General features: G+C 40.4%; 7 protein-coding genes, 1 long non-coding RNA gene and 1 pseudogene across 24 annotated transcripts; 4 read left to right on the top strand and 5 right to left on the bottom strand.

The window, feature by feature from the left end:
- Window positions 1-26,073: 26,073 nt before the first annotated feature.
- DPY19L4 (dpy-19 like 4) lies at window positions 26,074-101,943 on the bottom strand. Of its 5 annotated transcripts, none has more exons than XR_004435178.1 (19): window positions 101,610-101,943; window positions 94,988-95,098; window positions 83,634-83,758; window positions 79,931-80,021; window positions 78,851-78,972; window positions 78,596-78,741; window positions 58,448-58,571; window positions 52,629-52,763; window positions 50,045-50,176; window positions 49,548-49,646; window positions 48,669-48,742; window positions 47,136-47,294; window positions 45,169-45,288; window positions 40,158-40,278; window positions 37,572-37,628; window positions 36,814-36,896; window positions 34,150-34,282; window positions 27,165-28,243; window positions 26,074-26,847 (listed from the first exon to the last, which is right to left on the bottom strand). XR_004435178.1 is itself a non-coding variant. In XM_033202351.1 (19 exons), exons 1-19 carry the CDS (start codon window positions 101,623-101,625, stop codon window positions 28,321-28,323), a joined length of 2,172 nt encoding a protein of 723 aa, XP_033058242.1. In that variant the 5' UTR covers window positions 101,626-101,941; the 3' UTR covers window positions 27,833-28,320. The 5 variants fall into 5 exon arrangements, 4 of the variants coding, with proteins under 4 accessions (XP_033058244.1, XP_033058242.1, XP_033058243.1 ...); XM_033202351.1 differs by lacking the exon at window positions 26,074-26,847 and adding an exon at window positions 29,310-29,468 and having other exon boundaries at window positions 27,833-28,485; window positions 101,610-101,941; XM_033202353.1 differs by lacking the exon at window positions 26,074-26,847 and having other exon boundaries at window positions 27,049-28,243.
- A 10,412-nt stretch (window positions 101,944-112,355) lies between these two features.
- Window positions 112,356-188,122, bottom strand: ESRP1 (epithelial splicing regulatory protein 1). 7 transcript variants are annotated; one of them, XM_033203506.1, is made up of 16 exons: window positions 187,683-188,120; window positions 187,049-187,177; window positions 185,713-185,826; window positions 182,866-182,980; window positions 165,915-166,013; window positions 165,731-165,785; window positions 163,466-163,576; window positions 163,221-163,353; window positions 163,092-163,134; window positions 159,768-160,069; window positions 155,681-155,899; window positions 152,850-153,048; window positions 147,575-147,743; window positions 128,120-128,270; window positions 123,102-123,211; window positions 112,356-113,894 (listed from the first exon to the last, which is right to left on the bottom strand). In XM_033203506.1, the coding sequence occupies exons 1-15, from the start codon at window positions 187,812-187,814 to the stop codon at window positions 123,137-123,139; spliced, it is 2,046 nt and encodes a 681-aa protein (XP_033059397.1). In that variant the 5' UTR covers window positions 187,815-188,120; the 3' UTR covers window positions 112,356-113,894; window positions 123,102-123,136. The 7 variants fall into 7 exon arrangements, with proteins under 7 accessions (XP_033059397.1, XP_033059398.1, XP_033059399.1 ...); XM_033203507.1 differs by having other exon boundaries at window positions 152,862-153,048; XM_033203508.1 differs by lacking the exon at window positions 123,102-123,211 and having other exon boundaries at window positions 187,683-188,122.
- A 230-nt stretch (window positions 188,123-188,352) lies between these two features.
- LOC117079518 lies at window positions 188,353-269,878 on the top strand. Of its 4 annotated transcripts, XR_004435487.1 has the most exons (4): window positions 188,353-188,421; window positions 189,961-190,151; window positions 191,410-191,574; window positions 198,656-198,885. XR_004435487.1 is itself a non-coding variant. In XM_033203515.1 (2 exons), exons 1-2 carry the CDS (start codon window positions 189,806-189,808, stop codon window positions 269,770-269,772), a joined length of 369 nt encoding a protein of 122 aa, XP_033059406.1. In that variant the 5' UTR covers window positions 188,428-189,805; the 3' UTR covers window positions 269,773-269,878. The 4 variants fall into 4 exon arrangements, 2 of the variants coding, with proteins under 2 accessions (XP_033059406.1, XP_033059405.1); XR_004435486.1 differs by lacking the exon at window positions 198,656-198,885 and having other exon boundaries at window positions 191,410-191,877; XM_033203515.1 differs by lacking the exons at window positions 188,353-188,421; window positions 191,410-191,574; window positions 198,656-198,885 and adding an exon at window positions 269,750-269,878 and having other exon boundaries at window positions 188,428-190,151.
- Window positions 243,742-244,269, bottom strand: LOC117079519 (annotated as a pseudogene).
- Window positions 269,197-272,033, bottom strand: LOC117079520. Its single transcript, XR_004435488.1, has 2 exons — window positions 270,764-272,033; window positions 269,197-270,342 (listed from the first exon to the last, which is right to left on the bottom strand). It is a non-coding gene; the product is annotated as an uncharacterized LOC117079520 (long non-coding RNA).
- A 2,953-nt stretch (window positions 272,034-274,986) lies between these two features.
- On the top strand, window positions 274,987-342,352 carry VIRMA (vir like m6A methyltransferase associated). Of its 3 annotated transcripts, none has more exons than XM_033203505.1 (25): window positions 274,987-275,189; window positions 284,376-284,491; window positions 290,306-290,392; window positions 291,785-291,833; window positions 293,620-293,788; window positions 294,548-294,550; window positions 297,654-297,776; window positions 300,137-300,403; window positions 302,451-303,591; window positions 310,727-311,218; window positions 312,233-312,387; window positions 315,242-315,324; window positions 318,347-318,440; window positions 318,713-319,257; window positions 319,789-320,024; window positions 320,497-320,749; window positions 324,455-324,672; window positions 330,912-331,044; window positions 334,047-334,199; window positions 334,655-334,815; window positions 335,897-335,993; window positions 338,036-338,202; window positions 338,966-339,297; window positions 340,792-340,935; window positions 342,012-342,352. In XM_033203505.1, the coding sequence occupies exons 1-25, from the start codon at window positions 275,127-275,129 to the stop codon at window positions 342,164-342,166; spliced, it is 5,436 nt and encodes a 1,811-aa protein (XP_033059396.1). In that variant the 5' UTR covers window positions 274,987-275,126; the 3' UTR covers window positions 342,167-342,352. The 3 variants fall into 3 exon arrangements, with proteins under 3 accessions (XP_033059396.1, XP_033059394.1, XP_033059395.1); XM_033203503.1 differs by having other exon boundaries at window positions 300,137-300,409; XM_033203504.1 differs by lacking the exon at window positions 294,548-294,550 and having other exon boundaries at window positions 275,054-275,189; window positions 300,137-300,409.
- A 13,429-nt stretch (window positions 342,353-355,781) lies between these two features.
- Window positions 355,782-450,741, top strand: RAD54B (RAD54 homolog B). Of its 2 annotated transcripts, XM_033202754.1 has the most exons (15): window positions 355,787-355,901; window positions 363,008-363,158; window positions 371,875-372,043; window positions 410,352-410,546; window positions 413,936-414,217; window positions 417,465-417,627; window positions 421,245-421,470; window positions 422,090-422,297; window positions 427,736-427,875; window positions 429,714-430,004; window positions 434,736-434,908; window positions 442,538-442,799; window positions 444,310-444,376; window positions 444,565-444,762; window positions 449,891-450,741. In XM_033202754.1, exons 2-15 carry the CDS (start codon window positions 363,024-363,026, stop codon window positions 450,106-450,108), a joined length of 2,727 nt encoding a protein of 908 aa, XP_033058645.1. In that variant the 5' UTR covers window positions 355,787-355,901; window positions 363,008-363,023; the 3' UTR covers window positions 450,109-450,741. The 2 variants fall into 2 exon arrangements, with proteins under 2 accessions (XP_033058644.1, XP_033058645.1); XM_033202753.1 differs by lacking the exons at window positions 410,352-410,546; window positions 413,936-414,217; window positions 417,465-417,627; ... (7 more) ...; window positions 444,565-444,762; window positions 449,891-450,741 and adding an exon at window positions 390,533-391,240 and having other exon boundaries at window positions 355,782-355,901.
- Window positions 386,276-391,240, top strand: FSBP (fibrinogen silencer binding protein). The gene is made up of 2 exons (XM_033202752.1): window positions 386,276-386,724; window positions 390,533-391,240. Exons 1-2 carry the CDS (start codon window positions 386,351-386,353, stop codon window positions 391,056-391,058), a joined length of 900 nt encoding a protein of 299 aa, XP_033058643.1. The 5' UTR covers window positions 386,276-386,350; the 3' UTR covers window positions 391,059-391,240.
- An 8,790-nt stretch (window positions 450,742-459,531) lies between the features above and the next one.
- Window positions 459,532-460,205, bottom strand: LOC117078841 (transcription initiation factor IIA subunit 2-like). Its single transcript, XM_033202345.1, has one exon. It carries the CDS (start codon window positions 460,067-460,069, stop codon window positions 459,740-459,742), a length of 330 nt encoding a protein of 109 aa, XP_033058236.1. The 5' UTR covers window positions 460,070-460,205; the 3' UTR covers window positions 459,532-459,739.
- Between the last annotated feature and the right edge of the window lie 56,866 nt (window positions 460,206-517,071).

Here is a 517,071-nt window from a genome sequence, read left to right as displayed (position 1 = left end):
GTAATCCCAGCTACTCAGGAAACTGAAGCAGGAGAATAGCTTGAACCCGGGAGGCAGAGGTTGCAGTGAGCAGAGATCGCGCCACTGTACTCCAGCCTGAGCGACAGAGCAAGACTCCATCTCAAAACAAAACAAAAAACTTCAAGACCGACTGATGAATTGTAATGGAATGGAATTTGAAAAGTTAATTGATATGATTTCAGATTTGAAATTGCAACTAATCTTTAAGAAACGACTACTTTCTCAGGTTTTGGTGAAGAAAATCCACAATTAATCTGAAGATATTTAAAATACTTCTTTTTTTAACTACTCATCTACGTGAGCAATGCCACTCTTCTAATTTTTAAAATGAAAATAGTTATTTTGTATAAAATTGTATTTGGCAGCATGTAATAGGATTATTTTTATTTTTATTTTTATATGATTATTTTATTTTAATTTAAATAAATTAAATATTTTTAAAACTTCTCAGTGTTAAGTTTTAATATGGTAAATATAAACAAAGACTCTTTTAGGTGCTTAATAATTTTTTGGCATAACAGGGCCCCAAGACTAAAAAGTCTGAGAAACTATTTTTTCAAGGCATGCACATCAAAATCCTTCTGTGTTTGGCTCTGAAGAGAAGGAGGAAGGAGGATAGAACAGAGGTGGGTTAGGGAGGGGGAGAGGAGAGGTGAATGAGGGGAGGGAGTGGGGGAGGCGGTCACAGGTACTTACAACTTTATCTGGTTTTTTGGTTTTTTTTTTTTTTTTTTTTTTTGAGATGGAGTCTCACTCTGTTGCCCAGGCTGAAGTGCAGTGGTGTGATCTTGGCTCACTGCAACCTCTACCTCCCAGGTTCAAGTGATTCTCCTACCTCAGCCTCCAGAGTACCTGGGATTACAGGCACGCCACCATGCCTGGATAATTTTTGTGTTTTTAGTAGAGACAGGTTTCACTATGTTGACCAGGCTGGTCTCGAACTCCTGACCTCAGGTGATCCACCACCTCAGCCTCCCAAAGAGCTGAGATTACCTGTGTGAGCCACCACGCCCCATCTGGTAATTTGTGTGTGTGTGTGTGATGGTCTCTGTCTGTTGCCCAGGCTGGAGTGCAGTGGCATTTAGCTCACTGCCTCCTTGACATCCTGGATTCAAGTGATCCTTCTGCCTCAGCCTCCTGATTAGCTGGGACCACAGATGAATACCACCATGCCCAGCTAATTTATTTATTTTTTGCAGAGATAGGGTCTTGCTATGTTGCCCCCTCAGGCTGATCTGGAGCTCCTGGGCTCCAGTGATCCTCCTACGTTGGCCTCCCAAAGTGCTGGGATTACAGGTGTAAGCCACTGTGCCCAGCCATGTATTAATGTTTTTAAAGTCCCTGATATCTCCTCAAAACCCATGAAAAATTCTATGGGCTTATAGAAACAAACTATTATGGAGCATTTGTTATATACCATGACCCAGATTAGGGCCTTTATGTCCTCATTTTCTCATTTGATCTTTCAACATCTTAGAAAGTAGGCATTATGAGCTCACCTTACTGCAGAAGAAGCTGAGGATCAGAGAAGTTATTGTTCTTAATTTTTTTTCCGTGGATTTACAACTGTTTAAAAAACAAACAAAAAATCAATAGCACATAAATTTGATGGAACTTTTATTATAATTGTACCAAATCTGTAAAGAAATTTGAGAATGCAGTAATGAGACTCCTTATCTAGGAGCAGAATAAGTAGATAAGTAGCTTCCTCAAAGCCTCCCAGAGAATAATGTTGGAATAGGGTTTGGTCCCTGATTTGAGCTTCATTAAATTGAACCACTGCTATGGTTTGAATGTTTGTGTTCCCCCCAAATTCATGTGTTGGAAACTAGACCATGCACGGTGGCTCACGCCTGTAATCCCAGCACTTTGGGAGGCCGAGCCGGGCGGATCATCTGAGGTGAGGAGTTTGAGACCAACCTGACCAACATGGTGAAACCCTGCCTCTACTGAAAGTACAACTATCCGCCAGGTGTGGGCATGGGCACCTGTAATCCCAGCTACTTGGGAGGCTGAGTAATAAGAATCGCTTGAACCCGGGAGGCGGATGTTGCAGTGAGCTGAAATCACACCACTGCACTCCTGCCTGGGCGAAGAGAGCGAGACTCTATCTCAAAAAAAAAAAAAGAAAGAAAGAAAGAAAAGATAAAGGAAAGAAAACTAACCTCCAAGGTTAGAAGGAGGGGCCTCCTTTGGGAAATGATTAGATCATGAGGGCAAGAGCGCCATGTGGAAGACCTGTATAGAGAAAATAATAAAAATGTTATTCAAAAACATGAAGGATCTAAATAAATGGAGAGAAAAATTCTGCTCCTAGAGAGGGAGTCTCATTACTGTATTCTCAAATTTATCTACAGATTTGGTGAAATGATAATAAAAGTTCCATCAAATTTGTATGCTGTTTGCTTATTTACTTATTTATTATTTTTTTGAGACAGAGTCTTGCTCTTTCACCCAGGGTGAAGTGCAGTGACACAATCTTGGCTCGCAGCAACCTCTGCCTCCCAGGTTCAAGCAATTCTACTGCCTCAGCCTCCCAAGAAGCTGGGACTAACCACCACGGCTGGCTAATTTTTGTATTTTCAGTAGAGATGGGGTTTCACCATGTTGGACAGGCTAGTCTCAAACTCCTAATCTCAGGTCATCCACCCTTTTCGGCCTCCCAAAGTGCTGGGATTACAGGCGAGAGGCACTGTGTCCAGCTGGTTTTTTTGTTTGTTTTTAAAAATAGTTGTAAATACATGAAAAAATTTTAAGAACAGTATAAATAACTCTCCATCCCCTTCACCCAAATATCTCCATTGTTAATATTTTACCATACTTCCTCTCACCCTCTCTCCACAACAGCTCCCTACTTCCTTGTATACTCGGTAGAGTGACCAACTCTCTTAGTCCATTTTGTGCTGCTATAATGGAATACCTGAGACTGGGTAATTTCTAAGGAACAGAAATTTATTTCTCACATTTCTGGAGGCTGGGAAGTCCAAGATCAAGGTTTAGCCTCTGGTTCTAAGATGTCACCTTGTTGCGGCATCCTACGGAGAGGAGGACTGCTGTGTTCTCACATAGCAGAAAGGCAGGAGAGCAAGGGAGAACGAACCACTCCTGCAAGCCCTTTTTTATAGCAGCATTCATCCTTTATGAGGGCAGAGTCCTCACGACCTAAACACCTCCCAAAAGGCCTCACCTCCCAATACTGTTGCATAAGAATAATTACGTTTCCAACACATGAATTTTGGAGGAGGCAAAAACATTAAAACCATGGCACCAACTCATCCCCGCTTGGCCAGGACTCTGTCAATTTTAAAACTGAAAGTCCTGCATTTCGGTAACCCCCTCAGTGTGGGCACACTCTAACCCCAGGCACACCGCCTGTGCAACCACACCCCTCGCCTTGTCCCCAGCTGCTTGGATGCTGCGTGCTGACATCTCCACAAGGAGAAGAAGATGGGAAGGGAAGCTTGTAGTTAATTATCAATTAGTCAAACAGCCTGAAAAATGTCACAAGTCCTGAAAGGTTCTAGAGTGTTTAGCTTTAGATCAAGGAAACACTCACAAATAAGAATAAGTGAAATTCTGGCAAACCCTTTTTATAGTGATGATTATGTATTTGCAGAGTGCCTGGCAAGGTTCATGTGCTGTACATGTTTACCTGTTACCACCAAGTAGAAGTTTCTGTTTTATGTTGATCATAAACCACAGTATCTAGTCCTGCTCTCCTCCGTCATGATAGTTTAAAATATTTTCTCTTACATCCTCCCTGCTTCCTTGTTATTCTGGTAGCTCACAGACTCACTGCCTCTGAAATCTGAGTCTCTACAAAGTATAGCAAACTAGATGAGCTACAGTGAAAAAATAAAAATAAAAAAGCAGAGATATTACCGTTATACAGCCTAAGGATGAAAATTATTTTCACCAAGGACCGCTGAAAATCACACAAATAAAAAATAAACTAGGAAGGGCACGGTGACTCGCCTATAATCCCAGCACCTTGGAGGCTGAGGCAGATGGATCACCTGAGGTCGGGAGATCGAGACCAGCCTGGCCAAAATGGTGAAACCTCGTTTCTACTAAAAAATAAAAAAATTAGCTGGGGGAGGTGGCGCACGCCTGTAATCCTAGCTACTTGGGAGGCTGAGGCAGGAGAATCGCCTGAACCCAGGAGGTGGAGGTTGCAGGGAGCCGAGATCGTGCCGCTGCACTCCAGCCTGGGCGACAGAGCGAGAATCTCTCTCGAAACAAACAAAAAACTTGAAATCGATTAATTTCTTTGGCATTTCTTTAAAAATATATATATATACAATACAATTCAGACATACAATTTAAAACTTTATTCAATAAATATTTTTGAGGTGGGGAAACTAGCTGATGGATTCTACTGCCATCTTGTGGCCATTAGGGATAGTGTCCATATCTACCGGTAATACAGGGTGGCTGGGATCCCTTCTTCCTTATACTTTCCAGTATGGTAGAAGGAATATGACTTGAGGATTGTGTTTGGAAGTAACTATTTCTTTGTACAAGCTATCCTGCAACACCTAACTGAACTACATCTTCTTAGGGACTTCCAAAAACAGATCTTTCAAGAGGTAATAAGCGAGTCCTATCAAACATGACTTTTCTCTGCAGTCGTCACTACCTCCTTGGGCAGGTAGGCACCCTGTTGTATGTGGCCATAGAGCTGTGCATCCCCGTCATGGCATTCATCTCACCTCCTTGCAGTTACCTATTTAACAGTCTCACTTCCCCGGTAGACTCCAAGATCTTGGAGGTGGGGGTGGGGGAAAGCAGGATGGTGGTTATATCGTTTACCTAGTACAGCCTCTAGTACACAGCAGGCACCCAGTAAATATTTGCTAAATAAATAAATCTTTTATTGAACACAAAGTACCTGCATTTCACATGCACACGATGCTTCCCTATAAACCAGATCTACGAACCTTTATTTAATCTTTGTTTTATCTAACCTAAAGCATTATTGACCTGTTCTTAAGATATTTATGACTCACTGCTATGTTCTAGGTTTTATAACCAGCAATGAACTTAAAGCTTGTTGGGGCTCAGAAAACGATACCCCAAAATGAAGGCCCCAGAGACATAGTTTCTCTCTGACCTTCTCCTGACCTCCTGTCTCTGGACCATCATTCTCCCCTAAGGCTCGCCATAGAAACCAGAACCTCTTTTCCCTGGAGCCAACCATCAAACCTAATAATATGACTCTAACTTCACCCCACCCACCCACTTTTCTGTGTAAAAACTGGCATTAAAAAATTATCTGAGCTTCCTTGGTTTTGGGGTTTTTTTTGTTTGTTTGTTGCTTTATGAGACAGGGTCTCACTCTCACCCAGGCTGCAGTGCAGCGGCACAATCTTGCCTCACTGCAACTTCTGCCTCCCAGGTTCAAGTGATTCTCCTGCCTTGGCCTCCCTAGTAGCTGGGACTGCAGGCATGCCACCACCACACACAGCTAATTTTTGTATTTTTAGTAGAGATGGGGTTTCACCATGTTAGCCAGGCTGGTCTCGAACTCCTGACCTCAGGTGATCCACCTGCCTTGGCCACCCAAAGCGCCCAACTACCTTGTTTGGTTATAGGTCATGAGACCCCCATTCTAGAGAGGGTACTGCCCTGTCCCCAGAAGGAAGGAATGCTGCACTGAGAGGCCAAGAAGAATCTAGACAGGCCTTGCAGGGTGTCCCCACTCAGTCTATTACGGTTAAGTCGTGTTCTTTTTGTCCAATTACATCTCTATACGGCTGTTCATACTTCGTTGAAACTAAGTATACAATAGACAGGTTCCCCGGTATCTTTGGGTCTTCATTCTGAAGGCTCTCATGTCACAAAAAGCTATGATCAAATAAACTTATATGCCTTTTCTTCTATTTACCCACCTTCTGTTAGTTGATTTTCAGTGAACCTTCAGAGGATGAAGCAGAAATTTTCCTTTACCTCTACAGCTCTTCCAAGCAGTGTCCATGTCTATACGTCTGTCTTTGTGTTCTCCATACAGCACCTAGCTGAATGGATAACTGAAGGTAGACCTTATTTACCTAATGGAAGGAACAGGTGTGTCCTTATTGCCATAACATAGCCAGAGCAGAGGTCATTCCGCTTTCATCTGGCCACCACCTGCCACCTTCCTTTATAACCTTCTGTACAGTGATTGCTATAGTTTGGATGTTGTCCCTTCTAAATCTCCTGTTGAATTGTAATCCCCAGTGTTGAAGGTGGGGCTCATGCCTATAATCCCAGCACTTTGGGAGGCCAAGGTGGGCAAATCACTTGAGGTCAGGAGTTCAAGACCAGCCTTAACGACGTGATGAACCCTCCATTAAAAATACAAAATTAGCCAGGCATGGTGGCACATACCTGTAATCCCAGCTACTCAGGAGGCTGTGGTAGGAGAACTGCTTGAACCCAGGGGGTGGAGGTTGCAGTGAGCTGGGATTGCGCCACTGCACTCCAGCCTGGGTGACAGAGCAAGACTCTGTCTCAAAAAGAAGAAGAAGAAAAAAGTGTGGTACCTCCCCTGCACTCTCTTGCTCCTGCTGTCACCCTGTGAGATACCTGTTCCCCTTTGCCTTTTGCCAGGACTGGAAGCTTCCTGAGGCCTCCCCAGAGGCAGATGGCAGTACCATGCTTCCTGTACAGCCTACAGAACAGTGAACCAATTAAATCTCTTTTCTTTATAAATTATCCAACCTCAATTATTCCTTTATAGCAATGCAAGAATGGCCTAACAAAGAGATAGACAGGCTTGATTGGGAACTGGGTCAGACAGACTCTTCCATCTCCCTTTCTGCATTGCTAGGCCTCAGTGTGGGGAAGGGCTCAGTTCTTCAGACTGGTTAGTGGTCTGTCACGTACATTCTGCCAGCTGGCATCTAGAGGAAAAGTCACAGGAGCTTTCATTTTAGTCTTTCTTTTTGTTTTTACTTCCAAGTACTAAATGTTTCCTTACACTAAAGGTTTTAAAGCATAAAAATCTCTCTGCATACAGATAAACAGGACAAAATTTCAAGGTGTGCTTTTAGAATCAGAACTTTCCTGACATTCTCAGTAGGTATAAAAAAGGTTGTCATATTAATATATTATGAAGACACCACAGGCTGTATTTACTCCTGTATTTCCCCATGCTGTTGAAAGATCATAATCGTCTGTGATAGGCACACAGTTCTTAGCAAGCAGTTGACTTCATTCATTATAATGGCATAAGCCAAGTTTCCAAAGTCTTATTCAGACAATTTCAGAATCAGAGCAGATGAAGGCCAGGCACGGTGGCTCACGCCTGTAATCCCAGCACTTTGGGAGGCCGAGGCGGGTGGATCACGAGGTCAGGAGATCGAGACCATCCTGGCTAACACAGTGAAACCTTGCCTCTACTAAAAAATACAAACAATTAGGCTGGCATGGTGGGCAGGTGCCTGCAGCTACTAAAGAGGCTGAGGCAGGAGAATGGTGTGAACCTGGGAGGCGGAGCTTGCAGTGAGCCGAGATGGCGCCACTGCACTCCAGGCTGGGTGACAAAGCGAGACTCCATCTCAAAAAAAAAAAAAAAGAATTAGAGCAGATGAGCATGTGCTGGCAAATAATGTGGTTTATTCAAATATCCTGCTGTTAGACTACATACACACAAAGCAGAGAACAGAGATATTCAAAGTATGATTCAAAGACTGGTGTCAGCTCCGAAACTGTTACTGATCGGTATCAAGATAAGCACTGGAATTTATAGTATGAGTTTCCAAATTGTGACTGCAATTTGACATTGTCTTGACAGCCAAGTCAATGATCAGAGGTCTTGTCTGGGGGAGCAGGGATAGAAGAGTTTAGGTGTTGGGGGACTTGGGTGGCAAATTCAACATGCAGAGCTGTGAACTAGTCCTAAACAGTAGGACCACATATCAGTATGCAACAGATTGCAACATAGAACACAAAATAAAACTACTTCTCCACCATAGCTATTTCGGGAAGCACTATTGTGTTTTTTTTTTTTCTTTTTTTTTTTTTTGAGACGGAGTTTTGGTCTTGTTGACCAGGCTAGAGTGCAATGGCACAATCTCGATCTTGGCTCACTGCAACCCCCGCTTCCTGGGTTGAAGTGATTCTCCTGCCTCAGCCTCCCAAGTAGCTGGGATTACAGGCATATGCCACCACGCCTGGCTAATTTTGTATATTTAGTAGAGACAGGGTTTCTGTATGTTGGTCAGGCTGGTCTCAAACTCCCGACCTCAGGTGATCTGCACACCTCAGCCTCCCATACTGTACCCGGCCAAGATGCACTATTCTCTAGAATTCATATGGAAGGAATTCTCAGCCACACTTATTTATGCATTCATTCATCCTTTTTGGTAGAGATGGAAATCTTGCTCTGTTGCCCAGGCTGGTCTTGAACGCCTGGCCTCAGATGATCCTCCTGTCTTAGCTGGGATTACAGGCACATGAGCCACCTCCTTGGGCCTCTCAGCCACATTTAACAAAGCTGAAGTTCACTGTATTGTAGAGATGGGGTTTCACCATGTTGGCCACGCTGGTCTCGAACTCCTGACCTCAAGTTATCCGCCCGCCTCAGCCTCCCAAAGTGCTGGGATTACAGGCATGAGCAACTGTGCCTGGCCTAAGAGGTGATTTTTAGAGAAGAATAAGATTAGACCTAGATATAAGTAGGCTATTACAGTGCTATTTATAAGCAAAACAAATAGTAAGAAATTAAAAAAATAAGCACAATCTCCCATAGCAGGGGAATAGTTAAAGCAGTGTATTTCACCACAAAATGAAACGTTGTATATACCACAATTTTTGCTTTTGGAGAATAATATGTACATAATTATATAAATTTTATAAATATATATTTTATATAAATGACATAAATATTATATATATGTATATATGTTCATGACAAAATACAAAGCATAAAAGCAGGACCAAAAAAGGGTGCAGAAAATTTTCCTAATTTTGTTAAAATTAGAAACACACACACACAAACACAATACAGGCTGTAAAGAAATATACCAAACAAATCAAAATAGGGGCCATCTCTGCACAGTGGAACTCAACAGTACAGTAGTTGTCTCAGGTGATCGTGTGGCTCTCCAGGACTCCAGGAAGCTAGAAACGAATGCTTTTCAGGGACATGTGCAATGACTCTGCTTTTTCGCTAGAGAAGGCTGTGGCTCTGAGTCTGGTTTACAAACTAGGAAAGCCCAGGGTTTGTAAAGATTCCCACTGGTGGCCACACATTCATGGCTGTGTAAGTTCTCCCACGGAGGGCAGAGAAAGCCCCACAGATGCCTGTGATACAGAAGGAAATTCAGCTTCTCTGGTTTGGCCACGCAGTGCCAGTAAGATTTTGCATTCATGACAAATTAAATCAAGATCTCAATTAACCTGAAGGTAAGAGTCGTGTATAAATAAACGTCTGTGCACTCAAATGGTTTCTCCCCAACAATCCTCAGTCCACTTGAATTTTACATGTTTTTCTTTATAAGTTTCTCTCTTTTCCTGATTTCCTACACTGATCATGGATTGCTTTTGAGCCATACTATTTAAGGATAGAAAAAACTAGAAGACAGAGGCAGCTTGGCCATTAGGTGAGGAGCAATCACCCAGGGCTCCCCAAAGTCCAGGGTGTTACTAGGCCATAGACTTCAACTGTCAGCTCTGTGGCCTTCGAGTCTAACAAGAAAACATGAAAGATCAACCATTATTTGTGAACACATTCCTGCTCCTCTAAAAATGAATGAGATCCTGTCATTTGCAATAACATGGATGGAACTGGAGATCATCAAGTAAAATAAGCCAGACACAGAAAGGCAAAGTTCACATATTCCCACTTATTTGTGGGAGCTAAAAAAGAAAACAATTGAACTCATGGAGATAGAGAGTGGAAGGATGGTCAGCAGAAGCTGGGATGGGTAGTGAGGGGTGGGGGGAGGTGGGGATGGTTAATGGCTACAAAAAAATAGAAAAAATGAATAAGACCTAGTATTTGATAGCACAACAGGGTTACTATAGTAAATAATAATTTAATTGTATTAAAAATAAGTAAAAGAGTATAATTGGATTGTTCACAACACAAAGGATAAATGCTGGAGGGGTAGACACCCCACTGACCATGATGTGATTATTATGCATTACACGTCTGCATCAAAGTATCTCACGTGCCCCATAAATATATATGCCTACTATATACCCATGTAAATTAAAAATGAAAAATGGTAAAAAAGAATCGACTTTTTAAAAATGAGTCAACTAATAAAACACACCTGACTCCACGACTTCATCCTCTAGCAAAAAGAGCTTCTCTATTTATAAAAGGCATTTTCTCTGAAGCACCACTGAAATGTTTCAGAGAACAGGGAAACCGGGCACCTTGGAATCACGGCTGCTCACGTGCATGCTTGAGAGGAGCAGTGGAGAATCCCCACTCTTACTCTCATGGAATGTTGAAAATAGAGAATGTGTTATGTGTTCTTTGAAGAAAGCAATGTATGAAGAAACCTTTAGTAAAACCTTTGGTGGTGGAGTTGGCTTCCAGACTGACCAATTCAAAGGGAGAGACATACCTTCTCAGCCTCACCCTGCCACCGTCCCAGCATCATCCATCAGTTTCACTCAAGTTATAAACAAGAAAAAAATTTCCCAATGACATTTTCTTTTTTTTTTTTTTTTTTGAGATGGAGTCTCGCTCTGTTGCTCCAGCTGGAGTGCAGTGGCCGGATCTCAGCTCACTGCAAGCTCCGCCTCCCGGGTTTACGCCATTCTCCTGCCTCAGCCTCCCGAGTAGCTGGGACTACAGGCACTCGCCACCTCTCCCGGCTAGTTTTTTGTATTTTTTTAGTAGAGACGGGGTTTCACAGTGTTAGCCAGGATGGTCTCGATCTCCTGACCTCGTGATCCGCCCGTCTCGGCCTCCCAAAGTGCTGGGATTACAGGCTTGAGCCACCGCGCCCGGCCATCCCAATGACATTTTCTAAGTTTTCTTCCTACTTGGAAACAGAACCCTCTTCTTGACACAGCTTTTCTCTTCTTTCTTTCTTTCTTTTTTTTTTGAGACAGAGTTTTACTCTTGTCACCCAGGCTGGAGTGCAACGGCAAGATCTCAGCTCACTGCAACCTCTGCCTCCGGGATTCAAGCAAATCTCCTGCCTCAACCTCTAGGGTAGCTGGGATTATAGGTGTGTACCACCACGCCCAGCTAATTTTTGTATTTTTAGTAGAGACGGGGTTTCACCATGTTGGCCAGGCTGCCCTGGAACTCTTGACCTCAGGTGATCCGCCCTCCTCGGCTGCCAAAGTGCTGAGATTAGAAGCGTGAGCCACCGAGCCTGATGGCAACAGTTTTCCCAAACTGAAGGTGCTCTGCCTTGGTAGATTCTATACAAGTAAATTAAACAAGAATCACCTGCTGCAGGACAGTTCTCCAGGTGACCTTGGACTAACCCAGTTCTTGCTTCTTTCTTGCTTGTACTTCTCAATAATAACTAGGCTGGGTTCAGTGGTTCACACGCCTGTAATCTCAGTATTTTGGGAGGCCGAGGCAAGAGGATTGCTTGAGCTCCAGAGTTTGAGACAAGCCTGGGCAACATTGTCAGATCACTGTCTCTAGAAAAAAAAAAATTAGCTGGGCATAGTGGGTGCACCTGTAGTGCCAACTACTTGGGAGGTTGAGACAGGTAAGTTGCTTGAGCCCAGGAGTTTGAGGCTGCAGTGAGCCACAAGGCACCGCTGGACTAGCCTAGACAACAGAGCAGGATCTTGTCCCTTAAAAAAAAAAAAAATCTGCGGAGTAGTGGTCACCTATGGAGGTTACTGATATTGGCTCTTGGTACCAATGAGCCACTGGGTTTCTATGTGTAACTGTACTTTATTGCAGGCTTGTACAGCTGAGAGTTTTCTTTTTTTCTGTCGCCCAGGCTGGAGTGCAGTGGCGCCATCTTAGCTCACTGCAACCCCCACCTCCCAGGTTCAATCAATTCTGTCTCAGCCTCCTGAGTAACAGTTGAGACTTTTCTACTTTATTTTATTTCTTGCAAGTGTTTCCAATGGATGAACTTTAATAAGGTTGGTAAGAGTGGCCAAGAAGACATTTAAATCTACATCCAAACGAGAGAAGACGCTACAAATGTGTGTTAGTAAGACAGCAACAGGGCTCACCGAAGGCTTGACATAAAAGAAATTTAAAACAGCACTATTCATATCAAAAGCAATTAAAAACTCTACTGTTTATGCATATTATTTGTTTGCTTTAACTGGGGATGGAAGGTGCAGGAAAAGTTAGGAATTGTTCTATAAGTTCACTTTTTAAATTAAATGAACATATATTTATTTGCCCTTGTAAAATAAATGTTTGAGAAACTTTTACAATGTTCACTTCTTCCCCCACCCAGCTTATAAAAATGCATTTTATTAAAACAAGCCAAAGTGAAAGCAAAACAAAACAAAAAATTGTGTTCTGGACATGCAACAACTTGAGGTAAGGAGGAATTGGATGGAACAGCCCAGACTCTGCTCGTCTTCCTCTGGAGCATGTCCTACAATACTTTAGTCCAGTGATCACATGCCCCCGGGGCATAAAACCCAGGGCAGACTGCTTTCAAGGGTCCCCCAGCTGTCGTGAAAGTGAGGCACATGCAGACAAGACTTCATCCACCCTGGGCAGCCTTCCTGAGCTTCTGTTGTCCTGGCTGCCTGTCAGTCAGTAATAGACCTGCTGCGTGGGACCTGTGTGCGAGTGTTCTGTCTTCTCAGGTTCTTGCAAATGATAGAAACTGGTATAGCCCAGGGTACAGTGGGTGAGATGTTTAGAGTCTTCCCCTGGTAATGACACTGGCCCACAGTGAACCTGCTTCACACCTGTTACTTGGCAGGTTGGTTTGGAAGATAGGAGCTAGTTTGGAAGAATAGTTAACTGGCATCACTCCAATCCACTAGTTCTCAAAGTATTGTTCCTGAACCAGCAGCATCAGCATTATCTGAGAACCTGCTAGAAATGAACATTTTCAGATACTACCCCAGACCTACTGAATCAGAAATTCTGGGGTTGAAGCCCAACCAGCTGAGGTGTATCAAGTCCTCCAGGTGGTTCATGATGCGTGCTCATGTTTAATGCATGCTCATGTTTAATGCACATTAGAATCACCTGGGGAGCTTTTACAACTCAGCTGGCTCAGCCACACCCAAACCAATTAAGTCAGAATCTCAGCAAGCGGGACACAGCTATCAGTATTTTTGCTTTAATTTCCCACGATTCCATTGTGCAGCCAAGGTAGAGAACCAGTGTTGGATCTAAACTTTTATTTTTATTTTTATTTTATTTATTTATTTATTTTTGAGATGGAGTCACTATGTCACCCAGACTGGAGTGCAATGGTGCAATCTCTGCTCACTGCAACCTCCGCCTCCCAGGTTCAAGCAATTCTCCTGCTTCAGCCTCCTGAGTAGCTGGGATTACAGGCAACTGCCATCACACTAGCTAATTTTTGTATTTTTAGTAGAGACGGGGTTTCACCATGTTGGCCAGGATGGTCTCGAACTCCTGATCTGAAGTGATCCACCCACCTCGGCCTCTCAAAATGCTGGGATTACAGTAATGAGTCATTGCGCCTGGCCCATTTTATTTTTTGACTGAGTTTTCTTTTCTGCTGTCTTTCCTCATTACTAATAGTGGCTATAAATGAAAATGGAAGTATACTTTTATTATTTGTGTTTATTGCTTAATCTGATGTTCAAATTTTTATGGTTATAAAATAAAGGCTTTTCCTACTTTAATAATTGTATTTCCTTTAGTTGGGTGTGGTGGTGTGTGCCTGTAGTCCTAGTTACTCAGGAGGCTGAGGCGGGAGGATTGCTGGAGTCTAGGAGTTAGGGGTTACAATGAGCTATCATCATGCCACTGTATTCAAGCCTGGGCCTGGGTGACAGATGAAGACCCCACCTCAAAAAAAAAATTATTTCTCGCCCAGCAATGTGAATGTACTTTATATATATATATACACACATACTATATATATACACATACTTCATATATATACACTATATATAGTATGTTCACATTGCCCTATATATAATATATATAACAAATGCAAATATTTCTTTTAAAAGGTAATCTCTCTTTTCATAAGTGCCTAAGTCCTTTTCTCCTAAAATGTTTAATTCACAGATCAACATAGAACATATTTCAATACCCCAAGGAACCATTTACTACATTATAGCAACATATATAATAATTTTCCCAATTTTTACATACTTATTGAGGTGTAACTGATATATAATAAACTGCATGTACTTATGTAAGTGTATGTATTATATAGTACATGCTATATAATGGTACAGTATTATATAGTATATTATAGTATAGTATATAGTATTATATAGTATATAGTATAGTATTATGTAATATATGTTGTATATATCATTACATTGGGTAAGATTTCACATTCATAGACACTTGTGAAACCTTTACCGCCATCAAGATAGTGAACGTGTCCATCATCCCTAAAGGTTTCCTTGCATCTTTTATAATTCCTCCATCCTGTCGCTCCCCAACCTCTACACCCCATCTCCAGGCAACCACTGACCTGCTGTATATCATAATAGGTGAGTTTACATTTTCTAGAACTTTATATAAATAAAATTATACAGTATGTACATTTTGACTTCTTTCACTTAGCACAATTATTTTGAGATTCATTCGTGTAGTCATGTTTATCAATGGTTTATTCTTTTTGTTGTTGAATGGTATTCCACTATATAGATGAAATACAATTTGTTTATTCTGAACTCATATATTTTTCTGTTTTTGGAGTTAAAATGTCTTTTTCTTAGAAAAGGGTGTTTTTAATAAATGATGGATACCTTTCTAGTGTCCTTATGTACCAAAAGAAAAGTTATGCTGGGCACAGTGGCTAGAGCCTATAATCCCAGCTATCTGGGAGGCTGAGGTGGGAGATCACTTGAAGCCAGGAGTTCGAGACCAACCTGGGCAACGTAGTGAGACCCCCCCCCCACACTCCATCTCTAAAAAAGTGGTGCATGCCTGCAGTCTCAGCTACTCTGGAGGTTGAGACGAAGGATTATTTAAGCCCAGGAGTTTGAGGCTGATTGCACCACTGCAGCCTAGGCAGTAGAACAAGATCTCACCTCTTACAAAAATAAACAAAAAGTTGGCAACCTAATGTCAATCCCCCAAATATACATATATATATTTTAGAAATATAAGGATCTGCAAAATCCAGAAGCCTGGAAAGAACTGCCCAGTGACTTCCTGTTTATAGACTCAGTCTCCTTTTTTCAGACAAGTGGTATAGGGGACGGCAAATACCTTGGACCTACCAAAGCACTGTACTTTTGCTGGGGCCATCATGAAAGATGTTCCCTCCTTGTCTGGAATTTGGAGCTGCCAGCACACTTTGCTGTGGTGTGCAGAACGCCTGCTGATCATGAAGCCAGGTGAAGGCAACGAACTGAGAGGTGGAGCGAGTCAGAAAGAGTCATGGTAACACTGGGTGAACCTCTGGATTTATCCCTTCCTGCACCCATCAACAATTCAAAATTCCCTAGTACAAAAGAAAATCAATTCCTTTTCTGCTCAAGCTGATTTGAGCTGACTTTTTGTCACTTGCAACCAAAGGTCCTGACTAACAAATCTGTTCATATACAACATGTAGCACTGGTCAGATAGAAATATATGCAGGAGAAAACATGGCTTTTAGAATAGGTTATCTCATGTGGTGAGGAGAAAAGCTCTGTACTTTTCTCTCATCACTTTTTGGAAGCTGCAGTGACTCCCATTCCTATGTTAATTTACCTGCCTATGCTAATTTACTTGTTGCCCTTGACAGAACTATTAAAATTCAGCCTCCAAGTCCTTGTCTGAAAACTGTGAGACAGGTTGCCTCTAACAAGCACGTGCCCCTGTAGTCTAATTCCAACATTAAGAGGACAGCTTAGTGCACTGATCCATCACTTCCAGTAACAGAGAAGACGAAGAAACCAAACTTCTGCTATTTATTTATTCACTTACTTATTTACTTATTTATTTGTTTATTTATTTATTATTTTTGAGATGGAGTCTCACTCTGTCGCCAGGCTGGAGTGCAGTGGTACGATCTCGGCTCACTGCAACCTCCGCCTCCCAGGTTAAGCAATTCTTCTGCCTCAGCCTCCAGAGTAGCTAGGACTGTAGGCACCCACCAATGCACCTGACTAATTTTTTTGTAATTTTAGTAGAGATGGGGGTTTCACCATATTGGCCAGGCTGGTCTTGAACTCCTGACCTCGTGATCTGCCCACCTCGGCCTCCCAAAGTGTTGGGATTACAGGTGTGAGCCACCGCGCCCGGCCTCTGCTTTTTATTTATATTTTAACTCCATCAAGCGCTTATTTTAACTCGCAGTGGCGTGATGACAGCCTACTGAAGCCTCAACCTTCTGAAAACAAACACCTTTCTTTTCAGTAAACCCATCCCAAACTAAAACATCCAAATTCTCAGACCACAGTTGTGTCAGGGCTCAGCTCTTCCTGCAGAGCATTCAGGGAGAGTGCAGTGGCACTACAGCCTCTCCTTCCCACGCCAGATATGTCATGATCCTTTACAAACATCAGCATCAGCCGAAAGTCAATGTGCTGTTTGGCTGCCGATGACTACTGCACTTTAAAGGCCCGAGCAGCCAAAAATGCACCGGAAATAGAGGAAGCTCCCTTCTCAGAAACTCCTACTTATCCTTCAGATCTCAGCCCCAGAGCTCCTTTCTCAGGGACCCTTTCTTATCCCAAAATCCAGTCATGTCCCCTGACTTTTTTTTTTTTTTTTTTTTTTTTTGAGATGGAGCCTCACTCTGTCACCCAGGCTGGAGTGCAGTGGTATGATCTTGGCTCACTGCAACCTCTGCCGCCCGGGTTCAAGTGATTCTCCTGCCTCATCCACCTGAGTAACTGGGATTGCAGGCGCCTGCCACAACGCCCAGCTAATTTTTGTAATTTTAATAGAGACGGGGTTTCGCTACGTTAGCCAGGCTGGTCTCGAACCCCTGACCTCAGGTGATCCACCTGCCTTGGCCTCCCAAAGTGTTGGGATTACAGGCATGAGCCACTGCGTCCGGCCAGTCATGTCCCCTTATTACACTTACATAGAATCCTGCATTTACTCCATTACATTAACCCATTTATGCCTAGTGTTCCATTATTGAAACGCTGAGCTTGTGAGAGTTGTTTATATCCTACTGATCAAGGTCTGATGGCAAAAATTCAAAAATTTGCAACCTCCAGCATAAATGGGTTAATGATGGTTTTTACTTACATTTTTATTTGTATCATTGGTTTTCTATTCCTCTTCCCTGTCACCTTCCCTTAGATCACGAGCTCCGAAAGCCCAGTCACTTGCTGTGTTTCACTCCCCAGTGTCCCGGCATCTAGGGACACAGCAGGTGCACAATCAATAAAGAACAGAAAAACACACTTTCCTCTCAAACTCTGCTGTTGTTCTGCAAAAGATCTTCCAGTCTTTGATGCATGTGCATGACCATGGGTGCAGCCTTGGCATTTGCACATTCCTCTGTTCCGGTCTTCAGAGTCATCATTTTTCATGGGAGAGCAGAACTTTTTGTTTCACTCTAGCGGCAGTAGTCCTTTTAAGAATCAGTTCTCAGCTCCCAAAACATCTTTCTTCATGGTCCATGTTTTCCAACTCTGAAACCCACAGGCAGGGCCAAGTGTTAGGAAGACAGGACATTTACCACTTCTTGGCACCTTTGCTCCAGAAGAGTTTAAGTGTCTATACCTACTCCAGACCCACTTCAGATGGCCAGCAGGCAGCCCCTGGATGCCCCGCAGCCCAGTGTCACCAATAGCCCACCCTCTGCACCCACTCTCAGCACCAAAGAAACTGCCAAAGGAGCTCCCAGGACCCATGCCTTGGGCTCCCTCCCTCCACCTTGGTGCCTTAGTCTCCTCCCCACATCATCCTTGAGAAGCATTATCTTGAGGGGAGCCTTAGGTTTTGCCATTTTACCAGCCAGAATGAGAGCCTCGGGTGAAATGTTTTTGTTCAGGAGCTGTGTTTTGTAGGAAGACACTTTATTTATTTATTTATTTACATGAAGTCTCACTCTGTTGCCCAGGCTGGAGTGCAGTGGTGTGATATCCGTTCACTGCAACCTCCGCCTTCTGGGTTCAAGTGATTCTCAGGCCTCAGCCTCCTGAGTAGCTGAGATTACAGATGTGCGCCACCATGCCTGGATAATTTTTGTATTTTTATTAGAGATGGGGTTTTGCCATGTTTCCTAGGCTGGTCTCAAACTCCTGACCTCAAGTGAAACGCCTGTCTTGGCCTCCCAAAGTGCTGGGATTATAGGTGCGAGCCTCCGCACCCGGCCTCAAGACACTCTTTTTGTGACAGGTCTGAAGTCTGTAGCTACAGGGCTATGGGGAGACCCCTGCACCACCTGGAGGCCAACTCAGCCCACAGGCTGGTCAGGAGAGAGATGGACAAGGCATCAATTACAACAGATGTAGGGGAGAGGAAGAAATGCATTTTCCTCACCCATGGTAAAGGTCATGGCCGAAGTTCATAAAACTTTAAGAACACTAATTTAAGGAAATCATATACTTGCTTCCCCCAAACCCCATCGCCCCTGCAGTTCTAGATACAATTGAGTTTGTCTTGGAGAAGACCATTCAACCATGAGAGGCTGGGAGAGGGTTGCAATGATGCGCCACCCAAGAGCTGAGAGTTTCCAACCCCTTAGGCAGAGGCAGAGCCCAGCAGAACTTCCCGGTTGGGTGGGACAGGGATACCTTGCTCCGTTTGTATTTGTAGCTGTGCCCCAAACTTCCTGTTGCAAACTTCATTTGCATCCGCCACCATGAAATCAGAAACAAGTGTGCGAATATCAGTGCCTCTGAGTGAGACCAAAAGAAAAGGAGAACCCATCTCTTTTAAAAAAGAAAAAAAAAGAACAAGCAACAAATTGGGAAAGAATACTTACGAAACACATATCTGATAAAGGACTCGCATCCAAAATAAACAAAGAACTTAAAATTCAACAATAAGAAAAAGACAGAACAGGCAAAAGATGAATAGCTACCTCACCAAGGAAGATATACAGATAGCAAATAAGCATACAAAAATATGCCCAACATCATATGTCATTAGGCAATTGTCAATTAAAGTAACAATGAGATACCACTATACACATTAGAATGGCTAAAACCCAAAACGGACACCACCAAATGCTGACAGGGATATGAAGCAACAGAACTTTCAGTCATTGCTGGTGGGAATGCAAGACAGTACAGCCATTTTGGAAGACAGTTTGGCAGTTTCTTATTAATCCAAAGGTAGTAGTACCATGCCATCCAGCAATTGCACTTCTTGGTAGTTACCCAAACCGGTGGAAAACTTATGTCCACAAAAACCCTGCACATATTTATGGCAGCTTTATTCACAATTGCTAAACTTGGAAGCAACCACGATGTCCCTGAATAAATAAATACCCACATACTCATACAATGGAACGTTATTAGCAATAACAAGCAATGAGCTATGAAGCCATGAAAAGACGTGGAGGAGCCTGAAATGCGTATTGCTAGTCAAAGAAGCCAATCTGAAAAGGCTGCATGCTGCATGATTCCAAATAGCTGACATTCTGAAAAGGCAAAACTACAGGGACAGTAAAAAGTCAGTGGTTGCCAGGGACTCAGGGAAAGGGAGGGAGAGATGAATGAGAGCACACAGGAACTTTAGGGCAGTAAAAACTGTTTACTCCATGATGCTGTGATAGTGGACATGTGAGACCCACAGAAACATTTGTCAAAACCCACAGAACAGTACACCACAAAGAGTGAATCATATGTAAACTACAGTCTTTAGTTAATAATTTATCAATTTGCCTCAATTGTAAGCAATGTGCCGTTCAAATACAAGGTGTTGAGTTAGAGGAAACTGTGTGTATGGGTGGAGGGGAGCAAGAGTTTATGGAAATTCTCTGGATGTTTTGTTCAATTTTTCTGTAAGCCTAAAACTGATCTTTTAAAAAAGGCAAAATAAAGACATTCCCAAATCAACAAACATGGAGGAAATTCATTGCTAACAGATTCATCTTTTAAAAATTACTAAAGGAAGTTCTTGAAGCTGAAAGCTTCCCAGATGATAGTTAAAATTCACTGAAAAAAACAAAGAGTATTGGTAAAAAAACATTTAATTATAAAAGATAGACACATATTTCTTCTCTAAACTGATTTTTAAAATAATTGTATAAAATAATCTGTATATAATTACATCGTTGAACTTACATTATAGATACATATAACATACACTTGACATAACAGCACAAAGGAGGTAAGTTGAAAGCACATCAGATTGTATCTTGAATCCATGGGAACAAATAAAAAGAACCAAACATGGTAAATAAGGTTAATATAACAAATACTACATAAACTTTTCTTTTGTTCTCTCAGTTCTTTAAAAGACAAAATTATCTAAAGCAGTAAGTGTATTTTTTTTTTTTTTTTTCGAGACAGAGTCTTGCTCTGTTGCCCGGGCTGGTTCTTGGCTCACTGCAACCTCCATCTCCCGGATTCAAGCAATTCTCCTGCCTCAGCCTCCCAAGTAGCTGGGATTACAGGCATGTGCTACTACGTCCAGCTAATTTTTTTGTATTTTTGGTAGAGATGGGGTTTCACCATATTGGGCAGGCTGGTCTTGAACTCCTGACCTTGTGATCCGCCCGCCTTGGCCTCCCAAAGTGCTGGGATTACAGGCGTGAGCCACCACGCCCAGCCATAAGTGTATTTATTATAGGGTTTATAACATATATAAATGTAATATGTATAAAAATAATAGTATCAAAGAGGGAAGAGGGAATAGAGCTTTTCAGGACTAATGCTTCTATATCTCACTGGAATTAAGTTAGTATAAATCTTCTTAGTATGATAGCTGGGTGCAGTAGTTCACACTTGTAATCCCAGCACTTTGGGAGGCCAAGGCAGGCAGATCACTGGAGCCCAAGAGTTTGAGACCAGACTGAGCAGCATGGAGAAACTCCGTCTCTACAAAAAATACAAAAATGAGATGGGTGTGGTGGTGCCTTCCTGTAATCCTAGCTACTCGGGAGGCTAAGGGAGGAGGATGGATTAAGCCTGGGAGGTCAGAGCTGCAAGTGAGCCGTGATCACACCATTGCCCTCCAGCCTGGCCGACAGAGCAGTATCCTGTCTAAAAAAAAAAAAAAAAAAAGCATATGATAAGCCCACTTAAAAAAAAAAATTAAATGAAACATTTAGAAAAAAAGTAAAATAGCAAGTGTAAAGCCAACTACATCAAAAACATTACATGGAAATGAAGAGCCTAAGAGTTTGAAACTGTAGTGAGCTGTGACTGTGCCACTGCACTCCAGCCTGGGTGACGGAGCAAGACCCTGTCTCAAAAAAAAATGAATGAATTAAATAATGCAACCAAAACTAAAAGCATTTGTGCTTCAAGGACACAATCAAAAAAGTTAAGAGAACCCACTGAATGGAAGGAAATTTTCCATATCATATATTTGACCCTATATCTAGAATACATAAAGAATACTTAACATCTCAATAATAAAAACACAATCCAACTAAAAAATGGGCAAAGAGGGCCGGGTGCAGTGGCTCACACCTCTAACCCCAACACTTTGGGAGGCCGAGGCAGGCCGATCACCTGAGGACGAGATTTTGAGACCAGCCTGGCCAACATGGAGAAACCCTGTCTCTACTAAAAATACAAAATTAGCTGGGTGTGGTGGTGTGCACCTGTAATCCCAGCTACTGTGGGAGGAGAATCGCTTGAACCCAGGAGATGGAGATTGTGGTGAGCCGATGTGGTGCCATTGCACTCCAGCCTGGGCAACAAGAGCAAAACTGTCTCAAAAAAAAAAAAAAAAGGCAAAGAATTTGAATAGACATTGCTCCAAATAAGATATACAGATGGCCAATAATTACATGAAAAGGTGCTCAACATAATTAGCTATAATGGAAATGTGAATTAAAACTATAATGAGAAATAGCTGCATTCACTGGGATGGGTATAATCAAGAAAATAATAACTATTGACAAGGATGTGGAGAAATTAGAATCCTCATCCCTTATTGGGGGGATCTTAAAATGGTGCAGCCAGGCCTGGCGCGGTGGCTCAAGCCTGTAATCCCAGCACTTTGGGAGGCCGAGACGGGCGGATCACGAGGTCAGGAGATCGAGACCATCCTGGCTAACACAGTGAAACCCCGTCTCTACTAAAAAACTACAAAAAACTAGCCGGGCGAGGTGGTGGCACCTGTAGTCCCAGCTACCCGGGAGGCTGAGGCAGGAGAATGGCGTGAACCCGAGAGGCGGAGCTTGCAGTGAGCTGAGATCCGGCCACAGCACTCCAGACTGGGTGACAGAGCGAGACTCTGTCTCAAAAAAAAAAAAAATGGTGCAGCCACTTTGGAAACCAGTCTGGTTGTTAAAGCTAACCACAGTTACCACATGACCCAGCAATTGAACTCCTAGATACATACCTAAGAGAAATGAACATATACAAAAACCTGTATACAGATAATCCTATCAGCATTATTCATAATAACTAAAAAGTACAAACAACGCAAATGTCTATCAACTAACGAATGGATAAAATGTGGTATATACATACAATGGAATATTATCTGGCACTAAAAAGGAATGAATGGATACATGGAACAACATGGATGAATCCTAAAAAGAGTCCAGGTGAAAGAAGCATGTTGTATGATTCAATTTATATGAAATGTCCAGTAGGCAAACATAGAGATAGAAAGTAGATTAGTAGTGGTTGCCTAGGGCTGGGGAGGATAGAATGATTGGGGTTGACAGCCAGAAGGGTATGAGGTTTCTTCTGGGAGTAATAAAAATGTGTTAAAATTGATTGTGGTGATAATTGCACAATTCTGTGAACATACGAAAAACCACTGAATTGTATGTTTTATTTCTATTGATTGATTGATTAAGACAGGGTCTCCCTCTGTCATCCAAGCTGGAGTGCAGTGGTGTGATCACAGTTCACTGCAACCTCCACCTTCCTGACCTAAGTGATCCTCCTGCCTCAGCCTCCCAGGTAGCTGGGACTACAGGTGTGTGCCACCACGTCTGGCTCCATTTTTGTATTTTTTTTTGTAGAGATGGGTTTTCTCCATGTTGCCCAGGCTGGTCTCAAACTCTTGGGTTCAAGCAATCTGCCCACCTTAGCCTCCCAAAGTGTTGGGATTATGGGCATGAGCCACTGCACCTGGCTGAATTATACATTTTAAATGGGTAAATTGTATGGTATATGAATTATATCTCAGTAAAGCTGTCACCAAAAAAATTCATGTATAAATAAAAGACAACTTAAAATTCTGAAAATAGTTTTATTATGGAAACAAAATGAGGGTAATTAAGCATGAAATAATTTCATTCTTGATAAAAGCATACTGATTATTACAAAATTTAAAGTGTTAGTTTATAGCCCAAATCTTTTAAAGAATTTGTATCTGCTGAAATGAACTTTCATCCTTTGCAAAGATGCAACTTTAGTTACAGGAGGAACATATTTAATCTAAATACACATTGTCATAGATAAGACTCAGAGGATAATATATATAAAGCTAACTGTACTCATCTGTGTTAAATAGCTATACAAAGCTACTAACTTAAAGTATGAAAGGGTTGTTTATGAGACATTTCAAACTATAAGTTTGGAATTCTTGTTCCTTTGTGATACCCTTATTATACTAAATACATTTAGTGGTTACAAGTCCAGTGTACCTCTTATAGAACAGCACATAGGATTAGATATGCCAAGATTAAAATATTGCACATTTTAGGAAACTCAGAAATAATTCAAAGATGCTTTTATACTAAACTCAGCAAATTTGGTTCCAAAATGTCTTTATTATGAAAAACAAGTAAGCATAATGTTTAGACATTAATGTACAGAAAATAGTTGTCATATATATTCCTTTACAATTTTCACACCTGTTTATTTAAAGTGTTTATTCTACACATTAAAAAACATAATAATGAGATCATGTTTCAATAGGAAATTGCTAAATTTTACTTGCAAATTTTTGTAGCTATAATTCTAATACACATTGGGATCTAAAACTATTGGTAAACAGCAACAATAGAGACTACATATTTTCTAAATTGGGCAAATGAAAGGAGAATATATTGAGATGTAAATCAGGAAGTAGTTATTCGCTTTACAAAAAGGTTTTAAATACGCAGATTAATTCATAACCTATACCCTTTAAATACTAAAGCATTTAAAATAAGTTTAACAAAAAAGGCAACTTACATACTTTTTAAAACTCCATCAGTTGTATAAAGAGAGGCACTACTTTTATCCACAAAAAGCATCAACATTTTTAACAGTTCAAAAATAGGAGCCCAAAACAACTGATTTATCAGAAACAAAACAATACAATGGTTATTCACAGTGTAAGAAATTAAATCTATTTTTTAAAGCATGTTTTTCAGTCTCAATTTATAACACACTTTGACTTCTACTTCTGCTTTTCCTTAAATCAATCTGGACTGTGTGGAAGAATGCTGTAACATGAAGCTATTAGCAATCTGGGTTAATGTTCTACAAAAAAAATATGCTGTCTATATACACAGAAAGTAATGAAGAAAAAAGTTAGCGCTGAAGTACAATGCATACTCCTTAGGTTCTGAAACTATCAGTCTAACAGAAAGCACCAAGATACAGATGCCAAAGTTAGAAAAAATACAAAGCAGCTCAGAATCAATATATCTTATTCAAGGTAAATTTTATGTTAGATTGTTTGTCTGGCATTTGGGAGGCTAAATTAATTTAGGAGGCTAGATATCCCATCTCTACTTTTTTTTTTTTTTGAGACGGAGTCTCCCTCTGTCGCCCAGGCTGCAGTGCAGTGGCAGGATCTCGGCTCACCGCAAGCTCCGCCTCCCGGGTTCACGCCATTCTCCTGCCTCAGCCTCCGAGTAGCTGAGACTATAGACGCCCGCCACCACGCCCGGTTGAGTTTTTGTATTTTTAGTAGAGCCGGGGTTTCACTGTGTTAGCCAGGATGGTCTGGATCTCCTGACTTCGTGATCCGCCCGCCTCGGCCACCCAAAGTGCTGGGATTACAGGCGTGAGCTACCGCGCCTGGCCTCCATCTCCACTTTTAACAAAGATTTGCTTATTACTGAATTAACGTTATTAGTGAAAATAGCATAGTGAAGACTCTTTTTTTTGTGTTTATTGATGAGAAAACATTACTAAAATTTTCTTATGGAAAATGAGGAAATATATAATAATTTTTTGAAAATAAAAAGTAAACTTAGAAATAAATTCAAGGCAGTCAGGTGCAGTGGCTCATGCCTGTAATCCCAGCACTTTGGGAGGCCGAGGTGGGTGGATCATCTGAGGTCAGGAGTTCGAGACCAGCCTGGCCAACATGGCAAAACCCCGTTTCTACTAAAAATACAAAAATTAGCCGGGCGTGGTGGCAGGTGCCTGTAATCCCAGCTACTCGAGAGGCTGAGGCAGGAGAATCACTTGAACCTGGGAGGCAGAGGTTTCAGTGAGCTGAGATCACGCCATTGCACCCTAGCCTGGGAGACAAAATTGAAACTCCATCTCAAATAATAATAATAATAATAATAATAATAATAATAATAATAATAGTAAATTCAAGGCACTTGTATCAGTGAGTTTGCAACATCAAGGGCAAAGAACATTTTTTATTTCTTCCAGAAATTCCTTCCACCCCAAACCCATAAACTCTTCTCCTCTCATAGTATATCTTTATTGTCAAACCTAACAACTGTAAGTTACCTAAGTGGAATTATTTGCACAATTGTGAATCATTTGTTCACTCTACAAATAAGCAAAGAAATAAATTAAATGCTTTCTACTTAAAGTTGTCTAGTACTACTGTTTTAACTACAGTTAAAGTAGAAGCAAATAAACTTATCTGTCCTATTCAATATTGTCATTTCCATAATAAAGCTTACTTTTCCTTTTCAACTGAAGCTGGATGAAAAATTCATTATTTAAAACATCCCATTAACAATTTTTCCAGATCGATTTTATTTAAGAAATAAGTTGACATAAAGAAGCAAAAGCAACTTACTAATATGTCAAACAAAACACAAGTACCAAACCTAATTCAGCACAGGTGACATAATATAAATCGATAAAAATTCAATTAAATATTTCACACTACATAAAAAGTAGGGTGTTCTATTTCCCCTTCAAAATATGGAAGATGACTTTTAAATTACATTGTTTTACATGCTCTAATCACAAGTACTACCATGTGACTATTCATTGTGCGCTTAGGTAACTATGGTCATATTTTCAGAAGGCTTGAAGCAAAATACTAGTGACTCACTAGTCAGATGTACAGAGTCAACCTGAAGTACACTGCCTGCAACTATCTTAACATAGTTAAAAAATTATGTATAAAAGTGAAATGAGAACCACTGAAACTAATCTATCAGATATATGACATCAACATCAAACAATTCTTAAGCTCCAAAAGAGCAAAGCATCTGAGAATTAGTCTAAGAATTCATGTACTTTTACAACATATGTATAACAGAAAATAAAGACAATGGAAAAAGCTCCCTTCTAATGTAGTGTACTTTACAACACATATATAACAGAAAATAAAGACAACGGAGAAATGTTCCCTTCTAATGTAGTAATTTAGAGTACTGAAAATGCAATTTTTGCAGCACTTTAACAAGTTAGAATTATGAAAATCTGTTCACTGAACAGGAGTATAAGGAAAAACTAAACATGTATCCCAACTTATGACACATCTATAGACTACATCTATCCTGAAACTCTTTTTTTTTTTTTTTTTTTTTGAGACGGAGTCTCGCTCTGTCGCCCAGGCTGCAGTGCAGTGGCCGGATCTCAGCTCACTGCAAGCTCCGCCTCCCGGGTTCACGCCATTCTCCTGCCTCAGCCTCCGGAGTAGCTGGGACTACAGGCGCCTGCCACCGCGCCCGGCTAGTTTTTTGTATTTTTTTAGTAGAGACGGGGTTTCACCGTGTTAGCCAGGATGGTCTCCATCTCCTGACCTTGTGATCCGCCCGTCTCGGCCTCCCAAAGTGCTGGGATTACAGGCTTGAGCCACCACGCCCGGCCTATCCTGAAACTCTTAATAAGGCCAAATCAATGTTTTAAAATTTTCTCTTAATAAATGATTAAAAATATAAAAATACTTAAAGGAACATAGCATTCAGACTGTGAAACTGTGTTGTAAATGTTATTACAGTTGTCATTTTTTCTTGATGTTGAAGACTGCATCACAGTTTCATAAATAACATTGCTTGTGTTTTATAATATATCTGCATGCAGAGGTACGTTTAACAACATCTGCATGTATCCGCAGAAACTGTTGCTCATTTTAGAACACATATTTTTATTCTGATAATGATTTAATTTTTTACTTAGTACTTCAGTAGAAAATATGTGAATAGATTGTATGCCCCATATCAGTATTTAAAAAAAAAACCTGAACAACATTCTTTTAAATGTCCATTAAAAAAATATATGTAACAGTTATTGTTTTATCATGATTAGATTGGTATCAAATTAATAGGCATAAGTGAAATAGCTAATCATTTACGAGTCATTTAAAAAATGCAATAACATCATGCACTATGTATTACTAAGAAAGTGCTCACTTATATAAGCAGCAGATGAGGAGAAGAGTATCATGAAAATGCTAGATATATCTTTATGTATATCCTTAAAAATCACTTTCCTTTATATAATTTTCATTTTAATTTAAATGCCACATATCTTCAGCTAACATTTAAATTAGTTTTTATTGTAAAACTTCAGTTGCTATACATCATAAAATACCTTCAGAAACTTGCTTGAAGGTAGGAATAATTCTTTCCTTCTATTAAATAATTATATCACATTAAGTATTTATTAAATGTTATGTTTGAGAAATGTATTCTCACCTAGAACATATTCAAATTCAAGATCAATATTATAATGGAAGATTTTATGGGGAAAATGTTGCAATCAGTAAAAGTGTTAAAGACCATGTAACAGTAAGGAAGATACCTGTCTGGAATATTGCAGAGTGGTATACATCACATTTAATCAAAGGAGAGTAATGCTTGATCTTCTATTTCCCACAGAACTCTGGATCCAGTTAAGAGCAGAAGGGGGAAAGAAGCAGCAATATTTCAAATGTCCATACTCTGATCTGCAAAAGACATGAGTAGGTAGAAGAAAACTGCGTTTTACTTCAGGTAGTCTTTGAAATGAAGGCTCTGTTATTTTTCAAGACTGGAAGGATATCACAGTGTTGATTTTATATACAAAGTAGGATCTGTTCCAGTATACTCTAGTGAAATAGTTCACATATGGAGAATAGTTAATTTTGACCTCATGACAAAATCGCCCATACTTTGAGTAGGTTAGCTTGTCACCTTCTTCACAAACCATCTATTAAAAGACATAAAACATAGTATTAAAAAGCTTATTAAGCTTATAGCAGAAATGCAATCAATATACAAATGACTATTATTTATATGAAAAAACACATTACTGCTAAACATTGTCTATAAAACATCTCACTGTTAGCAAACAGAAGCCTCTTCATAAGTGAGTCACCATGCCCACTATACTCCTGAACTTTCCATTGACACTGAGAAACCAGTATGAAGGCTTCCAATTTTTAAAAGATTTAATCCTAAAATTTAGAAGGCAATATTTCCATAATCCATTATCACTGCTCGGAAGAACCTTATCATGCATCCTACCCAAGGCTGACGTTTTCTTTTGTATGTTGAAAAAATACTTCAAACTACTTTTAATAAGCTGCCCCCATTATTACATAACTCAATTATATTCTTAGTTAAGTTCCAAAAATAAAGTTTAAAGATTACGAGTTTGCCGGGCGCGGTGGCTCAAGCCTGTAATCCCAGCACTTTGGGAGGCCGAGACGGGCGGATCACGAGGTCAGGAGATCGAGACCATCCTGGCTAACCCAGTGAAACCCCGTCTCTACCAAAAAACAAAACACAAAAAACTAGCCGGGCGAGGTGGCGGGCGCCCGTAGTCCCAGCTACTTGGGAGGCTGAGGCAGGAGAATGGCCTAAACTCAGGAGGCGGAGCTTGCAGTGAGCTGAGATCCGGCCACTGCACTGCAGCCTGGGCGACAGAGCGAGGCTCCGTCTCAAAAAAAAAAAAAAAAGATTACGAGTTTAAGTAAAATCGTTTTTCTAAAATAAATAAATAAATAAATAACTTTCCAAATGGTTACTTACATGGCCATTTGCAATGTCTAATAAATCTTTAACCCTACAGCCTCTCATGGTTCCCACCTCATTGCAGATAGCATCCTCTACAATTAGGTAATTAGCTTTGTAAGATGTCAGTATTTTATAAATATCCTCAGCAGATCGCTTTGAATAGATTTGGTAGATCTGAAAGAATACAATTAAAATAAATTTTAAAGGACATTTAAAACTTCAGTAAATTGAAACCATACATCGAGCATCTATTGTGTTCTCAGTACTGAATATTACATATGAAAAATATATTTATTTTTATAAATAAATATAAATATTCATTTATATATTTATCAAAACTCATGTTTGGATTATGTGGTGCTTTTTACCATAATTTTGCTGAACTTATTAGATAATAAGCTCTGGATCTTATTAGATAATAAAGCTTCTCAGTCTTTCTGAAATGTTAATATTGGATCAACTCTTGTTATCCTTCAAAAAGTAATAAAATCACAAATATTAGGCCCATAGTATCATATACTATTTGTCCTGAAAATACTGAGATTTGAAATCTAGAATGAATAAGATTCCAATCTATTTGCAGAATATCCAGTAACTGCCTCCTACCTGTCACCACAGCTGCCTAGCTAGTACCCTCAGTTCCCATGCCAACTGACATGCTAGGAATACCTACTTTCAACATTCTGTGGCACACAGAATGGTAATACATCAAGAGGAAGTGTCTCTCTCATTTCACACTAAATACGTTTCAGTGGGAATGGTTCTATCCTATCCAGCCTATACCTATTGATAGTTATTTACAATTTTATTTATTTTTAAATGTTAAGAAAGTGAAACATACTATTGGGGCATTTATAAAAAAAAAAAAAAATTTCTACGCAATTGTAGTAACATTACTGATAGCCTAGAGCAGAGTTTCTCAACCTTAGCACTCTTCACATTTTTTTTTTTTTTTTTTTGAGACGGAGTCTTGCTCTGTCGCCCAGGCTGGAGTGCAGTGGCCGATCTCAGCTCACTGCAAGCTCCGCCTCCCGGGTTCACGCCATTCTCCTGCCTCAGCCTCCGGAGTAGCTGGAACTACAGGCGCCCGCCACCACGCCCGGCTAATTTTTTGTATTTTTTTAGTAGAGACGGGGTTTCACCGTGTTAGCCAGGATGGTCTCGACCTCCTGACCTCACGATCCGCCCGTCTTGGCCTCCCAAAATGCTGGGATTATGGGCTTGAGCCACGGCACCCGGCCTGCACTATTCACATTTTAGGCCAGATCATTCTTTGTTGGGACAGGAGAGAGGATGTTCTCTGCAATGTAGATCAGCATTCCTGGTCTTTACTCACAAGATGCCCATAGAACCCCTCTTCCTGTTATGACATTGCAACAATCAAAAATGTCTCCAGACACTGCCAAATGTCCCCTCAGGGAACAATCGTCCCAGGTTAGGAATCACTGGCCCAGGGGATTATACAAAGATTAGCCACATATTACGAATTAGAGACTCTGTCTAGGCCGGGCGCGGTGGCTCAAGCCTGTAATCCCAGCACTTTGGGAGGCCGAGACGGGTGGATCACGAGGTCAGGAGATCGAGACCATCCTGGCTAATACAGTGAAACTCTGTCTCTACTTAAAAATACAAAAAACTAGCCGGGCGACGAGGCGGGCGCCTGTAGTCCCAGCTACTCGGGAGGCTGAGGCAGGAGAATGGCGTAAACCCGGGAGGCGGAGCTTGCAGTGAGCTGAGATCCGGCCACTGCACTCCAGCCTGGGTGGCAGAGCAAGACTCCGTCTCAAAAAAAAAAAAAAAAAAAAAAAAAAAGAGACTCTGTCTAATTTAACTGATATGGTCAGCCAGGTGCGGTGTCTCACGCCTATAATCCCAGCACTTTGGGAGACCCAGGCAGGCAGATTAATTGAGGTCAGGAGTTTGAGGCCAGCCTGGCCAACACGGCAAAACCCCATATCTACTAAAAATATGAAAATTAGCTGGGCACGGTGGCATGAACCACTAGTCCTAGCTACTTGGGAGTCTGAGGCAGGAGAATCGCTTAAACCTGGGAGATGGAGGTTGCAGTGAGCCGAGATCACGTCACTGCACTCCAGCCTTTATGAAATTCTCTAAAACTGAAAAACAGAATATTGGGAACTCAGGTTCAGTTCATCATTGCTTTCAGATATGAAGTTACCATTTAAATTCATACCATACAAGAGCGAGACTCCATCTCAAAAGAATAAAATAATTAAAAAATAAATAAATAAATAAATGGCCGGGCATGGTGGCTCACGCCTGTAATCCTAGCACTTTGGGAGGCAGATGTAGGCAGACTGCCTGAGCTCAGGAGTTCAAGACCAACCTGGGCAACATGGTGAAACACTGTCTCTACTAAAATATAAAATATTAGCCAGGCGTGGTGGCGTGCGCCTGTAGTCCCAGCTACTCGGGAGGTTGAGGCAGGAGAACTGTTTGAACCTGGGAGGCAGAGGCTGCAGTGAGCCAAGATTGCGCCACTGCACTCCAGCCTGAGCGAGACTCATCTCCAAAATTAAAAAAAAAAATTGTAATTAAAAATAAATAAACGATATGGTCTCATTTATGAAGTTCAGTTTGGATTTTAGCTTAACAACAAGTTTACTTAATACCTGCTATGTGCTATATACCGTAGAGAAAGAAAAAAAGTTTGAAAAACCATGGTTACTTTTTCTCATAGACAAGTTACATAAAACTTAAAACTCTAAAATGTTTAAATTAAATTAGAACCTAACTAGAACTCTGACCTAATTACAAGTAACTCTGAAATACCATATTAGAAAAGACCAATCAAAAGAAAACAAAGTCACAGAGTTTGTTGTTTTAAATCCACAAAAAACAAAATTCAGGAATATGCTGTCTATATTTTGCCTAAGCAACTCTATGTTTTGGAAGTGCAGCAAATACTCAGCAGAGATGGCTGCTATCTCTCAAGGAGTCATTCTCAGGTAGATCTCCCCGTCTCTATCTCTCCCCTGCCTGCTTCAATCTGTTCTTTCTGCCATGACCAGAATTACGTCTTCAAAGCAGATCTAATCATTCCACTGCCAGGTTTACTAAAAGTCATGTCTCTTAACTGCCTCAAGGATAAATCTAAATTTTTCAGCATGATATTCCAGGTCTGTCAGAATTCAGCCTCATTTTCTTTTCCAGTTTCAAGACTATACAAATTCCTTAGCTCATGTTACTTTTTCAGCCTGGAATCATATATATTTCTTTTCCAAACAAGTTTCTAATCATCCTTCAAAGCCCAGATTGAGGGACTGCCTTTTATGACAACTTCTTAGATTTTTGTAGGCAGAATTGTTTGACTGTTCCTGCTTTTTTACTCCTCTTTGTACACTGTGTGTGTCCATGTGTATGTGTATGCATGCAACGACCACTTAATAGTACAGAGTAATAACATAATAGCTAACTTTAAAATTTTACTGTGTTTCAGGCATTGTACATTATCTCATTTAATTCTCACAAGTAGGAGGTGAGAACTATTATTCTCACCTAATCTCCAGATTTAGTAACTCGCTCAAGGTCACAAAGCTGATACACAGCACAGCTAGCATTTGGGTTCAGGTACTCTGATTCCTGAGTCCGCATTCTTAATCTCTATATTACTGTATTTCTTCCTTAACTTAGAATATGCTTAAAAACTGTATGAAATTATCTAAAATTGAAAAACAGAGTATTGGGAACTCAGGTTCAGTTCATCATTGCTTTCAGATATGAAGTTACCATTTAAAGCCATATCAAACATTCAAAATAATATATTATCTAAACTATAATTAGATACCATTCTAATGTTATACTGAGTCAATACTGCCCATTTATTAAAAAATAAATTAGTGTTTTATAAGCAATAATAGAACTTTAGCTGAGAAAGACAAAGTGTAGTACCAAGACATTAATTGACAGTCTTCTTTTAAAAATTGGATTGAGGGCTGGGCACAGTGACTCACGCCTGTAATCCCAGCATTTTGGGAAGCCAAGGCAGGTGGATCACCTGAGGTCAGGAGTTCGCCACCAGCCTGACCAATATGGTGAAACCCTGTCTCTACTAAAAAATACAAAAATTAACTGGTCATGGTGGCGGATGCCTGTAATTCCAGCTACTCGGGAGACTGAGGCAGAAGAATCACTTGAATCGGGAGGCAGAGGTTGCAGTGGGCCGAGATCGCACCATTGCACTCCAGCCTGGGTGACAGAGCAAGACTCTGTCTCAAAAAAAATAAAAAATAAAAAATAAAATAAAAATTTGATTGACAACAGTATTTTCAAAAGAATGTTAGCCAGCTGTGGTGGCGCATGCCTGTAATCCCAGCTACTCAGGAGGCAGAGGCAGGAGAATCGCTTGAACCAAGGAAGCGGAGGTTGCAGTGGGCCGAGATTGTGACACTGTACTTCAGCCTGGGTGAATTAAAAAATGTTAGCTGGCTGTGGTGGTGGGTGCCTATAATCCTAGCTACTCAAGAGGCTGAGGCAGGAGAATCGCTTGAACCCAGGAAGGGGAGGTTGCAGTGAACTGAGATTGCACAACTGTATTCCAGCCTGGGTAAAATATTACACATTAGGTCCCTTGACACTTTGTGGAACATTAGGTATTTTTCTTAGAAACATATCAATATTATTCATAAAACAAAGAACTTAATATTTTAATTTTGGGTCTCCTCTTGGTTAAATGTATTATTAATTACACAGGTTTTCCGAAACGGAAGTTAATTAACTCTTTTAAAATTGTTTGGACTCTTCTAGCTACCTAGAAGCATACGTATACTGCAGACTATGCTAAAATACAAAGTGCTGGAAAAGAGATCCAAATGTAGAATTCAAAATGCCTTACATTTTCATTTCTCTTGAGAAGATCATCATCATTGTAAAGAGGCAAACTTGTCACCATCCATCCAGTGCATAATTTAATCGCACCCATTAACTGTGGACTCCCTGCAAACACAGCTGCAACTGGAGCTTGCCTTCTGCAAAGAAACATAAAGATTTGCACACTGAAAAGGCGAGTATACTATTTAGATCACTGATCTATATCAACTCTGAAACACCAGAAAACTTACAATGTTTATACATTTAAATTTCAATGTCAGTTTTCATTTCATTTCATTTATGGATTCATTAAAAAAAAAAGGGGCACCTAACTATGCACCAGACACTTGCGCTGAAGATACAGAAACTTTTCTAAAAAGAGGGAGCAGGGGGAAGGCAATAAGAAGTAAACATATATATTGGGTGGTGATAATATGATTAAAAATAATGCAGAGTAAGGGGACAGTAACCAGAATATATTATTTTAGATAAGGTGACTAGTTCAGTGGTGATACTGTGAATTCTCAACTCCATCTTTTGCAAATTAACTACGTACAACCCAACTTCTTCCTAATCCACCTCTCCTTCTGCTCCTTCTCTGTTTTTACCCATGTGTCTGTCTCTAGGCGGAAAATATAGGACTTCTCCACTCTGAATCATTATCCCAAGTCCCAGACAGATGCTACTTGCAAGGTGGAAAACCTACAAGCAGGTCCCAAAGGGCTGTTCTAATACATTCACTTATTTATTCACTGTCTGAATTTAACATTAAGCACCTACCTCTATGTGCTAGGGATAGTGCCAGGCTATCGAAAGAAAGAGATGGCATATATGGCCATAGTCCTCAATAGTGAGGAAGCAGATATAAAACACAGTAATTGTACCCAGTAACATAAATGTTCAATAGGTAATTGTTTGGGCTTTTGCTGTCTTTGAAAATACTGTGGTAAATCATACAGAGATGTAACTTCCTCTTTTGTTAATGACAACACAAGGCAGTATTCAACAATAGCAAATAGAATTCACAAAAGTATTAATGGGCAATAGTTAAGGATGATCTAAAGAAAACTATTTTTATAAAATAGAAGATATGTTATAGTAACAAGACATTATAATAAAACCTATTCTTGTTTCTGTATACCTATTCTATAAATCAATTTAAAATTTCTAGAAACACTTTTTGTCTTTTTTCCCATATTTTTCTGGTCTTTTTTGATAGTATTTCATCACTTTTTCATGTCTTCTTATCTTCTTTTATGTCTTTAATAAATTTCAATGTAGTTATTTCGTAGTCTCCATCCATGGAATAGACTGGTTACAAAAATGGCCACAATAATTCTTCTCCCTATGGTCACAGTCTTGGAGGGAATGCTAGTCATCATCATGTGACTTGCTTTGGCCAATAGGACAATAGTAAGCACCATGTAAGCAGTGACTTAAAACATGCTTGACATTGAGAATTGCCCTCTCTTGCTGCTCTTGGGAATTCTACAACTACCACCTTGTAAACAAGCCCAAGCTAACCTGCTAGATGATGAGAGATAGAGGGCCAAGTCAGTTTGATCCCCTCAGCTGACACAGAGCCAACCCTAGACTTGTGACAGAGACCCTGCCAGACTATCCAGTCCCAGTGAAGCTGGCCCAGACCAAAAGAATCCTCCCCAGCACCCTAACCCTGCTAATTCTCAAGATGGTGTGGAATAACCCATGTTTATTGTTTGTAGGCCACTAAGTTTTGTGGCATTCTGTTATGCAGCAAACCCTAAATGATGATACAAATTTTATTATCAGAAATAGCTAGAGGTCTAATTCCGCTGTTTATCACAAGCTTCGTTGAACTGCTTATGTGTTTTATAATTTTAGAGCTTACCTTCATGAAACTTTACTTATGGAATCCTGTATAACATGGGTTGAAGATGTGTCACACATTCCAGACCAACTCCAAACCACTTTTAACGCTAATTTTTTAATTTGGGGTTTCTTAGATTAGACAAGCATAATTTCAAATTACACTAGACAAGTATAATTTCAAACTATAAATCCACATGAATTCAGATCCATTGCTATAAATTGAGAGGGGAGAATTTTTCTGACCAAGAGATGAATGCGAGAGAGACATGCTTTCTTATCTTCTTTCTCTACTGCTTGGTATCTTGCTATTCCATCCTTCCACTGACTAGGTATTTGCTCTTCTATCCTTTCACTGTCAGTGTAGCCTTCTGAGGGTCCCTGAGTTACGTATGTGTGTGTTGGGGGGTTCTCAATTCCAATTCCCTGCTTCCATAGGCCTAAGACCACATCTCCTGTCCTGTGTGGGCATTAAAATCTAAAACCCCTGGTTATCAAAGCTAGTAATCCACTGACAATTCACCTCCAACACAGGGCAGAATAAGCATCCCCTTGACTCTCTAAATAAAAGGATAGCTCTTCTTTTTTTATCCCATATTTCTAAGTGTTTGACAATGGCAGTTTCAAATCTCATACCAACCAATGCTATATTTTCAAGCCCATGGAGATGAGCAGAAAATTAGAATCACTAAGTCCAACAAAACCTAAATATCCCTAAAACTCCTGAGTTTGATGAAAAAATTTAGAGAAGTATTAATTTATTATTTCCTGTGAATTCATTAGATAGCATGCAGTGATTAATTAATAGCTTAATAATAGTCTTGGGCACTTCAATCCTTACTTTATCCAGGTCATAAGTTCCACTGTATCTGGGTCATAGAATTCCTGTAGTTCCATTAATTCTGTCATTAATCTTGGAAAAAACTAAAATGCAAAAAAAAAAAAAAAAAACCCAAAAGGTGTATGTCAGTAATTAGAAAGCTTAAAACTGTTCCACAGTATTTCAAAAGACTAACAGACTAACTTAAGGCAAATGATATTACAACACCTTTTGCATGGAAAAAATGTCATGATGGATCTCTTTGCTTTCCTTCAATGGCCTACTTATTTTTCTCAATCCAAATAATCTATTTTATGGTTAATTCACTGCTTTGACTCAATAAATAATTTTGTCATTACCAAACAATAATAAATTGATCATCAGTTGTATCTTTCAGGCACACACATAATAAATAAATAAATAAATAAATTTTCAGTTCCAATAATTTGCAGAATTTATATCATTTCATAGATGATAAAGTTTTGGAGTTACCAAAATGTGTTTTAATATTAATTCCTATTTACTCAGCAATTTCCTTTGCCAATTATAAACTGAATTAACACTAGCATTAGACTGCAGAAAACAGCATCAGGTGGCATTCTAGAAATGTTTTAGCCCTTCTACAATGCTAACAACAAAAAAAATTAAGCATTACAAGAATATTACATTTTATTTTGTTAGGATAGTGTCTCAACATGTTTCCTACCCACACATATAAATTTATCACTACCCTTGTAGATAAAGTACATTTTATTAATATAAAAATCTAATTTTTTTACCTCTTTCCATAAGCTGAGACCTATTATAGTGGGCACAGCCATGCTCAGAATAAGAGCCTAAAATATGAAAGCAAAAAGGATTACAGATAAATACATTTCAGAATACATGTTAGAGGTAATAGACACTACTCTATGATCAATCATATATCTCTATAGTTATACAAAATTTCAAAAAAAATGAAGTCAACATAGAACCTAGTTCACAGAATGAGACGGGTGAAAACTAATGACTTTCAAAGATATTAACTTGGAAGTAAAGTGAGACATAAACATTTACTATAAAAATTTAACACAGAACATTAAAAAGGTAATGCTCATAATTTCAAATGGCAAGTCGATATTTGAAAAATTTGCCAGAAATCTATGTTATACAGATCTTACAAAGGATAGTACACTACTACATGAAAAGCTATCAACAAAAAAGACAATGAATTAACACACAAAAAAAACTAATATACATTAGTACACTAGTCTGTTAAAATAAGAATGCATAAACTCTCCTCGAAATAAGACTGGCAAAATACAACATGAATATTATTAAAGATAATGTATCATCGTCCTGCTATAATAAAACCTGTTCTGCCTACTGTCCCATGTCTTTTAGTGACCCTATGATCCACCAGAACCCAGGAAACATCTAGGATATCTCCCTCTTCCTCATTTCCCCATACTTAATAAGCAGTGAGGCTTACTGATCTACTTTTTTCATTCCAATCTGGCATACTACTAATCGAATGGGCTTTGGAGTCAGAAAAACCTGGGTGTGGCTGGGTGCGGTAGCTCACACCTATAATTCCAGAACTTAGGGGGCCAAGGTGGGAGGATTGCTTGAGTCCAGGAGTTTGAGACCAGCCTGGGCAACATAGAGAGATCCTGTCTCTACAGAAAAAAATGTTTTAATTAGCTGGGCATGGTGGCATGTGCCTGAAGTCCCAGCTACCCAGGAGGATGAGGAAGGAAGATTGCTTAAGCCCAGGAGTTTAAGGCTACAGTGAACCATGACTGTGCCACTGCACTCCAGCCTGGGAGAGTCAGACTCTGTCTCAAAAAAAAAAAAAAAAAAAAAAGAGAAAAGAAAATCCTGGGCGTGAATCATGATTTCCATACTTAGAAGCTTGGCAATCTCAAGCAAGTTATTTAACCAATTAAAGCCTTGTTTTTATCTATAAAACAGAGAAAATCTAGGACTGAATAGCATGTGAAATGCTTCAAACAATACCTGACATAATGAGCATTCAATAAATTGAAGCTTCAATTACTTCTATCCACTCTGCCTCCTCTGTGACTGAAGTTTGTTGCCTGTGGACTATCCTTCACAGAATTGTAAGAGTGAGCAAACAGAAAATACAAGTCTGACTCTCTCGCTTTCCATGAGGCGTACACATCCCAATTCCTTCCCACTGCGGACGGCATGAGAGCCAGCTCCGCAGCATGACACTTAGGGACCCCATGGCCTCACCTTCCTCCATTTCTCCAGTCTCATTTCTTGACCACCCCTACCTACCTCACACTTTGTGTGCCAAGAAAACTAAATATATTGTGCCTTTTTCCCAGTCCCTTTGATTACATCATGTTCTTTGCCTACCTCTCTGTCTATTCCTTCTACCATGAATATCCTCTCTTTCCCCTACATTTGCCTAATAACTAAATATCTTTCCAATCTCAGATTGGAAAGCCTTATTTGAGTGCCTAAAAAAAAAGAAAAACAGAATTAAGTAGCCCTTCCCTATGTTCTAAAAGAACCCTATGAAAAGTTATTTTTGTTTTTTAGGAGGCAGGACGGGGAGAGAAGGAAGAGCTGGCAGGTTGGAGAAAGTGGAAGCGGAGGGAGCAGGGGACAGAGGGTCGAATTCTTATTATCTGTTTTTACGCCCAGAGATTATAATCCACTTGATGAAATTAACTACGCTATAATTATCTTTGTATCCCAAGCACACAGCAGGCAGAATGGAATATTCCATTCATAGAGAAAATATACCATAGTTCTAAATTAAACCAAGAAAGATATTATAAAAATTAATTCTTGGTGGCCTCTCACATTACTGATTCACTCACAGTTTTACCTTTTATTTTTTCAGCTGTATGCATTAAAATGCATTACTTTGATAATCAGAATTTTTTATTTTTATTTTTATTTTTTTGAGACAAAGTCTTGCTCTGTTGCCAGGCTGGAGTGCAGTGGTGTGATTGTGGCTTACTGCAACCTCTGCCTCCTGGGTTCAAACAATTCTCAATTCTCAGCCTCTCGAGTAGCTGGGACTACAGGCATGTGCCACCATGCCCAGCTAGTTTTTTTTGTATTTTAAGTAGAGACAGGGTTTTACCATGTTGGCCAGGCTGGTCTCGAACTCCTGGCCTCAAGTGATCCACCCATCTCAGCCTCCCAAAGTGCTGGGATTACATGCGTGAGCCACCGCGCCCAGCCCAGAAATTATTTTAAAAAATGTTTTGCACAAGATCTGCTTTTCTACCTGTAAGTCATCACGTAATTTACTCATGCTATTTCAATTGTATTCAATGTAGTTTCCACTTACTAGCTTTGATTTTATATAATTAGAACAGAAACAACGCAAAATAATGACTCACCAACAATATTGGGTGTACAGTTCTTAATCGAAGCCACTTGAAAAGTGTCATCCAAAGTTCAGGAGAACATACACCAAATGCTGCTAACATGCACACATAAGGAATCCAGATGTACTTCAAGCTGGAAAACACAAATGGAGTCATACATGAGACATCCTGTGAACAGCATTATTATCTAATTTCTCTCCTTTGAGCTCTTTCCTGCTACTCACGAAAATACCAAAATGTTAAGGGACAGTGAAAAAGCTTAGCCTCTAATTTTCAGCAACAGATTGTTATCTAGTTTTTTAAAAATCAAGCAGACATGTGGTCTAGCAAATTAGGATAAAATAAAAGCATTAATACTGATGAGGATGCAGGAAAATTGTATTCTTGGAGAGAATATAAACTATAGAGTATTTTCAAAAGGCAGTTTGGTGGACTGGGAATGGTGGCTCATGCCTGTAATCCCAGCACTTTAGGAGACTGAGGTGGGTGATCACTTGAGGCCAGGAGTTTGGGACCAGCCTGGGCAACACAGTGAAACCCCGTCTCTACCAAAACTACAAAAATTAGCCAGGCATGGTGACATATGCCTGTGGTCCCAGCTACTTAGGAGGCTGAGGCAGGAGGATCACCTAAGCCTGGAAGGCAGAGGTTGCAGTGAGCCAAACTTGCACCACTGTACTCCAGCCTGGGTGAAGAGCGAGACTCTGCCTTAAAAAAAAAAAAACCCTCTAAGATAGGCAATGCTATTTCTAGTAATGTAGCCTGAAAATATATTAGCATAAGAGTATAAAGATAGACATACAAGGGGTCTTTTTTGTTTTTTTTTGAAGCGGAGTCTCACTGTCAGGTGTGATCTTGGCTCACTGCAACCCCCGCCTTCTGGGTTCAAGCGATTCTCCTGCCTCAGCCTCCCAAGTAGTTGGAATTATAGGCACACGCCACCATGCCCAGCTAATTTCTGTATTTTTAGTAGAGACCAGGTTTCACCATGTTGGCCAGGCTGGTCTCAAATTCCTGACCTCAAGTGATCCACCCGCCTCGGCCTCCCAAAGTGCTGAGATTACAGGCGTGAGCCACTGCGCCTGGCCACACTCAAGAGTTTTAACTACAGCATTTTGTTTTACTAGCAAGAAAATTGGAAAAAAAAAAAAACAAAAAAACAAACTTCTGTTCTTCAATAGGTATTGACTAAATAAATTATTATAAGAAACAAAAAAGCAAAATGCAAAACTTCATGTGCAATGTTAACCTAATTTTTGCTTTCTATTTTTTTAAATGTAGATATATGGCACAAGCAAAAATAACACCTGGGGCTGGGCGCAGTGGCTCACACCTGTAATCCCAGGACTTTGGGAGGCTGAGATGGGCAGATCACTTGAGGTCAGCAGCGTAAGACCAGCCTGGCCAACATGGTGAAATCCCATCTCTACTAAAAATACAAAAATTTGGCCATGTGTGGTGGCTCTTGCCTGTAATCCCAGCAAACTGGGAGGCTGAAGCGGTGGATCACCTGAGGTCAGGAGTTTGAGACCAGCCTGGGCAACATAGGGAAACCCTGTCTCTACTAAAAATACAAAAAATTAGCCGGGTGTAGTGGCAGGTGCCTGTAGTCCCTGCTACTCGGGAGGCTGAGGGAGGAGAATGGCTTGAACCCAGGAGGCGGAACTTGCAGTGAGCTGAGATCGTGCCACTGCACTCCAGCCTAGATGACACAGTGAGACTCCATCTCAAAAAAAAAAAGTTAAAAATTTAGCTCTTAAATTAAAAAGATTAAAAATCAAGGTGTACAGAAAAAAATTAACTTGTATCATTAGAAGAAAATACACGGGAGGCTGAGGCAGGAGAATGGCGTAAACCCGGGAGGTGGAGCTTGCAGTGAGCTGAGATCCGGCCACTGCACTCCAGCCTGGGTGACAGAGCAGGACTCCGTCTCAAAAAAAAAAAAAAAAGAAGAAAATACATTACTTTATGTTGTAGATGTTAAAGAAACCAAAAGGAGCCCATCTCCGTAGGAGATGCCAACTGCTAAAACTGGAAAAGTTTAGAAAAATTAATAGATATCAGTGCTTAGTACAGATTATCAAGAAAAAAATAACATTTCAAGGGACAACTTTTGTAATAAATACTAAGGAGAACAATCAGACCCTTCTAGGATATATTCCCTGGTGTCAAACTCAGAGGAGACTGGAAGAATCTGGGCCTAGAGTATAAATGTTAACCACTGCGGTTTTATAAAACAGCAAAGCCATGGAATGGAGAAAATAAAGAAATATCCAGGCTGGGTACAGTGGCACATGCCTGTCATCCCAATACTTTGGGAGGCCAAGACAGTAGGATCATTTGAAGCCAGATGTTCACGACCAGCCTGGGCAACAAAATTAGACCCTGTCTCTACAAAAGAATTTCTTTTTTTAATTTTCAAAAATTAAGAGGCTGGGTGCATTGGTTCACACCTGTAATCCCAGCACTTTGGGAGGCTGAGGCAGGTGGAACACCTGAGGTCAGGAGTTCGAGACCAACCTGGCCAACATGGTGAAACCCCATCTCTAATAAAAATACAAAATTTAGCCAGGCATGGTGGTGCACACCTGTAATCCCAACTACACTGGAGGGTGATGCAGGATAATAGCTTGAACCTGGGAGGTGGACGTTACAGTGAGTCGAGATGGCACCACTGTACTTCAGCCTGGGCAAGAGAACAAGATCCTGTCTCCCAAAAAAAAAAAAAAGGAGAGCTCTGCTCTTGTTTGCAGCTGATCTAGGGGCACAATGGTTTTGGCACACACAAAAAAATTAGAATACATGCATAGTTTTTTCACAATACGCATTTTTCACGAACTTTTTGAAGACTCCTTGTATCCACAGTGAAATATTTTTTAGCCTTGAAAAAGAAGAAAATCCTTGTCATCTTACAACATAGATGAAATTTGATGATGTGACATAAAGTGAAATAAGCCAGTCACAAAAAGATAAACACTATAGGATTCCACTTACATAAGGTATCTAAAGTAAACAAATTCATAGAAATGGAAAGTAAAGGCCAGGCACAGTGGCTCCTGGCTGTAGTCCCAGCACTTTGGGAGACCAAGGTGGGCAGATCACCTGAAGTCAGGAGTTCAAGTCCAGCCTGACCAACACGGAGAAACCCCATCTCTACTAAAAATACAAAATTAGCTGGACATGGTGGCGCATGCCTGTAATCCCAGCTACTTGGGAGGCTGAGGCAGGAGAATCGCTTGAATCCGGGATGTGGAGGCTGCGGTGAGCTGAGATCACAGTATTGCACTCCAGCCTGGCAACAAGGGTGAAACTCCGTCTCAAAAAAAAAAAAAGAAAGAAAGAAATGGAAAGTAAAATGGTGATTATTAGAGGTTGAGGGTAGGGAAAAAAACGAGAGTTGTTCATCAATATAGAGTTTTAGATTTACAAGATGAAAATGTTGTGCAGATCTGTTGTACAACAATGTGTGAATATACTAAACACTGCTGAATTGTATACTTAAAAAACATTAAGATAGTAGATTTTATGTTATGTACTTTTTATCATAATTTAAAAAAAACTTAAATGTGGCTAGGCACAGGGGCTCACGCCTATAATCCCAACACTTTAGGAGGTTGAGATGGGAGGATGGCTTGAGCCCAGGAGTTCAAGACCAGCCTGGGCAACATGGCGAGACCTCATCTCTACAAAAACTTTAAAAAATATTAGCCAGGCATGGTGACACCAGCCTGTGGTCCCATCTAGTTGGGAGGATATCGTAGGAGCATTGCTTGAGCCTGGGAGTTCGAGAGCACAGTGAGCTGTGATGGCACCACTGTACTCCAGTCTGGGTGACAGAATGAGACCCTGTCTTTTTTTCTTTTTTTTAACTAAAGACGCGGCCTGACTCTTGTCATCCAGACTGGAGTGCAGTGGCGTGATCATGACTCACTGTGGCCTTGAACTCCAAGGCTGAAGCAATCCATCCACCTCAGCCTCCATTAGTGGCTGGGACCACAGACGTATGCCACCATGCCTGGCGCTTTTTTTTTTTTTTTTTTTGTAGAGACAGGGTCTTGCCATATTGCCCAGATTGGTTTCAAACTCCCGGGCTCAAGTGATCATCATCCTCCATCTTCCAAAGTGCTGGGATTATAGGCATGAGCCACCATGCCCAGCCTGTCTCTCAAAAACACAAAAACAAGGCCAGGCGCGCCTGCTCATGCCTGTAATCCTAGCACTTTGGGAGGCTGAGTCAGGCGGATCACCTGAGATCAAGAGTTCAAGACCAGCCTGACTAACATGAAGAAACCCCATCTCTACTCAAAATACAAAATTAGCCGGGCTTGGTGGCGCATGCCTGTACCCAGCTACTTGGGAGGCTGAGGCAGGAGAATCACTTGAACTGGGAGGCAGAGGTTGCAGTGAGCTGAGATTGTGCCACTACAATCCAGCCTGGGCGACAAAGACTCTGTCTCAAAAAACAAAAACAAAAAACAAAAACTTAAACATAATTTTCAATGCTATTAAACATTCAGTTTGTATACAAGTAACCTAATTGAAGAACTGAAAGCTCCAAACTTCTAAAGATGGTAACATTTTCCTCTTTCATCTATTAAAGAAAGATGCTCCTATATGAATTACAACTTAAGAATAATTAACTTTAATATGCAAAGGGTTTCATATATTGCCTTTTGTTGTTGTTGTTTTTTTTTCCTGATATGGAATCTCGCCCTGCCGCCCAGGCTAGAGTGCAGTGGCACAATCTCGGCTCACTGCAACCTCTACCTCCCAGGTTCGACAGACCCTGCCACCTCAGCCTCCCCAGTAGCTGGGACTAAAGGCGCACACCGCCACACCCAGCTAATTTTTGTATTTTTAGTAGAGACAGAGTCTCACCATGTTGGTCACACTGGTCTCAAACTCCTGACCTTAGGTGAGTTACCTGCCTTGGCCTCCCAAAGTACTGGGATTACAGGTGTGAGTCACTGCTCTCGGCCAACAATCTTTGTAAAAACAAAGGGATCAAATAAAGTACACTTACCCTTCTATAACCATTGCAAGAGAACCCAATAAAATAGTGTGAATTACATGATAAATTATTTCTGGTCTTTCTCCAATTCGTCCATCTTCAAGAGTAACAGTTTCCTTCAGGGACTTACCACTACAAAAAGAAAATGTATTTTTTAATACTTTGAAAATACATTTGTAAAAAACTGAAGATACATTGTTTATCATCTTTGAAGGACATACCTAAAATTTTATATTTCGACATAATAAAAAATATAGGTGATCTTTAAAATTTGAAAGTATATTGTGCTAGTTAAATACCTAACATATATACTACATTTCTGCAAATGGCTTTTAGAACCTGAAGACAACAAACTCTATGAAGACCAAACATGAATTTTCAGAAAAATACAAAAGGGCTAGGAGCAGTGACTCACGCCTGTAATCCCAGAACTTTGGGAGGCCAAAGTGGGAGGACACTTGAGGTCAAGAGTTCGAGACCAGCCTGGCCAACATAATGAAACCCTGTTTCTACTAAAATACAAAAATTAGCCAGCCATGGTGGTGCATGCTTGAAATCTCAGCTACTCTGGAGGTTGAGGCAGGAGAATCGCTTGAATCTGGGAGGTGGAGGTTGCAGTGAGCCAAGATCGTGCCACTGTACTCCAGCCTGAGTGATAGAATAAGACTTCATCTCAAAAAAAAGAATAATAAAGATTTGTAGGTTCTTCTTCCAAGATCAATTATGAATCAACTAGCAATTGCTAAATTAATATAGTTAAATCATAATTCGAATAAATTCTTAAAATTAAGAAATTATACACAATCTCTGTCTTTTCAAACATGATAAAAACATCAAAGGTTAGTCAAACTTTATAGCTTTTTTTTTTTCTTTTTCTTTAAGAGATGGGGGTTTCACTATGTTGCCCAGGCTGGTCTTGAACTCCTGGCATCAAGCAATCCTGCGTCAGTCTCTCAGATTGTTGGAATTATAGGCATAAGCCACTGCCCCTGGCCTCAAACTTTGTAATTTAAAACTACTTATACTGCTAACTTCATTTAAGTTAAATAGAATAAATTATTCTTATATTAAGTAAAAATTTGTACAAATTAGTGAATCGGTCTGTAAAAGTTTAACTGATTATTTAAACTTCAGTTATATATTAAGTCTCTAAGTTTAGGGCTGAACACAGTGGCTCATGCCTGTAATCCCAGCACTTTGGGAGGCCGAGGCGGGTGGATCACCTGAGGTCAGGAGTTTGAGACCAACCTGACCAACATGGATAAAATACAAAATTAGCTGGGCGTAGCAGCGCATGCCTGTAATCCCAGCTACTCGGGAGGCTGAGGTAGGAGAATCGCTTGAACCCAGGCTAAGGTAGGAGAATTGCTTGAACCCGGGAGGCAGAGGTTGCATAGAGCCAAGATCGTGCAACTGCACTCCAGCCTGGGCAACAAGAGCAAGACTCCGTCTCAAAAAAAAAAACAAAAACAAAAAACAAAACAAAACAAAAAACTAAGTTTAAATCTTTCTGGGCAACACAACCTTTTTTTTTCTTTTTTGACAGGGAGTCTCACTCTGTTACCCAGGCTAGAGTGCAGTGGTGTAATCTCGGCTCACCACAACCTCTGCCTCCCGGGTTCAAGCGATTCACCTGCCTCAGCCTCCTGAGTAGCTAGGATTAACAGTGAGCGCCATCATGTCCAGCTAATTTTTGCACTTTTAGTAGAGATGGGGTTTCACCATATTGACCTGACTGGTCTCAAACTCCCGACCTTGTGATCCGCCGGCTTTGGCCTGCCAAAGTGTTGGGATTACAGGTGTGAGCCATTGCACGTGGCCAACACATCTTATAATGATATTTTCCATGTCAATGAAAAGAGAATGGAATTAGAAGCTCTAAAACAAATATAAAAATATTGGAAGAATATTAAAAATAAGTATTTCATATATTTCCATAATGTATGTTAGTAATATGAGTGATTCTCATAGGTACTTACTTAATCCTCCTAAAAATAACTTGCAACATAGAAAGAAAACAAATAATTAACACCAGGATATAGAAAGGTAATAAAGAAGACTGTGTCAATCGCAGAAAAAAATCTTGAGATGGTGCCTGCAGGGATTCTTGACAGAGGAGCCAATTCATTGTAAAATTCCTATAGAAGACAAAAAGCATGATATTAAATTTACAGACGTTTTAAACTACTGAACACAGAAGTATTTTTTTTAATATCAGTAAAAACTAAGAAAAGACACATTTCCTAAACCTGTTTACTTATAATAGCAAGGTACTATCCTTTATAAATGACGATAATAGTAACGTATTAGTAAACAAAGCATGTGCTCTCACTAAAACCGCTCTAATGAATGTAAAACTGCTGCTTTTTATTGCCGAGTAACGTGACCATCTCTAAAGCCTAATATAGTTTTTAGGGAATTTTAGTTTCTATCTTTATCTAGAAGACAACAAACAATTCAGCTGGCTAACCTCTACAAATGCATTGTCAAATATGGTAGCTACTAGAGACATGAGGTTTTTAAACAGCTGAAATGTGGCCAATTCAAGTTGAGACATACTTTTTAAGTACAAAATATACCCAGGATTTCAAAGAAAAGAAGAGCAAAATAATGATTTGAAAAACAAAATATATCCTTAATAATTTTTACATTGTTTACAAATTATTTTTATATATTAGAGAAAATATGTTAAAATTAATTTCACTTGTTTCTTTGTATTTTTAAAAATACAGCAACTAGAAAATTACAATTACATAAGTGGTTCACATATTATTATTGGATAGACCTACTCTATATTGACAAGTGTAACTCAACTAGGACCCACTTAAAAAAGAGATATTTACTTATTAAGATAAATCATAAAATTTGAAATGTAAACCTTTTGAGCAGTATGAATCAGGATAAACATTTTTTGGCCCTAAGTATGGTCAACAAGACTCCTGGTTGTATATATGTTTATCTGCGTCCTCATTTCTCATCCATCTCTAAACTCCTATCCTCAATCCCTAGCCGTGGGGAAGGATGTTAGAGATGGAGTAATGTTTAGGAGTGCTCAATGATGGATTGAGAATGTCTACTTAAATCATTGGGTTTAGAACAAAATGTTAAAGTTTAACAATGTGGTAAACACATTCTAAGATTTTTTTTTCTTTTCTTTTTTAAGACAGGGTATCACTGTCGCCCGGGCTGGGGTGCACTACTGGCGCGATCTTGGCTCACTACGACCTCCACCTCCCAGGCTCAGGTGGTCTTCCTACCTTAGCTTCCTAAATAACTGGGACCACAGGCATGCACCACCACACCCAGCTACATTTTTTTTTTTTTTTTTGGTTGGTTTTTTTGTAGAGACAGGGTTTTGCCATGTTGCCCAAGCGGTCATGAACTACCCACCTCAGCCTCCCAAAGTGCTAGGATTACAGATGTGAGCCACTATGCCCGGCCATTGAAGTTTTTTTTATCTTTATTGTCTAAGTGGTATCAATTTAGGTAAACTTACATAATCTAAAACTTACTTAGTCATATTTAGTCCAAATTTTACTTCAAGGAATTTCAGCATGTGCCCATTTTCTTTGTGTGGGACAAACATCTAGAAGAGAAAAACACCAATTAAACAAAGAAATATTAGCTATGCTTACAAGCACATGCTTTCCCCAATACTACAGACAGAAAACACAACAAGACTACAAAACAAAAATATGAATAAATAATATATAGTACGACTATGAAGCAAGGAGATTTACTGACATAAATCAATCCCATGACTTTATGTTGAATCATAAACTACAATGGGGTAGTAAGAACATTTCTTTTTTTCTTTTTTTTTTTTTTTTTTTGAGACAAGAGTTTCATTCTTGTTGCCCAGGCTGGAGTGCAATGGCATGATCTTGGCTCACCGCAACCTCTGCCTCCCAGGTTCAAGCCATTCAAGCCATTCTCCTGCCTCAGCGTCCCGAGTAGCTGAGATTACAGACGCGTACCACCACGCCCAGCTAATTTTTTGTATTTTTAGTAGAGATGGGGTTTCACCATGTTGGCCAACCTGGTCTCAAACTCCTAACCTCAGGTGATCAAGAACATTTCAACCTTATCCCACCAGGCTCAAGTAACTCACCCACTCTTCTAAACACTTTTCATTTGTCTCACTTTATTCCATATGGTGACATTTTTAACTTAATGAAAAATATGCATTCCCTTTTTCTTTTTAACTATATACAGAAAAGAATCAGAATCCTACTTTCTCACCCAATATGCTAGTTATGATTATTGCTTAACTCAAAATTATACTGTTCAAACTCTATTACTGTGCTATCTCATTATTCTCATTAAAATTTAGTCCAATATACTTCATTATTCATTTTGTTTTACTATATGAATCCCAGAGAGTTACTTACCTTCATTATAATATTCAATGTTATTGTCAGAGTACACACCAAGTAAAAATTAATCACTTTTATTATTTTAGCTACAAAACTTCCTTTCTTCACATTCAGCTGTGGAGGAAAAAGCATATGAACAAAGAAGTAAGGTGTTAAAAAATTAACAATTTAAAAATTAATCATAAGAATGGCCGAGCACGGTGGCTCAAGCCTGTAATCTCAGCACTTTGGGAGGCCAAGGACGGGGGATCACTTGAGGTCAGGAGTTTGACACCAGCCTGGCCAACATGGTGAAATCCAGTCTCTACTAAAAATACAAAAATTAGCTGGGTGTGGTGGCACATGCTTGTAATCCCAGCTACTTGGGAGGCTGAGGCAGGAGAATCACTTGAACCCAGGAGGCAGAGGTTGCAGTGAGCTGAGATGTACTACAGCCTGGGCAACAGAGCGAGACTCCATCTCAAAAAAAAAAAAAATCAAAATAAGAACAATAAAAAGACAATTCTAATTACCTGAAGGCACTTAGCAAGCATTAAGGCTGCTACTAAACTTAGTAAAGGAGATACCAACAAAGCTGGATTCTCAAATTGCAGTAAATATCCCAGAAAGAGGGAAAATATGTAGATTTTATAAACTTCATAAACCTGTTGCGACAAAAATAAAATAAGTGAGAATAAGTTATATTTTATCATACATGTTTTCATTTGTTTTTAGATTTAACTATATTATACAGTAAATGCTCTACTATAATTTAGGAAAGTATTATGCAAATGCTCAGTCAATATTTTTAATGTTGGCCGGGCATGGTGGCTCACATCTGAAATCCTAGCACTTTGGGGGGCCAAGGTGGGTGGATCACTTGAGGTCAGGAGTTCAAGACAAGTCTGGCCAACGTTGTGAAACCCAACTCTATTAAAAACAAAAAATAGGCCGGGCGCGGTGGCTCAAGCCTGTAATCCCAGCACTTTGGGAGGCCGAGACGGGCGGATCACGAGGTCAGGAGATCGAGACCATCCTGGCTAATACGGTGAAACCCTGTCTCTACTTAAAAATACAAAAAACTAGCCGGGCGACAAGGCGGGCGCCTGTAGTCCCAGCTACTCGGGAGGCTGAGGCAGGAGAATGGCGTAAACCCGGGAGGGGGAGCTTGCAGTGAGCTGAGATCCGGCCACTGCACTCCAGCCTGGGTGGCAGAGCAAGACTCCGTCTCAAAAAAAAAAAAAAAAAAAAATAGCTGGGCATGGTGGCGAGAGCCTGTAATCCCAGCTACTCGGGAGGCTGAGGCAAGAGAATCGCTTAACCTGGCAGGTGGAAGTTGCAGTGAGCCAAAATCGCACCACTGCACTCCAGCCTGGGTGACGGAGCAAGACTCTGTCTCAAAAAAAGAAAAAAGGAGAAAGAAAAAAGAAAAATCAGACGGGCATGGTGGCACGCACTTGTAGTCTCAGCTACTCAGGAGGCTGAGGTGGAAGGATCACTGCAGCCTGGGAGGCAGAGGTTGCAGTGAGCCATGATTGAGCCACTGCACTTCAGCCTGGGTGACAGAGTGAGACCCTGTCTCCAAAAAAGTAAAAATAAATAAATAAAAATAAAATAAAAAACAAAAAGAAAAAAAATCAGTCAATAGCCAGAGCCACTTAAAAAAAAAAAAAAAAGATACCTCGGTCAGGTGCGGTAGCTCATGCCTGTAATTCCAACACTTTGGGAGGCTGAGGCGGGTGGATCACAAGGTCGAGTTCGACACCAATTTGGCTAACATGGTGAAATCCCATCTCTACTAAAAATACAAAAGCTAGCTGGGTGTGGTGGCAGGTGCCTGTAATCCCAGCTACTTGGGAGGCTAAGGCAGGAGAATTGCTTGAAGCCAGGAGGTGGAGGTTGTAGTGAGCTGAGATTGAGCCACCGCACTCTAGCATGGACGACAGAGTGAGACTCCGTCTCAAAAAAAACCAAAAAGATACCTCACTGTTACAAGTCAGAACAGTAGTTACCCTTGGGGGTTGAAGTAATGACTGGGAGAGAGAGCATGATGGAGACTTCTGGGTGTTGGTAATGATCTATTCCCTTTTTTAATGTTTTTAGAGGTGGGGTCTCACCATGTTGCTCAGGCTGGTCAAGTGATCCTCCCGCCTCAGCCCCCACCTCACACCGTTAATTTTTAAAATTTTTTTTGTACAGATAGGGTCTCACTGTGTTGCCTAGGCTGGATTTGAATTCCTGGGCTTAAGCAATCCTCCTGCCTTGGCCTCCCGAGTAGCTGGGACTACAGGCATGTGCCACCACACCAGGCTTGTGTTCTATTTTTGATTTGGGTTCTGGTTCTACAGAAGTGTGCCAGTTACCAAATAACTCTCTTAGCTCCAAACTCCCCTTTCTATCCTTTGCCTGGCAATGCCGGGCCTAGGACTCTGCAATCTACATTTCTGCTTTTCCTGTTGGTTCCCTATGAAGCTCTGCCAATAGGAAATGCTAGAGGGAAAGTGCAAGCCTGGAGGAGGAAGGAGCCTGCTCCTTCCTCTTGCTTCCTGATGGCTTGAGGGTCCTGTGACCTCACCTCAAGGATGCTTCTTCAACCCAACAGAGCAATTACTTCCTATGGAAGCACTGAATGCAGCTGCAGTTTTTCCAACACTTCAAGAACCAACTTCATCACATCTTCCAGCCCAAGAAACCCAAGACCAGTCAGACACAGCCACATCCTCAGAGGCCTGGGTCCCAATTCTGAAGGGCCCTACTTTTGAGCAAAGCTGGTATTTCTGAGCTCAAAAGTCTGAGTATCAGCTCTGTGAGGTCCTGTTCTATATTTCTACGTTTTAATAATTTCATATTTTTCCCTAGCAGTTAACTGCTTTCTGCGTTGCGATCTCTATGAAACTTTCAGGCTCTTATTAACCTTTCATTTAGCAAGTTAATGACTTTATACTTGGTTAACAATTTATGTTAACTTCTCTTTGTCCAAATAACTTAAATGTTGTACGCATTGGGGTTCTGAACCATATGAGTGTATGGATGAAGAAAAGAGAGGTTTTAAGATACAATGCTATAAATACATTCATTCTCTGGATTTAAAACCATCATTTCAAAATGCCATAATACCTTGTCATTTTGCTTCAGTGAAAAGATATCTAGCAGGAATAGAGATATTGCTTGAAGAAACAGGAGATAATGGCTATACTCCCACATCATCATAAATGTGTAAGTTGAAGCACTCATCAACAAGTAGCAAAACCTCTAGGGAAAACAAATGAAAGAAACTAAATATCAATAGCTTTATTACGATAAAAGCCTGTGAGACTGTTACCTCAAAGTTGCAGCTCTGTTACTCATTCAACTTTAAGCTATATAATTATTGAAACTTTGTTTTTAAATCACATAATTATTATTAAATCCTTACAAAAACAACAAGAGCTCAAATAAGGCACTTGAGAGAAATCAACCACTTGTCCTTCAATGTTCAACATCACATTGAGAATTTCAGGAAGACAAAGGGGAAGAAAAAGAAAATTCAATATAATTTTCTTTCATCCCAAAAGAAGTAAAGCAATAAATATAAGAAAGTGGTGGCGTTTACTAGACCTGGCTGGTGAGCTTTTGTTATTGTGGAAGCAACTCCTTTTGCTGTGAAAATAATATTTCACTTCCATGGTGCTTCAAGTTTTAATAATTTCCTAATTTTCCCTTTGTTCCCTCAGTCCTAGTGGTGGTAGCTGCTTTCTGTAGTTGTGATCTCTATGAAACTTTCAGGCTCTTATTACCCTTTCATTTAGCAAGTTAATGACTTTATACTTGGTTAACAATTTATGTTAACTTTTCTCTGTCCAAATAACTTAAATGTTGGTATTCATCATGGTTCAAACTTATTTTGTTAAGAACTTCATTTAAATAGTCTGTTTACATCTCAGCCTATTCCACGGCCCATGTCTTTGCGTTTTTCATTTCCTGTCAACAGAAGTGTTATCTTTCCCCAATGCCTGTACTGTCAGTCATATTAAACTTTCAGCTCTTTTCTTCTGCTAAATACTAAACACAAGGGATGTCACTGCCCTTGCCGAAAATCTGCCTAGGTCAATTCTGTCCTTCAAAATGTCATCTCCCATGTGATCCCTTAGCAAGTTACCAAGTCTGTCACAAATCCCATAACATATTCAACAACAGCCTCTCCTTCTTCCATGGACCTGCTTTTAAACTCTGGATCCCTCCACTGGCTGTAGTGTCAAATGACCTTGTTCAGATAAGAACAGTGAAGAAGGACAATAAAGGTCAGTCAAGAAACCTAAGAACTGTGCTCTCTAAAACTGTCTTTCATACTCAGCTGACTATACTCAAGGATAAATTCCAGAGTCAGAAATACCTCAGCCTTCAGCAGATAAAATAATTTTCCAGCATCCTGAATTAGATTAAGATCAGAGAACCAAATGTAAGAAATGACAAACTTCCACCTGTTGGGCAAATAACACCAACTGCAAAGCACAGAAGGGCTCTAACATAAGCTTCTGCTCTTCCTGTCACCATAGCTATGCGCAGGGCAAGGGTTCTGGAAGCCTTCTAATGTGGAACAACCAGAAGTGTAATAACCAGACCTGACATCATCATCCCCAGAGAAACCAATTCCAGAAAGCAATGAAGGCTCAAATCTAGACCCAGCCTAATTAACGTACTGGGCATTTGGAGATTACTTCTGAGATTCTGGGGGAAAGCTACAACATACTAAAACAAATTGTTAATTCCAAGGGTTGACTCTCAAACTACTCTAAGAGCACACAGTAAAAATGTCTTAAAGAGAGAACTATGTATCAAATACAATCTGTAGAGTTAGCAAAGTTATTCCTTTCCCTGAGCATTTTCAAGGTTCTGTGCAGTCTTGCCTACCCCTGACCTTGCTTGCAGTGTCTCACAGGGCTTCACTTTCACTGTGCCTGTAGTGTGAACTTTTTACACATAGGATTTATGTGATACATCAAACAGGTTTCAATAATCAACCACAAATGTTTCTTAATGACTCCAGATAACTGCACAAAAGATTGAACTGAACTTGGCTATCCTGAGGCAACTGGGACGACGAAACTTAGCCTCAACAATGGGAAGCAAAATACAAAATATGTGATTTTTTAAAAGTACATGGGCTGGGCACGGTGACTCACACCTGTAATCCCAGTACTTTGGGAGGCTGAGGCAGGTAGATCACCTGAGGTCGGGAGTTCGAGACCAACCTGACCAACATGGAGAAACCCCGTCTCTACTAAAAATACAAAATTAGCTGAGCATGGTGGAGCAGGCCAGTAATACCAGCTACTTGGGAGGCTAAGGCAGGAGAATTGCTGGAACCAGGGAGGCAGAGGTTGTGTTGAGCCGAGATCGCACCACTGCACTCCAGCCTGGGCAACAAGAGCAAAACTCCGTCTCAAAAAAAAAAAAAGAAAGAAAGAAAATACGTGTAAGCTGAGCACAGTGGCTCACACCAATAGTCTCAGCACTTTTGAGAGGTGAAGCCAGCTGGACTTCCTGGGTCCAGTGGGGACTTGGAGAACTTTTCTGTCTTACAAGAGGATTGTAAAATACACCAATCAGCACTCTGTAGCTAGGACTGTAAAATGCACCAATCAGCACTCTGTAAAACTGCACCAATCAGTGCTCTGTAGCTAGCAAGAGGATTGTAAAATGCACCAATCAATGCTCTGTAAAACACACCAATCCGTGCTCGTAAAATGCACCAATCAGCGCTCTGTAAAATGCACCAATCAGTAGGATTCTAAAAGTAGCCAATCGCAGGGGGGATTGAAAAATGGGCACTCTGATAGGACAAAAACGGAACATGACAGGGGACAAATAAGGGAATAAAAGCTGGCCACCCCAGTCAGCAGTGGCAACTGGCTTGGGTCCCCTTCCATGCTGTGGAAGCTTTGTTCTTTTTCGCTCTTCACAATAAACCTTGCTACCACTCACTCTTTGGGTCTGTGCCATCTTTAAAAGCTGTAACACTCACCCCGAGGGTCCGCAGCTTCATTCTTGAAGTCAGCGAGACCACGAACCCACTGGAAAGAACCAACTCTGGACACACTCTGTGAGGTCAAGGCAGGTGGATCACTTGAGGCCAGGAGTTTGAGACCAGCCTGGCCAACATGGTGAAACTCCGTCTCTACTAAAAATACAAAAATTAGCTGGGTGTGGTGATGTGCATCTGTAGTCCCAGCTGCTAGGGGGGCTGATGCATGATAATTGCTTGAACCCAGGAGGCGGAGGTTGCAGTGAGCTGAGATTGTCCCACTGTACTCCAGCCTGGGCAACAGAGCAAGAGACTCCCCCTCTCAAAAAAAAAAAAAAAAAAAAATACATGTTGCTAAAATACTGCTCAGTGATGGCAAGGAGCAAAGTATTCACACATAATAACTCACATGGATGTCAAGGGGATTATTAGGCTGAGTGAAAAAAGCTAATCTTAAAAGGTTACATACTACATGATTTGATTCCATTTATATAACCTTTCAAGGTGACAAAACTATAGTGATAGAGAAGAGATCAGTGGTTGCCAGAGGTTTGGGTTAGGGGAAGGATGTGATTATTAACGTACACAAGAGTTTCTTAGTGGTGAGAGAAGAGTTCTATGTCTTGATTATGATGACGGTTACTCAAATGTATACATGTGATAACAACTAATATGACTATACACCCACTTTCCACAAAAGCAGTACATGTAAAACCTGGTAAAATGGGAAGAAAGTCAGTGCCTGAATTAACAGTATTATATCAATGTCAATTTCTTGACTTTGACAAGGTATCAAGGTCATACAAGATATTATTGGGGGAAGATGGGTGATGGGTCAAAAATGTAGTAAGCCTAGATCATGCCACTGCACTCCAGCCTGGGTGACAGAGCTAGTCCATGTCTCAAACAAACAAACAAAAAGGTAAATATAAAGAAACTTAGGCAGTTCATTCTGCTATACCAAACTCTTTTTTTTTTTTAGAGATGGAGTCTTACTCTGTTGCCCAGGTTGGAGTGCAGTGGCATGATCTCAGCTCACTGCAACCCCCACCTCTGGGTTCAAGCGATTCTCCCATCTCAGCCTCCCAACTAGCTGGGAGTATAGCTGTGCACCACCACACCCAGCTAATTTTTGTATTTTTAATAGAGACAGGTTTTGCCATGTTGGCCAGGCTGGTCTCGAACTCCTGACCTCAGGTGATCTGCCTGCCTCAGCCTCCCAAAGTGCTGGGTAATATTATAGGCATGAGCCACCATACCCGGCCTATACTAAACTTTTTTACTTAACAATTGAAGCACTATTCTCTAAGAGACAGCTGTACAATCAAACAGGAAAATATTCAATCATAGACTCTCTGACTATTAAAGAAAATATACTCTTGGCCAGGCGCAGTGGCTCATAGCTATAGTCCCAGCACTTTGGGAGGCCAAGGCGGGCAGATCGTTTGAGGTCAGGAGTTTGAGGCCAGCCTGGCCAACATAGTGAAACCCTGTCTCTATTAAAAATACAAAAATTAGCTGGGCATGGTGCTGGGCACCTGTAATCCCAGCTACACAGGAGGCTAAGGCAGGAGAAACGCTTGAGCCTGGGAGGCAGAGGTTGCAGTGAGCAGAGATCACGCCATTACACTCCAGCCTGGGCGACAGATAGTAAGACTCTGTCTGAAAAAAAAAAGAAAATATACTCTTGTGCAGAAAGATCTTTATACAAATACAACATAAAGGAAGATCACAAAGCTGAAATGTGTTCATGTTATTTTACACACAAAAAAGGAAATGCTAGTTATAAAAATGAAATAATAAAGTTTGCTATGCTCAGGACATTTGTCACCACTGAAAGGAGAAAACAATAGTACATTTTTTCAGAGATTTTTATAAAGGACTCATAAGTACATCCTGTTTCCTGGACAACCAGGTTTAATAATCTCTGCTCTCTTTTTCTAGCCAGGAATTCTTAACCCCAAATAAGAAGACTATCAAAGGACTGTTAACAATTCAGTCAATTTCAATATAACTCGTTGCCTCTATAATCATTTTATGCATTTTAAATAATTATTCTTTTTCTTTCTGGAGACAGGGTCTCACTCTGTTGCCCAGGCTAGAAGGCAGTGGTGCGATCTCAGCTCACTGCAACCTCTGCCTCCCAGGTTCAAGCGATCCTCCCACCTCAGCCTCCCAGGTAGCTGGGATTACAGGTGTGTGCCATCACACCTGGCTAATTTTTGAATTTTTATTAGAGACGAGGTTTCACCATGTTGGCCAGGCTCGTCACAAACTCCTGACCTCAAGTGATCCGCCCACCTCAGCCTCCCACAGTGCTGGGATTATAGGCATGAGCCACAGCGTCTGACCTAAAATCATTATCCTGAGACAGACTCTGCAGGCTTTTTCCAACTGCCAAAAGGGCTGTGGCAACAACAATAACAATAACAATGTAAGAATCTAAACTACTGGGGAAAGTCTCCTGAAATTTTTACCAACCTACCTATACCTCAGTCACAGAAAACATGAGAAGAAACAGAATATGCAGGGCTGCCATCCAAGTTAACACTGCTGTCATTTGTGGTCACTCTACATCTTGTTTAATATATCTTTAAATCATGGCGATTGAAGGCCATCAATGTTCCAGAAGTCCGAGAAGCGATAAAATAACAGTGGAACAGATTTTCAAAATAAGAGATTCTTCATATATTTGTCAAGTTAACTATATTAAAATAATAAAACATCTCCTTTCTCCTTGTTTACTGTTAATCAGATTACAGAGTAACAGTGTTGTAAGAAAACTACCTAACTATACCTTTTAATATGTAGTAACCAGGCTTCATTAAATATGATTTAATTCTTACTAGGACTAAAATTTATTTGCTATTATGTACCACATTTGCAATACATCAGAATTAGCTGCAATGGATAAAACAGATTTGTATCTTACCTCTCCATAAGTATTTAAGTTGCTTTTTAAATAGCCTGTAAGTGCAGCAATTTGGCATGCAAAATATGGTAGTGCCCAGTTTTCTCTTAAAGGAATGGAGTATTCAATTCTTGTTGTATCTACCCTAAAATAAACCACAGATGAACAGTAAATAAGACATTATATTTGTGTTACACTATACTTTTCAAAGTACTTTAACACAAATCTCATTGTTCTCCATAACAATCCTGTGAGGCAGGCATAGCCAGATCCACCATTGTCTTTTTTTTTTTTTGAGATGGAGTCTATCTCTGTCGCCCAGGCTGCAGTGCAGTGGCACGATCTTGACTCACTGCAACCTGTGCCTCCAGGGTTCAAGTGAACCTCAGCCTCCTGCGTAGCTGGGATTACAGGCGCGAATCACCACATCTGGCTAATTTTTATATTTTCAATAGAGACCGGGTTTCACCATGTTGTCTCAAACTCCTGACCTCAGGTGATCTACCCGCCTCGACCTCCCAAAGTGCTGGGATTACAGGCATGAGCCACCGTGCCCAGCCCAGATCCACCATTGTCTATACAGCATCTTTGAGCAAATAGGGTCTCACCCCGGCCCCCGTCGCCCCCAAGAAGCTGCAGAGCTACTGTGCACTACTGGGTGAACAGATGGGCCTCTGTGAGAGATTGAAAAAGGCATGCCTTCTCTAGGCACACCCCATGCTAAGGTACACAGCTTGTTGCACAGAGTGCCCTGGATTTCAGCCCCACCCTCCCTTCCCTTAACCAGATGGCTACCCTTCACTAGAGTACAATCTGCACCATATAATTAGCAGCCTGGCAGATCCAAAGTTCTTTTTTTTTTTTTTTTTTTTGAGACGGAGTCTCGCAGTCGCCCAGGCTGGAGTGCAGTGGCCGGATCTCAGCTCACTGCAAGCTCCGCCTCCCGGGTTTACGCCATTCTTCTGCCTCAGTCTCCCGAGTAGCTGGGACTACAGGCGCCCGCCAACTCGCCCGGCTAGTTTTTTCTATTTTTTAGTAGAGACGGGGTTTCGCCGTGTTAGCCAGGATGGTCTCGATCTCCTGACCTCGCGATCCACCCGTCTCGGCCTCCCAAAGTGCTGGGATTACAGGCTTGAGCCACCGCGCCCGGCCCAGATCCAAAGTTCTTATTCCCCTTTACAAAAGGAGTATGAAGTTCAGAAATGTAAAGTAATTTAATCAAGGCCATCTGGCTAGTAGGTGGCATAACTGGGATTAAAATGCTCATCTTTTGATATCTAATTCAATAATCTTTTCAGTCAGCAGGTTCCCCAGAATTAATATCACAGTCTTTCATGTGATATACTTAGAGACTTGAAAATTCCCAGAATCAGAAATATAGGAATGTCAGGCCGGGGACAATGGCTTATGCCTGTAATCCTAGCAATTTGGGAGGCTGAGGCAGGTGGATCACCTAAGCTCAGGAGTTCCAGACCAGCCTGGCCAACATGGTGAAAACTTGTCTTTATTAATAACACAAAAATTAGCCTGGTGTGGTGGTGTGTGCTTGTAGTACCAGCTACTTGTTAGGCTGAGGCAGAATTGCTTGAACCCAAGAGGCGGAGGTTGCGGACAGCAGAGATCACGCCACTGTACTCCAGCCTGGGTGACACAGCAAGACTCCTCAATCAATTTTCATTGAGAGCTTGTTGTGTCCTGTGCATATCCTCATACCACAATACTTCATACCTCTCCAGCAATCATAGAATTTGGCTCTCTTACACTCAATAGCTATTTTCTACACAAAAATAAAGGTGCTATTGTTTTTTTGAAAATTGCTGCCTAACTTGCCTAAGTAATAATGATTAACATGCTTGCATGTTAACTTAGTTCCCTCAATGGCCAAGTGACACACTTCTGCATACTGGTATCAGAGTTGGTAATTATATTTCCAATTACACCAATCATGAACCACTGAATTGTTTGCAAATAATCAAAATTACAAATGTCACAGCCTCACAGACCAAGAAGATAAAGTTGCAACAGCAATAAATCCAACCAGGCTCAGCATGTTATCACAGTCAAAAGAAACAAACACATACTTCAAAATGCCATGAAAACAAAGGAACAAAAACATTTTTGAGAAAGCAGTTTTCTCCTTCCATAATAGCAGCATATATAATAAATCCTAAAAATCATTTTTACTCATTTCTTTTCCTAGTCTCAGACCTCTAAGCACTAATAACTTTTTTCCTATTCATAATAGCAGCATATATAATAAATCCTAAAAATCATTTTTACTCATCTCTTTTCCTAGTCTCAGACCTCTAAGTACTAATAACTTTCTTCCTATTCCCTCCCCAATTGCTGGAGTGCAGTGACACGATCATGGCTCACTGCAGCCTTGACCTCCCAGGCTCAGAGGATCACCCCACCTCAGTATCCCCAAGTAGCTGGGATTACAGGCACATGCCACCACGCCCACCTAATTTTTTGTATTTTTAGTAAAGCCAGCATTATGATACGTTGCCCAGGCTGGTCTCAAACTTCTGGGTTCAAACAATCTGCCTGCCTTTGCTTCCCAAAGTGCTGGGATAACAGGTGTGAGCTACCATGCCCAGTAGCACAATGTACTTCCTTTTTCTTTTTCTTTTTTTTTTTTTTGAGACGGAGTCTTGCTCTGTCACCCAGGCTGGAGTGCAATGGTGCAATCTCGGCTCACTACAATCTCTGCCTCCCAGGTTCAAGCGATTGTCCTGCCTCAGCCTCCTGAGTAGCTGGGACTACAGGTGCCCACCACCACGCACGGCTAATTTTTTGTATTTTTAGTAGAGAAGAGGTTTCACTATGACGGCCAGCTGGTCTGGAACTCCTGACCTCATGATCCACCTGCCTCGGCCTCCCAAAGTGCTGGGATTACAGGCGTGAGCCACCGTACTTTCTTAAGTCATCTGCAGCCCTCTCTGTGATGCTTCAAAATAATATTTTGACCATTTTCTGTTTAGCACAATAGTTCAGTAGCTAAGCAAAACAAGACAAAAGAATTTCCTAGGAAGAAAGAGATAAAAACAGGGTAAAAAATAATTACACTTAAATATTTTTGTTCCTGTCAATATCTGTAATAATACTAATCACTATTATAAAAAATCAAGGATTTCCACTGCCCTATAATCCATTCAAGTAGTTGTCCCTTATATAAATATTTTACAGGATCAAAACTCTTCAATGAATTTATATTCTACTTTTTAAACTTAAATGTATTCTGCATGTTTTCCTTTCTTCATACTTACTCTTTTTTGAAAAATATTTTATTGTAAAAGCAGTATATGTTTGTTAAAGAAATACTAGAAAACGTATACCAACAAAAAGAAGAAAAATCTTAAAACACCTATAATCTCACTCATTCAGAGGCTAACATTGTTAAATCTTCTGCCATAGCTTAGCCAGTACAGTACGATGAGGAAAAGAAACACAAGGAATCAAGTTGCAAAGGAAAGTAAAACTGTCGGGTTTTTTTTTTGCAGAAGATACTGTGTACATAGAAAACCCTAAAGAATCTTAAAAAGCTGGGCGCGGTGGTTCATGCCTGTAATTCCAGCATTTTGGGAGGCCGAGGTGGGCGGATCACGAGGTCAGGAGATCGAGACCATCCTGGCTAACACAGTGAAACCCCGTCTCTACTAAAAATACCAAAAAATTAGCCGGGCACGGTGGCGGGCGCCTGTAGTCCCAGCTACTCGGGAGGCTGAGGCAGGAGAATGGCGTGAACCCAAAAGGCAGAGCTTGCAGTGAGCTGAGATCGCCTCACTGCACTCCAGCCCGGGCGACAGAGTGAGACTCCGTCTCAAAAAAAAAAAAAATCTCAAAAAAATACCAAAACGAATAAATGAATTTAGTGAGGCTGTGGGCTACAAGGTTTCTATTTTTTTTTTGAGATGGAGTCTCACTCTGTCACCCAGGCTGGAGTGCAATGGCGTGATCTCGGCTCACTGCCACCTCCGCCTCCCGGGTTCAAGCGATTCTCCTGCCTCAGCCTCCTGAGTAGCTGGGACTACAGGTATGTGATATTGCACCCGGCTTATTTTTTTTGTATTTTTAGTAGAGACGGGGTTTCACTGTGTTAGCCAGAACGATCTCGATCTCCTGACCTCGTGATCCGCTGGCCTCGGCCTCCCAAAATCCTGGGACTACAGGCGTGAGCCACCGTGCTCGCCCTGTTTTTGCTGTTTTGAGATAATTTCCCTCTTGTTGCCCAGGCTGGAGTCCAATGGTGCGATCTCGGCTCACTGCAACCTCCGCCTCCCAAGTTTAAGTGATTCTCCTGCCTCAGCCTTCCCAGCAGCTGGGATTACAGGCACGCACCACTACAACAGGCGAATTTTGTATTTTTTGTAGAGACGGGGTTTCACCATGTTGGTCAGGCTGGTCTCAAACTCCTGACCTTAGGTGATCCACCCACCTTGGCCTCTCAAAGTGCTGGGATTACAAGCATGAGCCACCACACCCAGCCAGCTGTGGGATATAAGGTTAATAGACACAAATCAATTGTTTTTCTATAAACTATCAACGAACACTAACATTAGTTTTTTTTTTTTTTTTTTTTTTTTTTGAGACGGAGTTTCGCTCTTATTGCCCAGGCTGGAGTGCAATGGCGTGATCTTGGCTCACCTCAACCTCTGCCTCCAGGTTCAAGCGAGTCTCCTGCCTCAGCCTCCTGAGTAGTTGGCATTACAGGCATGCGCCACCACGCCCAGCAAATTTTGTATTTTTAGTAGAGATGGAGTTTCTCCATATGGGTCAGGCTGGTCTCAAACTCCCAAACTCTAGTGATCCGCCCACCTCGGCCTCCCAAAGTGTTGGGATTACAGGCATCAGCCACTGCGCCCAGCCTACAATTACTATTAATAACAATATCAAAAAGATAAAATCTCTATGAATGAATCTTTAAAAAGATGGGTAAGATCTCTACACTAAAAACAAGAAAATTGGGCTGGGTGCAGTGGCTCACACCTGACACTTTGGGAGGCACAGACAGATGACTGCTTGAGCCCAGGAGTTCAAGACCAACCTGGTCAACATGGCAAAATCCCATCTCTACCAAAAATATAAAAATTAGCCGGGTGTGACTTCCATGGTCCCACTTACATGGTAGAGTGAAGCAAGAAGATCGCTTGAACCCAGGTCGAGGCTGCAGTGAGCCAAGATTGTGCCACTGCACTCCCACTCCAGCCTGGGTGACAGAGAGAGACCCTGTCTCAAAAAAAGAAAAAGGAAGAAAACCCACAAAAATGCTGAGAGAAAGAAACCCTAAATAAATGAAGTGATATGTCAGATGTATCATGTTTTATATACCACAGAATGGAAGACTCAATATTGTTAACATGTCCGTTCTCCCCAGTTGAATTGATGGATCCATGACATCTTTATCAAAATCTGAGCAAGCTTTTAAAAAGGAAATTTAAAAGCTGATGCTAAAATTTATATGGAAGTACTAAGGATCTGCAATAGCCAAAATAATCTGGACAAAGAAGAACACATTTAGAGGCTTAAACAATCTAATTTTGACTTATAAAAAAGCAACAGTTATCCATACAGTATGGTATTGGAATTAGAATATACAAATCAATAGGACAAAAAAGACCAGTCTAGAAATAAACCCACACATACATAGTTCATTTTTACTCGAAGTGCTAAGTCAAAACACTAGTAAAAAGAAAGTCTTTTTAAAAATCATGCTGTAACAACTAGACAACTATATGAAAAAGAAAATAATCTCAACCATTATCTCACATCGTACATAAAAATTAATTTGAAATAGATCATATACCTAAACCTAAAAACCGAAACCATAACATTTCTTGATGAAAACATAGGAAAACATTACAGTATATTTCCAGTGAAGAAAGATTTATTGAGGCTGGGCATGGTGGCTCACTCATGCCTGTAATCCCAGCACTTTGGGAGGCTGAAGTGAAAGGATCACTTGAGCCTAGGAGTTTGAGACCAGCCTAGGCAACATAATGAGACTACGCTTCTACAAAAAATAGAAAAATTAGCAAGGCACGGTGGCACGTGCATGTAGTCCCAGCTACTTGGAAGGCTGAGGTGACAGGATCCATTGAGCCTGGGAGGTCAAGACTGCAGTGAGCCAAGACCACATCACTGCACTCCAGCCTGTCTCAAAAAAAAAAAGAAAAAGACAAAGAAAAAAAAAGAAAGATTTCTTGGACAGGATACTATAAGTACTAATCTTAAAAGAAACAGCAAGCCACAGCCTATGAAAAAATATTCACAGTACACAGATCAGACCAAAGACTGTTATCTACAATAATAAAGAACTCTGACAAATAAACAATTAAAAGATAAATCTAAGCTTTTTTTTTTTTTTGAGACCGAGTCTCACTCTGTCACCCAGGCTAAAGTGCAGTGGCACAATCTCGGCTCACTGCAACCTCCGCCTCCCAGGTTCAAGCCATTCTCCTGCCTCAGCCTCCTGAGTAGGTGGGACTACAGGCACGTGCCACCCTGTCCAGCTATTTTTTGTATTTTTAGTAGGGGGGGGTTTCCTCATGTTGGCCAGGATGGTCTCCTAGATCTCTTAATCTCATGATCTTCCTGCTTCAGCCTCCCAAAGTGTGGGATTACAGGTGTGAGACCCTGCGCCTGGCAGTCTAAGCTTTTAAAATGGGCAAAATACTTAGACATTTCACAAAATACATGAATGACCAACAAACACATGAAAAGGTACCCAATATCATTAATCATCAGGGAAATACAAGAATATAGACCACATGGAACTCTTATACAATTCTGTAGAAAAACAGAATGGTACCATCACTTTAGAAAAGTTTGGCAGTATCTTAAAAGTTAAATATACACCTACCATACGACCTAGCCATTCTACCCAAAAGAAATGAAAGCATATGTCCACACAAAACTGGAAACTACCCAAATGTCCATCAGTATCTGAATAAATGAATTATGATATATCCATACTATGTAATAGAACTTAGTGATAAAAAATAATGAACTATTAATATAGCCAACATACATGAATACCAAAATAACACTGAGTAAAAAAAGCTGGAGCCCCACCACCAAAAAGTATGTGCTGTATGACTCCATTAATATATAATTCTAGAAAACACAATCTATAGAGACTGAAAGCAAATCATGCTGGGCGTGCTCACTCACGCCTGTAATCACAGCACTTTGGGAGGCTGAGGCGTGTGAATCGTTTGAGCCCAGGAGTTTGAGATCAGCCTGGGCAACATGGTGAAACCCCATCTCTACTAAAAACGCAAAAATCAGCTGGCCGTGGTGGTGCGCACCTGTAATCCCAGCTACTTGGGAGGCTGAGGCAGGAATTGCTTGAACCCAGGAGGCAGAGGCTGCAGCAAGCCGAGATCGTGCCACTGCACTCCAGCTTGGGCAACAGAGTGAGACTCAGTCTCAAAAAAGAAAAAAAAAGAAAAAAAAAAAGAAAGCAGACACAGATTTCCTGGGGACAGCAGCATAGTAGTGGTGGTTGGGTAAGAAAAGAGGGAGGTATTAGAAAGGAAATTTTGGAGACTGGGCATAGTGGCTCATGCCTGTAATCCCAGCACTTTGGGAGGCTGAAGTGGGCAGATCACTTGAGGTCAGGAATTTGAGACCAGCCTGGCCAACATGGTGAAACCCATCCTCTACTCAAAATATAAAAATTAGCCAGGCATTGTGGCACATGTCTATAACCCCAGCTACTCAGGAGGCTGAGGCAGGAGAATTGCTGGAACCTGGGAGATGGAGGTTGCAGTGAGCCTAGACTGCACCACTGCACTCCAGCCTGGGTGACAGAGTGAGATCCTGTCTCAAAAAAAAAAAAAAAGAGGAAACTTTGGGTAGTGATGGATATGTTCATTATATTGATTGTGTTGATGATTTTGTGGGTATATTTAAATGCCTAAATTGATCAAATTGAATACTTTAAGTATGTCTGGTTCACTCTATGTCAATTATACCTCAATAAAGCTGTTAAAAAGCATTAAAATACTTATTCACATACACATTCATAGAAGATAGGTTTGCATATATTTATACACACAGCCACACACAGATACACATATATATGCAAAAACAGGATCACATGTGACAGTCAAATGAAACAAAAGCTGCAAGGAAGTTAGCAGTGCCTAGAACCTAGTAAACATTCAGTATTATAGTAAATCTCAGCTCTTTCCTAATTCCCTACTTTTTACTTAACAATATATTATGAACATCTCTCCAAGATATCCATGTCAATAAACATAATTCAAGAACATTTAATGACCATGACACACCATTGTGTAGATCTACTATAAATTTCCTATTGTTATACACTTTGTTTCCAACTTTGTCTATTACAAATAATTTTTTAAAACATGAACCAGGCCAGGCACAGTGACTATGGGAGGCCAAGGCAGGTGGATCACTTGAGGCCAGGAGTCCAAGACCAGCCCGGCCAACATGACAAAACCCCATCTCTATTAAAAATACAAATATTTGCTGGCTGTAGTAGTGCACACCTGTAGTCCCAGCTACTCAAGAGGCTGAGGCACGAGAATCACTTGAACCCACTAGGTGGAGGCTGCAGTGAGCTGAGATTGCACCACTGCACTACAGCCTGGGTGATAGAGCAAGACTTGGTCAAAAACAAAAAAACAAAAAGCATGAACCAGTATTTTTATATAGTAATTACTGATTTCATTGTTTAAGCTCATTAATCCATCTGAAATTTATCTTAATATGTGTGCAATAAGCATTTATTTTCCAGATTTGGTTGTCTCAATACCTTTTAATGAACATCATGTCTTCTGTAGGGAATAGAGAAGTTCTTCAAAGTTTCTTAATCCATAAAGGGTTTATCATTCCCTGGTTAAATGTTTGTATGTGTATATTCCGAGGCTGATCCAACTTGTTCTGGTAGGTTGAGATAAGGCTAAATGAGTCCGGGATTAGGATGCTTGCCATTGCTTTTTTGGAAACCCCTCTGACCTCTTATCACTAACTTCCTCTTTTCTTTGTCCTCTTTCCCTTCTCCCTATTTAGGAAAGTTCTGAATTATTAGCCAATAGAGTTAAGTTTAGAGTGTGAGGTCCCATCCCAGCCAATGGAAATGGGACACAGCTCTAGGGAGTTGCATCAGGATGTAAAAGTTGTAAATGTCCTCGACTCCTTTGTTCAGCGTGCTCTCGTGGTTGGACTGCTGATGAGTGCACCCTTTCTGCAGAAAGTAAACTAGTCTTGCTGAGGGATCCTCCGTCTTGGTGTTGATTTCTTTGCAATATCAAACTCCCATGCCCAACATCTTCTAAAGCAGCAGCCCTCAATGTTTTTGGCACCAGGGACTGGTTTTGTGGAAGACAATCCATGGATGTGGGGTGATATGGTTTTGCTATTTTCCCACCCAAATCTCATCTTGAATGTAGCTCCCACAGCTCCCAAGTGTTGTGAGAGGGAGTTGGTGGGAGGTAACTGAATCATGGGGGCAAGTCTTTCCCATGCTATTCTCATGATAGTGAATAAGTCTCACAAGATCTGATGGTTTTATAAAGAGGAGTTTCTCTGCATAAGCTCTCTTCTCTTGTCTGCTACCATGTGAGATGTGCCTTTCACCTTCTGCCATGATTGTGAGGCCTCTCCAGCCACATGGAACTGAGTCCATTAAACCTTTTTCTTTTGTAAATTTCCCAGTCTTGGGTATTTCTTTACCAGCAGTGTGAAAACAGACTAATACAGGGGGGCTGGCGGGGGATGGTTTGGGGATGAAATTGTTCCACCTCAGATCATCAGGCATTAGCTTCTCATAAGGAGCACACAACCTAGATTCCTCACATGTGCAGTTCACAATAGGGTTCGTGCTCCTATGAGAATATAATGCCTCTGCTGATCTGACAGGAGGCAGAACTCAGGTGGTAATGCAAGCAATGGGGAGTGGCAGTAAATACAGATAAATCTTCAGTTGTCATCATCATCATTATCGTCATCATCATCGTTGTCACTGCTGCTGCTGCCACTCACCTCCTGCTGTGAGGCCAGGTTCCTAACAGGCCACTGATGGGTACTGGTCTGTGGCCTGGGAGTTGGGAATCCCTGTTCTAAAGATCACCTATTTTCATATAATATTATCCCTAAAATTTTTTTTGGAAAGTTAACTTTCTAAAAGACAAATAAGAAATTCACATATCATAAGGTAGGAGGTGGGGCAGAAGGACCCCAGCAACCACTCCATCAGCCCAGCACCAGGAAGCTGAACTCAGTAGTTCCCTTCCCAAAGGTTTACCTAACCATATATTAGTGCAGTCAAATCTTTAAAACTCTGCACCAGAAACACAAAGTAGGTGTCTGGAATACAGATGGGAGAATCCTTCTCCAGTGTCTGCTGCACAAACTGCGTAGGATCTCTGCCAGCCATTCCATGCACAAGTGACATCCTGGACAAGCCTCCCCTTTACCACCTCCCTCGACACCTACGCTACTCATTCTTTTCCCATCAAAATGTGTGGTGGGAGTAAGAACCAGAAGGCTAACAGCAGGAGGTAACAAAATCAAATAAGACCCACCTCTTTCCTGCAGTGGCAGAGTCCGGCACATTGTAGCACAAACTAACAGCTCAAAACAGTAATTAGATCAATTTTGGAGTACACAGACCTGCTGATACATTCACAGAGATCTGCAACTTCTTTTTGAGTTTAATTTCATGTTTTCATTTTAATGATGTTTAGAAACATCACAGAATAAACACTATGCATCACATGGATGATCCCCATGGAACTCACTATTGCCAAAGGACTTCAGTGCTCACTTTTGTGTGGTGTTAACATCTAGTTGGCAATGCGGTACCACTTTAATTGGTTTGAGCTAATCAGAAAAAAATGACATAGTCTTAATAATAAATGATACATTGCCAAATAAAACAATCACCCAGGCACAGTGGCTCATGTCTGTAATCCCAACACTTTGGGAGGCTGAGGTAGGCAGATTGCTTGAGCCCAGGAGTTCGAGACCAGCCTGGGCAACATGGCAAGACTCCACCTTTACTAAAAAAAGCAGGGTGTGGTGGTGTATACCTGTCATCCCAGCTACTAGGGAAGCTGAGGTGGGAGGATTACCTGCGTCTAGGGAGGTTGATGGCGCAGTGAGCTGTGATCACATCACTGCACTTGAGCCTGGGTGATGGGAGTGAGACCCTGTCTCAAAAAACCCGAAACAACAGCAACAAAAAAACCAATGTTTTGATCACTATGGTAAAAAAAAAAAAAAAATTTGTTTGTAGTAGACTGAACAGAGCCAAAATCATGAGAACTGAGTCATTCACAGCACCCAGTTGTACAGGTGTGTCACAGTTGCAAGAACCTGCTAACCTTGACTCTAAAGAGAAGAAAGAAGAGAAACAAACGAACCCGTTGCTGCACTGGTATCACATTTACACTGAGGGTGTGCAATTTGGTTTCAGTAAAATATCACTTTTACATAAATTAGTATTTTCAAGTAATATTTTACTGGTTATTATTTTATTGGTAAATTAGTTTCAATTTTATAGTGCATTTAAGTATAAGGAGCTTTACCTAGTTTATGTTTTATATTTAGGTAGCCTTATAATTCAAATTACTTAAGTCAACACATGAATCCATGAGAATAACTTAAGTTTTAAATATTTATAACTAAAGTTTGAGAAACATGGAGTTAGATGACATATGTCTAAGTTGGGCATGTCAATGTATAATATGTGAAAGCTGAAAACCACCTATACAATGTCAATACAATGGCTGCACATTCCCTTGTACTAATGTATTACAATTTACCTAACCATTCTCCTCTGAATTTTTATATTATTACAAATGACTATATTACTATTATAAATTATAACTGTATTGTTTTTTCAATTATTACAAACAGGCTGGGCACAGTGGCTCATGCCTGTAATCCCAGCACTTTGGGAGGCCAAGGCAGGTGGATCACCCGAGGTCAGGAGTTCGAGATCAGCCTGGCCAACATGGTGAAACCCTGTCTCTACTAAAAATACAAAAATTAGCTGGGCATGGTGGTGGGTGCCTGTAATCCCAGCTACTCAGGAGGCTAAAGCAGGAGAATGACTTGAACCCAGGAGGCAGACATTGCAGTGAGCCGAGATTGCGCCCCTGCACTTTAGCCTGGGCAACAGAGCCAGACTCCATCTAAAAAAAAAAAAAAAAGGCCAGGCACGGTGGCTCACACCTGTAATCCCAGCACTTTGGGACGCTGAGGCAGGCAGATCACCTGAGGTCCGGAGTTCGAGACCAGCCTGACCAACATGGAGGAACTGTGTCTCTACTAAAAACACAAAATTAGGTGGGCGTGGTAGTGCATGCCTGTAGTCCCAGCTACTCAGAAGGCTGAGGCAGGAGAATCACTTGAACCTGGGAGGCTGAGGTTGCGGTGAGCTGAGATCGCGTCACTGCACTCTAGCCTGGGAAACAAGAGTGAAATTTCGTCTCAAAAAAAAAAAAAAAAAAAATTGTTACAAACAGTAATACAATACATAAATCGAAGTAACAAACTCTTTCCTTCCTTTTGAATTACTTCCTTGGAATAAAACAGAATTCCTGGGAGAAACTGCTCCCTAAAATTGAAAAAACGTATACCTCTACCAGCAGCCTGAGTATACCAACATCATCGCAACAGAATCAGTATCATGTGTTCCATTATTGTCTGCCAATTATATCTATATATACACTATATATAATACCTATATATGATATATGTTATATAAGATATATATCTATATATCATATCAATTATATCTATATATCATATATACATATGATATGTACATTTCCTTGCACCTTATTCCTTTATTGTTACCGTTGTACAACTGTACAGTGTTACAATGTACAGTTGCTTTTTTGCCAAAGATTAAATACAGACTTTTAATCAAATATATTTTCAGTGCTCCTCAAATATAAAGATGTTCCCCCTGAAAGTGAAACCTAGGTATGTATTTGTATATGAGAAGATCATCTACATTTCCACATTGCTTGTATGTGGAGCCTGGACTCTGTTAGTCCATTTTGGTGGCAAGTCTTCAAAGGGAGTCATTCGCCTCTGATTTTTCCCCCCCTCTACTATCTGTACAATGCCCGTTTCCTGAAATCTCTTTAAATTTTCTAGTATACCTACATCTTTTAGTTTGAACAAACAGGAACTATTTTATAACCCTGCTTTCCCCTTCCAGTGTTAATGAACAAGTAACATAAAATACCATTAAGAACACAAATAATCCTAATATAACGGAATGACTTTAGTATCTTTGTATACTTTTCTAAGAAGTCATACATAAACATAAGCTATAAAGCTGATGAATAAAGAGACAGCATATTCTTTCATGGCATTAAAATGTATTTTGCAGTATAAGATACATACCAATAAAATATAAACAAAAAGCAAACAAACACATTTTTTAAAACTTAGCTATTAAGAACATTTCAATTGTCAAAAGACACATTTCGGTAGAATATACCAGGTCAATTTTTCTATTTAACTTCTACTCCAGCAATACAGCATACATCAGTGACATCAAATAAGGCAGTCAGACTTCTGTTTATTTCTTTTTTTTTTTTTTGAGACGAAGTCTCCCTTTGTCACCCAGGCTGGAGTGCTGTGGCCAGATCTCAGCTCACTGCAAGCTCCGCCTCCCGGGTTCATGCCATTCTCCTGCCTCAGCCTCCCGGGTAGCTGGGACTATAGGCGCCCGCCACCTCGCCCGGCTAGTTTTTTGTAGCTTTTTTTTAGTAGAGACGAGGTTTCACCGTGTTAGCCAGGATGGTCTCGATCTCCTGACCTCGTGATCCGCCCATCTCGGCCTCCCAAAGTGCTGGGATTACAGGCTTGAGCCACCGCGCCCGGCACTTCTGTTTATTTCTTACAATTCTCACTAAGATCTCTAAAGACAGTCTTATTCTTTTGTTGCATAAGAGAGTCTTACTCTTTAAGACCATTATGTTTACATGAGAAAGTATCTTTTCCTCTTCAAATATGAAGACAGATGTAGGGATTAAATTAAATTAATAGCAAGGTTAATTGAATGTGGTAGCCAGCCTCCAAGACGATCCCAATGATTCCTGCCTCCTGGTATTAATACCCTGTGTTGTCACCTCCCACACTGTACCAGGGGTCTGCGTGACTGACAAAATATGGCATAGTGATGTTATATCATTTCTAAGATGAGGTTATAACAGATACCTGGCTTCCATTGTGGCACACTCTCATACTCTCTTGGATTATTCACTGTAAGGGAGACCAGCTGCCAAGTTTCATGCTGCCCTATAGAGAGGCCCATATGTAAGAAACTAAGGCCTCCCTGGCCAAAAGCCAGTACGGTACTGGGCCTCTGGTAAATGGCCACGAGTGAGCTTGGAAGCAGATGCTTCAGCCCAGCCAGGCCTTCAGACCACACAGTACAAGCCAACATCATAACCGAAATCTCATGAGAGACCCTGAGCTAGAACCACCGATCTAAACCTCTTGGGATTCCTGACCCACAGAAATATGTGAGATGTTTGTTGTTTTAAGCTGTTAAATTTCGGGTGATCTGTTATGCAGCAATAACTAATACATCACACAATCAAAAAAGCAATCCTTTTATTATTTTTTTATTTTTATTTTTATTTATTTATTTATTTTTGAGACGGAGTCTGGCTCTGTCGCCCGGGCTGGAGTACAGTGGCCGGATCTCAGCTCACTGCAAGCTCCGCCTCCCGGGTTCACGCCATTCTCCTGCCTCAGCCTCCCGAGTAGCTGGGACTACAGGCGCCCGCCACCTCGCCTGGCTAGTTTTTTGTATTTTTAGTAGAGACGAGGTTTCACTGTGTTAGCCAGGATGGTCTCGATCTCCTGACCTCGTGATCCGCCCGTCTCGGCCTCCCAAAGTGCTGGGATTACAGGCTTGAGCCACCGCGCCCGGCCTCCTTTTATTTTTATTTATTTTGAAACAGACTCTCACTCTGTCACCCTGGCTGGCGTGCAGTGGCGTGATCTCAGCTCACTGCAGCCTCCGCCTCTCAAGTTAAAGCATTTCTCCTGCCTCAGACTCCTGAGTAGCTGGGACTACAACCACTCGCCACCACATCTGGCTAATTTTTGTATTTTTAGTGGAGATGGGGTTTCACCTTGTTGGCAAGGCTGGTCTTGAACTCCCAGCCTCAAGTGATCCATCCGCCTCAACCTCCCTAAGGGCTGGGAATACAGGCATGAGCCACTGCACCCAGCCAAGAAAGCAATCCTTTTAAAAAGTCTATATTTTCTTATTTTATTTTTTATTTTTTAATTATTTATTTTTCTTGAGACAGAGTCTTGCTCTGTCACCCAGGTTGGAGCGCAGTGGCATGACTTCGGCTCACTGCAAGCTCCGCCTCCCAGGTTCATGCTATTCTCCTGCCTCAGCCTCCTGAGTAGCTGGGACTACAGGTGTATGCCACCACGCCTGGCTAATTTTTTGTATTTTTGGTAGAGACGGGGTTTCACCATGTTAGCCAGGATGGTCTTGATCTCCTGACCTTGTGATCCACCTGTCTCGGCCTCCCAAAGTGCTGGGATTACAGGCGTGAGCCACCATGCCAGGCTAGAAAGTCTGTATTTTAAATAATACAATAATCATTTGTATTCAATACCACTTCATTCATTCATTTAGTTTTGAGACAGGGTCTCTCTTTGTCACACAGGCTGAAGTGTAGTGGCACAGTCAATAGCTCACTGCAGCCTCAGGCTTAAGTGATCCTACTGCCTCAGCTTTCCAAGTAGCTGGGATTGCAAGCAAACACTACCAAGCCTGGCTATTTTTTTTTAAGTGGAGATGATGAGGTCTCACTATGTTGCCCAGACCGATCTCAAACTTCAGGTCTCATGTGATCCTCCTACCTGGGTCTCCCAAAGTGCTAGAATTATAGATGTGAGCCACTGCACCTGGCCCCACTTCACTTTCAAATACAAGAATTGGCCAGGCAGAGTGGCTCACATCTGTAATCCCAGCACTTTGGGAGGCTGAGGCGGGTGGATCACTTGAGGTCAGGAGTTCAAGACCAGCCTGGCCAACACGGCGAAACCCCATCTCTACTAAAAATACAAAAGTTAGCTGGGTGTGGTGGCGGGCACCTGTAATCCCAGCTACTCAGGAGGCTGAGGCAGGAGAGTCACTTGAACCTGGGGGGCAGAGGTTGCAGTAAGCCGAGATCGTGCCACTGGACTCCAGCCTGGGCGACAAGAGCAAGAATCCATCTCAAAACATAACTAAATAAAATAAAAGACTTTTGGTGGGGCATGGTGGCTCATGCCTGTAATCTCAGCACTTTGGGAGGCCAAGGCGGGCGGATCACCTGAGGTCAGGAGTTTGAGACCAGCCTGGGAAACATGGTGAAACCGTGACTTTACCAAAAAAATATAAAAATTAGTCAGGCATTAGCTGGGCGCAGTGGCTCACGGCTGTAATCCAGCACTTTAGGAGGCCGAGGTGGCGGATCAGTTGAGGTCAGAAGTTCAAGAACAGCCTGGCCAATATGGTGAAACCCCATCTCTACTAAAAATACAAAAAAATTAGCCGGGTATTGTGGTATGTGCCTGTAATCCCAGCTACTTGGAAGGCTGAGGCAGGAGAATTGCTTGAACCTGGGAGGCGGAGGTTGCAGTGAGCCGAGATGGCGCCACTGCACTCCAGCCTGGGCAACAGAAAGACTCTATCTCAAAAAAAAAAAAAAAAAATTAGCCAGGCATGGTGGCATGTGCCCATAGTCCCAGCTACTGGGGAGGCTGAAGTGGGAGAATCACTGCATCCATAAGCCAGAGGGTGCAGTGAGCCACGATCGTGCCATTGCACTCCAAGCCTGAGCAACAGAATGAGACTCTGTCTCAAAATAAAAGTAAAAAAATGAATAAAATATAGACTCTGTCTCAAAATAAAAGCAAAAAAAAAAAAATAAAAAACAAGACTTTCCTTTTTTTTTTTTTTTTGAGACGGAGTCTTGCTCTGTCGCCCAGGCTGGAGTGCGTGGGGAGATCTCGGCTTGCTGCAAGCTCTGCCATTCTCCTGCCTCAGCCTCCTGAGTAGCTGGGACTACAGGCACCCGCCACCACACCCGGCTAATTTTTTGTATTTTTAGTAGAGACGGGGTTTCACCATGTTAGCCAGAATGGTCTCAATCTCCTGACCTCGTGATCCGCCCACCTCGGCCTCCCAAAGTGCTGGGATTACAAGCGAGAGCCACTGTGCCCAGCCATAAAATATAAGACTTCCTAAACCTAGTCTATGAGTATTATTATAACTTTCTTTCTAAAAATAAATCCTAATAGAATTTTAGAAAAGTACACAGCAACTCAAAATGTCCTCTACCAGGCACTTTCTGACATAACAAAACATCATCTTGTTCTCCTAGTTGCCGGACTGGATTTTCTACACTAAAAGGAACCAAAGCTCCAACGAGAAATGGCTGTTTACAAATCTTCTGTAGCAAAAGTGCAAACCTACTCACCTTGTTGAGCCAGAAAACAAGAAAGCTTTCAAGGATTAACTAAGTTGTGTCAAAAGAACTCAGGAGCCAGCCTGAAAGGTACTCCTATTAACCAAGGTTGTGACAATTTGAGCAACAGAAGAACATTGATCATAATGGACTGAATCAATGAAATGAATTAAAATGAATCACTGAATCAATAAAAACCCATAAGTACAGAAAGATGCTTAGAAAACAGAACACCAGAATCAAAGGTTTTTGTCACTATCTGGGAAAGCTATTAAATTAATCTCTTATTTAGAACTTGGTAAATTGAAATTAAGCATTTGTCCTCACTTTCTAACAGTGACTAAATTTGAAGGTAACCGGCCGGGTGCAGTGGCTCACGCTTGTAATCCCAGCACTTTGGGAGGCCGAGGCAGGTGGATCACGAGGTCAGGAGATTGAGACCACGGTGAAACCTCGTCTCTACTAAAAATACAAAAAATTAGCTGGGCATGGTGGCGGCGCCTGTAGTCCCAGCTACTCAGGAGGCTGAGGCAGGAGAATGGCGTGAACCCGGGAGGCGGAGCTTGCAGTGAGCCAAGATCACGCCACTGCACTCCAGCCTGGGCTACAGAGCAAGACTCCATCTCAAAGGGAAAAAAAAAAAATTTTAAAGTAACCAAAAAGCCCTGGTTAATGAAGAAAAATTCTACTTTTGAAGAATGAAGAATGTAGCTAATGAAAATAGAAAAATATAATTTTATAAACCCTGATAAAATTATTACTTTAAGGCAAAGGTTATAAACTGGTGTTACAACTATTAGGTAAATGCTTAATGGCAAAAAGGACATTCATTTGGTGCTAAAACACACCACACAGATTATTCTCCAGTTATTAGAGAAAAACATAACTATTCAATGGAGAGATCAGACTGCCATTCCCCCAAACCAGCAGTCAATCTCAGCTTCACTAGGGGTTGATCAATTAAATATAACTTCTACTGTCATGGAATATGAAAAATATATAATCTGGCCGGGCGCGGTGGCTCAAGCCTGTAATCCCAGCACTTTGGGAGGCCGAGACGGGCGGATCACGAGGTCAGGAGATCGAGACCATCCTGGCTAACATGGTGAAACCCCGTCTCTACTAAAAAATACAAAAAAAACTAGCCGGGCGATGTGGCGGGCGCCTGTAGTCCCAGCTGCTCAGGAGGCTGAGGCAGGAGAATGGCGTAAACCCGGGAGGCGGAGCTTGCAGTGAGCTGAGACCCGGCCACTGCACTCCAGCCTGGGCGGCAGAGCAAGACTCCGTCTCAAAAAAAAAAAAAAAAAAAAAAAAAAAAAAAAAAAAAGAAAAATATATAATCTAGCATATATTTCAACCAGAACTGTTTATTTTGAACCCATCAAGCCTTTACATATAATTTCCAGATTACAGAAACACAGGAGATAAAGGTAAAAGCTAAATGACACCACAGGATGCAACAAGACTTAGTCTCTTCAACATAAAAAGGGGGACTATGTTAGATTTAGAGTATCAAGGAACAGAACAACCAGATGCACTATGGAGTCCTGGATTAAATCCTGATTTGCATAAATCAGCTATATAGAGTATTTTAGGGTCAACCAGGGAAACTGTAATAAGGTTGGGTATTAGATAAAATGTTACTGAAATGTAAAGGCAGTGACAGTTGAACAGAGAAAGCAGCATTAAAAAAAAAAAGTATTGCAGCCAGGCGCAGTGGCTCACACTGGTAATCCCAGTACTCTGGGAGGCCAAGGTGGGTGGATCACGAGGTCAGGAGATCGAGACCATCCTAGCCAAGATGGTGAAACCCCATCTCTACTAAAAATACAAAAAAATTAGCCAGGCATGGTGGCGGGCGCCTGTAGTCCCAGCTACTCTGGAGGCTGAGGCAGGAGAATGGCGGGAACCCGGGAGGTGGAGCTTGCAGTGAGCTGAGATCGCGCCACTGCACTCCAGCCTGGGTGACAGAGCAAGACTCCTTCTCAAAAAAACAAAACAAAACAAAACAAAAAAAACTATTTTTTTTTGGTAATTTACTGATTTTAGTAAAAAATACATATACAAATACATAGATGAATATACACACACATTCACCTAGAAGATGACCCAAAATTCAGATTCTAAGGATTAGGATGAATTAAAAAAAAGAAAAAGATCCAAAAGAATATGCTGGTATATTATGTCTCAATTTTTGCATGTAGTGGCATAAAACAACACAAATTTATTATCTCACAAAGGCCAGCAGAGTATGGCTGGATGCTCTGCTTAGCATCCCTAAGCTAAAATCAAGGCATCAGCCAGGGCTAAAGTTTTCATCAGGGGCTTGTAGTCCTCTTACAATCTCATTGGCTACTAGCAGAATTCATTTCCTCCTTGCTTCATACCTGTAGTGGTGCAGAAAATCCTTCTCATACCTCAAATCTCTCTGACCTCTCTTTCTACACAGGCTGGAGAAAGCACTTTGGTTTTAAGGGCTCACGTGATTAGACCAGGCCCACAGGGTAATCTTTCCAGTCTGTCTAACGTGCTATATAAAGTATCATAATCATGGGAATGGCATCTCATCATATTCACAGGTTCTGAGAATTAGAGTGAGGAATGTTGGGGAGGGGAGGCATTTTCAGAACTCTGACTACTATAGGCACAGAAAGTTTTTAAAAATCAATTAAAACAGCTTTCTTACCTGTTAATAATGAACCATGCAACAGTAAGCATTCCTGCTAGCCACGTTCCACTCATAAGCCAACTTGTAACAAATAAAGCAGTAACATATATTCCTTGCAATCCAAAAACAATGCCAATATAGAAATACACTGGCTCAATAATCTCCTATGTGGAAAAAACAGAAACAGAACAAGATAATAGCATGCATTAAATAATTCGAGGATTCATGACTACATGAGAAAATAAATAATAGGGTCCAAAGAAAAATACATACATTGCTACCAGTGGCTTGGTATAAAACGCTAGCAATAAGTTCCGGATATAGAGACATTTGCTGCACTGCATTTATAGTCTTCAGAGATACAGTTTTGTTATTGTGTGTCAGTTCATAAACACCTAAAGACAGAAAGATTTTTCTCCAGATTATTTATTCTGCTTCACAGTAATTAAACATGTCATTCAATAGTCCTTAAATATTTAATATTGTTATCAAGAAAGATCCCAAATAGAATACTCCATGTTGCATTTTCCAATTTTTAAAAATTTAGCACAATAAAGAGAAATATCTATATTCTGAGACAAATCCCCACATGAAAGGTCCCAATATAGTAGAACAGAGATTATTAGAGGCTGGGAAGAGCAGAGGGGAGGGGAGGATAGGGAGAGATTGGTTAATGGATACAAAATTACAGCTAGATAGGAAAAATAACTTCTAGTATTCTGTAGTACTATAGAATGAATATGGTTAACAACAATTTAGTGTATATTTTCAAAAAGCTGAGAGTCGATTTTGGATATTCATAACACAAGGAAGTGATATATGTCCAATGTGATGGATATGCTAACTACCCTGATTTGATGATTATACATTGTGTATAATATGAAAATATCACTCCCCATAAATATGCACAATTACTACATGTCGAGTAAAAATAAAAGGAGGAGGAAAGGTTCTAAAATAGAAGAACAATGTTTTATTTAAGAAAAATGTTGACATTATGGCCAGGAGCGGTGGCTCACGCCTGTAATCCCAGCACTTTGGGAGGCCAAGGCAGGCGGATCATGAGGTCAGGAGATCGAGATCAGCCTGGCCAACATGGTGAAACCCCGTCTCTACTAAGTACACAAAAATTAGCCGGGCGTGGTGGCGTGTGCCTTTAATCCCAGCTACTCGGGAGGCTGAGGCAGGAGAATTGCTTGAACCCGGGAGGTGGAGGCTGCAGTGAGCCGAGATCGCACCACTGCACTCCAGCCTGGGTGACAAAGCAAGACTCCATCTTGGGGAAAAAAAAAAAAAGAAAAGAAAAGAAAAAGGAAAATATTGTTATTAAAAATGTAACTGTGGTTATCATACCTCTTTCAAATGAAGGTGCCTTTAACATATCTTTATAATAGGAATAATAAATGGCACTGTCACCCTGAAACGTGATTTCCCGTTCAAGCTCCTAAAAGAAAATGAAATAGTTATTTAAAATTGATTTTTTTTCTTTTTTTTTTTGAGACAGAGTCTTGCTCTGTCGCCCAGGCTGGAGTGCAGTGGTGCAATCTCGGCTCACTGCAAGCTCCGCCTCCTGGGTTCACACCCTTCTCCTGCCTCAGCCTCAGAGTAGCTGGGACCACAGGCGCCCGCCACCACGCCCGGCTATTTTTTTGTATTTTCAGTAGAGACAGGGTTTCACTGTGTTAGTCAGGATGGTCTCGATCTCCGGACCTCATGATCCGCCCATCTTGGCCTCCCAAAGTGCCGGGATTACAGGTATGAGCTACCACGCCCGGCCCTAAGATTTAGTTTTTTTTGCTTTTCAAGAGATGGAGTCTCTCCCTGTTACCCAGGCTGGTGTGCAGAGGCACAATCATGGCTCACTGAAACCTCAAATGATCCTCCCACCTCAGCCTACCCAGTAGCTAGGACTACAGGCACATGGCCGACGTTTTTTTTGTTTTGTTTTGTTTTGTTTTGTAAACAAGGGGGTCTCACAATGTTGTCTAGGCTGGATTTTCTGAAGTTTTCAATTTCAGCCTCTGGCCCAGCGTGGTGGCTAACGCCTGTAATCCCAGCACTTTCGGAGGCCGAAACGGGTGGATCACTTGAGGTCAGGAGTTTGAGACTAGCCTGGTTAACATGGTGAAACCCTGTCTCTACTAAAAATACAAAAGTTAGCCAGGCGTCGTGGTGTGTGCCTGTAACCCCAGCTACTCGGGAGGCGGGAGAATCGCTTGAACTCAGGAGGCAGAGGTTGCAGTGAGCTGAGATCACACCACCACACTGCAGCCTGGGACACAGAGCGAGACTCTGTCTCCAAAAATAATAACAATAATAATAAAATAAAATAAATTTCAGCCTCAATCTTCTGTCTTCCTTCTCACCTTCTAAATTCTCACCTTCCAAATTAACATATTAATAATATTTATCCTTTTATTCAAAGACATGAATTTTCTTTAATTACTTGTGACTCCATTAATGAGGAACTTAACTTTTTAGTAATCTGGCAATAATTTTAATGAAACATTAAGGTTTAAAATGAATTGTAAATCACAAGTCATCACTTGTTATATATAATATATATCAGGAAAATCTAGAAGGAAAACCACAAGACATCCCCTAAGAATAGCAAGAATAGTAAGACAGGCAATAACGAAAGATAGTTGAAGTGTTAGACTCCACAATAAAAAGACAAGTTTAAGGGGAAAGTCATATTTTCTATTACTGTTCCACATCTCTATGTATCCAGAACAGCAAGTCTTGAATTAGTACTTTGCAAGAGCAACAGATACTTAATCAGTACTCTACACATGAACTTCCAGAGGTACAGCAAATCTTAAAATTCCTACAATCAGGCTAATTAGAACTAAGAATATAATAGTAAAAATAACATTAGGAGGCTTTGTGCTTTTTAGACTGAATCAAAATTTTATGAATCTATAATCTTTTAAAATCAAATGAATTATTTTTATGCATAATATGTATCAATTAATACAAAAACAAAAGATATTAGAGCACTTTTCACAAAGTTTGATCAACAGAACTTCCTAAAATGTTAACGGATGTTACCAAAAAAGAATTCTGTAGTTAAATAAATTCTGAGAAAGACTAGATTAAACAAAGTTAAATAGCTTTATTATAAGGCTTTTCAGAGTTTCAGTATATCTTATATATTGTGACTCTCCAAGAGGAAGTCTTTTCAGATCTATTTTTCCCCATCTTGAGTTTGCTATGGTCTGAATATATGTGTCCTCCTAAAATACATATGCTGAAACCTAACACCCAATGAGAAGATATTTGGAAGTGGGATATCTGGGAGGTGATTAGGTCATGAGGGCAGTTCCTTCATGAATGGGATTAATGTCCTTATAAAAGAGGCCCCACAGAGATCCCTTGCTCCTTCCACCATGTGAGGATGCAGCAAGATGATCCCTGTTATAAACCAGGAAGCAAGCCCTCACCAGACATCAAATCTGCCCATGCCTTATCTAGGACTTCTCAGCATCCAGAACTGTAAGAAATAAATTTCTGCTGTTTATTAGCCATTCTGTTGTTTATAAGCTTATGGTACTTTGTTATAGCAGTCTGAATGAACTAAGAGCTTACTGACCTAAATAAATTACTTTAAATTTTTTTTTATGAATGCAAACATTTGTTTCTAAGATTTCAAAGATGTAAACTCTCAATCAGTGCTTCTCAAGTCTACTGGGCATATGAAATACCTGAAGACCTTATTCAACTGCAGATTCTGATTTTAAAGTGGAGTCTGGGCCGGGCGCAGTGGCTCAAGCCTGTAATCCCAGCACTTTGGGAGGCCGAGACGGGCGGATCACGAGGTCAGGAGATCGAGACCATCCTGGCTAACACGGTGAAACCCCGTCTTTACTAAAAAAATACAAAGAACTAGCCAGGCGAGGTGGTGGGCGCCTGTAGTCCCAGCTACTCGGGAGGCTGAGGCAGGAGAATGGTGTAAACCCGGGAGGCAGAGCTTGCAGCGAGCTGAGATCTGGCCACTGCACCCCAGCCTGGGCGACAGAGCGAGACTCCGTCTCAAAAAAAAAAAAAAAAAAAAGTGGAGTCTGAGAGTCTATGATTCTGAAAAAGCTCCCAGATTCTGCCAATGCTCCTGACCCATACACAAAGCTTTGTAAAACAAAGTTCTTAATGAAGGCCTTCTAATTTTCAAAGCTTTGGTTATTCTCAGTTCTGCCTATACAACATAATCACCTAAAAATATTCATCGACATACTGATCACAGCATGTCCCACTGCCTCTACCTAAGAATCTGAGAGGGAGGTTATCTTTGAAAGCTCCCTAGATGATTCTGTCATACATCCACTGTTGAGAACTGCAGTTAATCTGCGTAACATTTCCAGGGAAATAATACATGCTACAGTAATAGCTAAATCAAGACAGACATAGTCATTAGTTAAATGTCTTGATGGTGTTAATTAAACCAATTGCTTTAAAATACTTGGTCAGCTTGACTAAAAAATAAGAACAAAAAACCCAGTTTGGGCTCAAAAATTTAAAAACTCTACAAAGCCAAGAGGACTCTGCAAACAAACTTATTCAAAAGTCAAACTATGAAATTATAAATACAACTATAGCAACTGAAGAATCTGTGGAAATATACATGATTGAAAACCAAACACTAAACACAGTAATGAGGCAAAATCTTAATACTATGTGATGCCTGTTAATCCCTTTCAACTCCCTCAAAAACATTCTAATCATGTGATCTAAAAATTAAAAGATTTTAATACTAAAACTTCCACAGATTGTTTCTGAAATGTGAACTACCTACCAAAACTATGAAAAGGCTGGCTAAACTCCCTAACATTTCACTGTCATCAAAAGTCCCTGATAAGTTAATTGCACCCTCATAGTTTTATTCTATAAAATACACTATTAAGTGTTTTAAGGTTGATACTATAACTATATTCTCAAAACAGCTTCTGGAGCACTTTGTTCCTAATAGCCATAAATAAGACAGCACTTGTCATACTTATCATACATATATTCTGGTTCCCTGGGAAAAAAGTTTCATGTGCTCAAAATTCTTTCTTCTTACCTGCCTGTTGGAAAACCAGAATTTCCGTTCATGGTATGCTGATAAGTAGAGAGCATACATCATACCACTAGTAACCGCTGCAAGACAGCCAATGAAAATCTTTGCAAAGCGTTGAAATAATACATCTGAAAAGCATATTAAAAGTAATCAAAAGGTAATATGTACCCTTGATATGATGTGATTAAAAATGGCATTCTATCTCTATGGTCTTTGTCCCCAAAACCCACAACTCGAGTCTAATTGTGAGAAAAGCATCAGATAAATTCCAATAGAGGGGCATCCTATAAATATATCTCTCAAACCGTCAAGGTCATCAAGAACAAGAGCTTGAGAAAGTATCAAAGCCAAGAGAAGCTTAACAGACATAAGTGTCACGTGGTATCACGGATGGGCTACTGGGACAGAAAAAAGACATTACGGGTCGGAAACTGTGGCACTTTGGGAGGCCAAGGCGGGCAGATCACTTGAGGTCAGGAGTTTGAGACCAGCCTGGCCAACATGGTGAAACTAAAACACAAAAATTAGCTGGGTGTGGTGGCGCACACTTGTAATCCCAGCTACACGGGAGGCTGAGGCACAAGAATCATTGAATCTAGGAGGTGGAGGTTGCAGCACGCCGAGATCACGCCACTGCACTCCGGCCTGAGTGACAGAGCGAGATTCCATCTCAAAAATAAGAAAAAAAAAAAAGGCTGGGCGCATTGGCTCACGACTGTAATCCCAGCACTTTGGGAGGCTGAGACGGGCAGATCACGAGATCAGGAGATCGAGACCATCCTGATTAACATGGCGAAACCCCGTCTCTACTAAAAATACAAAAAATTAGCCGGGTGTGGTGGCGGGCGCCTGTAGTCCCAGCTACTCGGGAGGCTGAGGCAGGAGAATGCTGTGAACCTGGGAGGCAGAGCTTGCAGTGGGCCGAGATCACGCCACTGCACTCCAGCCTGGGCAACAGAGCAAGACTCCGTCTCAAAAAATATATATATATACATAAGGTAAAAAATAAGGAAATCTGGCCGGGCGCGGTGGCTCAAGCCTGTAATCCCAGCACTTTGGGAGGCCGAGACGGGCGGATCACGAGGTCAGGAGATCGAGACCATCCTGGCTAATACGGTGAAACCCCGTCTCTACTAAAAATACAAAATACAAAAAAAAAAAAAAAAAATAAGGAAATCTGAATTCTGAATAACACATGATCCTAAATTAATAATAATGTATCAGTATTGCTTCATTAATTCTAACAAATGTACCATACCAACGTAAAATTTTAATAAGGAAACTCCATATGTGGGAGTGTAATATAGGAACTGTATCTGCTCAATTCTTCTGCAAATCTAAAATTGTTTTAAAAATTAAAGTATAGGCCGGGCGCCATGGCTCATGTCTGTAATCCCAACACTTTGGGAGGCCAAGGCAGGTGGATCACCTGAAGTCAGGAGTTCGAGACCAGCCTGGCCAACCTGGTGAAACCTTGTCTCTACTAAAAATACAAAAATTAGCTGGGTGTGGTGGCGGGTGCCTGTAATCTCAGCTACTCAGGAGGCTGAGGCAGGAGAATCACTTGAACCTGGGAGGCGGAGGTTGCAGTGAGCATAGATTGCGCCACTGTACTCCAGCCTGGGCGACAGAGCAAGACTCTGTCTCAAAAAAATAATAAAATAAAAAAATAAAATAAGATAAAATTTAAAATCTATGGGCCGGGCGCGGTGGCTCAAGCCTGTAATCCCAGCACTTTGGGAGGCCGAGACGGGCGGATCACGAGTCAGGAGATCGAGACCATCCTGGCTACACGGTGAAACCCCGTCTCTACTAAAAAAAATACAAAAAATTAGCGGGCGAGATGGCGGGCGCCTGTAGTCCCAGCTACTTGGGAGGCTGAGGCGAGAGAATGGCGTAAACCCGGGAGGCGGAGCTTGCAGTGAGCTGAGATCGGCCACCGCACTCCAGCCTGGGTGACAGAGCGAGACTCCGTCTCAAAAAAAAAAAAAAAAAAAAAAAAAAAAAAAAAAAAAAATTAAAATCTATGGGCCGGGCGCGGTGGCTCAGCCTGTAATCCCAGCACTTTGGGAGGCGAGACGGGCGGATCACGAGGTCAGGAGATCGAGACCATCCTGGCTACACGGTGAAACCCCGTCTCTACTAAAAAAATACAAAAAATTAGCCGGGCGAGATGGCGGGCGCCTGTAGTCCCAGCTACTTGGGAGGCTGAGGCGAGAGAATGGCGTAAACCCGGGAGGCGGAGCTTGCAGTGAGCTGAGATCGGCCACCGCACTCCAGCCTGGGTGACAGAGCGAGACTCCGTCTCAACAAAAAAAAAAAAAAAAAAAAAAAAAAAAAAAAAAAAATTTAAAATCTATATTCTGCAAGAGGAAAAAGTTCAAAGATCTGTGTCACAACATAAATATACTTCACACAATAGAACACTACACTTAAAAATGGTTAAGATGGGCCAGGCACAGTGGCTCATGCCTGTAATCCCAGCACTTTGGGAGGCCGAGGCGGGCAGATCACGAGGTCAGAAGATTGAGACCATCCTGGCTAACACGGTGAAACCCCATCTCTACTAAAAAATACAAAAAATTAGCCGGGCGTGGTGGCAAGCGCCTGTAGTCCCAGCTATTCGGGAGGCTGAGGTAGGAGAACACAGTGAACCTGGAGGCGGAGCTTGCAGTGAGCAGAGATCACGCCACTGCGCTCCAGCCTGGGTGACAGAGCGAGACTCTGTTAAAAAAAAAAAAAAAAGTGGTTAAGATGAAGCTAAATGTGGTGGCTTATGCCTGTAACCCCAACACTTCCAGAGGCAGGCAGATTGCTTGAGCTCATGAGTTCGAAACCAGACTGGGTAACATGGTGAAAGCATGTCTCTTCAAAAAATTAGCCTGTGTGGTGGCGAGTGCTTGTAATCCCAGCTACTTGGGAGGCTGAAGCAGGAAAATTGCTTTAGCCCAGGAGGCAGAGGTTGTAGTGAACCGAGATGGCACCACTGCATTCCAGCCTGGGCAACACAGCCAGATCTTGTCTCAAAAAAAAAGAAAAAAAAAGAAAGAAAGAAAGGGTAAGATGGTACAAAAATTAGTCTATGAATATCAAAAAGTAATCCAAAGGAATGTAAGACCCAATATCTAAAAAAAGTACAGGCTCATTCAGAAATTATTTTTTTTCCTTTCAGGATTTTTTTTTTCATTGAAGAATAACTCACTATAAACCTAAACCCATGTAAAATGTTCAACTCAGTAAGTTTTGATTATCATGGTTTAAAAGATCACATACAACTGTTATATATGGACACAAACTACTTCTTTTTTAAATTTTATTTTTGTAGAGACAGGATTCTTGCCATGTTGCCCAGGCTAGTCTCAAACCTTGGTCTCAAGAGATCCTTCCACTTTGGCCTCCTAAAGTGCTGAATTACGGGCATGAGCCACTGCATCCAGCCTGTAACTGCTTCTTAATGAAATAACGTAAGACACATTTGGATTTTGTATACAAAAGATGATTCAGTCCTGCTACAGCCATTGAGTATAATAAGCATAATAAATAAAATAAGGGACTAAAGGCCTAAAACCCAGTGTTCTGTTACCGAATGACTGACAGTAAAAATCAACTTGATTTTTTTTTAGCTAAACTAAAATTTTAGTTATTTTTATAACATTATTAAAACATAATAGTTTGCATAGCATGTTGCAATTGTGTTATGCAAACTAGTATAGAGTAATTAAATATCGATAAATTAATAATCATATTCTAAATGTTTGAAAAACACTCTGCAATAAATCCAATATTAGCATCAATGTGATACAAGTGTTTTAAAATTTGTTTCACCAGTGTGGTGGCTCACGCCTGTAATCCCAGCTCTTTGGGAGGCTGAGGTGGGCGGATCACCTGAGGTCAGGAGTTTGAGACCAACTACAGCCAACATAGTAAAATCCCATCTCTACTAAAAATACAAAACTAGCTGGGTGTGGTGGTGCATGCCTGTAATCCCAGCTACTGAGAGGCTGAGGCAGGAGAATTGTTTGAACCCAGGAGGTGGAGGTTGCAGTGAGCTATCACACCAGTGCACTCCAGCCTGGGCCACAAGAGCGAAACTCCATCTCAAAATAAAATAAAATTTCCAGTAGCATGTGTAAAGCATCTGGCATGGTTCCTGATATACAGTAAGAGCTCAGCAAATATTGGCTATCATTATTGTGCCACACAAGCATACCTGAAAAAATATATGAAATCATTAAAGCAATGTTGAGACAATATGAACGAACAATAAAAACTAGTAAGAAAAGTAATCTAGGGTGGCAGTTTGGCAAAAGCACTTAGAAATTTCTAAATGGATTTCCTGGGTTTTTTTTTTTCATTAAGGCTTAGACAATGGCAAATTAATCCTACTTATCAGGAACTATTATAAAAAGTATATTCAATCAATTTCTATATATAAATGCCTAACCTTAATACTACTTTTTTTTTTTTTTGAGACAGAGTTTCGCTGTTGTTGCCCAGGCTGGAGTGCAATGGCATGATCTCGACTCACTGCAACCTCCGCCTACTGGGTTCAAGCGATTCTCCTGCCTCAGCCTCCCGAGTAGCTGGGATTACAGGCATGAGCCAGCACACCTGGCTAATTTTGTATTCTGAGTAGAGACGGAGTTTCTCCATGTTGGTCAGGCTGGTCTTGAACTCCAGACTTCAGGTGATCCGCTCACCTCGGCTTCCCAAAGTGCTGGGATTACAGGCATGAGCCACCACGTCTGGCAATAATAAATATTTTACTTTTGTAAGGAGTCAAAGATGGAGTAGACATCAAGCTTTCAGTGTTTGGCATAAGTACATGTATTTTAGAGAAAATAAGGAGCTCTGGGTCCTAGAAATTGTCTTAAAATATAACCATTTTAGTTTGAAAATCTAAAAGGATCTGACTTTAAGCTGTTAGTCACAAACCAGACTAATCAGTTAACTTCTATGTGCATCAGTCCCTTCATTTGTAAAATGGTGATCAGGCACACAAAATTAAAAACAGTTATAAAATGTCACTATCAGTAATACAGAACACAGTTAAGTAATATTTAACGCACATAAAAAAGCCAATGATACGTTGAGAAAAAAATGCAGGGTTCAATTTCACAAAAAGTGGAAAAAAAACTATAAGTACATAGAAAAAAAGCCATACTTATGCCAAAATTTAAGAGTATTTATGGCCGGGCGCGGTGGCTCAAGCCTGTAATCCCAGCACTTTGGGAGGCCGAGACGGGCGGATCACGAGGTCAGGAGATCGAGACCATCCTGGCTAACACGGTGAAACCCCCTCTCTATTAAAAATACAAAAAACTAGCCGGGCGAGGTGGCAGGCGCCTGTAGTCCCAGCTACTCCGGAGGCTGAGGCAGGAGAATGGCGTAAAACCCGGGAGGCGGAGCTTGCAGTGAGCTGAGATCCGGCCACTGCACTCCAGCCCGGGCGAAAGAGCAAGACTCCGTCTCAAAAAAAAAAAAAAAAAAAGAGTATTTATATCTACTGAAATTATGGATGTAGTTTTTTTTTTTCCTCTACTTTCCACATTTTCTTTCTTTTTTTTTTTTTTTTTGAGACGGAGTCTCGCTCTGTTGCCCAGGCTGGAGTGCAGTGGCTGGATCTCGGCTCACTGCAAGCTCCGCCTCCTGGGTTCACGCCATTCTCCTGTCTCAGCCTCCCGAGTAGCTGGGACTACAGGCGCCCGCCACCTCGCCCGGCTAGTTTTTTCATATTTTTTAGTAGAGACGGGGTTTCACCGTGTTAGCCAGGATGGTCTCGATCTCCTGACCTCGTGATCCACCCGTCTCGGCCTCCCAAAGTGCTGGGATTACAGGCTTGAGCCACCGCGCCCGGCCTTACTTTCCACATTTTCTACCCTGAAAATATATTTTTGTAGTTGGGGAGGAAATACTATTTTGTAGTCGATATTTCTAGACTTATTTAATTTTCTTTCTTACATTGTATTTTTCAAATTTAAAAAATTTTTTTTTTTTTTGAGACAGAGTCTTGCTGCATTGCCCAGGCTGGAGTGCAGTGGCGCAATCTCAGTTCACTGCAAACACCACTTCTCAGGCTTAAGCAATCCTCCTACCTCAGCCTCCCAAGTAGCTGGGATTATAGGCATGCACCACCACATTCTCAGCTAATTTTTTTTTTAAATTTTTTTGTGGAAATGAGGTCTCACTATATTGCCTAGGCTTTAATTTTTTTTTTTTTTTGGAGTCTCATCTGTTGCCCAGGCTGGCGTGCAGTGGCACATTCTCGGTTCACTGCAATCTCCACCTCCTGGATTTAAGCAATTCTTGTGTCTCAGCCTCCCAAGAAGCTGGGACCACAGGTGTGCACCACCATGATTGGCTAATTTTTTTATTTTTTTATTTTTTGTAGAGATGAAGTCTCACTATATTGCCTAAGCTTACATTTTTTGTTTGTTTTTTTGTGATGGAGTCTCCTCTGTCACCCAGGCTGGAGTGCAGTGGCACAATCTTGGCTCACTGCAACCTCCACCTCCCAGGTTCAAGTGATTCTCATGCCTCAGCCTCCCAAGTAGCTAGAACTACAGGCATGCACTGCCACATGTGGCATTTTTTTTTTTTTTAGTAGAGACAGGGTTTCGCCATGTTGGCCAGGCTGGTCTCAAACTCCTGACCTCAAGTGATACGCCTGTCTCGGCCTCCCAAAGTGCTGGGATTACTGGTGTGAGCCACCGGTCCTAGCCAAAATATTTTTAATACACGATAGTCATTTCTCTCCTAAGCAAAACATACTCACTCCTTCTCAGGAGAGAACCTGAGAGCAGTTTACTCAATCTGTAGTTAGGGGCTCAAATGTCATTTATTTCAAGACCTGAAGAGTTAAGAGTTATTTTGAATCTAGGCTGGCAGTTCAACAGTACGCTCTCTCAAAAGCTTAACTAGCAATTCTTCTATGTATTTACCTAACAGAAATGAAAACATATGTTCAAGGAAACCAGTATAGGAATGTTCATAGCATTCTTATTCATAACAACTAAATACTAGAAACAACCTAAATGTCCAACAAGAGGAACAAGGATAAACAATTATGGTACAGTCATGCCCTGCACAATGACATTTCAATCAACAATGGACTGCATATATGATGGTGGCCCTATAAGATTGTAATACCATATTTTTACTGTACCTTTTGAGTTTAGATATATTTAGATACACAAATGCTTACCATTGTGTTACAACTGCCTACAGTATTCAGTACAGTAACATACTGTACAGGTTTGTAGCCTGGGAGGAATAGGCTATACTACATAGCCTAGGTGTGTAATAAGCTGTACCATCTAGTTTGTGTGAATATGACAAAATCACCTAATGGTGCATTTCTCAGAACATATCCCTGTCATTAAGCAACACATGACTATATATTCAAACACTGGAATATACTTAACAATAAAGGGGAATGAACTATTGAGATACACAACATGGATGAATTTCAAAATGATTATATTTTTATTTTTTATTTTTATGAAATAGGGTGTCATTCAGTCACCCAGACTAGAGTGCAGTGGCATCATCATGGCTCACCAGAGCCTCAATCTCATGGGCTTAAGTGATCCTCCCGCCTCAGCCTCCCAAGTAGCTGAAACTACAAGCACGTGCCACCATGCCTGGCAAATTTTTATATTTTTTGTAGAGATGGGGTTTCGCCTTGTTGCTCAGGCTGGTCTCAAACTCCTGCACTCAAGCAAACCTCCTGCCTCGGCCTCCCAACATGCTAGGATTACACACATGGCTAACAAGCGTGAGCCAACGCACCCAGCCACAAAATATTACATTTTTCAAAGATAACATACTGAGCTGAATCAAAGAATTTGGACACTGAAGCATGTATGATTCCATTTATAATGAAGTTCTAGAACATATGAAATTATTCAGTAGTGATAACTATCAAAACAATAGGAATGAGGTACAAGGAAACTTTCAGAGATAATGGTAATGTTCTATAGTGTGTTTTGCCTGCATTCACATGTCAAAATGCATTTAATTAAACAACTAAGAATCTGTGCATTTAATTGCATGTTAATTATACTTCACTTTTAAACAATTAAATCACTCATTTTGCAAAGAAAAGTTTTATTGATTTACCTACTTGATTTCAGTCAGCTCCATGTTCCAGTAACTATAGGTACAAATTATTCTAGATATGCCACGCTCAAAGGCTAAATTACACATCTTTTCTAGATATGCCTTCTCAAAGGCTTCATTATACATAGTTTGAGTTTATTAAACTTTTGTGGGCCAACAGCTTTAGTTCTTTTTGTCTAAGTCCTGTGTCCAACAAGATTTAGTAGGAACTACCTTAATTTATTCACACATTTTAACAAATTATACAATAGCTATGCCCTTGATTTGACCTTTGCATTAAGGACTCATCTTAATCAGCCTTTGTTACTCAAAGCATTTCTCTCTCTCTCTTTTTTTTTTTTTTTTTTTGTGATGGAGTCTCGCTCTGTCACTCAGGCTGGAGTGCAGTGGCACAATCTCGGCTCGTTGCAACCTCCACCTCCCAGGTTCAAGCGATTCTCCTGTCTCAGCCTCCCAAGAAGCTGGGACTACAGGCGCCCGCCACCATGCCCGGCTAATTTTTTTATTTATTTAGTAGAGACGGGGTTTCACCATGTTAGCCGGATGGTCTCAATCTCCTGACCTCGTGATTCGCCCGCCTCAGCCTCCCAAAGTGCTGTTATTACAGGCTTGACCCACCGTGCCCGGCCTCCCATTTCGTGATTTTAACTTTTATTGGTTGAAAAAGACAAATGGTTTTTTCTTTTCTTTTCTTTTCTTTTTTAATAAAGACAGGGTCTCACTATGTTGTCCAGGATGGTCCTGAACTTCTAATCTCAAGCAATCCTCTGCCTCAGCTTCCCAAAGTGCTGGGATTACTGGCTTGAGCCACCTTGCCTGGTTTATAAACTGTTCTCACTTCAACATTACAAGTCCCAGAATTTTGGAATTCTCTATTTTCTTCTTCATTCCCACTTACAAATAGACCAATTCCATTCTAAACTCAGATCTCTTTCCTGTAGTCAAATGCAGCTGTTAATACCAAAGGCACTCTAGTAACATTCTGTTTTGCAATCTCATTACCTAAAATGATAGAAAAAAATAGTATTGTCAACTATTCACAGGAAACAGTATTATCAAATGTTTTGTCATGATGTAATATAGATCTTCATTTTTCCAGCTCCCAAATATAGTTTTCTTGTAGCCAGCCCCTCAACTATTACCCACAGCCTTTATCTTGAGCAAATTTATATACAGGCCTCAACTTTCAGTGCAGAGGAAGCAGTATGAGAAAGCTGTTTAGCCCTTAAGGATGATACATTCTCCAAACCCATCTTTAGATATGGTTATAGAAGAAAATGGAAGAGAAAAGATCTCCAGAGTGTAAAATCAAGGACCATGGAGAACAATGAATTGGGAAACAATTCCCCAGGAACACAACTGGGGCATAAACACAACAGATTCCTTCTCCCAGAGTAAGGGGATATCCTGTCCCTGTCCAACAATGTATACTGAGCGGGGGGATGTGCAGAAAAGAGTTAACACAGCAGGTCTGAGAACACTTTCCTGAGAAAGGCCTGCTTGCAGGCGGATCACCTGAGGTCAGGAGGTGACCAGCCTGGCCAACATGGTGAAACCATGTTTCTACTAAAAACACAAAAATTAACCAAGTGTGGTGGCACATGCCTATAATTCCAGCTACTTGGGAGGCTGAGGCACAAGAATTGCTTGAACCCAGAAGGTGGAGGTTGCAGTAAGCAGAGACTGCACCATGGCACTCCTGCCTGGGTGGCAGGATGAGACTCTGTCTCAAGAAAGAAAAAAAAAAAAGAAAAAAGAAAAAAAGAAAGCCCTGCTTGCAAGGTAGGCTCTCTTGGCTGGCATCTAGGAACTTCAATTTCAGGAGAGTTCCCACCATTCTCTAACTGATAACAGTGCCTATCCTCTTTGTACAAATAATGTAGTTTATGATTTCTTTCTGGGAGTCAAGAATTTTGGTACATGGTAGGCAGAGGATACCTACATGACTAGCCCCTAATAAAAACCCTGAGCACTGAATCACTAATGAGCTTCCCTGGTAGATAAAACTTTACAAATGTCACAATTTGATGCTGAAAGAATCAGGCCCATCCTGTGTGACTCTACTGCAGTGGAAATTTGGAAGCCTATGCCTGGTTTCTTGCAGATTTCACCACAATAGGTCTTTTCACTTTGCTGATTTTGTTTTATATTATTTGCTATAATAAATCATAGCCGTAGGCTGGGCACAGTGGCTCATGCCTATAATCTCAGCACTTTGAGAGGCTGAGGTAGGTGGATCACTTGAGGTCAGGAGTTCGAGACCAGACTGGCCAACATGGGGAAACCCTGTCTCTACCAAAAAAACAAAAATTAGCCAGGCATGGTGGTGTGAGCTACTCAGGAGGCCGAGGCAGGAGAATTGCTTGAACCCAGAAGGCGGAGGTTGCAGTGAGCTGAGATCATGCCACTGAACTCCAGCCTGAGTGACAGAGCGAGACTCTGTCTCAAAAATCAATCAATCAATCAATCAATCATAGCTGTAAATACAACTTCATTCTGAAACTTGTGAGTCCTTCCAGCTAATAACCAAACATGGGGGTGGTCTTGGGAGCCCCTGACACAAAACAGATAACCTGTCTGTTTAGTTCATAGATCTCTGGATTAGAACGAGTCATAGCTGGCCCTGATGTGGATAAGCCCAGTATGAAGGCTGTGACTAGATAAGGCAGAGTCTTAGGGTGTGGGAAAAAGTAAGTGTATTTTGTCTGAGGGAGGGAAATAAATCACAAGGACAGGATGTGGTAAACTATATTATCATTCACAACTATTTTCTCCTTCCCAGTAAAAAGATTATATATCCCTTCCCACTACCATGTGGACCTGGAACACTTCCCTGTAATGAAAATATACTTCACATCTCATCGTCTAAACTGATTATATGACTTGCTTGGGTCAATAAAAGGTGCGTACAAGTGATAGTGTGCTAGGTCAGCAGAAACTTTAAGAGGCATTGCATGATTCTGCCTCCTCTTTTCCTATGTCACAAGAAAAATCTTTTCCAAATAGGGACTATTCCCCTTCACAACACATAAAATTATGACAGCCAAACTACAGCCACAACATGTAATATTAATTAGAAATAAATGTTTGTCATAAGCCAGTGAGATTTGGGGGTTGTTCAAAACCTAGTGAAAGCTGAGCATATACTTAATCTCAAAATATGTATATTTAAAATATTAATATACTCTCTAACGTAAACTATTTTTGTAGTAGCACAAATTCCAAGACTAACTTACGTTTTGGAACTCTTTCAGGAGCTGGAATGTCACTGATTTTCTCTTCTTTGGCAGATTCCTTATTTTCTGAAGACTTTGGCTTTTTTCTTTGGCGCAGCTCTACAGGTGGTCCTTAAAATATTTAAGACATTATTGCAATGTGTGTATAAAATTATTTTGATCTGTATCCTGAGCCAATTAACCTTTATTATTCTAAAGCAAAAGTACCATTAAAACCTATTAGCATCAAAGATAACCTTTTCATAATTATTTTGGCACCCCTGCAAAATTTTCTTTTGTCCAAAAAAAAGACAATTTTAAATTCCACTCCCCAATTTGTGTTTTGACAATCCTAGTAGTAAACCAATGCGCTCTTCTCCCGATGATGCAATTTTCAAAACATCCCAAAATAAGTAAGCTCTTTTCCAAATTAGAGTCAAGGTGTTATTCAGCTCATAATTCTAGTTACCTTAAAGTATCAAATGCATAACTCATGGTTTAAGTGTTTTGTAAAAATCAAAACATAACACATTATCATAAACTACACTTCTTTGTTTAAATAACCCTGAAAGCTCTGCAGAATTTCAGTGCTGTATTATCATTAGCATTGTACAATCTTTTAGATTTAGGGATTAGAAAATAGGCTGAACCTACAAAGATACTTATATATGAGAAGGTCTCAAAATAATTTCCCAGGATTAGACTAGCTTCCTCTTCTAGCTCCAGTTTTAGAAAATGTGATGCAGAAGTTACCTCCAAACTAGTAAACTAAACTCCAAGTTAAACAGGAATGTACTATGTACAATTTATACTTTTCCTCCCTAGAATTAATCATCTTGTGGGATAGATTACGATACTATAAGTACAGAGTGTTCCTGCCAAGTTATAAAGTGGTACAATAATTTATCTTTCTCATGGAAGTGGAAGACAGTTTTTTCCTTTCTCTTAGTAATAACTTCAGGCTATGAAATGTGAAAATAAACATAGAAGTCAAAGAAGGAGAAATGAATCAGTTGCTGCTGATCAGATGTATGTTCTTAGCTTTACTGTGGAAAATGAATAAAATAAACATATTTTAAAATAGCTTCATAGCAAACTTACATGCTCACTAAAATATCTTTAAACACTGGCATAGTGAGAAAAAAAGCTGTACATTTAATGGATTCATACTGATGAATCTAATGTTTACTCATTTCTATACTACCATTTATTCTGTAGTCACGTTAAGTAGTGAAATCAATGAAAATATTTTAAAATGACATTATTAGGCCGGACATGGTGGCTCACGCCTGTAATCCCAACACTTTGGGAGGCCAAGGTGGGTGGATCACCTGAGGTCAGGAGTTCAAGACCAGCCTAGTCAACATGGTGAAACCCCGTCTCTACTAAAAATACAAAAATTAGCCGGGCGTGGTGGTGCGCTCCTGTAATCCCAGCTACTCAGGAGGCTGAGGCAGGAGAATCACTTGAACCCAGTAGGTGGAGTTGCAGTGACCCGAGATCGCGCCACTGCACTCTAGCCTGGGTGACAGAGGGAGACTCCGTCTCAAAAACAAAATGAAAGAAAACAAAACAACAAAAAATGGCATTATTAGAAAAATGTAACCCAGACTTTGAGTATTTATACATATAAATCTAGGTCAATTAGTAAATATCACTATATTTCTTCCTCATTATGCCTCTTTAATATTCCCCTGCTCTAGGTTAAAGTAAAAGTTAGAAGCAGTCATCAAGAACGAATATTTATGCAAAATCAAATAAAGTCTTCAAAAGCAAATTATTGTTTTTAATTTTATTTTAAAAGAATACACGGCCGGGCGCGGTGGCTCAAGCCTGTAATCCCAGCACTTTGGGAGGCCGAGACGGGCGGATCACGAGGTCAGGAGATCGAGACCATCCTGGCTAACACGGTGAAACCCCGTCTCTACTAAAAATACAAAAAACTAGCCGGGCGATGTGGCGGGCGCCTGTAGTCCCAGCTACTCAGGAGGCTGAGGCAGGAGAATGGCGTAAAACCCGGGAGGTGGAGCTTGCAGTGAGCTGAGATCCGGCCACTGCACTCCAGCCCGGGCGAAAGAGCAAGACTCCGTCTCAAAAAAATAAAAAATAAAAAAATAAAAAAATAAAAGAATACAAGGGGAAAATATAACCACAAGAACCTTCCTTTGTAGGTACACCTGCATGATTAATCACATAACAGCACTGGACTTTATTTTTTATTTTTTTTTTTTTGTTGAGACGGAGTCTCGCTCTGTCGCCCAGGCTGGAGTGCAGTGGCCGGATCTCAGCTCACTGCAAGCTCCGCCTCCCGGGTTTACGCCATTCTCTCGCCTCAGCCTCCCGAGTAGCTGGGACTACAGGCGCCCGCCATCTCGCCCGGCTAATTTTTTGTATTTTTTTTTTTTTAGTAGAGACGGGGTTTCACCGTGTTAGCCAGGATGGTCTCGATCTCCTGACCTCGTGATCCGCCCGTCTCGGCCTCCCAAAGTGCTGGGATTACAGGCTTGAGCCACCGCGCCCGGCCTGCACTGGACTTTAAAACATTTAATTGGATAATTTCAGAAATCAAATTAACAAATCTATTGAGATAGTCAACAGATATATTATAAGTGACCAATGGGCTAGGTAAGTGGGTCTTTTCCATTAGAGTCTAAAAATACACACTTAGTGATAAATTGGGAGGGGAATAGTCACATAAAACGTGTTCTTACAAAAAACTATCATTTTCCTTTTTAAAAATGTTCTGTATCAAATAAATCGCTTTACAGGACTTTAATTAAACATGTTCTCTTTGTGCCCATAAATGAATTTTGTTTATAAAAGTAGAACTCACACAAAAATTTTGCATAGATTTTCAAGTAATTTCTGAAGTATACAACTCTCAACAGTCACCTCTCAAGAATTTATATTAGCAATGATCAAGGACCATACAAATACGTAATCTATAAAAGATCTATAATATTATATTTTCCTGATTCTAAGATGCCATATAGGCCGGGCGCGGTGGCTCAAGCCTGTAATCCCAGCACTTTGGGAGGCCGAGACGGGCGGATCACAAGGTCAGGAGATCAAGACCACCCTGGCTAATATGGTGAAACCCCGTCTCTACTAAAGAATACAAAAAACTAGCCGGGCGACGAGGCGGGCGCCTGTAGTCCCAGCTACTTGGGAGGCGGAAGCAGGAGAATGGCGTGAACCTGGGAGGTGGAGCTTGCAGTGAGCTGAGATCCGGCCACCGCACTCCAGCCTGGGCGACAGAGCCAGACTCCATCTCAAAAAAAAAAAAAGATGCCATATATTTGAAGATACCACTCAATAGGTTTTCAAGGGGGGAAAAAAAAACACACTGTCATACTGAATGCATATACTGATTTTAAGACATACCAATTTTAGTGGCATTAAACTGTAAGAGCGAAAATTATGACTTGATAAATACAGTATTCATTTTAGCTCATCTCTTCAACCTTATCCCTAAAGCTAACTTTCCATATAATTTCATAATGGAAAAACAAAGCCATACATCTTTAGGTGGAAAAAAGCAAAGGCCAAAGCAATGGACAAATGAGATTATCAGTTCTGACAGGAAAGCTCTACGATGTAATTCAAGCTTCCTTTTTACTATCTTTTTTTTTTTTTTTTTTGAGACAGAGTTTCACTCTTTTTGCCCAGGCTGCAGTGCAGTGGCGCCATGCCGGCTCACTGCAACCTCCGCCTCCCGGGTTCAGGCAATTCTCCTGCCTCAGCCTCCCAAGTAGCTGGGATTACAGGCGTCTGCCACTACGCCCAGCTAATTTTTTGTATTTTGAGTAGAGACGGTGGTTTCACCATGTTGGCCAGGCTGGCCTCGAACTCCTGACCTCGTGATTCGCCTGCCTCAGCCTCCCAAAGTGCTGGGATTACAGGCGTGAGCCACGACATCCAGCCACTCCTTTTCACTATCTTATATTTTTAGCATTGTAAAGAAAAAGTCAAACTAAATGAAGATGATTACACATCCACAAAAGTAACCTGCTATTTCAGACTTCAGTCCAGTCATCTTTATATGAAATAGTAGGGCTACAAACAGGCTTTCAAATGTCCACACAGGCTAGACACAGCAGTTTCCAAATGAAATGTTAATACTGCTCTACTCAAGGTTGTCACTTCTTTCTTTGCTCTAACACTGCTTTCAGAAAGCATAAATATAAACACCCTGGCCCTCTACTGCATCAAGGAAGACATTTTTTTAAAAATCAGATTCCCAGAGTATTTACTTGGACAATGAAGAGGATCCAAGCGAATGTGAATTGTCAGTAAGATGGGACATGGAGAACACCTGGATACAAGTAAAATATACAGACTATTTAGTCTAATTTAACACAGCAAATAAAAGATAATATGAATTTTTGGGGAAAAAACTATAGAGTGACAAATAAACACAAAACACTCAGAATGCCTGGCACATAGACAGGCGTGCTATATATATTATTATTACTAGCATTATAATACATGAAAGTTTAATTACTCATTCATTGCTATTATATCCTTGCATCTAATAGAGTATGAACACAAATATTTATGGAATTAAAAATGTGTTGAATAAAGCAATATTTTAATAAACTGCAACCCATTAATTGTCCCATATAAGATGTATTTAACTGTTTTTGAATTATATGTAATTCTACAACCAAAAATCATTCTTTATTTTATTTATTTTATTTTTGAGAGGGAGTCTCACTCTGTCACCCAGGCTGGAGTGCAGAGGGGCGATCTCGGCTCAATGCAACCTCAGCCTCCTGGGTTCCAGCAATTCTCTTGTCTCAGCCTCCCAGGTAGCTGGGACTATGGGCGTGCGCCACCACGCCGGGCTAATTTTTGTATTTTTTAGTAGAGACAGGGTTTCACCATATTGGCCAGACTGGTCTCGAACTCCTGACCTCGTGATCCACCCGCCTTGGCCTCCCAAAGTGTTAGGATTACAGGTGTAAGCCACCGTGCCCAGTCTTAATTTTGTTTTTTTTTGAGATGGAGTCTCGCTCTGTCACCCAGGCTGGAGTGCAATGGTGCAATCTCGGTTCACTGCAACCTCAGCCTCCTGGGTTCAAATGATTCTCCTGCCTCAGCCTCCCGAGTAGCTGGAACTACAGACGTTCGCCACTCCACTCGGCTAATTTTTGTATTTTTAGTAGAGATGGGGTTTCACTGTGTTAGCCAGGTTGGTCTTGAACTCCTGACTTCAAGTGATCCACTCACCCTGGCCTCCCAAAGTGCTGGGACTACAGGCATGAGCCACCATGCCCAGCCCATTTATCATTTTGTATCACGTAAGTAAAATTTACAAAATGGTACAATCTTTTAATATTGGCTCCACAGATCTATTTAAGTACAACCATAGTCTAAAATAATTTTTCATTTTGCATGATGTATTAAAGACTTTCAGTATTGTAGTATTGATTTTTTTATGCAGTGTTAACTTTTTGAATGCTTTAAGTTAAGCATGAATGTACTCATAGGAATATGCAAGCTAGTGTATCAACCTATCCCCATAAATTTGCAATTAGAAAAGAAAAATACATCAAGAAATATTTCAAATGATAATATACTGTAACCACAGACAGAACCAAGGAACAAGTGGAATTACATTCTTTCTCACCAACGACAAATAGCTTTGGTTTTGAAGCTGTTTTTAGTTAGAATGTCTTAAATTCAGACCAGCTTTAACACTCTGAAAACTCAAGAGGAAGCAAATATGAACCAAGCCTGCATAGGGACAGGTCAGCAAGTCACAGATCAGTAAACACTTCTTGTGCTTAATTTTTAAAAACTGCTTTCCGCTAAATTCTTTAAACTCCTTCCCTGTACTCTTGGTTCAAAAAGGCTTGAGTCGACCGAGCGCAGTGGCTCACGCCTGTAATCCCAGCACTCTGGGAGGCCGAGGTGGGCGGATCACCTAAGGTCCGGAGTTCGAGACCGGCCTGACCAACATGGAGAAACCCCGTCTCTACTCACCCACTTTGACTTTCAAAGGTCTCCTGGCCTAATCATCTCCCAAAACTATAGTACTTAGATGGCTCTGCCCTTTACCATTTTCCTCTAAACCTAAGTGAACTTGGCTTTCTTCAGTTTCTGCGTGTTCACTCATTCCCCATTCATCATGCCATGTTTATCCCAAACCCCTGCCTCTTTATTCCCGTAGTGAATGTCCCCTCACCCCCTGTGCCTCTGGATTTGTCAATACCCACAACCCTTTAAAAATCGCCCTCCGAATGAGGGGCCTTGAGTGAAACAACGACCACATTCAAATATGCACTCAGTACCTAAACCTGCATCTTCGAAACCAAACTGCGCCCCCGACTTCACCAAGAATCTGCTCAGGATCCTCCCTCCCTCCCAACCACTCCTAGCACAGCTTTCTCTTCTGCTACGGATTCCCAACTTTCAACTCCGCCTTTGCTTCCCAATTCGGCCGACAAAACTTCGAGCCATTCGCTCCGCTCTCCTGAATTTCTCCGCAGCCCTCTCCTGGGCGCCGAGCTCCTTCCCGCCCTCCCAGTGCAGCCGCCACGGCGGCCACCGGCAGCTCCAGCCCACACCTCCAGCGCCCCCGCCCCTCCTTCCCGAGACCACAGGCAGCCGTTGGCGCGCTGGACCCCGCGGCAGTCACCTTCTTCCTCCGCCATCGTCTCTGCGGAGGCCGGGGCGCCCTCCGACTCCAGCGCGGCCCGGAGTGTCCCTCTCCTCCGCGTCGCCGAACCCCTCGGCCACCCGGGGCCCGCTCCTGGCCGCCGCGCCCCCACTTCCTGACCCACCCCCCTCCGGTGTCGCCGCCAACCGCGTCCCCGCAGGCGGCCAGGGAACCACAGTGTTGGGAGAGGGGAGCGGTCGGAGCGTTTCGCTGCGGCGCCGGAGCCTGAGAGGGCAGGAAGGAGACTCCACGCCGGGGGCGCCGCCCACAGCAGCAGCTACCGGCCGCTGCCTCCCCTGGAAAGCGAAACTAGTGGGTCTCGCTGCAGCCCCGCCCCTCGTCCTACTCCTCCCAAAAAGTGGGGACATGCTTTCCGCCACGTTTGTGACTCCGCGACTTAGCGAGTCGGAGACGATCATCAGCGACACCTCCCAGGTCCAGCCTCTATTCCCGCCCCATTTTACACGGAGGAAACAGATCTAATGTGGTGGAAGTCACAAAGCCAGACAGAGGCAGAACTGCGTGTAATTCCAGCTACTCCGTTGGCGCTTTGGTTTAGTAGACCACTTGACCGTTACAAGAAAGAAACTTGTGCTTTTATAGTAAACTGAGTAAGAAAATAAAGGCCTGGTATGAGGCAATGAAAATAAAAATGTTCAAAGAGAATGAATTCAAAAAGATGTTGGAAGGCCGGGCGCGGTGGCTCAAGCCTGTAATCCCAGCGCTTTGGGAGGCCGAGACGGGCGGATCACGAGGTCAGGAGATCGAAACCATCCTGGCTAACCCGGTGAAACCCCGTCTCTACTAAAAAATACAAAAAACTAGCCGGGCGAGGTGGCAGGCGCCTGTAGTCCCAGCTACTCGGGAGGCTGAGGCAGGAGAATGGTGTAAACCCGGGAGGCGGAGCTTGCAGTGAGCTGAGATCCGGCCACTGCACTCCAGCCTGGGCGACAGAGCCAGACTCCGTCTCAAAAAAAAAAAAAAGATGTTGGAAATGAAATCTACAGGGTGTGATGACAAATTGGATGTGATAAATGATGAGTCGAACATGATTTCTGATGTTTCCATCTTGAAATTAATCATGTGCTTTCTGTGTGCCCAGGAAAAAGTGCTGCCAATAAGAATATAAAACAAAAGGCCTTAAAACTTCTCTACTTGAAACCAAAAAAATACAGGCAGTCTATTTTTAAAACATTCTTCTGAGGCTGGTCTAGGTAGCTCATGCCTGTAATTCCAGCTTTTTGGGGGGAGGCCAAGGCCGGCAGACTGCTTGCTCCCAGGAGTTCAAGACCAGCCAGGGCAACATGGCGAAACTCCACCTCTACTAAAAAACACGAAAAATATCTGGGCGTGGTGGCGTGCACTTGTAGTCCCAGCTACTTGGGAGGCTGAGGTGGGAGGATCACCTGAGCCCAAGAGGTTGAGGTTGCAGTGAGCTGTGATCAAGCCACTGCACTCAAGCCTGGCTGAGAATGAGACCTTGTCAGAAAAACAACAGCAGCAAAAAAACAAAAAACAAGAAACATTATTCTGGCACATGCTTCACCTCATTAGTAGTAAAAGAACATAATTAGTTAGAAATCCTTCTGTCGGTACAGCTTTTCTTCTATAAAAGATATGGAATTGTGTTTCATCTTTATTCTGTAGTAAAATATTAATTATCCATTCATTAATTTTTTTTTTTTTTTTTTTTGAGACAGAGTCTGGCTCTGTCACCTAGGCTGGAGCACAATGGTTCGATCTCGGCTCACTGCAACCTCCGCCTCCTGGGTTCAAGCAGTTCTCCTGTCTCAGCCTCCTGAGTAGCTGGGACTACAGGCGCCTGCCACCACGCCCAGCTAAGTTTTTTTCTATTTTTAGTAGAGATAGGGTTCACCATGTTGGCCAGGCTTGTCTGGAACTCCTGACCTCAGGTGATTCGCCCGCCTTGGCCTCCCAAGTGGCTCATGCCTGTAATACCAGTGGCTCATGCCTGTAATTCCAGCATTTTGGGAGGCCGAGGCGGGTGGATCACCTGAGGTCAGGAGTTCAAGACCAGCCGAACCAACATGGTGAAACCCCGTCCCTACTAAAAATAAAAAAATTAGCTGGGCGTGGTGGCAGGTGCCTGTAGTCCCAGCTACTCAGGAGGCTGAGGCAGGAGAATCGCTTGAACCCAGGAGGCGGAGGCTTCAGTGAGCCAAACTCGCACCACTGCACTCCAGCCTGGCTGATAGAGTGAGACTCCATCTCAAAAAAAAAAAAAAAAAAAAGAGCCAAGAGTGGTGGCTCACACCTGTAATCCCAGAACTATGGGAGGCTGAGGTGGGTGGATCACCTGAGGTCAGGAGTTCAAGACCAGCCTGGCCAACATGGTGAAACCCCGTCTCTATAAAAAAACACAAGAATTACCTGGGCATGATGCAAGTGCCTGTAGTCCCTGCTGCTCAGGAGACTGAGGCAGGAGAATCAGTTGAACCTGGGAGACAGAGGTTGCAGTGAGCCAAAATATACCACTGCACTCTATCCTGGGTGACAGAGCAAGAATCCATCTCAAAAAAAAAAAAAAAGCATTCTATTTAAATATTCTTGAATTGGATATATTAGATGTCTTAGGACATTTTCTTTCTTTCTTTCTTTTTTTTTTGAAATAAGGTCTCACTTTGTTGACAGCTGGAGTGCACAGGCGCAATCATGGCTCACTGTAGCCTCGACCTCCCAGGCTCAGGTGTTCCTCCCACCTCAGCCTCCCAAGTAGCTGTGACTACAGACACACGCCACCAGGCCCGGCTAATTTTTCTGTATGTGTGTGTGTGTATATATATATATATTTTCTGAATATGGGTATATTCTGTGTGTATATATAAAATATACATATGTAAATACATATATACATATATATATATATATTTTTTTGTAGAAACATGGTTTCACTATGTTGCCCAGGCTGGTCTTGAACTCTTGAGCTCAAGCAATCCGCCCTTCTTGGCCTCCCAAAGTGCTGGAATTACAGGCGTGAGCCACTGCACCTGGCTAGGGTGTTTTATTAAAAAACAAATTTTCCCAGAGTTAAAACTACTCTAGGTAGAGATTTTTGATCAAGTTGGTCATATGAAACAATACTCATAAAGCAAAACATTATTGGAACTACGTGGCCTATTATCAAGATTGTCCCAGGCAAAGCTTCTATGCTAGAAAATATAGGTTGCTGACTTTGTGCCAAGACTCTTGCCTCTCTTCTTTCAGATAGTAAGCCCTTTAAATATTTGTGAATTATATTAGGGTTTCCAGATACAATTCAGGACACTTTAGTATGAGCACATCCCATGCAATATTTGGGACATGCTTACACCAAAAATGATTTGTTATTTATCTGAAATTTCTATGTACTTGAATATTCTGGGTTTTGTTTTGGTTTGGTATTTTGTTTGTTTTTGCTAACTCAACCCTATTTATAGGGATTGAGACTGCCACATTAGAAGACACCTGCTATTAATTGCACTTAGGCCTTCTTGGTACATGTAAATGGCAGATTAAATTCTTTCTTATTTTGATCAAAGGGATGCAATTGGATAGCAGGTGGCCTCTGAGTACCTCAATTCAGTTAATTCAGAAAAAAATCTGCTATTCCTAAAGCCCTGACAGATGAAGTTGTTTCTGCTGTTTTTCCACCTACATCACATGTGATCCTGTAGGCACAGGATGCATCACATTCCAAATTGTAGGTATCTTAAAAGCAAAGGAGCACAATGATATTTGGGCAAAAAAAAGTTGTCTACCAAATTTGTGACATCACTATAAAAATGTATGTGTATAGAGGGGAACAACACACACTGGGGCCTTTCAGAGGGCGGAGGGTGGGAGGAGGGAGAGGATCAGGAAAAATAACTAATGGGTACTAAGATAAATACCTGGGTGATGAAATAATCTGTACAACAAACCCCCATGACACAAGTTTGCCTGTGTTACAAACCTGCACTTGTACCCCTGAACTTAAAAGTTTAAAAAAAGGGCCGGGCGCGGTGGCTCAAGCCTGTAATCCCAGCACTTTGGGAGGCCGAGACGGGCGGATCAAGAGGTCAGGAGATCGAGACCATCCTGGCTAATACGGTGAAACCCCGTCTCTACTAAAAAATACAAAAAACGAGCCGGGCGACGAGGCGGGCGCCTGTAGTCCCAGCTACTCGGGAGGCTGAGACAGGAGAATGGCGTGAACCCAGGAGGCGGAGCTTGCAGTGAGCTGAGAGCCGGCCACTGCACTCCAGCCTGGGCGGCAGAGCAAGACTCCGTCTCAAAAAAAAAAAAAAAAAAAAAAGTTAAAAAAAAAAGTATGTGTAACATGGAAACTGCTATGACATTTCTTTTTCTTTTTTTAAATACAGTAAAGGCTGGCCCAAGTGCCGTGGTGTTCACAACTAATTGATCACAACCAGTTACAGATTTGCTTCTTCTCCATTCACACTGCTTCACTTGACCAGTCTAAAACAAATACAGTTAAAAAAAATCAATTTTCCATCAATTATAGTATGATTTAAAAATAGAAAAAAATTAAATCCTGTTAGAATCCTGGATGAGCACCTTGGCTGAGAATAGAAACCTTAAAAGCTAACAACATGACGTGTCCAGTAGATGGCAGACGCAGCCAGAATCATAATATAAAGGTACATTTCATACCCAACTGTCTTCTGTGTGCACTTCAGTGAAAAAGTGACTCTTTGGCCGGGCGCGGTGGCTCAAGCCTGTAATCCCAGCACTTTGGGAGGCCGAGAAGGGCGGATCACGAGGTCAGGAGATCGAGTCCATCCTGGCTAACACGGTGAAACCCCGTCTCTACTAAAAAATACAAAAAACTAGCCGGGCGATGTGGCGGGCGCCTGTAGTCCCAGCTACGTGGGAGGCTGAGGCAGGAGAATGGCGTGAACCCAGGAGGCGGAGCTTGCAGTGAGCTGAGATCCGGCCACTGCACTCCAGCCTGGGCGACAGAGCGAGACTCCGTCTCAAAAAAAAAAAAAAAAAAAAGTGACTCTTTGAATTGATATTCCCATGTAAAAGCATACCATTAATAATTAGATTAACATTAACATTTTAAAAATTCACAAAATGGTGCCAAAGAAACATAATATTGGCTGGGTGCGGTGGCTCATGCCTGTAATCTCATCACTTTGGGAGGCTAAGGCAGGTAGATCACCTGAGGTCAGGAGTTTGAGACCAGCCTGGCCAACATAGTAAAACCCTGTCTCTACTAAGAGTACAAAAAAATTAGCCAGGCATGGTGGTGGGTGCCTGTAACCCCAGCTACTCCAGAGGCTGAGGCAGAATTTCTTGAAGCTGGGAGGCTGAGGTTGTAGTGAGCTGAGATCTTGCCACTGTACTCCAGCCTGGGCAACAGGAATGAAACTCCCTCTCAAAAAAAAAAAAAAAACAAAAAACAGAAAGAAACATAGTATTTGCTATTTAGCAATATTTGCATTTATAAAAATTCTTAAAATATATATATACATATATAGAATCAGCCGGGCATGGTGGCTCACACCTGTAATCCCAGCACTTTGGGTGAATGGATCACAAGGTCAGGAGTATGAGACTAGCCTGGCCAACAAGAGACAGTGAAACCCTGTCTCTACTAAAAATACAAAAATTAGCTGGCCGTGGTGGCGTGCGCCTGTAGTTCCAGCTACCTGGGAGGCTGAGGCAAGGAGAATCTAACACAGGAGGTGGAGGTTGCAGCGAGCCAAGATCAGGCCACTGCACTCCAGCCTGGGCAACAGAGTGAGACTCCGTCTAAAAAACTTTAGACTCCGTCCAAAAAAAAAAAAAAAAAAAAATATATATATATATATGTATGTATATATAATCACATTAGTTTCCACATGCAGGAATAAATATAAATTTATTCATTCAGCAAATATTGTATATATCTTAAGCACTGACTAGTCACTAGTGAGGAACAAGAAACACACTGCCATTAACAATATGGGAAACTGGTTACAGGAAGATCTTACTGTGAGCCTATTTCATCAGGAAAGGTCTTCCTTAGGAAGATTTCTTTTTTTGTTTGTTTGGTTTTTGTTTTGTTTTGTTTTGTTTTGAGACAGAGTCTTGCTCTTTGCCCAGGCTGGAGTGCAGTGGCATGATTTTGGTTCACTGCAACCTCCAGCTCCTGGGTTCAAGAAATTCTCCGGCCTCAACCTCCAGGGTAGCTGGAATTACAGGCGCCCACCACCACGCACAGCTAATTTTTGTATTTTTAGTAGAGACAAGGTTTCACTATTTGGCCAGCCTGGTCTTGAACTCCTGACCTCAAGTGATCCTCTGGTCTCAGTCTCCCGAAGTGCTGGGATTACAGGGATGAGCCACCGCGCCTGCCCAGGAAGATAAGATTTCTAAGTGGGCATCAGTTAAGAGACAGATAGCAGAAAAAAAGATGTTTCAGGTAGAGGAAACAGACAAAAATTTATCACTCCCACACAAACAATTGGAAAATGTATCACAGAATATAGAGCATGAGGGGAAAAAGTGCCTTGCAAGAAAGCAACAGAGGAAGGCTGGAATCAGCTTATGCAATGTCATGCAGGTTGTACATATATGGATTTTTCCCACAGCAAATGGGAAGCTATTAAAAGATTTCAAGAGCACACAATCAGATCTGCGTTTTTAATTTTAAAAATTATTTAAAACATACTGCCAATAGAGAGGAACAAAATTTGATGCATCGAGTTCAACATTGAGGCAAAAAATGGGTGAGATACTATTGTCTAGGATGATGAAGGAGAGGAGGTTAAGAATGACCTCCTGCGTTGGGCGCGGTGGCTCACGCCTGTAATCCCGGCACTTTGGGAGGCCGAGGGGGGTGAATCGCCTGAAGTAAGGAGTTCAAGACCAGCCTGGCCAACATGGTGAAACCTCGTCTCTACTAAAAATACAAAAACCAGCCTAGTGTGGTGGTAGGCACCTGTAATCCCAGCTACTCAGGAGGCTGAGGCAGGAGAATCACTTGAACCCAGGAGGTGGAGGTTGCAGTGAGCTAAGATTGCCCCACTGCACTCCAACCTGGGTGACAGAGCGAGACTCCGTCTCAAAAAAAAATAAAAATAAAAATAACAAAAAAGAATGACCTCCTGGGCCGGGTGCAGTGGTTCATGCCTGTAATCTCAGCACTTTGGGAGGCTGAGGCAGATGAATCACCTCACCTATGGTCAGGAGTTTGAGACCAGCCTGGCCAACATGGTGAAACCCTGTCTCTACTAAAAATACAAAAATTAGCCAGACGTGGTGGCATGCACCTGTAATCCCAGCTACTCTGGAGGCTGAGGCAGGAGAATCACTTGAACCTGGTAGGCAGAGGGTGTGGTGAGGCAAGATCACAGCACTGTACTATAGCCTGGGCGACAGATGGAGACTCCGTCTCAAAAAAATAAAATAAAATAAAATAAAAAAAGAATGACCTCCTTAAGACCTGGCAGTATATGATGCTGGTTAGTGAAGTAAAAAGAACCCAGAAAGCAGCAGGATTTTGAATGTGGCAAGATAAGTTCCATTTTAAGCATGCTGGGTTTGAAATGCGTGGGACACATCCAAATGGAAATGTCCATTACAGTGCTGGGTAGAGGATCTATAGATCCACAGAGGAGTGTGGAAATAAATGAATGAATTTGCCCAGAGAGAATGAATAGATGAAGATGACTGAGGAGAGAACCATGATTAACACCAATCACGTGGGAAAGAATGAATCACAAAGGAGGCTGAGAACCAGAACAAGTTGAGTATTTGACACTGATCTTTAAAAATGTGTTTGTAGCGTTAACTCTGCTAAGTTTCGAAAGGGTTTCAGTTATAAGACACTAGCTCAAATTCAAGTGTAAAACTAGCAGATTTATTATCCATATATCAGCATTCACTTTTAGAATGGCAACAATATAAAGTAGCTGCCAAATTAATGGCAAGCTGGATATAAAGTAAAAAGGCAGACCAAAGGAGCACTAGAAGCCCTACTCTGTGATGCTGTAAGCAAATGAGCTGTATTTATGTAATATTAGGCAAAGAGCCAGAGTAGATGAAGGAGCAACTAGGGGAGTATTAACTACATCGACCAGTCTTCAAGTCTTACTTTCTCTTCCAGATCCCCTCTTTCATGTTTTTTTTTTTTTTTTAGATAGAGTCTCGCTCTGTCGCCCAGGCTGGAGTGCAGTGGCGTGATCTCGGCTCAGTCACTGCAACCTCCACCTCCTGGGTTCAAACGATTCTCCTGCCTCAGCCTCCTGAGTAGCTGGGACTACAGGGGCACGCCACCACGCCTGGCTAATTTTTATATTTTTAGTCGAGACGGGGTTTCACCATGTTGGTCAGGCTGGTCTTGAACTCCTGACCTCAGGTGATCCACCTGCCTCAGCCCCCCAAAGTGTTGGGATTACAGGCGTGAGCCACCGCACCCAGCCTGTGTGGATGTTTGTCCTTCCAGACGTCACGTTGAAATGTGATTCCCAATGTTGAAGGTAGGGCCTGGTGGGAGGTGATTGGATCATGGGAGCAGATGCCTCCTGAATGACTTAGCACCATCCCCTTGGTACTAAGTGAGTTCTCAGTTCATTTGAGATCTGGTTAAGAGTGTGGGGCTGGGCAAGGTGGCTCATGTCTGTAATCTCAGCCCTTTGGGAGGCTGAGGTGGGAAGATTGCTGGAACTCAGAAGTTCAAGACCCTGGGAAACATGGCAAAACCCGATGTCTTAAAAAAATAAATACAAAAACTAGCTGGGAAGGTGGCACGTGCCTGTAGTCTCCCAGTTACTTGGGATGCTGAGGTGGGAGAATCATCTGAGCCTGGGAAATTGAGGCTACAGTGAACCACTATTGTGCCACTGTACTTTAGCCTGGGCAACAGAGCAACCCTTTCCAAACCAACCAACCAAACAAAAAAGGAATGCCACACAAAAGCTACCATGGTAAAATTGGATGAGTCTCTAATGTTACCCAACATCCTGTTGGCATTGTTGTAAACAAGGATAAGATTCTTGACAATAGAATCAATGTGTGTTTTGAGCATATTAACCACTCTAAGAGCTGAGATAGCCTCCCAAAATGCGTGAAGGAAAATGATCAGAAAAGGAAGGAAGCCAAAGAGAAAGGTCCCTGGGTTCAACCGAAGCACTAACCCACTCCACCCAGAGCAGCACACTGTGTGGGAACCAATGGAAAAAAGCCTGGGCTCCTGGAACCTATGAATTCATGGCATAATAGTAATAGATGTAAAAAAGGGGGACCTCGGACGGGTGTGGTGGCTCACGCCTGTAATCCCAGCATTTTGGGAGGCCGAAGCGGGTGGATCACAAGGTCAGGAGATAGAAACCATCCTGGCTAATACGGTGAAACCCTATTTCTACTAAAAATACAAAAAATTAGCCGGGCGTGGTGGCGGGCGCCTGTACTCCCAGCTACTCCGAGGCTGAGGCAGGAGAATGGCGAGAACCTGGTAGGCGGAGCTTGCAGTGAGCCAAGACCACACCACTGCACTCCAGCCTGAGTGACAGAGCGAGACTCCGTCTCAAAAAAAAAAAAAAAAAAAAGTGGGACCTCTGGATTGCTTAAAAAAAAAAAAAAATACATGGATGTTCATTCTACTTTTGTTAAGCTTTTGTCTTCCCCGAGAGCTGGAGAATGCAGGGAGAAGACTATACACATAAGAGGTGGAACTTTAAGGTTCTTCCACATATCCCGGTCCACTTTTCCCTCATTCTCCCTTTCTTTCGCATCACCCTTACTCCACTTCCTTCTGCCAATTTTTTTTTTTCCTGCATGAAGACAGCAGCTGTACCAGGTGCTGTACCAAGATGAGTAACACTAGCTTTGCCCAGGCAACTCTGATTCTACTGAAGGTAGGTAACAGCCTGAACATTAAATGCCTACCAGAGATATTACAGCAAGGAAAACTTGGGTGAGGACTCTCGCTTGTCTGGAGAACTTTACCATACGTGATGGCAAACACCAAAAGTATTAATAAAAAATGGCTTCATTCTTGTAAGGTGATGTTGGCAAGGACTAGGGCTGAAAACTGTCCTGGGTTAACTAAGCTACACTCAATGAATGCTTATGAAGAACATACTGGGTGAATAGAAATATAGACATTTGATGTAAATGTTACGAAGTAAAAAAAGTGCTAGACATTGAGGGAAATGTAGGTACAACATAATCCCTGCCCTTGGGGGTTATAACCTAATTTCAGAACCGAAACACATTAACAACAGAGTTTGCATGTCAAGTGATACTGATAATATATCTTGCTATAAAATGTTAGAAGTCAGGCTAGACTTAGCCTGTTTTTTTTGAGATGGAGTCTCGCTCTATCACCCAGGATAGAGTGCAGTGTCATGATCTCAGCTCATTGAAACCTCCGCCTCCCGGGTTCAAGCGATTCTCCTGCCTCAGCCTCCCAAGTAGCTGGGACTACAGGCACCTACCACCGCACCCGGCTAATTTTTGTAGTTTTAGTAGAGACAGGGTTTCACCATCTTTGGCCAGGCTGGTCTCAAACTCCTGACCTCGTGATCCACCCACCTTGCCTCCCAAAGTGCTGGGATTACAGGCCTGAGCCACTGTGCCAGGCCATCTTGAGTACTTTTATCACTGATAGCTTTTATACATAAGTTTAGAGAAAAACTTTATCACCACCTTAGGAAGAGATGGCTTATCTATGTACTTCCATCAGTACCATAATTCTTCTAATAACAAAACAAAATAAAATAATAGCAAACATTGAGATTAAACAGGCAAGTTTTATTATCAAATGTTAACTCTACAAAAACTCAGTAGTATTGTAGTAAGCATTACTGCCTATCTTAAAGTCTTTCAGAACTTTGGGCAGATAGCATCTTAAGGCATCAAGTATACAGAAATTTCTTTTCGATCTTAAGTGCCAGTTATCACCAATTTTCACAAAAACCTTTTTGTTTTTTCTTCCTATTGCAGTTAAAGGGCCATTTCCGGTCAGCTGAAGAAGGAAATGTTTGCTTCTCCCTTTAAGGTGTTAAAGTAATGCACAGAAAATAAAAATAGCAGCCACATAAATCTGCACGGCATTGCATTCAAGCAAAGGACAATATGAGTAACTTAAAGAAATATCCACATTCAATGCACTTAATGAAATCCTGTTTTCCTTGGAGTTACATGAGGCAGCAGTACTAGCTAGTGTCCAATATTGCACTTTTATAGCATAAACACAGCTAAACACAGTGTTAAACACTGACAGCATCAGTATCTGTTCTAACTGCATCAGTGTTTACCTCTCAGTCTAGCATGCTGACTATAGTCCTATGCTTTAAAAGGTTATAATTATTTGACAGTTAAGGCATTAGAGAAAAAGGTTTAAGGCTATCATAATATATACAAGCATTCACTTCTGTTCAGTTAGTATATCGTTTTCTAGAATACACTGTTCAAATTGTCTCACTTCTGGGAGATTAAAAACTATGGAATTTCTCTTATTAAAGTCCAAACCATCAATAATGAAAAAAGTACAATATAAAATAATACATATGAAGCCACAATATTCAATTACAGTTCAAACTAGAAATTACTAACTACAGGTAGCTGCTTCATTTTTGGTTTTGCATTTTGGCCCCTAGTTCATTATTTACAACTGATACCTGCTGAGAAAAAGATCCAAACTTTTACACTTTGTATGTTTTGTGGAAGGTGCACAATTTCTTCTATTTATCTTCAGGAGTTTAAAAATTTATTTTAATTTGTTTTTAATTATTAGATATCATCATGGCCAAGAGACTGGGAAAATAACAATTTTATTCATTCTCCTAAGATTGTGATTTTATTATTCTAAGACCTTACGCTTGAATTACTTAGCAAGAAGGCATGATTATGCAGAAGACAGGAAAATGAAGAGAAAAGAGCAGGAATATACAAAAATGAAATTTCCTTAACAGAGTTCATGGTGGAGATGGTAGACGCTGGTGGAGTTTTTATCCAAGACCTAAAACTTAGGAAACACCTATGATGCCACTTTAACTGGAAGTAATGGAGACATCTGATTCCAAATTCACATTTTAAATGCCTATTTGCAGTCAGCAAAGAGCCAGGTATGCTGCATGCTGCTTGCTATAAGGATTTGGCTTCACTGGCTCAAATGTTTTCACTCCACCAAAAGATAAGGCACAGGCCCATTTGTCCAACCAAGTTTGCTGAAAATACTGCAGCCTGAGTGTAGACAAACCTCCCCTGAATTTGCTAGAAGTTTTCTTGTGTCTGACGGTTTCAAGATCACCATACATCTTTCAAACACTGAAAAAAAAAAAAAAAAAGTGATAAAAGGAAACGTTATAGTCTCTAAATGTCATTCTCAGCAGCCACAAAAATGATTTCAAATTCCACAAGGACAAAAAAGCTTTAAGATGGTCCAAGTTATTATTTCACACAGATATAGTTGGCATTTACATGGCAAGGGCTTTGGGAGTAGAGCACTAGTCAAGGAAGTTTCCATGGTTTACACAGTAGTTGGCATTCTGAACCACTCCTACCCTTTGTAGTATCATGTTTTTATTTTAACATGTATGGTTTCCAACTCCCTGCTCAGCTCAGCTCCTTTCTGGAGAGACTCATTCATTCCTTAGAGGTTCAATATCATTACCAAAATAAACAAAACCATTTAGACAAAATTTTAAAGTTAACACGGTGAAACCCCGTCTCTAATAAAAATACAAAAACTAGCCGGGCAAGGTGGTGGGCGCCTGTAGTCCCAGCTACTCGGGAGGCTGAGGCAGGAGAATGGTGTAAACCCGGGAGGCGGAGCTTGCAGTGAGCTGAGATCTGGCCACTGCACTCCAGTCCGGGCGACAGAGCGAGACTCCGCCTCAAAAAAAAAAAAAAAAAAAAAAGAAATTCCAAATAATTTCTAAGACACTTAATAAGAAGCAGTAAGGGGCCAGGTGTGGTGGCTCATGCCTGTAATCCCAGCACTTTGGGAGGCCGAGGCAGGCAGATCACCTGAAGTCAGGAGTCTGAGACCAGCCTGGCCAACATGGTGAAACCCAATCTCTACTAAAAATACAAAAATTAGCTGGGGGTGGTGGTGCATGCCTGTATTCCCAGCTACTTGGGAGGCTGAAGCAGGAGAACTGATTGAACTCAGGAGGCGGAGGTTGCAGTGAGCCAAGGTCATGCCACTGCACTCCAGCCTAGGCAACAGAGCAAGACTCCATCTCAAAAAAAAAAAAAAGCAATAAGGCATGACATATAGGCTCTATGTGCCTATGACTAGTTGATAATTAGCACCTTTATATGAATCATGGATAAGTTTATTTCATCCCCACATACAACCTAGATTACCATGTTATCCCCATTTTAGAGAAGGAAAAACTGAAGCAAAGAATGATTAAGTGAGTAATGGGCAGATGCAGGATTTAAACCAATACAGATTTACTTATATACCATACAACCTTAAAATAAGAATAAATATAAGAACTTTTAGTAGGCATTATATACTTTTTTGAATCTAGCTCCATCACCCAGGATAGAGTATGGAGTGATACGGTCCAATCACAGCTCACTGCAGATTTTTTTTTTTTTTCCCCAAAAAGAGATGGGGCCTCGCTTTGTCACCCAGGCTGGAGTACAGTGGTGCGATCAGAGCTTGTTGCTACCTCAAATTCCTGGGTTCAAGGTAGCCTCCACCTCAACCTCCTGAACAGCTGGGACCACAAGCACACCACTATATCCAGCTAATTTTCAAATTGTTTATAAAGACAGATTCTCACCATCCTAACCAGTCTAGTCTCAAACTCTAGGCCTCGAGCAATCCTCCTGCCTTGACCTCTCAAAGAGCTGAGATTACAGGTGTGAGCCACAGCACCTGGTCCTAGACTAAATTGAAAAAAAAAAATATATATATATATATATGAGAGATGGGGTCTCCCTATGTCATCCAGGCTAGTCTCAAACTCAGCCTCAAGTGTTCTTGCCTGGCATAATAAAGTGCTGAGATTACATGTGTGAACCACTACACACGGCCGTTATGCATACTTTGACATGTAAATGAAAAACATGAATGTTTTAGACTGCAGTCTTATTTCATATGGCCAGTATGAAATATCTAATGGAGTTTTACTGCTTAACAATGAAACTGAAGACTCCTAACCGCTAGCAAAAAAAAAAAAAAAAAAAAAGTCAGTCTCAGAAGGACATGAAGATTAATTTAATTCAAGATTAAATTTGCTTTAATAACACAGATTCTACAAATGGTACAAATGTAAAATCGGGTATTTAAAAAACACAGAAATACTGGTTAGGATGCATCTTTTAAATGTGGTTTCCAAAGTGACCACAATTTGGCATTCAGTTTAAAATACCACACACTGAAATGCTTCTCCTTTGATACTAAACTCAGATAAGAAAATCAATGACCCAACACTATTGATCAATATCTATTTTACCCCTCTTTTGGCAGTAGCACCTGAATTTAAAACTGCCCATCACCTAATCTCAAGCCCCTAAGAGGCAGTTTTACCACTGAGCCAAACAAGTGGCCCAGGCATGGCCAGTTAGAGCCCTGCATATCCCAGGTCGTTGTGGTTTCAGGGATGGATGTAAGCCAGGCCAGTGAAGGCCAAGTGTTCTAGGAGTATCTCAGAGAGTGAGCTTGGATGAACAAACCCTTGGATCCAGGGCCGGGCACGGTGGCTCAAGCCTGTAATCCCAGCACTTTGGGAGGCCGAGACGGGTGGATCACGAGGTCAGGAGATCGAGGCCATCCTGGCGAACATGGTGAAACCCTGTCTCTACTAAAAAAATACTAAAAAAAACTAGCCGGGCGAGGTGGCGGGCACCTGTAGTCCCAGCTGCTCAGGAGGCTGAGGCAGGAGAATGGTGTAAACCCGGGAGGCGGAGCTTGCAGTGAGCTGAGATGGGGCCACTGCACTCCAGCCTGGGCGACAGAGTGAGACTCCGTCTCAAAACAAAACAAAACAAAAAAAACCTTGGATCCAGCTGTATCAGTCAACCCTGGGACTCTCAGTTATTAGAATCAATGAGTACCACCTTCTTCATTCCTAGCACATTTATACTAAGAAATAGCATCTTTGTAGATGCTGAAAATTAAGCCTTTGTATTCTGATAAAATGTGGAAATGCCGGGAAAAGTTAAAGGTAAACATTTAGCCTTCTCAAAACACTTTTTAATCCCAGTGGTATCCAGGGGAGTTTGACTGTGTAACAGTGAAACTGAGGCTGGGCGCAGTGGTTTACACCTGTAATCCCAGCACTTTGGGAGGATGAGGCAGGCAGATTATGAGGTTGAGATGGAGACCATCCTGGCCAACATGGTGAAACCCTGTCTCTACTAAAAACATAAAAATCAGCTGGGAGTGGTGGTGTGCACCTGTAGTCCCAGCTACTCGGGAGGCTGAGGCAGGAGAATCGCTTGAACCCGGGAGGTGGAGGTTGCAGTGAGCCAAGATCGCGCCACTGTACTCCAGCCTGGGCAACAGAGCAAGACTCCATCTCAAAACAACAACAGCGACAACAACAAGAAACTGCAGACTCCTAACTGCTAGCAAAAAAAAAAAAATTGATCTCAGAAGGAGATAAAATGTTTCCTCTTCCCCTTTAGCTATAGCAAACACTTAAAGATAGTTGAGAATTACAACTGCAGACAAATGTGATTTCCCTTTCAAATAAGATCTGTGTTAAAACGTTTTTATTTTGTAATACACTGTCATTAAAGTATTACAACAAAGATGTCTTTAAAGATATCTTGATTTCACCACTGGTGCTATATGCTACAGAATGAGCCTATAATCCCTTAAAAACCTTGCAATTCTGCAGCCAGACATGGTGGAGAACACCTGTAATCTCAGCTACCAGGGAGGTTGAGGTGAAAGGCTCACTTGAAGGCTGGGTGCAGTGGCTCATGCCTGTAATCCTAGCACTTTGGGAGGCTGAGGCGGGCAGATCACGAGGTCAGGAGATCGAGACCATCCTGGCTAACATGGTGAAACCCCGTCTCTACTAAAAATAGAAAAAATTAGCCGGGCGTGGTAGCGGGCGCCTGTAGTCCCAGCTACTCGGGAAACTATAAGTACTTCCTGTGTGTTTTTCGTGTTATTCTGGACTCAGATTATCTAAATGGAAAAACTAAGATCTCATAAAAAGTTTGTTCTTTTTAATCATCTTACACAAGAACTTGCAACATAAAGTTACAAAATGATCAAATACACAGCTTTTATATTTTCATGTAATTAACTGATAACCCTCCAGACAGAGGTAAATACTGTGTTATTTTTGCATAAAATTTCTCAGTAGGAATTTCTCTTGTTATTTAGAAAGTTTATGTAATCTGACCTCTTTAGAACAGATCCTATGGAAGGCATAGAAAACACGCTCATCAAAAAAGCAAAGCCCTGTTGCTCAAGGCTGACAGTCCAATAACAAAAATGAGAAAGATAACACTGATCAAAGTACTGCACTCCAGCCTGGGCGACAGAGTGAGATTCCATCTCAAAAAAAAACAAACCCAAAAATAAACCCTATGTCCCTATGATTATTGTAATCACAACAGCAGAAGTTATGTATTAATATGAAACTTTAGTTTGTAAAACTTGTTTTCATTCGTTAACTCACGCTCTGTCGTCCAGGCTGGAGTGCAGTGGCACGATGACAGCTCACCGCAGCCTCGACCACCTGGGCTCAAGCCATCCTCCCACCTCAGCCTCCAGAGTAACTTGGACTATAGGTGTGCATGACAACACCTATCTTTAATCTTTTGTAGAGACGAGGTCTCACCACATTGCCCAGGCTACTCTTGAACTTCTAGGCTCAAGCAATCCTCCATGCACAGGCATGAGCTACCATGTACTAGCCAAAACATCATGAATAGATTTAAATCTGGGGGCTGATATTGCCTTTGAGACCTAACAAATACAAACCTTGGAACTTGGCCAGGCACAGTGGCTCATGCCTGTATCCAGCACTTTGAGAGGCTGAGGCAGGCAGATCACTTGAACCCAGAAGTTCAAGACCAGACTGGAGCAACATAGTGAGACCCTGTCTCTACAGGGACCAAAAAAAAAAAAAAAAGCCAGGCATGGCAGCCTACACCTGTAGACCCAGGTCCTCAGGGGCTGTGGTAGGAGGATTACTTGAGCTCAGTAGGTTGAGGCTGCAGTGATCCATGATCCTGCCCCTGCACTCCAGCCTGGATAACCCTGTCTCAAAACAAAAAACAAAAAACAAAAAACCTTGGAATATAACAGTAAGTAGAGAAAAACACCCTTTCTGGCCATCTGAGGAAGTATTTCTTCCAGCCAGACACCCAGTGTCTTTCCCAGAAAGGTTTGTGGGCATCTTGAATGGCTAAATGAGGCATATCTCCAACATCTCCAGTGATTCAGGGGGACAGTCAACACATGTTGGCTGGGTGGATGGGACAAGGCAAGAGAAGACAGAATAGTGTGACTTCTTTACCAGACCTCCTTGTGAGTGTCAGCTATGTTTACCTGATCCTATAGACAGCCATGAGATCGTTCTCTCAAATTTTTTATTTTTTTGAGACGGCGTCTCACTCTGTCACCCAGGCTGGAGTATAGTGGCATGATCTCGGCTTACTGCAACCTCCACCTCCCTGGTTCAAGCAATTCCCCTGCCTCAGCCTCCCAAGTAGCTGGGTTTACAGGCACATGCCACCACACCCAGCTAATTTTTTTCTATTTTTAGTAGAGATAGGGTTTCACCATGTTGGCCAAACTGGTCTCGAACTCCTGACCTCAGATGGTCCGCCTCCTTCAGCCTACCAAAGTGCTGGGATTACAGACATGAGCAACCGCACCTGGCTCTCTTAACATATTTTTTTTTGAGTCGGAGTCTTGCTCTGTCACCCAGACTGGAGAGCAGTGGCGCGATCTCAGCTCACTGCAAGCTCTGCCTCCTAGGTTCACGCCATTCTCCTGACTCAGCCTCCTGAGCAGCTGGGACTACAGGCGCCCACCACCATGCCCGGCTAATTTTTTGTATTTTTAGTAGAGATGGGTTTCACCGTGTTAGCCAGAATGGTCTCCATCTCCTGACCTCGTGATCCACCCGCCTTGGCCTCCCAAAGTGCTGGGATTACAGGCGTGAGCTACTGCGCCCGGCCCTTTAAATATATTTTTAAAAATATTGTTAGTTTCCTGTCACTGCTGTTACCATAAATTGGGTGGCATAAAATAAGAGGTATTCATTTTCTAACAATTCTGGAGGCCAGGAGTGAGAAATTGTGTCGGTGGGGCTGCGCATCCTCTGGAGGCTCCAGGGAGCACTCAGGTCCTTGCCTCTTCCAGCTGCTGGTAGCTGGGAACACTCCTGAGCTGTGTCAATGGCTCTCTCATCTCTGCCTCCCTGGTCACACTGCTGCCTCCTCTTCTGTATGTGTCTCTGATTTCCCTCTGCCTCTTTCTTACACAAGTGATTGTATCTAGGGACCAGCCAGATAATTCAGATCTACTTGTCCTCTTAAGAACCTCATTACAGCTTTTTCCATAGAAGGTAATAGTCGCAGGTTCCAGGGATCAGGACGTGGATATATCTCGGTGTTCACCATGCAGTCCACTGGAAGCACTTTGCCATGCTACTGTTTGGTTAACAGGAAAGAGTCCTCAGAACGAAGGCAGAAGGCCTGGATCTTTTTGTCAGCTTCATCATTAGCTGTATGACTTGCGGAAGTTGCCTAACCTCTCTGGGTTTCATTTCCTCATCTGTCAAATGGGCCCATGATGCCTTCTTGCAGGGTTATGCTGTGTCTCAAATGAAACTGTGGATGTAAGTACTTACAAAAGCATGAGCCGCTCGGTTATGATGATGAATTTGATACTGATAAGGAGGTGGTAAATATATATATATATAAAACAATACAAGGTTAAGGGGAAAGAAACAAGGTCCAAAATTGCATGAGGGTATGAGACGATGAAAGAAAGTATTTATTATGCTTGTTTCTGGATGGTGGGATTATTAGTGACTTCTTTATACCTGTCTCTCTGTTCCAAATTCTTTGCAATGAGCACCCAATACTTTTATAATCCTATCTCCTAGAGTTGGTAAGATAATTAAATGAGATAAATTATGCCAAGTATTTCACACAGTGATCTATCCTTTTTTTTGTTTTGAGACAGGGTCTTGCTCTTTGTCACCCAGGCTGGAGTGCAGTGGTGCAATCATGGCTCACTGCAGCCTTGACCTCCTGGGCTCAACTGACACTCCTACCTCAGCCTCCAGAGTGGCTGGGACTACAGGGAAATGTCACCACACCTCGGTAATTTTTTGTATTTTTTTGTAGTGACAGGGTTTCACCGTGTTGCCCAGGCTGGTCTCAAATTTCTAGAGCTTAAGTGATCTGCCCACCTCATTCTCCTAAGGTGCTGTGATTACAGGAATGAGCCACTGCTCTTAGCCTGATCTGTATTTTTAAAAATTTGTAATATAAAGGCACCTGACTTTATTATGATGAAAAGATGCAGACATCTGGATTTGAACACAGCACCCAATCTATTATTCTGTCATGACTCCAAATATATAAATATAGGGTAGAAAACTAGAGGTGGTGAGTAATGGTTCGTAGTCAGTTTAAGACATTTCTGGAGTAATGTCAAAAGCTTCCATTTCTAGTCATTTCTTATTCAGTATACTCATTTAAAAACATAGACTGTGTGTTAATCAAATTCATAGACAACATTGTGTTCAACAATGAACACATGAAAAGAAAATACGGACCAAAATGCATATCAACAGGCTAGAACAATGTGTTCTCACCACTGAGACAAAGACAAGAGAACACCCATTACCACTGCAAAGCATTCGTACGTGACACTCCTTGGTAGGACCAAGTATCCTGAAACCTCACCGAAAATGACAGATCTGAAAAAAATCTTCACTTCCAACTTAGAACTGGGGTTTCCATACTTCAGAGCAAAGGGCTAAGATGCAAATTCTTATTTCTCAATGATGATAAAGTATTGGCAACCTCATTTCCAGTTTAGAAACCACATGGTTAAAGCCCACAGGGTCCTCAGCCATGAAAATATTAACAGAATCGGGCATGCCAGCAGGCCAACTTCAGAAAACTCAACAATCAAAAATGAATAAAAACCAGTATCAATTCCTGAACACATCCCTACAACTACATCTCCCAAGAAGCCTCCAAGAATGCCAGTATCCTTTAAGAAAAGATTGTGGATTAATGGGGGTTGAGGAGAAACTGGACTCAAAACATTAATCTAGAAGACTATTTTCAAAGAAACTTATCAGGGTTCCTGTTGTCTACATTTAGTTCTAGAAAAGGAAAAAGACATGCAACAAAAAACCTTCCAATCATTTTGGATTAAAGCACATGTAAACGTATGCCCAAATCTACTTAAACACATAATGCTAAGTGAAATAAATAAGCCAGTTACCTAAGGACAAATCAATCTGCTTAGGACTACCTAGAATAGTCACATTCATAGAAACAAAGTAGAATGGTAGTTACCATAGGCTGGGGAGAAGGAGCAATGGAGAATTCTTGTTTCATGGGTACAGAATGTTAGTTTGAGAAAATGAGAAAGTTCTGGAGGTGGATGGCGGTACCTGGTTGCATGACAATGTAAATGTACACTTAATGCTACTGGACACTTTAAAATTATTGTTTTGTTGTGTATATTCTACAACAATCTTTTTAAAAGAGGAAACAGGAAAAATATACCCAATCCAAAAGAATCACTTCATGACTCAGTGATTATACTCCTGGGTACACACCAAAGATAATTAAAAACAGATATTCAAATAATTATACGTGAGTGCTCACATCAGCACCATTCACAATAGCCAGAAAGTGCAAACAATTAAAATGTCCATCAGTGGATAAATAAAATGTCATATGTCCATAAATGAAATATTATTCAGTCATAAAAACAAATGAAGCATTAACACGTGCTACAAGGGTGAACCTAAACAGACAAACACAGAAAAGGTCACATGTATGATTCCATTTATATGAAATATCCAGAATAGACAAATCCACAGAGACAGAAAGCAGATTAGTTGCCAGGAGCTATTGGGAGAGAAAACAGGCAGTGACAAAAATGTTTTAGAACTAAATTGAGGTAGTAGTTGCACAATTTAGTGAATGTACTAAAAACCACTGAGTTGTAAATGAGTTTAAAATGGTTAATTTTATGTTATGTAATTTTTACCTGAATTAAAAAAAAGAATACCCAACTCGTACTCCACATGGGAGATAGTAAATGAATGTCCAAAGGCAAAAGTCTTCCCTTGCCCCACAATAACAACTCTGATCCATTAATGTTGCTTAGATTCTATGTGCCTAGATGACAAACTTAATTCTAGTCTCCATTCCTTCCAGGATATCTGATATTTTACATTACACTGAAGAAAAGAAGGATTCTCTCAGTTGATTTCTAAATGCCTTCAGAATCTTAATCTCTATTTGTTTGGCCCTTTATAATTTAACTTGCACATCATAAAGCCTTACCTTCTTTTCTGAGGATGTTCTAACTGCTGGGGCCCTTAAATACAAACCCATTCTTTGGGTAGAGTCCTGGCCTGGTCATTTGTGTGTATAAGTCCATCCTCGGTTGCATACTAAAACGCAAGTTAAAACAAACAGGATCAAAAGACGGACAAACTGTCACTATGGATAATATTTCAACTAAACAGATCTACCAATGAAAGTATAGGACATTTAGATAGGAGGAAACAAACACAGGTATAAGCCATATACATATCTACTAACCCAAATCTTTATTTATTAACATGTTTAAATACCATAAGAATCCCTTCTAGGATGGATATTAGATTGAAAACATGGATTACACACACACACACACGGGACATTAGATTGAAAACATGGATTACACACACACACACACACATACATTGGTCTCTTAGGAGACCAATTTCTTTTTTTTTTTTTTTTTTTTTTTTGAGACGGAGTCTCGCTCTGCCACCCAGGCTGGAGTGCAGTGGCCGGATCTCAGCTCACTGCAAGCTCCGCCTCCCGGGTTTACATCATTCTCCTGCCTCAGCCTCCCGAGTAGCTGGGACTACAGGCGCCCGCCTTGTGGCCCGGCTAGTTTTTTGTATTTTTAAGTAGAGACAGGGTTTCACCGTGTTAGCCAGGATGGTCTCGATCTCCTGACCTCGTGATCCACCCGTCTCGGCCTCCCAAAGTGCTGGGATTACAGGCTTGAGCCACCGCACCCGGCCAGGAGACCAATTTCTTCAGATCTTGCATAGTACTGTTTTCACACTACTGCAAGTATGATTAAATATCAAATATTTGAGCACTAGTTATTTGCAAGGCATTGTACAATAAGCCCAGTACCCAGTATCTCCAAACAATGCAGTGAATTTTAGATAGCATTAGATATATTTGTAATATCAGTCTTATCCTCCCAGTAGGGCAGCAAGTAAAACTGCTAGGAGTGAGAGGTCCAAAGAAACCATCAGTACTTGAAGAGAAACAAAAACTCGCATCTATTGAAAATGTAAAAGGCATTGATGGTAAAGAGTAGTACAAAGAGCAAATGAAAATGTTAAAGGACTTGTGTAAGGATACCTGAGAGTCCATTCAGTATGAAAAAGTATTATCTAAAATATACACACGTTTCTTTTATGGACCAGAATGTTTGTAAATCCTTGGTCTTTCTGGCTTTACCTCCACCCCAGGTGAAGTATGGAAGACACAAAGAGTAGTTTTTTGTTTGTTTGTTTTGAGACAGAGTCTTGCTCTGGAGCAACCAGGTTGCCAGGAGCAACCGCACCTGGCCCTCTTAACATTTTTTTTTTTAATCGGGGTCTTGCTCTGTCACCCAGGCTGGAGTGCAATGTCGCATTCTCAGCTCAGTGCAACTTCTACCTTCTGGGTTCAATCACTTCTCCTGCCTCAGCCTCCTGAGTAGCTGGGACTACAGGGGTGCACCACCATGCGTGGCTTTTTGTATTTTTAGTAGAGACAGGGTTTCACCATGTTGGCTGGGCTGGTCTTGAACTCCTGGCCTCAGGTGATCCACCCGCCTCGGCCTCCCAATGTGCTGGGATTACAGGTGTAATCCCAGGCCTAGAGTAGTTTTATGTAAGAAATTTTGTTTTGAGACAGGGTCTTGCTCTTTGTTATCCAGGCTGGAGTGCAGTGGTGCAATCATGGCTCACTGCAGCCTTGACCTCCTGGGCCCCTGCGCCTGGCCTAGAGTAGTTTTATGTAAGAAATTTTGTTAAAGGTTGGAGGAAAATACATAAAAAATTATATTTAAAGATAATTTATAAAATTATATATGCCATTATTACATCAAGATATGTATTTTTAAGAGACAGAGAGACCATCAAATTTCTTCAGCTTCAGAATACATAGAAAAGAGAAAAACAGGCCAGGTGCGGTGGCTCATGCCTGTAATCCGAGCACTTTGGGATGCTGAGGCAGGCAGGTCACGAGGTCAGGAGTTCAAGACCAGCCTGGCCAGCATGGTGAAACCCTGTCTCTACTAAAAAAATACAAAATATTAGCTGGGCATGGTGGCACGCGTGTAATCCCAGCTACTTGAGAGGCTGAGGCAGGAGAATTGCTTGAACCCAGGAGGCGGAGGTTGCAGTGAGCCGAGATTGCGCCACTGCACTCCAGCCTGGGTGACAGAGCAAGACTCCGTCTCAAAAAAAAAAAAAAAAAAGAGAGAGAGAGAAAAAAAGAAATTTTATTTACTCAACCAATTATTGCCTGGATATTTGCTTAGTTATATAGTTATTATATAATTATATAAAATAACTAGAAATAAAATTAAAACCTCCCATTAAGCCAGCAACAGCAATATATGCACTCTAGGTAAACACACATTACACTTCAGTGAACAGTTTTTAAAAAATGTCATCCACTGATTTTATCATCTTGATTGCCAAATCTAAAGAAGATGGAACCCCATAGTGAATTTAACTGAGAACACGAAACAAGAAGGCATGGACTCTTCAAGATAGTAGAAAATACGCGTTTTATGTAAGAATGATACAAAATTGGTTTAGGTGTAAAGATTTTTGAGTGCATGCATTATGACTGCCTCAAAGCTCAGATTACTGAAGATATCAGAATAATCTGATAGGTTGAATTAGATAACTGAAGTTCCTATGTAATCCCAACTCACTGTTCCAGTTCATAAATTCCAAGCACTTCAGAAATGAAGGCCAAATGCCTTGAGATGAAATAATATTGCATAATTGTTATGTTTCTGGTTATACTGGACAACTCTATTCCAACTTTGAATGGTTCTAAGAAGTTACTAAAAAGAAAAACTGCTACAGATTGAAGTTACGTTATCTCAGTTTTGAAGAATGTGAATCTTTTAGTCATAAACATAGAAATAATCCCTATTGCATGGTTGTGGTAAAATAAACACCCACAAATGCCAGCCATGACACTTTTTTTCTGAGATGGAGTCTCGCTCTGTCACTCAGGCTGGAGTGCAATGGCGTGATCTTGGCTCACTGTAACCTCAGCCTCCTGGGTTGAAGCGATTCTCCTGCCTCAGCCTCCTGAGTAGCTGGGACTACAGGCGAATGCCACCATGCTCGGCTAGTTTTTGTATTTTTAGTAGAGACAGGGTTTCATGTTGGTCAGGCTGTTCTCGAACTCCTGACTTCAAGTGATCCACCTGCCTCAGTCTCCCAAAGTGCTGGGATTACAGGTGCAAGCCACCATGCCCAGCCGACACTCTTAATAATAAAGAGCAATTTTGCTTCATCTCATTACTAATTTATATGTAAGGCAACCTAATTCTATTCAGTGTGAATGTAAAAGTTTGTTAGTCTAACAAGTGAAAAAGAAACTAATTCAGCTGAGTACTAAAACCTGAAACTTTCTTTGAACTTTCTTTACTAGGAAAACAATGGAAAAAATAAAATACATGTCAAAATGTTTTCTCCATAATAAGCAATCTTTTCAATAAGTTTTCAGTAAAATCTTCCTTTCATAATCTAATGAATCAGACAGGAAGTTTAAAAAGTAATCTTTTTTTTTTTTTTGAGACAGAGTCTCGCTCTGTCACCCAGGCTGGAGTGCAGTTGCGCAATCTCAGCTCACTGCAAGCTCTGCCTCCTAGGTTCACGCCATTGTCCTGCCTCAGCCTCCCAAGCAGCTAGAACTACAGGTACCTGCTACCATGCCTGGCTAATTTTTTTGTATTATTTTTAGTAGAGACAGCGTTTTATTAGCCAGGATGGCCTCGATTTAATGACCTCGTGATCCACCTGCCTCAGCCTCCCAAAGTGCTGGGATTACAGGCATGAGCTACCACAACCAGCCGAAAAAGTAACTTTTTAATCCCTTTCAAAGTCTTCTAAAGGCAGCAAAATTGCTAAGGGAGGAGTATCTACTGACCCCCACTTTCCTTCAGCTTTTCACTATGAGCCATAGATTTTCTTTGTCAGAAAGTGTCCTTTGTATGTTTAAAAGCCCCTGAGAAAATGATAGCCACTTGGTAGGTTTGGGTCGGTAGCATCACCCCTGAGATAATTTTAGCTGAGATCACAGTCCTCCATGACTCATAGATGCCAAGCTCGTAAACCCATTGTAATCATCAATTAGCCTCTACAGACACAACCCTTGTAATGCTGTACTGAAAATGCTCACGGGCTACTTTAGAATGTGACTATTATTCCGAAAACAGCTTCTCAACTCTAAAGACTCAAGCAAAGTTCAGATCCAGGAGAAAAGAGGACAATTTTTGCTATTGACACAATAAAAAGACTGTAAGTCACTTAGTTTTTAGACATGGCAGGAAAGAAGGAATTCAAGACTTAGGTAATTACATGACTTGAGGAAAGAAAGGTATCTGCTTAGATGGGATGACAATGTTTACTGTTAAAGAACTCTTAACTAAAAGTCATCTCATTCTTTAGCATATTTGAGAAAACAGCTGATGGACACAGACTGAGGTAGAAAAAACTGCCAAGAGCAAACATTAGCATCACAAGAATAAATATGAAAGGCTCGCCAAACACCTGAGAGCTCATTCTGAGGTGTTACCACTTAAAGACTCATGAGTCTCCTAGGAGTTAGGCAATTTTTTTTTTCTTCAGGTTATCCAGAGGCCTCTGACCATGTTTAAATACTCACCTTTAAAATCCATGTTTAAGTACTTATTGGTTTAGTCAAGGATTTGACACTTGACTTTGAATAAAACCCCTTAGCCAATCCTATTCTAGATGTAAACACTCATACTGCTGCATGCCCTCAAGAGCTTTCCCAAAGTAGCTCACTTTTCAAAAAATAACTAAAAGATTAAGTTGGAAGACTTAAGACAGCATGGAAAAGCCTTAATTTTTGACAAGGGGATGAGTCTGAAGTTGGTCCCCACAGTGACTCCAGATCTATTTGTTTCCATAAGCAAATTCATTAGCATATATACACACGCGAGTTTCATAGAATCTGTTTCTTTCCTGGCTGCATTCTTTAGGCAATTCAACTTAATAAGGGCACTGAGAATTATTCTCCTTCAAGCTACTGACCTGGTAACCTTGGAAGAAGTTAAGAATTTCCTTAACTCCAGTATTGTAGGCCAGGCCCTGCATTCTGACCACCGTGCCAGGCTGTGGAGGGACACCGCTAAGATTAGCAGCTGTAGGGAAGTAGCCAAGACTATTAGGCGAACCTGGGGGGCTAAAGGAAGAGAAAGCACAGTGAACCAATAGGAATAGACAATGTTGAATACTTACTATAAAAACATTAGTTACTTAAGGAAACAGAATTTCTCAAGGCAACCTTTCTTATACTTCTCAGAGCTGTCTTTCCTAAGACAGGTGAAAACACCACAGCAGTTCTGTCTCACATTACCACGAAAGCCAAAAGTTGAAAGGCAGTGAGATTAGAGCTTAGTGCAGAATTACATACAGGGCTTCTTCACATCCCTGAGATTCTTAAGAGGCGAGGAAGGACAGAAGTAAGCCTCATGTTAACTCCACCACAAAGCACCACTTCCGAGGCCCAGCTCTCTGATGATTCACAGGCTAGCTACCAGGAACACTAAGGCATGAAGAGGCACGCAAACAAAGAACTAATGGGAACCACAGCCACGGAGACCAAAAGTATCCAAAGTGATTGCACCAAAGAATAGACTGTTCTACCCATATGAGCATGAGGAATAGCACAGCAATACTACAGCAAATCAAAGTACTAGAGTGCCCATTAGTTATATTTTCTTGCCTTTTTAAAAATAGGGGTGGGGAAGTTGGAAGGGATACATAAAAAATTAAATCAATCACCATTAACACAAGGGAGAAAATTGATCAATGGGTCTTCAGGTATATCTACAACCATAACCTCCAAGGAACACCAGCCAAGTGAACACTCAACTTTATGTGACATCTCGAGTCATTACCATATTATGCAATTAGTTTCACCCTGTTCCCACCCAGTCTGTTTTCTACCTAAATTGGTGGCCATTAAAAAATTATTTTTATTACACAATTCATATCACATATGCAGTTTAATATAATTAAAACTCATAATTGAAAATATATACGGAATTTTAAAAAAGTCATTAGCCTAAAGAGTAATATAGACTCACAACTTAGGATTATTAACCTTTATTCATCTTTCTGGGTTGGTAATTGTCCCATTTCAAAGATAAACACATAACAGAAAGGACTAAAAGTCTTTGAGATTATCTAGCATACCTAATCCTACCAGATGGCTTAATGAGAATGGAGTCAGTTGTGCCTCCAGTCCCAGACTCTGTCTCTAATTAGCACAGCTACCTTGAGTAAGTCACTTAAATTCTTCATTTGCTAACTGGGGGGTGATCAGCACTTTCCTAGTTTCACAGAACTGCTCTTCAGCTTCAGTGACTTAACATATCAAATTACTTCATAAACAATTAATGCTGTAACATTACTTCATTCTTGCTATTTTCATCATCACCATATTTAATTATTTTAAAAACAATGGGAGCCTGAAACTATTACTTGACATTAAGCTGCCCTTAACCTATTATGTTGCTAAAGCAGAGGTCTTTAACTAATTTGCAAGTAAGAATCACCAGGGCTCTAATCCATCTTTTTTTTTTTTTTTTTTTTTGAGACGGAGTCTCGCTCTGTCGCCCAGGCTGGAGTGCAGTGGCCAGATCTCAGCTCACTGCAAGCTCCGCCTCCCGGGTTCACGCCATTCTCCTGCCTCAGCCTCCCGAGTAGCTGGGACTACAGGCGCCCGCCACCGCGCCCGGCTAGTTTTTTGTATTTTTTTAGTAGAGACGGGGTTTCACTGTGTTAGCCAGGATGGTCTCGATCTCCTAATCCATCTTGAATTAATCTTCGTATAAGGAGTAAGGAAAGGATCCAGTTTCAGCTTTCTACTTATGGCTAGCCAATTTTCCCAGCACCATTTATTAAATAGGGAATCCTTTCCCCATTTCTTGTTTCTCTCAGGTTTGTCAAAGATCAGATGGCTGTAAATGTTAGACCTAATACCATAAAAACCCTAGAAGAAAACCTAGGTAGTACCATTCAGGACATAGGCATGGGCAAGGACTTCATGTCTAAAACACCAAAAGCAACGGCAGCAAAAGCCAAAATTGATAAATGGGATCTAATTAAACTAAAGAGCTTCTGCACAGCAAAAGAAACTACCATCAGAGTGAACAGGCAACCTACAGAATGGGAGAAAATTTTTGCAATCTACTCATCTGACAAAGGACTAATATCCAGAATCTACAAAGAACTCAAACAAATATACAAGAAAAAAAAACCCCATCAAAAAGTGGGCAAAGGATATGAACAGACATTTCTCAAAAGAAGACATTCATACAGCTAACAGACACATGAAAAAATGCTCATCATCACTCGCCATCAGAGAAATGCAAATCAAAACCACAATGAGATACCATCTCACACCAGTTAGAATGGCAATCATTAAAAAGTCAGGAAACAACAGGTGTTGGAGAGGATGTGGAGAAATAGGAACACTTTTACACTGTTGGTGGGATTGTAAACTAGTTCAACCATTATGGAAAACAGTATGGTGATTCCTCAAGGATCTAGAACTAGATGTACCATATGACCCAGCCATCCCACTACTGGGTATATACCCAAAGGATTATAAATCATGCTGCTATAAAGACACATGCACACGTATCTTGATTGCGGCACTATTCACAATAGCAAAGACTTGGAATCATCCCAAATGTCCATCTGTGACAGACTGGATTAAGAAAATGTGGCACATATACACCATGGGATACTATGCAGCCATAAAAAAGGATGAGTTTGCGTCCTTTGTAGGGACATGGATGCAGCTGGAAACCATCATTCTTAGCAAACTATCACAAGAACAGAAAACCAAACACCACATGTTCTCACTCATAGGTGGGAACTGAACGAGATCACTTGGACTCCGGAAGGGGAACATCACACACTGGGGCCTATCATGGGGAGGGGGGAGGGGGGAGGGATTGCATTGGGAGTTATACATGATATAAATGATGAATTGATGGGTGCTGTCGAGTTGATGGGTGCAGCACACCAACATGGCATAAGTATACATATGTAACAAACCTGCACGTTATGCACATGTACCCTAGAACTTAAAGTATAATAAAAAAATTAATTAATTAATTAATTAATTTAAAAAAAAAAAATCACCAGGGGAGTTTTTGGGTTGTTTTTTAAACAACTCTCTGTTATGAGATACTACCCCAACAAATTAAAAACTAGAAACTCGGCCGGGCGCGGTGGCTTAAGCCTGTAATCCCAGCACTTTGGGAGGCCGAGACGGGCGGATCACGAGGTCAGGAGATCAAGACCATCCTGGCTAACACGGTGAAACCCCGTCTCTACTAAAAAATACAAAAAACTAGCCGGGCGAGGTGGTGGGCGCCTGTAGTCCCAGCTACTCGGGAGGCTAAGGCAGGAGAATGGCATAAACCTGGGAGGCAGAGCTTGCAGTGAGCTGAGATCCGGCCACTGCGCTCCAGCCTGGGCGACAGAGCGAGACTCGGAGTCTCAAAAAACAAACAAACAAACAAAAAACCTAGAAACTCAAGAGAGCAAAACCCAGATATTGATATAAATATATTTTAAAGGCTACTAAGTGATCATAATGTGAGATTTTAAGTCAATTTATGGGCAACTATGAGACTAGAGAAAGAAGAAATGCTAAACTTTTGGTCTGAGTAGGACATTAGCCACTATTCAGCCATACCTCTTCATTTTCACAGAGGCAGAAACAGAAGCTAAGAGTTTAAGATCTTCTTCTATAAATTAAGTCTGAGGTCTCTAGTACTCTCAAAATATAATCAAGATAAAACCAGCCAAAGTAAATGTTGCACAACTAGAAATTTAAAGTTATAAATGACAATTATATTCCACATCTAAAGTACCATCTATTCTGATGAGGCTTAAATACAACACAATTTGGATTTTACCCTTATTTTTCACAACTATGATAACCTGCTGTATACAAGGAACCATAAGAAAAATTTAAAAAGTCATATCTACCTGACAGGGCATGAGAGTAAGAATTTTTCATCAGCCTAAATCCTAGGCGGGGCAGAGTGGCTCATACCTGTGATCCCAGCACTTTGGGAGGCCAAGGCGGGCAGATCACTTGAGGCCAGGAGTTCGAGACCAGCCTAGCCGACATGGTGAAATCCCATCTCCACTAAAAATACAAAAAAAAAAAAAAAAAAGAGAAAATTAGCCAGGGATGGTAGCTCAGGGAAGCGAAAGCAGGTGATCATTTGAGGCCAGGAATTTGAGACCAGCCTGGCCAACATGGTAAAATCCTGTCTCTAATTAAAACAACAAAAAAAATTAGGTCGGGTGTAGTGGTTCGTGCCCGTAATCCCAGCACTTTGGGAGGGCAAGGTGGGTGGATCACGAGGTCAGGAGATCAAGAACATCCCAGTTAACACAGTGAAACCCCGTCTCTACTAAAAAATACAAAATTTAGCCAGGCATGGTGGCGGGTGACCGTAGTCCCAGCTACTCAGGAGGCTGAGGCAGGACAATGGCGTGAACCTGGGAGTCAGAGCTTTCAGTGAGCTGAGATTGTGCCACTGCACTCCAGCCTGGGCGACAGAGTGAGACTCCATCTCAAAAAAAAAAAAAAAAATTAGCCAGGCATGGTAGCACATGCCTGTGATTCCAGCTGCTTGGGAGGCTGAGGCACACTTGAACCCAGGAGGCAGAGGTTGTAGTGAGCCAAGATTTGCTGCACTCCAGCCTGGGCAACAAAGTGAGACTCTGTTTCAAAACAAAAAACCCCTAAATTCTAGATTTTAAGGTCTTTTGTAGATTACTGAAATAAGAATCAGCAATAATTTACATTATAAAAATGACAAGATAAAGACAAATATGAACTTATATGTAGAAAAATAAAGAATTTACTAAAAAACTACTAGGTCGAGTAAGCCAGTTCAGCAAGGTTACATAAGATCAATACAGAAAATAAATCAACTGCATTTCTATACACTACAACCACCAAAAATCAAACAATTCTATTCACTATAGCATCAAAAATAGAAAAGCATTTAAAAGTTCAAGACTTGCACACTGAAAATTACAAAACATTGTTAAAACAAAAAATCATCTAAATAAATGGAAAGGCAGCCCATGTTCATAAATATAATTTTTTTTTGAGACTGAGTCTTGCTGTCACCCAGGCTGGAGTGCAGTGGTTCGATCTTAGCTCACTACAATATCCGCCTCCCGGGTTCAAGCAATTCTCATGCCTCAGCCTTCCAAGTACCTGGGATTACAAGCATGTGCCATCACATCCGGCTAATTTTTGTATTTTCAGTAGAGACAGGGTTTCCCATGTTGGCCAGGCTGGTCTCAAACTACTGGTGGCTTCAAGTGATCTGCCCACCTCAGCCTCCCAAAGTACTGGGATTACAGGCATGAGCCACCATGCCTGGGCAAGACTTAATATTGTTAAAATGGCCATACCACCAAATTGACCTACAGATGCAATGAAATAACTATCAAAATTCCAGCTGTCTTTCGTACAGAAATTGACAAAACTGAACCTAAAATGTATATGGAAATAAAAAGGATCCAGAATAGTCAACAAAGAAAAATTAGGACTTTTTCTTCACAAATTCAAAACGTACTACAAAGCTACAGCAATCACAATAGTATAGTACTAGCATAAGGAGAGGCATATAGACCCACGGAATGCAATTGAGAGAACAGAAATAAACCTTTACACTTATTATCAATTGGTTTTGTTTTTGTCTGTTGAGGGATTTTTTTTTGAGGAGGGGGGGAGTTTCACCATGTTAGCCAGGATGGTCTCGATCTCCTGACCTCACCATCTGCCCGTCTCGGCCTCCCAAAGTGCCAGGATTACAGGCGTGAGCCACCACACCTGGCTGTTGAGGAATTTTATTTGTTTATATTATATCCCCAAGAAGATGAATCCCAGGGTTTTTTCTCCCATATGTTTTCATCGTGCTTCTTCATGGTCTGTAATGCCAGCCCAAGTTGTCAGTATAATGAAACCAAACTGATGACACGGAAGCAGATAATTCTGTCACTTTTCTAGAACTTTGAGTTGCACATGAAATCGGAGGATGATCACACTTGTTTAACTTGCCTGTGAGGTTCACAACAATTTCCCCAGCTCTGATCTCAATGACTTCAAATTCGCCATTGTAACCATGCTTCATCATCAGTCAGAAACTGGACAATAACACTGGGGCACAGCCTTCTAAGAACCTGATGTTTGCCTTTCTTTTTGACATTGTTGATGCTCTTAAGAGCAATGGTCAGGACATTCATGTGCACCATTCTGATGGCACAAAAAGAGCTAGTCATAGATTTTTGATAAGAGTTACTAGAACACAAATTGATGTGGAAAGAGGTGTTTTCAATAAATGGTGCTGGAACAATGGACTATCAACACATAAAAGGATGACTTTTTTTCTAAAGGGATGATTTTAGACCCCTACCTCACACCACACAAAAAATTAACTCAAATCGAATTATACCTAAACCTAAGAGTTAAAACTACAAAACACTTACAAAACATAGTAGTAAATCTTTGTGACCTTGGGTTAGATATCACACCAAAAGTGTAAGGGAAAAAAGAACAACTTAACTATCAAAATTAAAAACTTTTAGACTTTAAAGGACACTATCAAGAAAATGAAAAGACAACCTACAGAATCGGAGAAAATATTTGTAAATGATGTCTTATAAGATTTCATATTGGCTGGGCGCGGTGGCTCAAGCCTGTAATCCCAGCACTTTGGGAGGCCAAGACGGGTGGATCACGAGGTCAGGAGATGGAGACCATCCTGGCTAACACGGTGAAACCCCATCTCTACTAAAAAAAATACAAAAAACTAGCCGGGCAAGGTGGCAGGCACCTGTAGTCCCAGCTATTCGGGAGGCTGAGGCAGGAGAATGGCGTAAACCCGGGAGGCGGAGCTTGCAGTGAGCTGAGATCCGGCCACTGCACTCCAGCCTGGGGGACAGAGCCAGACTCCGTCTCAAAAAAAAAAAAAAAAAAAAGATTTCATATTTAGAATATATGAAAAAAATTTACAAGTGAAAATAATCCAACTTAAAAATGTGCAAAGGATTTGAGTAGACATTTCTTCAAAGATGTGCAAATAGCTAAGATTCACATATAAAGATTCTCAAAACCAATGTTCATTAAGGAAATGCAAATCAAAACCATGAGATAGCAAACTCACACCCAAGACAATGGGTAAAATTAAAGACAGTAAGGTCCGGGCACGGTGGCTCAAGCCTGTAATCTCAGTACTTTGGGAGGCCGAGACGGGTGGATCACGAGGTCAGGAGATCGAGACCATCCTGGCGAACACAGTGAAATCCCGTCTCTACTAAAAAATACAAAAAACTAGCCGGGTGAGGTGGCGGGCACCTGTAGTCCCAGCTACTCGGGAGGCTGAGCCAGGAGAATGGCGTAAACCCGGGAGGCGGAGCTTGCAGTGAGCTGAGATCCGGCCACTACACTCCAGCCCGGGCAACAGAGCAAGACTCCGTCCCAAAAAAAAAAAAAAAAAAAAAAAGAACCTTCATATGTTGTTAGTGGAAATGTCAAATGGTGAAGCCATTTTGGAAAACTTTTTTTTTTTTTTGAGACAGAGTCTCACTCTGTTGCCCAGGCTGGAGTGCAGTGGTGCAATCTCAGCTCACTGCAAGCTCTGCCTCCTGAGTTCATGCCATTCTCCTGCCTCAGCCTCCTGAGTAGCTGGACCCCCCACCACACCCGGCTAATTTTTTTGTATTTTCAGTAGAGACGGGGTTTCACCGTGTTAGCCAGGAGGTTCTCAATCTCCTGACCTCGTGATTCGCCTGCCTTGGCCTCCCAAAGTGTTGGGATTACAGGCATGAGCCACAGTACCCAGCTGGTTGGCAATTTCTTGAAAGCTAAAGTTACTGTATTATCCAGCAATTCCACTTCTAGCATATACCCAAGAAAACTGAGAACCTATGTCCACACACAAACATGAATGCAAATGTTTGAAGTAGTATTCTTAATAGCCAAAAAGTGTAAACTACTCTAAATAGCTATCAACTGATGAATGGATAAACCAAATGTGGTATGGCTCTACAACGATTATTTCACCATAAAAGGGATGATATATGTTACAATATGAATGAAACTGAAACATTATCTAGAACAGGAAAATCTATAGAAATAGAAAATGGATTGATAGTTGTTTAGGGATGAGGAGAGGGGTCAGTGAAGAGATAGAGGACAGGCAAATGGGAGTTTCTAACTAATGGGCATAAGGTTTCTTTTTGGAATGACGTAATATTCTAAAATTAGACTGTTACATGATTACCTATAGATTGTAAAATTACTCTACAATTGTAAATTTTGGAACTCTGTAAATATACTAAAAATGACCGAACACTTAAAATAGGTGAATTTTATCAAATTACCTCAAAGCTGTAATAAAAATCATGTGTATTGACTTTATGGCACTAGTTTAGAGAAATATAAGGATTAAGCACAAAATTTTCTAATTGCACGACAAGTAAGAATAAAAAGTTCATAAAAAAGTGCTATGCCAATTAGTAACTCATCTAAAGTTATGTTCAATAATGTCACTGTTTTAGATTGTTACCTCCATTATACCTTTATATTTCAGATTCTCAATTGCCCAGTATTTATTAAATATCATATATACATGGTGTCAATAACGTAACTTGTACTCAAAAGATATAAAAGTTCAAAAATTGACAGGACGACAGAGGAACTGAAGGGTTAGGGACAAATGACCAAGTCAATGTAGCAGTGTATTCAAAGGTTCTACAGTTTTGGAGACTATACCACATCAAATAAACTAACAAGGAGACTGTCCTTGAGCTGGATAAGCAACCGTAGGGTTGCCTGAACAAAGAGCTGAAGGGATGTGAGGAAATGAAGGGAAAGAAAATAATACTAGAGGGGCTTTTCTAAAGGCTTGTATCCAGAAAACTGTTAGAGCATCATAGTTGCAAAGACATTAATTACTTAGGATCACAGCCAAGGCTCCTTCAGTAAGCTGCACCAAGATCATGTTAGGAAATTACTGAATGAGGCCGGGCGCGGTGGCTCAAGCCTGTAATCCCAGCACTTTGGGAGGCCGAGACGGGTGGATCACGAGGTCAGGAGATCGAGACCATCCTGGCTAACATGGTGAAACCCCGTCTCTACTAAAAAAATACAAAAAAACTAGCCGGGTGAGGTGGCGGGCGCCTGTAGTCCCAGCTACTTGGGAGGCTGAGGCAGGAGAATGGCGTAAACCCGGGAGGCGGAGCTTGCAGTGAGCTAAGATCCAGCCACTGCACTCCAGCCTGGGCAAGAGCAAGACTCCGTCTCAAAAAAAAAAAAAAAAAAAAAAAAGGAAATTACTGAATGAAATACATGAGTTAATATATTATAAAGTTGTCGAAGACTTCCTCCACTGCAGCACGTAATATCCTCTGTACATATATAGGTAACATAGGCCAGCCGTGGTGGCTCATGCCTGTAATCCCAGCAATATGGGAGGCCGAGGTGGGTGGATCACTTGAGGTCAGGAGTTCGAAGCCAGTCTGGCCAACATGGCAAAACCTGTCTCTACTAAAAATACAAAAATTAGCCAGGGTAGTGGGTGCTGCAGGAGACTGAGGCAGGAGAATCGGTTGAACCCAGGGGCCAGAGGTTGCAGTGAGCCGAGATCACAACACTGCACTCCAGCCTGGGTGACAAAGGGAGACTCTGTCTCAAACAAAACAACATATATAGGTATTAAGTTTTTCCAAACACAATGTAAATAAAAATTCCATTTCCCTGATAAGTTATGATCTTTTCCTTTAAAATTACGAATTTTACCAATCTTCCTTTGCTTTGACTACCTGCTTCCAGCCCATTGTTTTGTTTTTGTTGGTTTTTTTTTGAGATTCTGTCTCCCTGTCACCCAGGCTGGAGTACAGTGGCACGATCTGCAACTTCCATCTTTCATATTCATGCCATTCTCCTGCCTCAGCCTCCCAAATAGCTGGGATTACAGGCATCTGCCACCATGCCTGGCTAATTTTTTAATTTTTTCAGAGATGGAGTTTTGCCACGTTGGCCAGGATGGTCTTGAACTCCTAACCTCAGGTGATCTGCTCTCCTCAGCCTCCCAAAGTGCTGGGATTACAGAGCCATCATGCCCAACCCTATTGTTTTGTTTTGCTGAGACAGGGTCTCACTGTCAACTAGACTAGAGTGCAGTGGCACAATCACAGTTCCCTGCAGTCTCAAGCTCCCGCACAGTCCATTGGTATGCCAATATCAATTTAATTGGCCAAGATTCTGTTATCCACAAATTTCTCCCTACTCTATATTTTCCAGACCCTAATATATATATTGTCTAGTTTTATAATATACAGTGTAGCCTAATAAATCATATAAAATTGTATGTAAAACAAGATATGAACATACTGGATGCCAAGATGCCCACCACATCAACATACTCATATACTATATTGATAACAAGACTTTTTTTTTTTTTTTGAGGCGGAGTCTTGCTCTGTCACCCAGGCTGGAGTGCAGTGGCGGATCTCAGCTCACTGCAAGCTCTGCCTCCCGGGTTCCCGCCATTCTCCTGCCTCAGCCTCCCAAGTAGCTGGGACTACAGGCGCCCGCCACCTCGCCCGGCTAGTTTTTTTTTTTTGTATTTTTAGTAGAGACGGGGTTTCACTGTGTTCGCCAGGATGGTCTCGATCTCCTGACCTTGTGATCCGCCCGTCTTGGCCTCCCAAAGTGCTGGGATTACAGGCTTGAGCCACCGCGCCCGGCCGATAACAAGACTTATAATACTCTTCCTCCATTTAATAATTACAAAGTACAAACATTGGTAATACTAATTAATGTTATCAGGTGATTTTCTGAAATAAAGGTAGTCAGAAGTATGAGTGTATTAATATTCACAATTTGAGGATTTGCCATATATAATGTGGCTTTTTTTTTTTTTTTTAAGAGACAGGCTTGTGCTGTCTCCCAGGGCTGGAGAGCAGTGGCAGGATTACAGCTCATTGCAGCTTCAATCTCCAGGCTCAAGCAATCCTCTAGCCTCAGCCTCCCATGTAGCTGGGACTACAAGTGGGCAAGTGGGTGCCACCATCCCAACATAAAAAATAATTTTTCGTATGCCCAGGATAGTCTCTAACTCCTGGGCTCAAACGATCCTCCCACCTTGGCCTCCTAAATTTCTGGGATTACAGGCGTGAGCCACCACGCCCTGCGGACTTGCCATAATTTCTCTAAAAAAGAGAGGCCAGGCTGGGCGCGGCGGCTCACACCTATAATCCTAGCACTTTGGGAGGCTGAGGTGGGTGGATCACGAGGTCAGGAGATTGAGACCATCCTGGCTAATGCAGTGAAACCCTGTCTCTACTAAAAATACAAAAAATTAGCCGGGTGGGCCGGGCGCGGTGGCTCAAGCCTGTAATCCCAGCACTTTGGGAGGCCGAGACGGGCGGATCACGAGGTCAGGAGATCGAGACCATCCTGGCTAACACGGTGAAACCCCGTCTCTACTAAAAATACAAAAAAACTAGCCGGGCGAAGTGGCGGGCGCCTGTAGTCCCAGCTACTCGGGAGGCTGAGGCAGGAGAATGGCGTAAACCCGGGAGGCGGAGCTTGCAGTGAGCTGAGATTCGGCCACTGCACTCCAGTCCGGGCGACAGAGCGAGACTCCGCCTCAAAAAAAAAAAAAAAAAAAAAAAAAAAAAAAAATTAGCCGGGTGTGATGGCAGTCGCCTGTAGTCCCAGCTACTCAGGAGGCTGAGGCAGGAGAATGGCATGAACCCGGGAGGCAGAGCTTGCAGTGAGCCGAGACCACGCCACTGTACTCCAGCCAGGGTGACAGAGCGAGACGACGTCAAAAAAAAAAAAAAAAAAAAAGAGAGGCCAAAGTATCATATGTATGGTTAGAGAAATGGATTAAGTGGGAAGATTAGAGAATTACATTCTCCCCTCTGAATCACGGGCTACATATTGTTTCATATTTTTGAGAAACCCTGCAGAAAAATCTAATTTCCACTGCTTTGCAAAATGACTGCACAGAACCATTTTATCAACATTAACATCCCTAGTGTTATAAATACCACATATTTGGAAGTAACTGGAGACATACTGTTTCAATCTTTGCCAGAGTAAAACCTAAAGTCAATTTTCACGTAGGAAACCTTTAAACTGACTTTAAATTTCATCTGAAATTAACAAGGTTAACTTTTCAAGGTTCTTCATGGATTTAATAACTACAGCAGTCTATGGACTGATGACTACCTCTGGACCCTGGATTTCTGTTAGTGCTCCTAAAAGTCCATACAGGCTTCTACGGGCCTGTGTTTCTACCGCTCAGAGAAAAGTCTAAGGAACCAAATAAATAGGAAAACACTTTGGCACAAATGAATAAATCTTCCAAGAATCTATTTTACCCAAATACCTGGCAAATTTATATGCTGCCAAAAAAATTTGGCAACTAAACTTAAATTTACCCCAAGGCTAGGCGCAGTGGCTCACGCCTATAATCCCAGCACTTAGGGAGGCTGAGGCGGGTGGAGCACCTCAGGCTGGAAGTTCAAGATGGGCCTGACCAAATGGAAAAAACCCATCTCTACTAAAAATACAAAATTAGCTGGGCATGGTGGCGCATGCCTGTAATCCCAGCTACTCGAGAGGCTGAGGCAAGAGAATTGCTTGAACCTGGGAGGCGGAGGTTGTGGTGAGCTGAGATCACACCATTGCACTCCAGCCTGGGCAATAAGAGCAAAACTCCGTCTCAAAAAACAAAATTAAAAAAAAAAATTTTACCCCAGTTGTATCAAAGATTACAGAAAAAGGAACTCCATACTAGAGTTAACTTAATATTTGTTTCAAACACACAGCAAAGTGAGAGACTGCTTACACAAAACAAGATTACTGGATAAAGTCCCCTAAAAGAATTTAGTTTTCAAATAAATCCCACACTAGTTTTCAAACTAAATCCTATACTTGGTCTCTTCAGAGTGTTTGAGAAAAAAAGAAAATCCTATATTAGAAACTGTTTTGAAAGCTGTTTGTTTCGAGATGGAATCTCACTGTCACCCAGGCTGGAGTGCAATGGCACGATCTCGGCTCACTGCAACCTCCACCTCCCAGGTTCAAGCAATTCTCATGCCTCAGCCTCCTGAGTAGCTGGAATTACAGGTGTGCGCCACCACGCCCAGCTAATTTTTGTATTTTTAGTAGAGGTGGGGTTTCACCATGTTGGCCAGGCTGGTCTCGAACTCCTGACGCCAGGTGATCTGCCCTCCTCGGCCTCTCAAAGTGCTGGGATTACAGGCATGAGCCACCGTGCTCGGCTAAAAGTAGTCTTCTTGCTCAGCTGAAAGTACAAAATAAGACAGCTGATCCTTTTATAGATTTAGGAAAAAATGACATTTCAAAATGCAGTATTTTTATTTAAATTCTAGGTTAGAAAGCAAGTAAAATCCACTGTGATCCATGGACATTTGGGCACATTGGCAAAGTAATGGAAAGCAATTTCCAGATAGGCACATTCACAAAAGTTATTATTTTTGAAGATTTTTTTGGTTATCATTTATTTATTTATTTATTTTTGAGACAGAGTCTCACTTTGTTGCCCAGGCTGGAGTGCAGTAGCACGATCTCTGTTCACTGTAACCTCCACCTCCCAGGTTCAAGTGATTCTCCCATTTCAGCCTCCCAAGTAGCTGGGATTACAGGCATGTGCCATCATGCCTGGCTAATTTTTGTATTTTTAGTAGAGATGGGGTTTCCCCAAGTTGGCCAGGATGGTCTCGACCTCCTGACCTCACATGATCCACCTGTCTTGGCCTCCCAAAGTGCTGGGATTACAGCCGTGAGATAACGTGCCCTGCACAACAATATCAACAGTTTGCCAATCTTGTTTCATCTACTGCTATTGCTTTTCCTACTACCACCCCCACAGCCCCCAAGAACAAAACCTAGAGATCATTTTTTTAATCTGTTAACTATTTGTATCAGACATACCTTTAAATTATGTACTTTAAAGTATTAATGACTTTAAAGCAGAACTTAACCAAACTACAGGAGACAATCTTGATAAACACAGTAACCTTATTTCACCTCATATTGCCCTCTTTTAAACATTTCCCTGGTGGTGGCATGTGCCTGTAATCCCAGCTACTCGGGGAGCTGAGGCAGGAGAATTGCTTGAACCAAAGAGGCGGAAGTTACAGTGAGCTGAGACCATGCACCACTGCACTCCAGCTTGGGTAACAGAGCGAGACTATCTCAAAGAAAAAAAAATAAAGATATTGTTGAAACTTAGTGGTAGATACATAATCTCTCAACTTCTGTTTGCAAATGTCTACAATAAGGATTTTAAGTTATATTTGATTAATATGGTTTGAATTTTATAAGAAAAAATCCTTGGAAAAACAATTTTTTAAATTGAAACCAAATGTCTGTTAGGTGTTTTGACTGATAATTTTTCCTTGAGGTCCAATACATTTGCTAATTTTGTGCAATGGTAAAAAGAATTAAGCATATTTGTATTTTTATTCTCAGAAGGTGCATTAAGGTTTTTACATTAGCAAAGGGTCATTTCCTCCCTGAAAGCCATACTGAACTCTCGCTGACTGGTAGTAGACAGTGAGTTGCCCACAGCAGTTGTTCTTCTTTACATCATTTAGACACCTAATCCAAACTGAAAAAACTGATCATCGTAATCATGGCCACCAACAAAAATTACCTGGCACTTCTCTCGTATTATAATATTGCTTCATATTGCATCACTATTACTATTACTTCTAGCATCATTTCATTGGATGCTAAATTCTTGTTTGCATTTGTTATACTAAATATTTAACTTGTAAGAAAACTTTTAAATCAAGAATTCTCTTTTCTCTTGGTCCTATGAGAACACTTGGCAACAACAAGTGAGTTAGGAAGTAAACTGATTCCTGTATGTTACCATTGGCATAAACTAGGCAAAGTGTACAAGGGTTCTCTGTGTATTATTTTTTACAACTGCATGTGAATCTCAATAAAAATTTCGATTAAAATAGTAAACTGGAATGAGAAGGGCAAGTTCAAAATAGGAAATATAAGCATCTCTGAGGCTTGGTATTCTTCTGGTTCAACTACAAAGAATTCCAGGATAGAACACAATAACACTATACAACAAACCAAAGATAGAAAAACACATACATATTACTAAATATACATACTCATTCATTGAATCGTAACAAAAGCTGATTTTACAACAAAGGGTTATCCCAAGAAAGAAAATGGTTATTCCTCATCATAAAGCTTTTATACAAGCACGCACAGTTTATTTGTGACTACACCACTCATTAAAAAAAGTAAAACTTCCTGTGCTTCCTTTGATGGCTCAAAATGTTACTTGGCTGGGTATGGGTGCTCACACCTGTAATCCCAGCACACTGCGTGGCTGAGGTGGGAAGATTGCTTGAGCTCAGTACTTTGAGACCAGCCTGGGCAACAAAGTGAGACCCTGTCTCCACAAAAAGTCAAAAAATTAGCCGAGTGAGGTGGTGCATGCCTTTAGTCTCAGCTACTTGGGAGGCTGAGATGTGAGGATCACTTAACCCTGGGAGATCAAGGCTGCAGTGAGCCATGGTAGTGCCACCGCACTCTGCCCTGGGTGACAGAGCCAGACTACATCTCGAAAAACAAAAACAAAAGAGATGACATTACTTGTAATTTATAGTGTCATATGAAAGGCAAGAGATGCATAGAAGGTATGTATGTCATTCCTTCTTTGAAGAATCAGCCTGTCTCTCACCTATGCAACAACTTTGATGCAAAGGAGAATATTCTTTTGAGAAAAATGCGAGGTCAGAAGAAAAAGTAGGGCTTGATGTAATCAAAGAGAAAAGATGTGATGTAACTGATTTTGTATTGATAATCAGAGAGGACCCAGATGGAAAGCCCTTCTAATTATTTTCTGCCCTATGCTAAGGTATGAGTCACTGGATAACTGAAACCCTGTTTTGAGGGAGAGAAGGGGGTAAAAAGCCCAAAAAGAGAAAACAAAACCACATGAGGCATACAAGCTTTCATTTCACCTGCTCTTCCAGATGCTGTTATGACCGCCTCATTTATTTTTATTTTTGTTTTTTGAGATGGAGTCTTGCTCTGTTGCCCTGGCTGGAGTGCAGTGGCGCGATCTCGACTCACTGCAACCTCCGCCTCCCAGATTCAAGCGATTTTTCTGCCTTGGCATCCCGAGTAGCTGGAACTACAGGTGCCCGCCACCATGCCCGGTTAATTTTGGTATTAGTAGAGACAGGGTTTCACCATATTGGCCAGTCTGGTCTCAAACTACTGACCTTGTGATCTGCCTGCCTCGGCCTCCCAAAGTGCTGGGATTACAGGCGTGAGCCACCACACCCAGCCCATTTATTTTTATTTATTTTTTGAGACAGAGTCTCGCTGTGACGCCCAGGCTGGAGTGCAGTGGCACGATCTTGGCTCACTGCACCCTCCGTCTCCTGGGTTCAAGCAACTCTCCTGCCTCAGCCTCCCTAGTAGCTGGGATTACAGATACCCACCATTACACCTGGCTAATTTTTGTATTTTTTAATAGATGGAGCTTCACAATGTTGGCCAGGCTGGTCTCGAACTCCTAACCTCAAGTGATTTGCCCGTATCGAACTCCTAAAGTGCCGGGATTACAGGCATGAGCCACCATGCCAAGGCAGTATTTTATTTTTAGTAGAGATGGGGTCTCACTTTGAGTCTCAGGCTGGTGTCTAACTCCTGGCTTCCAGTGATCCTCCCACCTTAGTCTCCCAAAGTGCTGGGATTACAGGCATAACCTACCACTTGTGGCTTTTTTTTTTTTAATGGAGGAAATTTAAAAATAAAGAAAAACACAAGAGCTTCTGATTAATAATATCCCTAGAATATGCTGTTTCAGATTTCCCACTTATCAGAGTGGAGGCCAAAACATACTTGAGTATTTACGTAACAAAGTTTTTTAATAGACTCAAATGCCCAATAGTTTATGCCAGGTTAGAAATTAATGTTTTTTGCTGGGCATGGTGGCTCACACCTGTAATCCCCCAGCACTTTGGGAGGCCGAGGCAGGCGGATCATCTGAGGTCGGAAGTTTGAGACCAGCCTGACCAACATGGAGAAGCCCCTTCTCTACTAAAAATATAAAATTAGCTGGGTGTGGTGGTGTCTGCCTGTAATCTCAGCTACTTGGGAGGCTGAGGCAGGAGAATCGCTTGAACCCAGGAGGCGGAGGTTGTGGTGAGCCGAGATCGTGCCATTACACTCCAGCCTGGGCAACAAGAGCAAAATTCCGACTCAAAAGAAAAAAAAAAAATTAATGTTTTTCTATCAAAATTATAAAACATCTTTGGCATATGCTTCTTAAATCATACCAGATTTACAGCATAAATAAGAGCATATATTCCCATGCTTGAATGCTTTCATATTGTTATGTAGGTAATTTCACTAAAAGTGGAGAAATACAAAATATCACACTCTAGGGGTTCATTTGGAAGTATTAGCTTATATATAATGCACCCAACCTTCATTTTAAAAATTATACTTCTGTAAAACTGTCCTACAGAAATATACGCATGTCCCCTGTAACCCCAGCACTTCGGGACGCTGAGGCAGGTGGATCACTTGAGTTTGAGACCAGCCTAGGCAAAATGGCAAAACCCCATCTCTAGTAGGGGAAAAAAAGTTTGAGAGTGAGAGAGAGTGAGAGAGAGTGAGAGAGAGTGAGAGAGAGAGAGAGAGAGAGAGAGAGAGGGAGGGAGGGAGGGAGGGAGGGAGGGAGGGAGGGAGATAAAATCAAGTGTTTAAAGATCAACATGAGCTTTAATAGAGAAAAATTAAAAGTACAAATATCTACAAATAAACTTAAATTATATTTTTACTCTTTGGACATTATGAGGAAATTACAAGAATGAGGTAAATATACAAAAAAGAAGTCACTGACACATTTTCAAGTTTTTAAAAAAGGAACAAGAAACTATTAGACAGTACACATTAAGATGTCACATTATTTGGAAGCATACATGTGTATTACCAAACTGATAGTAATGGTTACTTCTAGACTCAGAGGTGTATAAAATGGGACTCTTCATTTTTACTCACTATATACTCCTACATTCAGACTTAATAATGAGCACATTACAAATTTTTACACCACTGGTAGAAAAATATATTGACCTACAGGCCCAGATCCAAAATTACAGGAGCTATTAAGCCATAAATGTCAGTTCCTTCTGCCTTTGGGGCTTCAGGATTCATGGCCTCATTTCCAAGAAACTCCTTCCTGTACCACTACTCAGGTGGCAAGTAGTGATGAAGTGGATATTCTACAATTATGCTATAGGAACGAGGACTCTGGCAGACATTCAGAGACACCAAGGATTCCATTCCTGACATTCTGATGACATAAGCAATTACTACAGCATCCAGAGAGGGTGGCAGACTGGGGCTGGGCTATGTGCCTGGCACAGTATTCCATCATGAACAATTACTCATGCTTCTCAGCCTTTTCAACCCTTCTAGCTGACAACTGTCATAGCCTTTTTCTTATTTTTCTTCTCCAGTGGAATAAAGAATATTTTCAATAGTATTAATGTTTTAAAAACTCCTAACAAAATAAAAAACATAATTAAAAGTGGCGACAAACTTGCCTGTTACTATGAGACCCCCAACTCTTATTTCCTAGTGGAAAACTGTACATTGGACAGTGAAGAAAAATACAATGCAACATAGCTGTAGGATCAGACAGGTTAGGTCCAAGACACTTATTATAAGCCTCACTTACATGCTTGTGTATGTACTCAAAATATTTTGTCTAAATAGCCTGGAAAGAAGCTAACATTCAGTCTCCCAACTCCCAGACTGACAACATTCTCTCCATTATACCCGAGTATGCTATGTCTCAGAAACTGAACACAACTAAAAAGCCAGACTTAAAATATATAGACTCTAAGAAAACACTGAATCATCTAATTCTGGATCGGTTTATAGATTTGGTTAAAGATTTAGGAGGAAAAGAATATAAGCCCTGGAATATTTAAAGCAACAGTTTTTATTCACTGTGCCATAACATGAATTCACACTACTTCAAAATACCATTGTTCCTGTTATGAATTTTCCTGTTTCATGATTCATTCATCTATTATTGCCACCCGATTGCAGTGATTACATCACTACTCACTTAGGGTCCTATGACAGGAGAGGTTAAAAAGGAAAGCTGTAGACATAGTTGACCTAAAAGATCATGCTGTCAGTATATGGTTAAAAGCTATACTTCTTGCACTTTGTCTTGAAACAACCTTCTTGGTCAGAGATATGACCAGAGGCTGTGGCCTGCCACGCTAACCTTCAACATGGCAGACAATATTCTTTTGTGAGCTCGGCCACTGGCTATCAAAGGAGTCCTTTGTTTCTGCCTCTCATTTCCACTTCTGTCAGAGCCTTACCTGGGATAGTACGCTGTGTAGTTCATGAAGAGCTGAGTGCCTGCTGGGTAGTACGCCGTGGAGGGCTGCAGTGCTCGTGGATTCAAAATCACAGAGGGCTGATAAATGGCAGCTTCTGTAGGAATAACTGCAGCAGGAGCTGGAAATGTGTAGGAGGGAGGAGACAGGCCTAGATACGCAAAGAGAGATTCTTTGAGACATGTTTGTAACAGCTGACATGCACGTGCTAGCACTAAAACCATAAAGTCACTGCTCCATCTACACATTTTAAAGAAAGAGACCATAGCTCTTTATCCTATCCCAAGCAATTTCCTTTTGATTATGTAGTTAACACATAGAAGTATCTGAATTCCACACAGTCAACCTAAAAAACAGTTCTTAGCCTGAAATTCGGAAACACCAACATCAAGTGGATTTTCATGTCTTCTCAACCATTTCAAAATATGTAATTTTTTCCCCTCATGTTCCTGAGTGCCAGTTACTATAAACCAACTCTCAGAGGAAAGAAACATGGAACTGACATTTAGTGTAAGTTTCACACTAGAGGCTACAAAATATTTTAAATTTTAAGTTATGCTTCTACTCCCCCTTGTTATCTACCCATTAGTACAGCATCAAATGAGAAGTGTTATGATAAACCTCTCTTGGCCACTACCACACATTAGGTCAAAGCATAGACTGTGCCAGAAGGAACTGACCTAAAAGGAATGAGCAGATCAACTCTGCATTATTCTCACCTAAAGGCAACCCACATGATAGACTTTGAAGCTCATTTATATTTTCAGAACTTTAAAAAGAAAAAAACCCAACCTGGGAAATAGTCCCGAAGGAATTGATGCCTAAATCTTCCTGGGAATCAACTAATAAAAAGCTGACTCCGATTAAATTTAAAAATGGGCCCAAACTCCATTGTCTTCTGGTTATCCAACATCTTCTAGGTTTAGAAACAGAAGACCAGCGGCTGGTCACTAGCCTTCACTTGTAGAATGAACACAACCATCCGGGCCATCTATACCCAACAGAAGAGTTAAGACGACATGCTGAATTAATATGGGGTGCCTGACTTTAAGCTTCATACCTAGAACCACCATATTTTGCAATCAGCAGAGGCCCAAGGGATAACTTTTTCCCATAAAAATCTCCAGGCTGACTTCAAATTGTCTTTTGTTCTTATGAGTTTCTACATTTCCATGGAGATGAATAAGACAGCAAGCTAAACATGGGCATACAGACCAATGATCAACATACTGATCTCACATTTAACTTGAGGGCCTCTTTCACACTCATCAAAAACCTTGCAAGAGAAAGACCAACAATACAAATTGAGGCACCTAAGTCTTACAGAAAGTTAAGCAGCCTGTGCTCATATTCTGATTTCTTTTATTTTTTTAGTAGAGACAAGGTTTTGCCATGTTGGTCAGGCTGTTCTCAAACTCCTGACCTCAGGTGATCTGCCCGCCTTGGCCTCCCAAAGCACTGGAATTACAGGCGTGAGCCACCATGCCTGGTTCATATTCTGATTTCAAAACTATCAAGCAGTTCATTACAGGACAGTGCCTCACATCAATAAGACAAACATACATGGCTGGGCATGGTGGCTGACACCTGTAATCCCAGCACTTTTGGAGGCCAAGGCGGGCAGATCACGAGGGCAGGAGATCAAGACCATCCTGGCTAACATGGTGAAACCCCATCTCTACTAAAATACAAAAATTAGCCAAGCATGGTGGCGCATGCCTGTAGTCCCAGCTACTCAGGAGGCTGAGGCAGGAGAATCACTTGAACCCGGGAGTCAGAGGTTGCAGTGAGCCGAGACTGTGAGCCGAGATTGCGCCACTGCATGCCAGCCTGGCAAAAGAGCAAGACTCCATCTCCAAAATACACAAAACAAACAAACACACATAGTAGGTGTAATTCTATTCAGTTTCAAAAAAAGGTAGAAATTTTTGATAACCAAACAGATTGGGCTGTGATGTTTTGGGCATTCCTCAAGCAAAAGGATAGCTTTTTTTTTTTGATATTGAGTCTCATTCTGTTGCCCAGGCTGAAGTACAGTGGCACAATCTCAGCTCACTGCAACCTCCACCTCCTGCGATCAAGCGATTCTCCTTCCTCAACAGCTGGGATCATAGATGTGCACCACCACTCCCAGCAATTTTTTGTGTTTTCAGTAGAGATGGGATTTCACCATGTTGGCCACTCCTGACCTTAGGTGAGCCACCTGCCTCAGCCTCCTAAAGTGCTGGCATTACAGGTGTAAGCTACCACGCCCAGCCTAGGATAGCTACTCTTCTATATCTAAAGGAGTGTATATGCACTGACTATAAAAATGAAGTTATCCATAAAACATTCCTTCTTAATAAAGTAAGGTAACAAACTTTAAAATATCAAGAAGACTTTGGCAACATTTGTCAAATTTAACAAGAAACTCTTCAGTGGGGGAATGATAACCACTTAACTGCTTTAGTACTTGAGATTAGATTTTTAAAAAATATGCAATTTCTGTATGTTTTGTGGATATGGTATAACTAACTAGGCAACCACCTAAAGTGCGTTGGCAAGAAAAAAAAAAAAGTCCAGTAGAACAGGTATTAGTTACATAAAAATTGGAATTTTGTTTTTAAAAAACTAAGCTCTTGGCCGGGCGCGGTGGCTCAAGCCTGTAATCCCAGCACTTTGGGAGGCCGAGACGGGCGGATCACGAGGTCAGGAGATCGAGACCATCCTGGCTAACACGGTGAAACCCCGTCTCTACTAAAAAAATACAAAAAACTAGCTGGGCGAGGTGGCGGGCGCCTGTAGTCCCAGCTACTCGGGAGGCTGAGGCAGGAGAATGGCATGAACCTGGGAGGCAGAGCTTGCAGTGAGCTGAGATCCGGCCACTGCACTCCAGTCCGGGCGACAGAGCAAGACTCCGTCTCAAAAAAAAAAAAAAAACTAAGCTCTTCCACTAAAAAGAAATATGGCTAGGGCCGGGCGCGGTGGCTCAAGCCTGTAATCCCAGCACTTTGGGAGGCCGAGACGGGCGGATCACGAGGTCAGGAGATCGAGACCATCCTGGCTAACACGGTGAAACCCCGTCTCTACTAAAAAAATACAAAAAACTAGCCGGGCGAGGTGGCGGGCGCCTGTAGTCCCAGCTACTCGGGAGGCTGAGGCAGGAGAATGGCGTGAACCCGGGAGGCGGAGCTTGCAGTGAGCTGAGATCCGGCCACTGCACTCCAGCCCCGGCGACAGAGCAAGACTCTGTCTCAAAAAAAAAAAAAAAAAAAAAAAAAAAAAAAAAAAAAAAAGAATATGGCTAAATGTTTTCATCATTTCTAGTAAGTATTAAAGGTATATTCTTTTTGAGGCGGAGTCTCGCTCTGTCGCCCGGACTGGAGTGCAGTGGCCGGATCTCAGCTCACTGCAAGCTCCGCCTCCCGGGTTTACGCCATTCTCCTGCCTCAGCCTCCCGAGTAGCTGGGACTACAGGCGCCCGCCACTTCGCCCGGCTAGTTTTTGTATTTTTAGTAGAGACGGGGTTTCACCGTGTTAGCCACGATGGTCTCGATCTCCTGACCTCGTGATCCGCCCGTCTCGGCCTCCCAAAGTGCTGGGATTACAGGCTTGAGCCACCGCGCCCGGCCTAAAGGTATATTCTTATGGGAACTTTTGAAGGTAGGATCTTGCTCAGTTGCCCAGGCTGCAGTGCAGTGGCACGATCATGGCTCACTGCAACCTCAATCTCCTGGACTCAAGATATTCTCCCACCTCCGCCTCCCCACGGAACCACAGGTGTGTGCCACCATGGCTGGCTAACTTTTAAAAACATTTTGTACAGATAGGGGTCTCGTTATGTTGCTCAAGTTGGTCTTGAGCCCCTGGCCTCAAGTGATCCTCCCACCTTGGCCTCCCAAAGTGCTGAGATTACAGGTGTGAGCCATTGTACCTGGCTGACACATGGATTTTAAATCTTTTTTATTTGGGGGTTTGTGAGGAAAAATGGGTAAAAATGAAAGTCTTCAGATGAAAAATCTGTAATGACCAGGAGGAGGGACAAGTGAAAGGATATTCCAAAAGCAGAATTTGGGTCACACAAGAGGCTTTATCCTACAATGTTTGACAGATTATCACTAAAGGATATCGTAAAAGCTACTGACGTTACCGGTGGTTTATATACTGAAGACATACAATTGAGATTACTGTAAGATCTCTTAACCCAATTATAAATTTCCAAAACTTCATACTCATTAATGATCAACTCTAAGATATTCACCAACAGCAAGCAGCAGGTAAATGGAATATTAGCATTTAGAAATTCAAAAGATAAAAAGGATTAAGCCCCACTGAATGTTCTACAAATAATACTTTACCAAACAAGATTATTAGTATAGGTCCATCTTATTAGAAAGTGAGGTGCCCAAATCCCCCACTTTATGGGAATCAAGCACACAATCCAGTTTACTTTCTTAGTTATCTTTGAACTGTACTGCAAATACTATATTCTTTAAACATATCCAACAGGCCTAAGAAGGTACATCTTACTTACAGGGGAAATTGTGTAAAAAAAGACTCAAATTTTAACATCAGATCCCCATATGTTCCTTATTCACTAACTAGAACTTCATGGACTACAGGGCTTATTCCCCTCAAACAGGATTCCAGATGGCTTGCACCCAGGTGCCAATGAGCAAGAGCATGGCTTGAAATTAAGCACTGATCCTGTGATCCAATGGAAACTTTGGCTAATTAATCTATGTGTTTTTGTTTTGTTTTGTTTTTTGTTTTTGCTAACTTGCTCATTCCAGATAGCCTGGAGAGCAATAGAAATGCTCAAAAATGTTCAAAAAATACTTGATGCTCAAAAAGTTCAACGCAACATGTGCATCAAACCGACCTTCTTAAAGGTTAGTATGTTTTAAAAAAGAAAAGAAAAACAATCCAGCCATACTTTTATTTTGACTTTAAATGCGTACTAAAATTATCTATATAGCCAGGTTGCCTCCCAGAGTCAGTGCTTATCTGGAGCACACTAAGCTTCAGAAATCAAGTGCTTATCACTGGAAAAGCAGGAATATAATTTGAAAGGAGGTATCTGTAGCATCTCTAATTATGGGTGTCCACAACCAAGGTCTTAAATGATTACCAGATACTACCGATTACAGATGGGAGAGCCTTATATAACCACCTCACCTGCCTCAGAAAGAACCAGGGGCACAGAGAGTTACAAAAGCAGCTTAAGCACCTACCAGCATATAGCGTAGAATAGCGCCAAGACCCAAGAAAAACTTACATGGTAACTTACATGGCGGTGGGGATAAGCCATTTCGATTTAAAGTGCCCCCCATTAACACAAAGTTCATCTCCTCAGCTGAACACTGAAAGACTTCAACATATCTGTCCTTCATGTTTTTTTTATGACACTTCTGTGCAGCCATAAATGCTCTGTCCGCAGACTTCATCTGGATAAAGGCATCTCCTGACGGGCGGCCCTGAGTGTGTGGGGGAAGAATAAAAACAAAAGGAGACTGTCTCCTTCAACAAGGAAATGGTTGCTTACAGAACATGCAAAGTGACAATCACCCATAATACAGATATTTCAGCCACAAAATCCGGGTGATGGTGTGGTCTGCTGGAACCTGACTTGCATTTCATCATCTGATCACCAGAATGACCAACAAAACCTTTAAGAAACAGTTTTGAGAGCTCATAGCTGAAAATGGGCCTTTTTCACGTCTGTTAATTAGTATCAGATTTACAAGGTTTTGAAAGGGTCTCCTTGTGATGACTGTGATTTCAAAATATAGGATCGTATATTAGTTTTTATTCTCTTCTGAGAAATTTGATTAAATCTCATTCAATTGAGAAAAGCTAGTAACAGAACCAGCACTGGAGTTTTAGGTACTCTCCTACAGGAAAATGAACAAACCGGTGTTCTTTTTTGGCTCTCAGTTCATCACTGACCTGCCACATCCCTTTCACTCTTCCCTTATCCCTGAGGCCTAGGTTGGAATGTAGCTTGGGGGCAAGGAATTTGGGAGGTACAAGGCCCAGTGATGATTGGTGAGAGCTGTATGTATCATCAGCCTTGCTTGGGAGCCCTTCTCTCACTCCTTACAGCTCTACCTTGGTCAAACAGGTATTACTAATAGATATTTTCTATTAGTAATAGCTTGCTAAAATCCCCTATTTCAAACCAAGACTGTAGATTTGTGTTCCACAGAGGTAGAACGCCTTAGTTTTATTGAGCATGAATGTTTTATGGGGGAGAAAAAGACATGATCAGCTTATAGGACTACTTTCTTATTTTATGGTTTTCTCAAAGAACTATGAAATTATTACCATGCAAGTTACCATTAGAGTTACCATACCAGGGAAACTAGCAACAAACCCAGTCCAAGGTAGAAACCTAACATCTTTAAGGCAGCTAAGAGTTTGCCCATCATCTAAGAACCTTTCCCCAAATGTAATCGCAATAGGTCACATGAGTCAAAGAGAGACAAATACTGTTGTTAATCAAAGAGTAATGGCCTCTGGGTTATTAGAAGTGGTGACTCAATAAGAAACCAAATAATTCCCTGGTGATGCTTAAATGTGGGCAATTTTATTCATTAAAAACTCCTACCAGTGAAGCATGCTGAGGGTCAGATAACAAGTTGTATACTATTAATATTGACTAAAGATTTAGAATGAGCATGTGCTGATGCAGAAAACTGGTATAGAAGGCAAGGGTTCAGGATGGTTTTCTGATTCCTTGTATCCAATGGTACGTGCTTTCCAGTGAGACAAGATTACAGTTATGAAAGTGACCAAATCTCCAAGTGAAAAGGTGAGAAATTAGCAATTTAGGGGAAAAAAATTGAGTATTTTCAATATAAGCCTACATTCAATCCTTAATCCTCAGAAAACATTTTCAAAAATTAATATAGCTTTGCATTTAATAAAGAGTTTCAGGCTGGTTGCAGCGGCTCACGCCTGTAATCTCAGCACTTTGGGAGGCCGAGGTGGGTAGATCACCTGAGGTCAGGAGTTTGAGACCAGCCTGGCCAACATGGTGAAACCCTGTTTCTACTAAAAATACAAAAATTAGCCGGGAATGGTGGTGGACACCTGTGATCCCAGCTACTCGGGAGGCTGAGGCAGGAGAAATGCTTGAACCCAGGAGGCAGAGGTTGCAGTGAGCAAGATCACACCATTGCACTCCAGCCTGGGCGACAGAGTGAGACTCTGTCTCAAAAAAAAGAAAAAAAAAGTTCCAAAGGTTCAATTAGAAATACCTGTCTTGTGGGTTTGTAGAATTTTATGCTGCTTATGACAGCACAAGATACTGTTAATTTTCCAGCAAACATAATTTTCTTTAACCAAAAATTAGATGACAATAATCTAGGAAATACTTTACATTTGCATACAGAAGAATTCCATTAGATTTTGATACAGGCTTCTCAGCAACTCATTCATTAATACATTTGAGAGCCTGTTACGATTCACACATACTGTTCTTTCTAGGTGGTGTGGATACAAGTCCTCAATGAGTTTGCTTGCTATTGAATGTAATTTGATGTCTAACATGTATATATTAAATATGAAATAAGCCATTTCTAGATAGTCTATGGATACAAAATATTCTGGAACAGGTATGCTTATTTGTTAAAATAAGCATCATCCATGATTGCTGTAACACTACAGCAGAGTTGCAGGGTTGAATAGCCAAAATAAGAAAAATTGTGTCAAGACTGATAATGTATGTGGTGCCTACTTGATGCTATTGATAATGTGATGGATATATATGATGAAGGAATCAAAACTGAATTTGAATTATTATACTAATGATAGCATTATTTTCAGTTCATTCTAAAGACTTCTTGTATTTACAGTTAAGTCTTTCCTTAAAGACTTAGTGTGTAACTGAGGACTATGTACTTTTTAATTAGATGTAAGTAATTTAAGACTAATTTTATTTATCAAAGACTAATTTTACCTAAATTTATCTAAGACTAATTTTATTTATCAAAGACTAATATCTAATATTAGATATTTCTAATAGATTATCTAATATCTAGTATTAGATATTCTCATATGTAGTGAGAAAAAGCAAACAAGTTTTCCACTAAGTATCTTTCTTACCTGGTGATTCAAAACCATGTGAACCCCATGAGTACGAATATCTGTGGCGAACTCCCCCAGGAAATCCAGGATGTCCTCAATTGTGGCTGCATAGGGAAGACCTCGAAGGCGTATACAGTCTCTAACATTTGTGGGGGGCACAAATTGCTGAGGTAGTACTGGAATAATGGGAGGGGTTGGAAGTGGAATGAGAGGGGCCGAGGAGAATCGATTCAGCACCTGTACTCAAAGCAAAACAGAAGTGATTTAGAGCTGTGCTACTCCCCCGCTTTCTGCAGATCAGCAATGGCATCACTGGGAAGCTCGTCAGAAATGCAGAATCCAGCTTCACCCCAGACCTAATCAATATGACTCTTCATCTGAACTAAATCTTCAAGTGATTCAGAAGTACATGCAAGTTTGAGAAGTAATGGAGAAAGGGATTCATGCATTTCAGCAGGGAAAGCATGATACTCATTTTGTCAAATACACGGTGAGGTGTACAACACAAAACACTTAAACACTTAGTGTCTACCTGTAACAATGTATCACTATCTATGAGGGACTATTATCCCTAAAGCTGCCGCTTTTTATACAATTCTGAACATATCACTAAATATGGACTTTTGAGCAATGCATTAGATATCATTTCACTAAGTATACACTATTCCCCTCATTACCTTCATACTCCACACCTCCAAACCCAAGAAACAGAGAATGACCCAGTAAAAGAATCACAGGCCAAAAATCACTCTGGATTATATTAAAATATAATGAATAATAGCACAAAACAGAATGGGTGGATATAAAGAACTGAAAAGAATCATTTCTTGACTATAAAGGTGAATAGTAATTTAGTTTCCCTGTGAATTTGAGACAGTGTTAAGACAAAAGATCTTGCATATCTTCTAGATTCACGGAATTCAGCTATCTTGGAAATGGATGGTGATAGGTCAGGCGAATTTCAGACAAAAGACTGCCCTTAGGCAACACTCATATCACAAGGCTCTTGTCCACCTTTGCCTCAGAGCATGCCAACTAGTTCATAATACTAGAAGTCCTCAGGCAAATGCCATCTGTGGCATCTCCAGGTTTTCTGAACAACTTAATCACTCTAGCCTTTAACATCCCATAAACTGACAATACAGAAGAATCAATGAACCCCTCCCCAAAACATGCACTAATTTCCCCACTCACACCCTGCTCAGTTGCTATCTGAGTAAGAGGGGACAAAAATCAAACAGCACCACCAGAGAAATGGCATGAAAAAGAGACAGGAAAACTTTAATAAGAAATTATATAAACAGGGGCCGGGCACGGTGGCTCACACCTGTAATCCCAGCACTTTGGGAGGCTGAGGCGGGCGGATCACGAGGTCAGGACATCAAGACCATCCTGGCTAACATGGTGACACCCCGACTCTACTGAAAGTACAGAAAAATTAGCTGGGCATGGTGGCGGGCGCCTGTAGTCCCAGCTACTCGAGAGGCTGAGGCAGGAGAATGGCGTGAACCCAGGAGGCAGAGCTTGCAGTGAGCCGAGATCGTGCCACGCACTCCAGCCTGAGCAACAGTGCAAGACTCCGTCTCAAAAAAAAAAAAAAGAAAAAGAAAAAGAAAAAAGAAATGATAACAATCCAGATGCAGCAAAAACATTAGAAGAACAAAAATAGAAAATTAGTGTAGTAATAGATAAACTCAGGACAGGAAATGGTGAAGCATCTTATGATACCTGACAATTAAGAGGTGCTCAAATATTTACTGAATAAAATGATTACTAGTAATGAAGAAAAAACAGTGGAAGAACCTATGACTAGTCCAAAACTTATTAAATACATCAGGAGGGATGGAGAAGTAGAGAGAACACACACCCAAAAGCAACTCATAGTAGAATCATAGAGAGGCAGCCTACTCTATTCCCAAACCAACACACAGTAGCCCAGGACCTGCAGTAGCTTATTCTAGGCCATGATTTCATAAAAGAAACTCTCCTTCCAAGTAAAGATCTGAATCCACATCTCTATCTAGTTTTTTCTCCTGGTTTGGGAAGAATGTGTGCCATGTTTGAAAACTCAAGCACATTTTAGAGATTCAGCACTTATGACATTTTCAAAAAGGTATAATTTTTTTTTTTTTTTTGGTGGGGGGAGACAAAGTCTTGCTTGGTCACCCAGGCCGGAGTGCAGTGTGATCTCGGTTCACTGCAACCTCCGCCTCCCGGGTTCAAGCGATTCTCCTGCCTCAGCCTCCCAAGTAGCTGGGACTAAAGGTGCACACTGCCACACCCAGCTAATTTTTTTTTTTTTTTGTATTTTCAGCAGAGATGGGATTTCACCTTGTTGCCCAAGCTAGTTTTGAACTCCTGAGCTCAGGCAATCCGCCCACCTCGGCCTCCCAAAGTGCTAGGATTACAGGCATGAGCCACTGCGCCTGGCCAGATTTAAATTTTAAACTAAGAATGTAGCTAGTTTAGGGTTCAAGAGCACCAGTACAATGGAACACAAAAATAATTTAGAATTTCACCTATACTTATTCTAAGTACAAAAATCATTTTGGTATTCTAGTAGGTAAAAAGGTTCTTAACTTTGCACAATTATTTAAAATCACAACATAATATGGGATGCAGAAGCTACACAAAACTCTGATGAACTCACAGAAATAAATAAGTATCCTAAATACTTACAAAGCAGATCTGTGGAATCATTTGAATCACTATTCTACTATGGGACACAAATAGAGCAAGTTGGAAAAGCTATGTAAAGAGCAAGTTGGAAAAGCAGTCTATACCATTTCTGCTACAAAGAAAAACTGATCCCTGAAGACATGTTCAGCTGGTGGCTGGTAAGTCAAGAACAGTTGAAAAGCTTGAGATTCTGTAAATGGTTTAATGCCTAGATCTCAGTACATTTTGAGGAAGTGATTGCCTCACTTTGTGCCTCAAAAACACTGAAAGTAGCCAGGTGCGGTGGCTTGCACCTGTAAGTCCAGCAGTTTGGGAGCCCGAGGTGGGCAGATCACCTGAGGTCAGGAGTTCAAGAATAGCCTGGCCAACATAGCGAAACCCCATCTCCATTAAAAATTCAAAAATTAGCTGGGTGTGGTGGCAGGCACCTGTAATCCCAGCTACTCAGGAGGCTGAGACAGGACAATTGCTTGTTTTTTTTTTTTTTTTTGAGACGGAGTCTCGCTCTGTTGCCCAGGCTGGAGTGCAGTGGCCGGATCTCAGCTCACTGCAAGCTCCGCCTCCTGGATTCATGCCATTCTCCTGCCTCAACCTCCCGAGTAGCTGGGACTATAGGCACCCGCCACCTCGCCCGGCTAGGTTTTGTATTTTTTTAGTAGAGATGGGGTTTCACCGTTTTGGCCAGGATGGTCTCGATCTCCTGACCTCGTGATCCACCCGTCTCGGCCTCCCAAAGTGCTGGGATTACAGGCTTGAGCCACCACGCCCGGCCTAGGACAATTGCTTGAACTGGGGCAGGCAGAGGTTTCGGTAAGCCGAGAGTGTGCCACTGTACTCCAGCCTGGGCGACAGAGCGAGACTCTGTCACACACTCACACTCACATGCGGAAAGCTAGTAAAAACAGGACAAAGCTCACCAGCAGGGTATGAAACTGATGAAGCCTTTTGGGAAATAACATTTGGCAACACTTTTAAAAACCTTAAAAGCTCACGCTCTATATCCAATGCTACAGAAATCAAACTGATGACAGTTCAAGCATTTTACATAGAAATTTCTTACAGTAGAAAAAGACCAATCTAAATGTACACTAGAGGAATTTCTAGATAAAGTATGCACTTCCATGAGATATTCAAAGATGAAACTTTTCAGACATGGGTCAACTTTCAAGATACAGTTTTAAACCAGAATACAAAATTCCAGCTATAGCAGTATCCCATTTCTGTAAAAACACACAGTATGTTTTCTGTGTGTGTACAGGATAACAGTGGCTATCTCTTGGTTATAGAATCAAGACTATTTTCATGCAGTTACACTTTCAGTATTTTGCCAGTTTTATTTTAACATAATGAGTAATGTAGGACTGTTTTCAGAGATAAAGAACAGAAATCAATGCAAAGGTACAACATACTCATTTTTAAAACCAACCTGCTGAACTTCAGCTGCTGTGCTCCTGAAGAGTTCAATGTATCTTTTACCCAACAAGTCTTTATGCTTCCTTAATGCATTCTGTGCATATTCCTCACAAGCAAAGAGGACAAAAGCATCCCCTGTTGGCCTACCATCTGGGTAGGTGACAAAGAGGATGCCTTCCTTTCCCCCAGTAATAGGGCAATGCTGTCCAAAGAAGGCCACCACTTCTTCAGCTGTGGCCGTGAAAGGGAGCCCCCGCATGCGGACAATGACTTGATTTTCCTTGGAAAGAAACTGGGCTACCTCATTGGAAGTACCTAGGGAAAACAAATATTAGGAAGCAGGGAGAGAAATAGTTAAGACATCAACTTTACCGATTTTAAAGTGATAAAAGCCCTCCCAATGTCTTGAGTTCATAATGAAGACACACACTCCTATTGAATTCAAAATAGCATCCTAGAAATCAGAATTTTCTCCTACTCCTCCCCTTCTTCATAAAACATCCTTCTTAATTTAGGAAGCTGGCAACACAATAAAATCATGGGCCGATCACTAGTAAGTCATTGTGGTAGTTAAAGGCACAGGTCCTGGAGCCAGAATGCCTGGGTCCAATCTTGGTTTTACTGCTTACTAGGGCATAATCTTAGTCCAGTTCAATTCTGTGCCTTTTCTTGTCTGTAAGATTGCCTATGTCATAAATTATGAAAATTAAGTAGGGTAACAGATATAAAGCACTTTGGCTTTAAAAACAAAAATCTTTTCCTGATTACTTTTCCCCCTCCAAGAAAACCATCTGCAAGTAACTCAATTACTTTTTTTTTTTTTAATTAAGAAAAGTTCAAACACTCTTGAGTAAAAACAATAGTATAATGATTATATGGGGTACCTACTTTCAGTATTGATCAACATTCTGCCAAACATAAAACATTTTGTACAGTGTTGTCATATAGCAAATACTTAAATGTGTATCTTTGAAACTCGTATACTAGTAACATTTTCCCTAATAGCAAACTCTTCTTTGCGCTTCTTTTTTTTGAGACACAGTTTCACTCTGTCTCCTAGGCTAGAGTGCCTCAGCTCACTGCAACCACCACCACACAGGTTCAAGTGATTCTCCTGCCTCAGCCTCCTGGAGTAGCTGGGATTACACACACACACACACCCTTACACCTCTCCTGGATAATTTTTGTATTACTAGTAGAGATGGGGTTTCCCCACATTGGCCAGGTTGGCCTTGAACTCTTGACCTCAAGTGATCTGCCTGCCTTGGCCTTCCAAAGAGCTGGGATTAAAAGCATGAGCCACCAAGCCCAGCCCCAATAGCAAATTCTTATCGCATTGCCCATATACAATGAAATCCCAGAAATGATATAAACATTAATTGAGTTTGCCATCTCCAAGTTGCAATGCATCTATCACAAAATGTCAGGATTTAGGTAAAACCACAGCAACTCCAAATATATTTGGCCCCAAACAATATCAAACATTGCTTGGGAACTCTGGAAATGCTCCTAAAGTCCTGAATTTTGAAGCCTTAGAGTTTATCTAAAGATGAACTGGAGCAAAAATATACCAGCAAATTGTGTTAACAGGATGCTGCTCCTATAAGTTCTATAGCTGCAAAATTTTCACCTGGGCTATGTAATGCAGGAATACAAATGTTCTTTTACACAGTGAAAGTCATCTTCATATAATTTGGCAATAGGTGTCAAATGGCTGTTGAAAAAGTCCACAATTTTTTGATTCAGCTATCCTGCTTTTAGAGATTTATCCTAATGAGTGGTACACACAGAGATTTAAAAATACTTACCACAATATATTAAAGTCAAAAGTTGGAAATGTGTTCTAAATGCTCAACAGGGATATTTTATTTATTACAGATAGAATCTCGCTATGTTGCTCAGGCCATTCTCAAAATACACCAAGGCTCAAGCAGTCCTCCCTGTCTCAGCCTCCCAAGTAGCTGGAATTACAGGCACAAGCCATGTGCCCAGCTCCAACAGAGATGTTTTAAAATATTACGGTACATATAATACTACGTAGCAATTAACATTTAAGAAAATTGAGTAATGTAGGATGTTCATAATACATTAAAAGGAAATTATAAAACAATATGAACGAGCAAAAGAAACTTACAAATTAGATACATGTATAGAAAAAAATCAGACAGGCTGGGCGCTGTGGCTCAAGCCTGTAATCCCAGCACTTTGGGAGGCCGAGACGGGCGGATCACGAGGTCAGGAGATCGAGATCATCCTGGCGAACACGGTGAAACCCCGTCTCTACTAAAAAATACAAAAAACTAGCCGAGTGAGGTGGCGGGCGCCTGTAGTCCCAGCTACTCGGGAGGCTGAGGCAGGAGAATGGCGTGAACCTGGGAGGCGGAGCTTGCAGTGAGCTGAGATCCAGCCACTGCACTCCAGCCTGGGTGACAGAGCGAGACTCTGTCTCAAAAAAAAAAAAAAAAAAGAAGCACAGTGAATGTTGTATGCATCTGTTACTTCCTTTAAAGTTATTAATCACTAAATAACTGGATAAAAACCACATCTGTTCCACCCTCTTTTTAACCATATTACCGTAAATATGTATCCAAAAATACTGTGAGACCCAAAACTACTATGTTTCTGGTGACTCATGTGTTAAGTTTAGAGAAAAATTAGAAGCACATGTGCAACAATCCCAGTTATTGCAGCATAGCTGTTTGAAAGCAGTTTTCTGACTCTTTTCAAGAATATCATTTCCTGGCCGGGCACAGTGGCTCAGGCCTGTAATCCCAGCACTTTGGGAGGCTGAGGCAGGAGGATCAATTTGAAGCCAGGGGTTCCAGACCAGCTCGGCCAACATGGTGAAACACCGTCTCTATTAAAAATACAAAAAATTAGCCAGGCGTGGTGACACACACCTATAAGCCCAGACGTTTAGAGGCGGAGGCACAAGAACTGCTTGAGCCTGGGAGGTGGAGGTTGCAATGAGCTGAGATTGTGCCACTGCACTCTAGTCTGGGTGACAGAGCAAAACTCTGTTTCCAAAAAAACAAAACAAAACAACCTAGCCTTTCCATATGCATACAACTTCATATCACCTTTTCACCTTCATATAGTACTATTTTTAATGGCTATTTAACTATAGTAGGTTGGCTCAAGCCTTAAGACAAGTGTTATACATTAAGCTCACTGTTATTACTGGAAGCTTCTACTTCTGGGGAAGAAAATCTATTCCCATGTTCCATTAGAAAATAAAAACCATTCATGACCCTATTTATCCACTCTTGCTAAATTTAAGTATGCAAAATTTTTATATTCTTATTAACTAAAGCCACATTATATAAAAGGCACTTACCACCGGCAATTTTAAGAAAATCTTCACCTGTTGCTTTGTAAACCTGAGAAAAGACAGAGAAGTTAGTGTTTCTGAGCCTATGTTAATTCTCATTCGCGATGTCCAGGGGTTCAGGTTTTGAGGACATACCTCAATATACCGGGTCCCCATGTGATGTTTGTGCCTCTGTAGTGCTAGGTCTCGGTGCTCCTCACTTACAAACCTAACCAGAGCTTCTCCGTTCCTGCGACCCTGAGCATTCAGACAAAGTGCTGCACCTCCCCTTTGAGAATGATAAAACAGATAGCAAGTAGAAAAAAAATACAGTGAGAAAAAAAAAAGAGAATCCATTACCCCTTTGGGATTAAGTAAAATAGATATTGAAGAAAACCAACTTGGCAATATTGAGTCCTTTGAAGAATCTTGCAATATCTTGATCTGAAGACTGCCATGGTAAACCTCGTGCCCTGACTACGGTGTTATCATCAATAAGTTCCATCTTGCTGCTGTGGATGAAGCAAAACTTCAGGTTGCATGATAAATGCTAGCAAGTCAGACACCTATTACCCCCTGCAAGACAACTGCCTAGTTACACAGGATGTATTATTTGATGTTCAGACTACCAACACTACTCGATTTTCCTTATAACCTCAAAAATTATGTGGGTACAGCTCAAAGTACTGTTTAGGTGGTTCATTATAAAAAGATGGCTGACTGTGTAGGCCCAACACAGCTAGCTTACTCAGCAAACCATCTATCTATCAAAGCTGAGGAAGGCCAGGCGTGGTGGCTCATGCCTGTAATCCCACCACTTTGGCAGGCTGAGGTAGGTGGATCACCCAAGGTCAGGAGTTCACGACCAGCCTGGCCAACATGGTAAAATCCCATGTCTACTAAAATTACGAAGATTAGCCGGGCATGGTGGGGTACGCTTACAATCCCAGCTACTTGGGAGGCCGAGGCAGGAGAATCACTTGAACCTGGAAGGTGGAGGCTGCAGTGAGCTGAGATTGTGCCACTGCACTCGAGCCTGGGCAATAGAGTGAGACTCCATCTCAAAAAAAAAAAAAAAGAAGAAATGTTTGCTTGGTACCCTCATGTCCTGAAAATTCCTAGAACTCCAAAATATAGGTTTGAATTCATTCTCAAATCTAGCCAGTATACATGTGGGGTTTAAATCCAGTTTAGCAGCTGAATTTAGGATCAGAATAAAGCTGACAAGTAACCCGCAAGAGGAATATGTGTGCATGGTAGGAAGTCTGCCATTAAAATATCCCCCACATCAAACCAGGGAGCCATCCCAGAGAATGTCCATAGAAATGCCTGTGAGTTCCTACACCTTAATGACTCACTTGCAAATCACTTATTATATATTTTGACACCTTTTGATGTCTCATCCCTCCTAAGTTCATATTTTCAGTTCTCTCAGGACATTTTCTTAATAAGTCACTTTCTTCACAACTAAATCGGCCTCAAAGTCTCTATGGGCAAAGCTGTCAGAAGTTTCTGTTCACTCCAGAGACCAAGCAAAAATCACTCCAGAGACCAAGCAAACACTCAATTCATTAGAGTGATTTATAAACAGGTCTACCTGCGATCACTAACAGATACCACTTCATACTTCTCCCCAGCTATTTCCTTGGCTTTAAAGTAGAAACATATATAGGCAGGCACAGTGGCTCACACCTGTAATCCCAGCACTTTGGGAGGTCAAGGTGGTGGATCACATGAGGCCAGGAGTTTGAGACCAGCCTGGTCAACATGGCAAAACCCCATTCTCTACTAAAAATACAAAACTTAGCCAGGTGTGATGGCACACATATGTAATCCCAGCTACTGGGGAGTAGTAGGCACGAGAATCGCTTGAACCCGGGAGGCGGAGGTTGCAGTGAGCAGAGATCATACCACAATATTCCAGCCTGGGCAACAGAGCAACAGTGTCTCGAAAATAAATAAATAAATAAAGTACTTATAGAAGGTACGTAAAATTTTATCTCAGTAAAAACTGTGAACTCTATTAAAGCCTACAATTTCTCCTTTGGAAATTTTCTAAGTGAAAGATTGGATAGTTTGGGGAGACCAAAATAACAATCACGGATACGAGCATATAATATACTTAAGGTCAGGGTGACTAAAGATGCCACTAAGTCATTACATACATAAAGAGCTTGAATATTGGGATATTCCCAATATCCAAGCTCTAATACAACCTTCTTTTACAGATGACCTAACAGTGAGAAAGGATAGCTAAAAGGATTAGTAAAGTTTCTAAAATATGACAAGAATTAAGTGGCACAATATGAACAAAAACAAGTTAAAGGCCAGGCGCGGTGGCTCACACCTGTAATCCCAGCACTTTATGAGGACGAGGCAGGTGGATCACGAGGTCAGGAGATCGAGACCATCCTGACTAACACAGTGAAACCCCGTCTCTACTAAAAATACAAAAAATTAGCCGGGCGTGGTGGCTGGTGCCCGTAGTCCCAGCTACTCGGAGGCTGAGGCAGAATGGCGTGAGCCTGGGAGGCGGAGCTTGTAGTGAGCCGAAATCATGCCACTGCACTCCAGCCTGGGCAACAGAGTGAGACTCTGTCCTAAAACAAAACGAAATAAACAAAAACAAGTTTAAACGCTCAAATAAATAGTACTCGAGCACTTACCAAGTCCCACTTTCAAACTTGTAATTCACTCTCTCTGGATCTGAAAATCTGTGATCTAAAAATGAGAACATGGAAGTCATCATTTAGTGATTAGGGAGACAAAGTTGCAGGAGGAAATTTGAGTATGGGTAAGAGAAAAATAGTACGAATTCTGGGACTGCACTACTATAAAAGCAATACTTACTATAAGGCTCTGAAATCATTGCTAAAATTATATTCCCCATATCTTCAACTTGAGAGGCTCCATATCGAGAGACTGAACTATTCTTCTCAAAATTTAAATCTGTGAGATTAAGTTAAGGAAACACTTTGGAAAGGTAAAATCAGGTTACTTCTAAATCAAAATTAAACCTATACCAAGCCAAGAGAGGGAAGATGGATCTAGCCGAGCTTCCTTTAGAAATCTAAAAATGGGCCGGGCGCGGTGGCTCAGGCCTGTAATCCCAGCACTTTGGGAGGCCGAGGCCAGTGGATCACGAGGTCAGGAGATCGAGATCATCCTGGCTAACACGGTGAAACCCCGTCTCTACCGAAAATACAAAAAATTAGCCGGGCGAGGTGGCGGGCGCCTGTAGTCCCAGCTACTCCGGAGGCTGAGGCAGGAGAATGGCATGAACCCAGGAGGCGGAGTTTGCAGTGAGCTGAGATCGCACCACTGCACTCCAACCTGGGCCACAGAGTGAGACTCCATCTCAAAAAAAAAAAAAAAAAAAGAAATCTCAGAATGGCTGCCTCCCATCAGTCAGTCATTCAACTTAGGCTCCAACTGCCCTTTTGGGTAAAAGAGCCAAATCAATCCAGTCCTGAGATATTACCAGGAATATGACTTTTATCTATCCAGTTGTAGCAAATGAATACTGAGCATTTTCATTTCATTTTGAATCAAAGTATGCAACAAAGTTAATTAGAATATTTAATTCTCTGAAGCTGTAAAGCACACACAAGGCAATGACCATGCCAATTTCAAGATATGGTGACATTATCAATACAAGGTATGAAATGACTTTTTTGGCCTAATGTTTGAGATGGACACCACAGATTACTGATGTGACATTACTTCCACATTGCCACTTTTGCTTAGAAATTCCATTATAGAACACTTTTGGAGCCCTGTAGGATAGTCCACCTTTGATGACAGCAGATGCTAGTTCTAGACAGCAAATTTTGGAAACAATTCAAGCACTCAGAGTCAACACAGGCCAATGTGCTTCTTTACCAAAAGTATACTCTTCAAAACACATTGCTCGAACTTGGTTTGAGGGTGAAACCAGGAATTCACATGAAGTTTTATGAATCTCTCTAAAATATGGATGTGTTTCCATCAAACAGAGGCATACCTTGAAAATATGGTAGGCTTGGTTCTAGAGCACTGTATTAAAGTGAATATCACAATAAAGCAAGTCACACAATTTTGTGGGTTTCCCACTACATATAAAAGTTATGTTTTGACTGTACTAAGTATTCAATAGCATTATGTCTTTTAAAAAATGTACATGCCTTAATTCAAAAATACCTTGTTGCAGAGGGGCACAGTGGCTCACACCTGTAATCCCAGTACTTTGGGATGCTGAGGTGGGAGGATCACTCGAGACCAGGAGTTCCAGACCAAGCCTGGCCAATATGGTGAAACCCCGTCTCTACTAAAAATACAAAAATTAGCCAGGCGTGGTGGCGCATGCCTGTAATCCCGGCTACTCACGAGGCTGAGGCAAGAGAATTGCTTAAACCCAGGAGGTGGCGGTTGTAGTGAGCTGAGAACACCTCATTACACTCCCGCCTGGGTGAGAGGTAGACTGTGTCTCCAAAAATAAAAAACAACATAACAACTTTGTTGCTAAACATGTTAATCATCTGAGCCCTCAGTGAGTCAATCTTTTTGCTGCTGGAGGATCTTACCTAGATGTTGATGGCTGCTGATGGATCAGGGTGATGGTTGCTAAACGTTGGGGTGGCTGTGGCAATTTCTGAAAATAAGACAACGATGAAGTTTGCCACATCCATTGCCTCTTCCTTTCATCAAAGATTCCTTGGTAGCCTGTGATGCTGTTTGAGGGCACAGGCAGAGTTGACTTAGTGTAATTCTTGGTTTTCTTTGTTGTTGTTGTTGTTTTTTGACAGTCTTGCTCTCTCGCCCAGGCTGGAGTGCAGTGGCACGACCTCAGCTCACTGCAACCTCTACCTCAGCCTCCCGAGCAGGTGGGATTACAGACATGCGCCACCATACCCAGATAATTTTTGTATTTTTAGAGATGGGGTTTCACCATGTTGGCCAGGATGGTCTCGAACTTCTGACCTCAGCTGATCCACCTGCCTCAGCATCCCAAAGTGATGGGATTACAGGCATAAGCCACTACACCCGGCCTCATTTTTGTATTTTTCAGTAGAGATGGGGTTTCACCATGTTGGCCAGCCTGGTCTTGAACTCCTGGCTTCAAATGATCTACCTACCTGGGTCTCCCAAAGTGCTGGGATTACAGACATGAGTTGCCACACCTGGTCAATTTAGCATAATTCTTCAGAACTCTAGGATTTTTAGAATGGCTAATGAGCGTTAGCTTCAACTTAAAGTCACCAGCTACATTAGCCTATAACAAGAGAATCAACTTTTGAAGCAAGGCATTGATTTATCTTCTCTAGCTATGTTAGTCCAGGATGGCATCATCTTCTAACAGAAGGTTGTTTCTGGTACATTGAAAATCTGCTGTTTAGTGTAGCTACCTTCATCAGTTAGCTAAATCTTCTGGATAACTCACTGCAACTTCTCCATAAGCATTTTCTGCTTCACTTTGAATTATGTCGTAGAGATGACTTATTTCCTTCAATCTTATAAACCAATCTTTGCTAGCTTTTCTTTTGCAGCTTCCTCACTTTTCTCAGCCTTCATAGAATTGAAGAGACTTAGGGCCTTACTCTAGATTGCACTTTGGCTTAAGGGAATGTTGTAGCTAGTTTGATCTATCCAGACCACTCACACTTTCTCCATATCATAGCAATAAGTATATTCCATTCAAATTACACTTCCCTGTCTTCTATAAATGACAAGTGGGACCCAGCCTTCTCCTCTTTGCTCAGGTTAATACCCTATAATGTTTTGCTTTCTTATCATTCATATATTCACTGGAGTCTTCAAGAAATTTTCCTTTATGCAACTTGGCAAATCATCTGGTACAAAAGGCCTGGCTTTTGGCCTACTTTAGCTTTTGACGTGTCTTCCTGACTAAGCTTAATCATGTCTAGCTTTTGATTTAAAGTGAGAGATATGCAAATCTTACTTTCACTTGAATGCTTAGATGCTACTGTAGGGTTAATTGGCTTAATTTCAATATTGTGTTTCAGGGAATAGGGAGTCCCAAGGAGAGGGAGAGAGAAGGGGTAACTACCAGTTGGAACAGCCGAACACACACAACATTGACCAATTAAGTTTGCCACCTAATATGGCCCTGCTCTGCTGGCCCCAAAACAATTACACCAGTAACAAAGACCAGTGATTACAGATCGCCACAACAGAATAATGACAACGTTTGAAAGGTGACAGAGAGACAAGTGAGCAAATGTTGTTGGAAAAATGGTGTCAATAGACTTGCTGAATGCAGAGTTGCTACAAACCTTCCATTTTCTTTTTTATTTTAAACAAAACAAAACTGGGCAGACACGGTGGCTCACGCCTGTGATCCCAGCACTTTGGGAGGCCGAGGTGGGAGGATCACTTGAACCCAGGAGTTCAAGACCAGCCTGAGATATCAAGTCCTCATCTCTACAAAGTAACAAATTGGCCTGTCATTGCAGCTACTCAGGAGGCTGAGGTGGGAGGATCGCTTGAGCCCGGGAGGTCAAGAAGTACACCACTGCACTCCAGCCTGGGTGACAGAGCAAGATCCTGTCTCAAAAATTAAAAAAAAGACAAAATACAACAACTGTGAAGTGCAATAAAGTAAAGCACACTAAAACAAGGTGCACCTGTGTGAGCAGACACTAATGTGCCCTGCAAAACCTAACAGTGACTTTCTAGCCCTTTATAGCAAAAGGTTATTGACCTCTGACCTATTACAGAAGAATGGAGATTACAAAAAGATGGCCAGATAAAAAGGATGCCACAGGAATGTTTGTCAATCAATCTCAAAACAGAATATGGGGAAAATTTAGATTTGAAAGGAGTATAGAAGTATATTCCATTCAAATTAAGCTTTCGTCTCATCTATTAATGGCAGAATTACCTAGCCTTCTCAGCATTGCTCAGGTACCACCCTATAAGGAAAGCACTCTTATCTTAATCCCCGAACCAAACTAGGCCACAAATGACCCACCAAAACTGTTCTTGGCCACAATCGTCAATTTAAGAGTTCATTAGATACTATTCCTATAATGTTATGCTATCTTCTTGACCGTCTTAACATTTTCTGGGTGTAGGCCCCCATCTTCCTCTGATCTCTTTCCATCTATCACCATCTCTATAGCTTCAAAGGATCTACTGACTTAAACGGTGGCATTTATTGGACACCATTTTGTGCCAACCACTCCCTATTTCTTCCAATTCTCGTAATAACCCTGACAGATAGATTATAGCAAAACCAAACAGTTGTAGAAACTAACTAAGGCTGGGCATGGTGGCTCACGCCTGTAATCCCAGCACTTTGTGAGGCTGAGGTGGGTGGATCACTTGGAGGTCAGGAGTTTGAGATCAGCCTGGCCAACGTGGTGAACCTCTGTCTCCACTAAAAATACAAAAATTAGCTCGATGTGGTAGCGCATGCCTGCAATCCCAGCTACGCAGGAGACTGAGGCACAAGAATCGCTTGAACCCGGGAGGCAGAGGTTGCAGTGAACTGAGATCATGGCCACTGCACTCCAGCCTGGGTGACACAGCAAGACTCCATCTCAAACAAACCACTGGGATTGTGATGTTCAGTAGTTCACCCAGTCATCTGGTTGCTGGGTAATGGAGGTGGGATTACACGACAGCTATGATTTTGACTATTGAGCAATAGTGTGTGAGAAGTTTTATAAATTCATAGATAAAAGTCAACGAAAGCAGACAGAGATCAAAAGTAAAAATGGAAAGCACTTCTGCCTGGTTAAAAATACACTTGTAGATGAAGAATCATTTTAATGAATTCTACTTTTTAACTAAGAATATGTTCTTTACATTTGGCTACCTTGGTGCCACATAACACGTCCCAACACGTCTCCCTTTGAGCCATCACAACCAGGATCAGCGGCGCTAAGCTGTGTAACAACTTGTAAGTCACCCAACCTCCTGAATGCCCAAGCCATCTCCTTACACACACACACACACACACACACACACACACACACACATAGCCTCAGTAGGCCAGTTTCTTCAATCTATGATCCTTAGCATCACTGAAAACGAGAGAGAGGAATGAGAAAACAAGTTTTAGTAGTAATTCTTTCCCCTATCAATTTATAAGTATATATTGAATTACTTGCTGCACGTCTGATCTTGAGGGAAGGAAAGATGAGTCTGTGCCTCCTGATTTATAGCTCCTCACGCAACTTACTCATTCTGCCCTCAAGGCAGCCACAACAGTACAAACAGGCTTAGCCAGCTTTACAAATGAGAAATGCCTCAAGGAAATGAGGAAGGGTACAGGCAGAGGTGGTGGGAACAAAACTCATCATTTCAGGCTGCAATTGAGCAAGTAAAATTTCATATGCATGTTAGAGGAATCTAGAGAGACTTGGTCTATATATTAACAAGAGGGACACTTTCCTTATGACCACCACTGGTGAAACAGGCTTGAGGATTTAATTCACACTTGCGTTAGCTGAGGATATAATTCAGAGAGAAATTTTATGAAGTTTATGAATATTAGCTTATCTACTTAAAAAAGTTATCCTTCCCAACTACCTAAAATTGGTCACATCTGGTTTCAGAACATCCTATTTTTACTTGTAAATATCTTTTCAAACTAAGTTTTTAATAAGGTGATACATTAACTCAGACAAGTTTAAACTATTTTATAATTACTCCAATTCGAAGTTTCATCTGAAAGCTGTTTTCCCTTGCCACAGAACCCTCACAAGACGTTAAGTCCATTCCTATGGTTTACTTTCATTTACTGTACAGTAACACAATTTCATGTCGACAGGCTTATAATACCTGTGCTAATGAACAAAGGAGTAGCTGATAAAACATAGCAAGAAAAAAAGAGAAAAGTCGGGCCGGGCGTGGTGGCTCAAGCCCGTAATCCCAGCACTTTGGGAGGCCGAGACGGGTGGATCACGAGGTCAGGAGATCGAGACCATCCTGCCTAACACGGTGAAACCCCGTCTCTACTAAAAAATACAAAAAACTAGCCGGGCGAGGTGGCGGGCGCCTGTAGTCCCAGCTACTGGGGAGGCTGAGGTAGAAGAATAGCGTGAACCTGGGAAGCGGAGCTTGCAGTGAACTGAGATCCAGCCACTGCACTCCAGCCTGGGTGACAGAGCGAGACTCCCTTTCAAAAAAAAAACAAAAAAAAAGACAAGTTGATTAGTCTTCCATCTAAAAACTGAATTTTCTAAAATCATGTGATAGAGATGTTACTCTTAAAAGAGTTGCCTTTATGGGCCGGGCGCGGTGGCTCACGCCTGTAATCCCAGCACTTTGGGAGGCCGAAGGGGGCGGATCACGAGGTCAGGAGATCGAGACCATCTTGGCTAACATGGTGAAACCCTCGCTTCTACTAAAAAAAAAACAAAAAATTAGGCCGGGCGCCGGGGCTCAAGCTTGTAATCCCAGCACTTTGGGAGGCCGAGACGGGCGGATCACGAGGTCAGGAGATCGAGACCATCCTGGCTAACATGGTGAAACCCCGTCTCTACTAAAAAAATACAAAAAAAACTAGCCGGGCGAGGTGGTGGGCGCCTGTAGTCCCAGCTACTCAGGAGGCTGAGGCTGAGGCAGGAGAATGGCGTAAACCAGGGAGGCGGAGCTTGCAGTGAGCTGAGATCCGGCCACTGCACTCCAGCCCGGGCGACAGAGCAAGACTCCGTCTCAAAAAAACAAACAAACAACAACAACAAAAAAAACAAAAAATTAGCCGGGCGTGGTAGCGGGGGCCTGTAGTCGCAGCTACTCAGGAGGCTGAGGCAGGAGAATGGCGTGAACTCGGGAGGTGGAGCTTGCAGTGAGCCAAGATAGCGCCACTGCACTCCAGCCTGGGCGACAGTGAGACTCCGTCTCAAAAAAAAAAAAGAGTTGTCCTTTTTATTTTTAATTTTTTTTTTGAGACTAGGGTCCTGTTATGTTGCCTAGGCTGGAGCGCGGTGGCTATTCATAGGTGTGATCCCACTACTGATCAGCTCATGAGTTTTAACCTGCTCTGCTTCTGGGACAGTTCACTCCACCTTAGGCAACCCTCCACTCCACTCCCGGAGGTCGCCAGATTGATGATGAACTTACTGTGGACACTGGATGGGCATACCGCACTACAGCCCAGAACTGCTGGGGTTCAAGTGACCCTCGCACTTCAGCCTCTGGAGTAGCTGGGATTACAAGCGTGTGCCACCAAACCTAGCTGTTTGCTTAATTTATTTATTTTTTTCGAGACAGGGTCTCACTCTGTTGCCCAAGCTGGAGTGCAGTGGCGTGATCTCGGCTTACTGCAACCTCCACTTCCCGGGTTCAAATGATTGTCCAGCCTTGACATCCCAAGTAGCTGGGATTACAGACAAATGCCGCCATGCCTGGCTAATTGTATTTTTTGTAGAGAGAGGGTTTCACCACGATGGCCAGGCTGGTCTGAAAACTCCTGGGCTCAAGTGATCTGCCCACCTCAGCCTCCCAAAATGCTGGGATTACAGGCCTGAGCCACCGTGCCCAGTTTGGTTGCATAATTTTAAATTTAAGTTCTACATATAATCCGATATATTTTAAAGTGAGCTTTGAAGGAAACAAAAAATGTCACCATAAGAAAATATAACCAGAAGTCAAAACAACCAAAACTATTTAACACCAGCAATAAAATGCTGGGGGAAAAATCTAAAACCTAGGTATGAGCGGAGAGGAGTGAAAAACGTAAAAATAAAATTAAAAAAAAAAAAAGAGAGAAGCCAGGTGTGGTGGCTCACCCCTGTAATCCCAGTACTTTGGGAGGCCAAGGTGGGTGGATCACTTGACACCAGGAGTTTGAGACCAGCCTGGCCAACATGGTGAAACCCCATCTCTACTAAAAGTAAAGTTAAAAAATTAGCCAGGCATGGTGATGCACATCTGTAATCCCAGCAGTTACTTGGGAGGCTGAGGTATGAGAATCCTTCAAACCCGGGAGATGGAGGTTGCAATGAGCTGAGATCGCACACTGTATCCTAGCATGGGTGACAGAGTGAGACTCCATATCAGGAAAAAAAAAAAAAAAACACCTCAGACACAGATACACACATACTTAAAACCCTACTTTTGTCATATCCCAACCAGCTTTCTCAGGCTAATGCAACCTTAGCTTTAAACCTTACTTCCCAGCTTTTTTTTTTTTTTTTGGTGAGGCAGGATCTTCACGCTTGAATGCAGTGGTGTGATTAAGGCTCACTATATAACTTTGACATCCTGGGCTCCAGTGATCCTCCCACTTCAGCCTCCCAAGTAGCTGGGACCACAGGAGTGTGCTTCCACACCTAATTTTTAGATTTATTTTTGTAGAGACAGGATCTCCCTGTGTTGCTTAGGCTGGTCTTGAACTCCTGGGCTCCAGTCCCCTTGCCTTAGTGTCACAGAGTGGTGAGATTACAGGCATGAGCCACTGCACTCAGCCTCTTGCTCTTAGAGGGTAAAAAATAAGATCCCTACCTAACAAACATTACTTCTTGGAGATATTATTGTACTGAAGAGTCATGCAGAAGGATTTCCAACAAACCTAGTAAGTCAATTATACCCTAGAAGAAATAAGATGGAGGTAGGGTCTCATTCAACAAAGGATATTAAAAACTTTACTTTGGAAAAAGATACTTATATGGGATAAACAAATTAGGAAAAAGAGAGACTTCTTGATAAGTCTTCCAAAGCTTTCTAAAACAAAAGGATTAATTTGAAATTTCCAAACTCCCAGTTTAAAAGTAAAATATTTTATTTTTTTGAGATGGAGTCTCGCTGTCACCCAGGCTGTAGTACAGTGGCACGATCTTGGCTCACTGCAACCTGTCGCCGAGGTTCAAGCAATTCTCATGCCTTAGCCTCCTGAGTAGCTGAGATTACAGGTACCTGCCACCACACCCAGATGATTTTTGTATTTTTAGTAGAGACAGGGTTCTGCCATGTTGGCCAGGCTGGTCTCAAACTCCTGACCTCAGGTTATCCACCTGCTTCGGCCTCCCAAAGTGCTGGAATTACAGGCGTTACCCACTGTACCAGGCCAAAATATTTTATAATTAAAACAAACCACACTTAATTAACACCAGTCTGAGGGCTGGCAAGGAATATGCAGTATTTCTAGTCACTTCACTCACTGCAGATGACAGACCAGTGTCCTTGCCGATTTGGCTCATGTCACGCTAATGTGATGCCAGAGATAATTCCTTCCCCCTCCAGCTAACAAGGTCAACTACTGGCCCAGCTTATCTGTATACTTGATATATATATATATTAATATATATATTATATATATATTATATATATATATCTGTATACTTGATATATATATATATTAAAATCCCTTTTATACACAGAAAAGTACCAAGGAGGATTCGGTGTTAGCCTTCACCTTTACAAGACAGTGAAGGTTTGTAAAATTATAAAGTCCCAGCTCATTTCAGTGTTAGAATGAACTCCTAACCTTCAAGTTTACCTGTACTAACATGTAGCTGACACTTTGAAAGGTCTACATCTAGTCTAACATAAGGTTAAAAAAAAAATTATATGTGTAAAATAGTTTATATAAGTTTTAAAACAATAAGGAAGTAATTTCCAAAGTCCCTTACCAGCTGTTTTTCCTGTTCTGAGACACCCGAAAACCGGGTAGGGTCCACAGGATCAGTCAACATTGCAGAGTGTGGGGCAGGCTAACCACCAGCTAAGTGGCAGCACACACTATCTCATTAATCCTTATACAATAGTCTTACCCATTTTAAGATGGGGAAACTGAGGCTGAGGGGTCAAATAAATTACCCCCAGTGTTCATGTTCTTAATTACTATCCTATTATCCCCTATTGTAACCTATAGGAAAAACAGGCTAATGTCACACACTGATAATAGAGCACACATATGTGCACACACACCCAAATCCTTTACACCCCCCCAAGAAGTGATGAAACATATACACCCTACTAACCTTTGAATGGGCAGGCATGAGCAGTTTAGTGATTTTTCCTGATAATGAAAATTTGCCCTAGTGAAATGGCAATCGTAATCATGTCAAACAGCACATATGAATGCAATACCCTATCATAGTATATATATTTTACAAAATTAACTCTACTGCTTTACGGTTTGATATGTGCTGAGCAAACACAGGATATTAACTTAAAAGGGAGATAACCTATTTGAGGTAGCCAGCGTGCCTCAAATGATTGTATGCATTCTAAACTATTTCACCTTGTATATTGTTGGATGCTAGAGCATCTAACTTAAAGACAAAGCCTCTAAGCCTCAGTTTCCCTAGTGATAAAATGGGGATGAAAGCTCCCCACTGAGCCGTTCATGGCATATGTAGTAAGCAGTCAATTGATAGTTTTTTTCACCTGTCCTCCTTACCATACTTTCAGAAAAATAAAATCTTAATAAATGCTTGGCAAAGGGAAGTAAACACAATATTAGAAGTCTTGATTAGTGAGAATAAGTAAGTTCCTGACAAACAGCTAACAAAAAGCAGGTTAAGAAATCAGGAGGAAGTAATTCCATCCAACATTAGTGGGGGAAAAAATGAGTTTAAAAAAAAATGAATAAAAGAATTCATTTACACAAATGTCCTTTCAGCAGGAGACAACTAGTATTAATTTCCCTAAGGGATCTAAGATAATTAAAAAAAAAAAAAAGCCCCAACCCCTATTATCACACCCTCAACACCCACACTTGATTAAGTAAAAAGCTTACAACATGTAATCCACAGTTTACCTGCTAGATAAGGTCTCTCAGCTAGCATCACATGATTCAAAAGCAGTCAACAATGCAACCGGAATAACTCAAAGGCCTAGTATCAACATCAGAAATGTGTTTTAGGACCAGGCACAGTGGCTCACGCCTGTAATCCCAGCATTTTGGGAAGCCGAGGAGGGCAGATCACCTGAGGTCAAGAGTTCCAGACCAGCCTGGCCAACATGGTGAAACCCCATATCTACTAAAAATACAAAAATTAGCTGGGCATGGTGGTGCACGCCTGTAATCTCAGCTACTTGGGAGGCTGAGACAGGAGAACTGCTTGAACTCAGAAGGCGAAGGTTGCAGTGCGCAGAGATTGCACGCTGTACTCCAGCATGGGCAAGGCAGAGGCTCTGTCTCAAAAAAAAAAAAAAAAAAGTATTTTTGAACAAATACAAAGACAAAAGAGGGAAAGAAGTGCCAAAAATAAGAACCAGAACTACACTCAAGAAATTCCTGGTCAGGTGGGGTGGCTCATGCCTGTAAAACCAGAACTTTGGGAGGCTGAAGTGGGTGGATAACCTGAGGTCAGGAGTTCAAGACCAGCCTGTCTAATATGGTGAAATACTGTGTGTCTACAAAAAATACAAATATCAGCCAGGCGAGGTGGAAGACCCCTATAGTCCCAGCTACTTGGGAGGCTAAGGCAGGAAAATCGCTTGAATCCGGGAGGTAGAAGTTGCAGTGAGCCAAGATTGCGTCACTGTACTCCAGTCCGGGCGACAGAGTGAGACTCTATCTCCAAAAAAAAAAAAGAAAAAAATTCCTAAACCCTTTCTTTATCAAAATGGTCCTACTTTTTCATTTACATAGCACTTCACTTACAAAGCTTTCATTTTGGAATACTCAAGATTAAAGTTTGGCTCGGCAGACACTAGTAACTCCCAGGAAAGCAAAGCTGCTGTGTGGCAGTGTGTACTCAGCTCAGACTTTGTGACTCTACAACTTGGGTTTTAGTCTCCTCTTCCATTAGAAATACACAACATTGGCCTGGCACAGTGGTGCACGACTGCAGTCCCAACTACTTGAGCCTAGGGCACAGGAGTTTGAGGCTACAGTGAGCCATGACCGTGATAGCATTACAGCACCAATGCACTCCAACCTGAGCGAAAGTGAGACTTTAGGGGGAAAGAAAAAAGTGACCACACTGTAATTTTCTTTCATCTTCCATAAATGCCTTGAAATACTGCATATTATTCAAGTTCCACTTATTGTTCTTTTAAATGCAAGGCCTGGTTGCTTTCCCTCACCATTCCCCCTGGAAAAAAGTCTGCCTTAAACACAAAAATTGCAGTGAGATATAAAAAATGACTCCCTTCCCATATGATCCAGCAATCACACTCCTTGGTACTTACCAAAATAAATAAAAATCCTAGGCCGGGCGCAATGGCTCACGCTTGTAATCCCAGCACTTTGAGAGGCCGAGGAGGGCGGATCAAGAGGCCAGGAGATCGAGACCATCCTGGCTAACATGGTGAAATCTCATCTCTATTAAAATTACAAAAAATTAGCCGGGCGTGGTGGTGGGCACCTGTAGTCCCAGCTACTCCGGAGGCTGAGGCAGGAAAATGGCATGAACCCAGGAGGTGGAGCTTGCAGAGAGCCGAGATCGCCGCCGCTGCACTCCAGCCTGGGCGACAGAGCAAGACTGTCTCAAAAAAAATAAAAATAAAAATGAATTAAAAAAACCTATGTCCACATGAAAACCTGCATGTGATGTTTATAACAGCACTATTCATATTTGCAAGAACTTGAAAGCAACCAAGATGGCCTTCTGTAGGCGAATAAACAAACCATGTTTGGATAAACAAACCATACATCCAAACAATGAAATTCAGTGCTAAAAAGGAACTATAAAGCCGTGAAAAAACATAGACTAATCTTAAATGCGTATTATTGGCTAAAAAGACAATCTGAAAAGGTTACATACTACATGATTCCAACTATATAACCTCCCAGAAAAGGCAAGACTACAGAGACAGTAAAGATTGGTGGTTGTCAGGGGTTAAGGGAGAGGGAGGAATGATTGGCCAAAGTACAGAGGAGTCTTAAGGCAATAAAACTACTCTATTAGGGATAAAAGACTTTAAGGTAGCAGGTAAAAACACAAAACTAAACAAAAAAACATTATTCTGTACCATGCTATTACTACAATGTATTCTGATACAACAATGGTAGATAGATGTCATTATACATTTGTCAAAATCCATATAATGTGCAAGACCAAAAGTGAAACCCAGTGTAAACTATGAGCTTTGGGTAATAATGATGTGTCAATGTAGGCTCATCAGGTGTAACAAATGTACCACTCTGGTATAGCACTTTGACAGTGATGGGGCAAGTGGAGAGGAGGAGAGGAAGAGGGAGAGAATAACAAAGGTTCTATAAGAACACTATACTTTCTGCTCAACGGTGCAGCATGTTGACAGTGGGGCAGTGAGTGAGAGAGAGTGTGTGTGTATGTGTGTAACAAGGGTTATATAGGAACACTCTATACTTTCTGCCCAATTTTGCTCTAAACGTAAAACTGGTCTAAAAAATAAAGTTGGGGCCGGGTGCAGTGGCTCACGCCTGTAATCCCAGCATTTTGGGAAGCCGAGATGGGTGGATAACTTGAGCTCAGGAGTTGGAGACCAGCCTGGCTAACATGGTGAAACCCCATCTCTACTAATAATACAAAAATTAGCCAGGCATAGTGGCAGGCGCCTGTAATCCCAGCTACTTGGGAGGCTGAGGCAGGAGAATCGCTTGAACCTGGGAGGCAAAGGTTGCAGTGGGTTAAGATTGCGCCATTTCACTCCAGCCTGGGTAACAGAGGGAGGCTCCGTCTCAAAATAATAATAATAAAAAGTTGAGATTACAGGTACAGCAGATGCACCTGTAATCTGAATTTCTCAGGAGGCTGAGGCAGGAGAATTGCTTGAGTTCAGGAGTCTGAGACAAGGCTGGGTAACATAGCACGACTACATCTCAAAAAAATAAAGCCTACTAATTAAAAAATAAATGAGGCCAGGATATGGTGGCAAACAGCTATAATCTCTGCATTTTGGGAGGCCAAGGCAGGAGGATGGCTTGAGGCCAGGAGTTTGAGAACAGCCAGGGCAAAATATGAGGAACCATCTCTAAAAAATGAAAAAAAAATTTTTTTGTCTCACTATGTCACCTGGGCTGGAGTATAATGGTGTGATCTCAGCTCACTGCAACCTCTGCCTCTTGGGTTCAAGTGATTCTCCTGCCTCAGCCTCCCAAGTAGCTGGGATTACAGATGTGCGCCATCATGCCTGGCTACTTTTTGTATTTTTAGTAGAGAGGGGACTTCGCCATGTTGGCAAGGCTGATCTTGAACTCTTGACCTCAAGTGATCCACCCACCTTGGCCTCCCAAAGTGCTATGATTACAGGCATGAGCCACCTTGCCCAGCCAAAAATGAATTATTAAACATTTTAAATTTACTTGGATATAAAGTTAATAAAGCATGCTTCCAATACTTAGAATACTGTGACATCACTGAGGGTCCAAATTGATATTTCTGTATCCTCATTTAAAACAACCAATCACGAATACAAGTATTTCACAACCAAAAAAATTAAACACTTCAACCTGCACATTCTCTTATCTGCTCTTCTCCAGGTGTTTACAGAAGCCCCTTTCCCTCCCCCACTGGTTTACCAGGTGAAACAGGTGATTCCTGAAGAGTAAATGACCTTCTGTCCACTTGGCAAAACCATGTTTAATGACTATAGATCTCCCAATTCAGTGTCACTTTCATATTGGCAAAGAAAATGTTTAATGCTCTGAAAGAACAGAACAATTCTTCATTTCAGACATTGTAGAAATACTTTGCACAGATGAGCACAAGTTGATATTCAGATTGGACATAATTGCTTTTAGCCTCAGAAATTGGTCTGGTAGCCTCGTCAGGGAAATTAAGTATTCCTCTGAATAGCAGTCATAAGATAACTGACCACAGCAGCAATTTAACACAAAAACCGTTGCTGAGAAAGCTTATTAGCATTTCTAACTTGTTAAATGAGAAAGACATGTACAAGTATGATATTAAATATTAAAACATTTAAGAATAAAATCCACTTTTTTTGAGACAGGGTCTTGCTCTGTTACCCAGGCTGGAGTGTAGTGGCACAATTACAGCTCACTGCAGCCTCGACTTCCTGGGTTCAAGCAATCCTTGCACCTCAGCCTCCTAAGTAGAGCTGGGACTACAGCCTTATGCAACCATGTCCAGCTAATTTTTTTTATTTTTTGTTGACGTTGTGTTTCTCTATAGTGCCCCGGCGCAATAATCCTTAATATACTTCCTTTCCTTACTGAAGTTGTTTTTTTCATTTTTAAAAATATTTTTATTTCATTTTACTTTTTGTAGAGATGGGTTCTCGCAATAATGCCCAGGCTGGTGTCAGCACTCCTGGTCTCAACCCATCCTCCCTCCTCAGCCTCCCAAAGTGCTGGTATTACAGATGTAAGCCACACCGTCCAACCAGAAGTTGTCTTTTTCTAAATTAAGATAGCTTATTAGATTTTTCATCCACTGTATTCTAATTTTTCTCTAGGTACTCTGGCTATTTTGTAGAAGACCAACTATCTGCATCAAAAAGTTTTATACTTAAGAACTGAATTGTGTTCCCCACCTCCCCCATGTTGAAGTCCAACCCCCAATTTAACTATCTGGAGAGATGGTCTTTAGGAGTTAAGTTTAAATGAGGTCAAAGGGTGGAGGGGTCTAATTAGATAGGGCAGTGACCTTGTAAGAAGATAACTCCTTCTGCTATCCCCCCAGAAAAGGTGGCTAGCTACCTGCAAGCCAGGAAGAGCCGTCACCAGAACCTGACCATGCTGACACCCTGATTTTGGACATCCCAGCCTCCAGAACTGTGAGAAAGTAAATTTCTGTTGTTTAAGCTTCCTGGTCTATGGTATTTGTTATGGACGCTTGAGCTGTCTAATACAACATTCAAACCAACAGAACAACCAGTGAGAATTTTTCTGCTGTACCAACCTTTTTAACAAAATTCTTATAAGAATTCTATCACAGTGAACTTATTCCACCCTCTTCCCAACACTAGTGGTCATGCTAAGCCAAAATTCCAGCTAACTGACACCAAGAAGAAGGCAAATGAAAATGGATTTGACCTGTTTACAAGTAGTTATGAAATATATGCAAGCAAACTTCAATCAGGAAAAAAAATCCTGAAGTAACACAAAAACCAGGCTTTAGTTCCTGAAAATGAATGAGAAAGTTTGGGAATAAGCATCTACAACCCACAAGTTACTGAAGGTAACTTAGTTTTAACTTCATGATGACTCTCACAGTGGCTTTTGGGAAGCCACCCAAGGCAACAATTACTCAGCTTTACATCTGATATATTAGCACATGCCTGCTTATTAGTTAGCACTTTAAAGACTTAATGAATGTAAGATGATGGGTCATTTGTGATTATAGATTTGTAATTGTAAAATTACTTTTACAATATATCATGCATCAAATATATTATTTTGGTAACTAAAGAATGTGGGGAACAATCCAGACCCCCATTTTATCATCTTCAAAGATGGCTTATTATAATTAGCATAATCTTGTATTTGAAAAACTCAGGGGAGGCTAAAAGAGGGACCAGTGAACTGCAGTTTGTAAAGGGGATATATCCACTAATTTAAAAAATTATTTGACTTCATTCTAAAGAAGCCAAAATAAACCCTAAAATCACAGTAACCAAGAAAAAGTGGCCTTAGAATCTGCACTGAAGTCTTCATGTTCTTTCTCCAGCACACACACACATTACATAATCTGAAACTGAATCCTATTCTACATGTGATCACCTCACCAAAAAATCCATCTGCAAATCCATCCAACCATCTGATTAATTAAAACTACTTTCAAAGATGTCTATAATTGTGTTAGTTTCTCAGCAGAGTAGACAAGTTTTGGACAGGCCAATTTTATCCATATGCTGACAAAATTAAAAATGTTTGAAAGTTTCTTGAATTACCATTTTTTTCCTGGAACTATCTTTTCAAATGATTCTTGAGTAATGATTTAAAGGATACACTCTGTCATTGCAGCAACATCCAGTTTGTCAATATCAGGTGAACCAGGGCAACACTTCTTGAATTCTTTTCGAAGATCAAAAAAGGAATAGAAGCATTCAGGTAATAGTACATTCTGAGGAAGGACAAAGTAGATACTGTTAACTAGGTGAATTTGGTTCAATGTTTCTCTTACAATTAGGAACCTAAAAATTGAAATACAAGCATATTTTACAATGGAAAAAATTTAAATTTTAAAGTAAGAGTCGTTTTATTTTTAAAAGTTGGTCCTGTTTCTATATTAGATCCTATGTACAAGTCTCATGAAAAAAAATTCTTGTTTTAAGGCAGTGGATTACCATGTTTGTGCTCCAGTATGCATTCCATTCGAAACAATTCTGAAGCTGTGATACATTTGGGCTGTTATACTTCATATTTTCTGGCTGTTAATACTACTCTTTTTTCCAGCCATAACCATTTTAGAACATCTGTATTTTCAGACAGCACTAGCAGCCCTTTCAGTTTTCATACAGATGCGGGATTAGATTGTAAAACTAGGTAGTTCTAACTATTGGGTTCTAATAATGCATATTTTCAGTAATAAGTGAGATTAGAATAGTAAGTTCCTGATTAACTGAAAAGGCTTATTTTTGTGCCAAATAATAGTCCCACATTAGTCTTCTTGATCAATATTGTAGCTGTACCTTTGAACTCAAATTAGACTTCAAACAAAAACAAAAACAAACTCACAAATCCCAAAGGCAAAGGAGAAATTGTTGCCTGCTATTCTTAGCTATTAGCACCACTACTGTGGCTATTAAGCAAAGCACAGCTGTCTGGACAAATATTACACTATTGTTTCTTTTGTTTTTTTCTTAACAAAATAACTCAGCATTGAATAACTTTTAAAGACAATCCTTTTAAAAACTCAATTTAGATTTTTCTTAAAATTTCAAAATGTGTTAATTTGCTGGGAACTTTTACCCATTTTTACATTAGAACATCAAGGAAATTAAGACTTTTGAATGTTAAATGTTCATGCAAAATGTCTCCTCTCCAAGTTCCTTCTATTGGATTTTATTAGATGTGACCTATTCATGCTATATTCTGAAATCAGTATTGCTGCATCATGGTCACAGCTTTTAAAAAAGTTAACAACCAAAAGAACCACAAAACCTCCCTATTACCTACAAAGATGCTCATTTAAAAGCTGTTTGTAAGGACAGTAACTCACATGTTCAACAATAATCAGTTTAAGTTGTTGTGTCCGTGTAAAATACTGAGTATTTTATTTAGTGCTTATAACAATGTTGATGTCCTATTAAATAATGTAGGCTAAAAGGCTTATGCAGTATGAATGCTCTTTGTAAATAATGCTTGTCTACAGAATTCTGGAAGAATATATCCAAATACGTTCATGTTAGAGAAGAACATTTTAATGTATTGAGTGGCAGGATTATTTCATGTTTTGCCATTTTCCCTTTTCTTTAATGAATATACAGAATTACTTTCACTATAAAATTGTTTTAGTTTCTGTATTTAATCAAAATCCTAATAGTAGTGGCTGAGGAAAAAGTCTTACTTTTTCTCCAGATGTTTTCCTATGCCCAAAGCCGTCCACCTAAATAATGAAAACAGCTATTTTCCTCTGGCCCAACAGAAAAGATTAAGTCTTGTCCTTCTGTCATGTGAGTCTGGGAGGAAAAAAGTAATCCTTACTTACCACTATTTCTGGTAAGGATGTAGCAACTAGTCTAGCATTTAATTTTTTTAAAAAATTCTTCCCCTTTTATCAAATAATTACTAAGACTCAAATAAAAGGAGTGAATTCCTGAAGACATAAGAACTTGAGTTACTCCTTCAAACTTTTTAAATTGTCATAATATATTAAACGAAATAAAATCTGTGCTTACTTGCCTGGGTCATTTGTCAGTCTACATCTTTCATTGCAAGCCTTGCCTCATACAGGTACCTAAATATATTCCACTTCCATCTTTTCAAGCTCAGTGCCTGCCTACCACAATAAAAAGTTACAGCTCAAACTAATTTAAGTTGTTAAGAGACAGTGTATTAGCAATGATTGGCTACACTGGGTGGGTTGCCTCTGCTGTTCCTTTTCCCACAGCCCCTTGGTATTTATCCAGGGAGAGAAATCACATTTTACCTATAGTAAGACTGTATTTCTCTCACTCTGTAATCCTCTCTATGTCAGAAAAATGAGCAAAGGTAAAAGATGAGGGTGACCCTTTTGTTTTGATGCAAGAATCAGTTTTGAACATTTACTTAAAATCAGACAAAGTGAAGAGTGCTATGATTGTGGTTTCACTAGATATAAGGTTGTCTTATTTAAGTAGCCTTTTTAATGAAATGATTAGAAACACAACTTTAAAGGTTTAATTCTTTTTTCCTTCCTTTCTAGGATTTTCAATACAAATGGGTATATTATGACATAATAAAAATAGTTCTTTCCTCTCTATAGTTATTTTAAATGTCAAAAATTCACACTCCATATTAGCTTTGGGAAAGGGAGAGTGTCATGCATCTTGAAGATTGGACATAAACAAAGAGACTATTTTAAGTCACCAAAGAGTATCTTTGTATATACATAACACCAAATTTACATTTTAATAATTTTTAAGAGTATGGTTCAGTAAAACATTAAGTACATTAACGTATTTTGCAACCATAACCACCATCCATTTCCAGAGCTTTTTCATCTTCCCAAACTGAAATTCTGTACTCATTAAAATAACTCCCTATATGCATATTTTTAAAAACAGAGAAACTTGAATAAACTAAAAAATTTTAAAAACTTCCAGTCACCCCAAAGATCCAACCATTTTTTTTTCCAGAAGCCAGCACTCTTACCTTCTTGGAAGCCTCAGGATGCAGGATTTGCCTGACATGAAGCTGCCCATCAGTACAGAGACAGAAAGAAGTCCCTACTCCAATATTCAGTTCATTGCTCACTGACTGGTTAAACTGCAAGAACAAGATACACACAGGGATGCAACTGATGCACGATTTACAAACTCTGCAAAGTAACTCCCCTTGGCGATAGCCAGAGAAAACTGAGATAAGGGCCTTGATGGGGGACACCGGTGCTGGGGCAACCTTGGAAAGACAGACTCCTTTCCCACAAACCTCCTTGCTTCCTCGAGGTAGGGAAGCTTTCCAATCAATCCGCAGTTCGCGCCCAGGAGAAACTTGTCAATGCATTCTCCCTTCTGTTTTTACAAAAAAATTCACTCAAGACTTAAGTCAGATGTCTCATTTCATCAGCAGGTTGCCTTCAGATTACATCATTTCCTAGTGTTACTTTTTGTATGTTTGGATGTGCCAGGCTTAAGATGCCAGCTTCTGATAAACAAATACGGGTACTGGGTATACAGATCTGGGAAAAAAGTCTTGGATGAATACACCCCAGAAAGGATAGCTTTCTCCTATAACTCGAGGCTCGTGTGCTAGGGCAGAGGTCGGGAGAGCGCAGAGCATTCATCTGTGCACAGGTGTTTAGCGCCCCGCCCTACCCGATCCGGCACCGTCAGCACCCCGGAACAGCCGGTTTTTAGGTCACCTCAGTCCTAATAAGGGGATTCCATCAGTTCCGCAGTGACCCAACGGGCAGCCTTGCACGTTCGGACCTTAAAAACCTCCCTGGCACTGGGACCAAGGCCACTAAAGAAATAATGACGGACCGAGCCTGTCGTTGGGAGTTCAGAAGCCTGAAACCAGGCAGGCACCTTCAGGTTCCAACCCAAACTGTGCTACTTCTTGCACACCCACCGGGCCCGCCTGCACGTCTAGGCCACAGCGCCCCCTGCCCGAAGGCTGTGGGCCCAAACCCCGCAGGGGAGCGGCGCGTCTAGGGTCTGGACCTGGAGATGGGGGCGCTAGGATTCAAACTCCGCACGTCAATCAATTGGCAAAATGGAGCTGACTCTCCAGCTCCAGTAACTACTCTGGAAGCAACTCGAAAACTAGTGAATGTCGGTCCCAAACCCTGGGGGCCGGGAGGTGAAGAGAAGCAGCGACCCCCGCCCAAACGGTGCGCTCTGGCCCTCAGACTGGGCTCCCACCCACGCGGCCGGGCGGGAGTCTTGCCACCCTGCTCCGGGAACACGCGTGGGCCGCCCTGAGAGGGCGTAGGGTGCGGTGGGGTTGGGCCCAGGCTGGGGTGGGCGGCGTGACCCGGGGCTGTCACCTGTCGGAGGGCTTGGTCCAGCTGCGACGCCGAGGACAGGCTTTCGACGTCTATTTTAGTTTCTTCTTTGCAGTCCTCCGTCAGTTCCAACTGATCCGGTCTAACTAGTACTTCGTGCAACTGTCCCACCTCCGAAGGTAGAGAAGCAGGGGTCAATTTCCCTCAATTTCGGAACTTCTTTCTGCACCCTCCTCCCTTGCTCCCCTGCTGGGGGGACCCGCGCCTCTCTAGGGGTCCGGACGCAGAATCAAAGCTCTTGACTCGCCATCGGCTCCAGTGCGTTCCGGTCCCCCGCCCCACCCCCCACCCGATAGGTCGGAAAGGCCCTGGAAGTGGACCCCGGGGCCTCCGAGACCCTACCTCGTCTCGGCGGGGCGTCCCCCGACGGGCAAAGAACCAGGCTTGGTAGCTCTGGCCTCCCCACCTGAGCCAGGTTGCGGAGGACTGAAATGGCTCCAAGGCAGTTGGCCAACAAGTTTGGTTTTACTCTAGCTTCCCTAGGCCGCGGGTCCAAACTCACAAGCGGGCAAACAGGAGCACTCATTTACCTACCTCCACCCCCCTCCCCGCCCAAACCTCTACCACAAACTTCTTGCCCCATTCCTTGCATTTAGAAGAAAACGTGAAGAAATACCTTCTTGTTGGCCAGATCCACGACTTTCCAGAACAGCAGGATCAGCTCCTTCTCATCCGAGCCTAGCTTGGCCCCGGTGGCCCCAGCAGTGATCCCAAAAAGCACCACCAAGTAATCCGGAGAGGCCGTCATGACGATAGGTGGGGAGGGGGAGAAGGGGGGGGTCGGGAGGAGGTAAGGCGGGGTGGAAGTGAGAACGAAAAAACCTGTGCTAAACCCTCTTCTAAGAGAAAAAGAAAGAGCGCCCACCCCCCCTCCTCGCTGCTGCTACTGCAAAAGGCGGTAACCAACCACCCAAGCCCACACCTGGCCGGTGCTCCACGCCCAGGGCAGGAAGGGGGGTGGGAAGGAGGGCGCAGGAGGCCTGCCCTTTTTGTATTCAGTTGCCCGGGCGTCTATGCAAAAAGCCTGGAGCAATGCTGCACCCCCGGGAGGCACGCAATGGCTGAAAGCTTTTCTGTTTTGGGATGTGGCTCTACCTGCCCGCCCCTTCCCCCTCCCCCACGTGGTGCAGGTAAGAGACACCTGGCGGCGCCCGCCCATTGGCTCCTTCAAACCACGACGTGGCAGCGGTGGGGGAGGAGGCCGCTTGGGGAGGGGGAAGAAGGGGCGGGAGACAATGGCTGGATGAATGGAGAGGCCAGGGCGAGAGAGGAGGAGGGGGAGACGCGAGGGGCGGGGAAGAGGCGGTTGCCATCCTGAGGGTAGACGAGGCCAGACGGGAAAAGGGCTCAGAGAGGTAAAGGGCGCGGAGTAGCTGGGGGGAGGGGTCCCCACTGGAGGTAACTGAGAGGTGCGGGCGGTGGGGGGGCTCGGAGAATACCTGCTCCGGGGAACGAAGCCGAAGGTTCTGAAGGGTCAAGCGAAAAGGCCAGGTACAGGGAGGCGAAAGGAGGCCAGAGGTGAGGCCCGGGGAGCGGAGCTGCCCAGGGCGCGGCACCGGTGGAGGACGAACCGCTGAGGGAGGGACCTGCCAACCGCAGCCAGGAGGTGGCGGGGGCAACTGCCGATCCCCGGAAAAGCCGCTCCCGAGCCAACACACCTTTCAGTGCAAACAGCAGGAGAAATCCTGCCAGCCCTCCCCTTCTCCGGGCAGGAGCCCGGGTGCACGCTCTTCCCAAACCCGCCGCGGTGCCCACCTTCCGGAGAGGAACCCCGCGCACAGCGGGGACGCTAGGACGCCCAGCCACCTAGTCACGCCCCAGGACGCAGTTACTCACGGCGCGCAAAGCAGCTGGGGGACCCCGTAAGGAAAGTCGGGCACTATGGAGCCGGTTCCTTTTTCTCTCAACTCTAAATGCTCTGTATGGTTTGGTCCAGCCTGCTAGTTTGAAGCTGGAACACCCTCCAGGGCTGGGGCCCATTTTCTTTTATTTGCCTTGGGCCCCAAATGAAAAGCATCTATCCGCATGCCTAATAAAAGTTTTCTTAAATCGGGCCAAGCAGGCTTTTTCCCAGGTTCTGGGCCCTGACCCCATTCCCTCTGCTCATGCGTTTGGCATTGTATTGGAGTGTGTTGACCAAGCTCCCAAACAACCTCCCTTGCTCTACCTCAGCTTGGTCTGCCCAGAGGCTCGTGCCCCCCAACCATCACCCCCAGCCACCACATCTGTGGCAGTCTGTTGTTGGGTCTTGTTGACATTTTAGAGAGAAAAGCGCTACGGGTGAAGTTTTCTCGGGTTATACATCTCAAAGCGATTTGTTCTTGGGAACAGAATTCTGTCTGAAGTATTACTAATTCGGCTCCAGGTGTCCAGCCCTGTTCATATTCATGATGTGAAACGGGCAACCATGCACCTAGCCCTGCCGAACCCACTCCGGGTACAAATCCTTTCAGAACGCGTGTCAAGGGAAGCTGGAGGCCTGGCTTTCCCAGTGGGTGTTCAGGCTCCCGGGATGGGGGAGAGGAGCCCGAGGCCCGCGCCGTTTCCTGGCAGGAGAAGGTGCAGGCGGAGGCGGGGCCTCCCGTGATGCAGGTGGCAGCTCGCGTCCCCTTAGAGCGGGCGAAGGCCAGCGTCCCACACTCGCAGCGCTGCGACGGCGCTCGAGACCTCCCTCGTCCGCTGCTTGAGTTCCAGAGTTGGGTGCTTCCTTGTCCTGGACTTCGCAGTGCGGAGTCATAAATGGATTCCGGCAGGCTTGCTGCAGTAGCCTCGCTTCTCCCTAGCCCCGGTAACTCAGAGCCACCCGTCCAGGCCCTCGGGCGTCGCGGGGGCAGGGACTGGGCGCGGAACGAGGCAGGGAGGGACCTGGAAAAACCACCCAGATTGCATTGCAGTGGGCGAGGCCGCCTGGAGGAGCCGGTTCCAGCTAACCACCTCCCCGTCGGGCTCTCGGTGCGCGGTTCCCAGGTGCTCAGCTCTGCCGGGCCCAGGAGGTGCCGCCTCGCAGGGACGCGGAACCCGGTGCGTGGCCCCAGTGGGGCGGACCAGATAGCGCGCGGCGGTCCGGAGGCTCGTAGCCAAGCAGGTGACTGTTGCTGAAAAAGTGGTTGGAACACTTCGGGAAACTGGGCCCCGCCTGTTCTTTCTAGGGCTTTGGAGTTTGAATTAATCATTTGTGTAGCCCGTTTGGATAAACCGAAGACTTTATTAAATCAGTGCATTTACCAGGAATTCCGCAGCAGTATCCACATTAGAATCTTGAGTCTTGGAGTTGACTATATTCACGCAGACTTGCCTTCTTCCTGTTTAGTTTATGCCTTGTGTTCCGTTATTGGAACGCTAAGCTTGTGGGAGTTATTTACATCCTACTGCCCAAGGTCATCGCCAAGGTGTGATTTTTTCACAAAAAGAATTTGCAACCTCCTGCGTAAATGGTTTAAGGAAGTCTAATCTCGGTTTCTGATTTTTTTTTAATTTAAAGGTTAATCTTTTTTTTTTTTTTTGTAATTTAAAAGTTAATCTTTCCGGGCCGGGTGCGGTGGCTCACGCCTGTAATCCCAGCACTTCGGGAGGCCGAGGCAGATCACGAGGTCAGGAGTTCGAGACCAGCCTGACCAATATGGTGAAACTCCATCTCTACTAAAAATACAAAACTTAGGAGGGGTGGTGCACACCTGTAATCCCAGCTACTCGGGAGTCTGAGGCAGGAGAATCGCTTGAACCTGGGAGGTGGGGGTTGCAGTAAGCCAAGATCTGGCCATTGCAGTCCAGACTGGGTGACAAAGCAAGACTCCGTCTGAGAAAAAAAAAAAAGGTTAATCTTTCCAACTAGGTTTTCAAGGATGAGAATTTTTTGTTGTTGTTCTCAAATGTATTCCCAGGGCTTGGAACAGTGCCTGATATATACTAGGCACTCAACAAATATTTGTTGAATGATTGTAATGAGTAACACCCATTTTTGCAGCTCTTTGTCTTCTGAGCCTAGGGCATAGTTCATCATTGCAGAGGTGAGATTGTCAAAATGGGAGTCTACAGGTAATTTAAGACTTAAATGTTTAAAGAGTAGGTGCTAATTCTTCAACAAACTTACTTTTGTTAAATTAAAATTGTAAAATGTGGTGGAGGGGTTGGAATATATGTAATTCAAGACAATTAGTTTTGAATACAAAAATGTTTTACTGTCTATCACCACCATCTATAAATCTAATTCAGTAAGGATAATCTGTGTAAGGTGGCTGGAAGGAACCTTGAGGAGAGAGGCTTATTTAAGTATTGGCGCAGGACCACATCTCAAACTCTCAAAACGCTGAGATTCTGTTGTTTTGTTTTGTGTTGTTTTTAAGCACCAGAGACCCAAGTTGAGGAACAGCCTTTAAAATAACTGGCCTGTACTCTTACATACATTAAAGCCATCAAAGACAAAGACTGAAGAAAAACTTTTGCAGATCAAAGGAGTTTAAGAGATATGATCCTGAACCAGAAAAAGTAAAAAATAAAAAAATAAAAAGGTCTGTAGATTAAATAATAGTATTATATCCATGTTAATTTCCCATTTGTTGTAATATTACTGTGGTTGGGCAAAAGAGTGTCTTTGTTGGTGGAAGTATCTACTGAAGTATTTAGGGGTAAAGAGGAATCATGTCTGTAACTTAATCTCAAAAGGTTCAGACAAAATATATGTAAAGGGAATGATAAAGCAAATGCAATAAAATGTTAACATTGGGGAATCTGTATAAGGGAATTCTTTAAACCATTCTTTGTAACTTTTCTGTAAGTCTAAAATTTCAAATCAAAAATAATTTTTTTAAGCATCAGGGGACATTTTGCTGTCACCGCCTTGCTGGTGGTTGGCAAGGCTCTGTGTCATGACTTTTTTTTTTCTGTTAATCCAACTACTTGTACTGTAAAACCCATTTTCTTTGTTTTTTCCTTAGTGAATGAAAGAGGGTGAAAGAAAAGGTCACCATTTTCTGTATAGTAATCTTTTCGTATACTTTAAGGTTGTTCTTAACTCACCTTTCCTAGACTAAATAACTGCAAACTCTTCAAAGTTTTCATTGTGAATCTTACTTTCCCACTCTTTAATTATCTTCATTACCCTCCCTTGACCCTTTTTCTCATCACTTTTAGAGAGCAGCTCTTGAGCTGGACAGAATACAAATGTGTCTGCTGGGGCCTCATTGTTGACGCAGTGGTACCTATATGTCATAATCTTTTTTATTTTTTTTGAGATTCAGTTATTTTTATTCCAAAGATATAAGTAAAAATGTGAGGCCGGGCATAGTGGTTCACACCTGTAATCCCAGCACTTTGGGAGACCAAGGCGGGCAGATCACCTGAGGTCAAGAGTTCAAGACCAGCCTGGCCAACATGGTAAAACCTCATCTCTACTAAAAATAGAAAAAAAATTAGCTGAGCATGGTGGTGCAGGCCTGTAGTCTCAGCTACTCGGGGAGGCTGAGGCAGGAGAATCACTTGAACCCAGGAAGTAGAGGTTGTAGTGAGCCAAGATCATGCCACTGCACTCCAGCCTGGTGACAGGGTGAGAATCCATCGCAAAAAAAAAAAAAAAGGTGGGGGGGAATAGATATATTGACATAAAATTCATAAGACATACGGATATGTTAAAAACTAGAAACTGGGCCGGGCGCGGTGGCTCACGCCTGTAATCCCAGCACTTTGGGAGGCGGAGGCGGGCGGATCACAAGGTCAGGAAATCGAGATCACGGTGAAACCCGGTCTCTACTAAAAAAATACAAAAAATTGGCTGGGCGCGGTGGCCGGCGCCTGTAGTCCCAGGTAGTCGGGAGGCTGAGGCAGGAGAATGGCGTGAACCCGGGAGGCGGAGCTTGCAGTGAGCCGAGATCGCGCCACTGCACTCCAGCCTGGGTGACAGAGCAAGACTCTGTCTCAAAAAACAAAAAACACAACAAAACTAGAAACTCAGGTTGCCTTTGAGGATAAGAATTGAGGGACTGTGTGTCAACAATACTTTGCACAGTTAGGCCCCGTGCGGTGGCTCACGCCTGTAATCCCAGCACTTTAGGACGCCGAGGCAGGCGGATCACAAAGTCAGATTGAAACCATCCTGGCTAACACGGTGAAACCCTGTCTCTACTAAAAATACAAAAAATTAGCCAGGTGTGGTGGCAGGCCCCTGTAGTCCCAGCTACTTGGGAGGCTGAGGCAGGAGAATGGCGTGAACCTGGGAGGCGGAGCTTGCAGTGAGCTGAGATCGTGCCACTGCACTCCAGCCTGGACAACAGAGCAAGACTCAGTCTCAAAAAAAAAAAATAAAAAAGAATACTTTGCACATGTGATACTATTGCGGTATTTGAACTTTTTTCCTTGTACATGTATAACTTTTTAAAAAGAATGAGAAATATTGTATAAATGCAACTATTTTTACTATAAATCTTTTTTTTTTTTTTTTTTTTTGAGACAGAGTCTCACTCTGTAGCCCGGGCTGGAGTGCAGTGGCCAGATCTCAGCTCACTGCAAGCTCCGCCTCCCGGGTTTACACCATTCTCCTGCCTCAGCCTCCCGAGTAGCTGGGACTACAGGCGCCCGCCACATCGCCCGGCTAGTGTTTTTGTATTTTTTAAGTAGAGACGGGGTTTCACCGTGTTAGCCAGGATGGTCTCGATCTCCTGACCTCGTGATCCACCCGTCTCGGCCTCCCAAAGTGCTGGGATTACAGGCTTGAGCCACCGCGCCCGGCCTACTATAAATCTTTATTTCCATAAAATTATCAGTAAGTATGTGGTCAATAGCTCTTATTATATAGCTACGATATCTTTTGAATTTGTTTATCTGGTAACACTAGCTCATGTTTGTATATCCTTTGGAACTCCCAAAATGATTTTATATACATCACCTAATTTGTAAGATTACGTTAGCTTTTCGGTTTTCTTGTCTTAATATGTGATTATCTATTGAACTGCAGTGTTTTTTTTTCCCATCATGTCAACACACACAAAATAGGAAACCAGTAGTTGTAATTTTCTTGAGCAGTTCTTAATGGAATTTATTTAATAATTTAGTACTTTTCTTTATTAAGTATTGGACCAAGCTGTAATGGAATGATAAGACTCACACTTCCAGAACAGAGCCTTCTGTTACTCGTGTGTTTATCCTGATGGCCATAGGACCATGCAAAATTCTGTCACGATATATATGTCATCATCTTATTTGCAATGCAATCCCCCTTTTAAGACTACGTAGCAGCACTACATTTACTGACTCAAGGTTCATTTGAGATCTCTAGATCTTTTTTTTTTTTTTTCTTGAGACAGAGTTTCATTCTTGTTGCCCAGGATGGAGTGCAGTAGCACAATCAGGGCTCACCACAACCTCTGCCTCCCGGATTCAAGCGATTCTCCTGCCTCAGCCCCCCTAGTAGCTGGGATTATAGGCATGCGCCACCATGCCCCGCTAATTTTATATTTTTAGTAGAGATAGGGTTTCTCTGTGTTAGTCAGGCTGATCTCGAACTCCCGACCTCAGGTGATCCACCTGCCTCAGCCTCCCAAAGTGCTGTGATTACAGGCATGGCCACCATGCCCGGCCCTCTAGATCTTTCTTAGTGTTTTAATTGCACATACTTAGTTACTCTCTTGTACTTATAAGAATATCTTCTAAGCAGGGCCTGGTGGCTCATGCCTGTAATCCCAGCACTTTGGGATGCTGAGGCGGGCAGATTGCTTGAGGTCAGGAGTTGGAGACCAGCCTGGCCAACATGGTGAAACCCCATCTTTACTAAAAATACAAAAATTAGACGGGCATGTTTGCAGACACCTGTAATTCCAGCTACTCGGGAGGCTGAGGCATGATAATCGCTTGAACCTGGGAGGCAGAGGTTGCAGTGAGTTGAGATCAGGCCACTGCACTCCAGTCTGGGCGACAGAGCAAGACTCCATCTCAAAAAAACAAAACAAAACAAAATATTCTACAGTGAATCAAAGTATGAAAATGTTCTCAAATTGTATAGCGGCAATGCTTGCATAAATCTTTTTATGTACTAAAATCCACTGAATTGTATACTTTAAAAGGGTTAATATTATGGTATATGAATTATATTTCAGTTTTTAAAAAACAAATCAGAGTAGAAACCTGTGTTCTGAGGCTACCAAAAGCCACTGATATTCTTAGTTATTCATACTAGATGCATTTGTAAAAGATATCACATTTTATACTCCCTGGACAAGTCTAGCCTCTGAAGTGGAGAGGCAAGGAGAAGTGATGGTCAAGATAAATAAATTATAATTTTCCATTACTCTGTGCATTACACGTTTAAAGAAATTACTGGCCTGAACCTTTATTACAGCGATTATTACCATGAGAAAAAGTATGGGTTTAATAGTTGGCTCTGCCATTTGCTACCTTGTGGCCTTGGGCATGTTCCTCAACCTCACAAGAACTCAGTTTCAACCTGTAAAAATGAGGATGTTGATGATGTACACTTCATAGGTTTTAAGGAGAGAGATTTTGCATAGAAAAGCTTCCCTAAGGAAAACAAACCTGAGAATCAGGAAGGTTACTACTGAAGAGGAATCTCCAAGTGAGGAGGGTTCTTTCAAGACAACCACAAAGCCTGATGATTCTCTGGCCTTAATGTAGACAAAAGACACCATTGAGGCATTTGAGCAAGACTTTACTGACTGCTGTGTCACAGGGAAATACACAGAAAAATACAGATAGGGAAATGCGCCGTTAATCTTCGTGGCGCATGGCTTATAAGATCCCCCGATCCTTGGAGATCACAGAACTGTTCCCATTTAACTGGGCGTCCAGGTAAAAGAGATGCCACCAAGAGAATTCCTCCCTCCTTACTCCTGGCCTTTTGCCATCAAGGTATTAGTTACCCCTGTCCCCGAGCCCCTTGCTCAGGAGTAAGTCCCTGCCTCTTCCAAAGCCCAGAGAGAGGAAAGTACAGCAGCACACCTTATCTTTTAAGTCAAGGTGGGGTTGACAAGGGTGAATGTTCAAAAAAAAAAAGGAAGTTTTGTTTCTTTTCTTTCCTAAGGCCCTGTGCATCCCTGTAGCCTGCCTACTCACCTATCCATTTGGCTGATAAAGGGCCAATTTTATTATTCTGGCAAAATGTAACCTAAAAACCAGGAAATAGTTGTCACCCTGTTTTATGTCTGTTTGAAGTGTGTGAAATGGCCAGGTGTGGTGGCTCATGCCTGTAATCTCAGCACTTTGGGAGGCTAAGGCGGGCGGATCACCTGAGGTCAGTTCAAGACCAGCCTGGCCAACATGGTGAAATCCCGTCTCTACTAAAAATACAAAAATTAGCTGGGTGTGGGGCATGCTTGTAGTCCCAGCTACTCAGGAGGCTGAGGCAGGAGAATCACTTGAACCAAGGAGGCAGAGGTTGCAGTCAGCTAAGGTCGCGCCGCTGCACTCCAGCCTAGCAACAGAGTGAAACTCTGTCTCAAAAAAAAGAAAAGAAAAAGAAAAAAGCCATTAGTACTGATTCTCTCTGAGGAGTAGGCCATGGAGTTGATGGGAGTGACAGCAGAAAGGCGAAGGAGATCTTTATATATCATAAACAATAAGATTGCTTTTATTTGTTAAGCAGACACTGTGTACCAAGTACCATTCTAAGCCCTTATCTCATTTAATTCTCACAACCAAATGAGGTTGAGGTACTGTTTTTTGCCTCACTTACGACGGAGAAAATCAGAGTTAAAAATAACTTGGTCAGCCTGGCCAACATAGTGAGACTCAGTCTCTACCAAAAATAGAAACACTTAGCAAGGCACGATGATGCATGTCTGTAGTCCCAGCTATTCAGGAGGTTGAGATAGAAGAATCACTTGAGCCCAGAAACTTGAGGCTGCAGTGAGCCATGATTGCACCACTGCACTCCAGCCTGGGCGACAGGGTGAGGCCCCAATGCAAAAGAAAAGAAAAAAAAAAGTAGCATAGATGCTACTAACAGAACTGGGATTCCTAGCTAGGGAGTCTGACTCCGGAGACTGCTTTTAGCCAACATGCCATGCTGAATATGACCCCCTTATATATTTTGGAAAATCTTGCTTATACACAAAAATAAGGCAGACTATGACAAAGTAAAACACTTCCCTATGAGATCTTGACTACAACACATGCACATGACCAATAACAAGCCACAAAAGTGAAACTATAATAAGTCTAATGTTTTAATGAGATCACATCTGAAATTCTATAACCTGCATGTTATCCCCTCAGATTGTTTATAAGATGGCCATGAATTATGAAGAACACTGGAAACATATTAAGTGACAATCTATAATAACTACGCATAGCACATTAGTTAGAATACATATTAAAATATGTCATCAAGCCTTTTTTTATATATATTTGGAAGAAATTAGTATTTTATTTCAACTCCTTCATTTCACAAGAAGCCAAAGAAGTTAAGTGACTTGCCCAACCAAGGTGACACAGTGAATTAGTGGCAGGACTGTACTCAAAGCTTAGGTCCCCTGGCTCCCAATTCAATGTTCTTTCCCTGTTGTGTCCATGGCTACCCAGACAGTGTGCTCCCTCTGGAATACGCTGTTTTCTACATGGGATGTGGAGATGTCAATGTATCTGGTTTTGCTTAAAATTAGTTATCTTGGGCCAGGCGCAGTGGCTCACCCTTGTAATCCCAGCACTTTGGGAGGCCAAGGTGGGTGAATCACGAGGTCAGGGGTTCAAGACCAACCTGGCCAATATGGTGAAACCCCATGACTACCAAAAATACACACACACAAAAATTAGTCGGGAATGGTGGCGCTCGCCTGTAGTCCCAGCTACTTGGGAGGCTGAGGCAGAAGAATCGCTTCAACCCGGAAAGCAGAAGTTGCAGTGAGCCGAGATTGTGCCACTGCACTCCAGCCTGGGTGACAGAGCAAGACTCCGTCTCAAAAAAAAAAAAAAAAAACAGTAGTTATCTTGGGCCACACGCAGTGGCTCACGCTTGTAATCCCAGCACTTTGGGAGGCCGAGGCAGGCAGACCACTTGAGGACAGGAGTTCGAGACCTGCCTGGTCAACATGGTAAAACCCTGTCTCAACTAAAAATACAAAAACAGGCCGGCGCAGTGGCTCACGCCTGTATTCCCAGCATTTTGGGAGGCCGAGGCAGGCGGATCACGAGGTCAGGAGATCGAGACCATCCTAGCTAACACGGTGAAACCCCGTCTCTACTAAAAATGCAAAAAATTAGCCAGACCTGGTGGCGGGTGCCTGTAGTCCCAGCTACTCGGGAGGCTGAGGCAGGAGAATGGCGTGAACCCGGGAGGCAGAGCTTGCAGTGAGCCGAGATCGTGCCACTGCACTCCAGCCTGGGCGACTGAGCGAGACTCCGTCTCAAAAAAAACAAAAAAAAAAACAAAAACATTAGCCAGGCATGGTGGCGGGTGCCTGTAATCCCAGCTCCTGGGGAGGCTGAGGCAGGAGAATGATTTGAACCCAGGAGGCAGAGGTCACAGTTAGCCCAGATCACGCAATTGTAATCCAGCATGGTCAACAAGGGCAAAAAACTCATCTCAAAAAAAAAAGTTACTTGGGCAAGGAAAGGATATTCTTGGTTGACAGATCTTGTTCATTGCAGCTTAGGTGATGGAAATGGGACTTGGATGGCCATTCTGATGCTGACATATCTCTTCTTGACACCCTGAAGTACTACGATTTTGGAGCTCGGCACATGAGAATTCAGAAGAGTTTGCGGAAGAGGGGTAGAAGGTGGAGAGTGGCATTTGGACAAGACTTTTTTTTTTTTCTTTGAGATAGAGTCTCACTCCATCACCCAGGCTGGAGTGCAATGGCGTGATCTCAGCTTACTGCAACATCTGCCTCCCGAGTTCAAGCATGCTCATGCCTCAGCCTCCTGAGTAGCTGGAATTACAGACCTGGGCTAATTACCATACCCGGCTAATTTTTGTATTTTTAGTAGAAATGGGGTTTTGCCTTATTAACCAGGCTGGTCTCAAACTCCTGACCTCAAGTGATCTGTCCACCTCTACCTCCCAAAGTGCTGTGATTACAGGTGTGAGCCACTGTGCCTGGCTGAGACATTCTTAAAAACAAAAAAAAAATTCAAAGACACTGGGTGAGGTGGCACATGCCTATAATCCCAACACTTTGGGAGGCTGAGGCCGGAGGATCGCTTGAGCTCAAGAAGTGCAAGACCAGACTGGGCAACATAGTGAGACAACATCTCCATAAAAAAGTACAAAAATTCGGCCGGTCGTGGTGGCTCACTCCTGTAATCTCAGCACTTTGGGAGGCCGAGGCGGGCGGATCACAAGGTCCATCCTGGCTAACACGGTGAAACCTCGTCTCTACTAAAAATAGAAAAATTAGCCGGGCGTGGTGGCGGGCGCCTGTAGTCCCAGCTACTTGGGAGGCTGAGGCAGGAGAATGGCGTGAACTCGGGAGGCGGAGCTTGCAATTGGCTGAGATCGCACAACTGTACTCCAGCCTGGGTGACAGAGCCAGACTCCGTCTCAAAAAAAAAAAGTACAAAAATTCGGCCGGTCGTGGTGGCTCACTCCTGTAATCTCAGCACTTTGGGAGGCCGAGGCGGGCGGATCACAAGGTCCATCCTGGCTAACACGGTGAAACCTCGTCTCTACTAAAAATAGAAAAATTAGCCGGGCGTGGTGGCGGGCGCCTGTAGTCCCAGCTACTTGGGAGGCTGAGGCAGGAGAATGGCGTGAACTCGGGAGGCGGAGCTTGCAATTGGCTGAGATCGCACAACTGTACTCCAGCCTGGGTGACAGAGCCAGACTCCGTCTCAAAAAAAAAAAAGTACAAAAATTCACAGGGCTTGGTGGCACTCACCTGTGATCCCAGCTACTCAGGAAGCTGAGGTGGGGGGATGCCTGAGCCCAGGAGGCAGAGGTTGCAGTGAGCTGAGATTGTGCCACTGATCTCTAGCCTGGGCGGCAGAGCCAAACTCTGTCTCAAAAAAAAGAAGTTGAACCTCTTCCTCACACCACACAGAAAAATGAATTAAAAATGAATGTCCATTACAAACCAGGCTATTGATAAAATAAAAATAAAAAATAAATAAAATGATGGACCAAAATGTAAGAGTTGGCCAGGCGCGGTGGCTCAAGCCTGTAATCCCAGCACTTTGGGAGGCCGAGGCGGGCGGATCACGAGGTCAGGAGATCGAGACCATCCTGGCTAACATGGTGAAACCCCGTCTCTACTAAAAAAATACAAAAAACTAGCCGGGTGAGGTGGCGGGCGCCTGTAGTCCCAGCTACTCGGGAGGCTGAGGCAGGAGAATGGCGTAAACCCAGGAGACGGAGCTTGCAGTGGGCTGAGATTCGGCCACTGCACTCCAACCTGGGTGACAGAGCGAGACTCCGTCTCAAAAAAAAAAAAAAAAAAAAGTAAGAGTTAAATCTATAAAATGGGAAAAATGGAGTACATCTTCATGATTTTGTATTAGGCAATGGCTTCTTAAATATGACTTCAGAAGAACAAGCAACAAAAGAAAAACAAGGATGAATTGAAATTCATCAAAATTAAAATCTTTAGTATACAAAGGACATGATCAAGAAAATGAAAAGACATCCCACAGAATGGGAGAAAATATTTTTAAATCATATATCCGATAAGGGTCTAGAATCCAGAATATACACTTTTTTTTTTTTTTTTTTGAGATGGAGTTTCCCTCTTGTTGCCAGGCTGGAATGCAGTGGCATGATCTCAGCTCACCACAGCCTCCGCCTCCTGGGTTCAAGCGATTCTCCTGCCTCAGCCTCCAGAGTAGCTGGAATTACAGGTATGCGCCACCAAGCCCAGTTAATTTTGTATTTTTAGTAGAGACGGGGTTTCTCCATGTTGGTCAGGCTGGTCTCGAACTACCGACCTCAGGTTATCCACCCACCTCAGCCTCCCAAAGTGCTGGGATTACAAGGTGTGAGTCACTGCGCCCTGGCCAAAAAAATTTTATAACTAAAAAATGAAAGTTCTACTTGCTTGGGGGAAAAGAAAAAAGACAAATCACCCAATCAAAAAATGGGCAAAATATTTGAATGGACATTTCTTTAAGAAATGTACACCAGTCGCAGTGGCTCACACCTATAATCCCAGCACTTTGGGAGGCCGAGGTGGGTGGATTGCTTGAGTCCAGGACTTTGGGACCAGGCTGGGCAACATGGCGAAACCCATCTCTACAAAAATTAGCTGGGTGTGGTGGTGCTCAGCTGTGGTCCCAGCTACTTGGGAGGCTGAGGTGGGAGGATGGCTTCAGGAGGTCTAGGCTGCTGTAAGCTGAGATGGTGCCACTGCACTCCAGCCAGGGCAACAGAGTGAGACCCTGTCTCAAATGAACAAGCGTGTATATATATATATATATATACACACACACACACACACAAATGGATAATAAGTACATGAAAAAATGCCCACAAGAAAATACCACTTTTATCTACACTAAACTGGCTAAAAAAAAAAAAGTGTTGACAATATATGAAGAAATCGGAACCCTGATTCATTGTTGGGGGGATTGTAAAATGGTATAGCCACGTTGGGAGACAGCCCGACAATTCCTTGAAAAGTTAAACAAAGAATTACAATGTGACTCAGCAATTCCCGTCCTAGGTATATACCCAAGAAATGTGAAGCCTTTGTGAATGGAAAATCTTGTACACAAATGTTCATAGCAGTATTATTCATAATAGCCAAAAAGGAGAGGATCGCTTGAGCACAGGAGGTGGAGGTTGCAGTGAGCCAAGATGGCCGCACTGCACTCCAGCCTGGGCGACATAGTGAGACCCTGTCACAAAAAACAAAACAAAAATTAGCCAGAAAGTAGAAACAATCCAAATGTTCATCAACTGATGAAAGGCTAAACAAAATGTAACACATCCCTACAAAAGAATATTAGTCTCACGAAGGCCAGCAGTGGGTGTTGATGCAATGTGATTTCTGCCCAGTGCTCTGAATGTCAAAGTGAAGAAATTCAATGAAATGAGGGTAAGTGGCAGGAGTAACTATGACTCTCTTAAGGTAGCCAAATGCCTCGTCATCTAATTAGTGATGCGCATGAATGGATAAACGAGATTCCCACTGTCCCTATCTACTATCCAGCAAAACCACAGCCAAGGGAACTGGCTTGGCAGAATCAGCGGGGAAAGAAGACCCTATTGAACTTGAACTCTAGTCTGGGCAGGGTGAAGAGACATGAGAGGTGTAGAATAAGTGGGAGGCCCCCCATGCCCCTGTCCCCTCGAGGGGGGGTGGGTGGGGTCCGCTGGCCTTGCTAGAATAAAATATCTAGGAATCCAACTTACAAGGGATATGAAGGACCTCTTCAAGGAGAACTACAAATCACTGCTCCACGAAATAAAAGAGGACACAAACAAATGGAAGAACACTCCATGCTCATGGATAGGAAGAATCAATATTGTGAAAATGGCCATACTGCCCAAGGTAATTTAAACATTCAATGCCATCCCCATTAAGCTACCAATGACTTTCTTCACAGAATTGGAAAAAAACTACTTTAAAGTTCATATGGAACCAAAAAAGAACCTGCATTGCCAAGACAATCCTAAGCCAAAAGAACAAAACTGGAGGCATCACGCTACCTGACTTCAAACTATACTACAAGGCTACAGTAACCAAAACAACATGGTACTGGTACCATACTGCCCAAGGTAATTTAAACATTCAATGCCATCCCCATTAAGCTACCAATGACTTTCTTCACAGAATTGGAAAAAAACTACTTTAAAGTTCATATGGAACCAAAAAAGAACCTGCATTGCCAAGACAATCCTAAGCCAAAAGAACAAAACTGGAGGCATCACGCTACCTGACTTCAAACTATACTACAAGGCTACAGTAACCAAAACAACATGGTACTGGTACCAAAACAGAGATATAGACCAATGGAACAGAACAGAGCCCTCAGAAATAATACCACACATCTACAACCATCTTATCTTTGACAAACCTGACAAAAAGAAGAAATGGGGAAAATCTTCCCTATTTAATAAATGGTGCTGGGAAAACTGGCTAGCCATATGTAGAAAGCTGAAACTGGATCCCTTCCTTATGCCTTATACAAAAATTAATTCAAGATGGATTAGAGACTTAAATGTTAGACCTAAAACCATAAAAACCCTAGAAGAAAACCTAGGCAATACCATTCAGGACATAGACATGGTCAAGGACTTCATGTCTAAAACACCAAAAGCAACGGCAACAAAAGCCAAAATTGACAAATGGGATCTAATTAAACTAAAGAGCTTCTGCACAGCAAGAGAAACTACCTTCAGAGTAAACAGGCAACCTACAGAATGGGAGAAAATTTTTGCAAGCTACTCATCTGACAAAGGGCTAATATCCAGAACCTACAAAGAACTCAAATTTACAAGAAAAAAACAAACCATCCCATCAAAAAGTGGGTGAAGGATATGAACAGACACTTCTCGAAAGAAGACATTTATGCAGCCAACAGACACATGAAAAAATGCTCATCATCACTCACCATCAGAGAAATGCAAATCAAAACCACAATGAGATACCATCTCACACCAGTTAGAATGACAATCATTAGAAAGTCAGGAAACAACAGTTGCTGGAGAGGATGTGGAGAAATAGGAACACTTTTACACTGTTGGTGGGACTGTAAACTAGTTCAACCATTGTGGAAGACAGTGTGGCGATTCCTCAAGGATCTAGAACTAGAAATACCATTTGAGGCCGGGCGCGGTGGCTCAAGCCTGTAATCCCAGCACTTTGGGAGGCCGAGACGGGCGGATCACGAGGTCAGGAGATCGAGACCATCCTGGCGAACACTGTGAAACCCCGTCTCTACTAAAAATACAAAAACTAGCCGGGTGAGGTGGCGGGCACCTGTAGTCCCAGCTACTCGGGAGGCTGAGGCAGGAGAATGGCGTAAACCCGGGAGGCGGAGCTTGCAGTGAGCTGAGATCCGGCCACTGCACTCCAGCCTGGGCCACAGAGCGAGACTCCGCCTCAAAAAAAAAAAAAAAAAAAGAATACCATTTGACCCAACCATCCCATTACTGGTATATACCCAAAGGATTATAAATCATGCTGCTATAAAGACACATACAGTGCACATATGTTTATTGCGGCACTATTCACAATAAAAAAGACTTGGAACCAACCCAAATGTCCATCAATGACAGACTGGATTAAGAAAATGTGGCACATATACATCATGGAATAGTATGCAGCCATAAAAAAGGATGAGTTCACGTCCTTTGTAGGGACATGGATGCAGCTGAAAACCATCATTCTCAGCAAACTATCGCAAGAACAGAAAACCAAACATTGCATGTTCTCCTAGGTGGGAATCGAATAATGAGAACACTTGGACACAGAAGGGGAACGTCACACACTGGGGCCTGTCGTGGGGTTGGGAGAGGAGGGAGGGATAGCATTAGGAGATATACCTAATGTAAATGATGAGTTAATGGGTGCAACACACCAACATGGCACATGTATACATATGTAACAAACCTGCATGTTGTGCACATATACCCTAGAACTTAAAGTACAATAAAAAATAAATAAATGAGAAAAAAGGAATATTAGTCATCCATAAAAGAGTAAAGAAGTACTGATACATGCTACAATCCGGATTAACCTTGAAAACTTTATGCTTAGTGAAAGAAAGGAGTCCCAAAGGCCACATGTCACATAATTGAATTTATGTGAAATGTCCAGAATAGGCAAATCCATAGAGACAGAAAGTAGATTAATGGTTGCCAGGGGCTAGAAGCAAAGGAAGAATGGGGAATTTCTGCTAATGTATACAGGGTTTCTTTTTGGGGTGATAAAATGTTCTAAAATTAGATAGTGATGTTGAGTTTACAACTCTGATACACTAAAAACCACTGAGCTGTAAAAGGATGAGGATGAATTCTATGGTGTGTGAATAATATGTCAATAAAGCTGTTATAAAAAAGAACTTATCATATGGCATTAAAATTATGTCTTTATATGTATTTCTTCCTCCTACTAGAATTAGACTACATGACAGGCAGCAAATACAAGAAAGAAATTAAGAGACAAAAAAAGAATAAAAATAAGAATGACAGAAGAAAAAACAAAAAACAAAAAAATAGAATTAGACTATGAGCTTTCTTCATCCTTACACATGGTAGATACTCAATGAACACAATAAATACTTGATGATCCAGTAATTAATTCATTGATCTAATCTTTGAAAGAAGTTTAAGACATTAACAGGCAGTTGGAAGGGAAGATTATTCCCTGCAAACACAGTGGCTGAGCACAGAGAAGGAAGGAAAGTAGGCTTGAGCAGCCAGCAGTTCTTGATTGGCTAGGAGAAGCAGGGAATGAAGCAGTACAAATAAGGGATTAAGGGCTGTACTACCTACTAAATATGCTCCATATTTAATTGTTGTTAAATGTTGTTAATTCGTAGTGTTTGGCTGACTAAAAATATTTTCAGAGAAAATGACGATTCAGTCTCTTTCCCCTGCACTTTTTCCTGTCCCCTTAGTGTAATCAAAAGCTACAAGTGAGGCTGGGTGCGGTGGCTCACACCTGTAATCCCAGAATTTTGGGAGGCCGAGGCAGGTGGATTACTTGAGGTGGGGAGTTTGAGACCAGCATGGCCAACATGGCGAAACCTCATCTCTACTAAAAATGCAAAAATTAGCCAAAGTTGTGGTGTGTGCCTGTAGTCTCAGCTACTTGGGAGGCTGAGGCAGGAGAATCACTTGAACCCGGGAGGTGGAGGTTCAGGGAGCCGAGACTGTGCCACTACACTCCAACCTGGGCAACAGAGCGAGACTCCATCTCAAAAAAAAAAAAAACTACAAGTGAGATTGTGCCAACTGGAACAAAACAAGAGTAAAAGTTTCATCTCTGACGGGCCAGCTCTGGCCCCCCAGGGCATCCTGCTCTAGAAGCCCATGGTGATCCTCATGTGCCATTCACCCGGCTTCTTGGCCCTAATTTCACACAGTTCAAAGCCGGAAAACTGCTGTTTGTGCCTACCTTCCCAGAGTCCTTCCTTCTTTCATTCATTGAACAAACATTCGTTGAGCATCTGCTTTTTGCCAGGGATTATGCAAGGCACAGGATATGGCAGCAAATAAGTCAACTTTGCTGTCGATCTATTTCATAGTAGTCAATGTTGAGTTGAGGCATTTCTATTTGGCTATTAGTAGCATCGTTTTAGAAAGAGCCTCAAAACCCTCTCTAGTGGACTTCATGTGAGAACACATATTTGAATAGAACTATTCAAGGATTTCACATGCAATATTCCATTTGATACTCAAATCTATTTTAAAAAAAGAAGGGAGGGCAGGTATTATCTTCTTTTTGCAGATGAGACCAATGAGATTTGGATACTTTAAATGATTCCTTCAAGTTCACACAGCTGGTAAACAGCGAAGCTTGCTTGGGAACCCAGCTGCAACTTCTAATTGGTTGCTTTTCCCGTTACCCCTTATGGAGACCAGAAGGTCTGACTTCTTAGAGGGCAGCTGCCTCTGTCTGTGTGTAAACAATAAGGCAGCAAAGTACTGTTGGGTTTGCTCTTTTTAAATTTTTAATAAGCCATCACTGTGTTTATTATCAATTTAATAAACAAGCAACTATCAAGAAGCAAAGTAATGAACCCAGCAGATAGGGACATTGTGAAAATATGTTTCTGTGAGACTTGTAAGTGCACAGCTAATGAGAACACAAATCAAATTTTTAGCAAAAGATGTAGTTCCTGACTGGTGGGGGTCACCCAGAACTCTCTCCTGGAGATCCTTCTCATTTACCTCGGCTGTGGGCCTCTGTGTGAATGATTTCCAAATTGAGTTCAACAGGTGTTGAATCAATGGCCTACAGAATGTGTTGTGCACTCAGAACATAAACAAGAAAGAAGCTCACCTCAGGTTTCAGAGCTCCCAGCCTGCATTAGGAAAACGAATAATTAAAATACAATGTATGTTGCTTAAGCCCAGGAGTTTGAGATCAACCTGGGCATCATAGGGAGAAACCGTCTCTGCAAAAAATTAAAAAGTAGCCAGGTGTGGTAGAGAATGCCTGTGTGGGCTAACGTGGGAGGATGGCTTGAGCCCAGGAGAGGTCGAGACTGCAGTGAGCCATGTTGGTGCCAGTGCACTCCAGCCTAGGTGAGAGAGCAAGAACCCATCTCAAAAATAAAACAAAACACCCCTCCCCCCAAAAAAAACCCACACCACACACACAACAAAATAAAACCAATGGGGGCATGTTGACTCATGCCCGTAATCCTAGCACTTTGGGAGGCCAAGGTAGGTGGATCACTTGAGCCCTGGTATTTGAGACCAGCTTGGGCAACATGGTGAGACCCTGTCTTGACAGAAAATAAAAAATTGGCTAGACCTGGTGGTGCATGCCTGTACTCCCAGCTACTTGGGAGGCTGAAGTGGGAGGATCACTTGAGCCCATGAGGTCAAGGCTGCAGTGAGTCATGATCATGCCACTGTACCCCAGACTGGGCAGCAGAGTGAGACCCTGTCTCAAACAAAACAAAACAAACAAAAAACAATGAATACATCTAATAATGGGCAAGTACTCTAACGATGTAGAAGTTTTTCTAAAAAATAAGGTGAGGAAGTACTTAAGTGTAGTAAACATTATAATTCTACATCTGAAATTGTAAATCTTTCAATCTCTAAGCTTTCCAGTTTCCTTAATGAAAATAAATAACATTTTTATTGAATACTTTTGCAGTGGACATTATGCTAACTGCTTTTCAGATGGTGTATCTCATTTAATCTTCATAACAACCTTATTATTATTTTCTTCATTTTACAGATCAGGAATCTGAGGCACAGGGAGGTTAAATGACTTGCTCCAGGTCCCACAGCCAAGAAATGGGAAGAGCCAGTTTGGGCTCCTAAGAGCATCCTCTTAATTGTGACCCTGTATGGCCTCTTTTTCTCCTAATGCAATGTTCTCTGATCTTACCAAGACCTCCAAACCTCGGCTTCTGTTTTCTCCAGTCTCTCAGCCGTCACCTTTCCTTCTCTCTCTATCCTCCTGCCATGCCAGACCACTCACAGCTATCCCCTGGTGTGTGGTGTGGTATCTCTTTATCTTTGCACACATGTTCCCACTACCCGGATGAGCCAACCACAAAGCCACCAAACTCATTTGCAAATTTGGCCAAATGAAAGATGAAAATGAGCCATAATAGTACAGGGTATATTTGAAACATTGGCCGGGCCCAGCGGCTCATGCCTATAATCCCAGCACTTTGGGAGGCCGAGGTGGGTAGATCACGAGGTCAGGAGATCGAGACTATCCTGGCTAACATGGCGAAACCCCGTCTCTACTAAAAATACAAACAAATTAGCCAGGTGTGGTGGTGGGCGCCTATACTCCCAGCTACTCAGGAGGCTGAGGCAGGACAATTGCGAACCCAGGGGTTGGAGGTTGCAGTGAGTCAAGATTGAGCCACTTCACTCCAGCCTAGGCAAAAGAGGGAAACTCCATCTAAAAGAAAAAAAAAGAAAAAGAAAAGAAACATTAATGTCACTTCTATAACACTGAAAGAATTTAAGAGATTACGGAAGTGGAAAACTTATGGTAGCATTTATATGTGAAAAGATCTTATTCGTAGAATGTAGAGAACACATTCTAAGTACAGTTGCAATATTCACATAATTTCATCCTGTATTATAGGACAAAGATATACACAGTTAATACCTGAAGTTATTATTTCTATATATGGCATTCTTAGACTATAACAAAACAAAAATTTTAATGTGTTTCAATGCAATGTCTTTAAAAATAAATAAGCATACGTATGTATGTGTATGTGTGGTGCATATATATGTATATATACATATAGTCTCCTAAAACCTAAATCATAAAGCGAATCTGGGTCATATCATCAATTTTGTGAATAACAAAAATTAAAATATAAGATATAAATCAAATGCTGTTAAATCACTATCTAGAGGAAAATTTCCTTGCACTTAGATGCTTGTAGTAATAAGAAGTTTTGTTAAAGCATAATGAATTATCTTTCTAAATACTGTAAAAAGAAACAAAGTATCTCCTTATTCCAGTTTTGCCATGTCTTAAAATTTTGTCACATTGCATGCAAAATTAGGGACTTGAAAAATCAGTTTTGTTAATTTTTTTTGAGACATGCCGTCTCACTATGTTACCCAGGCTGGTCTGGAAATCCTGGGCTCTGCCCGCCTTGGGGTCCCAAAGTGCTGGGATTACAGGTATGAGCCACTGTACGTGGTCAGTTTTGTTAATTTTTAAAGAACTGCATTGGTTTGCTTATCAATTCTATTTTTGGTTTTTATCTTATATAACTAATGAACAAATCAACAGCTGGCTTGGGAAAAAAATAAGAAATCACTAGCTTAGTAAAATAAAAGGAAAATTCAAATTAACAAAATCATGGACAGAGAAAAGCCAGCATAACTCAAACATATTTTAATGACAAAATGTTATTTTAAGCTATAAACTTATATGTTAAAGGAATGGAAGAGGATAACTGCTTATAATAGTGTAAGGATACTATACTCAAGGCAGCTGGAGAGAAACCATGAAGATACACCTAAGAGAGAGAGAAATAGGTACTTATCAAATGAGTAATAGAACAACAACAGTAACAACCCACCATTTTATTCACTATTTCTGGAAGTGGAAAGGGGAAGAAGGGCACAGTGACTCAGGCCTGTAATCCCAGCACTTTGGGAGGTTGAGATGGGAGGATCGCTTGAGGCCAGGAGTTCGAGACCAGCCTGGTCAACATAGTGAGACCCCCATCTCTATTTATTTTTAACAAGTAAGAATATATTGTCTTATAATAAAAATATGTATAAAAAGAAAAGAGGTAGAAGTTTTCTGGAGCAACATTTAGAAATGTCAAGATTTTGTTTTTGTGGCTACCATTTGACCCAGCAAGTGTAATTTAGATAGTTTTTTACTAAAGAAAGTTTAAACATGAATTTTTTCTTTTTCTTTTTGAGATGGAGTCTTGCTCTGTAGCCCAGGCTGGAATGCAGTGGCACAATCTTGGTTCACTGCAACCTCCACCTCCTGGGTTCAAGCAATTTTTCTGCCTTAGCCTCCCCAGTAGCTGGGATTACAGGCGCCTGCCACTGACGGCTGGCTAATTTTTGCGTTTTTTGTGGAGACGGGGTTTCGCCATGCTGTCCAGGCTGGTAAAAAAGATTTGAACTCCTGAGCTTAAAATGATCTGCCTGCCTTGGCCTTCCAAAAGTGCTGGCATTACAGGCGTGAGCCAACGCACCCGGCCAGTTTTTAAGGAAACAATGTGTCCTGGTTCTTTTTCTACCTCTCAAGCTGGGCCTTTTTAGTAGTGGCTGTTGCTGTGTCTCCTCCTGTGAATGCCCATCTCACTGCACCATCTTTCTCTTGTTCACTGTCTGGCTTCATTTGTTGATGACTTCCAAGTCCCCTGGTCATCAGTACAGACCTGTCTTCCCAGTGCTAGGATCCTCTAGTTCAGAGGCTGGGCTTCAATCCTGTTTCTACCACCCACTAGATAGGTGAACTTAGGTGACTTATTAAGCTTATCTATTAATTCTTCATCAAATCTGAAAACAAAATTACCTCTGCTGGGCGCAGTGGCTCACGCCTGTAATCCCAACGCTGTGGGAGGCCAAGGTTGGGGGAATCACTTGAGGCCAGAAGTTCGAGACTAGCCTGGCCAGCATGACAAAACCTGTCTCTACTAAAAATACAAAAATTAGCCGGGTGTGGGATTACAGGAATGAGCCACCATGCCCGGCAGTGAATTGAGTTTTAACCAGCATTCTGGATGATTCTGAAGCATGACTCTCAAGACTTCAGAAGTATGCAGAACTAAATTAGAATCACCTGGAGAGTTTTTGAAATTTTTTTCCCCATGCCCAGCCTCCAGGCATACCTATTAAACCAAAATCTGGGGTGGAGCCTAGGCCCCAGTGTTTTTCAGAGAGCTCCAGGTGATTCCAATGTGCACCTAAGATAGAGAACCACTGCTTAGGCTCAAGTTAAGGTAATTTAATAGCTATTATTTATAAAGCACTTAAAATGTGCCAAACGTTGAACTTCCTTATTTGCATTTCCATATAGGACTTTGGTATTATTCTTCCCATTCTACCGAAATTAATACTGAGGTTTAGCAACGTTTGCATCTTGCCTGTATGCACTGAGTTAGGAAAGCCAGGATTCAAATTCAAGATTTTCTGACTCAAAGTCTGGGCCACAGCTCACTTGCTGTCAGATAATACAGAATCTTAGAGCTATCATTAGGGTATAAGCAAGAATAGTCAGTGGCAATGTGAGCCCAGAAGCTTCAGAGGAGGTTTGCAAAAAAGCAGCATTCAGCTCTCCTGGTAGAAGAGCTCAGGCTCAAAACTCAGACAAACTTGACTTTACTGCTGCCTCTGCCCAAGGCCCTCCTTTGTGACTTACCCTTCTTGAGCCTCAGTTTCCTCAGATATAAAATGAAGATAACAATACTTACTTTGTGGAATTGCTGTGAAAAGTAAATGAGATAACACCCATGGAAGTGTCTGGCATGTACTAAGCACACAATAAATGTTTGTATATCCCTAGCCAACAAGAAATTCCAATCCCACTGTAGCCCAGCCTGTTAGGGCCTAAGGGTTGTTGGTGGTGGTGATTGCTGTGAGAATGAAACTTGGGAGTAGTCACTTCTCTGTGCATCAGTGTTTTCTAGTAGTTGACTCTATTTCCATTTTCTATTCCTAATTCAGTCCCTAGTGAGAGCCAATGCTTCCTTCCCTCCCTGCTGCTGTTTGAATCAGCCCCACCCAAGCCTTTGCTTGGATGCATGAAATGAATCACCTCCCTTTTCTAATTTGACAGTCATTCTGCCAAATCCCTGCTCCTCCTCTCCTGAACAGGTCAGATCTGTCTTCCTCACCTCACTAACCACCCCCTCTTGTGGTCCATCACCTACAGGTCTTGCCCACCTTTAAGGCCTAAGCGTAATTACAGGGTTGGCCTGCACAGTCTTAGGTCAATGGCAGATGTTGTGGTAATAACCTCCTGGATCATATGATCACTATGTCTACTGGACGGTTTTTGTTCGTTTGTTTGTTTGTTTTTGGAGACCCTGTTTCAAAAATAAACTCCTGCCCTGCAGGAAAGGGTCCAAATGAAGTGACCCTCTAACTTCTCATTCTCCACCTAGATTAACCAGCCTCTTTTTCAGCATCCTACCACTCCTGGCTAGAAAGGCTTGTCTCTCCAGACTCAGACAAAACTTAAAGGAACTTAGAAAGGGATTTTTTTTTTTTGAGACTCGAATAGAGTTGTGCAATCTCTGCTCACTACAACCTCTACCTCCCAGGTTCAAGTAATTCTTGTGCCTCAGCCTCCCAAATAGCTGGGATTACAGGCAGGCACCACCATGCCTGCCTGGCTGTTTTTTTTTTTTTTTTTTTTTTTTTTGAGATAGAGTTTCACTCTTGCTGCCTAGGCTGGAGTGCAATGGTGTGATCTCCGGCTCACCGCAACCTCCGCCTCCTGGGTTCAAGCCATTCTCCTGCCTCAGCCTCCTGAGTAGCTGGGATTACAGGCATGTGCCACTATACCAAGCTAATTTTGTATTTTTTTAGTAGAGACAGGGTTTCTCCATGTTGGTCAGAGTGGTCTTGAACTCCCAACCTCAGGTGATCCACCTGCCTCAGCCTCCCAAAGTGCTGGGATTACAGGCCACAGCACCCAGCCAAATTTTTGTATTTTTTAGTAGAGACAGGGTTTCACCATGTTGGCCAGGCTGGTCCCAAACTCCTGGCCTCAAGCAATCCACCTGCCTCAGTCTCCCAAAGTGCTGGAATTACAGGTGTGAGCCACCCTGCCAGCCTAGAGAGGGAATTTTGTACCCATGCCTTTTGTTTTGCACATGAGGAAGCAAATAGCTCTAGGTTAACTGGCAAATTGCTGATGGAGCCCAGACTATAAGACAGGTTTTCTTACCTTCTACAAAGCCCTCTTGCATCAGGAAGCTGTTTCACAGTAGAGACACCCCTGGACTAGAGTTGCAGTCTTGTATAGTGGCCATGGAACCTTACAGCAAGATCTATTTTAGTCTTCAACTTGTGGATCTCTTTGGGCTTCAGTGACTTTCTTGATATATACATTTTTTATTTTATTAGGGACTCAGTCTTCCTATGTTGTTCAGGCTGGTCTAGAATTCCTGGGCCCCAGTGATCCTCCCACCTTAGCCTCCCAAAGTGATGGAATTACAGGCATAAGCCACCATGCCTAGCCTATTTTTGTTAATATTTAAAAATTGTGTATTGGCCAGGCACAGTGGCTCACACCTGTAATCATCCCAGGACTTTGGGAGGCCAAGGCGAGCAGATTACTTCAGGTCAGGGGTTCGAGACCAGCCTGATCAAAATGGTGATACCTCGTCTCTGCTAAAAATACAAAAATTAGCTGGGCATGGTGGTAGGCACCTGTAATTCCAGCTATTCGGGAGGCTGAGGCAGGAGAACAGCTTGAACCCAGGAGGCAGAGGTTGTAGTGAGCTGAGATCACACCACTGCACTCCAGCCTGAGCAACAGAGCGAGACCCTGTCTCAAAAATAAATAAATAATTTAAGAAAATAATTGCATATTGGCCTGAGTGTGGCAGTTCATGCTTGTGATCCCAGAACTTTGGGAGGCTAGGGTGGCTGGATTGCTTCAGCTCAGGTTTTCTAGATGAGCCTGGACAACATAGTGAGATCTCATTTCTTTTTTTCTTTTTTTTTTTGAGATGGAGTTTCTCTCCTGTTTCCCAGGCTGGAGTGCAATGGCATGATCTCGGCTCACCGTAACCTCTGCCTCCCAGGTTCAAGCGATTCTCTTGCCTCAACCTCCCCAGTAGCTGGGATTACAGGCATGCGCCACCACACCTGGCTAATTTTGTATTTTTAGTAGGGAGGGTTTCTCCATGTTGGTCAGGTTGGTCTCAAACTCCTGACCTCAGGTGATCAGCCTGCCTCAGCCTCCTGAAGTGTTGGGATTACAGTTGTGAGCTACTGCGCCCAGCCGAGACCTCATTTCTTAAATAAAATAAAATAAAATAAAATCGTCCAGGTGCAGTGACTCATGCCTATAATCCCAACACTTTGGGAGGCCAAGGCAGGCAGATCATTTGAGGTCAGGAGTTTGAGACCAGCCTGGCCAACATGTTGAGACTCCGTTTCTACTAAAAATTACAAAAACAGGCTGGGCGCAGTGGCTCCCACCTGTAATCCCAGCACTTTGGAAGGCCAAGGTGGGCAGATCACCTGAGCTCAGGAATTCAAGACCAACCTGGCCAACATGGTGAAACCCTGTCTCTACTAAAAATACAAAAATTAGCCAGGCATGGTGGCATGCGCCTGTAGTCCCAGCTACTTGGGAGGCTGAGGCAGGAGAATCGCTTGAACCCAGGAAGTGGAGGTTGCAGTGAGCTGAGGTCGCGCCACTGCGCTCCAGCCTGGGTGATAGAGCGAGACTCCATCTCAAAAAAACAAAAAACAAAAACAAACAAACAAATACAAAAATTAGCCAGGGGCAGTGTGGTAGTGCGCACCTGTAATCCTGCTGCTCAGGAGGCTGAGGCAGGAGAATCACTTGAACCCAGGAGACGGAGGTTGCTGTGAGCCAAGATTGATGCACTGCACTCCAGCCTAGATGACGGAGTGAGACTCCATCTCTAAATAAATAAATAAATAAAATAGAATAAAATAAAATAAAAAGATTGTGTATTAATTAAAATGTGATCATAGTAGGAACATACAGAAAAGAAAAAGGGCTGGGCATTGTGGCTCATGCCTGTAATCCCAGCACTTTGGGAGGCTGAGGCAGCTGGATTTCTTGAGCTCAGGAGTAAGAGACCAATCCGGGCAACATGGCAAAATGTCATCTCTACTCAAAATACAAAAATTAGCTGGGCATGGTGGCATGTGCCTGTAGTCCCAAGCTACTCGGGAGGCCTAGGTGGGAGGATCCCTTGGGCCCGGGAGGTGGAGGTTGCAGAGTGCCACTGCACTCAGCCTGGGCAACAGAGTAAGACTCAGTCTCAGAAATAAAAATTAAAAAAATTAAAAAAAAAAAGAAAAATCAAAAGAAAGGGACAGAAAAGAAGGTGGGGGAGAGAAGCAACCAAAAGTATGTGACAAGAAAAGGGAAGGAAAAGGGCAATAAAATCTGAGGTATGGAATGCATAAGCATGTGTATCAGCCTTGTTGGTCAAAGGCCACCCTTACCATCTGGTTCGTCGCAGCCATAATCATGTGGAGAACCTCACCATCCCTACCATCAATCCCAATTGCCTCACTCCATAGACCTAAGGCACTAGTACTCTTCACTCCTTTTCTTCCCCCACTTTTTTTTTTTTTTTTTGTTGAGATGGAGTCTTGCTCTGTCACCCAGGCTGGAGTGCAGTGACATGATCTTGGCTCACTGCAGCCTCCTTGGTTCAAGCGATTCTCCTGCCTCAGCCTTCAGAGTAGCTGGGATTACAGGCATGCACTACCATGCCCAGCTAATTTTTGTATTTTTAGTAGAGATGGGGTTTCACCATGTTGGCCAGGCTGGTCTTGAACTCCTGACCTCAAGTGATCCACCCACTTCAGCCTCCCAAGGTGCTGGGATTACAGGCGTGAGCCACTATGCCCAGCCTGCGTCTCTTTAATACTGTCCCCCATCAATAGCTGAGTCCAAAAGAGTGAGGGAAAACTCAGGGTGAATCTGTGTTGGAATTGCTGGCTCAGAAATATAAAAATGTTGCAATGTTCAGTGTAGAATTTAGGTTCTACTGCCTCTCAAGGTAGGAGACACTCTTGAGATTTTATTTTGGGGAATGTGTTACTTGACTGATTTAATTAAACCTTCCAGGATCAAATATAGATTTACTCCATTTCTAACTCACTCACTCAAAGCACAGTGAGTCAACCTGGGGACTGTAAGAGCAAGGCTGGATCTTTTTTCATTACCCTTTAGTATTAGTTTGCTTTCACATTGCTGATGTACAAACCCGAGACTGGGAAGTAAAAGAAGTTTAATTGGACTTACAGTTCCACATGGCTGGGGAGGTCTCAGAATCTTGGTGGGCAGCAAAAGGCACTTCTTACATGGCAGTGGCAAGAGAAAATGAGAAAGAAGCAAAAGCGGAAACCCCTGATAAACCCATCAGATCTCATGAGACTTATTCACTATCACGAGAATAGCACAGGAAAGACCGGTCTCCAGGATTCAATTACCTCCCTCTGTGTCCCTCTCACAACATGTGGGAATTCTGGGAGATACAATTCAAGTTGAGATTTGTGTGGGGACACAGCCAAACCATATTACCTTTGGAAAAGTTTATAATGCACAGCAAGAACCAGGAGCCAGAGATACAACCTGACTTATTCATTTTTTAAATAGAATTTTTTATTGAGATAATTACAGATTCATATGCAGTTGTAAGAAGTTATACAAAGAAATCTAGTGTACATTTTATCCAGGTTTTCCCAGTGGTAACATTTTGCAAAACTGTAGTACGAATCATAGCAGGCTATTAATATTGATATAATCCATTATTCAGGCTTCTCCAGTTTTATATGCACTCATTTGCATGTATGTGTTTATTCAGATCTATGCACTTTTTATCACAAGTGAAGGTCCATGTGTCCATCAAGTCCAGATACTGAACAGTTCCATCACCATAAAGATTCTTTGTGCTGCCCTATTATAACCATACGAATCTCCCTCCTGCCCCACCTCCTCCCACCATACCTAACACCTGACAACTTCATTCAAGTTCTAAAATTTTGTGACTTCAAAAATTGTATATACATATAATAATCATAGCATATGGAACCTTTTGGCATTGGCTTTTTCTACTCAGCATAATTTCCTGGAGAGTCATCCAAATTGCTACATGTATGGATAGCTTGTTCCATTTCATTGCTAAGTTCATTTGCTTTTTTTTTGAGACAGGGTCTAGCTCTGTTGCCCAGGCTGGAGTGCAGTGGTGCGATCACAGCTCACTGCAGCCTCATCCTCCTGGGCCGGAGCAATCCTCCCACCTCAGCCCTCCGTGAGTAGCTGGGACTATGAGTGTGTGTCACCACACCCTGCTAATTTTTGTATTTTTAGTAGAGATGGGTTTTTGCCATGTTGCCCAGGCTGGTCTCTGGGCTCTTGAGCTCAAATGATCTTCCTACCTCAGCCTCCCAAAGTGTAGGGATTACAGGTGTGAACCACAGTGCCCAGCCCTCATTCACTTTTTTATTCCGTGATTGTAAACAACTACCTTTGGAGTTTGTGCTTTTCTACTTGTAGGGCCTTTGAAGTTACCTTAACCCACGTAAGCCTCCATTTATTCATCTGTTTGTTGTTTTTTTGTTTTGTTTTGTTTTGAGATGGAGTTTCATTCTGTATCCCAGGTTGGAGTGCAGTGGTGCAATTTTGGTTCACTGAAACCTCCACCTCCTGGGTTTAAGTGATTCTCCTGCCTCAGCCTCCCAAGTAGCTGAGACTACAGGTGCACACCACCACACCTGGCTAATTTTTGTATTTTTAATAGAGACAGAGTTTCACCATGTTGGCCAGGCTGATCTGGAACTCTTGACCTCAAGTGATCCACCTGCCTCGGCCTCCCAAAGTGCTGGGATTACAGGCATGAGTCATTGCACCCGGCTGTTGTTGTTGTTTTAACGATGGGAAATTGACAATAGTATAGTTTTCCCCAGGATTGATATAAAGATCAAATGAGATGCTAAGCATAATGATGCGTTGTGAACTGTGTACTACACATGTAGAATGTTATGATAATGGCCTTATTATGAGTCCTTCCATAAAGGAAGCGCCTGTTTTAAATTTTGTTTTCCATGCTTCTTCCAGACATATCAAATTCCTCCCATTTTGGGATTTTCTTCCAGCCAGCTAAACAGAAGGGGAATAGGGATTTGACTTTCAGGCCTCCCTTGAGGAAACTGCTTACTTGCTGCAGGGAGAAATAGAGAGAGAAAGCATGAAGCTTTCAGGGCTCTTTTCAATTATTCTCAAACCCATTCTGATTGCAGGATACTCTGTGCAATTTGCACAACAGCATCCAAATTGATCAAAACAACTTCACTATTACATAAAAAACCAATTTATATGGCAAAATTCTGGCCGGGCGCGGTGGCTCAAGCCTGTAATCCCAGCACTTTGGGAGGCCGAGACGGGCGGATCACGAGGTCAGGAGATCGAGACCATCCTGGCTAATACGGTGAAACCCTGTCTCTACTTAAAAATACAAAAAACTAGCCGGGCGACGAGGCGGGCGCCTGTAGTCCCAGCTACTTGGGAGGCTGAGGCAGGAGAATGGCATAAACCCGGGAGGCGGAGCTTGCAGTGAGCTGAGATCCGGCCACTGCACTCCAGCCTGGGTGGCAGAGCAAGACTCCGTCTCAAAAAAAAAAAAAAAAAAAAAAAATCCCTCTAATTCTGTGTGTGCAGCCTAAAATCACATTCACAAACACACATATCTGTGAAAAAGAGCAGAATGTCTAAATGTGGTTATCTGTTTTTGAGTTTTTCTGTAAATATTCATTTTATGTCCTACTAGAGCTCACTAGAAGACAAGTGATAATAAGTTCTAAAGATTGAAGAAAAAATTTAGGGGAGATAAACTTAAAATCAGAAAATTCTATTTACTAACTTTTTTTTTTCTTTTCTCAAACAAGGAGAAGGTACTGGTGGGAGTGTTTCTGCCTAGTTCTTCCTTTTTTTTCTGAGACTGGGTCTCATTCAGGCTGGAGTGCAGTGGCGTCATCTTGGCTCACTGCAACCTCTACCTCATGGGTTCATCTTCTACTCAAATTCAGGCAAACCAGAATTATCTCAGAATTCCAATATAGATTCCAATTTCCTCTCCTACTAATTTAATAGGTTTGGGATAGGACCAGGAAACTGTTTTTGTTTTTGTTTTTTAAGTTCAGTAGGTCATTCTGATGTTGGCCAGGTTGGACACTTCTATTTGAGATATTTCTTCAGTGCACCCTCATGAACTCCTGACATATCTGGGTATTTCTCTTTCCTGTAAAATCTGTCCTTATGGAAGTTTTCCTTTCTATCAAAACCTAGTTCCATTGGGTTTTCAACTTCCTTCCTCCCCTGGAACTACCCTTGTCAAGGTCATGATCACTTCTCTCTCTCCTAACAGCACAGCAGCATTTGACTGTGTTGACCATATCCTCTTGACCTGAAATGCCTTCAACCCTTATTTCTGAAATGTTAGACTCTGTACCTCTCAAATTCTTTTTTCTCAGCTCCTTTACTGGCCCTACCTCCCCTGTCTCACTCTTCAGGGTCCTGGATCCTGGAGCCTTGGCTGGGATCTCTTCTGCTTTGTCTGCACTCTGTTCCTAGGTGCTCCTGTTTAGGTAGTTGGCTTTAAATACTATCCATATGCTAACAGCATTTACAGTTCTACCTCTTCCAGAGCTGTTTGCTTGACGTCTCCCTTGGATATCTACTCGGCATTTCAAATGGAACAAGTTCAAAATAGAACTCTTAGCCAGGTATGGTGGCTTCTGGCAAAGTGCTATAATCGTAGCATGTTGGGAGACTGAGGCAAATGGATTGCTTGAGCCCAGGAGTTCCAGACCAGCCTTGGCAACATTGCAAAACACTGTCTCTACTAAAACCAACAAAATTAGCGGGCATGTTGGCATGTGCCTATAGTCACAGTTACGTGGGAGGCTGAGGTGGGAGGATTGCTTGCGCCTGGGAAGTCAAGGCTGCAGTCAACCATAATCCCACCACTGCACTCAGGCCAGGGTGACAGAGTGAGACCCTGTCTCAAGAAAAAAGACACACATACACACAAAAGACAACAACAAAAAAACCACAACAAAAAAATATAACTTATTTTTTATTTTATTTTATTTTTTTAAGAGAGAGGATTTTGCTATGTTGCCCAGGCTGGTATTGCCTCAAGCGATCCTCCCTCCTTGGCCTCCCAAAGTGCTGGGATTACAGGCATGAGGCACCAGGCCCAGCCCAAAAATAGAACTCTTGTTTTCCCCATTGACACCACCAGCCTGGTTCTACAGTCTTCCTCATTTAATTGAACAGCGCCACCATCCAGGCAGTTGTTCAAGAGAAAAATGTAATTCTTATCTTCCTTCCACTTCTCACCATCTTTCTGCTACTTCTCATGTCCATGCCACCATCATCTTTCATTAAAACTATTACAATTGTTCCCTAATCGGTTTCTCTGCTTCCATTCTTGCCTCCTTAGAGCTGATGCTCCACTGAGCACTATTTAAAATGTAGGTTGGGTGTGGTGGTTCCTACCTGTAATCCTAGCCCTTTGGAAGGCCAAAGAGGGAGATCACTTGAAGTCAGGAGTTCAAACCAGCCTGGGCAACAAAGCAAGACCTTGTCTCTTTTTTTTTTGAGACGGAGTCTCGCTCTGTCGCCCAGGCTGGAGTACAGTGGCTGGATCTCAGCTCACTGCAAGCTCCACCTCCCAGGTTTACGCCATTCTCCTGCCTCAGCCTCCCAAGTAGCTGGGACTACAGGCGCCCGCCACCTCGCCCGGCTAGTTTTTTGTATTTTTTTTTTTAGTAGAGACGGGGTTTCACCGTGTTTGCCAGGATGGTCTCGATCTCCTGACCTTGTGATCCGCCCGTCTCGGCCTCCCAAAGTGCTGGGATTACAGGCTTGAGCCACCACGCCCGGCCGCAAGACCTTGTCTCTACAGAAAATTAGCAGGGTGTAGTGGCACCTATCTGTAGTCCTAACCACTCAGGAGGCTGAGACAGGAGGATTGCTTGAGCCTGAGAGATGGAGGCTGCAGTGAACCATGATTGTGCCACTGCATTTCAGGCTGAGTAGGCAGAGCAACACACTGTCTCTTAAAAAAGGAAAAAAATATAAATGAGGTCAGACCACTCTCTTGTTTAAAACCCTCTAATGACTTTTCATAGCAAATAGAATAAGATACAGCCCTTATTTTGTTTTTGTTTTTTATTTTTTATTTTAAATTAAAAAAAATTATTTTCTTTCTTTTTTTTTTTTTTTTTTTTGAGACGGAGTCTCGCTCTGTCGCCCGGGATGGAGTGCAGTGGCCGGATCTCAGCTCACTGCAAGCTCCGCCTCCCGGGTTCGCGCCATTCTCCTGCCTCAGCCTCCCGAGTAGCTGGGACTACAGGTGCCCGCCACCTTGCCCGGCTAGTTTTTTGTATTTTTTAGTAGAGACGGGGTTTCACCGTGTTAGCCAGGATGGTCTCGATCTCCTGACCTCGTGATCCGCCCGTCTCGGCCTCCCAAAGTGCTGGGATTACAGGCTTGAGCCACCGCGCCCGGCAAAAAAAATTATTTTCATAGAGACAAGGTCTTGCTATGTTGCCCAGGCTGTTCTTGGGCTCAAGCGCTCCTCCAGCCTCAGCCTCCCAAAGTGCTGAGATTACAGGCATGAGCCATTGCGCCCAGCTCAGCACAGCCCCTTATTTTGAAGCCTACAAAGTCTAAACAATATGATCTCTGAGCCCCCACAGTGCTGTCCCCTCTTACCACAGATCATTGCATTGCAGACTCCATGGCATTTCAAGGCTGTTGAGCCTTGGCTCAAACATCACCCTTCCTGAGAGAGACTTTTCCTGAGCTTCTAATCTGAAGAGTCCTCCAACCAACCTGAAAGACTCTCTCTCTTGTTCCCTGATTTGTTTTCTTCATTGCCCTTTCACTATCTGAGATTTTTCACTGATGTATTTGTTTGCTTGTTTATTGCTGGTCTAGCCCCACTAGCATCAAACCTCATCTCCACAAAGCACATGCTCTATTAACATGTATTTAATAAGTCATTCATTCACACCACAGAATAAATGACTCCAAGTATTCAGTTTCCCTTCCCTCGCCTCCCCTCCCCTCTCTTCTCAGACAGAGTTTTGCTCTGGGCATTCCCTTCCCTCCCCCTTCTTCTCAGACAGAGTTTTGCTCTTGTTGCTCAGGCTGGAGTGCAATGGCATGATCTCGGCTCTCTGCAATCTCTGCCTCCCGAGTTTCAAGCAATTCTCCTGCCTCAGCCTCCTGAGTAGCTGGGATTACAGGTGTGCGCCACCACACCTGGCTAATTTTGTATTTTTGGTAGGGACGGGGTTTCCCCATGTTGGTCAGACTGGTCTTGAACTCCTGACCTTAGGTGATCCACTCAGCCTCCCAGAGTGCTGGGATTACAGGCCTGACCCACCGTGCCCAGCCAGTATTCCATTTTTCTTGGGCATTTCATTTTAACTGGGATCAAAGTTTTAAGGTAAGGAAAGCACAGGCTAGTAAGATTTTAAATATTAATTTACTGACTGAGGAGAATTTCTCCACCACTTCCCTGAAAAATCATACCTCCATTTCTATAGGCCACGCCCATTTTCTGTCTGTACTTGCTTCTGGGCTCCCTCCAACTTTCCTGGGAGGATCCCTCCATAGACTGTTCTTCACTGGGTGCATTCACTTGGCTCTAGGAGATGTGTAAATGTCCAGGCTTACAGATCCTATTTTGCAGTAGCCACACCTTGGATATCCTTGTCAGAGGCAAAGTCAGGGTCGGGAGTGGGGAGGGTGTGGGGGAAGTGGGAGTAGGGGCTGAGTTTGTCTCATGCAGCAGCTCAGCAGTTTTCAGTAGCCTGCTGCCACCTCAGCGCTATGCTCCCGGTCTGTCCACACCCTTATTCCGCCTACCAGCTGTGCCCAGCCCTTGCTTTCCGTACCTTTTCTGGCCCGTATTTTTTTTTGCTTTTTAGTTGGCGAGATGCCTAATTCAACCTCTAGCACCTCCATTTCTGGAAACATTTCACAGTTGCTGCTGCCACATTTCTGCCCTCTAGTAGCTGAAACTGGAAATGCACGTGTCTGAATCAGCCGCGATGGGAGCCCTTCATCTCAGCTATTCCGGAGGCTGAGGCGAGAGGATCGCTTAAGCCCGGCAGTTCGAGGCTGCAGCGGGGCGTGACTACGTCACTGCACTCCAGGCTGGACCACAGAGAGAGACCATGTCTCTAAAAATAATAACAATAAACATGGCCGGTCGTGGTGGCTCACGCCTGTAATCCCAGCAATTTGGGAGGCGGAGACTGAAGGATTACTTGAGACCAGGAGTTCGAGACCAGCCTGGGCAACATGGTGAAACCTGATCTCGACAAAAAGTTTAAAAAATTCGCTGGGTGTGGTGGTGCGCGCCTGTAGTCCTAGCTACTTGGGGGGCTGAGGTCAAAGGATCGCTTGAACTGGAAATGTCGCCGCCGCAGTGAGCTGAGACCATGGCACTGCACTCCATAATGGACAATTGCAGTGAGGCTTTGTCTCTAATAATAATATTAATAATTGCTGTGCGCAGTGGCTCACGCCTGTAATCCCAGCACTTTGGGAGGCCGAGGCGGGTGGATCACGAGATTAGGAGTTTGAGACCAGCCTGGCCAATATGGTGAAACCCCGTCTCTACTAAAAATACAAAATTAGCCAGGCATGGTGGCGCATGCCTGTACTCTTAGCTACTTGGGAGGCTGAGGCAGGAGAATGGCTTGAACCTGAGGAGTGGAGGTTTCAGTGAGCCAAGTTGCCACTGCACTCCAGCCTGGGTGACAGAGCAAGACTCCATCTCAAAATAATAATAATAATAATAATAATAATAAAAATTATAATTAATGAATTAAGTTAAATAATACAGAAAGACACATCTCTGACTGGAAAGACGGCACTCCCCTAGCTGCTCCCTCCTTCCTCAGCTACCCTTTCAGGAGGAACTTAGATGGTGAACAGTCTCTTAACTCAAGGGAGTTCGGGAGAACTGGCTAGAAAGAGAACTGTGGCATGGTGAAGGCAAGGTATTTCTGTGTTCAAGACACACTCTCCACCACCTCACCTTCTCAAACAGTATGTTCTTTTGTTTTCTCCGTAGCCTGTGTTCACAACAGATAATCCCAGGGACAGATAGAATTTTTTTTTTTTTTTTTTTTTTGAGACAGAGTCTCACTCTGTCACCCAGGCTGGAGTGCAGTGGTACGACCCCAGCTCACTGCAACCTTCACCTCCAGGGTTCAAGCAATTCTCTTGCCTCAGCCTCCCAAGTAACTGGGATTACAGGAGCCCACCACCACACCCAGCTAAGTTTTGTAGTTCTAGTAGAGATGGGATTCTACCATGTTGGCCAGGCTGGTCTCAAACTCCTGACCTCAGGTGATCCAGCCACCTGGGCCTCCCAAAGTGTTGGGATTACAGGTGTGAGCCCTGGTGCCTGGCCCCAGATTGAAAATTTGATACCCCTTCTAGTTAACACTATACTGTCAGTGTTTGTTCAACATTTGCTTAGTGAGGGTGAAGAGAAAGTAGTTTTCTATTAATAAAAATGACTCAAACTAAGGGATTTATAATGTAATTTTCCAAGCCCCCAAACTTCGTGGGAAGTATAAATTTTTTGCCATCCAGAGTTAACCACTATCCTGAGTACTATTACCATCGATTAGATTTGCCTAATGTTGAACTTCATATAAATGGAATCATATAATATGTGTTTTTTTGTGTCTGGCTTCTTTTGTTTAGCATATTTTTGAGATTTATCCACCTGGTTGCATGTAATAGTTCTTTTTACTGATGAATAGTATTCTACAGTATGAATATACCACAATTTGCTTATTCATTTTCATATGGATGGACATTTAGACTGTTTCCAGATTTTTTTCAGGCTATTATGAATAAAGCTACTATAAACATTTATGTACAACTCTTATTTTGTTTTGGAAAATTACTTGAGTAGAATTGTTGCATCATAGGGTATACATTTAAATTAATTAGAAACTGCCAGTTTTCTGAAGTGGTTGTATCATTTTACATTTTGGGAGACATATTAAACTGGTTTTGTTTGTTTTGGGTTTGTTTTTTGTTTGGTTTTGGGATTTTTTGAGGTAGAGTTTCGCCCTTTTTGCCCAGGCTGCAGTGCAGTAGTGCGATCTCGGCTCACTGCAAGCTCCGCCTCCTGGGTTCACACCATTCTCCTGCCTTAGCCTCCGGAGTAGCTGGGACTACAGGCGCCCACTATCACGCCTGGCTAATTTTCTGTATTTTTAGTAGAGACGAGGTTTCACTGTGTTAGCCAGGATGGTCTCGATCTCCTGACCTCGTGATCCGCCCACCTTGGCCTCCCAAAGTGCTGGGATTACAGGCATGAGCCATGGCTCCCGGCCCTTCTTTCTTTTAGTTTGCAGTTTTATTTTCCGACTGTGCATCCCTACTTACTATAGGTTTGAGTTTTTTAAAATATATTTTTAGGCCGGGCGCGGTGGCTCAAGCCTGTAATCCCAGCACTTTGGGAGGCCGAGACGGGCGGATCACGAGGTCAGGAGATCGAGACCATCCTGGCTAATACGGTGAAACCCCGTCTCTACTAAAAAATACAAAAAAAAACTAGCCGGGCGACGAGGCGGGCGCCTGTAGTCCCAGCTACTCGGGAGGCTGAGGCAGGAGAATGGCGCAAACCCGGGAGGCGGAGCTTGCAGTGAGCTGAGATCTGGCCACTGCACTCCAGCCTGGGCGGCAGAGCAAGACTCCGTCTCAAAAAAAAAATAAAAATAAAAATAAAAATAAAAAAAATAAAAAAAAATAAAATATATTTTTAGGTCTGTAAATTCATAGGTTCTCCCTCCACCCTTTTTCCCCTTTGCAATTTATTTACTGAAGGAATTGGGCCATTTGTCCTATACAGTTTCCCAGAGTCATGATTTTGTTGGTTGAATCTTTTTTTTTTTGAGACAGGATCTTGCTCTGCTGACCAGACTGGAGTGCAATGGCAGGATCATGTCTCACTGCAGCCTTGATCTCCCCAACACCAGCTGTCCTCCCACCTCAGCTTCTGAGTAGCTGAGACTACAGGTGTGCGCCACCATGCCTGGCTACTTTTTTTCTCTATTTTTAGTAGAGACAGGGTTTCGCCCATGTTGCCCAGGCTAGTCTTAAACTCCTGGGCTCAAAGGATCCACCTGCCTTGAACTCCCAAAGTGCTGGGATTAAAGCCTGCACCACTGTGCCCAGCTTGATTGCAACCTTATTAATATAGTTTGTTTATCATTATTCTCTGCCTGCTGTACTTCCTGCAAATTGATAATGGAATCCAGAGGTTCTATCAGATTCAGATTTGATTTTTTTTGAAAGGAAGACTCCTGCATAGGTGTTGTCTTCTTTATCGAGAAGTACGTAATATCTGGCTGGTTCTCTTTTTGTGTTGCTAGCCTCCATTGTAGCGCAATTCGTCACAGGTTGCAAAATGATGATAGTCCAAATTCTATCAATCCTTCTTCATTTATTGTTGGAATGCTTCCATAAGAAGAAAGTTCCCCTCAGTTACTGGACTACTCCATGGTATATTCATGGGAACGGCAAGATAAATTATTGAGTCTTTCCTTTCATTTACCAGTTTTCAAAATATAGAGTTGATTTCCAAGCATCCTGCCATGAAGATCAAATTTTTCCTTGATATCATTATGAACATATGAACTTAAACTTTGTTTTTTTTTTTTTTTTTTTTTGATACGGAGTCTCTCTCTGTAGCCCAGGCTGAAGTGCAGTGGTTCAAGCTTGGCTCATTGCAACCTCCAGCTCCCGGGTTCAAGCAATTCTCCTGCCTCAGCCTCCCAAGTACCTGGGATTACAGGTGCCCACCACCACATCTGACTAATTTTTGGATTTTTATTTTTATTTTATTTTATTTTTTGAGTCGGAGTCTCGCTCTGGTCCCCCAGGCTGGAGTGCAGTGGCTGGATCTCAGCTCACTGCAAGCTCCGCCTCCCGGGTTCACGCCATTCTCCTGCCTCAGCCTCCCGAGTAGCTGGGACTATAGTCGCCCGCCACCTTGCCTGGCTAGTTTTTTGTATTTTTTAGTAGAGACGGGGTTTCACCATGTTCGCCAGGATGATCTCGATCTCCTGACCTCGTGATCCGCCCGTCTCGGCCTCCCAAACTGCTGGGATTACAGACTTGAGCCACTGCGCCTGGCCAATTTTTAGATTTTTAGTAGAGATAGGGTTTCACTACGTTGGCCAGGCTGGTCTTGAACTCCTGACCTCAAGTGATCCGCCTGCCTCGGCCTCCCACCATGCTGAGAGTTCAGGTGTGAGCCACTGCACCTGGCCATATGTTACTTTTTATTGACAGTCAAGTTGTTTCATCAATGGCCAACGGCAACATCTTCGAATTAGCTCCCAAATCCTTTTCTTTTTTTTTTTAAGTTTTATTTTAGGTTCAGGGGTACACGTGCAGGTTTATTATATAGGTAAACGGCATGTCACAGGTGTTTGATGTACAGATAATTTTTTCACCCAGGTAATAAGCATAGTACCCGATAGATATTTTTTCTGATCCTCTCCCTGCTCCCACCCTCCACCCTCCCAGAGGCCCGAGTGTCTGTTGTTCTCCTCCTAATACCCATGTGTTCTTGTTATTTAGCTACCACTTATGAATGAGAGCAGGTGGTGTTTGGTTTTCTGTGTCTATGTTAGTTTGCTTAAGATAATGGCCTCCAGCTCTATCCTATTGCTGCAAAGCACATGATCTCATTATTTTTTAAGGCTGCATAGTAGTCCGTGATGTATATGTACCACATTTTCTTTATTCAGTCTACCATTGATCCCAAATCCTTTCAACATCATTTTACCCATTTTTTGTTTTGTTTCTTTTTAATGAGACAGTCCTGCTATGTTGACCAGGCTTGTCTCAAACTCCTGGCCTCAAGTGATCCTCCTGCCTCAGCCTCCCCAAGTGCTGGGATTATAGGCGTGAGCTATCACAACCAGCGTCTATCAGTTTTTGGTAGATTTTTTTCCTCTTCTCTGGTATGACATGATTAATCTTATACAATTCCTGCCTTGATCCCCAGCCTTTTTTTTCCCCAAAAAAGTTTTGTGTTCTTTCAGAGGGAAATGGTATTCCAAGACCACAGTTTTGTTTTTTAATTTTTTAACTCCATGGGTTACTTGGGAACAGGTTTGGTTGCATAAGTAAGTTCTTTAGAGGCGATTTGTGAGATTTTGTTGCACCGATCACCTGAACAGTATATACTGCACCCAGTTTGTAGTCTTTTATCCCTTAATCCCTTCCCACCCTTTCCCCCTGAGTTCCCAAAGTCCATTGTGTCATTCTCATGCCTTTGCATCCTCACAGCTTAGCTCCTACTTATAAGTGAGAACATATGATGATATATGATGTTTGGTTTTCCATTCCTGAGTTGCGTCACTTAGAATAATAGTCTCCAGTCTCATCTAGATTGCTGCAAATGCCATTAATTCATTCCTTTATATGGCTGAGTAGTTTTCCATCATATATATATTTTATATATATTATATATATAATATATATATTACAGTTTCTTTATCCACTTGATTGATGGGCATTTAGGTTGGTTCTACATTTTTGCAATTGCTAATTGTGCTGCTATAAACGTGTGTGCAAGTATCTTTTTCGTATGACTTGTTTTCCTCTGGGTAGATACCCAGTAGTGGGACTGCTAGATCAAATGGTAGTTCTACTTTAATTCTTTAAGGAATCTCCACACTGTTTTCCATAGTGGGTGTACTAGTTACATTCCCACCAGCAGTGTAGAAGCTCGCTGTTCACTGCATCCACCTCATCATCTATTATTTTTGATTATGGCAATTCCTGCAGGAGTGAGGTGGTATCGCATTGTGGTTTTGATCTGAATTTCCCTGATAATTAGTGATGTTGAGCATTTTTTCCTATGTTTGTTGGCCATTTGTGTATCTTCTTTTGAGAAGATAGCCCATTTTTTTGATGTGATTGCTTGTTTTTTTCTTGCTGATTTGTTTGAGTTCACTGTAGATTCTGGATATTAGTCCTTTGTCAGATGTATAGGTTGTGAAGATTTTCTCCCACTCTATGGTTTCCAAGACCACTGTTTGGATGTTAGAGCTATTTATTGCTATTGGATTGGTCATTGTTTCTTCTTTTCTTTTCTTTTCTTTCTTTCTCTCTCCCTTTCTCTCCCTCCCTCCTCTCTCTCTCCCTCCCTCCTCTTTCTTTCTCTCTCCCTTTCTCCTTCCTTTCTCTCTCTCTTTCCTTCCTTCCTTTCTCTCTCTCTTTCCTTCCTTCCTTCCTCCCTCCCTCCCTCCTTCCTTCCTCCTTCCTTCCTTCCTTCCTTCCTTCCTCCTTCCTTCCCTCCCTCCTCCCTCCCTCCCTCCTCTTTCTTTCTCTCTCTTTCTTTCTTTCTTTCTTTCTTCTTTCTTTCTTTCTTTCTTTTTTCTTTCTTTCTTTCTTTCTGTCTGTCTTTCTTTCTTTCTCTTGCTCTGTTACCCAGGCTGGAGTGCAGTGGCATCATCTTGACTAACTGCAACCTCCACCCCCCAGGTCCAACTGATTTTCTAGCCTCAGTCTCCTGAGTAGCTGGAGCTACAGGCATGCGCCACCATGCCCAGCTATTTTTTGTATTTTTAGTAGAGACAGGATTCCACCATTTTGGCCAGGCTGGTCTCGAATTCTTGACTTCAAGTCATCCATCTGCCTTGGCCTCCCAAAGTGCTGGAATTACAGGCATGAGCCACTGCACCCGGCCTCTTTTTTCTTTTTAATAAAGTACATCTTGAGTCATACTGATACTTTCATTCTAATTCTCAAGGACATTGGAGATAATAGAATGGGAATATCACATAATTTCTCATTTGCTTTATTCCTCCTTATTGTTATAAAACTCAGGTTTATTGAAGTATACTCGACATATAAAATATACCATTTTAGGTGTGCCATTTGTTAAGATTTTGTAAATGTGTGTGGTCTTGTAATCATTATCACAATAAAAATATAAAACATTGCCAGCCAACCTGGCATGGTGGCTTATGACTGTAATCCCAGCACTTTGAGAGGCCAAGGTGGAAGGATCACTTTAGTTGAAGAGTTTGAGACCAGCCTGGGCCATATAGGGAGATCCCTTCTTTTTTTTCTTTTTTTCTTTTTCTTGAGATGGAGTCTTGCTCTGTCACCCAGGCTGGAATGTGGTGGCTCCATCTTGGCTCACTGCAACCTCCGCCTCCTGGGTTCAAGCAATTCTCTGCCTCAGCTTCCCGGGTAGCTGGGACTACAGGGGCATGCCACCACACCTGGCTAATTTTTGTATTTTTAGTAGTGGAAGGGTTGCACCATGTTGCTCAGGCTGGTCTCGAACTTCTTCCCTCAAGTGATCCGCCCGCCTTGGACTCCCAAACTGTTGGGATTACAGGTGTGAGACATTGCATCTGGCTGGGAGACTTCTTCTTTACAAAAAGTTTTAAAAAATATTAACCAGGCATGGTGATACAAATCTGTGGTCCCATGGTCCCAGCTATTCTAGTGATTGAGGTGGAAGGATCTCTTGGGCCCTGGAGGTTGAGGCTGCAGTGAGCTGTGATCATGCCACTGTACTCTAGGCTAGTCAACAGAGCAAGACCTTGTTAAAAAAAAAAGCAGGAAAGAAAGAAAGGAAGAAAGAAGAAAGAAAGAGAAAGAAAGAAAGAAAGAAAGAAGGAAGGAAGGAAGGAAGGAAGGAAGGAAGGAAGGAAGGAAAGAAAGAAAGAAAGAAAGAAGGAAAGAAGAGAGGGAGGAAGGAAGGGAGGGAGGGAGGGAGGGAGGGAGGGAGGGAGGGGAGAGGGAGGGAAGGAAGGAAGAAAAAACAACAACAACAAAACATTGCTAGCCCAGACTCAATGTGGGAGGGAAAGGGAATGGCACAAATAGTGGGAGGTGTGGTTCATTGGAGACTTGCTAAACATCAAACTTCTCTTTTAGACTCTCTTCTTTCTTTCTCATTCTACATATTCTCCCATACAATTTCATCTGCTTCCACTCCTTTAATTACTGGCTCAGGCTGACTCCTACATCCATATCTCCTGAGCTCTAGACCTGACTGCAGACATATCCTCCTGGAGGTGCCCCATTATTTTTTCCCAAACCTGCTCCTTCCCTCACCTTAGATAATGCCAATTATCCAGTGATTTAACCCTTATCTAGACTGTGCTGCCTCTCCCTCAGTTCCCATAGCCAAGAGATTTCAAGTCTGTCAATTACCTTTTGAATATTTCTGGAATCAGTCCCTCTAACTGCATTTTTTGTTGTTGTTGTTAGTTAATGCCTGTATTATCTCTCTTCTAAACAACTTTTTTGTTTGTTTGTTTCTGTGATATCTTCTTCTTCTTCTTTTTTTCTTAGGTCGAATCTTGCTCTGTCACCCAGGCTGGAGTACTGTGGTGTGATCTTGGCTCACTGCAACCTCCACCTCCTGGGTTCAAGTGATTCTTGTGCCTCAGCCTCCCAAGTAGCTGGGATTACAGGTGCGGGCCACCATGCCCAGCTAATTTTTGTATTTTTAGTAGATAAGGGGTTTCACAATGTTGGCCAGGCTGGTCTCAAACTCCTGACCTCAGGTGATCTGCCCACCTCGACCTTCCAAAGTGCTGGGATTACAGGCGTGAGCCACCACCTCCGGCCTCTATGGCATTTTCTTTTCTTTTCTTTTCCTTTCCTTTCCTTTCTTTCTTTCTCTCTCTCTCTCTTTTTTTTTTTTTTTTTTTTTTGAGATGTAGTTTCGTTCTTGTTGCCCAGGCTGGAGTGCAATGGCGTAATCTCAGCTCACAGCAACCTCCGCCTTGCGGGTTCAAGGGATTCTCCTGTCTCAGCCTCCTGAGTAGCTGGGATTACAGGCATGCACCACCATGCCCGGTTAATTTTGTATTTTTAATAGAGACAGGGTTTCTCCATGTTGGTCAGGCTGGTCTCAAACACCCGACCCCAGGTGATCCGCCCACCTCGGCCTCCGAAAGTGCTGGGATTACAGGTGTGAGCCACCGCGCCCAGCCTGGCGTCTTCTTTCTTACAGTCTAAAGCTTTCCTCTTCTTCACTCCTTACCGCCTCCTCACACCTCACAATTCTTTCCTTCCTTCCTTCCTTCTTTTCTCTCTTTCTTTTCTTTTCTTTCTTTCTTTCTTTCTTTCTTTCTTTCTTTCTTTCTTTCTTTCTTTCTTTCTCTCTTTCTTTCTTTTTCTTTCTTTCTTTTTCTCTTTCTTTCTTTCTTTTCTTTCTCTCCTTCCTTCCTTCCTTCCTTCCTTCCTTCCTTCCTTCCTTCCTTCCTCCCTCTCTCCCTCCCTCCCTCCCTCCCTCCCTTCCATTTGTCTTCAATAGTCTACAGTTATATAACTAAATGTAAATCAGGTCCTATAATGCTGCTACCTAAAATTATTTTTAGTTGGGTGCGGTGGCTTACGCCTGTAATCCCAGCACTTTGGGAGGCTAAGACTGATGGATCATATGAGGTCAGGAGTTCGAGACTAGTCTGACCAACATGGCATAACCCCATCTCTACAAAAAATACAAAAATTAGCTGTGAATGGTGGCACATACCTGTAGTCCTAGCTACTCGGGAGGCTACAGGAGAATTGCTTGAACCCAGGAGGTGGAGGTTGCAGTGAGCTGAGATCATGCTACTGTACTCCAGCCTAGGTAACAGAGTGAGACTGTCTCAAAAACGATTATTTTTAATTAATCAATTAATTTTTCGAGAACAACTACTATACTGGTTACATAGCAAACAACAAATATTGAACATGTGAATCAATGAATGAATACCCAAAATGTTTATTTCCTGCTGTACTAAACTATAACCATTCACTGGATGCCTCAAATAACCTCTTCCTATGGGCTGAATGTTTGTTCTCCCCAAAATTCATATGTTGAAACTTAATCCCTAATGTGACAGTATTAGGGATGGGGTCACTGGGAGGTAATTAGGTCATGAGGGCTTCACTCTCATAAATGAGATGAATATTCTTATGAAAGAGGTCAGAGAGAGCTTGTTTGCCCCTTCTGCCATGTGACGACACAGCAAGAAGATGTTTTCTATGAGGAATGGGCTCTCAACAGATACCAGATCTGCCAGTGTCTTGATCTTGGACTTCCCAACGTCCAGAATTGTCAGCAATCAATTCTGTTGTTTGTAAATTACCTGGTCTAGTGTATTTTTTTTTTTTTTTTTTTTTTTTGAGACGGAGTGTCGCTCTGTCGCCCAGGCTAGAGTGCAGTGGTGCCATCTCGGCTCACTGCAAGCTCCGCCTCCCGGGTTCACGCCATTCTCCTGCCTCAGCCTCCTGAGTAGCTGGGACTACAGGCGCCTGCCACCACGCCCAGCTAATTTTTTGTATTTTTAGTAGAGATGGGGTTTCACCGTGTTAGCCAGGATGGTCTCGATCTCCTGACCTTGTGATCCGCCCGCCTCGGCCTCCCAAAGTGCTGAGGTTACAGGCGTGAGCCACTGCGCCCGGCCGTGTGTTTTGTTTTAACAGCCCAAGTGGACTAAGACATCTCACATTTCCCAGCCTTTGTTGCACGGGCTCCAACTTCCATTTGAATGATTCTTTCTCTTCTTGTCTGCCTGGAAATGTGCTTGTTCTCTAAGATTCACCTTAAATGAAACAATCTCTTTGAAACCTTCTATCTCCCTTCCCCATCTTGTGCTCCTACACTATGCCCTGTGCTCCTCTGTCATACTGCTTCATTGACCAAACTCTACACATCAGGCTCCCCAGAGCTGATTCCTGTTGCTTGTAGCAAAAGTATCCTTACTGATAAACCAAGATACATATGCTTCCTGCTCTCCTAGACCCCATTTTCTAGAAGAGAGACCAATATAGCATTAAAAATTCAACTTCCAGTATTGTGGGTTTGGTGATTAAACTGCCATTTTTATCAGTTTGGACCACTTGTTTGAAAATAGAACCACTAATTTAAAAGAATTTCTATTGGAAATCTTGTGCTGAGTTTTGAAAATGAATAAACTATAGAAATGTATGATACTTCTTGTGGCCCTCCTGTTTATATATTTCAACAAATATGTATTGCACTGTGAGAGATCATGGAAGAATAAAACCTGCTTCCTGGACAGTTTTTATTCCTGTCCTCCAGTATTTATACATTTCTTTTGAGTGAGACAGGCATTTAAATAACTAATTATGATGCAGGGCTATATATGTGTGTATATATATATGTATATAAACATAGCTTTTTTAAGAAGGAGGGTATGTGGTGAAATTTTTTAGACAGGGTCCAGCTTTGTCACCCAGGCAGGGGTACAGTGGCCTGATCACGGCTCACTGCAGCCTTGATCTCCTGGACTCAAGCAATCCTCCCACCTCAGCTTCCTGAGTAGCTGGGATGCAGTAACGTGCCATCACACTCAGGTGATTAAAAAATTTTTTTGTAGACACGAAGTCTCACTGTGTTGCCCAGGCTGGTCTCAAACTCCTGGGCTCAAGCAATCCTCATGCCTCGGCCTCCCAAAGCATTGGGATTGTAATCCCAACAGTGGCATGAGCCACTGAGCCTGACGAAGTGACTTTTTTTTGGTTTAAATAAGATTTTACACCTGTAATCCCAGTACTTTGGGAGATTGATGCAGGAGGATATCTTGAGCCCAGGAGTTTGAAATCAGCCTGGGCAACATAGAAAGACCTTGTCTCTAGAAAAAAAAATTAAATTAGCCAGGCGTGGTGGCACATGCCTGTAGTCCTAGCTACTCAGAACACTAAGGTGGGAGGATCACCTGAGCCTGGGAGGCAGAGGTTGCAGTAAGCCCAGCTCGCACATTGTACCCCAGTTTGTGAAACATAGCAAGACTCTTGTCTCTAAGAAAAAAAAAAAAAGTCACTTCTCTAAAGACCAAGAATCACCAAGAGTCATTCTCTACCTCATCTCCACCCTTCACGATCCCTGTCATGTGGTGTTTACAAAAGAGGCTCAATAAGTATTTGGTTGACTCTCTGGTATATAGAAATTAATTGACAGGTAAGGAGCCTCAGCAGAGATTAAGAGAGAGAAGATGGCTTGTAAATAGATTCTTGAAACGTTGTACAGCAACAGTTGAGATAATGACTACCTGGAGCCTTAAAATTTCAGCCTGAAATTCCTGCTATGTCATATATGTCATTTTATTTTATTTTATTGTTTAGTTTTTTTTGAGACAGAGTTTCACTGTTGATGCCCAGGCTGGAATGCAACGACACAATTTGGCTCACTGCAACCTCTGTATCCTGGGGTCAAACCATTCTCCTGCCTCAGCCTCCTGAGTAGCTGGGATTACAGGCGTGTGCCAAAATGCCCAGCTAATTTTTGTGTTTTTAGTAGAGACAGGGTTTCACCATGTTGGCCAGGCTGGTCTCGAATTCCTAACCTCAGATAATCTGCCCACCATGGCCTCCCAAAATGCTGGGATTAAAGGTGTGAGCCACCACACCCAGCAGTGTGTGTCATTTTAAATGTTGTATAAACAATATCACCTCAGCACTGACTCAGACGAACACTTGTCTTAGTCACCTGTATTATGTCTCTGAGCACACAAGGGTTTCCCTGAAGGTCTCCAAAGACATCCATTTAGTCATGCCCAGAAATGAAATGAGTTTGGGAGAGTGGCATAATGGATCAGAGTTCTATTAAAAATATGTTCATTTTTGTAAAAAAAAAAAAAATTCAAGAGAAATTAAAATATTTTTCTTAGGAAGAATATTAATATTTTTCACAAGGGTTGTTTTCAATTTTTAGGTTTTTATTTTTTAATTTTGTCTTATCTTTCAGACCACCAAGCCTAGATGTGAAATTGAAGAAATGCATCTTTAGGAATAGGAGTTAATGTTAGCAACAATAAGCAAAAAAAAAAAAAAAAAAAGTACAATTTTTAAAATTTTAAATTCGAAGCTTAGAAGTTAATTATTTTATTTTATTTTTTTGCGATGGAGTCTTGCTTTGTTGCCCAGGCTGGAGTGCAGTGGCGCGATCTCCGCTCACTGCAAGCTCCGCCTCCAGGGTTCACGCCATTCTCCTGCCTCAGCCTCCCGAGTAACTGGGACTACAGGTGCCCACCACCACGCCCGGCTAATTTTTTTGTATTTTTAGTAGAGATGGGGTTTCACTGTGTTCGCCAGGATGGTCTCCATCTCCTGACCTCGTGATCCGCCCGCCTCGGCCTCACAAAGTGCTGGGATTATGGGCGTGAGCCACCGAGCCCGGCCAGAAGTTAATTATTGAGAGTTAAGGCCAGGGCTGGGCACGGTGGCTCCTGCCTGTAATCCTAGCACTTGAATCTCTCGAACCCTTGCAGTGAGCCGAGATCATGCCAGTACACTCCAGCTTGGGCTACAGCGCAAGACTCCATCTCAAAACAAACAAACAAACAAACAAACCAACAAAAAACAGTTAAGGCCAGGTGAAGTGGTTCAGGGCTGTAATCCCACACTTCTGGAGGCCGAGGAGGGCAGATGGCTTGAGGTCAGGAGTTTGAGACCAGCCTGGGCAATATGGTGAAACACTGTCTCCACAAAAAAATTAAAAAATAAAAATTAGGTGGGCATGGTAGCATGCAACTGTGGTCCCAGCTGTTCAGGAGTCTGAGGTAGGAGGATTGCCTGAGCCCGGGAGGCAGAGGTTGCAGTGAGCCTACATCACACCACTGCACTTCAGCCTGGATGACATGTCTCAAAAAAAAAAAAAAAAAAAAAGTTAAAATATAAGTCTTTTGATAAAATCTAACAATTCTAGCAAAAATTAAAAAATGGAAATAATTTTTTTCTTTTAACAATTAAAGACTGTTGTTGATCCACAAAATGCTTTGTGGGGCGGAATGGCATACAAGACATGCCAGTTTGGTAATTGCCTGCTTGCCCACACCCAGACATCTATTTTCAAAAGCTAGTGAAAGGCATTTCATCGTAGAGGCCTGAATAATTTTGTGATTATGTAATGCTGAAGTTAATTTCAGAAATCACTTAAATCAAGGTGAGGGTTAGCAAAGTAACCCAAAAAGATCAAAAGGTAAGAGTCATGTCCAGATATGTTTTCAAGGCTCAAGTCAGAAGCTTTGACTTTTACCCTCTCCTTCTTCTGAGCTGCCAAACTGGCTTTTCTGGCAGGCTTTGTTCGGATGAGTGACAGTTGGCAGTATTTCCATTTGGGTAAAATGTCCATTGAATTTCTGGTCTCTTGTTCCCACCCCTTAACTCTTTAATTTTTTTCTCTCCTTTTATTTCCTTCCTTTCTCCCTCTCCTTCCTTCCCTTTCCTCCCCTCCTTTCCTTTCCGGCAGATCCTGTCACCTCCCCTCCCCTCCCCTCCCCCCCCTCCCCTCCCCTCCCCTCCCCTCCCTTCCCTTCCCTTCCCTTCCCTTCCCTTCCCTTCCTTCCTTCCCTTCCTTCCCTTCCCTTCCTGACAGAATTTCACTCTGTCATCCAGGCTGGATCTCACTCTGTCACAGCACACTGCAGCCTCAACCTGGCTTGCTTAAGCTATCCTCTCATCTCAGCCTCCTGAGTAGCTGGGACTGCAGGCACATGCCACCATGTCTGGCTATTGCTTAAATTTTTTTTTGTAGAGGTGAGGTGGTCCCCCTATGTTGTCCAGACTGGTCTTGAACTCCTGGGCACAAGCAATCCCCTTGCTTTTGTGTTCTACAAGTGTTGGTATTACAGGCACGAGCCACCCTGCCCGGCCTCATCTCTTTCTTCTGTCCTTTGGCTCTGCTTGGTTTCCTCGGACTCTGTGCTTGCCCTCCCCAGCCTCTCCCTCAGAACTCTTTCTGCCCTCACTGTCATGCTTTCCCATGGCCCTCTAGTTCCACGCCTGTTTTTCTATGTAAAGTATTTAGGAGGTGTCCTGGGTTGGGAAAGGAAAACAGAGCAAATTTGCATTCCAATTGCTCTGGGTCAAATATTCACTAGTGTGGCAAATCTTTATTTTATTTTATTTTATTTTATTTTATTTTATTTTTTGAGATGGAGTCTCGCTCTGTCACCCAGACTGGAGTTCTATGGCATGATCTTGGTTCACTGCAACCTCCGCCTCCTGGCTTCAAGTGATTCTCCCTGCCTCAGCCTCCCAAGTAGCTGGGATTATAGGCACGCACCACCATGCCTGGCTAATTTTTGCATTTTTAGTAGAGTCGAGGTTTCATCATGTTGACCACGTTGGTCTCAAACTCCCGGCCTCAGGTGATCCGCCAGCCTCGGCCTCCCAAAGTGCTGGGATTACAGGCATGAGCCACCGCACCCGGCCAGTGTGGCAAATCTTAACAAACAAGTCAAGTGTTTGTAGTGTGCTTGCTAAGGATACAGAGGATGTATAAAATGTGGGTGACTCTCACACCCATAAGGATGACTATTTTATTTATTTATTTATTTTTGAGACAGAGTCTTACTCTGTCACCCAAGCTGGAGTGCAGTGGCACAATCTCGGCTCACTGCAACCTCTGCCTCCTGGGGTCAAGTGATTCTCCTGCCTCAGTCTCCCGAGTAGCTGGGATTACAGGCACCCACAACCAGGCTCGGCTAATTTTTATATATGGGGTTTCACCATATTGGCCAGGCTGGTCTTGAACTCCTAACCTCAAGTGATCCACCTGCTCTGGCCTCCCAACGTGTTGGGATTATAGGCGTGAGCCACTGCACCTTGCCAGGATGACTATTAATTTTTTTAAAAAAGAAAAATAGCAAGTGTTGACAAGGATGTAGAGAAAAATGGATCCCTCATGCACTGCTAGTAGGAATGTAAAATGACGCAGCGACTATGAAGAACAGTTTGGTGGCTCCTCAGAAAGTTAAGCATAGAATTTCCTTGTGACCAGCAACTTCACTCCTAGGTATATACCACAAAAAATTAAACACTGGGACTTGAACAGATACTTGTACATCAATGTTCATAGCACCATTATTCATAATCGCCAAAAGTGTGAAAGCAGCCTATGTCGATTTATAGATGAAGGGATAAACAAAATGTGGCATATGCATGCAACAGAATATTATTCAGCCATAAAAAATGAAATTCTGGTACATGCTACAACATGGATGAACCTTGGAAACATTGTACTAAATGAAAGAAGCCAGACACAAAAGAACAAACATTGTGTGATTCCACTTATGTGAGGTACCTGGAGTAGTCAAATTCGTAAAAACAGAAAATAGAATGTGATTACCAGGGGCAGGAAATATGGGAAGTTGCTGTTTAACGGATACAGAATTTCTGTTTGGAATCATGAAAAATTCTGAAAGTGCAGAGTGGTACTGGTTGTACAACATTGTGAATGTACTTACTTATGTCACTAAATTGTACATTTAAAAATGATTGAAAGGTCTGTTGGACAAGAGGTTGTTGTAAAAAGAAAAATAATTTTTGGTAATGATCAAAGGATAAGTTTTATGTTGTGTTATTTTAACGTGCACGCACACACACACACACACACACACACTATGTAAGTGGTTTGTTGCCAGCCCAGACTTGGTTCCACTTAAGTATCTTCTGGTCAGATGTGGTAGCTCACGTCTGTAATCCCATTGCTTTGGGAGCCCAAGGCAGGAGGATCACTAAGGCCAGGAGTTTGAGACCAGGCTGGGCAACATAGTGAGACCCTCATCTCTACACAAATTTTTTTTTTTTTTTTTTTTTTTTTATGAAGTCTTGCTCTGTCACCCAGGCTGCAGGACAGTGGCATGATCTCAGCTCACTGCAATCTCCGTCTCGCCTGGGTAAGTTGTTTTTTTTTTTTTTTTTTTTTTTGAGGCGGAGTCTCGCTCTGCGGCTCAGGCTGGAGTGCAGTGGCCGGATCTCAGCTCACTGCAAGCTCCGCCTCCCGGGTTCACGCCATTCTCCTGCCTCAGCCTCCCAAGTAGCTGGGGCTACAGGCGCCCGCCATCTCGCCCGGCTAGTTTTTTGTATTTTTTTAGTAGAGACGGGGTTTCACCAGGTTAGCCAGGATGGTCTCGATCTGCTGACCTCGTGATCCGCCCGTCTTGGCCTCCCAAAGTGCTGGGATTACAGGCTTGAGCCACCGCGCCCGGCCCTCGCCTGGGTAAGTTTTAAACAAGTTTTTGTAGACAGGATCTCACTTTGTTACTCGGGTTGGTCTCCATCTCCTGGCTTCAAGTGATCCTCCCACCTCAGCCTCTCAAAGTGCTGAGATTACAGGCCACTGCACCTAGCCTACAAATAATTAAAAAAAAAAAAATTAGCCAGTCATGGTGGCACCCACCTGTAGTTCTAGCTACTCGAGAGGCTGAGGTGGGACGATGGCTCGAGCCCAGGAGTTCAAAGTTACAGTGAACTGTGACTGACCACTGCACTCCAGCCTGAACGACAGAGTGAGGCCCTGTCTCTAAAAACATAAAATAGAGCGTCTCCTGACAAGAGCCAGCTTTGGGCTTTCTGAACAGCTCTGTGTCTGCCCTAATTCTAGGATGCACAGGAGACTGAATCTGTCTTCCCTGACTTCTGCCTGAAATGGGAATTCCTGTCAAGCAGAGCAGTTCCTAGAAACGCTCCACTTTATAAGAGCCAGAACCTTGGAGAAAGCCCACAACTGTGTATTGTAACTGTTCAAGACATGGCACTTTCTAGAGTTATCATATTGGAGAACATTAAGTTAAAAAAAATATTACCGCCGGGCGCGGTGGCTCAAGCCTGTAATCCTAGCACTTTGGGAGGCCGAGACGAGTGCATCACGAGGTCAGGAGATCAAGACCATCCTGGTTAACACAGTGAAACCCCGTCTCTACTAAAAAAATACAAAAAACTAGCCAGGCGAGGTGGCGGGAGCCTGTAGTCCCAGCTACTTGGGAGGCTGAGGCAGGAGAATGGCGTAAACCCGGGAGGCGGAGCTTGCAGTGAGCTGAGATCCAGCCACTGCACTCCAGCCCGGGCAACAGAGCAAGACTCCGCCTCAAAAAAAAAAAAAAAAAAAAAAAAAAAAATATATATATATATATATATATTTTACCAAAAAACGCCTGTTTATTATAGAAAATTTAGAAAATAAAGGTCATCAGGAAATAAACATCACTTATAATCTATAATTCTATCACCTGAAGAGAAATCACTTTAACATTTTGGTGTGTATCCTTTCAATGAATTCTACATATAATATAATACATAACATATAATATATATGTATATAAGACTTCCTTTAATAATTTATCATTTGTCGTTAAAATATCTTTTGTTAGGAAAGATTCATTTATTACTTTTTTTTTTTTTGAGATGGAGTCTCACTCTGTCGTACAGGCTATATTTATTTTATTTTGAGATGGAGTCTTGCTCTTGTTGCCCAGCCTGGAGTTCAGAGGTGTGATCTCAGCTCACTGCAACCCTCGCCTCCTGGGTTCAAGCGATTCTTTCTAGTGATTCTCCTGCCTCAGCTTCTCAAGTAGCTGGGACTACAGGTACGCGCCACCATGCCTGGCTAATATTTGTATTTTTAATAAAGATGTGGTTTCACCATGTTGGTCAGGCTGGTCTCGAACTCAAGTTCGAGACTCAAGCCTGAACTCAAGTTCTGGGCTCAAGTGACCTGCCCACCTCTGGCTCCCAAAGTGCTGGGATTACAGGCATGAGCCACTGTGCCTGGCCACTTTTGTGAGGAAGATTTGGATAAAACTTTTGATTATTGAGTTAAATTTGTTTTATCAAGAGGTTTTTTTTTGGCTTTAAATAATTTATTTCATAATACTTTTAGAATTATAAAATTAGGATTTTATAATTCTAAAAGTTGCAACAGATAGTACAGAGAGTTTCTCTATCTCCTTCACCCAGCTTCCTCTAATGTTAACATCTTACAGAACCATGACACATTTATCAAAAATAAGGGATTTATATTGGTGTGTTCCTAAACTGCAAACTTTATTTGAGTTTTACTAGTTTTTCTACTAATCTCTTTTTTTCTGTTCCAGGATCCAGCATAAGATACCACATTGCACTTAAGTATTTTTTACAATATCTAATACTTTCAGGATATTGTAGAGTGTGTAAAAATAAAGAAGTTATAGCCCTGCTCCCAAAGGGTTCTCAGTCTACTAAGAGAAGTGATATGGGTATATAACCCCAATAGCGCAGGGCAAATGACTGGAACTACATTAGATGGGAACACAGGGCTAGAATGAGTCCATTCAGGAGGCTGGAAATGCTTAGTGAAAGAAGTGGGCTAGGCTCGGACACAAGGAGGTGGGAAGATCAAGTTTTTCAGGGATTTTAAGTTCAGTGTGTCTACAGCACAGATTACATCCTTATTTCTCAGGTCTGACTATGAATCAAATCCATCTCTGTGACTTTTTAAAAATTCAGATGTCTGGCCAGGTACGGTGGCTCACGCCTGTAATCCCAGCACTTTGGGAGGCGGAGGTGGGTGGATCACATGAGGTTAGGAGTTCCAGACCAGGCTGGTCAACATGGTGAAACCCCATCTCTACTAAAAATACAGAAAAATTAGTTAGGCGTGGTGGCACATGCCTGTAATCCCAGCTACTTGGGAGGCTGAGGCAGGAGAATCACTTGAACCTGGGAGGCAGAGATTGCAGTGAGCTGAGATCGTGCCATTGCACTTCAACCTGGGCAACAGAGTGAGACTATCTCAAAAAAACAAAAAAAAACCCCCCAAAAAACAAAAAACAAATACTATATATAAACATATTTAGTATACATATAAAAACATATATTTAGTATACATAAATTTATTATATAAATATAATAAATAATAAATTTATATACACACACACACTCCCAAACTGGGTATTCAGGACATTGAGAAATTAATAATAATCTGTTCTATTTTGCCCTAGACTGGCAGTTACCATTTAGCTACTTAGTATGACAGACTAAGAAACACCAAATTACTTGTTTTCCCCTTTCCTCTTTTTTTCTGATCTTTCCCAAATGTGATGACTGTGAAATAGACTGACCTAACACAAGACACAGGAGAAGTGCAAAAGAGTGATATATTGACAACAGTATGATTATTTTTATTATAAGTGTAGAAAGAAATACATATAATCATGTATTATTATTTTGATTTAAATATTAAATGCCATTGGATATAACACATATATTGTGGCACTTGCAACTGATGTCTGTTAAAAATGTGGATCTGGCCGGGCACAGTGGCTCATGCCTGTAATCCCAGCACCTTGGAAGACCGAGGTGGGAGAATCACTGGAGCTCAGGAGTTTGAGACCAGCCTGACTAACATGGTGAAACCCCGTCTCTACTAAAAATACAACAAAATTAGCTGGTGATGGTGGTACGTGCCTGTAATCCCAGCTACTCGGGGAAACAGGAGAACTACTTGACCAAACCTGGGAGTTGGAGGTTGCAGTGAGCCTAGATTGTGCCACTGCACTCCAGCCTGGGCAACAGAGACTCCATCTCAAAAAAAAAAAAAAAAAAAAAAAAAAAAGGTGGATCTGGAATTTATACTGGATTTTTAATTCTGAGAAAGTTTCCACAATGATATTTCTATGTGTTTACCCACAAAAATAGCCTTATTGTTTCATATCTGTCTCTTTCACAAAATTGAACATCTTCCAAGTAAATCTTTCCTAAAGAATGAATGAATGAAGTTGAGAGCAATGTTATAGAAAAGTCAGGTCAACAGCAGGTACATGGTATTGCATATTTATTTATCTGTTTGTTTGTTTATTTATTTATTTTTCATGTACCAGTCATCTTTTTTTTTTTTTTTTTTGAGACGGAGTCTCGCTCTGTCGCCCAGACTGGAGTGCAGTGGCCGGATCTCAGCTACTGCAAGCTCCGCCTCGCGGTTTCACGCCATTCTCCTGCCTCAGCCTCCCGAGCAGCTGGGACTACAGGCTCCCGCCACCTCACCCGGCTAGTTTTTTGTATTTTTAGTAGAGACGGGGTTTCACCGTGTTAGCCAGGATGGTCTCTATCTCCTGACCTTGTGATCCACCCGTCTCGACCTCCCAAAGTGCTGGGATTGCAGGCTTGAGCCACCGCGCCCGGCCATGTACCAGTCATCTTTTACTTAGAGGTTAATTCCCACTAGAATATGAAAGGATTCAGCAATGATCGAGGTTGTGTTCCTTACGGAGGGACTCGGGCCAAGAAGGTCATGTGGGGGAGTGCAGAGCGTGCCCTTTTCTTCAGTGGTACTTGTGTAGCCGCTGGTGCTTGAGCTCCTTGTAGGAAAGTCAGTAGCTGAAGAGCATGTAGGCTGCCAGCACCATGGTAACCCCCGAGATGATCCCGTCTTCACGTTGATGTACTTGTAGTACCGGTAGTAACCTCTTTGAAACGTTCTGGCAGTGCCACTAGGGCTAAAGTCCCACATCAAGATCCAGCTTGGCAGCTCCCCTAGTTTGAACTCCAGAAGTTTCTTGTCCTTCACTGGTACGACTGACGCCATCTTGGAGTCCTGGTGTTTGCTGTGCCGGTGTTTATTTATTTTTGAGACAGGGTCTTACTCTGTTACCCAGGCTGGAGTGCAGTGGCATGATCATGGCTCACTGTAGCCTCAATCTCCTGGGCTCAAGTGATTCTCCCACCTTACCCTCCAAAGTACCTGGCACTACAGGTGAGTGCCACCATGCCCGACTAATTTTTGTATTCCTTGTAGAGATGAGGTTTAGCCATGTTGCCCAGGCTCATCTCAAACTTCTGGGCTCAAGCAGTCCACCCACCTCAGTCTCCCAAAGTGCTGGGATTACACGCATGTGCCACCGTGCCTGGCCTAAGAGGTATATGGTATTTTTAAGCAGAGGGAGCAGACAAGTAATGAAATGGATGAAACTCTTCAGAGTTTTATTTTGGGTGAAGATAAGTTAGAGGGATGGGAAGGATGGAATAGCTTTTGGATAACCTTGCTTACTAAACAACTATTTTTTAATTGACTCTATAGAACTATATTTTCATGGAGTCCCTTTTGGACTGAGAGGACCAAATTTTTCATAGCACACAAAGGGCAATAAACTGAATTTATTGAGTAATACCTATGTCCAAACAATTTTACTTCTACCTGGGAGTATTACAAGAGAATCCAAAGACCTGGGTAAAAGCAAAAGAAGATCACTAAATCAAATTGACTCTTTAAGTTGGTGGATAAATTTGGGCACATTTCTTTGAGTGATTTTAGCAACAGAGATATGAAGTAGAGGCAATTTCAATGAAATTGGTTACCTGCTCATTATAAAAGGACCTATCATTTCTGTATTTTTTTTTTTTTTGAGACAGAGTCTCACTCTGTCACCCAGGCTGGAGTGCAGTGACGCAATCTTGGCTCACTACAACCTCCGCCCCCTGGGTTCAAGTGATTCTCCTGACTCAGCCTCTGAGTAGCTGGGGTTACAGGCACCTGCCACCGTGCCCGGCTAATTTTTGTATTTTTAATAGAGACAAGGTTTCACCATCTTGGCCAGGCTGGTCTTGAACTCCTGACCTCAGGTGGCCCACCCACCTTGACCTCCCAAAGTGCTGGGATTACAGGTGTGAGCCACTGTGCCCGACCCACTTCTGTATCTTATAAATTATAAACGCTGGAATATTCCTGTTGCCTATCAGTGACAAATGACTGCAATATTGACTGGATCTTTTGTTTATGAGATTATCCTCTCAATTTCTCATCTGTGAAATGGACAAGTAGTGCTCAGATTGTGGTGGACTTCTTACTTCATGGTTGTAGTGTAGCTTATGTCATGGTGGAGATCCTGTTATCTTTTCAGTATCCAGGATGCCCAAATTTTTTTGTCAACCACCTTTGAGAGTGATCTACGTTTGTTTGTTTGTTTGAGACACAGTCTTGCTCTGTTGCCTAGGCTGGAGTGCAGTGGCGGGATCTTGGCTCACTGCAACCTCTGCCTCCCAGGTTCAAACAATTCTCCTGCCTCAGCCTCCCAAGTAGCTGGGATTACAGGGTGCATGCCACCACGCCTGGCTAATTTTTGTATTTTTAGTAGAGATGGGGTTTTGCCATCTTGGCCAGGCTGATCTCGAACTCCTGACCTCAAGTGATCCGCCTGCCTTGGCGTCCCAAAGTGCTGGGATTACAGGCGTGAGCCACTGTGCCCGGCCGAGAGTGATCTATTTGAATTGTAACAGAAGCACACATCTTTGTGAAAAGCTGAGTTCAATTTGTTTTTTTTGCTATGTGATCTACTGGAGCTCCTGGGCATAAAAGTAATGGTCAGAATTGGGATCTTCAGGACCTCACTTCTGCTTAGAACACTTGCTTTGTCACACTGGCCTCTTAACCACTTTGGTGAAGCAACAAATAAGTGGAAAAAGGCCCCAGGCATTACATTATATAAGGAAAACAGCACTGAACTGTCTAACCAATTTGGTCCTCTAACTGGGATACATATTTGGGTTTGGAGCAGGTCAAAGGCAAAGATTATACCTGAAGAAAAATGTTGCAGGGGGCTCCACCTCTAAAACAGAGCCTCACAATTTAACCTCCCCCTGGTGGCCACATACAGTCAGTAGCGTAATCTGCAAATTACAATTCTGTCCTCCCTCCCTGCCCTTTACATAGGCCGCTTCTTGAGGAGTTCTTTATACCGCTAGAGTACAGAGCTTTGAGACTTTTGTTTTTGGTTCAAGAATTCTGTCCTAAAAGTGAGAATAATGTTAACACCTTAATTTGAAAGCAGAATGAACAAGAATAAAAGACAGATTATAGGTTCCAGTGAATAAAACATAGTTAACAGTTGGGGCATTTACAAATGATGCCAATGTTAATCAATAAATGGATAAACATGAACCAAAACAGAAATGGCAGCTCTGTAGGAAAAGAAATGCAGTCATGCTTTGCTTAACGATGGGGATACTTTCTGAGAAATGGTCATTAGGTGATTTTGTCATTGTACAAACATCAAATTTACATAGAACCGGCTGGGCGCGGTGGCTCAAGCCTGTAATCCCAGCACTTTGGGAGGCCGAGACGTGCGGATCACGAGGTCAGGAGATCGAGACCATCCTGGCTAACCCGGTGAAACCCCGTCTCTACTAAAAAATACAAAAAACTAGCCGGGCGAGGTGGCAGGCGCCTGTAGTCCCAGCTACTCGGGAGGCTGAGGCAGGAGAATGGCGTAAACCCGGGAGGCGGAGCTTGCAGTGAGCTGAGATCTGCCACTGCACTCCAGCCTGGGCGACAGAGCGAGACTCCCTCTCAAAAAAAAAAAAAAACAAACAAACAAATTTACACAGAGCCTATGGCTCCTAGACTACAAACCTGTGCAGCATGTTACTGTACTGAATACTGCAGGCAACTGTAACACAGTGGTAAGCATTTGTGTATCTAATATGTCTACTTTTATTTTTAAGGCAGTCTTGCTCTGTCACCCAGGCTGGAGTGTAGTGGTGTGATCACAGCTCACTGCAACCTCTGCCTCCTGGGCTCGAGCGATCCTCCCATCTCAGCCTTCCTAGTAGCTGGAACTATGGGCACATGCTACCACGCTCAGTAATTTTTGTATTTTTTGTAGAGATGGGGTTTTACCATGTTGCCCAGGCTTGTCTTGAACTCCTGAGCTCAAGTGATCTGCCCACCTCAACCTCCCAAAGTGCTGGGATCACAAGTGTGAGCCACCACACCCGGCCCTAAACATATCTAAACATAGAAAAGGTACAGTACAAATACAGTGTAAAAGATAAAATACAGTACACCTGTGTAGAGCACTTAGCATGAATGGAGCTTGCAGGACTGGAAGTTGCTCTGCGTGAGTCAGTGAGTGGTGGATGAATGTGAAGGCCTAGGACATTCTACTTCTGTAGATTTTATACACACTGTATGCTTAGTTTACACTAAATTTATTAAATAATATTTTTTCTTCAATAATAAATTACCCTTAGCTTACTATAACTTTTTGACTTTATAAAGTTTTTAATTAAAAAAAAAACTTTTTGACTCTTTTGTTTTAAGACAGAGTACTCCCTCTGTTGCCTGGGCTGGAGTGCAGTGGCATGATCTCGGCTCACTGCAACCTCCGCCTCCCGGGTTCAAGCCATTCTCCTGCCTCAGCTTCCCCAGTAGCTGGGATTACAGATGCCTGCCACCACGCCTAGCTAATTTTTTTTTTTTTTGAGGCAGGGTCTCACTCTGTCGCCCAGACTGGAGTGCAGTGGTGCAATCTCGGCTCACCGCCACCTCCGTCTCCCAGGCTCAAGCTATTCTGCTTCAGCCTCCTGAGTACCTGGGATTACAGGCGCATGCCACTCCTGCCCTGCTAATTTTTCTATTTTTAGTAGAGATGGGGTTTCACCATGTTGGCGAGGCTGGTGTCAAACTCCTGACTCAAATGATCTACCCACCTCGGCCTCACAAAGTGCTGGGATTACAGGCGTGAACCACTGCACCTGGCCAACAAAACTTTTTGTTTTTAACAACTCTTATGTACAACACAAACACATTATACAGCTGTCTAAAAACTGTTTTCTTTCTTTATAGCCTTATTAACTTATTCTTTATATCCTTATTATCCTTTTTTCTTACCTTATTCTTTATATCCTGATTCTTTGTTCTATTAAATTTTTTTTTCTTTTTAAACTTTTTTGTTAAAAACTAAGACACAAATACATGCATTAGTCTAGACCTACACAGGGTCTGAATAATCAAAATCACTGTCTTTCTCCTCCATATTTTATACCACTTGACGGTCTCCAAGGGAAATAACACACATGGAACTCTCATCTCCTATGGTAACAATGCCTTCTTCTGGAAAAACTCCGGAAGGACCTGTCTCAGGCTGTTTTACAATTAACTTAACATTTTTATTTTTATTTTTATTTACTTATTTTTCTGAGACAGGGTCTCCTCTGTCACCCAGGCTGGATGGAGTGCAGTGGTTTGATCTCAGCTCACTGCAGCCTTGACCTCCTGGGCTCAATTGACACTCCTACCTCAGCCTCCTGAGTAGCTGGGACTACAGGTGGGAGCCACCCTGCCTGGTTAATTTTTTTTTAAATTAGAGACGAGGTCTTGCTATGCTGCCCAGGCTGGGCTTCAACTCCTGGGCTCAAGTGATCTGCCCACCTCAGCCTCCCAAAGTGCTGGGGTTACAGGTGCAAGCCACCACCCCGGCCAAAACCTCTTTTCTTTATAAATTACCTAGCCTCAGTTATTCCTTTATAGCAGCACAAATGGGCTAAGACAATATGCATATACTTTTCGTTTTGAAATACTTTGCCTCACAAAAATTTGCAAAAACAGTACTGAGTTCCCAGTTATTCAACTTCTCCCAATGAAAATTAATGTAACTTAAAAAAATTTCTAGTTGAATTTTTCTTGACCATGTTGAATCTTTAGTCACTTCTCCTGTTGCCAATTGATGTGAATGTAGGGAATTTACACTATTTACTCTGTGTTTCTGCCAACATTTCTTCTCATCTTCTAATTTGCTCCCTTTTCTTTCTGTTCTGCTCTCCTTTTCTGATTGTTTTTATGGCTATTCTCTTTAAAGCCTCCTGTTTCATTCTTCTGATACTCACTTTAAAATATACTTAAAATGTCTCGGCTGGGCATGGTGGCTCACGCCTGTAATCCCAGCACTTTAGAAGGCTAAGACGAGTGATCACTTGAGTCCAAGAGTTCAAGACCAGCCTGGGCAACATGGCAAGACCTTGTCTCTACAAAAAAAAAATACAAAAAATTAGCTGGTGTGATGACAAGTGCCTAGTAGTCCCAGCTACTGGGGAGCCTGAGGTGAGAGGATTGCTTAAGCCCGGGAAGTGGAGGTTGCAGTAAGCTGAGATCACACCACTGAACTCCAGCCTGGGCAACAGAATGAGACCCTATCTCAAAACAAAAACAGGCCAGGCGCAGTGTCTCACTCCTAGCACTTTGAGAGGCCGAGGCAGGATGATCACGTGAGGTCAGGAGTTCAAGACCAGCCTGGCCAACATGGTGAAACCCCGTCTCTACTAAAAATACAAAAATTAGCCAGGCATGGTGGCACGTGCCTGTAATCCCAGCTACTCAGGAGGCTGAGGCAAGAGAATCGCTTGAACCTGAGAGGTGCAGGTTTCAATGAGCCGAGTTTGCACAACTGCACTCCGGCCTGGACAACAGAAACAAAAACAAAACAAAAGTATGAATTCCAAAGAGACTTGGAGCATGGTAAAACGACAAGATGTGGTCTGTGTGCGTACCCACACATAGAGACCTGTTTGTAAATTGGGGGTGAAGAAAAGCTGGCACGGAAGTATAGGAGTTACTCTCATGCCCCTCTCCTCAGTAGAGTCCATCTCACCAGGTCCACAGCCATCTCCTGTCCCAGAAGTCCTTGCTCTCCTTGCCACAGACCAAATAGCCCCCTTGACTGTAGCCACCGTTTCCACAGGGCAGAGGAGGAACTCACCATGGGTGCAGAGGATGAGCTGGATAAGTGTGTGCTGTGCGCTTCAGAGATTCTGTAGACCCTCTAACTATGTGTACTCTCTATTTCCCAACTGTTGCTCTTAAATCTTTGGCAAAGGTTTTGTAGTGAGTAGGCTTAAATGTACAACAGAACAAACAAGTTAAAATTTTATTACTTCTACTTCTGTTTGCAAAAAAATTGGCTAAATAAAACAAATTTGGTATGATTTTCATTATCACTATGTGCCGGAAATTTTAGCCAATTGATATAGTGTGGATGTTTGTCCTTTCCAAATCTCATGTTGAAATGTGAGCCCCAATACTGGAGGTGTTTGGGTCATGGGGGCAGATCCCTGATGAATGGCTTGGTGCTCACCCCACCTCATAATAATGAGTGAGCTCTTGCTCTATTAGTTCTAGGAGATCTGGTTATTAAAGAGTCTGGCACCTCCCTCTTTTGTTTATTTTGAGACAGAGTCTTGCTCTGTTGCCCAGGCTGGAGTGCAGCGGAGTGATCTCCGCTCACTGCAACTTCCACCTCCCAGGTTCAAGCAATTTTCCTGCCTCAGCCTCCCAAGTAGCTAGGATTACAGGTACATGCCACCACACCTGGCTGATTTTTGTAATTTTAGTAGAGATGGGGTTTCACCATGTTGACCAGGCTGGTCTTGAACTCCTGACCTCAGATGATCCACCTGCCTCGGCCTCCCAAAGTGCTGGGATTACAGGTGTAAGCTATTGTGCCCGGCCTCCCTCCTCTTTCTTGCTTCCCCCTCACCATGTGAATGCCAGCTCCCCTTCCTCTTCTGCTATGATTGGATGCTCTCTGAAGCCCTTACCAGAAGCAGATGGCAGCACCTGCTGTTCATGCAGCCTGCAGAACCATGAGTCAAACAAACCTCTTCTCTTTATAAATTACCTAGCCTCAGGTATTCCTTGATAGCAACAAAAAATGGATGAATACACTAATCTGAGCGATAACCTTCTCCTCTTCTAGAAAAAAATATTTTGTTACTTTAAGTTGTAAAGAATTGCTAATCACTTCTCAGCCTTTTAGCTATGATAAAAAAAAAAAAATCATGCCTAAAGAATCTGTCTGCAGTTACTGTTGAGAGGTGTTTTTGTTTGTTTGTTTTGAGACAGGATCTTGCTCTGTTGCCCAGGCTGGAGTGCAGTGGCACCATCTTGGCTCACTGTAACCTCCGCATCCTGGGTTCAAGCAATCCTCCTACCTCAGCCTCCTGAGTAGCTGAGACTACAGGCACACACCAACATGCCCAGCTAATTTTTTTTTTTTTTTTTTTTTGGTAGAGACAAGGTCTCACTATATTGCCCAGGCTAGCCTCGAACTCCTGGGCTCAAGTGATCCGCCCACCTTGATTGTCCACCTCGACCTCCCAAAGTTCTGGGATTACAAGCATGAGCCACTGTGCCAGATCATAAGAGGTGTTTTTTCTTTTTTTAAATGTTTTATCTTTCAGAGATGAGGGCTTGCTGTATTGCCCAGCCTGGATTCAACCTCCCGGGCTCAAGCAATTCGCCTGCCTCAGCCGCCCGAGTAGCTGGGACTACAAGTGTACGACGACACTGTGCCTGGATTGTTGAGAGTTTTAATACTTTCAAATTGACACAGTTTTATTAGTTATCTTTTAATAAACATGGTATTCTAATTGGAAGTTAATTGGCAGAGCTCCAGTGTAAACACTTGGTTCCTGTCACACATGAACTCAGCTATACACATTCATTTTAGGAATAAGTTCATGAAGATTCACAATGATTCGGCTCACTTAGGGCATAGTTCATGTCTCCGACCCTTGTGCTATTACATATGTTTGAGTTTTAGCAGATTTGATATAAACAATGATAGTATAGTAATATGTAATATGATATGACAGCACACTGATGTTTCTTGTATAGAAGAAATAGAATTTGAATTACTTCGTTTCTGACATTCTGTATGACCACCTGACTTTTAAATTTGTGTTTAAAATTTAAAACAGTGAGATAGGAGGCCAGGTGTGGTGGCTCACACCTGTAATCTCAGCACTCTGGGAGGCTGAGGCAGGCAGATCACCTGAGGTCAGGAGGTCGAGACTAGCCTGACCAACGGGGCGAAACCCCATTTCTTTTTTTTTTTTTTTTTTTTTTGAGACGGAGTCTCGCTCTGTGGCCGGGCTGGAGTGCAGTGGCCGGATCTCAGCTCACTGCAAGCTCCGCCTCCCGGGTTCACGCCATTCTCCTGCCTCAGCCTCCCGAGTAGCTGGGACTACAGGCGCCCGCCACCTCGCCCGGCTAGTTTTTTGTATTTTTTAGTAGAGACGGGGTTTCACCATGTTAGCCAGGATGGTCTCGATCTCCTGACCTCGTGATCCGCCCATCTCGGCCTCCCAAAGTGCTGGGATTACAGGCTTGAGCCACCGCGCCCGGCCTTGAAACCCCGTTTCTACTAAAATTACAAAAATTAGCTGGGCGTGGTGGTGCGCAACTGTAGTCCTGTTTACTCTGGAGGCTGAAGCAGGAGAATCGCTTGAACCCAGGAGGTGGAAGTCGCAGTGAACTGAGATTGCATCACTGCACTCCAGCCTGGCAACAGTGTGAGATTCTGTCTCAAAAATACCAAAAAACACACACCAAAAATCCCACAAAAAAAACAGTGAGATAGAATATAAACTGCAAGTTGTGATATTTTGATTTGGTAAGTACAAGTGTTAGTTCATATATGAAGTATTTTACCAAATTTGAATATATCATTACAATTAAATGTAGTATTATTTAAAATTTTTTAATAGCTTTAAATCTAGAAAAGGAGTTAAGAAAATCCAAAGTTACATCAGTGGTACAATTTAGTAGTTGCCTAAATTGTACCTTTTGCAGGTGGTTTGCTTTTATTCAAACGTGTTTATTAGTTACTGGACAATTATTTACATAAAATATTATTGTATCAGTATGTAACCAATGGATCAAAGTTCAAACTAGTAGGTAGGTATGAGATCTTTTGAATAAACAGTTTGCTGTTTTCCTTTTTTGTACTATAATATTTATTTTTACTTTTTATACTAGTATACATATATATAAAGTTCAGTAAAGGTAACTTTTCATTGTCTCTATTTCTTCTCTGGTCATTATAGTCATTTATTTCATTTCTTTTTTTTTTTTTTTGAGGTAGGGTCTTGCTCTGTCACCCAGGCTGGAGTACAGTTGTGCAATCTCAGGACTCACTGCAATCTCGACCTTGTGGGCTCAAATGATCCTCCCACGTCAGCCTCCCAAAGTGCTGGGATTACACAGGCATGAGCCACTGTGCCTGACCTATTTAATTTCTTGATAATTAAAAAGGATCCACTTTGAAAGACTGAGGTGGGCAGATCAATTGAGGCCTGGAGCTCCAGAACAGCCTGGCCGGCCAACATAGTGAAACCTTGTTGAAACCTCGTCTCTACTAAAAATACAAAAATTAGTCAGGCATGGTGGCGGGTGCCTGTAATCCCGGCTACTCGGGAGGCTGAGGTGGGAGAATCACTTGAACCCTGGAGGTTGAGGTTGCAGTGAGCTGAGACTGCACCACTGTACTCCAGCCTGGGCAACACAGAGAGACTCCATCTCAAAAAAAAAAAAAAAACCCACTCATGATGTCAAAAATGCTAGATGGCCCACCTCCTCTCTCCTGATCCTTCCCCTCCTTCTCCTTGGGTTATTTGTCCCAAATTCACCATGTTCCTGCTATTTTTTTTTCTTTTCTTTTTGTTTTTGAGACAGAGTCTCACCCTATTGCCCAGGCTGGAGTGCAGTGGCATGATCTCAGCTCACCACAGTCTTGACCGTCTGGGGTCAAGCGATCCTCCATCCTCAGTCTTACAAGTAGCTGGGACTGCAGGTGCGAACCACCATGCCCCTATAATTTTTGTATTTTTTGTAGAGACAGGGTCTTGACATGTTGCCCAGGCTGGTCTCAAACTCCTGAGTTCAAGTGATCCTTCCTTCTCAGCTTCCCAAAGTGCTGGAATTACAGGCATAAGCCACCTGCATCTGGCCAACATTAAAAAATAATATTAGTAGATGAAAATGACACATCTTTTCCAAGACTTGGTAGGTTGTGTTAGTTAGTATAAGAATGTATTAGCAAAATTTAATTTCATTTGACAAATATAAAAGTCAAAGAAGGGGTAAATGTCTTAAAGAAAATCAATTCGGTTTCATTCGATTCAATAAAAAATTGTTAAAAGGATAAACTATGGGCCAGGGACCCTGATGGATACTGGGAGTACAAAGATGAAAAGGACATGGTCTCTGTCCTCAAAAGAGCCAGTGGGGAGAGGAAAGACACTTCCACAGGTTCTTTTAATATAATATGCTAGGTGCAATGTTAGAGGTAAGCTCAGACATATGGAAGAACTTACATTACTTACCCAGCAAATTCAGGAAAGCCTTCAGGGAGGAAGTGAGCTGAGCTTTGAAGAAAGAATAAAATTGGGCTGGATGAAGACACTTAAGAAATGCAAGGCTGGCAGGGGCTCAGGTCCTGAGCAAAGGCTCAGAGGTGTAAACTAATATGGTCTGAATATCACTATAATACATATTAATATGGTATGTGTGCAGAAAGCCTAAGAAATTAGATAGAACTAGAACATAAATGTCAAGGCAGAGAGAGTGATAGGAGACAAAAAGAGGGAGGAATGTCCCGATGGTCTTATCTAGGATGCTAAAGAACCGGACTTTCTGCTGGGGTTGGTTTTAAGCAAAATTGGATTTAGATTTTAGAAGCCAGGTGGCCAGGTGCGGTGGCTCATGCCTGTAATCCTGGCACTTGGGGAGGCCGAGGTGGGAGGATCACTTGAGCTCAGGAGTTTGAGACCAGCCTGGCCAACATAGTGAAGCCCCATCTCTACTAAAAATACGAAGATTAGTCAGGTGTCGTGGCGCATGCCTGTAATCTCAGCTACTTGGGAGGTTGAGGCAGGAGAATGGCTTGAAGCTGGGAGATGGAGATTGCAGTGAGCCGAGACTGCACCACTGCACCCCAGCCCGGGTGACAGAGCAATACTCCACCTCAAAAAAAAAAAAAAAAAAAAAAAAAAAAGAAAAATACTTCAGATGCTAGGTCTAGTGGCTCATGCCTGTAATCCCAGCACTTTGACAGGCCAAGAAAGGATGATTGTTTGGGCCCAGGAGTTCCAGTTCAGCCTGGGAATCATAGTAAGACTCTGTCTCTACAAAAGCATTTTAAAAATTAGCCAGGTGTGGCCAGGCGTGGTGGCTCACGCCTGTAATCCCAGCACTTTGGGAGGCTGAGGCAGGTGGATCATCTGAGGCCAGGAGTGACCAGCCTGGAGAACATGGCAAAACTCCATCTCTACTAAAAATACAAAAATTAGCCGGGCATGGTGGCTCAGGCCTATAATCCCAGCTACTCGGGATGCTGACGCAGGAGAATCGCTTGAACCTGGGAGGCAGAGGTTGCAGTGACGCGAGATCGTGCCACTGCACTCCAGTCCAAGCAACAAGAGCAAAACTCCATCTCAAACAAAACAAAACAAAACAAAGCAAAACAAAACAAAACAAAACACCAGGTGTGGTAGCATGTGCCCGTAGTCCTGGGTACTCTCAGAGGCTGAGGAGGGAGGATGGCTTGAGTCCAGGAGGTTGAAGCAGAAGTGAGCCATGATTGTGCCACTGTATTTCAGCCTGGGCAACAGAGCGAGACCCTGTCTCTAAAAAAAAAGTAAAAAGTACTAGGTTTTAGATAGTCTACTGTGGTGAGGTGGTGGTTAGCTTAAAGAGGGACAAGACTGGAGGGAGGCAGTGTAGTCAAGAGACTAATGAAATAATCTGATGAAAAGGTGAGAAGGGGACAGGCACGGTGGCTCATGCCTGTAATCCCAGCACTTTGGGAGGCTGAGGCTGGTGGATCACGAGGTCAGGAGTTTGAGATCATCCTGGCCAACATGGTGAAACCCCAATCTCTACTAAAAATACAAAAATTAGTCGGGCATGGTGGTGTGTGCCTGTAATCTCAGCTACTCCGGAGGCTGAGGCAGGAGAATTGCTTAAACCTGAGGGGCGGAGGTTGCAGTGAGCCAAGATTACGCCACTGCACTCCAGCCTGGGTTACAGAGCGAGACTCTGTGTCAAAAAAAAAAAAAAAAAAAAATGTGAGAAGGGATTGAACTTGATGAAGCCAGTGATATTCATCTTTGTATATCCAGTGCCAGCTATAATTTCTAGTATAAGGAATGAGCTAAAATAATATTTACTAATTGAGTTAAATTTATGTTTCCTCTTCTACATTCTAATGAAATCTCCATCTTTTGGCTTTAGAACCACATTTCTAGTGACCATTTTAATGCATACTGGACTTCTAGACAACGATTCCATAAGTACTTTGTACAAAATATAGCAAAAGTATATATAATGCTAAATAAAATAAATTAGAAAATCAAACATGATAATAATTCATTCCACAAATATTTATTGTTCTTTCCCACACTTTGCTTTTTTCCTGGACCAAGAGATCTGGATAAGAATATAGATTTTATTTTATTTATATATATATATATATATATATTTTTGAGTCAGAGTTTTGCTCTGTCACCCAGGCTGGAGTGCAGTGGCGCAATCTCGGCTCACTGCAACCTCCACCTCCCAGGTTCAAGGGATTCTTGTGCCTCAGCCTCCCAGGTAGCTGGGATCACAGGTATGTGCTTCCATGGCCGGCTAATTTTTTGTATTTTTAGTAGAGATGGGGTTTCACCATGTTTGCCAGGTTAGTCTCGAACTCCTCAGCTCAGGTGATCTGCCTGCCTCGGCCTCCCAAAGTGCTGGGATTACAGGTGTGTGCCACTGTGTCTGGCTGGAATATAGATTTTAAAGCATTGTTTTCAATCACTGCAACTAAAAATAAAAAAACAAAAAACTGAAGCCAGATGGCCTATCAACTAAGTAACACTCAGTGCAGGAAATAAGCAAATCTGCAGCTGTCCTTGCCTATAAAAGATTAAATACCTTGCTGGGTACATGGTATGCACACAATAAATACTTGTTGATTGATCTGTTGCAAGATGTTTTGAAGAGTTCATGCAGCCAGTTTAGTGTGAAATTAGAGTTTTATATGAATGTACAAGTGAAGACCAAGGTGTCAAAATGGGGAGAATTAGGAGAAAGCTAGGGTGTGAAGTCAGGAAAAGAACAAAAAATCATACACAGCACTATAACAGGTTAGATTATTATTGTGAACCCTGAAAAATCCAAGACAGGTCTCAGTTAACTTTATTTTGCCAAGGTTGAGAACGCACGCACGTGACACAGCCTCAGGAGGTCCTGACCACATGTGCCCAAGGTGGTCAGAGCACAGTTTGATTTTACACATTTTAGGGAGACATGAGATATCAGTCAACAGATGTAAGATGAACATTGGTTCTGTCTGGAAAAGACAGGACAACTCAAAGCAGGGAGGGGGCTTCCAGGTCATAGGTAGGTAAGAGACAAATGGTTGCATTCTTTTGAGTTTCTCTCCCCTCCATCTCTCCCTCCCTTCCTTCTTTCTTTCTTTTTTCTTTCTTTCTCTCCTTCCTTCCTTCCTTCCTTCCTTCCTTCCTTCCTTCGTCTCTCTCTTTCTTTTTTTTGACAGAGTGTCACACTGTTACCCAGTCTGAAGTGCAGTGGTGCAATCTTGGCTCACTGCAACCTCTGCCTCCCAGGTTCAAACAATTCTCCTGCCTCAGCCTCCCGAGTAGCTGGGATGACAGGTGCATGCCATCATGCCATCTAATTTTTGTATTTTTAGTAGAGATGGGGTTTCGCCATGTTGGCCAGGCTGGTCTTGAACTCCTGACTTCAAGTGATCTGCCTCCCTTAGACTCTCAAAGTGCTGGGATTATAGGTGTGAGCCATTGCACCCAGTCCTTTTGAGTTTCTGATGAGTCTTTCCAAAGGAGTCAATCAGATACGCATTTATCTCAGTGAGCAGAGGGGTGACTTCAAATAGAATGGGAGGCAGGTTTGCCCTAAGTAGCTCCCATCTTGACTTTTCACTTTAGCTTAGTGATTTTGAGGCCCCAAGATTTATTTTCCTTTTACAAAGGCTTTCCATGAGTATTCCTCTCGCTTCCTCCCACTTCCTCCTGTAGAATCCATTTCTCTAATCATTTCCATGCCCTTGCCAACATGCATCAACACCTTCAAGGCCATATTAGAAGGAAGCAGGGAGAGAAGTCCAGTCCCCTTTGGCAGTTAGCTGAAAAACAGGCTGCTTGTCTACTTAATGAGCATGGGAGATGGGAATCTGAGGACAGAGATAATCATTTTGTTACAAAAATGCTCCAAGCAAGAGCCACTATAAGGTCATGGAGACAACGATATAGGTTGGCCCAAGGCTGCAGGCACAAGAGACCCAGAGGACAGAGGTGAAAGTTGGTCCCACGCTAATGCATTTTCATTAGAACAGAAATGAAGGCAAGGTTAGGCATCCACGGAAAGACCGCTTCATTCCAGAACCCCAAGGATGGACAGGGGGCCCACTGTTCACTTCAGTATCTCCTCAGTTCTCTAGTGGGTAATTGTGAGGAGATGGGACCAAGGTTAAGAGTACACGGTAAGACTGGTTCATTCCAGAACCCGAAGGATGAATAGGTGACATTATTCAGGATAACAGGAAAATAAGAGGGGACATCTTCTTTTTCCTTTTTTCCTCCTCTGTTCTCTCTTTGCAGGTGGGTAGTCACATCTCCATATCACAGGACATGCCTCTCAGATGCATTCCCAAAAACCAGGAAAAGTTTGATTCCCCCAAACCTTAAAATTAAAAAAAAAGCAACTAATTTTCCTTTGGAATACTGTTTGGCCTAAAAATAGACTGGGAGAAAATTACAAAAGTCAGCCTTAGAACTCCATGCCCTTATGCAGGAAATCTTCAAGTTTACCTCCGCAGTTTTTATAAACATGTCCAACAAGGAGGACAGGGCTAAAAAGAGGAGGGACCAGAGGTAGACTCAACTATTGGCTGCTTCACAAGCTCTCCAGCCCCCTCCAGGCTGCCCTCAGAATACCCTCCCAGGTCACTGCCATTGGTGCAGGAAGCCAGGCACTAGAAGGCAAACTGCCCCAATGGGGTAAATGGGAAAAAAACCCCACATGGCTTGCCCCCTCTGCTACAAGCTCGGGCACTGGAAACAGGACTGCCCTGAGGGCCAAACAGTCCCTGGGGCAGAATCCCAACCCCTGATGACCTTGAGCTGAAGGGGCTCTCTGCTCTGGCTGACTTCCAAATCAGACATTACCATCAAAAAAAGAAAGCCAAGGGAAACTCTGGAGGCAGCAAGTAAAATGATAAATTTCTCTTTTGGGTTCAAGAGCTGCCTACGGCCAGGTGTGGTGGCTCACGCCTATAATCCCAGCACTTTGGGAGGCCGAGGTGGGCAGATCACCTGAGGTTAGGAGTTCAACAACAGCCTGACCAACATGGCGAAACCCCGTCTCTACTAAAAATACAAAAATTAGTTGGGCATAGTGGCACATGCCTGAAATCCCAGCTACTCTGGAGGCTGAGACCGGAGAACCACTTGAACTTGGGAGGCAGAGGTTTGATGAGCTGAGATTGCACTATTGCACTCCAGCCTGGGCAATAAGAGTGAAACTCTATCTCAGAAAAAAAAAAAAAAAAAGCTGCCTACTCTGTGTGCTAATCTTCTCTGAGCAACTCTCCTCCAAATCCTTTTGGGTAATGGGGGCAAATGGTGCCCTTTCCCTCCAAAAGAAAAGATTCACATCCCTTTGGGTCAAGATGGTGCCTGCTTAATATTTACCTGACCTCTAAATTCATGTTTCCTTCTAATAGCCCTATTACTCCTGGGAAAGCTACCTAAATCTTTAACCAATAATTTCAACCTAGATAGTTCTACTTCAGAGGTTTGGAAATAGCCCACACTTACTCAGACAAGTTCTAGAAAAAAAAAAAAAAAATCTAATCGAGCAATCTCTTGAGCAGGGGATAACTTCTACTGTATGTAGATAACCTCCTTATCTGCTCCCCTTCACAACAGAAATTGCACAGCAACATGTAGTGAAACCATAACCTCCCAACAGAAGGAAATTACTATTTTTTTTTTTTTTTTTGAGAGAGAGTCTCGCTCTGTCACCTAGGCTAGAGTGCAGTGGCACAATCTCGGCTCACTGCAGCATTCACTTCCTGAGTTCAAGCAATTCTCCTGCTTCAGCTTTCCAAGTAGCAGGGATCACAAGCATGCGCCACCATGCCCGGCTAATTTTTGTATTTTTAGTAGAGACGGGGTTTCACCATGTTGGCCAGGCTGGGTCTCAAACTCCTGACCTCAAGTGATCTGCCCACCTTGGCTTCCCAAAGTGCTGGGATTACAGTTGTGAGCCACTGCACCTGGTCAGAAAATAACTCTTGTCTACTTTAAAGGTTATAAAGGTAAAGGTATTTTTGGTAAGGAACGTTATAAAGAAAAGATATTTTGTGTGAGAGAGGATCTTGTATGATGCATTCTTGTCCTAAAGTAAAAATGACTAGTTGTTTAAATGGAGGAGATGTTTGGGATACGTCAGAGGGTCCAGGCATGTCATGGATGGTCTATGTAAGTTGTGAGGAGATTTGTGAAAGGGAATTTATTTAAAATGTAGTTTTAAAGGGCATTAGGCCTGCTAATGCTTCATAAACTGCTACTATGACTCTTAACTGTGCAACTTGCCTGCTTTAAAGCTAGGTAAGGCCTGGGGACATACAGAATTAGCCATGCCCCCTAGCTATGCTGCAAAGAGTCAGACCTTATCTGCACTTCTGTCTAGCGTCCTAGGCTCCACATCTGGTACCTACCAGGTTTTTAATCAAAAGTAAAAGTTGCTAAGCATTAACAATGTAACATGTACTTGAGAGTATTGCAAAAACAGTTTTACATGTAAGATGTGTAGGGAAAGTAGAATGTATTTTGGTAAAAGAGTATACGAAGGCATGGGAATGTGGATTTTTTGCCTAGTTTAGAAGGCTAAATGATTGTTTTAAGTTAGATAGAAAAAAGCTGAAGGTTTAAGTAAGTTGTGGAAGGTTTGTGAAAGATTAATCTTGTAAAAGAAATTCTGTGTAAACATATTGGCTAAAAGTAAAGAGGTATTATTCAGTTTATCTGTAAATTAAACATTTGGATAAAAGCACAACAGAGTTTTATTAGAACATTGATCTGGTCTTAAACAAAAAAACTAAAATTTATAAAATGTTTACGAGAATCTTACTTCATAGTCAAACTGATTAAGTTTGGATAGATTTGTCTATTAAGAACTGGGTTTGACATCAATAGTATTATACACTGATGCAAAGTAGGTCTCTGTTTCTTGTAATCAAGCCATTCTAAATTGAAACAACTACTTACAAAGTGTTCCTATAAGCTCAGTGGGACATGTCAATCAAATAAAACATGATAATGATCTTAAATGAACCAACAATAGTGTTGCAGAAATAAAATACAAATACAAGAAAGATGGCCAGGCACAGTGGCTCATGCCTGTAATCCCAGCACATTGAGGGGTCGAGGCAGGAGGATCCTTTCAGGCCAGGAGTTCCAGACTAGCCATGGCAACATAGCAAGACCCTGTCTTTACAAAATTAAAACTTAAAAAATTAGCCAGGCATGGCAGTGCATGCCCGTAGTCCTGGCTACTCTGGAGGCTGAGGAGGGAGGATAGCTTGAGCCCAGGTATGCAAAGCTGCAGTGAGCCATGACCACACCATTGTACTACAGCCTGGCTGACAGAATGAGGTCCCATCTCAAAAAAAAAAGGAATGAAAGAAATAAGAGGATACTAGAAGCAAAGAGTACATTATAAAAGTTATTAAGATAATTCATAGGAGGGGGTTAAAAGTCTGAATTGTGGCAGTGGAAATGGAAAAGAAAGGAATGAGAAGAGATGTTAACAGGAAAGAAGTTATGAAATTTTGGTTAAATAATGGTCTCTAATGATTACCATGAGTGCCTGAAACTCAATGTTTACTGGTTATCTGACAGTCTAAAATTCTAGTTCACATCAATGACAGAAATAAAGGGTGAACAAGATCATGAGTTGAAAAAGTAGAGGAAACCCCAGACATTGCATGGTTTTAGGCTTTAGCCCTACCACTCTTGCGAGCCTCCCATCTAGGAGAGCCATTAGTGTCTCAGGATGTCATATAATTGAACTCATACTGTATGTAGCCTTTACAGATTGGCTTATTTTACTTAGAAACATGAATCAAAGTTTTTTCCATGTCTTTTTACAGCTTAATACCTTCTTTCTTTTTAGTTTTGAGTAATATACTATTATCTAGATATAACAGTTTATTTTTCCATTCACTTACTGAAGAACATTTCTGTTGCTTCCAAGTTTTGGCAATTATGAATAAAGCTGCTATAAACATCCATCTGCAGGTTTTATGTGGATAGGAGTTTTCAATTCCTGTGGGTAAATACTAATAAGCATGAATACTGGATTGTATAGTAAGAGTATGTTTAATTTTGTAAGAAACTGCCAAATTGTCTTCCAAAATGGTTGTACCATTTTGTGTTTCCACCAGCAGTTAATAAGAGCTCCTGTTGCCCCACATCCTCACCAAAATTTGGTGTTGCCAGTGTTTCTTACAACATCCTTGTAAAAGCAACTAGCAAAGTTTTGCTGTGGGGGTTTTTTTTTTTTTTCCCATAGGGTCTTGCTCTGTCACCCAGGTTGCACCACAGGTGCATGCCACCATGACTATTTTTTTCTTTTTTCTCTTTCTCTTTCTTTTTCTTTTCTTTTCTTTTTTTTTTTTTTTTTTTTTTTTTGAGATAGTCTCACTCTGTCACCCAGGCTGGAGTGCAATGGTGTGATCTTGCTCACTGCAACCTCTGCCTCCCAAATTCAAGTGATTCTCCTGCCTCAGCCTCCCGAGTAGCTGGGATTACTGCACCACCACACCCGGCTAATTTTGTATTTCTAGGAGAGAGGGGGTTTCACCATGTTGGCCAGGCTGGTCTTGAATGCCTGACCTGACAAGATCCACCCGCCTGAGCCTCCCAAAGTGTTGGGATTACAGGTGTGAGCCACCGTGCCCAGTGTATTATTATTATTATTATTTTGGTAAATAAAACGGGGTCTTGTTTTGTTGCCTATTGCCCAGGCTGGTCTTCAACTCCTGGGCTCAAGTGATCCTCCCACGTCATCCTGCCAAAGTGCTGGGATTACAGCCATGAGCCACTGCATCTGGCTGCTGTTTTAACCTAAGAAGTGAAGAAATTCTTTACCTAAGGAAATCCTAAAACCACTCACTAGGTAGTAGAATTAAAATGGGATAACGCACCAAGCTTGATCAGTCAGTAATCAAGCTATAGGGCCCATGATCTGGCAGTGATACCGCAATTCCAGTTTATAGTAAAGATCAGAAAGAATAGATGACCTTATGAAACTATAAGTTTGTATCACAGGTTTAGCAATTAATAATTAATAAAGTATACACTTCCCCTCCAGTCTGCAATGGACTCCCCAGCAGGTGGCAGTAGATTGCAACTGGGCCTTGAAATTGCCTGAGATTTTCATTTCTGGCCTTGTACTAATAAAACATTTGCCTGGCATCTAAATGTTCTTTTCTTTTCTTCTTCTTTCTCTCTTTTTTTTTTTTTTTTTTTTTTTGTTGAGACGGAGTCTGGCTCTGTCGCCCAGGCTGGAGTGCAGTGGCCGGATCTCTGCTCACTGCAAGCTCCGCCTCCCGGGTTCCCGCCATTCTCCTGCCTCAGCCTCCCGAGTAGCTGGGACTACAGGCGCCCGCCACCTCGCCCGGCTAGTTTTTTTTTTTTGTATTTTTAGTAGAGACGGGGTTTCACCGTGTTAGCCAGGATGGTCTCGATCTCCTGACCTCGTGATCCGCCCGTCTCGGCCTCCCAAAGTGCTGGGATTACAGGCTTGAGCCACCGCGCCCGGCCTCTTTTTTTTTTTTTTTAAGACGAAGTCTCCCTCTCTTGCCCAGGCTGGAGTGCAGTGATGAGATCATAGTTCACTGCAGCTTAAGTAATCCTACCCGCTCAGCATCCTAAGTAGCTGGGACTATAGGTGTGCACCACTGCACTTGGCTATTTTTTTTTTTTTTGGAGAAATGAGGTCTCGCTATAAAGTTTCAACATGACTTTTGAAAGCCTCATTCCCCATCCCCCCTTTTTTTTGAGATGTAGTCTTGCTTTGTTGCCCAGGCTGGAGTGCAGTGGTGCAATCTTGGCTCACTGCAACCTCTGCCTCTCGGGTTCAAGTAGATTCTCCTGCCTCAGCCTCCCGAGTAGCTGGGACTATAGGCCTGTGCCACTGGGCCCGGCTAATTTTTTATTGTATTCTTAGTAGAGACGGCGTTTCGCCATGTTGGCCAGGCTGGTCTGCAACTCCTGACCTCAGGCAATCCGCTCACCTTGGCCTCCCAAAGTGCCGGGATTACAGGTGTGAACCACAGCGCCTGGCTGAAAGCCTCATTTCTTAAAAGAAAAGTAACAATGAACTTCATTAAAATAGCCTAATTTTTAAACTCATCATCTTGTTCACCATTTATTTCTGTCATGGGTGTGGACCAGAATTTTAGAGTGTCAAATAATCAGTAAATATCGAGTTCTACATGCTTATGCTAATCATTACAGACCATTATTTAACCAAAATTTCATAACTTGTTTCCTTATAATGTGTATTCTCATTCCTTTCTTTTCCATTTCCACCGTCAAAAATCCAAATCCAGACTTTTAGCCCCCTCCTATGAATTATCTTTTTTCGTTTTTTGTAAGACGGAGTCTCGCTCTGCCGCTGAGTGCAGGGGCGCGGTCTCCGGCTCACTGCAACCGCCGCCGTTCTCCTGCCTCAGACTCCTGAGTAGCTGGGACTACAGGCGCCCGCCACCACGCCCGGCTAACTTTTTGTATTTTTAGTATTGACGGGATTTCACCGTGTTAGCCAGGATGGTCTATATTTCCTGACCTCGAGATCCGCCCGCCTCGGCCTGCCAAAGCGCTGGGATTACAGACGTAAGCCTTCGCGCCCGGCCGAATTATCTTAGTAACTTTTCTAATGATCTCTGCTTCTAGTCTCTTATTTCAATTAGTTGTAAACACCATGGGAAGAGTAAACTTTCTGATAAATATTTTCTTTAATTCTATTCTTCTTTCAAAATAGTCAATGCTCAGTTTCCTTTTTTAAACAAAATTTAATTAATTAATTTTGAGGTGGAGTCTCTCTGTCTCCCTGGCTGGAGGGCAGTGGCATGATCTTGGCTCACTGCAACCTCCGCCTCCCAGGTTCAAGCGATTTTTCTGCCTCAGCCTCCCAAGTAGGTGGGATTATACGTGCATGCCACCATGCCTGGCTGAGTTTTGTATTTTTAGTAGAGATGGGGTTTTCGTCATGTTGGCCAGACTGGTCTCAAACTCCTAACCTCAGGTGATCTGCCCGTCTGGGCCTCCCAAAGTGTTGGGATTACAGGCATGAGCCACCACACCTGGCCTGTTTATTTTTTTAGTTTCTGTTTTTGAGACAAAGTCTCACTCTGTCACCCAGGCTGGAGTGCAGTGACACGATCTTGGCTCACTGCAACCTCCATCTCCCAGGTTCAAGCAATTCTCCCACCTCAACCTCCCGAGTAGCTGGGACTGCAGGTGCATACCACCATGCCCAGCTAATTTTTGTATTATTTGATAGAGACAGGGTTTCACCACGTTGTCCAGGCTGGTCTTGAAATCCTGACCTCAAGTGATCTGCCCATCTCAGCCTCCCAAAGTAAGGGGATTACGGGCGTGAACCACCATGCCTGGCCAGAGCTCAGTTTCAATTCTTCAGTTCATTCCCAGGTCACAAGACAAACTCCACAGTGGAATTAAAGGCTTTCCTCCATCTGACCTCAACTGACCTCTTCCATTTTGTCTTTAGTGCCTTCATTTAAAGTCATCCACTCACTGAACATACTAGTCTTTCTGCCTTAGCTCAAATTGTTATACTCTTGAATGTGTTGAACTCTCTCTCCTCTTCTCTGACCATCTTAATTCTTATATATCCTTCAGAAACTACCTAGTTCAAACTATTTTTCCAGGCTGGGCAAGATGGCTTTTGCATATAATCCCAGTACTTTCGGAAGCTGAGGCGGGTGGATCGCTTGAGCTCAGTAGTCGGAGACCAACCTAGGCAATGTGTCGAGACTCCATCTCTACAAAAAAATACAAAAATTAGCCAGGTGTATGGCTGTACCAGCAGTCTCAGATACTTGGAAGGCTGATGTGCGAGGATCACTTGAGCCTGGGCGATCAAGGCTGCAGTGAGCTGGGATCACACCACTGCCCTCCAGCCTAGGCAAGAGAGTGAGACCCTGTCTCAAAAAACAATCACCAAGCAACCACAAAAAAAAAAACACCCCCCACACAAGAACAACAAATTCCATTTCCATAAGGAGTCACTGATCATCCCAATTCTCACTTATTCACTCATTCAACAAATACATAGAGAAAGCCTATCATATCCAGCTACTATTAGGCAAGGGAATACAACCATGAAAATGATGTAGTCTCTTCCTTCAAAGGGTCTGCAGTTTCTGGAGGAAAGGTTAATTATAATACAAAAATAAGTGACATGATAAAATATACAGTAATAGTACAGGAACCCCTATCTCCTATTGGGTGTGGTGAACAGGAAAGTTTTTCCAAGTCCTGAAAGATGAATAGAGTTAGCTGGCAAAGAGGAGACAAGGGTATTTCAAAATGAGGAAAAGAACACGATTAGAAGCAGAGAAGCATAAGAAAGCACTTTGAAGTCGGGCGTGGTGGCTCACGCCTGCTAATCCCAGGACTTTGGGAGGCCAAGGCAGGCGGATCACTAGGTCAGGAGATCGAGACCATCCTGGCTAAGACAGTGAAACCCCGTCTCTACTAAAAACACAAAAAATTAGCCAGGCATGGTGGCGGGCACCTGTTGTCCCAGCTACTCGGGAGGCTGAGGCAGGAGAATGGCATGAACCCGGGAGGCAGAGCTTGCAGTGAGCCGAGATCGCGCCACTGCACTCCAGCCTGGGTGACAGAGCGAGATTGCATCTCGAAAAACAAAAACAAAAAACTTTGAATCTGAAGACCAAAATTAAAGCAAAATAAAACACTCAAGTATTCTAAACACTTAAGAAGTTTCTAAATGCACACTCTTAAACTCTGTACTTAAGCTGGGCAATCAGTTGGTTAAATCTGTATTTTGTTTGTATTTTTTTAGAGACAAGGTCTCACTCTGTTGCCCAGGCTGCAGTGCGGTGGTGTGATCATGGCTCACAGCAGCCTTGAACTCTTGGGCTCAAGTGATCCTCCCTCCTCAGCCTCCGGAGTAGTTGGGACCACAGGCACACACCACTGTGCCTGGCTAATTTTTAATTTTTTTTTTTTTTTTTTATAGAGACAGGGCCTTGCTATGTTGCCATGTCTGGTCTCAAACTCCTGGCCTCAAGGGATCCTCCTGCCTGGGCCCCTCAAGGTGCTGGGATTACAAGCATGCGCCACTGTGCCTGGCTATCTTTCTGATATTTGTATTTTATCTCTGCAACACTATTGTTGGTTCATTTAAGATCATTGTCATATTTCATTTGGTTGAAATGTCCCACTGAGCCCATAGGAATACTTTCTAAGTAATTGTTTCAATTTAGAATGGTTTGATTGCAAGAAACAGACTTGGGGGTTTACAACAATGAACATTCATCTCAAACAAGATCAGTAACATGGTTGGGCCTCCCTCAGTGAACCTGCTTCTGGACTCAGGGCAGCTTTGTCATCTCAGTATAGGTGATCATCAACAGTCATTCTTGTCTAGTCCTTTGTCATTAATTTGGCTCAGCTCCATTCCATGTATCTATATCCTCTGTACTACTACCAGCTGGTAATTTCACTCAAGCCTCTCATTGTTCATTCAGGCCACACATCAGAAGTTGCTGGCCAATTGAGAGCTCCCTCCCCACCTTGTGCCAGGTGACTATTCTTGGCCAAATTAGCTGGAGATGGGAGACCAGGTGAAGTCCACTGTACAACCTACAGAAGATTTACATAGGAGTAGACTCCCAGATACAGGAGGGAAAGTGGATCCAGAGAGAGAGAGAGGGAGAAAGAAAGAGGGAGAGAGAAGAGACAGAGAGGAGAGCCCAATTAATATTTGCTCATCAAGTAACATAAAGTTTGTATGTAAAAGCAACTTTTTAGACAGCTCACTTCATGCTACTGGCCATCTTCAAATCTACCTAACCTTTGTATTTATGCTTAAAATTTTTTTTTTAAAGAAAGAATAATCCAGCCAGGTGTAGTGGCTCATGCCTGTAATCCCAAAGTTTTGGGAGGCTGCGGTGGGAGATCGCTTAAGCCCAGGAGTTCAAGACCAGCCTGGGCAACATAATGAGACCCTTGTCTTTACACATACACACACACAAACACACACACAGATTAGCCAAATGTGGTGGTATGTGCCTGTAGTCCTAGTTATTAGGGAAGCTGAGGTGGGAGGACTACTTTAGACTAGGAATTCAGGGTTACGGAATACAAGCTCTGATTGTGCCTCTGCACTCCAACCTGAGCAACAGAATGAGACCGTGTCTCTCTCTTAAAAAAAGAAGAAAAAGGCCGGGCGCGGTGGCTCAAGCCTGTAATCCCAGCACTTTGGGAGGCCGAGACGGGCGGATCACGAGGTCAGGAGATCGAGACCATCCTGGCTAACACAGTGAAACCCCGTCTCTACTAAAAATACAAAAAACTAGCCGGGCGAGGTGGCGGGCGCCTGTAGTCCCAGCTACTCGGGAGGCTGAGGCACGAGAATGGCGTGAACCCGGGAGGCGGAGCTTGCAGTGAGCTGAGATCTGGCCACTGCACTCCAGCTTGGGCGACAGAGCGAGACTCCGTCTCAAAAAAAAAAAAAAAAAAAAAAAAAAAGAAGAAAAAAAGAAAATAATTCATAAGGCTTACGTCACTAGTCTTCAAGAGTATAGAAATAAAGTGAAGAGCAAGTTTAGATTAAGCTACAATTGCTTGTAATTAAGACCTAAAAGTTACAGAAGTTTCTTTTCTGTGTATTTCTCAGAGTTTATTGATTTATTATTTCAGAGGTGAGGTCTCATTCTGTGGCCCAGGCTGGAAAAGGTTTATATTATGCCCCAACATGCATGGTTAAGCTCTAAGAAGGAGATAGGGTTTGCAGCACTTCCCAAAAGATTTTTGATCACAGAAACCTTTTTTTTCTGTGGGACTTCTTGAGGGAACATGATTTGAGACAGTCTAGATCTGCTGAATATGGTACCGCAATTACATAAAGAGAAAAGGCCATGTGTAAGGCGTATGGTCCACATACTATGGGCTTGGTACTGGATGGTGGAACTGAACCACAGAGCTTTGCCTGTCTTTGAAATAGGTGGGATCCCAGAAAGGTGTGTTCATGACTTTCTGAAAAAACATTTGGAAAATAGCTGGGGTCATTCAATCTTTCAGAACAACTGGCACTAATGGGTATGCTTACTTTGAGATATATCTGTATATAATAGTTTACAGTCTGTGTTTCTTAAATCTGTAGGTAATCTCTGGACTACATACTGAAGAATGATATGCAAGTGTCACAGCAAACCCTTGGCCATGGAAAATTATAATCAAGTCTCATAGAAAAAGGGGGCAGCTGTTACTTTTGATTGGTGCCTTCAGAGAGGCAGGCAAATGGAGGCCCATTGTGTTCCTGATGCTGGATGAATGTCTTGCAGCTGGCAGTCTGCCGGACTCCCAAATCAGTTGTTCTTTTCCAAGAGAACTGTTGATGTACTCGGTCTCAGGAGAAGTTAAAATGCTTGGCAGTTCACTCAGACCTTCCTCTTGCTGTGTATACTTGTGTAAATGTCAGTCATCTTGAAAGGGAGCTCATCTGTTATCAACATTGGAATTGTGGGCTGGTTACATTTCTCCCACCACCTTTGTCTTTTTTCTCAAGTTGTTCCTGGCAAGTATTCAGACTTTTATAAATTGCTTTTCACACTGAAGACAAATTTTGTTTTTCTTCAAATTGCTCTTTTCACTGTCAGGTGCTGGAAATCAACGAAGGAAAGATACAGTAGCTGGTAAAATAGCAGTAGCTACTATGGGCTGGTTACAGAGCACCGTCCTGGGAGACTTTATAATCTGATGAGCAAGAGAGACAAAAATGAAAGAACAAAAACAGAAAAGTACAATATAAGCATTTGACATATAAATTATGTGCAATATATAATTCTATATGGGATCTGAAGTAGGACAAATAAATTAATTTGTTCAGTAAGTATTTTTGAGTGTTTAGTATGTGCCATGTACTAGGGATGTATTAATGAACAAGATACAATCACTACGTGGGAAGCAGCTCAGAGGCTAGAAGAGGGACACTGACCTCTTCTAGCCACAAACAAGTTGGGTACTAAAGCTTAAGCTGTGGAATATACTCTCACAAATGAGAGAATATCAAGTCTACTGAGGGGTAGGAGATAAGACAGGAAGTCAGCACAAGATACAGATAATAAAGACCTTGCTGATAAGATGGGTTGCAGTAAAGAAGCTGGCTAAAACCCACCAATATCAAGATGGTGACGAGAGTGACTTCAGGTTGTCCTCACTGCTATACTCCCATCAGCACCATGACAATTTACAAATGTCATGGCAACGTCAGGAAGTTGTCCTATATGGTGTAAAAAGGGGAGGCAAGAATAATCAACCCCTTGTTTAGTGTATAATCAAGAAATAAACAGAAAAATGGGCAACCAGCAGCCTTTGGGGCTGATCTATGGAGTAGTCATTGTTTTATTCCTTTACTTTCTTAATAAACTTGCTTTCACTTTACTCTACGGACTTATCCTGAATTATTTCTTGCAAGAGATCCAAGAACCCTCTCTTGGGGTCTGGATTGGGACCACTTTCTGGTAACAAAACTGCTCTAAAAATAGTCTATTAATTTTAAATATCTAACTCACACTACTCTTGGCTCAAAAAGGTTATCAGGAAGACCAAGGAAGATGGCAGATAGGAGACAGGGCTGATGTGCAGCTCCTACTTGGATGGACAGAACAGCGTGTGGAGACTCACACCATGGACATTTGCTCCAGGAACCACTGCAGAAGTGAACCAGCAAAACCAAAAGAAATCACAGATCCTTTGAAAGAAGTGGCAGGCTGCTGCCAATTCTTCAAGACAGGTGAAAAACTGAGTTCCTAAAGCGTGAGAGGTAGAACACCTGCCTCTGAACACACATCCCCACTGGGGAACCCAAAAATCCAGATTATGGAAGAGGGATTTAACCTTACCTGGAGCTGAAACAGATTTAGCTTGAAATATAAAAGTAGAAGCAGCAGTGGGAAGAACCTTGCAGGCGCTGCCATTCTTCAGTTCAAGCCCAGGGAAGCCATCCCTGACTATAGGGGCCCTCGGGGAAGGCAGCTGGTGGAATTCGGGAGGGGTCACAGGGTGAAAGAAGCTTTCAAATGAACTCTGTAATAATTTTGACTGGGTGTGAACTCTCTTGAGCAGAATCCAGGGGCAAACGAAAACTGCTGCAGACAGGAGAGCAGGAGTCATGGTGGACAGTGTAGGTAGGTGGGGTGAGGCATGGCTTGAAAGCCATATTTGCTTTCTCAGTGGGGAAACTTATAGCCTGGGGCTAGGTCTGACTGTTGCCTGAAGGCTGCCTGGAGATAAAGTTGGTGCTGTTAGCAGGGACACAGTAGAAATGAGACTGGCCCCGTCAACTACATGGGAGCTGGTTGAGGCCTATCACTACTGGTTTTCTCCCACTTCCCTGGCGACAGAGGCAGCCATAATCCCCTCTGGAACATAACCCCACTGGCCTTATCCTATTCATCTAGCGTGAAGAATAGAACAGTAACTCACCTCTCAGTACTAATGTTGAATGTAAATAGCCTAAATGCCCCATTTAAAAGATACAGAATGGTAGAATGGATAAAAATTCACCAACCAAGTATCTGCTATCTTCAAAAGACTCATCTAACACATAAGGACTCACATAAACTTAAGGTAAAGGGGTGGAAAAAGATATTCCATGCAAATGGAAACCAAAAACAAGCAGGAGTAGCTATTCTCATATCAGAGAAAAAAGACTTTAAAGCAACAACAGTTAAAAAAAAAGACAAAGAGGGACAATGATAAAAGGATTTGTCCAACAGGAAAGTATCACAATCCTAAATATATATGCACCTAACACTGGAGCTCTCTAATTCATAAAACAATTATGACTAGACCTAAGACATGAGACAGACAGCAACACAGTAATAGTGGGGGACTTCGATACTCCACTGACAACACTAGACAGGTCATGAAGACAGAAAGTCAACAAAGAAACAATGGACTTAAACTATACCCTAGAACAAATAGATTTAACAGATACTTACAGAACATTCTACCCAACAACTTCAGAATATATATTCTTTTCTTCAGTACATAGAACATTGTCCAAGAGAGACAATATGATAGGCCACAAAACAAGTTTCAATAAATTTAAGAAAATTGAAATTATGTCAGTACCCTGTCAGACCACAGTGAAATAAAATTGGAAATTAACTCTAAAAGGAACCCTCAAAACTATACAAATACATGGAAATTAAATAATCTGCTCCTGAATGGTCTTTGGGTCAACAGTGAAATCAAGATGGAAATTTAAAAATTACTTGAATGATAATAGTGATGAAACTTATCAAAAACTCTGGGACACAGCAAAAGTGGTGCTAAGAGGAAAGTTCATGAGAGTACAAATAGACAATCTAAGGTCACACCTCAAATAACTAGAGAAACAAGAACAAACCAAACCCAAACCCAGCAGAAGAAATAACAAAGATCAGAGCCAAATTAAATAAAATGGAAACAAATAAATACAAAAGATAAATGAAACAAAAAGCTGGCTCTTTCAAAAGATAAACAAAATTGATAGACCGTTAGTGAGATTAACCAAGAAAAGAAGAGAGAAGATACACATAAGTTCAATTAGAAATGAAATAGGAAAATTACAACTAATACCACAGAAATGCAAAAGATCATTCAAGGCTACTATGAACATCTTTATACACACAAACTAGAAAATCTAGAAGAGGTGGATACATTCCTGCAAATATACAACCCTCCTGGGGTTGTATATTCGCAGCACTTTGGGAGGCTGAGGCAGGAGGATTGCTTGAAGCCAAGAGTTTGAGACCAGCCTGGGCAACAAAGGAAGACCCTGTTTCTAAATAAAAAAAAAAAAGCAAGAATCAGAAAACAGAAAAATAATAGAAACAACACATATCAATGCAACAACAAATAATAAAAGATAAACTATAGCTAGCTAATAGAGGAAACTGGATGGCTGAGGAAGGATGTGGATAGGAGATTTACTTTAGAAACTCATTTCTTATTAAATATTTCAGACATACCAGAAGGTACAAACAATAATGTAAGGCATGCTTGTGAAATTAACACTAACCTAAATAATAAAACATTACCAAGGCATGTGAAGCCTTTCTGTTCTTCTCCATTACATCTCCCTCCAGTTCACCACTATCTTGAAATTTCAGTCATTCCAGTGCATGACTTTAAAATCTTATGACATATGTACACTCCTAAACATTTATATTCTTTTCCAAGTTAATTATATAAATGTTATTTTACATTATAAAGTTATTTCCTTTTCTAAGAGATGGGTGTCCCCACTGGCCGCCAACTCCTGGGCTTAAGAGATTCTCCTGTCTCAGCTTCCCCGAGAAGTTGGGACCACAGGAACACGCCACCGCACCCGGCTTGCGATGAGGTGTGTTAAACTTGTTTTGTTTAAGTTTTCGTTTTTTTTGTTTTTTCTTTTTGTGAAGAACGGGGTCTCGCTATATTGCCCAGGTAGTTCTCCAACTCCTGGGCTCAAGCGATCCTCCCGCCTCATCCTCCCTAAGTGCTGGGATTACAGGCGTGAGCCAACGCGCCCGCCAACTCTGTTTTTCGGGATTTTTCATGCTAGTAAATATAGTACTAGTTCATTCTTCGTACCTGCTATATACTATTATATAAATACGCCACTGTTGAGTTATTACTTCTGTCAATGGCACTTATGTTTCCTGTTCTTTTGCAACTGACAAAGTTTGCTGTGAATATTCTTGTATTTGTAGATACGTGGGCGAGAATTTTCCTAGAAGAGGGGTAGGCACGTGTAATTTTACAAGCTACTTCCTAGTTGCTCTGCTAAGGGTTTGTGCCATTTAGACTACTAAACCCGCTGTGTTTATCTCGTTGCTCAAAAGCTCAACACCCGACACGAGAGGCTTACTTTTCATTCTGCCTCCTGTTTTATTGTTACTGGTACTTCAGGGTTATACAATTCCTCGAATTTTATTTCAGTTACTCCTCACAATCAGCCTGTGGGTTAGGTACGATTTTTCATATTTTACAGATAAGAAAACAAAGAATCTCTTCGTTTGCTGAGACAACAGTTTTTCTATTTAAATCAATGCCTTATTTTCAACCTTGCTCACTGTTATCTTTTTGCTCCCAGCGCTGGAAAAAGTGGGACATCCCCTTCGGTGGGTGTACGCGGTTGGTATCCAAAGTTGGCAGCTTTCCCTCCCCTTCCTCCACCCTCTCCAAAACCCGGTCTCCGCACTTCGCCACCCGGGGACAGCTGTGGCTCTGTAACGCGGCGGAACGACAGCGTTTGAACCACTGGAGACCCCGTAGTCCCCATCTCGCCTCCCTCTGCCCCCCTCTGCGTCTGGGGGCGCCCTCCGCCGCGCTGGAAAAGGCGGGGCCGGCAACTTCGGGCAACAAGATGCGTTGGGATAGGCCGAGGTATGCGCCGCTAGTGCTCTGGTCACCGGAAGTGCCGCTGTTCTCCCTCTCCTGAGCCGCTGTCGCCGAGGCTGGAGCGCTGCCCCGGAAGTCCTCCCCCCTGTTCCCCGCCCGCGGCAAACATGGCGGTGGACTCTGCGATGGAGCTGCTATTTTTAGATACTTTTAAACACCCGAGCGCAGAGGTAAGGCTTGGCGACTTGATTCTGACGCTGCTTCTCGACTTGGGACCTTTACAAAAAAACCGTTAGGCGTCCTCGACTTTTCCCTCTGCAGATTACTTCTTTAATTTCTCGCTTACACACAGACACCCTCCCCCGAGCGGTGTGAGCATCGCGTCTGAGGGAGGGCTGCAGCAGCCCCTTCATTTCCTTGCTTTAACTTGGGCCTTCCGTGTCTTTGGTCGAGTTGGCTTTTCTGCTTGCATGGCTTTATTTTTTATTTTTCCTATCAGGTCTGGGCCGTGAGAAGGATCAGGGTTCTCAGGTTTCCCTCAGATGGCGTTTGGGAGGGGTCTTGGTTTGACAGTAGTGTTTGACAGTAGTGCCGGAGTCTGAGCAGCTTACGTTGGCTTCGTGATTTCCGAATCACAGTGTTTCTAAATCCTTTCTCTTTGGCCCCTTTTCTGTCGGGAGTTATGTTCTCCAGTTGTGACACTCATTCGGTTTAGGATTACGGTGCTCTCTAATTTGGCCTGAAACTTTAATACTTGTCTCTCGGAGAGATTTCACACATTAGGAATGAGATGCATTCACGGAGAATACTTGCGAAGAGGGGAGCGTTGAGAGAAGTATAGTTAAACTCATCAGCAGACATGTCTTTTGAGGGAGGGGGTGGAATTTTGTGGAGTAATATTTCTGTACAAAATTATTTGAACGCCCCTGAATGTACAATTGACCTAGCAATATGTAAATTAAACATAGGTGGTTAACTAAAGATTCCTGAAAGCAGACCAAAAATGAACTCGAATGAAGTCTACGGAGAAAGTGTTACCAAAAAAAAAAAAAAAAAGCGGACTTCACATTTCTCTGTCTTAATGTAAGCTTAATCAATTTAGAGAACTGTTCTTTCTTTGGATATTATTTTTTTCCTTTTATTTGTATCACGTGTGTTCTTGATATTATATGTATCCTCAAGCTTTTTGAGGATACATATAATTTCTCTTCTTCTCAGTTGTATCTCCAGTGCCTCTGTTAGCAAAACGTAGGTGCTCAATAAATATTTGAATGGAAAATATTTAAAATGTTCTTTCTTTTGTAAGATAGTAATGATAGTGGGTAGTGGTTGTATCATAATGCTTTACCTGGCAAAATAGAAAGTTGATAGCTGTGATCTAATTTAACGAATGGTTTATAGGTTTGTAAAAGTCAAAATTTGGAGGACTTCGAGTTAGCATTTCTTACTGACAATTAATTTATGGTCTCACATTTCATGTGGATCAGTTAGCACTGTTTGTTCAATGACTATATCTCTCTGACATTCCAGCCAAGATTTAGAAAACCCTCAATGGAGACAGTAGTTGGATCAGATCAAACTTGTGTGTATAGAAATAAAGAACAGTTAAAATTGAAAGAGCCTGGCGCAGCGGCTCATGCCTGTAATCTCAAGCGTTTTGGGAGGCGGAAGCAGAAGGATTGTTTGAGTCCAGGAGTTTGAGACCACCCTGGGCAACATAGTGGAACCCCTGTCTCTACAAAAGAAAATTAACTAGCTGTGGTGGCTTCATGCTGCTGTTGCCCCAACTACTCGGAAGGCTGAAGTGGAAGAATCACTTGAGCCTGGGAGGTCGAGGCTGCCGTGAGCTAAGATCACTACACTACTGTGCTCCAGCCTGAGCAAGAGTGAGACCCTGTCTCGAAAGAAAGAGAGAAAGAGAAAAAAAGAGAAAGAGGCATATGATGAATTAGTTTAGTACTATTCTAGTTTAGGAAAATTGACCTTCATTAGTTTATCGTATATTTAATCTATTCTTTTATTCATTCTTAGGTAAACATTGAGTACCTTGAGCGCATAGGGCAGATGGTAAATGCCTTCTTCTGGGGTGATTGGGAAAGGCTTAGTAGAGATCACATTTGAATCAAGTCTTGAAGGAGGAAGTAGGGGTTTGTGGGTGATATGAAATATTGAAATGTTTGTTTTCAAGAAGTTATAACCCAGTGTTGGAGATTAGATTCACAAATTTGTGATTTGAGTTAGAATGTGATGATCGCATAAAGAAGCACAGTGTGAATTCATTGGGGTTTATCATCTTTGTTTACAAAATGCCCATCGGTATCTGACATATTAGAACTAGCTGTCTTTGTGGGTACAAATAAAGGATACATGATTTCAGAAGAGGCAGAGATAACTTTTCTTTTTTTTTTTTTTTTGAGACGGAGTCTCGCTCTGTCACCCGGGCTGGAGTGCAGTGGCCGGATCTCAGCTCACTGCAAACTCCACCTCCCGGGTTCACGCCATTCTCCTGCCTCAGCCTCCCGAGTAGCTGGGACTACAGGCGCCGGCCACCTCGCCCGGCTAGTTTTTTGTATTTTTTTAGTAGAGACGGGGTTTCACCGGGTTAGCCAGGATGATCTCGATCTCCTGACCTCGTGATCCGCCCGCCTCGGCCTCCCAAAGTACTGGGATTACAGGCTTGAGCCACCGCGCCCGGCCGATAACTTTTCATTTGAGAGTATCACGAAAGACTTCATCAAGGTGTTTGGCTTATTAACTTGGTCTTTGGTGAAAGGGGCAATAGTTCACGGTTGTAGTTAGGAAAGGAGGGCATTCTACTGGAGTAGTCAGTCATCTGTCAGGATATGCTTGAAGTAGCAGTGTGAAGTGGCACCCAAGGCAGTTCAGAGACAGATCATGGAGCTCCTTGAATGCTCAACAAAAAATTACGGACTTTAGGCCAGGTGCGGTGGCTCAAGCCTGTAATCCTAGCACTTTGAGAGGCTGAGGCGGGTGGATTGCCTGACGTCAGGAGTTCGAGACCAGCCTGGGTAACACGGTGATACCCCGTCTCTACTAAAATACAAAAAATTAGCTGGGCGTGGCGGTGTGTGTCTGTAGTCCCAGCTACTCAGGAGGCTGAGGCAGGAGAATTGCTAGAACCTGGGAGGTGGAGGTTGCTGTGAGCCAAGATCACGCCACTGCACTCCAGCCTGCGCGACAGAGCAAGACTCTGTCTCTTAAAATAAATAAATAAAAAAAATAAAAATTATGGACTTTATTTTGTAGGAAATGGGTAGTTTTTGAGCAGGCAAATCATACAATTAGTAAGATACATTAGGTAGATTACTTGATCAATAATACTTAAAATGGTTCAGAGAAAATAGACGTAAGGTGACAAAATCAGGGAGAAAAAGTGAGATGTTATGAAAACCTGAGTTAGCCAATGGGCAGCAATCATTGTTTAACATTTATTGAATGCTTAATTTGTGCCAGACACAGTGGGCTTTGATAACTTAAGTAAATCATCTCTGGTCCTTCCATCAGTTTTTCTTTTCTTTTTTTTTTTTGAGACTAGGTCTTGCTCTGTCACCCAAACTGGAGTGCAGTGGTGCGATCACGGCTCACTGCAATTTCTGCCACCGGGGCTCAATCGATCCTTCCATCTCTGCCTCCCGAGTAGCTGGGACTACAGTTGTGCACCAACACGCCTGGCTGATTTTTTTATTTTTTTGTGGAGGTGGTGTTTTGCCATGTTGCCCAGGCTAGGCTTGAATTCCTGAGCTCAAGCGATTCGCCCACCTCAGCCTCCCAAAGTGCAAAGATTACAGGCATGAGCCACTGCAGGGCCCACGCTGAGTTTTCAAAGGTAGTCATCTATATTTTGTAGATAAGGAAACTGAGCCTGAGAGATTAGGTGACTTTCCTAAAATAGCATAGCTAGATTAAGATCCACCATCACACGTTTTTCTGGCTCTAAATCAGTGCTATGCTATGTCCCAGTGGAACTACATAGGAGAGGATTTATACATCTTTTGGATATATACAGATTTCGAGTATAGAATTGACAGGATGGCAACTGATTGTGTGAAGGAGATAGGGTAGTTAAAAATGGTAGAATTCTAGTTTTAGAGACAGGAGAACTAGTGGGACTAGGGGGTAAGAGTGTGGAAGTGAGTTTGATGGGAACGGGATAATTAGCCAGGTTACTTTGCCCCATAGCAAGCTGAGAATCCGTTTAACAATTATTTACGAAAATCACTTTTGGCGGTGAGGGTATGGCTTTAGGAGGGGCAATACAAGTCAGAACAAAACCCATTGCCCTTGATTTCAAAGGAATTTGTAATATGGTAGAGAAGAGACATTTATTAGTTTCACACAGGGAGTCCTTATTGCCAGCTACCATTAACAGCTCTTTTTTTGGTATTGTACTTATTTTACCAATAATTTCCTCTTCCGCAGGTAAAGTATTGATACACATTTATAAGGCCAGTCCACTGAGTTCAGAAGATAAGCAGTTAAACTTATTAAAAGACAATTTCATTGTGAGGGAATAGTGTTCCCGTGAATGAAAAAACACTTAACATTACAAATCAAGAATGCAAGATAAGCCAGGTGTGGTGGCATATGTGCCTGTAGCCCCAGCCTGGGAGGCTGAAGTGGGAGGATCGCTTGAGCCCAGGAGTTGGAGGACAGCCTGGGCAACATAGCAAACACGGTGGCTCATGCCTGTAATCCCAGCACTTTGGGAGGCCGAGATGGGTGGATTACACGGTCAGGAGATGGAGACCATCCTGGCTAACCTGGTGAATTCCTATCTCTACTAAAAGTACAAAAAAATTGGCTGGGTGTGGTGGCACACCCCTGTAGTCCCTGCTCCTCGGGAGGCTGAGGCAGGAGAATGGCGTGAACCTGGGAGGCGGGGCTTGCAGTGAGCCTAGATTGTGCCACTGCACTCCAGTCTGGGCGACAGGGCGAGACTCTGTCTCAAAAATAAAGTAAAATAAAATAAAAAAGCAAAATATCTCTCTAATGTTAACATATACAATATTAGAAAAAATTGTTTAAGTTAAAATCAGGTTTAAGCAAGATTATTTGATAAACAAGTATGTGAGTGGAAAGCTATTGTATTTGTATATTCCTGTTGATAAGTGAATTAATTTCCTTTCTGTATGTCTTCCTATTGTAATCAGCTTTTTCTTTGTATTTTGTAGCTGTAATTAACAACTGTCTTTATATTAACGTTTTTCCAAACCCTCTAGTGATTATTATACTTAAGTGTATACAACCATTGCCCACGTTAATATTACAATACTGTAATACTGTTTTGTGGTTTCCTTTTTCACCTAACAATGTGTTGTACATCTTTGTGAATCAAGAAGTAGTATACTTATATAATATTTTTAAAGTAAGCTTATTTTTAAAAATTTTCTTTTTTTTTTTTTTTTGACTAGGTAATACATGTATGAGGTACAAATACAAAAGGTACAAAAGGGTATATGGTAAAAAGTAAGTCTCTCTCATCACTGTCCCCTAACCATCTTGTTTCTCTCCTTAGATATTCTATATAATATTCTTTTTTATTGGCTGTGTAATATTCTTTAAGTGGTAATGCTATATATATTTTTTGAAACAGGGTCTTACTGTGTTGCCCAGGTTGGAGTGCAGTGGTGTGCTTATGGCTTATTACAACTTCTTGCTGGGCTTAAGTGATCCTCCTGCCTCAGCCTCCTGAGTAGCTAGGACTGTAGGTACACACCACCATGCCCGTCTGGTTTTTAAAGTTTTTTTCTTTTTGTAGAGAGTGGGTATTACTGTGTTGCCGGGCTGGTCTTGTACTCTTGGCCTCAGGTGATCCTCCTGTCTTAGCCTCCCAAAGTGCTAGGATGTTAATGCTACTATTTATATATATTCTTAAACATTTGATAATGAGAATGAGAATATATGTATGTATATATATTCTCATATATTTAGGTTTCTGACTTTACAGTGGTGTGTAATATTCTTGAAGCTAAATTGTTTTATACATTTTTAGTTATTTTTTAAATATTACTTTCAAGTATGGAAGTGCTGGGTTAAAATAGAGTCCTAGGAGAGTAGGTCGATACCAGAAAGTCCTGTATTTTAGAGGTCATTTAAAAATTACTGTAGGATACCAATTAGGAACTCATCTGCAGAACTGAAAAAGGAAGTGGTAGCAATAGATGTGATAGCTAAAGGAGAGGGTAGAAAGAGAAGATAATTGCAGGGATAGAAGAATGAGGAAGGGAAACAGTTATGCTGTGACCTTTAAACATGCAGGTAAATGACTCCTTCCAAAGATAATTGTGGCTTGGAGTTGTGGAATCTGGCCAGTCTTCATATTCCTGTTACTTTCCTGATCATGAACCTTCCATGATTTCCCATTGTCAACCTGTTTTCCTAGGCTTTGTTTTTATTTCTCTGAAAACACAATTCAATAACCATTAATCAAGTGCCTATTAAAAATTCATTTATTAAATGAATATGCTAGGCACTATGAATATGCAGTAAACTAAGACATAGATCTGTCTTCTTTAAACACATAGTCTAATGGGAGAGATAAGAGGCAATTACAATTCAGCTAGGTAAAGGACTTTAGGCACTAGGAGGAGAGGCACCTATCTAGATTTGATTTGGCTCAGCTTTCAAGAGAAAGTTTACTTGTACGAGGAGTTGGGCAGAGGGATGTGATGGATTTCGAGCAGAGAGAACATCATGAGTGAGGGCATGAAAATAATAAAAAGCATGGTAGGCTAGGGATGTAAGTTTGGAGTGAAAAAGAAGCCAGTCTTGTTTTAAGACCTAGGAATTTTGCTTGGCGGCAGTAAGGATCACGGGAGTGGTATATGTATAGTTTAGAAGACCATACTTCAATAGGAGAATGGGTTGATGGGAGGCAAGAAAGAAGCACAGGATGCAAAGTCATAAGAATGATATACTGGACTTTGGGGACTCGGAGGGGGAAGGTTGGGATGGGGGTGAGGGATAAAGACTACATATTGGGTACAGTGCACACTGCTTGGGAGACGGGTACACTAAAATCTCAGAAATCACCACTAAAGAACTTATCCATGTAAACAACCACCTGTATCCTAAAAACTATTGAAATAAAAACTTAAGAAAGAAAACTTAAAAAAGAAGCACAAAATCAGTTAGGTTCCTATTGCTGTAATTCATATTGGAGTGATGTAGTATATGGAACTAAAGGAGTGACAGCCAGAATGGAGGAGAGCTTTAATCAATAGGATTTGGTGTTTGAATAGATAGATGATATAGATGAGAGAGGATGAGAAGTCCAGGATGATAATGTCTTGGACAATATGTGGGTGGTGATGCCATCACTGATGTAGGAGAAATTCAGTTTGGATTTGTTGAGTTTAGTGCACAAGGGACATTGAAATGGAGAGGCCGAGTGGGCAGTTGGATATAGTAGCCTGGGGCTCAGGAGAGAGATCCTAGTTGGAGATACAGATTTGGAATTGTCTTCTGACTGTGGATGATAATCTTGTTTTTGTAATTCTGTTGGTTGTCCTTAGCTACTCTTCTCTGCTTTCCTTCCCTATTTTGCTATTCTGCCCTCTAGCTATGATGAACTATGTTTGCAATTTCTTTCTTTCCTTTTTTTGACAGAATCTCGCTTTGTTGCTTAGGATGGGGTGCAGTGGTGCTATCACGACTCACTACAGCCTCGACCTCCTGGGCATAAGTGATCCTCCCACCTCAGTCTCCTGAGTAGCTGGGACTACAGGCATGAGCTACCATGCCCAGCTGATTTTTGAATTTTTTATAGACACAGCATCTTCCTATATTGCCCAGACTAATCTGCTCGAACCCTGCCCTCAAGTGATCCTCCTGCCTCAACTTCCCAAAGTGTTGGGATTAAAGGTGTGAGCCATGGCTCCTGGGCTGCACTTTTGTGAACCTTCCAAGTTCTTATTTGTATTCCTTTTGTGCATGCCTTCTCCTTGTTTGCCTACAACCTGGGCTGGGGACCTAAATACCCCTCTGAATTTTCATAGCATCCTTTGTGAGTCTGTATCATGGCAATTTACTTGTCTACCACAATGGATTGTCTGTTCCATAATGGCAGAGATTGTGTCTTGTCTTTGTAGCCTCAGAACTAGCATACTTTGGAACATAGTCGACATTTAATAAATATTTAGAAATAAATATTTAATAGAACTGGTAGCAACAAATACAGAAACTCTTTTACATACAAACAAAATAGATTTTGAATGGCTATTTGTAAATCCTTAAATTCATTGTTGTTAAGCATATATTTTTTATAGAGAGACTCAGTCTTTCTAGATGCAAATAATGTGAGCCATTCTTCTCATGATGAACTTTGACCACTAGGTAATGACAGTTGACTGAAGTACTAGGAAAAGTTGACATAAAATTGTCCAAAAACAATGCGAAAACTCTCTTTTTAATTATTGAAAATAAGAATTATATTTGCCTAATCCTGTGTCAAATGATAGAGGTAAGTATATACTAGATATAATTTATGCTGTTTCTTTTTTTGTTTGTTTTTCTTTTTTCCCCAGAGATGGAGTCTTACTTTGTCACCCAGGCTGGAGTGCAGTGAGGCAATCATATCATAACTCAACTGTAGCCTCAAACTCCTGGGCTCAAGTGATCCTTCTACCTCAGCCTCCTGAGTAGTTAGGGCTACAGGCATGCACCTCTGCTTCTATTTTTTTTTTTTATAATAAAGTCTTTGTGATTTTTTTTTTTTAATTTTAAGAGGGGTTTATTTCAACTGTTCAGTACCTAAATGCTTTCCCTGATCCCTTGATATTAGTTGGTATATAAGTTTAACAAAGTAAGCTGATCTGTGTACAGATTTACAAAATCTGTAAATGGCAAAAATGGCAAAAAAAACCTCCACCAAAACCAAAAAATCCCTGCCCTGAATTCATTTGGCCATGCAGTCTAATCTGAACTGATATGGTGCTTGTTATAATCTTTATTTAGTGTGAATGTTGATACGTGTGGCTGCAGAAATATTGGTGTTTTGATTACAGGGTGCTGCTACAGAAGCCACTGGGGGGCCTAAAGTAATATGCAGTATTTGGATTATATTATCTTTCTAGAAATCTAAAAGTCAGGATTCTAAAAGGCGTTTGGCTCCAGAGATTTCAGATAAGGGACTCTGGGTCTGTATTGGTCTAAGCAAAACATCAGCAGGGAGGTAAATGCATGGCAGAAGATGTTATGCAAATCGAGAAACTTAAGTAGGTACATCTTATCAGCTATTTATACAACACTGTAAATAATATAATATATTTAATGATATTTAATGATATGGAATGTTAGGGTTATATGTGACATTGTGAATGAATAAAATTTGAATAGAGAAACTGTTTTACAGAATGTTCCGTACCCTTCCCCCTCCGGCCTTTTTTTTGTTACAGCAAAGTTCTCATATAGATGTGGTTCGTTTTCCATGTGTGGTTTATATCAATGAAGTCAGAGTCATACCCCCAGGAGTAAGAGCCCATAGCAGTCTGCCAGACAACAGAGCATATGGGTAAGTCAACTCTCTTTTTAAAAATATTTTTTGGTAAAAGATTGTCTTAGAAACATATTCTTAAATGCAAAAATGTAAGGGAATATTTTACAAGTAATAAAATCCTGAAACTATTCAGTTATGGTTATGCTGCATTGTAATTAGGTCTATATTTTCTGTATAATGCATATATCATCTTAAACCTGAAAACAGTAATTATTTGACCTGTGTAGTAGGTAAGATTTTTCTTTATTCATTTTTTTTTAAACTGGTGGTGTTAGGTTTACATTTTCTAAAATATTCTGGGATGGTATAACCAGGTAGATGAAGTATTTTTAACCTGATTTTTCTCTTGAAAATAAGTGGGAATTAGTTGAAATATTTACAAGTGCATTTTACTATTATTATCGTTATTGCTACCTTTTTTTTTTTTTTGAGATGGAGTTTTGCTCTTGCTGTCCAGTTTGGAATGCAATGGCGTGATCTTGGCTGACTGCACCCTCTGCCTCCCAGGTTCAAGCGAGTCTCCTGCCTCAGCCTCCTGAGTAGCTGGGATTACCCCGCTACCATACCTGGCTAATTTTTTGTATTTTTAGTAGAGACGGGGTTTCACAATATTGGTCAGACTGGTCTGACCTAGCACTTTGGGACTGGTAATCCCAGCACTTTGGGAGGCCGAGGCGGGAGGATCACCTGAGGTCGGGAATTCGAAACCAGCCTGGCTAACATGGAGAAACCCTGTCTCTACTAAAAATACAAAATTAGCCAGGCATGGTGGTGCATGCCTGTAATTCCAGCTACTCGGGAGGCTGAGGCAGGAGAATTGCTTGAACGTGGGAGGCTGGGAGGCGTAAGTTGTGGTGAACTCAGATTGTGTCATTACACTCCAGCCTGGGCAACAAGATGAAACTGTGTCCCCCCCAAAAAAAAAAAAAAGAGTTAAACTAGCTACTTTGTGATGCGTGTTATGGGACAGATTCAAAGTTAAGGGCTTGTTTCTTCATAATTGTGGAAAATAGTTCATTGTTTGTAGAAATAGGTATAAAGTCTTCATAGGCGCCATTCAAAAATTAAAAGATACACAACAAGAAAAATCTTTAATGTTTATAGTGGAGGATCATTATAATTGACTTCATAATTTTTTTCCATGTTTAAGAAAATTGACTCATGTTTTCCTATATGTTTTTCCTGATTTTCCTATAAAGGGAGCTTTGTGTAGAATGAGAAAGATTGGGTAATGATAGTATATCCAACAGTCTTCTCTAATTGTACTGCTTTTGGCCAAAGAAAGTTTGTCATTTATTGCTCCATAACAAAGTATAGCGAATTTAGCAGCTTAAAACTTCACATTTATTATCTCATATTGTTTCTAAGGGTCAGGATTCTGGGAGTTGCTTAGCTGGCTCAGGTTCTTTTGTGAAGTTGTAGTCAAGATATAGACTGGGGCTGAAGAATTTGCTTGGTAGCTCACTCACGGGGCTGCTGGCAGGAGGCTTCACTTCTTTGCCAGGAGATCCTCTCCATGGACTTGTTCATGTCATGACGCGGCTTCTTCCAGAGTGAGTGATCTAAGAGTGAGAGAGCATGCCCAAGAAAGAAGCCACAGGCAGTGTGTTTTATAACTTAATATCAGAAGGTGACGTCTTATCATCTTTACCATGTTCTGTAGGTTACATATTCTGCTGCTACAGTGTGGGAGGGGCCTACATAGGGTATACACCCTACCACATAGGGTGTGAATACCAGGAAGCAAGTGTCATTGGGGCCATCTTAGAGGCTGGCTACCATAACAGACAAGTTGGATTTCAGCAATTAGCTGCCATTGGTAGGATTATTTGTTTCATTTTCCATTATCCTAATCCTCTTCCTTTTTCTTAGCTGGAGATGTGTGGCTTTTCATGTTGTAATAACTCTAAACATAATGTATCAGAAACAAATTTATACATGAATAGTATGCTACGGAACAGTAAAATAAAGTATTAATGCAGTAAAACAAATGTAAGAGTGAGGCCCGGGCATGGTGGCTTATGCCTGTAATCCTAGCACTATGGGAGGCTAAGGCAGGTAGATCATTTGAGGTCACTAGTTTGAGACCAGCCTAGTCAATATGGTGAAACCATGTCTCTATTAAAAATACAAAAATTAGCCAGCTGTGGTGGTGCGCACCTGTAATCCCAGCTACTCAGGAGGCTGAGACAGGAGAATTGCCAGAACCTGGGGGGTGGAGGTTGCAGTGATCTGAGATCGCAACACTGCACTCCAGTCTGGGCAACAGAGCAAGGCTCCATCTTAAAAAAAAGAAAAAAGAGCCAGGAAGACCAGAATCTGAAAGTTGAAAGCGGTGTTAGAGATCAAGTAATATTTGTGGGCATACTTTATAATAGTGTTTTTTCTCATTATAAAATTTAGAAATGCTTAGATAAAATCCCTTTAATCCCTTTATTCTGGTAGGGTAGGTGGCTCAGGCCTCTAATCTCAGCACTTTGGGAGGCCGAGGCAGGAGGATCACTTGAGACCAAGAGTTTGGAGACCCCATCTCTACAAAAAATTTAAAAATTAGTTGGGCATGGTGGCTCATGCCTGTAGTCTTTACTACTTGGGAGGCTTGAGGTGGGAGGATTGCTTGAACCCAGGAGTTCAAAGTTGCAGTGAGCTGTGATTGTGCCATTACCCTCCAGCTTGGGTGACAAAGCAAGACTGTGTTTCAAAAAAAAAAAAAAAGTAATAATAATAATAATAATTTTAATTCCTCTATTCCAAGAGCATCTTGACATTTGATACATATTTTTCATGTGTGTTTGTATGTGTGTGTGTTCATACATATATATGTATGCTTGTATATCTATTTTATTATTACTTTTTGTAAATATGATACCTTACGTGAGGTTAGGTTTTTTAGAGTCGCCGAGTTGTAAGATGACTGTCTAATGCAGTCAGATTTCCTTTGATTCTTTTTTTTTTTGAGACGGAGTCTCGCTTTGTCGCCCAGGCTGGAGTGCAGTGGCCGGATCTCAGCTCACTGCAAGCTCCGCCTCTCGGGTTTACACCATTCTCCTGCCTCAGCCTCCCGAGTAGCTGGGACTACAGGCGCCTGCCACCTCGCCCGGCTAGTTTTTTTTTGTAGTTTTTAGTAGAGACGGGGTTTCACCGTGTTAGCTAGGATGGTCTCGATCTGCTGACCTCGTGATCCGCCCGTCTCGGCCTCCCAAAGTGCTGGGATTACAGGCTTGAGCCACCGTGCCCGGCCCTTTGATTCTTTAAATCGTTTTTCAGTGACCAGGACCTGAGCCTTTGGGGTCTCAAAAGTAAAGAGTTTGTATTTTAGCTCTTTTTCCTTTTCTGGAGATACTGAAGTCCAGGGTCTAGTTTAAAGAAGGGCCAAGAGGGGTCAGGTGCAGTGGCTCATGCCTGTAATCCCAGCACTTTGGGAGGGTGAGGTGGGTGGATCAGCTGAGGTCAGGAGTTCGAGACCAACCTGGGCAACATGGTAAAACCCCATCTCTATTAAAAATACAAAAATCAGCCGGGCCTGATGGCACGTGTCTGTAGTCTCAGCTACTTGGGTTGCTGAGGTAGGAGGATCGCTTGAACCTGAGAGGCAGAGGTTGTGGTGAGCCGAGATTGCACCACTGCACTCCAGCCTAGGTGACAAGAGCAAGAATCCATCTCAAAAAAAAAAAAAAAAAAAAAAAGAAAAGAAAAAAAAGAAGGGTAAGAAGAAGAGACTAGAGTTGTTCGGCGCATGTGATTGAATTTGGGTAAGGCAAATGTATGTTGTTATTTTGCTGTTACTTTTTAGTGTTTTATGTATTCCTTTATTTCATTTATAATATATCAGGAGTACTTTTACATCATTAAATATTATTTGATTTTATGATTTCTAATAGCTACATAGTCTAATGAATGACTATACTATAAATATATTTGATTAGTCTCCTATGTGGGGACCATTAGATGGTTTGTAGTTTTAAAATTACAAGTAATAGTATGATGAATATCCTTTTGAAAAAAATCTGTTCAAATATCAAGGTTTTCTGTAGAAACACTTTCTAGAAAAAAGTACATCAAGTGGTGTGTCTTTGTCCATTTTGTGTTACTTTAACAGACTACCACAGACTGGATAATTTATAAAGAAATTTTTATCTCAGAGTTCTGGAGACTGGGAAGGACAGTATCAAGGTGCCAGCAATCTGGCAAGAACGTTCTTTCAGCTTCATCTCATGATGGAAGGCAAGAGCCAGAGAGCCCAAGAGAGCAAAAGGGAGCAGAACTTGCTTTGTTAACAAGCATACTGTCACAGTAACTAATCCACTCCCTAGATAACAGCATTCATTCATTCATGAGGGCAGAGTCCTCATGACCTAGTCGCCTCTTATTAGGCTTGCCTCCCAACACTGTTGCATTGGGGATTAAATTTCCAGCACATGAAATTTGTGGGATACGTTCAAACAGTAGCTTGATGTGAACATTTTCTTAGTCTACTGAATTTCATTGCCACATTGCTTTTCAGAACGATTATGCCTGTTTGTGCTTCTACCAGAAGTGCATACAGGAAACTCTTTGATAGTACTCTAGATATTATAGTTATTAGCATTTGGATTTTTATGTAAGTGAACTAGAATAAAGCATATGGTGTTCAAAGTCAAGATTTTAGTTGAATTTGAGGAATTTCAACCAAGGGTGCTATGGTATAATATCTTTTACATAAAGGGTAGCAAGATTTTAGTCTAGTGCAAATTAAATAGGCTCTGATATTAACCAAATAATCTATTTTTAGAAACCCCAAAATATTTTTGTAAATTGCTGCTGTACAAATATCAATTGGCTTTAAGTCACAGCTTAGGGCTCTGATGCTAACATTACTATTATAGTCTTGTATTAATGTGGATTAAGTTGAAATTGTAGTTATACAACTTGAAGTTAGCTAATCCCTGATTCTTTTGATAATGAAAGGTCAGAGGCATGGTGCAGCAGCTTATGCCTGAATCCCAGCACTTTGGGAGGCTGACGTGGGAGGATCACTTGAGCTTAGGAGCTTGATTCGAGACCAGCCTGGGCAACATAGTAATACCTTGTCTCTACTTAAAAAAAAAAAAAAAATTAGCCCAGTGTAGTGGCATATACCTGTAGTCCCAGCTACTTGGGAGGCTGAAGCAGGAAGATTGTTTGAGTCTGGGAGCTCGAGGTTACAGTGAGCTATAGTCACACCACTGCACTCCAGCCTGGCAAGAAAGCAAGACTGTCTCTAAAAGGAAGGGGAGGCCAGACACAGTGGCTCACGCCTATAATCCCAGCACTTTGGGAGGCCGAGGCGGGTGAGTCACCTGAGGTCAGGAGTTTGAGACCAGCCTGGCTAACATGGCAAAATCCCATCTGTACTAAAAGTACAAAAAAATCAGCTGGGCGTGGTGGTGCGTGCCTGTAATCCCAGCTGCTCAGGAAGCTGAGGCAGGAGAATCGTTTGAATCCAAGAGCAGAGGTTGCCGTGAACCGATATCGTGAAATTGTGCCTGCCATTGCACTGCAGCTTGGGTAACAAGAGCGAAACACTGTAACTCTGTCTCAAAAAAAAAGGAATAGTGATAGCATGCAAAATATACTTGATTAAAATTTGATATTCAATAATACTTAAAAGGAGCTGTTGGCTACTTGAGATTGGATGTAAATAAAATTACATACAATATCATAGTTAACTATATTTTTGTTATTTAAATCTTAGGAATATCATATTCTAATTCTAGAATTGCTCTTAACTTTGTACTTACTGTGTTATTTGTTTTAATTTAGGAAGTGTTTGTTACAAAGGCTGATGCTTCAACTTTGTTTCATTCACAGAGAGACATCTCCGCATACATTTCAGTTAGACTTATTCTTCAACAACGTAAGCAAACCAAGTGCCCCTGTTTTCGATAGGTTGGGAAGGTATGTACCTGCTAGGTAATTTCACCGGATCTCATGAGTTAGTAAGCAACACCTTTTGATTGATTCTTTAGATATAAGAAAAGGATATATCTGCTGGTAGACCCAAGAACACAGAGTTTAATTGTGTCAAGGCTGTACCGAAGAAATGTCAAACTCCTGGCCGGGCGCGGTGGCTCAAGCCTGTAATCCCAGCACTTTGGGAGGCCGAGACGGGCGGATCACGAGGTCAGGAGATCGAGACCATCCTGGCTAACATGGTGAAACCCCGTCTCTACTAAAAAAATACAAAAAACTAGCCGGGCAAGGTGGTGGGCGCCTGTAGTCCCAGCTACTCAGGAGGCTGAGGCAGGAGAATGGCGGTAAACCCGGGAGGCGGAGCTTGCAGTGAGCTGAGATCTGGCCACTGCACTCCAGCCCGGGTGACAGAGCGAGACTCTGTCTCAAAAAAAAAAAAAAAAAAAAAAATGTTAAACTCCTAAGGAGATGTTGAGTTTATAAAGTAAAAATTTAAATGTGTGAAACAGACATTGTTTGTTAACTTGTTACTCATGCATGCCTTTCTTATATACATGATACTTTCACACATGATAGTAACCTTCTAATTTGGAAAATATTTTTGATTCTAATATAGAGCTAATATTTTATATGTATCTTTCACATCACACTACTGTGCAATTTATAATTCCATAGCCACATTTTGTAAAATGAAACTTTTGTTAGTAGATAGCCTCTTTTTTGATTATTTAGTACATGCTACGTAGTTTTTTTCAGGTTAGGTATTATTAAACCTGTTGTTATGATGTCTGCAAACAAATGGGTTTACTTAGAACTCATAAAATTAAAAAAAAATTAAAGGCAGCTTAAAAATGAGAAATTGTCTATTCCTGTCAGGAATTAACAGTTTCTTAGACATCACTCATTCTGTTATTGATCCTTCTCATTTATTATTAAATTATGTTAATTAACTCTTTTTAAGTGAAGGGAAACCTTAGATAATTTGAAGCAGGTAATTTTTAGTATTTGGGGGTGTTTTTATGTCAGTACCTACTTAATAAAAACAGGTGCTTTTCTTAAATTTTGGTTGTAGTCTGCATTTTTGTATGACTGTAATGCAAAGTGGTTCTTTACTCTGGCTGTACATTAGAATTACCTGGTGTGCTTTTAAAAATTTACTGATGTCCATACTAACCCCAAAGCAATTAATTCAGAATCTGGGGTTGATTTATTTTTTTCTTTATCACATTTTGGGGGGACAGTCAAACTTTGGCTTATTGAACCAAAACAAAAATCTAGCATTTGATTATATTAAAATATTTGAATCTAGAAAGACATCCTCATGAACTGTGATGTTCAGTGTTTGAGCTTACATATTTATTTCTACTCTCTTGACAGCCTGGAATATGATGAGAATACTTCCATCATCTTTAGACCTAACTCAAAGGTAATTATGGAAGTCAGTTTTCAACTTGTCATTACTATTTGCTCTCAACTCCATTTAAAGTTTTTGATCCATATAAATCAGTGTTGCAGAATGTCATCTCTTATCTGATTCTTCTAGCATCTAGACACTATTTTATAATGCAGTAAAGACATCGTAATGTTTTCTACCTATAAAGCTCTTTCTTCCTCTTTCGAGTCAAGAAGAGGCCAGCATTTGTGCTTTACCATCTTTCATTTAGATAGGCAAGTTCAGAAGATGACAGGCAGGCAAATTGTTATTAGATACTACTGTGGCTTAATTAAAGTTTCTTTTAAAAGTACATATTTCATATTTCTCCTTTCCTATAAAAAGTATGCCTTTTTTCTTGATATGCCACATGCCATGCTGGAAGCATTTAGTGGCAGATTTGAAATGCAAAAATAATTTTGACCTGGTATGGTGCTACTCAGCTTGCTGTTTGGTTTTGGGGGGGATGGGTATTAAATCATTTGTATCCTGTTTAGACTGAAAATTGTCTTTGTTATCTGTTTATCTTCCTTCCAGTGGGATTTCTGTTCAGTCTGTCAATCCTTGGCTGGTCTTCGAACCCTTCTTCTGGTCCACAATTTCCCTGTTTAGTCTAACAAAGAAATATTAATTTCTTTTTTTCCTTATTGTGCCTCCAGAAGGGCCCTGGTAACACTTATAACTTCGTCTTTATCCAACATGGTGGGGTGGAAAGAGAACTCTGAAGTCAGGGCCTTTGGTTTCTATTGCAGGCTCTTCTTCGCATGCTCTGGTTTTCTTATTTCCTAAAAGGGAATGACAATATCTGCTCTCTTAATTATGAAGATCTAGCTATTAATGTAGGTAAACTCTAAAAATCATAAAGTTATTTTTATCTTATAGGGAAATATTGAAGGTTAATGGCATTGGCAAAAGTCTTTAATCTTTTTAGGAGAAAGTTTCTTTGCAAAAACCATTTGTATAATGCCTCTGGGTTCCCTTACTTTTTTTTTTTTTTTTTTTTTTGAGACCGAGTCTTGCTCTGTCACCCAGGCTAGAGCATGCAGTGGTGTGATCTTGGCTTACAGCAGCCTCCACCTTCTGGGTTCAAGCAATTCTCTGCCTCAGTCTCCTGATTATCTGGGATTACAAGTGCCCGTCACCACGCCCGGCTAATTTTTGTAATTTTAGTAGGGATGGGGTTTCACCATCTTGGTCAGGCTGGTCTTCAACTCCTGACCTTGTGATCCACCCACCTCAGCCTCCCAAAGTGCTGAGATTACAGGCGTGAACCACTGCACCTGGCCAGTTCACTTACTTTTTAACGTACAATGTGGGTACATAAAATATACCTGCATGTATGAATTTGGCTTGTGAGAAGAATGCTATGCAGTTTTGTGGACTTTATCATTCTTGAGACTGAGCATCATTTGTGCTTTTGGTCCCTTCTACCACCCCTGTACCTATTGGGGTTTAATTTATTAATTAGCAATAACTCCTACTTATTTTATTCTTTTTTTCTTTTCTCCTGGATTGGAGTCTGATTATACTTTTGAACAAGGTTGACATAAAGCATAGGACTGGGAGATACAATCTTAGGACAGGTGCAGGTGTAGTTATGGTAACTCTGGAGAGCCACATTAAAAGCTGTGCCTGGGTGAATTTCACTTTGTGTTGGCTTTGCATTTTCAGCATACTTTTAAAGACTTTAGTTGAACCACAATCTAATTTGATATCAGCTAACTTCTAGCATTTTAAAACATGACTTTGAAAGATTTTTTTTTCCCTCCCTAAAAATCAGGTGAATACTGATGGTCTGGTGCTAAGAGGCTGGTATAACTGTCTGACACTGGCAATATATGGATCAGTGGATAGAGTGATAAGCCATGACAGAGACTCTCCACCACCACCACCTCCACCTCCACCACCTCCCCAGCCACAACCAAGTTTGAAAAGGAATCCAAAACATGGTGAGAATTTTAAATTTGCTTTTGCAAGTGAAACTTACATCCGTGGTGTAAAAAAAAAATGATTTGAAGAGTGCTTTTCTACCTTTTGTTCTTGTTTTATTTTTTGAGAGGGAGAGAGGAAGAAGAGAGGGGGAGAGTGGGGAGAGGGGGAGAGTGGGGAGAGAGGGAGAGAGGAGGTGAGAGGGAGAAGCAGAGGGGCAGAGGGGGAGAGAGGGAGGAAGAGGGGGTGATAGGAGAAAGAGAAGGAAAGAAGCGGAGGCAAGAGAGAGAAGGGGAGGGAGAGAGAGGGAGGGAAAGTGAGGGATTGGTGGGAGAGAGTGAGCAAGCACACCTCTTTCACCTTTTAAACCTTGCTTGAGACTTGACAAGATAGCTATCTGTTAGTCTCCCATTCTTGTCTATAGGAGTTTCTTTTTATGTTGAAGTGGTGACATTTTATTTTCTTCCTCTGTTTTCCTAGAGAGCTTTTAAAACTGATCCAAGGGAATTTTTTCCCATTTAAAATATCTTAATGACAGTGCAATCCAGTTTACTATTCATGGTTTACTATTAAAATTATTTGTAAATGAATTGAAAAATAGGCAGGGAGTTTGTGTATTCCCGGAGTACTTATATAAATGACATTTTTTTTTCAAGAGTGCATATAAAATTTGATTAGGTATATACATCTAAACTAATGTAGATTTCTTCCACTTTTGAGAACCTTTTGCTCATTAACTGGAAACAAGAAGAATAAGAACTTCAGTGGCTTTCTTTCAGAAGGTAGGCAGCTGGACTCATGTTTCTTAGAATCTCTTCTCACTCCAGTGTTAATCACTGTAAGAAGTTGACCACAAGGCTGGGTGCAGTGGCTCATGGCTGTAATCCTAGCACTTTGGGAGGCTGAAGTGGGAGGATTGCTTGGGGTCAGGAATTCAAGACCAGCCTGGCCAACATGGCGAGACCCTATGTCTGTTAAAAAAAAAAAGAAGTTGACACAGTGAGATTCATAGCCAGCTGCAGTGGTATGCATCTGTGGTGGTCCCAGCTACTCAAGAGGCAAAAGTGGTATGCATCTGTGGTATATGCATCTGTGGTCCCAGCTACTCAAGAGGCAAAAGGATTGATTGAGCCCAGGAGTTCGAGTCCATTCTGGGCAACATAGTGAGACTCCCATCTGTAGAAATAAATAAATAGGCTGGGCATGGTGACTTATGCTTGTAATCTTCACACTTTGGGAGGCTGAGATGGGAGGATTGCTTGAACACAGGAGTGTGAGACCAGCCTGGGCAACATAGGGAGAATCTGCCCCTATCAAAAAAAACAAAAGAAAGAATTAGCTGGGCATGATGGCATGTGCCTGTGGTCCAGCTACTCTGGAGGCCGAGGTGGGAGGATCCCTTGAGGCTGGGAAGTTGAGGCTGCAATGAGTCATGATTGTGCCACTGTACTCCAGCCTAGGCAACAGAGCAAAACCCTGTCTCAAAAACAAAAACCAAAACCCACACACAAAATGAATAAATAAAAAGAGTTTCAAGAATGCATTTTGAAATTGTAATTAAAGTCACTAAGGAATAATATTTTGCTTTATAATTAGCATTTTTGTGACTATAAATGACCTTTGTTTCTCTGAATCCTGATACAGTAATGTGGTGTGAGCTCTTTTTTTTTCTGATGGTGATCATACACTGTACTTTTCTTATATCTTACCTGCTAAACATAGCTACTCTTTTCAGTTTTCTTTTTCTTTTAGTCCTTCATTTTTCTGTGCTTGTTTTTTTTTTTTTTTTTTTTTTTAACCAAACCGTGAGCTCCTTGTGGATAGAATGTATGTTTTACATATATTTGTGTTTTCATTCTTATCATAGTGTCTGACATACGTAGTGGTTACTCTAAAAATTGCTCAATTTACTGATTTGTTTTAAAATTGACACTTAAGTACATATATACATGTGTTTTTAACTTTTTATTTAAAATTTTTTTTTAATTTAGTTTTTTTGTTTTTAGAGACAGGATTTTGTTCTGTCTTCCAGGCTGGAGTGCAGTGGCCTGATCATAGCTCAATATAACCTCGTAATCTTGGACTCAAGCAGTCCTTCCACCCCACCCTGTGGAGTAGCTAGGACTATAGACGTGTGCCACCCTCCGCCCCAATTCATTTTTTTGTAGAGATCGGGTCTCACTATGTTGCCCAAGTTGGTCTCAAACTCCTAGCCTCAAGTGATCCTCCCAACGCAGCCCTTCAAAGTGCTGGGTTGATAGATGTGAGCAACCACACCTGGCCCCTTAACTTTTTGCTTTGAGATAATTATAGATTGACAGGAGGTTGCAAAGAAATATACAGGGAAGTCCTGTGCACTTTTTAACCTCCCCTAGTGATGACATCTTTTATAAATATAGTATAATATCAAAACCAGAAAACTGGTGTTGGTGCAATCTGTGGAGCTTATTCAGATTTCACTAGTTAGACATGCACTTGTTTGTGTACGTGTAACTCTGCATTTTTACGTCATGTGTACAGCCTTGCATAACCAACGCCATGATCAAAATACTTAACTGGGCTGGGTGCCGTGGCTCACGCTTGTAATCCCAGCACTTTGGGAGGCTGAGAAGGGCGGATCGCTTGAGGTCAGGAGTTTGAGACCAGCCTGGCCAACATGGTGAAACCCCATCTCTGCTAAAAATACAAAAATTTGCTGGGCGTGGTGGTGCATGCCTGTAGTCCCAGCTACTTGGGAGGCTAAGGCAGGAGAATCACTTGAACCCTGGTGGTGGAGGCTGCAGTGAGCCGAGATCGTGCCATTGCACTCCAGCCTGGGCAACAGAGCAAGACTCCATCTCAAAACAAAACAAAACAAAACAACAAAGAAAACCCCAAACTTCACTACACCATTGCCCCAAGATTCCCTATTAACCCATTATAACCATATTCATCCCACCCCTCTCTAGCCTTTGGCAGCCACTGGTCTGTTCACCATCTCTATAGTTATATTATTTTACACATGTTACATCAATGGAATCGTGCAGTATCTTTGTGAGACTGACTTTTTTCATTCAGCATAATTTCATTGAAGTTCAACTTATTATATATGAATAGTTTGTTCTTTTTTATTGCTGAGTGGTATTACAAAGTATAGATGTACCGAAATTTAACTGCTCACCTGTTGAAGGACATTTGGGTAGTCTCTATTTTTTGGCTATCACAAATAAAGCTGAACATTCCCATATTTTTTTTGCATGAAAATAAAAGCTTCATTCTCTGGGATTATGCCCAAGCCTAAGAGTGTATACATTATATTTTGGTATGTGAGAAGTCAGAAATTCTAATGTTACCAGTATAGATTAGTTAGCAAAATTTATGTTAAGATGCCAGGAAGGAAGAGTTTATCATCAGTTAATTCTTAAGATAGAAGTCTCAAATGATGAAAAGTATTTTTTCAGTATGTGGGAAGTCAGAAATTCTAATGTTATTAATATAGATTAATTAGCAAAATTTCTAAGACACCAGGAAGAAAAAGTTTATTATCAGTTAATTCTGAAGATGAAAATCTCAAGTGATGAAAGGTATTTTTTCACCCATTCATTTCCTTATAGTTTGACATAATTATCTTTGTTCTACTTGGGGATTGATTTGTTCTAGGACTGTCTGTGTATACCCAAATCTGTGCATACTCAAGTCCTGAAATTGGCCCTGCGAAACCTGCATATACAGAAAGTCAGCTCTTTATATATATGCAGATTTTGCATCCTCAAATACCGTATTTTAGATCTCTGTTTGCTTTAAAAAAAATCACATGTAACTGATTTGAAACACAGTTCAAAGCCATGTTGTTTGGGGGCCATCTGTAATTTGAAAGTTCTTTTTCTGTCTCCCATAAAACACTAGCTGATGGGGAGAAAGAAGATCAGTTTAATGGAAGCCCTCCAAGACCGCAGCCAAGGGGACCAAGAACTCCTCCAGGACCCCCACCACCTGATGATGATGAAGATGATCCTGTGCCTCTGCCAGGTATAAATAAAACCAGTGCTAAGGGTTTCCCCCCAGTTAATAGTACATTTTTTTTTTTTTTTTTTTTTGAGACAGAGTCTTGCTCTGTCGCCTGGGCTGGAGTGCAGTGGCCGGATCTCAGCTCACTGCAAGCTCCGCCTCCCGGGTTTAGGCCATTCTCCTGCCTCAGCCTCCGGAGTAGCTGGGACTACAGGAGCCTGCCACCTCGCCCGACTAGTTTTTTGTATTTTTAGTAGAGACGGGGTTTCACCGTGTTAGCCAGGATGGTCTCGAGCTCCTGACCTCGTGATCCGCCCGTCTCGGCCTCCCAAAGTGCTGGGATTACAGGCTTGAGCCACCGCGCTCGGCGTTAATAGTACATTTTTGTTTTTGTTTTGAGATGGTCTCACTCTGTCGCCCAGGCTGGAGTACAGTGGCTTACTGCAGCCTTGCAGTATTCGTGACTCACTGCAGTCTTGGCCACCTGGGCTTAAGTGACCCTCTCACCTTAGCCTCCTAAGTAGCTGGGACTACAGGTGTGCATCACCACGCCTTGCTAATTTTTAAAATATCTGTAGAGATGGGGTCTCACTATTTTGCCCAGGCTGGAACTCCTGAGCTAAAGTGATCCATCTGCCTTAGCTTCACAAGGTGTTAGGATTATAGGCATAAGCCACTGTGCCTGGCTAATAGTGCTTTTTGATTAAAGAAAAGAAATTAGGTGCTAGTAATCAAATCTTGATGCAGTCTCTCCCCATGCTGTGCAGTATTTCCTTGTGTTTTTCTTTTTCTTTTTTCTTTTTTGAGACAGGTTTTTGCTCTGTGACCCAGGCTAGAGTGCAGTGGTGCCATCCCAGCTCACTCCAGCCTTGACTTCCCGGGTTCAAGAAGTGCTCCCGGCCGGGCGCGGTGGCTCAAGCCTGTAATCCCAGCACTTTGGGAGGCCGAGACGGGCGGATCACGAGGTCAGGAGATCGAGACCATCCTGGCTAACACGGTGAAACCCCGTCTCTACTAAAATAATACAAAAATCGAGCCGGGCGAGGTGGCGGGCGCCTGTAGTCCCAGCTACTCGGGAGGCTGAGGCAGGAGAATGGCGTAAACCCGGGAGGCGCAGCTTGCAGTGAGCTGAGATCCGGCCACTGCACTCCAGCCCGGAGAGCGAGACTCCGTCTCAAAAAAAAAAAAAAAAAAAAAAAAAAAAGAAGTGCTCCCACCTCACTACTCTGCTGTAGTGACATGTACAAAAGAGTACCAGTTAAAAATCAGTAGTAGTGGGCTGGGTGTGGTGGCTCATGCCTGTAATCCTAGCACTTTGGAAGGCTGAGGCAGGAGGACCTCTTGGGACCAGGAGTGTGAGACCAGCCTGGGTAACATAGGGAGACCCTGTCTCTATTAAAAATAAAAGTAAAATAAAATAAAAATAGGCCGGGCGTGGTGGCTCACACCTGTAATCCCAGCACTTTGGGAGGCCGAGATGGGTGGATTACTTGAGGTCAGGAGTTCAAGACCAGCCTGGCCAACATGGTGAAACCCCGTCTCTATTAAAAATACAAAAATTAACCAGGTGTAGTGGGACACACCTGTAATCCCAGCTACTCGGGAGACTGAGGCAGGAGAATTGCTTGAGCCCAGGAGGCAGAGGTTGCAGTGAGCCGAGGTCATGCCACTACACTCCAGCCTAGCTGACAGAGTGAGACTCTGTCTCAATAAAATAAAATAAAAATAAGTAGTATGTATTGGAAAAGATAAAAATCTGTATAGCTACTTAAAAGCTAAAAACAAAAGGAATGGCTTAACAGTATACTTTATTATTGCTCATTGTAGAAGTTGTACAATGTATACTCAATATTTTTTAAACAGTGAGTAATTCTTTTTTTCTTAAGGGTGTTTGTAAGGTACATCATCCAAAATATCATTAAGTAGTTGCCATATCCAGTCTTGCTGCCTTGTGTCATTTAAACCATTAAAATAATCTGTGCCTTCATATACACCATGGAATACTATGCAGCCATAAAAAAGGATGAGTTCATGTCCTTTGTAGGGACATGGATGAAGCTGGAAGCCATCATTCTCAGCAAACTATTGCAAAAACAAAAAACCAAACACTGTATGTTCTCACTCATAGGTGGGAATTGAACAGTGAGAACATTTGGACACAGGAAGGGGAACATCATACACCGGGGCCTGTTGTGGGGTGGGGAGAGCGGGGAAGGGTAGCATTAGGAGATATACCTAATGTAAATGACAGGTTAATGGGTGCAGCACACCAGCATGGCACATGTATACATATGTAACAAACCTGCACGTTGTGCACATGTACTGTAGAACTTAAAGTATAATAATAAAAAAAATCTGTTCCTTAAATCTCAATTTTTCAGTGTCTGGTGACAAGGAAGAGGATGCTCCTCATAGAGAAGATTACTTTGAGCCCATTTCTCCTGATCGGAATTCTGTTCCCCAGGAAGGGCAATATTCTGATGAAGGAGAAGTAGAAGAGGAACAACAAGAAGAAGGAGAAGATGATGAAGATGATGTGGATGTAGAGGAAGAAGAGGATGAGGATGAGGATGATCGACATACAGTAGACAGTATCCCTGAGGAGGAAGAGGAAGATGAAGAGGAAGAAGGTGAAGAGGATGAAGAAGGTGAAGGTGGGTTATGTTAGCTAGGACTTTGGGGTCTACATACTAGAAACTAACTCGATGCAGCTTTGAAAAATGCAAAAGAATTTCTAGCAGGCCGGGCGCGGTGGCTCAAGCCTGTAATCCCAGCACTTTGGGAGGCCGAGGCGGGCGGATCATGAGGTCAGGAGATCGAGACCATCCTGGCTAACACTGTGAAACCCCGTCTCTACTAAAAAATACAAAAAACTAGCCGGGCGAGGTGGCGGGCGCCTGTAGTCCCAGCTACTCGGAGGCTGAGGCAGGAGAATGGCGTGAACCCGGGAGGCGGAGCTTGCAGTGAGCTGAGATCCGGCCACTGCACTCCAGCCTGGGCGACAGAGCGAGACTCCGTCTCAAAAAAAAAAAAAAATAAATAAATAAAAAAATAAAAAAAAGAATTTCTAGCAAAGATAAATGGGTTCCAAGAAACCCACGGGTCAGAATGTAGCTAGGCCTCAAGGCATGACTAGAAATGAGATTTCCGTCTCTCCTCTGCTTTATGTGTTTACTTTAATCTCCCCTGTTTAACCAACCAGCCTAAACTGCCTGACTGTATCTCAGTTTTCTGTTTGACTTGCTACAATATGAGTTTCCCCTTGACAGCATCAGCTTTTGCCAGGAAAACAGGGTCATGTAGCAAATACATGTTGGTTAGGGATTTGGTGGCTGTTTTCAGAGTAAGGAGTGGTAAAGCTAGGTGGAATTCCTAAAGATGTCTGCCACTTAGATATTTTAGCAAATGCTACAATCTTTTTAACAATTCAAGGGAAAAATCTCAATTGCACAAGTACATGTGGCAGTATGATACAGTCCTTTAATTAGGCTTTATTTTTCCTTTGAAAGCAAAAAGTGAAAGATATTCAAGCTAATTGGCTCCTAATTTGCCCAAGAAATGGCATGTAATGTTAAAGCATTTATACAAAATAACAGATAATCTGCCTTGGCTTTTTTCTGCAGATAGTGAAAATGAGTGTCATTTGAGAATCACAGGGGCTCTTTTACAAAGTAGCAACTAGATTATCATGTGATACTTTTTTTTTTTTTGGCTTTTCCCATTCCCAGATTATCAAATAATTCTTTTTAGATATACTGTATTTGGCAAAAGAGTTAAATTTTAGGCAGGCAGTTTTCTTTCTTTCTTTTTTTTTTTTTTGGAGATAGAGTCTCATTCCGTCAGACCCAGACTGGAGCACAGTGGTGCGATCTTGGTTCACTGCAGCCTTCACCTTCAGGGTTCAAGTGATTCCTCCCTCAGCCTTCTGAGTAGCTGGGCTTACAGGCGCCCGCCACTATGCTCGGGTAATTTTTGTATTTTTAGTAGAGACTGGGGTTTCACCATGTTGGCTAGGCTGGTCTCGGACTCCTGACCTCAAGTGATCTGCCCGCCTTGGCCTCCCAAAGTGCTGGGATTACAGGCATGAGCCACTGTGCCCAGCCATATTTTAAATTAACAAATTTTCCATCAAAATATAATGGAGATCTACAAAACTATGTGATAGGTAAATGCAGAGAAATAAAAATTCAGGAATGTGAAATTAATGTTATAAAAAGAATCTACAATGGTTTTGCTGAAAATATTTGGTTTAACCTTATGATATTAGTTCTTATTTAACTTTAATATAACCAGTTTTTTTTCGTCTTAAAAATAATCTTTCAAGAGGACAAGCATAATTTCTTTCCTCCTGAGATATTTTTGTTACTTTGAGGCATTTCTAATTATATTTCTGTGAGGAAAAAGTATCTGTTACAGAGTTAGTTGTAACACTGAACAGATACAGAGGAATTTGCTTAAAATGTTTGTTCAGTTTTCAGGTCTCACCCCTTTCAGGAAAAAAGGAAGTTTGTTCATAATTATTCTATTAGAAATTATAAAATGTTATAAAATTGTGGATAAGATGTTGGGGCAGAAGTTGGTTTTGTTGAGGAAATCATTTTTAATGTTTTATTAAAACTATTTTTTGATCAATCAGAATTTATGCATTAGACAAAGATGATGTAATACTTAAATATTATTCATACTAATTTTCAGGGGATGATGGTTATGAACAAATTTCCAGTGATGAAGATGGAATTGCTGACTTGGAACGTGAAACGTTTAAGTATCCAAACTTTGATGTTGAATACACTGCTGAAGACTTAGCTTCAGTTCCTCCTATGACATATGATCCATATGACAGGGAGCTTGTACCACTCTTATACTTCAGTTGTCCATACAAGACTACTTTTGAAATTGAAATCAGTAGAATGAAGGATCAAGGTCCAGATAAAGAAAATTCAGGGGCAATCGAAGCCTCAGTGAAATTAACAGAACTCTTAGATTTGTATAGAGAAGACAGAGGTGCAAAATGGGTAACAGCTTTAGAAGAAATTCCAAGTTTAATAATAAAAGGGTTAAGCTATTTGCAATTGAAAAACACAAAACAAGACTCCCTTGACCAGTTGGTAGACTGGACCATGCAAGCTTTAAATTTACAAGTAGCGCTTCGCCAACCTATTGCCTTAAATGTTCGACAGCTCAAAGCTGGGACCAAATTAGTGACCTCACTAGCAGAATGTGGGGCTCAAGGAGTTACGGAACTGCTACAAGCAGGAGTGATCAATGGATTATTTGAGCTTCTGTTTGCTGATCATGTATCATCTTCTCTTAAGTTAAATGCTTTTAAAGCTTTGGACAGTGTCATTAGTATGACAGAAGGAATGGAAGCTTTTTTAAGAGGTAGGCAAAATGAAAAAAGTGGTTATCAAAAACTTCTGGAACTCATACTTTTAGATCAGACTGTGAGGGTTGTTACTGCTGGTTCAGCTATTCTCCAAAAATGCCATTTCTATGAAATCTTGTCAGAGATTAAAAGACTTGGTGACCATTTAGCAGAGAAGACTTCATCTGTTCCTAACCACAGTGAACCTGATCACGACACAGATGCTGGACTTGAGAGAACAAACCCAGAATATGAAAATGAGGTGGAAGCTTCTATGGATATGGATCTTTTGGAATCCTCAAATATAAGTGAAGTGGAAATAGAAAGGCTTATTAACCTCCTAGAAGAAGTTTTTCATTTAATGGAAACTGCCCCTCATACAATGATCCAACCTCCTGTTAAGTCTTTCCCAACGATGGCACGAATTACTGGACCTCCAGAGAGGGATGATCCATACCCTATTCTCTTTAGGTAAGACATGTTTGTCTTTTGGGAAATAAATGTTACAAATCATTGGAGACAATTGTATGTGGTTGATTTTGTTGTTTATCTGATTGTAGGTAACTTATTTGTGTGTAAGGATACTTGATATTTCAGAACAGTTATTCAGTAGTAGAACTGAGAAGTATGTTACTGTGGGTGAGCTTATATTGTGTTCTTTTTTTTTTTTGTATTTTTAGCGGAGACGGGGTTTCACAATGTTGGTCAGGCTGGTCTCAAACTCCTGACATGGTCCGCCTGCCTCGGCGTGTGCCACCATGCCCAGCTAAGTTTTTTTTTTTTTTTTTTTTTTTTTTTTTTTGTATTTTTGGTAGAGACGGGGTTTCACCATATTGGTCAGGCTGGTCTCGATCTCCTGACCTCATGATCCGCCTGCCTCGGCCTCCCAAAGTGCTGGGATTACAGGCGTGAGCCACTGCGCCCGGCCTGTGTTAGTTCTTAAAGCAAAATTGGGAACTTAGTGAAAGAGTTTAATAATTAACAATGATGCTTGTATAAGCATGTCTGTGAGCAAGAATAAATGAGAAACTGCTGACTTGCTTCTGGGAAGGTGGTACAAAGGGATGGTGTAGGAAGGAGAGCTTTTCTGTGTGAACCTGTCTGTACTTATTACTCTTAATACATTGTAAGTTAAAATTATATTTTACTAACTTAATTTTATTGTCCTGGTTAAAGATGTCTTTAAGGTTCCATTACTACTTGTTTTTGCCATCTACCTCTCTTGTTATCTGTTGATACAGTTTTGCCATTGTTAGGACCACCATCCATAGTAGATTTTTTATTTTGTTTTGAGACTTTCTTTCTTCCCCTTTGCCTGTAAATAATTTCCTAACATAAAAATGGAAAAATGGCATTTGAGTTATTTTATTACTTATTTTTGTGATTAATATTTTCATTGATTTGAAGCGTAGTGCATTACCAGGAGATGGGATATGTGTCCACTCTAAAACCTCCACTTATCCAAATTCCTGGTTTTAGCTGAAACTATCAGACCTTGTCTTAGTTTGCGTTCCCTAAAAGGATAACTTGAGTCGAAGTCTTAGGTGCAGGTTCTTTGTTTGAAAGATTATCCTACGAAGCAGAAATGCATGAAGAGAGTAAGATAAGAAGAGGAGAAAAACCAGTAAAGGAAGTGTTATTATGCTTATTATTGCTGTGGACAGCTGGGGCTCATCCTACTGGGGACCCTCGGAAGAATTGGTTAAAGTGTATCTCCTGCTTATCCTCCTAAAACATTCGGGCTGGGGCATTTATCTACCAGCTCTCCCCTTTGGTTCAAGGATGCCCACAAGAAACTTTAACTCTTATGCTTCTGAGCTGTTCTTGCTTGTGGTTTGAGCACCCTTTAATGGCTTTGGGAGAAACCCTGAGGAAGAAAGGTAGAGAGGCCCAAAGTGAACACTCGAGGCTGGATACTGGCAACCCTCACAGATTGTGTACTGGGAAATCAGTGGGGCAGTGATGGGAGGTTGGGGAGCAGTAATATGTAAGAGGTGGGCAGAGTATGCATTTAGGCAGGATACTTAGAGGGAATAGAAAGACAAAATGAGAAGTAGGAGAGAATAGAAACCCAGGAAGCAAATAGTTTTGGGAACCAGTGAATGGTTTGTTGTGATACTGTGCAGAGGTTCAGAAGATAAGGATAGGAAATCATGTATTGTAACATAGCTTGCAACTGGGGCTATGGCAAAAGTAGTTTAATGTAGCAGTGGGAGAGGAAGTGTGGATGAAAAGCCATTGGCCAATAAGGATTTGAAACAGTGTAGGCCACTGTTTTAAGAAATTTGGGTGGATCACCTGAGCTCAGGAGTTCGAGACCAGCTTGGCCAACATGGCAAAACCCCGCTTTATTAAAAATAAAAAACTAGAGCTGGGTGTGGTGGCTCATGCCTGTAATCCTAGCACTTTGGGAGGCTGAGGCAGGCAGATTAGCTAAGGTCAGGAGTTCAAGACCAGCCTGGCCAACATGGTGAAACCCCGTTTCTACTGAAAATACAATCATTAGCCAGGTGTGGTGGTGGGTGCTTGTAATCCCAGTTACCCGGGAGGCTGAGGCAGGAGAATCATTTGAACCTGGAGGTTAGAGCATGCGGTGAGCCAAGATCTGGCCACTGCACTCCAGCCTAGTCTACAGAGTGAGACTCTGTCTCAAAAAAAAAAAAAAAAAAAAAACGAAAAAAAAAGACCGGGCACGGTGGCTCACGCCTGTAATCCCAGCACTTTGGGAGGCCGAGGCAGGTGGATCACCTGAGGTTGAGAGTTCAAGACCAGCCTGACCAGCATGGAGAAACACCATCTCTATTAAAGATACAAAATTAGTGGGGCATGGTGGCTCATGGGTGTAATCCCAACTACTTGGGAGGCTGAGGCAGAGAATTGCTTGAAACTGGGAGGCAGAGGTTGCAGTGAGCCGAGATCGCACCATTGCACTCCAGCCTGAGCAACAAGAGTGAAACTCTGTCTCAAAAAATAAAAAAGTAACAAAAAAGACACACACACACAAATTAGCCGGGCTTGGTGGAACACGCCTGTACACCCAGATACTTAGGAGACTGAGGCAGGAGAATCCTTTGAATCTGGGAGGTTGGAGGTTCTGGTGAGCCGAGATCGGGCCACTGCACTCCATCCTCGGCAACAGAGTGAGACACTGTCTCAAAAAAAGAAAACAAAAACAAGCCAGGCATGGTGGCGCGCACCTGTAATCCCAGCTAACTCGGGAGGCTGAGGCAGGAGAATCGCTTGAACCCAGGAGGCAGTGGTTGCAGTGAGCCAAGATTGTGCCACTGTACTCCTGCTTGGGCGACAAGAGCGAAACTCTGTCTCAAAAAAAAGAAATCTGGCCAGCCTAGGCAACATAAGGAGATCTTATCTCTACAGAAAATAAAAAATTAAAAAAAAAATTAACTGGGAATGGTAGCATGCGCCTGTGGTCCCAGCTGCTCAGGACCATGAGATGGGAGGATTGCTTGAGTCTGAGAGGTTAAGGGTGCATTGAGCTGTGGTTGTGCCACTGCACTCCATTTTGGGCAGCAGAGTGAGACCGTGTCTCAGAACAAGAAATTCAGCTAAGAGGAAAAGAAAGAAACAAGGCAGCAGCTAGAAGGAGATGTTGGGGTCAAAAAGAAGAGGCTTGAGCATATTTGTAGGCTGGGAATAGTGACTCATTTACAAAGTCAGTGGAGAGGGAGATGTTGATGATGTAGGAGTAAACAATAATTGCTGGAGCAAGGCTTGGTGGGAGTTGAGGACAAGAGTACAAGTGTAGGAGTTTGGTTTTGGGCAGGAGAAAGGAAGTCTTCTAAGTATGCAAATATAGATACATTTGTAGTCTTGGAGATTATAGAGAAATTTAGATACTTCTTATTAACAACTTTATTTTTAGTAGAATAGGTGATGCTTTCAGTCACTGAGAAGAAGCTAGTGATTACTTACTAAGTGTTTTTTTCCCCACCATATGGAGGAGGTACATTTGGGTATCAGACAAGAGGAAATAAAGGGCCCAGAATCGTTGTGCTAAGGAATTTGAATTTTATTTTTAGAATATGGAAAGGTATTGAATATTTTGGAGTAGCAGATCTGATATGATCAGAGTAATATTCTCAGATGTTGCAAGATGTATTGCAATGGAAAAGAAATTAGAGTTATTAGGAAGATAAGATAGTCTGAGGTTTCTAGGTACTAGGTTTTAAGTACTTTGCCCTTAACAGGTAATGGAAAGGCAAATATTGTACTTATATTGCCAGAGATTGTGAAATAGCCGTTGTATTGTATAATAGTACTGGCACTTAGCAACAGGACCTAGTAGGCGAAGGAAAGTGAGAAGGAGCTAGAGATTTCTCGCCAGGGTAGCAATTGGAGCTGTGGTTTTATTGACAGAAACTGGTGAATTAGGAAGGAGAGTGAATTTTGAAAGGGAAAATAATTGTACTTTGGAGGGTCTTTTTTTTGAAGTGTGGGCGAGGCTCTATTGTCCTATGTCAGGGTCCCCAAGAGCACCAAGATTGTCTAGGAGGACTCACAAAACTCAGCATATAATACTCAGCAAAGGAAAAAGGTACATGGGAGGAAGTCTGGGAAAACCAGGTGCAAGCTTCCAGAATCCTCTCACAGCGGAGTCACATAGTGCCTGCCTAATTCTCCCAGCAACAGGTTTTGACAACATGTGTGAAGTGTTGCCTGTTGAGGAAGCTCTTTAGAAACTCGGCACCCAGGCTTTTTTATTTTTTATTTTTAAATAGCAACAATGACATGTTTTGATACATGTATACATTGTGGAATAATTATATCAAGCTAATTGGCATGCAAATTTTTTTATTGTGAATAGTCAGGTAGGCACTCACTGCCTATCTTCTACCAGAATTCCAGACTCCTAGAAGGAAAGCAGGTGTTCAGCATAACCATATTGTTTGCATAAATAATTTAGGCACAAGGAACTATTCTTATCAGTTAGGGGCACAGGAACCCTCTTGAAATCTTAAGTTCCCAGAAGTTAGCCAGTGGCCAACCTTGCAAGCAGACCTCTAAGGATATGCAGTCTGAGGCCTGCTATTTTAACCATTCTCCGAATGGTCCATAAGGAGAATGCTCTTAGAGCATAGTAATTCTGGAGTTTTGTCTTCTTGAGGGTTCTGTTTGCCTTTGTAGTAAGCAGTTACTGGTGAGTATTTATTGTTGTGAAGTAAAAGCCTGGGTTTAAATAGTAATAGGACTGAAGAGGCAGTTTCAGCTTTTGAGAAAATTAAGTTCTGGCCTGTCATTTACTTTTTAGTTGTATTTTGACAAGGGTTTATGAAAGCTATTGTGTTGCCATTTGCAGTGACTAAAATGGAAGAGAATGAGTCAGAATTATAAATAATTTTTATTCTTTTTAACATTCAGAAAAAATTATATCTTACTAATTAAAAATTAAGTTTTCATTAAGCTGGTTCTATCTTGTAGTCAAGAGATGTTTTGACAGATTTTTAACCCATTTTTGAGTATTTGAAAAAATACAATGTTTTGGTTCTTTTTTCTTTAAAATCTGGTTAAGTTTCATTTTTTAAAAGTTGAGGAATGAGATCATGTCCTTTGCAGAGACATAGATTAATTTGGAAGCCATTATCCTCAGCAAACTAATGCAGGAACAGAAAACCAAATACTTCATGTTCTCACTTATAAGTGGGAGCTGAACATTGAGAACACATGGACACAGAGAGGGCAGCAACACACACTGGGCTCTGTTAAGGGGGAGCGGGGTTGGGGGAGAGCATCAGGAAAAGTAGCTAATACATGCTGGGTTTCACACCTAAGTGACGGGTTGATAGGTGCAGCACACCACCATGGCACATGTTTACCTGTGTAACAAGCCTGCACATTCTGCACATGTACTCCAGAACCAAAAAATTAAAAAGAAAAGAGAGATAAAATTTGGAAAAGAGTTTAGGGAGGATGAGGCAAAAGGATCACTTGAGTCCAGAGAATCACTTAAGGCCAGGAGTTTGAGTCCAGCCTGGGCAACATAGCTAGATCTCGTCTCATAAAAAAATTAAAGAGTTTACGTCTGACATGGCCTATAGACAAGGAAGAAAATCCATACAGATAAGGATGCCCAAAGAAGTTGTCAGTAGCATTTGTGTCTATTTTGAAGTGTTGAGTAAATTCGGTCTTTTCCCCTTAAGACTATGTATGCTAAAGAATAATTCTTAGATTTGATAAAAGAGTGCTATGTGTGGTAATACTAACTACTTAAATGTTAAAAATTGATAATTTGAAAGTTTTTTCCCTGGAGATACTAATTCAGATCTACTGTAGTAAATCTGAATATACTATATTTTTCTATAGTATAGTCATCCCTCACTGTCTGTGAAATTATTCTCAGACCTCCCTTGGATACCAGAATCCAAGGATGCTCCGGTCTCTGATATAAAATATAAAATGTTGTAGTATTTGCATATAACCTATGCATATCCTCTTGTATACTTGAAGTCATGTCTAGGTTACTTATAATACATAGTACAATATAAATGCTCTGTAAATCGTTGTTATACTACTGTTGTGTAGGGAATGATGTAAGAGAAAAGTCTGTACACAGTCAGTACTGATATATTTTTTTCTTTTCGAGTCTTGCTCTTTCACCTAGCCCAGGCTGGAGTGCAATGGCATGGTCTTGGCTTTCTGCAGTCTCAACCTCCTGGGCTTAAGCAATCCTCCCACCTCAGCCTCCCAAGTAGCTGGGACTACAGGCATGGGCCGCCACGGCCAACTAATTAAAATTTTTTTGTAGAGACAGGGTCTCATTATGTTGCTCAGGCTGGTGTGAAATTACTGGGCTCAAGTGATCCTCTAGCCTTGGCCTCTCAGAGTGCTGGGATTACAGGCGTGAGCCACCACAGCCAGCCCAGACTTTTTTTTTTTTGAGGCAGGGTCTCACTCAGGCTGGGGTGCAGTGAATCAGTCATGGCTCACTGCAGTATTTACCTCCCTGGGCTCAGCCTCCCCAGTAGCTGAGACTACAGAAATGTGCCACCACGCCTGGCTAATTTTTCTATTTTTTGTAGAGACAGGGTTTTGCCATGTTGCCCAGGCTGGTCTTGAGCTCCTGGCCTCAAGTGATCTGCTTGCTTCAGCTCCCAAAGTGCTTGGGATTGTAAGTGTGAGCAACTGCACCTGGCGCCAGATGCACTTTTAAAAAATATTTTCAGTTTGCAGTTGGCTTAATCCACAAATGCAAATGTGGAGTGCTGACTGTGTATATAGTGTATTTTTCCTAGATGCACGAATTTGCATATACTGATATGCCATGAATAAAGTGGGACCATGGTGAAAAAGGAGCATTTGATAAGTATCCTGGAAGGAAGTCCCAAAATTTAAAGGAAAAACTTGTCAATAATTATTTATTTAACGTCTGTTGAGTGCTAACTAGGACAAAGCCTCACAGAACATTCACTTTTGTTTGGCCTCATCTAGAGAAGACTTGCCAGTCACATTATGTTTTCAGTTAAAGCAGTGTATTACTAAGGATAAGGATTATGGTCATTAAAATTTTTTATCGATGTCTTGTCTGAATATAGAGTAAATGAAGAGTGCTTTGCACTGACTTGACATATATCAATTAACTCTTCCACAGATATCTTCACAGTCATCACTTCTTGGAGTTGGTTACCTTGCTTCTGTCAATTCCAGTAACAAGTGCTCACCCTGGTGTGCTGCAAGCCACAAAAGATGTTTTGAAGTTTCTTGCACAGTCACAGAAGGGTCTTCTTTTTTTTATGTCGGAATATGAAGCAACAAATTTATTGATCCGAGCTCTGTGTCACCTTTATGATCAAGATGAGGAGGAAGGTCTCCAATCTGATGGTGTTATTGATGATGCATTTGCCTTGTGGCTACAGGACTCAACACAGACATTGCAATGTATTACAGAACTGTTCAGCCATTTTCAGCGTTGTACAGCCAGTGAAGAAACAGACCATTCAGATCTCTTGGGAACTCTGCACAATCTTTATTTGATTACTTTTAATCCTGTAGGAAGATCAGCTGTTGGCCATGTTTTTAGTCTGGAGAAAAATCTCCAAAGTCTTATTACTCTAATGGAGTACTATTCCAAAGAAGCCTTAGGGTAATTTCCTACTTACTCCTTAAATTTTCTGTGATGTTAGAAAATCAGATTAACTAATGGTCTAGTTTCTTAAAAGAAAAAACTATAGTTTTGATGTAACACATAACTTGTTAATTAAAGGTTAGAGTGACAGAAATCTCTAAAATATAAGATGTGGCTATAAAGTAATACAATGGACTCTTTAGCACCTTCCTTCAGTTAACCCATGGTGTTAAAGATTGCAACTGTAGTACCCTCTGCTGTTTTATGTAGAGGGGAATTCTAAGGCACAGGAATATGTACCTTAAGGTATATATTCCTTTTATTCCTCTTACACTCTCTTGCTGGCTCCTGCCCTTGCATTCTAAACCATGCTCTGGATTCAGAATTGCTTTGACTAGGTGGGTAAATTGAGAATTATAATGGTTTGAAGAGCCTTCTTGGTAGGGCAGAGGGTTTTAGTGTATGAGAAGAGAGACGTGCCTTATTTCTGGTTCATGTCACACAAGGCAAATGGCATCCAGATAACTGCCCTCACGGTGAGGACTTGGTATATAATTCCTTGAGTGACGGATCTTTTGTGGGGTGCTTACAAAAAGCAAACAGCAATGACTTCCATGCCTAGCTATATCTTAACAGGTTTATAGTGGAATACTGAGTATTGAAGGCAGGTAATCATACTCCTTCCTATTTATCCAGATTGGACAAATATTTTGAAGGAGACTAATGAAGTATACTTCCTAATCTTTCATTGCTAATGAAGTATACTTGTTAATATTTCATTGTTTTTTGATGTTATTTCTTAATAGAATTTTACTTTCCATAGTGATATGTATGCTTTTTTATATACTTTTAAGTAATGGTTTCAGGTGCATTGGATATGAACTGTAAAATCTGATTTCTTGTCTTCAGACAGTCATGTTTTATTGTAAATTTCCTTGATCTCTTTAAAGTGAAGTAGAAGAAAATATTTTAAAAATTGTTCCTAAAAAATTGTTTTTGTATCCAAAACTTAAAAACCTTATTTTGTTTCAGTGATTCCAAATCTAAGAAGTCAGTAGCTTATAATTATGCATGTATACTTATTTTGGTGGTGGTTCAGTCTTCCAGTGATGTTCAAATGCTAGAACAACATGCAGCATCTCTCTTGAAGCTTTGTAAAGCAGATGAAAATAATGCTAAATTGCAAGGTATGGTATCTAAGTTATTTTAAGCATTTGTAATATGTGAAGGAACAAACCTTTGAATATCTGTAATTAGTCCTTCATCATGTTTTGATAATATACATAGTAATACTGTTTTTAACTTCCTGAAATTACTTTTTATGAAGATAGTTTTTAAAAACTAAAGGTTGATAAAATGTTTTAGTATATAAACAAAGTAGTTTTTACAACTACCTTTTCTGGAAAGTCATGAAAATTGGTGGTTTGTTGAAATTTCTAATCAAAATGGAAGAGGTAGTTTAAAGACAAACTCAAGGCCAGGTACGGTGGCTCATGCCTGTTATCCCAGGACTTTGGTAGGCCAAGGCAGGTGGATCACCTGAGGTCAGAAGTTCAAGACCAGCGTGGCCAACATGGTGAAACCCCATCTCTACTAAGAATACAAAAATTAGCTGGGTGTGGTGGCACACGCCTGTGGTTCCAGCTACTCGGGAAGCTGAGGCAAGAGAATTGCTTGAACCCGGGAGGCGGAGGTTGCGGTGAACCGAGATCGCACCACTGCACTCCAACCTGGGCAACAGAGCAAGACTCCATCTCAAAAAAAAAAAAAAAAAAGACTCAAAAGTTCAGTTTTTGGGTATAGTTTTCCTCTGTGTGTTTTGCTGTGTATGTATTTCTACATAAAACACAAACTGCAACTTAGAAATCTAATTGTGGAGTAACACATTTGTGCTGTCCTCAGAAGTAAAGAATAGTAAATATGATTATTTTTTTAAGTATATAAATGTATATTGAATGACATTTATGGGAAACCTTATGTGGGCAGCTTTGAAAAGTTTAATATACCTAATTACAAGTTTTAAATTACTTTATTTTGGTTCCTCATTTTCTGACCTTATCAAGTAGAAAATTTGATAACATTGAGTAAATACTGTAAAAAAGGTTTAAAATAGCATGTGGCCTCTTCTTTTCTTTTTAATCCTAAATTTTACTTGTGATATCTCCAGTAAAAGTTGGATAGTAAACTCAACTTCCCATTCTGGGAATAGCTTTTTTCCCTGAAGAATGCATTTATAAAAGGAGGGCACACAGTGTCTTCAAAGGTATTATTAGTGCTTTAGTACTTTTTCAGGATGTTGGGTATTCTGGTATTTGTTTTATTATTATTTCTTATATCTTTGAGCAATATATTCTATATATAAGAAAGAGTTAATTTAAAAATGCATGGGGAAAATTGTGTACAGCTGTAATTCTTGTGGAGGAGTGTAGAACCAAGGAAAGACCTGGCTACTATTTTCTGTTTCCTATATGGCATCTGGAACTGGTATTTCACTTTTTACATTAGAGTGCTTTTCTACAAACATTTTTGGTGATAGAATATAGGAGTTATGGCATAGCTTCTGGGAGAGTTTTGAGTTTGTTTGCAGTAAATGGTAGATTTTATTTGTGTTTATTCTATAAACAAAGTTTGCTGTCATTCTTTTGGGGTGATAGTAATTTTATAAGGGCAAATTTGGAAGTTGACAAAATTAAAATTTCATGTTAGAGGAAAAGGCACTCAGCAAAATATCTCCCATTTGGTTTGATTCCTTTAGAAATTAATAAATTTTGTTTATACTTTTTTTGGGTGGGTGTGAGAGGCAGTGGCAAAGATAGGTGAATAAACACTATGTTACATTAATTTATAAGCAGTCTATTTTGTATATATATACATTTTTTTGAGACAGAGTCTTGCTCTGTCACCAGACTGGAGTGCAGTGGCGTGATCTCGGCTCACTGCAACTTCCTCCTCCCAGGTTCAAGCGATTCTCCTGCCTCAGCGTCCCCAGTATCTGGGACCACAGGTGCGTGCCGCCACGCCCAGCTAATTTTTGTATTTTTAGTAGGGACTAAAGTAGGGGTGGGGTTTCACCATGCTGGCCAGAATGATCTCGATCTCTTGATCCTGTGATCCACCTGCCTCAGCCTCCCAAATTGCTGGGATTATAGGCGTGAGCCACCATGCCCGACCCTATTTTGTAATTTTTTAATGTTGTAAATTGTAAAAATTAATTTTAATTATATAGACTATTTAAGCATTTAAACATCTAAATTTGCAGAAATCAGATAACTAAGAGTAGGCACTTCTTTCATTTTAAAACTAAATTGTTTAAGCCGGGCGCGGTGGCTCACGCTTGTAATTCCAGCAGTTTGGGAGGCTGAGGTAGGTGGATCACTTGAACCCAAGAGTTTGAGACCAGTCTGGGCAGCATGGTGAAACCCCATCTCTACAAAAAATACAAAAATTAGCCAGGTGTGGTGATGCACACCTGTAGGCCTAGCTACTTTGGAGGTTAAGGCAGGAGGATTGATTTCGTCCAAGAGGCTGAGACTGCAGTGAGCCATGATCACACTGCTGCACTTCAGCCAGGGCAACAGAATGAAAAACTTGTCTAAATAATTAGATACAAGTTGTAATCCCAGCACTTTGGGAGGCCAAGGCGGGCGGATCGTGAGGTCAGAAGTTCGAGACTAGCGTGGCCAACATGGTGAATGAAACCCCACCTCTGCTAAAAATACAAAAATTAGCCGGGTGTGGTGGCAGGTGCCTGTAATCCCAGCTACTCGGGAGGCTGAGGCAGGAAAATTGCTTGCAACCAGAAGGCAGAGGTTGCAGTGAGCCCAGATTGTGCCACTGCACTCCAGCCTGGGCAACAAGAGCGAAACTCTGTCTCAAAAAAAAAAAAAAAAAAAAAAGAATTAAGTACAAGTCCATTCCTGTATGAAATTTAGATGATTGAAATCAACATGGACCTAATAATGTTTTTCTTTGGAAAAAATATTTCTTTGTTATAAAGCCTTCTATTTTTAAATATTATAAATTGTTATTTTTCTTTTTAAGAACTTGGCAAGTGGCTTGAACCTCTGAAAAACCTTAGATTTGAAATTAACTGCATCCCAAACTTAATTGAGTATGTTAAGCAGGTAAGTGTAAAACTTAAAAGTGCTTTGACTTTTTGAAACTGTGTGGTAGTATATGGTGATACTGCATTGAATCACTTGTGTAGATAATGTAGACATTGTTAAGTGTCCTTGATTGATTTATTAGACTTTGTAGATACAGATTGGTATATGCATATAGATGGATGTGTGATTATATGCATATGTGAATACACGTGCACATAACCCTGTGTACTGTACTACTTTTCACTACTGGATTCTGTCCTATTTTTTCCCTCTGAAATGGAAATAGCATCACCTACAATCTTGATGACATTTATAAGTGTTTTAAATGCTGTAGTCACATAACATATAACTGTTTCAGCTAAATGTTATTTCTCAAAAAGAATTTCACACAAAATATTTACGTAAAAATTGATAGGGCCCATTCCAGATAATTGCAGTGGAGGCTGGTTCTCTTTGTTAATTTGGGATGGTTAAATCTGCAGTTGAGATAATTCATAACAGTTAAAATTCATAAAACTCATAATGCAGTTTTAAAATTTTACATTCAAAACTTTCATCTCTGTTTCTTAGTCGAGGCATCATGTAGCATAGGAAGGAAAGTTAAAAGCACTCATATATGCATAAAAAGTTTCAAGTTAGAAGAGCAGAACGGATCTTGAATTCTCTCTCTCATTTAGCAGGTGAAATCTGTGCGTGAGTGTGTGTGCACATGCATGCATGCACATGTGTGTTTGCGTGTGTATATGAGAGTATGTAAGCCATCTTGGTTTTGGAATTGCAGTGTATATTATTAAAATAATTTTCGTATATTGTTTAATTTGTTGCTGTTGGGACCCACAGCAAAGTGTTGTTTGGGTTTATCTGCTTCAGATTTTTCTTTACTGATTTCTCTGTCTTTATCTTCTTGTACTGCAACTCTCCTAAGAGTACTTTTACTTCCTGTGGTGCCGTCATATTCTTCCGTGTTCTTAATCTGAACCTCAAATGACATCTAGAACTTTTCATTACATTTTCTTTTGTTCAGGAGAAGTACAATTAATATCCTGTAAATTTAGATGGTCATGTATTCTGGGTACTTGTGCATGGTTGAATGAGTATTAACAAGATGTTCAATAGATGGCGATGGTTTGAGTAAAACTGTTTAATCAGTAAGAAATTTAGATGTAGAAATGTGAATTACATGCTGTAGTTAAGAGTTGATTTTTATGTAAACCTTCATCCCATTAATTATGATTATTATAAGTGGCTCTCATTCCAACATGGACTATAAAAAGTTGATCCAAGACTGAAACTTCACTCTGTGTCTTCCTGCTGCTTTATGTAATTTGTGGAATTACAAGGAAAAGGATTAGAATAAATGAAAAGCTAAATTGAGATAGTAACTTTTTTTTTTTTTTTTGGTCTAGACGCTACTATGAGCTAAGAGATAGTAAAGTTTTTTGAATGTTATTTCTTCCAAGGTTTTTTTCTTTTTGAGATGATGTCTTGCTCTGTCACCCAGGCTGGAGTGCACTGGCTCAATCTCGGCTCACTGCAGCTTCCACCTTTCAGATTCAAGCAATTCTCCTGCCTCAGCCTGCCGAGTAGCTGGGATTACAGGCACGTGCTACCACGCCAGGCTAATTTTTGTATTTTTAGTAGAGACGAGGTTTCACCATGTTTGCCAGGCTGTTCTCAAACTCCCAACCTCAGGTGATCCACCCGTCTCAGCCTCCCAAAGTGCTGGGATTACAGGCATGAGCCACCACACCCAGCCCCACGTTTTTAAACGATTGATAATGCTGTTCTGTGAAAGCTAAGAAAACTGAAACCTAACTATTTGTTACCTAGAAACATAGCATAGGCAGGTGCTAAGGACATCGGCAATTGTATTTGTTTTTCCTTTAACCTGTGCCCCACCTGGCTACAGTATGTTAGACTCCCTTGGTATCTGCATTTAAAAAAATGTATGCCATGTAGGCCGAAAACATTCCTTGCTGCTTCCTCACTTTTGAAGGAAGCTGAGTACTCAAAAGGCTTTTTATTTTTGTTTTTTTAGAGACAAGGTTTCACTCTGTTGCCCAGGCTGGAGTGCAATGGCATGATCCTGGTTTACTCTAGTCTTGACCTCCCAGGCTAAAGTGATCCCTTCCACCTCAGCCTGCTGAGTAGCTGGGACAATAGGCATGCACCACTACCCCTGGATGATTTTTTAATATTTTGTAGAGGCAGGGTCTCACTATGTTGCCCAGGCTGCTCTCAAACTCCTGGGCTCAAGCAATCCTTCCACCTCAACCTCTCAGAGTGCTGGGATTACAGGTGTGAGCCACTGCACTCAACCTCCACAGGACTTTTTAAATATAGTTACTGCTTCATTTTTGGCAGAGAAGATGTATGAAAAGAGTATATAGAAAGTAGTCATTGTAAACTCTTAATACAGGGAGTTTCTTTTTTTTTTTTTTTTTTTTTGAGACGGAGTCTGGCTCTGCCGCCCAGGCTGGAGTGCAGTGGCCAGCTCTCAGCTCACTGCAAGCTCCGCCTCCCGGGTTCACGCCATTCTCCTGTCTCAGCCTCCCGAGTAGCTGGGACTACAGGCGCCCGCCTCGTCGCCCGGCTAGTTTTTTGTATTTTTTAGTAGAGACGGGATTTCACCATATTAGCCAGGATGGTCTCGATCTCCTGACCTCGTGATCCGCCCGTCTCGGCCTCCCAAAGTGCTGGGATTACAGGCTTGAGCCACCGCGCCCGGCCAATACAGGGAGTTTCATACATTTCTTTATGTTATCTTTGTTCTAGTTGGTTCTTTTCAATGAACTTGTGCATTACAGTTTTTATTTACATAATATTGCATATAGTACAACATATGCCAGAGATCAAATAATCTTGATAAATTAATTTAACTCTAGGGCCTTATTCATGTTTTAAATTTACTTAATAAATATAAAATATTGTATGTTCTTAACTTGAAGCTCATATTTTTAAGTAATTCCTTGTCTGGAATTTTCTATTGATCTCATGGGTACTAAGAAATGTAATATTCTGTTCATTTTTATTTTTAAAGAATATTGATAACTTGATGACCCCAGAAGGAGTTGGCCTTACCACTGCCTTACGTGTTCTTTGTAATGTTGCATGCCCACCACCTCCTGTTGAAGGTAATGTGGCTACTGTATTTTAAAAACTATGATTCTTAAGCCTAGAATAAATATTGTTTATTAAATATTTAGTTAATAATTATTAAACATCATTTAATAATGATAAATATTTTAATTAAAGTAAATATTTATCATAATCATTTATTATAAATGTAATAAAAATCATTTATCATAAATAATTAAATATTAAATATTTAGTTTAATAATAATTCTTAATCAGTTATTAACATATATGTAATTAGTTTTGTTTCTTTTCCTTATCCTATATAAAGGTCAACAGAAAGATCTGAAATGGAATCTTGCCGTTATTCAGCTTTTTTCTGCTGAAGGAATGGACACGTTTATTCGAGTTCTGCAAAAATTGAACAGTATTCTGACTCAGCCTTGGAGGCTCCATGTCAACATGGGGACTACCCTTCACAGAGTTACTACTATTTCAATGGCTCGCTGTACACTCACTCTTCTTAAAACTATGTTAACAGAACTCCTGAGAGGTGGATCCTTTGAGTTTAAGGACATGCGTGTTCCTTCAGCGCTTGTTACTTTACATATGCTCCTGTGCTCTATCCCCCTCTCAGGTCGTTTGGATAGTGATGAACAGAAAATTCAGAATGATATCATTGATATTTTACTGACTTTTACACAAGGAGTTAATGAAAAACTCACAATCTCAGAAGAGACTCTGGCCAATAATACTTGGTCTTTAATGTTAAAAGAAGTTCTTTCTTCAATCTTGAAGGTTCCTGAAGGATTTTTTTCTGGACTCATACTCCTTTCAGAGCTGCTGCCTCTTCCATTGCCCATGCAAACAACTCAGGTATCACTTCCATATAACATGCATCTTATAAATGACTGCAGTAACACTTTTTAAAAAGCCAGTGATTTTGTTAAAAAACAAAAACCCTCATCTCCCTTCCTCCCAAAAAGACATAAAATAACCGGATGAGGGGGAGATAAAACTGAAACAAGTTGGTCATTGAGGAAATATGGGGGTAACATTTTAAATAAATTTTTGTTAAAGTGAGTTTTATTATGCTGTTATGTATGTTTGTACTTACATATTTCTGTTATTTTACATCCTTTTCCTCCTCGTTACCATGTGTTAGAATTTGCCAGTAACTAGGTTGCTTCACCAATGGACTCTACTCAACTAACTGCTAACCTGAGAACAATAAGATTTTTTAGACTCATTGAATTCAAGCAAATGTTTAACTGTATAATAGAAAATTAAATGTTTTAAGCATGCAGTAAAAATGTTCTTTTCATAACATTTCTTCCTGAACAGTTTTTGTGACTATAAATAAATATTTAAAAATCTACGTACACACACATTATACTTTTTTAACAGGTTATTGAGCCACATGATATATCAGTGGCACTCAACACCCGAAAATTGTGGAGCATGCACCTTCATGTTCAAGCAAAGTTGCTCCAAGAAATAGTTCGCTCTTTCTCTGGCACAACCTGCCAGCCCATTCAACATATGTTACGGCGTATTTGTGTTCAATTGTGTGACCTTGCCTCACCAACTGCACTTCTGATTATGAGAACTGTGTTGGATTTGATTGTAGAAGACTTGCAAAGGTATTTTCATTTTGCATAAAAAATTTTTTCCTCAAGTTATTTTTGACACATATATTTTTTCCCTTACAATTTGGAAACTAGGGTTTGTAATGCCCAGATAACATATATACATGTAAATATACACACATACCTACATATGCACACATATGTATATATGAATACTTACAGACTTTTAAAATGAGAAAGCTTTATTTCATCATTTCATGTGCAAGATATCTTGAAGGTCTTGATTTGGGGTTTTCAAATGGTGAATCCTAAAGAAGTATTCTGATTTAAGAAAATATATTACTGGAAACCTGAATTTATAAAATTTTTGCAGTCATTGTAAAATTCCAGAGGATTTGTCATTATACCCAAGGAATTAAATGTTTTATGCAAAATTTGTGTAAGTTGATGTGTAATGAGAAATAAATACTAGTTAATGCCTTAAGATCAAGAACTTTGTTTACTAAATGTATTGATTTTATTTCAGCACTTCAGAAGATAAAGAAAAACAGTATACTAGCCAAACCACCAGGTTGCTTGCTCTTCTTGATGCTCTGGCTTCAAACAAAGCTTGTAAATTAGCTATTTTGCATCTAATTAATGGAACTATTAAAGGTGATGAAAGATACGCAGAGATATTCCAGGATCTTTTAGCTTTGGTGCGGTCTCCTGGAGACAGTGTTATTCGCCAACAGTGTGTTGAATATGTCACATCCATTTTGCAGTCTCTCTGTGATCAGGTATTTATAGTTATTTTATAAAGTTTCTGTGTGTGTGTCTGTGTGTGTGTGTATGTGTATTTAAGCATCTTGATGTAAATTTTGGCTGTGAATGAACAGCTCTCATCTGTTTTATTATTCCTGCTATTGTTCATGGGTTTCTCTGAAGAGCTTTTTTCTTTCCTTTATAAGATCATAACCTTGGGTAATTGCTTTATGTGCCACTGTTTCGGTATTTTTTAGGGTATAATTCATTTTCCTTCCAATTACGTTACACAAGTCATTCTTTTTTTTTTTTTTTTGAGACGGAGTCTCGCTCTGTCGCCCAGGCTGGAGTGCAGTGGCCGGATCTCAGCTCACTGCAAGCTCCGCCCTCCGGGTTTACGCCATTCTCCTTCCTCAGCCTCCCGAGTAGCTGGGACTACAGGCGCCCGCCATCTCGCCTGGTTAGTTTTCTGTATTTTTTTTAGTAGAGACGGGGTTTCACCGTATTAGCCAGGATGGTCTTGATCTCCTGACCTCGTGATCCACCCGTTTCGGGCTCCCAAAGTGCTGGGATTACAGGCTTGAGCCACCGCACCCGGCCCATTCTTTTTTTTTTAAGATGGAGTCTCATTCTGTCGCCCAGGCTGGAGTGCAATGGCGCGATCTCAGCTCACTGCAGCCTCTGTCCCTCCAGGTTCAAGTGATTCTCCTGCCTCAGCCTCCTGAGTAGCTGGGATTACTAGCACATACCACCATGCCTGGCTAATTTTTGTATTTTTAGTAGAGACAGGGTTTCTTGGGCTGGTCTTGAACTCCTGATCTCAGGTGATCCATCTGCCTCAGCCTCCCAAAGTGCTGGGATTATAGACGAGAGCCACCATGCCTGGCTACGCCAAGTCATTCTTAAATTTCATAGCTTGATTGAATTAGTATGTTCTCTTGTTAGGGCAACCTTTGAAGGCTACTACACTTTTAGTGTGTTTCAGACTACTTTGCTTATAGATGTTGGCTAACAGTAGTACTATTTTTTCCTGTTGTCTATATTATTGACTTCCAGTTTATAGTTTCATGGGTTACTGAGAATTGTTTTAACTTTTAAAGCCCATTATGATTGAGATCTTTGGAGATTTCTATGCCTGATGTCATTTTAGCTTGTCAGAATGCTCTTGCTAAGTGGTCATCAAATGTGATTTTTTATTTCAGGCAGAATAGAGTCCCATGTTGGAAGACTATTTTTCTACCTTAACAGATACTCAGTTTGGTTACCTTTAAGACCCAGGTCAAGAAAGAACTTTTTTTTTTTTTTGTATGACTTGTTTTCACAAAGAAGGGGACCTGGTAGAAAGGGTATTCTAAGTGCTTGTACCTCAAAGTGTCCACTTGATTGGTATTTCTTATGTAATCCGCTTTGGGTTGCATGACTACATTGAATAGTGCTGTGGCATCCTAGCTGCCTTGGTCACACGAATCTCATTGATGGCCTCACTTTGCCATGTTTTCCTTCTGATTCAAGCCTTGTTTTATAGTTTTAAGCCAAGTTGAATGTGAGTTTGCAGTATGTTGAAGTAATTAAAGATGATAAAACATAATCCAAATGCTCTTGTAAAATTCAGTTTACTTCTGGCTGGGCATGGTGGCTCACGCCTGTACTGTAATCCCAGCACTTTGGGAGGCCGAGGTGGGTGGATCACGAGGTCAGGAGTTTGAGACCAGCCTGGCCAATATGGTGAAACCCCATCTCTACTACAAAAAAACTAGCTGGGCGTGGTGGTGCGCATCTGTAGTCCCAGCTTGAACCCAGGAGGCGGAGGTTGCAATGAGCCAAGATTGCGCCACTGCACTCCTGGGCAATAGAGGGACACTTTGTCTCAAAAAAAAATTCAGTTTACTTCTTTTTTTTTTTTTTTTTTTTGAGACGGAGTCTCGCTGTGTCGCCCAGGCTGGAGTGCAGTGGCCGGATCTCAGCTCACTGCAAGCTCCGCCTCCCGGGTTTACGCCATTCTCCTGCCTCAGCCTCCTGAGTAGCTGGGACTACAGGCGCCTGCCACCTCGCCCGGCTAGTTTTTTGTATTTTTTTAGTAGAGACGGGGTTTCACCGTGTTAGCCAGGATGGTCTCGACTTCCTGACCTCTTGATCCGCCCATCTCGGCCTCCCAAAATGCTGGGATTACAGGCTTGAGCCACCGCGCCCGGCAAAAATTCAGTTTACTTCTATAAAGAGTAGTGAGAGTTTTTAGAGTTATCATTAGCTAAACTTGCTTAGCATTGGAAAACTTGAATTTAGAAGTATATACATGGCCGGGCGCGGTGGCTCAAGCCTGTAATCCCAGCACTTTGGGAGGCCGAGATGGGCGGATCACGAGGTCAGGAGATCGAGACCATCCTGGCTAATACGGTGAAACCCTGTCTCTACTTAAAAATACAAAAAACTAGCCGGGCGACGAGGCGGGCGCCTGTAGTCCCAGCTACTCGGGAGGCTGAGGCAGGAGAATGGCGTAAACCCGGGAGGCGGAGCTTGCAGTGAGCTGAGATCCGGCCACTGTACTCCAGCCTGGGTGGCAGAGCAAGACTCCGTCTCAAAAAAAAAAAAAAAAAAAGAAGTATATACATATATATAAAAAGTAGAGGGAACTATTTGATTGAAAGATTGTGGTTAAATGTTCATCTCCTCTATCCATCCAACTTTCTGATATTTTAAATTGTAGGGGGCTTTTTTGTTTTTTTGTTTGCTTGTTTTTGAGATGGAGTCTGGTTCTGTTGCCCAGACTGGAGTGCAGTGGCACGATCTTGGCTCAGTGCAACCTCCGTCTCCTGGGTTCAAGTGATTCTCCTGCCTCAGCTCCCCAGTAGCTGGGATTGCATGCGTGCACCACCATGCTTGGCTAATTTTTGTATTTTTGGTAGAGAAGAGTGTTTCACCATGTTGGCCAGGCTCGTCTTGAACTCCTTGCCTCAAGTAATCCACTTGCCTTGGCCTCCAAAAGTACGGGGATTACAGGTGTGAACCACTGTGCCAAGCCTTAAATTGCAGTATTAATATATACTAAACTTTATTTCTGGCCAGGTGTGGTAGCTTATGCCTGTAATCCTAGCACTTAGGGAGGCTGAGGCGGGTGAATCACCTGAGGTCGGGAGTTCGAGACCAGCCTGACCAACATGGAGAAACCCTGTCTCTACTAAAAATACAAAATGCTGCATGTGGCGCCGCATGGCCGAGGCTGAGGCAGGAGAATTGCCTGAACCTTGGAGGCAGAGGTTGCGGTGAGCCGAGATTGTGCCATTGCACTCCAGCCTGGGCAACAGAGTGAAACTCCGTCTCAAAAAAAAAGCTTTATTTCTCTGAAAAGTTTCTTTATAAACCAAAAAAGATACAAATGAATAAATAATACAGTATGTTAATTATTTTAGTACAAAATACTTTTTACCTTTAACCTTTTGAAAACAGAAACTGTATTTACTGCAATACCGAAAGAAAAAAAATTTTTAAAGATGTTGTTTAAAAGTAAATCAAAATATTTAAATATTTATTCCTTTAGGTGTATATCCTTGTATTAACTTTTTTAAAAGGGAAAAGTAATTTCATTATTCTTAATGTGTTTAAGTATATGTTTGGGATGGAACAGTAGCAACAATATTTTAATGAGATAGTTATTGAATATTAATTGCTATGTATTTCTCAAAAGTGCTAAGTGATGGTGATAATCATTTAAAAAATTGATTTTTTCCCCCTGTTCCCCACAGGACATTGCACTTATTTTACCAAGCTCTTCTGAAAGTTCTATTTCTGAACTGGAGCAGCTCTCCAACTCTCTACCAAATAAAGAGTTGATGGCCTCCATCTGTGACTGTCTGTTGGCTACACTGGCTAACTCTGAGAGCAGTTACAACTGTTTACTGACGTGTGTCAGAACAATGATGTTTCTTGCAGAGCATGATTATGGATTATTTCATTTAAAAAGGTAATGATTTATCTAATTTAATATACTCTCAGATTTAATTTTTTCATTCTGTCACTGCCCACCCACCCCACATTAATTCATACCTATTGTAGAAAGTTGAAGAAATGATTTCTTTCATGGGAGAAATTTTGTGTGTACGGAAAATATTAATTAGCAGTGAAAGGTCATGCTAATAATAGAATCTTTTATTAAAGATAATAAAATGAATAGATACACAAATTACTGTGGGCATGGTATCATATTTGGAAGGAAATCTCACTGTTCCAGGGAATCATGCCTTAAGGTCTTTGTTTCGTTGTTGTATCCTCAGAGGTGATGGATGCTAGAGGGATTTTATAGACCTTAAAGCTAAAATGCAGATTCTGTGTACAGTTCCTCAGTATCCATGGGGAACTGGATCCCAAAATCTATAGATGCTCAAGTCGCTTATATAAAACGGTACAGTATTTCTCTTATATACTTGAAATCACCTTAGGTTACTTATAATACAGTGTGAATGTTACGTAAATAATTGTTTTGCTGTATCTTAAAATTTGTATTATTTTTTATTCATATTGTTATTTATTTATTTATAATATTTTCATTCCATGGTTGGTGGAATCTGTGGATGCAGAATCCATGGGTATGGAGAGCTGACCATATTTTGTTTTCTAGAGGAGTGGCTGGGACAAAGTTAATCTGAAATTATATAAATAGCTGAGCATGGTGGCTCATATCTATAATTTCAGTACTTCAAGAGACTGAGGTGGGAGGATCGCTTGAGCCTAGTAGTTCGAGACTAGTCTGGGCAACATAGGGAGACCTATCTCTGTAAAAAAATTTTGCAAAATGAGTTGGGCATGGTGGCACACACCTGTAGTCGCAACTACTTCGGAAGCTGAGGTGGGAAGATGGCTTGAGCCTGGGAGGTCAAGGCTGCGGTGATCATGCCACTGCATTCTAGTTGGGGCAACAGAGCGAGACCTTGTCTCAAAACAAAAGAAAAAGAAAAAGAAATGATACAAACCTCAGACTGCTCACTGTCAGGTATAATTTCAACTCTAATTTTTCTGTCCATGCCCTGATGTTTTTCTTTGCTAGGAGAAGGAAGAGGGAAGATAACCGGCTAGTACTTAGATTTATTAAACTACATGGGATTATGAGATAGTAAGGATGAGGAAACATACTTTTGCCTCTTTATCATTAATTCTTGCAGCACTGGTTGAAAACTTACATTGCAGGTACTGTGTTTGGTGCTGGCTCTTCCTTTCTCCAGCTCCTTGTCCTGACATACCTGTGTCTTCTGTATTTGCTCTCAGTTGATGGCACCTGCTTCACATCCATTCCTCATGCTCTGCCCCCATCCAGTCTCTCAACAAAGCCTTTAACCTTTTTCCTATTGCCTAGATATTTACTCCATGTCCTTTGAAACTCACCTCACACACTGCACTTCCACAAAAGCCAAAAAGCTTTCCTAGTTGGGTTAGGTACTCCCACAAATATTCTTCGTATACCTGTGCTATTGTATTATCTATGATTTTGTTGGGTTTCCTAGACTTAATGTTTCTAGTCCTTTTTTCTTATCTGTAACCTTGTCCTAAGTCCTCTTAACCTATTCCCTTTTTCCCTTTTAACCTTTATCTCTCTGCTAAGCTCCAAGTAACCCATTAATCTACTTGATATTTCTACTTGACTGTCTAATGGCATCTCATTAAGTCCTGTGGATTATTTCTCCAAAATACATCCTGAATTTGATCCCTCTTCTCCACCTCTGTAGCTATTACCTTTATCCAGGCCACTATCATTTCTAGCATAGCCCATTGCAATAGCCTCCTAATTGGTATCCTTGCTTCCACCATTTGGCTTTCTAAAATTCATTCTCTCAGAAGCCAGAGTAATCTTTTAAAACTTAAAACAGGATTTCTGCTGAAATCCTTCTAATGGTTTCCTATTGTACCTCAATTAAAATGCAAACTCTCTATAATGATCTGTAAGGCTTTATAAAGTCTGGCCCTGAGTCATCTTATAGCCCTTTTATCCGCACTTTTTGTTCCCTTGTCAGGCTTATTCCTATCTCCAGGCTTGTTTGTTTTGTCCTAAAATGTTTTTCCCCTAGATTCTTTGATGACTTATTTTATCACTTCATTCTGGTATCTGTGTGAATATATTTCCTGTCTAAATAACCTGCCCTTTGTGTCCCTGCTCATATTTTCCACTGCATTATATGGATTTATACATCACATTATATGGACTCATTTCTTATTTGCTTGTCTCCCTCACTAGAATATAAGCTACATTGACCACACTCCCCAGCACCTAGAAACCTGGTACCTAGTAGGCACTGTGAAGGAATGAAAATACACACTAGATTCGTCTAGTCCACAGACATTTATTGAATGCCTTCTTTGGACCAGGCACTGATTTTAGGTACTGGGAATTCAGTTAAAAAAAAAAAAAAAAAAATCCATGCCTTCTTGGTGCTTTCACTCTACTGTGGGTTGACAGACAATAAATAAGTAAATAAAATACATAGTATGTTACAGAAAAAACATAGAATATGGAAGAAGGATAGTAAGGGTCAGAGGTGAAGATGGCAGTTGCCATTTGAAATATGGAAACTTGATCAGGGAGCTCCTTGCACTTGCTAAAAAGGTGACCCTTGAACAAAGATGAAGACCTGAAAGAGGTGAGGAACAAAACATGCTAATATCCTGGAGAGAACAATTGCAAAAAGCATGCCTCATATGTCTGAGAAACAATTTAAAACAATAAATGTGTTAATTTATATATGTTTTTGAGAAAATGAATTCATACTAATACTTGGTGGGTTTTTTTTGTCTGTTTGTTTGTTTGTTTTGAGATAGGTTCTAATGCTGTTGCCTAGGCTGGAGTGTAGTGGCGTGATCTGGGCTCACTACAGCCTCCGCTTCCCGGGCTCAAGCACTTCTCCTGATCCTCCTTCATTTGCATGAAAAAGACATTTCATGCAAGTTAAAAAAGTTAAAAAAAGACAAAGAAGGGTATTATATAATAATAGAAGGCCTTGTCCAATGGGAAAATAATACAATCCTAAACATATATGCACCTAACACTGGGCTTTGAAATTTATAAAACAATTAATAATAGATCTAAGAAATAAGATAGGCCGGGCACGGTGGCTCAAGCCTGTAATCCCAGCACTTTGGGAGGCCGAGACGGGCGGATCACGAGGTCAGGAGATCGAGACCATCCTGGCTAACATGGTGAAACCCTGTCTCTACTAAAAATACAAAAAATTAGCCAGGCGAGGTGGCGGTCGCCTGTAGTCCCAGCTACTTGGGAGGCTGAGGCAGGAGAATGGCGTGAACCCAGGAGGCGGAGCTTGCAGTGAGCTGAGATCCAGCCACAGCACTCCAGCCTGGGCAGCAGAGCGAGACTCCGTCTCAAAAAAAAAAAAAAAAAAAGAAATAAGATAGACAGCAACGCAGTAATAGTGGGGGGGACCTTAATACTCCACTGAAAGCATTAGAGAAGTCATCAAGACAGAAAGTCAACAAAGAAACAATAGATTTGAATTATACCTGGAACAAATGGACTTAACAGATAGATACAGAACATTCCATCCAAAACCCACAGAATATACATTCTACTGAATAGTGTGTGGAAATTTTATGCACTACCTCAGCCTTCCAAGTACTACTACAGGCACAAGCCACCATGCCTGGCTAATTTTTGTATTTTTTGTAGAGCTAGGGTTTCAACTGGTGCCCAGGCTGGTCTTGAACTCCTGGGCTCAAGTGATCCACCCGTCTCTGCCTTCCAAAGTGCTGGGATTATAGGCGTGAGCCACCACACCTGGCCCATACTAATACTTTGATCCAGTACCAGAAGTGAATTCTAGCATTTTCCCTTTCTTGATTATTTTATTCTCTAACAGTGAGAAATTCAGCTCTCATTACCTATATTTGCTTATTTGTTTAGCCCTAGTTTACAAATGAAGGAGCAGTCTCAAACTCATTACTAAACCATACTCCTGTGGGAAACAAATTGAGCAACAGGAGTACAGTGTTTGTATATGGTTCTTTTTGTCTATAACCTTTGTATATCCAGTCAAAAAGTTGTTTTTCAAAGTTATTTATGTCAGCTTCTTTCTTTGCTGTCTCCTTCAGTTTGTTAGTTATATGGCTCATTTGTAATACAGTTGGATTCATTGGTCATAGTCTGCAGTCTTTTTTTTTTTTTTTTGAGATGGAGTCTTGCACTGTCACCTGGGCTGGAGTGCAATGGTGCCATCTCGACTCACTGCAACCTCCGCCTCCTGTGTCCAAGTGATTCTCCTGCCTCAGCCTCCTGAGTAGCTGGGATTACAGGTGTCCGCCACCACACCCAGCTAATTTTTTGTATTTTTTTTTTCTTTTAGTAGAGACAGGGTTTCACTGTGTTGGCCAGGCTGGTCTCGAACTCCTGACCTCGTGATCTGCCTGCCTCAGCCTCCCAAAGTGCTGGGATTACAGGCATGAGCCACTGCACCCAACCCCTTATCGATTTTTTTAAAAAATTATATCTAGTCAAATTTATGTTTTATGGTGTACAGTTCTATGTGTTTTGACAGATGCTTAGAGTCATGTAATTTGTTCTTATTGGTGACTAATTTTGTAGCAATCTGGAGTGTTTTCAGATTTTGGTGGTTATGAATAAAGCTTTGCATACAGGTTTTTGTGTGAATCTCAGTTTTCATTTCTCTTGGGTAGACACTTAGGAGTGGGGTTACTGGGTTGTAAGATAGGTGTATGTTTAACCTTAAAAGAAACTACCAAACTGTTTTCCAAAGTAGAGATACCATTTTTCATTCCCACCAGCAGGGTATTAGAGCTCCAGTTGCTCCTCATCCTCACCAGAAGTTGGTATTGCAAGTTTTAAAATGTTAGGCATTCTAATAGGGCCCTAGTTTTTGATAGACCATGGAAGTATGACCCACTTAAAGAGTGTGTGTAGTGGTTAGTAATTGGTATAGTTCGATTTTGAACCCATGCTTTTCCCATTAATATTTTTATTTTTGAATTTAATCTATTTCTCTTTGTTGCCCAGGCTGTAGTGCAGTGGCGCAATCTTGGCTCACTGCAACCTCCATCTCCTGGGTTCAAGCAGTTCTCCTGCCTCAGCCTCCCCAGTAGCTGGGATTATAGGAATGCACCACCACACCTGGCTAATTTTTTGTATTTTTAGTAGAGATGGGGTTTTACTGTGTTAGCCAGTAACACAATAGGTTGGGATCTCCTAACCTCGTGATCTTCCTGCCTCGGCCTCCCAAAGTGCTGGGATTACAGGTGTGAGCCACCGCGCCTGGCCAAAAGGTTTATAAATACGAAACTGGCAAGTTTTCTGTGTTAAATTTTTCTTTTTCTTTTTTTTTTTTTTTTGAGATGAAGCCTCGCTCTGTCCTTCAAGCTGGAGTTCAGTGACATGATTTCGGCTCACTGCAACCTCTGCCTCCCAATCATTTAAGTGATTCTTCTGCCTCAGCCTCCTCCTGAATAGCTGGGATTGCAGGCATGTGCCACCACTCCCTGTTAATTTTTGTGTTTTTGGTTTTTTTAATAGAGACCAGGTTTCACTATGTTGGCCAGGCTCCTCTTAAACTCCTGACCTCAAGTGATCCACCCCCTTCGGCCTCCCAGAGCACCGGGATTACAAGCATGAGCCACCACACCCAGCCTCTTTTGTTAAATTTTATAAATGTATTATTTGGGGGAAATTTTTTTTTTTTTTTTTTTTTGAGACGGAGTCTCGCTCTGTCGCCCAGGCTGGAGTGCAGTGGCCGGATCTCAGCTCACTGCAAGCTCCACCTCCTGGGTTCACGCCATTCTCCTGCCTCAGCCTCCCGAGTAGCTGGGACTACAGGCGCCCACCACCTCGCCCAGCTAGTTTTTTGTATTTTTTAGTAGAGACGGGGTTTCACTGTGTTAGCCAGGATGGTCTCGATCTCCTGACCTCGTGATCCGCCCGTCTCGGCCTCCCAAAGTGCTGGGATTACAGGCTTGAGCCACCGCGCCCGGCGGAAATTTTTTTTTTAAGAACTTGAAGCTTAGCTTTAAAAGGAGTTGGTAACTATTGATGCTTCTTTGTTATATTTGTGTACAAAGACACACCAAAGTACTTCTTAACATTTTTAAAAATGATGGAGTAAGTTTTATTCTGTCTGAACCGAGTTCATTTCTCACACCAGTTTTATACGCTCATATTTTAAGATAATATCTTCTCTTTATTTTCTTTATTTACAGTTCTTTAAGGAAAAACAGTAGTGCTCTGCATAGTTTATTGAAACGAGTGGTCAGCACATTTAGTAAGGACACAGGAGAGCTTGCATCTTCATTTTTAGAATTTATGAGACAGATTCTTAACTCTGACACAATTGTAAGTATGTGTGTGTTTGTGTATATATGTATGTATGTATTTGGTGTTTCTTAAATTTGAAATCTTTGGCTAGGTACAGTGGCTCACACCTGTAATCTCAGCACGTTGGTGGGCTGAGGTGGGAGGATCTCTTGGGGCCAGGAGTTTGAGACCAGCCTGGGCAAAATAGTGAGACCCTGTCTCGAGAAAAAGAGAAATACTTTGCCATAAGTTAAATCACTTTATATATCAAATATCCAACATAAAAAAGATCACTTTAGTTCATTTTATTTTATTTTATTTTAGATGGAGTCTTGCTCTGTCACCCAGACTGGAGTGCAGTAGCGTGATCTCTGCTTCCTGTAACCTCCACTTACTGGGTTCAAGTGATTCTCCTGCCTCAGCCTCCTGAGTAGCTGGGATTACAGACACCCACCACCATGCCCAGCTAATTTTCTGTACTTTTTCAGTAGAGATGGCATTTCACCACATTGGCCAGGCTGGTTTTTAACTCCCTGTCTTAGGTGATCTGCCCACCTCAGCCTCCCAAAGTGCTGGGATTATAGGCATGAGCTATCGCACCTGGCCAAGTGCCTTCATCTTAAAATAATTCTTAGATGAGTGTGGTTGCACATGCCTCTAATCCCATCACTTTGGGAGGCTGTGGTAGGAGAATTGCTTGAGCCCAAAAGTTTGAGGTCAACCTGTACAACACAGCAAAACTCTGTCTCTAGAAACAACAAAAATTAGCCAGATGTGGTGTGTCCACCAGTAGTCTCATCTATTTGAGAGACTGAGATTGGAGATTGGAGGATAGCTTGAGCCCAGGAGTTGGAGGCTGAAGTTAGCTATGATTGTGTCACTGTAGTCTAGTCTGGGTGACAGAGCAAGACACTGTCTCAAAAAAAAACAAAAAAAAATTATGACATTGAGTTACCTTGCTAGGGCAACTCAGAATAATGAAGTTTTGTTAGTCTCTTAGTTACTTAATTTTTGTTACTTAATTTACTGATTGTTTTGGATGTTGTGATTTTGGTGTAACTATAAAGTTTATTATGCTTTAGTATTTTTGGTCTATCATACAAACATGAATTAAAGATTATTGTCCCCACTCTAAAATCTTATTGTTAAAGATTTCTCTCGTTAATATTTTCCAAAGTCATGGTATATTATGAGCACAATTCCAGAAGCCATTAATATACCTGCCCTACTTAGTTTGGTGGCATGTGCCTCTGGCTGCTCAGGAGGCGGGGTCGGGGAAATCACTTGAACCCATGAATTCAGGGTTGCAGTGAGCTATAATTGTGCCAGTGTACTTCAGCCTGGGTGAAAGCGTGAGACTCTCTCTCTCTCTCTTTTTTTTCTGAGATGAGGTCTTAGTCTGACGCCCAGGCTGGAGTGCAGTAGCATGATCATGGCTCACTGCAGCCTTGACTTCCTTAGGCTCAGGTGATCCTTCCACCTCAGCCTCTTGAGTAGCTGGGACTTTAGATGTGCACCATCACACCTAGCTAATTTTTGTATTTTTAGTAGAGATGGGATTTTGCCATGTTGCCCAGCCTGGTCTTGAGCTCCTGGGCTCAAGCAATCCACCTGCCTCAGCCTCCAAAAGCGCTGGGATTACAGGCATGAGCCACCATGCCTGGCCAACACTGTTTCTTTAAAATAAGAAAAACAGGCCGGGCACGGTGGCTCACGCCTGTAATCTTAGCACTTTGGGAGGCCAAGGTAGGTGTGGATCACTTGAGGTCAGGAGTTCAAAAGCAGCCTGGCCAACATGGTGAAACCTAGTCACTACTAAAAATACAAAAAATTAGCTGGGCTTGGTGGTGGACACCTGTAATCCCAGCTGCTTGGGAGGCTGAAACAGGTGAATTGTTTGAACCCAGGAGGCAGAGGTTGCAGTGAGCTGAGATTGCGCCTTTGCACTCCAGCCTGGGCAACAGTGTATGACTCCATCTCAAAAAAAAAAGAGAGAGAGAGAAAGAGAGAAAGAAAGAAAGATGGAAAGAAAGAAAGGAAGAAAAAAAATAAAGAAAAGAAAAGAAAGAAAGGCAGACAGGTTAGGCAAGGTGGCTCACACTTGTAATCTCAGCATTTTGGGAGGTTGAGGTGGGAGGATTGCTTGAGCCCAGGATTTGAGATCAGCCTAGGTAACATAGTGAGACTCCATCTATATGAAAAATTTTAAAATTAGCTGGGCATGGTGGCACATGCTTGTAGTCACTCTCAGGTACTTGGGAGGATGAGATGAAAGGATCACTTGAACCTGAAGAGGTCGAGGCTGCAGTGAACTATGATTGTGCCACTGCACTGCAGCCTGGGTGACATAGTGAGACCCTGTCTCGACAACAAAAAAACAAGGTTAAAGATTTTATACAATGTTAGGTAGGCATACGGCTCTCTACCATAAGTGTATGTGACAATATGGATGGTTTTCTTATCATGAAGCAAGATTTATTTTCCTAGAAGGATTTTCTGGTATTGAAATGTTATCACTCCAGAATTCACTTTATTATGTAGCATACTTTTTTTTTTTTATGTAGCATACTTTTTAAAGCAGAAAATAATTAACTTTTCTATGTGACAGAATATAGTCTTAAATATGATAGTTCTTTAGTTAAATATGATAGTTCTTTACTTGTCTGTGTTATCTTCAGAAAGATAATTTCAGGTTTCATCAGTTCTTTGTTATAGCAAGCATTTTATTAATTCTTGAGCATCAATCAGTGTGTCACATGTCCTGCAACTGCCAGTGTATTTGCCATTGGGTATTTTGTGGAAAAATCTTGATGCCAGTAAAATATATGTTTACCAATTTAAATATTTTGTGAGTCTTACTCAAAGAAAGCATACTTCACCTTTGATCTAAATCATTCTTAAAACTAGCCATTTGTACTGATGTAAAAATCAAAATATTGAAAGAAAGATTGCAGCATATGGCTTAGATAATATGAGTAAGTGTGGATGCATCTTTGTAAATTTCTCTGCTCTCAAATTTAACTTATGTGTGACATTTACAGGGATGTTGTGGAGATGATAATGGTCTCATGGAAGTAGAGGGAGCTCATCCATCACGGACGATGAGTATTAATGCTGCAGAGTTAAAACAGCTTCTACAAAGCAAAGAAGAAAGTCCAGAAAATTTGTTCCTTGAACTAGAGAAGCTTGTTTTGGTAAAAAAGAAAAACAAAAACAGAGCATTCCTAAGGCTTATTTTCCTCTCAGTTTGACTAGTACAAGTATTTCATAGCGACGCTTTTTTTTAAAATAGTGAACCTTTAGTTGGGTATTTATACCATTTCAAATAACTCTTTGAATTAACAATTTGAAGTGAAGTCCTCCATCCTGTTAGGAATTTTAAGGAGTACATGAAGACAGTAGTTTTTGAATTGTCTGTTCCTTGGATGCAGGGAATTCCTTGGATACCCTCTTGCTGCTGTTGTTTAGAAATAAAATGACAAGTGTTTTGGTGTTTGTTTTATTTTAGTATGTTTAATGTTAATAATTTCTGGACAGTGTTCCAAATTTCTTAGTAATAAAACATATAGCCTTTCCTACTAAAGAGTCAGTAGGTTTACAGACATAGGTTTTACCTGCACCTTCTTATTCTGCTTCTATTTGTATATAGGAACATTCAAAAGATGATGACAATCTGGATTCTTTGTTGGACAATGTAGTTGGACTTAAGCAGATGCTGGAGTCATCAGGTGACCCTTTACCTCTCAGTGACCAGGATGTAGAACCAGTACTTTCAGCTCCAGAATCTCTTCAGAATTTGTTTAACAATAGGTAAAATACACAATGTTTTATAATTGAGTAGATGTTGGTTTTATAATGGCTGTAGGCTAGGGAGGGCCAGCAAACGTTTTTTTCTATAAAGGGCCAGATAGTAAGAATTCTAGGCTTTGCAGGCCACATACAGCCTCTGTTGTGTATTCTTCTGTAGTTTTTTTTTTTTTTTTAATTTATAGCTTGCAGGCTGTACAGAAACAAGCTAGCAGATAAAATCAGGGCTTTGTTTTATTTTACTGAAAAGTCAAAACTTGTTACAGCAGAATTAGTTTTCAAGTTATTTGTTTTTAAGGATACTTAGTTTTTAATTGCCGTTTGGAGTTTCTTTTTTAGGTGCTACTTTTAATAATACTTCAGAAAGTAATAATTTTAATTGTACCTTCCACAGATTTTACTTGAAGATAAGCTAAAAAACTGGGCGTGTTGGCTCACGATATAATCCCAGCACTTCAGAAGGCTGAGGCAGGAAGATAGCTTGAGCTCAGGAGTTTGAGACTAGCCTGGGCAACATAGAGACCCTATCTCTACAAAAAATTTTTTAAAAATTAGCTGGGTGTGGTGGTGCACACCTGTGGTCCCAGCTACTAGGGAGGCTAAGGTGGGAGGATCACTTGAGCCCAGGAGATCACGACTGCAGTGAGCTGTGATTGTGCCACTGCACTTCAGCTGGGTAACAGAGCAAGACTCTGTCTCAAAAAACAAAAAAAAAAGGGTTAGGCGCGGTGGCTCACACCTGTAATCCCAGCACTTTGGGAGGCCAAGGCGGGCGGATCACGAGGTCAGGAGATTGAGATGATCCTGGCTAACACAGTGAAACCCTGTCTCTACTAAAAATACAAAAAATTAGCCTAGCGTGGTGGCGGGTGCCTATAGTCTCGGCTACTCAGGAGGCTGAGGCAGGAGAATGGCGTGAACCCGGGAGGCGGAGCTTGCAGGGAGCCGAGATTGCACCACTGCACTCCAGCCTGGGTGACAGAGTGAGACTCCGTCAAAAAAAAAAAAAAAAAAAAAAAAAAAAAAAAAAATCGGAATTTGATTTTGGAATTCTGCTTTTCACCAGATACTTTTCTTGTTCCAGGACTGCCTATGTGCTTGCTGATGTCATGGATGATCAGTTGAAATCTATGTGGTTCACTCCATTTCAGGCTGAAGAGATTGATACAGATCTGGATTTGGTATATAAATTATTTTATTACTAAATATTTAGAAAAATGTTAGTTTTTTCTGTTTCTTTGCATATTGTTAGCATTATAGTAGTTTCCATATTTTATGGCTGTTAAAATCTACTTGGAGGCCAGTTCTACATTATTTTTATGCCATTTGCCCACTTTATGACATCCAGAAAGTTTTTTCTGCTTCTTTTTTGCTTCTTTCTAGTTAGTGATCTGTATTTTGAGGTTGTGACTTTTTTATTTTTTATTTTTATTTTTATTTTTTTGAGACAATCTCATTCTGTCACCCAGGCTGGAGTGCGGTGGTGCGATCTCAGCTCACTGCAACCTCCGCCTCCCAGCTTCAAGCAATTCTCCTGCCTTAGCCTCCTGAGTAGCTGGGATTACAGGCGTGCGCCATCACACCTGGCTAATTGTTCTGTATTTTTAGTAGAGATGGGGTTTCACTATGTTGGTCAGGCTAGTCTCAAACTCCTGACCTTGTGATCCGCCTACCTTGGCCTCCTAGAGTGCTGAGATTACAGGTGTGAGCCACCACACCCAGCCAAAAAAAAGTTTTTTTTAAAATATAGATAAAGTCTCACTGTGTTACCCAGGCTGGTGTCAAACTCCTAGCCTCAAACAATCCTCTCTCTTTGGCCTCCCAAAGTGATGGGATTACAGGCATGAACCAGATTACAATCATTTGGCCAGAGAATGTGACTTAAGGGAAAAATCACACTTTTTCATAAGTTCTATGAAGCACTTTGTTTTCTTACATTGACAGGGTATAGAATAAAGTATCCCACAAAACAACAGTTTATTCTTGCATTTGGGTTTAAGATGAGGAACGGTTGTGCTATGGTGTGGCTCTCAGTTTGGAAACTTGTAAAGAGTGTATTTGTTATGATATAGTATGAATGGGAATTGACATTCTTAAACATAATGTTGAATAGGTAAGAGTATAATTAACTACTTAAAATTTAATAACAGTCTGTTTTATGCTTCTCAGAGATGTTGTAGGGAGAATTATTTTAGCCACATCTTAATATACTGCATATTGTTCCTTTTTTTAATCAAAGAAACATACTGGTGTTGATCATGTACAATAAAACTAAAAGAATGATTTGCTTCACACTTGTATTCAGTGTGTTGAGAGCTGCTTTTCCTTTTTTAAAAAACACCACATACAATTCAATTAGAAGTGCATTAAAATTAATTTCTTTTTAGTGTAAGCTGTTTAGTGATTCTTTAAAACTGTCCTTTCCAGTAGAATTTTATGCAGTAATGCAAATATTTTGTAGTCTGCCCTGTCCAAAACAGCCTCATGTGCATGTTGTACAATGGAAATGTGTATGACTAGGGAACTGAATTTTATTTTGATTTAATTTTGATTAATTTAAATTTAGATAGGCATATGTGGTTAGTGGCTACCATGTTGGGCAGCACAGGTATAAAATATTTGTTAAAAGTTACTAATTTCATAACTTTAAGTTGAATCACAACTGTCTTATGATGATAATTGTAACCCTCTGGATTAGAGAAATTTTAGGTATCTTACATTTGATAAATTTGAATAAAACCTAAGTAAACTGAATGTTGATTTCCCTGAAAGTAAACTTAGATGGGAACCTCATTAAATGAATAGAGCTTTTGGGAATCTGTGGCATAGAATTTTTTTGTGACAGAAATGTTGACTATATAAGACTGGCAGAGTATGTTATTTTCAGATTCTTTTTTTGGAAAAGTTCAGGAGATATTACAGTGTTAATTTATATAAACAAATACTGAGTTTCCTGCTCAGTCATCAAAAGTCTCCTAGATTAATAGCCCTGCTTTGAAGAATGCCACACACAAAAAAAGTAGCATTACTATGATGTGTGTGTGTGTTTGTTTTTAAACTACCAATGCCATTTGCTTTTTAAAAAGATGAGGGAAAGAGGTAGATCTTTAATTATTTCTTATGAGAGGCAAATATAATTTATAGGTAATAAGAATTTCTATAGTCAAATATTATGCCAATAATTAAATTTAATATGTATTTTGTTTCATTATTGTGACTGCAGGTAAAGGTTGACTTAATTGAACTCTCTGAAAAATGCTGTAGTGACTTTGATTTGCACTCAGAATTAGAGCGCTCATTTTTGTCAGAACCATCATCTCCAGGAAGAACCAAGACTACTAAAGGATTCAAACTTGGGAAGCACAAGCATGAGACCTTTATAACTTCAAGGTAAAATTTATTCCACTGAAGATCTCAATTGTGGTCATATAAACTTATGTATTTTAGTGTATTTTAAGATAGACACATGCGGCTGAGCATGGTGGCTTACGCCTGTAATCCCAGCACTTTAGGAGGCTGAGGCGGTTGGACCACGAGGTCAGGAGATCGAGACCATCCTGGCTAACACGTTGAAACCCCATCTCTACTAAAAACACACACACACAAAATTAGCTGGTTGTGGTGGTGGGCACCTGTAGTTCCAGCTGCTCGGGAGGCTGAGGCAGGAGAATGGTGTGAACCCAGGAGGTGGAGCTTGCAGTGAGCCGAGATTGTGCCACTACACTCCAGCCTGGGTGACAGAGCAAGATTCTGTCTCCAAAAAAAAAAAAAAAAAAGATATGCACGTGCTGTTAAACTGGAAAGGAAGTTAACATAACATTTGAATCATGAACATTGTTTGGATTTTTTAATTTAAACATAATAATTTGGCCAGTATATACCCAGTACATTTGTTACATTGTTTTTTACAAGACTTTGGAAGGTTTGAATAAGAAGTGAACTGGATTATTTTAAAACATTGTTATTCATAACAATGAAATGTGAGTACCTTTCTTAGCTAGTTTGTTGTATTATCCCAGAAGTATGATAGATCCTTGCAAAGTTAACAGAATTGGAGTACAAAAAAATTGAAATATAATTTTGAGTATTATAAAGATTGTTTTTCCAGAAATCTGAAAGAAAAATGTTTTATGGCATGTTTTTGTTTTAATAGTGGAAAATCTGAATACATTGAACCTGCCAAACGAGCTCATGTTGTGCCACCACCAAGAGGAAGGGGCAGGGGAGGATTTGGACAGGGTATACGACCTCATGATATTTTCCGTCAGAGAAAACAGAACACAAGTAGACCACCATCTATGCATGTGGATGACTTTGTTGCTGCTGAAAGTAAAGAAGTGGTTCCTCAAGATGGAATACCCCCACCAAAACGGCCACTCAAAGTTTCACAGAAGATTTCTTCCCGTGGTGGGTTTTCAGGCAATAGAGGAGGACGGGGTGCTTTCCACAGTCAGAATAGGTTTTTCACACCACCTGCTTCAAAAGGTAACTAATTAGTATGTATTCTCTAATGGGTTAGAATATTGGAATGTTAAAATATTGAATGAAAGTGATTTAGATGGAAGAGATTCAGATAAACTATTTTCCTGTTGCTACAGTTGAGCCACCTCTGGACTAGTGGTACTGTTTGCAGAGTACTCTATTGGACAGAAGAAGGAAACTTTTTTTTTCAATGAACCTTTCATACATTGTACTTTTAAGAATGAGTTTAGAAGTCTTGGCTAATTATTTTCCCTTTTTTTTTTTTTTTTTCTGAGACAAGAGTCTTGCTGTGTTGCCCAGGCTGGGGTGCAGTGGTGTGATCTCAGCTCACTACAAACTCTGCCTCCCTGGTTCAAGTGATTCTCCTGCTTCAGCCTCCCAAGTATCTGGGACTACAGGCATGCACCACTGTGCCCAACTAATTTTTGTATTTTTAGTAGAGACGGGGTTTCGCCATGTTTGCCAGGCTAGTCTGAAACTCCTGACCTCAAGTGATCCACCCACCTTGGCTTCCCAAAGTGCTGAGATAACAGGTGTGAGCCACCGTGCTCGGCCTTATTTTCCTTTTTACATTGAGAATTACACATTTTCTGAGTAATACCCTTACATTATTTTCACAATTATACTTAACAGTTTTCTTAAGATTGTTCTGTGCAGTTCACCATTGATCTGCCTAATCTGCTTGCTTTCTTATGTTACATTTAGTTTGTTTGAAATTGTTACAAGATTTTTTTTTTTTTTTTGAGACAGAGTTTCACTCTTATTGCCCAGTCTGGAGTGCAGTGGCACAATCTCAGCTCACTGCAACCTCTGCTTCTTGGGTTCAAGCGATTCTCCTGCTTCAACTTCCCGAGTAGGCATGTGCCAGCACACCTGGCTAATTTTTATATTATTAGTAGAGATGGGGTTTCACCATGTTGGCCAGGCTGGTCTCGAACTCCTGATCTCAGGTGATCCACCCGCCTCGGCCTCCCAAAGTTCAGGGATTACAGGCATGAGCCACTGCACCTGGCCTTACAAGATTTTAGAAACTAGGGATACTTACAGAAATTATACTTTAGTAGTGGATTGATAACCATATTTTCATACCTGCTGAGCTAGGAGGGTGAGAGTGAAAGAGATTCTATGTTTTTATTAATAACAAACACTTAGATTAGGTGTGTCAGGAACTTTTATAAGCATTTTACATATTATAACCTCACGTCAACCCCATGAGGCAAGTTCTCTTAGTACCCCTAATTTGCAGAAGAGAAAATTGTCAGTCACCTGACCAGGGCACATAAATACAAGTGGTAGAACCAGTATTTGATCCCTGGCAGTTTGGCTCTAGAGTCTCTGCTCTTAACCACTGTGATGCTGCCACTATATATAGTACAGTCAATTTACAAAATCTCAGTTTCTTTTCCATTCTTTTGAAGATTAAGAAAAATCTGTCATTTAAAAGAATCCAACTGAAGTTGTGAAAAAAGTGATTTTGATTGTGCTGTTTGTGTTTAGGAAACTACAGTCGTCGGGAAGGAACAAGAGGCTCCAGTTGGAGTGCTCAGAATACTCCTCGAGGAAATTACAATGAAAGTCGTGGAGGCCAGAGCAATTTTAACAGAGGCCCTCTTCCACCATTACGACCCCTTAGTTCTACAGGTATACATCCTTGCTACTTGATATTGCTGAGAGAAGGGAAGTGAATTCTTCCTTTTTAAATTGTTGATATATACAGAGGGGGCTAGGGGTGCTAAACTCCCCATCCCCTTGCCCCACGCAGTCAAAAATCTAAGTATAACTTTGACTTCCCCAAAACTTAACTACTGATAGTATGCTGTTGACTGGCAGCCTTACAGATAACATAAACAGTTGATTGACACATATTTTATATATTATATATTATATAATGTATTACAATTAAATAAGCTGGAGAAAAGAAAATGTTGTTAAGAAAATCGTAAGGAAAATAAAATACATTTACTATTAAGTGGAAGTGGATCTTTGTAAAGGTCATCACATTCCATAGGCTGAGGAAGAGGAGGAGAGGTCTTACTTTCTTAGGAGTAGCAGAGGTGAAAGAAAATCCACATATAAGTGGACCCAGGCAGTTGAAACCCATGTTGTTCAAGGGTCAACTGTACTCTCATTCTGGGAGAGAATATTTTAGAGTATAGGCTTAAAGTTCTAACGTTTATATCCTTGAATAAATGCCTAATATACATCTTCTATAAAAATAATCAAATTTTTAGTTTCTGAACTGTTTGTATAATCTGAACAGTTTCATGGTGCTGTGCTCTTATTTTTATGTTTCAGTAATGAAAGTCAATGCTTAAGGTACCTTTCTTACCACAAAGTATTTTAATAACAGAGATACCTTTATACAGCATATTTTTTTTTGCTTATTGTCTTAAGCGTGTAAACACATAACTTTTTTTTTTTTTTAAAACATTACCATATCTAGTCCAGAATGTTGCTCATCAGAAGTAGCTTTTGGTTTCAAACGCACATTTTTAAAAAATAACAAGTTTTATTTGGGATATAATTCTTATATATCATATAGTTTACCTGTTTAAAATGTATAATTCAACAATCTTCACCCCGTTCACAGTGCTTGCACATGAGTTTTAAAAGAGAAAAGAGTAATTCTTGGTTTGAGCTCAGTGTTGTAGATTAGTATTTACATGCTTGGAAAAGAAAGGACGTTGGAACTAAAAACTATATTCTTTCTTTTACAGGTTACCGCCCAAGTCCTCGGGACCGTGCTTCTAGAGGTCGTGGGGGACTTGGACCTTCCTGGGCTAGTGCAAATAGCGGCAGTGGAGGCTCAAGAGGAAAGTTTGTTAGTGGAGGAAGTGGTAGAGGTCGTCATGTACGCTCCTTTACACGATAAGAATCCTTTTGGGAACATCTTAACTGTATATGAACATTTCGTGAGGACGATAAAAATAAGACATTGAAGGACCAATTTAGACTTAGCAGTTATCTGGAGACATCTGAGAGAATATTTTTATCTGAAGAAAACAGATTTTGTTTGATACCTAACAAGATTTCAATAAAAATCCAAACTTTGTATGTACGTTTCTATATATTTTCCCTTTTTTTGTATGACTATTTATTTAGAAAATTTCTAGGTAGAAAAACTGAATGACGTTTTGTATTTTTCTTGCCTATAGCACAGATGTTCTCAAACTTTCTCAGCTCATGACACTCTTTAGTGCCTCAGTACTTTTTTCACAGCATACCTGGTCCAAAAGAATTATCTAATACTTGTGGTTATTAAGCAGTTAGGTACAACAGCTTAATAAGAATGTACATCATCACCACTAGTAACTGTGGACACTGCATGTCTCAAACCTTGGAATCAGTATCATTTTCTTTTCCTCTCTGCTTCTTGCACAGTACTTTTTATCAAACTGCTGAAAACCCAGTTTTATAAAGATATGTTGTTATAGAAAGGAATATAATGCTATTTAATGTTGAAAATGTAAACTACCTCGAAGTAGTAGTTTATGTTATGTCCAACAGGTGTTGCTATGATTTTCTCAAAAATTTAAAAATATTGTGTGGCACCCATGTTAATTTGCTAAGGTGCCCTGGTACACAGTTTGGGAACCATGGCTATACCAAAAGAAACAAAATACTCCTCTCCTTTGTATTAGAAATCTGAACTTTGCATTTCAGCTTTGGACCTGCTGACACTATTTTATTATACAAATTATTTAAAGCCTAAAATAAGGAATGTCCTAATACTATTATTTTGGGAATCAGAAACATCTAATAAAAGCTGAACTTTATATATAGAAATAAAGCTTACAACTTTGAGAAAGTAGCCATATTTTCCCCAAGATAATGTCTTAACACACTGAGTCTATGTAAGTGGCATAAAATACAGAGTTCTCTTAATCAGAAAAGGAGTGTATGAGTCTCATCCATCCTTTTATCAGTCTGTTTTGGGGAATTATTTGTGACTGAATACAATCTTCATTAAGAAAACACCTTGAAGCAAAGCTTAGCTGTAAAGAATCAGATGTTTAGGTGAGAGGTTATGGCAATCTTTTCATAACTAGTGGCCTCGAAAAACCCAAGTGTCTTGAGCTGCTGTAAGAAAATACCATAGACTGGGTGGCTTAAACACTAGAAATTTATTTCTCACAGTTCTGGAGGCTTGGAAGTCCAAGATCAGGGTGTCAGCATGGTTGGGTTCCAGTGAGGGCCATCTTCCTGGCTTGTATGCAGCTACCTTCTTAAGTGCTCACATAGTCTTTCCTTGGTGCTTGCTTGAAGAGAGAGAGCTCCTGTGTCTTTTTCTTCTTATAAAGGCACTATTCCCATCATGAACATCTCATCCTCATAATCTAATCTAAATCACAGTACCTCCCAAAGGTCCCACCCTTTCTAGTACTACCACATTGAGGGTTAGGAGTTCAACATATGAATTTGGGGAAACACAAGACTCAGCTCATTGCGTCAAGATAACTTAAATCCCCTTTGATCCTTAAACCTAATAGGCTCATTTTCCCCAAAGATATAGTTTACACATTAGGTAAAGTTCGAAATTTGCCCCAATGTCTGACACAAATACATGTAAAAAATAGTTAATTTTTCTTAAGTAACTATGTTTCTAAAGAAGAACATGGCCATATATAGAAACGTAATTTCTTGGTTTGTTTTTTAGCATTAAGCGGGATATAATCTTTGAGAAATATCAGAAAGCTGTTTTTGCTGTTTAATACCCAGTAATTCAGACCAATGAAGGTAATAAATTATTAGTGTAGAAACAAATTAATGCCAGGCAAATTTAAAATGTCTTGAGTGACTACAAGTCCCAGATAAATGAGAAGGGAAGGAATCCACCATGTTGAGCAGCCCTTACATGCAAAAATCACTTAGTCCTTGTAACAATCCAGCATAGGTGGTATCTAATTTTACAGATGGAGAAAGCTGAAGAGCTTGACTCAAGCATGGTAGAAACAGGATTTAAAATCAGGTTGGGTGGTTCATGCCTGTAATCCCAGCACTTTGGGAGGCTAAGGCAAGAGGATCACTTAAGCCCAGGAGTTTGAGACTAGCCCTGGCAATATAGTGAGACCCTGTCTCTACAGAAAATTTAAAAATTAGCTGAGTGAGGCCAGGCATGGTGGCTCATGCCTGCAATCCCACCACTTTGGGATGCTGAGGTGAGCAGATCATCTGAGGTTGGGAGTTTGAGATCAGCCTTACCAACATAGTGAAACCCTGTCTCTACTAAAAATACAAAAATTAGATGGACACGGTGGCATGTACCTGTAATCCCAGCTGCTCAGGAGACTGAGTCAGGAGAATTGCTTGAACCCAGGAAGTGGAGGTTGCAGTGAGCAGAGATCGAGCCACTACACTCCAGCTTGGGGTACAGAGCAAGACTCTGTCTCAAAAAATGATAATAATAAATTAGCTAGGTGTGGTGGTGCATGCCTGTAGTGTCAGCTACTTGGGAGACTGAGGCAGGAGGATCACTTAAGCCCAGGAGGTCAAGGCTGCAGTGAGCCATGATTGGGCCACTGTACTCCAGCCTGGGTGACAGGGTGGGAAAAAAAAAATCAGACTGGAGCAGGGCACAGTGGTGGGGCACCTGTGGTCCCAGCTACTCAGGAGGCTGAGGTGGGAGGATTGCTTAGGCCCAGGAGTTCAAGTCCATCCTGGACAATAAGAGAAAGACCCCCATCTCTAAGAAATAATAACAAAATCAGGTTGGCTAGCTCCTAATTCCTTACCTCTCCATCTTGGAGAAGAAGCTACTTTTCAGGTTAAGTGTGTTAGAGATCAAAATTAGTAATTCATCCTAAGGCAATGGAGTTTCAGAGACCCAACACTGTATTTTAGTTATTTCAGAAGTGAGCCTCAAACAAGACATTTCAGGGAGTGTTTGTTTGTTTGAGACAGAGTCTTACTGTGTCACCTAGGCTGGGGTGCAGTGGTGCTTTCCCGGCTCACTGCAACCCCTGCCTCCTGGGTTCACGTGATTCTCCTGCCTCAGCCTCCTGAGTAGCTGGCATTACAGGCACCCACCACCATGCCCAGCTAATTTTTGTATTTTTAGTACAGACTGGGTTTCACCATGTTAGTCAGGCTGGTCTTGAACTCCTGACCTCAAGTGATCCACCTGCCTCTGCCTCCCAAAGTGCTGAGATTACAGGCATGAACCACTACACCCGGCCTATTTCAGGGAAAGTTTTGAGTGGCATTTAGGAATTAATGAAAGATGTAGAATTCCTTTGAGGACAAATTTAATCTGTAGAAGAGGAGTTGATAGAATGATTTGTGTTTATTTCCTAAGAATAAGAAAAAAGAAATACTATGAAATATTGTTATGCTTTATTTAAAAAGAATGTTGCAGGTAGTATTCTGTGTGAAGGAGTAGTAGGCACAGTTAGATTAGCATTATTGCTTTTTAAAAAGGTAATTGCAAAAACCTGCAGGATGAAAATGTAGGAACTAAAGTATGTCTCCTACGCATCTTCTGTGTTCCATATACCCTAGTACAGTGTGGGGAATATAAGGGTGACTAAGATGTAATTTTTGCCCTCAGGAAACTCACAATCTAATAAAGGAAACATTTATGTAAACATCTTGTTTTTTTTTTTTTTTTTTTTTTGAGACGGAGTCTTGCTCTCACCCAGGCTGGAGTGTAGCGGTGTGATCTCGGCTCACTGCAACCTTCACCTCCTGGGTTCAAGCGATTCTCCTGCCTCAGCCTCCTGAGTAGCTGGGACTACAGGTGGGTGCCACCAGGCCCGGCTAATTTTTTCTATTTTTAGTAGAGACGGGGGTTTCATCATGTTAGCCAGGATGGTCTTGATCTCCTGACCTCGTGATCTGCCCTCCTCAGCCTCTCAAAGTGCTGGGATTACAGGCATGAGCCACCATGCCTGGCCACATCATTTTTTAAAAGAAAAGTTAATGAGATCTTAAGTGTATGCAGTGTACTTGGAACAATTCATAATTCTTGACTAATCCAATCATTACATTTCCAATGGATTTTATTGTGGGTTTTTAAAAGTAACTATTTTTAAAATAGTATTTTAAGAAAAGGAAATCTTGGCATTACAATTGTATAAAATCTTTTTGGAATTGCTTTGGTATAAAGACTAGTTTTTGGGGGACTTTTTTTGTTTTGTTTTGTTTTTTTGAGATAGAATCTCACTCTGTCACCCAGGCTGGAGTGCAGTGGCATGATCTCGGCTCACTGCAACCTTCGCATTTCAGGTTCAAGTGATTCTTGTGCCTCAGCCTCCCAAGTAACTGGGACTACACTACAGGCACAAGCCACCATGACTGGCTAGTTTTTTGTATTTTTAGTAGAGACAAGGTTTTGCCATATTGGCCAGGCTGGTTTTGAATTCTTGAGCTCAAGTCATCTGCCCTCCTCGGCCTCCTAAAGTGCTAGGATTTCAAGCGTGAGCCACTGTGCCTGGCCTAAAGACTAGTTAAGCAGAAAAGATTATCTATGCAATTTTAATTTTTATTATTTTAAATTCATAGGACAGATTAGGAGTTAATGAGTAGGATCTTTTAAGGGTCATATAACTTCATAATCTAGAGAAGGGGTTGCAAACTAAAGTACTAGCAATACACATTATTGTGTTAACCAATCTCCAGAACTCTTTTTTTTTTTTTTTTTTGAGACAGACGCTTGCTCTGTTGTCCCAGCTGGAGTGCATTGGCATGATCTTGACTCACTGCAGCCTCCACCTCCCAGGTTCAAGTGATTCTCCTTCCTCAGCCTCCTGAGTAGCTACGATTACAGGCGCACGCCACCAGGCCCGGCTAATTTTTGTATTTTTAGTAGAGATGAGTTTTCACCATGTTGACCAGGCTGGTCTCGAATTCCTGCTCAAACTCCTGACCTCAAGTGATCTACCGCCTCGGCCTCCCACAGTGCTGGGATTACAGGCGTGAGCCACTGTGCCCGGCCAGAACTTTTTCATCTTTCAAAACTGAAATTCTATACCCATTAAACAACTCTTACTTCCCTGTCCCCCCAGCCCCTGGCAACCACCATTCTCCTTTTCTGTCTGTAAATTTGAGTACTCTAAATACCACATGTAAGTAGAACCATATAAATTTGTCTTTTGCGGCTGGCTTTTTACACTTAGCATAATATCCTCAAGGTTTATTCATGTTGTAGCCTGTGTCAGAATTTTTTTTTAAGACTGAATAATATTCCATTATGTGGATATACCACATTTTGTTTATTCATCATTGGTTGATGGACATATGCGTTGCTTCCACATTTTGGCTACTGTGAATAATGCTGCTATGAACATGAGTGTACAAATATCTTTTCAAGAGCCTACTTAGAATTTTGGGGGGTATATATCCAGAAGTGGAATTGCCTAATGATATGGTAATTCTGTTATTTTTAATTTTTGAGGAACCATCATACTGTTTTCCACAGCAGCTGCACCATTTTACATTCCCATCAGCAGTGCAAAGGGGTTCCAATTTCTCCACATCCTTGCCAATGCTTGTTATTTTCTGTTTTGTTTTGGTTTTCATAATAGCTCTCTTAATGGTTGTGCTTCTGACTTTTAGGGAGAAGCCAAAAATCTGGATTACTGTGTAATCAGTTTTCAAATATGCAATTAAGTCAATTTAAAAATTAAAAACATTTTGTGAGCAAAACAAAAAATTATGCAGGACAAAATGTGCCCACAGAGTTTCAACCTGAAGAATTTGATGATAGCGTCTGTTTTAGAAATCACAATGGAATTTCTATAAAGAGTTATTTTTATTTGGGAAGGTGAAATTTACCAGGTATATTTGTGATAGGACACAAATGTGGAGAAGTTCTTTGTGACCAAAAAGCCTGGTTTTGAGAACCAGTTCTATGCTCTACTAATTAGCTGTGCAACTGTAAATCGCTCCTCTTATCCTAAATTTCTTTTCCTTTTTTTTTTTTTTGAGACAGAGTATCGTTCTGTCACCCAGCCTGGAGTGCATTGGCACAATCTTGGCTCACTGCAACCTCCCCCTCCTGGGTACAAATGATTCTCCTGCCTCAGCCTCCCGAATAGCTGGGATTACCGGTGCCCACCACCATGCCCAGCTAAATTATATATTTTTAGTAGAGACGGGGTTTCACCATGTTGGTCAGGCTGGTCTTGACCTCCTGACCTCAAGTGATCCATCCACCTTGGCCTCCCGAAGTGCTGGGATTACAGGCATGAGCCACCGCTCCTGGCCTATCCTAAATTTCTCTATCTGCTCTGCCTACATCAGTAGGTTATGGGGATTAAATAAGATTTGTATTTGATTTTTTTTTTTTTACATGTAGAGCATTATTACTTTATATTAGATCTTCCACTACCTAGACAAAAATATACTTAATATGCCTTACTTGCTAAGCTATTTCTGAAGCCAGAAATTAGTGCCTGCTTGATAAATAAGTGGAAATTATGTAAGTAGAATTATACTAATGTTTAATAGCTCTACTGAACAATATTGATGTGGTTTTAGGGAGACTATTAGTTTGGGGACACTTTTACAATGGTTTTTTGGACATAGATTCTAAGTGAGGATAGTCCAGTTTCTGTCTAAGCAGAATTTCCAGGATACTCAGGGCATATGGTAATATTTTTTAAATGTAAGGAGGTGGTAATTGCAGGGAACAGTGAGTAGTCTACTTTGGCCAGTGTAGGAATGTAGGGACAGTGTAGAAGGGATGGAGGGGAAGGTATATTTGGAGACTGGGGTCAAATTATCAAAGGTCTTATTTGCTATGCTAAGCCTTAGGGAGTAACTGAACTTTTAAAATGTGAGTGGCATTTTCAGATTTGGTACACTTTTATGAGCTTCTATCAGTCAGTCACTATGAAAAATGTTTTCACATAACTCCCAATCAGAAGTATTCTTTTAAAAAGGGAACTGGTAGGGGCACTGGCTGACGCCTGTAAATCCCACCACTTTGGGAGGCCGAGGCAGGAGGACCACTTGAGCCCAGGAGTCAGATACCAGCCTGGGCAACATAGTGAGACCCCCATCTCTTAAAAAAAAAGAGTAAAAATAGCCCAGGTGTGGTGGTGCACATCTGTAGTCCCAGCTATTCAGGAGGCTGCAGTGGGAGGGTTGCTTGGGCCTGGAAGGTCAAGGCTGCAGTAAACTGTGATTGTGCCACTCCACTCCAGCCTGGGTGACACAGCAAGACCTTGTATCAAAAACTAAATAAATAAAAATTGAAAAAATACAAAAATTAAAAGATAATTACTTTGGTGCAGCAGAGAGGAAGGATTAGAGAGAGAAGAGCCTGAAGGCAGACCAATAAAGAAGTTACAGCAAAGTTCTTTATGAGCAATTCTCAAAGAGCAGTCCCTAGACCAGCAGCTCAGCATCACCTGGGGATTTGTTAGAAATGCATATTCCTCCAGCCTGGGCAACATAGCAAGATCCTGTCTTTACAAAATATATATTAAAAAATTAACCAGGTATAGTGGCATGTGCCTGTAGTCCCAGCTACTGGAGAGGCTGAGGCAAGAGGAGCCCTTGAACTTAGTAAGCTATGATCATGTGACACTGCACTTGAACCTGGGCAATATAGGGAGACCCTGTCTCAAAAAAAAAAAAAAAAAAAGAATGAATGTTCTTAAACACGACCCCAAACACGACCCCAGGCCCAAGAGGGGAGGGGCTGACAATGTGTGTGTGTTTTAACAAGTCCTGCAAACAATTCTGTTAAAGTTTGATGCACCCTAAGGTTTGAGAACCACTGATCTATATCAATGGTTTTCTTTTTTTTTTTCATTTTCTTTGTTGTTGTTGTTGAGATGGAGTCTTGCTCTGTCGCCAGGCTGGAATGCGGTGGCGCGATCTCAACTCCCTGCAACCTCTGCCTCCTGAATTCAAGTGATTCTCCTGCCTCAGCCTCCTAAGTAGCTGGGACTACAGGCGCCTGCCAACATGCCTGGCTAATTTTTCTATTTTTAGTAGAGATGGGGTCTCACCATGTTAGCCAGGATGGTCTCAATCTCTTGACCTCGTGATCCGCCCGCCTCGGCCTCCCAAAGTGCTGGGATTACAAGTCAATGGTTTTAAAATTTAGGAATCATCTGGGGAGGTCTTTAAAAATGCAAGTTTCGGGGGCCTACAAATCTCTCTTTAAAAAGCTTCTCAGGAGATTCTAATAATTAGCCATGTTTGGATACAGTGACCTAAATGAAAGTAATGTCCTCAGCTAGGATAGTGGTAACGGAAATGAAGGGATCACATAGAACAGATATTTGTCAGATACTGTAATACTGCTAGAATTATATTAGGCCATGATGGCATAAAACTCAATACAGCAGTTACTGTTCTGAAAGAACTTTCTAGTGGGAGAAGAGAGGGGCAGGTGCTTGGGAGCAGAATGAGGAAAATGTAGGTAGCATTTCGGAACAGCAGAATTGAAGCTCAAATGTCTGGAGGTTTCCGGATGTGGTAAGTAGTGTCACAGGCTCCAAATGGATCACAGAGAGTGAAGATGAAGATGAAACGACAACTAGATTTGGCAGTTTGGAAGATTTTATAACCTTTGTGATGGCAATTTTATTGGAATGAGAATTTGAAGGTAAGGTAAGCGGAATCCGTAATGCTATTTGTTGGCATGATTGAGAAATGAAAGTATAGGTGATGGGTACTTTTTTAATTTGATGGCAAACTGAAGAGAGATTGCTAAAAACTATATGTATGAAAGCCATCTGCTCCTCAACTGTTTACATATAATGATTGACTTTGGATATGTGGCCTTAGACTGTATCTGCAGAGTCTAGTTATGTTTTTTGGGCTTCCACACTTTTGACTACAGACTTCTTTGAAATTCCATTTCTTATTATTGTGTTCTAAGTTCTTATGTCTAATTTCACATCTGAGATGTTCTGTCGCCAGGCTGGAGTGCAGTGGCACAACCTTGGCTCACTGCAACCTCTGCCTCCCGGGTTCAAGCGATTCTCTTGTCTCAGCCTCCTGAGTAGCTGGGATTACAGGCGCCCGCCACCATGCCTAGCTAATTTTTGTATTTTTAGTAGGGACGAAGTTTCACCATGTTGACCAGGCTGGTCTCAAACTCCTGACCTCAGGTGATCCACCTGCCTTGGCCTCCCAAAGTGCTGGGAGCTACTGCGCCCAGCCACATATTCTTGAGTTTAAAATGGAATAAGGTTTTGAGGTATTCATTTAAAAAAAAAAAGCCGAATTATATGATTTTCATTTTAAAGCAACAGACAAAACAAAAATATTAGTTAAATAAAAATTCTTAAACTTTTTTTCAAGTTAATAAATCTCAACAAGTTATTTGAGTTGACAAACTGTGTAGTATTCCCTACGAAGGTCTCTTGGTTTGCTAAGAGATACTTTGGACATATTTTGGTAAAGCTTTGGTCCTCTTTAAGTCTGCAGCTGCTTTCAGTTGTTTCCTCTAGGAAGAATGCTTTTAGATGTTCTGGTAATCCTGGAATGGTAGAATTGCTACTTACTCTGATGAAACATTTCACCTGGCCCTTCCAGAACAAGTTAGGGTCCTCTGCAATCAATGTTCTCTTTAAGCTAAATAAGGAATCAAAAATAATTCACCTGAAAGCCCAAGTCATATAAAATAAATATTATCCACAACTGCTCTATTACCATGTGAAACTTATTAATTTTTTTTTTTTATTGAAGCGAAGTCTCACTATGTTGCTCAGGCTGGTCTTGAACTCAAGCTATCCTACTGCCTCAGCCTACCAAGTAGCTGGGATTACAGGCACGCACAAGCACACCCAGCTACCATGTGAAACTTTAAAAAACTATTCAATAATTTTCCCTCCAAAACTTATTTCGATGACAAAGTAAGAAATTAGTAATGAATAGAGCTAGGTACTAATCCTGCCTTTGCCATTCATTAACCTCTGTATGATATGAACAAATCACTAGTGGGCATTATTTTCTCATATTGTGAAACATGAAGTAGAAGTAGGAATGTGTGTAGTGGGGAGGTGAATATGAATCAAAAGAGAAATGTACTACAGATATTTATTATAGAGTTAAAGTAAAAAATAACAGTCCAGAATTGATCAAGTGTAGTGGCTAGGAGACAAGTGGGATCACAACTGAAAAAGAAGGATAATCAGACTAAAAGGAGGTGTCCAAATTATTTTTTTCCTCCCCACTCCTCCCACCCCAGCTGTAATGTTGATGCTGCTTAACCAATTAACTAATGTTATCAATAAGTAATAACCAATTAATGTTGTGTTAGTCAACATTATAGTTACAGAGACGTTTACCTCCAATATTTGTTACTGTTAACCCCAAGGCACAGTATAATGTCCTTATAAAAATGTTTAGGGTGATATACTTGGCATTTAATGATTAAAGAAGGAAATGAAATGAATACCAATATATTGGTATATACCAATATATTCATTTCCAAAGAAATATGTATCCACATAATTGGACGAAGACTTTGACTTTTTTCTTTTGAGACAGGGTTTCATTTATGTTGCCCAGGCTGGTTTTGGACTCCTAGACTCAAGCGTTTCTCCCCACTTGGCCTCCCAAAGTGTTAGCATTACAGGCATGAGCCACCACACCTAGGCCTAAATTGCATTTTATTAGTTTCCTTTAGAGATAATCCAAAATCGGACTATACACTTCTGCAGAAAAGTACTTTTGAACTACACATTATGGTGTCCTTTGCATTACCAAGTACTTCATGTTTAGTATTTGTTGAATAACGGAAATCTTGTTTTTTAAACTTCATTTTTTTTTTTTTTTTTTTGAGATGGAGTCTCGCTCTGTTGCCCAGGTTGGAGAGTGCAATGGCATGGTCTTGCCTCACTGCAACTTTCGCCTCCTGGGTTCAAGCAATTCTTCTGCCTCAGCCTGCCCAGTATCTGGGATTACAGGCACCCACCACCATGCTCAGCTAATTTTTGTATTTTTAGTAGTGACAGGGTTTCACCATGTTCACCAGGCTAGTCTTGAACTCCTGACCTCAAGTGATCTGTCCGCCTTGGCTTCCCAAACTGCTGGGATTACAGGTGTGAGCCACCATGCCTGACCTTTTTAAACTTTTTACTTGAACTAATGTTTGACTTGCAGAACACTTGCAAAAACAGAACAGAGAGTTCATGTGTACACTTCTTTCAGCTTTCTTTTCTTAAGAGGCACTGTCTCACTATGTTGCCCAGGCTGGTCTTTTCTCAAACTCCTGGCCTCAAGTGATCCTCCTGCCTTGGCCTCCAAATAAATATCAACAAATATTTATTGAGTGCAGTCTGTAAGACTAGTGCTGTCTGGCTGGGCGCAGTGGCTCACGCCTGTAATCTCAGCACTTTGGGAGGCCGAGGTGGGCGGATCACAAGGTCAGGAGTTTGAGGTCAGCCTGGCCAATATGGTGAAATCCCGTCTCTACCAAAAATACAAAAAAATTAGCCGGGCATGGTGGTTCACGCCTGTAGTCCCAGCTGCTCGGGAGGCTGAGGCAGAAGAATCGCTTTAACCCTGGAGGCAGAGGTTGCAGTGAGTCGAGATCACGCCACTGCACTTCAGTTGGGTGACAGAGTGAGACTCCGTCTCAAAAAACAAAACAAAACAAAGCAAAAAAGACTAGTACTGTTCTAAACACATGGGTACAGCAGAGAGAATAAAGCAAAGATCCTGCGCTCATGTAGCTTATATTCTGAGAGTAATAGAAAAACAATAGGCCGGGCGCGGTGGCTCAAGCCTGTAATCCCAGCACTTTGGGAGGCCGAGACGGGCGGATCACGAGGTCAGGAGATCGAGACCATCCTGGCTAATACGGTGAAACCCTGTCTCTACTTAAAAATACAAAAAACTAGCCGGGCGACGAGGCGGGCGCCTGTAGTCCCAGCTACTCGGGAGGCTGAGGCAGGAGAATGGCGTAAACCCAGGAGGCGGAGCTTGCAGTGAGCTGAGATCCGGCCACTGCACTCCAGCCTGGGTGGCAGAGCAAGACTCCGTCTCAAAAAAAAAAAAAAAAAAAAAAAGAAAAACAATAAACAAATAAGTATATGTTAGGGAATGGAAAGTGTGATGCAAATCTATAAAGCAGGGGAAGGGAGATAGAAGATGAGACAAGAGAGTAACAGACTGTCAGATAAGGCCCTTTGACTAGTTGATATTTGAGTAATGATCTGAAGTGAATGAGCAAACCAGATGCAAATCTGCAAGAGGAATGTCCCAGGCCACCTTTAGCCAATCTGTTTTAGATTTTCTGAACTTCTCAGATGATATTAAGGTAGGCTGCCGACACGACAAGAGCTAGCCTGTTTTCTGGTTACCCTTACTCTTTGTGTCCCAGTCCAAAGAAGACGGGGGTGCAGTTTACCAAGGTGCCCAACCTTGGCAGGTCCCCATTTCAAATTCTTGTAACCCTGGCTCCAGAAGCTGCCAAAAGCACAACTCAACCTATGAGGTGCTCTTTATGACTAGAAAAATTCCCCAGGATAAAAGCTCCTTAAGCACATTACTCTTTTTTTTTTTTTTGAAACAGGGTCTTTCTCTGCCACCCAGGCTGGAGTGCAGTGGCGCCATCTCGGTACACTGCAGAGCCTCCACCTCCCGGGTTCAAGCGATTCTCCCGCCTTAGTCTGCTGAGTAGCTGGGATTACAGGCGCGCCCCACCAAAACCAGCTATATTTTTGTATTTTTAGTAGAGACCGGGTTTCACCATGTTGGCCTGGCTGGTCTCAAACTCCTGACCTCAAGTGATCCACCCCCCTAGGCCTCCCAAAGTTCTGGGATTACAGGCTTGAGCCACCGCTCCCAGCCTCGAATTAGTCTTTTAAATAGCTGTACCTATTTACACTCCTCCCAGCAGTCCAAGAGTTCCCATTGTTTCACATCTTCATTTCACCCTTGATGTTTTTTAGCTTTTACTTTTTGTCAAACTGTTGGATAAAACTCAGTAAACAACCTTTAGCCATTCTCTATCCTTTCAGATTAGCCTTTCTAATACCATTTTTCAGGGATAGCTGACTGTGTCATCGCCTAGCACTTAGAAGGTGCTAAGCAAATACTCACTGAACGATGTAACTTTCCTACTTAACATCCTTTAATACTTTTCCAAGTCCGGGGGCAGCTTCCCTTTTCTGAGAGCCTAATAATCACGTATGCATTTCTATATTCCCAGAACCTAACAAAGAGTTTGAAAATTATCCTGCAGGCAACACTAGGTCAATGTTTTTTCGAATGAATGAATAACTAATAGGATATCGTATACCTCTGCGATGCACGCATTTCTATTATCGCACACACCGAATCATACCTTATTTATTACTTATCCACGCAGATGGTGAGATCTGTAGCCTCGGCATCTACACTGTGTCTGAAAGTAGGCACGAAACCGGTATTTTTTTAATTGAACCGTAAACTTGAATCAAACTTGGAAGCCTTTAAAGGGAAACGCAAAGGTACATGCGCAGTGATGCAATAGGGTCGTCCAATCAGAGTAGGGCAGGACTGGACAGTGCAGCGGCTAGTAGTGCGCACGCGCACCTGGCTCGTCCGCGATTGGCTTCGCGGAGGCGGGAGCCTTGAGCTTCTCTAGTGGCGAGGGGAGCGCTGGTTACCAGAAGTGCTTCTTTGCAGGGCCAGTGGTTTCTGTCAAATTTTCGCCGGTGAGTCCTGGAGGGGGAAGCTCGGGAGGCTGCGACAGCCTGTAGGCTCGTGCGGGACAAAGCAGGGAGTGGTGCCGGAGCAGGCCTCCGAGAAAGGAGGGAGGGAAGGCGGCAGGAGCGACCGAAGTGGCCTCCTGCGGGCCTGCAACTTTGGTCTGAAGTGCGAGGGACCTGGCTGCTGGCCTCGGGGGGCTAGGAGCGAAGGGCGGGTGGTGGGGGCTTGGGGGTGTGCGTTTGTGTGCGAGGGATGGTTCTGGGCAGTGGCCCCTGGGGCCGCCCCTGAGGTCGCTTCGCTCAGTCTTCTGTGGCGTTTGGGTCTCTCCCTCACCGCTGCACTGGGAAGCCCCTTCCCCAGGACCAGGGGGTGAAGGCTCCGCGAACGCCCTGGAGAGTGTCGGTACACCTTCTTTAGGGACTTTTACCTCCTCGCTGGTCAGGTTTTTCTTGTATTTCCTTAAAACCTTTTAATCGATTACCTTATGGAAGATTTTCTAGGTAGGTACAGATGCTTCTCGACTTACTACTGAGTTGAAAATATCCTAAGTCGACAGTAGATTTAAAACAGCTAACCTACTGAGTATTAAAGCTTGGCCTAGCCTACTTTTTTATCAAAAAAATTAATTTTCAGCGGTTTATTTTAGATTTGGGGGTACATGTGCAGGTTTGTTGCATCGGTATATTATGTGGTGCTGAGGTTTGGATACGATTGATCCTGTCACCCGGGTAGTGAGCATAGTACCCGATAGTTTTTGAACCCTTGCTCCTCCTTTCTTCCCCCTTCTAGTTGTCGCCACTGTCTGTTGTTGCCATCTTTATGTTCATGAATGCTCAGTGTTTAGCTCCCATTTATAAAGTGAGAACATGCAATATTTGATTTTCTGTTTCTGCTTTAATTCGCTTTGGGTAATAACCTCCAGCTGCACCTATGTTGCTGTAAAGGACATGATTTCATGCCTACCTTAAACATGCTCAGAATACTTACCTTAATCTACAGTTGGGCAAAATCATGACCACAGACAGTTATGTGGTTACTTGCACAGTTTCTACTAAATGCTTATGGCTTTCTTAAAAGTTGAAGAATTCTAAGTGAAACCGTCCTAAATTAGGAACCATCTGTATAGCCGGAATCTCAAAGGAGCAACTTAAGGCATGAAGTGAGATAATTACTACCTAATGTAGTTGGAAGTTGAAAAGCAGAAACAGCAGGGAAAGACTGTTGCTAGTTCTTGGTAGAGTTGGTTTACTTACATTCTTGCATCCCAGACGTTTCCTGGTTGCACATACCTCTCTTTAAAGCCCCAACGAACCCAAAGATTCTGGCCATTGTCCTGTATGTTGAACTACCCCTTCTCTATCTCCCTCACAGGACCTTTGTCATTTCTATTCTCCAATAATACTAATTATAGATAGTGATATTACAGATAACATTGAGTGCTTACTATGTGTCAAGTTTTGTTTTAAGTGCTTTACATATTTCATTTAATCCTCCCAACAGTCCGGTGTGTAAGTATGATTATGGTACCCCTCTTAAAGTTGAGGAAACTGAGACACATGGAGCCTAAGTAAACTGTGCAAGACCATTGGGAAGTGTCAGTATTTATATTCAGGCATTGGCTTTCAAAGTTGTGTTCTTATTTACCACAGTGTAGTGCCAAGTACTTGTGGCTATCTGGTGTATTGCAGTTGTCAGCCTGGCCTTACCATTTTACTTTGAAGGACTGAAGCTAATAGGTGTTATAGAAGTTGTAGCATCACGTCATGGCTACCAAATGGCTTTATTTCTAGGACCTGGGAAAAGGGCTCAGACAGCACTAATTAATTAATTATTATGGACAGGACAACATGAACATACAGAACTAGTTTAAAAAACTATAAGGGTGCAGTACTCTTTTGGGGGGAAATGTACTGATTTCTGCATTTTACTTTGAAATGCATCAACAAATTAAATGTCTTGATGGGTGCCTAAGGTCATATGTAAATAGCACAATTTGGATTCTAGCCAGGCAGCCTGGCTGGCTCCAGAGTCAGTCTGTTTTCTTAATCACTGCTCCGTGATGATGCTTGTATGCTTGCATTATCATTTTTATTAGTTTGCAAAATAGGAAGGTTGAAAAATCAGAAATCATGTATTAGATGTAGAAGGGTTTAGGGTAGTAATTCTTCACATTTAGTGTTGAAAGAAATTTTAGCATCTAGTTCATTCTTTATTTTATAAATGAGAAAATTGGTGTCTAGAGAGTTAAATAGCTTCCCCAAAGTTAAGCATCCCTGAAATAGCAGAATCTGAACTACACTCTGGTTTCCTTCATTTCTGCTGTTGATGTTTCTAACTACTGTATTTTTTAAGTGTTCCTTTTGAAAAAGTGTCAGAATTTTCACAGTATTAAAGGGGAGTCTGACTAATGTAGAGAACAGAAGTCATTACATTTCATGATGTGGACATCATATTTTTATTAATGCTGTCTAGAATTTATTAGTTTAAGAAGGCTCATTATCTTATTTCAGTTGAGCTATAGTCACTAAAATCTTTAGTTTTAAATTTCAGCTTCTATTGTTCTATTTCATTTGACCATTAAGTAACTGAGTCTAAATGCAAGGCGTAACATCCATGTCCTCTTGTGACAGTTGCCATTAATCAATTTCAAACTTGTGTCAATTATATATTTAGAGACCTGTAGTATTCTGCTTACCCATTATAAAAAGGAAATTAGTTTAGTGAAGTTATTTTGGCATGACTTGTTTGGCCAGAATTTGTATTTACTTCTGGCATTGGCAAATACTGCTTCTAAAGCAGTCAAAAACCATCTGTTTCATAATTTGCTCTAAGATTAAAGGTTGTACTAATAGAGATCTATTTTGTTGTTGAATAAGAAACGGAAGAGAGTGACCTCTACTACTCATTCCTCAAACTATGTAAAGGCTGGTTATGTATCAAATATTTACATGTTTCATCATTTTAACATTGATGAAATTAGGAAATGTCTAACCATCAATGATAGTGTATCATAGTTTAATTGGCTACACTTTTTTTCTTGGATACATAAAATAATGGTACATCTTACAACTAAAAAAATTTTTATTTTTAAAATATTTACTTTTAAACATTTCTTTTATATGGACTAATAACCAAGAGTATATCTTACAATTGATGGCATTTTAGATTTGATGAAATATGGTAATTTAAAAAATCAAATTCATGATACTTTTCCCTATTACAAAGGTAATATTTTCATTGTAAAAAATTTGAAATATACAGAAAATAACTCAGAATAGAATAAAAATTACTGGTTATTCTAACCAGACCTAGAAATAATTAGGGTTAATATTGTGGCATGTGTTTTTCTAGTTTTTAAAAAACGATTGTATATTTTAATATATGACATATATATCTACTTTATAGCAGTATAATTTATAGTGTGCAGTTAGATGTGTACATTTTGATGTTTTGATATACAGATGTATATATACTCCTATAACCACACTACAATCTTATATAGATTATTTCTGTCACTTCAAACAAGTTCTCTCATGCTCGTTTGCTTTCTAGTCTTTTAAATGTACATATACACGTTATCCTTTTTCTTTTTCTTTTCTTTTTAAAAATTAGAATGAGACTGGACATGTTTTGTGGCCATTTTTCCTTTGATTTATCAAAAAATATTTCTCATGTCATTAAACATTTTTTTAAAGTGGTGTTCCCTGCCCCCTCCCCGCCCCAATTAATGGTATTGTTCACATAACAAATACTGAACTCCTTCTGCGTATTTGGTACTGGCAATATAGTGATGAATTGTATGTAAGATTTCATGCGTGAGTTAATAGCTCAGGGGGAATGATAGGGCAAATTTCATTGCAGTGTGAAAAGTGCTTGGGTAGTGCATATGCAGAAAGGTCCTCCAGTCCAGTCTTTGGGAGGAGATGAAGAGGGCTCATCGTTAAGACTTCTAGAGGATAAGGTAGAATTAATCAGGGAAAGAAAAGTCGGAAAAAGCATTCCCAACATTATATAAGAGGAAGTTTGTTTAAAGCCTAGAGAAAAAGAGAACATGGCTAGCTTGGGGAATAGTACTGACTCAATTTTGGTGGTATATGAAGACAGTGTGTTCTGTTGTGTGGGTGTACCATAATTTATCTTGTACTTCATTATGGACATTCTTTTTCCTTTTTCCCCCTACTGTAATTAATACTAGCATGATTATTGTTTTTTCTTTCTTTGTTTTCTTTGAGACAGAGTCTCGCTCTGTCACCCAGGCTGGAGTGCAGTGGTGCAATCTCGGCTCACTGCAACCTCTGCCTCCTGGGTTCAAGTGATGCTCATGCTTCAGCCTTCTGAGTAGCTGGGATAACAGGCATGTACCACCACACTTGGCTAATTTTTTTTTTAGACGAAGTTTTGCTCTAGTTGCCCAGGCTGGAGTGCAATGGCGCTATCTCAGCTCACCACAACCTCTGCCTCCTGGGTTCTAGTGATTCTCCTGCCTCAGCTTCCCGAGTAGCTGGGATTACAGGCACGCATCACTACCCCTGGCTAATTTTGTATTTTTAATAGAAACAGGGTTTCTCCATGTTGGTCAGGTTGGTCTCGAACTCCTCACCTCACGTGATCTGCTCAGCTTAGCCTCCCAAAGTGCTGGGATTACAGGTGTGAGCCACTGCACCTGGCCTCAAATTTTTATATTTTTAGTAGAGACGGGGTTTCGCCATGTTGGCCTGACTGGTCTCAAACTCCCGACCTCAGGTGATCCACCTGCCTCGGCCTCCTGAAGTGCTGGGATTACACGCGAGCCACTGTATCCTGCCCAGCTGATTATTCTTATACATGGTTACTTAGTATTATCTCTGATAGTTCCTTAGGTTAAGTTGCCAGAATTGGAATTTCTGGGTGAAACAGATAACGTTGGTAGTCATGTTCATCCTTGCTGATGGCTTATGTTAAATAGTGTTTTGTGGTGTTGCTTTGAATTGGAGTGCTTGCTACTATCCATTGCAGAAACATGATGTATGTATGTAATGTCCTTGTTTTCTATCTGTTCCCCTATCCAGTCCTCATAGAAATAAGATTGAGCAAAAGTTGGGAAACCTGGTTCTAGTCTCTTGATTTATATTTTTAAAAATTCCACTGTTTTCAAATGAAATAGGATAGTAAAAACAAATTGAACTATAAAAATATCTTCTAAATTATCAGATTTCATTCATTCAAAATATTTGTTAGTGATGGTAATGTATCTGTCACTGTTGCCAGACACATTATAGTGATTACTGGTGGAGAAAACAAGCATGAGATTGCTACCCTCATGTGGTTTATGGATTAGTGGAATAGAAAAAAAGCAACATGTTTGATATTTGTATGTGAATTGTATTTCCTTATATTTTGAAATTTTTATTTACATTGCTTTAAAGAAGATACCATGATTATACTTAAATTTTTGATAAATTGACATATACTTAAATTTACACCATTTGTATTAGTCTGTTCTCACACTGCTGATAAAAACATACTCGAGACTGGGTAATTTATAAAGGAAAGAAGTTTAATGGACTCATAGTTCCACATGGCTGGGGAGGCCTCACAATTATGGCAGAAGGCAAAGGAGAAGCAAGCCACATCTTACATGGGAGCAGGCAAGAGAGTTTGTGCAGGGGAACTCCCATTTATAAAATCATAGGATCTCGTGAGACTTATTCACTACCATGAGAATAGGCCCTGCCCTTGACGTGGGGATTATTACAGTTCAAGGTGAGATTTGGGTAGGGTTACAGCCAAACCATATCACCGTTCAATTTAAATCTTAAATTCTTTTCAATAGCCCTTGACGAAAAATAAAATCTTTCTAGCTATTGAACTTGTTTTCTTTTTCTTTAAAACAAAAAAAAAACAAGAGATGGGCTCTTTTGGGCTCAAGCGATCCTCCCATTTTGGCCTCCCAAAGTGCTGGGATTAAGGATGTGGGCCATTTTGCTCAGCCTGAAGTTGTTTTCTCAGGCTTATTCTCTTATGTTTTATTTTTGTTTTTTTCAGTTGAAGTCTTGCCGCTATGTTGCCCAGACTGGTTTTGAACTCCTGACCTCAAGGGATCCCCTCACCTCAGCCTCCCGAGTAGCTGAGACTACAGGCATGCACCATCAAGCTCCTCTTATCTTTTTTCTTTTAATTTTTATTTTTAATAGAGACAAAGCTCCTAGGTTCAAGGGATCCTCCCACCTCATCCTCCCAAAGTACTGGGATTACATGCATGAGACACCACGTCGGCCCCTTTTACGTTTTTACATATGTCATGGCTGTATTACCACACCAAACTTGAGTCTGCCTGCCTGGCACAGCAAAGCTGTCCGCAGACATTGGGATTTGCAGCAAGAGAAAGTGAGACCTTTATTGCAGGTTGCCAAGCGAGGAGACATGGGCAGCTAATGGTTAAGACTCAAACTCTGTGATGGCTTACACGCAAACATTTTTAAAGATGGGGAGGCAGAGGTTACAGGCAAAGTCATAAATCAGTGCATTATTGATTTGGCCTAAAAAGGCGAGACATCTTGAAGTGGGGGCTTACGAGTCATAGGTGTATTAAAAGATTCTCTGATTTGGGATTGGTTAAGGAAGTGAAGCTTTGTCTAAAAACTTGGGGTCAGCAGAAAGGAATGTTGAGCTCTGGCCTGTGGGTATGACTTCCTCCAGGCCTCTGAATAAGAAATTTAGAAAAAAGAACAGCAGAGTTCAGTCCTGTTTCCCCTAATGTGAGGTGTGTGTGTCAGTAGACACATTTGGTGGGGGTCTGGATTTCTGAAAAACAACTCAAGGACATATGTTAAGATGTTACCTTTAGTTTCTATAGGGAACCAAACATTTTGTCACTCTAACTTCCGTCACCATTATTTTAAGCTATTACCTTCTTGCTAATCAGATTGCTCATATACTTCTCAGGGCTCTCTAGGTGTCTGGAATTTCCTTTGAAGGAACTGAAGATTTTCCTTTGTTTCTATGCTTGGGGGGCCAGGCAGGCCCCTAAGAGGGGTTCCTGCTGCATCTCAGTTGTAGTTTTGATCTATTTTTATATTTGGGTTGATTGTAATTAGATTCATAGATAGTTACGGTTTTGGGTATTTTTCAGGTCACCGCTGCTGAATATGAGACGATCTGCAGCGCCAAGTCAGTTGCAGGGAAATTCCTTCAAAAAACCAAAATTTATACCTCCAGGAAGAAGTAATCCAGGTCTGAATGAAGAGATTACAAAACTGAATCCAGATATAAAACTATTTGAGGTAAGACAAAAAAGGGCTTATAATATAGATAATATAGAGAAGCATGTATGTTTAAGAAAATGCCATTTAAAGAGTTAACAATATTTTCTGCCTCTTGGAATTTTCAGTATCTCTGAAAACATCTTCTGAAAACCTTGGAAATGAAGATTACATTTTTTTTTTTTTTAAAAGGAATAACAGGATGGGCACAGTGGCTCATGCCTGTAATCCCAGCACCTTGGGAGGCAGAGGCAGGAGGATCACTTGAGCTAAGGATGTCAAGACCTGCCTGGGTAACATAGTGAGACGCCATCTCTACAAAAAATAAAAATTTAGCAGGGTGTGGTGGTGTGCACCTGGAGTATCAGCTACTCAGGAGGCTGAGGTGGGAGGATCACTTGAGCCTGGGAGGTCGAGGCTGCAGTGAGCTGTGATTGTGCCACTGCACTCCAGCCTGGGCAACACAGCAAGACCCTGTCTCATTCAATCAGTCAGTGGAATAACATGTACTTGGGTCTATAAAATAAATTTTTGGTGACGGTAAGTAAGTACCTCTTTGAGGGAAGGGGTGGAGATTCTAATCAGTGTTCTTTTTAGAATTAGCACATAAGTAAGTGAAAACTTCTTTAAGGTGATTTAAAGAGAAAAAATACATAATGATTTGTATCACTATTCCAAACATTTCTTCTCATTTTTATCTATGAAAAGTGAATACTGGCTGGTTGCGGTGGCTCACGCCTGTAATCCCAGCAATTTGGGAGGCCAAGACAGGCAGATCATCTGAGGTCAGGAGTTTGAGACTAGCCTGGTTAACATGGTGAAACTCCGTCTCTACTAAAAATACAAAAACTAGCCGGGCATGGTGGTGCGCACCTGTAATCCCAGCTACTCCAGAGGCTGAGGCAGGAGAATTGTCGGAACCTGGGAGGTGGAGGTTACAGTGAGCTGAGATCATGCCACTCTACTCCAACCTGGGTGACAGAGCAAGATTCCGTCCCCGCTTAAAAAAAAAAAAAAAGAATACTGGAAGCAGTTTTAATGTATCTCATTTACTATTAAGAAAAAGGATTGTTTTGGTCTTAGGTCTAAGATCAAAGGTGTTAGTATATATGAAAGGTATATAAAGTATAAAGAAGGCATATAAAATGGAGAATTCACACTACCTACTACTCTGCAATTCCCTGATCCTTTTATGCTATAGGGATTAAAGTCTATTAATTTTTTCACTCTTCTTTTTTATTGTGGTTAAGCATATATAACATAAAATTTGCCATCTTACCATTTTTAAGTGTACAATTAAGTGGCATTAATGACTTTCACACTGTTGTGTAACCATCACCACAATCTGTTTCCAAAACTTTTTCATTACCCCAAACGGAAACTCTGTACCCATTAAACATTAACTCCCTGTTCTCTCCACTCAACTCCTGGTAACCACTATTGTACTTTCTATCTCTATAAATCTGACTGCCCTAGGTACCTCATGGAAGTGGAATCATACAATATTTGTCCTTTTGTGTCTGGCTTATTTCCGTTAGCGTCATGTTTTCAAGGTTCATCCATGTTGTAGCGTGTGTCAGAACTTAATTTGTTTGTATGGTTGAATAATCATTATGTGGTTTTACCACATTTTGTTTATCCATCCATTAATCTATCTGATGCATGCTTAGGCAGTTTCCACCTTTTGGCTATGGTGAATAATGCTGCTGTGAACATTGGCATCCAAGTTTCTGTTTGTGTTCCTGTTTTAGTTCTTTTGAGTTATAACTAGAAATGAATTTGCTAGGTAATGTGGTAATTCTGTGTTTAGCTGTCTGAGGAACCATCAAACAGTTTTTCATGGCTGTACCATTTTACATCTCCACCAGGAATGTGTGATGGTTGTAGTATCTACATCCCCAGGAGCACTTGTTATTTTCCATTAAAAAATTTTTTTTTTATTATTGGCATTTCAGTAGGTGCAAAGTGGTATTTCATTGTGGTTCTGATTTGTATTTCCTTAATTACTAGTGGTGCTGAGCATCTTTTCATGTGCTTATTGGCCATTTGTATATCTTTGGAAAAATGTCTATTTAAGGCCTTTGCCTGGTTTTTAATGGTGTCTTTTTTTGTTGAAAAAACCTTCTAATTTTTGACTCTGCTTTTTTTGGTCTGTATGTGTTTGTTTTATCCTATATTTCTTTACCAAGTTGATTGTTTAGCACTTACCAATGTAAAAATTCTGGCACACTGTAAGGAGAAAACATAGGCTTTTTTTTCTTAATAAGGTTTTTCTTTCTTTCCTTTTTAAAATACTGCTTTATTTAGGTATTGATAGTTTGGATATTTGTCCCTTCAGAATCTCATGTTGAAATGTGACCTCCAGTGTTTGAGGTTGTCCTAATGGGAGATATTTGGGTCATAAGGGATGGATCCTTCATAAATGGCTAGGTGTTGTTTTCATGGTAATGAGTGAGTTCTCGCTGAGTTCACATGATATCTGGTTGTTTAAAAAGAGTGTGGCATCTCCCCTCTCCCTCTCTTTCTCTCCCTCTTGCCATTGAGACACAGGTTCCGCCTTTACCTTCTGCCCTGATTATAAGCTTCTGGAGGCCGTCATCAGAAGCAGAAGCTGGCACCATGCTTCCTGTACAGCCTGCAAAACTGTGAGCCAAAATAAACCTCTTTTCTTTATAAATTACCCAGCCTCAGGTATTCCTTTATAGCAATGCAAACTGACTAATACAGATATAACTTAAATACCATACAGTCTACTCACTACAACTCAGTGGTTTCTAGTATATTCACAGAATTGTGCAACCATCTTCACAGTCAATTTTGGAACATTTTCATGACACCAAAAGAAACTTTTTATTAGTAATTTATTTCTTATTGCCGAAATATCAGTTTTCTCTTGCTACTGAAACAAATTACCACAAATCTAATGACTTAACACAAATGAATTATCTTATAGTTCTGTAGGTCAAAAGTTCAACACAGATCTAAGATCAAGGTGTTGGCAAGGGGCCTACATTCATTTCTGGATATTTTAGAGGAAATCTGTTCCCTAGCCTTTTCCAGCTTCTGCAGATCACCACATTCCTTGGCTCATGGCGCCCTTCTTCCTTTTTCACAGCCAGGGAAGCATGTTTGAGTTCTCATGTTTCCTTCTCTTTGGTTTTCTGCAGCTAGAACTCATTTGATTAGGTTAGGCCCAACTGGGTAATCCAGGATCATCTCTCTATTTCAAGACCCTGGTCCTTAATCACATCTGCAAAGTCCTTTTTACCACATAACAATACATTCACAGATTCTGGGGATTAGGGTGTGGACATCTTTGGGAGCCATTATTCTGCCTACCACACTGAATAATCTGTTGTTTTAATATACCACATTTTATTTATTCATTAGTTAATGGTCATTTGGGTTGTTTCCACTTTTTAGCAATTATGAATAATGCTCATGAACCTTTGTGTACAGATTTTTGTGTGGATATGTGTTTTCATTTCCCCTCCCTCCCTCCCTCCCTCCCTCCCTTCCTTCCTTCCTTCCCTCTCCTCTGCCTATCCTCTCCCTCTCCTCTCCCTCTCCTCTCCCTCTCCTCTCCCCTCCTTTCGATAGGGTCTTGCCCTGTTCCCTAGGCTGGGGTGCGGTGGCACCATCATGGCTCACTGCAGCCTCCACCTACTAGGCTCAAGTGATCCTCCCACCTCCGTCTCCCTAAGTAGCTGGGACCACAGGCATGTGCCATCATACCTGGCTAATTTTCAAATTTTTTATAGAGATGGGTTCTGCCTATGTTGCCCAGGCTGGTCTCTAAGTCCTGAACTCAAGCAGTCCTCTCCTCAGCCTCCCAAAGTGTTGGGACTACAGACGTGAGCCACCATACTTGGCCATGTTTTCATTTCTCTTGAGTGTACTCCTAGGAGTAGAATTGCTGGATTATATGATAATTCTATGTTTAACCTCTTAATGAACTGACAGACTGTTTTCCAAGCTGACTGCACCATTCATTCTTACCATCAGTGTATGAAGGTTTTAATTTTTCCAAATCCCTACCAACACTTACTATCTTTTTGATGACGGCCATACTAGTGAGTGAAGTAGTACCTCACTGTGGTTTTGCTTTGCATTTCTCTGATAGCTGATATGGAGCACTTTTATGTGTGCTTATTACCCATTTGTGTATCTCTTTGGAGAACTGTCTTTTTTTTTTTTTTTAAGGCGAAGTCTCACTCTCTCACCCACACTAGAGCCCAACCAATATTTATTTATTTATTCATTTATTATTTTTGAGATGGAGTCTTGCTCTGTCACTCAGGCTGGAGTGCAGTGGCACGATCCTGGCTCACTGCAACCTCTGCCTCCTGGGTTTAGGCGATTCTCCTGTCTCAGCCTCTGGAGTAGCTGGGATTAAAGGCGCCCGCTGCCACACCTCTCAGTACAATTTTCAGTACAAAAATTGTACTGAAAATACAATTTTTGTATTTTCAGTAGAGTTGGGGTTTCACCATGTTGGCCAGGCTGGTCATGAACTCCTGATCTCAGGTTATCCGCCTGCCTTGGTGTCCCAAAGTGTTGGGATTCCAGATGTGAGCCACCATGCCCAGCCAAGATTTGTTTTTTGATGTAGTGTCTAAGGACTAATTCCAGACAAAAACTCTGATTTACTATTTTTTTCTTTTAATTCTATAAATAAATTAAACATTTTACTTTTTAAAACTGAAGTGGGCATTTTTGAAGTTATACAGCAATTTTAAGCAAAGTAACATGAGAAGCCTAAAAGTATTAGGCTTAGCAGTCAACTCTGCCATCTTTTTACTTTACCTGTTACATTCTTAACTTTTTGTTCTTAAATTATTTCTTATCTTAGATTGAATTAACCTATAGTGAGAAAATATTGCTTTGGTGACTTCAGTGGTTTTTACTTGATTGGTCTGATAAATACAAAATCTGGGACAAATTGAACATCAAAGAAATATACTAATGGATTATAACCCATTGAATAATATAGGAGTTGGAATCCATACTAATATATGAAAATAAATGAATAAATAAATAAATGAAGAGTAAGCTCTTCCTTACAGTGGAATGCTGAAGCATAGAAATAGAAATAATGATGGTGTTAGAGAGTCTCAGTGGATGCCGAAACTAGTGGGTAAATGTTCAATGAGAAAATAGGATATTTGAATATACTCAAGTATCTCCTCACAACATACTTAAAAAAATGACAAAGGGAAAAATACTTTGGCAGACACCACCTTAATCAGCGATCAAAGTTAATACCTCTAGTAATGGAACAAACCGATATTATGTGCCTCCTAATATGATGAACTGTTGTATTCTTGCCCCAAATTCACAATCTGAAACTAATCATAGGGAAACATCAGACAAATCCAGATTGAGGGATATTCAGCAAAATAACTGGCCTGTAATTTTGAAATTTCAAGACCAGAAACGATAAATAAAGTTAGAGATTAAAGGAAACTAAAGGAACATAGTGACTAGATGTAATGTGTGATCTAGGATTGGATCCTGATTTGGGGAAAAATCTGTAACAGACATTATTGGGATAAGTGACCAAATTTGAACATATACTGTGGATTAGATACTAGTATTGTACCAGTATTAAATGATCAATTTTGGTAATTTTTCTGTGATTATGGAAGAGAGTCTTTGGAAACACACCTTGAAGTGTTTAGAGGCAAAGGAGCATAGTGTCTGCAGTTTACTCTCACGTGTGTGTACACATATACACAGAAAGAGCAAAGGGGGAGAGAGGGAAATGGAAGAAAATGTAAACAAATGGTTAATGTGGGTAAAGGTATCTGGGAATACTATTTTTGTAATGTTTCCATGAATTTGAGATTATATCAAAATAAAATGTTGCAAAAAAGAAAATTCATGACCTTCATTAGTTGACTTACTTTAAAATCTGATCAGATATAAAAAATAAAAAAAAGATTTTATCAGATAGGTTTTTTTTTGGGATGTTTGTTTACTAGCCATGAAGTTTATTAAGATGAGTATTTATAGTAACATGACAACTTTGCCTGTTGTGAGTTTCTATTATTTTTAAAAAATTCTGTCTACTGTGGTAGACAGAAAAAATGGCCCTTTAAACATGTTCATGTCCTAATCACTGGAATCTGTGTTACCTTACATGGCAAAAGAGACTTTGCTGATGTGATTAATGTAAAGGACCTTGAGATGGGGAGGTTACCCTGGATGATCTGAGTGGGCCCAATATAATCGTATAAGGGTCCTTGGAAGTGGAAGAGGGACAGGGAAGAGGATCAGAGAAAGAGATGGTGATTAGGGAAGCAGGGGCAGAGAGATGTGACATAGCTGACTTTGAATATGGAGGAAGAGGGCTAAGTCAAAGAATTTGGGTGGCTTCTAGAATTTTAAAAGACAAGGAAATATATTCTCTTCTGGAACCTCCAGAAAGAAACGCAGCCTTGGTGATAACTTTGATTTTAATGCAGTAAGACCTAAGCCTGAGTTCTAACTTACGAAACTATAAAATGATAAATTTGTGTTGTTCTGTGCCACCAAATTTTTGGTAATTTGAGACAACAGCAATAGAAAACCCATACATATACAAAAAAAGAGAAAACAGCATATAATGAACTTCCTTGTCCATATTACCTAACTTCAACAATTGAAAATGCATGACTGATCTTTTTTTTTATTTTTATTTTTTGAGACAGGGTCTGGCTCTGTTGCCCAGGCTGAAGTACAGTAGTGTGATCTCAGCTTGCTGCAACCTTAGCCTCCTGGCCTCAAGCCATCCTCCCACCTCAGCTTTCGAAGTAGCTGGGACTACAGGAACACCCCACCGTGTCTGGCTAATTTTTGTATTTTTTGTAGAGACTGAGTTTCACTATGTTGCCTAGGCTCCTCTCAAACTCCTGTGCTCAAGGAATCTGCTTGCCTTGGCCTCCCAAAGTGCTGGGATTACAGGTGTGAGCCACCACACCTGGCCGTGACTGATCTTGTTTCATCTTTTTTTTTTTTTTTTTTTGAGACGGAGTCTCGCTCTGTCGCCCAGGCTAGAATTCAGTGGCGCAATCTCGGCTCACTGCAGGCTCCGCCTCCTGGGTTCACGCCATTCTCCTGCCTCAGCCTCTAGAGTAGCTGGGACTACAGGCACCCGCCACCACGCCCAGCTAATTTTTTGTATTTGTAGTAGAGATGGGGTTTCACCGTGTTAGCCAGGTTGGTCTCGATCTCCTGACCTTGTGATCCACCTACCTCGGCCTCCCAAAGTGCTGGGATTACAGGTGTGAGCCACTGCGCCCAGCCTAATTTTTTATTTTTTTGAGACAGGGTCTTGTTCTGTCACCCAGGCTGGAGTACACTGGTGCATTCTTGGCTCACTGCAATCTCTGCCTCCTGGACCAGTGATTCTCCTGCCTCAGCCTCCTGAGCAGCTGGGATTATAGGCGTGCACCACTGTGTCTGGCTAATTTTTGTATTTTTAATAGAGACGGGGTTTCACCATGTTGGCGGGGCTGGTCTTGAACTCCTGACCTTAAGTGATCCGCCCACCTCGGCCTCCCAAAGTGTTGGGGTTACAGGCCTGAGCCACTGCGCCCGCCCGGCCTCTTGTTTCATCTTTATTTTTCCACTCCAGCTCGAGTCCCTCCCTACTTACTTTGATGCAAATTCCAGGAATATGTTTTCATTTGTAAATTTTTAGAATATGTCTCTAAAATATAAGAGCTTTTTAAGGCTGGCTGCAGTGGCTCACCCCTGTAATCTTAGCACTTTGGGAAGCCTAGGCAGGAAGATGGCTTAAGGCCAGGAGTTCAAGACCAGCCTGGGCAACATAGTGAGACCCCATCTCTACAAAAAGTAAAAAACATTAGCTGGGTATGGTGACACATGCTTGTAGTTCCGGCTACTAGGGAGGCTGAGGTGGGAGGGTCCCTTGGGCCTAGGAGTTGAGAAGGCTGCAATGAGCTGTGGTCGTGCCACTGCACTCTTTCAGCCTGGGTACCAGACTGAGACCCCATATCTTAAAAAAAGAGGTAGGGGCTCGTTAACAAAACCCAACATAGTGACATTACCATTATCTCACCTAAAAATATTTGAGTATTGATTTTAGTATTGAGAAATTTAATAAGAAAAAGAGTATTTTATTATGAGAATGGCATGTTACGATTTAAAAACTTCTGATATGTTGTTTAAAATATACTATAAGCATAATTTTTCGTTCTGTCATATCTTTCAGTTTTTAGTAGCGTAATTTAAAATAGTTCTAAAAACAAGCAATAAAAATTAGACTTTAATTAATTAATTATTATTTTTTTGAGATGGAGTCTCCCTCTGTCTCCCAGGCTAGAATGCAGTGGTACAATCTTGGCTCATTGCAACCTCCGCCTCCTGAGTTCAAGTGATTCTCCTGCCTCAATTTCCCGAGTAGCTGTGATAACAGGCACTTGCTATGACGCCAAGCTAATTTTTATATTTTTAGTAGACAGTTTTTCACCATGTTGGCCAGGCTGATCTCAAACTCCTGACCTCAAGTGATTCACCCGCCTCGGCTTCCCAAAGTGCTGGGATTACAGGCATGACTCACCATGTCTGGCAAATATTAATTTATTTTTAAATATCTAGTTCTAATTTTTATATATATATATATGTAACTGGTAGCTCGTATTTTAAATTAGAATCTTTTATGTAAAAATACAGAAAATACAGAAAATTAGGTTTGATTTCTGATTTAAATATATATATTTGTTTCTTTTAGGGTGCTGCAAATAGTAACACCTTTCTCCCATCACAAAGTGATCCTAGAATATGCAGTTTAAATCTGCCTAATGAAGAAAGTACTAGAGAAATTAACTACATAGATAATTGCAGTGGAAAATACTGTTTTGAAGCACCTACACTGGCAACATTAGATCCACTTCATACAGGTAAGACTGTTTTTTATTGATAAGGTTTATGCTTAACCAATAGTATTATAGTATTCTTTAAATGATGATTTAAGAATGAATATGTTATATTAGAAAATTGTTGATGTAATACCACTAGATTGTTGGTAGTTCAGGTTTTTTGTTTTCATAATTTATCTTTAGTGATTGGATTAATAACTGTGTGATTGAAGTGTATTTTATGGTAGATGTATGCTTAAGACTGTTTATTATAAGCTTGGTCAAATGTGATCTTTTCCTCAGGCACCAAGATTGTGTTTAAAGATAGGATTAAAAATTTTTTTGGGCCGGGCGCGGTGGCTCAAGCCTGTAATCCCAGCACTTTGGGAGGCCGAGACGGGCGGATCACAAGGTCAGGAGATCGAGACCATCCTGGCGAACACAGTGAAACCCCGTCTCTACTAAAAAATACAAAAAACTAGCCGGGCGAGGTGGTGGGCGCCTGTAGTCCCAGCTACTTGGGAGGCTGAGGCAGGAGAATGGCGTGAACCCGGGAGGCGGAGCTTGCAGTGAGCTGAGATCCGGCCACTGCACTCCAGCCTGGGCGGCAGAGCGAGACTCCGCCTCAAAAAAAAAAAAAAAATTTTTTTGGCCGGGCACAGTGGCTCAAGCCTGTAATCCCAGCACTTTGGGAGGCCGAGACGGGCGGATCACGAGGTCAGGAGATCGAGACCATCCTGGCTAATACGGTGAAACCCCGTCTCTACTAAAAAATACAAAAAACGAGCCGGGCGACGAGGCGGGCGCCTGTAGTCCCAGCTACTCGGGAGGCTGAGACAGGAGAATGGCGTGAACCCGGGAGGCGGAGCTTGCAGTGAGCTGAGAGCCGGCAGCCTGGGCGGCAGAGCAAGACTCCGGCTCAAAAAAAAAAAAAAAAAAAAAAATTTTTTTCTAAAAAGCACGTTAATAGGACTAAAATTGGAGAGTTGAACTTGAAATTAGTTAATTGTTAATTCATTAGAGTCTGGAGTACTTCAAATAAGAGTTGAATTATTAAGACACATACTTGCATGAAAAGCAAGCATTTAACAAATGCTCCATCCCTATATTGTTGAACTGAGTTAAAATAATGATTATGGTTCTTTTTGTATCTGTGAGAGATCACTATTTGTTAGATAACTAAAAAAAAAAATAAAGATGGTTCATAGATGTTTATTTGGTCTTGTGAAAGCCATCATTGGACTGTGTTTTTCCAAATTACATTTTATTCATATTTTGGTTGAGTGAACAGATTCAGCCAGCCGGCCCCATCGATTGGGCTACAGAATAGTAACTGCCATCCTTTTGGTACCAGTGCAAATCAACAAAGTGCCCTAAGCACTTAACCATTTTGAAGGAAGTTCTTGGACTTTCTGATGGTTAATGAATTTTACCTGTGAATAGGTTTGTATCTTGTTGGGACAGAAAGGAATTCTGTATTTACCTAACTGGCCATTATCTTGGTGCCATTTATGTGCTCCTCATAACTTTTCAAAAGCTGTGACTAGTGTCAGAACAAGGTCGAGAAAGACTTAAGTTGAGAAATAGGGTTGAGAAAGCTGCTCCTAGGAAGATCCCTAGGAACACTCTGGGCATGGCAGTTTAGCCGCTGCTTTGTGTTACTGACTTGCTCTCCCTTCTTTCCTCCCTGTTTTCCCCACTTATTCCTTCCTTGCTTCTATCCTTTTTAGGTGACTATTCTGTTTTCCCAGGTTTTCTTTTCTGCTTTAAGCCCGAGGTAGATAATGATCCATGTATGCCCAGTTCTTTTCTAATTTCTTCATCAGAAAATGACATTTAGACTCTGGAATATAATACCTTTTATATTACTAATCTTGGGCTTTATTTGTGTTCTACTGTAGTTTCTCATTCTCTTCCCTGCTAAATTTGAGAAGGGAGTTAAGAGTTAAGATAAAATAAAGAGGGAGTTAATTTACTCAACTCCTAATCCCTTAATCCTTTCTCTGGTTAGTACATTCAGTGAACTGGGGAACCTGTGCCAACTTCCTGATACCCTCCTGTTTCTTGTTCAGAGAGAGGTTAAATTGGGGAAAAGAGCTTTATTTGAAATGTTTTGTTCTCTATGGTGGATTGTTGGAGAGGGATGTAGTATATAGAAAAGCATAGAGATGAGAGACCTGTTTAGTATCTACTCACCCTTTCACATCTTTTTCATTCTACATCTAATCTACCTTGAAATGAACTACAAATCTGTATGTCCCAGTTCAATAAAATATGTCTTTTTCCCCATCACCTTTTTATTTTGAAATATACCTACATACTCTCAAGTTGAAAGCATGATCCAATTAACATCCTAAACTCACCAGTTACTAACATTTTGCCTCATTTGTGCGCTTTCTTTCTTTCTCTCTGTGTAGATGCACTCCCCTCAACCTTTTGAAAATAAGTTGCATATATCATGCCACTTAACCTCTAGCCACTTAAGCACGTATTTCTTGAAATAAATGTTTTCTCCTGTATAACCACACATTGTTGTTATACCAAACAGGATTAATAGTAATTAATAATATTTAGTTCATTGTTAATATCATTTTTGCTTAAGCCAGTTTGAGTTTGGTTTCTCTTTCAACTGAAACAGCCCTGATAAATACATTTTCACTTTCTTGAATTCACTGGACACTTTGAGTCTTTTCATAATACTATGTGTTTGCAGATAATATTCTTTGTGTGAAAATGAAGATGTAGGTCTACCACTAATGACTGCCCCCAAAGCTTAGGGAATGTGATTTCTTTGGGGTTTGTGGTAGAAGGGCCGTAGGGCTCACTTCTATCTTTTTTGATCTAAGCTCCACAGGTCTTTCTTTTCATGAACTGGGCTTTCAAAAACCAAATTCTGGGAGAGGGGAAATGTAGTAGCTTAAATTGTGTAGTTTTTGAGATGGTGATTTCATCTCCTTCAGGTGTGTGCCCAGAAGAGGGATTGCTGGGTCATATGGTAGTTCTATTTTTAATTTCCTTAAGAACCTCCATAATGACTGCACCAATCTTCATTCCCACTAACAGTGTACAGGGTTCCCTGTTCTCCATACTCTTACCAACATTTGTTATCTCCTGTTTCTTTTTGGTGGGAGAGTGGGGCGGAGGAGACAGGATCTTGCTCTGTCACCCAGGCTGGAGTGCAGTGGTACAATCATAGCTCAATAGAAAGACAAAAAAATAACCAAAACTGTAGAATAGTTGAAATAATAATGACATTCGGCCTGTACTTTTTGGAGAATAAACTGTCTTCCTATCTTGTCTTTCATTTGAATCTTCATTTAAAAACAAAATGTCAGAGAAGTGGTAATTTGAGCAAGGTAACATAGGCAAAGAAGAAAACACAAGGGAAAGAAAGAAAAAATAACCAAAAAGAATATATTTTTTTATATCAGCTAATATGCTTTTGGTTCAAGTATCAATAAAAATACTAGCTTATATAATTGAAGGTTTTTATTGGCATGTATAACTGGAAATTCCAGGCTTCAGGACTGACTGGTCTAGCAGTTTAAAGGATATCATCATGAACCCTATTTCTTTCTGTTTATTTCATCTGTCATCTGTAGGATTGGTTGCATTCTTAGACTGGCTCCACTCATGTTAAATGATGGATCCCAGCAACTACTGTGGCCACACGCATTTTCTCATCCATCTGATGACAGGCAGATGATTCCTACTCAGAATCACTAAATAAGATTTCCTAACTTTGTGCTGTTACTGACCCCTTTCCTGTGACCAGGGTTTTTTTCTAATCCCAGTCCTAGTTTGCCGTCTTGAAGAGGAATCCTTACTAGTTTCTGAGAATCCTCAGTGTACCAAACAATCACATACTTTTCATCTCCTTCCTTAGAAGTGAGAGTTATTTCACCCAAATTTTCTGGCTGCTACACAATGAGTGAGCAGTGTAGTGAATATTGTGAGATACCACCAGCAAACATAATGTTAACTATACTGATAAAATGATTAAGTGAAAGAATGGCTAAAATAAATAAGAGTAGCTTAGCAATGTTTTCAGTATACAGAATTCATCTAAAGGGCAGGCCAGCTTCTGAGACAGAGAGGCTCCTTTAGTTCAACATATTTTTACACCAAGGACAAGACTTGGCCAAACAGAGATCCTTAATAGACAGCTGGGAGCTATTTTGTGAAGATATATGTAAATTTAGATTATATAGAGTAGTTCTGTGATTCATATAGCATGGGTGGAGTAAATTTTATAATTTGACTCCTTCAGTTTTGTGAGGGTTTTCAAGGTTCTTAAATCCCAGGTTTTGATTATCTTGACTGCTTAACATCACAGAATATCACCACCAAAGCACAGTGATGAAGTGTGAGATATTTAAATGCTGTAACTGAGAATAACTCTTAGGGGTTGGATTTACCCTAGTTTTTGCCCTATTTTTATGTGGCAGATTTTTTTTTTAAGTCTTATCTTCCTCTCACGTTGCATTGTGATTATATCAAACATAATCTTATATGCCTCTTCAGAGTCCCTTGGCACCATCTGCCTCATAGAATTTTCTGCTGCCACTGGAGGCCAGCCAGTTGCTTCATCTGAGGAATGAGGGCCCTATGCCTTGGTGGCCACCATGTAGCTAAATTTATGAACCATACGCTGGGAGGGTCTGGCTCCTCCTGCCACTTCCAGTCTTGGGTATGATACCATACCACATCCTTGTAGGTAGCATCCTAAGCATCTGTGAAGGCCAGATGACACAAAATGGAAGTGCAGTGTACTTCAGGGTGGACTTTGACCAGTGGGAAATAGGAGACAGGCAGGAACCTGCCAGATAAATTTCTTTTTCCACATGGACTACTCTGAGGTATGATTTCTTTTTGTAGTCTATCAGGAGACATTCCACAAAGAGTACTCCAAGTGGATGCATTTGTTAAGTGACCTACTATATATTTTTATAGCTTGTTGTAAAATGGTAGCTAGCACTTTCCCTTGCTTTATATATTTTCTTGCCTCAGTTTACCTTCTCTTCACCCTTGATGCCCTGTGTATGCACCTCTCAAGTGAAACATCAGCATTTTAATCAGGCTCTGTTTGCCAGAGAACTGGGTGAAGACAAAGATTAATAAGGCATATAATTCTTATCTGGACTTTTTTGGACTACCTCCTGAAATATAGAAAAAATTTTCTGTAATAACTACTTTTTGTGCCTTAAAAAAAGTTTGTGGAAAAACTACCCCACAATTATTCTTTACTATTACATCTAATTATCTAAGTTTTATTTGATAAATTTAACTTTGTTCAAACTTCGCACATTTTTGATGGCTAGAGTTTAAAATATACTACTTGCTATGTTTTCTTTTTAATGATAATTTTTGGACATTTTATGATACTTTAAAAAATCTTTATAAAAGTTGAAAGAATTTTTTATTGGACACCCATAAACCTACCATCTCAAGTCTACAATTAAAATTTTACTATATGTGCTTTATTATATATTTATCCATCAGTCTATATTAATTTTAAAAAAGGATTCTCAAGTTTCAGATATCAGTACGTTTTCCTCAAAATAATTCATGCAATTCATTAAGATTAATGTACTTAAGCCTATGTGTGGTGGCTCATGCCTATGATCCCAGAGCTTTGGGAGGCTGAGGTGAGAGGATTGCTTCAGGCCAGGAGTTCAAGATCAGACTGGGCAACATAGTGAGGTCCTATCTCTTAAAAAAAAGAATAATTAATGTACCTAAATACATTCTCTTCAGAAAAATATCTAAAATACTGCAGATATAACTCAGCTGTTATTGTGGGTGCAATGCTTCAAATAAATGGTGTTATTCAGTATATATCTACCTACCGCTTTATCTTTGACACTCGTGAATAAAAAAATCAAGACACATTAAAGTGGTAAAAACAAAATTTATTCAGTAACTACTGGCAATAGGGGAAAGAGCTGAGCTCCATGATTTGTGCAGTCGTGACTGGGCTTTTTAAAGGGAGAATGAGGGAGTATGGAAAGTGGAGCAACTGAGGGCTCAAGTAGAGTCAGGAAAGTGAAAATTACAAAGGGTTGGTGCTGTGGTTTGAATGTTTGTGTTTCCCCCACATTTATATGTTGAAATCCTAACCCCAAAGGTGGTGATATTAGGAGGTAGGGCCTTTTGGGAGGTAATTAGGTCATGAGAGTGGAGCCCTCATGAATGCGATTAGTACTCTTTAAAATAGGCCCAAGAGCCCGGGCACAGTGGCTCAAGCCTGTAATCCCAGCACTTTGGGAGGCCGAGACGGGCGGATCACGAGGTCAGCAGATCGACACCATCCTGGCTAACATGGTGAAACCCCGTCTCTACTAAAAAAATACAAAAAAAAATCTAGCAGGGCGAGGTGGTGGGCGCCTGTAGTCCCAGCTACTCAGGAGGCTGAGGCAGGATAATGGCATAAACCCAGGAGGCGGAGCTTGCAGTGAGCTGAGATCCAGCCACTGCACTCCAGCCCAGGCAACAGAGCGAGACTCGGTCTCAAAAAAAAAAAAGGCCCAAGAGATCTCATTTGCTCCTTCTGCCTTGTGACGACATACTGAGATGGCACCATCTAAGAACCAGTAAATGGGCCCTTACCAGACACCAAATCTGCTGGTGTTTTTATCTTGGGCTTCCTAGCTTCCAGAACCATGGAAATAAACTTGTGTTGTTTATAAGCCACCCAGTTTATGATACTTTGTTATAGCAGCTCCAGGCTAAGATAGTTGGTCACTGTAAATGTGAGTGGGTCAGGTGTGCCTGGTACCTGACAGTTATCAAAATTAGGATTCTGTCTTCCCACAGAGACTGGGACACAGAGATCCAAACCTTCCTGATGATTACATTTCAAAGGAGTGGCTTTCTGGTTCTTGAGAAAGACACTGCTGAGTTGCAGGAGATTCATACACATCGCAAAGGGACAGAGGAAGAGTTCACAATTGTAAACTCTTCTTAGTTAGTGCTCTAAGAAAGGAAGGTCAGGGGCCTATAGTCAGGTATTGGCTAGAATAAACAGTAAGCTTCTTTTGATAGCCCTGAACTTCTCCAGACTGGAGCTCAAAAGGAGGCTGGGTATTCCAGGGCTGAGTGGAGGTGGGCTAGGCTACTAGAAGCCATGCTAGAGTTAGTTGGTCAAGGCTCTTAGAGCAAGAATTGGGATGGAGTTGTTGTTTGCCAAGAATTATTTACAGTTCTCATTAGTTTGCCTTGGATGTTTTTTGTTTTCATTTTAGAACCTTATTCTTTTTAATTGCTGCAAAGTATACAATGGTATGAATACATCATAGTTAATTTAGGTTGTTTTTAGTGTTCTTTTGACTATTAAAACCTCTGTAGTGAACGTCCTTGTGCATGTGGTCTTGTGAACATATGCAAGTATTTCTCAGGAATTGTCAGATCATAATGTGTTTGCATTACACTTTAATATGGTCTGCCAAGTTGCCTTCCAAAATGATTGCCATCATTAGTGTATGAGAGAATTTATTTTCCCAACTTCTTCAACCCATGTTACTAAACTTTTTTAACTTTTGCCAATTGAATGAGGAAAACCTACTGTTATCTTTTAATTTGTGTCTCCCTGTTTACTTGTGAAGTTGAGTTCTTTGTATGTTGGACATTTATGTTTTATTCATTAAGGTATCTGTATTCTACATCCATTTTTCTACTGTATCTCATAAGCATAAAATTTATTTAATATACATTTTATATGATGCAAGAGCCTTCATAAGTAAATGAAGACCCAAAAAATGGGTAAACTTGTATATTTTTTATTTTTACAGTTTATTTTTATTATTTATTGATACATAATAGTTGTACATATTTTGGGGGTGCATGTGATATTTTGATATATGCATACAATGTGTAACGATCAAATCAGTGTGTATTAACCAAAAATGTGACTCAATCTATAGAGGTTTATTAAGCCAAAGTTTAAGGATGCACCTGGGAAAAACACAAGTCACAGGAGCGTCTGTTAACCTGTGCTTTCCAAAAGAGGGTTTCTGGAACTCAGTATTGAAGAATAAAGAGCAAGCAGAAGGGACAAAGGAAGGTAAGAGAGGCAGTGAGACAAATGGTTACATTTTTGTGAGGCTCTAATTAGTGCTCAGTAAATCTGTGTTTTACATAAGGTAAGGTAAACATTTGAAAAGATGGAGTAGAGGAAAGAGTCAGTTATGCATCCATCTCGGGGTAGCCAAAGGAGTGATTTTTTTTTTTTTTTAATAATTTCATTTTGTTCCCTTGGGTTATTACTATTATTATTATTTTTAAACTTTTATTTCAAGTTCAGGGGTACACATGCAGGGTATGCAGGTTTGTTAACATAGGTAAACGTGTGCTCTGGTGGTTTGCTGCACAGATCATCCCATCACGTAGGTATTAAGCCAACATCCATTAGTTATTCTTCCTGATGCTCTCCCGACCATCCCTATAGGCCCCAGTGTGTGTTGTTCCCCACAGCGTGTCCATGCGTTCTCATCATTCAGCTCCCACTTATAAGTGAGAACATGCGATATTTGGTCTTCTGTTCCTGAATTAGTTTGCTGAGGATAATGGCTTCCAACTCCATCCTTGTCCCTGCAAAAGACATGATCGAAGGAGTGATTTTTTGTCTTGTCTCTGTTCTGTACCTAAGAAGGTAAGCTTGTAATTGACATTGTCAGTGTGAGATTTAATAGAACTCAGTTTTAAGAGTTAAACTTAGGTTGCACACCCAAGGTTACAATTGGCATGTGCTGGTTTTATAGGTGGGTGGGTATGTACCCTGAAAGGTTTAGTGACTAGGAAGGGATTTTCTTGTGAGAAATTTGTGAGGGAGGTATATGTCCTTTTCCCGTTGCGGGACCCTAACTTAACATGTAATGCTATGACACAGGGTTGTGAAATTATAGCTCTGGGGGGAAGAGGAGGAAGGAAACGCATTGTGTGACTAATTTTCTAGGTTTAACTTTCTCTTTGGTATAATGAGTTTGGGGTCTTAAGATTTTAATTTTCTTTTACAAGAGTAGTTAGGACATCTATCACCTCAAACATTTTTTATGTTAGGAACATCCCAATTCTTCTATTTTGAACTATACAATAAATTGTTGTTAACTGTAGTCACCATATTATATTACTGAACACTAGATCTTATTCTTTCTATTTAACTGTACTTTTTTTTTTTTTTTTGATACAGAGTCTTGCTCTGTTGCCCAGGCTGGAGTGTGGTGGTGCGATCTCAGCTCACTGCAAGCTCTGCCTCCCGGGTTCACACCATTCTCCTGCCTCGGCCTCCTGAGTAGTTGGGACTACAGGCGCCTGCCACTACGCCTGGCTAATTTTTTGTATTTTTAGTAGTAGAGACGGGGTTTCACCATGTTAGCCAGGATAGTCTTGATCTCCTGACCTTGTGATCTGCCCACCTTGGCCTCCCAAAGTGCTGGGATTACAGGCATGAGCCACTGTGCCAGGCTTAACTGTACTTTTGTACCCATTAACCAACCTCTGTTAATCCCTACCTCTCCTTCCCAGCCTCTGGCCACCACTAATCAAGTCTCTACTTCCATGAGATTCACCCTTTTAGCTCCCACATGTGAAAGAGAACATATGGTATTTGTCTTTCTGTGCTTGGCTTATTTCACTTAACATAATGTCCTCCAGTTCCATCCATGTTGCTATAAATGACAGGATTTCATTTTTTATAACTAAATAATATTCCATTGTGTATATGCATTGATGGACACTTAGGTTGATTTTTTTTGCCTTTGTTTATTGACTGTTTTGTAAGCATTTTGTTTCACAAAAATCTCCAACTGAAGTTAATAATATGTGATATTGTGGAAAATATATTTGGCCTTTGACCCCATTTCCCTGGTATACAACTCCTAAAATCCTTAGGACCTCCAAAGTAATGTCTGTTTGTATGCTAGTGATTGATTGATGGCTGACAGCCCCTAGGTAGTTTCAGGATGTGAGTTGGTTACCTGAAAGACCAAGGCACCATTAGAGGGGTGGAATGTTCAGCCTCATCCCTGTCTCTGGGGAGAGGAGAGATACTGAGGGTTAAATTGATCACTAGTGGCCAATGATTTAACCACTCATGCCTATGTAATGAAGCTTTCGTAAAAAGCCCAAAAGCCCTGTGTTTGTAGAGCTTCGAGATAGCTGAACAAGTGGAGGTTTCTGGGGGTTGTGCCTGGGATGGGCATGGAAACTTTGTGTCCCTTCCGCCATAACTCGCCCTGTGCATCTCTTATATCTGGCTGTTCATTTGTATCCTTTGTAATATCCTTTATAATAAACTGGTAAGCATGTTTCTGGAGTTCTGTGACCACTCTAGCAAACTAATAGAACCCAGAGGGGATTGTGGGAACCCCAACTTGAAGCTTTTCGGTGAGATGTTCTGGATGCCCAGACTTGTGACTGGTGGGGCCGTGGGGTTTGTGGTACTGAGCTCTTAATCTTTGAGATCTAACACTATCTCCTGGTAGATAGTGTTGGAGTTGAATTAGAGGGTACCTGGCTACTCTCCACTGCAGAACTTATTTCTTGCTTGGTATGTGGGGAGGAACTCCCACACATTTGGTCACACAAGTCTTCCATGTTGATTGTTGTGGTGTGAGAGCAGAGGAAAAACAGTTTGAGTTTTTTACTCTTAGACAGCACAATGATTCTTCATAAAACTCTATGACTACACCAACGAGCATTGGCAAAGAACAAAAAAATTATTCAATTTCTTTCACCAGTTCCATAAACTGGCAGTGATTCATAGCATTTACACACATATTTGTAATGTTTTTAACAACTATATCCATGTCACCTTTTCATAGTCTGCTTTAGAAAGCCCTGCACAGTATTTTCTACTCAATTCTGCATCAGTAGTATAGCTTCTTTTTAAATTAAAAACTTGTCCATTCTATTTTCAAACTGGAAGATAATTTTATTGTAATATAATCAAAACAGTAATAAATATTTCAGATTAATCATCAATTACAGTTTACATAGGTTATCACTAATTTGTGCTGTCTGCATTGAGGACTAAGCTCTGATTTTTTTTTTTTTTTTAATCTTGCCCAAATTCCTATCTAAGGGGTCTGAGGAATCATGCTCTATAAACCATACATTCTCATCAGATGGGTTTTATTTAACCCTGTATATCATGACTTACTTTCCAGTCTGACTCTGGCGTAACATGGAAGAAAATAAAAATATTTTACCCCAAAACATGTTTCTCTCCTGTATCTTGAAATGGTCCTGCAAAGCCATACCTTGTGGGAAAAATCCACATTCTATAGATAATCTACTTTCCCCTTGTTTTCCTTCCTTCCTTTCTAGATCCAGGAGATAATCAACTAAGAGCCAGGCACCCTTTTAGGTCTAATAATAAACAGTATAAAACCTGCTCTCTCTGAAGTCTGCTATCTGAGAGCGTCCTCTGCACAATAAAACTTGGTGCCTACAATCCTTTATCTTAACCTGAACATACATTTCCTTTCTGTTGATCCCAGGTCTTCAGATAAACTCAACCAATTATAAACCAGAAAACGTTTATAGCCTGGAACCCCACCCCACTCCCACCCCGCCTTGAGTTGTCCCGCTTTTCTGAACCAAACCAATGTATTTCTTAAATGTATTTGGTTGATGCCTCCCTAAAATATGTAAAACTAAGCTGTATCCCGACCACCTTGGCACATGTTCTCAGGGCCACCTGAGGGCTGTGTCTTGGGCCATGGTCACTCATATTTGGCTCAGAATAAATCTCTAAACATATTTTATACAGAGTTTGACTCTTTTTGTTAACAGCATGATATATTCAAATACACTATGATCTGCTTCTTTCATTTTAATGCTGCCTGGAGTAGACCATGATATGGATGTATTGTATGCTTTTAACTCCAACTGATGTGCTTTTAGATTGCTTCCACTCTATGCAACTACATAGAATGCTTCATTGCTGTTGTGTGCATTTTGAGTATTTTTCTAAGGTAGATTCTGAGACATAAAATTACCACAATTTTAGAAGATTTCCTACTCATGTAAAATATTAGTAGATACTCCCAGATCACCATCCAAAATGTCATTTTACACTCCCTTCAATGGTACAGAAGAGTACTCTTTCCCTTCTATCCTTATCCACTCTTGGAGTTTCCTTTTTTTATTTTTTTGAGGCAGGGTCTCTCGCTCTGTCACCCAGGCTAGAGTGCAGTGGCATGATCATGGCTTACTGCAGCCTTAATCTCTTGGGCTCAAGTGATCCTTCCACCTCAGGTTCCCAAATAGCTGGAACTACAGGCACATGCCACCACACCCGGATGATTTTTGTATTTTTTGTAGTCACAGAGTTTCTCCATGTTGCCCAGTCTGGTCTTGAACTCCTGTGCTCAGGCGATCCTTGGCCTCTCAAAACTGTGGGATTACCCATGTGCCACCAAGCCCGGCCTCACTCTTGGCATTTTAAGTCTTAAAAAATGTTGCCAATCTATGAATGAAAATCATTTTTAGTATACATTTCCCTGATAACTAGTGAGATTGAACATTTTCTCATATTTTAGTAGTATTTTATTCTTAATACCTGTATTTCTTCTGAAAATAACACAAATAATTATCTAAAGTATATACCCTGTGTTCTGTAATACCTGTATTTCTTCTGAAAAAAACAATAATTATCTAAATAAAGTATATACCCTGTGTTCTTTCTGTGGTTCTCTTTTAATATTCTAAAAGCTCAGAAAAGGCTAGAATGATTTTGAGTACCTGTGGTCCAGTCGTTGTTGGGGCAGGTCGATTTTCTTTTTGCATCTCTATGGACAAGAATCATTTGCATTACTGATTTCTACAATTTACAGAGCTGTAAAACTGCTCAAAGACAATGAAAGGCTAGAACTATTATGGAATCAAATTACTCAGTAGGGTATACCAGACAACACCTAGCATTCCATAGAACATCCAGCAATCTTTCACTGTTTTCTGAAAGATAATACATTTAAAGCTTTTAACACGTTGGCTCGCAATGAGAGCTCAGGAAATTTAATTTGCTTCTCCGTTGTTAAAATAATGAAAAACAAGATAATTGAGAATTTATAGCATTTCTGTGGAAATACAGTTCCCTGGGTAGGTGCTGTATCTAGATTCACTTTTGATTTCATTGGGTCTTGCACAGTGCCTGGGAGCATTTATATATGTGGTCAGTAATTTTAAAAAATTTATTTTTCCCACCTCTTAATACTTCGCAGTTGTTCAGTAATAGTTTGATTGGATAGAACTATGTTCAAGTATGTTCTAATTTATTCCCCTATCTGGAAAAACATGTATATTGTGAGAAAATAGGTTTGTCTTGCTTACATTATTATGTATCACATATTTTCATACTGGGGTTAACAAATATATTCTAAGTACTGAAACTGGTGGCCTTGAAAATGGCTATACTAGCTGTTTCCTTTCATAGTCCAAATTGTGTGAATATAGCTAAATAAAAAATCTGGCTCTATTATAATAGCAAATGCGATTTCGTGTGTGGAGACTGTTTCTCACCATGAATAGTGATTTTTTACACATGATAAGGCAGGCTAGCATATTCACATACATTACGGCTAGAATAATCCATTGCTCTAAAAACATGATTTTTACCTGATTTTTAGATTGAATGTTATATAAAAATTTTTTCTTAACTGAAAAAAATATGCAGAGGCTAATGTAGACTGTAAAATGAAGGAGAAGCTTAGCTTTACCGTGGAGTCTGGGTCTGGGTGTAACCTAACTAGCTAGGGGATATGCAATTCCTGATTGACAGCAGGTCCAGCATTATGCAGATTTTGTAAGGGAGAACACTCAGCTCAGAAACAGTGATGAGAGGCTCTGTTAGGAATTACTGCATTCACCACTCATATCTTTTAGTTTTCTGTCTACTGGATTTGCAAATAAATAGCACAAAACAGTTCCTCTTTTGTTTTTATTAAAGTGATACTGCAATGCAGTTCAGTCTGTCAGCTAGGCATACGTGTGAAATTTGATATTCTCACTAAATTAGCTAATTTTTAGCTGTGTTCCATGCTTATCTCTAGACCTTTGTGTATTAAATCCTGTCTCGAGCTGTTCCCTTTATACACAAGTGTGTTTTGCTTGTGCCTTCCTGTCTTCTTCAGTGAGAAGCTTTATGTAGGTCAGGCTTGGCTTAAGCAGATTTCCTGAACCTGCGTCAGCTTAAGCTGGAGGAATTTTAATAAACCCTCCCCTGTAGGCGTGGGCCTAAATGAGGCTAGCCTAGTTAAGCCTGATCTTTTTCTGTTTGTGAAAAGAGCTGAGCAGAGCTGAAGGCTGCATGGTGGTTTCAGAAACTGCCTACTTAATTTGAAAAGAACAATGGTAGGAAAGGCTAGATCTTCCAATTTTACCTTATCTGAAAAGCTTGATTTGCTAAAGCTTGTGAAGCCATATGTGAAAATTCTCGAAGAACACACTAATAAACATTCAGTAATAGTGGAAAAGAATAGATGTTGGGATATCATAGCAGTTAACTATAATGCAATTGGAGTAGACCGCCCTCCTCGAACAGCACAGGGCCTACGCACCCTTTACAAAAGGCTCAAAGAATATGCCAAACAGGAGCTATTGCAGCAAAAAGATACCCAATCAGATTTTAAAAGCAATATTTCTGAGCCAACCAAGAAAGTTATGGAGATGATTCCCCAGATTTCCAGTTTTTGCCTGGTAAGAGACAGGAACCACATACAAAGGTAAGCTTTATTTTGTTTTGTTATGGAAAATTATGGCGCCTCCTATCTATTGGGCTTTGGCTTAGTCGTGATAGAGATATGCATAGTAAGCATCCCCACAACGGGAGCAATGAATAGTGTCTTTGTTTTGCATTTTTTAAAAAGAGAAAAGTGAGGCTATGAGGAATTTTTCTGCTGCATTTAAGCTACTTTTTACTGTCTTCCCCTCCCCCTTCCCTCCTGTAGTTTCTAAAAGTAAAGGTTAGGGAGGAATAAGTGGGATGAAATTTGTGACATCACTTCATAAACTTTTGAAGCTTTAAAATTAAATTATTTAGTTTGCTTCTGAGAGATACTTTTTTTCTCTTTTAATATTACATTTCACTGGAATTTTCAATTTTATATAAAATTTATATAGAGTTAGCAGTTTCTAGAGAAATGGAACCTTTGCTTTTTTATGAATTGTCATTGTCTACACTTACTGAATATGTGTTAACTAACAAATACAACTAAAATCAATAAGTAAACTTGTTAATGGCATGATTGTGTATATGAAGACAGTTTAAATTATTTTTCTAACACATTTAAAGATGAATGCAACTAAAGGGAGTTAATGCCTAATTAGGGATTCAGTTTACTTAATAAAATTAAAAGTTTTTTTTTTGTTTTTATTCCTTAATGGTCTAGTTTCACTTTGATCTTGGATCATATAGGAAAGAGTAAGCTTTCTCTTACTGCTTTGCAAGGATATCAAATTATGAATTTTAAAATACCCCTAAGAGCAACTGGGTTATTTTAGAGTTAGAAGCAATTTTTTTGGTTGAACTTGTGTTCTATCTAACTATTTGCCTTGGAATTTTCAAAAGTATTATCTTGCCACTAATTCAGATTGTAACCTCTGGCAAAATATAAAAATGGCAGCTATTCTTATTCTGAACCATTTAGAGTAATTTAAACAAATTGTAAACTCCTTGTTAGTTTGAGGAGACTTTCACACAAAGCTTTACACAATGTGCTTTTCTATTGGTGGAAGAGGCATTATATAAGCAAATTATTGATTACTGTGAAATCCCTTTGAAACTAGGAGAGAAACAGAAAAAAACCACTTTGTAGCCAAATGCATATGTTATTTTGGTGATTTACTAGGAAAGTATTTTTGAGCCTAGCTTCTTACCAGATACTGCTTATTTCTACTTTGATAGCACAGTAAAAAAATACCACCAGTGGGAATCCAGGACATGAATGCACAGTGGATTAATTCTTGGGGCCACTGGTTAAAATGTTCACTGTGATGACAAATGATGAAATCCCAATAGCTGGATATCCAGAAAACTACACAGTAAAATTGTTTTATACTGTGCTACTTATGCAGAATTTTCTCCCCCTTGAACCATGGAGAAAAATGTTTTTTGCATTGCAGGTATAAAACTGTACCCTTTGGTTAGTAGGTATAGGTTTTTATAATTTGAAAACTACATGTAGAAACTGTAATTTTAGTTATTTGCATATTTTCAAAATACAGTGAGTATAGAAGAGAAACAATATATAAATATACAAGTATCTGGTTACATTTTGACCATTTGTGTGTGTATGTTTACAATATTCACACACAAAAAAATGTTTTGGGATATCAACATTTCTCTGATAAAAATGAGTTGATTTGTGCGTTTCTATACCTATGACTTAAATAATACCAATTTGTTAGATTTTAAAGGGAAGAATATGAGAAACATCCCTCTTAAATTCTTGTGTTACTGTGTCTACATTGACATTTTATCTGTGTTAGCTTTCTTTAATCTATATATTTAATGTACTTATATTTATTTGATTGACATCATCCTTGAATCTTAATAATCTCAGAAGTTTATAATTATTCTATAATCTTAACTATACTTCTACATAAATATGCCTGTTAATCTTACCAAACTCTTCCTTTTTAATAAGGAAAATACAAGTGTTTGCTTTGTTTAAAATACTTAAAAATATATACCTGTTTTGTAAGGCTATTTATTTCGGTAACTCACATTGACTTATGTCTTTATTTTTACTTCTTCCTAATATCAGTTTTTATTTTGTGTTTTTGTAAACTGATCTTCAGAGTTCTGATTCTCAAGTCCTTCTCTGTCATTTTTGTGACCTGCTCTAAAGCTTTTTTTCTCCCATTTTACATTGTTATGCCTTAGTTGTAATGTTTTAGCTAAAATGGAATGGAATGTTCCAGATATAAGGCGTATTTTTAATTTACTTGGGAGTATAATGTCTATGTTTATACTCTTATTTTACATACTAATTTGAAATAGTAATTATGTGATTTTAAAAACTTAATTTTCATATGCAATTTTAACCTTTTCCCATTCCAGGTTTTAGCAGAGCTATTAATAGAAGCAGAGCTTGCTACTTTGAATTACATTTATAATTAATTGTTTTGTTTTTGGAAATCATCAAATGATACAGAGACAAGAACAAAAATGAATTTATATAATCTACAAATAGTTTTTTTATTACATACTATGTATATGTTTCATTTTGTCTCTTAGATAAATATCTGATATTTCTGGCAATTTAATGCCATTAATAAGTAATGTATGAGTAGTTTTAATCTATGCATTCTACTTGAACTTGTTCCAGCATTTTAGTCATCCATGTAGAATGTATTCTTTTAATTATGTTTCTTATATGTAAAATCTTCTCTAAATAATATTAAATAAAATATTTCCATTAATGTTCAATAATCTAATTTCCCTTTATAACTTTTATTTTTAAATTAGGCAGAAGCATAAATTAAAAAAAAAACCTCAAGGAGCAGATATTCTTAATTCACGGCTTCACACTATACATAAAATTATGTTTATAAAACAATTTTAAGGTTTATTACATTTATAATAATATCATAACTTGTTATATTAAAGTTTAAATTATGCTAAAGCTGTAGTTGTCTCCATTAGGAATGCATAGTTGGTGGAAATTATGTGTAAATTTAATAAATCTTTAATATATCTGTATAGGCCATTAAAAATGTTTCATTAAAAAAATCATTTAGTTTGTTCTTTTTAGTCATTCAACACATAATGAGCACCTCCTAGGTTCTAAGTACAGTACCTACTAGGTACTGAGTATGCAGTTATGGATTAAAACCGTTGCTCTTGTGAACTTTACCTGACCAGTGATTGAAAGACTTAAAGAGCAATTGAGTCATGCGGTTCAGGATAGGTAAAAGGGAAGTTTTTCCTATCAGATAAAAGCATCTGAAATAAGAAAGGATAACCTCCAGTAGTTGAGCATATCCCAAAGCCATATACAATCTTTATGTTTTATTTTTTGGGCAAATGCAGAAATAGTACCTCCCATAGGTGGCCTTTCACTGTCCTCTTAGAAGTTATGGGCCTTGGTGGTTTTAAGATCAGTCCAGGAGAGCAGAAGCAGGAAGTCTAGGGCTAAGGTATGGGGATAATAAGACTGAGAATGCATTAATGGCTCTTTACACCATTTAAAAACCTTAGGGTTGTGGGAAAGATTGAGGTCTGTTTGACAACATTAAAACTGACTTTTCTTTGTTGTTTTCTTCATTGGCCTTCTATAATATTTGTAATTTCCTGCCCCTTAAAAGTACAATTTTAAAGTTAAGGATGGGGGAGATCTTTAAGTATATATTATTGAAATCCCAATCTTAGTCACTTTAATGTATTTCAAGTGTTAAGATTTTTTTTGTTTTGTAACTTTATAGTTTTAAAGCCTCATAATTAATGTATATTAAATATAAAATTATGCTATAAATATACTCTTTTTTTCATTTGATTTACATATTATAATGCTTTTTTGTGTGCTATAGTGCAAACTTGGATGAGGAGGCACAGGCTGGTACCAGTTCACTACAGGTAATGTTGGATCACCATCCTGTTGCTATTACAGTGGAGGTGAAGCAAGAAGAAGACATTAAACCACCTCCTCCACTGGTTTTAAATTCTCAACAGAGTGATACTTTAGAGCAAAGAGAAGAACATGAATTAGTACATGTTATGGAAAGATCCTTGTCGCCTTCACTTTCCTCTGTTGATATGAGAATGACATCGTCTCCATCTTCTATTCCAAGGAGAGATGATTTTTTTCGGCATGAGAGTGGTGAACACTTTAGGTCACTATTAGGGTATGATCCTCAGATCCTGCAAATGTTGAAAGAGGAGCATCAGATAATTTTAGAAAATCAAAAAAATTTTGGATTGTATGTTCAGGAGAAGAGGGATGGATTGAAAAGAAGGCAGCAGCTAGAGGAAGAGCTACTAAGAGCAAAAATTGAAGTGGAGAAGCTGAAAGCAATTCGCTTACGGCATGATCTACCTGAATATAACAGTCTCTAAGTTTTTTTTTCAATCTTGCAGTTTGATAATTTTGATTTTGGCCAAATTACTTTAATTTGGGAATATCCTGAAACAAAATACACGTTCTTGAAAAATGTTAATCTCTATTATGGAAAAACTTTTTTGATATAATTTTCTAATTATTTTATTTTGAGATATTAAAATTTACCGGTTGGTTGGCATGGTTATAGTTTTTATTGTCTTCTTTTTTTTCCCCCCTAAGTTTAATTGTTGACCTTACAAAAGATGTTTTATTCTGATCACTAAGATATACACAAATACATAAACAAACACATATTCTTTCAAAGTTCTGAGTCTTTTTTTTTTTTTTTTAACATTTTTAGTTAGAACTTTGAAAGCTATAATTAGAGATTTTTAAGTCAGTCTAATTTAGGAGCTATACTAACCTAATACCAAGAAGCTTGTCTGTATGACATTGGTTTTTATGCTTTTATCTTTTGAAGGAGTAAATCCTAGGATTTTAGAGATGGAAGATATTTGGAGAACACTTTTTTTCCGTCTCTGCAGTTTAGGGGTAATGAAACAGGTCCAGGGAGAACTCAATGACTTACTTAGGGTAACAAAGCTATTTATGGCAGAGCAGAGACCAGCACTCAGTTTTTCTTTGTGTAATTTCCTTCCCTCTATTCGATAGAAGTAAATATCCACTAAAATATTCTCTAGATTTAAATATTAGAAACATTTGTTTCATTAAAATTGCCTTTAAAGATTGTTAGGTTGTGAAATCAGGATAATTATATCAATTACCCCATTCTCTCTCTGTTTTTGTTCCAGCAAAATAGATAAGGTACTCCATTGAAGCTATTATATATTTTGGCTGTGTGATTTAAAGACATGTCTTAATTCATTTTAAATGTCCTGTTCTGGAAAAAATTTCTTTCACGGTAAAAATCAGAATGAACAAAATTAAAATTTTATGTTTTTTATAAGTATTGTTATTTTAGTATTCGTGGAAATAAAACCTCAATTCTTAAAGCATACATATTAACTTTATATTAAATCTCTAATATGTATGTTACTTAAGAATTTCTATTTTTGCTGGGGCTTTGTTGAGAAAAGATTTTTAAGCCAAGTTTTAGAATGGAGTGGGTGGAATTTCAGCAGTGAAGGGGACCATGGACGTTTGAAGCCAGAGTGAGAAGCTGGAAAAAAGAGGAATGGGAAAAAGTGGATTGAGTGTATAAGCACAAATGCAGTGGGGAGCCAGTAATTTTAAGTGAATGTAGAGAGAGTCAGTTTGGGCTGTGGTATCCTGGACTAGGAAGGACATCTCCCTGGACTGGGTAGGGCAGCTGCTGTTTAGCTCCAGCAGAATTTTCACATGTGGGAATAAACCAGAAATCTGCATTTTTAATGCAGAATTTTCCAATTTAAAAATGTTTGCAAATAACACAAAATGCTTTTAAAACATTATACAGACAACATGTGAGTGGGCCTCATTGAGCCATTGGGCTTCCAGTTTGTGGCCTTTGGAGTAGAGCAATGGTTTTCCAAGTATGGGTCCTGACCTGCCGCATCAGCATCACTTGAGAGCTTGTTAGAAATGTAAATCCAATTCCAACTGAATTAGAAACCCTGGGGGTGGGGTCAGCAATCTCTTTTAATAAACCCTCTAGAGATTCTGATGCATGCTAAAGTTTGAGAACCAGTGAAACAGAGTATTTTGGAACCTTACTTGGTGCCCAAATCATGCTAGTCTCAAAATTTTTGTTAAAGAGTAGTTGAAAGTGAACTGAGGGATATAAATTTGGTGATGGTTGGTACCAGATTATGAATTACATTAAATACAATTTTTTTTTTGAGAGTGTTGCTTTGTCGCCTAGGTTGGAGTGCAGTGGCACGATCTTGGCTCACTGCAATCTCTGTCTCCCAGGTTCAAGCGATTCTCCTCCCTCAGTTTCCCAAGTAGCTGGGACTACAGGCGCCCCACCATGCCCGGCTAATTTTTTTGTGTTTTTAGTAGAGACAGGGTTTCACCGTGTCAGCCAGGATGTTCTGGATCTCCTGATCTCGTGATCTGCCCGCCTCCCAAAGTGCTGGGATTACAGGCGTGAGCCACCATGCCCAGCCTAAATACTACTTTTAATGAGTCAGACTTAATGTACAATGGGAAGCCATTGAATGCTTTGCATTAGGGGAGTAATTTGATTATAGTTGTGATTTAGGAGGAGTGGCATTTAGGGACAGGCATTTTATTAAGAACTTAAATCAGAAATTTAAGTTATGGCTATAGAAATAGAAAAAAATGAAGTCTTTAAGGTACTATTTTAGTATGTTGACTGCTTAATTTCATTGGTTGGATTAAAAAGAGTGTTTTATAGCTGGTAGAGTTAACTGTTTTAATTCTAAAGATGCCCTGAATATATAATATGTTATATCCTTTTGACAATTTTACCTTTTCTCTTTAATCTGTGCTATGACTTTTCTTTGAGTCTAATCAATCTTGTAATTCTTAATTTGAGGTAATGTTTCCCAGTATAATTCTACTAAATACATCTTGGCAGTAGTAAGCTTTATTTTTTTAAATTATTGAAAGCACATATATGAGATGTAATTCACTTTACAGTTTCAGCATGCTACTAAGAATTGATAGTGAATGTTCAATTTGAATGTTGGCTTTTACAGCAAATCAGAGTTTTCCCAAGTGTGTTCTGTGGAATTCATTCTGTGGAATTAATTCTGTGAGATGTTTCTAGAAAAGAGATCTGTGCTCAAAAAAGATTTTTTTTTTTTGGTGGTTAGGTTCTAAAATAATTGTGGAAGGAAAAAATTATATATATACAAGGTAGCCCTTGAAAATTCCTTTGCTGCCCATAAAATAGCATAAACATAGTCTGCTACAGTCATATTTTTCTCCAGCATTGTTTAAGGTTGCTTTTTCTTTAGTGTGTTAGGTGACACAATTCATTAGCATTTAGGGGCTGTATACAATAAGAAACTTATTTTAACGTATTTTTATTTTTATTTTTATTTTATTTTTATTTTTTTTTGAGACGGAGTCTCGCTCTGCCGCCCAGGCTGGAGTGCAGTGGCCGGATCTCAGCTCACTGCAAGCTCCGCCTCCTGGGTTTACGCCATTCTCCTGCCTCAGCCTCGCGAGTAGCTGGGACTACAGGCGCCCGCCACCTCGCCCGGCTAGTTTTTTGTATTTTTTAGTAGAGACGGGGTTTCACCATGTTACCCAGGATGGTCTCGATCTCCTGACCTCGTGATCCGCCCGTCTCGGTCTCCCAAAGTGCTGGGATTACAGGCTTGAGCCACCGCGCCCGGCCTTAACGTATTTTTAAACACCAGAATCACACTCTGAGTTTACTGCAGCAACTTTTCCAAGTCAATCTTGTTTTTCTCCAAGTCAATCTTGTTTACTTTTAATTTGCAAAAGTTTAAATGCATATAATTCTGCTCATTGTCTACCTCCTCTTGTACAACCATGATTAACATAGTATAGTTTATGAGAATTCCTGTATAAAGAAAATTATTTATTTGACCATAGAATCCTTTTTGGAGGCTGTTTATTATCTTACAGAGTATCTTAGGGTGATTTGGAACCAAACCTTTTTTTTTCTTCTTTTTTGTATTGAGACTTTTTTGAGTTTGGGGACTGCTTACCAACTAACATTAGCAGTTTTTGTTGAGGACAAGTTTCATTAAGGGGAATATATAGGGGCAAGTTTGCTAGTACAATGGAATATACACTTGGCTCTCTATCTGCAGGTTTCACATCTGCACATTGAACCACTGTGGATTGGAAATATTGAGGCAAAAAAATAAATAACAATACAATAAAAGTAATACGAAATTTAAAAATGCAGTATAACTGAGGTAGGAGTTGGGCTAAGCCCCAGTTTTGGGGCTCACTTGTCCTATATCCTAACAACTATTTACATAGTAGTTACATTTGTATTAGGCATTGTAAGTAATCTAGAGATGATTTAAAGTATATGGAAGGATGTGTGTAAATTGTATGTGAATACAAACATTTTATATGAGGGACTTGAGTATCTGTGGATCTTGATGGGGTAGGGGGTGTCCTGAAACCAATCCCCGTTGGATACTGAGGGATGACTATACACTTAAGCCACCAAGCATCCTGCATACCATAGACAATTGTTTGGGGGCCATGAGTTTTCATTACAAAATGTAATGCTGGGAGAACATAGAGAAGAGTGATTTTGTTTTTTAAATGTAGACTTGATTCTGTAGAAATATACTACATTTGAGAAATATACTAAGTAAATAGATTATTTCATCCAATACATTAGTAATTTAGATAGTGGATAGCCACTTTCCTATCTTTCTCTTATCCATATGAATGTAAATGGATATGTTGTTACAACTTAAGATTTTCTAAACTAGCTGTGATTTATAATGACATCCTGAGAAAAGTCAATGAAACTCATTTCCAATGAATACCAGATTTCTTAAAATGGTCAAGTATTTTTCTTTTTTGTATAATGAGATATCAACTTGGTGTTATTTCATTTTTTTTTAAGGAGTCACTCTACCCTGTTCTATGTTTACTTATGTGAAAATGTTTAAAATACGAGTTTTTTTTTTAATGTGCCTTCTTTTAGAGTAATGTCAACTTTTAAATACACATGTTTAAATAACTTAGAGTGTAATAAATTGTGTTTAATATATACTGTAGATAATGATGGTTAAATGCTTTGTTAACACATGTTATTTTAAATACAAGATAATGCTTTGTACTGATTTGTGTACTTTTTTTTGTGTGCCGTTAAGACAAATAATTCAGTACTGTAGAGGTAAAATTTTTTGATGAGGTATAATTGAAATACATTAGATGATTATGTTGTAATAGATGGCCAATGTACTATATCTAAATATCACATTTCATTTCTTTTTTCAAATGTTAAGAGCCACAACTTCTCAAAATCACATATTTGACAGTGAATTTGATTATTAATACTTAAAAATAATTAGATGAAATATGGTTGCCTACTTAAACAAGAGTAAGTTGTTAGAATATGCTACCTAATTAAACATTAACAGTCAAGCAAAATCTTTGTATACGATTTTGAGAAATTGTTCAATATATTTTTATATATCTTTTATATTGATTAAAGCTAGTAGTTATAATTTGAACATATTATTTATTTTTAGTTTTCATTTGCTTTGTAATAGTGGAAAGCAAAATAAATGAGTAAATAAAAATAAAAATAAAAATATTGCTCATATCAGTCCAGACAACTTAAAGGATATATCATTATAATTCCACTTTGCTAGCAGGTCTTTTTTGTTTTAAAATTTATGTGTGTCAAGCCTGTAATCCCAGCACTTTGGGAGGCCGAGACAGGTGGATCACGAGGTCAGGAGATCGAGACCATCGTGGCTAACACGGTGAAACCCCGTCTCTACTAAAAAATACAAAAAACTAGCCGGGCGAGGTGGTGCGCGCCTGCTACTCGGGAGGCTGAGGCAGGAGAATAGCGTAAACCCGGGAGGCGGAGCTTGCAGTGAGCTGAGATCCGGCCACTGCACTCCAGCCTGGGTGACAAGAGTGAGACTCCTTCTCAAAAAAAAAAAAAAAAAAAAAAAATTTATGTGTGAATTTACCTCTGTTACAAAGTTTTTTTTTCCCTAATATTTTATTAAGAAACCCCTTAGACATACAGAAAAATTTAAAAGATAGTTACAGTAAGTATCCATATACCTACCACATAGATTCTGCATTGAATGTTTTGCTATACTTGCTTCATCACATATTTATCCATCAGTTCTTTTTTTTAAAGGAAAAATGTTACTTCAAAACAAGTTGTAGAATTAGAATAATTTACCCTTAAGTACTTCAGCATGAGTATTACTAGAGTTCACTATTTATTTGTGCATGTGTGTTTTTTAGGTAAGATTTGCATACAGTGAAATGCACAAATTTAAAATACACCATTTGGTGAGTTTTGATCCACAACTGTGTAGCTCAAACCTCTGTCAAGATTTAGAACATTATCACCTCAGAAAATTCTCTCTTGCCTGCTTCTAATCAGTCTTCTTGCACGTCAGGCAACTGTTGTCCTAATTTTAAAAAAATTATAGATAAGTTTTGCCCATTCTAGAACTTCATATAATTGGAATTGTACAATATGCATACTTTGTTTCTGTTTTTTTCACCTATCTTAGTGTTTTTAATATTCATCTATGTTCATCCTCCTATTAGTAGCACATTGCTTTCTGTTGCTGAGCAGTATTCCATTATATACCTATACCACACTTTGTTTATCTATTATCTTTTGATGGACTTCTTGGCAATTTCCATATTTTTTGGCTATTATGTATAAAGATTCTATGAATATTCTTGTGCAAGTTTTTCATGGACATAATACTAGATTAGGGAACCATATAGATTTAACCTTTAAGAAATTGCCAGACATTTTCTAAAGTGATTATATCATTTTACACTTCCATCAACAGGGTATGAGTTTTGTTTTTTTTTTTTTTTTAATCTTTCAAAAGGCTGGGCATAGTGGCTCACACCTGTCATCCCAGCACTTTGGGAGGCTCAGGTGGGTGGATCGCTTGAGGTCAGGAGTTCGAAACCAGCCTGGCCACCATGGTGAAACCCTGTCACTACTAAAAATACAAAAATCAGCTGGGCGTGGTGGCAGGCGCCTGGAATCCCAGCTACTCAGGAGGCTGAGGCAGGAGAATTGCTTCAATCTGGGAGGCAGAGGTTGCCGTGAGCCCTGATCACACCACTGTACTCCAGCCTAGGCAACAGAGTAAGACCCTGTCTCAAAAACAAAACAAACAAAAAAAAACCCTTTGCATGTTCAGTGATTGGAATGTCAGAATTGAAATTGATGAATAATTTTTGTAATATTTAAGTGTATTCAAAATGCTGGGCAGATAATTTAGATACCTGGGAATATTGTAATTTATTGGTTTTTTGTTTTTTCATTTTAGTACTAGTTGCATATATGCTTTGACATGAGGTATTGAAGAAATATGAAATGTGTAGCCTCTGCTATGCTTATAAAACAATTCTGAAAATGATCTTTAATGCAGAGAAATATCTTCTAGGTTTACTTCATACTTAATTGATACTTATATTTAGTTCACATTCAATTTCTTACTAGATAAAGAAAACTGAGTATCAGTTTGAAGGGATTTGTATGTTAATATTTGTATGCTTTTTAGTGTAATAAAACTTTCAATCTTAAATTTATATTGAAGTTATATGTTAATGCATATTAAACAATGTGGTAGGTTTTGGTAATTTTAAAACTCAAAACATGAGCTGCAAGATTATTTACATTCTTTATTGAATTTGATTATATGAGACATTTTAAATTTAATTTGTGCCATTGAAAACAATGTGTTTAGAATTGTTAAAAGAGTATTAGGCTGGATGGGATGGCTCATGCTTGTATTCCTAACACTTTGTGAGGCTGAGGCGGGAGGATTGCTTGAGTCCAGGAGTTCAAGAGCAACTTGAAGACCTTGTTTCAATTAAAAAAAAAAAAAAGAAAAAGAATATTAAAGGCTTAGGTTTAGGAGATGTACAATTAAGTCATTCAACTCCAGAGTGGCTAAGCTTAGGAACTGTTCATTAAGATGATAATGCCCACTATTAATATTAAATGACATTATTTCCCTTGATCAAAACATGGTTTTAAGCATCCTGCCCTTATGATTTTTTTTTTTTTTTTTTTTTTTTGAGATGGTGTCTCACTCTGTTACCCAGGCTGGAGTACAGTGGCACAGTCACAGCTCACTGGAGCCTCAGCCTCCTGGACTCAAGCAATCTACCTGCCTCAACTTCCTGAGTAGCTGGAACCACAGGTGTGCACCACCATGCCCAGCTAATTTTTGTATTTTTTATAGAGACATAGTTTCACCATGTTGTCCAGACTGGTCTTGAGCTCCTGGGCTCGAGTGATTCTCTCACCTTGGCCTCCCAAAGTGCTGGGATTATAGGTGTGAGCCACTGTGCCCAGCCGCCTTATGAATCTTGCAGATAGGCCTTCAAGTCTCTTGTTTATGCTGACCACTTTTTAGTATTGATTTGGCAAGCACATTACAGGGTCATGGGGAAAATAGATCAGAACCCAGTTTACAGTTAAGAAATTACGGAGTGGGATTGTTAGGGGTGGTTATTCTGGGACATAGCAAATTAGTCAGTATTTTCTGTAATACAAGTTGTCTAGATATAGGAGGTTATGTTCTACTATTCCATGTTCCCAACGATCTCGTTTTTACCTTTTGGAATTATTCACCCTCTCTATTCCCTGCTGTATGGCCTACATAATTTTAAAAATGGGAGTAATTGGGAAAGGGACAAGGGCAAACATCGATGGTGTAAACATTAAGGGAGCACTTACTCTGTGGCAAATACTGTTGTAAGTGTTTTACATATATTCACTAATCCTTGCTCACAGTAGGTTTGTGAGGTAAGTGTTAGTATTATATTCATTTGATAGATTTATAAACTGGCACAAAGGGGTTAAGTAACTTATCCAGGGTCACAGAGCTAGTAAGAGGCAGACTTAAGACTCTAACTCAGCCAGTCTGTCTCCATAGTTCATGCCTTTCTGCTGTTCTGCAAAAGAAAAGGGTATATCTGAGAATCTTATGGTATTTCAAAGTTACTTGTAAGTAATTTCTGAATTATCAGAATTTAGTTATCTCATTCATCATTTTTTTTGGGAGCTGGTGGGATAGTGGCAGGGAGAGTCTTGGACATAACAGCTATTCTCTTAGACCCTGGGAATACAATACAGTATTTTACTCCAGGATGTTTTTCCCAGCCTTTTGATGAAGACATTCTTTTTACCCGCTCTTTAGGGCAAAAGGGGAAGTATGTTTTTCTCTTAGATAACCTAATAAAAAACAGAGAAATTTTAACTATGCAGAAATATTTTGTCAGTTTTTAATTCAATGCACAGTGACTGCTACTGGTAGAAATAATGCAAAAAGAGAAGTAATTAAAATTGACTAAAATTGCACACAGCAAAATGTTTTAGAGTTCAAAAACTAATGGAAGCATTCTGTCTTTTGTTAATGCTAAAAACCTCAAAACTTTATCTGGGAAGATTGGGCTTGGTAAAACAACAAAGATTAACCCATGACAGCTACAAATTTATCTAAAAACTGGTAAGTTTTCTTGACTAAAACTTGTTGGATTAATACGATCCTGATAATATTTAGCTGTGCAAAATTTGACTCAGTAAAACTGCATTTGGTAGAAATTATGGTTGTAAAAGAACATGTCCATAAAAGTTTTCACTGATCAATGAAATAATATGGTACATAAACAAGTGAAACTTTGTTATAAATTTACTTGGAAAATGATCCTGATAGTAACAAGTTTTTTTTTTTTTTTTTTTGAGATGGAGTCTGACTCTGTTGCCCAGTCTGGAGTGCATTGGCCCTATCTTGGCACACTGCAACTCTGCCTTCTGGGTTCAAGCAATTCTCCTACCTCAGCCTCCCAAGTAGCTGGGACTATAGGCGCCCACCACCACGCCTGGCTAATTTTTTGTATTTTTAGTACAGATGGCGTTTCACCCTGTTAGCCAGAATGGTCTTGATCGCCTGACCTCGTGATTAGCCCGCCTCGGCCTCCCAAAGTGTTGGGATTACAGGGGTGAGCCACTGTACCTGGCCGGTAACAAGTCTTTGTCAATGAAAATAAAAAATTGGGTAATAATGGAAATGAGGACAGAGTTATATTCTAAAGCAACTCTTAATGAAAATGAATTTTAAGATAAATACATATATATGTACATTGATACATATTCTTTTTCCCAATTAGTCCCATTTTTAAAATTATGTAGGCCATAAAGCAGGGAATGGAGAGGGTGAATAACTCCAAAAGGTAAAAACAAGATCATTGGCAACATAGGATAGTGGAACATAGCCTCCTATATCTAGACTACTTGTATTATGAAAATATTGACTAATTTGCTATGTCCCAGAATAACCACCCCTAACAATTATATATATATAATTTTTTGTGTGTGAGGGGGCTTTCTAGAAAATTCTGAAACTGGATTTAGAATTGGCAAAAACTGGAAAATTCTAAAAGAGCTATAACACTAAAAGATAATTATATATATACATATATTTATATATATATGTGTGTGTATATATATATATGTAGTTTTCTTTTTTTTTTTTTTTTTGAGACGAAGTCTCGCTCTTTTGCCCAGGTTGGAGTGCCAGTGGAACGTTCTTGGCTCACTGCAACCTCCCCCTCCCGGATTCAAGCGATTCTTGTGTCTCAGCTACCCAAGTAGCTGGCACTACAGGCATGTACCACCATGTCTGGCTAATTTTTGTATTTTTAGTAGACGGAGTTTCGCCACGTTGGCCAGGCTGGTCTCAAACTCCTGACCTCAGGTAATCCGCTTGCCTTAGTCTCCCAAAGTGCTGGGATTACAGGCGTGAACCAGTGCGCCCGGTTGATAATTGTATTTTAATAAGATGTTTTTATAAACATTTAGTCAAAATGTACCTAGAGTCAAAATAGCAGTTTTTGAAAAGTATCTTGTTCTGTGAGTATGGTGATGAACAAATCGAAACAGACTCTCAGGACTTTATAAGTTACTGGGGAAGGCTGACATTAAATAATTTGTTACATAACTAATTATTGAGATAATATTGAGGTAATAGGGTGGCTAGATCTAATTTGGCAATTGGAAATTTAAGTTGTACAGAGAGTAGAAGTTAATTTAGATAAGGGCATTAGAAGAAGACAGGAAAAAGTCTATATAGCTGGAAATAGCATACCTCCTTCCAGATTACTAAGACTCATAGATTTTAAGCAAGAGGGATACATTATCAGATTTACATTTAAAAATAGATAACTACAATTTGGAAAACGGTTTTAGAGAATAGAGATGGCAAAAGAAGCTCTCAGTAGACTTGTTGGGAAGCCCCTGCCGTAATACCGAAATTCAGATCAGAGATTAGTTGAAAAAAGTAGAGGCAATGGAGAAGGATACAATATATAACTCTGAAAACCTGGTGGGGGGCAGAATTGTCTGGATTTTGTGGTTGATTGTGGGACTGAAAAAGTAGAGAGTGTCAAGGATGATTTCCAGTTTTCTGGCTTGAATAAGGACGAGACATGGGGAAACCAAAGGAGGAACAATTTTTGGAGAAAAGATACGTGGACATGATGAGTTTGAGATGTTTATGAGATGTGTGGACATGTCTGGGAGGCAACTGGATATGCAGATCAAGAGTTGTAATCTGGGCTGGAGAAAAAAAGGTTGTTAGTACCTGGGCGGCATTGAAGCCACTGAAGTGGATGGGCTACTTAAAGAGAAGAGGTGCACAGTGAGAGAACATGGCCTAGAAGCCAGTTCTGAAGAACTCCAATAAATAAAACGTAGATGAAGTATGAACTGGCAAAGATGTCTAAGAAGAAGCAAGCAAAGAGGTAAGAGGAAGATTTCAAGGATGTTAGAGAAGCTACAAAAGTATAGTTCAGTATTTCTAGGAGGAAGAAGTCAGCATTGTCTAATGCTTTTGAGAACTTTGATTAGGACTAAAAACAACCTGTGGGTTTATAGACGAAGAGTTCCTAGTAACCTTTAACAGGGCAGTTTCAGGGAAATGACTACTGGAAGCCAGATTGGAGCAGTTGAGGAATGATTGGGAATTTGAAGAAGCAGAGGCAGTGTAGAGGTGGGAGTGTTTGGATACTTGAAGTGGAAACAATGGGGTAGACAGCTTCTTATGGTATGAAAACATCTCTTGTTTTTTTGAGACCGTGTCTCGCTTTATTGTCTAGGCTGGAGTGCAGTGGTGTGATCTCGGCTTACTGCAACTTCCGCCTCCAGGGTTCAGGTGATAGCTGGGATTACAGACACCCACTACCACGTCTGGCTACTTTTTGTATTTTTAGTAGAGGCAGGGTTTCATCATGTTGGCCAAGCTTGTCTCAAACTCCTGACCTCAGGTGATCTGCCCGCCTTAGCCTCCCAAAGTACTGGGATTACAGGCCTGAGCCACCTTGCACGGCCAAAAGCTTCTCTTTTTATGTATGTGTTTCTTCCTGCAATACATGTTTCTCCCTGAAATATATCACATAATAATCTTGACCTTATTTTTCCATGCTATGTTTTTTTCCCATGATTTACTGTAGAGAAAGGAGTTTATTAAGTAGGAAGTCAAAGAGTGACCCTGTTAAGAGCTCTTTGGGAGGCTGAGGCAGACCAGTCACTTAAGCTCATGAGTTTGACACCAGCCTGGGCAAAATGGTGAAACCCCGTCTCTACTGAAAATACGAAAAAAAAAAAAAAACTAGCCGGGCTTGTTGGTGCACGCCTGTAGTCCCAGCTACTCAGGATGCTGAGGTGGGAGGATTGCTTGAGCCTGGGAAGTGGAAGTTGCTGTGAACCAAGATCACACCACTGTACTCCAACCCGGGTGACAGAGTAAGACTCTATCTTTAAAAAAAAAAAAAAAAAAAATCAAGTTTTCTTTGGCCCTTTTACTACAGCATGTTGATATATTGATGTAGAGTACAATCATGTTGCTTAATGACAGGGATATATTCTGAGAAATGCATTGCTAGGTGATTTCATTGTGCGAACATTGTGGAGTGTACTTCCTCAAACCTAGATGGTATAGCCTGCTACACACCTAGGCTATGTGGTATATAGCCTATGGTTCCTAGACTGTAGACCTGTACAGCATGTTGCTGTACTGAATACTGTAGACAGTTGTAACGCAGTGGTATTTGTGTATCTAAACATATCTAAAAATAGAAAATATACAGTAAAAATATGGTATTAAAATCTTACGGGACCACCATCATATATGTGGTCTGTGGTTGATCAAAACCTTGTTGTGTGGTACATGACTGTATAGTAAAGTGTTTAATAATTTCTAGTAAGTGAGTGGGCTTATTTCAATCTCTTTTATTTTACTCTGTTAAATTGTTCATGTTGCTGGTTTTTTTTGTTTTTTGTTTTTTGTTTTGGTGGGGGCCAGGCTGTGAGAGAAGAGGGAGGAGTTTTTAAATGACGTGGGTTTATTTAAAATATTGTAACAGCCCCGTAACTTAGTCAATACCTCCTATTAAATAAAATATTAAATGGATTCTTAATTCTTCCAGCACAGTCAACACTTATGTTCCATGTATTTTATTAGCATTTTACATATTAAAATTCAGTAGATTTATTTTTTGCTTTAATTTATTTATTTATTTTTTTGAGACGGAATTTTGCTCTTGTTACCCAGGCTAGAGTGCAGTGGCACGATCTTGGCTCACTGCAACCTCCGCCTTCTGGTTTCAAGCAATTCTCCTGCCTCAGCCTCCCGTGTAGCTGGCATTGCAGGCGCCTGCCACCACGCCCGGCTAATGTTTATATTTTTAGTAGAGACAGGGTTTCACCATGTTGGTCAGGCTGGTCTCGAACTGCTGACCTTGTGATCTACCCGCCTTGGCCTCTGAAAGTGCTGGGATTACAGGCGTGAGCCACCGTGCCCGACCTTTTTGCTTTAATTTTAACAGTTCTTACTAATTGAAATTCCTTTATGCCTATTTTTTACTTAAATATTTTAAGTAAAATTCAGGGTTTAGATTCTACATATTGGCAATATGTTGACTGAATGTTGAGGGTTTTCTGGTCAGGTTAAAACTTTAAAGAGATGAGAATCTTTTCTTTTTTTCTCAGGTACCTTCTTTAAGTGTAATGTGAAATTAGGAGTGTCTTCCAAAGAGGAAATGAAGATACATTTAAAAATGTCCTATCACTAATCAAATTCAAATTGCAGCATTAAGGAGATGCCATTTCTACCAACTAAATTGATAAAGATGAATTCACAGAAAAAGTTCAAAGAAGCTTTATGATAGTCAAAGCTATCAAAATTAAGCTGAAAACTCAACTGTCTGTCACTATCCTATATAATAATAAGGAATAAATTGTTGATACAGGCAACAATTTGGGATGAATCCCAAAGATACTATGCTGAATGGGAGAAATCATTTTTGAAACAGTTGTATACTGTATGATTCCATTTATTTGACATTCTCAAAAAGAAAACAATATTCATGGAAAACATGTCAGTAATTGCAGGGGTTTTGGGTAGGGAGAGGGTGTGAATATAAAGGAATAGCATGAGGAAGTCTTTTGGGATGATGAAACAATTCTATATCCTGATTGTGGTCATGGTGGTTCTGTGAATCTATACATGTGTTAACATTTGTAGAGCTGTACACCAAAAGTCTATTTTACTGTATGAAAATTTAAAAAATAAAATAGTTAAAAATGGATAAAGGTGAAGTTTTGTGCTAACGCAGGTGTAATGAAGTGGACACCCTTGCTTGGTGGGAATATCACTGATACAACCTTTCATGGAGAAAAATTTGTCAGTCTAAATAAGGAATTGAAAATCTTTAAATTCATTAGACTGGTAATTTCATTTCTTGGACTTTGTCTTCTACAAATAACCAGAGATGCGCAGATTGAGTATAATAGAGCTTAAAGAAAAAGCCCAGTAATAAGGGACTAATAATATGTAGAAATATATCCACAATAACATATGAAAAGAGGAGAGTAAAAACCTATCCACTACATTTACTGGGACATTAGAAGCACATTTCCCCCAAAAAAGTATCTGAAAAATGACCTGTTACCCATATACCTTCATTAGGGAAGGAAGGTCAGAAAACTGGAGGAGCTGCACTTAAGTCTTTTGTCTTCTTGGTTCCTGCTCAGGGTTCTAGCAGTCTGAATCCTTTCAGGAACTGATCAGAGTTCACTGGGTCATGCCAGACAGAGCTGACTCAAACTGGGTATGAATCATATGTTTTCTCAGAAAAATACTTTATTGGTTCTGAGTATAATTTACTGGTTGAAGATAGCCAAGATTCACTTTGTAAATCCATGAATGCCAGTAATGAAGATACCATTTATCTGAATTCTAGTAGATTTTTCAGGCTTTTGGCAGGTTGATTTACCTGGCTTGGAGATGTACAAGTTTTTTTTTTTTTTTTTTCAAGACATATGTCTTCTTTTTTCTTCTTCTTTCCTCTTGTTTTTTTTTTGGTGAATACTCAGCAGTGTAAATGGCTGGTTATAGTAGGTATATGTTTAACTTTTAAAGAGTCTGTCAAACCGTTTTCCAAACTGGTTGTACTGTTTGACATTCCTTCCGGCAGGATATGATATTTTCAGTTACTCTATATCTTTACTAGCACTTACTGTGGTCAGTTTTTTGTTTTTTTTTTTAATTTTAGTCAATCTAATCAATGTGTGGTGTTAATTTCATTGTGTGTGTATGTTTTAAACAACTTTATTGAGATACAGTTAACATACCATATGATTCAGTCATGTAAAGTGTACAATTCATTGTTTTTTTAATATAGTCCCATGTGCAACCATCAGAACAGCCAATTGCAGAATATTTTCAATACCTGAGAAAGAAACTTTGTAACTTTAGCTACTACCCTCTTGCTTCCTAACCCCATCCTTAGCCTCCAGGCTAAGCAACCATTAATCTATTTTCTGTCTTTGTAAGATTTTGCTGTTTTATACATTTTATATGAATGGAATCCTAAAATATATGGCCTTTGTGACTGGCTTCTTTCACTTAGCATAAGTGTTTTCAGGGTTCATCTGTGTTTTAGCATGTATTAGTACTTTATTCTATGATGGAATTATATTCCATTGTATGCATATGCCACATTTTGTTTATCCATTTGTCAGTTGCATGCACATTTGGTTTGTTTCTATCTGTTGCTTATTATTAATAATCCTAGCTATAAACATTCATATGCAAGTTTTTTTGTGGACATATGTTATTATTCTTTTGGGCATATACTTAGGAGTGTAATTGCTACATCATCTGGTAACTTGTTTAATTATTTGAGCAACTGTCATGCTGGTTGCCAAAGTGCTGCACCATTTTATACTCCTGCCAGCAGAGTATGAGGGTTTTGATTTATCCACATCCTCATCACACTTGTTTATTACCTGACTTTGTGATCCCAGCCATCCTAATGGTTGTGAAGTGGTGTTTCAGGTTTTCAATATGTATTTTCTGGGTAACTAATGATGTTAAATATTGTTTTATGTGCTTATTGGTTGTTTGTATATATCATTTTCTGAATTGTCTAAGACTTTTGCCTATTTTCTATTGATTTGTTTGTTGTCGTATTTTGAAACTATAAGAATTATTAGGCCGGGCGCAGTGGCTCATGCCTGTAATCCCAGCACTTTGGGAGGCTGAGGTAGGTGGATAACTTGAGGTCAGGAATTCAAGACCCGCCTGGCCAACCTGGTGAAACCCCGTCTCTACTAAAAATACAAAAATTAGCTGAGTGTGGTAGTGGGCACCTGTAATCCCAGCTACGCGGGACGCGGGACGCTGAGGCTGGAGAATAGCTTGAACCCAGAAGGCAGAGGTTGCAGTGAGCCGAGATCACACCACTGCATTCCAGCCTGGGCTACAGAACAAAACTCTGTCTCAAAAAAAAAAGAAAAAAAAAAGAATAATTACTCCAGACACAAGACCTTTGTCTTATTCATATGTTGTGAATATTTTACCCCAGCCAGTGGCTTCCCTTTTGTTTTTTTAATGGCATCTTTCAAAAAGGAAAAGTTTTAAATTCTGATAAAAGTTGATTTATAATTTTTGATTTATATATATATATATTTTGTATTCTAAGAAAGCTTTGTATATCCCGAGGTTACAAATATTTTATCCTGTGTTTTCTATTAGAGATTTTTTGTTTTAGTTTTACATTTAGGTCTGTCATTCATTTTGAGTTGAATTTTGTATATGGGATGACTTAATGGTTGATGTTTATCTTTTCCAAATGTATATCCAGTCGGTTTAGCAATGTTTGTTGAAAATACTTTCTTTTCCTCATTGAATTTGCTTCCCCACCTTTGTTGAAAATAATTTCACTGTATATGTGTGAGCGAGTCTATTTCTTGCTACTCTTCCAATGCATTGGAATGTCTATATGTCTTTTTCGGAGAGGAGGGGCAGTACCAAACTATCTTGATTATTGTAGCATTATTGTAAACATCCAACTTTGTTTTTTTCAAAAATTGCTTTGGTTACTCTATGTTATTTTTATTTTCATATGAATTTTTTTTTTTTTTTTTTTTTTTTTTTGAGACGGAGTCTTGCTCTGCCGCCCAGACTGGAGTGCAGTGGCCGGCTCTCAGCTCACTGCAAGCTCCGCCTCCCGGGTTCACGCCATTCTCCTGTCTCAGCCTCCCGAGTAGCTGGGACTACAGGCGCCCGCCTCGTCGCCCGGCTAGTTTTTTGTATTTTTTAGTAGAAACGGGGTTTCACCGTATTAGCCAGGATGGTCTCGATCTCCTGACCTCGTGATCCGCCCGTCTCGGCCTCCCAAAGTGCTGGGATTACAGGCTTGAGCCACCGCGCCCGGCCTCATATGAATTTTTAAATCAGCTTGCCAATTTTACTAAAAGTGTCTTGGGATTTTGATTGGTATTGTGTTAAATATATTGATCATTTTGGGGAAAATTGCTGTCTTAACAAAATTGAATGTTCCAATTCATGAAATAGGAGCTGTACTTATTTATAAGAGCTTTGTTAATTTTTTTTCAACAAAGCTTTTAAATTTTAATGTAGAGATCTGGGTTATCTTTTGTTAGATATTTTCCCAAGTATTTCATATGTCTGTTTTTTGGAGCTACTGTGAATGGAATTTAAAAATTTTTATTTTTGATTATTTCTTGCTAGTCTATAAGAATACAGTTGATTTTTGCATATGAACCTTGATCTTGTGACTTTGCTAAATTTATTCTTCTTTATTTTTAGATTCTCTGGGGATTTCTATGTAAATAGTTACAACATCTGTAAATGCTCCTGTTTTCTTTCTTTCTTTCTGATCTTTATACTTTGTGTGCTTTTACTGCCTTATTCCTATTTAAGTAAATAGGAAAATAGTAAAAAGGAAAAAAATTGCTTCATTTTGTTTTTTGAATTTTATTGTTTTGACAGTTTCCATGGTTAAAGTGTATATGAGGTAAAAGACATAGGGAAGAGCTCTTCAGTAATGGGGGGAATGAGATTTTGCTGTCTTCAGCTAAACCACCTTTTATCCAACCACTGAAAATCTAGTGTGTACAAGTTAGGTGTAAGAAGCAGGAGACAACATAATTTTAATGATATTTATTCTCATTTCTACTTTGTTGTTTTATACTTGTTCTTATTTGAAAAAGTAACATATCATATGATCCAACACTTTCACTTCTGGGTATATAGCCAAAAATAATCAAATTGGTATGTCGAAGAGCTATCTGCATTCCCATATTCCTTGGAGTATTTTTCACAGTAGCCAAGATGTGAAGTCAACCTAAGTGTCCATCAATGGATGAATGGATTAAAAACTTCTTGGTATAGATACACAGTGGAATACTACTCAGCCTTAAAAAATGGCAATCCTGTCACTTGTGACAACATGGGTAAACCTGGAGGACATTATGCTGAGTGAAATAAGCCAGACACAGAAAGACAATTATTTTGTGATCTCACTTATATGTGGAATTCAAAAAAGTTAAACTCTTAGAAAGTAGAATGATGGTTACCTAGAGTTGGATAGAGGTGGAGCACTGGGGAGATGTTGGTCAAAGGATCCGAAATTTCAGTTAAGGAGGAGTAAGTTCAAGAAATCTATTGTATAACATGGTGACTATAGTTAATAACAATATATACTTGACAAATGCTAAGAAAGTAGCATTTTAAAAAATGTTCTCACCACAGAAAATATGTGAGGTAATGGATAATATTAATTAGTTTGATTTAGCCATCCCACAGTGTATACATATATCAAAACAGAATGTTGTGCACCTACATATATATAATTTTTATTTATCAATTAAAATAAAAATTTCAGGTTTTACTTTCAGAGAACTCTGTAATCTTTGCCTTTCCTCAGCTTGTCATGTCACTTAAATCAGTTTTGTCAAAATTTGATTTTTAGATATTTTTCCATGCTATAGACATTGAAATAATATCTTAATTTTTAGAGTTTTAAAATGTTTACAGTGATTATTATGTTATTCTACTTCAATTGAGTTTATTTCACTTTGGAACAGTAAGACATTTACAGTCATTGTTCTTGTAGTAATATTAACACCTGATATTTGGATTTCTTAGTTTATAAAATGCTAACATGAGTATGATTGAGTATTATTTCATACTGTTTCTTAATATAATCTAATTTTCTTGTGCTTTTTTTTTGTTTGAATGACCTTACTACTTAGACATTAAAGTCATTTTTAATAATGTGTGTGTGTTTTTTTTTAATTGTAGTTCATTTGACTCCTAAAGAAGTAGCAGTGTCCAAGGAACAAGAAGAGAAATCTGATAGCCTAGTTAAATATTTCAGTGTTGTTTGGTGTAAGCCTTCAAAGAAAAAACATAAAAAATGGGAAGGTGATGCTGTTCTTATTGTAAAAGGAAAGTCATTTACACTAAAGAATTTGGAAGGCAAAGACATTGGAAGAGGTATTGTGATACTACCTAATGTTTACAATTTGGACTGAAATTAGTATGTATCTCTGGTTACCTAAATGAAATATAATTAGGTTTTATAAAGAGATGATGAGGTATTCTTTAATGGATGTTCATGCTTCAACTGTGTATAATACATAAAATAATCTCGTAATGATTAGTGAGCCTGCTAATCTTATGGCTTATGCTAGCTCAGTGAAGCGTATCCTATCCTATGGCTTCATTTTCTCCAAAAATGGCCAGCCAGCTATATACAGTTATTTTGGTACTTTTCTGAGCTTAAACACTAAATTTGACTTGGTATACTTTCTTTCTCTCTCTATTTTTTTTTTTTTTTTGAAGAATGCTAAGTGGTTACAGTTGAGAAATATGTTAATATTGAGTTGAATGATATATAATTTCAGCACTACTCAATAATGTTTTGAAAAACAGAGCAAGGAGATAATGGTTAAGCCTGACCTAGATTAACATATGGAAATTGGAGGTTTCCATTGTTTCTGTTACAAAGTGTTGCCAGCATAATTTGTAGTAATACAAGTTAGGCTACGAATTAAGAATGGCTAACACCAACTACAGTGTCTTTGCATTGTCTCAGTTCAATTTTGAGTGTGACCTGTAACTATAAAATCTGTTCTACATGTTTATTTACTTAAAAATATATAGTTTTTAATAACTATTATGTGCTAGGCAGTATGCTAGGAATACCAAAGATGATTATAATTTATAATTTAGTGGGAACAAAGCAAAGTAATTGATGATTAGGAAGCAATAATACAGTTGTTTCAGTGAGAATTTTTACTAAATGCAGTGGGAGCATAAAAGAACCATTTAATCTGCCCAGGAGGCTGGGGTAAGCTTGATAGGAGTTACCGTTTAAGGTACTATTTGAAGGAAGAATAGTTTTGGAGGTTATAGGTAAGGGCCATGTGCAAGAGAGAATAGCACATGTAAAGGCACAAAAGCAGGAGGGAATTCAAACTAGTTCAGTGTTTCAGGAATGTAGTGTATGAAAGGCTGTGACAGTGTTAAGAGTTGAAACAAACAATTATCTACAATAGAATGTTTTATTTATTATGAAAGTATGGAACAACTGTGTATAGTGACTAGAGGAAGTAAAAAGAAAAACATATAGTACACATTCTATGTTGGTTAAGGTAGATTGGGGCTAGATTTTTGGAGAATTTGTTCATGCATTGGTATTGCTCTTTAGTGAAATTCTAAAGTCAATGAGAGACGAAAAATTATCACAATTACTTTGGAATATCTTTTACCCCTAAGGTATAGTATGCATGGTTTTGTATATGTGTAGTTTATAATAAAATGATCTTTCAGTTGCAAGTAACAAAAAATGAAAATTAGGCTTAAAACAGTGGGTTTTTACCCTGACCATGCCAGTAGAATCACCTGAGTTGCTTTTAAGGGTGTAGTGGCTCACGCCTGTAATCTCAGCACTTTGGGAGGCTGAGGGGGAAGGATTGCTTGAGGCTAAAAGTTCGAGACCAGCCCCGGCAACTTAGCAAGACCTTGTCTATACAAAAAAATAAATTAACCAGGTGTGGTGGCATGCATCTGTAATTCTAACTACTTGGGAGACTGAGGTAGGAAGATTGCTTGAACCCAGGAGATCAAGGCTGCAGTGAGCCTTGATCATGCCACTGCACTCCAGCCTGGGCTGGAGAGACTCTGTCTCTTAAAAAAAAAAAAAGAAAAAGAAAAAGAAAAAGAAGAAGAAATGCCAATGCCCAGACTCTGACCTTTCTTTGAGACTCTGATTTATTTGACCTGTATGGTAGGGAGAGGGACTGAACATAGGTATATTTTAGGGTTTTCAAAATGAAAATATCCAAACATAGGACTTGGTTGCTTAATTATAACATTAATAAATGTGTGAACCTGAAGTTAATTTTGCAAGTTACTATCTATAAGCAGTTTTTCTTTTAAATAACTGGGATATACAATATGTGAATTTGTTAATGTAAAGATAGAGGTGCTAAGAAAACTGAAAGCTGGGATGCTAAAATTGCTAATAGTTTGTGATAATGCATCAGGCTCAGTTGGCCATTGTTGCATAATATCTAAAAAAAAAAAAAAAAAACCAGTATGAGAAACAAAGTTTAAGAGTAAAAGAAAATCTTCTAGCAACTGAGATGTTTGAAAGAGTCATTTTTGGATCAAGATCATCTATGGATCTAAATGAAATGAGAGATCTTGGAATTAGAGCTACTTTAAAGGTACCTCAAAGTTAAAAGGTTATTGTCTTCCATTTCCATGTAAAACTGAGATTAACAGTAATTGGATTTTATATGAAGATAAGACTGTAATCTTCATTAATTTGGATAAGTTAAGACCAGTACTGAATTGGGATGGAGTGATGGGTCTTTGACATTGAGCTAAGTAATTTCTTCCTATATCAGAGCATTAAAATTAAAAAGTATTCCACCATAAATAATTTAAGACTATATATTAAATACAGATTGGCACAGATTATAAATTTTAGGCCAGTTTCGGTAGAGAAAATTTAGTAATTTTCAACTACTTGAAAAGGGTCGTCGTATTTTCTAAATTGCGACAGTCTTTTATTATTGTTTTTAGAGACTTAAAAGTTTCTGGTATACACAGCTCCTGTGCTTGGTAATGGCACAGTAACTACACATTTAATAGTTTAATGCATTTAATAGACCAGCATGGAAGTCTAAAATTCCATCTATGTGATTAATGAACTCATTTTAAGCAGCCTGTGACTGACTTATTCATACTTACATTTCATTAGCACCTTTACATAGCAACACTAAATAAATGTTCATCAAATTAATAATTCAAGCAAACTTAATATTACAAAATATTCCATGTTTTATTAAAGAGTTAGAGCATAGAATATCTATGACCTATTGCCACAACTGTATGTTAACTTTGCTATCTCATGTGGAACAGTCAGTACTAGTTGTGGTAACAGTTGCTTTTATTGCTAGTTCTCCTTCACATTTCTAGCTGTTTCTGAGTGAAAATAGAGGTGAAAATAGAGAAAAAAAACCATGGTGTTTCTGTACAAGAAAGGAGGATACATATAGCCTATCAAACTATTTTCTTGGCTTAATTTTTCCAGACAAGACATGGCAAAGCTATAGAGTACAATAATCTATATTTTCAATAGTAAAAATATTCTTGCTTTCTCTAAAGCATGGCTAATTTTATAGCTGTATTATTTCTTTTGATTTTTAGTGTTTTTTTTTTTTAACCAAAATGTTAAATTATGCTTCCATTTTGGCTAATGCATTATACAAGACTATTTACATTCAAAGTGCAGTTTTTCTGTACAGTTATGGGAAGGTGACCATGGTATTATCTTAGAGTGTCAATTAATTTTTTTCTTTCTTAACTTAAAGGCATTGGTTATAAATTCAAAGAGCTTGAAAAGATTGAAGAGGGCCAAACACTGATGATTTGTGGAAAAGAAATAGAAGTCATGGGTGTAATCTCTCCAGATGACTTCAGCAGTGGCAGGTGTTTTCAGCTTGGAGGAGGAAGTACTGCTATCTCGCATTCTTCTCAGGCTGCCAGGAAATGTTTCTCTAACCCTTTCAGAAGTGTTTGTAAACCAAGTTCAAAGGAAAATAGACAGAATGATTTCCAAAATTGCAAACCACGCCATGACCCATATATGCCAAGTAAGATTTTAAAAATAATTTGAATTTTCTGTTTTTACTGTCAAAATGTTTTTTGTGTGTGAATTTGAAGTTTTAATTTTGTTTTAAAAGTTTTAGGTGAAAGTATACATTATTCTTGAGATATGTAATCTGACATAAGGGATAATGTTGAAGTCAAATATAGTTTGGGAATTATTTCATATGTAAATGAATAATCCCAAGAACATGGTAATAAAAATACTGTACCTGTGTTGAAGGAAGCATATCTAAATTGTATGTATATACATACATGTATATGTATTACACATACATGTGTATAATTTTGAATAAAATCTGACTTTTTAGTAAGGAGAGAAATTAGTAAATATATGAATCTGGACTATGATTATACTTCTAGTTTGAGGACTGTATGCCTTGATCACAAGCATTAGTGTATAAAAATATTGAATGGTAAGATTTCATGCAAAGTCCAAATTTTGCTGGTGAAATTTCCATTCAATCAGTTAATTTTCACACTGCTGAATCCAATTTTAAAAATCACATTTAAAAAAAGAAACCTAGCTTGTATCTGATTGTTCTTTTATTTGACTGTTCACTCAGCAGGTATTTCTTGATTGCCTTTTATGGGTTGGGCCTAAAGATAAAACTGTCATCACAGAGCTTCTTATTTGGTGCGGGGAAGGACAAGTAATCTGACCGAAAGTGTAGTGTAGTAGATGTGAAAGTTGAGAGATAGAGGTGACTTCTTTCCTAACAACAGCAAGTATATAAAGTAATGATTATTTTTCCCCATTGCAAGTATTATGGAAACATAATTTTCGAAGTAAAGAGGACTTTTGAGATCATTTCGATTAGTCTTTTCACTTTGCATTGGAGGAAACTGGCCCAGGAAGATGAACCGACTTACCTAAATACAGATAATCAACGGCATTGTTGGGACAAAACCCCATAATTAAAAATTCCTAGTTCTATATTAGCTTATCCCAAAGACTTAGTTGAAATACAGGGAGTGGAAGCTGATGCAGCTGAATTTTCTCTTTTTGTCCAAATATTTTGTCTGTCCCACCAGCTCTTTTAACAATCCCTCTCCTCTTTTTTCTCCTTTCTCTTTGTACTTTTACTATTACACAATACAGGGCTGTGGGGAACTGAAAAGAATACTGTGCTTATTCAAAGATCTGAGTTAGAATCATGGTTTTGCCACTGAACTAACTGGTTCTTTGACCTCTTGGGGGTAGTCACTGACCTTCCTAATGTTTTGCCTACTCATGTGTAAAACGTGGGTCCTAATAACCACTATAGAGATTTAGAGTGTCTAGTATATACTCTTTCCAGGAAATACTTGTTGAGTGAGTGAATGAAACATTTTATTGTGGCCTTTCTGTGTTGTGTGTATGTGATGTAAATGTATATATTATATATATGTAAATGTAAATTTATTGTGGCATTTATGTGTTGTATGTGATGTAAATGAATTATATTTGTGTGTGTGTGTGTGTAAAAGCACTTTGGGTACATAGTAAATGGTTAATTATTCTCATGTACTTATCTATCTTATGCAAAGGATAGAATTAGGTTGTAGATCTTAATGCCTGAGACATGTTGTTAATATTAAACGATCATCTTCATCATTGTGAAGATAAAGAAGCATCTTAAAATTTGAACTAGTGTTCTATTATTTTGACTGTTTAGGGTTCTCTTTCTTGAAGATGGGACTTTTATTAGGTGATTTATAATCCTATAGTTCTTTTTGCTTGGGCAGTATGTGATTTTTCGCCTCTATCTTCTCTTTTTCCTTGTTGTCCTTTGTAAAAGATAGAAAAAGAATGGGGCCATTTCTTGATTGGAAATCCACAAGGAGTACACTCTTTGCTACAGTGATATAGAGGAAAGCCAAGGACTAAATTTCCCATTTTTACTTCCTAGTCCACTACCTAACAGGAATTGACCTTAAAGATGAAAATTCCTTTCAGTTACTCAGAACCCTAGGAAAATTCACAGAAAACTTATTCTCTGGGTATTTGTTAATGGTAAACACGACCAAACTCTTATTCCTGTGACAATATAGTTCCACACTGATGAATATTTACATAGTCGACTGGAATCTATTTCTTTTTATCTCCTCTTCTCCTCATTCTTCTTTCTTTTTTTGTCTAATTCAATTTTTATAAACATGATGTAGGCATGCAAATATATCCCCAAAATAATTTTGGTGGGTTTATTATCTAATTTCAGATTTATCAATTGAGACCTGCCTTCTAGCTATATTTGATTTTTCCTTTTTGGGTGGTATTTTAGTAAATCTTTTAAATTGTGTAGCATAGTTTCAAAGAATTACATTGTTATTCTATGATGACTTCATGCTGCTTTAAAGAGGTTCATGAGGCTGGGTGCAGTGGCTCACGTCTTTAATCCCAGCACTTTGGGAGGTTGAAGTGGGCAGATCGCTTGAGGTTGGGAGTTCGTGACCAGCCTGGATAACATGGTGAAACCCTGCCTCTATTAAAAACACAAAAATTAGCCGAGTTTGGTGGCGCAAACCTGTAATCCCAGCTACTCGGGAGGCTGAGGCAAGAGAATTGTTTGAACCTGGGAGGTGGAGGTTTCAGTGAGCTGAGATCACACCACTGCACTCCACCCTGGGCAACAGAGTGAGACTCTGTCTCAAACAAACAAACAAAAAAAGATTTATGAACTTGACATTCATGAATGTAGTAATTAAATTCAAGCAAATAATGTGGCTAAGTCAATGGAAAATTTATCATTTTTTGTCAGTTCCAATTAATAGGAGTAATGATCATTGTTAGTGTGTTTAGGACTGAAAAGATAGAAACCCTGTATGTTAAATTTGGGGAGCCTTTTCAGAATGAGAAGCTGTGAACATTGGCAAATGTATCTTGGCAAAATTCCAGCCTGTGCTTTCAGTTGGAAATAGTTCTCTTTGCTCTGAATACTGAACTATTTGAATGTTGTGGCTTACTGAATTCCTTACTAGACAATAGTGAATTTCAGTGCTTTTGAAGCACTTTTGGGTATATGAAGTTTGGAAGGCTCTTCATAATTCTTTGCATGAAATCATATATCAGTAAGGCATGAGATTTTCTTTTTAAATTTTGTGCCCTTGGGTAACATTACTGTGACTAAATTTTGGACTTTTTTTTGGCCACAAATGGTGGCAAACAGTTCTATCTTAGGGTAATGAAAACAAGATAATGTTGGTTGCTGAAAAAGTGAAATTACAATACTTGTACTTTTACCATTTTTTAAGATTCCCTCGTTATGCCACGACCAGATAAGAATCACCAGTGTGTATTCAATAAGAACTGTTTCCCTCTTGTGGATGTAGTGATTGATCCTTACCTTGTATATCATCTTCGACCACATCAGAAAGAAGGAATCATTTTCCTTTATGAATGTGTAATGGGAATGAGGTAGGAAAATAAATCACTTGTTTAATCTAATCTTAATTTTGATTTAACCTGTAACACAATAATGGTTTTCTAAGAAGATCCTGATAAAACGAGTCCTGAGGGTATACTATGAATTTCAATTGGTAGGAAAGGTGAATAGTGCTTAATGTGTGCATTTATTTCAAAAGTAGTTCTTGATAGATGCCATGTGCCAAACATACTGCTAGGAGGTGGGCATACAGGAATCAGGACCACAGTCCTTACTTTTAAGCGACTTTTAAAGTATTTGAGTAAACAGATAAATGCAATTGGCCTTAATGTGGTATAATAAAAGCTCAGTACTGTTATGGTAAAGGGTCATGAGAACAAGTGAAAGAGGCTTTTAATTCTGGTTCTGAGAATTTTTTTTTTTTTTGGAGATGGAGTCTTGCTGTATTGCCCAAACTGGAGTGCAATGGCATAATCTTGGCTCACTGCAACCTCCATCTCTCAAGTTCAAGTGATTCTTGCATCTCAGCCTCCTAAGTACTAGGATTACAGGTGTGCTTCACCATGCCTGGCTAATGTTTTTATTTTTAGTAGAGATGGGGTTTCACCATGTTGGCCAGGCTGGTCTTGAACTCCTGATCTCAAGTGATCCACCCACCTCAGCCTCCCAATGTGCTGGGATTACAGGCATGAGCCACTGCACCTGGCTTGGTTATGATAATTTTGGAAAAAGGTTTTCTTCTATCTCTACGTCTGAAAATAGAAGAAAGTTTCTTCTTCCTTTTTGCATTTTCTGATTAAAGAATAGTAGTATCATCTTTTAAAGATATTCTAGAGGACACAAAAAAACAGGAGAAAAAAAGAATCAAAGGCCCCCGCTAACATTTCTTCCAGTCTTTTTTGTTTGTTTTGGTTTTGTTTTGCCTTGTTTTTAAATGCCAAGCCCTTTGATTTTAAAATTTGTCGTTTAAAGGTAGCTGGAAATGAAATTCTCCCCAACTCTAAGAACTCTTTGCATGATGACAAGTTAAGGGAATACTGTCTTCCAGAAACTATTAACTAGACTCACATTTTCTCCCAAATCTGCTTTTTCTTTCGAAGGTCTTATCCCAATTGGTCTCAGAATCATCTTTGATTTCTTTTCTCTCACATTCTGAATCTAGTCAAATCTGAACTTTTAATTATTTTAACCTACTAAATATTGTTTCCTAATCTTTTCTGTCATTCCACTGCAGCATCTCTAGTAACCGGTGATAAAAATATCATATTTTATCTAGACTATTGCAATGGCTTCTAACTTATATATTTGCTTCTGATGCTTCTCAAATGTATTCTACTTAAAGCCACCATCTTGAGTTTTCTCTGAAAAACAGTTCTGAACATGGCATTCCCTTATTTAAAATCATTCAGAGACTCTCAGAACTTAGAACAGGGTTTCCCAAACTGTGATCCCTACTCCACTGGCAGTATATGGGACCATTTTGGGGTGGCAAGTGGACAAGCCTTTTTTAAAAATTTGAATAGTAGCATATTTAGTTAATTATTAGAAAAATAGGCTGGGCACGGTGACTCACACCTGTAATCCCGGCACTTTCAGAGGCCAAGGCAGGTGGATCACTTGAGGTCAGGAGTTCAAGACTAGCCTGGCCAACGTGGTGAAATCCCTTCTCTACTAAAAATACAAAAATTAGCTAGGCGTGGTGGTGGACACCTATATCCTAGCTACTCAGGATGCTGAGGCAGGAGAATCACTTGAATCCAGGGGGCGGAGGTTGCAGTGAGCCAAGATCGCGCCACTGCACTCCAGCTTGGGTAACAGAACAAGACTCTGTCTCCAGAAAAAAAAAAAAAAAATAGCACATTAAACTTTTGGTTTCACAGATAAATTATACTTAGAATGAGTTTTCTTTTCAAATTTAAGTTAAAATAAGTTGATTTGAAGAAAAATAATAACATATAGTATCACAGATATGACAACAAATCATGATAGTAGTCATGAAATCCTGGTGTTTGGGAGATGCTGATCTATAAGATACAGTCTAAACTCTCAAGGATAAGTATACTCATCTTTTGTCTTCTACCTACCATGGTAGCTTCATATTTTTCAGTTCAAGCTCCAGCTATATTCAACTGCCTCATTAATGTAGTAATTATTTACCCTTTACAATTTTGCTCAAGATACATCTTCTCCATAAAGGCTTCCTGTTTGCTCCCTTCTCTTTACCATGAAAAGATGAATCTGTATTTTCTCTTTGCTATTCAATGTATCTCATTTGGCTGACATTTTGTCCTTTGTTGCCAAATTATTGATCTAAGACAGCTACCTAAATAGTAGCTGTAATTTATGTTGGTAATATTTTTCTCTATACCTTGAAATGGAACACAAATACAAAATTACATATCGGTTCTTAATTTCTACTAAGAAGAAATACAATTAGCTAACAAACTACAGCTGACTCTTGAACAACTCAGGAATTAGGGGTGCTGACCCACTGTGTAGTCAAAAATCTGCATGTAACTTTGGCAGAAACTTAACTAATAAACTACTATTGACTGGAAGCCTTACTGATAACATAAACACTCAATTTACACATAATTTCATATACTATATGTATTATATACTGTATTTTTACAATAAAGTAAGCCAGTAAAAAGAATGCATGATGAAAACCATAAGGAAGAGAAAACGTATTTACTATTCATTAATAGGAAATGGATCATCATAAAGGTCTTCATCCTTATCATGTTGAGTAGACTGAGGAAGAGGAGGAAGAGGAAGGGTTGGTTTGGTTGTCTTAGGAGTGGCAGAGGTGGCGGAAGAGGTGGAGGAGATAGAAGGGAGGCAAGAGAGGTAGGCACACTCACTTATAACATTTATTGAAAAAAACCCATATATAAGTGGACTTTCACAGTTCAAACCCTTCTTGTTCAGTGGTCAACTGTATACTTATGTATTTTTGTAATATCCTTAATTCCCTTGGAGTTTCTTAACTTTAAAAATATAAAACATACACTGCTAAGGTCTTTAGGAATATAAAGTGGCATAAAAATACATGATCTTACTAATAATATCCCTAATAACATTTAATTTTAAATTATATAACTTAGGTCTGTAGGATAACAACTTTTACTAAATTATGTGTATTATATCAAGTGTTTAGTGTTTAATTTTTTTATGATGCAGGGAGCTATTTTTGTTGAGGACTTCATTTACTGACAGAATCATAAAATACAGCTCAATAGGTCTTGCTGATTAAATATAATACAACAATATATTTTAAACTGTTTTGATATCTGAAACCAATAAAAATCACTCAACTCTTAGCGATGAGAAACACAGTTATAGTTAAATTATCCGTATGCAGATATAAAATTGGAATTCATTTCTAGCCTCTAAATATGTACATGTAATAGTAGCAGATGATTTAGATTCAACTCTCTAATTTCAGATTTATGTTTTGGTAATTTAGTTGACAATATGTAATGGATATAATTATCAAAGATGCAAAAGATGTGTTGTAAATCAGTTAATAAAGTACTAAAAGAGTCTTCAGTGTCATTAAAAAATACCAGTTTCTGGTTCTTGATGATTTTAAGGGCATAAAATATTTTTCTATTGTGATTAAAGGAAGTAAAATTATTTCTAACAGAATGAATGGCAGATGTGGAGCTATTCTTGCTGATGAAATGGGTTTAGGGAAAACATTGCAATGTATTTCGCTCATCTGGACCCTGCAGTGTCAGGGACCCTATGGAGGCAAGCCAGTAATAAAGAAGACACTAATTGTCACACCTGGAAGCTTGGTGAATAATTGGAAGAAAGAATTTCAAAAGTGGCTAGGAAGTGAAAGGATCAAGATATTTACTGTTGATCAGGTAAGAAACTTGAAAATTTAGCCTTAGTCATTTAAAAAAAAAATCTAGTTTTTCAAATCAGTCATTCAGTTTTTACTTGTTAACTCCCTAACCCTTTTGCAAAAAAATGGAGTCTTAGCTTACATTTTGGTTTTGAGTTGTTATGAACTGAATGTTTGTGTCCCCCAGATTCATATGTTGAAACCCTAACTTTCAGTATAACAGTATTAGGAGGTGGGCTTGGGAGGTAATTAGGTTTAGATGAAGTGGTGAGGGTAGAGCCATGTGATGAGATTAGTGCCTCTGTAACAAGAGCAAGAGACACCAGAACTTCCTTTCTCTACCACGTGAGGATACAGTAAGAAAGCATTCTTCTGCAAGCCAGGAAGAGGGCTCTCACCAGAACCCAACCATGCTAGCACCCTGATCTTAGACTTTCCACCAGAACTGTGAGAAATAAGTGTCTGTTGTTTAAGCCACCCAATCTATGGTATTTTGTTTATAGCAACCTCAGTTGACTAAGACAGAAAGAGTTAACATATTCCAATTCTTAATAAGTGACTGTCAGGAATAGGCTGCTTAAATTTGATTTCATATCATTTCTTTTCCTGATTTTTAAAATACTATCTTTTTTCCTCAGGACCACAAAGTTGAAGAATTCATCAAGTCTATATTTTATTCTGTTCTTATTATCAGTTATGAAATGTTACTTCGTTCCCTGGATCAAATTAAGAATATAAAATTTGATCTTCTAATCTGTGATGAGGGGCATCGTTTGAAGAACAGTGCCATTAAGACAACTGCAGCCCTCATTAGCCTTTCTTGTGAGAAAAGAATAATTCTAACTGGTCAGTATTCAGTTTGGGGAAGATATTTTGGAATTTTTGCCTAGTGAACATACAGACTTGTACTATGATGCTTAACATTCAAATAACTGGTGGTATTGGATGGAATTTATACTAATAAACCTGTGTTAATTGACTCTTAGTAGGATTCTGAATCTTCAAATCCATGTGTAATTTTTTGTAGCCCAGACTTGGGGGTTTTTTAGGAATAAACACAATGATATCATGATAAGGAATTTAGGAGATCAGACTGGATTGCTTGTGCTTGGTTCCCGAGTCTGACATAGCTGTAACAACTTGGAGCAAATTATATAGTGTCTCTGTGCCTCAGTTTTTAAAAATCTCTAAAATAGGGATGATAATACCATCTAACTTAAGTTCTCGTGAGGGTCAGAGGAGTTAATCCATGTAAAGTTCTTGGAAACCACCTGACAAGTGGTGAGTGTTTAATATAAATATCAGTTATTTTTATATGTATGTGCTACATATGCATGGTTTATTGTTGGCCAAAGCTTCTGGACTCAACTGTCAGGAAAGGTGGGATGGATGGTAAATACAAGAATCCTCTTCTACCTTGTTATTTAAGGCCTAGACTAGCGCAATGTAGCTTTTCTCCCGTATCTCATCTTGGATTTGTATGGCCCTTCCAATATGCCATTGTGTCAGCAGAAGAAAGAAGAGAATTGTAGTCATTACTAATATTTAAAATTCCCCTATTTTCTACTCGGGGCTTCATTTTCCCTACCATCTTCAACCCTTTTGGAAGGAATGGTCAGGATATAATTATTCTTACCGTGTCATCATCATTTTTTCCTTCATGTGTTGTTTATGCATGTCACAGCTCTCCTCTGAAGTTAAATGAGGAGAGAGAAGGAGTGTGACCAACAACTTGTGCCTCTTTCCTATACAGATAGGTGGAAATATGTTCCAGAACAACAGAGAGGAGAAAACGCCTCCTCTTCTGTTCTTACTGTGTTGGGATGGGGAAGATTATCCACCTTTAAGACATTCCTCTTCATTTGACTTCCAATTTGTATAGGAGGATTGTATTAACCATTATCAAAAGTGATTTTTAAAATGATCTATACTTTAAAAAAATGATTTTGGGAAATACTAAATGACCTTTTTTTTTTTTTTTTTGAGTTTAATCACGATAATAAAGACAAAAGGAGTTGGGTCAAATCTCATAGTTATACCCCCAGGATTTACTAGATGCTCAACAAATGTTTGTCATTAATAGTGAAGTGAAAACCAAAGAATAGGAAAACTGGTGTTGAATATTTACAAAATGCCATTTTTAAAGGAAAAAATGAGTCAGGGAAATAGGAACCATAATCTGAATGATTTTCATATCTTTGGCTGTTTGAGAAGCTGAGTGGATTCTTTATACTTGATTTCCAATGTGCAGTTCAGATTTCTTTACTAGCCTTCGATCTTGAGATCTTTGGAGCCAGAAAAGTAATGGGAAAAAAAAAAAATGAGTTAGCTGAATTTAGTAACACTGAGTTAGAAGAGAAAAAGACTGTTTCTTCTTACTGCTTAAGATGGGGGTCAGTATTACTTATTTAAATAATAGTTGCAGATATAAAGTAAAGATGGTTAGCAGTAGAAGGGAGGAGAAAAAGAAAGAAAAAAGAAGAGTGAGAAATAAAATTTACTGAAAAGTACTGAAGAAATAAAAGTAGTTCCCTTCCTTACTTGAAAATCAGATAATTTTCTGTAGCAAAAATATATAATTTTATTGATATTCTCAATGATAAGCAAATACTAATTTAACATTCCAAATTAAATTTAGTCTGCAGTAGAAAATTGATCTAGGATTTCATTCAACAAGAATGTCTCGAAAGCGACCAGTGAGATAGTTTCATTTGAGACATTAGTATTGTCCTCAGTATCCTTTGTCAATCTTAGCTTGTTTCTGTTTTGCTGTCCATATCACTCTTAACCCCTGAGCTATGAATTTAGGTAAAAACTAGCCCTAACTAACCTTTTTAATTTAGAAATACTCATAGTTGGTTTCTATCTTCTTAGAATTGCCTGAATGAAGTCTTTGCTTTTATGCGCAGGATGTTTTACCCCAAGATGATTTGTTCCTTGTTATGAAAGTACATGTTTGTATAGGAGTTATGTACAGTGACATATAATTGATAGGTGCTCCATAACTAAGAATCAAATGAAAATGATTTTGATTTTGTTTCCGTATTATCTAGCCCAGTGCTTTGGAGTTAATGTTTACTGGAAAATGGTTAGGATTCAGTTTGATTGATAGAGGGGCATTAGTCTTCTAGCACTGCCATAGCAAAAGACCACAGACTAAACAACAGACATTTATTTTCTCACAGTTCTGGAGACTGGAAGTCCAATATCAAGATGTCATCTGGTTTCTATTGAGGTCTCCATACTTGGCTTGCAGACAGCTGCCTTCTCCCTGTGTCCTCATGTACTCTATTCTTTGTGCAAATGTATTCGTGGAGTATCTCCCTCTCTTCATATAAGGACACCAGTCATATTGGATTAAGGCCCCACCCTTACGACCTCATTTAACCTTAATTACCTTCTTAAAGGTCCTGTCTCCAAAAACCGTCACACTGGGGGTTAGAGCTTCAACATAGGAATTTTAGGGAGACACAGTTCAGCCCACAATAAGAGCTGAATGATTATTATAAGATCTTAGATGCTTTTTCATTATATCATAGAAAAGATAAATCTGAGATTTGAAGCAAAATTCTTTTTACAGACTGAAAATTTAAAAACACACATACTGCTATGGAATGTTTAGAAACTGGAGAACAGAAATCATCCTCCAACCTCACCTCCTTAATTGTTAACACCTGACATATTTTATTCGTACATACACACAGAGAGCATACATGCAAATTTTAAAATTCTTTACACGTACATACAAAACACGTCTTTTTGCACATACACGTGTACATCAAAATATCTTTCATATAAACATTTTTCTATAACGCATAATCTTGAGAACTATTCTTACAGTTTAACATTAGGTTGTTTTTAATTCTTTACTGTTATAAATAATGTGGTGATGAATATCTACAAGCATATTTCTGTATAGATTTCTGTAAGTGGGCTTATAGGATTAAAAGAAAAATATAAATGTGTATAAAAAGCTCTCAGAACTTTCTATGGCGGTTACAGGAGGATATAGGTATAGGTTATTGACAGTGTTGGGTTGGGTTGGGTGATAGATTTCTTTTTTTTTTTTTTTTTAACCAAAAAACAGAGAAAAAGCTTTTTTTTTTTTTTGGTAGGGATAGGGTAGAGGTAGGGAAGATAAAGAATCCTTTCATTTTCTCAGAAGTTTCTTTTCTATACTCTTGAACATAGTCTTAGTAAGTGTGCTTACTAAGACTATGTGCTTATTCCCCCGTATAACTGGAAGTCTAAAGGTAGGGCAGGCTACAGCAACCCAACATTGTCATCAAGGATTCTGGTTCTTTATATCTTCTGCTCTGCCATATTTGGTGTTGGCTTCATCCTCAGGCTGGTAGCAAGTGACTGCAGCCGTTCCAGACATCACAGCTAGATGTGATGATATCCAAAGGAGAACAGGACTGGCTCTTCTTATTTCTCTATGTTTAAGAGTGTTTCTCTATGTTTAAGAGCCCCTCTGTGATGACTTCTCATGTCTCATTGGCAAGGATGGGTCACATGCTACTGATGGAACCTCTTGGTGCCCTTTCTGGCTCTCCTTTTCTGGGCTGTTGTATCCATTCTTTAGCTGCTGGTACTATTGATTAAACAAATGAGAGGAGCCCCTTCTCTTTCTGGAGAATTATCTTTGATTGAATGAGAGCTGTATTATCCTCTATATTTGCTATCAACGATTGACTGATTTAGGGGTAAGCGGCAAATGGCAGCTCCCTTGCCTTAGAGTAATTTCAGGACCAACGTTATGGTGCAGTTTATACTCTAGAGCTCCGTGTAATTTAGCTGAAGCTAAATTATAGCTGAGGCCATTCTTGCTTAGTTTCTTCCCTTACCATTTTCTGATTCCATTATTCCCTTTCTCCTGAGAGCTCTCCCTCTGTAAATCACATGCAAACAAATCACTGTCTTAGGCTCTGCTTCCAGTGAACCCAGTATTAGACAAGAACCCTTGTGTATGTCAGTCATTTGCAAAGGAGGGGATAGAATTACTATGATTGACTTAATCATTTGGGGTTTGATGAATATCTGAATGCCAACCACAGTGATCCTTCTACCGTTCTCTCTCTTCTTTCCTATACTCCCCAATCTTTGTTTATCATCATCATGCATATTCTTTTAGAGGCTTAACTGAATATATACCAACATAAATGTATTTTTCCCAACTCTTTCAACGATGTGTCTAAAAATTTAAAACTGACTAGATGTGTTAAATTTTAAAAAATTAGCAATTGCTGGTCTAACCTGGGGGTAGGGGACCCATTAAGTTTTAGGGAAGTGATTATTAAATTACTTGACATTAAAAAATTTATGTCATCCATCTTAATGAAATAAATGCATTTTTGTTTACTTTTCACATTTTTTATATTTTTGGACAACATTGTCTAATCTGTTATTTGAAAGCCAGCTGAAATTACATTGTTTGTGCTGATTTATATGTTCTTTTGGCACTATTATAATTATTGAAACATGCTAATGTTTCTTTGAAAATTAGCCAAAAGCTATTGCATACTATATGTAATATATAGAGGGTATATTAATCCATTACAATCTGTATTAACCCTTTGGGCAGTGAAGATCTTAATTTGATCTGATAACTTTGAAAGGTAGTAATAATAGGTGCCATTCAATGAGTGTCTCTTGAGTGTCAGGCATTTTGCTGGGTACTTCATATCCATTGTCTCTACTTTTCATTATAATTATTCTGGGAATTTATTATCTTCATACTTTTATAAATGAAAAAAAATCCTGAGTTTAAAGGACTTAAGCAGTTTGTCCAAAGTCACATAGCTATAATAACAGTAACAATTACTAAAGTTATAGAACATTTATTGTGCTCTAGGCACCATTCAAAGTATATTATATGGATTGACTACTTTGATCCTCACAACCCTAGAAAGACTATTATTATCTGCATTTTACAGATAATAAATTGGTGTAAGTAACTTTCTCAGGGTCACTCAGGGAGTAAATGATGCAGGTAGGATTTGAACCTAAGCAGTCAGACTCCACTGAGCCTGCACTCAATCATTAAACTATACTACTATGTAAGAATTTAGTATGCAACTAAAACTAGAGTTAAAAATTTATGTGGTGATTAATATTTTTTTAACTTACTTTGACTGCTCTTTCTTAGTTTTAGGCCATTTGCTTGTATTTATTCCTTTTAGGGAATAAATTTCTCCAAACTTCCATTGTGGTTTTGTTATAAACCTGAGATTGTGATTGTAAAACACAAACTTGACCTTTTCCTCATTTTTGTCTCTCTTTAGGTACTCCAGTTCAGAATGATCTGCAAGAATTTTTTGCATTAATTGATTTTGTAAATCCAGGAATATTAGGCTCTTTGTCATCTTATAGGAAAATATATGAAGAACCCATCATTTTATCAAGAGAACCTTCTGCTTCTGAGGTATAATTTACTCTAATAAATAAGTTTTCAAAAAGCCGTATGTCTGAGGAAATTATCCATAACTTCATATTATTTTGATTTAGAAAAATCAGTAGTGTGAACTCTTTCTTTTTCTCCGCAATCCTTCATTTCCTGCATTCCTTATTTTAGAATATGACATCACTTGTCTAAAATTCATGAATAGGAACTTCACAAAGAATTATGATAATAAACATTTAAAAATGTTCATCCTTACTAGCGTTGAAAAAAGCAGAACAAAATAACCAAAGTGACTTTTGTAATTTTCTATTGGTGTGTGTTTGTTTATTTAGAGATGGTGTCACTCTGTGTTGCCCAGGCTGGCCTTGAACTCCTGGAGTTCAAGTGATCCTTTTGCCTCTGCCTCCCGAGTAGCTAGAACTGCAGGTGTACACCACCTCCCCAACTTGGATTTACTAGTGGTAGCAATTGTAGGCAAGGGTCTCCTATTTGGAATGTAAATAGTTGGTTGGAATGTACATTGGCACAACATGGGGAAAGTTTGGCAATGTATATCAAAAGCATTAAAATTGTGTATATCTTGTGGGCTGACAATACTTCTTTTAGGAATTTATTATAAAGAAATAATAGTAGGTTTATTTAAAAACTTAGCTGGCCGGGTGTGTTGGCCCATTCCTGTAAACCCAGCACTTTGGGAGGCTGAGGTGGATCACGAGGTCAAGAGATCGAGACCATCCTGGCCAGCATGGTGAAAACCCTGTCTCTACTGAAAATACAAAAATTAGCTGGGCATGGTGGCACACGCCTGTAGTCCCAGCTACTCAGGAGAATCACTTGAACCTGGGCGGCAGAGGTTGCAGTGAGCTGAGATCATGCCACTGTACTCTAGCCTGGCGACAAAGCAAAACTCCGTCTCAAAAAACAAACAAAAAAACCAAAAACTAAAAACTTAGCTATAAGGTATAGGGTGACCTTATGTCCACCAAAAAAAAAAAAAAAAGCCAGATGTGGTGGCATGTACCTGTGGTCCCAGCTATTGGGGAGGCTGAGGTGGGCGGATTGCTTGAGTCTGGGAGGTGGAGATTGTGGTGAGCTGAGATCACATCACTGCACTCCAGCCCTGGGTGACAGAGTGAGACTCTGTTTCAAAAAAAAAAAAAAGAAATAAAAACTTAGCTGTAAGGATAAAATATTAGAAACAGGCTGGGCACAGTGGCTCATGCCTATAATCCTAGCACTTTGGGAGGCCAAGGCAGATGGATCACTTGATGTCAGGAGTTCAGTATCAGCCTGGCAAACATGATGAAACCCCGTCTTTACTAAAAACATAAAAATTAGCCAGATGTGGTGGTGTGCATTGTAATCCCAGCTACTGGGTAGGCTGAGGCAGGAGGTTCTCTTGAACCCGGGAGGTGGAGGTTGCAGTGAGCCGAGATTGTGCCACTGCACTCCAGCCTGGGTGATAGAGTGGGACTCTGTCTCAAAAAAAAAAAAAAAAAAAGAAGCAAACTAAGGGAAACACAAATGGGAAACAAACATTTTTAAAGGTAGGACAATGGTTAAATTATGGTTTACATGTTGTATACAGACTATATTTCATTGAATCTAAGATTCTACCAATTATATATCATTATTTTATGTTATTTAGGAGACTGTGACTTCACTTAATTAATGGTTATGCTAAACATATAAATAGATCATGGTTGGTTTTTCTGTCCCTATACTCTTATTTTATTTCTTCTTTTAAAATTTGTTGGGAAGCAGTTAGTAAATGGTTTATCATTATGAAATCTTTAATGTTTATTTTAAGTGTATTTCTGCCTGTAACACTTTCATTTAAGTCTGCTATTTTTCCACAGGAAGAAAAGGAGTTAGGAGAAAGAAGAGCAACTGAACTTGCTTGCCTCACTGGACTCTTTATCCTTAGAAGAACCCAAGAAATTATAAATAAATATCTCCCACCTAAAATAGAGAATGTTATCTTTTGCCGACCAGGAGCACTACAGATTGAGCTTTATCGAAAGCTGTTAAATTCTCAGGTTGTCAGGTTCTGTCTTCAAGGGTTGTTGGAAAATAGTCCCCATCTAATATGTATAGGAGCTCTTAAAAAATTGTGCAATCACCCCTGCCTTTTGTTCAGCTCTATAAAGGTAAGTGCAGAGTGTCTGAAACTATGTCAGGGATATGAGGGTTCTATAGTATATGAATCTAAGAGGGCAGATAGGGCTAATTTCTGAGGTTGCATTTGTGGGTTTTCAAAAAGCTCTGCAGGCTATCTAGCATGGTTCTGCTGTAGAGCTTATCCAGCCTTTCACTTGTTCTTCAGAGCATGTCCACATTCCTAGAGCTGAAGTAGGGAAGAGAAGGGTTTGAGGTACCGCCTTCTACAGTTTGTGGCCAATCGCCTTTGGTACCTTATCTAATGCTTGGCCATGGTCTCCCTTCCTATTTTATGTTAATATAGTCTGCCAGTTTTGTTTGTTTGGTGCTAACAAATACAAAATTTGCCATTAAAAATAACTTTTTTCCCCTCATTTTGAAAGTGATACATGATTGTTGCATAAAATTTAGAAAATTCAGAAAATCACAAAGAAAATAAAAATCGTCTTAAGCTCAAACCATGGAAAAATCACATTTTGATATTAATAATATTAGCTAACAGTTATTAAGCACTCATTATACACAGATTGAGCATTCCTAATCTGGAAATTAGAAACTCAAAGTGCTCCAAAATTCAAAACTTTTTGAGTGCCAACATGACATCACAGGTGGGCAATTCCATACCTGATATCTTTGCTTTCTGATGTTCAGTGTGCACAGACTTTGTCTCATATACAAAGTTATTAAAAATACTGTATAAAATTACCCTCAGAGTATGTGTATAAGGTATATATGAAATATAAATGAATTTCATGTTTACACTTGTGTCCCATGCCCAATATATATATATGCAAATATTCCAAGATCTGAAAAAATCTGAAATCTGAACCACTTCTGTTCCCAAGTATTTTGGATAAAGGATGGTCAACTTGTACCAATCACTAAGTACTTTATTAGTGTTATTTTATTTATTATTTATAAAACTCTATGGAATAAGTAATCTTATTACCATCCCCATTTTTTTGGTGGGGAAATAGGGGCTCAGAGATAGATATATACAATCTTATTCTAGAGAAACTTGATGCTATTTATTTATTTATCGAGATGAAGTCTTGTTCTTGTCCCCCAGGCTAGAGTGCAATGGTGCGATCTCAGCTCACTGCAACCTCCACCTCCCGCATTCAAGTGATTCTCCTGCCTCAACCTCCCAAGTAGCTGGGATTACCGGCGCCTGCCACCACGCCTGTCTAAGTTTTGTATTTTTGGTGGAGATGGGGTTTCACCATGTTGGCCAGGCTGGTCTCGAACTCCTGACCTCAGATGATCCGCCTACCTCGGCCTCCCAAAGTACTGGGATTACAGGCGTGAACCACTGCACCCGGCCTTTTTAATTTATTTTTTAAAAAGAAGTTATTAAAAAAAATAGAGATGGGATCTCACTATATTGCCCAGGCTGATCTTGAACTCCTGAGCTCAAGTGATCCTCCCACCTCAGCCTCCCAAAGTGCTGGGATTACAGGTGTGAGCCACTGCGCCCAGCCGCCACTTTAAAAAAAACTAATTCTATATACAGTGATAAAAATTAAATGCTTTGGGCATGAAGCCCAGTAAAAATAGCCAAAAATTTCTTCATTAAAAGGAAGACCTTATAATGGCTCAGAATATACCAGTTAATTTAGAATATGTTTGTACATTCTTGAAGAAAGCAGCAGGGGGCTCTGAGTGTTTCTCCATTGTTGCCATGCAGTCACTAATAATAGGCATAGGATACTTCAAATAGGGTACATAATTTATAGTCTGACATTTATTCAGAAAAGCCTTTTCTCTAACTTCTTAGGAAATAAGGATTGATATAAAAGGGCAGAAATGAGCCTTCTACATGTATAAGTAACCTTTAAGCAATGGCTTGTAAGTGTTTCTATTGAAACTAGATTGTTTCCCAAGTTCAATTAAGATGTTAGGTCTTTCTTTAGGAAATGTGAGTGGAACGTAACCAGTAACAATATCATAATTCATAACTGAAGTGTATTGGGTTACATGGAGTCAGAAGAGACAGTGTCCTGATTAGCTTGATATGAGAAGTCGAACTGGTAAATCTCTATGATGGAGATGCTGCATCAGGCTGTCACAGTATAAAGATATTATCTATTAGTCAATTATTAGTTAGTGGTACATATTATAATATCCTGGGAAGCTCTTACAATTACATTAGTCCAGGCCTTAACACATATGGATTAATTCAGAGTTTTGTTTGAGAGTAGGACCCAGGCATGAGCATTAAAAAAAAAGCCTTCTCAAGTCATTCTAATACGTGTTCTTTGTTAAGAACTTGTGCATTAAGATCGCCCATCTTGGCCAGGGCGGTGGCTCACGCCTATAATCCCAGCACTTTGAGAGGCTGAGGCGGAAGGGTGTACTTGAGGCCAAGAGTTCGAGACCAGTCTGGGCAACACTGTGAGGCCCTGTCTCTTTAAAAAAAAAAGAAAAAAAGATCACCCATCTTCCTGTACTCTGATTTAATATTCACCAGGCACCTTCTGTTAGGATTTGACTTTCCCTGGGGACATTCTTTCATAGGACAGAATGCATGTGCATAGACTAATTGGTCTAAATAGGCAGGTCTCATAGGTCAATAAATTTTCTTTCTGACTTACTCAGTCTCTTAATTTGGTTAATATGAATAATTTCCCTACAGCTTAAGCATATTCAAGTTTCTGAAGATGAAAAACTGTATACTAGACCCTGGGCCTGTGGTCCTTTGATGATCTTTCCAAGTTGTAGGCAGAGCTAACCTAAAGCAACCAGCAACTACTTCTTTCTCCTCATATGTCCCAGTGATAGAAATATTTTAAAGTTCCTAGTATTTTTTTTTTTTTTTTTGAGACGGAGTCTCGCTCTGTCGCCCTGGCTGGAGTGCAGTGACCGGATCTCAGCTCACTGCAAGCTCCGCCTCCCGGGTTTACGCCATTCTCCTGCCTCAGCGTCCTGAGTAGCTGGGACTATAGGCGTCCGCCACCGCGCCCGGCTAGTGTTTTTTTTGTATTTTTTAGTAGAGACGGGGTTTCACCATGTTAGCCAGTATGGTCTCGATCCGCCCGTCTCGGCCTCCCAAAGTGCTGTGATTACAGGCTTGAGCCACCGCGCCCGGCCAGTTCCTAGTATTTTTAATCAAATGACTACACCTAAATATTGCTGTATTTTGACAGTAAGCCAAATTAAAATTAGTACTCTGTGCCCAGCGTTTTTATACGTTTCACATAGGATTCACTGCCCTTAAGGTGTTTCTAGTATTACTAAAGAGCGGGTGCAACACACAGGAAAACATTTGTGAAGTATAAAAAAGTCATTCGATCTTGAACAACCCTGGGGTTAGGGGTGCTGACCCCTGCGTGCACTGTTGAAAATCCCTTTATAACTTGTATGACTTTTGACTCCCCCAAAACTGAACTACGAATAGCCTACTGTTGACCACAAGCCTTACCAGTAACATAAAGTCAGTTCACACATATTTTGTATATTATATACTGTAATTTTACACTAAAGTAAGCTATAAAAAGAAAATGTTATTAAGAAAATCATGAAGAAGAGACAATATATTATTCAATGAGTGGAAGTAGAACCTCACAAAGCTCTTCACATTGAGTAGGCTGAGAGGAGAGGAGGCAGAAGAGGGGTTGGCCTTGCTGTCTCAGGGGTGGTAGCAGAGATGGGAGAAAATCTGCATATAAGTAGACTTGCGTAGTTCAAACCCATGTGTTCAAGGGTCAACTGCATATCATTAACTGCTCAATTAGATAAGGTCAAAGCTGAAGTGTACTGTGTAACCTTAAAGGTTAAAACTCAATGCAAACAAAGGCTATGAATAATCAGGTAGAATTTGCACTGGGTCTTTATTTAGGATTTATAGGATTGGGATAATTGAGCAGCAATTTATAGGATTGGGATAATTGAGCAGCGAAATGAAAAGTATTCCAGACAAGGGGTATAGGTTGAACAAAGTTTCAGAAACAGTGATAAATCTGGTAAATATGGGAAAGAGTTAAGAGACCTGCCAATCCTAGGAATTTAACCAAAAAACTGATATAGTCATTAATATCTCTGATCTCTAGTTATATGTTCACATATCAGCTAGGCAGTTTTGGAGGGGGAATTTCAGAGGTGCTGATAATCACCTTGGAATAAATTTATTCTACAACTACTGGTGAAATCAACAAAAAGTATTGTTATAAGTAAGAATAAATTTCTCTGTTAATTTATTGGTGAACTTCTTCCTTCTTACAGAAGAAACTGGTAAGATTAAGTAAACAATTGTGCTTGTTTTGGATATAAAGGTGTTGTATGAAGCCCACAATTCAGGAGAGAATACTAATAAGGAGGGAAGGAGAGAGGAAAAGAGAAAAAGATTTATCAAAGATGCAAATTGTTAGTGTTTTGGAGAGAATGGATTTTGTATCACCATTTGCCCTTTATTTCCCTCTCCTTTTTTCGTCTGCTCCTACTTCCTGTGGTTACATGTGGGAAATATTAATACTACACTTGCAGGGTGAAGGTAGCAGGCATCATGAGACTGCGTTAGAACTGCTCTGTAACTAACTCAGTAGAATGCATGTTACTTTTTTCAAAAATGATCAAATCATGACCTATAAAGATTTCCTAACAGTTTCTTGGACTTTTCAGATAGCTGTTAATCTTCACCTTTTTCCCTCTAGAATTTTAGCATTTTCCCCTCCTAATTAAAAAAACAAACATGAGCCAGCATTAACCATCATCATTTTGAATAGGAAAAAGAATGCTCAACTTGTGATAAAAATGAAGAAAAGAGTCTATACAAAGGCTTGCTAAGTGTGTTTCCTGCTGACTACAACCCTCTCCTGTTTACTGAAAAGGAGTCAGGAAAACTACAGGTGCTGTCCAAGCTCTTAGCGGTTATCCACGAACTTCGACCTACTGAAAAGTAAGATCAATTTAACAAACTTATAAGTGCTCATAGAGTTTTAGTTTGCACTATGTCTTTACTTCTTACTTCCCTTTTAAAATAAGAAAACATAAAAAATAAGTTGTTTTCTTCTTTGGGAATATGGTTAGCTTCCAGTATTTTGTAAACTTGTAATTAACAATGTGTTTATAAGTTTTAAGAAAAACTAAACATATGTAGTTTAAAAACCTAGTGATATTTTCCGATATATAATGCTTGTTTCTCAATTTTCTTCAGAATCCTTTCTTCTTTTACTGTTTCTTAAATATTGATACACCTTAGGATTTTCTCTTTAACTTTCTTACTCTTAACATATTTCCTGAGTGCTCTACTCCCTGTACTTTCAACTATTGCACACACACATACACACGACCATACCATGTGATCCTGTGTGTGTGTGTGTGTGTATGTAATTTTTTTAGAATGACTATATATTTTATATCTTCTTGTATACCAAACGCATATAATATTGAAGGAAATTTATATCACTTCAGTCCTCTTCTAATTTCTACATCTTTATTTTTAAGTGTTGAATGGACGTCTAAATCTATCTTGATGTCCTATAGTACTTCACACTTCCGATGTCCAAAACCATGTGACAAAACCATCATTATTGCAAGCCTGATCTTGTCCCATTGTTCCTTGGTACCATAATGCAAGCAAAAACCCTGGAAATTATTATAAACTCACTTTTCTTCTTCATTTATCCCATAATGTCAGTCACTAAATTCTGTTGATTTTATTTTTTAATTTAAAGAATCCATCCTCATTTTTCTGGTACCAAGATTTTTGTTTTGATTCTTAAAATTACTGATTTGGGTTATGATAGTCTCTTATAAGCTACTTCCTCTTACTCTCAGCCCCCTGACATACTCAACATTGCCCTGAATTATATTTCTAAAATATAAATATAAACATGTCACTCCTTTTCTTAAAAGATCATTTGAAGACTCCCACTTGTCTTCCAGAAATTTCTAAATTCTTTAGCACATTAAGCAAGACTCTTCATGATATGGTTAATGCCTCCTTTTCCAGCCTCATCTCTCATCACTCCTTCACACATACCATGTGGTCCAGTCATACCAAACCCCCTGTAGAACCTGTGAGTTTGCCCACTTCTGCTCTGCTCTTACATGTTACAGGTTTCTGTGTCTGGCTTACCTCTGCTTCTCATTCTTCTGGCCAACTTTTTCTCCTTTTTAAGACTCAGCTCAACAGACCAAGTGCGATTGCTTATACCTATAATCCCAGCACTTTGGGAGGCTAACGTGGGAGGATTGCTTGAGGCCCGGCATTGGAGGCCAGCCTGGGTGACACAATGAGACCCCTTTTCTACACAACAGCAACAACAACAACAACAACAACAAGACTCAGCTCACATGCTTTCTCCTGTCTCAGATTTAGATTCCCCTCCTCTGTACTCTCCTAGCATGCTGTACCTACCTCTAATGGAGCCTTTCTCACATGTTTTGTTAGATAATATTTGATATGTGCAAAAGGACATGTGAGATGTATATATGCAGATTGTGACCCAGTTTAAGAGTACAAACTTTCACTTCAGCTTCTATTTATATCTTATTATTATTTTTTTAACTGGATTTTTTTTTCTCTTCTCTGAAGGGTGGGCGGGATAGTTGGTTGTTATTGGACAAAGGATAATGAGTGAAAAGAGTTTTAGAGGAAATGAGAAGAGATACAGTTTGAATATAGGTGTGAGAATGTATCTTTGAAGATGTCATAGGGGAAAGTTCCCTCTTGTGGCAAGAAGGAAGAAAGGAATGAAGAAAAATATAATGGTTAAGAAAAATAAAAATAATATTTGGGGATTGAAGTTGGGGTGGTATTTTCTCTTTATCTTGAGACAGAGTCTCACTCTGGGGCACAGGCTGGAGTGCAGTGGTGTGATCTTGGCCCACTGCAGTCTTGGCCTCCCAGGCCCAAGCGATCCTCCCACCTCATCTTCCCAAATAGCTGGGATTACAGGAATGTGCTATCACTCCCTGCTAATTTTTGTATTTTTGTAGAGATGGGGTTTCACCATGTTGTCCAGGCTGGTCTCTTAATTCCTGAGCTCAAGCAATCTGCCTACCTCGGCCTCCCAAAGTGTTGGGATTATAGGTGTGATGGTCATTGATGGTCCTTGTGGGTCCCTAAGAAACTTAAATCCTACCATGTTTCATTGGAGGAGAAGCTACACTTTCATAAGTGGCATAGGCTGGGTCTTTGTTCTGTTGCTTCATATTATCTGAAGAGATGGCCCTTTCTTTTAAAAAAATTGTGGTAAAATAGACATAACATAGACTTACCATCTTAACCATTTTTGTGTGTATAATTCTGTAGTGTTAAGTACATTCACATTCTGGTGCAACCAATGTTCAGAACTCTTTGCATCTTGCAAACAAAACTGAAATGCTATATCTGTTAAATACCAACTCCTTACTTTCCCCTCCCTTAACACCTGAACTACCCTTCTACTCTCTGACTGACTGTTCTAGATACCTCATGTAAGTGGATTCATATAGTTTTTTTTTCTTTATGTTACTGACCAATTTCACTTAATATAATGTCCTCCAGGTGTATCCATGTTGTAGCATGTGTCAGAATTTCCTTTTTAAGGCTAAACAATATCCCATTGTGTGTATATACCACGTTTTGTTTATCCATTCATCTATTGATGAACACTTGGGTTGCTTCCACTTTTTGGCTGTTGTGAATAATGTTGCTGTGAACATAGGTGTACAAATACCTTTTCAGAATCCTGCTTTAAATTCTTTTGGGTATAAATCCAGAAGTGGAATTGTTGGGTCATATGGTAATTCTATTTTTAATATTTGGAAGTACTGCCATACTGTTTTTCATAGTGGACTGCACCATTTTCAATTCCACTAACAGTGCACAGGGTTCAAATTTCTCTATCTCCTTACCATCTTTGTTACTTTCTATTTTTTTGATAATAGTCATCCTAGTGGGTGGGAGGTGGTATATCATTATTGTTTTGATTTGCATTTCTCTAATGATTAGTGATATTGAGCGTCTTTTAATGTGCTTTTTGGCCATCTTATCCTTGGGAATCCCCATCTTATCCTCGGGAATCCCTATCTTATCCTCGGGAATACATTCCAAGACCCGGAATGCATGCCTGAAACCACAGATACTACCAAGTCCTATATGGATTGTTTTTTCATGTACATACATACCAGTGATAAAATTATAAATTAGGCACAGTAAGAGATTAACAACAATAACTAGTGATAAAATAGAACAATCATAACAGTATACTGCAGTGAAAGTTATGTGAATGTGCATTCTCTCTTTCTCTCAAAATACCTTACTGTGTGTAATATTTTTGAACCAAGGTTGACTGCAGGTAACTGAAACAGTGGAAAGCAGATCTGCAGATAACGGGGTACCATTGTGGTCTCTAGGTGTCTCTGTATTTTCTTTGTCTTTCCTCTGTAAGTCCTCTGTCTTCCTGCTACAATTTGAACTGATCTCTAATCTTGCGACACAGCTGTCATCCTGGGATTTATTTATTTATTTGAGATGGAGTCTTGCTCTGTTGCCCAGGCTGTAGTGCAGTGGCGTGATGTCGGCTCACTGCAAGCTCCGCCTTCGGGTTCATGCCATTCTCCTGCCTCAGCCTCCTGAGTAGCTGGGACTACAGGCACCTGCCACCACACCTGGCTAATTTTTTGTATTTTTAGTTGAGACAGGATTTCACCATGTTAGCCAGGATGGTCTCCTGACCTTGGAGTGCAGTAGTGTGATCTCGGCTTACTCCAACCTCTGCTTCCTGGGTTCAAGTGATTCTCGTGCTTCGGCCCCCCAAGTAGTTGGGATTACAGGCAGATGCCACCATACCTGGCTAATTTTTTTATTTTTAGTAGAGATGGTTGCCCAGGCTGGTCTCTGTTGCCCAGGCTGGTCTCAAACTCCTGACCTCAGGTGATCCATCCACCTCAGCCTCCCAAAGTGCTGGGATTATAGGCGTGAGCCACCACGCCCGGCATCCTGGGACTTTTAAAAAGCCAGCACCTATGCATTAGTCTGTTTTCACACTGCTATAAAGAAATACCTGAGACTGGGTAATTTATAAAGGAAAGAGGTTTAATTGACTCACAGTTCCACATGGCTAGGGAGGCCTCACGAAACTTAATAATCATGGCAGAAGGCAAAGGGAAAGCGAAGACCTGCGTCACAGACTGGCAGGAAAGAGAGAGCTAGCAAGAGCAGGGAAAACTGCCTTATAAAACCATCAGCTCTCGTGAGAACTCACTTGCTATCACGAGAACAGCATGGGGGAAACTGTCCCCATGATTTAGTCACCTCCCACCTGGTCCCTCGCTGAACTCATGGGGATTATGGAGTTTATAATTCAAGATGAGATTTGGGTGGAGACACAGAACCAAATCATATTAACTTATAAATTCACTTTTTTCCTCTTCTGTGTTGGTTTTCTGTTTTCTGAATTTCACATTTTGCTGGAGCACATCTCACAGTAGTTTCCTAAGAAAGAAAGATGGAAGATTAATCTTTTTGACTTCTTGCGCATCTGAAACTCTCTTTATTCTACCCTAGCACTTGACTGACAACTTCCCTTGTCATAAACTTCTAGATCAAAATAGTATTCCCTTAGAATTTTGAAGACATTGCTTTACATGTTGTCTTCTAGTTTCTAGAGTTGCTTTTGAGAAGTCTGATGATTTTCAAATTTCGATTCTTTTGCATATAACCTATTTTTCTTCATCAAACATTGAGCAACTTTTATTCATTCTTCATACTTTGAGTTATAATCTTGATATGCCTTAATATGAGTCTTCATTTTATTAATTGAGCTGGGAACTTTTTAGGAGGTCCTTTTTATCTGAAGTCTCCATGTCTGGGAAGTATCCTTTCTCTCTCTTAAAACAATTTCGTGTTTTCTTTGGAATTCCTGTCAGTCAGATATTGAACCTCATGAGTTGATTCTCTAATTCTTTTTTTCTCTCCTACTGGTCATCACTTTTTCTTCTTAATGTATTTCCTGGCAAACTCTCATATTATTATCTTAAAGCTCTCGTGTTAAAACTTTATTTTGTCTATCATTTTACATTTCTAAGCTATTTTTCTAATTCTTGATTGTTCCTTTTGAAAAATTGCATCCTCTTCCATTGAACGATAGATAGCTCTTGTTTGAGGACATTAATTATTTTCAGAGAGTTATCTTCTGTTTTTTTCATTGTTCTGTTTAATTCAGGTTTCTTGTTTATTTTGATTTTTCCTTTTCATGTTGAAGCTCACTTCAAATAGCTGGTGTTCCTTGGTGTCCACAGTTAACAGTGAAGCAGTAAAACATTAATTGAACACTGTATGGATATGCAGGGCTCGTTGACTAATAACCATCATTGGGTAATCAGGCAGCAAGCTGGCTTTTTAATTTGGGGACTCCCTATCTGTGGATCTTTTCTGTGGAATCATTTAAGTATTTCCATAGATGAATCCTTTAATAATGTCTTCCTTGGACTGGCATGTGGGGTGCCTGGCTGTTGGTATTCTGGTAGTTGACAGGAAAAGGGTAGAGGGATCTTATTCAGTATCTAGACTTTCATTAACACATTTTGTTGTTGTTGTGTTGTTGTTAAGACAGGGTCTTGCTCTATTGTCCAGGCTGGACTGAAACTCTTGAATTCAAGTGATCTTCCTGTTTCAGCCTTCTGAGCAGCAGAGGCTACGGGCATAAGCCACTACATTGGCTCTTCTGCCTTCTACAGTCAGTTACCTGGTCTAAGTGTCTTTGGTTTATTTTCTTCAGATAATAAATACTTTATTTGAGAAAGAAAAGTCAACTGATCACATAGGAGCAGGGCCTGGGTTCTATGTACCAATGTTTTAATAGTTCCAGTCTAAACTCCTTCCTTCTAAGGTACCTTGGCAAGATTCTGTGGTGCAAATGAACTTTCATTTGTTTCTTACTGGAATCTCCCTCTTCGGGCATTTAGGTATCACCTGTATACTCCTAAGCAGGTGACTGCTTCACTATGCTTTTTGTTTTCAAATATCTTCAGAGTTAGTTTCTGTTCATTTTTGTATTTTGCTCATTCTCTTGCAGTTTTTAGAGTGAACCTCAGAGAGATGAAGAAGGCAGAAAGGTCTTTGCCACACTATCTTAAAACTGGAAGTTTAGATATTGACTTTAAATGGAATATGTAGGAGTACCTGTGTTTTAATTGTACTAGGTCATTGTTGCATGTTCTCTCAATGTCAGTGATAATATTGTGATATTTTCTTTCAACTAAGAAAATCTAATGCTGCCTTTAAATTTATCTAAAGAATTTTTCTTTTTGATTGACAGGGTGGTGTTGGTATCCAACTATACACAAACCTTGAATATTTTACAAGAAGTATGTAAGCGTCATGGATATGCTTATACAAGACTTGATGGACAAACACCAATCTCTCAAAGGCAGCAGATTGTTGATGGCTTTAATAGTCAACACTCTTCTGTTTTTTTCATTGTTCTGTTTAATTCAGGTTTCTTGTTTATTTTGATTTTTCCTTTTCATGTTGAAGCTCACTTCAAATAGCTGGTGTTCCTTGGTGTCCACAGTTAACAGTGAAGCAGTAAAACATTATTGAACACTGTATGGATATGCAGGGCTCGTTGACTAATAACCATCATTGGGTAATCAGGCAGCAAGCTGGCTTTTTAATTTGGGGACTCCCTATCTGTGGATCTTTTCTGTGGAATCATTTAAGTATTTCCATAGATGAATCCTTTAATAATGTCTTCCTTGGACTGGCATGTGGGGTGCCTGGCTGTTGGTATTCTGGTAGTTGACAGGAAAAGGGTAGAGGGATCTTATTCAGTATCTAGACTTTCATTAACACATTTTGTTGTTGTTGTTGTTGTTGTTGTTAAAGACAGGGTCTTGCTCTATTGTCCAGGCTGGACTGAAACTCTTGAATTCAAGTGATCTTCCTGTTTCAGCCTTCTGAGCAGCAGAGGCTACGGGCATAAGCCACTACATTGGCTCTTCTGCCTTCTACAGTCAGTTACCTGGTCTAAGTGTCTTTGGTTTATTTTCTTCAGATAATAAATACTTTATTTGAGAAAGAAAAGTCAACTGATCACATAGGAGCAGGGCCTGGGTTCTATGTACCAATGTTTTAATAGTTCCAGTCTAAACTCCTTCCTTCTAAGGTACCTTGGCAAGATTCTGTGGTGCAAATGAACTTTCATTTGTTTCTTACTGGAATCTCCCTCTTCGGGCATTTAGGTATCACCTGTATACTCCTAAGCAGGTGACTGCTTCACTATGCTTTTTGTTTTCAAATATCTTCAGAGTTAGTTTCTGTTCATTTTTGTATTTTGCTCATTCTCTTGCAGTTTTTAGAGTGAACCTCAGAGAGATGAAGAAGGCAGAAAGGTCTTTGCCACACTATCTTAAAACTGGAAGTTTAGATATTGACTTTAAATGGAATATGTAGGAGTACCTGTGTTTTAATGTACTAGGTCATTGTTGCATGTTCTCTCAATGTCAGTGATAATATTGTGATATTTTCTTTCAACTAAGAAAATCTAATGCTGCCTTTAAATTTATCTAAAGAATTTTTCTTTTTGATTGACAGGGTGGTGTTGGTATCCAACTATACACAAACCTTGAATATTTTACAAGAAGTATGTAAGCGTCATGGATATGCTTATACAAGACTTGATGGACAAACACCAATCTCTCAAAGGCAGCAGATTGTTGATGGCTTTAATAGTCAACACTCTTCTGTTTTTATTTTTTTGTTAAGTTCAAAAGCTGGTGGTGTAGGACTTAACCTTATTGGAGGATCTCACTTAATTCTCTATGACATTGATTGGAATCCAGCCACTGATATTCAGGTAGGAATATTTATGCATTAAATAGATATTATTGAATGCCTGAGGATACAATGCCTATTGAGGATACAAAGATGATGATGATATATAATAACCGCTGCATAAAGAGCCCTTATTTTGCATGAGGCACTCTGCTAAGTGCTTTCCATCTATTTAATCTTCCTAACAAGCCTACAAGGATGGATATTAGTAGTCCCATTTAAAGATGAAGATATGGAAGCTTATTCTAGATCTCACAGCTTGTAAGATGCAGAGGCAGGATTCACACCTAAACCTGTATGCCCCCAGGTTCTAGTTTACTGCAGAGTTGGGCCTTTAGGATGTTCATGACCATCAGGTGAAGACAATAAAGTGTTAAGGATGCTATGATTAGTGTTTATGCAGGCTACAGTGAGGGTATAAAAGTAACATATTTAGGAAAATATTTGAGAAGCCTTTGGTTTTCTTTAGAGTACAGTCCTTCTTTTTGTATCTTGAGTTTTCTACCTGTAGGTTTGCACCTCAGTTGGTATGTGCATTAGGGGATCCCAAGACAACCCTCAGGTTTAATGATTCACTAGAAGGACTCAACTGAGAAAAGCAGCTATACTCACAGTTATGTTACGTTATAGTAAGGGATACTCAAATCGGTAAGGAAAAGATACTGAGTCCAGGGCAGAGTCCAAGAGAGATCAGGCACAAGCTTCCAGTTGTTTTCTCCCAGTGGAGTTTTATGGACAACACTTAATTCTGTCAGCATTGGTGAGTGTCAGTGCATATAGAATATTGTCAACCAGGGAAGTTCACCCAAGTCTTGGTGTCCAGAATTTTGTTTGGGGTTAGTTCTGTAGACATGGAACACCTGCATGACTGACCTTAGTTAATCAGTCTTTAGCCTCCAGAAATCGAACTACATGGCCCAAGGCCCCACCATATCACATTGCTAGCATAAACTATCTGGTGTGGCCCAAGGCTTCCGGTAAACAGACACTCATATCAGACAGGATATTCCAAAGGCCTAGAGATGATCTCTTAGAAGTTGGTTGAAGGCCAGATTTTTATTTGAAATGTGCAGAGTTTGAACATCAACACTTTATTGCACAGTATCATTGATAAATCTTTAAACCACAGGGATCCACCTAGAGCCTTAGCTGATTACTTGTATCCTAGGTACTTTTCAGGGGCAAATCTTTAGCTATTTGGACTGAGAATGAACCACCAAGCCCATGCTACACTTGGTTCTTTCCATTCTTGCTGTCCATACTCACTGTCCCATTGATGAAGATATATTCTCTCACTGTTGCATGATACCCCTGTAGTTATTTTGTAGTACCATAGTAAATGTTCACTCATCCCTTTCTTTCTGCTAAGAAAAAGCTATGAAGTAGGGCATACTTAGCACACCTGGGATGTTTTTTGAAGCTATATGTAAAATACAGAATTCCTTATTTAAAACGTATTTCTGCAAATTGCATATGTGGAAAGGGCCATCAGTTTCTACTGTACTCTCAGAATTCTCACTTATTTTCTATAGGCAATGTCTAGAGTATGGAGAGACGGTCAGAAATATCCTGTACATATTTACAGACTCCTCACCACAGGTAACAACCCTTAAGTGTGACAAAAAATGTATACCCTTTCAATAATTAAAATTATTTTTTGTTAGCCTGTGCTTCAGTGTCAGGAATATATTGTTATTTTGTTAACTAGTATGTTAATAAACATTTTACCCAACAAAAACAATGAACATAAAGATCTGAAGGAAATCTGATGAATGTTTTCTCTTTAGGTACAATAGAAGAAAAGATCTATCAAAGGCAGATCAGTAAGCAAGGTCTTTGTGGGGCAGTTGTCGACCTCACCAAGACATCTGAACATATTCAGTTTTCAGTAGAAGAACTTAAAAATTTGTTCACATTACATGAAAGTTCAGATTGTGTTACTCATGACCTGCTTGACTGTGAGTGTACAGGAGAAGTTCATACAGGTTAGTTATATTTTAATTCTGTAACTATGTAGTAAAGTTAATTTATTTCTCGTTAGCAGTTGAAAATATTTACAGAATAACTTTATAATATTTACCATTTGCATATGTTAGTTTTATTTTTTTCTCAGCTCATAGGGCAGCTGCCAGATAGAGATATTGTGAAAATATTCAGTAGAATCTTAGTCTCTCAATTTTAGCTTTTTATTTCTGACTCACTTGTAAAAAATTGAACTTATTTAGGAAAATCTTCCAAATCCTGGTGTAATGGCTTTGGAGTTAGAATTTTTTTTTTTTTTTTCGAGACAAGGTCTGACTCTGTTGCTCTGTCACCCAGGCTGGGGTACAGTGGCGCAATCATGGCTCACTGCAACCTCCGCCTCCTGGGTTCAAGCAATCTTCCAGCTTCAGTCTCCTGAGTAGCTGGGACTACAGGTGTACACCACCACACGTGGCTGATTTTTGTATTTTTTGTAGAGACAAGATTTCTTCATGTCGCTCACACTGGTCTTGAACTCCTGGGGTCCAGCGATCTGCCCACCTCAGCCTCTCAAAGTGCTGGGATTACAGGTGTGAGCCACCGCTTCCAGCCAGAAAAATGGTTTTAATCCCTATTTCTCTTCTACAAAAAAAATACAGTTGACAGAATAATCTTGTTGTTTATGTTGTACAGAATTTATTCATAATGGGGTCATATTTTCTGAGGCACTCAGAAGCATGGGCCACCATACTTCTCAGTACTTCATGTAACTGCTAGTGCTGCTTAAGTAAAGCTGAAAATTTACCCTCTAGAATAGACACCATTCAAAAAGGAACTAAATCAGGAGTAGGACTTGAGCAATCAATGTCTAGTAGTTGGAAGTTACTTGATAAATTATATTAAGATAGGTTGAAGAAGTTAGACTATATAAGACTGAGATGGAAGAATTTAGATTTTATGTAAACATAAAATATATTTTATATAGATGTTTCTTTTTTATGTAAATGTCTCTTTATGTAGATATTTCATTTTAGGTACAATAGAAGCTTATTAGTTTATTAGTTATTTGTCATATAAATTATATATCATTATATTTATTAGTTATGTATCATATTTATATATAAATATATAACCAATAACTAAATATAATAAATATAAGCATGCACAATATATAATTATAACAATATATAATATTTATAGTAGCTAAAATATGTATATATTGTTATTTTTTAGTGGGTAGAATTTAAACTTCAGAGAAATGTTTTCAGATTTTCTTTTCTTCAGAACCATTTTGGTAATTAAAAGTATTAACACTTTATCCTTCCTATTAAATTTTTTCCTGTTTTAATAATTTATTTTCTCCTTTTTCCTTGTATTTACTCTAATGTTCTTTTTCCAATATTTAAGTTTAATACTTAGTTTAATGATTTTTCAGTCTTTTCTTCAAAGAAGTGGATATTTAAGACTATACATTTTTCTCTAAGCTGCCCATAATTTTGATATACAGTCTTTCATTATTCATTTCTAAATATTTTGTTTTTTCATTATGATTTCTTCTTTGACTCATGAGTAATTAAAAGTATGCTTTAAAATGTATTTTAGTTTTTGTTACCAAATTCTTGCTAATGCTCTGTAGTCAGAAATAGAATCCATAATATGGATTCTTTGGTAATTATAGAGACTTGGGGTATGGTCTAGTATGTGGCCATTTTTTGTAAATGTTTCTTTTGTGCATGGAAATCATGTATATCCTCTCAATTGTCTAGTGCAGAATTCTGTCATATTAGCCAGATTTTGTTATATAATCCATTTTTTCTTTTATAGATTTCAAAAATGACTAATTTAACTTTTGAATTGGTAATACATTTACATGACTCAATTATTTAAAAATATAAAATGTACATGGTGAAAACTCTTCCTACCACTCTACCCTTATCTCCCTGGTTTTTAGCCTTCTACATCAAAAGAAACCACCACTATTAGTTTTTTTGTGTACCCTTCCAGATATATATGTATGCATATATAAGCCACTCTACATATATATTCTTGCCCAGTTTTCCTCCCAATAAATTATAGCATGTTATACGTATATTTCTGTACCTTTTTTCACTCAATAGCGTATCTTGAGATCTTTCTGTATTGTTACAGAGTTTCCTCAATCTTTTTTTTCTCAGCTATATAATCTTCCAGTATATAGATATATCATAATTTATCTATCCCCCACTATATTAGTCTGTTTTCACACTGCTGATAAAGACATGCCTGAGACTGGCAAGTTTACAAAAAAAAGAGGTTTAATTGGACTCACAGTTCCACATAGCTGGGCAGGCCTCACAATCATGGCAGAAGGCAAGGAGGAGCAAGTCACATCTTACATGGATGGTGACAGGCAAAAAGAGAGCTTGTGCAGGGCAACTCCCATTTTTAAAACCATCAGATCTTGTGAGACCCATTCATTATCACAAGAACAGCACAGGAAAGACCTGCCCCCATGACTCAGTCATCTCCCACTGGGTCCCTCCCACAACACGTGGGAGTTATGGGAGCTACAAGATGAGATTTGGGTGGGGACACAGAGCCAAACCATATCATCCACAAATGTACAATTAGTTTATTTCCCATAGGTGTGTATTTTATTCATGTATCATTTTGAATATCTTCAAGTATACCTATAAGGTAAATTTTTAGTATTGCTGAGTCAGAGAATATGTACATTTGTAATTTTGATAGATACTGCCAAAATGCCCTTTGTTGGATGTTGTGTCAATTTACACACCCCTAGAAATACACTAGAATGTCTATTTTCCCATAGCCTTGCCAGGTTAGTGGATTATCAAATGCTTGTATTTTTGCCAATCTGATAGTAAGAAAATAATATATTGGTATAGTTTTAATATGCTATTCTCTTATTATGAATGAAGCTGAGCGTTTTCCTAAGTTTAAGAACCATACTTCCTTTATGTGAACCATCTCTTCATATTGTTTGCCCATTTAAAACATTAACAACCTAATTTTTTGTTAGATATATCTATTATTCAAATAAATATATTAAAATATGAAACTATGATGGTGGATTAGACAAAACTTTTGTTATTTTATCATTTTCTGCTTCATATATTTTATATCTTCCTTGTGAAATTTGTTTTTCATTATGGTTTCTCTATTTTATTGTTATGTAGTGATTGCCTTATCCCTAATGCCTTTTGTTTTATTTTGTCTTAACATATTAAACTAGCTTTCTTATGGTTAGGATTTGTCTGGTCTATTTTTTCCCATCTGTTTACCTTAAATCTGTCTATGTTCTTATGTTTTAGGTATCTATTATCAACAGCATAAAGCTGGATTTTATTTTTTGTCCAGTCTGATATTTTGTTTTAGTGAGAATATTTAATTTGTTTGCATTTATGATTATTTAGGTATTTTTATTTATTTCTACTGTCTTTTAATTTTTTATTTTTAACAAGGGCCTAATACTGGCTCTTAGTTAGCCAGAGATTTTTTTGGTCAGTACTTTGCAGGTGTTATTCTATTGTCTTCTAATTTTTGAAACAATCTTGTCATCTCTTTTCTTAAAACCTCAATGATTATGAACATTGACAAGGATTTGATGATATTAAGGAATGACTTGAGGCTTTTCTTTTAGGTGTGATAAAATTTCAAAGAAGTGTTTATCTTTTAGAAATGTAGAATGAAATAGTTTAGTGAAATGATACATGCTATATATATATTATATTTATTTGAAATTTCCCATAATTAAAAGGTTAAAAAAATAAAACCTCCAATAGCTTCCTGTTGCTCTTAGGATAGATACTAAAATCTTTAAATTGGTAAGTTAGGGCAGTCTAAATGCTGTAACAAGAAACTAAAAAAGCACTATGGTCTAACACAATAGAAATATGTTTCTCATTTGTGTAACAGGTCATTGTGGGCATTTAGTGGACAGCCTTTCATAAGGTAAATTTGTGATCCAGGGTTCTTCCACTTGGAGCTCTTCCATCCCTTTGGACCTTAGAGTCCTCTGCTGGGTTCCCCTGCATCTGCCAGCCAGCAATGAGAGAAGAGATAAAGTAGAAAATTGTTCAGTTTGAAGTATGTTTATAGTTCAGATCTGGAAGTGACATAGCTGCATTCCATAGGCAGTTTCTAACTGTAAGGGAGGCTGGGCAATGTGACTAAGTGCCCTGGAGGAAAGAGAAATGGATTTGGTGAATAATGGCTGGCCTCTGCCATTCATGTTTTGCATAATCCAGCCCTTGAATACTTGCATCATCTTGCATTACTTAACTTCTCTTGCATTATTCTTTGCTTTTACTCTATAGGCTCTAATTGCATAGGCTCCTATCAATTGCTTGACTATGCCAGTGCCCCTTCCTTTTCATAGCTTTTTAATGTGCTTATCGTGGAATGCTTTATCTTTCTTCCCCATCTAGTTCTTTCCTCCTCATCTTTCAGATCTTAATAGAATATTTCCTCAGGGTGCCCTTCACTTACCTTCTAGACCAAGTCAGCTTCTCTTGTAATATGTAAGGTAGTTCTCTGTATCTTTCCTTCATACCCCTACCTCTGTTTGTAATTCAGCTCCACAGTCCCTTATCTTCAACTGTGAAATCTAGAAAGCTCAAAAGATTTTTTTTCTTCATAAATTTGTGACAAAATTATTTGTGGCAAAACCTTACCTAAATTGATGTGAGTTTATCAATAGTTTTTATTTAACTCATTTTGTAACACTATGACTTGCTACAGAATGTTAATGAGTTTCATTATGGAATGCTGACCCAGATTGTTCGAATTATATTCTGAATTTGGAAACATATCTGGCCCCACAGGTTTTAGGCAAGGGATTTTGAACTTGTAATACATTTTTTTGGATGATTATTTATTTAATGTATATCACTCCCACTAGACTGTAAGGTCCTTTAAGTCAGAGACCATGTCTGTGTTTCTTCATCATTTTACCTTTACTGTTTAAATCAGTACATAGTAAATAATTTATAAATGTTTGTAAAAAGAATGAATGAATTTGTCTTTACTTGAACCATGGTGATCAAATGTAATAAATCACATAAATGAAGTATCATAAAACAAAAAAGTACTGTATTTAGTAGGATATTGGCTTGCCTAAGGATTTTCTCATTGTTTTACTTATTGCAGGTGATTCGTTGGAAAAATTCGTTGTCTCTAGAGATTGTCAACTTGGTCCGCATCACCAGAAATCTAACTCCTCGAAACCTCTTTCTATGTCCCAGCTGAAGCAATGGAAACATTTTTCTGGGGATCATTTAAATCTTACAGATCCTTTTCTTGAAAGAATAACAGAAAATGTGTCATTCATTTTTCAGAATATAACCACTCAAGCTACTGGCACATAATGAAAGATTACTTCATAACATTCCATTGCTCTTCTTTTGAAAATTAGTATGGTAATTAAATGTACTTTTTGAAAATTAATAGAATTATTTAAATTACAATGTGTGTTGCAAAATATATCACTTTTGATACAACAGTCAAAATTGAGTGGTTTAAGTTTTTGTAAATATTAAATGTTTAAATGAAAAATTAAAGATGTGCTTCTATCATTGTATAATTGTTAATAATTCCTTGATTAATATACTTTCATTAAGTATTTACTGAGAAATTGTTATGAGGAATATAAAAAGGTAAAAATACTTAGTCTCTGTCTTTGGGAAAACTAATCTGATTAGAAATATTAGACAGATGTTTGAAACAACTGAAAAACTTGGTAAGTTTAAAATGTAGCTCAAAGGAGAAAGAGAATGAGAGGCTAGGATTGCAAATGCTAAAGATGTTGGGTGTAATAGTTGCTGCAGGGCAGTGTGAGTGAGAAAAGTCAGTAGGTTAGTGTGGGAGATGAAGGGTTTGGGAACACTTTAGAGCACTAGTTCCTAGTTTGGGACCTCAGACATGCAGTTTATAAAGCCATGTCCACCAAGTAATGCTTATGCACTGCATAAAGGTTCAAATACCATCATTTAAGGGTTATCTGGAGTAATTTTTGACATTGAAAAGAGTGTTTTTTAGCTGTGCACAGTGGCTGCAGTTTGTAATCCTAGTTACTTAGTAGGTAGAGGCAGGAGGATTGCTTGAGACCAATAGTTTGAGACTAGCCTGAGCAACATAGTGAGGCTCTGTCTCTAAAAAATTAACTTAGCCAGGTATGGTGGCACATGCCTGTAAGTCCAGCTACTTGGGAGGCTGAGGCAGGAGGATTGCTTGAGCCTAGGAGTTTGAGTTTCAGTGAACTATGATTGGATATGATCCAATATCCATCGGGTGACAGAGCAAGACCTCATCTTAAAAGAAAAAAAAAGAGTTTTAATGTACAAAGCAAGCTTTAGAAGACTGAAGCTTGCAAAGAAAAGGAGTTACTAATTTAATTTCCAACTGGGGCTTCTGTAATTAGCTTTTGTTTCCATTTAGGGAAATTTCCTTTAGACAGAAAATACGGGCATACCCTGGAGATATTGCAGGTTTGGCTCCAGACCACTGCAATAAAATGAATATCACAATAAAGTGAGTAACACATTTTTTTGGTTTCCCAGTGCATATGAAAGTTATGTTTATACTATAGTCTACTAAGTATGCAACAGTATCATGTCTGAAAAATGATGTATTTTCCTTAATTTAAAAATAATTTGCTAGGAAATGCTAATGGTCATCTGAGACTTTAGTGAGTTGATGTCTTTTTTTTTGTTTTTTTGAGACGGAGTCTTGCTCTGTCACCCAGGCTGGAGTGCAGTGGCATGATCTTGGCTCACTGCAACCTCTGCCTCCTGGGTTCAAGCAATTCTTCCTGCCTCAGCCTCCCAAGCAGATGGGATTACAGGCATCCGCCACCATGCCCAGCTAATTTTTGTATTTTTAGTGGAGACAGAGTTTCACCGTGTTGGTTAGGCTGGTCTTGAACTCCTGACTTCAGGTGATCCACCTGCCTTGGCCTCCCAAAGTGCTGGGGTTACAGGCATGAGGTACCATGCCCGGCCTGATATCTTTTTGCTGGTAGAGGGTCTTACACTGATGTCAATGACTGCTGACTGATCAGGAACCTGGTGAAGGTTGCTGAGGGCTGGGGCGGCTGGCTGTGACAATTTCTGAAAACAAGACAGCAACGTTTGCCACATCAATTGACTCTTTCTTTCACAAAAACTTTCTCTGTAGCATGCGATGCTATTTGATAGTATTTTTCCCACAGTAAAAACTCTCAAAATTGGAGCCAGTCCTCTTGAAACCTGCCACTGCTTTATCAATTAAGTTTATGAATATTCTAAATCCTTTGTGGTAGTTTCAACAATGTTCACAGCACCTTCACCAGGAGTACATTCCATCTGAAGAAACTACTTTCTTTGCTTCCCTATAAGAAGTAACTCCTCATCTGCTCAAGTTTGGTCATGAGATTATAGCAATTCAGTCAAATCTTCAGACTCCACTTTTAATTCTAGTTCTCTTGCTGATTCCACCACATCTTCAGTTACTTCCTCCACTGCAATTTTGAACTCCTCAAAGTCAGTTATAAGGATTGGAATTAAGTTCTTCCAAACTCCTGTTAATGTTGTTATATTGATATCCTACCATGAATTGCAAATGGTGTTTCTTTTCCAGAAGGTTTTCCATTGGTTTTGCTCAGATCCATCAGAGGAATCACTGTTTATATGGTCATAGCTAGCTTTACACAATGCAGTCCTTACATAATATGACTTGAAAGTTGAAATTACTGCTTAACCCATGTACTGCAAAATGGATGGTGTGTTCACAGGCATGAAAACAACATTGATCTCCTTGTACATCTCCATCAGAGCCATTGGATTACCAGGTGCCTTGCCAATGAACAGTAATATTTTAAAAGAAATATTTCATTCTGAGCAGTAGGTTGCAACTGTGGGCTTAAAATATTCAGTAACCCAGACTTTAAACAGATGTGCTGTCACCCAGGCTTTGTTGTTTCATTTCTAGAGTAGAGGGAGAGTAGATTTAGCATAATTCTTAAGAGCCCTGGAATTTTTGGAAGGTGGCTTCAACTTAAAGCTACTAGCTGCTTTAGTCCCAAACAGTCAGCCTGTCCTTCAAAGCTTTGATGTCAGACATTGACTTATGTTCTCCAGCTATGAAAGTCCTAGCTGGCATCATCTTTCAATAGCAGACTGTTTCTTCTACATTGAAAATCTGTTGTTTAGTGTAGCCACCTTCATCAATGATCTTAGCTAGATCATTGATGGATAACTTCTGGATAACTTGCTGCAGCTTATCCATCAGCACTTGCTGTTCACCTTACACTTACATGATGTGGAGACAGCTTCTTTCCTTAAATATTACACTAGCTTCAAACTCTTCTGCAGCTTCCTCACCTCTCTCAGCCTTCATGGAACTGAAGAGATTTAGGTCCTTGCTCTGGATTAGGCTTTGGGAATATTGTGGCTGGTTTACACTTCTTTCCAGGCCATTAACACTTTCTCCATATCAGCAATAAAGCTGCTTCACTTATCATTTGTGTGTTCACTTGTAATTTCCTTTAAGAGCTTTTTGTTTGCATTCAGAACTTGGCTAACTGATGCAAGAGTCCTAGGGCTAACTGATGCAAGAGTCCTAGCTTCCAGCCTGTCTTGGCTTTCAACATGCTTTCCTCACTAAGCTTAATTCTGTGTAGCTTTTGACTTAAGGTGAAAAATATATGACTTTTCCTTTCACTTGCACACTTAGTGGCCATTTCACGATTATTAATTAACTGAATTTCAATATCATTATGTCTCAGGGAATAGGGAGGCCCACGGAGAGGGAGAGAGGTGGGGTAACCAACAGTTGGTGGAGCAGTCAGAACACACACAACATTTCTTGATTAAGATTGCTATCTTACATGGGCATAAGTTATGGTGCATCAAAACAATTACAACAGTAATATCAGAGATCACTGATCACAGATAACCCTCACAGATATAATAATAATGTCAAAGTTTGAAATATTGCAAGAATTACTAAAATGTGACAAAGACATGAAGTGAACACGTTTTGGGGAAAAGTGTCACTCATTTGCTTGATGCAGGGTTGTCAGAAACCTTCAATTTAAAAAAATCCTGGGAACCACAATAAAATGGGTTATACCTGTGTTGTCTTGAGGTGTGAAATACTCAATTATGTATAATCAAGGATGAATTCTTTTAATTTGTAGTGCTATACCTGGGTAGCTAGCTATACATCTAGGATTCATAAACAGGCAGTTTGGGACCAAATTTGTCAGTGAGGAAGTAGCCAACTAATAATAAGTAAAAATGGTGTTTCTTGGCCCTATGTGTAGAATTCATGTATGAGGCTTTACATATAACTTTTTTTTTTTTTTTTTTTTTTAAGAGAGAGGGTCTCACTATGTTGCTGGACTGAACTAAACTTTCAATATCTATCTTGCATCATATTCTTTTCAGGCATAAAGTACTTAAAAAACATTGATAAAGGACAGGTAATTCTGCCTGTCTTTTTTTATTTTATTTTATTTTATTTTATTTTATTTATTTATTTATTTATTTAATTCACATAGTTCCAGCCACTCTGCAACTGCGGCCTGTCTTAACTGTGGTGGATGCAAGGGTGTGCTGCCCAGATTGCCCCTTTCAGAACCAAGGAGCGTGTTTCCCCAGCTGCCAGAAGAAGCATCACCTGTGGACCACCTATAACCAAAATCTTCCCCAAGAATAGCCCTCAGCTGAGAAGATCTGCCTCACCCAAGATTATGCTCCTTCCCTGGTTGGCTGACATTTGGTGACTGGTGGATGCTGGGTAGAAAGACCCAGCACCCTTATCTCAATTGAAGACAAATCTGTCAAAGGACCATTTCAGCTCCTTAGGTAAGGGTGCTGGGCCCTATTTTTATAGTAGATAGCTGTTGTTCTCCATAAAGTTGTTTGTTTGCCAAGTAATGTGGGAAGTAACCTTCCATCCATCTCTCTGCCTTACTCTGAAATCTTCCAGTATCCTGCATGAGAGTGATTTTGCGGTAGAAATTTCAGAAGAGGCTGAATTTCATGGGAGAACCCATGTCACATGGAATAAAGGTAGCATATGTGGCATGGTATCTCAGAGGCTGAGAAGTATAGAAGACAGCCCTCTGGGAATTGAGGAAGACTTTGGACTTCAACAAGCTAGGGATTTGTGGGGGTTTAGACTCATTTTATCCACATGTTAAAGGACCTTAACACCTGGTTTGCACATATAAAGCAACTTTTCTGTGAGAGGTGCTGTTCATAAGAATTTTCCCTTTTTCCCTTTCTCTATGCTCCCAGTCCATATACTCATGCACTTGTACGCTCTCCCTCTCTCTCTCGGCGGAATCCTTTGAGGATGGGGATTTAATCTTATCCTAATATTCTCAGGACCTTGTATGGGACCTGGCATAGAATAGCTATTTAGTAATTGAATGAATGAATGAGGTACTTTACCTCTTTTACTTCTGTAACCACCATGATCATGTTCCTTGCTCATAGATCTCAGTTTCAAGGTATTTATTTAGGCCAACTGCTGAGCATGGAGCTGTGCTCAACACTGAAGAAAGCAGAGCCAGCAGTTTTTTCTTGCATCTGACAGCATCCAGACTTCCCTTTTTCCTTCTGCAATCTGTCAATCTGCTGCATAAGCTGACAGAAGCTGTCACTGCAATGGGTAATAATTTAAGTCACATACATAATTCATTTCTAATTACACAAATACACCTTTCACACAGTTTATGTCATAATGTTCTGGCTCTAAACGACAATGTAAATACGTTTCAATCACGTTCTCATTAGGATTGAATTACTAAAGGTGAATTTAAACATGAGCAGCTCTGATCTGCAGAATTTAACTTCTAGACAGCCTATCCATCCATTTAAAATGGTGTATGACAAAGGAGCGAGTGAAAAAAATCTGGCTGGCCTTTCATTTGAGTGGCTCAATTATGGCCTGCAGTCACATTGCCTGAGCAACTGTGTCTTAATATTGTGTTGGCAAGATTAAAATTTTGACTGTGACTCACAGCAAACAACATCTATAATTAGCATATGGCTTTGTTTTTCTGACTTGGTCCCAAATTAATATATGTATCCTAGAGGGATTTGTAGATATGCTATTTTGGTATTCAAGGAAGGCTTCAACATGACTTGGTAGAAAGGGATATTATTTTGTCTTACCTTGTATGATATAAATGTTTTTGGTTTAGACCAGTTTCCTAAGGTACTTTTCTATAGCTAACCTGTGATCTTTGCTTCAAACCATTACAAACTTCTATCCCTAAGATACTCTGTTGTTTACAAAACCAATACTAATTCAGAATATAGCTTTTATGATGTAAAAATTGTAAAAAAAAAAAAAAAAAAAAAAAAGCCTTGACAGACAATAGATTGTTGGAGTTTGTTACACTTACTTGAAAACCTGAAGTGTTTGGTGTAATTTAATCTTTATAATTTTTTTAAGATTTATTAAAAAATTTCTTTTTTGAGTAAGAAGATAATAAAATTCCAAAGCAGACCAAAATTAACAATTCCTTTATTTTTATTTTTTGAGGAAATGTAAACAAAATACTGAAGACTTTTTTTTTGAGTAGTTGAAAAAAATATAACATCATAGATACCTACAGCATAAAAATTCCGGCCAGGCATGGTGGCTCACACCTGTAATCCCAGCACTTTGGGAGGCCAAGGTGGGCAGATCACAAGGTCAAGAGATCGAGACCATCCTGGCCAACATGGTGAAACCCCGTCTCTACTAAGAATACAAAAATAAGCTGGACATGGTAGTACGTGCCTGTAGTCCCAGCAACTTGGGAGGCTGAGGCAGGAGAATTGCTTGACCCGGGAGGCAGAGGTTGCAGTGAGCCGAGATCATGCCACTGCACTCCAGCCTGGGCTACACAGCAAGACTCTGTCTCAAAAAAAAAGTAAATAAATAAAAAATAAATCCTTTGTACCTGCAATATATTTATTTTCACGTATTCCTTTTTTTTTTTTTTTGAAGTAGAGATAGGATCATGCTGTGTTGTCCAGATTGGTTTCAAACTCCTGGCCTCAAGCAGTCTTCCTGCCTCTGTCTCCCAAAATATTGGGATTACAGGTGTGAGCCACTGTACCCATTCCCTGTTTTATTATTAAAAATTTCATCTCTGGGGGTATGCATAGTTTATGTAGTAATTATAGATGAAGTTAGAATTTGAAATTGGGAGTCAAAATCCTTCCTGAGTATTTCTGGATGTGTCTGCGAGAGTGTGTCCAGAAGAGATTAGCCTTTACCTCTAGAAGAGATTTGCTTTACCAACGATGTTTGTATCATCCAATCTTTTGAGGACCTGAATAGAATGAAAAGGCAAGGAGGGTAAATGTACTTTCTGTTTGAGCTGGAACATCCATCTTCTCGTACCCTGTGACATCAGAGCTCCTAGTTCTCGGGCCTTTGGACTCAGACTGGGACTTAAACTATCACCCATGTCTTTGTTCATCTGAGGTGCTACAGCAAAATACCATAAACTGGATAGCTCATAAACAACAGAAATTTGTTTCTTACAGTTCTGGAGGGTGGGGAGTCCACGAACAAGGCACCAGCAGAGCCAGCATCTGGTGAGGGCCTGCTCTCTGTTTCATAGATAGCACCGTGTAGCTGTGACCTCACATGGTGGAAGGGACAAGGAGTCTCTCTTGGGCCTCTTTTATAAAGGCATTAATTCCGTTCATGAGGACTCTGCCTTCATGACCTGATCACCTCCCCAAGATCCCACCTCCTAATATCACATTGGTAGTGTGGTTTCAACATATGAATTTGGGAAGGACACAAACATTCAGACTATAGCAACCCCTTATCCCCTTCTGAGGCCTTCAGACTCAGACTGGGACAGCAGATTTTTGGGACTTCCTGCCTTCTATAATTATGTGAGTCGATTCCCAGAATAACTCTCTCTCTATATATCTATATGTATCTCTTTCTATTATCTTCTATTATCTTCTATTGGTTCTGTTTCTCTGGACAATTCTGACCAATACAGATGTATACCATTGTTTAGCATCTGAGTGGAACAAAATTACAACTGCTACATTTGTTTAAAGAAAACCTATAGGAATGTCAATCTAATGCTTCCATCTCTTACATAAATATAATGGTGCTAAGTAAAAGTTTAGTATTTATAAACCTCTGTTTATTATGTATGCAGTATAGCCATTATGGACTAATATAAATAAATGAGATAAGATAGGATCAAAGGTTTTCTGAAGCAGACCAAAATGAACATGTGAAAATCAGGTGCTTGAAACATGTGATAGCCTACATTTATTTATCTCTTTACAGTTAAGTGGTTTGCTCCTCACAACAATGCTGAGAGTTGAACAGAGCAAATACTCTAGTATCTCTGTTTTACAGATTTAAGGCTTACAGAGATTAAATAATTATTCAAGATCATTCAGTGACAGAGCTGAAATTTGAATACCAGCCCCTCTTTTAACTCAAAATCTGAAGCTCTTTCCAGTGCACTGTCCTGCCTTTTCTGTGATTTCACCGTGTCAGGTTCCTGAGACAGATGTAAATGCAAGAAAAAAATGAACTAATGTGAGTGTTTCATATCATGTTCTCTTTTCAAGTGAATTAATTAAAGAATTGGGTTTTGGATTAGAGTGTGTGAATTTCATGAGATCTGAATCTTATGTTTATCCTTTCACAGAACAATAGACATGGTATTTTACAACTGAAGCAGTTGATTTGATTGACTACCCTTTCTGCTCAGATTGCTCAAACCGACAACTCACAAGACAAAAACACAAGGTCACAAGACACTGTGGGCTGCATCCAGCTTTAGGTTTACTCATCTTTAAGAAAGCATACACACCAAGCAACGAGAAAGCATGGATTGCAAAAGCAGAGTGGAAATCTTACGAGTCCAGGCTAGGCTTCCAAATGTCTCAGTCTCTCTGTACCGAGGATACATGTGGTCATGTGGGACAAGACTGAGTGTGTGTGGAAAACCACCATTAGTGGGAGCCACCAGCTCTGGGATTCTTTCAGCTTTCATACTTTGTTAAGGTGGGAAACAAAAAGTATACATGGAGGTCAAAATATCCCTTTCATTTTTGATAATAGCTTACTTGATTGACTTGACTTTATATCTGTTACCCAAGTGGGTTGTTAATACTGAGCTCTGTCCTACCCACGAGGAAATGCTTCCCAGATAAGCTTCAGGGTTTGGAGGCACAAAAGAAGCTTGTGTTTTTTGTTTTCTTGTTGTTGCTGTTTTTGAGATAGGATCTTGCTATGTTGCCCCAGCTGGAGTTCAGTGGCACTATCATAGCTCACTGCAGCCTCGAACTTCTGGGCTCAAGGTATCTTCCAACCTTAGTCTACCTAGTAGCTGGGACTATAGGCATGTGCCACCATGCCTGACTAATTTTATTTTATTTTTTGTAGAGATAGGCTCTCACTATGCTTCCAGGGCTGGTCTTGAACTCCTAGCCTCAAGCGGTCCAGCCACCTTGGTGTCCCAGAATGCTGGGATTACAGGCAAGAATCACTGCACCCTACCTTGAGAGCTTGTGTTTTCTACAAGCAAACTCATTTCCAGGAGAAAGAAGGTGGAGATATTTCCCTTTTTTTTTTTTAAATTTTTTTATCTTGCAGTTTTTAAAAATGGAGGTAAAATTCACATATTATAAATCATAATTAAAAATAATTTATTGAGGTGAAGTTTATATAGCAGAAAATTGATACTTTTTTTCCAGAGTTTTAAAATGAATTTATTAAAGAAAGTTCTTAGGAAGGCAACAACTTTTGTCATTTAAAAGTTATTTTTTTCATGCTGTATGATAAAGGTAATGTAAGAGGCTACAGAGTTATAAGTTTCTACTGGAATTCTCTGGTATAGCACAGTGTAGTCATTTCTGCAATTCTAGAATAAATAAAAAGTCTCTTCTATGCTTCTCTTCAAAAGCAATGAATAACAAGATGGCATAAAATTTTTTTCTATTTTTTTTCTATTTTTTCTATTTTTTCTATTCATTCTGTAGTATTGGAGCCAGTATTTTTACCATCACAGGCTACAATTTTCACTTTATCCACTTTAGTAAGTTCTGTCACCTCTCTGAATTCAACATCATTCAATACAAAAGTCCACACATTATCGCAGAATCTGTATGTATTTAGAGAGCCCCTGAAATTGACTCTGTTCCTGACCCTCTGAGCCAATGCAGAATTTATAGCCTTATCAAACTGAAGTAGAACTTGAAGGGCAAGTTGGGGAGTGATCTGTTGAGACTGTATGAGCTCATCTAGGCTCTCCTGAAGACTGTTTCCCAAAGTGGTATTTCTGTATAACTGATATGCCATGGCTTAGGAGGAAGACTTTGTTTTTCTTATTCAAGCTTGCATTGATGGGGAAGGCGCTTCCCGCCGCAGAGCGGAAAGAAGCCACCACGAGCCTGGCAGGAGGTTCCTACTTCCCCGACCACCTCTCCAGCCGCCGCGGAAAACCCTAAAATTGATTATTTTAAAGTGAACAATTCAGTAGAATTTAGTACATTCACAATGTTGTTTAGCCAACACCACTGTCTTATTCCAGAACATTTTCATCACCCCCAAAAGAAACCCCATACCTGTAAGCATTTACTGCTAGTTCTGGGATGAACTGTGACCATCGTGGTCCCTTTCATCTTCTGCTCTAAAACGGCAGCAAGGGAAGGAGGGTGACTGAACTTTTGAGGTTCTGTAGAGGTTGTTCCTCAGGGCCATGAAAGTAGGGTTGGGATGGGGAGTGACAGTGCACTGAGCAAGGTTCTAGTGGGTCCTTTATCCCACCTGCTGGTTGTCAACAAAGAGTTCCAGTGACTTCTACAGCAGGTCTGTTTTCACTTTCTGTTTGTATTAGTCAGGGTTCTTCAGAGAAACAGAAACAATATGAGATGTCTCTCTATATGTCTATATCTATATCTCTATATCTATCTATATAGTTAGAAATGTATTTGTTTTAAGAAATTGGCTAAAGGAATTGTAGGGGCTGACAAATCGAAAATCTGTAGGGTAAGCCAGCAGGCTGGAAACTCAGGCAGAATTTCCATGTTGCAGTTTTGAGGAATTCCTTCTTTTGGGAACCTCAGTCTTTGCTTTTATTACTTTCAGCTGATTGAATGAGGGCTACTCACATTATAGAGGGTAATCTGCTTCACTTAAAGACAACTTAGTGTAAATGTTAACCACATCCACAAATACCTGCATGGCAACCTCTAGACTAGCGTTTGACCAAACAACTGAGCACCATAGTCTAGCTAGGTTGACATAAAATTAACCATCACATCATTTACTCTTATTTATTTTATTTTAAATTAATAGCAGCTGTGTAATACTCATTGCGTGCCAGGGACTCTTCTAAGTGCTTTATGAATATTCATTTAATATATATACGCTTATTAACAAGGACCCATTATATGTACTTGAATACAAATCTTAGTGTATAAATACAAGTTCATGACTTGTTAGTATGGTTCACCAGATACTTGTTTTTTCCTCTTATTTATATACCTTTTGTTCATGCTTAATCTCAGTCACTAAACTTTTTATTTGGACTTATTTCCCTGAGTATCCTCTAATGACTTTTTCCTGGGCTGTTCCCTTTCCCCCAGCATTCTTGGATTCCCTGCTCCTCTTTTGTGGCTGTAATTGTCAGAAAACCTGTAATACAGGGGCTTCAGTGAGGTAGAAGTTGATTTCTCAGGTGAAAGTCTGGGACGGCAGTCTGGGCTGGTGTGGTAATTTCAGTTGCTGGGGACCCCAGCTCCTAGCTTGTTGTGGCTCCCCAGTCCCTATTATGCAGCTTCCACCTTGTGTTATGCACTGGCTCCAGCAATCATATTTGCATTTCAGCCAACAAAAAAGAGAAGGAGAAGACTTCCTCTTAAGGGCTTATTCTCAAAATTGCATACCACACTTTCATTTACATTCCATTGATCAAATTAACCACATGGCAACGTGGAGATATCCTTGATAAATTTACCAGTCAGAGAAGTCACTATCTCCCAAGGGCAAGGGTGAAGCAGGTTGCAAAGGGAGGCCAGGAGTTAAATAAACTGAGCTCCCTTCACCAGAAAGGTGAAGAAGCACTTCCCTCTGACAATGGACAGTCAGCACAATTTTAATGACACCAATGGATGTAAAGCCATTCACTAGATACTGGGTATGGTGGGGAGTGTGGTACCTAATAAGCTTTGAAAAAGTAGTTTATAAGAGCTTTGCAAAGAACATTGGTGTACATATAGGCTATGGTTTTTGTTTTTGTTTTTGGCATTGTCGAATTTGTTATCAAGTTTTGGACTGAGTGATTATTTATATCATTGTTATTTAATCTGTCATAATGAGAGCAGCAGTAGGGCTGATAGCCTGTGGCTTATATCAGTGCTTTAGAAATGTTAACAAGTAATGACTATTTTCTACTGTTAGCAATAACCGTAGCAATAGTGTGTCACATTAACCTTTATCCTCTGAATCCTATTCATATTTTAAATTTCAATCACTAGCAAAGCATACACTGCTAGCTTTATTATCTGAAACCAGCTACTCTAATCTTTCTTCCTTTATTTATTCAAACCTCTACCTTAGGAGGGAACCATCAAGGAGAAGCCTTGTGTTTTCATCATGAGGCCTCATTAAACACAATAAGGTTGGAATGTAGCCAGATTCCCCACTATGGTTGGCCTTGGAAATCAGTTTCTAATTCAGGGGGCATCAAACAAGGTGGCTCTAAGGCAGCTGTGAGTGATGCTCTTTTTTTTCCTTCCTGGCCTTTATGTTCTCTTCTACTCAGTGGCTGAACTAACTTAAGCTGGCTCACACATTACACCAGAGTCCAGAGGCAGTTAGGAGGGGCCACGGCTCTGGCCAAGTCAAGGGCATGCCAGCTGGAATAAGAGACTTGGTTTATCACACAGAGCAGCCACTATCCTGCTCAGTCTAGTGATTAAGGAGAAGTTCCTGGGGCAGAGATTAGGGAAATTGGGAGTGGGCAAGTGTAAGAAAGCAAGAGGAAGGTGAATGGGGTGGCCAAAGGCCCTGTTCAGACCCCAGTTCATGGGCTGATTTATGAAACCAGGTTATGGGCCTCTCTGAACTTCTGGCTCAATCCTGAGGTGCCTGGGTGTGTGTGTGGAAGGCCCTCTGGCAATGCCTAGGGTGATGGAAACATGGTACCTAATACCAGGGCATCTACTTCTGATTATTTGGTAATTTTGCTCTTAATTACCAAAGGAAAAAATTATTTATTACCTTTTCCCCTCAGTCTTCTCTCGCTCAGAGTCTAAGTTAAAAATTTCACAGTGGCCTCCAGGCCTAACATGATCTGGCTTTATTATCTTTCTGACCTCATCTCCCCTTCGCTAACAACACTTCATTCCCACTGTCCCCCTTGCTATACCTTAAATGCTGAGTGTGCTCCTGCCTCAGTTTTTCCCATGGTGTCCTAGAGCCTGGCCCATGGTGAGTACCTGCTTAGCAAGTTGTTGAGGGCTTGAAGAATGATCCGCGGTGTCCAACCTTTCTATGGAAACAAAGGGAAATGTGGGACAGGGAAAGACCATTGGATGAGTACAAACACTTTCTCTGTAGTGGAGGCACTGAAAAGTGGCTTTGAGATCAGTTAGTTATATTGTCATATTGTCTTTGGCGATAAGATTCTTAGAAGTGGTTTTGCCCTTAAAAGATGGGAAAGAGCTACATGATTCAGAGGGCTGACCAAATGCCAAAGAGCATTGCTGTCCATTTGTTTCCCATACGCTGTGAACCACCATTGACTATGCAGAACTAGAGCCTTAAAAAATATAATGGGCAATAAAGAAGGCTCTGGTGCCTGTGTATTGAGATAGGATTCAGATCAATAAATTTTTCTATCACTTGTTAACAATCCATACCCTTTTTAAAACTTTCTAGTCCCTTTAATAAAGCTAATTTGGGGTACAAACACTGTACCCCTCTAATCTTGGAACTCGGTAACCTCCAGTATTTAGTTTCCATGCAATAAGTTAACCTCCAAAGGGTGGAAAAATTTTTAGAAATCCTTGTTTAGAAAGCATTGCAGACATAGGAATAATTAATATATACTTTAACATTTGATGAGACAGCAAGTCCAGAATGATTACTCATTCAACTTGAAAGGGAGATACAAGAATCTAATTATAGGACAATATTTTAAAGGTACCTATGCGAGACTTACCATTGAGACATGGTCACTTCACTTATTTTCTCTGTAGCAAAGTAGACCTTTGGCATTTCTGGTCTTCCCCAGCTCCTGATCCACAAAACTTAGCCACAAGGCTAGACGGGAATTCACACTGCCCTGTCTTATGCTGCATGGCAACTTTCTCAGTAAGACATCAAAGGAACCTGGCTTTGGTTACCACTTTGAACTAGACTAGAAATTATTTCCACTAACTGCTGGAGAGCGCCCCTCATGGCTGTGCTCCACCATGAACATATTGAATAGCATTGCCAGACAGAAACACATAGTGGAGAGCTGCTTTATTTATCAGAAGCTCTGCAAAAGAAAGAAATTTCAGAGCTTAGAGAGGAATCTCATGTACTTGCTTCTTATGAGAATATTACCATAAAAATACCACTTCTGTCATCCAAGGGGGAGAAAGCTGTTTTCAGATGTAGGAGGGATGTCCAGTGGAACCTAATGGTTTGTATAATTCTGGGCTTAAAAAGGACGTCATATTTGAAAAGTGATGTTTGCAGCAATTTTGGCCTATCCCAAAAGAACCAGAGTCTTCATCTTAATTAGATAAATAGAAAGTCAGCATCATTGCAATACGATGTTCAAAGCCCTTGGCTTGGAATCAGCAGATTTGGAGGTTTTAGTCAGACCTCTGCCATTGATTTGGCTTCTGATTTTATGGAATTCTTAATTTTTGCACTTTAATAATAATAATAATGAGTTATTCATTGATGGCTTACTATGTGCCAGACATTTTGCTAAATGCTTTATATGCATTATTTCATTTATTCCTCTTGTCAATCCTAAGACATGGGTATTATTTATTATCCTCATTTTACAGGGAGGATACTGATGCCTAGAAAGGTTAAATGCTTCCCAAGAGCACAGTGCTAAGAGCTGGATCTGATCCCGGGTTAATATGGCTATAGAACTTGTTTGTATGCACCAGGCTTAAATTCACAAGCTAAATGAAAATTTAAGGAATATCTTTTTTTTTTTTTTGAGACAGAGTCTCGCTCTGTCGCCCAGGATGGAGTGCAGTGGCCGGATCTCCACTCACTGCAAGCTCCGCCTCCCGGGTTTACCCCATTCTCCTGCCTCAGCCTCCCAAGTAGCTGGGACTACAGGCGCCCGCCACCTTGCCCAGCTAGTGTTTTGTATTTTTCAGTAGAGACGGGGTTTCACCTTGTTAAAGCCAGGATGGTCTCGATCTCCTGACCTCGTGATCCGCCCGTCTTGGCCTCCCAAAGTGCTGGGATTACAGGCTTGAGCCACCGCGCCGGGCGGAATATCTTATAGCAGTCATCAGTGTGAGGAACTGTGGGCTTCTACCTTTTATACCAGGATCACTTGTTCTCATATTAAGATATATTTACCAGGAACCTGATTTAGAAAATGCAAGGATTTAGGAGCTTTTGAAAAAAAAAGAAATAAAAGATAAGCAGAAGGATTAGGCCTGTTTGTTAAATAAATTTTAAAAAGATTATATATGGTAGATTTTAAAGAAGTGATTGTTACTGAGGATACTCATGAAAAAGATTTGTTATTTTATCTAATTATCCTGATTAAAGAATGTGGTGGTCAAGAAATATCGGTAGATAAGTTGGAAACAAAACAAAAAGCAAAGGGGAAAATACCGTTGTGTGAGAATGGCCTGCTGGTGGCAGCAACAGATCACAACAATTGTCTCCCATCACATCAGGAATTCTAGGCATGTCTTTAAGCACACAGCTTCCTGTTTTTATAAGATTTCAAATCACAGGCTGCTGTTATGATGGCTATAAAAACTGGCAAATCATTCTAGCTATCAATATGACTGACAGGATTATTTTTCACAGCATTTTATATTGTCAGAGCTTTACACTTATTTTCTCCCCATGGGTTGTGTTGGTAGAGGTGGGTGGGTATTAAATTATTAATTAAATGAAAAATGAGCAAACTTGAAAGTTTGATGGAAATAGTCTGTTGAAATCAGTGACACCCCTTAGTTATTAACTTCTGATTTTATTGTAAGATGAATATAGGTTTAATAAACAGACTTTTGCACAGAATTATTTGTTTTTTCACTGTGAAATTTTTTACGAGACCTCAGGTAACAATTTTTCAGTTCTCCATAAACATTATTAAAGGATTTTTTGACTTACATAGCTTTGAAAACATAAAACATTAATGTTTATTCCATAAGTAGTAGAAAATGAAAACGTATGTTTTAGTTGCATTATTTATGCCTGAGGAAATACCCATAAAGAGAAATTCTCAACTGCTGCAATGCCTGAGCCTTTGATGAAGGCCAGACTCTGGTCACTAGGTGGAGCTGTCGACTCCTAGCAGTGCCTTGGGGGCCCAGGTGTAGAAAGGTCATGTGGTCAGACAGTGATGCTTTGACCTAGATGTTGCTTTCTGTTTGGGTGGCCTAATACTGGAGGCTTCCATACATCTCAGCCTGGTTTCTGATCCTAGGGTGGGAAGAGTTTGTGCTGCTAAGGAAGATGAGTTAGAAGACTCACTCTTTTTGTTAGTACTGTGTCAGCAAACCACATCTGGGTTCCTCTAATGGATGGAACAATACTGAGGCTTCCAGAATGCTAAGTACCTTTTAGGTAAAAGGGGATCTGCTTGAAAATTGGACCTGGGTGGAGCCCTTTATTGTGAGAAATATGATCGACTTTCCTGGACACATTGAGACTTCAGTCATTCCTATTCTTTGAGATGTTGATGGCACCAACTCAGTGCTCAATATAGGTGAATTAAATGGATAAACGAGTGAATTAAACAAATAATAAAATGCAGGATAACCCCTTTCATTTCCTCAGTAAGAAGCTCTATGTCTCATCTCATTCATTTATTAATTCATTTGCCATACAGTGTTTGAGAACTTACGATGTTCTAGGTTTTTTTTAAAAAATGCCGAAATTCAGAGATGCTTATTTTCATTTCTGCAGGTTCTGTCATCTATAATTTTGGTGTGAGGAATGAGTTAGGAATGTAATTTTAGAAAACAGTTGCCCAATTATAATAACACTTAAATAATCCATTCTTTCCCTATTGATTTTTCTGTTCTTGAACAGTATTTTGATATGGATTTCAAGATTTATTATTATTTAGGAGATCAAATTCCTCTGTAGTATCCTTCTTTTTCAGTATTTTATTGGTTACTCTATATCAGTTATTTTTCTGGATTAATCTCAGAATTATTTTGTCAATTAATTTAGAGAAAAAATGAGATAATTTAGACTATTCATCCAGGAATATGGAATGTCTCTCTAGATATTCATGTCTTCTTTTATGTTTCTAGGAAATGTGTTATTTTCATGAAGAAAAGAACATTCCTAAACATTACTGGCTTCCTTAATTAGTTTACATCTAGGTGCTCAGTCATCACCTCCTCAGAGTAGCCTTCCTAACCATTAACCATACTATTTGTTTGTTTGTGTTTTGTTTGTTTGTTTGTTTTCTTTAAGAAACAGGGTCTCACTTTGTTGCCCAGGTTGGTCTCCAACTTTTGGGCCCAAGCAATCCTCCCACCTCGTCCTGAAGTGCTGAGATTACAGGCATGAGTCACTATGCTGGGCTGAATCCGTGCTATTTGAAGGCATACTGCCCACCCCTGCATCAATATTTTCCTCCATTTTTTTTTCTAGGCAAGGTCTCACTCTTGTTGCCCAGGCTGGAGTGCAGTGGCGTGCTCATAGCTCACTGCAGTCTCGTACTCCTGGGCTCAAGTGATCCTCCCAGAGTGCTGGGATTACAGGCATGAGCCACCATACCTGTAATTTTTTATCGTGTTAAAATACACATAACAATTATAATCTTAACCATTTTAAGTGTACAGTTCTGTGGTATTAAGTATGTTCATAATGTTGTGTAACCATCACCACCATCCATTTCCATAATTCTTAAAATTTTTTAAAAAATTCATTTAATTCTCATTTGTTGAGACAGGGCCTTGCTTTGTCACCCAGGCTGGGGTGCAATGGCATGATCTTGGCTCACTGAAGCCACAACCTCCTGGGCTCAAGTGATCCTCCCGTCTCAGCCTCCCAAGTAGCTGGGATTACAGGCTTGCAGCACTATGTCCAGCTAATTTTTGTGTTTTTTTGTGGAGACATGGTTTTGCCCTGTTGCCCAGGCTGGTCTACTGGGCTGAAGCAATCTGCCTGCCTCGACCTTCCAAAGTGCTGGGATTATAGGCATGAGCCACCACACCCAGGCTAAAATTTATTTTAAAAATTTAAAACTTTTAAAAGAGATAGAGTTTCATATTGCTTATGCTGGATTGTAGTGGCTGTTTGCAGGTGCAATCATAGTGCACTAAATCCTCGAGCTCCTGAGCTCAAGCGATCCTCCCGCCTTAGCCTCCCAAGTCGTTGAGACTACAGGCACACGACACCATACCTGGCTTCCATAACTCTTTTTATCTTGTAAACCTGAAACTGTACCCATGAAATAACAACTTCCCACTTCTCCCTCCCCTCGGCTTCTGGCAACCACCACTCTACTGTCTGTCTCTATAATTTTGACTGCTCTAAGTACTTCATATAAGTGGACTTATACGGTATTTGTCTTTTTGTGACTGGCTTATTTCACTTAGTATAATGTTGTCAAGGTTCATCTCTGTTGTAGCATATGTCAGAATTTCTTTCCTTTATAAGGCTAAATATTATTCCATTGTAGTGTATACCACATTTTGTTTATCCATTTATCTGTTGATGGACACTTGGATTGCTTCCATGTTTTAACTATTGTGAGTAACTGCTATGAACATGGGTTTACATATATCTCAAGACCCTGTTTTTAATGATTTGGGGCATATACCCAGAAGTGGAATTGCTGGATCATATGATAGTTCTATTTTTAATTTCTTGAGGAACTGCTGTGCTGTTTTTCACAGTGGCTGTACCATTTTACATTCTTACTAACAGTGCACAAGGGTTCTGATTTCTCTGCATCCTCACCAACATTGTTATTTTCTGTTTTCTTTTTAAGTAGTGGCCATTCTAATGGGTGTGAAGTAGTATATCATTGCAGTTTTGATGTGCATTTCTCTAATGATTAGTGATGTTGAGCATCTTTTCATTTGCTTATTGGCCAATTATATATCTCTGTTGGGAGAAATGTCTATTCAAGTTCTTTGCCCATTTTTTAATTGAATCTTTTGTTGTTGAGCTTTAGGAGTTCTTTATATATTCTGGATATTAATCCCTGTGAGATATATAGTTTATAAGTATTTCCTCCCATTCTGTAGGTTGCCTTTTTACTCTTTATCTTTTCATGCACAAAGTTTAAAATTTTTCTTGAAGTCCAATTTGTCTATTTTTTTTCTTTTGTTGCCTGTGCCTTTGGTGTTATATTCCAAGAAATCATTGTGAAATCCAGTGTAATGAAGCTTTTGCCCTTCTAAAAGTTTTATAATCTTAGGTCTTACACTTAGGTATTTGATACATTTTGAGTTACTTTTTGTAAGTAATATAAGGTGAGGGTCCAAATTCCTTCATTTGTATGTGGATATCCAGTTATCTCAGCACTATTTGTTGGGGAGATTATTCTTTATCCACTGAATGGTCTTGGTACCTAGTTAAAAATCAATTTACTATATATGTGAAAGTTTGTTTTTGGACTCTTAATTCTAGTCCACTGATCTATACACCTATCCTATGGCATCACCACATGTTATAATTACTGTAGCTTTGTAGTAAATGTTGAAATCAGGAAGTGTGAGTCTCCCAGATTTGTTCTTTTTCTGATATTGTTTTGACCATTCAGGACCCTTGAGCTTCCATTTGAATTTTAGGATGGGGTTTTCTTTCTTTCTTTTTTTTTTCATGCTGTATTATCTTTAACTAAGTACAAAGACCTTTCTAACATGTAACTTAGAGATCATTTCACCCACTGATTTGGCTGCCAGTCTCTTGTCTCTGTCTTCAGTAGTGGCTGCCCTTGCCAATGTCAAAACTGTTGGAGAGCCTGGTGATAAAGTTGTTGCCATTGGCATCTTTCACATGAACCACATCAAAAGATCCAAGATGTCTTTTCTCTGTTGGTGATCACACCAGTTTGTCTCAGATTAGCACCTCCAGTAACCATACATACACTACCAGCAGCAAACTTGAGGAAATCAGTAATCTTGCCGGTCTCCAACTCAATCTAAATGGGGTCATTCACTTTGATGAGGGAATCAGGGTAGCAGATGGTGAAAGCGTCATGAGTCACCAGATGAGGGATTCCTTTTGTGCTCACAAAGATTTTTCTCACTTTGCACAACTTGTACTTTGTCTCCTGGGGTGTAATAGGATGAACAGCAAAGTGACCCTTAGTATCATAGATTAGATGGAAATGGTCTCTGGTCTTGTCAATGCTGATGACATTCATGAAACCAGCAGGGTAGGTTAAATCAGTTTGGACCTTGCCATTAATCTTAATGAACTGCTGCATACAGATCTTCTTTTCATCTCCTGTCAGGGTATACTTAAGTCAGTTCCTTAGGAAAATGATGAGAGACTCTCAGCTTGTAGGGACCAGTGGATGTACAAGGAGCAAACATACTGGTTAATTCATCCAGCATCCAATGCTTATTTCTCTTGGGGTTGGAGGATGTTTGGCCAGGTCAGAGATAAAGTGCTTCCTGTCAGCGGCACCAGATCTGCCCCCACCCACCCCCCACCCTAGCCCAGCATTTGCTTTTCTCCCTAGAGCCTGGTCTGGCCAACTGCAGAGGTTGCAGTCCCTTTGCCTCTGCCTGTCAGTCCCCTGCCAGAGTCCCAAGACCTGAGACAGCCCCAACCCAGGGAGGATAGAGGAAAATATGTTCCTGGATGGGTTTTTCTATTTCTGCCAAAAAAGTCATTGGATAATAGGGATTGCACTGGATCTGTAGATCACTTTGGATAGTATTGTGACATCTTATTAAGTCTTCTAATCTATGAATATGAGGTGTGTTTCTATTGTGTCTCCTTTAATTTATTTTAGCAATGTTTTGTAATTTTTGTTGCGTAAGTTTTTTATTTCCTTGGTTGATTCATAAGTATTTTATTCTTTTTGATGCAGTTTTAAATAGAATTGTTTTTGTAATTTCCTTTTCCAAAAGGAACTAACTAGTTCATTGTTAGTATATAGAAATGCAACTGATTTTTGTCTGTTGATTTTGTTTCCTGCTACTTTGTTAAATTCATTTATTAGTTCTAACACTGTTTTTGTGGAATCTTCAGGATTTTCTACAGATAAAATCATATCATCTGGGAACAGAGATCATTTTACTTCTTTTTTCCAATTTTGATCTCTTTCTCTCTCTCTCTCTCTCTCTTTCTCTTTACCTAATTATCTGGCTAGAACTCCAGTACTATGTTACTATTTGAATAAACGTGGTGAAAGCAAGCATCCTTTCTTTGTTTTCTTTCTTTTTTTTTTTTGAGGTGGAGTCTTGCTCTGTCGCCCATGCTGTAGTGCAGTGATGCAATCTTGGCTCACTGCAACCTCCCCTCCCGGATTCAAGCAATTCTCCTGCCTCAGCCTCTTAAGTAGCTGGAATTACAGGCATCTGCCAACATGCCCAGCTAATTTTTGTATTTTTAGTAGAGACGGGGTTTCACCATGCTGACCAGGCTGGTCTCAATCTCCTGACCTTGTGATCTGCCTGCCTCAGCCTCCCAAAATGCTGCAATTACAGGCATGAGCCACCATGCTCGGCCTCTTTATTTTCTTAGAGGAAAAGATTTTAGTCTTTCATCATTGAAAATGATATTCACTATAGGTTTTTCATATATGGTTTTTATTATGTTGACATAGTTTCCATCTATTCCTAGTTTTCTTCAGTATGTGTGTGTTTTTTAAATCATGAAACGGTGTTGAATTTTGTCAAATGCTTTTTCTGCATCAACTGAGATAATCATGTGTTGTTTTTCTTTCATTCTTTTAATGTGTTATATTACATTGATCAATATTTGTATGTTGAACCATTCTTGTATTCCAAGAATAAATCCCACTTAGTCATGTCGTATAATACTTTTAAGACGCTGCTGAATTTGGTTTGCTAATATTTTGTGGAATATTTTTATATCAGTGTTCATAAGGAATATTGGTCTGTAGTTTTCTTTTAGTGTCTTTGTCTGAGTTTTGGCATCAGAGTAATGCTGACCTCATAGACTGAATTAGAAAGTGTTCCTTTCGTTTTAATTTCCTTCTCAACCCTTTCTTTAAACATTAAAGAAAAATTTTTAAAATTAAAGATTTGAGAAAGGTTGGTTTTAGTTCTTTAACTGTTTGATAGAATACACCCCTGAAGCCATCAGGTCCAGAGCTGTACTTTGTTGGGAGGTTTTTGATTACTGATTGTCTCCTTACTAGTTATAGGTCTATTCAGATTTTCCATTTATTCATGATTTAGTCTTGGTATGTTTTGTGTTTCTAGGAGTTTGTCCATTTCATATAAGGTTATTCAATGTATTGGTGTACAATTGTTCACAGTATTCTTTTTCAGTCTTTTTAAATTTCTATAGAATCAGTAGTAATGTCCTTACTTACATTTCTGATTTTTATAATTTGAGTCTTCTCCCTTTTTCTTTCTTAGTCCATTTGGCTAAAGATTTGTTGTTTTTGTTCATCTTTTTGAAGAACCAACTTTTGGTTTCATTGATTTTTCTCTTTTGTTTTTCTCTTCTCTATTTATGTCTGCTTTGATCTTTATTGTTTTCTTCCTTCTGCTAGCTTTGGGTTTAGTTTGTTCTTTTTTTTTTTTTTTTTTTGAGACGGACTCTTGCTCTGTCGCCCAGGCTAGAGTGCAGTGGTGCAATCTCGGCTCACTGCAACCTCCACCTCCCAGGTTCAAGCGATTCTCCTGCCTCAGCCTCCTGAGTAGCTGGGATTACAGGCGACCACCACTGTGCCCAGCTAGTTTTTATATTTTTAGTAGAGATAGAGTTTCACCACCTTAGCCAGGCTGGTCTTGAACTCCTGACCTTGTGATCCACCCACCTCGGCCTCCAAAAGTGCTGGGATTACAGGCTTGAGCCACTGCACCCAGCCTCTAGTTCTTTAATTTGTAAAGTTAGGTTGTCAGTTTGAGATGTTTCTTGTTTTTTAATGTAAGTGTTTAAAGCTATAAATTTCTCCCTTAGCACTGCTGTCATTGCATCCCATAAATTTTGGTATATTGTGTTTTTATTTTCTTTCTTCTGTAAATATTTTCTAATTTCCCTTGTTATTCCTTCTTTGATCCATTGGTGATTTAAGGGTGTGTTGTTTAATTTCCACAAATTTATGAATTTATGTTATTGATTTCTAACTTCTTGTTGTAGTCAGAGTAGGTACTTAGTATGATGTCTATCTTTTTAAATATGAGACTTAATTTGTGGCCTAACATATGGTCTATTCTGGAAATGTCCTATGTGCACTTGAGAAGAATGTGTATGCTGTTGTTACATAGAATATTTTGCATACATCTGTTAGATCTATTAGTTTATTGATCTAATAGATAATATAATATTATCTATAATACAACATATATATAGTGTGTGTGATATGGTTTGGATTTATTTCCCCACCCAAATCTCATGTTGAATTGTGATCACCAATGCTGGAGGAGGGGCCTGGTGGGATGTGATTGGATCATGGTGTTGACTTGCCCTTTGCTGTTCTCATGAGAGTAAATGAGTTCTCATGATATCTGGTTGTTTTTAAAAGTGTGTAGCACCTCCCACTTCACACTTCCTCCTGCTCCTGCCATGTAAGACGTGCCTGCTTCCCCTTTGCCTTCTGCCATGATTGTAAGTTTTCTGAGGCCTCCCCAGTCATGCTTCCTGTGTAGCCTGTGAAACCATGAACCAATTAAACCTTTTTTCTTTATAAACTACCCAGTCTCAGGTCATTATTTATAGTAATGTGAGAATTAACTAATACAGTGTGTGTGTGTGTGTGTATATACATATATATATATATTCAATAGATTGGTTGTTTTTTTGTGTTATCTAAGTCCTCTATTTCCTTACTTATCTTCTGCCTGATTGTTCTATTCAATATTAAAAGTAGAGTATTGAAGTTCCAACTATTATTGTAGAAGTGTCTATTTCTCCCTTTAATTCTGTCAGTTTTTGCTTCATATTTTGATCGTCTGTTATTAGGTGTGTAAATGCTTATAATTGCATTGAAGCTTTGTGAATATATACATACATGTATATATTTCTCTCTTGTAAACTTTTTTGACTTAAAGTCTCTTTTGCCGGACACCAATATAGCCCCCTCTGCTCTCTGGTAACTATTTGCACAAACTATCTTTTTTCATACTTTCGCTTTCAACTTATTTGTGCCTTTGGATTGAAAGTGAGTCTCTTGTAGATAACGTATATTTGCAGCATGTGTTTCGATCCATTTTGCTAATATCTGTCTTTTGATTGGAGAGTTTAATACATTTACATTTAAAGTAATTATTATTAATTACTTCTGTAATTTTGCTACTTGTTTTCAATTTTCCTGTAGCATTTTTGTCTCTCATTTCTGTCATTGCTGTGTTCTTTTGTAATTACTTGTTTTTTTAATAGTAAAAATTTTGAGTTCCTTTCTAATGTCCTTTTGTGTATAATCTGTAGCTATTTTCTTTGTGGTTACCATGGGTATTACATTTAACATACTAAAGTTATAACACTATTTTGAATTTTTATAGTTTAACTTCAATAACACATAAAAACTCTGCTTCTTTATAGCTCCATTCTTGCCCCTTTCAGTTGTTGATGTTACAAAATTACGTTCTTAGACATTTTGTGCCCCAAAGCATAAACTAATAATTATTTTAAATGCTTTAGTCTCTTAAATAATACATTAAAAAAGTTACAAACCATTGATGAACAAATGCTAGCTTTTCTAATTACCTGTGTATTTACCTTAGTTGAGATCTTTATTTCTTCATACATCTTTGATTTACTGTATAGAACTATTTAATTTCTCCTTGCAGGACTTACTTGAGCATTTCTTGTATGGCAGATCTAGCAGTAATACACTCTCATAACTTTTGTTTAACTAGGAATGTCTTATTAGGTTGGTGCAAAAGTAATTGTGGTTTTTGCCATTTTAAAAGAGTAACAAAAACCGCAATTACTTTTGAAGAGTAACAAAAACCACAATTACTTTTGTACCAACCTAATAATTTCTAACTTTTTTAAAGGGCAATTTTGCTGAATATAGGATTCTTGATTAACAGGTTGTTTTCTTTTAGCACTTTGACTATATTGGCCCACTACCTCTGGCCTCCAAAGTCACAGATGAGAAATCTGCTGATAGTCTTATTAAGAATCCATTTTATGTGATGAGTTACTTTTGCTGCTTCCAAGATTCTCTCTGTCTTGAAATCATCTTTCTTGGAATTAATTGAGCTTACTGGATGCTTATATTCATACCTTTTATCAAATTTGGGAAGTTTTCAGCCATTATTTCTCCAAATATTCTCTTTGCTCCTTTTTCTCTTTCTTCTTGTTTAATTCTGACAATGTGTATGTTAATCCACTTGATGGTATCCAACATGTCCCTTAGGCTCTGTTCACTTTTCTTCAAACTTTTTTTTCTTTCTGTTTCTCAGACTAGATAATTTCCATTGTCCTATCTTCAAGTTCACAGATTCTTTTTTCTGCATGCTCAAATCTGCCTTTGAATTCCTTTGGTGAACTTTTTATTTCAGTTATTGTACTTTTCAGCTTCAGCACTTCTTTTTGGTATCTTTTTAGGTTTTCTATCTCTGTTGATATTTCCATTTTGTTTATCATCATTTTTTTGACTTTCTCCACATCTTCCTTTAGTTTTTTGAGCATCTTTGAGACAATTGGTTTAATCATTGTCTAGTAGCTCTTCCATCAGGTCGTTTTCAGGAACAATTTCTGTTGATGTATTTTTTTTCTTTTAATGTGCTAAACTTTCCTGTTTCTTTTTATTCCTTGTGATATTTTTGTTGAAAACTGGACATTTGAATCTAATAATACGGTAACTCTGGAAATCAGATTCTCTGGAAAACTGCTTTTGCCAGGGTTTGCTCTTTCTGATATTGTTGATTTATTTTTTTATTGTGGTAGGTCATCTCTTTACCAAGGATCATCCTGAATATCAGATTTAAGGTTTTCTCAGGTCTTTTCTGAGCTTCTACCTTTCCTTGGACATGTGTGGTCACTTTATCATTTTTCTCATGCAGTTGTTGTTGAAAGTAATAGTCTTTGAAGTCTGGATCCAAAAAAAGACAAAAGAGAAAAGTGAATGAAGGAGAAAAAAATGGTGCTGGCTTTTTAAATCCAGTGAAAGTCACCTCAGCTGGAGGGGGCGGGGCTCGCAGCAATGAGAAAGGGTGAAATAGCAATGGTCACCTGCCCTTTGTCTGCACATCTGTGATCAGAAGCAGCTATCAGAAATCTGGACACAGATCCCCAGTATTTGGAGAACAAGGCTTGTTTTGCCCATTCTGGCTCCAACAAGCTGTGTGTAAGCTGCTCCAGCAACACGTACACAGCTCTCAGCTATGGTTAAACCAGACACATTCTGCCAGTATAATTGTTGTGTAGGTGGGGAGACAAATTTCTGATGCTCCCTACTCTGCCATTTTTCCAGAATCCTCCCCCTCAATCACTTTTTTTTTTTTTTTGCTTTATTTTTCTTCATAGCACTTACTATCTGTCATAGAAATTTGTTTTATTTTTATGTGGTCCATCTTCCCAATACAATGTGAGCTTTGTGTGGTTAGAGACTTTCATGTCCTAGTCATTGCTCTATCCCCAGCCTGGAACAGTGTCTGACACATTCTAGTGAGCATTTGTTGAATAAATTATACCCACTACTCATATCTTTCAAATGTTAACATTTTGCCATATTTGTTATAGATTTTTGGAGAGAAAGAAAATGATACAGATAGAGTTGAAGCCTGCTCTGTATTTATCTCCAATCCTATTACCCTTTTTTCTTCTCTGAGACAATTACTGTCAGAGATTTAATGTTTAACAGCTTTATAAATGTTCGTATGCTTTTATTTCACATTTATGTAATATAATTACTATCTAGAACTATTTGCTTTTATTTTTAAATTTCATGGTAAATGTGTATATAAAAATAAGTGATACATATATGTGTTTGTAAATTGTCTTTTAAAGAAATTTTTATTTGACAAATAATAATTATATATATTTATAGGGTATAATGTGACATTTTGATATATTATGGAAGGATCACATCAGGGTAGTTCACATATCCATTACCTCAAATATTGATCACTTCTTTGTGGTGAGAAGATTTAAAATCCTCTCTTGTAGCTATTTGGAAATGTACATTATTACTAACTCTAGTCCTTTTGCCATGCAATAGAATACCAGAACTTATTTCTCCTAACTATAACTTTGTATCCACTGACCAATGTCTTTCCTTTCCTTGTGTTCCTTCCCACCTCTTTTTCACATGTGTAGCTCTAGTTCTTTTTTTTTCTTTTTTTGAGACAGAGTCTCTCTCTGTTGCCCAGGCTGGAGTGCAATGTCCCGATCTGGGCTCACTGCACCCTCCACCTCCTGGATTCAAGCAATTCTCTGCCTCAGCCTCCCGAGTAGCTGGGATTCCAGGCACCCGCCCTCACACCTGGCTAATTTTTGTATTTTTAGTAGAGATGGGGTTTCACCATCTTGGCTAGCTGGTCTTGAATTCCTGACCTTGTGATCTACCCGCCTTGGCCTCCCAAAGTGCTGGGATCACAGGTGTGAGCCACTGCACCCTGCCCAGCTCTAGTTCTTTCATTTTGACATTGGGTTAATAAACCACAATTCATTTATTCATTCTCTTGTTGGTGGACATTTAGATTGTTTCCTATTCTTCTGCTATTAAATCCAATGCTGCACTGAAAATACTAGTACATATCAGAAGTGAACTGACTGTGCATCTTCATTTTTATCAAATGTTGCCAAATTGCTCTGTGAAGTAGGTGCCTCCCAGAAGGATGTGAGAACTGTTGTTGCTCCACATGAGTCCAACACTTAACTCTGAGAGACTTTGCAGTTTCCAGTGGGTGTGAAAGGAAACCTTATTTTTGAATTTTCCTGATTACCAATTAGGATAAGTATATTTTCCTGTGTTATTTGTCATTTGGATTTCCTTTTCTGTGAATTGCCTGTTCATTTATGTTATTCATTTCCTTGTTGTTTTCTTTCTCTGATTGATATATAAATTCAAAGTTTTTGTTAATTTTAATATTTAATGTTAATATTAATTTAATATTTTGTATTTCATTGCTAATACAGATATTATATATTCTTCCAGAAGTCTGTTTTTTATGTATGTCTTAAATTTTAATATAGTCATTTTTTTGTATATATTTTTAGAGTATGGGATTTTTTTGTTTATATATTTGTTCATTTATTGAATAAATCTTTTCTTGCTCTGAAGTCACAAAGAGATTATTCTATAGTTTCTTTGAAAACTTTTAAGTTTTATATTTCATACTTAGTTCTTTAATTTACCTGGAATTTATTGTTCCAAGTGACATAAAATGGGAATCTGGATTTTTTTCCTGCTTAAATGATGAATTGACCTAATAATATTTATTTATTTTGAGACACAGTCTTGCTCTGTCTCCCAGGCTGGAATGCAGTGGCGCGATCTCGGTTCACTGCAAGCTCCACCCCCTAGGTTCACGCCATTCTCCTGCCTTAGCCTCCCTATTTGCTGGGACTACAGGCTCCCGCCAACACGCCTGGCTAATTTTTTGTATTTTTTTGGTAGAGACGGAGTTTCACCGTGTTAGCCAGGATGGTCTCCATCTCCTGACCTTGTGATCCTCCCACCTTAGCCTCCCAAAGTGCTGGGATTACAGGCATGAGCCACTGCGCCCTGCCGAATTGCCCTAATAATATTTAGTGAATAAATGTATCCCTTCCCCCAGACTGGAGTGCAATGCTACCTCTGTCATATTTCAATTTTCTGCAGTTGGACAGATAAATTCCACATTTTGTATTTTTAAAATAGTGATTTATTAGTCTAACTCTGACAAAATACCACACTCTTTTAATTAGCATGACTTTATAATAAGCCTTGATATATGAGTGGAAGGCCTTAGTTTTTTGACTTATAATTTGTACTCACTTGTTCTTGGTCTTTGGCTTTTTTTTTTTTTTTTCCTTTTCTTGAGACGGAGTCTCACTGTCGCCAGGCTGGAGCACAGTGAATTTCAACTATGAAGTTAACAAGAATCATTGACATTGTTTTTCGGCTACTTATTCTCTATTTTAGTCAATTTTAATGGTAATAAAAATGTAGTAAGAGTACATTTGAAAAGATGATCTTATCACCCCAAAAGGCATTATGTGTTTGTGTATTTTCTTAGATTCCGTTTTCCATCCTGAATTTTAATTTTTACTGGTAAGCATGGTTGTTTCTTCCTGGCTAGGACAGTTTCTTACTCCTGTCCTCCTCTGTCCTGCACTGTTGTCCCTGACCCCTTAATTTTCTTCTTTCTGCTTCAGTAAATCTTTGAACATTTTTTAACAGCTCAACCCCACCAAGTGTTCTGAATTATATCAAGAAATCTTTGTTTGCTGCTATTTAATTATCGATTTTCTAAAAATGGCCCACATCAACCTTTCTCCCAAATCGTAGTGGATGAAACCATGTTATAGTGTTTTGTTTGATCCTTTGAGCTGACATGATCTTTAGACTTAATATCATGCCAACATCTTTCCCAAATCTTGAGTAAAACAGTATCACTGATTCTGAGAGACATTACATCTTTGATGAGTGTTTTTTCTGTACAATGAGGTAAGTTTCTTTTTACCCTGAGATGCCATAATTCTCAGGGTAATTGTCTTACCCTATAATTGTCTCTTTGGGCCATTAGTAGGCCTGCTAGCTGTACAGGTCCATAAAATACTACAAAAATAAAATACTACAGAAAAGCTTAAAACTTCTACCTTCCTTCCAAGTGCCGATGAGGTTACCTTGTGTCTTAGGATTTGTTTGTTTGTTTTTAGTTACTTCTTAGAAGTCAAGTGTTCCAGGATTTTCTGTATAGGTCAGCATTGGTATCTTCTACCTCCTTTAAATAAAAAATGTAATTTTAGCTGATACTTGGAACACACTTTATAATGTGGATAACATTCACAGAAGTCTGGAAATATAAACAAGTCCTGGCAAGATGTTGCTAGCCAATACGAAATTTATATTTTTGGGGGGTGCTGCACTGGAAATGAGCTCTCCTTCTGGGACTCAGAACTTTACTTGCCTCCACTGAAAAGGCCAAGTGTTCTGATAATCAGATTGGCTCAGGTTCATTCCCTCTAAGAGGATTTCCGTGTCTCCCTTGGAACGAACCCAGAAGAACAGAATCTAATTTTCTCCTCACAGCATTGCCACAGTGTGCTCCTTCACCACTGACTCAGGTTGGAAATCTCAGGCTGCTGCACCATTAACCACAATTTTAGGAGCACTGCCATGCCCTGTGGCCACGAGCAGAGATTGCTGTCAACACAGATCTTTTTATTTGGGCCCCAAGCTAGCAAAGCTGATTAACTGATGCCTATGTAAAGACTTTTGATGGTTCCTGGGCTTCAGAAACTTCTGTAAATGAAAAGAATGGTGTTTAAATTTAATGTTGATACCAGGCTGCCTGCTCCTTTTTCCATCCAGACCCTGTGAAGCACATGCCATTAGACTACGGTGCTAGATAGCCCTCTTTGTTGCTGCCCTCTACTCTTCCTAGTTCATACCTCCCCATTCACTGAGGACTTGATCACTTGGGTCATTGTCTATTTCCCCACACTACTTCATTGCCAGACAAGTATTCAGTATCTGTTTATGCAAGTTTTTCTCTTTTTGGAATTATGAAATACATTAAACATACAAGAAGTGTGTAGTACAATGTAATAGTAACTACTGAAGGAATTAACAACCTGCCACCCCAAAATATGTTGTCCTGGTACATTGACCATTTTGAGTTAAAGGCACATGAAAAACAGCAGATGTAAGATCACTCTGACCTTCCCCACTCAACTTTTCTTTAGAGAAGGGGTCTGCTCTGTCACCTAGGCTGGGGTGCAGTAGTGCAATCATAGCTCACTGCAGCCTTAAATTCCTGGGACCAAGCGATCCTCCAACCTCAGCCTCCCAAGTAGCTGGAATTTTTTTTATTTTTATTTTTTGTAGAGATGGGGGTTGTGCTGTGTGGACTAGGCTTGTCTCAAACTCCTGGCCTCAAGGGATCCTCCCACCTTGGGCTCTCAAAGTGTTGAGATTACAGGTGTGAGCCATCACACCCAGCCCTTCCTTCTGTTTCTTTAAAGGAAGAGACACAATTCCCATGTGAAAGATGTTCTCTCCACATAAGAAGGAAAAAATTCTTATCATCAAGGACGGGCTTCTCTACTCAATTAACTACCCTGCCCAAGCCTCTTTGCCTTGTCTCAGTTTCATAATTTACTCTTTTTTGTCCAGTTCAGTATGTAAGTGTTCATTCAACTCTAACTAACTGCTTCTTTGAGGCTTTATTCCTCATGAAGGCTCCTGTGCCATGTAAAATTTATATTAAATAAATTTGAGCTGGGTGTGGTGGCAAGTGCCTGTAGTCCCAGCTACCGGGTGGCCTGGGGGCAGGGGGTGGCATGCTGAGTCGGAAGGCTGAGACTGCAGTAAGCCATGATCATGCTACTGCACTCCAGCCTGAGCAACAGATCAAGACCCTGTCTCAAAATAAAATAAAATTAAATTTAAAAATTGAATGCTTTCTCTTGTTGATCTGTCTTACATTAATTTAATTCTCAGGCTTAGCAGGAAAACCCTGCAAATAGTGATAAAATTTTGCCTCCCCTACACTACCTGTGTACCTGTGACACAACTTTACACAATCATAACATCTTGTGTTTGTTTTGCATCTTCTTTCATTAAGAAATGAAAGCTAACAAATGTGGTGAACCTCACTCTGATTTCATTTCTCTACCCAGGAATCATTAATGTTCCAGATTTGGTATTTATCATCCCCATGCATGTTTTTATCCTATTACTGTACATGTTTCTGTCCATAAAGTTTTTATAATATTGTTTTGCAGGCTGTAAAACTTTATATACGTGTTATAATTCTGTAGTCTTTCAACCTGGCCTTACACTACATATATTTTTAAAAGTATCCATGCTGACACTTGTAGCTCTAATTTTTCTTTTCTTCTTTTTTTTTGAAATGGAGTCTCGCTGTCTCACTCTGTTGCCCAGGCTGGAGTGCAGTGGCGCGATCTCGGCTCACTGCAACCTCTGACTTCCTAGTTCAAGTGATTCTCCTGCCTCAGCCTCCTGAGTAGCTGGGATTACAGGCGTGCGCCACAATGCCCAGCTAATTTTTGTATTTTTGGTAGAGATGGGGTTTCACCGTATTGGCCAGGATGGTCTCGATCTCCTGACCTCGTGATCCGCCTGCCTCGGCCTCCCAAAGTGCTGGGATTACAGGCATGAGCCACCATGCTTGTGTCTGGCCCATAGCTCTAATTTTTCATTCAATTCTATGAACATTTATTGAACATTATTCAATTGTATGAGCCACAATTTATTCATTTTTTTCTTCTGTTGATGGACATTTAGGTTGTTTTCCATTTTTTTGCTTTTACAAATAATCCTCCCAAATTTATTCTTACGCAGGTCTCTGTACACACGGGCAAAACTTTCTCTAGAAGTGGAATTCCTTGGCCATATGGTATGCCCATGTTTATGGGAAAATTACTCTCCAAAGTGGTTTTGCCAATTTATGTAAGTGTGAAATTGTATCTTAATTTTTTTTTGCATTCTTAACTGTAAACACAACTGAGTATATAGTCATATCTTTATTTACTGTTCAGACTTTTTCCTCTGAGAATTATCCACTTTAAACATTGGACTTTCTCCTGCTCTTATTTTTTTGGTATATAGTCTGAATACTAATCTTTTGTCAGTTTCATGGCAAGTATCTTTTTTTAAGTGATTAGTATTTTCATTTTTTGACAGTGTCTTTTGGTTCAGGGTTTTAAAATTTGGCCTTTCCTTGTGGTTTTCATTTATGTTTTGGTTAAAACTTTCTTCCCTACCCTAAAGTCATAAATATACTTTTCTATATTTTAATCTAAAAGACTTAATGTTTTGCTTTTCTCTTTTGATTTTTAATCTGAAGTTTATTTTCATTTATGCTGTTTAATATAATTCTAATTTTACTTTTTTCCTTAAGAATAACCACTTATTACAATGTAATTTACTGACTAGTTGAGTCTTTCCCCATGATATTTAGTGCAATGTCTGACTAGATAGTTGTCAGATAAAACTAGATAGTTTTATATTATTCTTCAGTTTCTAGGCTCTGTTATCTCTATCCCTGCACCAGTACTATGCTGTATTAAATCACTGTAGCTTAATATCCAAATATGTTCTTCTTCAACAACCTTTGGCTATTTTTTACTTTTGCTTTTCCATATGAATTTGAGAATCAGCTTGTCAAGTTGCACAAGTAGTTTGAGTGGATTTACACCGCCTTTATAGATTTACTTTGAGAGACTTGATCTCTTAACGATATTGAGTCTTCTCATTTGTGAACAGCAATGCATCTCTATTTATTCAGGTCTTTTATACTGTCCTTCAGCAAGGTTTTGTGACTTTTTCCACAAAAAAATTTGCAGATAAATTATAGATTTAGTCCTCGGTACTATATAGTATTTATTATTTGTGAAAGCATGATATTAAAATTTACTGTTGCTACTTGTTTGTTCCAGGTATATGGAAAAATAATTGATATTTGCCTATTGGTCTTGTATTCCAATAACTTGTTGAACTCTAAGAGTTTGTCTGTAAATTTTCCCGGATTTTCTGTGTTCACAATCATATCATCTATTAATGATAACAATTCTGTTATTTATTTGAAACCCTTGTGTAATGTTTTTCTTTTTTTTTTTTTCTGCACTGGTCAGTGATAATGAACATCCTTTACTTTTCCTACTTTAAAGGGAATGTGTAGAACATTTACCATTAAACAAAATGTTTGCTTTAGGAATTTGGCTGGTTCCCATTCTCAGATTAAGGACATTCCTTTCTATTATTATTTTGCTACAATTAAAAAATTTATGGATGGGTTTTGAATTATATCAAATGTATTTTCTCCAAGTGTTGAATCGCATAACTTTATTTGCTTTGTTAATGTGGTAAATTACATTAATTTTTTCTAATATACTGTTCTAATTTCTGTTTCTCAGATAAATGCAGTTTAGAGAAGAGGAATTTTTTATATACTCAGATTTTAAGAAACATTTTATTTAGTTATGACTTTCACATTTATGTTCATAAGTGATACTGGCCTATAATCTTCCTTTTACATAGTCTTATTTAGTTTTGGTATAACAGTTAACGTTAGTTTCATTAAATGAACTATTAGCTTCATTAAACTGATGGAATTTTTTTTTTTTTTTTTTTTTTTTTTTTTTAGTGCTTTGGAACATAAGATTGAGATTCTGTTCCTTCAGTTTTTGCTAGAACTTTTCCATGAAACCTTTTTGATTTGGTATTTGTGGTACCTGTGTGCATGCTGTGCACACCTGTGTGTATGTGTACAAGGAGGTGGATTTTTAAACACAAACACTTTCATGGTTATTGGTTTATTATTTTTTTTTAAAAACTTCTCCTTATAGGTAATATTTTTCTAAAATTGTCATTTAAAAATATATTGGCATAAAGTTGTTTATTTCTTATGATTTTAATATATGTATTTTCTCTGTAGTTGTGTCCCCTTCTGTATTCCTAGCACATTTATTTTTACTTTTCTTCTTTTTTCTTGATAAATTTTACTGGAATGTATTTTATCAGTCTTTTTTAAAAAATCAACATTTGATTTTGTTGGTTGCACTAGTTATTTCTTGTTTTTGGATTCATTATTTTTTGTTCTCTTTTGTTTGTTTGTTTCAAGACAAGATCTCTATCACCCAGGCTGGAGTGCAGTGATGCGATCATGGCTCCCTGTAAGCTCAAAATCCCGGGCTCAAGTGATACTGCCACCTCGGCCTCCTGAGTAGCTGAGACTACAGGTGTGTGCCACCATTCTGGCTAATTAAAACAAATTTTCTTTGTAGTAATGAATTCCTGTTATATTGCCCAGGCTGGTCTTGACCTCCTGGCCTCAAGTGATTCTCCTGACTTGGCCTCCCAAAGTGCTGGGATTACAGGCTACTGTGTCTGGCCTCTCATTTTTATTTTCTCATTCTTTACACTTCTTTGGGGTTGCTCTGTTGTTCTCTTCTGAAGCCTTTAAGTTGGATGCCTTCCCCATTCATTTGAGTATTTCTTCTTTTTAAGGTAAACATTTAAGGGGCTTCTCAAAGGGAGAAATGACCCCAAATGCCAGGTTCACCTCTCTGGGATTCCTTTTCTCCTGGATCTTGGCTATGTCATTCTTCAGTGCCTTTTTAGGCTCTGCAAAACTTTCAAGTAGACTTTTTTTGTTGAGATATATGATTGAAGTCATTATTGTATATATTGCTGAGGTAATGATTACAGTGTAGTCCACATACAGTGCACATATATAAATTGTACAATTTGATGAGTTTCGACAGGTATTTAACCATGAAACCATTACCACAATAAAAATAATGTACATATCCACCACCCCCCTAAAAGTATCCTCCTGGCCCTCTCCTTCCCTATCCTCTGCCCTATCACAAGTCTCCATCCCCATGCAACCACTGACTTACCTTCTGTTATGATAAACTAGTTTGCATTTTCTAGAATTTTATGTAAATGAAAGCATACAGTGTTTACTCTTTTTTGTATGGCTTCTTTCCCTCAAAATAATTATATTAAGATTCATCTGTGTTGTTGCGTGTATCAGTAGTTCCCTCCTTTTTAATACTGAGTAGTAGTCTGTTGTATAGCTATACCCACAATTTGTTTATCTGTTTACCAGTTGATGGGCATTTGGATTGTTTCCAGTTTGGGCTCTTACAAATGAAATTTCTATGAACATTTGTATAAAAGTCTTTGTGTGGAAATACATTTTTTTTGGGGGGGTAAATACCTGAGAATGGAATAGTTGTATCATATATGGCAGGTACATGTTTTAAAATATCCTTCCTTGTTCTAAACAGGATAGTTGGTTGAATTACCTAATCTACTATTGCAAGAAGTAGAAGTCCCTTATATTTTCTTCTTGCACTTTTATTGTTTCTTTTTTTCTATTTAAGTTTCTTATTCTTCTGGATTTTTTTTTTTTTTTTTTTTGGTGTAAACAATGAGGTATCTAACATCTTTTGCAGATGGCCAGTCAATTGTTCCAGCTCTGTTAACCCCATACATTTGACAGCAATATAAATAAATTGATACTGCAGGTATACTCTTAAAACTCAACAGAAGACTGAATGAGATTTGGAAATCTTGTTAACCAAAGTAAACAGAAACAGAGGCTTGTTTCTTCTTTCCAAGATGGATGCTTGGAAAGTCAACAGGGAAGTGAACCATTACCAAATGAAACATTAACTATGGTTTTATTGAGGACTTTTTTTTTTTTGCCATACTCAGAAGAACTGAAAACAAAATATGTTTTAATCTCAAATATTTATCTCAGGCAATAACTTTATGTAGTTTGTATTTTTCCTCAAAAACAATTATGTAACTTTAAGGAAACAAAACTGTACTATTTTGAATTTTAATCAAGTTCATTAAATGTAAAATGAGGATAAAAAATGAAATAGTGTTTCAAGTAGGCCAATGTGAAAAAAATAAAATAAATAAAACAGAGTTAGTACAATTCTCTCCTATGATTCACAGCCTAGAAACAAACATTTCTCCTGTTTGATTTCCCAGTGGTTTCTTAAGTTAAGATAAATAATCCATGAAGGGACAAAATTTGCATTTCTATAAATATAAAGAAACTACCACTGGAAAAAAGAAGTTACTGTTTTTTAGATGACTGTTGATTCCCAAAGCATGTGGGGTGTGACTTTTTGATTGCCATGCTAATAAAGATAATTCTTGAGTATTTTTATTTTAGGTTGTAACTTATTATGGTTGCTATAAGCAAAAGTTAATAACTCTTGCTGAAGAACTATTCATTCATTGCACTGGGGGTTCGAAATATTGAACGTCTTTATAAGAAAACAAACTAAATATAATGCATGGTTTGTACAAAATATAAATTTGCTTTAAAGAAGATTCCACTGGGAGTGCGAGGTGGGTGGATCACCCGAGGTCAGGAGTTTGAGACCAGCCTGACCAACCGGTGAAACCCTATCTCTACTAAATACAAAAAATTAGCCGGGCATAGTGGCACACACCTGTAATCCAGCTACTTGGGAGGCTGAAGCAGGAATCACTTGAATCCAGTAGGTGGAGGTTGCCATGAGCCAAGATTGCATCATTGCACTCTAGCCTGGGCAACAAGAGTGAAACTCTGTCTCAAAAAATAAGAAAAATAAAAAAAAATAAAAAAAAGAAGATTACGTGAACTCATTGTTTCTAATACTGTAAACTCTGGCTGGGCATGGTGGCTCACACCTGTAATCCCAGCACTTTGGGAGGATGAGGTGGGAAGATCACTTGAGTCCAAGACCAGCCTGGGAAACATAGTGAGAACCCATCTCTACAACAGTTAAAAAAAAAAATCAGCTGGGCCTGGTGGCATGCCTGTGTAGTCCTGGCTATGCAGGAGGCTGAGGTGAGAGGATAACTTGTGCCTAGGAGGTCAAGGCTGCAGTGAGCTATGATCCTGCCACTGCACTCCAGCCTGGGTGGACAGAGTAAGATCCTGCCTCAAAACAAAATCAAATACTATAAACTCTGTTATTAAAGCCTTTTCTGTTATGAATTCCCTAAGTTTTGATCTATCTTAAACCAAAAGCATTTTAATGTATTCCTTTAGCCAATATTTATTTCATTTATTTAACAGATCTTCATTGATGTGTGAATTAGGCTTAGGCACTGTTTAAATGTTGAGGATACGATGAGGAACAAAGGTTGATAAGGTCCCTGATCTCATGGAGTTTGGGAGAAACAGACAATAAACATGCAAGTAAGATAATTGTAGGTAATATTAGACATTATGAAGAAAATTAACTGTATGGCATGAGAGAGAGTGAAGAAGGTGGACAGCATACAGAGGCACAGCTCCCTAATATGTGCTGAACACTGTACCAGGCCCTTGGGAAGAGGTGCCTGAGATCTAGGCTTTGGAAAAGGCCAAATCCCTTCTCTGCTCAGAGGTCAACTTACTATGAGCTAATGCTGCTTCAGCCTCAGGACCCAGCTTACCATGAGCTAATGCTGCTTCAGCCTCATTTGCATGTTACAGAATGTTCTTGATGGAAGCCAGGTAGCAACCAGGGAGTGTTTTCTATGTAAATATTTTAGGGGAATTGTCCAAAGCCCTCTTAGAAGAAAGGCACTTGCATATCCAAGGTTTAAGTAATTAGTTGTTTCTGTTCTCCTGAATATTCGCTTTCTTACCTAGTTTTATATGTGTATACTTGAGATCTTTTTCTTTAAGAGAGCCTACTTACCCCAACTTGTATAAGTTTCAAGTCTTGTGTAACCTGGTTTTGTTCTTGGCTTAGCCATTGTCTATCTGTGTGACTCTAGGCAAGCTATTTAAACTCTTCATGCCTCAGTTTTCTCGTTTGTAAAATGGAAATATTACCTCAATCATCAGATTTTGTGAGCATTAACTGAAATTAAATAGTATTTCAAGTGTTATACATAACACCTGGCACACAGTACATACTTCATAAGTGGTAACTATTATTAATTTATTCTAATTATTAATATTATGATTATAAACCCTCAAAAGTTTTATAATTCTTTTGAGAAAAAAATAAACGGATGTAGATCCATGGGATACTAACACAGAACAGTCTCAAAAAACAGAACAAAACAAAAACAAAAAAGCACAACATGAACAGGATATGTACAAATTTATGATAAGTAGTTGTCAATGCCTAGAGAGGGAGAATAATGGGCGTAGGAATAAAGAAGATTTCCAGTAAACCTGTAACATTGTATTTCTAATTCAATCTGAAATAAATATGATAAATATTATAACATCCTAATACTTTTAAAAAATTAGGTATTTCAATAAATGGTAGCTATTAATAATAGATAGGGAGATTTGATTAATAACCCAATAATCTGGTATGTTTTGTTTCTAGGAACATTGTGCTTTTCTCATATGAAGCTTCCTCTGGGCATGGCAACACAGTTCCTCTAATCAACAGAAACTAGCAACCTCAGTGTCACAGTTCCAATATGTGATTAAATGTAACTTCATAAATACCTAGTATGGTATTGAATGTTGGGTTTGGTGGAACGGTCAAAGCAAATATGCTCACGATATTAAACTCTTCCAAGATTTCTGTGTCATTGAAGAGTGGCACAAAGTAGCGTAAATTGACTGGGGCTGTCCATGAAACTATTATAAATATGAAGAGAAAGGGGAAATCAATGTGTGCTGCAAATATCAATGAGAGCTTCATAGGACGTGTAATGTGAATTGAACCTTGGTGTTGGGGTAGCTTTGGATAGGTGGGCCAGATGGCTTAGTATTCTAGGTGTCAGAGGAGAAGAGAAATGTCTGGGAAGAATAAAAATCCAATGTAAGGTTGGGTGGGGGGAGACATGGAGGACCTTAAGAAGAACCTTAATGAAGTGTTGAAGAGTTATAAAAGCCTATAAGCAATAACAATTTGAAATTTCATTTAAATAAAAAATTGGATCGGTATTGAAAATATATGTACAATTTGTCTCTGTCAATAGTTCACTTCATATTCCAGTTAGCTAAGCCTTTGGTTCTGATATGATTTGGATCTGTGTCCCTACCAAATCTCATGCTTAATTGTAATCCTCAGTGTTAGAGGTGGGGCCTGATGGGAAGTGATTGGAGATCATGGGGCAATTTCTCATGGTTTAACACCATCCCCCTTGGTGCTGCTGTCACAATAGTGAGTTCTCGTGAGATTTGGTTGTTTAAAAGTGTGTGGCACCTCCCCGTCTTTCTCTTGCTCCTCCTCTGGCCGTGTAAGATGTGCTTGCTTCCCTTTCACCTTCTGCCATAAGTGAAAGCTTCTAGAAGCCAAGCAGATGCCAGCATCATGCTTCCTGTACAGTCTGCGGAACTGTGAGCCAATTAAACCTCCTTTCTTTATTAACTACCCAGTCTCAGGTATTCTTTATAGCAATGTGAGAATGGACTAATGCAGGTTCTAAAGCCACAAAGAAGAGAAAATATTTCTTTCACCTTGGCACTGAATCGTTGGGTCACAAATATGAGAAGTGACTTGGTCGGTCATGACTTGCCCAAACAATTAAGACTAGGGCTAATTCATTAATGGTCTGTTTTATTAATAATGGTTATTTAGCTAACAGAAAGGGAATACTTCCCAGACAATGGGGATGTCTAGAAACCAGCTTTAATGGGGCGTGGGTAACCCTGAATATCGGGACAAGGACTGCCCATTGGAGTGGGGGTATCCACCACATTCTAGGCAATTGTAGACAATAGATACTGCACCTAAATACATATCTGTATGGCTAGACAGGGGAATAAGAAGCTTCAGTAGTGAAGTGGAGGACGTTTTTAAAATATTTAACAAAAAGCATTCCACTAAGAAGAGGGTCTTGTGTAACTACCCTAACCATTTAGGCATTTTGAGTTAATGTCCTACTGCCTAACATAGTCCTGAGCAGCCTGTCATGATTTCACACCTCTTTAAAGAATGGACAAGCAGAGAGCAGCAGGAGAGATAATCACAAATAACTTCCTGGCGGAGGGCCAAGGATCACTTCTAGGCGGGCAAGGTCCAGAAAAGATCAACAGGTGAAGACAGCAGCAAATCAGATATCCAGCCAGGGACACACTGAGTTTTGTGTTACTGTTGGAGAAAACTGGTCTCTGTTAACTCAGTTTAGACTGTGTATTGTTCCACATTAGCTAACAAAAATGGGCGTTAGATATGTTTCACACAGTTCACACACTGTAGAAATGTTAGCAGGATGCATGTGATGATTTGATTGTTATTCTCTTGCGATTTAAAAAATTTCAATCTCCTCTACTTCTCTCCTCTCCTCTCCTTTCCTCTCCTCTCCTCTCTTTTTCTTCTACCTTCTGTCTTTCCTCCCTCCCCCACTCTAATAAGTGCAATAAAAACACTGGACCTTTAAAATTCATATATACTGCTTTTAAAATGGGTAACTGTAAATAACAAAGTTAAAATGTCATGATAATTTTTGGATAAAAGTGTTAAAAGAAAAACTTCAGACAAATTTAAGTTTAATTGGGCAAAGAACAATTCATGAATCAGGCAGCCCCCAGAACTAGAACAGGTTCAGAGAAACCTCTGGGGCTGTCACATGGTCATACACCATTTTTGGACAGAAAAAATAAAGTGATGTACTGGGTGTGGTGGCTCTGTAATCCCAGTACTTTGGGAGGCCGAGGTGGGCAGATCACCTGAAGTCAGGAGTTCGAGACCAGCCTGGCCAACATGGTGAAACCTCGTCTCTACTAAAAATACAAAAATTAGCCAGACGTGGTGGCACACACCTGTAATCCCAGCTACTCAGGAGGCCAAGACAGGAGAATCCTGTGAACCCAGTAAGTGGAGGTTGCAGTGAGCTGAGATCACACCACTGCTCTTCAGTGTGGTGACAGAGTAAGACTCTGTCTCAAAAGAAAAAAGAAAAGTGAGGTATGAAAAATGGAAGTGAGGTATAGAAACAGCTGGCTTGGTTACACTTTGGCATTTGCTTATTTCAAGATGGTTTGAAGAGTTGGCCACCTGTGATTGACTAAAGTCAAACTGCTGTGATTGGCTGAGATACAGCTATTCGTTACAGAAGAATATTCCTAAATAAGGCTTTCAGTTTATTTACATACAAAGTTAGGTTGCAGTTTGTTACATGAGGACTCAAGCATGCAAGTACAGAGGCTTTGTCTGAGACCAAATTTAGTTTAATTTAACAATTCTCTCCTTTTGGTCAACATCTCCATTTTGAGAGATTGACCCAAACTTTGGGCATTGATGCCACCCTCTGTCACTATCATAGGTGGACTTGTTTAGTCTCAGTGAGGAATTCACAAGTCTTATTTGTTCACAGTATAAAATTCATAAGTCGCAGTGTCACATCAGTTGAATAATTATGTTCTTACTGAATTAATCAAAGTGAGACCATTCAACACTCAACGAATGGCTGCATACAAAATTGTTAAGACTTAAGAGGATATAGCATACCAGCAGAACTAATATGATGACAATCAAGAAGATAATACCAAAAGACCAAAGCATACTTCTTAAGAGTCGTTGTGAAATGAATCAAATCAAATCAAACAAGTCGAAGTTCAGGCAATAGAGGCAGCTCTACAGTATTTGCGTCTAATTGGTTATAGTCCTTGTTTGGGGTGTTATGGTGATTAAGGACCATAGTTTGCTGTAAAATGCCCTGATTTAAAGAGGGATTGACTTTAGTTGTTAGCCTGGTAACACAAGTCATAACAACTTGGAGACCCACTAGAAGAAATATGAAGATTAGAAAACTTTGGGAAACCTAAGCTTATTATTGGCCATTTAGAATGCCTGCAACCAAATGTTAGTTGCTCTTGTAAACATATCCTATATTTCTTTCTCTTGAAAAATTTCCTTAATGTATTTGGTGGCAGTGTCTATGGAAACAGCAGTATCAGCCACCTTTTAAATTAAGCTTTCTGTAGTAACAAAATCAGAGAGATGGTTACAACATACTTTTTTTTTTTTTTTTTTGAGATGGAGTCTCGCTCTGTCACCCAGGCTGGAGTAGTGCAGTGGCCCGATCTCAGCTCACTGCAAGCTCCGCCTCCTGGGTTTATGCCATTCTCCTGCCTCAGCCTCCCGAGTAGCTGGGACTACAGGCGCCCGCCACCTCGCCCGGCTAGTTTTTTGTATTTTTTAGTAGAGACGGGGTTTCACCATGTTAGCCAGGATGGTCTTGATCTCCTGACCTGGTGATCCGCCCGTCTCGGCCTCCCAAAGTGCTGGGATTACAGGCTTGAGCCACCGCGCCCGGCCTACAACATACATTTATATTCAATACCAATCATAAGCCCCAAATTGAGGGAAAAAGGAGATTTAAAGCTTTATAATGTTTTATTAAGTGGTGTTTATTGAACATGTATGTTTTTATTCACCTTTTAGAGAGTGGCTTCTACTTGTCTGAAACCCTGGTAGATCTGACTGACCACAAAATTGAAGAGTTTCCCCAATTTACAGATTAGCTTCAAATTCCATACAATTAGTACTCTGCTACCACCGAGAGTGAGCCCCCAGAGATCCCACTAGAATCTTTCCTCAGTGGAAACTAGCTTAACTTTGTCTGTTTGAAGGTTGATGATAATTTCAGTTATTGACCATTTTAGCCTCTGATTATAAGAGCTATTATGGAGACTTCTAGGGGAACGAATTTGAAAGGCAGGAGTGAGCTATGCCAAGTAGCAAAATCCAAACAAGCAAGGAGACAGAACAGAATAAGCAGATTTTCTGAAGATCTGATATAGGTCTTTGGGGGTTGGAAAGAAGGCCACCTAATTGTGTTTGAGCAGGGGTCAGTTAAATTTGATAGCTTCCAAACAAGGTCTAGTGGAAAATTTACTTTTTGGTGGCCCCATTATAACATACTGTAAGGGAATATAATCACATTTAATGATAAAAGACCCTATTGAATTTAATCTAGTGACATTATACAAACAATTACTTGTACCCACATAGGTAATTCCAAGGTCTTAAGTGCACGATGTGTGGAAGCACAGTATATCTTTTGCATGCACCATTCAGATAGGTTTTCTACATTTGGTAATCATCAGGTTAATCGGAAAGGTTAGAGTGTTGGTTCTATTGAGTATAGGAAAGCAAGTAACAGTGATGTTTAGAACATCAAAGATAGCTTTCCACACTTCCTGTGGAATTTTAGCGTTACTCTCATTGGGAAGATGGAGAGGTACTGGCACTGATGGAATTGTTTCCTGCTTTTTTTTTTTTTTTTTGGTTGTTGTTGTTGTTTATTTGTTTTGACATTAGCCCACAAACCCATCGATTGCTCTGTATTTTGTACTATAGCATAAACTATAGCTAAAGCCATTAACTGATTATGGCTCCATGGATTTTCCTGTAAGGAAAAGGAAAGGATTAGGACAGCAGGAAATGAGAAAGAAAAGAAAAAAGGATAAGGTTTTTTTAATCACAGAGAAGTCTTGATCCATAATCTTGGGAAAGCTGTCCACATCGAGGATACTATTTGCCTCTGGGAAATTTTTCTGGCCAGCTTTACCTTAAATTTTCCAACAGACATACAGTTCCAAAAGTCTGAAGATACCTTTTTGAGTTGTGAGATGTGGTTCCAAAGTTTGAGGCCTTGAAGTCCTATTTCAAGTAAATAAATACTTCAAGTAAGTAGTGAGAATAACTTGGTACAACCCCTTCCAGTGGGGTTCAAAGGCAGTCTTCCTCTGATGTGGTTTCCAGAAGACCCAACCTCTGGTTTCTAGACCATAAAAAGTTCGATCGTCCTTAGTCAGTGGATCACAGAAAACTTTTACCTGATGAAAATACACTCTGGCATAATGCATTAGAGCCTTGCAGTATTTAGTCATAGCAGGAGATGCATCAAATTCTATTATTAGGATCATAGGCCTTCCAGTGACTATTTCAAAAAGGGTCAACTTATGTTTTCCAGTGAGAGTAGGTCTCATTGCCATTAAAGCCAATGTTAATGCCTTTTGCCAAGGCAGCCCAGTTGATTCCGTTAACTTTGCCAGTTTCAGGTTTTTTTTTTTTTTTTTTTTTTTTGAGACGGAGTCTCGCTCTGTCACCCAAGCTGGAGTGCACTGGCCAGATCTCAGCTCACTGCAAGCTCCGCCTCTCGGGTTCACGCCAGTCTCCTGCCTCAGCCTCCCGAGTAGCTGGGACTACAGGCGCCCGCCACCTCGCCCGGCTAGTTTTTTTGTATTTTTTAGTAGAGACGGGGTTTCACCATGTTAGCCAGGATGGTCTCGATCTCCTGACCTCGTGATCCGCCCGCCTCGGCCTCCCAAAGTGCTGGGATTACAGGCTTGAGCCACCGCGCCCGGCCAGTTTCAGGTTTAAGATGCCATTTTTCTTTCAGTCTTTTCAGAAGGTTGAGGTTGATCATGCCATTATGCCCATAACACCTTATTTAACTGCTCTATAACTTGCCCAGTAAAATGAGTTCCCCCATCACTGGAGAGTTCTCCAGCAATGTTCCATAAAGGAAACATATTTTCTCATAATTTCTTAACTGCTATCACAGCATCAACTTTCCTACATGGGAAAGCTTCAACTCAACCAGAAAGTATACAAACTTACAAGAAAATACTGATACGCCATTGATGGTGGCAATCGAAAGAAGTCCATCTGTATGTGTTCAAATGGTCCACCAGGTGGTGGAAATACACTGCCTAAAGTTTTTATTTTCCCAGAATTATGAGTTTAACAAACCAAACATTGGTTATAAACTATTTTAGCAGTTTTGGAACAGTCACTTCGCTAATATTCTTTTTATAATTTGGATCATTTTTCTGTCCCATGATGATCTGTGGAAGGCAGAGCTTTTAACAATGAAGCCTTCAGAGACTCAGGCAGAGCCAGGTGGCCATCCAGGCCCTCTGTGTATTCACACTTAAGATTCAATTTACACACTTTTAGATACCATTTTTTTCCCCCAAAATGCACTGTTTATTAAATAGGCCATCACAAGGGAGTTGACTTGGCTCAACCTCATGAAATTTGTTCAAATTGCATATCCTAAGAGTTTCAGCACTAGCTGATTTAGCATAAAAATCTGTTAGGGCTTTCTCTTTATATTCAGGTTCAATTTTACAGATATGGGCTTCAATCTTAATAATGGACAATCTGTGATGGTAGCAGAATAGCAGAAAGTTCATCTACTTGGAGTATATTTTTGTCAGGGGTCCCTCTAGAAATGAAAAGCCATTGTTGTTTTCATAACATGACAAAATTGTGGACTACTCCAAAAGCATATAGTGTAAATATTTACTAATTTGTCCTTAGCTATATGACAAGCCTAGGTGAGAGCAAAAAGCCCTGTGGGTTGAGCTGACTTAATCCCTTCACCATTAGCTCATTTTGAGTTGTAACAGCATAACCCTCCTGATATTTTTTTCCCTTCTGAGTTTTTGGCATAGAACCCATCAATAAAAAGTTTAACTCAGGATTAGCCAATGGAGTATTTTGTAAATCAACATGAGGGGCCACTATCTCTGATATTACACTTAACAATTGTGGTCTTCACCACCATCAGGCAGAGGTGGTAGAGTAGCAGGGTTAAATAGGTTGCAGCATTTTAGATGAAGATTAGGAGACAAGAGAAGAATTCAGTAAGATGTTAATTTACTTGCTGAAAAATGCTAAGTTTTATTGGAATTTAATAGATTTTCCACAGTATGTGAGACTTAGAAGTTAAGTGCATTTCCTAAAACTAGCTCAGAGGAAACTTCTACCAACTTGGTTGCTGCTGTCACTACTTTTAAACAATCAGGATATGCCTTAGCTACTGAGTCTAAGTGCAAGCTATAATATGCAAAGGTCTTCTACTTCCTTCTGTGTTCTTGGGTAAGAACTCCTAATGCCTGATTGTTACATTCATGAATGAACAAGGTAAAAGGCTTAATGTAATTTGAAAGTTCTAAAGCTGGAGGCTGTTGTAAGGCCAATTTTATTTGGCTAAAGGTTTGCTCATGACTGTCTTCGCAAGGTAAAGGTTCTAGTCCTGCATTTCTAGTGAGCTCATACAAATGTGAGGCCATGTGAGGTAAGAAAACATTCAGGACCCAGGATCTTCAATATCCTGCAAGTCCAAGAAAACCTCTTAATTGTCTTTTGGTTGCAGGCCAAGGAAAACTGAATAATTTTTATTCTCCCAGGCAAGAGGGAAATCCCTTAAGCACTCAAGTCATGTCCCAAATAGTAAACTCTTTCTCTTGAAAACAGAAGTTTTTCCATTGAAGCCTGTGACCTTTTCATGTGAGTTGCTGTAAAAGGTAAATTGAGACAATTTCAAAGCATTTTTTAGTGGCAGAGCATGACAGCAGATCATCTACATACTGAATAAGAGTATAATTCTGAGGAAGCTATAGGGTTATTAAGTCTTGATGTAATGCCTGGGAAAAATAGAAAGGGGCTTCAGTAAGCCCTTGTAGCATTTCAGTTCAGGTGTACTGCTGATTTTTCCAAGTAAAAGCAAAAAATGTATTGACTGTCTTTGTGAACTGAAATGCTAAAGAAGACTGAGCAGAGATTTATTACTGAGAATCATTCTGAATCAGTGGGCATGTTAGATAATAAAGTATTAGAGTTCGGGACTATAGGAAACCTTGGTATTACAGTTTTAATTGCCCATAAATCTTGAACAAATCTCCAACATTATTCATTTGGTTTTTTAACTGGTAGGATTGGAGTATTACAAGGACTGGTACATGGAATTATAAATCCTTATTTAATTAAAACTACAATTAGTAAGAACTCTTGAATTGCTTGGGGTTCTAGTGGATATTGGGGTAATTTAGGCAAAGGTTGAGAATGATCAGTTTGGACTCTTATAGCTTCCACACTTTTAATCCTTCCTATATCACTTGAAGAAGAAGCTCATAAACATTCAGGTATTTTAGAAAGGACAGGGTTATTACAGGCCTGAGTTGCAATCTTATCGATTTCGGCCTGTAGACAGCATAATAGCTCTGGTTCAGGAATCAGGAAACTCTAAGATTATTTCTCCCTCTGGAGAGAATTATATGCCCTTTTAGCTTTGAAAGTAAGTATCACCCTAGCAAGTTTACTGGAGCACTACCACATATTTGAAAGGTATGTTTTTCTGAAAATGACTTCAACATCAACTGGATAGGTTCAGATATGGGGACCTGTTGAACTTGATTTGAAACCCCCACCACAGAAATGACCTTTTTTTAAAAAAATTTCTTCTTCTTAAAAAAAGTGATACATGTGCAGAACGTGCAGATTTGTTACATAGGTATACGTGTGCTATGGTGGTTTGCTGCACCTATTGACCTGTCCTCTAAGTTCCTTCCCCTCACCCCCACTCCCCAGTAGGCCCTGGTGTGTGTTGTTCCCCTCTCTGTGTCCATGTGTTCTCATGATTCAACTCCCACTTATGAGTGAGAACATGCAGTGTTTGGGTTTCTGTTCCTGTGTTAGTTTGCTGAGGCTGATGGCTTCCAGCTTCATCCATGTGCCTGCAAAGGACTTGATCTCACCCCTTTTTATGGCTACATAGTATTCCATGGTATATATGTACCACATTTTCTTTATCCGGTCTATCATTGATGGGCCTTTGGGTTGGTTCCATGTCTTTGTTAGTGTAAATAGTGCTGCAATAAACATATGTGTGCATGTGTTTTTATAGTAGAATGATTTATATTCCTTTGGGTATATGCCCAGTAATGGGATTGCTGGGTCAAATGGTATTTCTGGTTCTAGACCCTTGAGGAATTGCCATACTGTCTTCCACAATGGTTGAACTAATTTACATTCCCACCAACAGTGTAAAAGTGTTACTATTTCTCCACATCCTCACCAGCATCTATTGTTTCCTGACTTTTTAATAACTGCCATTCTGACTGGCATAAGATGGTATCTCATTGTGGTTTTGATTTGCAAGAAATGATCTTTTTTACTCTGAGGGATTTGTTGACTTCCTAAGGTGGGGCTTATGGTAGATAGATAAGGTGGCTCTGGTATCCACCAGGATTGTACAAGGTTCCCCATTTTTTTCAACTCTTATTTCTTCAGGTTTATTTAAGGGTATTAGGAGGAGTGATTTACTGTAGAATCTGTTGGAGTCTCCTTAATGTTGACTGACATCACAAGAGTTAAAATCTTTTGGACTCCTTCTAGTGAGAAACCAATCTTGCCTAAAGGGAGGAGGTTTATGGTGGACTGACATAAAAGCAGACAATCTCTTTTCCAGTGTCGTGGTTGTATTCAATGAAGGGAAGCACCTGGGGTAAATGGTTTCTTGTTTTAGGACCTCTTGGTTGTGATGTGAAATAAAAACAAGACGGTCCCTTTGGTCTGTGTTCTTGTAATTGGAAAAACATACGCTTGTTAGCCTTCTGGGAGTTTTTCTTGCTGTACAGTTCTCTCTAATGTTCAGTTGAGGCCAGCAATTCAATCATATCTGTAACTTCCCATCCTGGTTTATGTTTTTTAAATTAGGCTACTAAGTTTAAGATGAAGTCCTTTTATAAAACAGTTAATGCATTTTCAGTCTTTGTTAGTAAGGAGTATTTGCAGGAAATACTCCTTATTGTAATTCAAGCCTAGAATATTTTACAAATAGTATTTTTAAAAGGGCTTTGTAATCTGAAGCTGCTTCATCCTTTTTTTTTTTTTTTTTTTTTGTCTGTAAGATTGTATAGCGGACCAATTTTTGTGGAAAAATCTTAGGAATTTAACTTCAAATGTTTTCAGCAATGTTTCTAGCTCCTTTTGGTTCATCTCATGAGGAGGTTTTAGAGGGGTCTTTAATATCCTTCCAAGGTTTGTCCCATTCTGCTTCTGCCATCCATTTGTGAGCTTCACCAAGCCCCAATATCATGTGAATAAGTTGGTAAAGGTCAGGGATTCCTGCATTGTATGCTCCTATGAGGATTCTAAATTCCTCCATAAATTTTTGAGAATTTTCTCTTGCGTTATAGGATTCCTTTACAATGTCTCTAATCTCAGTTTTAGACTCTGGTGTACAGGTGGTTATAGCAGGCAAGCCTGGCTGATCAGAGGGACTCACTTTGTAAGGAATCTAACTTCTCTTTTAAAAAAATCATCTTCAGAGTAAAAGGGAAATTTAGAAAAAGGTTAGAAGACTCAAAGAGTAGGTAGAAGCCGGGTGCAGTGGCTCATGCCTGTAATCCCAGCACTTTGGGAGGCTGAGATGGGCGAAGCACCTGAGGTTAGAAGTTCAAGACTAGCCTGGCCAACATGGTGAAACCCTGTCTCTACAAAAAACACAAAAATTAGCTGGGCATGGTGGCACATCCCAGTAATCCCAGCTATGTGGGAGGCTGAGTGGGGCAGGAGAATCACTTGAACCCAGGAGGTGGAGGTTGCAGTGAGCTGAGATCATACCACTTCACTGTAGCCTGGGTGACAGAGCGAGACTCTCAAAAACTAAAATGAAATGAAATAAAATAAAATAAAATAAAATAAAGAGTATTTAGGTAGAGAAGGAGTAGTCACAGTTAATTCAGGCACAAGAAGGAATAGTCACAGTTAATTCAGGCACAATATAATCCTTTTTTGTCATGTCAGTTTGTTGCATATGCTTTTCATTTGCCTTTTGTAAGGAATCATTTATGGAGGCAATTTTTAATTTATTTAATATTTTAAAGGCCTCTGCATACCAATTGAAAATTCATTCTACGGCTTTTGTGGAGTCCTTGAGGCCTTCCTTTATAATGTGCCTGCAAGTAAACAATTCTATCTAAATTAAATCTTCCCCATTATGACCATCTTAATTCTAAGCTGTCTCTAATAAGGTTAACCCATTTTTTCTGAAAATGCACCCATTCTAGGCCCATAATTCTTGTACATAAAATTAGCTGGAATCCCAGAATGTGGAGCCCCAGATTGAAACAAACCCATTAACAAAAAGGTACCTCCTCGAGGACTCTAACTGAATCTAATTCAGTTAATTATCAAATCCAGTTAGGTCCTGGACCCAATCCAGTCTAATTATGTCTCAAACTCAGAAAGCTCAGAACACAAATGAGTAAAACTCAAAATCTGAGAGAAAACTCACACATAACTTCCAGTTTCAAATAAGAGTATAGTGAGCACAATGAGCTTGATGGGTACCTCACCTGGTTGCCTGATGTTCCTGGCAGGGGGGTCACAGGACTCTTACTTGGGATCCTCACTTCTGACACCAAATCTGCTAAGAGAAGAACTTTAGACAGATTAAATTCAACAGAGTTTAATTGAGCAAAGAGTGAGTCACAAATCAGACAGACCCATGAACAAGAACCAGTTCAGAGAAACTCCAGTGCTGCACATGACTCGATAACGTTTATGGACATAAAAAAGAAAGTGACATACTGTATTGGTCCATTTGTACATTGCTATATAGATACTACCTGAGACTGGGTAGTTTATAAAGGAAAGAGGTTTATTTCACTCACAGTTCTGCATGGCTGAGAAGGCCTCAGGAAGCTTACAGTCATGGTGGAAGGTGAAGGGGAAGCAGGCACCTTATTCACAAGGCAGCAGGAGGGAGAGAACAAGTACAAGGAAGTGCCACACTTTAAAACCATCAGCTCTCCTGAGAACTCACTTACTATCACAAGAATAGCATGGGAGAAAATGCCCTCATGCCCCCATGATCCAATCACCTCCCACCAGGGCCCTCCCTTGACACGTGGGGATTACAATTTGAGATGAGATTTGGGTAGGGACACAGAGCCAAACCATATCCCATACAGAAAACAGAAGTGAGGTACAAAAACAGTTGTATTTGTATGGCTCACAATTTGCCTTATTTGAATACAGTTTGAAGAGCTGGCCACCTGTGATTGACTGAGCACAGCTGCTATGATTGACTGAGACTCAGCTATTTGTTACATAAGCATATTCCTAAGTTATATTTTCAATTTACATACTAAATTAGATTGTAGTTTATTATCTAAGGACTCAACTATGAGAGTACAGAGGCTTCTTTAGGCCAAATTTAATTTGATTTAACATAAGAATAATGACAATTTGTGACATTGAATACATGATTTACGTCAATGAACTTTAAACATTTTTGATTGTGTAAGATATAACTCCTATGGGGGGCACATGCCTAAAAATTCTATTAGTACAGTAGTACATTCAATTAGTACAGAAGTAATTCAATTAGTACAGCAGTAAATGTGTGTAATTTATAAATGGAAGTTTTACTATATTATTCCCATACCCCAATAGATTAACTTGTGTAGTTTTAGGAATGTCTGACCTCCCACCTCCCATTCTAAATACCAACAACTTCACATGATGACTTAAATAGCTACTTATTTTATTTTGTTTGATTTTGTTTTATGTTTTTTAGAGACAGGGTCTTGCTCTGTCACACAGGCTGGAGTGTAGTGGCATGATCATACCTCACTGCAGTCTCAAACTCTCAAACTCCTGGGCTTAACCAGTTCCCATCCCTCAGCCTCCTAAGTCGTTGGGCCTATAGGCATATGCCAGGCATACCTGGCTACTTTTTAGTTTTTTGGAGAGATAGGGTCTTGTTATGTTACCCAGGCTGGTCTCAAATTCCTGGGTTCCAGTAATGCTCCTACTTTGACCTCCCAAAGCGCTGGGGTTATAGGTATGAGCCATTGTGTCTAGCCTTAATCATTTTAAAGAAAGGGGTTTTTCATATTCTCATAATCCTAATCACAGGAAAGGAAACAATATATAATTTTCAAATTTTAATATTTGTTGTCAATATTGTGCTTTCTGGATTTACATTCTCCCTCATCAAACCAATACATAAGATTCACAAGGAGGAAGCAGGGCAAGATGGCCAAATAGAAGCCTTCCTCGATGATCCTCTACACAGGAACGCCAAAGCAAACAGCTATCCACACAAAAAGGCACTTCCGTAAGAATCAAAAATCAGGAGAGCAATGACAGTTTCTGGTTTTAACTTCATATCACTGAATGAAATACTAAAGATGGTAAGAAAGACAGTCTTGAGTTGCAGATGCCACCCACTTCTCATTCCCCAGCAGTGCCTCTGTGGCATGGAGGGAGAATCTGTGTGCTCAGGGGAGGGAGAGCACAGTGATTGCTGTACTTTTCATTGGAACTGAGTGCTGCCCTCTCACAGTAGAAAACGACACTGGGTAGAACTCAGCCAGAGCCCATGGAAGGAGCATTTAGACCAACCCTAAGCAGAGGGGAATCACCCATTCCAGTGGCTGGAATCTTAGTTCTGGCAAGCCTCACCACTGTGGGCTAAAGGGTTCTGGGGTTTTAAATAAACTTGTAAGGCAGTCTAGGCTATAAGGACGGCAATTCCTGGGCAAGTCCTGGTGCTGTGCTGGGCTTGAAGTCAATAAATATAGGGGGCACATGACTAAGATACCAGCTGGGATCACCAAGGGAGTGCTTGTGTCTCCCCTCACCCCCACTAACCCCAGCCAGTGCAGCTTGAGGAGAGGAAAGGGAAGAGAAAAGAGTACTTTGTATTACAACTTGGATACCAGCTTAGCCACATAGGATAGGACAGCAGGTAGAGTACTGAGAACCCCACTCCAGGCCCTAATGCCCAGATGGCATGTCTAGATACACCCTGGGCTGAAAGGGAACCCCCTGCCTCGAAGGGAAGGACAGAGTCCTGGAAAGATTCATCACCTGCAGACCAAAGAGTCCTTGGGCCCTGAATAATCAGCAGTGGTAGCCAGGCAGTACTCAACATGGACATTGGGTGAGATTCAGAGACATGCTTAGTTTCAGTTATGACCCAGTACATTCCCAGCTGTGGTGGCTATGGGAAGAGACTACTTCTGTTTGAGAAAAGGAGAGGGAAGAGTAAAGGGGAGTTTTGCTGCTTAGGTACCAGCTTGGGTACCGTGGGGTAGAGCACCAAGTGGGCTCCTGGAGTGCCTGATTCCAGGCCCTGGCTCCCGGATAGCATCTCTGGACCTGCCCTGGAGGGAAGGACAAGAGCCTAGCTGACTTTGCCATCTGCGGATTGTAGAGCCCTAGGGCCTTGAGCAAACATAGGCGGTAGCCAGGCAATGGTTACTGTTGGCCCTGGGCAAGACCCAGTGCTGTACTGCCTTCAGGTCCAACCCAGTGCATTCCTAGTTGTGGTAGCATGAGGGTGCTTGTGTCACGCCTCTCCCACCTCCAGGTAGCTCAGCAGAGAGAGAGAGAGAGAGAGAGAGAGAGAGAGATTCTGAGACTCTGGGAAAAAGTAAGAGAAAAGAATAAGAGTCTCTGCCTGGTAATCCAGATAGTTCTTCCAGATCTTATCCAAGAACACCAAGGAAGTACATCTATGAGTCTGCAAGAGTCACAGCATTACTGGGATTGGTGTCCCATAATGCAGATATAGTTGGAGTGACCAAAAACTTAGATTACATCATTCAAGTCCCTTTAAGTACCTGGAAAACCTTCCCAAGAAGGATGGGTACAAACAAGTCCAGGTGGCAAATACTGCAATAAATACCTAACTCTTTAATACCCAGACACCAATGGACCTCCATAAGCATCAAGATCATCCAGGAAAATATGACCTCACCAAATGAACCAAATAAGGCACCAGGGACAAATCCTGGAGAGATAGAGATATGTGACCTTTCAGACAGAAAATTCAAAATAGCTGTTTTGAGGAAACTCAAAGAAACTCAAGATAACACAGAGAAGGAATTCAGAATTCTATTAGACAAATTTGACAAACAGCTTGAAATAATTAAAAATAAGCAGAAATTCTGGAGTTGAAAAATACAATTGACATACTGAAAAATGCGTCAGAGTCTCTTAACAGCAAAGTTGACCAAACAGAAGAAAGAATCAGTAAGCTTGAAGACAGGCTGAACACACACAGTAAGAGGAGACCAAAGAAAAAATTAAAAACAAAGAAGCATGCCTGCTGGATTTAGAAAATAGCCTCAAAAGGGCAAATCTAAGACTTACTGACCTTCAAGAGGTAGTAGAGAGAGAGAGATTAGAGTAAAAAGTAAAAAGACAGATTGGAGTAAAAAAAAATAACAGAGAGCTTCCCAAACCTAGAGAAAAAGATCAATATTTAAGTACAAGAAGGTGGCCGGGCGCGGTGGCTCAAGCCTGTAATCCCAGCACTTTGGGAGGCCGAGGCGGGCAGATCACGAGGTCAGGAGATCGAGACCATCCTGGCGAACACTGTGAAACCCCGTCTCTACTAAAAAATACAAAAAAAACTAGCCGGCCGAGGTGGCGGGCGTCTGTAGTCCCAGCTACTCGGGAGGCTGAGGCAGGAGAATGGCGTGGACCCGGGAGGCGGAGCTTGCAGTGAGCTGAGATCCGGCCACTGCACTCCAGCCCCGGCGACAGAGCAAGACTCCGTCTCAAAAAAAAAAAAAAAAAAAAAAAAGTACAAGAAGGTTACAAAACACCAAGCAGATTTAACCTAAATAAGACTGCTTCAAGACATTTCATAATCAAACTCCCAAAGGTCAAGAATAAGAAAGGATTCTGAAAGCAGCAAGGGAAAAGAAACAAATAACAGGAGAGGGGTTCCAAGATGGCCGAATAAGAACAGCTCCAGTCTACAGCTCCCAGTGTGAGCGATTCGGAAGACAGGTGTGTCATGCGCGTCCATGTGAAGAGACCACCAAACAGGCTTTGTGTGAGCAATAAAGCTTTTTAATCACCTGGGTGCAGGTGGGCTGATTCTGAAAAGAGAGTCAGCGAAGGGAGATAAGGGTGGGGCCGTTTTATAGGATTTGGGTAGGGAAAGGAAAATTACAGTCAAAGGGGGGTTGTTCTCTGGCAGGCAGGAGTGGGGGTCATGAGGTGCTCAGTGGGGGAGCTTTTTGAGCCAGGATGAGCCAGGAAAAGGAATTTCACAAGGTAATGTCCTCAGTTAAGGCAGGAACAGGCCATTTTCACTTCTTTTGTGGTGGAATGTCATCAGTTAAGGCAGGGGCAGGGCATTTTCACTTCTTTTGTGATTCTTCAGTTACTTCAGGCCATCTGGGCGTATAGTGCAAGTCACAGGGGATGCGATGGCTTCGCTTGGGCTCAGAGGCCTTACATTCCTGCCTTCTTATATTAATAAGAAAAATAAAACAAAGTGGTGTTGAAGTGTTGGGGTGCTGAAGATTTTTGGGGGGTGGTATGAAGAGATAATGGGCGATGTTTCTCAGCGCTGCTTCAAGCGGGATTAGGGGTGGCATGGGAACCTAGAGTGGGAGAGATTAAGCCGAAGGAAGATTCTGTGGTAAGAGGCAATATTGTGGCTGTGGGGCTGGAAGGAGATATTTTCCTTGGTCTAAGAACCATTTGCCTTGTGTGGGAAGAGATTGATAGGTGGAAGTTTCAGTGGGGGAGTAGGTGGGAGTGACCAATGTGAAGGAGGAAAACTGCCGTGAGGGATAGAAGTTGGAATGCTAGCTGCTTTTTTAGCTAACTTATCAGAATAAGCATTGTCCTGAGAGATGGGATCTGATGCCTTTTGATGACTGCTTTTTTAGCTGCCTTATCAGCATAAGCGTTGTCTTGAGCGATGGCAGTGGAGGGGGGGGAAGAAAATAGATTTTGGAAGGTTTGAGAACTGTAGAGAGTGAGTTGAGCATAGTTGGTGATTTTTAGGGCCTCTAACAGTATTAAAGCAGTGGCAGCACTGCACACAGACATGAGTGCTAGGCTAAAACAGTAAGGTCAAGTTGTTTGGACAGAAAGGCTACAAGACGTGGTCCCGGCTCTTGTGTAAGAATTCTGACCACACTAACCATGCCTAGGAAGGAAAGGAGTTGTTGTTTTGTAGAAGGGATTGGGGTTTGGGAGATTAGCTGGACATGATCAGCAGGGAGAGCACGTGTGTTTTTATGAGAATTATGCCAAGATAGGTAACAGATGAAGAAGAAATTTGGGCTTAACTGAAGTAATAGGGGCTGTCTGTGAAGCCTTGCAGCAGTACAGCCCAGGTAATTTGCTGAGCCTGATGGGTGTCAGGGTCAGTCCAAGTGAAAGGGAAGAGAGGCTGGGATGAAGGGTGCAAAGGAATAGTAAAGAAAGCATGTTTGAAATCCAGAACAGAATAACGGGTTGTGGAGGGAGGCATTGAGGATAGGGGAGTATATGGGTTGGGCACTACAGTGTGGATAGGCAAAACAATTTGGTTGATAAGGCACAGATCCTGAACTAACTTGCAAGGCTTGTCTGGTTTTAGGACAGGTAAAATGGGGGAATTGTAAGGAGAGTTTATTTTAAAAGACCACGCTGTAACAGGCGAGGGATAACAGACTTTAATCCTTTTAAAGTGTGCTGTGGGATGGGATATCGGCATTGAGCGGGGTAAGGGTGATTAGGTTTTAACGGGATGGTAAGGGGTGCATGATCGGTTGCCAAGGAGGGAGTAGGGGGGTCCTATACTTGTGGTTTAAGGTGGGGAGATACAAGGGGAGGATGTGAAGGAGGTTTTGAGCTGGGGAAAAAGGTGGCAATGAGATGTAGCTGTAGCCTAGGAATAGTCAGGGAATCAGATAATTTACTTAAAATGTCTTGGCCTAATAAGGGAACTGGGCAGGTGGGGAAAACTAAAAAGGAACGCATAAAAGAATATTGTCTAAGTTGGCACCAGAGTTGGGGAGTTTTAAGAAGTTTAGAAACCTGGCCATCAATATCCACAACAGTTATGGAGGCAAGGGAAACAGGCCTTTGGAAAGAAGGTAACGTGGAGTGGGTAGCCTCTGTATTGATTAAGAAGGGGATGGACTTACCCTTCACTGTAAGAGTTACCCAAAGCATCTGTGATGGTCCAGGAGGCTTCCGAGGCGATAGTGCAGTGTCAGTCTTCAGCCACTAAGGAAGGGACTGCCAGGTGAGTTGGATAGTCCGATATCCAGTGGGGTCCCACACAGATGGGACACGACTTAGGAGGAATTCTGGGCTGCGGACATTCCTTGGCCTAGTGGCCAGATTTCCGACACTTGTAGCAAGCTCCTGGGGGAGGCAGTCCTGGAGGAATGCCTGGCTACTGCGGTTCAGGCATTTGGAAGTTCTTGTGTGCTGGAGATGTGGCTGGGCTTTCTCTCACAGTGGAGGCAAGGAATTGCAACTCAGAAATATGTTGCTGCTTGGCTGCCTCTACTCTATTATTATACACCTTAAAAACGAGGTTAATTAAGTCCTGTTGTGGGGTTTGAGGGCCAGAATTTAATTTTTTGGGTTTTATTTAATGTCGGGAGCAGATTGGGTAATAAAATGTATATTGAGAATAAGACGGCCTTTTGACCTTTTAGGGTCTAGGGCTGTAAAGCATCTCAGGGTTGCTGCCAAATGAGCCATGAACTGCGCTGGGTTTTTCATATCTGATGAAAAAGAGCCTAAACACTAACTGATTTGGGAGAGGCTGGATAAAGAAAAAGAAGCATTAACCTTGACTATGCCTTTAGCTCTAGCCACTTTTTTTAAGAGGAAATTGCTGGGCAGGTTTGGCAGTGCTAGCCACGAAATTAAACTGTAAACTGGACCAGGTGTGAGGAGGGGAGGTGATAAAAGGATTATAGGGTCAGGGAGTAGAGGCTGAGGAAGAATTGGGACCTAGCTCGGCCTGGTGAGGAGCAGCCTGGGGAGGAGGGTAGAGGTCAGATGGGTCTGTAGAAAAGGAATATTAGAAAGACTCAGCGATGCTTGGGGTTGGGACTGAGAGGACAGGTGGGAGGGAAAGAAGGAAGACTTGGGATGAGTCGCATTGGGAAGAGAGACTAGGGAGGGAACAATGTGTAAAAGAATGCCTGGACATCAGGCACCTCAGACAGTTTGCCCATTTTACGACAAGAATTATTTAGATCTTGTAGGATGGAAAAATCGAAAGTGCCATTTTCTGGCTATTTGGAACTACTGTCGAGTTTGTATTGGGGTCAAGTGGCATTGTAGAAAAACATAAGGCATTTAGGTTTTAGGTCAGGTTTGAGTTGAAGAGGTTTTAAGTTCTTGAGAACACAGGCTAAGGGAGAAGAAGGAGGAATGGAGGTTGGAAGGTTGCCCATAGTGAAGGAGGCAAGCCCAGAGAAAAGAGAGAGTACAGACACGGAGAGAAGGGGTTGGGAGCTTCTTGCCCTCCAGAAAAGCAGGAAAGGGGTTGGGACATGTAGATAAGGGGTTACGGTGCGAAGATAAGGGATCAGGGCACAGAGATAAGGGTTTGGGGGGTTCTTGCCCCCTAGAAAAGCAGAGAAGGGGTCGGGGGTTCTTGCCCCTCCCCCAGAAAAGCAGAGAAGGGGTAGGGACAGGGAGAGAAGGGGTTGGGAGTGCTTGCCCCCTCAGAAAAGTGGTACTTGCTGCTAAGGGTGAAGGACCAAGACAGGCATCCCTGCCTGGTCAGATACCTCTGAAACGTGGGTGAATAATCAGGCAGGCATGCCCGCATGATTAAACATCAAGGGAAGACTGTCTTCCCGAGTCCGTGACCAGCACCAGAGTTTTGGGTCCACGGATAAAATGCATCTCCTTTGTCTCTACCAGAAAAGGAAGGGAACTGAAATTAAGAGAAGGGAAAGATTGAAGTGTGGCATCAAGATTGAAAGGAGAAAGAGGTTGAGGGATAGTGAGACAGGTTGGAGAAGAGAGTAAAAAGAGGCCACTTACCAGATTTAAAATTGGTGGAGATGTTCCTTGGGCTGGTTGGTCTGAGGACCAGAGGTTATAGGTGGATCTTTCTCATGGAGCAAAGAGCAGGAGGACAGGGGATTGATCTCCCAAGGCAGGTTCCCTGATCTGAGTCACGGCACCAAAATGTCATGCACGTCTGTGTGAAGAGACCACCAAACAGGCTTTGTGTGAGCAATAAAGCTTTTTAATCATCTGGGTGCAGGAGGGCTGAGTCCGAAAAGAGAGTCAGCGAAGGGAGATAAAGGTGGGGCCGTTTTATAGGATTTGAGTAGGTAAAGGAAAATTACAGTCAAAGGGGGGTTGTTCTCTGGTGGCAGGAGTGGGGGTCACGAGATGCTCAGTGGGGAAGCTTTTTGAGCCAGGATGAGCCAGGAAAAATTCACAAGGTAATGTCCTCAGTTAAGGCAGGAACAGGCCATTTTCACTTCTTTTGTGGTGGAATGTCATCAGTTAAGGCAGGGGCAGGGCATTTTCACTTCTTCTGTGATTCTTCAGTTACTTCAGGCCATGTGGGCATGTAGTGAAAGTCACAGGGGATGCGATGGCCTGGCTTGGGCTCAGAGGCCTGACAGGGTGATTTCTGCATTTCCAACTGAGGTACCGGGTTCATCTCACTGGGGTGTGTCGGACAGTGGGTGCAAGACAGTGGGTGCAGCCCACCGAGCGAGAGCTGAAGCAGGGCAAGGCATCGCCTTACCCCAGAAGTGCAAGGGTCAGGGAATTCCCTTTCCTAGCCAAGAGAAGCCGTGATAGACAGCACCTGGAAAATCGGGTCACTGCCACCCTGATACTGCACATTTCCAAGGGTCTTAGCAAATGGCACACCAGGAGATTATATCCTGTGCCTGGCTTAGAGGGTCCCATGCCCACAGAGCGTCGCTCATTGCTAGCACAGCAATCTGAGATCTAACTGCAAGGTGGCAGTAAGGCTGGGGGAGGGGCGCCCACCATTGCTGAGGCTTGAGTAGGTAAACAAAGTGTCTGAGAAGCTCGAACTGGATGGAGCCCACCACAGCTCAAGGAAGCCTGCCTGCTTCTGTAGACTCCACCTCTGGGGGCAGGGCATAGCTGAACAAAAGGCAGCAGAAACCTCTGCAGATTTAAATGTCCCTGTCTGACAGCTTTTAAGAGAGTAGTGGTTCTCCCAGCACGGAGTTTGAGATCTGAGAACGGACAGACTGCCTCCTCAAGTGGGTCCCTGACCCTGGAGTAGCCTAACTGGGAGGCACCCCCCAGTAGAGGCAGACTGACACCTCACATGACCAGGTACCCCTCTGAGACGAAGCTTCCAGAGGAACAATCAGGCAGCAACATTTGCTGTTCAACAATATTTGCTGTTCTGCAGCTTCCGCTGGTGATACCCAGGCAAACAGGGTCTGAAGTGGACCTCCAGCAAACTCCAACAGACCTGCAGCTGAGGGTCCTGACTGTTAGAAGGAAAACTAACAAACAGAAAGGACATCCACACCAAAACCCCATCTGTACGTCACCATCATCAAAGACCAAAGGTAGATAAAACCACCAAGATGGATAAAAGACAGAGTAGAAAGGCTGAACATTCTAAAAATAAGAGCACCTCTCCCCCTCCAAAGGAATGCAGCTCCTTGCCAGCAATGGAACAAAGCTAGATGGAGAATGACTTTGACAAGTTGAGAGAAGAAGGCTTCAGATGATCAAACTTCTCCAAGCTAAAGGAGGAAGTTCGAACCCATTGCAAATAAGCTAAAAACCTTGAAAAAAAATTAGACGAATGGCTAACTAGAATAACCAGTGTAGAGAAGTCCTTAAATGACCTGATGGAGCTGAAAACCATGACATGAGAACTATGTGACAAATGCAAAAGCTTCAGTAGCTGATTCAATCAACTGGAAGAAAGGGTATCAGTAATTGAAGATCAAATGAATGAAATGAAGCAAGAAGAGAAATTTAGAGAAAAAAGAATAAAAAGAAACAAAGCCTCCAAGAAATTTGAGACTATGTGAAAAGACCAAATCCACGTCTGATTGGTGTACCTGAAAGTGATGGGAAGAATGGAACCAAGTTGGAAAACACTCTGCAGGATATTATCCAGGAGAATTTCCCCAACCTAGCAAGACAGGCCAACATTCAAATTCAGGAAATACAGAGAACACTACAAAGATACTCCTCGAGAAGAGCAACTCCAAGACACATAATTGTCAGATTCACCAAAGTTGAAATGAAAGAAAAAATGTTAAGGGCAGCCAGAGAGAAAGGTCGGATTACCCACAAAGGGAAGCCCATCAGATTAACAGTGGATCTCTCAGCAGAAACTCTACAAGCCAGAAGAGAGTAGGGGCCAATATTCAACATTCTTAAAGAAAAGAATTTTCAACCCAGAATTTCATATCCAGCCAAACTAAGCTTCATAAGTGAAGGAGAAATAAAATCCTTTACAGACAAGCAAATGCTGAGAGATTTTGTCACCACCAGGCCTGCCCTACAAGAGCTCCTGAAGGAAGCACTAAATATGGAAAGGAACAATCAGTACCAGCCACTGCAAAAACATGCCAAAATGTAAAGACCATCGATGCTAGGAAGAAACTGCATCAACTAACAAGCAAAATAACCAGCTAACATCATAATGACAGGATCAAATTCACACATAACATATTAACGTTAAATGTAAATGGATTAAATTCTCCAATTAAAAGGCACAGACTGGCAAATTGGATAAAGAGTCAAGACCCATCAGTGTGCTGTATTCAGGAGACCCATCTCACAAGCAGAGACACACATAGGCTCAAAATAAAGGGGTGGCAGAAGATCTACCAAGCATGGGAAACAAAAAAAGGCAGGGGTTGCAATCCTAGTCTCTGATAAAACAGACTTTAAACCAACAAAGATGAAAAGAGACAAAGAAGGCCATTACATAATGGTAAAGGGATCAATTCAACAAGAAGACCTAACTATCCTAAATATATGTGCACGCAATACAGGAGCACGCAGATTCATAAAGCAAGTCCTTAGAGAGTTACAAAGAGACTTAGACTCCCACACAATAATAATGGGGGATTCTAAAACCCCACTGTCAACATTAGACAGATCAACGAGACAGAAAATTAACAAGGATATCCAGGACTTGAACTCAGCTCTGCACCAAGTGGACCTAATAGACATCTACAGAACTCTCCACCCCAAATCAATGGAATATACATTCTTCTCAGCACCACATCGCACTTATTCCAAAATTGACCACATAGTTGAAAGTAAAACACTCCTCAGCAAATGTAAAATAATAGAAATTATAACAAACTGTCTCTCAGACCATAGTGCAATCAAACTAGAACTCAGGATTAAGAAACTCACTCAAAACCGCTCAACTACATGGAAACTGAACAACCTGCTCCTGAATGACTACTGGGTACCTAACGAAATGAAGACAGAAATAAAGATGTTCTTTGAAACCAATGAGAACAAAGACACAATGTACCAGAATCTGTGGGACACATTTAAAGCAGTGTGTAGAGGGAAATTTATAGCACTAAATGCCCACAAGAGAAAGCAGGAAAGATGTAAAACTGACACCCTAACATCACAATTAAAAGAACTAGAGAAGCAAGAGCAAACACATTCAAAAGCTAGCAGAAGGCAAGAAATAACTAAGATCAGAGCAGAACTGAAGGAGATGGAGACACACACACACAAAAAAAAAACCCTTCAAAAAAATCAATGAATCCAGGAGCTGGTTTTTGGAAAAGATCAACAAAATTGATAGACTGCTAGCAAGACTAATAAAGAAGAGAGAAGAATCAAATAGACGCAATAAAAAATGATAAAGGGGATATCACCACCGATCCCACGGAAATACAAACTACCATCAGAGAATACTATAAACACCTCTATGCAAATAAACTAGAAAATCTAGAAGAAATGATTAAATTCCTGGACACATACACTCTCCCAAGACTAAACCAAGAAGAAGTTGAATCCCTGAATAGACCAAGAACAAGCTCTGAAATTGAGGCAATAATTAATGCCTACCAACCAAAAAAAGTCCAGGACCAGACGGATTCACAGCCAAATTCTATCAGAGGTGCAAGGATGACATGGTACCACTCCTTCTGAAACTATTCAATCAATAGATAAAGAGAGAATCGTCCCTAACTCATTTTATGAGGCCAACATCATCCTGATACCAAAGCCTGGCAGAGACACAACAAAAAAAGAGAATTTTAGACCAGTATCCCTGATGAACATCGATGCAAAAATCCTCAATAAAATACTGGCAAACCGAAACCAGCAGCACATCAAAAAGCTTATCCATCATGTCAAGTGGGCTTCATCCCTGGGATGCAAGGCTAGTTCAATATACACAAATCAATAAACATAATCCAGCTTATAAACAAAACCAAAGACAAAAACCACATGATTATCTCAATAGATGCAGAAAAGGCCTTTGACAAAATTCAACACCCCTTCATGCTAAAAACTCTCAATAAATTCAGTATTGATGGAATATATCTCAAAATAATAAGAATTATTTATGACAAACCCACAACCAGTATCATACTGAATGGGCAAAAACTGGAAGCATTCCCCTTGAAAACTGGCACAAGACAGGGATGCCCTCTCTCACCACTCCTATTCAACAAAGTGTTGGAAGTTCTGGCCAGGGCAATCAGGCAGGAGAAGAAATAAAGGGTATTCAATTAGGAAAAGAGGAAGTGAAATTGTTCCTGTTTGCAGATGACATGATTGTATATTTAGAAAACCCCATCGTCTCCCCAAAATCTCCTTAAGCTGATAAGCAACTTCAGCAAAGTCTCAGGATACAAAATCAATGTGCAAAAATCACAAGCATTCTTATACACCAATAACAGACAAACAGAGAGCCAAATCATGAGTGAACTCCCATTCACAATTGCTTCAAAGAGAATAAAATACCTAGGAATCCAACTTACAAGGGATGTGAAGGACTTCTTCAAGGAGAGCTACAAACCACTGCTCAATGAAATAAAACAGGATACAAACAAATGGAAGAACATTCCATGCTCATGGATAGGAAGAATCAATATCGTGAAAATGGTCATACTGCCCAAGGTAATTTATAGATTCAAGCCATCCCCATTAAGCTACCAATGACTTTCTTCACAGAATTGGGGGAAAAAAGACTTTAAAATTCATACAGAAACAAAAAAGAGCCCACATTGCCAAAAGAATCCTAAGCAAAAAGAACAAAGCTGGAGGCATCATGCTACCTGACTTTGAACTATGCTACAAGGCTACAGTAACCAAAACAGCATGATACTGGTACCAAAACAGAGCTATAGACCAATGGAACAGAACAGAGCCCTTGGAAATAATACCACACATCTACAACCATCTGATCTTTGACAAACCTGACAAAAACAAGAATTGGGGAAAGGATTCCCTATTTAATAAATGGTGCTGGGAAAACTGGCTAGCCATATGTAGAAAGCTGAAACTGGATCCCTTCCTTACACCTTATACAAAAATTAATTCAAGATGGATTAAAGACTTAAATGTTAGACCTAAAACCATAAAACCCTAGAAGAAAACCTATGTAATACCATTCAGGACATAGCCATGGGTGAGGACTTCATGTCTAAAATACCAAAAGCAGTGGCAACAAAAGCCATAATTGACAAATGGGATCTAATTAAATTAAGGAACTTATCCACAGCAAAAGAAACTACCAGCAGAGTGAACGGGCAACTACAGAATGGGAGAAAATTTTTGTAATCTACTCATCTGAGAAAGGGCTAATTTCCAGAATCTACAAAGAACTCAAACAAGTTTACAAGAAAAAACCAAACAACCCCATCAAAAAGTCATATCATAGGATATGATATCATCATATCAAAGGATATGAACAGACACTTATTAAAAGAAGACATTTATGCAGCCAACAGACACAGGAAAAAATGCTCATCATCACTGGTCATCAGAGAAATGCAAATCAAAACACAATGAGATACCATCTCACACCAGTTAGAATGGTGATCATTAAAAAGTCAGGAAACAACAGGTGCTGAAAAGGATGTGGAGAAATAGGAACACTTTTACACTGTTGGTGGGACTGTAAACTAGTTCAACTATTGTGGAAGACAGAGTGGCGATTCCTCAAGGATCTAGAACTAGAAATACCATCTGACCCAGACATCCCATTACTGGATATATACCCAGAGGATTATAAATCATGCTGCTATAAAGACACATGCACACATATGTTTATTGCGGAACTATTCACAATAGCAAAGATTTGGAACCAACTCAAACGTCCATCAATGATAGACTGGATTAAGAAAATGTGGCACATATACACCATGGAATATTATACAGCCATAAAAAAGGACGAGTTCATTTCCTTTGTAGGTACATGGATGAAGCTGGAAACCATCATTCTGAGCAAACTATCGCAGGGACAGAAAACCAAACACCGCATGTTCTCACTCACAGGGAACTGAACAATGAGAACACTTGGACACAGGAAGGTGAACATCACACACTAGGGCCTGTCATGGGGTGGGGGAAGGGAGGAGGTATAGCATTAGGAGATATACCTAATGTAAAAGACAAGTTAATGGGTGCAGCACACCAACATGGCACATGTATACATATATAACAAACCTGCACGTTGTGCACATGTACCCTATAACTTAAAGTATAATAAAAAAAGAAAAAAAGAAACAAATAACATACAATGGCACTCCAGTAAGTCTGGCAGCAGCAGACTTCTCAGTGGAAACCTTAAGGCCAGGAGAGAGTGGCATGACATATCTAAAGTGCGGAAAGAAAAAAAAAAAACTTTTATTCTAGATTAGTATATTTAGTGAAAATATCCTTCAGTCATCGATGAGACATACTTTCCCAGATGAACAAAAGCTGAAGGATTTCACTAACACCACATGTATCCTACAAGAATGCATTTCTTCATTGACCACTGGTCATTCAGGAGCATATTGTTTAACTTACATGTGTTGTGTAGTTTCCAAAATTCCTCTTGTTATTGATTTCTAATTTTATTCCATTGTAATCTGAGAAGATACCTGAATTTAAGATAATTTCAATTTAAAAAAAAAATTTTAAGACTTGTTTTGTGGCCTAACATATGGTCAGTCCTTGAGAGTAATCCATGTGCTGAGGGGAAGAATGTGTATTCTGCAGCTATCAGATGAAGTGTTCTTCAATCTGAAAGGAAAGGATGTTAATGAGCAATAAGAAATCATCTGGAGGTGCAGAACTCACTGGTAATGGTAAGAACACAGAAAACTACAGAATATTATAAGACTACAATTGTTGTGCATAAACTACTCATATCTTGAGTAGAAAGACTAAATAATGAACAGATAAAAAATAATAACTACAACAACTTTTCAAAACACAGTACAATAAGATATAAATAGAAACAATAAAAAGTTAATAAGCTTGGGACAAAGTTAAAGTGTACGGTTTTTCTTAGTTTTCTCTTTGCTTGTTGTAGTTTATGCAACCAGTGGCAAGTTATCATCAGTTTAAAATTATGGGTTATAAGATATTATTTGCAAGGTTCTTGATAACCTCAAACCAAAAAGATATACACAGATACACAAAAAATAAAAAGCAAGAAATTAAAACGTATTACCAGAGGAAATCACTTTCACTAAAAGGAAGACAGAAATGAAGGAAAGAAGGAAGAGCAGACCACAAAGCAATCAGAAAACAAACAACAAAATGGCAGGAGTAAGTCCTTACTAATAGCATTTAATGTAAATATACTAAACTTTCCAATCAAAAGATATAGAGTGGCTGAATGGATTAAAAAGACCCAC

Source organism: Trachypithecus francoisi, unplaced genomic scaffold (assembly GCF_009764315.1).
Source record: "Trachypithecus francoisi isolate TF-2019V2 unplaced genomic scaffold, Tfra_2.0 Lachesis_group7, whole genome shotgun sequence".
NCBI lineage: Eukaryota > Metazoa > Chordata > Mammalia > Primates > Cercopithecidae > Trachypithecus > Trachypithecus francoisi.
Note: the sequence above shows the minus strand (reverse complement) of the source record. Positions and strands in the feature narration are given on the sequence as shown.

Excerpts from the sequence above, each read along its gene's own strand:
- DPY19L4 (XM_033202351.1), bottom strand. Across the intron at positions 80,022-83,633 it reads TCTGGTTTTCCAACAGGCAG|GAGCTTGAACGGGAAATCAC; the intron begins GTAAGAAGAAAG and ends ATTTTCTTTTAG. Across the intron at positions 34,283-36,813 it reads GAACTTATGACCTGGATAAA|AAGGCAAGCTCCAGTTGCAG; the intron begins GTAAGGATTGAA and ends GTTTCTTTGCAG.
- ESRP1 (XM_033203506.1), bottom strand. The coding sequence starts at position 187,814 with ATGACGGCCTCTCCGGATTACTTGGTGGTGCTTTTTGGGATCACTGCT. Across the intron at positions 160,070-163,091 it reads TTTTCTTAAAATTGCCGGTG|GTACTTCCAATGAGGTAGCC; the intron begins GTAAGTGCCTTT and ends TGTTTTCCCTAG. Across the intron at positions 147,744-152,849 it reads ACCGCCATGTAAGTTACCAT|GCCTGTCTCCTCCCTCCTAC; the intron begins GTAAGTTTTTCT and ends TTGCGTATCTAG.
- LOC117079518 (XM_033203514.1), top strand. The coding sequence starts at position 189,806 with ATGGATTCCGGCAGGCTTGCTGCAGTAGCCTCGCTTCTCCCTAGCCCC. Across the intron at positions 190,152-191,409 it reads GGAGGCTCGTAGCCAAGCAG|CACCAGAGACCCAAGTTGAG; the intron begins GTGACTGTTGCT and ends GTTGTTTTTAAG.
- VIRMA (XM_033203503.1), top strand. The coding sequence starts at position 275,127 with ATGGCGGTGGACTCTGCGATGGAGCTGCTATTTTTAGATACTTTTAAA. Across the intron at positions 300,410-302,450 it reads AGAGGATGAAGAAGGTGAAG|GGGATGATGGTTATGAACAA; the intron begins GTGGGTTATGTT and ends ACTAATTTTCAG. Across the intron at positions 340,936-342,011 it reads ACGACCCCTTAGTTCTACAG|GTTACCGCCCAAGTCCTCGG; the intron begins GTATACATCCTT and ends TTTCTTTTACAG.
- RAD54B (XM_033202754.1), top strand. The coding sequence starts at position 363,024 with ATGAGACGATCTGCAGCGCCAAGTCAGTTGCAGGGAAATTCCTTCAAA. Across the intron at positions 422,298-427,735 it reads GAAAAGAATAATTCTAACTG|GTACTCCAGTTCAGAATGAT; the intron begins GTCAGTATTCAG and ends GTCTCTCTTTAG. Across the intron at positions 434,909-442,537 it reads GAACTTCGACCTACTGAAAA|GGTGGTGTTGGTATCCAACT; the intron begins GTAAGATCAATT and ends TTTGATTGACAG.
- FSBP (XM_033202752.1), top strand. The coding sequence starts at position 386,351 with ATGGTAGGAAAGGCTAGATCTTCCAATTTTACCTTATCTGAAAAGCTT. Across the intron at positions 386,725-390,532 it reads GACAGGAACCACATACAAAG|TGCAAACTTGGATGAGGAGG; the intron begins GTAAGCTTTATT and ends TGTGTGCTATAG.
- LOC117078841 (XM_033202345.1), bottom strand. The coding sequence starts at position 460,069 with ATGGCATATCAGTTATACAGAAATACCACTTTGGGAAACAGTCTTCAG.